At 48.4% G+C, this 518,518-nt stretch overlaps 5 protein-coding genes, 1 long non-coding RNA gene and 7 pseudogenes across 13 annotated transcripts in view; 6 read left to right on the forward strand and 7 right to left on the reverse strand.

Moving 5' to 3' along the window:
- Nucleotides 1–1,241, forward strand: part of LOC144120111 (uncharacterized) — a 1,333-nt pseudogene extending 92 nt beyond the window's left edge.
- A 21,699-nt stretch (nt 1,242–22,940) lies between these two features.
- LOC144119135 (putative sodium-dependent excitatory amino acid transporter glt-3) lies at nt 22,941–40,979 on the reverse strand. Its single transcript, XM_077651836.1, has 3 exons — nt 40,787–40,979; nt 26,169–26,323; nt 22,941–23,215 (listed from the first exon to the last, which is right to left on the reverse strand). The coding sequence occupies exons 1-3, from the start codon at nt 40,946–40,948 to the stop codon at nt 23,098–23,100; spliced, it is 435 nt and encodes a 144-aa protein (XP_077507962.1). The 5' UTR covers nt 40,949–40,979; the 3' UTR covers nt 22,941–23,097.
- On the forward strand, nt 32,779–32,917 carry LOC144122231 (U2 spliceosomal RNA; annotated as a pseudogene).
- Nucleotides 40,980–44,425: 3,446 nt separating the features above from the next.
- Nucleotides 44,426–46,896, reverse strand: LOC144120112 (excitatory amino acid transporter-like). The gene is made up of 3 exons (XM_077652559.1): nt 46,697–46,896; nt 45,639–45,907; nt 44,426–45,035 (listed from the first exon to the last, which is right to left on the reverse strand). The coding sequence occupies exons 1-3, from the start codon at nt 46,877–46,879 to the stop codon at nt 44,426–44,428; spliced, it is 1,062 nt and encodes a 353-aa protein (XP_077508685.1). The 5' UTR covers nt 46,880–46,896.
- A 4,981-nt stretch (nt 46,897–51,877) lies between these two features.
- Nucleotides 51,878–52,006, forward strand: LOC144122219 (U2 spliceosomal RNA; annotated as a pseudogene).
- A 72,010-nt stretch (nt 52,007–124,016) lies between these two features.
- LOC144121834 (uncharacterized) lies at nt 124,017–387,653 on the forward strand. 5 transcript variants are annotated; one of them, XM_077655246.1, is made up of 9 exons: nt 124,017–124,289; nt 331,274–331,646; nt 340,070–340,201; nt 342,732–345,406; nt 350,410–350,637; nt 354,584–354,727; nt 355,902–356,147; nt 358,385–358,498; nt 383,166–387,653. In XM_077655246.1, the coding sequence occupies exons 1-9, from the start codon at nt 124,165–124,167 to the stop codon at nt 385,054–385,056; spliced, it is 5,928 nt and encodes a 1,975-aa protein (XP_077511372.1). In that variant the 5' UTR covers nt 124,017–124,164; the 3' UTR covers nt 385,057–387,653. The 5 variants fall into 5 exon arrangements, with proteins under 5 accessions (XP_077511372.1, XP_077511374.1, XP_077511375.1 ...); XM_077655247.1 differs by lacking the exon at nt 124,017–124,289 and adding an exon at nt 302,556–302,737; XM_077655248.1 differs by lacking the exon at nt 340,070–340,201 and having other exon boundaries at nt 124,041–124,289.
- Nucleotides 187,991–198,639, reverse strand: LOC144119136 (uncharacterized). The gene is made up of 4 exons (XR_013312274.1): nt 198,484–198,639; nt 196,291–196,378; nt 188,976–189,087; nt 187,991–188,074 (listed from the first exon to the last, which is right to left on the reverse strand). It is a non-coding gene; the product is annotated as an uncharacterized LOC144119136 (long non-coding RNA).
- LOC144118873 (uncharacterized) lies at nt 200,867–207,931 on the reverse strand (annotated as a pseudogene).
- On the forward strand, nt 213,406–220,961 carry LOC144118885 (uncharacterized; annotated as a pseudogene).
- LOC144118896 (uncharacterized) lies at nt 360,649–362,488 on the reverse strand (annotated as a pseudogene).
- Nucleotides 387,654–403,103: 15,450 nt separating the features above from the next.
- On the reverse strand, nt 403,104–486,113 carry LOC144121839 (uncharacterized; annotated as a pseudogene). The gene is made up of 15 exons (XR_013312714.1): nt 485,207–486,113; nt 466,147–466,385; nt 453,391–453,472; nt 452,955–453,042; nt 450,514–450,608; nt 448,588–448,755; nt 446,082–446,175; nt 441,607–441,699; nt 440,802–440,967; nt 430,879–430,958; nt 428,448–428,561; nt 414,280–414,400; nt 413,210–413,399; nt 406,474–406,616; nt 403,104–404,333 (listed from the first exon to the last, which is right to left on the reverse strand). The product of XR_013312714.1 is annotated as an uncharacterized LOC144121839 (transcript).
- On the reverse strand, nt 422,655–428,438 carry LOC144121840 (uncharacterized). The gene has a single exon (XM_077655257.1). It carries the CDS (start codon nt 425,982–425,984, stop codon nt 424,764–424,766), a length of 1,221 nt encoding a protein of 406 aa, XP_077511383.1. The 5' UTR covers nt 425,985–428,438; the 3' UTR covers nt 422,655–424,763.
- A 22,750-nt stretch (nt 486,114–508,863) lies between the features above and the next one.
- LOC144121837 (signal peptide peptidase-like 2A) overlaps nt 508,864–518,518 on the forward strand; it is a 37,028-nt gene continuing 27,373 nt past the window's right edge. For all 3 annotated transcript variants that reach the window (XM_077655253.1, XM_077655255.1, XM_077655254.1), the window contains exons 1-4: nt 508,864–509,029; nt 510,148–510,279; nt 514,949–515,128; nt 516,027–516,107. In XM_077655253.1, the coding sequence (XP_077511379.1) occupies nt 508,964–509,029; nt 510,148–510,279; nt 514,949–515,128; nt 516,027–516,107 (459 nt within the window). In that variant the 5' untranslated portion in view covers nt 508,864–508,963. The remainder of the gene's footprint in view (nt 509,030–510,147; nt 510,280–514,948; nt 515,129–516,026; nt 516,108–518,518) is intronic.

Raw genomic sequence — 518,518 nt, forward strand, 5'->3', positions numbered from 1 at the left:
TAGGAAATTATCCTACAAATATATATTCCTGTGCGTTGGCAAGCCTTACATGATCACCCTCAACGTGGATGTTTCCGATGGCCTTGTTAATGGATCGGTGGGAACACTGCAAAACATCGAAAACGACACCCATGGGAAACCGCACCGCATATGGTTGCAGTTCGGGGAGCTTGGCTCCAAACTTGCGATCGGAACCGTGGCGGCCGCAAAATCTCACCAGTTACGTAAGGTCAACAAAAACATTCAACCGAACTGATACGGATTTAAAGGCACGCGGTCACCTGCGTTATCGATAAGAAGACGAAGGCGTCGGTAAGAAGATGCCAGCTTCCATTTGTGCAGGCAAGTGCCATCATCATTTCTAAATCTCAGGGTAACACATACAATGAAGTCGTGTACAACTACGCCAATAATCATCCACAGAAGTTAGTATACATGGCACTGAGTCACGCTACAGACATCAACAGACTCTACTTGACCAATTTTGACAACGACTTCACACTCTACAATGGAAAAGCCAAACCGGACATAAAGCTAGCCGTTCAATTTCGTCGGTTGCAGTCCTCCAAACTTGACACCATCACCGCCAAGTGCCTCGCCATGACTGAACACCCGCACTACTTGTTGATCTCCGCGCTTAACATACGCTCCCTTGCCGCACATGCCAAGGACGTACATCACGATCACATTCTGCGGCATGTCTCTGTACTTTGCCTTGCGCAAACTTGGATGGATCCCGAAGAGCCTTTCGAAATCGTAGATTACCAGTACTGCTGTGGCACTCGCAGAAACCAGAATAGAGCGGCGGGAGTATACTCGCGTATGGGACTCTCTGCAATACCGATCGAAATGTTTGACACGTCAGAAGAAATTTGCGAACTGTGCAGCGCAAAGTTGACCAACGGCTTGCTGGTAGTGGCTGTCTGCTTCTCCCCTACCGCGCTCACCAAAGACGTCGTGCACTTCCTGCGAATCGCATTAACCGCCCATCGTTCCACACCATGTTAATAATGGAGGGCTTTAATGTAGATATAAAGACAAACAGGAATTGATTATCACTTATGCAGGAGAACATCCCGTTCCTCTCGCTCGTAACGCCTCCTACGGCCGTGAGAACCTCGCAAAATACTTGCATAGACCTCATCTTTGAGAACCAGGCATTAGTGCAGCAAGTCGAGAATACATCCATCTATTTCTCCGACCACAAAGCTTTTTTCATTACAATCAAGAACTTTGTTTAATTAAGAAGGAGTATGTGTGCAAAATAACAAGTTGTCTGTAATTGTGCATACATGTCTTGCTCGAATTCTTTGCCTCAAAGTATCAGAAAGCTGGAAGAGCTCATGTGCTACGCTCAAATTTCGCATTAGGAAGTAACGTAATCGTTGGCAATTTTTTGCTTAAGCGGTAGTTAGGGTTAATGTCCCCCTAGGCTTCGACCTATGTCTTATGTTTCCCCTGGTGAGGGTCCGGCACACTGGTCACTAGTACGCCAGCCTGCCGGCCCAGAGTTTTCCCCTGGGTTCATTCGGACGGAATGGCGTCAGTCACATTCCCATTCCAGTGCCGCTCGTACCCATTGCAGACGGAGCCCTAAAACAAAAAAAACTCTAAAATAATCCATGAGCAACTAAGGGCTGTTGCCAGCCGCCACATGGAGATCTCTGAGGTCCGTCCTTTCAGCAGGAGGGGCATTCTGTGCCGATCCTCGGACGGTCATTGCGTGTCGGCATCATCCGCGGCGTGGACCCATCGGCTTGTCCTCAGGGATTGCTTGAAGGCTTTCAGGACACCGGTGCTGGCGTGTTATCCGTATTCTGCTGTACCAGAGATGCTGATGGCTCGCTTGTGCCGAGAGAGTCCGTGATCACAACTTTTGCAGGATCTTCATGCGCGCCTGAGCTTATGGTTTGGCTCATAGTGTACCGCGTCGACCCTCTACAACATCGTCCTTTGCAATGCAGAAATTTCTGGCGCTTCGGTCACAGCACCAATGCTTGCAAATCAGCGACGAGTTCCCGACTTTGCGGGGGCAACCATTTCACAGACCTTTGCACATCTGACGTGCCCAGTTGCAGTATCTGTCGCGGTGTTCATCCGGCTCATGATGCTGGCTGTCGTAAACTTTCTCATGAGCAGAGTGTTCTGGACATCATCCAGCAGAGGAGGTGCTCCAGAGCTGATACCTACGCACTATTAGACAAGAAAAGGCATTCTTATGCCGGCTTTGCTAGATCATCTGGGTCTGATGTAGAGGCGGTGCTAAGTCCGTGGTCTCAGCTGCTAAGAAGACGCTTGCAGGCGTTATGGATCGCATGTTGACTACCTTCAGTGAAGCTCTCTCCCAGGTCGTTTCTAGTCAATTTGCCCTTTCAGCCAGCTGTTCTCAAAGCCTCACTGGTGACTCTCCCCTGGCTCCTATTCCTGCTGCGGCTCGTTTGTACCTGTACATGGTACCGGGGAGGTTGAGGTTGAGGTGTTGAATGCTACAGGTGGGGTTAGCCTTGCTTTATCTGCCGGCTATTGCTCCACCGCAGCGTCCCTTCGATATTAAGAATGCCGCATCTACCCCGCTAAGCGCACAGTCTCTTATAATAGCACACATTCTCTCCCGCAGTCACCATTTATGCACACAATCAATCCACACAGTTCACATCACAGGCCACTCCAGAAGTCACCATCTATGCACATATTCAGGCACAGTAGAACATAGGCCATTGTAGTTCCACACTCCATACACACATTCACTCACAGTATAAAGTAGTCCACTCCGGAAGGCACCATCTACGCACACATTCAATCACAGTAGGCCATAGTCCGTTCCTGCTGTCACCATTTTAAAAACAAGATCCGTGTTCTGCAGAAATGTTAAAAGAAAGCGTGCAGCCTCCCTTCTGCATGTCTGGTTTCCACTCGGGTAGACAATGTCCTGCACTGTGCTGTGACGGGTTCCTGTCTTCTTGAAGAAAGCGAACATCACATGCCTTTCCGCGTTGTACTCTGGGCAGTACATAATATAATTTTCGATATCCCCGCACACACCACATAAAGAGCAGAGCGGAGACGACGCTATGCCGGTCTTATGCATCCATGCAGGAGTGCGAGCAGAGGCCGTGCGAATTCGATGTAGAAGGGTCGCCTGAGATCTTCTCAGTCCCTTGGTCACACTTGGCTTGTGGGAAGCACTCCACAGGGTACTGAAGTGATCGAGCACCGTTTTCCTGCAGAGACTTTTCCCATCTTCAGGTACTTTTTTTGATGGAATCCTTGAGAGAGCTTTATGGGCGAGACTGTCTGCCACCTCATTACCGTTGACTCCTATGTGAGAGGGCACCCACTGGAAATGTAGAGTAAAGCCTCTGCTGTGCAGATTCTGCACCAAGCGCAGAGAGCTTAGAGACAAGGCGTCAGCAGGGAATCCGCACTCTAACCTCTGAAGGGCAGATTTTGAATCAGTTAGGATGACAACCGGTTGAGCCGGACAAGACCCTAACTTCCGTAAAGCCGCCTCAATAGCAACACTTTCAGCCGTTGTGGAGGATACGACAGCAGTACAGCGTACGGACCACTTACAGTCAAAAGAAGGAATGTAAAAAGCCGCTGCGCTAGCTTGTTTGACCTTGTCCACAGAACCATCCGTGAAATTTTGAAGATGGCAGGCATACTCTGTTTCCAAGTATTCCAGTACAAGCGAACGCGTTGCTGCCAAAGGAGAGCTGCGCTTTGCGCTCACATGGGGAATTGTGACCTTACAGTCGAGGGTTGGAAAAGACCAGGGGGGTTTCAACCGTTTCGTTTGCCTCCGGACATTAATGCCTAAAGAACTAGGAGTATTGAGTGCCAAGTAAGCCTTCGACTCATATCTTTTGCAGAGCCGCTGGAGAAGGGATCGCCAAGCTACCGTCTCTCCTAAGCGGTCAAGATGCTATAATAGTCTCTGAGAAGCGATAAAGCTAAGAGGTTTCGATAGGGACTCATGAAGTACTGCCTTATTCGCAGCCGCCTGGGGAACTCCAATGGCTCTTCTTAGGCCCTTAGGTACCTGGGATACCTGGCTCTCTATCATTTGCACTTGGGACGTTGATATGGCGAATCCTTTCCAGATTTTGAATCAGTTAGGATGACAACAGGTTGAGCCGGACAAGACCCTAACTTCCGTAAAGCCGCCTCAATAGCAACACTTTCAGCCGTTGTGGAGGATACGACAGCAGTACAGCGTACGGACCACTTACAGTCAAAAGAAGGAATGTAAAAAGTCGCTGCGCTAGCTTGTTTGACCTTGTCCACAGAACCATCCGTGAAATTTTGAAGATGGCAGGCATACTCTGTTTCCAAGTATTCCAGTACAAGCGAACGCGTTGCTGCCAAAGGAGAGCTGCGCTTTGCGCTCACATGGGGAATTGTGACCTTACAGTCGAGGGTTGGAAAAGACCAGGGGGGTTTCAACCGTTTCGTTTGCCTCCGGACATTAATGCCTAAAGAACTAGGAGTATTGAGTGCCAAGTAAGCCTTCGACTCATATCTCTTGCAGAGCCGCTGGAGAAGGGATCGCCAAGCTACCGTCTCTCCTAAGCGGTCAAGATGCATTAATAGTCTCTGAGAAGCGATAAAGCTAAGAGGTTTCGATAGGGACTCATGAAGTACTGCCTTATTCGCAGCCGCCTGGGGAACTCCAATGGCTCTTCTTAGGCCCTTAGGTACCTGGGATACCTGGCTCTCTATCATTTGCACTTGGGACTTTGATATGGCGAATCCTTTCCAGAAGCGTCGAGCTCCTTCTCCATCAAAGTCTGCCCAGCCAAACAACAAAAGCAAGAAACGTACCCCCAGTAATCCGCATAAAAGCGACCTGCTACAGGAGGCTGTCACAGCCTCTCCCCTTTTATAGTAACCATGGCGGGGTTGAAAGTACTACAGTGGAATTGGCATTCAGTCACATCTTTTCACGATTCACAGAATGCTCTCTCACAATTCGAACCAGACATAATTTTACTTAAGGAAACTTTTTTTACTCCAGTTAGGTCATTCTCTCTCAAACAACCTCGGGTATTCCGTGCCGATGCCAATAGCGGTCGGGGTAGAGGCCTGTTAAAATCAATTTCTCCTAAAATATTTCATCGGGCGCATGTGTCACACTAAATTATAAGACCTGACTGTGAATTGCTGGCTGTTGACATCGCAATTCCCCAGTGTGCTCCCCTTACCGTTGCTAATGTCTACTTTCCATGAGATGTCCACAGTACACTTTAGTCAAATGATATTTTCCATTCTAACAAAACAGTGGGAATAGCTGGCGAATTGAACTGTCATCACGTAATTTGGTGTTTCCGTAGAGATGCATGTGGGCAGCTTCTTTGGTCATGGCTGCCAGCAAGGTACGAGCGCTTGTGCAAAAGTTCAGGAGTTACTTACATGCGGGCCATTTGTCGGTCTGTAATTGACTTAACGTTGGCAGCGAATGGGGTGCAGGTCTCTTCGTGGTCAAGAGTGGGTTGTGGTACCTGCAGTGTTCACTTTCCGTAACTTTCGCCATAGTAGTTGGTCCCCTGGGGGCCATTGCTTCCATACAAAAATTTGTGAACCACGCACTTTTCAAAAAACTTGTGCATTCTTCATTCTCCTTTATTGCATGATCTGATGACTTCGATCGCGCTCAACAAGTTCTCTGTTCTGTGTTAGCTGCCACTGAAAGTTCCGTGTTCTGGGTGCAATCTGCGGTCAAAAAGAAACAACCCCATCTGTGGTGGAATGATGAGTGCGAGAAAGCATATAGACTTTAAAAAGCTACTTGGAAAAGCAGAGCTACCTGGAATAGGCTCTCTTATAACCACTGCCCATGGAATTGGATAAATTACAAATTCTGCGCGGCTTCATTTAAATAGATCATTGGTAAGGCGAAGGAACAGTACAATGCGAATTTGAACAGTTATCTACCCAGCCAAAATAATGGATATGTTTTGTGCCAGTTCATGGAACGCAGCCATAATTCGCCGTCCTCTTATGTTAGAGAGTAAGTGGTGTTATCACCCCAGAAAGCAGAAAATTAACTTGACCAATAGCGCAAGGTCTTGCTCTGCGCTTTCAAGCGCGGTTGGTGGGATCAGTCATTCTACCCAGACCGCCCGCAGACTGCATTGCAGTTCAACCCTCTGAATTATTTTCTTTAGTTTCGGGACCAGCCGCAGTGGCTCAGTGGTTAGGACGCTGGGCTACTGATCCGGAGTTCCCGGGTTCGAGCCTGACCGCGGCGGCCGCGTTTCGATGGCGGCGAAATGCAAAAGGCACCCGTGTGCTGTGCGATGTCAGTGCACGTTAAAGATCCCCAGGTGGTCGAAATTATTCCGAAACCCTACACTACGGCACCTCTTTCTTGTTTTCTACTTTCACTCCCTCCTTTATCCCTTTTCTTACGGCGCGATTCAGGTGTCCAACGATATATGAGACAGATACTGCGCCATTTCCTTTCGCCAACAACCAATTTCAATTCATTCAGTAGTTTCTGGACTCAAACCTGCAGCTCCTGGATGCGACGGGGCCAGAACCAGTGGGTTGAAGTATCTTGTGCAAGACTATACCTCGGTTGTATTGCACACCCCTTCAATCGGGCCTTTGAGCTAGTAATAAATAATCAGCAAAAATTGTTAACGTGTATCATGGACAGCTTGGCTTCCCCCTAATTGAAAAATTGCGAAAGTTATCTCACATCTCAAAGATCCGAAGAGGGGTCTTGTAATCGATAACATTCGGCCGATTTCCCTCTTGTCTAACTTAGTAAAAATTATTGAACGTGTAAAATTGGTTTATTTGGTGACGCTGAGGACGATGGTAGCAGCGGTGGAGCAGTGGTTGTCCGCTGTCGGTCAGGCTGAGCAGGGTCTCGCTCGGAGCGATGGCAGTGCGGTTGGGCTAATGCCCATCTTCTTCACAATAGCGCCGGGGAGAAAAGGAGCCATCCTGGCTCCTCAAGATGCCGACAATACAACCGGGTCGTAGTACGGCTCGAGGCGTTGAACATGCAGTCTCGCGGCCACGGCGGCGGGGATCGGCAAGCGGCGTGAGTGGCTCAGTTATGTACTTAACTGGGGATATTCGCTCCAGGACGCGGTAGGAGCATTGATATTTCCAGTTTCTTGGTGAAGCCGGGAGTATTGGAAGGTATCCACAGCCACACCTGTAAACCGAGTAGGAAGGCCGGTGCAGGCTTATCTTCGTCATAGCGGTGTTTGTGGCGCCCCTGAGTGTCTATAGTGAGCGCCATTGCGACCTGTAGGCAGTGTTCGGCGTGCTGGGCAGCTTCAGAAACAGTTGTGCACTCAGATGCGGCCGGGCGGTAGGGAAGAACTCTGTTGATGGGAGCGGATGGTTGCCGGCCGTGAAGCAGAAAAAACGAAGCGAAGCCCGTAGGGCATTGTGTAGCAGTGTTTTAGACGTGCGTTATATAGGGGAGAACAAGGTCCCAGTTCGTGTGGTTTGCAGCGGCGTACATGGCCAGCATGTCACGAAGGGCTCGATTAAAGCGCTCGGTTAGACCATTTGTTTGTGGATGGTAGGTGGTCCAAGTCCAATTAATTGCACTCGGCTAGCAGAGCTTCACGGCGTCAGACATGAAGACGCATCCTCTGTGACTGAGGAATTCACGAGGAGCAGCTTGGCGAAGAATGAAACGCTGCAGAATGAACGACGCCACATCACGAGCTGTAGCAGCGGAGAGCGCAGTGGTCTTAGCATACCTGGTCAGGTGATCAATTGCAACAGTAACCCAGTGGTTGCCAGCAGCGGTGTACGGCAGAGGACCGTGTAAATCGATTCAAACGCGGTCGAAGGGGCGAGGCGGATAGGGTAGTGCCTGTCAATCGCCAGCGGCGCGATGAGTCTGTTGCTTACGACGTTGGCAGGCCGGACACGAGCGGACGTACTCGAGGATGCAGCTCTACATGCCGCGCCAATAGTACCTGAGACGGTTGCGAGTAGTAAGTTTTGAATACTCCGGCTTGACCGCATTGCGGGTGAACGTAAAAGCAGGGGCCGATTTGGGAACGTAGATTGCATGGAATGACGAGAAGCCATTTCGGTCATCAGGATTGTAGTTACGCCGATAAAGGAGGTTATCGCGAATGGCAAAATGTGAAGCTTGGCGCCGAATGGTGCGGGGTGCCGGAACCGTAGATGGGTCGGAGAGAAAATCGAGAAGAGAGGCATTTCAATGTTTTTACGCTGCTCTGAAGGCATGTCGCTTATGGTGAGCGAAGGCGCTGTGGCTTCGGGGGCGCAGAGGCTGGCAATCTCAGCAGGTAGCGAGGAGCGGGAGAATGCATCGGCCTCCAGATGCTTCCGGTCCGACCGGTAGCGAACGCGCATGGTTTACTCTTGGAGGCGGAGAGCCCATCCAGCCAGACGGCCGGAGGGATCTTTTAACAAAGAAAGGAAACAAGGGGCCTGCGGGTCCGTAACCACGTCAAAAGGACGGCCATAGAGGCAGGGGCGAAACTTTACGAGGGCCCGAACGACGTTCAAACACTCTGTTTCCGTGACGGAGTAGTTGGACTCGGCTTTAATCACGGTGCGGCTCGCGTAAGCAGCTACATATTCCTCGTATCCAGATTTGCGCTGAGCGAGCAGCAAAGAGGCACTTTCTTCAACTTCAGCTGCAGGCCGGCGACCGTAAGGCTGGTCAAGAGGTGCTTGAGCCGGGACAGGCGAGTCTTGAAGTCAGACGAAAAGACCACGATATCGTCCAGATAGCACAGACACGACTTCCACTTCAGGCCGCGCAGAATAGTACAGTCATGCGCTCGAAAGTAGCCGGAAGTAGAGGCCGAATGACATGGCGTTAAATTCACACAGGCCGTCAGGGGTCACAAATGCGGTTTTCGGGCGATCTTCGGCTGCTATGAGAACCTGCCATTATCCAGAGCGCAAATCGAAAGAAGAGAAGAATTCTGCTCCTTGGAGGCATATAAACGACTTTCTGTGTTATTAAACAAACGCAGAAATGAATAGAGCCATCTTTCTTCATGAATACCACGGGTGAGACCCATGGACTGTGAGAGTCCTGAGTCGCGCCGCTCTGAAGAATGGAGTCAACCTGTTCCTGAATAACAGCTCAGTGGCGACGACAAGGTATGGGCGCTGGCGCTGAGGGGCATGACATCCGGTATCGATGTGATCGACGACAGTCGGCGTGCGGTTCAAAGCGGGCTGATGGGAATCGAAGGAGGAACGAAACTGAAGACGCGCAGCGCTATAAGTTGAGTGCGTGGAGGCACAGGAGGCGTTGTGCCAGTGGAGTGAAGGAAAACGTTTGTTGGCGACGTGACGAGATCGGGAAACGGCGGGCGCAGGGCGTTTACCGCGAGGGATACTAGAATGTGATTTTCATCCTGATGGAGAATGATATCAATGAGCTGCACGGTTCTGAGACAGTCACAGCGACGCACAGCAGAAGGATACGCGAATGTATTGGTCACAAACAGCGTAGTAAGGCCAGCTGACAGGGTGAGTACGGCGTAAGGTAGGGGAAGTGACTAGGGCGACGGAGTAAAAAGTACGGTTCTGTAGCGAAAAAAGTCACAAGTGATGGGCCCAAGAACAGCAGAGCACGCAGACAGGTCAACGTCTTCGAGAACGACGGCTTTGTGAAAATCATCAGAAGGGGCAGCGGCCGACGAGGAATCGCTGAGCTCAAAGAATCCCAGTTCAGCACGAGCACAATCGACAGCAAGCGCACAGGATGTCCCTGCTCTAGATTTTGTCCTGAGAACACGCTGGAAAAATGACCAATTCAATTGCGCACAGAACGTCCTCTGTAACGACTCGGGCAGTGCACGTCGCTAACCGCTCAACAGGCTGCGCGCTTGCCGTGCGCAGCGAGAATCCATAAAGTGGTGTTTTCACTTCGAAGGCGCTGCAAAAGCTGCCGCCCATTGCAGAAACTGCAGCACCGGTATCGACGAGTGCCAGAACAGGAACAGCCAAAACTTCGATAAGGTTGTCGCAAAAGAAATGAGGCCTCAGACGTTTTGCTGGCGGCGCAGTTCTCGTCCCAGGAACTGCGTCATCTCGCTGAGCTTGAGGAGGCCGGTAGCCGGCAACTCGCGAAGCCAGCGGGGATATTGGCCCACGACGACGGCAAAGCCTGGCCACTGCTATATAACAGATGGGGCGATTGTAACCTCTATGCCAGGGATTTCCGAGTGGTGGTAGCTGCCAAAAAAATGCCGCGTCGCTTGAGGGACCTGAGGCACAGGCACTGGAGGCGTAGGGTGGCTAGAGCAGTAGATAGGTGGCGTCGGCCGTGCAACGGCTTCAGCGTATGTCAATGGGGCAGTGACAGGGGTGGGCTGAGGTGCTGGTGCAGCCGGCTGTACCGGTGGAAGGGCTTCAGCCACAGGTTCTGTGATGACATGGCAAAGGTCGGGCGCCATGTATGGGGACGGTCCGAAATGGGGTAACAGAAGAGAGAGTTGACGAGTAACGTCGTCACGCATTAAGTCTTTGAGCTGCTCCGATAGCACCGAGTGGTCAGATACAGCGGGCAGGCCGGCAAGCTACCGGGCTGGCGAGTGAGGAGCCTCTCCTTGCGCAACGCGTCGTAACTCTGACAGAGACTGACAACTTCTGAAACGGTCCGAGATCTCGGGAAAGCAGCATTTGAAATGCGTCCTCCTCGCTACCCTTCAGAATGTGCTTTATTTTGTCAGGCGTGTACATCTGGGCGTTGACGCGCGAGCACAGGTGGACCAGATCTTCAATGTCGCACGTAAAAGTATCGCCAGAATGCTCCGAATGTTCGCGCAAGCGTTGCTCGGCACGCAGTTTCGGAGAGCAGGACCACCGAACAGTTCAGGGGGGTTCTTTTTGAAGCTGGCCCACGTGGAGAGGTCCCCTTCGTGATTGCGATACCACAAGTTCGCAACCCCGGTCAAATACAAAAATGAAGTTAGTCAATTTCGTAGCGTGGTCCCTCTTGTACGCGCTGACCCACTCGTAGGACATGAACCAGTCTTCTGCATCTTGGTCGTCAGTCCCGCTGAAGAGGGCGGGGTCCCGCTGGCGGAGGGAACCGAAACATAGCACTGCCGGACCGACCTGCACGGCTTGATGGATGGCGTCTGCGGCACACTGGGGGTGGGTAGCGTGCCGCTACGGTGTTCAAGGCCGTACGGGGGCAACAAACCGAACCTCCACCAAACGTAAGAGTGGTTTATTTGGTGACGCTGAGGACGATGGAAGCAGTGTTGAAGCAGTCATGGTCCGCCGTCGATCAGGCTGAGCAGGGTCCCGCTCGGAGCGATGGCAGTGCGGTTGGGCTAATGCCCATCTTCACAAATGCATTGTTCACAGCTGTCTGACAGATCAGGTTATGGCATTAAAAGTCTTCAGTGCTTCTCAGTTAGGGTTTCGTCGAGGGCGCTCGATCTCGACTGCTCATTAGGATTTGAAAAGAAGGATTAGGGTTGCAATGCAGAAGCTACTGGTCGCGGCTTTAGTCACTTTGGATATCCCCAAAGCATATGACAGCGTACAGCACTCACTACTCTTGAACAAGGTTGTCGAAATTAGCTGCGAAAAATATTGACTAGCGCATACAAGACAGGGACCAAAGTAAGAGTAAGAGACAGGACACACGCTAGACCAGCCATCACCCTAGCACGGAATGTGCTAAGAGCAATCAGGTTGACATATGTAAAAAAAAAGATTTTACGCAAAACAGAGGGAAGGACAGGGCCCATTGTACGAGAAATAATAAATGCTAAGGCTTTCATTTCAGCTAGTTGGTTGTAGCTGTGAAACATATTTACTAGCGCATACACAGACAGGGACGAAAGTAAGAGTAAGAGGTAGGACACACGCTAGACCAGCTTGTTTTTGAGCGCACAAGTCATCACCCTAGCACGAAATGTGCTAAGGCAATCAGGTTGACATAGGTAAAATAAACATTTTTACTCAAAACAGAGGGAAGGACAGGGCCCATTGTACGAGAAATTAGGCCGCCTTTTTACATTCTTGCATAGGTGCTAGAAGTCCTAAAAGATAGACGTTTCTTCGGTTCCGACGGTTCCTTTACTTCCGAAACCTTTTCTCAGACAAGAGGTGTGCATGAGGGATCAGTCCTGTCACCTTCACTTTTTAGCATACTTATGCGAGACTTAACCATTAAGGGTGACATCAGAGTGTATCTGTATGCGGATGGCATAGCCTTTTTCGCTTCTGCTAGAGATATTCGTTCACTGTACCAGCAACTGCAAGTCTACCTCTATTCCCTGTAAGTTTGGCTGTGTATGTTATATTTAATTCTCAACGTGAACAAATCTTCCATTCTCGTTTTTCCACCAGCGTCTCCTTTTCATATCTGTCTACTGCATTGTGGCGCCCAAATCCCAGATGCTGATTTCTTAGAAGACCTAGGTGCAATATGCGACCCTCATTGAGATGGCGACCTCTTCTCAAAAGTATTGTCCTAAAAATGGAGCGAGCTCTCGGCCGCCTGCCGCGAATAAGAATAAGAAAGTTAGTATGCGCCGGGATAGTCTTTTATTTCTCTATAAGACTAACGTAAGAACACCTTTGGAGTTCGGCTGTGTTGTGTTCTCCGGTTGTCCTCGATACAAAATTCAATCTCTGGTGCTTTTGGAGAGGCGCGCTCTACGGCTTTTCCTTGGTTTGCCTAGATGAGTTGCAAATTGTGTTCTCTGTAGAACCCGCGTACGGGACTTGAACTCTCGCTCCCAGCTCCTCATAGTCCGCCCATTTTTATGGGGACTTGAGCCTACGCCTGCAGTGGTTCCACCAATTTTTGCGACAACCTTGTTTTTTTTTCTAGATAAACATTGGCCTCATTACAAACTGCTTCAATTTGTATTTACAGAGTACTTGTTGACTACAATTGCAGTCTCGCTTAGGCCTGTGCAATGCGTTAGCAATGTGAAGGCTGCACGGGCTGTTCGCTTCGACCATACGCTGCCGCTATATGCAAAGAACTTGGCTGTCAATGTGTTAAATGGTCTCCTAGAAGAATATCTGTTCCAGTACCCGCCCGAGCCACGTAGTTGATTTCAAAAGTGTCAACATGACGGAAAAGCAGCAGTAGGTGTTTATTCTCACGCACAAGATTGGAGTTATTCTATCCGAGCCCCTGATTATATGCCAGTTTTTGCTGCTTACTTTCTCGCTATTGGTTTGGCCTTTCAGAAAGTTGCCCGCTATATTTCTCATGTTACCATTCTCTCGAACTGTCTCTCAGTCGTGGCAGCGCTTGCAAGCTCAAGGACTAGTCTCCTGTACCGATCACTTCATGTAGGGAACTAGTCCTTCATGTAGGGGCACATATGTAGGGGCTCCTTTGGGTAAAAAAAGCGCCTTTTCAGTAGATTCCAGGGCATTTGGGCACTATGGGACTGCTTCAAATTCGATTGCTGATTTATTAGCGAAATCAGCTATCAATAGGCCTCTTGCCAACGCCACTCCAGACCATACCCTTCTGACCACGTCCCGTTATGAACGTTTCCAACTACATCAGAACCTGAGCCATGAGCCCATCCTTGCTACAGCCGACTATGAAAACTTAAAATTCTATGGAACATACCTTGATGCGCTTCAAGGCAATGTGAGGTTTTCATCACACTGTTGCTCTGCACTATTGCTCGTCTCAATCCTTATTTATGCCGTTCTAGGTCCTCGCCGTCGAGTCTATATGCGCCATGCGGGGGCGTTGAATCGTCAGACAATTTCATCCTCTCCTGCCGGCGGTTTGCACGGCAGAAAATTCAGTTCTTGCAAAATCCTCTCGCTCAGTTAGGGCTGCCGTTTACTCCTCCTGTCCTCCTCTCCTTCGGTGCAACCGTCAAAAGGTTTGTCCTTAAGCAGGTGCGTGAGCTTCTTCACAGGTGTGTTTTCGAAACCGAGAGATTTTTTTGTTAACTCTTCGTTGCGTTTACTTTTCTCTCAAAATATATATATTTATAGTTATTTCATTAAAATTAATTTATTTTAACCTTCACATCTTTGTTTTCTCGATTTCTCAAAGCAAATTAATTTATTTGCCGTCTAGATATCCCCAGATGAAGGGAAGCAGCAAGAAAAAGCTGCCCTTGGACAGCTTGACTGGCCCACAGCATCCAGTTTGGCACAGCGTCAGCGTCCGTTGCCAGCGCACGCGCACATATAAGAAAGATAACTCAGAATACAGCGTTGCAACACAATAAGGTTCGTGATAATTGAAAATTTAAAGCGAGAGCAATCATACTGAAGCAATATTGCATACAAACCAAAAAGGAAAGACAACCCCACACACGCACGCACACACACAGGAAAACATTCAATTGTCACAAAATTAAATAAATATACACTTGTACTGCATTCATGGATATGTTACAGCACTCCTGGAGTGCACCGCCTCAAAGTATTAGTTATATCAGAGCGTGTTTATGGAGAGCATGGAGCTCCTTGTACGTGCACGAAAATAAGCTAAAACCGCTCAATTCATACTCATAAGAATTCATAATTCAATTAATAATTCAATTCATAGCAGAGCCTTTCTTTCACCAAATTCAATTGAGGAGTAGGCACGAACCCGGACATTTTAAGCCCTATTTCATAATCTCACTCTCTTTTATCCATTTTAGCGATCCTATGCAAATTGTCGACATTGTTCGTTGTCTCTCGTTTAACTCTCAAGCTTAAGCGATATTTATAAAGGTTCATTATTCTAATAATTATAAAAGCTCGGAAAAGGTACGCACTGGACGCTGCATAATGGGCGTCGTATATATGACGTATTTCTTTTGTAGTAGGTTAATCGGCTGCAGGTTTGAACGTGGTGCCGCTCCCAAAACTAAGTTACAGTAGTTAAGATAAGAGCAAAACAGTGCGTTGTATAGTAGCCGCTTCACCTGTGGAGGAAGTAGGGTTCGTATGGCGCGACCTATAACTCCAGTAAACTGAGCTAGCTTTTGTGATACGACTGACATGACCATCCCACGAGATACTGAATGAACATACCACCCCAAGATATTTAAAATGGTCTACGATATCAATGGTATGGTTATTGAGGGTAATATTTATGTTTAAAGGAACATACTTATTTTGTCTTTGAATCTGAACCTGTCAACTTTTAACGCTGGAACCTTATCTAGTGAGGCTAGCCTCGCAGCGCTGTTCGAGAGACTAGCGGGAATAAGTGGGTGTCATAGGGCTTAGTGATGTTAGGAGGACAGGTGAGGCGTATACAGTACTATAGGACGGACACATACTGTGCTACCGCGGACTAGCGGATATAAGAGAAATAGGTGCGGGATTCCTCATTAATCAGGATATAACTGGCAACATAGAGGAGTTTTGTAGTATTAAGGTGAGGGTACCAGCTATTGTAATTAGGCTCAATAGAAGGTACAAGCTGAAAGTGGTGCAAGCCTACGCGCCTACATCCAGCCATAATGACCAGACCGTTGAAAGCTTCCATGAAGACGTGGAATCGGCAATGAATAAAGTAAAATCGCACTACACTGTATTGATGGGCGACTTCAATGCGAAGGTGGGCAAGATGCAGGCTGGCGACCACGCGGTAAGTGACTATGGGATAGGGACTAGAAAAAGCAGGGGAGAGTTGTTAGTCGAATTCGCAGATAGAAACAATGTACGGATCATGAATACCTTCTTCCGCAAACGAGAGAACAGGAAGTGGGCCTGGAAGAGCCCCAATGGTCATCATCATCATCATCATCATCATCAGCCCGACTACACCCACTGCAGGGCAAAGGCCTCTCCCATGTCTCTCCAATTAACCCTATCCTTTGCCAGCTGCATCCACCCTTTGCCTGCAAACTTCTTAATCTCATCCGCCCATCTAACCTTCTGCCGCCCCCTGCTACGCTTACTTTCTCTTGGAACCCACTCCGTTACCCTTAAAGACCAGCGGTTATCTTGCCTTCGCATTACATGCCCTGCCCAAGCCCATTTCTTTCTCTTGATTTCGACTAGGATGTCATTAACCCGTGTTTGTTCCCTCACCCACTCTGCCCGCTTCCGATCTCTTAACGTTACACCTATCATTTTTCTTTCCATGGCTCGCTGCGTTGTCCTTAACTTAAGCTGAACTCTTTTCGTTAGCCTCCACGTTTCTGCCCCGTAGGTGAGTACCGGTAAGATTATGCTGTTGTACACTTTCCTCTTGAGGGAAATTGGTAAACTGCCACTCATGATCTGCGAGAATTTGCCATATGCGCTCCACCCCATTCTTATCCTTCTAGTTATCTCCCTCTCATGATCCGGATCAGCTGTCACTACCTGCCCTAAGTAGACGTATTCCGGCACCATTTCTAGGCTCTCGCTGCCAATTGTGAACTGTTGTTCCCTTGCTAGGCTGTTGAACATTACCTTGGTTTTCTGCATGTTAATTTTTAGACCCATCGATCTGCTCTGCCTGTCTAACTCGTTGATCATGATTTGCAGTTCACCTCCTGAGTGACTCAGCAAGGCAATGTCATCAGCAAATCTCAGATTATTTAGGTATTCTCCATTTATTCTTATTCCCAACTCTTCCCAATTCAGGCCTCGAAATACCTCCTGCAAACATGCGGTGAACAGCATTGGCGAGATCGTGTCTCCTTGCCTCACGCCCTTCCTTATTGGAATTTTATTGCTGACTTTATGGAGGACTATAGTAGCTGTGCAGTTGCTATATATATCTTCCAGTATTTTGACATAAGGCTCTTCTACCCCCTGATTACGCAATGCCTGTATGACTGCTGAGGTTTCCACTGAGTCGAATGCTTTCTCGTAATCAATGAAAGCTATATATAGAGGTTGGTTATATTCTGCGCATTTCTCTATCACCTGATTGATAGTGTGAATATGATCTATTGTAGAATATCCTTTACGAAAGCCTGCCTGATCATTTGGTTGATTAAAGTCTAACGTTGCCCTGACTCTATTAGCGATCACCTTAGTAAATACTTTGTAGGCAACGGATAGTAAGCTGATCGGCCTGTAATTTTTCAAGTCCTTGGCGTCTCCCTTCTTATGAATTAAGATAATGTTTGCATTCTTCCAAGCTTCTGGTACAGTCGAGGTCATAAGGCATTGCGTATACAGGGTGGCTAGTTTCTCTAGCACGATGTCCCCTCCATCCTTCAACAGATCTGCTGTTACCTGATCCTCCCCAGCTGTTTTTCCCCTTTTCATTGCTTCTAAGGCTTTCTTTACTTCATCTTTCGTAACTGGCGGGATGACGTATTGCTGTGCACTGCTGTCTTTCTCATTAGCGCTCTGATTACATTGGGTACTGTACAGGTCTGTGTAGAACTCTTCGGCTACGTTAACTATCTTATCCATATTGCTAATGACATTGCCCTGCTTGTCTCTTAATGCATACATCTGGTTTTTACCTATGCCTAGTTTCCTCTTCACTGTTTTTAGGCTACCTCCGTTCTTTATAGCATGCTCGATTCTCTCCATATTAAACTTCCTTATGTCGGCTACCTTGCGCTTATTAATTAACTTTGATAGCTCCGTTAGTTCTATTCTATCGGTAGTGTTAGATGCCTTCATGTTTTGGCGCTTCTTAATCAGATCTTTCGTCACCTGAGATAGCTTCCCGGTATCTTTTCGAACTGTCCTACCGCCTACTTCTACTGCGCACATGCACCCCTTCTACTGCACCCCAATGGTAAGACTAAAAAATTCGCGGTAGTTTACCTCTGGTTAAACCTGGAGTGACGCGATTGCTACAGCTAGCCGAGTGGAACTTGGTCACGTGACCAACCACGTGACGAAACACGTGATCAGCCACGGCGCCGCGCCGCCGGCAGCTGCTTCGCACCACGTGACCAACAACGTGACAGCGTTGCAGCGCAGCCACGGCGCTGTGGCGCCGCCACGGTGAAGGCTGGAAATGCTACCGTAATGTAGCTATCGCTACAGAATGAAATCGACTTCATACTATGTGCTCAACCTGGCATCGTTCAGGATGTGGCCGTCCTCAGAAAAATGCGCTGTAGCAACCACAGAATGATAAGGTCTCGAATTAGCTTAGACTTGAAGAGCGAACGGGAGAAGCTAGTGAAGGGGATGTCCATTAACGAGTTAGAGGTAAGAGGGAAAATGCAGGAATCCAGGGTATCGCTGCAGAACAGATATTCGGCTTTAACTGAGGAAGACGATCTTGATGTTCATACAATGAACGATAACCTGACAGCTATCATTACGGAGTGCGCAGTAGAAGTAGGCGGTAGGACAGCTCGACAGGATACCGGCAAGCCATCCCAGGTGACGAAAGACCTGATTCAGAAACCCCAAAGCATGAGGGCACATAACCATACCGAAAGAATAGAACTGGCAGAGCTATCTAAGTTAATAAATAAGAGCAATGGGGGGGGGGGGGGTGTAGCTGACATAAGGAAGTTTAATATGGAGAGAATCGAGAAACGAGGTAGCCAAAAATCGGTGAAGAGAAAACTAGGCATAGGTAAAAAAAAAAACTGGTGTATGCGTTAAGAGACAAGGAGGGCAATGTGATTAGCAATATGGATAACGTAGTTAAAGTAGCCGAAGGGTTGTACACAAATCTGTACAGTAGCCAATGTAATCAGAACATTCATTAGAGAGACAGTAGAGCACAACGCTGCGTCATCCCGCCAGTAACTAAAGAGGAAGTAAAGAAAGCCTCCGGAGCAAGGGAAAAGGGAAAAGCGGCTGAGGAGGATCAGGTAGCAGCAGATCTGTTGAAGGACGGAGGGTGGATCGTTCTAGAAAAACTAGCCACCCTGTATACGCAATGCATTATGACCTCGACCGTACGAAGAATGCAAACAATCTTAATTCATTAGAAAGGAGACACCAAGGACTTGAAAAATTACAGACCGATCAACTTACTATCCGTTGCCCATAAGGTATTTACTAAGGTAATCGTTAATAGAGTCAGGGCAACCTAAGACTTGATTTAATAAACCAAATGATCACGTAGGCTTTCGTAAGCGGTATTCCACAATAAATCATATTCACATTATCAATTAGGTGATAGAGAAATGCGCAGAATATAACAAACCTCTATATATAACCTTCATTGATTACTAGAAAGCATCCGACTCAGTGGATACCTCAGCAGTCATAATGGCATTGCCTAATCACGGTGTAGAAGAGCCTTATGTCAAAATACTGGAAGATATATATAGCAACTGCACAGCTACCATACTCCTCCATAAAGTCAGCAATAAAATTCCTGTAAGGAAGTGCGTGAGGCAAGGAGACACGATTTCACGAATGCTATTCACCGCTTGTCTACAGGAGGTACTCTGAGGCCTAAATTGGGAGCTGTTTGGAACAAGAGTAAATGGAGAATACCTAAATAATCTGCAATTTGCTGATGACATTGTCTTGCTGAGTCATTCAGGAGGTGAACTGCTAATCATGATCAATGAGTTAGGGAGAGCAGAACGCTAGATCTAAAAATTAACATGCAGAAAACCAAAGTAATGTTCAACAGTCTAGCAAGGAAACAGCAGTTCACAATATTGATCTAGGGGCTGGAAGTGGTAAAGAATCTGCTTAGGGCCGGTAGTGACCGCTGATCCGGATCATGAGAGGGAGATAACTAGAAGGATAAGAATGGGGTGGAGCGCATATGGCAAATTCTCGCAGATCATGAGTGGCAGTTTACCAATTTCCCTCAAGAGGAAAGTGTACAACAGCATAATCTTACCGGTACTCACCTACGGGGCAGAAACGTGGAGGCTAACGAAAAGAGTTCAGCTTAAGTTAAGGACAACGCAGCGAGCCATGGAAAGAAAAATGATAGGTGTAACGTTAAGAGACCGGAAGCGGGCAGAGTGGGTGAGGGAACAAACTTCGGTTAATGACATCCTAGTCGGTATCAAGAGGAAGAAATGGGCTTGGGCAGGGCATGTAATGCGAAGGCAAGATAACCGCTGGTCCTTAAGGGTAACGGAGTATATTCGAAGAAAAAGTAAGTGGAGTAGGGGGCGGCAGAAGGTTAGGTGGGCGGATGAGATTAAGAAGTTGCAAGAAAAGCGTGGATGTAGCTGGCAAAGGACATGATTAATTGGAGAGTCATGGGAGACACATTTGCCCTGCAGTAGGTGAAGTCAGGCTAATGATGAAGATGAGGACTTATTTTTGCTCGAAAGATTGCGGCTTTTGTTTCGTTTTCATAAATCCGCATGAAATTGACAGTGGACAAGTCACATAATGACTGCAGTGTAATACTGCGTAAATCAATTCTCTGCCAATAAAACCCTGAAAAGAAGACGCTCACATCATCACCATATATGACATATTTTGCCGTCGCGGAGATATTTACATGACTGAGATATATATTGAGATGCCAACGGTCCTAAAATGCTCCTCTGTTGCACTCCGCTAACCAGAGACTTAATTTCCGAAGTCTCGCTGTCCATCCAAACAACTTCTTTTCTATGGGACCGATACCAGTGAAATAGCTGCAGAGGCAGTCCACGGACAGCATACTTTTGAAGCTTTTGGAGCAAGATATTATGATTCACAAGATCAAAATTCTTCCAGAACACACCAACCACAAATGCCTTATTCTCAAATTGAGACAGAATACATTTCTTTAGCTCAATCAGTGCCAATTCTGTAGATTTATTCTTACGGCAAACGTATTAGTATGGTGTCAGGAAATTACAAGCATCAAAAAATGCCGATAGTCTCAAATGCAGGATTTTCTCGAACACATTTGAAAAAATATGCAGAATGGACACGGGCCTTCAGTTGCCGAAGCCGCTCCTGTCACCTTTTTTGCACAAGACAGAAATCTTTGCTATCTGCATTTTATCTTGAAAGCCTCCAGTAATCAAACACATGTTGAATATATCAACAAGAATCGGTGCAATGACATCGGTTGCGTACTTTACAGGCCGTATCTGGATGCCATCGATATCACAGCTACTAGAATGTTTCATGTTTATTTAATAGGCCTGTCACTTCTTCACCATTAGTAGGGCGAAGGAAAAGCGACCTGTCGTGCCTAGTGTGCTCATATTTAACCGCTTCAGGTGGTACTACATTCGAAGCTATATTTGCAAAGAAAACACTAAATGGATAAGCTAGTTGGCTGCCACGCAAGAGACCATCATTCACCTGCAATTTCAATGGCACAACATGCGGCTGACCATGGCGTAACATCATATTTAATCTCGATCACAATACATCGCATCGCTCATTTTTGACCTGAAGAAATGTAAATTGGTAGGTTGTTTGCGCAGAGCGCAACTTTCGTGATAATTTATTTCGAAATTCAAAATTTTCAGGTTCTCAGGTTCACGCGTATTAAAAAATTTCTTATACTTCTTGGGCGTAGCGTTTATTTCGCGATTTCACTCCAACTTCCTCCAAATCTCTCAAAATTCGTGATTTGTTTTCACAGGTTCCTTGCTTTTTTTTCAGCCGCTCGACATAATCTTGGATGAACTATACCCCTGTTTGGATCTGCACCTAACCCTGTGTATTCAATCGGTTGCCTTGGCACTGCGGCTTTGTAAACAATCTCCTTATTTTTACCTTGCTCTGCTCATAACATAAACAAACTATTACCATCACTTGTGCCGACAGCCATTCTGCATGTACCTAAGATGCGCAGCACGTACCCGGTCCAACACACATAGCCTACCTCTTCCTCCAGAAAATCCGTCCGTAATACGAAAAAAATATCAGAACATCATCTTTACCGGCAATATAATGGCATCTTTAAAGTTTTCTATTCTGCCTCCAAGATACGGCAACACCACTTGTATGTCGAATTTAGTTGAGGCCTACGGCTCCTACAGTGGCGCATCGACGATGAAAAGCCCTTCGCGCACGCCGAGGCGAAGATATGCACCAGCACAACACACCGCGCAGGAGCAAGCGCAAATCCGGAACAGTTTTCCAGCCTCTTCCGGGAGAACACTGAGGTTTTTTTGGAGCAAGAGGAAGAAACGTCCCTGCTTGCACGTTGGTCTTTCGCGTGCACGTTTGCGCACATGGAGTTTAAGGCCCCGCGATTAGTAGCTGTGCGTAAGCCGAAGGGCCCTGTTCGGCCATCGCCATACGCACAGTTTTTTTGGTGCACCAATGCGACGTACACTCAACTGACTGGAAGACAGTGGATGGCTGCAATGAAGTAAGCCACCAAGCTCGCAAAGCGGACTTCAGCACGCGGTAGAAAAGCACATATATGCCGCTTGCTGGCATAGATAAGCCCAAAATAATTTTGCTGTTCGCACGCTGCAGCCATACGACGTGAGGCAAACTGTGCAACCGGAGGATCTGAGAGTATCAGCGCAATAAATTCATTCATAGCGCTCTCTTGAAGTACGCGAACCGAAAGCCAATCACCCAAACCGGCTTGTGAGTAAACAATATTGCACCGGACTTTAAAACATTGGTCAGACTCCCCCGACGTACTCAAAAAAAGTGCTTCTGGTCCGTCTGACGTACTGGCACGTGCAAAAATGGTATGCATGTAGAACACTTACGGTTGCTAGGTTCGATGTTTCTGCGGCGCCTTTCAGCGTTTACTCCCAACTGGAGCGCCACGCTTCGAATCAAGCGAAATGACATTCCTCTAGATAAAAACGATCAACACCTCCCCTCTATGGACAGCAGGCGCTGCTGAAAAGTGGAGCGGCAATGAATTCTAACCGAGGCGCTAACGCTACACACACATTTTCTTCCTGGCAGTACATTTAGTCAAACCTTACATAAAAAAGAAACACTGCTCGGATCCCTCCAACGTACTCGAGAAAAATATGCTGCTGGTCTGCCCGAAGTACCTATAGCCGCAGACTTCTGAAAATAACAGTGACTCTAAATTACTACCTCCGTCGTCTTTTTTGACACCATTTTATTATAATTCATTTTATTTCATCATTTTCATCATTAGTTCAATCATTAGTTCCTAATTTTAATCTTCCATAAAATTCGCCAATTTTTACTTCATTTCAATAAAAACAATACTTTAATGTTATTTTATTAGCAGTATTGCTCAAAGCTGTATTTCATGGTACCCAGTTCTGGGGCTGCGTAAGAACAGACACCACCCGATACTGCGGTGGCGTTTTCTTACGCGGGCACTAGGAAAATTCATCCTTCCTCGCTGCCGCACACATCGTCTTCTGACAGGTCTCCCTCCACAATGTCGTGACAAACGGTGGCAGCCACGCAGTTTCCGTACGTGTCGGCCATTGCGGTGAGCCATGCTCTGCGCAAAAAGAAGAAAATCAAACTGGGTACACTTGACAGCCTTTTCCATGCATACTGGACGAAACAGCTAAGCAACGACATAGTGGAATGCCCCGTAAACAAGATGATATCCTGGAAAAAATTCATGTGATAATTTCAAGCTACAAGGTTAAGCATGGGAGGACACCATCTCGTCGAGCACGTGATTATCACTGGACCTGTTTCACAGTCTGAATGCGGGACAGATTGGTCAAAATGATACCTTACATGTTAAGAGAGCAGCCAGGTCAGTCGGGCCAGGTCTATCAAAAGCCCGCCGTGTGGGTAATCATGAGAATTTGCTGTTTCAGTACATTGATTCATGAGGTCCTCAAGCTACGCGCAAGAATAATAGGTAAGACCAGTACGACACATTGTCGTTGTCAGTTCTTCATCCTCGCGTTTGGATGGAAGTCTGGGAGATTCTACTCCCGCTCACCTTAACCGGATTCCGCACCGTCGGACTCAATGTCACACCATCTCCTCCTTGACATTTCTACTTATTCTTTTATCGCTCCATTTCTTTTTTATCTTCTAAAACGGCGTACATACTTGAAACTTCGTGTGTATTAGACATTTTTCCAACCTACATGATTATTTGCATTTTCATGAGCATAAAACGACACGCAGTCTACAGTGATCTGCTTCATTTCAATTATAGGCACCGGGCAGGAACCCAGGGGGCAGCACTCGCAGTGAACAGGCAGCGCCACCAGTGGGCGCCGGAGCAAATGCGTTGGGAGAGTCTTGACCACGATATACAGTAGGCCGTGGTCGTGGTCGTGACCGCGTGGGTCGGGTGCGCGCCCGGCCGGGGCGGGCATGGGAAAGTTTGCGGTATCTTTGCAGCGAAGTGACGGGGATTTGAGCTGGTTGGAGTGACGTAGCGATGAATAAACAATGCGGGAACATCAAGACACAAGGTTGAGAGGCACTGACGAGCCTTTTTTGTATGTTGGGCATCTATTTCCAAGTAGCAAAGCACGAGAAACAGAGCAGACGACACAATAAGAACAGTGCCCAAGAACAAGAAGCAAAACACTACAACGAAGTGAAGGGGCGGGATAAGAAAATACAGTGACGAAAGAAGTGGGAAAATAGAGTACAAAATTTATGGCGAACGCCCCCTCCACATGTGGTACAACCCGACACAGAGTAAGCTTCGAAGTGCGGCGACCAAACGGAACTGCCTGTGGAAGTATTCCTAGACAAATGGGAATCCTTCGAGGGGAGGGACGTACTTAGGCAAAGGCTCAGAGAGCGAAAAGAAAAATAAAAGAACGCTGTGGGGGAATTGGCGTTCGAAGTAGAAGGAAAGGATGTGGAAGAAGGAAAGGAAGAATGAACGGAGAGGAAGCTAAAAAATAAGTGAAAAGAAAATACGAGAAGCTGACGAAAAGCCTGATACGATGGCCGGCTAGGTTTCTATAAAACGACATGTTTTTTTCTGTGAGCATGATTGAGGTCTCCTTGAGAGTTTTTAAAGGACGGCATGTAGCAGTGCTCCCTGTTGCGGACGTCAATAAGATGCACATTGATCATTCTCTCCACATTGTACAGGAGCGCGCAGGCGGTCGCTGACCTAGCATCCTAACTTAACCCTCTACTTGCCAATTGCCTGAGTCGCTTTGGGACGTTAAAGCGCCATAAACTAGCCAATGTTCCAAAATGGGAATGTGTAAAATTCAATTCTTAATTCGAAAGCATTACTAGTCACATTCCCTGCTTTGGCAAGAAAAATTAGGGTGACGCCATCAAGCAGCCATATGACGCACACAGCAAGAGCCGAGCACCGCCACTTCAGACAATCTTACGCATGTCTTTCGTCAATATATATGCCCGTCACTGGCCGACCTCCATGTAGCGCTGGCTTTTCCGGAAATATTCGTTCAATTCTCACTTTGGAGGGACAGTTCGCTGCAGCGAACGCCAAGGTGCCACTTGATCACCTACATGGTGCCGGTGTTCACGCATGATATCGAGGGCACAGTGAGCCGTTCGCCAATATAGGCCAAACTACATTTAAAGGGCTATGGGATAACAAACTGCGTCGGTGCGCCCCACCAGACGCGCTATGTGGCTTCTGGTGGAAGCACTTTCCTTCTGTTCAGCAGGCTAACTGGGAGCAGAAAATGCAGGGGCCACACTGCCGAGTAGCTCGACTTCTTCAGGTGGTAAAAAATACGATTGCAGTTTGTTGTAGCGCGCTTTCTTTTGCTCTTTTCGGAAGAACGTCATGCAGTGAACCCTTGCATTGCTGACTCACTGCCCGTCGCTACTAGAGCCACCCAACATTACATCTTTTATATTGTGTAGCTCGTTTGAGTACATGAAAACCTTTGCCCCTGGCGAGTTCAGGTATGTGCTATTGCAGACTGCTATGCAGCAATTCATATGTGACCACAGAATGCCGCGAATACAAGGAAGAAGGAAGCATACGACACACTCCCGGGCAGAATCGCCGCATTTGTGCAGTGCGGGCGGGCGCGTGTCTTCCAACCTGTCTGCCTTTTCAGCGGCAAGAGGCGCGCGCATCGCGCCGAAGTTACTCCTGCACGGTGCCTATAAAGGTGGTTTAGATCGTCAGTGCTAGTTTTCGCCCACACCTACTAAGCAGATATGCGCTCACGCGACTCTACGACATTTGCACGGCGCTTCGACCAACGGCCGATAGTACCAATCGGAAAAGCTCTTCACAGGGTGCAAGAAAACGCAGCGGCGTTTTCTAGACATGAAAAAGGAGCTGGCTACTGCCACTAACCGGGTGAAATTATTTGTTTCAATAATATTCAATTGAGTAATACTCAGCGCAAATAACTGTGCAGCGTCTCTGTCATATCGCTTATCTCGACATAAACTGCTGTATTTTTCTTAAAGGAGTTTTGCAGATTTTTTTTGTTCCAATGTGCTTGACGAACGTCGCAGATACGCACAGGATTGACTCCGCTGCGAGCATGATAGGATCGCCAGAGCCGGCTTTTCCTCCAAGGAGCACGGTGACTAAGGCAGGTGAAGCTCCAGAGTCGGTGAGGCTGGCTACGACGGCGTTTGCGCCAGTGCCCAGAAGATCCCAGCCCTCGATCTTCGCCTGCGATGCAGTGTATTAGGACATAGTGGCGCCAAAGAAGCGGGGGACACATTCATTAGCACTCTAGTAAGGTTAGTACTACGTTGCCTGGAGGAGATCTCGGGATGTTGTCGCCCTTGATACTGTTGGTTGTCCGCTCACTGTGCAGTGGCGCATGAGGTTAAGAACCCTGCAGGGATAAGATAGCCGCAGCTATCACAGGACAGGGATAAGTGGAGAGATGTGAGAGAGGCCATTGTCCTGCAGCGGGCGTAGTCAGGCTTATCATAATTACGATGACGACGATGTGCAGTGGCACCTTCACGCCGCCATCTGCATCTGCTAAGGAATGCCTGGGGAATCGTTGTGTGTGGGCTGCGGCCACTTAAAGATAAGAGAAAGAGAAAAAATAAACTTCATAGTGTTATTGCCCCATCTTCAGCATTGTATAGAAATGATCCCCTAAAACACTGCGAATTCTTGGCAGCCTGCCGTCCCTCACTTCAGTGGAAAAAAAAAGCCAAAACCTTGAGTCCCTGGAAAACTTATGCAGTGACTCTACCAAACCCCAATACCGCGATTCTTACTGCGCGCCTTCTCTACCTGCACCGCGCTTTTTCAGCTTGCCTTCCTTCCTTCCTGGGGAGGACTGTGAAGAGTCTCCAGCGTGATTCGTGTCTGTATGCCAAGACGCGCCTACGTCTCATGAGAGGCATCCAGGAGCAACCGTCCGAGCATCAAAGAATAAAGCGGCGTGTTGCAACGAGAAATGAGTGCGAACGAGCGAGAATGAGGGAGAAATGAGTGCGAGACATGAGCGATGGGTTAGCTAGATTTCGAGGGGGGGGGGGGGCGCACTCCTAGGCTGCGTGACTTTTCTGGCCCTTTTTCGCTGAATTTAGTTTCGTTTTTATCGGGTTTAGCGTCTCAAAGCGACTCAGGCTATGTGGGACCACGTATTAGAGGGCGCCGGTTAATTTCGACCACCTGTGGTTCTTAAAGGTCAGCTGACATCACACAATATATGGGCCACTAGCATCTCGCCTCCATCGGAATGCGACCGCAGCGTCCGGGATCCAACCCGCATGCTTCAGGTCCGCAAGCGAGCACCATAACCGCTAAGCTAACGCGGCGGCTTTTCTCTGAATGCTGCGAGCCACTTCTTTAGCAGAACAACCTAATTGGGTCCAGCTATTACCGTGTGCCTTTGGGGACGGTGAGTAAACGCCTTCGCTACCTCCAGAAATGGCGATCATCACTCTCGGCCCATTCACTTTAACCCGGAATTCGTTCGGCGGCGGTTTAACCAGATTGAAGCCGCATAACAATGAGTCACCCATAGCTAGAGAAGTGACCAGTTCCACCCAGAAGAACCCGCATCCCGGTTCCCTGCAAAAGTGCGAGGGATGAGCTAGGATTTCTACCCAATGTATTCACAAAATTCAAAAGGAAGACTTCTGTGCAGTCACTAAGAAGCTCCGCTGAAGGTAATAAATTCAATTGTTTCTCCAAGCGAACCACCCGTACAAGGACTGAACTGAAAAAAATTGGCCGACGCTTGCCAAACCAGTGTAACGCGGCATTCTACCAGTGCAGTTTGCGGGATACCGTCCGATGTGCCTCGGCTATCGCGGCACGGAAGCGGGGTCTCCTCCATTTCCCCGTTTCGGCGGCGCCGTTTGTGCACAGGTCGACTTGACGTTGGCGCCCAGAGCTCGCCACGAGCAGCGGCTGCAGCGTTAGTTTACGCCGCTGCGCACAAAGGGACTTAAAGCGCTCGGCCAGTCAAAATCAAGTCAGAATTGGTTTGGCCACCTCGGTTACCATGCCAACCACTTGGAGGCCGCCATGGTGGATTAGATCTTTAGAATCAGCAGTGCCATGGAAGAGGAATTTGGGAGTGAAACACGACTAAGTGAATGATCATAATGATGATCAATTTTTATGGCGCAAGGGTATCTATGAACAATGTTGCCGCGGCACAAGTTGCTTTCTTTAACTAAAGGTGAGGTCAAAGACCCATTTCCCTGCATTTCCCCGTAATGTAGCCGAGCACCCGACCTGTGGAGGGCTCCGAAATAATTTCGACCGTCTGGGACCATTAACGTACACTGATATCACACAGCGCAAGAGCGTCTTTTGCGTTTCGCCTACATCGAAGCGAGACCGCCACTGTCGGGGTCCAACTCAGGTACTCGGACTCAGTAATCGAGCGCTCTAACCACTAAGCAAACCACGGCCTTTCCTGCTGACAAGAGAAGATACCCTTGAGTACAAAAGCAACTCCCGCTGTGGTGGCTCGGTTGATAGAGCTCTCGGCTGCTAAGCCTGAGGACGCGGGTTCGATCCCGATCGCGACCGCAGTTTTGTACCCAAAGTAGCACAATAACCAAGTCAAACTTGAAAAACCAACTAGGACCTTACCTGCTTCAAGCACGTTGTTTTCACTCCGACTTTCTCAATTCACGTCCCGGAAGTGGAGTTTCGATACAGCCGAAAGGCAAAAATTGGCAGGACATCTAAGCATCGCCTTAAATTCGTGACGCGAGAGCGTTAATAACTTCCTTCAGCGGGCTCCCTGCACATAGACACGGACACTGACAATTCAAACAAGGACGACGCGCAATTCATAGTGCTGGCGTTTTGCTTTGCAACGCCACCGACGGGACGATACCGCTTTTTCTACGGAACTATATGTACACTTGAACAAGATGTTTTATGAAAATTTGTTTTATAGTGCCTTCAACGGTGCTTGGGTTGTTAAAAAAACTGCCTAACAATTTCCCCAGCTCGAAGTTTATTTTCCAGTAGGATATAAAACCCGTAAACTTTACGGAATCGATAGTCTTTCATGATGCATCTCCTAAACAATATTCAAATGAGATGACCTCATATTCCATTATTTTCATTAGCTAGGCCGTCCCCATATATGTAGGTAAATGTTAACATGAAACTACAGTGTTTTAAGGGAAAAATTATTAACATCTTCCTTGCAACTTTCAGGTCAATAATAAGACTTTAAAAGCGGTGACAGTCAATGAGCGATAATAGGCCACTTTTTATGTGTTTGCAAACCCGCTTCTTATAAAATGTATGCGCAAGAAAACGCGTTCATCTGAAGCCGTTGCCCCGCCGCGGTGGCTCAGTGGTTAGGGCGCTCGACTACTGATCCGGAGTTCCCGGGTTCGAACCCGACCGCGGCGGCTGCGTTTTATGGAGGAAAAACGCTAAGGCGCCCGTGTGCTGTGCGATGTCAGTGCACGTTAAAGATCCCCAGGTGGTCGAAATTATTCCGGAGCCCTCCACTACGGTACCTCCTTCTTGCTTTCTTCTTTCACTCCCTCCTTTATCCCTTCCCTTACGGCGCGGTTCAGGTGTCCAACGATATATGAGACAGATACTGCGCCATTTCCTTTCCCCAAAAAAACCAATTATTATTATTATTCCTTATCCCTTCCCTTACGGCGCGGTTCAGGTGTCCAACGATATATGAGACCGATACTGCGCCATTTCCTTTCCCCAAAAAGCAATTATAATTATTATTATTATCTAAAGGCGTAGTCGTTCCGGGCAACATAGCTCAATGTGACCAATTGCCGGTATTGAGCAGTGCGTAAACACGCAATATGTGCCGAGTACAAGATGGTTAAAGTAGAAAATAAATTCATGAACACATGTTTCCATCTTTTGCACACTACTCGTGCTATAAACCGCATTTTGAATTTGTAAAAAAGCTATCCAGGTGTTGCTACGTTTTTCCAGTGCAGCGTTTTTATTTGCACATAGGTGCAAGATAAAAAGTGACAGTTAATTTCTGTAATTAGCTATTCACTGGTGGGCATAAGTATTTTACAAGCAGCAAACAAGCCCATAAATACGGCATGACAAGAAGTATCTCCTTCCAGATTTCTTTCTAAACAGTAATTTCTGACGGTCTATAGAGGAAGAGAACGCCACATCACGTAATTAAACATCCTCTATTCCTCGGTTACTGCGACTTTGGGAGATCGCCAGTCACGGATGGCAAGCGTGAGCGTGCACCGCGCCTAGACCAAACGTGCAAAAAATTGCCTTCATTCTCGCTTCGTAAGCCTTAAGCATGCTGCTAGTCACGCGTATAGCAAGCATGATTCTTCATCGTGAAAGCACACCACACAGAACAAGCGTGCAAAAAATTATCGACACTCACGGTTGGTTGCTAAGGGTGAAATTTTTATAGTGTAGACCCCTAATACCCCTGTCACACGGGACTTCTTCTCGGCCTTTGCCGTAAAGTTGTCTTATTGCACGAAAGGAGGAAAACCGAAAAGGAGCAGCGACGCTGCTACACGGCAAATCCAAAGGAGCTAGAACGCGGCCTCCGTGAATGCCAAAAGTCACCGCTGTGTGTGAAGCGGCGCTAGTAACATTATGAAATTAAACAAGACAGTAGCACTTCAGCTAAGAGTGCATTCGTTTATGTTGGAAAAAGTAGCTATCACGATAATAAACGAGCGTTCTGACGGTGAGAAACGGATATTTTGAAACAAAGTTTCTTTTTTTTTATCGTTCTCGGTCCGACCACGGTAGGCGCACTTTTCCGTTCGGCTCCTCGTCGTGTTCGAGAAGCGTCCTTTGTTGCTTGTGTCTTTGTGCACACAAGCAAACTCAAAACACGCACACAACAAAGAGCAAACGAAGAAAAAAACAGCAAAGCGAGATGCGCGAGCACGGGTGTGTCGATGAGGCTGCTGAGAAGCGTTCAAGTCCTTTCTTAGCAGTGTGGATGTCTTTAGTCATAGCCTCCTCTACGGTTAAGTGCACTGTAAGGCAAAATTAACCATTGAATAAGATAAATTAGATATTTTTTTACGGTTTCAAAACTAAAAATTGCGTCATTTTTTATTATTTGAGCTCGCTAGCTCGCACTGCCGTCTGGGTTGCTCCTTTAAGCAACTTTAAGGCCGCTGACGGCCGCCTTTATTGTTACGGAACTTTATCGCAAAGGTCTCGACGCTTTGCCGTGTAGATGCGCGTCGCGCGCCTTTGGGGCAAAGAACCTTAATTTCTAAGGCCTTACAAGTGCCCGTGTGACAGGGGTATAACACTATCGCGTTAAAACACGCTTGTGTACTCTGCTATCTCAGTGCGCGCTAAAGAACATCAGATTGTCGAAATTAATATGAAACCTTCCATTACGGAGAATCTTCTCACTCCCTCGTTACAGCCTCCCCTCCGCTCGCCGTGCCCACCAAGTGGGAAAGTTTCCTTTTCGCTTCCTTGTCAACAACCATATCTCTACGGTCACATCATCACCAGCCGCGTTGCCGGTGTGGGTAGCATGCTCGACTACTGATCCGCAGGACCCGGGTACAAACACGGCCGCGGCGATCCCGATTAGATGGAGTCGAAACGCAAAGGGCGCCCGTGTGCTGTGAGATGTCAGTGCACGTTAAAGATCCCCAGGTGGTCGAAATTATTCCGGAGCCCTCCACTACGGCCCCTTTCTCTCCATCACCTTTCACTCCTTCCGTCCTTCCCTTCCGGCGCGCTTGACATGTCCGCCGAGAAGAGAGTGTGTTACTGCGCTATTTACTTTCCTCAAAAACCAGTAATAAACTTTCTAACGCTTCTTCTCGTTGCAAGTGCCATCTGTACTGCAGAAGACGACTGCAAAAAATATTACAGGCGATCTAGCTTACTTGGCCAAACGCGAAGTATGTGCACTGGAACATCGCGTTTCATTTCGATTTCGGTCCGAGCTAGAGTTTCAAGGGCAGGCTTCAGGCAAATCTCTTCGAAACCGGCGACTGGGCTCCATAACGGTAGCGCCCTATAAAATTTTTGGACCACTTATTGCACCTTAACAGGGCATTGCGATATCGGTGTGTTCTTTATTCATTGCTTACGAATGCAATTTGATTACACATAACGAAGACATACAAGCACAGTCCAAGAAAGTGGCAGTTAAACACGAGAGGTGATCGGTTGCTGAGAGAGCCTAGTGCTCTCGTGCAGTGGCCAGCGAATCTGATCTGTTCGCGCCCCTGCGGGTTCGAAACCTACGCAGCGCCTACGCGCGGTGGAGTCGCGGAGTTAAAGGCCCCGTTGTGCAAAAAATACGGTGTCAGCGTCGGCGTTGTGAGCGAGAAATCACGAGCATGACACTTCGAGGTGGTGGCTAGAGAGCAACCTAGAAGCCAGGTAGGATACCTATGTCACGTGACCTTGCGGCGTCATCCCAACCTGCCCACGTATACCGAAAAATTCTGGACAAAGCTGCTTTGAGCGCAAAGAGATTTAAGAACGCAATTTTCGCATATTCTAAGATTCCACTATAACAATCAATATAACCGCACATCTCCCGTCACAAGCTTGAATTTTTTTGCTATTAACGTTTTTGCTGTCGTCAAAAGCGTTCCCCATTGCTTTTCTATGGCAGTCTGAACTGCTCGATGCGAGTGATGGAAAGACTATAAAAGAAAAATAAATGGCGAATGTCCGGACCCCGTAGAGTATCTGTTACGGGTCCAATTGGACTTATTTTTGGAAATGTGGCGGAGAGTTTGAAGGATGCTTCACTCCCGCCACCGGTTGGCCCGGTATTGCACTACCTCCGGGATCGGCCTTGTCTTTAGCGCGTCTTTACTATCCTGTCTTTCTATCCCATCTTTCAACTCTCCTTCTATCTGCACGTGGTAGCGATTGTGGCGCGGCTTGAGCTAGTGAGCAGGCCTGTGCACTTTCCTTTTCTTTCTTCCTGGCAAAAAAGACAGACAGACTATATAAGAAAGATTTTGCTACCGATCAGAAGAATATGAACCACTACCTTCCATATTTCCGCAACAGTCCCTAAACAATATTTCAATATTCAAAATTTCTACCCAAGAATGTTTAAAATGTTGGAATGTTGGATGGCCGCACTTGAAAGTTCCTGCTGCGGAGGAAATTCTGGCGGTTAAAGTGCTAAGCACGAACTGCTGTGCGAAAGCACGATTTTTTTGCATGTGGACACCGTACCACGGACCTCGAAGCGATATTCAGGTGTCCACTGACTCAGGGAGATAGTTACGTGCTTTTCCTTTTCTCAAAATCAACAGAATCAAATCCTTGTGATGATTTTGAGAAAAGTAAAGGGGCATACTGACTTGATATATAGGTGGACGCCACAGCTTACAGCGCGATTCAAGTGTCCACTGACCCAGTGACCCAGTTACACTTGCCGGTTAGCAGCTTCACACAGACAGACACCGCTGAAATCCGGTGAGTGGGGTAAGAAGTGCTTTCGCACTAAACACCGAACCGGTCTCTAAACCTGGAAATCTTTCCCTGCCTAGATTCCAGGTGAAGTACCATATCAGCGTACGTGCATGCGTTTACTGTGCTCTGGATTGCTAGCCGAAAAAAATTGGCTGTGGTTTAGCTCTGGTTAACCCTAGTTGCGAAAGCTTCGTTTCCTCGGCACGTCGTCAACACAGCGTCTCATTCCGACGCTCTCGAGAACTCCAACCGGTCTCTCCGGCAGTCGAAGAGTCACTTCGGGACGTGGCACGACTCTTAGCCATATCTTCGTTACAACGCTTCTCGAGTCGTGCAGCGCGTTCTTCTGGCGTCTCTTGAGCGCGTTGTCTCTTCCTCCCTTCATTTGTCATTGTTGCGCCTCTCGCGCGGGTGGCTACGACGGCTGCGGTAGCAGCGACCATGTGCGCTCCGCGTGACGTCACCCGGTTTCGCGCATGCGCAGCTGTGGCAAATCTGTAGTGTGGCTCACGCGAAACCCGGTGTTGACGAGCCTAGTGAAGCTTTTCGCTTCAAAAGTGGATCCCGAGACGCTGCCCAGCCCTGGGTTAAATAGACTGATTATCAGGAAAAGAAAGGCGCTGTCTCACTTCTTGATGGATACCTCAAGCACGTCGTGAGAGAAGGCAGGAATGTGGGAGCGAAACAAGGAGAAAAAAGGTGCCTTAATGGACGGTGGTGGTTGTATTAACTTTATATGCACGAATATTTAGATAATGGAGTGTGAGCAGTATCCTGCCCCCCAGACTTCATTGGAGTCTCCTGCCGCTTGGGCCCAGATGGCCAGGTTCCTACAGTCGTCGAAGTTGGAGATGGACAGAACCTCCTCCCACTGGTTGTGTATCGGGTTTGGTCGTGTCGCGTGGAGGCTTCCCTTTGCTTTTATTTTTTTAGGTTTCCTTGAATAAAAAGTTTCAGTCGCGGACTACCTAGCGTAATTTAGTCCCACAGAAATCAAAATACACGTGCACTGTTTGCTTTCGCCAATCGCTACGTATCACTCCGCCGATGACAAAGCAGCAAGCCGCGACACGCTGTCTGAAAGACACTACACGCATTGGCTGACTCCTCTTCTTTTCGGAGGTGAGTTCATTAAGAAAGGCGGCAGCCGGGAGGTTTATTTCAATTTAGTAGTTAAATCAATCGCACCAGACAATAATGCTCTGAGCGCAAAAATTAAAATAAAAATTGGTTTCAGGGTAAAGGAAATGACGCAGTATCTGTCTCACATCTAGGCGGACACCTGAACTGCGCCCAAAGAAAAGGGATAAAGAAGGGACAGAGAGAAGAAAGGAAGAAAGAGGTGCCGCAGTGGAGGTCTCTGGAATAATTTCGACCACCTGGGGATCTTTAACGTACATCGACATCGCGCAGCACACGGGTGCATTTGCGTTTCGCCTCGATCGAAACGCGGCCGCCGCGGTCGGGTTCGAACCCGGGTACTTCGGCTCAGTAGACGAGTGCCCTAACCACCACCACGGCGGATGTAGATCGAGTTCCCGCGGCAAAAAGACGAGCTCAGAATCCTTTTTAATGCACCTTAAGGTGCCCCCGGTAATTTTTATTTCGCCTCCGTGATGGCTCAGTGGCTACGGCGCACGCCTGGTAGCTGACACAAAAGTCGAGGGTTCGATCCCAGCCGCAGCGGTCGAATTTTGATGGAGGCGAAATTCTATAGGCACGCGTACTGCGCGATGTCAGTGCACGTCAAAGATACACAGGTGGTCGAATTTTCCGGGGCCCTTCACTACTCTCAGAAGAACCAGCGCAAAAACAACAACGGACAAGAAACAAGGAGGCCGACACGGACAGACGCGCTGAACTGTCAACTTTATTTCCTAAAAATTATTGCAACTTTCATGGCCTACCAACAAGGCCTACCAACTAGCCCAACAAGTTTTGCTGAAATACCCTTCACTACGACGTGCTCATAGCGTGAGTCGCTTTGGGATGTTAAAACCCAATAAGCATAAACATAATTTCTATTTTGGTCTTTGGTTTGGCATTTGTGTCAACACTCCTGTCTGCACGCGGCATTGACCGTTGCCCATTTGGAGCCAGTCGACAGGCCAGTGCCCCATCTTCCTCTTTATTCCATGAAGCCGCCGCGGTGGCTGAGTGGTTATGGCGCTCGGCTGGTGACCTGAAAGACGCGGGTTCGGTCCCGCCCCCGCGGCGGTCGAGTTTTGATGGAGGCGAAATTCTAGAGACCCATGTACTGTGCGATGTCAGTGCACGTTAGCGAATTCAAGGTGGTCTAAATTCCCAGAGCCCTTCACTACGGCGTCCCTCATAGCCTGGGTCGCTTCGGGACGTTAAACCCCCTAAAACCAAACCAAAACCAATCCTCTTATTCCTTAGATGTCAGGTGACAGGAGCATGGTCGCAAATGAACGCACTGCGCCGCGCTTCCACTGCCCATACTGGCATCTAAAAGGCATGGGTTCGAATTCCTCTCAAACCTATGTATTTGTTCTGTTTTTTACAGCGACAGCTTTAACAGCGTTGCACGATGTTACAAAAGGAGGTTAAAAGACGTGCTGTCGCGCTGATGGATTCAGGGTAGAAATTGGTTTTAAGCACAAATGGTTAAAACTTCTCGCACACAAGTCCCTTGTTTTAACAAAACTACAATATGCATGCCCTATCTGGAGCCCTAACCAAATCTAATTATTTCACTAGAATCACTACAGAATCGAGCTACTAGATTCATTCATTCATGCTGATCATACAATGTCATGATATCATCTTCAAAAGAAATTCTGGTCTAACCAATCTTGCTTGTAGTCGTCGAACCGCCAGCGTGTGCTTGTTTCATAAGTTTTTTTAAGGCTCAACTTCGTATTCCGGCCTACATCAGCCCTACCGACACGTCTTGCACTGCGTATTGGTCATCGTTTGCAAGTTTCCTGTCCACATGCTGATACTATCACGTTTGCTGGATCATTATTTCCTCCCTCTGCCACAGACTGGAACAACCTTCCACACGACGTCAGTGCAAGCAGCTGCCCATCCACATTTTCGAATTGTGTAACTGCCATATCAAACCGATAAAATTTTGAACGTTTCTTCGTTTATACCTTCACCCACCCGTTAACTAAAAAGCCTCAATTTGCGGCCTTCAAAATAATAAAGTGATGTATTGCATTTCGCTATTGCATTTCGCTTCCGCTGTCGACGCGCCACGGGTGACCTTGGTGGCAAAACGGAGGGAGAACATGGTTGCGAACCTTAACGAACTTTGGCGAAACTTTCAGCCTATAAACCTGGTGCCTACGTTCTGCGCTGCCGCCGGAGCAGCGCAAGCGTCAACAGCGTCTCTAGAATATGCGAAGCCACCTTTACTGCGGATACATGGGGCGCGCAGCTCGTCGCAGCGTCCGGATGGCAAAAATAGCCGCGTCGCAGCAACCAAGTTTGCAGCAACAGATACCCTCAATACATAGCTGTCATCCGGTATGCAGGCTATAGAAGCTTGTGCAAAGGAGCACTCTTGCTCACGTGCTGGTTAGTTTCCATTCAGTGTGGCAATAACAACAGCGTTTCCAAAACTGACTGTAAGTTGGTACGGAGCAAAGCACAAGGAGGGAAGTTAAAAATTATAAAAAACACACTCCCTGCAATACAATTTTAAACGCTTACGAATAGACGCTTATGGCTCCATCTGCGCCGCTGGCCTCACGCATCTAGACCGATAATCAAAAATGGAGAAGGAGAGGCCCCGCCTGCTTTCCCGGCCTAACTGTGAAAAACCATGCGGCGGTACAGGGGCCTCTGCCACTCCAGACCTATCGACCGCTAATGCCGATCAGCTCCCGCCAATGAATTTTAGCTCTTCTTTTGATATGTTTCGTTCGTTCGTACTGCGCCGCGAAAAATTGGTTTTGAGAAAAAGAAAGGAAAAATATGTGACTATCTCATTCCTCGATGGACAGGTGAACCATGGCGTGATAGAAGAGGGGAACATGTACCGAAAATGAGGACACGTCGCAGACACGCGGTGCTCGGCCGGGAGGCGTTTATTTCTTTTTTCGTTCTAAACGCATGCTGTTTACTTGGTGCTTCTATTTTTTATTTCGAGCTCAGTGCCACAGGGTTCCCTCATCAACCTAGGAGAGGTGCATGCTTTATCTGAAAAGAATGGCGGAACCGGTTACCGGGATCACGAAACTACATGGAAGGTTTGTCGTGCTTGGTTTGTCACTGAAATTATGTGTGAAGCTTGGATAAGTTTTCTGAACCGCCAAATGCTGATTTCATTGTATTTAATTTCTGGTCATTGTGCTTTATTGTAGTCCTTAAGAAAGAGTGCGAATGCCGGGAGTGAAAGTATGTGGGCAGTGCAAATCAGTAGCAGTTTGCTGCACATCTTGCAGTGTGTTTGACCCCAATTCATCACAAAAAAAAACAAATTTGGCGCAATTTTTATGACTGGGAACTATTTGCAAGAAGACGCAAAGGGCTGTCTGCTTGCTGAGGCTTTAAAATAGATGGCGTCAGGGAACGACGACGGCACCCGTCAGTAATGTTCGCCGTGCCTTCTTAACTTCCTTTTATGTATCTATGGATGCCCAGCATATCGTCCTCTTGCATCATCTAACGCTTTGTAGAAACTCTATTAGAAAGTAGGTGGCCTTGTTAGAAGAATAAAGTGTTGTTCTGGTCATTTCGACGTGAAATCAAATCTTCGCCATAGAAATAGCGCCATAGGCGTTCGTCTCCGTGATCTAGAGCGGCCTGCCCTGCGTTGCTCATCGTCACCGCCGAACGCAGGCCGTCGCTCGTTCACGGTGTCTGTGGCCTCCATGGGGAGACCCCTGTTGTCACTTTGAGGTTGTCCCGTAAGGCTCGCCACCCGTTTTGTGACAGAGCGTCGCCAGTTCTCAGTCGGTAGCGAAGACTCCGAGTCAGGCGTCGGTGAGAACAACGAAAGGGATTTTATACATTATGTACAGAACATTATACAGGACGAGATCGGCACAGGGGGCCGAGAGCTAGCAGCAAACGCGACGGTTCTCGCACGGTGAGGTCCGGCGAGGCTTAAAAGCGTCACACATCACACTCCACTCGAGAGCGGCACACTAAGCACGAGCTCGGAAGATCGGAGTCCGGAGTCTGTCCAGGCGGTAGCGTTGGGGCTTATATAGCCCCGAGAAACAGTCGTCACACAAACAGACCAATAAAAAGCGAGCACTTGACATCCGTCCGAGAGGTCCAACCAGCGGCCGCGCTGGCCACCCGCTTCAAGTTTGCCGCACGCGTTGACTCTCAGGGGGAAAGGGGAACCGGCGCCTGGCTGTCTAGCAATGTTGCAACACGTTTGGACAGTTTGCTCGCCGATGCTTCTCCATAAGGTGCGGCTGTCTAGCGGCGCAACATCTTTGCTCGACAAGGGAGCGTTAGGGCGCGGTTGCCTTGCGGCGCAGCACCGGGCTAGTCCAGGGGGCCTATGCAAGGGCGTTCGCAGGAGAATTTGTGCATCTTGAAAATGTGAAGTCCGGGCTGGTTGTCTGGGCACAACACCCCGCAGCGCCGCGAAGCCTTATGCCCAGCGTCCGCAGGAGCGGAGAGCTAAACACGTCCGCTCTATTCGAGCGCCCGCCGAAAAAAAAATGTTCAAACATTTTAAATTAGTTCGGCGACGGACGGCAGCAGCAGAACACCAGCGCGCAGGTGATCACGTCCCACTAGGCATTCTTGCTATTATGTGGAAAAGGATGTCAAAGCATCCGTAGAGCCAAAATTTTATAATTCGCGTCATGTAACGGACGCTATTTGTTAAATCTCAGTGAAAATGTTGTGTAAGAAGGCTGTAAGTGTTGTTAAATTGCTCTTAAAAGCATATTCCTCTCGTAAACCACGTATTTACGTAAATGACGTAAATCACGCATCGCGTACTTAAAGTGCACCACCATAAAATAAGTAATATAAACCTTACGTGCACCTTCTTTAGTTTTGTGTTCAGTGACATGTAACAGCTGTAAAAAAAAATTGGCAGTGGCTTAACTTGGCTAACCATAGAATTCAGCGAGAAGCAAGCACGCTTGCTAACATATGAGGCTCGTCGATGGCAGCTCCGCTACACGCTTGCGACAGCCGTTCCATATATACCCACACGACCACGTGGATACGGCGTGGTATCACATGGTCTTACGACACCTTCATCGGATGTCATCACGGATGTTTGTAAGGTCAAAGGTCAGCCTAAAGGTCACCCAATGTCAAAGGTCAAATAAAGGTCGTGATGGGTCAAGGGTTCGACACCATAACAGTATCATATATGGTCATACACAGCTATCCATCGTTCAGCTGAAGGGCGTTCAAGGTCGTTGTGCTGCCTACCCGAAGACTGATTTACCTAGCGTAGTGAAGCTTTTCGCTTCATTATGTTATTTTCTAGTCACACTTGCCACTGCAGTCGCAACGGCATTCGAGTCGCATGTAAAGTATGCGTCCCTTCGTGACCCATGGCCATTTTCGAGGATAAATGGTCTTAGAAAATTCAACCCGAGATATGAAAGAAAAGGCTCAGTAAAATTAACACGAGCACTCCCTTGAAGCGCGATTTACGGACATTCCGAAGTGATTTCCTCGGTCGTACATGTGAAAGAATTACCGGGATTCAGCAGTGTCTTTCAGAAGAACGTCTGCGTGAAGGTACGCTGGCACCTATACAACTGCAGGATAGCCTGCCGCAATATGTCTACAAATTCACGAGGGAGCGCTTCATATTTTGATTTCACATAAAAAAAACGAGACAGCAAAATTCTTTTGTCCTCCTGGAGTTCCACGTCCAAGTCATTACATGGCCCAACTTCATCTGCGGTCGCATCTACATCCTCCCCAATAAATGGCACTCCAAGCGGTATATGCTATGTAGTAGTGCATTCCGAATCTGCCGCTGTGGTCAAGGGTGCGTCTTTCGATACTCATTGGAAGACGTACACGCAATGCTAATACATTACAAAGTAAAAGGGGGTGCAGCTGCCAGCGTAGCTCACGTGCTCCATGTAGGACACGTTGCATGGGGAGGTCATAGTTTCGTGTCCCATCAACGACTATTTTCGCTTCTAGTTCTCTAAAATTTCCTTCTACCTGAAATAATTGCGCAGTGCCTTTCCCAATCCAGTAAACATCATCGTGAAAACAAAAGCACCATATGCGTACGCTTTCCGTGGTTTTGGTGACCGCCTTTCGAGCACTTACCCTGTGCAGGTGAGCGAGGAAAATGAGGGACACCGCCAGGTGCGCGACGCTGCCCGCGCGGCCCAGCACCGTCCCCGCGGGCAGCACTGTGCGGACGACGCGCGCGTCCAGGCCGCCTTTTATCTCCAGCACTGAGACGCCCAGGGCCAAGCTGGCGGCCATCGAGCTCGTCGCCCCGCTCACCACCAGCGGAACGTACGTCTGCGCAGTGTGCCAGCATGCATGAAGACTTTAAGGGGCGTGTAATTTCATTGCGCGTGTGCAATGGCTTAACATTAGAAAAGCCTTTGTGCACTAGGCACCCATTTGTGTACCTGTTAAGTTTCGGGGCAGATTTTGTCTATACGTCGGAAAGCATACTTTTTTGCCTGCCTAGTCAGGTGTGGTGTTTTTCTCAACTGGCGGAGGAGTATGATGAGGCAGGTAGGAGGCTCAGTTCTGATTGTAAACTGAGCACTCTTCTGCTTTGTCGTTGAAGTAGAATCGCTTGTAGGGTCGAGGTTGCATTGCATTATGTTACAGTTTAAGCTGTTACACTAGACGAGATAAATCTTAACCGCTCGCGAAGCTCCTTCTCTGTTATCCCTCCTTCTGGTAATAATAACAATCTGTTACCCACTTTTCTTTTAATTCTTAGTCATTTTGATTTTTGTTGTCATTTTCACTTTTTTATAGTTTTTCTTCGCCATTCTTTATGTCACAAAGTAATTTCTTATTCACCTTTTTTGTTTGGGTGGACAGGTGTAGTTGCCGCTGCAGCCAACGCCCAGCCTCTCCCTTCTTTTACAACCCGCCGCGGTGGCTGAGTGGTTATGGCGCTCGGCTGCTGACCCGAAAGACGCGGTTTCGATTCCGGCCGTGGCGGCTGAATTTCGATGGAGGCGAAATTGAGGCCCGTGTACTCTGCAGTGTCAGTGCACGTTAAAGAACCCCAGGTGGTCGAAATTTCCGGAGCCCTTCACTACGGTATCCCTCATAGCCTCAGTCGCTTTGGGACGTTGAGCCCCCATAACCCATAACTCAACCCTTCTTTTCCCTGCAAGTGGAGAGGGAGTTTCTTCTCCACTTTGCCACCTGCCATCTGTGGCAGAAGGCAAGCAAATCTTCCGGGTAGACAACCTTTCATACGCCGACACCGGTGGGTGCTTACAATGGGGTGTCTGATTATAAAGCAATAATAAGGTCAGATGAAAGGCACAGGGGCGAAGCGTTTGTAACTTCTCTCTGCCAATAGTTCGGTCGCAAGGCGACTGCCTCGGGCGGTGCTCGATGCGCGGTTGCTACGCTCTGTCGCTGATGCAGAGAGTGCCATCTATGGAAGCTTCTTTTAACCAAACGTGCCTATACAACTCGTCGTAATCAAAGGCATCGTTTCTTCCGAAACTCTGATGTTGAAAATGCGCAGTTATGTTAGAAAAATACCTTCAGTAACGATTACCGATATACTGTCACACCGTGCGGCGACTGTGTTCAACGAAGAGGATGTGGAAGGCGTAGGAGAAGCATTCGCTTGGCTTTGCTCGGTCCTACGCATACACCTACCCCGCCTTGCACCTGTAAATAAACCTTTTTCATCCATACCAATACTATGTGTTAAGTGGACGCTATTCACTGAAATCAGGGTCCATGTGTTCTTTATGAAGGGCGGGAAGTATCGGCTCTGTTGCTTTGGCTGCACTGCAAAGTAAGGTAGCCTGATATAATAATAGTACAGAAAGTTTTCTGAGCTTCTGAATAGAGAAGGCGACATAAGAAGCTTCTATGCTATCCTTGATTGTCTGATGATAAGAGTGTTAGTTCTACGTCCTGACGTGTACTAGGTATTTGATAAGATATTCGCTAATCGAATTATATCAACCTTAGACTTCTGTCAACCAAGAAACCATAATGGCTTTCTCAAAGGCTACTCGACAATGGATCATATTAATACGATCAATGAGGCGATCGAGAAAAGCACTAAATATAACCGTCATATACAGAGCCTTAAATAGATTACGAGAACGCATTTGACTCAGTAGAAACCTCAGCAGTCATGCAGGCTTTGCGGAACCCGTGTGTAGGAGAGATATGTGTAATGGTTCTGGAATATATCTATAGCGGTTGGGCTGCCGCCATAGTCCTTCAGAGGGCAAGTGGTAAGATACCGGTCATGAAGGGTTTCAGGCAACGACACATGAGCTGCCGTAACTATTTACCGTGTGTTTATAGGGCGTATTTATATAACGTAATTTATAAAAGGTGGGAATGAAAGTTAATGCAGAATACCATAGTATTCCACGCTTCAGTGATGACGTCACCTTGTTATGTAACTTAGGGGACGGTTGCAAAGCATTATCAAGACCTATAGACAGGCAAAGCGAAACATTGTGTATATGAATATATATGTAGAAAACTAAGGTCACATTCAACAGTTTCAGAAGGCCACAGTAGTGTCCGATACATTCAATACATATCTGCTAATGGTAGATAGTTACCACAGATGCCGACCACTAGAGTGAATAAACAGGAGAATAAGAATGGGGTAGAGTGCATTTGGCTGGCACCCTCAAGTGATGAATAACACTTTACCAATATCTACCCAGAGAAAAATGCATAGCAGTTGCATCATATCGGCACTCACATATACGGCAGAAACGTGGAGAGTATACCAAAAAGTGTTGAACTTAAATTGAGGACAACGCACAGAGCTACGCAGACGCAAATTGTAGATGTAGTGTTCAAACACAAGAAGAGAGCAGAGTGAACCAGGGAACAGAAGCGAATTATTGTCATCCTAATCAAACACAGGAACAATAAATGGGCATGGGCAGGGCATATAATCGAAAGTTGAGATAACCGATGGTCTTTAGGAGAAATAGAGTGTAATATTCCAAGAGGAGGCAGGCGTAGCAGGTGGCAGAGTCTACGGGGACAAGGAGGCCGCAGCTGGCACAGGACAGTGTTAATTACAGGCATATGGGAAAGACCTTTGTTTTGCATTCGGTATAGTGAAGCTGCTGCTGGTGGTGCCTCACAATGTGAAGCGGCTCTCACACGTGCAATAATATTCTTCTTCAACAAGTCACTCACATTCAGTCACTGACAACATGAGGTGATCACGCACGACACCTACAAGAGCTCTTCACAGCTTAACTCTTAGTCTCAGACATTCGCAATGGCAAAGACTCACTCGCACTCAGATTCAAAAAGGTCTCACTTGCACTCACACTCACTGAGACTCCCTCCTGTTCACTCAAATTCGTATTCAGTCGCACTCACGAGGGCTCTCTGAGTGCGGCGAAATGGGTGAATTTATGAGCTGTCATGCGATAATGTAATACACATTATAAAACCACGTATGTGTCTCTAATGGGACATATATTAGTTCACAGCACGGGTTGTTGTTTAAGCCAAACTTATGAGGCCCACATAGCGAAACATTTCGTAACTATACCTGCACAAATTTTGTTGTGAGGCCCGCTAATGCTAGCCAGGTCTCGAGGGGTTCTCTCTATAACCTAGGGCATTCTATGTACAAATGAAAGCTCAGCAGCACAGCCCAATAGAACAACAGAATATCACATCGCCGAGGCCCCAAGGAGCACACTTAATCAAAACTAACTGCAGACCTCTTTCAGAAAAGAGTGCCCTGTCATGCGCCTATGGCTTACAATCAGGGGCTCTGGAGGCTGAAAAAGACTGTTGAGCACCAGCTGTTGGTACCGGAGACGGACGTATGCACTGTACCTGTCCGAAGAACCGAAGCAGGCCGCGCTTCCAGTGCTGCACCATAACCCACTGAATGAGCGGGAGCACGACGAAGGTGTGCACCAGCACGGCCACGACGACATTCAGCGAATAGGTGAGCAGCAGCGAAAGGCTATGTGCAGAGCGCACGGTGCTCGCCACGGCCAGGACCCGCGTGGCAGTCAGCGAGGCGAGGCCCACCGGCAGAAACCAGGACAGCAGCCTGCCCATGGCAGCGATGGCATTGCTCAGGTTGATGAAGAAGTTGAGCAGGACATTCCGGTCGTCCGCGTTGTGCGCAAGAACGAAGCCGAGCGCGACAGCGGACGACAGCAGGCCCAGACCGCTGACCCGCCGCAGCGGCTGATCAATTTCCACCGCCTTGAGTGTGTCAGCCTCCACGTGATGCGGGGCCAAGCAATGCTTGCGCATTTCGTCGGCCCAGAGCTCACTGCCCCGCGGAGGTAGCTGAGAGGGCCACGTTCTCATCGACACGTCCACGATGTTCGGTGGGAAGAGGCCTCTGCATGCGCATAATTTCTTGCCTTTGAACTGCTCAACAAAAAAATAGGCGCGTTTCGGTAACATGTGATTCATGCAAGCGATTTGGTGTTCTACCTGGCCACTGCCTTGAGTAGCGGAGCTTAGCTCACTGCAGGGCAAAGGCCTCTGCCATGTCTCTCGAATTAACCCTGTCCTTTGCGAGCTGCGGCGACCGTATCCCCACAAACTTAATATCATACGCCCGCCTAACTTTCTGCCGCCCCCTCATACCCTTGCCCTCTCTCGGAATCCGCTCCGTTGCCCTTAAGGACCAGCGGTTATCTTGCCTTCGCAGTACATGCATGCCCGCGCCCATTTCTTCTTCTTCATTTCCCTGGGACATCCTTAACCCGCGTTTGTAGCCTGACTCACTCTGCCTGCTTTGGATCTCTTAACATTATATCCACCATTTTCCTTCTCATCGCTCGTTGTCCTTAACTTAAGTGAACCCTTTTTCTTAGCCTCCACGTTTCTGCCCCATATGTGAGTACCCGTAAAATACAGCTGTTGTGTACTTTCCTCTTGAGGGATATTGGTAAACTGCTAATCATGATCTGAATGTAGCTATGAATGTAGCGCCCACCTAATCATCTTCATGGCGAGGTCCGTTGTGTGGACAGCCGACACATTCAGCGGCGCAATGGGGGTGAGCTGGAGCGCAGAGACGGTCTCGTTGCGGACGGCACGCAGGAGCAGCGTGGTACCGAAGGCGACCATGGCAGCGCTGGAGGCGCTCAGCACCCAGTAAGCCAGAGCACAGCGCAGAAGCTTCCCGCCCGTACGGTACGAGGTGCTCCCAATGGAACCCACAAGACATGAAACCTTGAGGGGCAGGAACAGCATGGCCAGCATCTGCAGCGTAGATCAACCTCGTTAGACAGACAAGCCTTGCTGAAGGTGCGAGAAATTGTACCGCAGTGCAGTGGCTCTATTAGAGGTGGCTTCCGCGGTACGTCAACAGGGTCAGTCTCGATCATTCACAAAGATTTGATATGAAACTATACTAATATCATAAACGGTAATAATTCTACGGAGGCGGAAAAAGCGTAAAAGCAGGAAGAAAAGAGGACCAATCTGTAGATTGAACCAATCTGTGAACGAAACATACTGTCCGACGTCAAGAGATGAAGGCGCTTTTTAGCACATTGGCAGTCCTGGTTATTGCCAATTCATACGTGAGTGTTACCCGGATCGTATTTAAATTACGCCCCCACGGAGTCAGTTGACTGCGAGACCCAACCCACGCGCCACGATTATTGAAGCAAAAGAAAAGCACCATATATCACCACCTTGCAACAAAACTAACAAAAGCATGGTGACATTACGCTACGTGTCATTGAACCCGACCTATTAAAGCTGGACAGCTGCCTTGGATGCGAAAACTATGATAAACGATAGAAAGAAACGTTACGTGGTTTAACTCCCAGAGCGACCCAGGCTGTGAGGGACAGTAAGATACAGCGCTGGTAAAGACGCCTCAATTTGTTTTCTCGCGGAAGAGCATCCCAAATGCGAGCTGCTGCTACGTACCCGACGTCACCTGTACTGTTCTCACTTTTTGCGCTTTCTGCCTTTTCGCTGAGGTTACGTCCTGCATTATATGCCTCTTTCCGCGAGCCCGATACGCGCGGAGCGGTTTACCCTAGTGTAGGCTTCTCCAGGGAAGGCGAGGTACATAATCTGCCGCGGTGTGAGCGTCATTCCCTGTAGGGTCAGGCCGGCGGCGACGCCCAGCGCAAGTGCTGAGGCGACCACGCAGGGCTCCCAGTGGCGCGTCGCCCAGGAACACCGGGAGGCACGATCGATTCCTTCGGGGTAATTCATGGGCCTCCTCGTTGTTGTTGTTGTTCTTCTTCCTCTTCCTCTTAAAACATGGCGCATGCCCACATGGGGGGATTGGCCACGATGTAGTGGCATAAACAAGGAAATTTCCATTGGCTATCAAGAAAAAATATTAGTGCCCAGAGTGAATTTCGAAAAACGTATCCATCTACAACAACAGAAGAATATTTAAAGTAAAAAAAAAACAAGCAGCATTTTGGCGAAAAGGGAGAACCCAAGGAATTTTAAGAGTTAGCAAATCAACCTACCTATTGCAATTATCTAAACACGGAGAATCCCACAAATTGAACTAAATTCAAATCATTTGGTGCTCCACCGAATGATAATGACACTGGTAGAGATAACGAGAGCCCTAACGAGGAGAGAGGGACATCCAGGTAAATATTTCTCTGAAGTGTGAACTGTGGACAGTAGAGGAGAGAAAGGTCTACAGATTCAACATCCCCGTACGAGTAACTTAGGTTTGTCGGTGTCCACCCACATCTGCATATGAATTCAAACTGGGAATCCTGCAGCGCATCCGCGTCATTGATACCTCACACAGCCTGGTTTTACAAGAACGGACGTTCGAATTATATGCTAAGTGCCGATAATCAGTAGTATTTAGTAAGAGATCACGTAACCTGTCTGGTATGCGTTGGAACCGCTGAAACCTGGAAATCGCCTGCAGACTGAGATTTGGGAAAGGATGTTTAGCTGACCCGTTAAGAGCCGACCTTTCCAAGTAATCAGTCACCTCGTTTGAATGAATACCTGCATGGCCAGGGACCCAGACAAAACAGACCTCCTGCTAAGTGCATTGGACAATAAATCGCAGGAAACGGCTTAAAAGTCTTTTTGTGAAGTTTCAAGGGAGACTAAAACTGACAATAAGCGAGGATGATAACGTGTGACACATGACATGGAACTTCGTGCAGAGTCATTCCAAGAGCCAAAAATTTCCGCGAGGCACATAGGAATATAATCTGGGTTGCGGAGAGAATAGCTCCATGTGAAGTCCTGCTACAAGATGCCAACTGCAGCTTTTTGGCTGCGGATGGAGGCATCGGTAGAAAGCACAGTATGAGGGGGGTATTCCTCTGTATGATCATAAAGAAGACCATTTAAAATGTTTTTGGGCATGTGTTTCGTATGAGATTGGAAGATGTGGTCAAAAACGAATTTCACTGCTTCCAGCGTGTCATCAACCCACTGAAAAGGGCAGAGATCAACGCCAAACGCTGTTAAAAGGTTCTGCGTTAACGTAATTTGAGACATTTGATGCCGTGTCCAATGTTGAGAAAGAAATGAGGCCGGCTGAGACACAAAAATAGGAGTACTGACTTTAGTCACCGGTCATACGACCTGAGGAAAGTTCGCATCGGGAGTATTTGAAAGCGGGAACTTAGACAAGGGGCACGGGCTACAAAAAAGGCACGGTGTTTGAAACTGATTTTCGGAGACTAAGGCAGGTCAATAGAGCACGCCTTTCCAGTAATATTAATGGTTTAATCTTGTAGTTTGCGCTACCAGAGAACAGAATGCAACCAAATTCCAGTACAGGCCTTACGCAGGCTTAGTATAGCAACAATAACGTGTCGAGACACATCGCAAAATTTTTATTGGCGATTCGTGTCAGCCAGCCTAGAGCACGTTCTCCTTTAAACGCATTGTTTTTTATATGAAGGCTCCAATGTAATGCTGAGTGAGAAGTAACACTTTCATATTTAATAAATTCTACTTGTGGAACTTGGTTAGAGCGATGGACTAGTGAAATGTGCGAAGGCGTGTTAATAGGAAATACCACTATGCCGCATTTCTCAACACTCAGGAATAAATTAATACGGTGCAACCATGCAGTCCATTCTTCTCCTTCGGTTCCTTCTTGCCTCCGCGCGCACCCTGGTGCACACGACAGCGCTGCCAGCGAGCCACGCAAGCGTGCTTTCACCGAAATCTTTAGGCATGTCCTCTTCTGCTCGATGTCGAAACCCTCGATCTTCTAGTAGCGATGCGCAGGAGCATTCTGTTCCACGCAAGCTTACCGTCTCTTGGAGCGTTGCAGTGTTCAAATCCTTGGCCTTCAACGTACTGGTGTGGTCTAGTTAGCCACACATAAATATTTCAATAACGCCAACTCGAAAAGACTACAGCCCTTGTTTTGCGAACGCAAGCGCCATGTTTTGTGACTGGCGCAGTGGAATAAGCCGTGCTGTTCTGAGCAAAGAAAATGTCGTTTCCATAATCCCTAGCCGTCACCTATCGTCGAGAACCTGCGCTGGACTGTGCACACGAGGCGAGGAAGGCGAGGATGCCTAGGTCACTCTTTTGCTTTCAATTATAGTTCTGCAAGATGTTTTTTTAACATGAACACATCGTCGACCCCACAGTTGGTGCGCGCCATTTTTAATTTGAAGACGACAGCAACAACAGCCAGGCCGAAATAGTTCATACAATGCCCAGCAGGGAAGGGCGTTCCGCTAGTAGACCAAACACGTACTGGCAGAAAGTGGGCTATAGCTGTAAAAAACGGCTAAACGTAGTAAAGTTAGACACCTAAAGAATAAAGAGAACTACAAGTTTTAAGCGAAAGCTTTACTGCGCCATGTTCCGCGAGTTTCGCCGACTCCAACGCTTTGATCTTGAGCGATGTTCAGCCGCTCCGGAGCTGCGCCGAAACCGATGAAGAGCGAGAGCTACTAAAGTAGAGGAAAGGTGCATAATTCGCTCCCTCGGTCAGCGAACGTCTTAATCGCGCTTTGAGGTACGTGGAAGTGGTGAGAGAGAGATGTGTGCTGCATGCATTCGCGCTTACAACGTTATGGCAGACGCGCGGCACTGCAGCTGTAGGCCGCAGCGTTCGTTGAGTGAATAACCTCTCGCGATCACCCCCGTCACGGCGCCATTAGGTCATGATGCCATTAGGCCATGGCGTAAATAAAGTTGTTCCTTCTCCTCCTTCTCCTCCTCTCGCGATCAACCATTAACTCACATGGCAGAATGGCAAGGTGGGCGCACTGCCTATCGTGTCCCGAACGCACTCAACGTTACAGACGCCAAGCCGCGTCTAGTTATCCGATACACCACAGCTTTCGCTGTCTAACCAGGTTCAGCAGAAGCTAAAGCGCCGCTATTTTTTTACTACATCGATAAAACAGAATTCACGTCATCCGGAGATATAACACCGTTTATATAGATAAAGCACGAAGGAAAGTATGGAGAAGGCCTCAAACAGCTAAAAGAAAAACAGGATACTAATTCTTCCGCGCACGTCTTATGTGCGGCCGGCTGATGCACGTTCACATACCCAACAATTCTGGACAAACGCAATTTTGATCGCGAAAACGCTTTTGAAGCCAATTTTTTCATATATTGTAAGGTTCCACTATAACAATCAATATGTCCGCAGATCTCCCGTCAGAAGGTTTGCATTTTCTTGCTATTAACGATTTGGTTATCGTCAAAAGCATTCCCATTGTTTTTCTAAGACAGCCTAAACTGCTCAGTGTCAGCGATAGAAACACTATAAAAGAAATATTTTGCTACATGTCGAAAAAATACACCATTACTATCAGTAATTCTATAACAGTACCTTGCAGTCTTCCAATATTCGAAGATTTTGTCCAAGGCTGTTGGAAATGGCTAACGAATACGTTAAGCTCAGAGAGAACCGTAGAGCGGGGTGTACCTCTGGACAGTGTCCTACATTGTGAACGGAAACAGCGCTAGAAAACAATTTTGTTTCAAGCGACCATTTGTATATTCTATATACAGCTCAACGCCAGGCTTGCGTGCAATTTCCCCACTGTGCTCTCTTTATTCCTCGCGTCACAGTTTAGAGGGGTGATAGGTTCTCTACAATTGAGTCCGCAGCCCACCACCATTGAAGTATGAAGTCGATGACGACTCGAAGCAAGCGCATGTGACAAACTTGAGGAACGAGCGAACAGCCAAACATATATCTTCAGCCGTCCACGTTAGAAACAAGACGAAGTCAGACTTATTGCGCCCGATATCGAAAACCCTGCGGACGGAAGGTGAATTTGAACTGTGAAACGAACAGCCGGGCGTCACTCCCAGTCGCTTACTTTGGTTGAACATTGCTATAACGTGTTCTCGCGCTGTTTCCGTTTACTCTGCACTACGGAAACAAGTCCGCCAACAATGTTCTTTCAAGCGACACAGGGGCAGAAAGACACAAAAGTAGTGTGTTGTGCAGCGCTCGTATTTTGTACTTCTTCCTGCGTCGCTTGAATAATAATAATAATAATAATAATAATTGGTTTTTTTAAGGGAAAGGAAATGGCGCAGTATCTGTCTCATATATCGTAGGACACCTGAACCGCGCCGTAAGGGAAGGGATAAAGGAGGGAGTGAAAGAAGAAAGGGAGAGAGAGGTGCCGTATTGGAGGGCTCCGGAATAATTTCGACCACCTGGGGATCTTTAACGTGCACTGACATCGCAAAGCACACGGGCGCCTTAGCGTTTTTCCTCCATAAAAACGCAGCCGCCGCGGTCGGGTTCGAACCCGGGAACTCATGGATCAGTAGTCGAGCGCCAATAACAAGGAAGAAGCAAATGTCATATTTGAGGTGCGGATAACCCGTCTCCACCACTGACGTATAACGGGTATAAAGCCAATAGTAATGATAAATGAATCATCAAAAGGGACGACAAGTTAACTTTTGCACACCCATGTTCGGGAAGAAACGATTAAGCGAAACCACTGCCGCGAAAGTGGGACCGGGAAGACTCCCCTAATTTCCCCAGGAAATAGGTTGGTAGGGGTTGTAGGGAACGGGGAATGGGGAGTAGGGAAATTGTTAAGGAAGTTTGGTTTGGAATGAGGACCGCGTTGGATTTGAAAATGAACCCTGATGAAGTTGAGCTATATTTCTGGCCAGCAGACAGACGAGAATGGCAATCTACTCCAGAGTCCTTGCCACGATTGGTCGTGACAGGTTGACAGGCCAGCAGATATACCTCTGATGCCTGATTTAATATCTGCTCCGGGTCCTTGGAACCAAGATATTAAACTTATTTTTGGAATATGAAAGAGTGTTTGGCTTGAAGCACTCCTGCACGGGTCGGCCCGGTTTTGCACTGCCTCCGGGATCGGCCCGGGGCATATTAGCGCGCGCCTTTTCTATCTTTGCCCGCCTATCCTTTAACTCTCCTACTTTCAGCACGCGGCAGAGAGCGTGGCTTGGCTTCAGCCAGTAGGCAGGCCCATGCACTTTCCTTTTCTTTCTTTCTTTCTTTCTTCCTATCAGCAACAGCAGCAGCAGCAGCAACCATGCCACTCAGTCTCTTCGCGGCACACTGCCTAAGCAGGGAGTGTACCCCTTAATTTGTAGCGTTTTTGAAGCGAACAGCTTCACTACGCCAGATTTTCGAGCCGTCAGCAGGACCGCAAGTTTGACCCTTGAATGTAGCTAGAGGCCACTGGGGCCACAAGTTTCACCTGGAATGTAGGTATAGATCAAACCATGAGCATAAGCGGTTGTAGTCAGGTTCGGCAGATGACGTCAGCTACACCAGCGACACCAGCGGCTGTTACACCAACTATCTCGAATTTGACCTTTGACCTTGACCTTTGACATTTCACCTTGACCTTCGGTCAAGCAGGAAACCGTCTGCCGGCATCGCATGCGCAGGTCATGAAAGTGGGTTCTGCATAAAATTCCGGTGCACTTTGATTGGTTCAGCGGACCGCTAGGTGTGTTCGATGCGACGCCTGCTGTGGAGACCGACACGAAAACCACGCCCGTAAGGGAAGAAAAATGAATTGAAAATTGGTTTTAAGGAAGGGAAATGACGCCTGTCTCACATATATCTCGGGTGAACACCCCAATCGCGCCGTACGGGAAGGAAAGTGAAATGAAAGTTGGTTTTAAAGAAAGGAAATTACGCCTGTCTCCCATATCTCGCTGGAAACCCGAACCACGCCGTAATGAAAGGAAAAGGAAAGTTGATTTTAAGAAAAGGAAATGACGCCTGTCTCACATTGCGCCATTTCCTTCCCCCCAAAAAACGAATTATTTTTCAATTTGGCTTTGTGAAATTACCTGCAGGGTTTGCGCATCGTTCAATACCGGATTCATTCCTTATCTCCGCATACAACGAGCTATTAATAATGCAGTTTTAAATCTCACCGAAGCTATATTTAATATATACTGTCTTGTGTGAGTGCATTTACTATCGATTCGAAGAAAGCAAGATGTTTAACGAAAAAAAAAAACAAATGACTACTACTGTGTGTGTGCCAGTATGGCTATCCATGGAAGCCGCCAGTCGCTCAACCACTAACGCAGCCAGGGAGATCCTGTGGTGGCTCAGTGGTTAGGGCGCTCGGCTACAGATACAGAGTTCCCGGGTTCGAAGCCCACCGCGTCGGCGGCGTTTCGATGGAGGTGAAACACAAAGGCGCCCGTCTGATCTGCGATATCAGTGCACGTTAAAGATCCCTAGGTGGTCGGAATTATTCCGGAGCCCTCCGATTTAAAAGGCTCCGGAATAATTTCGGCCACCTGGGGATCTTTAACGTGCACTGGCATCGCACAGCACACGGGCACGTTAGCGTTTCGCTGTGGGTGAGCAGGGGCAGTGATGGACAGATCGAAAGCACACTCCTCATAGATGTAATAGAGATATATCTCGAGCCGATTGGGTTTAAATGCTTGGCAGAAGAATCACAGCCTATTTTTCTTTCATCTCAAAACAGGAAAAGAAACAGTCCCCCTTGCAAGGGATGTGATATTGATTGACGAGTGGATGGCAGTACCATTCCAACGGTAGACAGTATTCAAGTCCTAGGGCTGCGCATACAAGCAAATGGCAAAAACACAGAAACTCTCTTGAGACTTGAAACGAGCCAGACATGTCGGCTACTCAATCGCATTTCTAACAAGCATGCGGGGATGAAGGAGGCTAATCTTTTGAGATTGGTTCAGGCTTTCGTCATAAGCCGAGTGCTATATGTTGCCCCCTACCTCAAACTGGCCTAAGCAGGAAAGGGCTAAATTGAAATCATAATCAGAAAAGGAATCAGAACCGCACTTGGCCTTCGTCCGAGCACTTCGATGGTAAAACTTCTTAGGCTTGATGTCTCCAACACTCTGAATGAGCTCATTTAAGCCGCCACGGTGTAGCAGCCTCAAGGGCTTTCAAAAACCAAAACTGCAAGGAAAATCATGGAGCGCCCGCGGTTCGAACCCTCGGAGTGTTCAAAGCGGACAGATAACGTACATAGAGCAACCAGGAATAGACTCAAAATCCCACCGCTGCTAGAGAACATGCATCCGGTATTTCACGAAGGTAGACGCAAAGATAGGAACTGTAGAAGGACGGCAGATTGGGCCAGTTGGTGTTCCACGGTAACAAGAAAATTCAAACAAGGCGACTGGACCAGAAAGTGGAAGAGACAAATATGGCGCTTAACATACAACATATTTATTTGAAGTAAGAAGTCAATTTATACCTACAAAACTGGGCACGCATGCGCACGGTCATACATCTATGGTCAGATAAAAACTCCAAAATGCCAACATTCGCACGAGATGTACCCGCCTTCCAATCTACCCTTTGTGCAGCAATGTCATTTTTTTCGCTGACAAAATTAAAGTTTTGCTAACGCAACCATTCGATTTTCTGATGATATGGTTAAGTTTATGGTTTATGGGAGTTTAACGTCCCAAAGCGACTCAGGCTATGAGGGACGCCGTAGTGAAGGGCTCTGGAAACTTCGACCACCTGGGGTTCTTTAACGTGCACTGACATCACACAGTACACGGGCCTCTAGAATTTCGCCTCCATCAAAATTCGACCGCCGCGGCCGGGACCGAACCCGCGTCTCTCGGGCCAGCAACCGAGCGCCATGGCCACTGAGCCACCGCAGCGGCTTTTTCTGATGATATGGAATGCTTCGGCGACTTCTCCGGTAGTTTTGTCACTACGAAAAAAATAATTCTGTGTCGTCAAAAAAAAATGTACGCATTTACACACATTGCAATGTTTTGCCAGGTTAGTGTCTTTTTTATCCAATGAATTGGCATGCTCCATGAGTCTAATATTGACGCAACGGCCTGTCTGACCTACGTAAGTAAGACCGCATGATAAAGGAATTTGGTAAGCAACGCCCATCTTGCAACTGATGAACTTATTGAAATGATTTACCTTGCAGGCAGTATTCCGTTTAAAGTTTTCCTGCTTGCTCTGAACTGCTGCCCCTAACTTACCCAGCTTATTAGGAGCAGAAAAAATTACCTTCACGCCATACTTGGCCCCTACCTTCCTAAAACGATGCGACAACGCGTGCACATAAGGCATGACAGCAATTTTTCCCGTCACAAGATTATCGTAAGATTATAAAAGCACTGAAATGTTCAATCCAGCCCAAAGAAAATGTTCCGGCGTTGCCATAGCGTCCCCGTCAACGTCGTCACGTTAGGGTTAGTTCCGCGGTGACCGCTGCGACGCAGTTTCTTTACGCGACTACTTCGCAGTAGACAGTTTTAGCTGTGCGTACGCAAGTGCTTGCGTACGCAAAGAGCTACGGCGCTGCGTGCGTTACGCTGTCCGCTCCGAAGTATAGTTTTAGCTGACCGTGCCGTAGCGTCCCTCAGGCGCACGTGGCGCCATCTAGTGACAAGAAGTCAAACCACATCAACGCTCGGTTGAAGAAAATTTCATCCGTGATTACTGATAACTACTGTGAGTGCATTGGGAGCCTTTTTTGTTCCAAGAAGAAAAACTATGCAAACCGAAGAAAATGCAAGATCTGGCTAAAAGTTTGGAAACTGCTTCGCCAGGTGTCGTTGCTACGAGGAAAACACACTGAATATAGTTAGGCCTAGGAGCTTGAAGATCGCCAAATTATCTGAAAAACAGGGGCTAGTTATCGCTTATACCGCTACGTGTGGGCAAGATTAGGCGAAATAAAAGCGAACCGCTACAATTTTAGCGAGCTATTGCGTCGGAGAATCCAGCGGCGACATGTATTTATTCCGAAGCGGGCGAGCAGGGCACCGCCATCTTGTCAAAGTTAGCGTACGCAAGCCACGCAAGCGCCGCAACGCAAACTCCGCTGGCTAGCGTACGCAAGCCTACCGTACGCAAGACGCAAGGCTTGCGCTTGCGTTCTGCGCATGCGCACTACCGTCCCCGCAAACTCCTCGCGTACGCTAACTCTTTGCGTACGCAAAGCTAAAACTGTCTAGTATCACGAACCGTTCTTCACCAGTTTGGAGTCGTGCACCACCACCGCTGCCACCATGTCGCGGCCGAGCTGTAAGGGCAAGGCGGGCTTAAACATAACTGGGTTCATTACACCGCAGCACCGGGACACGTATCTTCTGCGTGTCGGCGTCGACAATCGAGTGCCCTGCGCGTTCCAGTACCTTGCGCGTTTTTTGGGCTGCTTGCGCGTGTGGCGCCGTCTGTCAGTCCTGCCACTCACCACAATTTCAATTTTGTCCTTTCCTGCTTTGGCCAGTTTGAGATAGGGGGCAACGTATAGCACTCGGCTTATGACGAAAGCCTGAACCAATCTCTAAAGATTGGCCTCCTTCATCCCCGCATGCTCGTTAAAAATGCGCTTGAGTAGCCGGCACATCTGGCTGGTGCTCGCTTCAAGACCCATGATAGTTTGTGTTTTTGCCATTTGCTTGTATGCGCAGCCCTGTCTAGCACTGCCATTCACTCGTCAAGCAGTATCACAGCCCTTGCAGGGGGTGCGGTTATCTTTTTTTGAGATGAAAGAAAAGGGGCCTCTGGTTTTTCTGCCGAGAATTTTAACCTAATCGGCTCGATATATTTCTGTATTACATCTATGGATCTCTGAAGTGTGATTTCAAACAGTCCATTGCTGCCCCTGCTCACCCACAGCGTCAAATCGTCCGCATATATAGTGTGATGCAGATTTTTGATTCCGTCCAGCTGTCCTGGAAACTCAATCTTCGCTACATTAAACAGGGTCGGAGAGAGAACGGACCATTGTGGCGTTCCTCTATTCCCCAATCTAATGCTTTCGAGTGATTGTCCGCCGAGGCTGATGGTGGTAGTCCGATTTGAGAGGAAGTCCCTTACGTAGTTATATGTCTTGACTCCAACATTTAGCGCGCAAGGTTCTCAAGTATGGCTACGTGTTTGACACTATCAAAATCTTTGGAGTGACGTCCAGTCCCACAATGACCCTAGTATCAACAGTCTTTTTATCGATTACCTGCTCCTTCAGCTAGCATGATATCGCAGGCTGATAGCTTTTATCTGAAGCCTATCATGGTATCAGGATATGAATTTTGATCTTCTATGAATCTATTCAGTCCAGTTTGAATTACGTGCTCCATCAATTTTCCAACGCAAGATGTGATGGAAATGGGTTTAAGAAGCTCAAAGCTGAGTTTCTTCCCTGGCTTCGGAATGAAGACCAGGTTCGCAGCTTTCCACGCTTGCGGTATCTTTCCCTTGCCCCAGCATGCTTGCATATAGGTTGTAAGATTCCGATTGAAACTGTCAAGATTCCTGAGCATCCTGTTGTTGATTTTGTCCGGCCCGGCAACCGTTTTGGTTCTTAGTACTTACGTTTTGGTTCTTACCTGGTGCTGAGTTAGTCGCCAGCATTTTTTTTTTTAAACTGCTGGGTACCAAAGATGATTGCCGCATTTTCTCTACCTTCAGCATCCCCCCTCCCCTCTAGAAATTTAGACGCCCCTCCTAATTTCAAATCCTAGGAAAGCCCCTGATGCCACCTGTCGTGCGCGGCTGGCTTGGGTACATCCGGAGCCCCAAGTAAACACGTACGCAACGCCTCCTGTGTGTGGACAAGAGTGCCTACGCTGTGATTCATTTTCTTTTTTGACTCCACGCGGAGCTAATGAGTCAAGCGGACGGCGCCGGAGGGGAGTGCGGGGTGTGCAGGCGACCCAGCTTGGCCGGGCCCCATTGTTCACCGCCCCGCTCCGCTCCGAGAAGCAGCGACGAAGACGCGCGACGCCTTTCATCCCTACCGCGGCGACGGTGCCCAAGGCCATGTACCGGGCGGCGGTCGTTCAGTGTGCGGCCAGGAGGCAATTTTGGAGACGCGTTCCTCGTGCTCACTGTGAGCGCTTATCAGCTCCATGGCGAGATGACTGCCAGGCACTTACTGTGCATGTGAGGGCGTCAAGAAGAGTTGGGGAGCGGTGGCGCCTTAAGTGGCCCTTCGGGGACGGCTTTCGACAATCTGTGTGGTCCTCGCATGCTCTTTGAGCGAGTAAACTTGCCGCCCCGCGGGGGAGGATGGAGTGATCCGAGAGGGGAATTACTGTTAGTATTCGTGACAATGACCTGTCCCCTCTCCCCAATCTTTGGTTGGGCGTGTTTTACTCTCCTCTGTCTCCTTTTTAATGTGTTTTCTTTTCCCATGTGTTTTATTGGGTGTGTTTTCCTTTCCCCGGTCCTTGATTGGATGAGTGCTTGTGTTTTGACCTAATTGGTTGTTGTCCCCACTGAGGGCGGGGACTTAAGGATTAAAAGAAGACGTTTACGTTTTGGTGGAACCGGAGGTTGATTTCGTCCGGTCACTCTGCGGATCAATCAGTATGTACATAATTTTTCTCCTTACTTACGATACTAACAGATCCGGAGCACCCCACACGAGCTGGAAATAGCGTCAGCATGGACACTTCACCGGATTTGACCCTCGTCAGAAACGTAGGAACGGCGAAATGGATTAACACGGAACAAAACATAGGCAGCGATCACTCTGTCATAGCAACAGAGATAAGAACCAAGAACAAACATATAGGCAACAAACAAACCCCTACGAAGATCACAGAGTGGGACCACTTTAGGGAGCTCAGAGGAAACAGCGACGAGACAGTCTTAAATAGCATCGGAGAGTGGTGCGAAGCAGTTAAGAAGGATGCCAGAAAGGTAACCAAAACGCTAGACGGGGAGAAAGCTCCCGAGATAGCGGGCAGCCGACTCCTACACATGTGGGAAGCCAAACAAGGCATGGAGCGCCGACTACAGAAACAGGGCAGGAACAACCGCAATCTCAAAAGAAGATTGGCGCGGCATAATAAAGAAATAGAGGATTACGCCTTTAAACTCTGCGAACAAAATTGGGATAGCAAATGCGACGAAATGGAGAGAAGCATGAATCTCCCCCAGACGTGGAACATTTTTAGGGATCTCATAGACCCACAAAAATCCAAAACGCAAGCGAAAGTTACAATGACCAAAGTTAGACACGCGTGTGGGGAATACGATGACGAAAGCTTCATGCGCAAACTAGCTGAAACGTACATAGGAGACACAGACAAAAGTCGGCTTCCCGATTATGAAGGAGCCCTGAACGAGGCCCTGGACGCGCCCATTACGGTAGCCGAGGTAAGGGCGGAAATAGTCAGACTGAAAACCAGATCGGCTCCTGGCCCAGACGGGATTACGAACACAATGTTAAGGAACCTCGACGACAAATCCATAAAGGCCCTCACAGATTACATGCAGGAGTGCTGGGAGAAGGGCGAGATTCCCCCGCAATGGAAAACGGCCACCATGGTCCTAATACCTAAGCCCAGGAAGCAGCCGCAGATAGGGAACCTTCGACCTATATCCCTCACATCGTGCGTAGGGAAACTAATGGAGCATGTCGCCCAGACCAGAATATCGAACTACATGGAAAAGAATAGGAAGTGGCCAGATGAGATTTATAGGTTCCGACCCCATCTCAGCACACAAGACGTCATGCTGCGACTAAAACAGGATATCATTGACTCCAGAACCAGGGACGCAAAGGTTATCCTATGTCTCGATCTCAAAAAGGGATTTGATAATGTTAAACATGAGGCAATATTGAAAGGACACATCCACGCCGGAGTAGGCTACAAAACCTATCGCTACATAAGAGACTTCCTCACAGATAGAACTGCAAGCATAAGCTTCCAGGAGATTAAATTCGGGGAAATAAAGCTGGGAAGCAAGGGAACCCCTCAAGGGTCGGTGCTATCACCCATTCTCTTTAACATGGCCATGAGAGAACTCCCGGCCGAACTTGAAAAAATTGGCAACCCAAACTTAGAATATAGCCTGTATGCGGACGACATTAATCTATGGATCAACCGAGGAAGTGATGCAGAGATTAATCAAACCCTACAGGCAGCTGCCAATATAATTTCAACGTATGCAGAAGAATGGGGCTTAGAATGCTCGCCCGAAAAATCTGAAATATTCATATATAATGATAAGGCTCTGAGGAACAAACCGCCCTCGGAAATTCAGATTTCTGTAGGAGGAAAGGAGGTATCCAAAGTGGACACAATCAGAATCCTAGGCCTTCATATTGCCACCTAGTGTTGCCAGGTGGCGCAAGCTGTCCGCGAAGACGATGAGGTTGCGATCGTGCTATCGCGGATCGGCCGCCATTACCGTCTCCTCTTGCCGACTCCAGCTGTTGAAGCGTCTCTCCGTGAGAACTCCGTGACAATTTGGTGGAGCCTGCTGGGTACGAGTATCCCATGCAAGAAACCCCTCCAGGGAGCCGTGCCGCCAGCCCTGCGCCGATTGACACCCCGGTACACCGCTTCAGCCGGAGGCTGCAGGGACTTTCACCGGAGCTTGGACCACTCGGGACAGTCATGATACCAGCCACCGGTATTCTCACGCAAGCTGCCGGTGCTACACCTGCCCACTATACCTTGCAGACCCCGCGGGTTCCCAAGGCCTTCCACGGGGACCTTTTCGAAGACGTGGAGGACTGGTTCCTTCACTTCGAGCGTGTGGCTGCTTATAACCAGTGGGACGACGCCGCGAAACTAAGAAACGTCTACTTTAGCCTAGAGGATGGCGCCCGCACGTGGTTTGAGAACCGTGAGGAAGTTCTAACTTCCTGGCGAGAGTTTCGCCGTCGCCTGCTGGAGGCCTACACCAGCGCGGATCGCCGCGAAAGAGCGGAGCGGGCAATCCAGTCCCGCGTCCAGCTACCGAACGAAAGCGTACAAATGTACGTCGAGGACATGACGCGGCTCTTCAGGAGAGCTGATCCTGCCATGCCTGAAGAGAAGAAACTTCGGCACTTAATGAGAGGCGTCAAAGAGCAGCTGTTCGCAGGCCTCGTGCGCAGCCCACCATCTACAGTTGCTGCATTTCTTTCGGAAGCCACAACGATGGAGAAGGTCCTGCAACAGCGTTGCGCCAGTTACGACCGGCCCGTGCATGCTGCTGCAGTCACATCATCGTTTGCCACCATCGGACAGCATCCTGATGATTTGCGGGAACTTATTCGCACAATCGTGCGTGAGGAGCTTCACAAATTTTGTAGCCCGTCGCAGCCTGCGCTCGGTTCCATCTCCGCTCTTGTACGAGAGGAGGTGCAACAGGCGTTCCGGGGCCCTGTTCCTGCGGTCGACGTACCACCTCTGCCTGGGGACTACCACCGTCCGACGTACGCCGAAGTTGCAAGGCGTCCGGCTCCCGCTTCGCCGCCACCAATTCACGCCACGCCTCAAGCCCCGCGGCCCTCTGTGCAACCGGTGCAGTACTTCGAGGATCGTCGAGCACCCCTCCGAAAGGCCGACGTTTGGCGTACACCTAACCGACGACCGCTCTGTTTTCACTGCGGAGAGCCAGGTCATCTTTATCGAAATTGTTATTACCGACGCATCGGCATCCAAGGCTTCCGCACCGACTCACCGAGACCCCGTCAAGGTGAACGACCCCCTGAAATTGAAGAATTCCTTGCGGACCAGCGCAATCCATCCCGAGTGCAGCGGCAGTCGCGCTCACCCTCACCGAGGCGCTCTTCCCCGACACCTCCCGGCTTCTCACGAGCGGCACCGGGCCGATCGCCAAGTCCTCGTCGGGAAAACTGAAACCAGCGACCTTCGGGAGCGAGGTCGCTGGGGGGCGCTGTGCTGAAGACCTCCCGTCGTCGCCGCTACAATCCGACAAAAACCCGCCGACGCCATCACCAGAGTTAAAAAACCGCGTTTCTTTAGAAATACCCGTTCTTATCGATGGTCGCAGAGTAAGCGCATTAGTTGATACCGGGGCCGATTATTCGATCTTAAGTGGACAACTGGCGACCATTCTGAAAAAAGTGATTACCCCTTGGCCTGGCGCGCACCTTCGAACTGCCGGCGGTCATCTGGTTACGCCCAAGGGTATGTGCACTGCTCGCGTTCAGATCAGCAAGTCCACGTTCGTCGTCAGCTGCATCGTCCTGGGCGAGTGTTCTCGGGACCTAATCCTCGGCATCGACTTTCTGCGGGAGTATGGAGCAATTATCAATCTGCGCAACCGAATCGTCATGTTTTCCACAGAGCAAGCCGCCGAACTCGACAACTCCTGCCAACGCAGTGCCGCACTTCGCGTTTTCGCCGACAGCGTCACACTTCCGCCCCGTAGCAGTGTTTTGATTGAAGTCGCCTGTGCTGAGTTGCACGACGCTGAAGCAGTCGCCGAGGCTAATCATTCGCTCCTCCTGACTCGAGGCATCTGCGCCGCTCGAAGCTTACTAACAATTCGCGCTGGCCGGTCTGCGATCCTTGTTACAAATTTTTCTCCAGAGCACCGGCACCTTTTCTCTGGAACTGCGATCGCTACCGCTGAAGCTGTTGTGGATGTTCCGATCTGGTTTGCGTTCGCGGCAGCGGCCCCTGACGACCAATCATCGCGCGCCACTGACGACCAATCTGTTCCGAATGTCGACATCAACTGCAACCTCCCCGAAGGAAAGCGCCTGGCCTTAGAGCACTTGCTATTGGAGTATAAACAGTGTTTCGCTTCTTCGTCGAAAGTTCGTCAAACGCCCCTAACGCAACACCGGATCATTACGTATGACGACGCTCGCCCTATCCGCCAGCAGCCTTATCGTGTTTCCGCCAAAGAACGGGAAGTAATCCAAAAGCAAGTTCAGGAGATGATTGACGACGGTGTAGTTCAACCTTCCCAAAGCCCGTGGTCTTCGCCTGTTGTCCTTGTTAAAAAGAAGGATGGAACACTTCGATTCTGCGTGGACTACCGTAAATTAAACAATGTGACTAAAAAGGACGTCTACCCGTTGCCCCGCATTGATGACTCACTGGACAGATTACGGCGTGCTAAGTACTTTTCATCCATTGACCTGAAGAGCGGTTATTGGCAAATTGAAGTGGACGAACGGGACCGCGAAAAAACTGCCTTCGTTACACCAGATGGCCTCTATGAATTCAAAGTGCTGCCTTTTGGCTTGTGCTCTGCGCCAGCGACGTTTCAACGGATGATGGACACTGTCCTCACCGGCCTCAAGTGGCAAAGTTGTCTTGTATACCTGGACGACGTTGTCGTTTTTTCAGAAACTTTTGAACAGCATCTCGTGCGCCTGCGAACTGTCCTCAGAGCCCTCCATTCCGCTGACCTTACGCTGAAGCCCCAGAAGTGCCACTTCGGTTACACAGAGCTCAAGTTCCTCGGTCACGTTGTGAGCGCCGACGGAGTTCGACCCGACCCCGACAAGACAGCCGCCGTCGCCAATTTTCCTACTCCGACTGACAAGAAAGCTGTCCAGCGTTTTCTGGGTCTCTGTGCATATTACCGACGGTTTATTGCGGACTTCTCAAAGATTGCAGAGCCGTTGACGCGCCTCACCAGGAGCAACACCTCCTTCGTTTGGACAATAGACCAAGAGACGGCTTTCTCTTCGCTCCGCCAACGCCTTCAGACATCTCCCGTTCTTGCACACTTCGACGAAGAGGCCGACACCGGGATCCACACCGACGCCAGCAATATCGGTCTTGGAGCTGTCCTTGTCAAACACCAAGAGGGCATTGAGAGAGTTATAGCCTATGCTAGCCGTACTCTCTCCCGCGCCGAACGCAATTACTCTACGTCAGAGAAGGAATGCCTTGCTGTCGTGTGGGCCACCATGAAATTTCGCCCTTACCTTTACGGCTGCGCATTCAAAGTCGTAACCGACCACCACTGCCTATGCTGGCTGGCTAATTTGCGAGACCCGTCTGGACGATTGGCCCGCTGGAGTTTACGGCTCCAAGAATTTGACATTACCATCGTATATAAGTCGGGCCGTAAACACGAAGACGCCGACACGCTGTCGCGTGCACCACTCGACTCTTCCGGTCCCGAAATCGACGACGACAGCGGTTTCCTCGGTATACTTAATGCATCGGACATAATAGCCCGGCAGCGGGCTGACACGGACCTCCGACCGCTGATTGACAACCTTGAAGGTCACGCCATGCCTCTACCACGACACTTCGCTCGACGTCTCGGCTCTTTCTGTTTGCGCGAAGGTATCTTATACAAGAAGAACTCGAGAGGCCAAGAAAGAGCTTACCTTCTTGTACTTCCGGCCGATCTTCGCGCCGACATTTTATTGGCATGCCACGACGAGCCCACTTCAGGCCATCTGGGTTTTTCCCGGACGCTCGCCAGGATACGCAACATGTACTACTGGCCCGGACTCTCGGACGATGTCCAAAGGTACGTAAAAAGCTGCCGTGAATGCCAGCGCCGGAAGACGCCACCGCTTAAGCCGGCGGGTTTTCTCAAGCCCGTTACTACACCCCGCTCTCCGTTCGATCAAATAGGAATGGACCTTCTCGGTCCTTTTCCGTTGTCACTCTCAGGAAACAAGTGGATCATAGTCGCTACTGACTATTTGACTCGCTACGCCGAGACCAAGGCGATACCCTGTGCCACAGCTTCAGAGGTCGCCGACTTTTTCATGCAAAACATCGTCTTGCGGCACGGAGCCCCTTCGTGCGTTATTACCGACAGAGGCACAGCGTTTACAGCGCAGCTAATCGACCATATATTTACGTTGAGCTGCACTAGCCATCGCAAGACCACAGCTTATCATCAGCAGAGCAATGGGCTAACCGAACGCTTAAACAAGACCATTGCGGACATGCTGTCAATGTACGTAGACGTTCAGCACAAAACTTGGGATGAGGTGCTACCGTACGTCACATTTGCGTACAACACGGCCCTCCAGGAGACTACACGCTTTACTCCCTTTCGTCTTGTATATGGACGTGAAGTTCAGAGCATGCTTGACGCGATGCTACCATGCCTTGATGACGACCAACTCGCACCCGATGTTCATGAAATTGCCCAACGCGCTGAAGAAGCCCGTCAGCTTGCCCGCGTACACATCGGCCAGCAGCAGGGCACTGATGCGCGCCGTTACAACCTTCGACACCGACAGGTCGACTACAATCCCGGTGAACAAGTTTGGGTGTGGACACCTGTCCGCCGCCAGGGCTTGTCCGAGAAACTACTCTGCCGGTACTTTGGCCCCTATAAAGTGCTACGGCGTATCAGTGATGTTACCTATGAAGTGGTTCCCGACGGTGCCGCGCAACCGAGACGTCGACAGCCCAACAGCTCTGACATTGTGCACGTTGTGCGGCTTAAGCCGTACTATGCCCGACAACGGCTTAGCGGCCCTCCGTTGTGACTCTGTGTGTGCTCCGTTTTCCTCGCGTTCTTCTCTGTTTCCCTTCTGAACCTTAGCGCGCCTACGCTGCTGGCGGCACCACTGCGATGCCCTTCTTTTTCGGAGGGGGGAATAATGCCACCTAGTGTTGCCAGGTGGCGCAAGCTGTCCGCGAAGACGATGAGGTTGCGATCGTGCTATCGCGGATCGGCCGCCATTACCGTCTCCTCTTGCCGACTCCAGCTGTTGAAGCGTCTCTCCGTGAGAACTCCGTGACAATATGCAGTCGAATGGGAGAAACACGATAACCATCAAAAAGCTTGAGAGCCACGTGATGCAGACCCTCAATCTCATCAAAAGTGTCTCGAGCAAAAGAGGCGGTCCTAAAGAAAAAAAACCTACTTAGGCTCCTACACGCTTTCATAATAAGTAGAATCAGCTACGCCTCGCCGTACCTAAATCTCAAAGCAGCAGAGAGGAACAAAATCGACGCTCTCATAAGGAAGTGCGTCAAGAAAGCTCTAGGCCTGCCCATGTGCACATCCTCAGAAAAACTCCTAGCACTGGGCATACACAACACGCTTACGGAGCTCGCAGAAGCAGTCCAGACATCACAACTAGAGAGACTCAGCACAACACATGCGGGAAGAGCCACACTAGCCAAAGTCGGACTCCAAACAGACACGGGAGCTAGACAGAGGGAGGATATCGACATGGAGATTAGGAGCAATCTCAGGATTCCCCCCTTACCCAAGGACATGCACCCAGAAATAAACAAGGAAAGAAGACAAAAGCGGGCAGAGGTGATAGAACGCATCTACGGTGACAAGCCTCAGGAGGAGGTCGCCTAAGTAGACGCAGTGGGCGATAGACATAGTCAGTACACGACCGTCGCTGTAGTGAATGGAGCGGGTAGCCCCATCACGGTCGCAACTATCCTAGGGACAAACACCGAGACGGCGGAGGAGGTCGCAATAGCACTAGCTTGCGTCGGTTCCAAAGCTAAATACGTCATAAGCGACAGCAAAGCTGCAGTCCAAAATTTTAGTACAGGGAGAGTCTCTCCCCTCGCCGCCAAAATTTTAAGACAAGCGACATTGAATAGAACAATCAATATAATCTGGACCCCCGCGCACGAATCTGTCCGTGGCAACGAGGCGGCCCACGAGGTAACTCGAGATCTCTACCACCGAGCTGCACAAGACGGGCCACCGTTCGCAGATCACGGGAGAGAAGGGAGACTAATCTCCTGTCAGGAAGTTACAGAATATTATAGACAACAGCGCAGGTACTTTCCACCACCTAGCAAAGCACTCAACAATCAACAGGCGGTGGACGGGAGAGAAGGGAGACTAATCTCCTGTCAGGAAGTTACAGAATATTATAGACAACATCGCAGGTACTTTCCACCACCTAGCAAAGCACTCAACAATCAAAAGGCGGTGGCGTGGAGGCGTCTACAAACAGATGTCTACCCACACCCAATTCTAAGCAAACATATCATTCCAGAAATAGAGGACGACAAATGCAAGAAGTGCGGGGCGAGAGGGACCCTCGACCACATAATATGGAAGTGTAGCCGATCCCCAGGCAGGGCAAAGAACATTAATAGTAGAGACGCCTGGAAGTTTTGAGTTGAGTTGAGTGGTTGTAAACTACCGGTGGGATTATTTATTTATTTTATTTATTTATTTATTTAGAACATACTGCAGGCCTACAGTAGGCCCAAGCAGGAGGGGCGAGTACATAATATATGCAAAAAGAACAGGTTTAGCAAAATTGCAAAAATGTTAAATACAAGTTGTAACACAAAATACAGCAATAAATACAAGGCTCAGATGCAAAATACCAAAAGTGAACGAAAAAAACGGCTCTCAAATTAAATGCTGTGAACAAAACATTGAGTCAAAAGAATCAGCTCTGGTTAAGAGATGTGGCGAACACCTGTTCCACTCCTCAATGGTGCGTGGAAAAAATGAGTATTTAAAGGCGTTAATCCTAGCACTGTAAGGGGTTAATGATTGTGTATGATGATTTCGTGTTTGGCGCGTAGTGTTAGGTTTAAGGAAGGGGTCTGCATTCATAGACAGTTTATGGTTTTTTAGTAAGAAAAGTAGTTTCAGTCTTTGAATTTTCCGGCGCAGCTGTAATGTTTCAATACCGTGAGTTTGCATGAGGGTCGTTGGTGAGTCAGTTACACGATACTTTGAAAAAATAAAACGGACGGCTTTGCGTTGAATCATTTCAAGGGCCTCGATGTTACGTTTAGTGTAGGGATTCCAGACGGTGCACGCATATTCTAGTGATGGCCTTATTATTGAAAAGTAGGTTAATTTTTTATGTTCAGGTGGGGCAAGTTTAAGTTTATGTCGAAGAAAGCAGAGTTTACGAAAGGCTGAGGAGCATACGTTTGATACATGTTTATTCCAGCTAAGGTTTTTCGTTATTGTAACTCCTAGATACTTGTACTCGCTGACTTCGGTCAGAAGGTGAGATGAAATATTGTAAGAAAATGAGAAGGAAGCCTTTTTGTTAGTTATCGTCATGTATACTGTTTTCTCTAAATTTAGCTTCATGTCCCATTTATTACACCATGTATGTATGTTTTGAAGATTGGAGTTTAGTAAAACTTGATCATCTTGGCAAGTAATTTGGTGAAATAAAACGCAGTCATCTGCAAATAATCTAATTTGAACAGGGGTAGTTATAACGTTAGTAATGTCATTGATATATATCAAAAAGAGGAGAGGTCCGAGGACGCTTCCCTGTGGGACGCCTGAAGTGACCGGCAGGTGGTTTGAATAGCAATCATCAATACAAACAAATTGTGTGCGGTGAAAAAGGTATGAGGAAATCCAACGAATTATGAAATTAGGAAGACCAATAAGTTCAAGTTTGTAAATTAGTTTGGCATGAGAAATAACATCAAAGGCTTTGCTGAAGTCTAAAAAAATAACATCCATTTGACCAGCGCTATTTAGTACACTTGCAAAAGTATGAATGACAGAAGTTAGCTCAGTGACAGTGGAAAAGCCTTTTCGAAACCCGTGCTGATGGGGGGTAAGTACCTTGTTATCGTTTAGAAATGTAGTTATGTAGTTAGCTATGATATGCTCAGCAAGTTTGCAACATGTGGAAGTTATTGATATGGGACGATAATTAGCAATCAAGGCAGGATCACCCTTTTTCAGCACGGGCACAATCCGCGCTTTCCTCCAGTCGGAAGGAATGTTTCCTGTTTCAAATGATTTGCGGAAAATAACAACCAGGAACTCTGTGATGGCTTCTGCATAACGGCGCAAAAAAATATTTGGTATCCCGTCAGGTCCAGCGGACGCTTTAGTTTTGAGGTTGAGTAGCATGGAGAATACGCCAGATGAAGAAACAATGTCGGGGGTCGTGTTGGGAGACATGGTACTGGGTTGAACAAATAAACCATGATGGGAAAACACACTCTGAAAATACTTATTGAATGCCTCAGAGATTTGCGATTTATCAGCAAGCTGGACACCTTGACATGAAATGCGCGTAATTGTTTTTTCTTTTTCGATAAAAATTTCCAGAACTTATGTGGTGAGTCACGAAGAAAATTTGGCAGGCTATACTGAAAGTAATTTTGTTTAGCCTGGCGCAAAGCGCTTGTGAAGTTAGCCTGATGTATTTTAACTATATTTCGACAGGCACCCCCACGCTTCAGACGTTTGATTTTTCTTTTCAAATGTATTATTTCTGGCGTGATCCAAGTAGTTTTTTTACACGTTTTCTTTGTTCTATTAGGAATGTAGTTATCAATGCAGTACGCACAGATTTCTTTAAATTTATTCCAGAGTTCATCAACATTAGTTACTCGAAACATGTCAAGGTGTAAGCTGAAGTAGTCTAACACACTTTCATCATTAGCTCTGGGGAAGTTTTTCACGGAAATAATTTTAGCAGGTTCACTGTCGACATTTTGTTGAATGGGACAAGTAAAAACCACCATGCAATGATCAGATAACCCAGTTTCAACTGAAACAGTAAAACGTTCTGTTGCTTGGCTGAGAAAGACGAGGTCGAGAATAGATGCAGCTTCACCGTGTATGCGCGTTGGGTGCTTAACTCCCTGTTGCAAATTATGATTAAGCATAATATCACACATGTATGAAGCATTTATGTCATTGTTTGTACTAGGGAAGGGACTATTCCAGTCAATATTTGGGAGATTAAAATCACTGACAAGATATATTTTATCACGGCGAATTTAGACATGTGATCGGCCAGATCACATAAATATTGAGGTGGTGAATCAGGTGGTCTGTATACAGCAAAAAGCACAAACGATCTACCCCCGTACGACAGTTTTAAGGTCGCACTTTCATGGTTAGCTATTTGCTGCAACGTGTGTGCCTCTGTGTTTTGATTCACCAGGACCGCAACTCCCCCTCCACGTGTTGCTCTATCACGGCGAAAAACTTGATAAGAGCGGGGGAAAACAGTTTCATCATCAATATCATCTCTCAGCCAAGTCTCGGTTATAACTACGGCGTGTGGATTGTGAATCAACAAAATAGCCTCCAAAGCCTCCGATTTATTTACAATACTACGTGCATTTATATTAAGTAAGCGAAATTCCTTAACACGAGGTTGTGAAAGTCAGTCTTTGCTTTGATAACTGTTTTTATCATCGAGTTGAACTCTGCTGTTATCGCTGTCATCCCAGGTGTAAAGCATTTTTTCGATTCGCAGCTTGTCATTTATCAAGGTAACTTTTTTTCCTTCATTCCTTTCTGTTTTTGCGCTGTCCCACAGTAGTTTACGCTTCCTAAGTGTGTTTCATGAATAATCGTTCTGTATTGAAATATTACTGCCTTTTAGTTTCTTGCAGTTTTTAAAGAGTTTTTGCTTTTCGTTATAGTCCTGGAAGAACACAATTACAGGGCGGTTTGTTGCCTTTTTGCCCAGCCTGTGTATTCTGCGCACAGAACTGCAAGATACGTTAAGCTTTTCTGCAAAAACTTCAGTTAGAACCTTCTTTTTCAAGTCAGCCTCAGATTCCCCGGGTTCCTCTTTTACTCCAAAAACAATAAGGTTTGAGCGGCGGCTCCTATCTTCTAAATCAGTTATTTTCGCCTGGAGTTCATATATTGTTTGTTCTAGAGTGTCAATCCTGTTTGCCTGCTTCTCCAAGGCTGTAAACCTTAGTCTCATATCATTCATGAGTTTTTCCATATTGCTCTGTTGCTCTCTCAAAGCAGTCACTTCAGTGGCTAGGCCCTTTTGCCCTTTAAGTAATTCTTTCAGCATTTCACTAGTATCCGGACCGGCATTAGTTTCAACGCCTCCACATAGGAGCAGTTTGCACATACAAAAAGCATTGTAGGCAACTTCAACGAACTGCTGTGGGCACGGCAGGACCAGAAGACAGCGGCAATCACTTTTAACAGAACAGTAATCGGTACCAACCTGCAGAAGGCAGAAGAGAAGCTTGTGAGACCACATGCCTACGCTGGTTCCGCCGCGCCCACTGAAGACAAATTCCTGTTGACGTTCTTTTAAAGGCGATTCGGACAAGGTCACGTGCCTTGCAGTTGCTGCCGGCAATTGCTCCATCGTAGCGACACTTAAATAGAAATCACAGAAACACTGTCCGCAAAAACCCAAATAGACACTCCTGAGGTCACCATGTGGAGGCCAAATCCGCGTCCTGCAGGTAAAGTAGAAGAAGGCGAGAAGCATCCCTTCTACTCGACTGGCTCCCACGCGGTAAAACAATGTCCTGAAGAGAACTGTGAGGAACTCCTGCCTTCTTGAGGGATCCGAATAACACAGCCCGTTCCGTGTTGTACAAAGTACAGCACAAGAGGTAATGTTCTATGTCACCACACACACCACACGTTGAACACAATGGTGGCAACGCTAGGCCAGTCTTATACATCCACGCCGGCGTACGAGCAGAATCCGTGCGAACGCGGTGCAGCAAAGTGGCTTGGTACCTTTTGAGACCCTTGGTCACACATGGCTGATGAGGAGAGCTCCACAAAGAACTGATGTGGCACAACACCACATCTCTGAACATTTGCTTGACTTCATGAGGGACTCCATGTACTGGAATCCCGGAGAGAGCTGTATGGGCGAGGTTGTCTGCTATCTCGTTTACTAAGACACCTATGTGCGAGGGCACCCATTGAAAGCGTATAAAGAAGCCTTTGCTATGTAGGTTCTGCACCAAACGTAGGGATTTAAGACTCAAGGCATCAGCGGGGAACCCGTACTCTAACCTCTGAAGGGCAGATTTTGAATCCGTAATTATGTCAGTAGGTTGAGGCGTACAACACCGTAGCTTCTTTAGAGCTGCCTCAATGGCAACGCTTTCGGCCATTGTGGAGGACACGACTTTAGTAAAACGAACAGACCAATCATACTTCAAAGACGGAATATGAAAAGCAGCTGCACTAGATCCTCTGACCTTGTCCACAGAGCCGTCTGTAAAAATTTGAAGATGACTGTCATATTCGGTCTCAAGATGTTCCAGTACGAGCGAACGCATTGCCGCTAAAGGAGAATTCCGCTTAGCGCGAACGTGGGGAATTGTCAAGGAACAATCGAGGCTCGGAAAGGACCAAGGTGGCTTCAACGTCTCAGGTCGATCTCGAAGGTCGAGACCCAGAGAACGAAGAGTATTTAAAGCCAAGTACGCCCGGGACTCAGATCTCTTTCGAAGGCGCTGTAGAAGCGCTCTCCCGGCAACAGTCTCTCTGAGGCGGCCAATTTGCAGCAAAAGTCTTTGTGAAGCGGCTAGCCGAAGAGGTTTCGATTGAGACTCATACAGTACTGCATTGTTTGGAGCAGCCTGCGGAACGCCGAGAGCCCTCCTTAGTCCCACTCTGTGCAAAACCTCAAGGCGTTCCAGCTGCGATGCCGAGGGGGAAATTAAAGGGAGCTGGTACATTATGCGACTTGTCACCAGGGCTTCGTGAAGCCTGATCATTGAAGCAGGATGGTTTCCCCATTGCTCACTAGCAACTCTACGAAGCACATTGAGACACGAAGATAGTGAAGCCACAATCGAGTCCACAGCTCGTCGCCACTGTAGACGTGAGTCAATAGTGACGCCCAAAAAACGTATGTGGTTAACCTGACGAAGGCAAGACTGATCAAGGTCTATGCTCAGCCACGCATACCGTCGTCCCCTACCTGGAAACAGGACGAAGCCAGATTTTTCCGCCGTGGGAGTCAACCCAACACCTTGAAGGTAACTTTTAACTGAAAGCACGGCCTGTCGCGCTGATAGAGCTAAGCCTTTGTGTTGATATCCGATTAACCAAAGACAATAGTCGTCTGCATATATCGACATATGGACATGCCTACAATGTTTTTGCACTTTTGCGGGAAGACCAGCCATGACAACATTAAAAAGAGCGTTGGGAACAGGACACTACCCTGAGGTACCCCTCGCGATGCCGCCCTTTCGGAGCTCATTGTACTGCCTAACCGCACTCGAAATTTACGATCACTGAGAAATGAGTGAATGAATCGCAGAAGATAGCCCTGTACGCCTATGACCTGCAGACTATTCAATATTAAGCTCTGGAGGACGCTATCATAAGCCTTTGATACGTCTAGGAAAATAGCTAGTGTTGAAAGTCCAAAAGCACTCTGATGTTCAATGTGGCTTATCAAGTCCAGGACGCTATCTTGCGCGCTTAAACCTGTGCGGAATCCAGTCATGCATGTTGGTAGTGCCCTTCTATCCTCAAGCCACCAAGACAAACGCTTACTTGCCATCTTCTCCATGAGCTTAGCCACACACGACGTCAGCGATACAGGACGATACGAGGCCGCGTCTGTCATCTCTTTGCTGGCCTTCAGCAGTGGGACTACACAAGACACCTTCCATGAAGGGGGAACGTCACCAGACTCCCACACTCGATTGAGATAGGTTAGGAGCATCTTCCGGTGTTCCAGAGGCAGGTTCAGTAACATTTGATTGGTAATGCCGTCAGGACCTGGTGCACAGCGACGCCGCAGGCTGCGGAGCGCTGTCTGTAGTTCTCGAAGTGTGAACGGGGCGTCCATAACAGACGGAGACGTAGCAGGCAGAGCGCAGGGATGAATGCCTGGTCTGGAATTTACAAATGCATCCGCAAATTCCTCTGCCAAGCACACGACATGTTTCTGCGTGCGCAATGCAAGCGCCTCGAGAGGTTTACTCGGACGAGAGCCACCAGCAAGACTGCCAACGACACGCCAAATTCTCGTTATCGGTGAGAAAACAGTCAAACTAGCGCAAAAGGATGCCCACTGGGACCTACAGAGCTTGTTCGCATGACGTCTAATGGCAGAGTTGAGCCTGTTGAAAGTTGTCTTCAAGGCTCTGTCGTCCTTCTTCCGCAACAGTTGTCGCTCCGCCCTTCTGCGCGCTGCGCAGAGGTTCCTGAGTTTTAAATCCGGAGTCGTAAAATGATCAGGTAGCTTGAGCGCCGTGGTAGCAGCCATCTTAGCATAAATCATTTTGTCTGTCACATCACCGGAAACACAGGCTAAGTGCTCCCTGTATTTGTCCCAATTAACAACATGGCAAATTTTAGGACCACGCAGATTGAAGTCGGCAGTAAACACAAATATCGGGTAGTGATCACTTCCCATTCGGTCAGCTCTAGTTGACCACTGCACATGGACGTCAGGTGAATGTAAGGTTAGGCCTATAGATGTGGGTGAGGTTGGAGGCCGAAAGAAAGTGGGACTTCCGTCATTGGCCACGCACAGGTCCAAACTGTCGATGACTTCTACAAGTTGGCGTCCGCGAGGATCTGTGTTCCTGTCACCCCAGGCAGGGTGGTGGGCGTTGAAGTCACCGCAGATGATTCTGGGTGCTGGGCAGCGGTCACAAAGTTGCTGGAGGAACAAAGCCATATCGACCTTCTTCCGCGGGGACACGTATACTGATGCAATGGACAGAGTTCGGAAGGCGAGCCGAATCCTCACAGCCACTACCTCAATACTGTGACGAAGAAGACGACGAACTGCGCAGTGGCGCGGGCAGGAGCGCTCGCGCTAGGCCGGCATCCATTAAATCATCTCATTTCCATCGATCATCGTGTCTCTTTCTTCGGCTGGCCGCCACGTAACATTTGGTGTGAGGTGCTGGGGTCCCTTCATCGCCATCCTGGTCCCGGAGCTTCGGCGTCCTGCGCCTGCCGTGGTCGTCGGCCATGTGTGCCTGGTCCGCATCGCCCGGCTGTGCCCAGCCCGCCAGACCTGAACCGACCTCGCCGCTTACCCCAGCCCCGTCCACCGCCCCGACCACAAGACACGACGAACTGACCACGTTGCCGCGACCGGAATGACCCGACCGACCCGAGACGCTGCCCACACGTGAGGACACCGCCCCCCCCCCCTACCTCTGCCGTTCGGTGCGTCCAAGGACCTCGGCCGTCGGCTCCTGGCAACCTGCGGCCCGGATGCTTCGTGGACCGGGAATCATTCGCCGATCGTCTCATTCACCGTGGCGGCAAGCCCTTCACCTCCTTCTTCTGTATCCAACCATTTTACAAGCCCATCGTCATCTGCAGCATTTCATCTTCAGTGCCGATCTTCTCGTTCGCGATCGGGACGATCGCTCGGTGGCCCCGAGTAGTGTGACGAAGAAGACGACGAACTGCGCAGTGGCGCGGGCAGGAGCGCTCGCGCTATGCCGGCAGCCATTAAATCATCTCATTTCCATCGATCATCGTGTCTCTTTCTTCGGCTGGCCGCCACGTAACAATACTGTCGGTGCAAAGATCGGTGACGTTCAAAGCCACGTGAGGAATCTCCCTTCGTATGTAAAGGGCGGCACTTCCTGCGGGAAAAGACTTTATGCTGCAATTCTTGTGGGCGACGTATCCCGGCAAAGACCTCCCGCTTGGCAAGCCAGCCTCCGAGAGGGCCAGTACTGGAACACAGGTCTCTTTCAAGAACAATTTTAGTTCTGCTAATCGACTTATAATCCCAGCGCAGTTCCATTGCATGATAAACGGCACTTTTCTAGGGTTTTTAGTTGCAACAGGTTGAAGAAAATTAGCCATCTAGGAGTTGAAGTTCTCTGCGAAGGCGGTGATCAAGGTCTCAATGGAAAGCACCAGCTGTATAAAGTTCTTCAAAGGGCCAGGCTGCATCGCTTGGCTATATGAACGCAGGACATCAAACAAAACGCGTAGAAGGTCGGAGAGATTCCGGCTTTTGAGCTCCTTATTTTGCTGCACGCACTGGCGCACCACTTCGACAAAAGACGGGGACTGGGACCCACTCTTGGCCACGGTAGCTGGTGTCTGCATCTCTTTTAAGGCAAGGGGATGTCCTCCATGTTGTCGAGTCTTGCTGTGATCTGGTCGCTGAGGAACATGAACACTTTTTGCAGAAGCAGATCGAACAGCCAGCTTACTCTCGGAGGCCGTTGCCGACTTGCTCGGATCAGGTCGTGCAGCGACGTCGCTTGCTACCACGTCCCGAGCTTCCGACTCGAGCGCAGGGAACTCTTCACTTCCACGTATCGGCTTCTCAGTAGGTTGCGGTTTGGGGCCACTAATGAAGGACTTGCGACGGTGTAAGGCGCTTACACGGAATGTGCAGCCACTGAAACTCGCTGGATGGTCACCTCCACAATTAGCGCAAGCAAAATCTGCCTTGCACTCTGTAATCATGGCCACCACCACACCGCTTGCAACGTTGATCTTTGTTGCAAACTCTCGCTACATGTCCAAAGCGTTGGCACCTGAAGCACCGGGGCGGAGTTTCAACGAACTCGTGGACTGCATGTTTGGTGAAACCAAGGTCAATTATTCCAGGGCGCTCGGTGTTGGGAGCAAACGTTAGCACAATAGAGTTTGTAGGCTTCGCTGCCCATTGTTGTTCTCCAGGCTCCACCCGGCGCATTAACCGTCGCAACGCCTGGGAGACCTTGCTCTGGAGCACGGACCCTGAGCTCCAGCTCACCGCCGTCCGACTGGCTGAAGAGGCCGCCGGGATACAAGAGATCCTGGCCAGCATCTGACGCGACTACCCCATGCGGCCGGATCTCTCCTGATCCTCCTCCCTCAACTGAGGGTATGGGACAGGGGAAGTCTGGATGAGGTGGTCTCATTCTGTTGGACAATAAAGGTTTTTTCACTCACTCACTCCTTGTTGTACCTTCCATTCTGTCTTAACTATTTTATATGTGATCAAACAGTTTACTTCCTGGAGTTCCTCGAGTAATGTGACTGAGCAAGTTTAGAGCCTCAAGACGTCGGCATCCAACACCTTCTTCTACCTTTCCCTTCGGGCTGACATCAAAGAAGAGAAAGGGGCGAAAGGAACGCAACTCCACCCAAAGTGGCGACATGATGTGAAGCCCCCGCAAAATTTAACAGAAAGCCTTTTATTCTGTGCAGCATGACCTTACATAGCCGCACAATGATGATTACTGGGGGCTTAGCAACCAAACCGAATTTATTACACATTGTGAAACCGTGACACAGCGCAGCCTTAGCACTTTGAGCACCAGTTACAAATACCCTCGTTTCTATTTGCCTCAGTTTGCCGATTCTGCCAAAGGTGTGCGCAACAACTCTAAAGCTGCGCACTATAGAAATTGAAGCGAACTGGCATATCTGACTTCGCAGAACTTTGAAAAGTTTGATGAAGAACTTTTATCGGAGTAAGATGAGGGGCATGGAAAGAGTTCCGTGTGTAGAAAAATGCTTTTAAGAGTTCCTCTAAACTTACTCGATATAAGGTAAGCCGCTCTTGAACAACATAAGGATGCCATAACATTTTTTGGTTGCACCACTCTAACGAAAGCATGCGCTTTAACCAATAGGTAACTGTGCACCTAATACTTGTTCAGCCTGAAGCTCGGCAGTGTACAAATACAATAGAAATCCCTTTACGGATATCTCCTTTTATTGCGATAAGCAGTGTTGGGTGCAAGTAGAGCAGATGTTATATTCTCAAAATTAACCTTACATTTGATACGGCAACGCTTAATAGTAATATTAAGTTCTAGGCATCAAGCAGTCCCCTTCATATGGATTAATGCGCTCAGGAAGTTGAACTTTTCACAACTTCCAATCGTATATATACTACCGGTGTGATAATTAGAAATACAGACGCGTTATTTCTCTCACGGACGGTGAGGGGGGAGGGGGTGTCGGAATACCATGCCAGTCCAAGTCAGCAGTCAGGGTAAGAAAATGGGGTTTTCGTCCTGCTGTTGCGCCGCGGTGTCACGCTGACCGACGCCCCTTCCTCGGGAGAGAAGCCACAGCGGGAGACGCGAGCAGCTTCCTGGCTTCCTCTTCCGCTGGGATCCAGTCGCCGTCGGGAGTGTCTGTCTCGGTTCCTTGCTCGGACTCGTCCTCGGTGGCGTCGTTCGTTGTGGCATTCGGCGGTACAGTTCTGCGATGTGAAACACTCCCAAAGTTTTGGCTCGCCTTCCGGGCAAAGGGCCGACAATAACGCTACTGTATCGCACGGCCATGTCGGCCTGAGTTCATTGCCTAGAGAGGCCATTCAAGCTCATGGTTTAGAGTCGTCTCCGTACGGCTCGTAGGCTAACCCAAGATGTCTGTCCAAGGGTTTTGTGGGATCCTTTCATCACGGGGCCAGAGAGGGTGCACTCTTGAGGATACCAGCTCATTGACACAACACGAGAACACAAAATCAAAGGCTTACATGCACTACACAACACTCAGAAGTCTTAATGCTGGTATCAATGTCCCCTTTTCCCCAGTTCAGAGAGTGTAAAAAAAACGCCAGCTCACATCATGCTTCCCTCATGCTCTTTCGCCCTGAGCGTGAGGGACCATGCTCCTGAGCGCCCACTCCCGATATGTACAGAGAAAAAAAAAATGTCTCTAAGACATCACAGCTGCGTCCTCCCGACTGGACGCACATTCAGCGTCAACGCCTAATTCGAGACCGCTGCATGTGAGCACGCACGGGCATAATGCCAATGCTAGCCGCTTAAATTCCGGCAATAATCTTTTTTTCCAACCAAGTGTTGCCGCTAAGTGTTCCGTGTCCAGTTCAGAGCACACAGATGAATTGTTTTATAGTGTGTAGGCAAGTAAATGGCTTCGTTGCAGGAAGAATGTACAACGCGATTAAAAGCATGACATCATCATACAGGAGAACAGCTGAGGTGGGCCGCTTCTAAGCTGTCAGTCTGAAGTCTTAAGCAAGCATGCGGGAGGAAGTCCGTATCCTACATAGCTCCGACTCAACTACCGCCCACCCTGAGGTCGCGGCCGTCGCACAGTTCCTCTCCAGGAAACAAATATTGGGGAAACGCTCCCACATTCTCACAGGCCCGTTTCCACGGTTCCAAGGAATACATTTTACACACGAGGCTGAAATGCCGAAGCGTCCGGGCCCAGCTTTGCAATGTTATTATTTCTTAATACTTGTTTCCTGGAGACAAACTGTGCGACGGCCGAGAGCTCTGGGTGGGCAGTAGTTGAGTCGGAGCCAGGTAGGAGACGGACGCCTTCCCGAATGCTCGCTTAGGACTACGGACTGACTGCTTAGGAGCGGCCCACCTCAGTTGTTCTCCTATATGATGATGTTATCCTTTAATTGCTTTGTACTTTCTTTTTCTGTATTTAAGTGATTTAATTAAATGAGTTCCCTATTTTAATCCAGCCCACTGGAAACGTTTTTTAACGAAGCAGAAAGACTCGATCTTCTAAGAAGAAAGAAAAGTGATGACCAGCAACTACAACTGTCAAGAGAAGAAGAGCAATACGAAACTATGCAGGCGGAGACTCGCGAAATTAACGAAAAGGGGCTCCAGGTACTGCAAAGAAAAGAAAAACCAAGCACCTATCGAACGAGCGGGATGGTTCGCCGAGAGCATCTGGTGCCCAGCGCGTTAAATGATCCACAAAACGCTATCTAAGGAGAGGCCCAATATCAATGCAAAGAACAAAACCGAAACAAGCACTGAGTACGCGCATGCTCGCTTCACGTGGAGTTGGAGTGCGCCTGGAGAAACAAACATACAAAAAGAGGGATGATGGTCGCGCACGCCGCCTCGTCGCAGGCGCCTGGTGTTCGCGTTTACGATAAAAAAAGTTGTCCTCGAAGACGCATGGCGCCCGAACAACGCGGCTCGGACGGCAACTGTACCAAACAAGGTAACAAAAAGCGCACAACCAGGCGCACATGACGACCTTAAAAACCCTAATCATCAAATGGATCCAACATTCCGTTCACAAATTAATTGAAGAAGCCGCCGTCGCAGTGACTGAGGGGTTATGGTGCTCAGCTGCTGATCCGAAATACGCGGGTTCGATCCCGGCGGCGGTGGACGCAATTCGATGTAGGTGATATGCTAGAGGCCCGTGTACTGTACGATGTCAGTGCACGTTAAAGAACCACAGGTGGTTTAAATTTCCGGAGCCCTTCACTACGGAGTGTCTCGTAGCCTGAGTCGCTTTGGGAGATTAAACCACCATAAGCCGTAAACGAAAGGAAGGAGCCGAAGATTTTTCGGTGTTATACACGAGAATCCGAGCTATGACGAAGGTTTTCGCTATTTTTCGGATCGGGAATTTTCGCATAAGAAGACATTTGCTTTGAAGGACGAACATTTTTTGAGCTCATATGGGAACAGAACCAATGTGCATGATTATTTTTTAAGTGCAGGCCGACGGTGACAGCAGATACCACCACATTAGTAGAGCTTTTCTATGATCAATCGCATGCTGTAGCAGTAAGAAAGATGGGATTCCGAATGTTTGGCGTCGTTTGTGTGATGTAGCGCCCCGGAGATGCACGCGGGCTATGAAGGGAAGAGCAGGAGCGGACAGCGCCGCATTAATTTGACGCTCCGGGATTCTCTAACATGCACTACCATCACGGTGCCCGAATTGTAGCATCGCCTTCTGTGCGGCTACTGAGTAGAATAAAAGGCGGATTGCGGGTGACCAATCCCAATCCCGCTGTCCGTAAAATACGTCCAGATGGGAACAAGGCGATTCACCGTGGGTTCCGCGTTTTCCGCTTACGCTTGTCTCCAAGAGGCGGCGTTGCCATGCGTCAGGCGCTCGTCTCGGCTCCTGGACTGGGCCAGCACCAGGTAAGCGGCGCCTGCCAGCGCGGCCAGTGCAAGGGCGGCGGCAACCACTGACGTGCCGCGATCGCCGGTCTCCGACCCCACGCGCGCAGTGGTAGTCCCTCTGGATTCTTCCAGATTTGTTGACTCCTGCCATGTCAGTGCTGCTCCGTCCGATTCCTTCATCTTCCTCATCTATCAGAAGCACAGCCTCTGCCAACGCGCACCTCTGGTGCGACTGCCCAAAGTCTGCGGAAGCGCTTTAATCGTATACAACGTTTTTACTAGCTGGTCGTTCAGCCCAAAGCAGCAAATCACGTGTGAATGTCTTACGCATTTTTACGGCGGCTTCATCAAATCTACCAGCAAATACGGACTTATTGGTGATACTCCAATAAAACAACACAACTTCTGTTTTCTTCAGTTTCTTCCTCATTCGGTTTGACGAAGGAGGTTTTAGAAAACGGCTCGTTTTCGACGCTAACGAATGGACGACACACAGGCATTGCCGAGAACAGACTCATCAGCTTCATATAATTTGTCACAACCGTACTGGCACGACATTCTATATGAACAGCCAACATGCACGAAGCTACAAAACTGGCAGACCTGGCAGCTACCTCACTCGAACTTCGCGCTTTTATAATCGGGGACCGACCTAAAGCCCGAGTAGACCTGCTCGAGGGCTCTATCCTGGGCTGAAGGATAAGTCAGAGAAGTGGCGTCGGCGCGGCATCGATTCCATGCGTAGCCATGGCGGATGTAGCTACAGCAGAAAAGGTCCTTAGGGAAAAAACAAAGTCCCTATCTTCCGCATACCGAGGTCAGCTGTCTTCTCCCACGGGCAGCTGCGGACAGAGGAAGACGACCTCCGACATAGAGTATATCGGATCCTCGAGCGGTTCCAGTACTTCTTGGTGGAAACCTCGTTCGAGCCTGACGCGTCTACTCGTAGACGGTAGCGATCACGTTGCGCGGGAGGGGCTTGGATGAATTATGAAAGGGGTATAGACCCCCTGCATGTTTGTAAACAAACGAGGTGGCGCTGCAGTCGCTAGCGAGCTCGTGGTAGGCAAAAGGTCGGGGAGTGGCGTCGCGGATAGGTGTTGAGCGCGGGTTTTCAGGGCTTGTAGGCGCGTTTCCAGTTTCTGCGAATCACAGCAATGGTCGATGCTTCCAACTTAGTAATTTGTTGAAGTACACGAACTCGCGTTGGCCACGTGCGGCCTATAAAGAGAAATAGTTTGCCACTGTATTGTATATATGGTTAGTAGTAAACATGTAGAAAGCGTTCCTGCCGTTTATTTATGCGCTAGGCATTGAATAAAACAAGTTTTGACACTCTGCACTAGCGGGAATGATTTTACTTCGGGACAGTATTGAGGGGAAGTGCTGGCCTTGTTTCGTCGGAGCAGACATGCGCTTGTCGTCTGCTGACATACGTACGTACGTGTCGCGCTGTGCGATAAGTGGGGACAGCGTCGTGTCCCTGATCTCCTGTCTCGCTTAGCGCTGTTTTTAGCCGCATGACCACGTACCAGACAGGCCGACTTGTCCTCTTGTTAAGCTGGTCGATTTGATGAAAATTTTTTATTTCTAGAATTATTTTCTTTCCTAGCCCTGAAGTCTAGTTTCGTGACGAAAAATTATAGCAAAATATTGAGTACAAATTTATAAATTACGCTTTTTAGAAGTGTGGTCGTCAAAAATTGAGGTAATTTCTTTGATTTCAGTGCCGCATTTCTTTGACCAAAGCGAAAGCGAAGATGCCATAAACGTGGGAATAAACTTTAAGGTTCGTTTTGTGACCTCTCACATTTTCTGCGACTGGATCACTCACCTTCGTAATTCGCATGAAAATCAAATGATTCCATTTGTCGCAAACTATTCCTGAGACGTTGAGGAGCGTAATAAATCTCTCGATTTTTTCCCCTACACGTGCAGTGCTGTGTTAGTTATTTCTTGTAAGAAACGTTTTCATGTAACTATGCATGCATAAGTAGTGATCATATAGAAGAAGAACTAATCGCGTCATCGTACAGAACAGGGCTTTATGTACGTGCTGGCATAAAAAAAACTGCGCACTATCTACTCAATTATTTGAGACCTTGGGGGGACTTGACGACGGTGCTAATTATAATTACCCAGAACTGCACCAGGTGTAGCTATAAATAAAAGGAATTACTGAAACTAGTGTAGGAATTTCATATTTGCACCAAGTTTAGTTACATATCGCATGCATGAATAACGAAAACACTTTTCATTGCCGCGTCCCCTCTCAATCTCGCCACGTGTCTGTTAGTAGCACGCCTGCGGCTGCTTCTTTCCAAACAAGCTTCGCGATCATGTACTACCTCATGAAACATCACACATGCATGATGCAATGAAAAGCATATGGCGTTTAGCACACTTAAGGTACGCTATTCTAAGCACACCAACGCGACCGCGCAAGATTGACACAACTTACCAGGCTTCTTTCTACTCGAATGAAATAATTACGTCGTCATATCAAGAAACAGTTTCAAGTAAATATTAAATGTCATAAAACGCGCCATTAAAACATGGTGTGCTATTAACAAAAAAACGCATTCCTTGGGGGCGAGTGAACCTGTCGGCGCCCTGTGCACTCCGACTCAAGGTGATAAGTACGTGTGCAGCTGCATACGTCTTTTTTTTTCTTGAGCAATTATCAGCCTACTATCCTGAAGTTCAGGTGAATTAACGCAGTAACTTGCATGCTATTGAGTCCATTGAGTGGCAGTGCCTATCGACTCCCAGACTTCGCGCTTTACTACCGTGACCCAATGCCTGTTAGCCAGTTTCCGAATGCGGCATTTATGCGCGAGAAACCTATCGAGGCTAATTGAATATTTTTAATGCTACTACGCGGATCCAGCAGTGACGCAGCTGGTCAATAAATACATGCTGCTTCTGCAGTGCACAGGTTTGAAGCAGCCGCCGGTACCTGCGGCAGCTGCGGGAGGCACGGGCAAGCGGAACCTGTTTTGCCTACCATGCGAAAGTCGCTGCTAACATCAGCGCCACCGCATCTTCGTGACGTCGCGGGGTGAAGGAGGTCCATAGGACTTGTTGGTAAGAAAATGGGGTGACTAAGGAGGAGAAGTCACAGTATGTGCTGTCCCGTGCAGCTCAGGCGGACCAAGCTGGGCCTCTGTGTAGTTCAGTCACGATATTGTGGGTAACTGGGGCCAGAAAACCGAGCGTGGAAGGCGTAGATTGGAGGTAACGGCCACTCGTACTGTAAAGAATGTTCCGTGTGAAGCTGAGTCAGTATATATTGCGTGCATTACATTATGATGCTGTTAATGAGTAATGCATTGGTCATATTGAGTGTCTCGCGTCCGGACAAACCATGGCTGCGTGCCTGATAACTCCAGCGACCTGTTTCGTCTGCTTTTGCAAGAGATGGAGGGAGGTGTGCGGGTTGCATCCAGTCTGCTGGAGATGAGGAGGGGCTGGGTTTTCAGCTGAGATACAACGGGTACTGGGTCCCCATACATGTGCAGTTGTATGCGGGGCTCCAGGAACAGGAATTTCAGCAACATGACGTCCGAATTGGTTGGAGAGGCAGCGGAGCTCCGTGTACGCTAAATGAGCGGTGGTAATATATTCCGCCTGTCGTCTGGAAGATGATATCGTCTGCATACAGGGCTGAGCGGAGCCCTGGGATAGCAGCGAGGGCCCTGGCCAGTGGGACTGGATCTGGATAGCGCGGCTGAAGGTTAAGCACATCAGAGGCTACAAGTGATGGCAACTGCGAGTACGCAGCTTCTCTGGCAGGACCTTGTCATTGGACTGCAACGAAATGAAACGGCCGGGGAGGTAGCGTTAAGATCACACGCATGCGTACCTCATGAAGCCCAGTACGCGCTGTATATTCAACAAGCCGTTAATTTCCACCGGTTGAACCAATGTCAGCGGAGTTGTCAGTGTGCGTTCAACATCCCCACGTGAACGAGACGAAATTGTGAATTAACTGTAACTTAGTACAGTCATTTGTGGATTGACTGTAACTTACTATAGTCACTTATATATTCACTGAGCTACTGTAACTTAGTACCTCAATACTGACCCTGTTACTAAACCCTGTAACTGATTCTGTAACTGCAACTATTCTCGTCATATGCTATTTGTTCTTTTTGTTCAACTTCCGTCATCTCGTTATCAATTTATTTAGCATACCCGATTAACTCTGCGTCACCTTTGTGTACAGTGCTCGAGCAGTGTGCTCCACGCAATCGAATGCTTAGTGGGTTACATAGAAGGAACGATTATACAGGTATATCGATGATAAGACGCACTACAAGGTACAGTTGGCAATACTGAAGTTTAATATATACACAAAGTACAATGCCCTGATTAAGTAAAACTTAGAAACGGCGTTCCGCTCATGGCGCGGCGCGCGCACGCTCGACTTCGTATTCGAACACACACAGCCTGCTCTCGCTCATCTCACGCCTGGCTCTGGGCCACACAAGGGGTGTTCTGGTTCATGTCAAAGCTGACACTCGCGCAGTTAGACACGGGCAGATATGCTAAAAACACACAAAATAAGCGCATGAGAATCGAACATGTGAGAAGCCTCCCTTCCCAGAAACATTGGGGAGGGAGCCGTCCCGTTCCCGAGCCTCGGCTATTCCCTCGGAATACGGAGCACTGCTTCTTCGGGCCCCAAAGCGCCCGCCGCCGCTCCCGCCCACCGACTGTCGCAAGGAGTAAAAGACCTCCGCCTCCTCGGTCGTAAAAAAAAAAAAAACGAACGGTCGTCACAGAAATAAATATATAAAATGAAAGTGAAGCTCTATAGCACAATAAAAACTAAAATTAGAAAGCAGCCGATGGCTTACGAGCAAACGCTCTTCACCTTTCTTGCGAATCTGTGCGGCTTTGCTTGCGCGTAAGCATTGCTTCTAAATTGTAAAACCGGCGGCAAAGTATCGGTTTTCATGCAGGAAAGTGCGCATTAAGTACGTGCATTAAGTGCATTAAGTACGTGCATTAAGTGCTTTAAGTACGTGCAGGGGAGGATCCGATCGGCGAAGGGGAAGGATCCTTACCATGGTGTACGAGTATGGTATATTGAGGTCGAGGTCAATTTCGGTGGCTGAAACTGAAGCGAGTGCTGATACTATAGAAGCTTTGGCAAGTTGGTGTGACATTGTTTTTTCAGCAGCGCAGGGGGAAAAAGACGTGACAAGTGCACAGACACGGCGCTGAACTTACAACTGGTTTATTGAGGTGATTTTCACTACTTAAATACACTGGCAACCAATCTCAAATGAAAAAGATAGATACATAAAACAGATTGACGAAAATGACAATTCCTGAGCACAGGTCTTTTTGTTGTTGTTTGTTGTTGTTGTTTGTTGTTGTTTTTTGTTTTTCACGCCTTTTTCACACCTGTCTTGACCCTCTTGTTTTGACGCATGAAACGCCTTCTGAAGGAAAGTTACGTTTTTTAGATCTTGCCATGTTCCTCAACAATAGCCATGTGTGCTGGCGTTACGAGCCACGATGCCAGAAGCCCCTCACGCCTTTCGCTTCTGCACATTCTAAGCTTGTAAAGCGCGGCATCGCAAAGTTGTGTTTAAGAAATGCCCTAGAAAAATCATGCCATCATGCGATGCAAGACAGCTATCAAAATCAGGTGGTACGCTTACAAGCAGCAGGATACCATTCCGACCTTCTGATTGCAATATCAGAGAGCCTGCTAAGAGAAATCATTCATTCAGACCGCAGAGATTCCACTGAAAGGCCCAAGGAAGAAAAAAGAAAGTATGTGGTTATTCCCTATCTACACCGCATTTCACATAATCTGAAAAGGGTGGGAGCGCGTGCCATGTAAACGTTGTTTTTTCCGCGCCCGATAAGCTCTCCAAACCCTGCCATATTGTAAACAGCAGCAATGAAAGGACGGTTGGCTGCGATAAGAAACACCAAAAAGGTTTTGTACCATGTAGCAGCAATGTTGTTAACAGGTTTCCGCTTACATGTGGCAAGCACTACACGGGGCAAACTGGTCGTTGCCTCAACGACCGGCTGCGGGAACACAACAACGTGAGCGGCACCGCTTCCCGTCACCTTGGCATTCATTGCAGAGACTGCACAGAGGAAAGAAAAAGAACAAAAAACCGCCGTGTTATCCTGTTTTCACTCCGTGTCGAGTGCTGTCAGATAACAGAACAAAAATCACTCGTGAAATCATTGAAGCTCATGAAATCCATAAAGTCAAAGATGAATGCCGTAGCGTTGCCTCAATAGCTCTGTCTGATAAAGAACTACGTTTCCTTGATGAGAACAGAAAAACGTGCGCAGCTGGTCTTGTGCCACTGTAGACCTGTGCTCAGGAATTGTCATTTTCGTCAATCTGTTTTGTGTATCTGTCTTTTTCATTTGAGATTGGTTGCCACTGTATTTAAGTAGTGAAAATCACGTCAATAAACCCGTTGTAAGTTCAGCGCCGTGTCTGTGCACTTGTCACGCCTTTTGTCCCCTGCGCTGCTGAAAAAACCATGAAGCGAGTGACCTTCGCGGACCTCTTTAGCCGTGCACTTAACTAGGCGTGTCGCGACCCCCTGCTGATTGTGGGCGACTTCAACGCCCCTAGCCAGCTATGGGGCTATCGTAAAGAGGAATTGCGCGGACGCATGCTGGCGGAGTTGGCGTCCACACTAGGCCTCACCTGGAATTTCCTACCCGCGCAGGCAACTCGGTAACCTGAGACCACGGAGCAAGACTATATAGGAGGTGAAACTCCCGTCAGTGCGAGCGAGCGCGGGCAACCAGATAGTCGCAATTGTATGCGCCGACGGGGCACCATGCAGTGGCGGCGCCATGCGGCGCCTCGTAGAAGCCGCAGCGAGAAAAAAAAATGCAGCGCCCGGGCAGGCGGCTCCGGCGCGCTCTCCAGCAGCGCGCGCTCAAAGCAGACTATAAGCAGACGACACGGGGTGTTTGCTTCAGCGGGCACGCCGTGACGTTGTATTTCTGCGCCCTTAAGTCAAACAGCAACAGTTCTTGTCGGTGTCTGTTCGAGGGCCGTAATACTAGCAGTGGTGCTACGCGCAGTGCGGCCTCCTTCGGAATTTGCTAGAATAAGATGGGATGCAGGTGTTCTGTTCGAAATTGCAAAAACGGTTACAAGTGTTGCAGGGAGAAGGTGAGCAAGGTGAGAAGTTGTTGCCGCTTGTTGCCTTCTCGGCTGACGTGTAGTCATAAACGCTGCACCGTACGAAGCCAGCGTTCTCCTCCAGCAGATGAAACTTAGCGTGTTCACATACTGGACGAAGGTGAAGGCATGTTTGCCTTCGACGAATGCCAGCAGCGCTTACACCCATCCAATCAAAGTCATCGCGCGGGTGTCAAACAAAAGCCCTGCGTGCAACCAGAAGCTAAAGATCATCTTATAGCGGTCATGGAAAAGAACGCGTTTTATTTTTTACTGTGCTCAAATGGTTGAAGCGTAGCACCAGTTGTTCTTCGGGCTACCAGCGGTAAAGAAGCGCGCGAGAGTGCCCTCAATAGAAGTCAGGCGCGGGCGGCTGAACGGGAGCAACACGCTCGACCGGTTGCCTTGGCAACCGAAACGGCAGTAGTTTCTTTCCAGGCCGCCAGGCGCCGCCAGCATGAAAGTGGCGCCGCGGGCTTGTGACCTTTTCTGGTCGCCGCAGACAGCGGAGTTTCCCCTCCTATATAGTCTTCCTCCATGCCCGAGACACATGCCCGGACCTCACCTTCACTCGCAACATAAGACACGCAGACTGGATCAACACCCAGGATACTCTCGGCAGCGACCACTGCATCCTCAACACCACTGCTTTTACACGCCCCCTAAAGCGCCCCACCGCACAAGCACGCATCCCCAATTGGACCACCTTTCGCCTAAATTTCCCATCCGACGCCAACACAAACATCACAGAGCAGGGCTACACAAACTGGTCCCGGTCAGTCATATCGCACCTTCGCTCCCACGGGAAACAGATACAGATCACAGAGGTGGTCACGGACGTAGACAACCACCTCCTTCACCTCAGGGATGCGCGCTGCGGCCTTACGCGCCGCTGGAAGCGCCAGAAACACAACAGGAAGCTCAAAGCGCGCATTGCTGACCTCACCCGGCAAGCAGTAGATCACGCGGCCCAACTCGCTGACTCCAACTGGGTGGACCGCTGCAACACGGCGGCGAGGCAAATGTCGAGCCGCAACACGTGGCGGCCCTTCCGAGCCCTCATCAACCCAACACAGACCCGCACAGAAATGCAGAAGCAACTACACGAAGACATGCACTAAATACAACACAGTTGGCACAGGCGCTCCGGGATCGCTACCTGTGCACAACTCAGGACGCCCGCAGATCGGCCTACTTTTACGCAGACAGGGAAAACTCGGAGTTGGACAAGCCTTTCCAGCTTCACGATCTGCGGGCCAGTCTGGCCAAAATGAAGAGGGGCACCACGCCGGGCCGGATCAAGATCACCGTCAAACTTTTGGCGAACCTTACTGATTCAGCGTACCAGTGCCTTCTAGAATACATGAATGCGATCTGGACGGGGTAAACCCCCCTCCCCATTGACTGGAAGATGGCCCTTGTCACCTTCATCCCGAAGGCCGGGAAACCGATCGACACAGACAACCTCCGCCCCATCTCTATCAGCTCATGCGTGGGCAAATTGATGGAGACGATGGTGCGGGATCGGCTGTCCGAATACCTCGAACAACACAACACCTTCGCGGACACCATGTTCGGATTTCGCCCGCACAGATCCGCACAGGATGTCCTGCTCCAACTCGACCGTGAAATCTTGAACCCCATCACACACCTCCAAAACGACAAAATTGTCCTCGCGCTCGACCTGAAAGGAGCGTTCGACAGCGTATCCCACGAGGTCATACTCTCACACTTGTGTCAAACTCATTGCGGCACCAATACCTTCAATTACGTTAAACAATTTCTCACGGACAGACTGTCCTACAACCGAATACAGGACCTTTCTGCTCGGCACGAGAGAAACTCCACAAGGCGCGGTGCTGTCCCCTCTGCTATCCAACATAACCATGATGCACCGACCTGCCCTGCTGGGTGCGGTCGAAGGGGTCCAGCACGCGCTGTACGCCGACGACATCACCCTCTGGGCTACGCAAGGACGTCTAGGAGACATGGAGACGAACCTGCAAACGGCCACCAGCATAGTGGACCGCTATGCCCGAGACTGTGGTCTGCAATGCTCCCCGCAGAAACCGGGATTCGTACATCTGCGCCCCTCGCGAACATGCTCGACACAAATCTATCTCTCCTTGCAAAGCAGTCCCATTCACGAATCCAAGGAAATCGGAGTCCTCGGATTCTTCGTACACAACCAGCGAAGCTGCGACTAAACACTCGCCAAGCTCCGGCAGGTGGGGGACCAGGTGGGCCGCATGGTCCGCCAGGTTTCCAACAAGCGCGGTGGGTTACGGAGCAAAGACGCCTTGCGGCTGAAGAACGCATTCGTGAGCAGTCGAATCTTGTATTCGACTCCCTACCTCAACCTGCAGAAACAGGAAGATGATGCCTTTTGAGGTCATCCTCCCTCCGCAAAATCATGAAACGAGCGCTGGACATCCCGGTCTCTACCTCTACCATCCACCTCATGGTACTGGGCATGGTGAGCAATTTCAGGGAGCTTCGGAAGGCCCACCTCATCAACCAATACACTCGTCTCACAAAGAAAGAGATGGGTCGCCGCCTTCTAGCCCGTCTTCACATCCAGCACACCCAATTCACAGAGGAGAGATGCCGCCTTCCCGCACACTGGAGACGCGCCCTCCACGTGCGGCCTCTACCCACCAACATGTCCAAACAGGACCATAATGGCAGGCGCCTGGCGCGGTCGGAAGCCTTGCACCGCCATTTTGGGAGCAAACCAGGCGTCTACTACGTGGACGCCTCCGGCCCGGACCCCAGGGGGTGGTACACGGCCGCGGTCGTCCACGAGGGCAAAACGGTAGACTGCATTACTTTCAGGGCCCAGCCAGCGATTCACGCAGAAGAGGTTGCCATCGCCCTGGAAGCCTCCAACTCCTCATCCAAATACATAATCATCGAGTCGCGGGGGGCTTGTCGAAACGTCGAGCAAAGATGGGCTACTCCCCTGACTTATCGCCTGTACCAAAATTGTAGCCGAGACTCGGATCCTGCGCACCGATCTCTCGTTTGGGCTCCAGGTCACCAAGGCCTTCGCGGAAACGAAGCAGCCGATGCCGCCGCCCGCGCGCTCTCTCTGGAAATTTCCCACGGGACCCGACGCTGACCAGGACTCCGATTACAATTAGGTTTACACTTTTAAGGAAGTATGCGATTATTACAAATTCACGAACAAAACTCTTCCCACCCAGTGCAAAAGACTGGGAAGGCCAACGAGCGGATACTCATGCGCCTGCTCACTAACACGATGCTGTTCCCGGCAACTCTAAAGAATTTCGATCCTCCATTCGACGGGCGGTGCTCACACTGTGGGGAGGTGTCTGGCACCTACCGCATGGTGTGGGCCTGCCAGCAGAACCCATCCCTACCCCCTATCCCAAACCCCATCCTAGCGGACTGGGAGGCGACCCTGTCCGGCTGCTGCACCCTCAAGGCCCAAAGGACCTTAACGCAGCGCGCCCGGGCTGCAGCAACCGCCAATGGGGTTCCTGACTAGGCATCCCACCTAGTGGTTTTAATGGCGTGACCCTTCAGGTCACGAACCCCAACACCTCTTTTTATGAGTAATAAATGTTTTCGCCACCACCTACACGCGGGTGACGCGTACTGTACAACTTGTATGTAACAGTGCCACTTTCTTCCAGGTACCATTACGTCTATAATTCAACCTCTTTATATATATATATATATATATATATATATATATATATATATATATATATATATATATATATATATATATATATATATATATATATATATATATATATATATATATATATATATATATATATATATTAAGGAAGCCAACAGTCACTGGAACCAAGGTGCATTGGGTAATGTTTCTATTTTTTAATATCTAGTGCCAATGAATTAGATTTTAAAGGAAATTACTTATCAAGCAGCAGAAAAAACATCCATGCCCCCGGTGGGATCCGAACCCACGACCTCCGAATATCGCGTCCGGTGCTCTTACCAACTGAGCTACGGCGACGGCTGTCCAATCTGCTGCTTTCGTGGGTATTTATGTTTTGCGTGTAAGCGAACGTTGAGAGTGTTCACCAGCGCCACCCTCGTCCAAAGCGGTGGACGTAGCACGTCCTGTAATACCGCAAGTGTGACGTAGAACGTCATCTAACGGCGAGGGCGAAAACTGTGCGAGAACCCTCTTATGCTACCTATGGCATCAAGACTGCCAGAACCGAGACCCCCGTTCAGCTATTAGCAGACAAGGCAAATGAAGTGAGGGGCTCGTTTGACAAACATATTACAGCGGGTAGACGACGACGACGACATTGAGTGAGTGAACGAGTGGACGAGGAAGAAGACGAGAACTCATCTCTGGCTGTGTTCTGAATGCCGCCCGTGTTTCGGAGGTCGTGGGTTTGGATGCCACCGGCGGCATGGTTGTTTTTTCTGCTCGTTGATAAGTAATTTTATTTAAAAAGCTAATTGATTGGCACTAGATATTTAAAAAATAGAAACATTCCCCAATGCACCTTGGTTCCGGTGACTTGGCTTCCTTAATATGTTTGTCAAACGAGCCCCTCACTTCATTTGCTTGTCTGCTAATAGCTTAACGGGGGTCTCGGTTCTGGCAGTCTTGATGCCATAGGTAGCATAAGAGGGTTCTCGCACAGTTTTCGCCCTTGCCGTTAGAATACGTTCTACGTCACACTTGCGGTATTACAGGACGTGCTACGTCCACCGCTTTGGACGAGGGCGGCGCTGGTGGACACTCTATATATAGTAATTAATCTTTTAAAAGATATATATAGAGGTAACAGAGTGCTCATAAAATGGGAAAAAATGTATCAGGGCCTGTAGAGATACAGCGGGGGCTTAGACAAGGATGTCCTCTGTCCCCTTTGTTGTTCATGTTGTACCTGCAAGGTTTGGAGGCCAAGCTAGAGGGGAGCGGACTAGGCTTCAACCTATCTTTTTTCAAGCAAGGGGAATTGATTAAACAGACATTACCGGGACTAATATATGCGGACGATATAGTGATAATGGCTGACAACAAGGAAGGCCTGCAGAAGTTGTTAGACATATGCAGTACAGAGGGAGATAGATTAGGCTTCAAGTATAGTAAGGAAAAATCTGCAGTCATGATATTTAATGAAGAGGGCGGCGAGCATAGAATAGAGGAGTTCGTGCTAAAAGTAGTGAATGAGTACAAGTATCTTGGGGTGTGGATAAATAACAGTGTTGAGTATCTGACAGAGCATGAAAAATATGTAATGAATAAAGCTAGTAGGAATGCAGCTGTCATGAAAAATAGGGCACTGTGGAATTACAATAGGTATGAGGTGGTAAGAGGGATCTGGAAAGGGGTGATGGTCCCTAGCCTGACCTTCGGGAATGCGGTCCTGTGTATGAGGCCAGATGTTCAAGCAAGGCTGGAAATTAGGCAACGGGGAGTAGGGAGGTTAGCTTTGGGAGCACATGGCAATACACCGAATCATGGGGTACAGGGTGATATGGGATGGGCGTCTTTCGAGAGCAGAGAGGCTAGCAGTAAGATAGCATTTAAGGAACGATTGAGAAGGATGGAGGAAAAGCGGTGGGCTAGGAAAGTTTTCAGATACCTGTATATAAAGAATGTTGACACGAAATGGAGAAAGCGAACTAGAAAATTGACAAGCAAATATCTGGACAGCAGTAAGGGGGCAAATCAGCAATTATCGGTTAAGAAAAAGGTTAAAGGAACAGAGAGAGCTTTGTGGAAAACAGGGATGCTGACGAAATCGGCACTGGAAACATACCGGACCTTTAAACAGGAAATTGTCAAAGAAAATATCTATGATAATTGTAGGGGAAGTTCTTTGTTGTTTGAGGCCAGGACTGGAGTTTTGCGGACTAAGACGTATAGAGTCAGGTACCAGGAGATAGACACTTTGTGCATTGCGTGCGGAGAGGAGGAGGAAACAGCTGAACACTTGATACTTTTCTGTAAAGGGCTTCACCCTACAGTGGAAGGCAGCGGGGCTGACTTACCCAAGGCATTGGGGTTTAGGGATAGTGAAGGGAAAGTGGATTTTAAGAGGTTAGAAGTAACCAAGCGAAGGTTATCTGATTGGTGGCTAAAAGCAAGACAGGAGTAAAATTTCACAAGACATGGCTAGGTGGCTTGAGCCACCGCCCGATGTAAAGGGTTCAGCCGTATCCATCCATCCATCCATCATATATATATATATATATATATATATATATATATATATATATATATATATATATATATATATATATACCATTCACAGCCGTTCCTGTTGCAGTCCCTGATGGAATTTACTATAGAATATTTCGAAGTCCTCCATTAACAATCTCCACTGGCCAACTTTAATCCACTCAGTAATTCACAATAATTCATTTGTGGGGGGGGGGGGGGGGAATTTGCAAAATTTGGGGGTCCTTAGAATATTTTGGCGTGGGCCAACTTCCAAATGCTAATCCATTTTCTTCTTTAAGCATTTTCCTCTGTATGGCCTCAATGTTTTTATGCTGCTCATTCCAATGTAGATAACATGAAGCACAAGCATTTGGAGTCGGCGTCGAATCTGAACACGTCCCTCTCGAAATCCATCCGACATCACCGACATCGCGAAACATGTGCATAATCCTACTGTTCTGTACGCACAGTGCAGTGTGAAAGGAGCTGCGCACCTGAGCATGCACGCCCGTTACCACAATGCGGTCGTTATCAGGATTCAAGAAACTAAAACGGCAGAGGTTAGAAATGATATAAGTAAACGCAGTGAGACGCATTCCCGTATCTCCTGAAATTTCCAACAATAGCTCCATGTGCACTGAGATTAACGATGCTGGTAAGTTTACAGCGCCAACTAGCTGTTAGCGACGTGTTAACACGGCTCGTGCCGACCGTGACCGTCCACACAGGAGTCAGTTATTACGTGACAGTGAAGCACAATTACAAACGTGGGCAAAAGTAAAAGGCCCTAGCCCTCATAAACATGAACCCGGCAGTGCCGGGCTGAGTTGCGTTATCGGGCCGAACGCCGATTACTGGGTTCAGGCAAACGCACGCCGAGTTGGGTAGGGAGTCGACGGGTCGGGTACAGTCAACTCCGCCGAAAGAGGTAAGTTGTCTCAACCCGACCCGGCTCCGATGTGTTTGCAAACGCTTTCGAGTCAAAGAGTCGGGTTAGCGGGAGGGAAGAGAATAAATGCGAGCCTGCTTTTTGCTTGCGCTGTCGCACCTCCGAGACAGCAGGCCTGTGCCGCAATCTTGCAGCCTCGCTTAGCCCGACCCCCGACTCGACCGGACGCTGTCTGGTTCATGTAAACAGGGTTATGCTCTTGAGACCGCTCTACAGCAGGAGGTCCCCCATCTAGTGCGGCAAGCTTTGGAGCACGGGGAAGGGGCGGGATCTCTTACCTTTGCCAACGACACACCAACGACGTGCGATACACCGGCAACGCGAGCGCCAACACGACGCAAAAGAACGTCGTCTTACCCACTTATTACAAAAGCCTGGTCACCACTTTCTCGTGGATGCGTGCTGTATTTGAAGAGGTCAGCATCAAAATCATCTACCACCGCCACACCAGGTTAGCCGCCCGTCGATCCACTTGACAGACGCAGCTACTAATGAGTCTGAAGGACGTCGTGCAGAAGCTCGGTTGCCGGGCATAAGGCGCACTGCGTCTGCAGCCGCAGGGGTAGAGCCGTTGCCTCGCTTATTTCTGAGCTTTCCTGGGGTGAACACGACGCCAACCTGAACCGCGCAACTCCAAGCCCAGTACGGGCACGAAAAGTAAGACCCGGCAGACTTCGACGACGCGTGGCTAGCGAGCACCCGGAGTATAGCGCACTCGGAAAGCCGAGGCCGACAAACCTGGACGTTATCATGCAGAGGTACGGCCTGGGAAGCGGCGAGAAGGCGCACGACCTGCGTGGACCCCTACGTGCGGGCTCAAGAAAACGAGGCTGTGGAGAGACTGTCGCGCGGCTGCGCGGTTCCTTTTCAGAGACATGGATGCCCGCTATCAGTGAACGGAAGACAATCCGATACCGCTTAGTTGTTGGGGGAAACAGCCGGTTAACCAAGCCGCGGGTGACAACAGCTAAGCATGTATTTTCTCCGCCAGCATCGAACAAAGCTTGCAAGATGTGGGGGAAGTATGCCCTGCCAGACTCAAATGTACAATCGCCCTCGTTGTCGTATGCGTCTTCCAACGCTTCACAGGGACGCATCCTCGAAATAGTCACGGTTGTCCTCACCACATTCGACAACTGTTTACAGTCCTGCTAGTCGGCGACTTCCAGCTGGACGTGATGAAACACAATTCGTCAACGACGTGTACGCTACCAACAACTCCGCGCAGCAGATGCATCCGCGTCATCTTCATTCATCATTGCAATGTCAAATATTGCAGAGAACGGGCGTCTGCGGCATTGGTGAAATGCGAAAGCATTTGCGTTTGACCGTCAGCAACTTTTTTTGCAAGTAAATCATGGTCACGTGACACTTATCACGTGACCCTTGTATTACATCGGCAATTTTTTGCGTCACTGTTGTCACGCGACACTTATCACGTGGCCCTCGATCGAGTGACGCCAGCAACTTTTTTTGGCAGGTCATCGTTGTCTAACATCAGCACACATCCCCAACACACTTCACCCTCGTACACACCACAACGCCTTCATTGCGTGCCCCTCAAACACGCTTGAACCAACGACCCTTCGGGGCGTATGCGTTGCGTACCCGCCTGCTACACAGAGGGTCTGGGTTCGCGCCGCAACGAAAATTGAAAATAGGTTTTAGGGAACGTGCACTGACAACACACACCACACGGGCGCCTTAGCGTTTCGCCTCCACAGAAACGCAGCCGCCGCGGTCGGGTTCGAACCCGGGAATTCCGGATAAGTAGCCGAGCGCCTTAACCACTGAGCCACCCAACCAGTTTTCATTTTCATTACCGCCCACTTCTCCGATTACAAAGAGGGCATCACCATGAGCGCATGTGTGGAAAACGTCAAATAAAGATGCATAATCACTGCAGCGATACTATCTTGCTCTGCACTTCGCCGCGTGAGTGGACGGACATGTGAATTTTGTTTCATTTCCGTTTCTTGAAAATAATAGGAAAGGGGAAAAAATTGGCTGAAGGCTTAAGCTTGGTTAAGCCTGGAAGATTGCGAATGTAATACCCCTGGCTGCGCCTTGGTTTGGCTGATGGTGTGGATATTGTTGCCCTTTGTTAAACTTATAGCTATACATTGTTTTGCTTGGTTTATGCTATTGATATCCTTGGTACACTTATGACTTATCTATGTTATGCATGGCTATACATGGATTCACACTTGTACACATCATCCGACACAGCGCAAGGCAGCCCGCCGACCACTGCGAGGAGCCGAGCTGTAGCCCCATTATCCTCCTAGCGTGATGGATGGATGGATGGATGGATACGGCTGAACCCTTTACATCGGGCGGTGGCTCAAGCCACCTAGCCATGTCTTGTGAAATTTTACTCCTGTCTTGCTTTTAGCCACCAATCAGATAACCTTCGCTTGGTTACTTCTAACCTCTTAAAATCCACTTTCCCTTCACTATCCCTAAACCCCAATGCCTTGGGTAAGTCAGCTCCGCTGCCTTCCACTGTAGGGTGAAGCCCTTTACAGAAAAGTATCAAGTGTTCAGCCGTTTCCTCCTCCTCTCCGCACGCAATGCACAAAGTATCTATCTCCTGGTACCTGACTCTATACTTCTTAGTCCGCAAAACTCCAGTCCTGGCCTCAAACAACAAAGAACTCAGCGAGCGCCCTCTCTCGGTAGCGCCGCAGCCGCGGCGCGCAAGGCTTCGCCTCCACCATCGATGCCGCGAGCTGGGGCCCCGTCTCTCGGTCTGGCGTGACGTCACATGGTCACGTGACGCGCAACTGTGTAAGGAGGCGCCACGACCACCAATGGTCCGAAAGTGCGAGCACTATTGCTTTCGCAATAAAAACAGCAAGCACTGCATGCACAGGCTGCCGCAGACGGGAGGCTGTCTCTCCGACAGCGGGATGCGACGCTGGGTAGCTATGCACTCGCCGCGTGTATGTTCAATTAGCTCGCCCCGCCGCTCAGCCGAGGTGATTGCGCTAAATGCAAGTAGCGATTGTGATAGTAGTGATTGGTTATCAGGAAATTAAAGGTGCGGCACCTCTTTCACTTCGCGGTGGGCATGCACCTCAACCGCGCCCTGAGGGCAGGGAGAAAAATTGGCGAAAGAAAAGAGATATGACGTACTAGAGGGCTCCGGAATATTTTCGGCCACCTGGGAATCTTGTACTGACATCGCACGTCACACTGGCTTCTTTTTCGTTTCGTTTTAAAGCGAAAGCTTTACTACGCCAGACAGCGAGCCATTTGGGCTCGTCACGCACTTTAGCCGTGTGCCGTGGCCGATGAACGGCCTTGAGCCGCCGTCTCTAGCAACGCCGCAGCCGTGCTCCAACAGATGGCGCCACCGTCGACGCCGCTGCCGTCGACGCCGCAATTGTTCTTCCACCATGGTCGCCGCTCGCTCCACCAGATGTGCTCCGCTGGGATATAGGGAGAGCAGCTGTCGCCTCGCGGGGGTTATATATGTATGCGCTTCGCCTCAGTGTATTGTAGTCGTTATGGAGAGCGCGAAAGAGACGCAACAACGACAGAACGAAGCGATGAAGAGACAACGCACTGAAGAGACGCCAGAAGAACGCGCCGCACGACTCGAGAAGCGTCGCAAATAAGTTGCGGCTGAAGAAATCGTGCCACGTCCCGGAGTGACTCTTCAACTGCGGGAGACACCGGTTTGAGTTTTTGAGAGCGTCGGAATGAGACGCAGCGTAGACGACGTGCCAAGGAAACGAAGCTTTTGCAATTGAACTAGAGTTAACCAGAGCTAAACCACAGCCATTTTTTTTGTTTTCCAGGAAAGTAAATGACGCAATAACTGTCTCGCATACCTCGGTGAACACCCGAACCGCGCCGTGAGGAACGTATGTCGAAGGAAGTGAAAGAAGGTAATAAAGAGGTGGCGTAGTGGAGGGCTCCGGAATGATTTCGACCACCTGGGGATCCTGAGTTTCGTGAGGTTCCTGAGTTTTAAATCCGGAGTCGTAAAATGATCAGGTAGCTTGAGCGCCGTGGTAGCAGCCATCTTAGCATAAATCATTTTGTCTGTCACATCACCGGAAACACAGGCTAAGTGCTCCCTGTATTTGTCCCAATTAACAACATGGCAAATTTTAGGACCACGCAGATTGAAGTCGGCAGTAAACACAAATATCGGGTAGTGATCACTTCCCATTCGGTCAGCTCTAGTTGACCACTGCACATGGACGTCAGGTGAATGTAAGGTTAGGCCTATAGATGTGGGTGAGGTTGGAGGCCGAAAGAAAGTGGGACTTCCGTCATTGGCCACGCACAGGTCCAAACTGTCGATGACTTCTACAAGTTGGCGTCCGCGAGGATCTGTGTTCCTGTCACCCCAGGCAGGGTGGTGGGCGTTGAAGTCACCGCAGATGATTCTGGGTGCTGGGCAGCGGTCACAAAGTTGCTGGAGGAACAAAGCCATATCGACCTTCTTCCGCGGGGACACGTATACTGATGCAATGGACAGAGTTCGGAAGGCGAGCCGAATCCTCACAGCCACTACCTCAATACTGTGACGAAGAAGACGACGAACTGCGCAGTGGCGCGGGCAGGAGCGCTCGCGCTAGGCCGGCATCCATTAAATCATCTCATTTCCATCGATCATCGTGTCTCTTTCTTCGGCTGGCCGCCACGTAACATTTGGTGTGAGGTGCTGGGGTCCCTTCATCGCCATCCTGGTCCCGGAGCTTCGGCGTCCTGCGCCTGCCGTGGTCGTCGGCCATGTGTGCCTGGTCCGCATCGCCCGGCTGTGCCCAGCCCGCCAGACCTGAACCGACCTCGCCGCTTACCCCAGCCCCGTCCACCGCCCCGACCACAAGACACGACGAACTGACCACGTTGCCGCGACCGGAATGACCCGACCGACCCGAGACGCTGCCCACACGTGAGGACACCGCCCCCCCCCCCTACCTCTGCCGTTCGGTGCGTCCAAGGACCTCGGCCGTCGGCTCCTGGCAACCTGCGGCCCGGATGCTTCGTGGACCGGGAATCATTCGCCGATCGTCTCATTCACCGTGGCGGCAAGCCCTTCACCTCCTTCTTCTGTATCCAACCATTTTACAAGCCCATCGTCATCTGCAGCATTTCATCTTCAGTGCCGATCTTCTCGTTCGCGATCGGGACGATCGCTCGGTGGCCCCGAGTAGTGTGACGAAGAAGACGACGAACTGCGCAGTGGCGCGGGCAGGAGCGCTCGCGCTATGCCGGCAGCCATTAAATCATCTCATTTCCATCGATCATCGTGTCTCTTTCTTCGGCTGGCCGCCACGTAACAATACTGTCGGTGCAAAGATCGGTGACGTTCAAAGCCACGTGAGGAATCTCCCTTCGTATGTAAAGGGCGGCACTTCCTGCGGGAAAAGACTTTATGCTGCAATTCTTGTGGGCGACGTATCCCGGCAAAGACCTCCCGCTTGGCAAGCCAGCCTCCGAGAGGGCCAGTACTGGAACACAGGTCTCTTTCAAGAACAATTTTAGTTCTGCTAATCGACTTATAATCCCAGCGCAGTTCCATTGCATGATAAACGGCACTTTTCTAGGGTTTTTAGTTGCAACAGGTTGAAGAAAATTAGCCATCTAGGAGTTGAAGTTCTCTGCGAAGGCGGTGATCAAGGTCTCAATGGAAAGCACCAGCTGTATAAAGTTCTTCAAAGGGCCAGGCTGCATCGCTTGGCTATATGAACGCAGGACATCAAACAAAACGCGTAGAAGGTCGGAGAGATTCCGGCTTTTGAGCTCCTTATTTTGCTGCACGCACTGGCGCACCACTTCGACAAAAGACGGGGACTGGGACCCACTCTTGGCCACGGTAGCTGGTGTCTGCATCTCTTTTAAGGCAAGGGGATGTCCTCCATGTTGTCGAGTCTTGCTGTGATCTGGTCGCTGAGGAACATGAACACTTTTTGCAGAAGCAGATCGAACAGCCAGCTTACTCTCGGAGGCCGTTGCCGACTTGCTCGGATCAGGTCGTGCAGCGACGTCGCTTGCTACCACGTCCCGAGCTTCCGACTCGAGCGCAGGGAACTCTTCACTTCCACGTATCGGCTTCTCAGTAGGTTGCGGTTTGGGGCCACTAATGAAGGACTTGCGACGGTGTAAGGCGCTTACACGGAATGTGCAGCCACTGAAACTCGCTGGATGGTCACCTCCACAATTAGCGCAAGCAAAATCTGCCTTGCACTCTGTAATCATGGCCACCACCACACCGCTTGCAACGTTGATCTTTGTTGCAAACTCTCGCTACATGTCCAAAGCGTTGGCACCTGAAGCACCGGGGCGGAGTTTCAACGAACTCGTGGACTGCATGTTTGGTGAAACCAAGGTCAATTATTCCAGGGCGCTCGGTGTTGGGAGCAAACGTTAGCACAATAGAGTTTGTAGGCTTCGCTGCCCATTGTTGTTCTCCAGGCTCCACCCGGCGCATTAACCGTCGCAACGCCTGGGAGACCTTGCTCTGGAGCACGGACCCTAAGCTCCAGCTCACCGCCGTCCGACTGGCTGAAGAGGCCGCCGGGATACAAGAGATCCTGGCCAGCATCTGACGCGACTACCCCATGCGGCCGGATCTCTCCTGATCCTCCTCCCTCAACTGAGGGTATGGGACAGGGGAAGTCTGGATGAGGTGGTCTCATTCTGTTGGACAATAAAGGTTTTTTCACTCACTCACTCCTTGTTGTACCTTCCATTCTGTCTTAACTATTTTATATGTGATCAAACAGTTTACTTCCTGGAGTTCCTCGAGTAATGTGACTGAGCAAGTTTAGAGCCTCAAGACGTCGGCATCCAACACCTTCTTCTACCTTTCCCTTCGGGCTGACATCAAAGAAGAGAAAGGGGCGAAAGGAACGCAACTCCACCCAAAGTGGCGACATGATGTGAAGCCCCCGCAAAATTTAACAGAAAGCCTTTTATTCTGTGCAGCATGACCTTACATAGCCGCACAATGATGATTACTGGGGGCTTAGCAACCAAACCGAATTTATTACACATTGTGAAACCGTGACACAGCGCAGCCTTAGCACTTTGAGCACCAGTTACAAATACCCTCGTTTCTATTTGCCTCAGTTTGCCGATTCTGCCAAAGGTGTGCGCAACAACTCTAAAGCTGCGCACTATAGAAATTGAAGCGAACTGGCATATCTGACTTCGCAGAACTTTGAAAAGTTTGATGAAGAACTTTTATCGGAGTAAGATGAGGGGCATGGAAAGAGTTCCGTGTGTAGAAAAATGCTTTTAAGAGTTCCTCTAAACTTACTCGATATAAGGTAAGCCGCTCTTGAACAACATAAGGATGCCATAACATTTTTTGGTTGCACCACTCTAACGAAAGCATGCGCTTTAACCAATAGGTAACTGTGCACCTAATACTTGTTCAGCCTGAAGCTCGGCAGTGTACAAATACAATAGAAATCCCTTTACGGATATCTCCTTTTATTGCGATAAGCAGTGTTGGGTGCAAGTAGAGCAGATGTTATATTCTCAAAATTAACCTTACATTTGATACGGCAACGCTTAATAGTAATATTAAGTTCTAGGCATCAAGCAGTCCCCTTCATATGGATTAATGCGCTCAGGAAGTTGAACTTTTCACAACTTCCAATCGTATATATACTACCGGTGTGATAATTAGAAATACAGACGCGTTATTTCTCTCACGGACGGTGAGGGGGGAGGGGGTGTCGGAATACCATGCCAGTCCAAGTCAGCAGTCAGGGTAAGAAAATGGGGTTTTCGTCCTGCTGTTGCGCCGCGGTGTCACGCTGACCGACGCCCCTTCCTCGGGAGAGAAGCCACAGCGGGAGACGCGAGCAGCTTCCTGGCTTCCTCTTCCGCTGGGATCCAGTCGCCGTCGGGAGTGTCTGTCTCGGTTCCTTGCTCGGACTCGTCCTCGGTGGCGTCGTTCGTTGTGGCATTCGGCGGTACAGTTCTGCGATGTGAAACACTCCCAAAGTTTTGGCTCGCCTTCCGGGCAAAGGGCCGACAATAACGCTACTGTATCGCACGGCCATGTCGGCCTGAGTTCATTGCCTAGAGAGGCCATTCAAGCTCATGGTTTAGAGTCGTCTCCGTACGGCTCGTAGGCTAACCCAAGATGTCTGTCCAAGGGTTTTGTGGGATCCTTTCATCACGGGGCCAGAGAGGGTGCACTCTTGAGGATACCAGCTCATTGACACAACACGAGAACACAAAATCAAAGGCTTACATGCACTACACAACACTCAGAAGTCTTAATGCTGGTATCAATGTCCCCTTTTCCCCAGTTCAGAGAGTGTAAAAAAAACGCCAGCTCACATCATGCTTCCCTCATGCTCTTTCGCCCTGAGCGTGAGGGACCATGCTCCTGAGCGCCCACTCCCGATATGTACAGAGAAAAAAAAAATGTCTCTAAGACATCACAGCTGCGTCCTCCCGACTGGACGCACATTCAGCGTCAACGCCTAATTCGAGACCGCTGCATGTGAGCACGCGCGGGCATAATGCCAATGCTAGCCGCTTAAATTCCGGCAATAATCTTTTTTTCCAACCAAGTGTTGCCGCTAAGTGTTCCGTGTCCAGTTCAGAGCACACAGATGAATTGTTTTATAGTGTGTAGGCAAGTAAATGGCTTCGTTGCAGGAAGAATGTACAACGCGATTAAAAGCATGACATCATCATACAGGAGAACAGCTGAGGTGGGCCGCTTCTAAGCTGTCAGTCTGAAGTCTTAAGCAAGCATGCGGGAGGAAGTCCGTATCCTACATAGCTCCGACTCAACTACCGCCCACCCTGAGGTCGCGGCCGTCGCACAGTTCCTCTCCAGGAAACAAATATTGGGGAAACGCTCCCACATTCTCACAGGCCCGTTTCCACGGTTCCAAGGAATACATTTTACACACGAGGCTGAAATGCCGAAGCGTCCGGGCCCAGCTTTGCAATGTTATTATTTCTTAATACTTGTTTCCTGGAGACAAACTGTGCGACGGCCGAGAGCTCTGGGTGGGCAGTAGTTGAGTCGGAGCCAGGTAGGAGACGGACGCCTTCCCGAATGCTCGCTTAGGACTACGGACTGACTGCTTAGGAGCGGCCCACCTCAGTTGTTCTCCTATATGATGATGTTATCCTTTAATTGCTTTGTACTTTCTTTTTCTGTATTTAAGTGATTTAATTAAATGAGTTCCCTATTTTAATCCAGCCCACTGGAAACGTTTTTTAACGAAGCAGAAAGACTCGATCTTCTAAGAAGAAAGAAAAGTGATGACCAGCAACTACAACTGTCAAGAGAAGAAGAGCAATACGAAACTATGCAGGCGGAGACTCGCGAAATTAACGAAAAGGGGCTCCAGGTACTGCAAAGAAAAGAAAAACCAAGCACCTATCGAACGAGCGGGATGGTTCGCCGAGAGCATCTGGTGCCCAGCGCGTTAAATGATCCACAAAACGCTATCTAAGGAGAGGCCCAATATCAATGCAAAGAACAAAACCGAAACAAGCACTGAGTACGCGCATGCTCGCTTCACGTGGAGTTGGAGTGCGCCTGGAGAAACAAACATACAAAAAGAGGGATGATGGTCGCGCACGCCGCCTCGTCGCAGGCGCCTGGTGTTCGCGTTTACGATAAAAAAAGTTGTCCTCGAAGACGCATGGCGCCCGAACAACGCGGCTCGGACGGCAACTGTACCAAACAAGGTAACAAAAAGCGCACAACCAGGCGCACATGACGACCTTAAAAACCCTAATCATCAAATGGATCCAACATTCCGTTCACAAATTAATTGAAGAAGCCGCCGTCGCAGTGACTGAGGGGTTATGGTGCTCAGCTGCTGATCCGAAATACGCGGGTTCGATCCCGGCGGCGGTGGACGCAATTCGATGTAGGTGATATGCTAGAGGCCCGTGTACTGTACGATGTCAGTGCACGTTAAAGAACCACAGGTGGTTTAAATTTCCGGAGCCCTTCACTACGGAGTGTCTCGTAGCCTGAGTCGCTTTGGGAGATTAAACCACCATAAGCCGTAAACGAAAGGAAGGAGCCGAAGATTTTTCGGTGTTATACACGAGAATCCGAGCTATGACGAAGGTTTTCGCTATTTTTCGGATCGGGAATTTTCGCATAAGAAGACATTTGCTTTGAAGGACGAACATTTTTTGAGCTCATATGGGAACAGAACCAATGTGCATGATTATTTTTTAAGTGCAGGCCGACGGTGACAGCAGATACCACCACATTAGTAGAGCTTTTCTATGATCAATCGCATGCTGTAGCAGTAAGAAAGATGGGATTCCGAATGTTTGGCGTCGTTTGTGTGATGTAGCGCCCCGGAGATGCACGCGGGCTATGAAGGGAAGAGCAGGAGCGGACAGCGCCGCATTAATTTGACGCTCCGGGATTCTCTAACATGCACTACCATCACGGTGCCCGAATTGTAGCATCGCCTTCTGTGCGGCTACTGAGTAGAATAAAAGGCGGATTGCGGGTGACCAATCCCAATCCCGCTGTCCGTAAAATACGTCCAGATGGGAACAAGGCGATTCACCGTGGGTTCCGCGTTTTCCGCTTACGCTTGTCTCCAAGAGGCGGCGTTGCCATGCGTCAGGCGCTCGTCTCGGCTCCTGGACTGGGCCAGCACCAGGTAAGCGGCGCCTGCCAGCGCGGCCAGTGCAAGGGCGGCGGCAACCACTGACGTGCCGCGATCGCCGGTCTCCGACCCCACGCGCGCAGTGGTAGTCCCTCTGGATTCTTCCAGATTTGTTGACTCCTGCCATGTCAGTGCTGCTCCGTCCGATTCCTTCATCTTCCTCATCTATCAGAAGCACAGCCTCTGCCAACGCGCACCTCTGGTGCGACTGCCCAAAGTCTGCGGAAGCGCTTTAATCGTATACAACGTTTTTACTAGCTGGTCGTTCAGCCCAAAGCAGCAAATCACGTGTGAATGTCTTACGCATTTTTACGGCGGCTTCATCAAATCTACCAGCAAATACGGACTTATTGGTGATACTCCAATAAAACAACACAACTTCTGTTTTCTTCAGTTTCTTCCTCATTCGGTTTGACGAAGGAGGTTTTAGAAAACGGCTCGTTTTCGACGCTAACGAATGGACGACACACAGGCATTGCCGAGAACAGACTCATCAGCTTCATATAATTTGTCACAACCGTACTGGCACGACATTCTATATGAACAGCCAACATGCACGAAGCTACAAAACTGGCAGACCTGGCAGCTACCTCACTCGAACTTCGCGCTTTTATAATCGGGGACCGACCTAAAGCCCGAGTAGACCTGCTCGAGGGCTCTATCCTGGGCTGAAGGATAAGTCAGAGAAGTGGCGTCGGCGCGGCATCGATTCCATGCGTAGCCATGGCGGATGTAGCTACAGCAGAAAAGGTCCTTAGGGAAAAAACAAAGTCCCTATCTTCCGCATACCGAGGTCAGCTGTCTTCTCCCACGGGCAGCTGCGGACAGAGGAAGACGACCTCCGACATAGAGTATATCGGATCCTCGAGCGGTTCCAGTACTTCTTGGTGGAAACCTCGTTCGAGCCTGACGCGTCTACTCGTAGACGGTAGCGATCACGTTGCGCGGGAGGGGCTTGGATGAATTATGAAAGGGGTATAGACCCCCTGCATGTTTGTAAACAAACGAGGTGGCGCTGCAGTCGCTAGCGAGCTCGTGGTAGGCAAAAGGTCGGGGAGTGGCGTCGCGGATAGGTGTTGAGCGCGGGTTTTCAGGGCTTGTAGGCGCGTTTCCAGTTTCTGCGAATCACAGCAATGGTCGATGCTTCCAACTTAGTAATTTGTTGAAGTACACGAACTCGCGTTGGCCACGTGCGGCCTATAAAGAGAAATAGTTTGCCACTGTATTGTATATATGGTTAGTAGTAAACATGTAGAAAGCGTTCCTGCCGTTTATTTATGCGCTAGGCATTGAATAAAACAAGTTTTGACACTCTGCACTAGCGGGAATGATTTTACTTCGGGACAGTATTGAGGGGAAGTGCTGGCCTTGTTTCGTCGGAGCAGACATGCGCTTGTCGTCTGCTGACATACGTACGTACGTGTCGCGCTGTGCGATAAGTGGGGACAGCGTCGTGTCCCTGATCTCCTGTCTCGCTTAGCGCTGTTTTTAGCCGCATGACCACGTACCAGACAGGCCGACTTGTCCTCTTGTTAAGCTGGTCGATTTGATGAAAATTTTTTATTTCTAGAATTATTTTCTTTCCTAGCCCTGAAGTCTAGTTTCGTGACGAAAAATTATAGCAAAATATTGAGTACAAATTTATAAATTACGCTTTTTAGAAGTGTGGTCGTCAAAAATTGAGGTAATTTCTTTGATTTCAGTGCCGCATTTCTTTGACCAAAGCGAAAGCGAAGATGCCATAAACGTGGGAATAAACTTTAAGGTTCGTTTTGTGACCTCTCACATTTTCTGCGACTGGATCACTCACCTTCGTAATTCGCATGAAAATCAAATGATTCCATTTGTCGCAAACTATTCCTGAGACGTTGAGGAGCGTAATAAATCTCTCGATTTTTTCCCCTACACGTGCAGTGCTGTGTTAGTTATTTCTTGTAAGAAACGTTTTCATGTAACTATGCATGCATAAGTAGTGATCATATAGAAGAAGAACTAATCGCGTCATCGTACAGAACAGGGCTTTATGTACGTGCTGGCATAAAAAAAACTGCGCACTATCTACTCAATTATTTGAGACCTTGGGGGGACTTGACGACGGTGCTAATTATAATTACCCAGAACTGCACCAGGTGTAGCTATAAATAAAAGGAATTACTGAAACTAGTGTAGGAATTTCATATTTGCACCAAGTTTAGTTACATATCGCATGCATGAATAACGAAAACACTTTTCATTGCCGCGTCCCCTCTCAATCTCGCCACGTGTCTGTTAGTAGCACGCCTGCGGCTGCTTCTTTCCAAACAAGCTTCGCGATCATGTACTACCTCATGAAACATCACACATGCATGATGCAATGAAAAGCATATGGCGTTTAGCACACTTAAGGTACGCTATTCTAAGCACACCAACGCGACCGCGCAAGATTGACACAACTTACCAGGCTTCTTTCTACTCGAATGAAATAATTACGTCGTCATATCAAGAAACAGTTTCAAGTAAATATTAAATGTCATAAAACGCGCCATTAAAACATGGTGTGCTATTAACAAAAAAACGCATTCCTTGGGGGCGAGTGAACCTGTCGGCGCCCTGTGCACTCCGACTCAAGGTGATAAGTACGTGTGCAGCTGCATACGTCTTTTTTTTTCTTGAGCAATTATCAGCCTACTATCCTGAAGTTCAGGTGAATTAACGCAGTAACTTGCATGCTATTGAGTCCATTGAGTGGCAGTGCCTATCGACTCCCAGACTTCGCGCTTTACTACCGTGACCCAATGCCTGTTAGCCAGTTTCCGAATGCGGCATTTATGCGCGAGAAACCTATCGAGGCTAATTGAATATTTTTAATGCTACTACGCGGATCCAGCAGTGACGCAGCTGGTCAATAAATACATGCTGCTTCTGCAGTGCACAGGTTTGAAGCAGCCGCCGGTACCTGCGGCAGCTGCGGGAGGCACGGGCAAGCGGAACCTGTTTTGCCTACCATGCGAAAGTCGCTGCTAACATCAGCGCCACCGCATCTTCGTGACGTCGCGGGGTGAAGGAGGTCCATAGGACTTGTTGGTAAGGAAATGGGGTGACTAAGGAGGAGAAGTCACAGTATGTGCTGTCCCGTGCAGCTCAGGCGGACCAAGCTGGGCCTCTGTGTAGTTCAGTCACGATATTGTGGGTAACTGGGGCCAGAAAACCGAGCGTGGAAGGCGTAGATTGGAGGTAACGGCCACTCGTACTGTAAAGAATGTTCCGTGTGAAGCTGAGTCAGTATATATTGCGTGCATTACATTATGATGCTGTTAATGAGTAATGCATTGGTCATATTGAGTGTCTCGCGTCCGGACAAACCATGGCTGCGTGCCTGATAACTCCAGCGACCTGTTTCGTCTGCTTTTGCAAGAGATGGAGGGAGGTGTGCGGGTTGCATCCAGTCTGCTGGAGATGAGGAGGGGCTGGGTTTTCAGCTGAGATACAACGGGTACTGGGTCCCCATACATGTGCAGTTGTATGCGGGGCTCCAGGAACAGGAATTTCAGCAACATGACGTCCGAATTGGTTGGAGAGGCAGCGGAGCTCCGTGTACGCTAAATGAGCGGTGGTAATATATTCCGCCTGTCGTCTGGAAGATGATATCGTCTGCATACAGGGCTGAGCGGAGCCCTGGGATAGCAGCGAGGGCCCTGGCCAGTGGGACTGGATCTGGATAGCGCGGCTGAAGGTTAAGCACATCAGAGGCTACAAGTGATGGCAACTGCGAGTACGCAGCTTCTCTGGCAGGACCTTGTCATTGGACTGCAACGAAATGAAACGGCCGGGGAGGTAGCGTTAAGATCACACGCATGCGTACCTCATGAAGCCCAGTACGCGCTGTATATTCAACAAGCCGTTAATTTCCACCGGTTGAACCAATGTCAGCGGAGTTGTCAGTGTGCGTTCAACATCCCCACGTGAACGAGACGAAATTGTGAATTAACTGTAACTTAGTACAGTCATTTGTGGATTGACTGTAACTTACTATAGTCACTTATATATTCACTGAGCTACTGTAACTTAGTACCTCAATACTGACCCTGTTACTAAACCCTGTAACTGATTCTGTAACTGCAACTATTCTCGTCATATGCTATTTGTTCTTTTTGTTCAACTTCCGTCATCTCGTTATCAATTTATTTAGCATACCCGATTAACTCTGCGTCACCTTTGTGTACAGTGCTCGAGCAGTGTGCTCCACGCAATCGAATGCTTAGTGGGTTACATAGAAGGAACGATTATACAGGTATATCGATGATAAGACGCACTACAAGGTACAGTTGGCAATACTGAAGTTTAATATATACACAAAGTACAATGCCCTGATTAAGTAAAACTTAGAAACGGCGTTCCGCTCATGGCGCGGCGCGCGCACGCTCGACTTCGTATTCGAACACACACAGCCTGCTCTCGCTCATCTCACGCCTGGCTCTGGGCCACACAAGGGGTGTTCTGGTTCATGTCAAAGCTGACACTCGCGCAGTTAGACACGGGCAGATATGCTAAAAACACACAAAATAAGCGCATGAGAATCGAACATGTGAGAAGCCTCCCTTCCCAGAAACATTGGGGAGGGAGCCGTCCCGTTCCCGAGCCTCGGCTATTCCCTCGGAATACGGAGCACTGCTTCTTCGGGCCCCAAAGCGCCCGCCGCCGCTCCCGCCCACCGACTGTCGCAAGGAGTAAAAGACCTCCGCCTCCTCGGTCGTAAAAAAAAAAAAAACGAACGGTCGTCACAGAAATAAATATATAAAATGAAAGTGAAGCTCTATAGCACAATAAAAACTAAAATTAGAAAGCAGCCGATGGCTTACGAGCAAACGCTCTTCACCTTTCTTGCGAATCTGTGCGGCTTTGCTTGCGCGTAAGCATTGCTTCTAAATTGTAAAACCGGCGGCAAAGTATCGGTTTTCATGCAGGAAAGTGCGCATTAAGTACGTGCATTAAGTGCATTAAGTACGTGCATTAAGTACGTGCATTAAGTGCTTTAAGTACGTGCAGGGGAGGATCCGATCGGCGAAGGGGAAGGATCCTTACCATGGTGTACGAGTATGGTATATTGAGGTCGAGGTCAATTTCGGTGGCTGAAACTGAAGCGAGTGCTGATACTATAGAAGCTTTGGCAAGTTGGTGTGACATTGTTTTTTCAGCAGCGCAGGGGGAAAAAGACGTGACAAGTGCACAGACACGGCGCTGAACTTACAACTGGTTTATTGAGGTGATTTTCACTACTTAAATACACTGGCAACCAATCTCAAATGAAAAAGATAGATACATAAAACAGATTGACGAAAATGACAATTCCTGAGCACAGGTCTTTTTGTTGTTGTTTGTTGTTGTTGTTTGTTGTTGTTTTTTGTTTTTCACGCCTTTTTCACACCTGTCTTGACCCTCTTGTTTTGACGCATGAAACGCCTTCTGAAGGAAAGTTACGTTTTTTAGATCTTGCCATGTTCCTCAACAATAGCCATGTGTGCTGGCGTTACGAGCCACGATGCCAGAAGCCCCTCACGCCTTTCGCTTCTGCACATTCTAAGCTTGTAAAGCGCGGCATCGCAAAGTTGTGTTTAAGAAATGCCCTAGAAAAATCATGCCATCATGCGATGCAAGACAGCTATCAAAATCAGGTGGTACGCTTACAAGCAGCAGGATACCATTCCGACCTTCTGATTGCAATATCAGAGAGCCTGCTAAGAGAAATCATTCATTCAGACCGCAGAGATTCCACTGAAAGGCCCAAGGAAGAAAAAAGAAAGTATGTGGTTATTCCCTATCTACACCGCATTTCACATAATCTGAAAAGGGTGGGAGCGCGTGCCATGTAAACGTTGTTTTTTCCGCGCCCGATAAGCTCTCCAAACCCTGCCATATTGTAAACAGCAGCAATGAAAGGACGGTTGGCTGCGATAAGAAACACCAAAAAGGTTTTGTACCATGTAGCAGCAATGTTGTTAACAGGTTTCCGCTTACATGTGGCAAGCACTACACGGGGCAAACTGGTCGTTGCCTCAACGACCGGCTGCGGGAACACAACAACGTGAGCGGCACCGCTTCCCGTCACCTTGGCATTCATTGCAGAGACTGCACAGAGGAAAGAAAAAGAACAAAAAACCGCCGTGTTATCCTGTTTTCACTCCGTGTCGAGTGCTGTCAGATAACAGAACAAAAATCACTCGTGAAATCATTGAAGCTCATGAAATCCATAAAGTCAAAGATGAATGCCGTAGCGTTGCCTCAATAGCTCTGTCTGATAAAGAACTACGTTTCCTTGATGAGAACAGAAAAACGTGCGCAGCTGGTCTTGTGCCACTGTAGACCTGTGCTCAGGAATTGTCATTTTCGTCAATCTGTTTTGTGTATCTGTCTTTTTCATTTGAGATTGGTTGCCACTGTATTTAAGTAGTGAAAATCACCTCAATAAACCCGTTGTAAGTTCAGCGCCGTGTCTGTGCACTTGTCACGCCTTTTGTCCCCTGCGCTGCTGAAAAAACCATGAAGCGAGTGACCTTCGCGGACCTCTTTAGCCGTGCACTTAACTAGGCGTGTCGCGACCCCCTGCTGATTGTGGGCGACTTCAACGCCCCTAGCCAGCTATGGGGCTATCGTAAAGAGGAATTGCGCGGACGCATGCTGGCGGAGTTGGCGTCCACACTAGGCCTCACCTGGAATTTCCTACCCGCGCAGGCAACTCGGTAACCTGAGACCACGGAGCAAGACTATATAGGAGGTGAAACTCCCGTCAGTGCGAGCGAGCGCGGGCAACCAGATAGTCGCAATTGTATGCGCCGACGGGGCACCATGCAGTGGCGGCGCCATGCGGCGCCTCGTAGAAGCCGCAGCGAGAAAAAAAAATGCAGCGCCCGGGCAGGCGGCTCCGGCGCGCTCTCCAGCAGCGCGCGCTCAAAGCAGACTATAAGCAGACGACACGGGGTGTTTGCTTCAGCGGGCACGCCGTGACGTTGTATTTCTGCGCCCTTAAGTCAAACAGCAACAGTTCTTGTCGGTGTCTGTTCGAGGGCCGTAATACTAGCAGTGGTGCTACGCGCAGTGCGGCCTCCTTCGGAATTTGCTAGAATAAGATGGGATGCAGGTGTTCTGTTCGAAATTGCAAAAACGGTTACAAGTGTTGCAGGGAGAAGGTGAGCAAGGTGAGAAGTTGTTGCCGCTTGTTGCCTTCTCGGCTGACGTGTAGTCATAAACGCTGCACCGTACGAAGCCAGCGTTCTCCTCCAGCAGATGAAACTTAGCGTGTTCACATACTGGACGAAGGTGAAGGCATGTTTGCCTTCGACGAATGCCAGCAGCGCTTACACCCATCCAATCAAAGTCATCGCGCGGGTGTCAAACAAAAGCCCTGCGTGCAACCAGAAGCTAAAGATCATCTTATAGCGGTCATGGAAAAGAACGCGTTTTATTTTTTACTGTGCTCAAATGGTTGAAGCGTAGCACCAGTTGTTCTTCGGGCTACCAGCGGTAAAGAAGCGCGCGAGAGTGCCCTCAATAGAAGTCAGGCGCGGGCGGCTGAACGGGAGCAACACGCTCGACCGGTTGCCTTGGCAACCGAAACGGCAGTAGTTTCTTTCCAGGCCGCCAGGCGCCGCCAGCATGAAAGTGGCGCCGCGGGCTTGTGACCTTTTCTGGTCGCCGCAGACAGCGGAGTTTCCCCTCCTATATAGTCTTCCTCCATGCCCGAGACACATGCCCGGACCTCACCTTCACTCGCAACATAAGACACGCAGACTGGATCAACACCCAGGATACTCTCGGCAGCGACCACTGCATCCTCAACACCACTGCTTTTACACGCCCCCTAAAGCGCCCCACCGCACAAGCACGCATCCCCAATTGGACCACCTTTCGCCTAAATTTCCCATCCGACGCCAACACAAACATCACAGAGCAGGGCTACACAAACTGGTCCCGGTCAGTCATATCGCACCTTCGCTCCCACGGGAAACAGATACAGATCACAGAGGTGGTCACGGACGTAGACAACCACCTCCTTCACCTCAGGGATGCGCGCTGCGGCCTTACGCGCCGCTGGAAGCGCCAGAAACACAACAGGAAGCTCAAAGCGCGCATTGCTGACCTCACCCGGCAAGCAGTAGATCACGCGGCCCAACTCGCTGACTCCAACTGGGTGGACCGCTGCAACACGGCGGCGAGGCAAATGTCGAGCCGCAACACGTGGCGGCCCTTCCGAGCCCTCATCAACCCAACACAGACCCGCACAGAAATGCAGAAGCAACTACACGAAGACATGCACTAAATACAACACAGTTGGCACAGGCGCTCCGGGATCGCTACCTGTGCACAACTCAGGACGCCCGCAGATCGGCCTACTCCTACGCAGACAGGGAAAACTCGGAGTTGGACAAGCCTTTCCAGCTTCACGATCTGCGGGCCAGTCTGGCCAAAATGAAGAGGGGCACCACGCCGGGCCGGATCAAGATCACCGTCAAACTTTTGGCGAACCTTACTGATTCAGCGTACCAGTGCCTTCTAGAATACATGAATGCGATCTGGACGGGGTAAACCCCCCTCCCCATTGACTGGAAGATGGCCCTTGTCACCTTCATCCCGAAGGCCGGGAAACCGATCGACACAGACAACCTCCGCCCCATCTCTATCAGCTCATGCGTGGGCAAATTGATGGAGACGATGGTGCGGGATCGGCTGTCCGAATACCTCGAACAACACAACACCTTCGCGGACACCATGTTCGGATTTCGCCCGCACAGATCCGCACAGGATGTCCTGCTCCAACTCGACCGTGAAATCTTGAACCCCATCACACACCTCCAAAACGACAAAATTGTCCTCGCGCTCGACCTGAAAGGAGCGTTCGACAGCGTATCCCACGAGGTCATACTCTCACACTTGTGTCAAACTCATTGCGGCACCAATACCTTCAATTACGTTAAACAATTTCTCACGGACAGACTGTCCTACAACCGAATACAGGACCTTTCTGCTCGGCACGAGAGAAACTCCACAAGGCGCGGTGCTGTCCCCTCTGCTATCCAACATAACCATGATGCACCGACCTGCCCTGCTGGGTGCGGTCGAAGGGGTCCAGCACGCGCTGTACGCCGACGACATCACCCTCTGGGCTACGCAAGGACGTCTAGGAGACATGGAGACGAACCTGCAAACGGCCACCAGCATAGTGGACCGCTATGCCCGAGACTGTGGTCTGCAATGCTCCCCGCAGAAACCGGGATTCGTACATCTGCGCCCCTCGCGAACATGCTCGACACAAATCTATCTCTCCTTGCAAAGCAGTCCCATTCACGAATCCAAGGAAATCGGAGTCCTCGGATTCTTCGTACACAACCAGCGAAGCTGCGACTAAACACTCGCCAAGCTCCGGCAGGTGGGGGACCAGGTGGGCCGCATGGTCCGCCAGGTTTCCAACAAGCGCGGTGGGTTACGGAGCAAAGACGCCTTGCGGCTGAAGAACGCATTCGTGAGCAGTCGAATCTTGTATTCGACTCCCTACCTCAACCTGCAGAAACAGGAAGATGATGCCTTTTGAGGTCATCCTCCCTCCGCAAAATCATGAAACGAGCGCTGGACATCCCGGTCTCTACCTCTACCATCCACCTCATGGTACTGGGCATGGTGAGCAATTTCAGGGAGCTTCGGAAGGCCCACCTCATCAACCAATACACTCGTCTCACAAAGAAAGAGATGGGTCGCCGCCTTCTAGCCCGTCTTCACATCCAGCACACCCAATTCACAGAGGAGAGATGCCGCCTTCCCGCACACTGGAGACGCGCCCTCCACGTGCGGCCTCTACCCACCAACATGTCCAAACAGGACCATAATGGCAGGCGCCTGGCGCGGTCGGAAGCCTTGCACCGCCATTTTGGGAGCAAACCAGGCGTCTACTACGTGGACGCCTCCGGCCCGGACCCCAGGGGGTGGTACACGGCCGCGGTCGTCCACGAGGGCAAAACGGTAGACTGCATTACTTTCAGGGCCCAGCCAGCGATTCACGCAGAAGAGGTTGCCATCGCCCTGGAAGCCTCCAACTCCTCATCCAAATACATAATCATCGAGTCGCGGGGGGCTTGTCGAAACGTCGAGCAAAGATGGGCTACTCCCCTGACTTATCGCCTGTACCAAAATTGTAGCCGAGACTCGGATCCTGCGCACCGATCTCTCGTTTGGGCTCCAGGTCACCAAGGCCTTCGCGGAAACGAAGCAGCCGATGCCGCCGCCCGCGCGCTCTCTCTGGAAATTTCCCACGGGACCCGACGCTGACCAGGACTCCGATTACAATTAGGTTTACACTTTTAAGGAAGTATGCGATTATTACAAATTCACGAACAAAACTCTTCCCACCCAGTGCAAAAGACTGGGAAGGCCAACGAGCGGATACTCATGCGCCTGCTCACTAACACGATGCTGTTCCCGGCAACTCTAAAGAATTTCGATCCTCCATTCGACGGGCGGTGCTCACACTGTGGGGAGGTGTCTGGCACCTACCGCATGGTGTGGGCCTGCCAGCAGAACCCATCCCTACCCCCTATCCCAAACCCCATCCTAGCGGACTGGGAGGCGACCCTGTCCGGCTGCTGCACCCTCAAGGCCCAAAGGACCTTAACGCAGCGCGCCCGGGCTGCAGCAACCGCCAATGGGGTTCCTGACTAGGCATCCCACCTAGTGGTTTTAATGGCGTGACCCTTCAGGTCACGAACCCCAACACCTCTTTTTATGAGTAATAAATGTTTTCGCCACCACCTACACGCGGGTGACGCGTACTGTACAACTTGTATGTAACAGTGCCACTTTCTTCCAGGTACCATTACGTCTATAATTCAACCTCTTATATATATATATATATATATATATATATATATATATATATATATATATATATATATATATATATATATATATATATATATATATATATATATATATATTAAGGAAGCCAACAGTCACTGGAACCAAGGTGCATTGGGTAATGTTTCTATTTTTTAATATCTAGTGCCAATGAATTAGATTTTAAAGGAAATTACTTATCAAGCAGCAGAAAAAACATCCATGCCCCCGGTGGGATCCGAACCCACGACCTCCGAATATCGCGTCCGGTGCTCTTACCAACTGAGCTACGGCGACGGCTGTCCAATCTGCTGCTTTCGTGGGTATTTATGTTTTGCGTGTAAGCGAACGTTGAGAGTGTTCACCAGCGCCACCCTCGTCCAAAGCGGTGGACGTAGCACGTCCTGTAATACCGCAAGTGTGACGTAGAACGTCATCTAACGGCGAGGGCGAAAACTGTGCGAGAACCCTCTTATGCTACCTATGGCATCAAGACTGCCAGAACCGAGACCCCCGTTCAGCTATTAGCAGACAAGGCAAATGAAGTGAGGGGCTCGTTTGACAAACATATTACAGCGGGTAGACGACGACGACGACATTGAGTGAGTGAACGAGTGGACGAGGAAGAAGACGAGAACTCATCTCTGGCTGTGTTCTGAATGCCGCCCGTGTTTCGGAGGTCGTGGGTTTGGATGCCACCGGCGGCATGGTTGTTTTTTCTGCTCGTTGATAAGTAATTTTATTTAAAAAGCTAATTGATTGGCACTAGATATTTAAAAAATAGAAACATTCCCCAATGCACCTTGGTTCCGGTGACTTGGCTTCCTTAATATGTTTGTCAAACGAGCCCCTCACTTCATTTGCTTGTCTGCTAATAGCTTAACGGGGGTCTCGGTTCTGGCAGTCTTGATGCCATAGGTAGCATAAGAGGGTTCTCGCACAGTTTTCGCCCTTGCCGTTAGATGACGTTCTACGTCACACTTGCGGTATTACAGGACGTGCTACGTCCACCGCTTTGGACGAGGGCGGCGCTGGTGGACACTCTATATATAGTAATTAATCTTTTAAAAGATATATATAGAGGTAACAGAGTGCTCATAAAATGGGAAAAAATGTATCAGGGCCTGTAGAGATACAGCGGGGGCTTAGACAAGGATGTCCTCTGTCCCCTTTGTTGTTCATGTTGTACCTGCAAGGTTTGGAGGCCAAGCTAGAGGGGAGCGGACTAGGCTTCAACCTATCTTTTTTCAAGCAAGGGGAATTGATTAAACAGACATTACCGGGACTAATATATGCGGACGATATAGTGATAATGGCTGACAACAAGGAAGGCCTGCAGAAGTTGTTAGACATATGCAGTACAGAGGGAGATAGATTAGGCTTCAAGTATAGTAAGGAAAAATCTGCAGTCATGATATTTAATGAAGAGGGCGGCGAGCATAGAATAGAGGAGTTCGTGCTAAAAGTAGTGAATGAGTACAAGTATCTTGGGGTGTGGATAAATAACAGTGTTGAGTATCTGACAGAGCATGAAAAATATGTAATGAATAAAGCTAGTAGGAATGCAGCTGTCATGAAAAATAGGGCACTGTGGAATTACAATAGGTATGAGGTGGTAAGAGGGATCTGGAAAGGGGTGATGGTCCCTAGCCTGACCTTCGGGAATGCGGTCCTGTGTATGAGGCCAGATGTTCAAGCAAGGCTGGAAATTAGGCAACGGGGAGTAGGGAGGTTAGCTTTGGGAGCACATGGCAATACACCGAATCATGGGGTACAGGGTGATATGGGATGGGCGTCTTTCGAGAGCAGAGAGGCTAGCAGTAAGATAGCATTTAAGGAACGATTGAGAAGGATGGAGGAAAAGCGGTGGGCTAGGAAAGTTTTCAGATACCTGTATATAAAGAATGTTGACACGAAATGGAGAAAGCGAACTAGAAAATTGACAAGCAAATATCTGGACAGCAGTAAGGGGGCAAATCAGCAATTATCGGTTAAGAAAAAGGTTAAAGGAACAGAGAGAGCTTTGTGGAAAACAGGGATGCTGACGAAATCGGCACTGGAAACATACCGGACCTTTAAACAGGAAATTGTCAAAGAAAATATCTATGATAATTGTAGGGGAAGTTCTTTGTTGTTTGAGGCCAGGACTGGAGTTTTGCGGACTAAGACGTATAGAGTCAGGTACCAGGAGATAGACACTTTGTGCATTGCGTGCGGAGAGGAGGAGGAAACAGCTGAACACTTGATACTTTTCTGTAAAGGGCTTCACCCTACAGTGGAAGGCAGCGGGGCTGACTTACCCAAGGCATTGGGGTTTAGGGATAGTGAAGGGAAAGTGGATTTTAAGAGGTTAGAAGTAACCAAGCGAAGGTTATCTGATTGGTGGCTAAAAGCAAGACAGGAGTAAAATTTCACAAGACATGGCTAGGTGGCTTGAGCCACCGCCCGATGTAAAGGGTTCAGCCGTATCCATCCATCCATCCATCATATATATATATATATATATATATATATATATATATATATATATATATATATATATATATATATATATATATATATATATATATATATATATATATACCATTTACAGCCGTTCCTGTTGCAGTCCCTGATGGAATTTACTATAGAATATTTCGAAGTCCTCCATTAACAATCTCCACTGGCCAACTTTAATCCACTCAGTAATTCACAATAATTCATTTGTGGGGGGGGGGGGGGAATTTGCAAAATTTGGGGGTCCTTAGAATATTTTGGCGTGGGCCAACTTCCAAATGCTAATCCATTTTCTTCTTTAAGCATTTTCCTCTGTATGGCCTCAATGTTTTTATGCTGCTCATTCCAATGTAGATAACATGAAGCACAAGCATTTGGAGTCGGCGTCGAATCTGAACACGTCCCTCTCGAAATCCATCCGACATCACCGACATCGCGAAACATGTGCATAATCCTACTGTTCTGTACGCACAGTGCAGTGTGAAAGGAGCTGCGCACCTGAGCATGCACGCCCGTTACCACAATGCGGTCGTTATCAGGATTCAAGAAACTAAAACGGCAGAGGTTAGAAATGATATAAGTAAACGCAGTGAGACGCATTCCCGTATCTCCTGAAATTTCCAACAATAGCTCCATGTGCACTGAGATTAACGATGCTGGTAAGTTTACAGCGCCAACTAGCTGTTAGCGACGTGTTAACACGGCTCGTGCCGACCGTGACCGTCCACACAGGAGTCAGTTATTACGTGACAGTGAAGCACAATTACAAACGTGAGCAAAAGTAAAAGGCCCTAGCCCTCATAAACATGAACCCGGCAGTGCCGGGCTGAGTTGCGTTATCGGGCCGAACGCCGATTACTGGGTTCAGGCAAACGCACGCCGAGTTGGGTAGGGAGTCGACGGGTCGGGTACAGTCAACTCCGCCGAAAGAGGTAAGTTGTCTCAACCCGACCCGGCTCCGATGTGTTTGCAAACGCTTTCGAGTCAAAGAGTCGGGTTAGCGGGAGGGAAGAGAATAAATGCGAGCCTGCTTTTTGCTTGCGCTGTCGCACCTCCGAGACAGCAGGCCTGTGCCGCAATCTTGCAGCCTCGCTTAGCCCGACCCCCGACTCGACCGGACGCTGTCTGGTTCATGTAAACAGGGTTATGCTCTTGAGACCGCTCTACAGCAGGAGGTCCCCCATCTAGTGCGGCAAGCTTTGGAGCACGGGGAAGGGGCGGGATCTCTTACCTTTGCCAACGACACACCAACGACGTGCGATACACCGGCAACGCGAGCGCCAACACGACGCAAAAGAACGTCGTCTTACCCACTTATTACAAAAGCCTGGTCACCACTTTCTCGTGGATGCGTGCTGTATTTGAAGAGGTCAGCATCAAAATCATCTACCACCGCCACACCAGGTTAGCCGCCCGTCGATCCACTTGACAGACGCAGCTACTAATGAGTCTGAAGGACGTCGTGCAGAAGCTCGGTTGCCGGGCATAAGGCGCACTGCGTCTGCAGCCGCAGGGGTAGAGCCGTTGCCTCGCTTATTTCTGAGCTTTCCTGGGGTGAACACGACGCCAACCTGAACCGCGCAACTCCAAGCCCAGTACGGGCACGAAAAGTAAGACCCGGCAGACTTCGACGACGCGTGGCTAGCGAGCACCCGGAGTATAGCGCACTCGGAAAGCCGAGGCCGACAAACCTGGACGTTATCATGCAGAGGTACGGCCTGGGAAGCGGCGAGAAGGCGCACGACCTGCGTGGACCCCTACGTGCGGGCTCAAGAAAACGAGGCTGTGGAGAGACTGTCGCGCGGCTGCGCGGTTCCTTTTCAGAGACATGGATGCCCGCTATCAGTGAACGGAAGACAATCCGATACCGCTTAGTTGTTGGGGGAAACAGCCGGTTAACCAAGCCGCGGGTGACAACAGCTAAGCATGTATTTTCTCCGCCAGCATCGAACAAAGCTTGCAAGATGTGGGGGAAGTATGCCCTGCCAGACTCAAATGTACAATCGCCCTCGTTGTCGTATGCGTCTTCCAACGCTTCACAGGGACGCATCCTCGAAATAGTCACGGTTGTCCTCACCACATTCGACAACTGTTTACAGTCCTGCTAGTCGGCGACTTCCAGCTGGACGTGATGAAACACAATTCGTCAACGACGTGTACGCTACCAACAACTCCGCGCAGCAGATGCATCCGCGTCATCTTCATTCATCATTGCAATGTCAAATATTGCAGAGAACGGGCGTCTGCGGCATTGGTGAAATGCGAAAGCATTTGCGTTTGACCGTCAGCAACTTTTTTTGCAAGTAAATCATGGTCACGTGACACTTATCACGTGACCCTTGTATTACATCGGCAATTTTTTGCGTCACTGTTGTCACGCGACACTTATCACGTGGCCCTCGATCGAGTGACGCCAGCAACTTTTTTTGGCAGGTCATCGTTGTCTAACATCAGCACACATCCCCAACACACTTCACCCTCGTACACACCACAACGCCTTCATTGCGTGCCCCTCAAACACGCTTGAACCAACGACCCTTCGGGGCGTATGCGTTGCGTACCCGCCTGCTACACAGAGGGTCTGGGTTCGCGCCGCAACGAAAATTGAAAATAGGTTTTAGGGAACGTGCACTGACAACACACACCACACGGGCGCCTTAGCGTTTCGCCTCCACAGAAACGCAGCCGCCGCGGTCGGGTTCGAACCCGGGAATTCCGGATAAGTAGCCGAGCGCCTTAACCACTGAGCCACCCAACCAGTTTTCATTTTCATTACCGCCCACTTCTCCGATTACAAAGAGGGCATCACCATGAGCGCATGTGTGGAAAACGTCAAATAAAGATGCATAATCACTGCAGCGATACTATCTTGCTCTGCACTTCGCCGCGTGAGTGGACGGACATGTGAATTTTGTTTCATTTCCGTTTCTTGAAAATAATAGGAAAGGGGAAAAAATTGGCTGAAGGCTTAAGCTTGGTTAAGCCTGGAAGATTGCGAATGTAATACCCCTGGCTGCGCCTTGGTTTGGCTGATGGTGTGGATATTGTTGCCCTTTGTTAAACTTATAGCTATACATTGTTTTGCTTGGTTTATGCTATTGATATCCTTGGTACACTTATGACTTATCTATGTTATGCATGGCTATACATGGATTCACACTTGTACACATCATCCGACACAGCGCAAGGCAGCCCGCCGACCACTGCGAGGAGCCGAGCTGTAGCCCCATTATCCTCCTAGCGTGATGGATGGATGGATGGATGGATACGGCTGAACCCTTTACATCGGGCGGTGGCTCAAGCCACCTAGCCATGTCTTGTGAAATTTTACTCCTGTCTTGCTTTTAGCCACCAATCAGATAACCTTCGCTTGGTTACTTCTAACCTCTTAAAATCCACTTTCCCTTCACTATCCCTAAACCCCAATGCCTTGGGTAAGTCAGCTCCGCTGCCTTCCACTGTAGGGTGAAGCCCTTTACAGAAAAGTATCAAGTGTTCAGCCGTTTCCTCCTCCTCTCCGCACGCAATGCACAAAGTATCTATCTCCTGGTACCTGACTCTATACTTCTTAGTCCGCAAAACTCCAGTCCTGGCCTCAAACAACAAAGAACTCAGCGAGCGCCCTCTCTCGGTAGCGCCGCAGCCGCGGCGCGCAAGGCTTCGCCTCCACCATCGATGCCGCGAGCTGGGGCCCCGTCTCTCGGTCTGGCGTGACGTCACATGGTCACGTGACGCGCAACTGTGTAAGGAGGCGCCACGACCACCAATGGTCCGAAAGTGCGAGCACTATTGCTTTCGCAATAAAAACAGCAAGCACTGCATGCACAGGCTGCCGCAGACGGGAGGCTGTCTCTCCGACAGCGGGATGCGACGCTGGGTAGCTATGCACTCGCCGCGTGTATGTTCAATTAGCTCGCCCCGCCGCTCAGCCGAGGTGATTGCGCTAAATGCAAGTAGCGATTGTGATAGTAGTGATTGGTTATCAGGAAATTAAAGGTGCGGCACCTCTTTCACTTCGCGGTGGGCATGCACCTCAACCGCGCCCTGAGGGCAGGGAGAAAAATTGGCGAAAGAAAAGAGATATGACGTACTAGAGGGCTCCGGAATATTTTCGGCCACCTGGGAATCTTGTACTGACATCGCACGTCACACTGGCTTCTTTTTCGTTTCGTTTTAAAGCGAAAGCTTTACTACGCCAGACAGCGAGCCATTTGGGCTCGTCACGCACTTTAGCCGTGTGCCGTGGCCGATGAACGGCCTTGAGCCGCCGTCTCTAGCAACGCCGCAGCCGTGCTCCAACAGATGGCGCCACCGTCGACGCCGCTGCCGTCGACGCCGCAATTGTTCTTCCACCATGGTCGCCGCTCGCTCCACCAGATGTGCTCCGCTGGGATATAGGGAGAGCAGCTGTCGCCTCGCGGGGGTTATATATGTATGCGCTTCGCCTCAGTGTATTGTAGTCGTTATGGAGAGCGCGAAAGAGACGCAACAACGACAGAACGAAGCGATGAAGAGACAACGCACTGAAGAGACGCCAGAAGAACGCGCCGCACGACTCGAGAAGCGTCGCAAATAAGTTGCGGCTGAAGAAATCGTGCCACGTCCCGGAGTGACTCTTCAACTGCGGGAGACACCGGTTTGAGTTTTTGAGAGCGTCGGAATGAGACGCAGCGTAGACGACGTGCCAAGGAAACGAAGCTTTTGCAATTGAACTAGAGTTAACCAGAGCTAAACCACAGCCATTTTTTTTGTTTTCCAGGAAAGTAAATGACGCAATAACTGTCTCGCATACCTCGGTGAACACCCGAACCGCGCCGTGAGGAACGTATGTCGAAGGAAGTGAAAGAAGGTAATAAAGAGGTGGCGTAGTGGAGGGCTCCGGAATGATTTCGACCACCTGGGGATCTTTAACCCGCACTTACATCGCACAGCACACGGGAGTCTTGCATTTCGCCTCCATCGAAACGCGGCCGCCGCGGTTGGGTACGAACCCAGGTACGATGGGTCAGTGGCTAGGGCGCTTGGCTACTGAGCCGGCTCAGCCAAGCGCCTTAGCCACTGACCCACCACTCCATCTAAATCCGCCGCCACGCGCATAAAGCGCGAGAAAGCACGGGCGTACTGGTTTCTTTTCTTCGCAGACAAGTGCGCAGAGTGGCCATATAAGCGCTACAGTGCGCGCTTGCTAAGCGTAGAACCAGCCCCGAGGGAGCCGAAATGACTTGCAGGTCGACTTCCACCTCGTCTGCTCCTTATCAGCGGCAGGCGCTTAGCGCGCGTGACTATGCATTCTACAACTGAACCGGCGGGCCCTGATAAGCGAGCGCCGCCTTTCTCAATCGCGCTTCTCAGTTTTGTCGAATGCTGTGCGCTGTGCTGGCCGCGTAAATCGGTGGTGTGAATTTTTCGCCGGCTGTGGCGCCTCCCTTCGCAGTCTCCGGCCCCAGGACTTCTCTAAATTGTGAGGTGCCTTTCTGGAGCCCACACGTGAAGGTAATGACTGCAAACGAGCCCGGCTATTTGTACAGTGAAGGCAGCCGTTCGCCCTGGTGGAGAGACACCATAGACGAAGCATGCCTCTTTCCGGAACTCGACTTTTCAACGCATGCTAAAGCAGACAGGTGAGTTGGAACGCAACGGTGTTGTACTGCATGCACGGAAGCAGTGCGCCACGCCTTGCAACCCAAAACGCTGCTCTTTAGCCGGCTGCTGGGAGAGTTGTGGCATGGTTTTTCTCCGCTGGCTGCCGAACGGACAAGTAATGGCCGACAACTGGCCAACTCGCCGAAATGCATTTTTCTTCACTCCTTGTCGCTGCAGCAGTAAGGCATTCGGGTTGTTATCGCATGCCACAATTATCTCTCCGTTAAAGAACTCGTTGCGACAAGTTGAATAGGACGGCGGACAAGAAGCACGGTTGCCGTCATCACCGTAATGCTGCACTGCGTCTACGAGAACTGTGGTTCATATCTGCGTGGAATTGATTCCTGCTCGAGGGTGTGTCCACATCGAACGGCCCATTCTATGTCAGCATTTATCCAAGCGTGTTGCACGGTACTACCGCGTCGTGGTGGTGACTCCACGAACTTTTTCAGAGCTTACCACCTAGCTTGCCGTCCAAGCCGAGAAACGGGTCGCTTCTTTGGAAAGCTTGAATTGTGCTGAAGGGAACGCGGCCGTCGGCGCCGTTTGCCTGGAACCACGATATCTGTGGGAAGAGTGCAAAGTGGCCTTTTATACATTCTGGGTGAATGCGGATGTGGTATTGAACTCCGAAGTCAAAATATGGCACATGAGAAACCTCAGCCGTGAATTAATGCTTCGAGACTTCGTTGCTGAACGCCTAGCACTGCGGACGCGTGCGCAAGACTGTAGCCGGGGTAAGGTGGGTGACGGTTGAATAATAAGAAGCCCCGCACCGCGGCGGGATGCGACAGGCCCTTCGGATCTTTCCTGGCAAGTTCTGAAGCCTGCAAATAAAAGCAATAGTAAAACGGCGCCTGCAGAGCGCGTTCTGCAGGTTAAAAGCGCTCCCCTTTGAGCTCCTTAATCATTTGCGTCAGGAACAAGGGTAGCAGTACACAGCCCAGCGCCCTTTCAAAGCACCTTTTTTTTTAAATTGAAGGCAGCTTTTATTAAACGGTTCGTCTCTTTAAAACTGTAAGCACATTCGTCACAGGTCCGGTAGAATTCAGTTTCCGAAGCAACCGCAGGCGCACACTCCGCCCTATCGGCACAAGCTCGACTGTTGTCTTTTATATCGCTTGCGCTGTTGCTACCATCTCTGCTATGAACACGAGAGCGCGCGGCCTCGGATGCTGTGAATGTTAACGAAACCCAGATGAACTGGCGTACAGGTGCCCCTAGAGTAAAACGCAGCCTACTAGCAATTGGCCCAACTGCATGCAATTGTTTCCCAGCACGCTTTGATAGCTGAAGCGCATACAGACAGAAGATCCGGCACCCATCTTGCAGTTGTGATGCTCGCCTTATCGCCAGCACGGGCTAAGCCATGCAGCTTCTATCAATGTTCAGCAAGGGGCGGTTTTCATGAGTCAGGCACTGGTTTATCGCTGGCACTCCGTGACTTGGTGGGTGAAGAATCACCGTGAAGCGCGCGAACGAGCACGCACTTTGAAAGTGGTCGTATTCTTGACGAAACGGAAAGCGCGGTCCGCGAAAGACCCAAATCTTTAGGCGTGTTGTGTGCCATCGATGAATCCTAGGAAGAATCATAAGCACCCCTAGTGTACTCTGACCAGTGCAGTTTAGCCAGTAACGGCAGTAAGGCCAACATAAAAGCTGCATGGTGGGTCTGCCGGACCCTGCCTATCTGCCTGCAAGCGCAGCGGCTGCTAGAGCGCGCTGGGCAGTGTCTAATGCTCGCGTGCTCAGTTTCATTTTTCGATAACCTGTCCGTGCGCAGTGCCTTTCCATACGCGCTGCGCGTGTGCGCTTTAGAGTAGATGTGTGCATTTCTGCAACGACTTGCACAATGCAACATATTAAGTCTCAAGCAATGCGTTCCAGTGTATATCGTTTCCAAAGCCACATTCCATAAACTTATTTGTGCGCTAACGTCTCGTGACCTCGATGAAATGTGTTGACAGTGCGCGATGCAAGTCGTTCTCATATTCGCGCTGTGACCAAGACAGCAGCTCACTGTACCCCGCCCAGAAAAACATAATATAGAGGCTGCCTATAAAGGAATCCGCCTGCATGCGTGAGGCCACCCTGGCCATCGGTGCCAGCAAAATTGGCCTGTCATGTGTGTCCCAGCGGCGTTTATCACGGCGGAGCTGGCGCGTGCCTCCAACTGCCAGGTAAGCGCCGCGCGATAAGAGAGCATGCCCATGACGAAGCGTCTGTAACTTCGCCGTCTTGGCTTCTCACGAATTAAACGTCTTTTTTTATTGATTTCTTTTTTCCTGGGTGCTGAGGTCTGGGTGCCGGCACCGAAATAGCTGTAGCCGCCGGCTTGCCCTGTTAGATCTCGCCCCTTCTTACGGCTGAATATTGACGACTCATATTTGCATCGCCGATTTACGTCTGTGCTCTCTTGAGTTACTCAGAAACGGTGCAACTACTAACGTCCCGCGAAGAGTCGTCGACTTCACCGTGTTTGCTTTGATGCACACCTCTTTGTAACTTACAAACACGGTAATGTCTGTGCTTGTACGGCGTTAATCCGCGAAATATTTATTGCAGCAATATGATACAGAATATGCGTACTCCGTTCCATACTTGACGTGCAACACTGCCGCAGCTCTGCTGCCTGTTCGTGGTGGCTACTTTCGCGCAGAAAAAGTATGCGGTGAGAACCTGAGAAAGATGCCACCACTTTATGACTGGCTTTCAAAAGCACCTTATTGTTTTGAACTATAGTTCTGTGCAGTAATTTTACGCATCTACGTTAATACTCCCCATTCGGGAGCAGTCGTTGTATGCATCTAATGTTAGGGTTTGCAAACGATGGCTGACAAACTGAAATCAACGTTCCCGTGTCGAATAATTGAACGTCTGTTTCTCCGCAAAGGTTGCATTTCAAAGAAAAGGTCTTGTTCCAGACGACGCTCTCGCACTCTTCGGGGAAACGAAGACTCAGACTGTCGCCCACCACCAGATTTTCATCGTCGATACCCAACGCCCGCTAACGGGCTCGGGACGGCGAACGAACGCGTGCTCCTGAGCCTTTTCCGAAACACGATGCCCGGCTATTGTGAAACACTTTGACCCTATGGTCATCGGCAGGTTTCAGCACTGTGACAGGGTAGCAGATACCTACCACATTATATGGGCCCGCCAGCAAAACTCAGCCTTAACCACCATCCCCAACCCTACACGAGACTGCTTGGAGGCGGCCCTTCTTGGCTGCTCAGACCTTCAAGCCCAAAGGGCCTTGGTCCAGAGAGTCAGGACGGCCGCTTTGACCAATGTGATCCCGGACTAGGAATACCACCTAGTATGTGGGTCCCCTTAGGGGTCCACACCTCTTTAATGAAAGCTTTTCACCACCGCCACCCTACCCTCAACCGCGCATATTAAAGAGCAAGGCGCCGGACAAACCTTCATCTCTTCCATCCCAATTGAAGTGCACTAGTAACAATCATGAGCTTACGCAGAAGAGGATAGTTTACTTTTTATTTCGTTTCCACAAAGAATGCGAGAGTATCGCCTGGGAGAACCTTTTGGTATGACAACAAGCCTCGCGGAGAAGCTAACTTATAGATTTCTGCAAACAGTCAAAGGACTGATTTTTGTTCTCGTAAAAGTTCCTTCTACAGCACTTTCTGGGCGCTATGTTGATGGTCATCCAGCAGCTATAGGGACGCATTTATTTTTAGGAAATCGCAATTTTAAAATTTAAATTTTTTACTCAACTTGCGGCGATAAGACCCTTAAGGAATCACTATTTCAAAATGGATGGCGATGCATCCCAGCATCGGGGATCTGAGCATAAAAAGCTGCCTTCACGCATCAACACTTGGTTGCGAAAGTGCCCGGTGGTGGCTATGTATATTTCGTTTTGCGACACTTATGAGCCTATATAGAAACGCTATTTTTATTGTAAACAGCGTACTTCCTATTAGATTGCGGCAGCCTATCGATGCAGACCAACCTCAGTTCTGTCCTCCATATTTCTTTAAATTGTTCTGCCCTATTTCTCAGATCCCCGCCTGGTATTTACGTTTATTCGGGTGAGGTCTTTCGGTTCCCAGGAAGAAAGTATCACTTATCAAGGTGACGGTTCGGGCTGGTGGGTATGCTCGACAAATTTCAGCAGACTATCATTTCAAGTTTTTAAGCCTTTGCAGCGTCAGAAGTTGTGATCGCATATACAGAAAGAAACTCGGAGGCATGTCATTTTTGGGGAGCCTCGGTTATAACTACTTCTTGGTGGTAAAAATTTGAGTAATTTCAGTCGCTCACGCGATTTGGCTGCAACGATGTTCTCTTTTCTGGATGCGCTGAATGAAGTTTTCATCCTTCTTTGAAGAAAAAAAAAACTGAACTTCACGAGTTTCCAGCGCGAATGATCCACCGTTACCTGGCCTACCGTGACGAAGAAATGAAGACAGGTTACACTTAATATATCAAATTGAATGCTCTGATTACTTAGCCGCCGCAGGCGTAACCTAGTGGCTATGGGTCCGCCTGGTATACGGAAGGTGCTGGGCACATATGCCTGAGGTGCATTTTCCCTGATGGGTGCTCAAAGTTGCGGTGCTACCTATGGGTGTCCAGCTGAGTAATTGACTCAAAAGGTGCCAAACTGAGGAAAGAATAACAGCTAACCCTGTGACCACTAGGTCACCGCAGTGGGGGCGCAGGAATCAACGCATCCGCATAGTTGTGGGAGGTGCAGAGCTCTATAGGTATGCCCCACAGTCACATGAATTTTTGCCTGTGGGATCACATTTAGCCACCCTCCGGCGGGTGCTCTCTCCGGGAGGGAGGGGGGGTGCTATGCTGACTGCGCCAACGACGTCACATTTTTCAGAAACAAGCTAAGCACAACTAACGCTGTAAAAGCCAACGTCGAGGGTGCCTGGATGTCCGCTCCCGTCCTGTTTATCGAGGCACCCTGCCACCGCCACCTGTACAGCGCCTCACGTGCCCGCGATAGGCCATTCGCAGGTATGGAGAGAGAACAGGAAGTAAAATTAATAGTGAAGAGGACGGCAACGACATGGATTTTTGCCCGCCACGCCCCGAGCAAGTGGAAGAAACGGATGAAACTCAGAGCGGCGACCCTTCGTAGCACTGGCGCCTCCTTTCAGAGCAAGAGCCTTTGTTGGATCCCCACACGGAGATGTGTTATTGGAGGACGTTATAGTAGTTATAATTGCCGTAGAGCCGCCGCGGTGGCTCAGCGGTTATGGCGCTCGGCTTCTGGCCCGGAAGACGCTGGTTCGATCCCGGCCGCGGCAGTCAAATTTCAATGGAGGCGACATTTTAGAAGCCCGTGTACTGTGCGATGTCAGTGCACGTTAAAGAACACCAGTTGGTCGAAATTTCCGGAGCCCTTCACTACGGCGTCCCTCATAGCCTGAGTCGCTTTGGGACGTTAAAAGCAAAGACAATTAGCTTTGCTTTTCTGTTTCACGCATGTTTAGCTACTTGTCTTCGCCTCTCTTTTCGAGCATGTTTAGCTACTTGGCTTTGGGCTGTTCCTTTCGAGCACGATTAGGAGCTGGCTTAGCCTCTCTGTTTCGAACTCATTTCGCCACTGGGCTTTCGACTTTTTCCATCACTGAGTGGAGAATATCCACTTCCGTCGGCAGGACGAATTTACGAGCATCCCAAGGCGCACATATTTCGCAAACATGAGTCGTGGTCTCCTGTTCCCATCGCATCAACGCGGCATCGAACTCCACAGCTGGCACCTTGCGACGTTCGCTAGCCTCATGCAGCTGCTGCGGCTGCGGTTACGTGATACTTTCCACCGCCATGTCTAGCCACCTTCCTCTAACCCCCTTGTTCATCCATCACGCTAGCCTCTCCTCCCTGGTCTCCACAACACTGACCAAATATAATTCTTCGCCAACACTGCCTCAATGTTCGACTTGTGACCGTAAGCTAAGGGAGCTTCAAGTGTTAACATCGGTCCGCTCAGCAAACGTGGAGAAGACCGAATCCAAGCATCCACGAGTGTTTCCTTCTTTTGAAACATCACCTTTAAGACAAAAGCAGCGCCATCTACCTCGTGGATTTTGCAATACTATTGCGATTTACAGCCACCTTCGCTCTATCCGGCATATTTCCTCGTTCTATCAGTTAATAAGTTTTATTAACGTGGGCATCACAGCACGACGAATCGTTTCACATCATCCGGAACCCACTGTGACAAACATTACATCTCAATTAATAATTTGATCCTCAGGCACTTGCCTCATGAACCCGCTCCCAACCTTGTTTTTCGATTTCTAAGTCAGTGCCTAATGATTTGGTGTTGGTGTGTTTTAGTGCGAGTGTCTACACAGCATCGCTGGCGTTAACAGCAACGAGATTGGTCCACAGTCAGTTCGCCGCGCTGGTCCATGCATGAGCCCGCAGCGGTGATAAATGTCACCGCACGCTATGACGTGGTGGGATCAAAGAGGGGAGGGGGCGGGACCGACTATCTTATTTTTGCTTTTTATGTCTAAGCTTGAGGTTATCGCTGGACGCTCCTTTTTTTTCGTTGCAAAATCACTATTAGCTTACTACCCCGCCAAATCAAAAGATAGAAAGGAAAACTCTGAGATAGTCACGAAAGGAAAGGTGCATGACTTGGTCCCTGGGTCAGTGGACTACTCAATCGCGCTTCGAAACCAGCCGCGGTGGCACGGTGGTTGTGGCGCTCGGCTGCTGGCCCGAAAGACGCAGGTTCGATCCCGGCCTCGGCGGTCGAACTTCGATGGAAGCGAAACTTCCTTTCTTCTCTTAGTCCCTCCTTTATCCCTTCCCCTACGGTGCCATTTCCTTCGCCGAAAAACAATTTTCAATTTTCAAATTCTAAAGGCCCGCCTACTGTGCTATATCACTGTGCGTTAAAGAACTCCACGTGGTCGAAATTTTCGAACCCTTCACTACGGCGTCCCTCATAGCCTGAGTTGATTTGGAACGTTAAACCCCATAAACGAAATCAATCTCGCTTCGAAAATTGGTGTCTTTTTGAGGAAAGAATGTCGCAGTAAGTTTCTCGCATATCTCGGTGGACACGAGGAAACGCGCCGTAACGAAGGAATAAAGCGCGGAGTGAAATAATTCTAAAGGAAGACGTGCGTAGTGGAGGGCTTCGGAATAATTTCGACCGCCTGATGATCTTTCACACCCGCCACGGTGGCTCAGTGGTTAGCGTGCTCGGCTACTGAACCGGAGTTCCCGGGTTCGAACCCAACCGCGGTGGCTGTGTTTTTTATGGTGGCAAAACGCTAAGGCGCCCGTGTGCTGTGCGATGCCAGTGCACGTTAAAGATCCCCAGGTGGTAAAAATTTTACCGGACCCTCCACTACGGTACCTCTTCCTTCCTTTCTTTCACTCCCTCCTTTATCTCTTCTCTTACGGCGCGGTTCAGGTGTCCAACGACATATGAGGCAGATACTGTGCCATTTCCTTTCCCCCCAAAAAAACAAATATTATTATTATTATTATTATGACCTTTCACATGCACCGAAATCGCGCAGCACACGGGCGCCTTTTGCCATTTGCCTCTGTTGAAGAGCGCTACGTGGCGGAAGTCACAGATATGCGCGCTACATGCGTTGGCATTGACTGTTGTGGCAGAAAGGCGGCACTCTTGCAAAAGGCCGCCGGCGTTCATTGAGTTCTAAATTGTTTTTTGGGGAAAAGAAATGGCGCAGTATCTCTCTCACATAACGGCGGACACCTAAACAGCGCCTAAAAGAAGGGATAAAAGAGGGAGTGAAAGAAGAAAGGAAGAAAGGTACCGTAAAATAATTTCGACCACCTGGTGATCTGTCAATTCATTGGTGCATAACTTGATCCCTTTCTCAGTGACACCTCAATCAAGGTTCGAGGTATGTGGCCGTGGCGTCCACCTGCAAAAAAAAATGTGTTTAGCAAAATATTTAGTGCTTAACAATGCTAAACAGTCAGCCATTTTCTCCTTCATGCTCAGAGATGAGCGAGCCGCAGGAGCCTCGGCAAGCCGCGCCATCGCTTTCTTTCAGTCTTCCTGTCCACCCCCATGGCGAAGTTCCCCGCCTTTCCTTTTTTTTTGTACTCCTCGCTGCACAGCTGTGGTGTGAGGATGAGTAAAAAGTATATTGAACTCTCCGCGGTTGCTCAGTGGTTGGGGCGCTCGGCTACTGAGCCGGAGTTTCAGGGCTCGAAAGCAACCGTGGCGGCCGCATTTCGATGAAGGCGACACGCAAAACGCGCCCGAGTGCTGTGCGATGTCAGTGCACGTTAAAGATCCCCAGGTAATCGATATTATTTCGGAGCCCTAAACTGCGGCACCGCTTTCTTCTTTAATTGCCACCTTCCGCCCTTTCCTTCCCTTATGACCAATTTTAATAAAGAGACGAGACGCCTTTTCCCGCCGCGGTCGGTAAAAATCCTCACAAACTCTCAAACAACCTTCCGAAATTAGATGAATGGCAGGATACTCCTCGCATCGAACGATAGAATTAGGAACCGCGAATAAGTAAATGACAAGATCACACATAAAATTGTATGGGTACCGGGACTCCCGGGGATGGCAGGGAACCAAGAGGCCGACAGGATAGCTCGAGGATACACTACTTTCCGAGCAGCCGCCGCGGTGGCTGAGTGGTTATGGCGCTCGGCTGCCGGCCCGAAAGACGCGGGTTCGATCCCGGCCGCGGCGGTCGAATTTCGATGGAGGCGAAATTCTAGAGACCCGTGTGCTGTGCGATGTCAGTGCATGTAAAAGAAGCCCAGGTGGTCGAAATTTCCGGAGCCCTTCACTACGGCGTCCCTCATAGCCTGAGTCGCTTTGGGATGTTAAATCCCCCATAAACTCATAAACTCATAAACTACTTTCCGAGCATCCGACGAGACCGCGGACCTCGTGCCGGTACACAAGGAATACTCGGTGATACTACAGAGCTATAGAGGCAGAAGAATCCGAAAACACCCGCCGCACAAATCTCTCAACAGAGACGAAGCTCTCACTTGGAGACAATTACACACAGGTTCTTAACCAAACCTATAATCACACACAATAAAATTCACCCTGCGATATAGACGGAAAAAAGTCCCTGGTGCGACGAAATACCCACACTATATCACATCACATAGGCCTGTAAGAACACAGACGTGGTCCCGAAAATAGAGAACTCGAGTGAGCAGCAATGGGAGAGACTGCTATCCAGCAACCGCTGTGAAGACCAACAAGCTATGGTACAACGAGCTCAACGAACGGCAGTGGCCAGCGGAGCCCTGGACTGAGGGCAACCGACCATTGATTAAAAGTGGACGAGCTCCCAGAGAAGACTCCTGGAGATACCACCAAGGAGAGAACATCTCTGAACATTCCCCAAAGCAGCAGAGTGCAATAAAGTTTTCTCCTCCTCCCGCCTTCCCATCCCGACCCCGACCGAGCGTAAACCGTCCTGCTCCGCAGATTGCAGACGGACTCAATTCTTAGCCACTCCAGGCTGTCAAATTACCAACGGAGAATATGACCCTACGTGCCCAAATTGCAACGAAGGAGAACACAACACCCAGGTGCACATCCTCTGGGGATGCGGGCCATCGGGGCCCCACGGGCCGTCCTGCCAGCTCCCTCTGCAGAAAGCTGTGACCAGCTCCTCACCCCTCCAGACAAAAACACTCAACTTTCATTTCGAAGGCCCAGGACGTCGCCCCCACCTGGTAGCCACACAGAACTTACTTGCCTAATTCCCGATTCCTGTAGCAAATAAAGTTGTCTCTCTCTCTTATTGCGCGGTTCTGACGTCCACCGAGATGTCAGATAGTTATTGCGCCATTTATTTTCTTCAAAAACCAATTTGAAATTTTGAACTAAAGAGTACAGTGGTGCTATACGTGATGTTAAGATCATTCAGGTCTCGGACAGCATAGACACATTCGACGTGCTTGACTTCCTGAAAGGCGTCGTCGCTAGCCTTTGCTGAAAGCCACGCGTCAGTTTGAACAGAAAGTGGTCGCGATCTGGAGGTTGAGGATAGAATTTGAAAATTGAAAATTGGTTTTTGGTGAGAGAAAATGGCGCAGTATCTCTCTCAAATATTTCCGGGCACCTCAACCGCGCCATAAGGGATGGGATAAAAAAGGGACTAAAGGATAAAGGAAGAAATAGGTTCTGTAGTGGACGGCTCCGGAATGTTTTCGACCACTTGGGGATCTTTAACGCGCACAGACATCGCACAGCACACGGGTGCCTTAGCGTTTTGCCTCCATCCAAACGCGGCCGATTTACAATCCCAGATTGTGTGGTATAATGAACGTTGGTTTTTGAAGAAAGGAAATGGCGCAGTATTTCTCTCACATTTCGGCGTACACTTGAACTGGGCTGTAAAGGAGGGACTTAGATCAGAAATGAAGAAAGGTGTCGTAGTGGAGGGCTATAATAATGATTGGTTTTTGGGGAAAGGAAATGGCGCAGTATCTATCTCACATATTGTCGGACACCTGAACCACGCCGGGAGGGAAAGGATAAAGGAGACTGAGAGAAGAAAGGCAGAAATAGGGGCCATAGTGGAGGGCACCGGAACAATTTAGACCACCTGGGGATCATGAACGTGCGCTGACATCGCACAGTACGCGGGCGCTTTTGCGTTTCGGCTCCATCGAAACGCTGCCGCCGCGGTCGGGTTCGGACGCGGGAACTCCGGATAAGTAGCCGAGCGCCTTAACCATTGAACCACCGCGGCGGGTAAGGAGGATGTATCGTAAACATTTTCCTCGATATTGAAGCGAAGGCTTCACTACGATAGCTAGCTCGTAACAATTTCGCGGTGCTTGCGATTTTCGCCTTGAAGTGAGCCAGAGGTCACACCCCTTACAGCGGTGTTCGAGCGTCCGCCGATGTGTGTGAGACATTTACTACGCCATTTCCCTTCCTCAAAACCGGTTCTGGTGTCCACAGATATATGTGAGATGGTTACTGAGCCATTTTCTTTCTGAAGAAAAAAAAGGTGTGGGGGAAAGGAAATGGCGCAATATCTCTCTCAGATACCAGAGGACACATGAACCGCGCCGTAAGGAAGGGGATGAAGGAGGGAGTGTAAGAAGAAAGTAAGAAAGAGGTGTCTTAGTGGAGGGCTCCGTATTAATTTCGACCACCTAGGGATCTTTAACGCGCAATGACATCGCACATCACACTTGTGCCTTAGCGTTTCGCATCCTTTCTTCGATGCCAATTTTAAAAAGCAATCTTCATTTTTCTTCGAAAGCAAAGAAAAGGCACATAACTGCCCCCCCCCCCCCCCCACCCCCTGGGACGGTGGGCACCTCATTCGCGCTTTAAGCTCCGTGGCAGTAGTGACAGATGTGCTCTGCATGCGTTGGAATTCACAAACCGCTCAGCAACTGATTTCTTTGAAGAAAGATGTCAGTTTATACCTAAAAAATGGGCGCACATCATCCCAGTCATACATCGATGTTCAGATAAAAACGACAAAATGCCACAATATTCGCACGTGTTCTACCTGCCTTCCAAGCTACCCTTTGTGCAGCCATGTCATTTCTTTCGCTGACAAAATTTTCTAACGCAACCATTATTCAACTGATGTGGAATGCTTCCGCGACTTCTGTTAGTCTTGTCACTATGAAAAAGTAACAGTTCCGTGTCGTCAAAAAATGGTACGCATTTAGACACATTGCAATGTTTTGCGAGGTTCGTGACTTTTTATCCAATGAATTGGCATGCTCCCTAAGTCTAATATTGACGCAACGGCCTGTCTGGCCTATGTAGTAAACACCACATGATAATGGAATTTGGTAAACAAAGCCCTTCATGCAATTAATGATCTTAATCACATGATTCACCTTGCAGGCAGTCTTTCGTTTGAGGCATTCCTGCTTTCTCTGAACTGCTGCCCCCAACTTACCCAACTTATTGGGGGCAGAAAAAATAACTTTCACGCCATACTTGGCTCCTACCCTGTTAAAACGATGCGACAACGCGTGCACATAAGGCATGACAGCGATTTTAGTCCTGCAAACATTTTCTTTGGGCTGTCCTGAACATGTCAGTGCTTTTAGAATCTGATTTGCACCAGCCACAAGTACGGACAGACAGACAGACAAAAAGTATGGTGGGGCAGCCAGAAAAAGAATGTAAACCAATATGCCCCTGCCTGTGCCACTAAGACAGGCAGAAAGAAAAACTTTATTGAGCAAATGAGTTTTAGACCAAGCTGGGTCCCTGGGCCACTGCGCGGTCCCGCACTGCATCAAGTAGGTCATGCCATGACATGACGTCGGCAGCCCGAGTCACCGCAGCAAGCTGCGATGTCGGGTCTGCAGACATAAGCAGGACCTCCCAGTCCTCCCAGCTCGAGATGGCGTGCTGTCCCCGCAGGGGAGGGTCGGCAGGGCAGGAGAGTGTGGCGTGGGGGCCACCGCACAGGGAGCATGCAGGGGATGTGCCGCCATAGTGGGATAAAAGATGAGGGGATGAGAGAGCGGGTCTGGAGGCGTCTGAAGAGGATCTGTTGGCAGTGCGTGAGAGAGGGGTGGAGAGGAGGGTAAGTCCGACGGTCCAAACGGGGTATTTGCGTGAGCTCCGCAAAGGTGTGCACCCGCTCCCTCGAAAATCCTGGATCGAGACTGTCCTGAGCCCGGCAAATCAAACCTCGGGCCAGTTTATCGGCAGCCTCGTTTCCAGGGTTCCCAGAGTGAGACGGCACCCACTGAAGCTCTACCCTTCGCGGTAAATTTTGGGTAGGGGTGTTCAACAATTGCCAGGCAGGGGCGTGAATCCTGCCCCTGGCAAAGTTGGACAGAGCCGTTTTGGAATCGCTGAAGATGTATTGGGCGTCCGAATGTGCAAGGGCTAGGGCGATGGCGGTCTCCTCTGCCTCCTCAGGCGTAGAGCGCGAGGGAAGACGGTGAGTTAGGGGGTGAGGAGGGTTGGATTGTAGGCAACTGCTACCGCTTCATGCGCTGTACATGCGGCGTCTACCCAAACTGCATCGTGGGCTTGCCCATAATACTTATGGAGGGCACTAGCGCGAGCTACGCGGCGAGGGATGTGATATTGGGGATGGACGTTTCGAGGAAGGGGTTTCACAACGAGAGGTGTATGGATGTGTCGAGGGATGGCTATAAGGGTTGACTGGTTAGCGGGTATGTTGATGCGAAGGGAGGAAAGTATATGGCGGCCAGTGGCGCTCGTGGCAAGTCTAAGGTACTGTGTATGAAGGTGCGCGTCAACTAGTTCCTGAATAGTGTTATGCATGCCTAGTGCAAGAAGTTTGGGTGTGCTAGTGCTACGAGGTAGGTTTAGGGCTGCCTTAGTCGCAAGGCAAATCATTGCGTTCACGCGTTCGGTTCCCGTGCGGCTCAATTATAGATATGGGTTAGCGTATATAATGCGGCTAAGCGTAAATGCGTGCACTACTTTCACGTTGTCCGCTTCGTCTAAACCCTTGTTAAGGGAGGACACTCGGCGTAGAAGGTGCAACATGGATTGCGTGAAGGCCGTGAGTCTTTTAAGGGTGTGTTCATTTTGTCTAGAATCCTGCAAGTGGAGGCCAAGAATGCGGAGGGCGGGTGTGATGGGGATAGGGGATCCATTTAAATTGATTTGGATGGGCGAGTTAGCGCCAGATTTTGGCCTAATTAGGAAAAGCGCGGACTTAGATAGGGAGCATTCGAGCCCGATGGATGAGGCGTGAGAGGAGATGTCTGCTGCTAACTGAAGAGTTTCCTCAATTTCCCCGTCAGAGCCATGAGTGGTCCATGTGGTAATATCATCAGCGTACAGGGTATGCTTTAGGTGTAGGATTAGAGCCAGTTTGTGAGATAAGGGGATGAGAGCAACGTTAAAGAAAAGGGGAAAGAGGACCGCCCCTTGATGGGTTCCGAGCGCTCCGAGTGTATAAGGGGATGTGGTAATCTGACCTATGGGCACGGAGGCAGTGCGGCCCGAGAGAAACGCGCGAGCGTAGTTGTAGGTTTTAGAGCCTACCTGTAGAACCTGCAGTTCCCGTAAGATGGCATCGTGTCGAATTCTGTCAAATGCCTTGGTGAGGTCAACTGCCAGTAGAGCTTTAGTGTAGTGGGGGATGGTATCATCAAGCACGTCATGCGTAATTTGAAGTAGGGCGTCCTGCGCAGATAGATGCGCACGAAAGCCGAGCATACTGTGGGGGAAAAGGTGGTTCTCTTCCATGTACGTTGTTAGCCGAGCAAGAATTATGTGCTCGAAGACCTTGCCTAGACAGGATGTAAGAGAAATGGGGCGGATGTTGTCTAGGGTGATAGGCTTGTGGGGTTTAGGAATAAAATTAATTTTTCCATGTTTCCACGAGACAGGGAGAGTACCTGCCTCCCAACATTTGTTAAAGTAGTTGACTAAGTCAGAGATGGAAGCATCGTCAAGATTTCTGATAGCTGCATTGGTAATTTGATCATCTCTGGGAGCGGTATTCCGTAATTTCAATAGGGCGGCGCGAAATTCTGATTCTGTAATAAGGGCGTCAAGCTGGGGCTGGGGTGGGCCTGCATAATCAGGATACTTGCAAGGGAGACCGGGGGTTGTATAGGTGCATTTCACCTGGGCGAGGAAGGCGTCGGTGTCCTGTCGATGGTTGAGAGAGGCGGCGAAAGCTAAGGCGCGTCTGATATTTGGATTGCTGGGGTCTAGCATGTGCCATAACAGATGCCAAGCGCGGGTTGTGGAGAGATTGCCGCGAAGACCGTCACAAACCTGAGCCCAGTTAGCTTTGCAAAGAGTGGCACTACATTGTTCTATTTGGGATTGAATCTGGGCAAGTTTGAGTTTTAGTCTCCTATTGTGCTTCTGAGTCTTCCACCTTTGCGTTATGTTGTCCTGTGCTTGGAGGAGGTGGGCGAGCTTGCTGTCAATAACAGGGGTGTCTGGCCTAGAGTCGAGCGTTTGAGTGTGTTGGCGATTGTCTTTTCGCAACTGAATAATCCAGGTGTCTAGGTCGAAGGGGGCCTGTGTTGGCTGCGCTTGTCTAAATTTGCGGAGCGCGTCCCAATTAGTGTGCTTAACGGCAAATTTGCGCCGAGATCGGCGATAGTGTAGCGTTATTCGAATTAAATGGTGATCGCTGCCTAATGTGGAAAGCATTCTTTCCCGCTGCAAGTGGTCCAAGTTTCTACCAAGCGTGATGTCTGGGCTAGTATCGGCAGCAACACTGTTACCAATCCGCGTAGGTAAGCTGATATCATTAAAGATGGTCAGGTGGACCGCCAGCGTCTCAGTGTATAAAACTGTGCCTCTGTGGTTGGTGCGCCGATAGCCCCAGTCCACGTGAGCGCAATTAAAATCTCCGGCAATAAGTAGGGGGTTTGATCCGGCCAAATGGGTTGCAGATTTGAGAAGTGAGGGGAGCAAGTTAATTGGCTGACGTGTGAGAAGGTAGCAGTTAAGAAAGAACAGGCTTGATTTTTGCAGGGGTGGGCGTTAAGACTTCAATAAGGCTGTTAGCGATAGGGGAGGTAATTACGTGCTCCACGTAATGCAAGGATTTACTGACATATGTGACCACCCGAGGAAGATCAGTGGAGTCTGAGGGGATAAAAGCGTATCCTGGCAGCTGCCTGCAAACATTGGCGTCCTGAATGGCGATAATGTCTGGTGGGGATGACGAACTTACGATAATTTGCTGCAGAGGATCGCGCTTTCGCCGAAAGCCCCTGCAATTCCACTGAATAATCTGTAAAGAATTAAGGCCCGTCGGAGGAGCCATGTTGTTGGGTAGTGAGGGGAAGGAAGGGTGTGGAGAGTGGGACTGTGGGAGGATAGTCCGTTGGGAGTCCAGGAGTGAGGAGAGTTAAGCGCTCCTCTACCTTGGTCATGATGCTACATATGACACTATCCATTAGATGGGTAATGGTAGATCCAATCATAAGTTGGCACTGTGCAGTGAGCTGCTTAGTAATGCGCTCTGTGAGCCTGGCTTCCAAGTTTTGGGCGAATGCCTGAAATTTGCCTTCTAGGTCTATTGGTTCGACTGGGCTCTCATAAGGCCATCTTTTTTTAGGGGGAGGTTGGGTGGGTTGGGTGGGTGAAGGGGAGGGGGTTGGTGGATGGGGAGGTACAGCAGAGGTGGTGGTAAAGATGGCTGCCCTGAGCTGCTTTACCTCCTCTCGCAGAGCCTTCACGTCCAGGTTTTGGGAGGTCCTCGTATTCGTCCCGGCAGCCTTGGAGGCCCATGTTGCAGTAGACGGGAGGGTCGTTTTCAGCGGAGGAAAGGCGTTCTTGTTCGTTTGCAGCAGAAAGAAGTCATCCTTGTTGGGGGCATTGCCTTCTGGGGCGATGGGTTGCGTGGTTGGGTGGTGCGATTTCTAGCCATGCACGAGCCGGTGCCCGTGAGGTGCTGGCCTCCACAGAGAATGCAGGTCGGGATGCAGGAGGGCACATCTTGCGGTTCATGCTTGTCTCCGCACCGCGGGCAGAGGCCAGTCTTGGGGTGCGGGCACACGTCACCCCCATTGCCCTGCCGACGGCAGTTCGTGCATGCGTCTGGACTTCCCTTGTACGGCGTGCATCTGTACACTACACTCATGTAGCGTATGGTATGCGGGCTGGTCCGTGCGCAAAGGTGATAGGAACGGAATGAGTCCTACCCATTCTGCGGGCTGCAATATCAGCGTACAGGTTACGGCTCTGGAGGTCCCGTAGCATCTGCTCCGGCGTCTCCTCCCAGTAGGCTTGCAAGATGACCACGCACAGCAGCCGCCGGAGGTGCAATGTAGGCTGCGACAAAGGTAAGCGGTCTCTTGGAGTACCACTTCCCTGAGCTGGACGAGGTGAAGGGCGGTTGTCTCGTGCGGGGTATCGACCGTGAAGGTGTTATTAGTAGGGTGGATCCTCAGGTGAATATCCCCGAGGTCACGGCCAGCAGCACTGATTTGCAGGGCTTGCAGGAGTGGCTGCGCCATGGCGCCTTTCAAAGCGAGGCCTCCTCTTGGTCAGTAAACGACCCGTATAGTGCCGGGAGGGAGTGAAGCAAGTTGTTTGCTTCGGTGTGCGACTGCGTGCGTCGCGCGCAGCTGTTCTTGTTGAGGCCTGTATGTAGGCTTGAAAGTCACAGGGGTAGCGGACGCAGACGCCGTAGGCGTAGATGGAACAGACGCTGCTTGATGGGATATGGCCAGCGTTTCCGCGCTTGATATTTCACCCTTGTACGCGCGGAGTATCGGGGTCCATTGACTGGGATGAAGGTCTTCCCTCTGCGCTTGCAATTCCATGGCTGCTGGGGGTAGGTGCGCTGCCGGTGAGTGAGGAACGCAGAGCGCCGGCGAGGCTCGCCTCGATGAGGCGAGGCTTAGCGCAGCGGCACAGCAGGCGGAGAAGTTTTCACTTGCCAGTTCTTGTGAACCATCGGGCACATTCAAAATATTGATAACGGTTAGGGCCCGTGTACCTTCCTGGATCTATTGAGGGTCTTTATGGGTCCTTAGGAAGATTTAGCTGGGCACAGGAGCCAGAAATTGGCGGAGTCGTGCGAGACGCGTCCGCTCACTCGAGCACCTAGCGGAGATCTCCCAAAAGTACGGAATCTATAAAACCGGCCTCCCTGCATCTCTGGGCGTAAGAGAGAGGGCGTACAATGGAGTGGTAGTGCCATAGCTCGGGTACCGGAACCCTCTCTTGTTTTTAGGGCGAGTGTTGTACATGTAAACGGGCCAGGAGGGCCTGGCCGGATAGGGATTGCATAAGGCGCGTGTACTGGTTTCGACTATGGCTTGTTCAGGTTTACGTAGGCGGAGATATGGTTCCGAGTAGACTCCCTACGACTGACTACAAAAGCATTCGCCAGTGGTAGGGAGTCGTTACTTCAGAGCCCACCACGCCCATTGGAAACACGGCGTACCATACGGCCCATCCGTTCTCCTACTTTACGAAGTGTGGCCAGGGTTGTGTGCACACCAAGCTGGTGCTGAATATGGAGCCCAAGAACCCTGATTTCTTGGGCCTCCGCGATGTAGCCGTCAGATAGGGAGAGTACTATTCGCGTGTTAGCTCGCAGCGAAGGCCGGAAATGAACAAACTCAGATTCCTGAGGGGCACATTGTGGGCCGCAACGTACGGCGTACATTTCGACCAGGTGTGCTGCCATTTGAAGGCGTTCCTCGGTGTACCCCATGTTGCCCCGAGTGGCCCAGATGGTACTGCCGTGGGCATACAGCGAATCCTGCACACATTCAACCTCCATCAGTTGGCCAGACAGGTACATCATAGCAATGTTAAAGAGTAGAAGGGAGAAGACAGCCCCCCCCCCCCCCTCGGTGTGCCGCGAGTACAAAGCTGGTGCGGCCCGTGTTCCGCGTCTTTGAGCCGGAGAAATACAGTACGGTTTGTGAGGAAATCTTTAATGCACGTAATTTAAAGTGCAACTACCGCCGTTAGTGGTGCTCAGGTGTTCTGAAATGATGCTGTTTGACATTATCAAGGGCACCTTTCAGATCGAGGACCACTCGATCATTGTGCAGCACGGCAACTGGTTCAAGAACATCCCTATGCAGTTGCAAGAAAATGTCCTGGGCAGATTCGTGGAGGCGAAACTCCAACATGGTTTGAGAAAAGAGCCATTTGGCTTCCAAATATTCAGAAAGCCTGTCCCGTACCATTGCCTCCATGAGCTCACCAACACGGGAAGTCAATGATATGGGGCGCAGGTTGTCTGTTTTGATTTGTTTACCCGTCTTCGTGATAAAACTGATGAGGGCAGTCTTCTATTCTATAGGTAGGGGGATTTCCCCCATCACATATGAATTCATGTACTCCAGAAGATGAAGATAAGCTACATCAGGCAGAATGGCTAAAAGCTTCACTGTGATGCGGTCGCGGCCCGGGCCAATGCCTTGCTTCATCTCTGCTAAAGCTGCTTTCAGGTCATGGAGTTGAAAGGGGGCGTCGAGTAACGGGCTGGGGTTGCCCGAGTAATCGCATTCCGAGCCCCGGGCATCGCGGGTTTGGCAGATATACTTATCGCGGAGAGTATTTGCCAGCTGGGTGGTAGTGCCTGGGAAGGCGTGTAGTGTTTGTGTTAAGTGGTGGTGTGTTTCGCAACGTGTTTGTGTGGGGTCATCAATGCTGGGAAACAGGCGCCAAGTGTTCTTGTCATTTGCCGCGCTGCACTGTTACAGCGGTCGATCGAATCGGAGTCGGTCAGCTGCGAGGTGCATTCGGCAGCCTGTTGAGTAACAGCAGTGATACGATTTCGGAGTGTCTTATAATGTTTCTGTCTCTTCCATGTCCGGGTTAGGCGGCGGCAAGCCTCCCACGGATGGAGAAGGTGGTTGTCTGCTGCAGGTTGCTGGTCTGTCAGTGTGATTTGTGTTTCTTGTTGCCGCAGCGTGTTTGTAAAGTAAGTTCCTTGGCCCACTTGGAGAAACCCTCCCTTAAGAGATCAATGGAGAAAGTGGAGGCCCTGAACTGGGTCCAATTGAGCAATTTTGCTGTGGATACGGGACGTTTTAGTGGGCGGGTAAGGATAACCAAGTTGATTAGACAGTGGTCGCTGCCCAAGGTGTCAGCAGTGTTTCGCCAATCCATATGCTGGACATACTTAATGAGGGTTAGATCCAGACAAGTGTCCCGGCTAACTGAGCTTCCGATACGGGTGGGGGTGGTCGGGTCAGTGTGGGGTGCGATACCTATGATGGAGATGAGCTCAGCAAGCTTCCTGCCCCGAGCATCTTCGCGCTAGTATCCCCACAGCCAACACGGGGTATTGAAATTGCCGACAATGACAAGCGGGTGACGGCCCGCGACCCTAAGGGCCGGTGTGAAAATATCTGCGAAGAAGACATGTTTCGTCTTAGGAGGACAGTAAATGTTTAGTATATACACCGGGGGGTCAGTTCTGCGTGTGGGCAGCAGAGAGGCCGTGGTGTAAAAGTAAGTTAGATCCAGTTCGAGATCGACCTCCTAGCCGCATAATATTTACGAATGCGAAGGCAGGTGGACGGGTCGAGCTGGTAGGAACTATAGTCTTGCATGTGTGCCGGGTTCTGAAGGGCCAGCACGGCTGTTGAATATTCTAATGTTCCAAGGTAGAGGCGAAGGTGGGATTATTTGTCGGTCCCGAAAACCTTTCCATCTAGGTGGTTCGAAATTATTCCGGAGCCGTCCACTACGGCACCTCTCTTCCTTTCTTCTTTCACTCCCTCCATAATCCCTTCCCTTACGGCGCGGTTCAGGCGTCCGCCGATATGAGACAGCTACTGCATCATTTCCTTTCCCCAAAAACCATTTATTATTGCAATATTGATAGGGGTTAATATTGTTTTGAAATCTTTTTGAGTTTCCCAGCCATGACCAATTTGTTGGAGTTTGGCGCGGCTAGCTCATCACCGTGTTCGGGTTCAGTATTCTCCGGTGGGAGGGCATATTTTCCAGGGCCACCAATACCTCGGAGCGAGTCATGGCGGCGGGGCCGGTGCAGTTTAGAACGGAGCTCAAGCCTGATGTTTTGAAGCACCTGTTTGGTGACGATTTTAATGTCCCGTTGGCATTGGGCCTAGATGGCCCTTTCAACGGCCTACGGAATTAGGTTGGCCATAGATTCTACTGCCCGTTGCACTACTGAAATTCGGGTTTAAAAATTTTTGTGTCTTTCGAAATAAGCCGACGTGAGCGGACCGCCCGAGCTCACAGAGCCCTCATCGCTTTCGGTTTTCATGGCACCATGAGGGTGTGATGAGGAATGCTTAGCATGTTCCACGGTGTAAGAATAACATACCGTATTCTTGCACCGCGGAATGTTCTAAAGCTGAAATTTTGCCCTCGAGAAGGGCGCAGTGAGTGCGCGCGCTCGCTAATAATTATAATATTAATTGGTTCTTTGGGGAAAGGAAATGGCGCAGTATCTGTCTCGTATATCGTTGGACACCTGTACCGCACCGTAAGGCAAGGGGTAAACGAGGGCGCTCGCTCCAACTCCACATTTAGCCTGTGTGCGGAGGAGTTGGGGGAGGGAGGGAGGATGGGGAGGGGGAGACCCGAGAGGCAGACCCTGCTGCGCCACTCACCTGTTTTCCTAGGGGCACAATGTGGGGGGGGAAGTCCCCAGGCTTGAAGGCCGGCGACTTCTATGGGACCCCAGAGCGTTCTTGCTTCCGTGTTAACTTCTTGCTTGACACTTGTGAGGACTTGCTGCCTGTTTGGGCGGCGGAGGCGCTTGACTTCCAAAGCACTGCGCTGGCAGTTGCCGGGCGAGCTGTCTCGTCTTCTTTGTAGAGTATTGGGTGGCCTGCTGTTTGGGAGACCCGGGGCGCTGGGGCTGTCGGAATTTCCTCGTACATTGCGCAAAGCCAGTGAGGTGAGCGCCCCCACAGACGAGGCACAATGGAGTACAGTCATGTCCGGTGAGGACCGTATCCGTCGAGCCCAGTTTTTGGCTACAGAGGCCGCACCTTCCGTCCACCGGCCAGGGACAGTTGTCCACATGGTGTCCAATTCTGCCGCATCGGTAGCAGGCAGGGACCATCTCTTAAGCGCGCACCCCAATACACTCGTAGCGGTATTGGATGTAACGGGGCCGCCGTTTCCCAATGAAGGTCACAACCGCCGCATTCGACTTGCCGAGTTTCCGCACGTGAGCGATTTCCCCCTCCCGCCAGAAGAGCTTTGACAGGAGAGATTCCGTAGTATCGGCTTCTTTAACGTGAATAACGCCTTTACCAACGTTCCCGTCTTGAAATTTGAGGTTACCGAAGAAAGGGTAGGGCTGGTCGCCTACCTGGAGGCCTAAGTCTCTGGAGAGCTTGTCGGCCACCGTAGTTGACTGTGCTCCGCAGAATGATGACGTTCTGTTCCCAGATCGGCCACACATTGAGGTCGGCAGTGTGTACTTTGCCCACATAGTGGGCCACTGCAGTGCCTGTGTCGCCATTATGGAAAGCCATTTTCTAGTTGAGAGTATCTCTGTGCTTCAAAACCACAATGAAGTCCTGCTCGCGCAAGCGCGGCGTCTGACTCGGGCGCCAGCTGCGTGCCATGTTCTGTTGAGACAGCTGCGCGGTCGAAGTGTCGCGTTGTTTACCAGGATGAGGAAAAGTTCCGGCTTTGAGATCAGGGACGTCGCCTTGGCACCGGCCTTGAGAGCGTTCGTGCCCTTTTTCCGGCGTTCTCGCAGGCGGATCAGGGACACAAAACATTCGTTTTCTGTATTCATCACGTCTTCCGAGGCACAAGAATGCTCAATTTCAGCCCAGTTCTTCAAAATGGGATCGTCAATTTTCTGAGCCGCCATAGCGACCGCACTCAGTCGCCGACTACTCCCGAGCGTAGCCCAAAGCAGGGCCCGCTCTGGGGTGGTGTGGTGTGACCGAAGAACTGTAATAAGTCAGCCAAAAATGGCCCACCTGCTTGAATTCGGCGTCCAAGGAGTCCGGCTCACTTTGTGAAGACGATGAAATCATAATTTTCCAGGTCCAGGATGTTAGTCCGCGCTACCGGCCCAAAAACGGCGGAGTCGATGTGCCGCGCGTCCGCACTACGCAAACGAACGCCGCGCCCTCCAAAGTTCAACCGGCGAAGCTCAAATTCCAGGATAACCATGAACGCCGGCACCTACATTAAATACTACTTGGCGGCAAGCAAAAGAGCGGCATAATTCGTCGCCGAGCCTGTATCGAGCGTTCCGTCCCGCATCGCTCCTCGTCCTCTACTGCCTGGTTCTGATGTTTTCTCTGCGGGAAGAGACGCTGAGACAAGTCACATTGCGCCTTTACGGCAGCTTCACTTCGCTCACGTTATAAACCGTCGCAAGCGCTCAGCCACGACTTAAGAAGTGCAACTTTGGGCAAGGAACACTGCGGCATCACCTCCGCGACGCAGCATATCTTACACATGCCAGCGTTGGCGGCTGCCATCCACAGAAGAGGCCATCTCGGCATGACAGCTCCCGCGGCGGGAAGAACATTGCCGGCTTGCTCTGGCGCTCGAGCCTCCTCGAGCACGCCCAAGGCATGTTGAACCGCGTGACACGCCGCGCCACGCGCCTCGAGCTCTCGAACATTTCCTCGTCGTCTTTCAGAACGTTTTCACATCGTTCGGAACTGTTCCTTTGTTGGTGGCTGGACGCGTTTCGTGGAGCTCCCGCTAACGGCTAAGCGTCCTTGGACCAACGAGCTCTTTTGACTGGACTTTGAGTTTGCCGGACTGCGACTGACCTCACCTCACTCCCACGCCTCTCTAGCCGCCCCCGGTTCCCGCCTTCTGCCACGGCCACGTCACGCCAAGGTAATGTGCTGTTTCGCCTGTTCAGAACATGGAAGTTGGCTTTGCAGGACGCACGGTCGTACGCGGCCAGCGTCTGGAAGCTTTCATAGATACTTTGTCTACCTCGAATAGCCGTTGCCTTCGGTAAACCGCCGCGAAGTTCGCTGCTTGCCGTAGTACCTGTGTGACTGATTTGATAAACCGACTAAATACTTACAAAAGGCCGAGACAACGCGCAAGTAGGCAGAGACATTGCGCAAAGCGAAAGCCAACGGCCCACTGGGAAAGCAAGCTGCGCTCATCTACGGCCGATTTTGCGAGGAAAGCTACTCTGAGTTACGGAGTTAAAGCGTTTGGCGGCTGGCACTTCCTGTTGCGAATCGTATCGCTAATTCCCAGTGTAGCGGCACGGCGAATGCTGGCGGTATTTTTGCTGTTTAGCTGCTCAATTTGCCCTGAGGTATACCGCACCATCAAACCCCACCTCGCGGCATCTTTTCTTGAGGCTTGTTGGGGACGAGGCGTCCTTGAGTGAGCTGACTCTTTCAGCGCCGCAGGTCCCTTCTTCGAATGACGTTGTCGGACTTGGTTATGAAGGAAACTGTACAGGGGGTTTATTTTACATTATTTACAAGATTTTGGAACCCATTGGAGGGTGATGGGGGAAGGTCGGAGGATCTGAGATCTGAGGATGATCGAGGATTCCTTTTTCACGGCACTCGTCGTCCGGTTTTAAAAAGGGTGCGGTCCCTAGGATTCCCCAGGTTCGAGGAAGTCGTCGCCAGGTTGGGCGTGGCCTAACTTGCGTTGTCGTACACACACACCACTTCACATAGGGACACGCCCCCGTCACATGCCTCGCCGGAGAAAGAGGGTGCCGCTGGACAATCGCCCCCACCAGAGAGAGCGTTGTCTTCGCGTCCGAACGACAGTTCTCACGCTCCAGCCGGACGCGTCTTCCGGGAAGTCCGAATGGGCGAGGCGCCGGCGAGCAGGCATAGTTGAAGGGGTGAGTCACCCCTGCTCGGTTCTGGCGGTCGCTAACTGCCTCCGTGCCGCACGGTAGATCGTCCGGGAACAAGGTTTACAAACGGCAGTGGAATCCTCCGTCTCGAATCCAATAAACCACGCGAGGACCGGCCGTGGGAACCAAAATGCCTATCGCCGTGCAGGGACCCCGGCTGCAGGTGTCCTGGCCGAATACGCAGCTGAATCAGACCACCGGCTGTCGCCAGAAACCTTACAGGCTCCATCATTTGTGTCAGCGTGCAGTATGCCCTAAGCGCATTCAGCGTCGCTGCAAAATGGCCTCGTGCGAAAGTGAAACGAACGGCTTTCTTTCTGAAATACACGGCGGTGTGAAGTCCAGTTCGAAATTAGAGCGTTCCGACATTCTGTGCGGCCAGAAAAGGTTATCAATGCGGAAAGCTGGGCTAGTTGGTATGTCATCATTAATTAAAAGACTAGCGCATAAAACTGGGACGCAGACAGAGAAGACAGGACGAGCGCTTGTCCTGTCTTCTTCTCTGTCTGCGTCCCAGTGTTATGCTCTAGTCTTTTAATTATTGATGACAGAAAAGGTTGTTTGACCAACACTCTTGCGCCTTCCAGGGACCATATTTGGCTCCGAATCCTCAAGGCTTTCGACGACGGGCTGGTATTCAGTCCCTAAATGCGAAGAATACGCTGCATCTGATGGCTTCTTGAGCGGCATGTGCCAAGGCACCGCTCGTATGCGGAGCAGCCTTACCACGATGGGCTGTGTGAGGGCCAGCGCATTAAGTTCAGACAAAGACAGTATTCGCAGCATTTGGGTCGCGGTTGGCTTGGAACACTTGGAAGGCGCTCATAGAGGACAATGTGGCTTCTTCCTCGTCTTCTCTTCACAAGTTGCCACGGCGCCGGTGCCTGTTCATCATTTCATCCTCCTTTCCTGTGCCTGCTTCAGAACGTGGGGCATGAATAATTATTGTTCCCGGTCTTGAAACGATGACGACGAACGGCGCTATAGTCGGGTGTACGGACGGCATGCGTCAGGCTGTCTCACGCATTTGCCCTTACCGAGTGGCCCCGTGACTGCGTCAACACTGAACGCTATCACCCTGGCACTTTATACCGGGATCGAACTCGATGCGGTAGAGCGCTGGGCTCGGTTACTGATCCGGAGTTCCCGGGTTCAAACCCGACCCTGGCGGCTGCGTTACGACGGAGGCGAAACGCTAAGGCGCCCCTGTGCTGTGCGATGTCAGTGCACGTCAAAGATCCCAGGAGGTCGAAATTCTTCCGGTGCCCTCCACTACGTCACCTTTCTTCCCTTCTTTCACTCCCTCCTTTTTATCCCTTCCCTTACGTCGCGGTTGAGGTGTTCGCCGATATGTGAGACAGATACTGCACTATTTCCTTTTCCCAAAAGCTAATTTTCAATTTTGGAGTGTTGCCACTGGGCAGCCAATTCAATTGCGAACGAGCCCGATCTTGCTCGGCGCCAAGCCGGTTCCTGAAGCGTTATAGAGTATCTGGATCCCGGTCGAGGGATGCTAACCTCGCGATCAGGGAACCAATATAAGCTGAAAACAAAACGTAGATAATGATATTCTATAAAACATACCGCAGTGGTGGCCGAGTGCTTGAGCATCTGCCTCGCATGCGCGAGGTGCGGGGTTCAATCCCCAGCGCCTCCGGGTACCAACCGGTGATACAATGGGTACAAGCTTTCCCCTGGCCTGGTGGTCGGCTAGGAAGGGCTGAAATGCCTAGAAAAGGGTCTTTGACCCCACCTTGAGTAATCGAAAAATACCTTGTGCCATGGCGCTCTTTGGCCATAGACGCCATTGCGCCATAAAATCCATAATCATCATCGTATAAAACTCATAAATTTTTAATATTTTGCTTTATTCTGTGCAACCTGATTTCTAAAACTGTGTGAACTCTCGACGCCTTCGCTCCCTGATCAGCTCTATACTAGTAACGCTGGCAGTAGTCATCAAACACAGCACCCATGCGCACGGGTTGGTAGTATACGGTATTTTGTGTTTGGTGTTCGTAGCTGCGTCACAGACATGATATCTGATCAAAAACTTTTTCGCTTAGTTTAACTTGATTGAAATGTTTTCTTTGCCAGCCGCAGCACAACGTTGGCTTCAGTAGGCCAGCTCGATTGTCTATTTTCATAAAGTGGGAACGTGTGGTTGCGTTGGGTCCCGAGTCGAGCGTGCTCGGAACTTCATTGGGAATCAGGCTCGTGATAAGGATCGCAAGTTCCCCATGGCAGCAAGGTAAACCAAACAAGTCGTTTGTAAAAACGGAAGAACCTTGGCGAACATGAGCAGACCGACCAAAATTCCACGTCCTGACAACCGTAGTTCGTACAGAAGGCAACACGCATGCCTATAACACCCGAGGTCTGTGCTGCGTATAGCTTGCGCGGCATCTACACGGCTAATGCCTGCTTCGAAACAAGCCACGCATGAGCATGGTCGGGAAAAAGGCGGCATCGCCGTTTTTCTCGCCTTCCCGGCCACCGCCCGGCTTTGAAACTAGAGTTACTGCACAAGAAAAACGAAAAAAGTCCAGAGCGTTCAGCAACCGCGCTCGATTTTCGCGGCCGGCACCAGAGAGCCCCTGCGACGAAAAGGGCACCTGTCAAAGCCGCGTCAGTCAAGGTGTTCAAAGGTAATGCAATCTCGGCTGTGTGCACGCACATGCTCACGTCTGCCCTGTCTCGAATCAGGCGTTATTGCTAGACGCCGCCTATGCAGTCGGAAGAATGGAAATCTCGCTTAGCGCGCCCACCGTCACCCTGTTTCAAAAGGGACTCTTTTTTTTATCGATCTGTCCACCGGCGTTCCCAGCTACCATTTTGCCCTTTGCATGATCATTTGCTTCGTCATGACAAGACTTTTTCAATCCGTTTTTAGTGATATTAGGCATTTACATGATAAGGTTGCCTTTACCATTTAGTAATCAGCATGTAATATGTGCAGAGAGAGGTGGTATCATCGCCCGTCTAATAATACTGCGAAGCTCTCTAGCATTTGTTTATGAAAAATTGGCAGTGGCTTAGCTCGGCTATGCTAGGACATACGTAGCGAAAGAAAGTGTGAAAACCTCCGGTTGGCCTTGTTCACATATTCCACAGCGTATGGAGCACAGGTATGAACGTCCACTATGACCTCTATGTAGGTCCATGCTTGATTTCAGCGCCGAGGCTATTCAAGGATTGAAGGGGTCGCGTCACTCTTGCGCCTATTCTCTAGGCTAAAGGCACGTTGTTCTTCGGTTTCTTGAGCCCGCCGCTGAAGTCTCTTGGTCGCATTCCATCGTTCATCACGGGCCCTCTTGAGTGAAGCAGGACTCAGGTTTCTCCTAGGGCTGCTGTCGCTGCTGCTAGCGCAACGACGTGGAATGCGATGTGATGTCATACCAAACGTGGCGAGGCGCGCGGTGCGGCGTCATGCCAGATGGCGCGGCGAGAGCGCGGCGTCCGCCCAGCTGCAGCAGTTGCTGGGCAACGGCTCAAGGTCTGTCCCTGTGCCTCCTCGGAGCACCGACACAGCGAAATCGCAAGTACGTGGCCAGTAATGCTTCCGCTTTAATATTCTTCATGAGTGCCGGCAGGAGGCTTTATCAATTCTTATTGACAGACACGGCTAGGTCTATATGGAACGATGGTGATTACGCGCGAGTAGTAGTAGTAGTAGCAAAAACTTTATTGAAACAGAGGAGGTTGGGGCACGCAGGCTTCTGGGCCACCGCACGGCCCCACTACGCTCACACGTTGATGCTTATGGGGTCCACGACGCCCGCAGCCCAGTCCGTGGCGGTCTTCTGCCGGACTGGGTGCTCAGAGGAGCACGGTCTCCCAGACGCTTAGCACGCGTGACTTTGCATTCTACAACTGAACCGGCGGGCCCTGATAAGCGAGCGCCGCCTTTCTCAATCGCGCTTCTGAGTTTTGTCGAATGCTGTGCGCTGTGCTGGCCGCGTAAATCGGTGGTGTGAACTTTTCGCCGCCTGTGGCGCCTCCCTTCGCAGTCTCCGGCACGAGGACTTCTCTAAATTTTGAGGTGCCTTTCTGGAGTCTACACGTGAACGTAACGGCTGCAAACGAGCCCGCTTATTTGTACAGTGAAGGCAGCCGTTTGCCGTGGTGGCGAGACACCATAGACGAAGCATGCCTCTTTCCGGAACTCGACTTTTCAACGCGTGCTAAAGCAGACAGGTGAGTTGGAACGCAACGGTGTTGTAGTACATGCACGGACGCAGTGCGCCACGCCTTGCATCCCAAAACGCTGTTCTTCAGCCGGCTGCTGGGAGAGTTGTGGCATGGTTTTTCTCCGTTGGCTGCCGAACGGACAAGTGACGGCCGACGACTGGCCAACTCGCCGAAATGCATTTTTCTTCATTCCTTGGCGCTGCAGCAGTAAGGCATTCAGGTTGTTATCGCATGCCACATTTATCTGTCCGTTAAAGAACTTGTTGCGACAAGTTGAATAGGACGGCGGACAAGAAGCAGGGTTGCCGTCATCACCGTAATGCTGCACTGCGTCTACGAGAAGTGTGGTAAATATCTGCGTGGAATTGATTCCTGCTCGAGGGAGTGTCCACATCGAACGGCCCATTCTCTATGTCAGCATTTATCCAAGCGTGTTGCACGGTACTACCGTGTCGTGGTGGTGACTCCACGAACTTTTTTCACACAGCTTACCACCTAGCTTGCCGTCCAAGCCGAGGAACGGGTCGCTTCTTTGGAAAGCTTGAATTGTGCTGAAGGGAACGCGGCAGTCGGCTCCGTTTGCCTGGAACCACGATATCTGTGGGAAGAGTGCAAAGTGGCCTTTTATACATTCTGGGTGAATCCGCATGTGGTATTGAACTCCGAAGTCAAAATATGGCACATGAGAAGCCTCAACCGTGAATTAATGCTCCTAGACCTCGTTGCTGAACGCCTAGCACTGCGGACGCGTGCGCAAGACTGTAGCCGGGGTAAGGTGGGTGACGGGTGATTAATAAGAAGAAATCTAAGGTTCGACGAAATCTCGTCTGGTCGGGTGAATACATTGGCGAAAATAACGAAGCGCCGACCAAAAGGTGTTGTCAAGATGGAAGGACGTTTCGACTTCCACACGGAAGTCTTGTTCACTGATGGAAAAATTTCGCACACAAAGCTTAAGTACGCTGTGCTAATCGTCGCAGGCATCTAGCGTACGAGGGCGGTAGATTGCCGATGTTACGGTTGAGCGTCTGATCTGCTGTCTGGATAAACAAAGACTCCAGATATTGGCGTGACATCCAGTTTTTCTCACGGCCGATAATTGCCGCTTCTTCCCAAGCGATATCATGCTTCGTGTTTTCAACGTGTTCAGCCAGTGCGTTGGAACAAGCCTTCTTTTTCTTGACATCATTCTTGTGCTCATTCAACCGTCTTTCAAAGTTTCCGCTTTCACCTATGTAGGAGTGATCGCAGTCTGAGCAGGGGATTTTATAAATTACTCCGGGAAACTTTTCCTTTTTTAGCTTGTCCTTTACGGACACCTACTCGTGACGAAGCTTGCACGCAGGCACGTGAGCTATATGCACATCGCAGGTGCGAAAAACTCGGGCCAATGACTCGCTCACGCCTGGCACATAGGGTATTGCAGCTTGGGCACGGCAATGTAGGCGAACGGGCTGAGCTGGTCTCGTTGTCTGCTGTATTACAGCGTTCACGAAGTGCTGTGGGTAGCCACAATTGTTGAGCTCGCGTCGCACTTGGCGTACGTCAGAGGCTTTCTCTTCCAGTTTCGAGCATATTCTTTCCGCACGACGGACGAGGGTAGAAACGACGGAGCGCTTATGGCACGTAGGATGGACTGAATTAAAGTGAAGGTATTGGCCTGTGTGCGTGTCCTTTCCGTACACCTTGAATGATAGGCGGTCATCACGTCGCTCCACCATGACGTCCAGAAAAGGAAGACTGCCAGAAATCTCCTCCTCGACGGTAAACTGGATGGAATCTTCCATGCTGTTCAAATGGTTCGTGAAAGCAGCCAAGGCATTCTTTTTGATTATGCAAATGCAGTCATCAATGTACCGCAGGAAGACCTTCGGGCGCGGCTCGAACGAAGCCAAAGCGCGCCTTTCCAGTGCTTCCATTGTGAGGTTTGCGGTTGTGACCGAGATAGATGCTCCCATGGCAGTGCCATGAACCTGCTTGTAGACAGTGCCCCGAAAGATGAAGTACGTGTTCTTCAAGCAAAACTGCAGAAGCTTCAACAGGTCCGATGGATCGATGGGTGTCCTAGAACTCACTCCGTCGTCGTCCCGAAGCGCTGAACGGCATACCTCCACCGCCAGATCCACGGGGACGCTGGTAAACAGTGATCTGACGTCAAATGACACCATTATCTCGTCGCTGTAAATCGTGATTTCGCGTATTTTTTCAGTAAAATCAAAGGAGTTGCGTACGAACGTCGGTCTCTTGCCAACGAGTGGCGAAAAAACTTTGTGCAAGTAGCCTGAAAGCCGGCACAAGGGAGAGCGGGTAAAATCCACTATTGGTCGCATTGGAACGCCTGGCTTGTGGATCTTCGGGAGGCCATATAAAGCAGGGGCAGATCCATTGTGGCAGACGAGCATGAAGTATAACGACCTGTGCTGTGGTGGAACAAACTGGAAGACGTCTGTCAAAAGCCTTTGCAACTCTCGCTCTACCTTGAGTGTAGGGTCCCGCTTGAGTCGCATGTACGTGCCATCATCCTCCAGAAGCTTCGTCATTTTCTCAATGTAGTCGCTGTGGTTTAGGATGACGGTGGCGTTGCCCTCGTCAGTAGGTAGGATTACGATATCCGTATTGCTCCGCAGGCTCCTGACTGCATCACGCTCCTGAGCAAGGAGTGGGGTGGGGTGCCGATGTGGCAGCTTGGCGAGTATGCTGATCGCACGGGTACGAGCTTCTTCTCGGCGATTGTTTTCCACGCGTCCCACAGCCTGTTCCATGGCACAGATGATTTTTCTTGCGTCCGGAGCCGCTCTCGTATTGAAGTTCAAACCAAGCTCCAGAACGGCGAGCTCTGTTCGAGTAGGCCTATACGAAGACAGATTGTGGACGGTGGGGGTAGGTCTGTTGGCCGGACTCCCTTTACGGCCAGGTAGCAGTCTGATTAGCTTCTCTTTGTGTGTGCGATCACGCTGATCAGACTGTAGACTAGCTACGAAGTTCGCGTGCAACTGGATGCTGACGAACTCGTTCGGACACTGGTGTTCAAGGCGGCGACGGGCAAAAAAGGCTTGGTTCTGAAGGTGCCTTATTGAGTCCTTGCACTCAAGGATTCTGGCTTGAAGCAACTGTCGTCCTGCTCTTGACACCACGCTATGACCGAAGGGCGTATCGACCGGTCGTAGCAAGCGGAGGGACCGCGGGGTTAGGTTCCTGGCTTTGCATATGAGGTTGAATTCTAGATGAGCCTTGAACGCAGAAAGCCGGACGGTTAGCGAAACGAACTGGCGCACTTGAGTGATGAAATTCTGGCCATACGACCGTCGTAGCATGATGAAATCTAAGGTTCGACGAAATCTCGTCAGGTCGGGTGAATACATTGTCGAAAATAACGAAGCGCCGACCAAAAGGTGTTGTCAAGATGGAAGGACGTTTCGACTTCCACACGGAAGTCTTGTTCACTGATGGAAAAATTTCGCACACAAAGCTTAAGTACGTTGTGCTAATCGTCGCAGGCATCTAGCGTACGAGGGCGGTAGATTGCCGATGTTACGGTTGAGCGTCTGATCTGTTGTCTGGATAAACAAAGACTCCAGATATTGGCGTGACATCGTTTTTCTCACGGCCGATAATTGCCGCTTCTTCCCAAGCGATATCATTTCGTGTTTTCAACGTGTTCAGCCAGTGTGTTGGAACAAGCCTTCTTTTTCTTGACATCATTCTTGTGCTCATTCAGCCGTCTTTCAAAGTTTCCGCTTTCACCTATGTAGGAGTGATCGCAGTCTGAGCAGGGGATTTTATAAATTACTCCGGGAAACATTTCCTTTTTTAGCTTGTCCTTTACGGACACCAACTCGTGACGAAGCTTGCACGCAGGCACGTGAGCTATATGCACATCGTAGGTGCGAAAAACGCGGGCCAATGACTCGCTCACGCCTGGCACATAGGGTATTGCAGCTCGGGCACGGCAAGGTAGGCGAACGGGCTGAGCTGGTCTCGTTGTCTGCTGTATTACAGCGTTCACGAAGTGCTGTGGGTAGCCACAATTGTTGAGCTCACGTCGCACTTGGCGTATGTCAGAGGCTTTCTCTTCGGGTTTCGAGCATATTCTTTCCGCACGACGGACGAGGGTAGAAACGACGGAGCGCTTATGGCACGTAGGATGGACTGAATTAAAGTGAAGGTATTGGCCTGTGTGCGTGTCCTTTCATTTCATTTCATTTCATTTTATTACCTTAAAGACCCCTCGTGGGGTATTACATAAGGGGTGGGATTAGCAGGAAAAGGCACAAAACAATGCCATTAGTGATCATGAACAAAAAATGTTGTTTAGATTGTTTGCAAATGATGAAGGACAGGTGATGTCGACGATGTGCTGGGGAAGGCCGTTCCAATCCTTAGCTGCACGTGGGAAGAAGGAGGCTGAAAAAGTAACAGTTCGGGCACGTGGGCGAAAAACTTGAAGCGTGTGGCTAGTGCGATGAGAAATGTATGATGCTGGCGTGATGTAAGGGGCACGGTTAAGTGATGAGTAAAAGAACTTGTGGTACAGTGATAGCGTGGCTATGCGACGACGAACGGAAAGAGGCGATAGTGCTGATTTGGTTTTTAAGGCTGAAACACTGACGTCGTAAGAGTAAGAAGAATGAATGAACCTTGTAGCGCGGTTTTGAACGGCTTCTAGATCGTTTACGAGGTTAATATGATGCGGGTCCCATATGGCGGATGCATATTCAAGTTTAGGTCTAATGAGTGACTTGTAGGCGAGCAATTTCACGTGATGTGAGGTGAGGCGAAGGTGACGTTTAAGAAATCCCAGAGTTTTGTTAGCCGATGATATCACGTTAGTAACATGTGCATTCCATGTTAGGTCGTTAGATAATGTGACGCCTAAGTATTTGAAAGATGATACAGATTCTACGAACTCGTTAGCGATTTTGTATTGGAAGGCATGAGTCTTTTTGCGACGGGTGATGGAAAGAAGCTTGCATTTGCTAGGGTTGAGGGTCATAAGCCAATCTGCGCACCACTGTTCAATTTGGTTAAGGTCCTGCTGGAGGGCTTCATGATCAGTTATGTTTGTTACTTGGCGGTAAATTACGCAGTCGTCAGCGAACATTCGAATTTGGCAGGATACGTATTGAGGGAGATCATTAATATATATTAAAAACAATAGGGGTGCAAGAACAGAGCCTTGTGGGACGCCGGATGTTACAGGGAGAGGGTTGGAAGACTGGTTATTTACAATGACTGACTGAAAGCGATTTCTTAAGAAGGCCTTGATCCAGTTTAGCACGTTAGGATGAATGTTTAGAATAGAAAGTTTTTGTATTAAACGTTGATGTGGAACTTTATCAAATGCTTTAGCGTAATCCAGAAAGATGGCGTCAACTTGAAGGTTAGCGTCCAGGTTAGTATGTAAGTCGTTGAGGAACATGGCTAGTTGTGTTTCGCATGAATACCCCTTGCGGAAACCGTGCTGGGATGGATGGAAGAAATTGTTAGCGTCTAAGAAGTCCATTACCTGAGAGTATATGACATGTTCCATGATCTTGCAGGGGACGCTAGTTAAAGAAATAGGACGGTACACCTTCTGTACACCTTGAATGATAGGCGGTCATCACGTCGCTCCACCATAACGTCCAGAAAAGGAAAACGGCCAGAAATCTCCTCCTCGACGGTAAACTGGATGGAATCTTCCATGCTGTTCAAATGGTTCGTGAAAGCAGCCAAGGCATTCTTTTTGATTATGCAAAAGCAGTCATCAATGTACCGCAGGAAGACCTTCGGGCGCGGCTCGAACAAAGCCAAAGCGCGGCTTTCCAGTGCTTCCATTGTGTGTGAGGTTTGCGGTTGTGACCGAGATAGATGCTCCCATGGCAGTGCCATGAACCTGCTTGTAGACAGTGCCCCGAAAGATGAAGTACGTGTTCTTCAAGCAAAACTGCAGAAGCTTCAACAGGTCCGATGGATCGATGGGTGTCCTAGCACTCAGTCCGTCGTCGTCCCGAAGCGCTGAACGGCATACCTCCACCGCCAGATCCACGGGGACGCTGGTAAACAGTGATCTGACGTCAAATGACACCATTATCTCGTCGCTGTAAATCGTGATTTCGCGTATTTTTTCAGTAAAATCAAAGGAGTTGCGTACGAACGTCGGTCTCTTGCCAACGAGTGGCGAAAATACTTTGTGCAAGTAGAATGAAAGCCGGCACAAGGGAGAGCGGGTAAAATCCACTATTGGTCGCATTGGAACGCCTGGCTTGTGGATCTTCGGGAGGCCATATAAAGCAGGGGCAGATCCATTGTGGCAGAGGAGCGTGAAGTATAATGACCTGTGCTGTGGTGGAACAAACTGGAAGACGTCTGTCAAAAGCTTTTGCAACTCTCGCTCTACCTTGAGTGTAGGGTCCCGCTTGAGTCGCATGTACGTGCCATCATCCTCCAGAAGCTTCGTCATTTTCTCAACGTAGTCGCTGTGGTTTAGGATGACGGTGGCGTTGCCCTTGTCAGGTGTCCCAGCTAACTTTAGCCAAGGGTTAAAAAATAAATTATTAGATAAAGGCGAGTGAAACCATTTGCATATTGGTGACAGCCATCTTGAGAACCACATGCAAATTTTTGTATCGCAATTAATAGCTTAATAAGGATTAAATACCTAAATTACAAAACTATGCATTTAGACAAATTACATTCGAAGAGTTCTTGAGCACCTTCAGAAACCCCCATTCCGTCACTTACGATAAGGAAACCATCAGGTGTGTCTTTTTCAAAGCATCAAAGAAAGCCCGCTAAATACAAAATAAACCACGTGGCTAACGCATCTGCGCGCCAAGATCACGCAGACCAGGAACCACCGCCAACATATCGGCCTGCCTCTGGTGCGAGGCCGTCGAGTCAAGGCTGCAGGTGATTTCATTTGCTGAAACAACGCTTGGGAACAGCACGATCTTGGCGTGCAAATGTGTTCGTCACGTGGTTTATTTTGTATTTCGCGGACTTTGTTTGGAACTGGGAAAAAAAAAAGAAACACGTGAGCGTTTCCTAATCGTAAACTGATGGAATGGGGGTTTCTGAAGGTGCTCGACAACTCAAATGCACATTGTTGTCTGAAGTCAATATTTAATAATTTGGATAATTAAACTATTATTAAGTGCGAAACAAAAATTGCCTGTGGTGCGCAAGATGACTGTCACAAATATGCAGCTCGTTTCACTCGCCTGTCTCTAATAATTTATTTTAACCTTTGGCTCAAGTTAGCTGGGACACCCGGTATACTGGCCCAGGATTTTAATTTCAGATGGCTTAGGTATTTCGTGTCGATAGATGCGGATTGAGATGTTTTGGGCTAGTGGTTATCTCGGGTTCTTGAGTACGAGTGATTCCGACTTCTCTGGGGTGCATTGCAGGCCTCGGGTTTTTGCATACTGGTGGACCCCGTCGGCTGCTGCCTGGAGACGTTGTTCTACCTCTGCGTCGGTCTCGCTACGACACCAAATCGTGCTTCCATCTGCGCAGACGGCGTGCTGTGCGCCTTCAATTTTCTGTAGTGGAGATGGTAGGTCCTTCATCGCCAGGTTGAATAGCAGGACAGGTTGAGGCAAAAGAGATATCTTCCCATGCAGTATGGCTCGTTTTGCAACGCTAGATTTCGCAACCCGTAGAAAGTGAGAGGAACTCTCGTCATCGCCCACTTGGGACTTACAATGTGACACATAAGCAACCACCTTAGGCTGCACGTTTTTTTTGTACGAAAGCTGCATACTTCGCTCTTAGATTTGTCGCCATCTGATGCCATTTCGATTTTCTAGTCGCTTTTTCGCTGGTTGGTGGAGGCCTTTTTGAGGGCGGATTTTGGTGGGTGGCAGCGTGCAGACGGAAGATGCGTTTTTACTGGAAAGCGCCTCCTCCTGACTGCAGCCTACACACGCACAAGCACACTCTCCTTACCACGGCGTTTTTAAAGGGGGTTTCGCCGCCATTTTTTCCTTCGTGGACTGCGTAAGCTTCTGGTGGATGAACGCTTCTGGAGGGTCGAGGTAGGGGATTGTACGGTGGATGAAGGCCCCCCGTCGGGGATGCCGACTTCGCACGTGCACATTCGCCTTCCCAGTATGTCAATGATTGAACTTCGCTGTCGATTTTTGCTTTCGTTGTTACGTTTGCTTCTGGTGGGCGGAAGCTTATGGAAAGTGAATGTGGATGGACGGGTGGCTAACGGTAGTGGGTAACACGATGTGCCGAAATGTGTTTCGCCGCTCAGGAAAAAAATGTTCTGAGAAACTGCTACGGACGTCGGCTGTCGAACATTACGCACGGCACTTAAGACTACTTATGTGCTAAGAATTCGAAAGCCTACAAGCAAGGTGTTCGGCTCCGGCGATGGCGTACTATGCTCCAAATGCAGTGGCCAGCGAAGCTTATCTGTTCGCGCCACCCGAATGGAGGTTCAAGAAGACGACGATACCCAAACCCAGCGAGACAGACGGGCAGTTGGGCGCGCGGGTGCGTGTGATCCTGCGGCGGTGCCGCAGTGCTCTAATGAAGTGCCCAGGGAAGCTGATCTGTTCGCGCCGCCCTGGGTTCAAAACGCACTTCGGAGTAAATGATGTAGGCGCTGTCGATGACGTCTTGAGGTCACGTGAGTTTTTGGTCAGTTTCTCGTAATGGAATCCCGGACTTTCTGACTGACTACAGAAGAAGTATTCCAGCCAAAAAAACACGAACACAAAAGGAAAGAACAACACAGGACAAGGGCTGGTGTGTTTGTCTTTTTTGGCTGGAGGAGGAGGAGGAAGAACTTTATTAAAGTGAAGGGGAGTTGAGCGAGCTTATGGGTGGGGCCCTCATTCCAGGGCTCCACTGGCTTGAGCTGCCCTGCGGACCTGTTGTATGAGGGCCCGTTGGTCCCCCAGGTTATCGCTGGTCACCAGCGCCACCCATCGCTCAAAAGACGTGTTCTCCGTCTGTAGAGTGTTTGGTTTGGCCCCACATCCCCACGAAATGTGGACGAGTGTAGGGCGGGCCTCTTTACTGGCAAATATATAACGGATCGAAAGTACAAGTATCAATTAAGGCGATATAGTATGGGATATAGCGGCCACATGGTAACTGTTTTGGTCCATTTGACCTTCATTGCAGATAGACGCGTCCCTGACAAACGTAAGTAGTAAGAGCTAACACTCTTAAAATTCATGAGGGAGCGGGACATCACGCGGACAGGCTTCGCAAGCCAAGCGCTCATGAACCCGCTCCCTACCTTGTTTTTCGATTTCCAAGTCAGTGCCTAATGATTTGGTGTTGGTGTGTTTTAGTGCGAGTGTCTACACGGCATCGCCGGCGTTTACAACAAGGAGATTGGTCCACAGTCAGTTCGCAGCGCTGGTCCATGCATGAACCCGCAGCGGTGATAAATATCACTGCACGCTATCACGTGGTGTGATCAAAGAGGGGAGGGGGCGGGACCGACTATCTTATTTTTGCTTGTTATGTCTACGCTTGAGGTTATCGCTGGACGCTCCTTTTTTTTCGTTGCAAAATCACTATTAGGTTACTACCCCACCAAATCAAAAGATAGAAAGGAAAACTCTGAGATAGTCACAAAAGGAAAGGTGCATGACTGGCTCCTGGGTCAGTGGACTACTCAATCGCGCTTCGAAACCAGCCGCGGTGGCGCGGTGGTTGTGGCGCTCGGCTGCTGGCCCGAAAGACGCAGGTTCGATCCTGGCCTCGGCGGTCGAACTTCGATGGAAGCGAAACTTCCTTTCTTCTCTTAGTCCCTCCTTTATCCCTTCCCTTACGGTGCCATTTCCTTCGCCAAAAAACAATTTTCAATTTTCAAATTCTAAAGGCCCGCCTACTGTGCTATATCCCTGTGCGTTAAAGAACTCCACGTGGTCGAAATTTTCGGACCCTTCACTACGGTGTCCCTCATAGCCTGAGTTGATTTGGAACGCTAAACCCCATACACGAAATCACCAATCTCGCTTCGAAAATTGGTGTCTTTTTGAGGAACGACAATGTCCCAGTAAGTTTCCCGCATATCTCGGTGGACACGAGAAAACGCGCCGTAACGAAGGAATAAAGCGCGGAGTGAAAGAATTCTAAAGGAAGAGGTGCCGTAGTGGAGGGCTTCGAAATAATTTCGACCGCCTGATGATCTTTCACACCCGCCACGGTCGCTCAGTGGTTAGGGCGCTCGGCTACTGAACCGGAGTTCCCGGGTTCGAACCCAACCGTGGTGGCTGCGTTCTTTGTTGAGGCAAAACGCCAAGGCGCCCGTGTGCTGTGCGATGTCAGTGCACGTTAAAGATCCCCAGGTGGTCAAAATTTTACCGGACCCTCCACTACGGTACCTCTTCCTAACTTTCTTTCACTCCCTCCTTTATCTCTTCCCTTACGGCGCGGTTCAGGTGTCCAACGACATATGAGGCAGATACTGTGCCATTTCCTTTCCCCCCCAAAAAACAATTATTATTATTATTATTATTATTATTATTATTATTATTATAATTATTATTATTATTATTATTATTATTATTATTATTATTATTATTATTATTATTATTATTATTATTATTATTATTATCTTTCTCATGCACTGACATCGCGCAGCACACGGGCGCCTTCTGCCATTTAACAAATGCCTCTGTTGAAGCGCGCGCTACGTGGCGGAAGTCACAGATATGCGCTGCATGCGTTGACATTTATAGTATTATGGCAGAAAGGCGGCACTCTTGCAACAGGCCGCTGGCGTTCATTGAGTTAATAATAATAACTGGTTTTTAGGGAAAGGAAATGGCGCAGTATCTGTCTCATATATCGTTAGTTCAAAATTGGTTTCTGAGGAAATGAAATGGCGCAGTATCGTCTCACATATCAGCGGACACCTGAATCGCGCCTAAGGGAAGGGATAAAAGTGGGAGTGAAACAAGAATGGAAGAAAAGGGTACCATAGTGGAGGGCTCCAGAATAATTTCGACCACCGGGCGATCTGTGAGTTCATTGGCGCATAACTTGATCCCTTTCTCAGTGACACCTCAATCACGCTTTGAGGTAGGTGGCGGTGGTGTCCACCTGCAAAAAACCGTGCTTTAGCAATATATTTCGTCCTTAGCAATGCTAAACAGTCAGCCATTTTCTCCTTCATGCTCAGAGATGAGCGAGCCACAGGAGCCTCGGCAAGCCACGGAATCGCTTTCTCTCAATCTTACTGTATGCCCCCAAGATGAGGTTCTCCGCCTTTCCTTTCTTTTTCTCCTCCTCGCTGCACAGCTGCGGCGTGAGGATGAGTAAAAACTATATTGAACAAAAAACTAACTCTCCGCGGTAGCTCTCGGCTACTGAGCCGGAGTTCCAGTGCCCAAATCCGACCGCGGCGGCCGCGTTTCGTTGAAGGCGACACGCATAAGGCGCCCGTGTGCTTTGCGATATCAGTGCACGTTTAAGATCCCCAGGTGGTCGATATTATTTCGGAGCCCTCTACTACAGCACCGCTTTCTTCTTTAATTCCCACCTTCCTCCCTTCCCTTCCCTTATGACCAATTTTAATACAGAGGTGAGACGCCTTTTCCCGCCGCGGTCGGTAACAATCCTTCACAGACTTCCAAACAACCTTCGGAAATTAGATGAATGGCAGGATAATCCTCGCAGCGTGCGATAGAATTAGAAACCGCGAATAAGGAAATGACAAGGTCACACATAAAATTGTATGGGTACCGGGACTCACGGGGATGGCAGGGAACCAAGAGGCCGACAGGATAGCTCGAGGATACCCTATTTTCCGAGCATCCGACGAGACCGCGGAACTCGTGCCGGCACACAAGGAATACTCGGCGATACTACAGTTGGAGACAATTACAGACGGGTTCTTAACCAAATCTATATACACACACTAAACAAAATTCACCCTGCGATATACAAGGACAAATGTCCCTGGTGCGACGAAATACCCAGACTATATCACATCACATGGGCCTGTAAAAACACAGACGTGGTCCCCAAAATAGAGAACTCGAGTGCGGAGCAATTGGAGAGACTGCTATCCAGCGGCCGCTGTGAAGACCAACAAGTTATGGTTCAACGAGCGGCAGTGGCCAGCGGAGCCCTGGACTGAGTGCAACCGACCATTGATTAAAAGTGGACGAGCTCACAGAGAAGTCTCCTGGGGATACTACTAAGGAGACAATATCTCTGAAGATTCCCCAAAGCACCAGAGTGCAATAAAGTTTTCTCCTCCTCCTTCCGCCTCCCCATCCCGACCCCGACCGAGCGGAAGCCGCCCTGCTCCGCAGATTGCAGACGCACTCAATTCTTACCCACTCCAAGCTGTCATTAATTACCAACGGGGAACTTGACCCTACATGCCCGAATTGCAACGAAAGAGAACACACCACCCAGGCGCACATCCTCTGGGGATGCGGGCCATCGGGGCCCCACGGGCCGTCCTGCCAGCTCCCTCTGCGGAAAGCTGTGACCAGCTCCTCACCCCTCCAGACAAAAACACTCAACTCTCATTTCGAGGGCCCAGGACGTCGCCCCCACCTGGGGGCCACACATAACCCACCTGCCCTAATTTCCAACATCTGTGGCAAATGAAGTTGTGCCTTTCTCTTTCTCATTGCGCAGTTTTGACGTCCACCGAGATGTCAGATAATTAGTGCGCCATTTCTTTTCTTCAAAAAGCAATTTTAAATTTTGAACTGAAGAGTAGAGCCGCGGTGGCTCAGTGGTTAGGGCGCTCGACTACTGATCCGGAGTTCCCGGGTTCGAACTCGACCGCGGCGGCTGCGTTTTTATGGAGGAAAAACGCTATGGCGCCCGTGTGCTGTGCGATGTCAGTGCACATTAAAGATCCCCAGGTGGTCGAAATTATTCCGGAGCCCTCCACTACGGCACCTCTCTCTCCCTTTCTTCTTTCACTCCCTCCTTTATCCCTTCCCTTATGGTGCGGTTCAGGTGTCCAACGATATATGAGACAGATACTGCGCCATTTCCTTTCCCTAAAAAAAACAAGAGTAGAGTGGTGGTCTATATGTGCTGTTCAGATCACTCAGGTCTCGGACAGCAAAGGAACATTCGACGTGCTTGACTTCCTAAAAGGCGTCGTCGCTAGCCTTTGCTTAAAGCCTCGTGTCAGTTTGAACAGAAAGTGGTCGTGATCTGGAGGTGGAGGATGGAATTTGAAAATTGAAAATTGGTTTTTGGGGAGAGAAAATGGCGCAGTATCTCTCTCAAATATTTCCGGGCACCTCAACCGCGCCGTAAGGGAAGGGATAAAAAAAGGGACTAAAGGATAAAGGAAGAAATAGGTTCCATAGTGGACGGCTCCGGAATATTTTCGACCACTTGGGGATCTTTAACCTGCCCTGAAATCGCACAGCACACGGGCGCCTCAGCGTTTCGCCTCCATTCAAACGCGGCCGATTTAAAATCCCAGATTGTGTGGAATAATGAAAATTGGTTTTTGAGGAAAGGAAATGGCGCAGTATCTATCTCACATATTGTCGGACACCTGAACCACGCCGGAAGGGAAGGGATAAAGGAGACTGAGAGAAGAAAGGCAGAAAGAGGGGCCATAGTGAAGGGCTCCGGAATAATGTCGACCACCTGGGGATGATGAACGTGCGCTGACATTGCGCTGACATCGCACTGTACGCGGGCGCCTTTGCGTTTCGTCTCCATCGAAACGCTGCCGCAGCGGTCGGGTTCGGACGCGGGAACTCCGGATAAGTAGCCGAGCGCCTGGGGATGATGAACGTGCGCTGACATTGCGCTGACATCGCACTGTACGCGGGCGCCTTTGCGTTTCGTCTCCATCGAAACGCTGCCGCAGCGGTCGGGTTCGGACGCGGGAACTCCGGATAAGTAGCCGAGCGCCTTAACCATTGAACCACCGCGGCGGGTAAAGAGGGTGTATCGTAAACATTTTCCTCGATATTGAAGCGAAGGCTTCACTACGCTAGCTAGCTCGTAACGATTTCGCGCTGCTTGCGATTTTCGCCTTGAAGTGAGCCAGAGGTCACACCCCTTGCAGCGGTGTTCGAGCGTCCACCGATATATGTGAGACGGTTACTGCGCCATTTTCTTTCTGAAAAAAAAAAGGTTTGGGGGAAAGGAAATGGCGCAATATCTCTCTCAGATACCGGCGGCCACATGAACCGCGCCGTAAGGAAGGGGATGAAGGAGGGAGTGTAAGAAGAAAGGAAGAAATAGGTGTCGTAGTGGAGGGCTCCGGATTAATTTCGACCACCTGGATCTTTAACGTGCAATGACACCGCACATCACACTTGCGCCTTAGCGTTTCGCATCTTCGATGCCAATTTTAAAAAGCAATCTTCATTTTTCTTCGAAAGCAAAGAAAAGGCACATAACTGCCCCCCCCCCCACCCCCTGGGACGGTGGACACCTCATTCGCGCTTTAAGCTCCGTGGCGGTAGTGACAGATGTGCTCTGCATGCATTGGAATTCACAAACCGCTCAGCCCCCTCCCCTCTCCGGCTAGAAACGGCTGGTGGATCAGGATTTATGTGAAGCACAAGAAGCCCGTGGACTCCTGCACCAGTGGCAGCCACCTGGAAGATTTTTTTCGTCTAATAAAAGTTGTTTCCATCCATCCTTCTAACGCGCTGGCAGAAAAGCGGCAGTGAAGATGCATACCGTCCGCGTTCTCTGTGTTCATTGCCGTTAGCGTCGACAACACTCTACACTCCGACGATTTTGAGCAAAGGAAGGCGCATAACTTGCGGCCTGGGGCAGTGGACGCCTCAATCGTGCTTTGAGGTACGTGGCGGTGGGGAGATAGAGATGTGGGCTACATACATTAGCGCTGACAACGTTGTTGCAGACACGCGCCACTGCAGCAACAAGCCGCATCATTCATTGGGCGACCAACCTCTCGCGATCACCCACTAATGTATCCGCCACCTGGCAGTGTGGGCGCGTTGGCTATCCAGTGTGCGGAATGCACTCAACGTTGGCCAAGACGCGTCTTCTTATGCGACACAACACAGCTTTCGCTCTCTAACCAGGTTCAGCTGTAGTTGAACCGCAGCTAATTTTTGTCTGGCCGTGAGTTATATGTGGCAGTTGCCAGCGTTGAAGACAGAGACAGACAACTTTATTGCCTCAGGTGCCGGAGTCCTGAGTGGCCCATAGATTGGGGCGACAGCTTCGGTCCACGAAATCAGTGCAATTTGAGTGGTCTTGTCTTTCTGGTTGGGGATTTTGTATAAGCTTTCTGCAGAGGGAGCCTGCAGGAGGGCTTGTGGGGGCGGGTTATTTTCACATCCCCAGAGGATGTGCGCCTGAGTGGCGGGTTCTCCGTGCTTGCAATTTGGGTATGTGGGGTCATATTTCCCGTTGGTGATTACTGGTAGCCTGGAATGGCTGAGAATTCAGTGCGTCTGCAATCTGCGCAGCAGGGTGGTTTGCGCTCTGTCGAGGTACCGGTGGGGATGTGGGAAACGGCGTCTCGTCTCTCTGGAAATTGGTGATATCGGCGAAAGACTGGAGGGATTCAGTGAGGCCGTCTGGATCCGTGGGGTTGGCCTCCCGGACTGTTAATCCTCGGGCAAGTCAGTCGAAGGAGTATTTGGACAATACCACCTAGGTGGTATTGATTTGGATCGCTAACGATGGTTGTTGCATCCGTAAAGGTAAAGGCATCTGCAACTGCGGCTTCTTCCGTGGTTTCCGCATTTTTTGATGAATACCATAGCGGCCATGATTGGGGTGGCCGGTTCAGAGTCTCGAGAATGGGTACCGCTCAGACGTTCTGTCGCGGCCTGTCTTGGTAGTTGGTTCTGTTGATCTAGATGTCTTAGAATTTTGCAGTGGACTTTCTGCAAGTGTCGATGCATACCTCTTCATCTTGCCTCCCGCCGACCCTGTTGGATTCTGTTGAAGGACGGCGGATTGGGCGAGTTGGTGTTCCATGGTGACGAGAAAAATCAAACAGCGCTAGACAGCTTGACAAGAAAGAGGAGGAGGCAAACACGGCGCTGAACTTACAACTGATTTATTTGAAGAAAGATGTCAATTTATGCCTTAAAAATGGCCGCACATGCTCCCAGTCATACGTCGATGTTGAGATAAAACTACAAGATGCCACAATATTCGCACGTGTTGTACCTACCTTCCAAGCTACCCTTTGTGCATCCATGCCACTTCTTTCGCTGACAAAATTAAAGAAGCTTTTCTAACGCAACCGTTGTATTTTCGAATGATATGGAGTGCTTCCGCGACTTCCGTTAGTCTTGTCACTATGAAAAAATAACAGTTCTGTGTCGTCAAAGAATGGTACGCAATTACATAAACTGCAATATTTTGCCAGGTTCGTGTCTTTTTTCTCCAATGAATTGGCATGCTCCATGAGTCTAATATCGATTCAACTGCCTGTCTGGCCTATGTAGTAAAGACCATATGATAATGAAATTTGGTAAACAAAGCCCTTCGTGCAATTGATGAATTAATCACATGATTCACCTTGCAGGCAGTCTTCCGTTTGAAGCATTCCTGCTTTCTCTGAACTGCTGCCCCCAACTTACCCAACTTATTAGGGGCAGAAAAAATAACCTTTACGCCATACTTGGCCCCTACCCTGTTAAAACGATGTTACAACGCGTGCACATAAGGCATGACAGCGATTTTATTCCTGCAATCATTTTCTTTGGGCTGTCCCGAATATGTCAGTGCTTTTAGAATCTGATTTGCACCAGCCACAAGTACGGACAGACAGACAGAGAGAAAAACTCGATCGTCTTGTGCAGCACGGGAACTGGTTCAAGAACATCCCTATGCAGTTGGAAGATAATGTCCTGGGCGGATTTGTGCAGGCGAAACTCCAACATGGTTTCAGCAAAAAAGCCGTTTGGCTTCCAAATATTCAGAAAGCCTGTCCCGTACCATTGCCTCCATGAGCTCACCTACTCAGGAAGTCAATGATATGGGGCGCAGGTTGTCTGTTTTGATTTGTTTACCCGTCTTCGTGATAAAACTGACGAGGGCCGTCTTCTATTCTATAGGTAGGGGGATTTCCCCCTACCACATATGAATTCCTGTATTCCAGAAGATGAAGATAAGCTACATGAGGCAGAATGGCTAAAAGCTTCACTGTGATGCGGTCGCGACCCGGGCAAATGTCTCGCTTGATCTTTGGTAAAGCTGCTTTCAGGTCATGGAGTTGAAAGGGGGCGTCGAGTTAGGGGCTGGGGTTGCCCAAGTAATCGTATTCAGAGCCTCGGGCATCGTGGGTTTGGCAGATATACTTACCGCGGAGACTATTTGCCAGTTGTGTGGTAGTGCCTGGGAAGGCGTGTAGTGCTCCTGTAAAGTGGCGGTGTGTATCGCGCCGTGTTTGTGTGGGGTTAATAAGGCTGCGAAACAGACGCCAAGTGTTCTTGCTGGACATTTGGCGCGCGGCAGTGTTACAGCGGTCGATCGAATTGGAGTCGGTCAGATGCGAGGCGTATTCGGCATTCTGTTGGGTACGGGCAGTGATACGATTTCGTAGTGTCTTACTATGTTTGTCTCTTCTATCTCCGGGTTAGGCGGCAGCAAGCCTCCCACAGATGGAGGAGGCGGTTGTCTGCAGCAGGTTGCTGGTCTGTCAGAGTGATTTGTGTTTCATGTTGCCGCAGCGTGTTAGTAAGCTCCTGGGCCCACTTGGAGAAACCCTCCCTTAAGAGATTAGTGGAGAGAGTGGAGGCCCTGAACTGGGTCCAAATGAGCTATTTTGCTGTGGATAGGGGACGTTTTAGTGGGCGGGTAAGGATAACCATGTTGATGAGACAGTGGTCGCTGCCCAAGGTGTCAACAGTGTTTAGCCAATCCACATGCTGGACATACTTAGTGAGGGTTATATCGAGACAAGTGTCCCGGGTAACTGAGTTTCCGATATGGGTAAGGGAGGTCGGCTCAGTGTGGAGTGTGATACCTAGGATGGAGATGAGCTCGACAAGCTTCCTGCCCCGAGCATCTTCCCGCTTGTGTCCCCACAGCAGGCACGGGGTATTGAAATCGCCGACAATCACAAGCGGATGACGGCCCGCGACCCTATGGGCCCGTGTGAAAATGTCTGCGAAGAAGACATGTTTCCTCTTAGGAGGACAGTAAATGTTGAGTATATACACCGGGGGGTCAGTTCTGCGTGTGGCATGCAGAGAGGTCGTGGTGTAAAAGTAAGTTAGATCCAGTTCGAGATCGACCTACCTCCTGAGCCGCATAATATTTACGTATGAGAAGGCAGGTGGATGGGTCGAGCTAATAGGAATTATAGTCTTCCATGTGTTCCGGGTTCCTCAAGGGCAACCACGGCTGTTGCATATTCTAATGTTCCAAGGTAGATGCGAAGGCTGGCTTGTTTGTGTCGGTCCCGAAAACCTTTCCATCTAGGTGGTCGAAATTATTCCGGAGCACTCCACTACGGCACCTCTCTTCCTTTCTTCTTTCACTCCCTCCTTAATCCCTTCCCTTACGGCGCGGTTCAGGTGTCCGTCGATATGAAACAGATACTGCGTCATTTCCTTTCCCCGAAAACCATTTATTATTGCAATATTGATAGGGGTTAATATTGTTTTGAAATCTTTTTGAGTTTCCCAGCCATGACCAATTTGTTTTTGGGAGTATGGTGAGCTCATCACCGTGTTCGGGTTCAGTATCCTCCGGGGGGAGGGCATATTTTCCAGGGCCACCAATACCTCGGAGCGAGTCATGGCGGCGGGGCCGGCGCGGGTTAGAACGGAGCTCAAGCCTGATGTTTTGAAGCACCTGTTTGGTGACGAGTTTAATGTCCCGTTGGCGTTGGGCCTAGATGGCCTTTCAACGGCCTACTGAATTAGGTTTGCCATAGATTCCACTGCCCGTTGCACTACTGTTTTCCTAGGGGCACTAGGGGCGGGAAATCCCCAGGCTTAAAAAGGCCGGTGACTTCGATGGGACGCCAGAGGGTCCTTGCTTCCGTGTTAACTTCTTGCCCGGCGCTTGTGCGGACTTGCTGCCTGTTTGGGCGGTGGAGGCGCTTGACCTCCATAGCGCTGCACTGGTGGTTGCCGGGCGAGCTGTCTCGTCCTCTGTGTAGAGTATTGGGTGGCCTGCTGTTTGGGAGACCCGGAGTGCTGGGGCTGTCGGAATTTCCCCGTGCACTGCGCAGAGCCAGTGAGGTTAGCGCCCCCACAGGCGAGGCACAATGTAGTACACTCATGTTCGGTGAGGACCGTGTCCGTCGAGCCCAGTTTTTGGCCACAGAGGCCGCACCTTCCGTCCACCGGCCAGGGACAGTTGTCCACATGGTGTCCAATTCTGCCGCATCGGTAACAGGCAGGGACCATCTCTTAAGTGCGCACCCCAATACACTCGTAGCAGTATTGGATGTAACGGGGCAGCCGTTTCCCTATGAAGGTCACAATCGCCACATTCGACTTGCCGAGTTTCCGCACGTGAGCAATTTCCCCCTCCCGCCATAAGACCTTTGACAGGAGAGATTCCGTAGTCTCGGCTTCTTTAACGTGGATAACGCCTTTATCGACGTTCCCGTCTTGAAATTTGAGGTTACCGAAGAAAGGGTAGGGCTGGTCGCCTACCTGGAGGCCGAAGTCTCTGGAGAGCTTGTCGGCCACCGTAGTTGTCTGTGTTCCGCAGAACGATGACGTTCTGTTCTAAGATCGGCCACACACTGAGGTCGGCAGTGTGTACTTTGCCCACATAGTAGACCACTGCAGTGCCTGTGTCGCTATTCTGGAAAGCCATTTCCTCGTTGAGAGTATCTCTGTGCTTCAAAACCACAATGAAGTCCTGCGAGCGCAAGCGCGGCGTCTGACTCGGGCGCCAGCTGCGTGCCATGTTCTGTTGAGACAGCTGCGCGGTCGAAGTGTCGCGTTGTTTACCAGGATGAGGAAAAGTTCCGGCTTTGAGATCAGGGGCGTCGCCTTGGCACCGGCCTTGAGAGCGTTCGTGCCCTTTTTCTGGCGTTCTCGCAGGCAGATCAGGGACAAAAAACATTCGTTTTCTGTATTCATCACGTCTTCAGAGGCACAAGAATGCTCAATTTCAGCCCAGTTCATCAAAATGGGATTGTCTATTTTCTGAGCCGCCATAGCGACCGCACTCAGTCGTAGACTACTCCCGAGCGTAGCCCAAAGCTGGGCCGCTCTGGGGTGGTGTGGCGTGACCGAAGAACAGTAATAAGTCAGCCAAAAATGGCCCACCTGCTTGAATTCGGCGTCCAAGGAGTCCGGCTCACTTTATGAAGACGGTGAAATCATAATTTTCCAGGTCCAGGATGTTAGTCCGCGCTTCCGGCCCAAAAACGGCGGAGTCGATGTGTCGCGCGTCCGCACTACGCAAGCGAACGCCGCGCGCTCCAAAGTTCAACCGGCGAAGCTCAAATTCCAGGATAACCATGAACGCCGGCACCTACATCAAATACTACGTGGCGGCAAGCAACAGAGCGGCATTATTCGTCGGCGAGCCTGTATCGAGCGTTCCGTCCCGCATCGGTCCTCGTCCTCTACTGCCTGGTTCTGATGTTTTCTCTGCGGGAAGAGACGCCGAGACAAGTCACATTGCGCCTTTACGGCAGCTTCACTGCGCTCACGTTAGAAACCGTCGCAAGCGCTCAGCCACGACTTAAGTGCAACTTTGGGCAAGGCACACTGTGGCATCACCTCCGCGACGCAGCATATCTTACACATGCCAGCGTTCGCGGCTGCTATCCAGAGGAGCGGCCATCTCGGCAAGACAGCTCCCGCGGCGGGAATAACATTACCGGCTTGATTCCACTCCTTACCCATGTGTGTATTTGTACCAACAATGTGCCCTGGCCAATCCCCCACCGTGGGTACGTGCCATTCAACCCGAGGCCATCATCATCATCATCATCATTATCCGGCGCTCGAGCCTCTTCGAGCACGCGCAAGGCATGTTGAACCACGTGACACGCCGCGCCACGCGCCTCGAGCGCCTCGTCTTTCAGAACGTTTTCACATCATTCGGAACTGTTCCTTTGTTGGTGGCTGGACGCGTTTCGTGGAGCTCCCGCTAACGGCTAAGCCTCCTTGGACCAACGAGCTCTTTTGACTGGACTTTGACTTTGCCGGACTGCGACTGACCTCAACTCGCTCCCACGCCTCTCTAGCCGCCCCCGGTTCACGCCTTCTACCAAGGCCACGTCACGCCAAGGTAATGTGCTGTTTCGCCTGTTCAGAACATGGAAGTTGGCTTTGCAGGACGCACGGTCGTACGCGGCCAGCGTCTGGAAGCTTTCATAGATACTTCGTCTAACTCGAATACCCGTTGCCTTCGGGAAACCGCCGCGAAGTTTGCCGCTTGCCGTCGTACCTTTGTGACTGATTTGATAAACCGACTAAATACTTATAAAAGGCCGAGACAACGCGCAAGTAGGCAGAGACGTTACGCAAAGCGAAAGCCAAAGGCGCACCGGGAAAGCAAGCTGCGCTCAACTATGTATACGGCCAATTTTAAGAGGAAAGCTACTCTGAGTTACGGAGTTACCGCGATTAGCGGCTGGTACTTCCTGTTGCGAATCGTATCGCTTATTCCCAGTGCAGCGGCACGGCGAATGCTTACGGTATTTTTGCTGCTTAGCTCCTCAATTTGCCCTGAGGTATACCGCACCATGAAACGCCACCTCGCGGTATCTTTTCTTGAGGCTGCATCATTTGTGTCAGCGTGCAGTATGCCCTAAGCGCATTCAGCGTCGCTGCAAAATGGCCTCGTGCGAAAGTGAAAGCGAACGGCTTTCTTTCTGAAATACACGGCTGGGTGAAGTCCAGTTCGAAATTAGAGCGTTCCGACATTCTGTGCGGCCAGAAAAGGTTATCAATGCGGAAAGCTGGGCTAGTTGGTATGTCATCATTAATTAAAAGACTTGCGCATAAAACTGGGACGCAGACAGAGAAGACAGGACGAGCGCTCGTCCTGTCTTCTTCTCTGTCTGCGTCCCAGTGCTATGCTCTAGTCTTTTAATTAATAATGACAGAAAATGTTTGACCAACACTCTTGCGCCTTCCAGGGAGCATATTTGGTTCCGAATCCTCAAGGCTTTCGACAATGGGCTGGTATTCAGTCCCTTAATGCGAATACGCTGCATCTGATGGCTTCTTGAGCGGCGTGTCCCAAGGCGCCGCTCGTATGCGGAGCAGCCTTACCACGATGGGCTGTGTGAGGGCCATCGCATTAAGTTTAGACAATGACAGTATACGCAGCGTTTGGGTCCCGGTTGGCTTGGAACACTTGGAAGGCGCTCATAGAGGACAATGTGGCTTCTTCCTCGTATTCGCAAGTTACCACGGCGCCGGTGCCTGTTCATTATTTCATCCTCCTTTCCTGTGCTTGCTTCATAAAGTGGGGCATGAATAATTATTGTTCCCGGTCTTGAAACGATGACGACGAACGGCGCCATAATCGGGTGTGCGGACGGTACGCGCCAGGCTGTCTCACGCATTTGCCCTGACCGAGTGGCACCGTGACTGCGTCAACACTGAACGCTATCACACTGGCACTTTCGACCGTGATCGAACTCGATGCGGATAGAGCGTTGCACTCGGTTGAATAATAATAATAATTGGTTTTTTGGGGGAAAGGAAATGGCGCAGTATCTGTCTCATATATCGTTGGACACCTGAACCGCGCCGGAAGGGAAGGGATAAAGGAGGGAGTGAAAGAAGAAAGGGGTGCCGTAGTGGAGGGCTCCGGAATAATTTCGACCACCTGGGGATCTTTAACGTGCACTGACATCTCACAGCACACGGGCGCCTTAGCGTTTTTCCTCCATAAAAACGCAGCCGCCGCGGTCGGGTTCGAACCCGGAAACTCCGGATCAGTAGTCGAGCGCCCTAACCACTGAGCCACCGCGGCGGGTGCACTCGGTTACTGATAGGATTTCCCGGGTTCTAACGCGACTGCGGCGGATGCGTTTCGCCTCCGTCGAAACGCTAAGGCGCCCGTGTGTTGTGCGATGTCAGTGCACGTTAAAGATCCCAGGTGGTCGAAATTATTCCGGCGCACTCCAGTATGACACCTCTTTCTTCCGTTCTTTCACTCCCTCCTTTTTATCCCTTCCCTTACGTCGCGGTTGAGGTGTTCGCCGATATGTGAGACAGATACTGCACCATTTCCTTTCCCCAAAAACAAATTTTCAATTTTGGAGTGTTGCCACTGGGCAGCCAATTCAACAGCGAACGAGCCCGATGGTCCCGCCGCGGTGGCTCAGTAGTTAGGGCGCTCGACTACTGATCCGGAGTTCTCGGGTTCGAACCCGACCACGGCGGCTGCGTTTTTATGGAGGAAAAACGCTAAGGCGCCCGTGTGCTGTGCGATGTCAGTGCACGTTAAAGATCCCCAGGTGGTCGAAATTATTCCAGAGCCCTCCACTACGGCACCTCTTCTTCCTTTCTTCTTTCACTCCCTCCCTTATCCCTTCTCTTACGGCGCGGTTCAGGTGCCCAACGATATATGAGACAGATACTGCGCCATTTCCTTTCCCCAAAAACCAATTATTATTATTATTATTATCATCTACACGGCTAATGCCTGCTTCGAAACAAGCCACGCATGGTCCGGAAAAAGGCGGCATCGCCGTTCTCTGAAGGTTCATCCTATATTATAAGCTTCTCCTATTGCGTGTACATTAATAGTGTCTTTACACACCTTATTAAATAATACCGCCATCATTTTGGGTTTCCTGTCTCACAGGATTCTCAGCATTGTTTTCAACTGAAACACTTTTTAATCACTGTTTTGTATTTCGTTTGTTTTCTGAGGTCGAGCAGCCGACCTCAGCATCACAATTTGAGGTTGAGGTGAGGTTGAGTGACGTCAGCAGTTGTCTCAGGAAAAGTGAGGTGAGGGCGTCTAAGGAGACCTCCACCTCAACTGATGAGGTTGAGGTTGAGTGAGGTCGGCAAATTCTTTTTTGAGGTTGAGGTGTGGTCCACATTTCTGAGTTCAAATGTCCATCTCTGGTTTCGACACCAGGTCTCTAGGTGGCGATGTCACTAACCCAGTCCCAGCACCGCACCGCGGATGGCACAAAGGTATAAAAGCGCAGCAAAAGAGACGAAACTAAAATATTTTCTACAGTGAGTCACTTGTCTCCTGTATTGCATTATCATGCGTAGAGCTTTAATTTTAATCAGTAGGCCACTGATGAGATTTGCATAACTATATACTGCAGAACGGAAATATTTTGCGCACATTTCCGCAAAATGCAATCCTCCAGTGCAGTGCAGAGCGATTAAAGATTAGGGTTCAAGGGACCAAGCACTGAAATTTTAGCACCCTACTTTTTTTTAAGCGCGGCGGAAAGCTTGCTGTCTAAGGTGATCGATTCCGCAATTATTTTGTTAGAAACGGTGTGCAAGATTTTTAACGACTATTTTTAATCGGTGTGTGCGCCCGTTTTCAGGTATACCTATGCTGCAAACCATGATCAGCAAGCACGAAGGCTATTACACCTTGGAAAAAGTAATATACAGAAAACTAATTAAAATTTCACCCCCCAGGCTCTAACCATATTTTGACTATACGGTACCGTCCTTTCCCGCCCCCCACGCCCGGGGCTGTTACGGCACAGCGACGTGCGCCACGGCGACGAAAGCTTAGTGCACCGCGGTTACCGCTTCATACAAGAAAAGCAAAATGGGTCGGTGTCATCATGTGACAAAAGTTACACGCACATCGTGGCCTCTATGGGTGATGCGAAGAGAGCGTTGCTTTTGATCGAAGGGCGTCCTGGAGAAAGCATGAGCTATAATGAAACACTCCTGAAAAAAGAAATTAGAGGGGGCACTTAATAAACTCCGCCTGAAGGGTAGGATGCGATGGAGTAATGGATGAATTCCCACGTATGCAGGAGGCAATTTTCTACTTTACATTCATAGATCCTTAGGAGTCCTCATACCCCTTCCTGGCGCAGTGGTGCAGCGGTTAAGCGATGCGCCACTGCCCTGCGATGGCAGGTACTCCCAGTGGTGAGACATGTGTGTCCCAGGTTGCTCTTCCCAAGCGACCAATCATTAATTAACCTGCCACTGCCATGGTGCTCACGGAGCTCACGGTGCTCAGTTTGCTCGCTATCCGGTGGGCAGGTTGTGATGACGCCACGAGGTCACGTGACCTAGGCGGCCCACCTGTCTCCTAGGTTGCTCTCTCGGGACGCCTCCTAGAGCCATGCCCGTGATTTCTCGCTCGTAACGCCGACACCGGATTTTGTGGAGAGTGTGGCTTTTAACACTACCGCATTAGAAAACACTGTGCACTTAAAAAAAACTGTGATGCTTTAGTTTGATGCGGTCACGTAGTGAGATTAGCACCGATAACTGCAGGAATTCACCACAAGGTGACGCTTCAATTTGTTTTCCGCGGGCTGATTTAACCAAAGCATTAGGGTTTAAGGACAGTGTAGGGAAAGCAGATTTTTAGCGGGTAGAAGTAACCAAGCGAAGGTTATCTGATTTAAATGGTTCAGCATTATCCATCCATCCATCCATCGTGGTGGCTTGAGCCACCGCCTGATTTAAAGGGTTCAACCTTATCCATCCATCGCGACCAGCCGAAAATTAAAATTATAAATCATTCATTGGATATTGATCAAGCCCTGCGATATGAAAAAAAGATCTTTTCGTTTCCATAATTATCTCATGACACTGCTGCGACACCTCACGTACCTTCGGATTCAAAGGTAGAAACCAACAGCGAGGCGTCACGGAACCACAGAGGTTCGTAATTTTGTTTGTTTTTCTTTATTTCCAACGCTTCTGATGTTGCTACCAGACGTGCCAGATGTGAGGTGTAACCATCCGCTCATTTATTCATTAGGTTCATCTGCTGTTCGTTTATAATCGCTGCGTGTTAGGAACTGCATCAGACAAAGGTTCGTCTGCGGAGCACGCAAGGCTTTCGCGGCAGTGGCTGCATCTTGTCAGACAGCTGTTCTTGCGACACTTTGCGGCAGTTTTACAATCGCGTTGACATTTGCCATTGAGGTGCTTGTTTTAGAGGTTTATTTTTTAATTTTATTTACAGAATACGACAGACCGAATCGGCTCAAGCAGGAGGCGGTACATAAATTTGTTAGTAAGCACTATGCCTTAGGATCAGCAACAGTGGTGAAGTTACAATTTACAACAACAAAATATAATAACGAAAATAAACAAGGTTACAATGCAAATACACTTTGTGAGAGTACATGCCCCAACACAGGTACATGGATAAAGAAGCACACTATGAACTGATGATAATCATCATTTCTAACCATAGTCAGATATATAGGCTCTAAAAATTTTGAAGAAAGGAGAGGTGAATCATGAGGCAAGGAATTTCAGCCGGACATTGTTTTCGGGAAACATGAATATTTGTAGAAATTCGTGCGGGAAAATATTGGCTTGATGCTATGACTATGTTTATGTAAGGGGGGGGGGGGGGGGCTGCCGCGGTGAGGAGCCGAGACCGGCAACTGGCCCTAATGACCCCGCGGATCATCCGATCCCTTACATAATTATTAAATAAAACAGGCCCCAAGACTGAGCCCTGAGGAACACCTGAATGAACATCTAGGAAGCGGGAGCTGATGCCATCAGTTTCCACATATTTTATATTTTGTAAATTTGACATAATCCGAGCGATGATATCGGAAACGATACTTATTTCGGTTATTACTTTAGAGTGAGGAACCCTATCGACCGCCTTGGAGAAAACCATAAAAATTATATCTACCTGGCCGCCACTGTCGAGTTCTTGTTAGGTTATGTACGCTATCGATTATTTGTGCGGTGTTGTGGAAAAACGCTGCCGGAAGCCATGTTGCTGTTGCTAACTATTTCATTCGTGTCTAAAAAAACTGTGAGAGATATTGGGCGGTTATTGTTTTCTGATGGATTTCGTTTCTTTAATACGGGTACAACACGTGCAACATGCAGTCATGGGGAACGACGCACGACTCTACAGATTTCTGAAAGATTACTGCGAGAAATCTAGCCAGAATTTCTGCATACCTGTTTAAGAATACTGCGGGAATATTACCAGGACCGGCTGATTTTTTTGCATCCAATCGCAATAGAAGCTCGGTCAACACTTCAGAAAGAGAGGGTAATGTTGCTTGCGCCATCGCTGGCTGACGTGTTATCAATCCTCGCATCAGGTCTGGAAAGCACGCTTTGAAAATGGAGGTTGAACCTGTCTCTCATTTCCTTTTTGTCCGCGACAACTTTCCCGTCAACCGTTACTTGGTCTAACCTTTTATTGTCCTTATTCGACAGTTACTGCCAGAATTTTCTAGGATTTTTTGTTGCAAAACGACCAAGTGTCTCGGAAAAATGCTTGTATCTTGGTTTTTGCAATCCATGCTTAAGGGAGGATCTTAATTCTGTAATTAGTGACGCATTATTATTCTTTTTCTTCCTGCAGCACTTGATTTTCCGTTTTAATTGTATTAGTTCTCAGGTTAACTAAAGGTTTCCTTTCACTAGTTACTTTACTTTTTCCGGTAGAAAGTTTCGTCTGCAGTAATCGCAGAGGTATTTAAACCTCGCCCACAACGCATTTACGTCGTCCTCACAAAAGATGGGGGGCATCTTCCAGAAAATGCAGAATACGTGGGTTTTGGCATGCACGTTCCCAGTTGGCGTGGGAGCACGCAGGTAAAATAGACTAGTTTGTGATCATAAAGGCCCTCGCGAACTTCAGTCATGCATTTTTTTATGCCTGCGGAGCATAAAATGAGGTCAAGAATTGAAGGAGCTGAACTAGTTACACGTGTGGAGAGTGTGCAGTCTGGACTAGATTATAGGCCAACAATATATCAAGTAATACTTCTGGACTACGCGCATCGAGGGGACTAAACTTCATGGTGCCCCAATCAATGTGGGAAAGATTAAAGTCACCTGCAATTATAATATTCTGATTTAAATACTTTTCTATGTAACCATATAATTCCAGTAGATATTCTGGTCCCGCCCCATGAGGCCTATAAATTCCAACAATAGTTATTTGGTTACCTGAAAACATCAGGCTACACGAAACGCTTTCATGGACAGTGGAAACGTCGTCCAAAAAGACAGAAGACAATCCAGCTTTCACGAGAATCGCAATTCCGACGCCCCTCGTGGCGCGCTCCTTTCTGTAGCATGTGTATGAAGGCGGTACAGCGCAGCTATCAGGAATGTCGGCATGAAGCCAAGTTTCAGATATAATCGCCACGTGTGGTTCATAGGAGAGAAATAAGTGTTCGAGTCCGTCTTGCTGGTTGCACAAACTTTGCACATTCAAATATATTAGTCGAAGTGATTTTTCCTCAAAGCGTGGTGGTACCTGTTCGTCAACCTTGAGACGTGTGGGCTGCTTTGTGCAGCAATACCCTGCAGTATAAATGTTACCATTTACATGCAGTTTGTTGTAGACGAGCTTTATTTTGTCATCGGGGCGTTTTTCGCTCTTAAAGGATTTAAAGTTGCCTGCGAGTAGTAGTCAGATATTCACACTGCGGAATCTTTTAGATTACGGCCATTCGTAAGTACGGCTATTTTTTCGTTATATATGTAGAGTCGAAGAATAACAGGCCTTGGTTGATTATCGCGTTTTTTTTTTTGCCAATTCTGTGTATAGGTTCCAGAGAATCAATATCCACTCCTAGTTTGTCTTTGCAAATGTCTTGACATTTTTTTTCACGATCAGACCGGGTTTCACTAGCAGCTTCCTTTATTCCGAAGGCTACTAAGCTATTCATACGGCTGCTGTCCTCAAAATCTGTCAATTGTTTTTCCTGTGCAGCCAAAACATTCTGTAAGCGCTGTACTGTTTCCTCGAGCTTTAGTATCTTTCCTTCGTTTGCCTTGGATATCGTGAGCACTTCGTGTAATTTGGACAGCTCTTCGTTCATTTCTGGAAGTGTAGCGCCGCGCTTTGAATCGGCAACTTTCAGATCCTTTAATTCCGCCAAGATTGTGCTCAGTGTTGGCTCATTATCACTGCCAGTACCGGGATTCGTTTCCACATTACCCCATAATAGAAAGAACACAGACCCACATAATCAAGAAGGCTTAAGCACGTCCGAGGGCACGGCAGCGTCACAAGACTATAGCAACTGGTACGTAACCAATGATATGAATTGCGAAAACTGACCTGCACAACGAGCCATTCGAAATGTGACATGTTCCAATGAACGCTGCCGTGCCCTCTAAGCCCATGGTGGTTGCATGCAACCTTCATAAGGGGATCTGATGACGTCACTACCCTGTGGTTCCAGTGCAGTGAGGCGCTGATTGTCATGTCGTAGTCCAGATAACAGTCAGAAGAAGTTGCAGTTTCCCAAGCATTTCTTGATGGAAGGTTCCGCGGCGCCTGCTCCGTGGAACCCGGGTAGGCAGAGGTGAGCGTGCGACAGAGCCATTGCAGCACTACGGGTGTAAACTCGTCCATGCGACATTTCAACGCCGCAGCGTGAACACTGCGGAAATGACCGTGCGAGCGAAACGCCAGCATTCCATTGCCGAGAAAGTTTGTGCTCGCGTATGTAAGCGCAGAAATGGACGCAGAAGCTGTATGCTGCCCTATATCCTGGTCGTCGTGTGCCAAATCACCCCACATTCATATCGATATTTAATCGACTTGGGACTACAGGATCCGTTTATGCTCAGAAAATAAAGCTACCAGTTAGTGCCACCGATGATTTTGACATCGATGCGGTGGCATGCGTCGCTATCGGGCCGGAAGCAAGCATCAGGGAAATTTCTAGCGCAAATGGAACGAGCTCGGCGTCCGTTTGGAGGTCGCTCTCAAGACACAGTTACACCCATATAATCTGCACCAAACTGAGACCAAACGACTTTCAGAAACGACTCGTTTCTTGCAACTACTGTCCCATTGGGGTCAAATATACTGAACATCTCAGCAAAGTGCTTTGGACCGCCGAGGCCCAATTTTGCATGGATTCAAATGTCAATTTGCACAACACACATCCCCGCCGCGGTGGCTCAGTGGTTAGGGTGCTCGACTACTGATCCGGAGTTCCTGGGTTCGAACCCGACCGCGGCGGCTGCGTTTTTATGGAGGAAAAACGCTAAGGCGCCCGTGTGCTGTGCGATGTCAGTGCACGTTAAAGATCCCCAGGTGGTCGAAATTATTCCGGAGCCCTCCACTACGGCACCTCTTCTTCCTTTCTTCTTTCACTCGCTCCTTTATCCCTTACCTTGCTGCTCGGTTCAGTTGTCGTACGATATATGACAGATACTGCGCCATTTCCTTTCCCCTAAAACCAATTATTATCACAACACACATTATTCGTGCGATCAGAACCGCCACTAGCTTCGTGAGCATAAGCACCGAGTATGGTGGTCAGCTATCGTTTTTTTTGTGGCATTTATTGGTAGAATGCATCTTGAAACCGCGAAAAAAAGAAAAGGGACGAGGAAGAAACCAACAGGACAGAGCGCGGAACTTCAACTGGTTTATTACAACAACCTCGGTAAACGTGTCTGATAAAGAGTATTCATATCTAGATTGCATGATGTCTCGTACACGCCTGCGCACAAGTGTTACGTGATGATAGTTTGTCATGTTACCACGTGATTACGATGATTGAATGTTGCGCACTGTTGTAATAAACCAGTTGAAGTTCCACGCTCTGACCTGTTGGTTTCTTACTCGTCCCTTGTCTTTTTTGCGCGGTTTCAAGATGCACCCTACTAATAGTCACCAACTAGCCCGTCTCTCTATTATACGTGGCATTTATAACAGCCGCATTGTTGGTCCTTACTTCCTCGATGGCAACCTTTCTGGAAAAAAGTACACAGAGTACGTTTTAAAGGCCATCGTCTCCGAGTTTGCTTAAGAATTTCCGCTATCTGTGCTGAAAAAAATGTTCCAGCATGACGGAGCCCCGCCGCATTTTTCTTCACTGGCTCGGGAATTCATCGGCGAGTTCTTTCCCAGCCAACGAATTTGGCGTTGTGGAACCGCACAGCGTGGCTTCCTAGGTCACCCGGTTTGTCACCATTGGACTTCCTCTAGGGATATGTTAAAAATAAGGTTTTAAAGACCGAACCAGCAAACCTCGAGAATATAAAGCAACGTGTAAGAATACCTCTCGGAAGCATTCCCAGACAAATGATTTTGCCTTCCATGAAAGCCGTGAAAGAATGCCTTCGGGTGCGCATCGCAGTGGACGAAAAGCAATTTTAGCACATCTTGTATAAATCTTGTGTTGTAGTACGCAATGCTGTTGCTTTCGTGGAGTCCCGAATAGCCAACTGAACCATTGAAATAGACGTTTTTTTTTTTTTTGTTCAATGATGTTTGTTATATGACTCAAAACCACTAAAGATATGAAGTCTAGTTTTCTTAATCGTGGGCTACCACTTCTTGCAACACATTGGATGGCAACTTGTACGACGCAACGTCGCGCTACAGTGCGCAAAGTTTTCAGTTACGGCGTCCTCGCTTATTTTAGCTGTCAAGCCGATGCCACGCAAAAAAAAAAAAATATCTCTTGTGAGTTGCATGTGATGATACCAGCTCCGTTAAACAAAACTCTGCACTGTCACAAAGAGAGAAAAAATTTTATTCAGTCCTTGAAATGTAGTCGGGCGGTTCGCTCAAATCTCCGAAACCAGCGCCGAAGGAGGCTCTCCAGGCTTGGCCCATCAGCTGCTGACGGGGAAGACCTGTGCGGGCGAATTGCTCCTCTCGTTGTGCATAGCTGATTTCTACATTAGAATGTCTTTCGAGGTGTTCGGCGTTGTTACAAAAGAGACAAGGGCACGGCATGTGGAGAGGTCTTCGATCTGCTACACTGTCGCCGAGGTAGCGTGGCTTCACTCCATCAACGAAACAAGAGTGACAAAAAAAGAAAAAATAATAAGGCTGCTTCTGGAGGTAACAGCGCCAGGCCAGTGCCTATCAGCGTTTTTAAAATCGGCCACCACGCAGTTGGAGATGGCTTTAACCTCTTCCTTGCACCCAGCGACGAAGAAAAAGATAACGCCGGCCGCTGCCTATGCTGAGCGTCGAAGCTTCCCAGCCAGGGAATATTCGCGTACGTTTCGAATTGGCACCTGCCGTAATAGCAACACGTCACTACAGAGGTTGTTGCATTTACTTGGCTTCCGGCGCTTCTCATGCGCTGAGTTTCGGTTTGGTGCGGGGAAAAAACACCAGACTTTCTCGCTCTGCAAGTGCTTAAAAAACGATTTTTTCTTTGCTTTAAAAAATAATTTGGCATCGTCTTCTCTACGGCTACAAACTCGCCACTGACAAAGAACGCCCAGCTTTGGTAAACAAAAAGCTAATAAATTTTTATGAACCAGTGATTACTATGTATATCTTTCGCACTTAATGACGTCCACTGCAACTACCAGTTCTCTCATGCAGAATCTCTTAAAGAATTTTTTAGTGTTCGAACGCTGAAACGCCTGGTATATCCAACTATAGTGTGGTCTCTTACCTTTGACTCCCATGATTCTCTTAACCGGCATAATGGTGAGCGTAAAACCCGCCCCTACACTAGCTCTGCCGGAATAAATCCAATCGCATCATGGATGACTCACCCTAAAGCGAATAGCATAGCGGAGATACATGCGTCCCACTACCTTTTCTTTTCAAAGATAAGTGCTGTCAGTAAGGGCTTCATTACTGAGTGGCACTGTTCAGCGCTATTCGGCTTTGGGTGATAACCGGAGCTATGAATGAGGTTTACACCACACTTCTTCAGAAAGCCGCGGGTGAGGCCGCTCGTAAACATCGTACCCTGGTCACATAGAACCTGCTGTGTGAATCTCCTATCCTTGAGATGGACAGTGCATAGTGTGTTGACTATTTCCCCGGAACTGTGTTCTCTAAAAGGAGTGGCCTCCAGAAACTTTATGGCTGGACGAACAGCGGTCAGTAAGTATCGATGCCCTGGTTTTGTCACTGGGAGCGGTCCCACGATATCTGTTGCCAACTGGTGAGAGTGCTGTTTTAGCGGAGCCTTCGTGTAATCATGCGGTTTCCCTAATCTTTGGCAAGTTTAGCATGCTCTGGCATAGTGATGAACGTTCTTAAACAAATCCGACCAATAAAATTCAAACAGCAAACGGTGTTTTGTCTTACGGACCCCTCTGATCTCCCAACCTACCCCCCCCCCCCCCCCCCCCCCCCGTGACAAATGAGCATGATGTTGGCCCGATACTTGGCTGGCATTACCATTTAGTCGTCGCTGCGGTGGCTCAGTGGTTGTGCTCGGCTGCTGACACGAAAGACACGGGTTCCATCGCGTCCGCGGCGGTCGAATTTCGATGGAGGCGAAATTCTAGAGGCCCGTGTACTTCGCGATGTCCATGCACGGTAAAGAACCCCAGAAGGTCGAAACTTCTGAAGCCCTTCACTACGGCGTCCCTCATAACCTGAGCAGAAAGCTAGGCTAGTTGGTTGATATGCATACTGAAGAAGTTGGCGCGGAAAAACGAGGACAAGCGAAACAAACAGACGAAATTCGCTCTCACTCAGCTTCGCCCTAATTCTGCCCCGGGACCGGACGGCATTTCCAACAAAACTCTCCGTAATATAGATGACCCGTCCATTGAGACTTTCACTGCCTTCATTAAAGATTGCTGGAGAGAGGGCGAAATCCCTGCCGCATGGAAACATGCACGCGTGACTTTCATACCGAAGCCAGTCAAACAACCAGCTCTGAACACCTCCGCTCCATCTCCCTCACTTCCTGTGCTGGGAAACTAATGGAGCACGTCATTCTCAACAGTCATAATCATTATGTTGAAGGTAATGATCTCCTACCTCGCACCATGATTGGCTTCCGCTCAAATCTCTCTACGCAAGACATTATGCTCCAGCTCTCTCTCGAGAGATACTTTGCCCCTCTACCAGAGCGGGCACAAAGGCTATTCTAGGGCTTGATTTAACTAAAGCATTTGACAATGTCTCGCACGGAGCTATTCTCGCTACCCTCTCCCTACTAAATCCTGGTCACCGTACCTACGAGTATATACGCACCTTCCTCTCTGGTCGTACAGCTAAAATTAGCTTTGGCTCTCTCCTCTCTGACCCTATAACCTTAGGTAGCAATGGCATCCCCCAAGGATCCGTTCTCTCACCCTTTATTTTCAATGTCGCCTTGCTCACGCTACCTTCAAAATTGGACGCTATCCCCCGGCTATTCCATACCTTATACCCAGACCACATCACCCTCTGGGCTTCAACAGGCAACGATGCTGAGGTTGAATCCGCACTTCAACAAGCGATGGATGTCATTGAGCGCCACGTAGCCGGAGCCGAGCTCTCGTGCTCACCTCAGAAGTCCGAGCTGCTGCTCATTCGAGGTCAACCCGGCCTCCACGGCCATCCTCCCATCTGCATTACTGCTAGTGGCCAACCCATACTCAAAGTATTCACCATTAGTGTACTGTGGCTTCTCATCCAGAGCCATCGGAGAAACACCGACACTCTGGCTAGTCTCTGTCTCGCAAACCATTCGTCTAATTCGTCGCATTGCTAATAAACATAAAGGCATGCGAGAGGCTGACCTCCGACGTCTTGTTCAGGCGTTTGTTATCAGCCGCCTCACATATACCCCCCCCTTACCTCTACCTTAGCTGCCAGGAACGGGACCGCTTTGTCTGCCTTATAAGACAGGCATACAAGGTAGCTCTCCATCTCCCCCAACGGACCGCCACGTATAAGCTACTGGCATTGGCGGTCTACAACACTGTGACGGAGCTCTCGGAAGCTCATCTCACAGCTCAGTACGAGCGTCTCACCCACACCTCCACGGGACGTCACATACTCGCAAGCTTGGAATAAGCTTCGAAACGACCGTCGCCGACAATGCCCAGCTTCCGTCCCATATCGACGGCAACCTTATCGTTACCCCTCTCCCGACAAACATGCACCCAGAGTATCATGTCGCTCGCCGCAAGGACAGGGCTAAGTCTCTGCATATAAAGTATTTAACAGATCAGACAGCGGTCTACGTCGACGCCGCGGAATACTATGATCGCGATGGTTTTTCGCTCGCGGTTGTAAACTACTGTGGACGGCCGTTGGTTGCGTGCTCCATTCCCGTCAGATCCTCTGAAGAGGCCGAGGAGGCGGTAATAGCCTTGGCGGTGGTCTCCGCCTCTGCAGACACCATCTTCAGCGACTCTGAATCTGCGATTCGTAATTTCGCCAAAGGTCGGGTCTCCCCCGTCACCCTATCTCTCCCCCGCTCCACCAAGGACCAACTCCGCCCGATCCAATTGATCTGGTTACCTGTGCATTCATCCCATCCAGGGAACGAGGCGGCCCACAATCATGCCCGAGGATTCGTCGACCGAGGTGCGTTGTCGTCCGTCCTGCGGATGGCGAGAGATCGTATGGTTACATTTCATGACATAACCATGCACTACCGATTAGGTAGACTTCTATATCCCCCCGCACACATTTCTCTCACCAAACCCCAAGAGGTTGCGTGGAGGCCACTCCAAACTAACACATTCCCCAACCCCGTGATATATGCCGGCATATACCCTGGGGTCTACTCTCCCGCCTGTCAACTATGTGGCCAGCATGCCACTCTATCCCACATACTCTGGGCTTGCCCTCAGGACTCCCCTCCGCGAGGTTTGCAGCTCTCGAATCCAGACCAGTGGGAGGCCGCATTGCTCAGTTCCGACTCACACAGATCCGGGTTGTGACAAGAGCCCTAAAGGTCACCGGACGCCACGGGCTCATGGACACTTGATGGGGCTATAACCCCACACCAACTGCTACCTTGGTCGATGAAAATAAAGTTTATCCTGCTCCTCCTCCCTGTCTTGAAGGGCTGCAACAGTTTTGATAGATCGTATAGATTATGCCAGACCAATGATTCTACTGCGTGAACACGCTCGTCTACCCGAGATAAATTTCTAGGCGAAGATTCTCAACTTCCACCACGAACTGCTTTTGTCTGCCGCTTGGCATCTCTTCTTTCTATGCTTCTTCTTTTGCCAGCTCTCGGCGTCAAAACATTCTGGGCAAACCTCCCTCAAACCCATCAACCCAGCAAACCCATCTCCGGGCAAACCTTAATGCCTAGCTACTCACTCAGTCTTAAGTAGCCGCTTCAAATCCATGACTGACAGCATTGCATGGAACAATGCCGTGGCCTCCACCCAAAAGTACTGTAATTCACGCTTCTGCAGCTGTTTTCAGGAGGGAGATTACACCTCAGTCTTTAGGGCCTGGTAACTAAAAAGCAATGCCAGCACTCACCAGTCCGCAACTTCCACTCTCTGCGATCTCGGCGCGCTGTCCTTCGCCGATCAGACAGGCTCGATACCACCAGTTGTCCCGACTCCCACGTCCGGCGTCACGACAGCACTTTCTGGTCAGTGGCCAGTTCCATCAAGTTACTGAACCTTTCCTTTCACTCGAGGCTATTCGTAAAGGACCCCTGGTCCGATTGGCAACCAATAAATTTATTTTCCTAGTTAGAATGTTCGCAACGCCTGCAGATTTAAAAACTGTGAGCCCATCTTTTGCGCGCAGGTCGTTTTCAGTGCCTTCTTTATTTCCCTGGTGCGGTCGCATAATAGGGGCCTGCGGCGATTACAGTCGAACCTCGTCGTAACGAATAAAATTAGACAAATTCTGCTCGTTATATCCATGTACACCTTAAAAGTAGGCACTTATAGCAGCGCAGACAAATCTGCGGGTGAGCACGATCAAAGGGCGCTCGAGCATGCAGAACTGAAAGCTACAAAAAAAGCGTGATTTTTCAATACGAAGCTTGTTCTAATTTGATAGATTCTGAAACGGCGAAAGAAGACTACACACAACTTCTCACATTAGGACCGGCAATGGGCAAGTGCAGAATCTAGTTTATTGGAAAAAAAATGCACCTTGGTTTTTTGGCAATTCAGGTCATGAAAAAACTTTTCAGCGCTATCAGTGCAACACAGCCTGTATTTGAAGCGTAGATACTCGCTGAGCGCAGACTGGCAACAGCTTTCTGACGAGCTGACAGCAGTCAGATTACGGGACTGTTTGCTAAGCAGGCCTGCTTTGCTTGTCAGGTGAAAATACGGCAAAGAGAAGAGAAGCGAACACGACAAAGAGAACTCAACGCATGCGCTGACAAATTCCATCCTGAAAGCCATTTCCTTATCCGAGAGATTAATTGATGGTGTGCTTACGCTCTCGGCTGCCTTCTTGCGAATCAATCTTGCGTGTATTATCTCAGGCATGTACTACCTGTCCATGCTTCTGGATTCAACCGTGCACTCACTGAACAAAGGCTTGCAAATTTTGCTGGGACAATCATGGCAGTGCTCTGGGAGGTGACCGTTTCTTGGTTGTGCCACATTGCGCTTGTGTTCCGCTAACCTTTCATTTATGCACCTGCCAGTCTTTTCGATATATACCCGGCCACATGATAATGGAATACTATAAACCTAGGAGCCCAAGGGGGTGCAAAAAGAAGCATCAAAGTAAGTTTGCGGAGTGCGAAACAGGTGTAGTTCATAGTATTCCATTGTCTTGTCGTCGGGTATATATCGGACAGACTGGCATATGCCTAAACGAAAGGTGAACGGAACACAAGCGCAATGTGGCACAACCAAGAAACGGTCACCTGTGAAGAGCACTGTCATGGTTGCCCCAGCAAAACATGCAATCGTTTGTTCAGTGAGTGCAGGGTTGATGCGAAGAGCAAGGACCGACACACGCTGGAGATTATAGAGGCAAGATTGACTCGCAAGAAGGCAGCCGAGTGCGTTAGCACACCATCAGTTAATCTCTCGGATAAGGAAATAGCTTTTCTGGATGGAATTTGTCAGTGCATGCGTTGAATTTTTCTCTCTTTTTTGCATTAGCTTCAGTATTTATATGCTTCCGTGTCGCGAGTAAAATTCAGCTGCAAGATGTCGCTTTGTCCTGTCTCTCTCGTTTGTCCCCATCTTCTTGTGCGCTTTCTTTATCTTCAAAAGCCTTCTTTAATTTTGGTGCAGAATAATTGTTGTCGCTGTGCAGGCAGCTAAAATACACTTTTTCGTTTTGATTTCTGCATTCTTCCTCTATTATTATACTCATGTGGTGCAAGCCGCCGCGGTGGCTGAGTGGTTATGGCGCTCGGCTGCTGGCCCAAAAGCGGGTACGATCCCAGCTGCGGCGGTGGAATATCGATGGAGGCGAAATTCTAGAGGCCCATGTACTGTGCGATGTCAGTGTACGTTAAAGAATCCCAGGTGGTCGAAATTTCCGGAGCCCTTCACTACGGTGTCTCTCATAGACTGAGTCGCTTTGGGACGGAACCCCCATAAACCAAACCATGTGGTGCTGTCGTGACCGCAGCATGACCCAAATCGATATCATGATATCTGCGATCATAGCTTCGTTCTCTCCTGGATCGTCTGTCTTTACTATGTATGATTACGCAACATGTTTATTTGCCTTGTTTGATGCATTATATACAGCAACTTTTGCTCACATAGATTTATTAGACTTACACAGTGTATTTAAATACCTTGTTGCGAGGTTTTATGTATACATGCAGTGAACTTTGTTTCCAGCGGCACTTTTTTGCCCTTTATCGAGCTGTATCTTCGCATTTGTGATATACCATTGTACCTTCGCATTTTCATTGTATACTTTGCAGAAATCCGGCTTTTTATATGTCCTCTCGGTTACGACTTTAAATTCGGTGCAATTGCAACACTCGACCGATGACAGCTGCGCCTGCGCAATACATTGGAACGAAGGACAGCGTCATCGAGATTTTTTCCTGGTCGTTGCAAATGTACAAAATTGTAAGAAGGTTCTTGAATGACCAGGATTGCTTAAAATATTTGTCCTCATCTTGTTCATTTCATGGCCTTCACGTTTTTCATATCAGCGACATGCACGGCTTTTCTGGTCTCGAATTGATATAATAATGATTTAGTTCCATCAACATACAGTGTTGGAGGGGATGGGGATAAAAGCGGTTATCGTTTGACAAGGTCCCCACCCCCTGTACGGCAATGTTCTTAAGTTCATGTGATATAGTTCTATATAGGTAGTTCTAAATTTCATGGGATATTTTCTTTACTTACTTAATAGACAGAAACATGGAAGCATGATATCAGTTTTCTTCCACAATTTTTGGGACATGCGAGTAGTTTTACTTGACTTGAGAGTGCGTAGCATTCAAGAATTTTCATTCTCAGCATCTAATTACAACAGCACTGGCAATTGAAATGCAGTTATTATAGGTATTATTAATGTATGTAATCTCTCGATAAATTTTACGAGGAGGAGGCCGCGCTGCAACGTGAGACCCCCCCCCCGCAACCGAACAAAATTTCTGGCCACTGCTGTTTGGAGGCTCTGGAGCGCGCATCGCCCGCGCGGAATAAAGGCCAAACGTTGCTGGTGTGCTAGTAACGTTGATGTAGCCCCTACGAGCTTTAACACGGAGCTGCCCGTCGGTGCTCAAGAGCGCGAAGCCTTTGGAGCGACGTTGCCACCACGCGCCGATCGGCTGGTTAATGAGTTGGTGAACGGCGCGCTTCCGGACCCGATCGCAGAGGCCATGGTTGGTGGCATAAGTTTTCTTTGCTGCTATTAGCTTGCGCTAATTTAGAAACATGGTTAGACACTTTTTAGGACAGGCAATTCAAACAATCAGAAGCGTAGCTTTCCTAAAGATTTTCTCTGCTTATTCACTTATACCGGACTGCGCCTATAAAAATATTTCTCTTACTGGTATTCCGAAAAAGCTTGTTTATTTTCTGTTTCGTATATAAATTGAATTCTCACTTAAAGCATGGACGAGTCAAGCCTAGTTTTTCATCATTTTATCAAAAAATTCACTGTATCAGTGCTCGGCACGCGTTTCAACCGTATCGCCTTCATTGATTTGCACTCAAAAATGGTAGTCGCCGGTACTTAACGGCCACAAGCCTTGCTACCGAGGTAGTAACTTCTATTAATAAGTGCTGCTGAAGCAGTTGTTAAAAAACAGGCACCTGAATCGGGATTGCAAATATAATTTCGCGTAGTATACCTCCTGACACTACTGATCGCACAAAGTTTCAAGAATGAAAAGAGAACTGCTCAAACATGAAAAAAAAAGTCTGGAATCTTAAGTCATGAGCATCGAAATTGGGAACCCAGTCAGTGTCTCACTAGGCCACCGCAGAAGACAGTGCAGTTTAGAAAAGAATAGCCTTTATATACGAAGCACACATTACTCTTAGGTATACCGGTTGCATCTTTATTAGAAATATCCTTGAACAAAAACACGGTGGTTTTGTTCCCTGTGCTTTTGTAGCAGGTTGTGGTAAGCCTTAAGACATTTACATTTCTGTTTATGAAATCGCATTTCTACTGGCATAAGTTTTGAACCATGTGTACTTAACGCGGAATACTTCACAAACTCAAATCGTTTATTTCAAATAAACAGTACTGAAATAAATATTGTGCGGTTTAATTATAAGATTGAAATCGATGTTTTTCTTAGCTTTCTGCGCATCAGGTAGCCCAATCCCAGGTAGCACAATAATGTTAGAGAATTTTTAAGTTTTGTTCCGCTCTAATGTTTCGAAAGTGTTGTTAATATCTTTTTTCTAATGTTTTTCTAATCTTGTGTAAAAGCATTAACTAAATGTTTCACGAAACAGTATTCAAATATTCAAACTGCTTTCAGTAATACAATTGTAATATTTGTAACATTGTGTAACACTGAATGATGCATTCGAATAACATTCTTAAAACGTTGAAGAAAATGCCACTGTAGCACAATGTACAGTCGGATAGAACTATAGAAAGGAGTGGCAAATGTCCTCAAAGGAGACCCTCCAACTAATGCAGTCAGTTTGCGTGACACTGAGATCAATCCGTGGTTAATCCAGTCCTGCCTTACAGTTTTCTGCAATTACCATGATGTCCTGACAATCAGTTGATGCCATTGACTGGAGGGCCTCTCTTTAAGAAGCATTCGCAGCTTCGCTCTCAGGTTGCATCCATCTATAGCAAAATTTTAACACTGTCTGAAGAATTTTTCTAAGCTGCGATGAAATGTATTGTAGAGAGACATCACTGCAATTCGTAGCAGTCACGCCAAACCTACTAAGCATATGTCCTTTCCATAAAGACAGCTCCTTCAAACAACTGCGGGGGCATTTTTCCAGCGCTGCAATTAACTTTTTATCTACCTTCAATGTTTCACAAACAAGGAACTTTTTCAAGGTAGGATTTTTCGTTTAGATGACCTGCACACCGTAACCGATACATATGGCGCACTACAGTTCTCCAGCATAGCTATCGCATTCTTTCATGCGCATTACTGAAAAGGATGTACGCCAATCACTCTAATCTGATTATCACGTATTATACGATCAGCCCTTTATGTGACAGTACAGATGTTACAGGATTAAGCACGAGACAATGCATATTACCAAATTTATTTCATGGTAAAGCATAGACGTCAATGCAATGGTCTGATATCTATAACTGATACGACAAAAAAGGCCAATGCAGGTGTGCCCGTAAAATTATTTATTTTGACTTCAGGTGCATAGAACAGCGCAGGCTTGTCAATAAAACTGTTAAAAAATAAAGCTTTAACAAGTGATAGTGTGTCCAGTTATTTTTAGTGATAAAACTTGTCCAGAACATTTAAGGGATCAAGGAACGTGAAAATATGAGCATGACTAGAGAAATAATAAATATGACTCGAGAAAAGAACGGAACAAGATTTTGATCTTTCTCTATGCAAACATGTCACATTTCTTCGCCACGAAAGCAAAATAAATAATCAATTTATAAATTTTCTACTTCACACCTGATCATACTGAAAATTTTGAACAAAGTTGCTTGCATGACGTTGTTCGGCTAAATTAAGAAATTAGCTTGCAAATAATAGTTTGCGCTCTTCCACCATATGGCGTATTTGTGCAATGTCACTGGCACTGCTAAGTGGCATATTTTAGTTTTTGCAGAACACAAATAGTTTGGTTGCCTAACTGTCATCAGATTTTTTCTGGCCATGATCATACATTCCTATGAATTTTGAGCACCTCGAAAGTGTTCCTACTGTGCTTTAGGCGTTCATTTTAGGAGATATTCAGGACTGATAAGAATATTCTGCTTTTTTGCATGACCATAACAAGCAAAAACAAGATACCAGCTTAGCCAAAGATAACTACGCTGCATAGTTGGCTTCTCGCTCCTAGAGTGTAGCCCGCACAGCTCCCCTAAAGATTGAAAGGTATTGAAAAGTGAGGACAGTGGTTCACCTTAGCGTACAAATATAGCTTAAATGATGTGTGTGCTCCATTCTATGACTTGCAAGAAAACCCTGCAGCCTGGTTTTTGAAAATGCTACAGGACATGTCCTTAGATTAAACATGATGTGCTCATTTTCATGAAGAAGCCAGGCACTGCAGCCACCTAGTACTTCTGGTCAAATACATGGAGTGGTTTTTTGACCACAAAATAGCAGTTTATGTGACGTATGTCATTAATTTCTATGCATTCTAACCTTTAGGGGCAGTGTGTACCCTTAGACAAGAACCTTTTGCTTCTTGAGATATGAGGGAAAATTTCATGGGGAGTAGGCTCAGTCAACCAGCACTTAAAGCACTAACAAGTTTCAAAAAATGTCTTCTCGGAATTTTGCCCGGTGTGACTGCTTATCCCTGCTGCATCTCGGGAACTGCTTCTCCAATTTCCAAAAAGTTTTTTATTCCGTACGTGAACAAATTTCTGAGGTCGAGACAGGCCCGCTTATTCAAGATATTGTGTCTGGAATTTGTGATAACCTAAAATTTGGCTAATTCAAGTCTTATCAGACCCACTAAATTCAGTGCTGTGCTAAAATTTTTCACCAAGTAAATTTCGAAAAGGTGCTTTGTCTTGCCCTGAGTTTCGTATTCAGGGATGAATAAAACAAATTTCACAGAGCCAACACATTTTGCAAATTCTCACGCCTGGAATAAGGACCTATGTGAACCATTGTGATATGCTCCTGTTACTTAAGAACCAGTGTGCACAGTTCCACAAAACTTAGTAGTTCTTCAAATGCCGGTTTTATCAGCCTACCCAGAAAATTTCGGATACATCAAGAAACAAAGTTCTTGTTCAAGGGTAGCCTCCTCCCTTAAAAATTAGCAGAATATTCATGGAGCAGTGTTATAGAATGGTAAGGTCTTAACACTGTGTTAAAAGGCCGACCTTACACCTAGCAGCCTCTTCCCCTTCCAAGAGTTATACCGCACTTTAGGATTGTCAGGATGACAGCTCCAATGCTGTCATTCGGTAAACAGAACAGTGGCTCAAAGGACAACCTTAGGATTTCACCACTGATGACATGCAGAAAACAAAAATGCAGGCAGAAATATTTGAATCAGCATGATGCCTGCTTGGAGGATGCACAAGATAGACACACCACTGTTAGCTTTGTCTCATGATAGAACTTGTGACTGCTTAAACTATGATACCTTGCATACATTACATGTTCTGCGTATTTTAACATACTTTATTATTGTCTCATTCACGACTTCAAATGCATTTGCACATTTACCAGAAAAATTATGTTGCTACTTACCTTGTCAAGTAGTCATACTTTGGCGAAGCGTAGCCAGTTGGCTATGACAGATTTCATCTTTGTTGCATTTCTGGTTTTGCGTACAGCACTGAAACCAATATATGCAGCTGTTAGGACATGTTTAAAGTTACCGTGGCGCGAAAGAGGCACGCACGGAAGGAAAGAGCAATGTGTCATCTTGCTCATTCCTTTAGGTTATTAGGATATTTTTAATGGCTTCAATAAGTCATGAAAGCGAGACAAAAGACACAAATAAAATTGAAGCTATTCTCGCCAAATATGAGTGGAATAATATTCACCCTCTCGGCTTTCTTTCGCTTTTCTCTAGTCCACGAATACAAAATAGCAACTTCGTCACTTACGAGCTTCTTAAATGTTTTTTTTTTTGTTAAGGTAGCCACATCATTTCTTCCAGCATTTCCATTTGACCGAGATTCCTTAGCTGAAAGTCAAGGACACAACATAAGCGACGAGAACTTGTTTCTTCACAACAAAATAAAAGTTACAGCAGCACCATTATTTCAGTACCATGACACACTTGTCTTAGGCTATATTATAACATAAATATACCAAATTACCAGTACTGCAAAAACAGTCATTTCTTAACCTGGCCTCCAGAATATCTAGCTGCAACTCCGTAGTGATGGATAAATTGGCATTTGTGCACTGAGTGCATCAACAGAGTCAGCAGTAGGCAGGCATAGGTTGGGTTTTGATTTCATTGTAGAAAATGTTGCCACCAGAGTGCCCACCTGTGCCTTGATGGACTCAATTTCTCTTAGAACTGTAGCAGAGACCAAATAAGCAAAGAAAATATTAAAGCAATCCTTGTAGTGAGGTCCCCAATAAAATGGAGAAAATTGAGCGTTTCTTTACTTTTGTACCACTGCAGGTAATACTGTAGGTAAACATTTTATGTAAGGCTTCCTCAAAAATGCCAAAATAACTGAGGTGAACTACTGTAGCATAAAGGCTAATGGGCTTATGATCAGTATTGTCAACCACTACTTCAAGAATTACCCCTTCACACTGCTTGTCCCAGGCAAGAATTCTGTAAGGAGCAAGACCAAACATTTCAGTAGTTGTGAAATTTTACAGCAGTACCCCAAATTTTTTAACGCACTTCCTACCCTCCTGCATACGAAATAACAACCAGAGCAGGAGCACAGCCTCACAATTGATGACAGTCCGCCACATGGCTGCCAAAAAAGCACCTCATGTTTGTAGTCGGATACAACTCAAGAAAGCTGTTGCGAATGTATATCAACAGAGGTCCTTTATTCCATGGCGTCAAAGGGTCCCTGAAAAAGGTGTTTGATGTTGTCTATAAAATGATCGCCTTATGTAGAGTACAGGCCAACGAGCGTTCATGCCGCGTACAAGACCTCAAAAGCGAGCGGACAATTTACAATACAATTTTTTGAACTCCCGCTTCCGCGCCTAGCGGCGACTTGCAGTGCTGGGGTTTCGCCCGAATCTGCGCTCGTTACGTCAGCGGACTGCTAGCATTGGTTCGCGCGTCGGCAGCCGGGGGAGGGGGCGAGTGCGAGGGGCCAGCGTCGGAGTGCCGACATTTCACGATTTATTTTTTTTTTTGCATTGCCTACTCATGTAATTGTATCTTGAACTATCCTGTTCCAGGAGCTAGCTGTATAGCAATGGCAGGTAAAAGGTTTACACAAACTCTCTGGAACACCCCAAATACTTTCTGGCATTTTTTGCACAAGATTTTCCTAGCTTCAACGAAACTCTTTCTTAGTAAACACTAGCTACCGCTCAGAAATCACCACGAGGTACTCAGTCCTAGCTGTGAGCTACCTAACAGTACACCGTGTATACCCATTTTTCATCCACCATTCGAAAGTTTGCTTTAAGGCACGCTTAAAGTGCCCGTAATCATTTTCTGGCCTGAAAATTACACTTGGGAGAAAAAACGTATAAATATAAACAATAAACCCTTAAAAAATTTCCTGCTAACCTAGTTATTAGCGATCTTTTATCACTATCACAATCTTGCAATTTGACAATGCTATTCTCAGCTTAGCCTTCTAAATATGGTTTCCTGCTGAATACAATGTGACTAGACTCTCCAAGGAAAATCTTTTTTAATTCGATAGCATTAAGAAACTTTAGCCACAGAATATCAAGGATCGGTATCGTTGACCCGCCGCGAAAAATTTCCAGAAGACCAACCTGGAAGCAGGTGGGTTAACAAGGTCATGTAACCTTGACCTTCATCACTGCTTGTACAGCTGTTTTCGTTGGTGTAATCCCGAAGGTGCTTTTGAGTCCGTCGAACACTCTTGGTGGGCACTTCGCCGTCCGATGAGAGATCAAACCACTCCTCTGCCTTCGCTCACCTTTCCTGGCAACATCATAACTGTCTGTAAGAGGTCAACACAAAACCAGCAATTATCAATGTGTTTATAGTCTTGAAGCTGAACCTAGGCTATAAAGGATGCTGTACTGGAAGACTTCACAGCATCTTCAAACACGAAGAAATTTGTAATGCCCACACTACGCTGGCCATGCACTATTGCGCAATAAACCTGAAATATAGAGATTTATATGCGACAGGTTTATATGTGATCAAATAAGCCACAGTTTGAGGGCCTGTAGTTTACCGGAACTTCTCAATAAAAAATTTTCTGAGTCAATGTCTAAACAAAGGGGTTGCTAGCCAGCACAGATTCAACATTACCTTCATAATGAAGCATGACCTCTTAATACTTTTAGCCGCGGCTGACATGACGGCATACCATGTCATTTCATGCAGTGATAAAAGCTTTTAGTAGCCACAGGTCTGCCTACAGACTGCAGTCTGTCTCAAAATGGCATAGCATTTTGTTGGCACTTATAACGGTTATGACGCTGTTCTTACAAATGGCTAAGATACTAGTGAAATCGTCGGAAGCTGCATCTTTTCTGCTGTCAATTTTCCAACTTATTACTCTCATTATAGAAAATGCGATCTAGCACATGATTATTGCAGGGCAGGAATACATCAAAATATACACACATATAATAAACACTAAAAAATTCACAATTCATGAATCTCTTTAAGGCATTTTTCAAACAATGGGGAAGTCTGGTAAACAATGTCATTGTAAAGGTTATTTCTAAATTTTTTTGAAGGGAAGAAATTAAAACAGTTATTCGGTGCGTTTAAAATGGTTCTTATTAGAGCATATTTTCGCCCTATGATGGGCAAGCATATTCACGTTATAATGACCATTTACCAGCTGAAAGAAAAACATTGGCCGACACAATCACACACTGTCACTGGGGTAATCCACTGCATTTCAAGAGCTAAGAGAAGTACAACCATAAGAATTAAAAGGGAATCTAACTGCCTTGTGTTCTATTCTAGTTTATATTTATTACGGTCATAACTACCCAAAAACAAGAATCTCTTTGAAGCTAGAATTTTTTCTGCCCTGCATATGTGCCATAACTCAGACTAAACTCTGCTAACAAAGCATATGCTCTCCAACTGCATGCTTATTGCTAGCAATGCTGTAATGGCGGCTAGTTCGTTTGTCGTTTTCAGGTTGGCGTGCTATACTTTGGCACAACACTAGATACAAAAACAGCACAAGACAGGTACGTGCGCGTTTTGTGTTTCCAGTCCTTCTGCTAAAGTATAGCGCTCCAACTTGAAGATGCTTTTTTCTATCGAGAGTCACCAATGTGCACATGAACACGGTGCCACAAGATCATCACCAGACAGATGATGGCAGATAAGCATTGGCGGTAAAAAGTGTATGCTGTACTATAACTTTAGGCTACATTTTAATTGTCAAAGCTTCAATACCATTAACATAAGCATAAAAATTATCATATGTATTTTTATTTCACCATTTCACTTCTCCACCCCGCGTGCAAAAAATGAGGTTCGACTGCTGACCGGCGACAGGGGCCACGCCTGATTATCCGTTGACCGGAGCAATGAAGCGTATACTAGTTTCGCAGCAAATCAATTCAATTGGGCAAGAAACAACAACAAAATGCTACACAACATTGTCCAACAAGGTAGCGCCGTACACTGACGCGACGCAAATAACACAAGCACAAAATGAATACGCGAACACAACAATTATCACAAGGAAGGAAACAACAGGGTGATTATTATACAACAATGCTACGAGAAGGAAATAAATGACAAAAGAATAGAACGAGAAACACAGTAAGTCAGAAAGAGAAAATAATTCAAGTGAGTGGGGAGAAACGATGGCTTAGCTGCGGTGTGGCAAGGTCCGGTCACAGGGAACGTCGGGCTGCGGTTGCTCGTCGCGGGGCTGATGGGGGCTTGCGGATAGGGGCGAACTTGGGCCTCGCATCTTCGGGGCTGCCATCGCCGTGCTCTACGCGTCAGACCACCGCCTGGGCTCGCTTGCCTCACTCACGACCGCACGCATCGAAATCTCAAGACCAACTGCCCAGCGCGTGGCGTTGCCGCCGCCGTGTTCTCGTGGAAAAAAAACACAAACAAGACTTCAGGCCCCGCGTACAGAGGAATGCGGTTCTTGGAAGGGGGAAAACACGAAGGAATGTTGAAAGAATTCGGCGTAAAGCCCTAATCCCAATGAGGGGAGTCTGTGAGGGCCGAAGGGGTGCCGGGGCATTCAACCTGCTTCTGTTGTTTCCCCAACTCGCAAGCGCTCTGCACCTGCACGGCGACAATACTAGGAGGGGGCGGAGTGACCTTGTGTGACCCCTCCAGCGTCGCGATGAGTCAGCCGTTCCCACGCGCCGTGGCTACCGCTGCCGTAAAAGTAAAAGAAGCACCAGGCAGGCACGAATTTTGTGGCAGTCATCATTGGGTTCAATTCGGTTTTTGATGGCTGCAGTCACTTTCGTTGTGCTCTTGAATGCTGGCCAGTAGACTTTACCATCTTGAAACCATTGTGCGGTGACCACAGCTATTTCATCAGAGTGTACAGAGTGCACCACTGAAAACATCTAGAAAGCCAAAGTTAAAATAATTAGGGAAGAGCTTACGTCTCCACCTTTTTCTTTTTGTACAAGGGGATGCATAAAAATTAAAGGTTTTTGTATACAAAGCGATACCAGTCAACACTCCAGAAATTTCCCTGATGACAAAAGTTGGCGAGGACATACTTCAGAAGGCAACATTGAATCGGGGATATTGATTTCCACAACCATGTTATGAGACACCATTTTAAGGAACTGCTCTCCCCGAAATACTGGTGGTGCCAAAGCGAAATGTGGAAAATTAATCATGGTGGCCGAACTTATGGACGTCAGCAGGAAGGTGGATCAAGGAGTGTACATTGTATACATACACACCTTCACCATATAGATAACCTGCATCAATGGCAAACTCTCTCAGCAGCTTTTCAGTGAATTTCACCTTTGGCAAAATCTTGGGCTTGAGAGAACACTGCAATGCTTGGCTTCAGAAAACGCTTGTAGTAAGGTCTCTCAACGTGATCATTCAGAACCACAGGGCCAAAGTACCAAAAGAAAGTTGCGTAGCTCAGTTGCCGTCCACCTTTCGTCAAGTTCAGAAAGACTTCGAGGCTTCCGGACCATTTCTAGAGGGGTACGCTTCTGTAGTGTCATGAGCCCTCTTGAAACATCAGTATGCATGCGTGAAGAAAGATTAGGTCTATGAGGTCGTCCCTGCACCCAGCAGTGTAAAAGCTTTCTCATAACACCCAGGCACACTAGATGCATATAGCCAAGAGGAAATTCACTGACTATGTCAATTTCTTGGTCTACTAAGGGGACTGTCGATGGTGCTGCTCTTCATGATCTTGGTTTCGAAATGCCTCATCAGTTCGCAACTCACAGACAATTTCTGGAAGGATAACTTTCCTGCAGCTTTCAGAGAAAGTTTCTTCTTGAATACATTTTTCACAGCTGAAGTATCCCCCATGCCCCTTTATGCACTTCAAAAATGCCCTTGCTGATACGTCACAATTAAATGCATGCAACTGAAAAGTACATCTTTTGCCATTTTCCGTAATGCCTTCTGCCAGCAAAGTATCCATCTCAAGAATGAAGTCTACTAAATAAGTGTGTAAGCTTTCTGGCTTTGTGCCTCCAACAAAGACAGCTACAACGAAAGGTTCAGGGTCCAAGTTTTCAGCAACAGATGCCAACAAAATTGCATACTTGAGCTTTTTGCTAAGGGGTAACCATCAATGTTGATTAAAAATTAAATAGAATCTCCAGTGATGATTCCTGTGCTTATGATTCGTTTTAGTTTTGATTCAATTTCGAAGTAATAATAACACTAGAGGTCTCCATGCTTATCACGTTGCAATGTCTCGGTGTCGTCATCAGTGTCCTGGCGTCGCGAGGCGGCTCAGAGTGGTACTACTTTAGTATTTTGAGCAGCATGCTGACATATGACGCATCGACTTTGGCTTCACAGGTCCCACCTAGCTGTCACTTTGTTCTTATTCATTGTACCGAACTAACTGAATGAGATATGAGATGTAGTGGGGTTGCAAAAGAAGACAGCCATACTCTCTCACGAGATAACTACTAATATTTGCTTGTCTGATTGAGACCTGTAGGGTAATTCGGCACTGAAGGTGGTTCCAAAAGAAGCGAGTAGATCATGTATGCACGGAACTGCAGCTCCAGTTATGTAGTCGCATGTCACATCTGGACAGAACCCTAGACACTGCGCAGAGAGGAGAAAAGGTATGCAGTGGTTGGAAAAAAAGCTGCTTGAACATGTCGTTACGGGCATAAAAGGTTGAAATATTCACACCGGTACAGGGCCACCACACACCTAATCTGCTCCTCACCACCTGTTGCTCAGCTGTGATGCTAGGGGACCTGTGGTGAAGCACATTGTGGCATCGCGACAGTGGAGGCTATGGTGTTTTGTCACAGCTACTCTCCAATGCAGCGGGCATTATGATGGCTACAATGGATTATTGTTGTGTGCTCTGGAAGCCAACTCCAAAACAGCAGAAGTACTAACAAATCTTAATATTCTCAAAAATATTTGTTTTTGTGACACCTTGTCACCACTAAACCTCTATTTCCAATACGAAAGATGTAAAATTAAAATTCGTCTGAAACAAAGATATCACACGAGTGTAGTTCTAAAGAAAATTCTGCGAGCTCGTGCGCAGGAAATTTCACATTTGGAGGGGACACAGGTTCGATCCCGACCGTGGCGACAGCATTTCATTGGAGGTGATATAAAATAGGCCCATGTACTGTATGATGCCAGTGCACACTCAAGAACCCCAGGTGGTCGAAATTCAGCCAGAAGCCTTCTATGTGGTGTTTTTCACAGACACTTCAGGACGTCAAGCACCACTAACCACTCTTTGAGGAAGCACAGGAGGGTATGGCCGCTGTGTTCAAAGTGTATCACACATGGCGGCGGATTCAAGGAAAAATGCACAAAAGCATTGGAATTGGTGCTTCACAGTGCTGGCATTATTGCCTTCCACTGCAGCAGTGATGAACGCAGTGGTGCTCTAAAGAGCATAGCCACGCTCTTTTTTTATCTAAGTGTTAAACTACCTGTAGACAGCATCTGAAAGGGTTAAGTTACCATCTTTGTTAGCCCTGTCTTCTGCGCTTACCATCAAACGTTTTATGGATTTACTCCTCACTGCAAAACACTATTACCATTAACAAGCACTCGTACTACATGCACTCTCATCACTCGCAAGTACCCTTTTTTAGGAATGCAAGCTCGAATACATGCTCCTCATCCAAGCCCGAGACTTCCGAAAATGCCCTTATTTTGACAGCTATCCCATGCACCTGTTGGAAATGTATCCTCAGCCCCCCGACCTTACCATGGCTCAGACTGATGGAGCTGGGGTTGGCCAATCATTGCTGCATTACCAGCTGATGTTAAAAGGGTAAATGAATCTGAAGGACAACATATTGTTACCTAGGCCACCTAATTCATCTTCACAAGGCAAAGCCTAAACAGATGGTTTAATTCACTTCAGTGAACTTGCTTCTCTCACTATTTACAGTTTGTACTTTTTCTCCGTAAGTTTTACCAACTGCTTGTTTCTAGTATTGTTGCATAAGTGCAAAACAACATCCAAAAGATCGTGTTTACGGGCTAGTTACCTCATAAAGGAATAGTGCTAATGAAAAAGACATAACAGTCTAGTCCTGTGTGCTTAACAGTTGCTCTGTAAAATTTACCTTTAAATATCAACTTAATTTGTAGATTGTACCTTTAAAACGTAAAGCTGTACATTTGTAGTTGGTGTCAGTAAAATTCCGAAGTAAGGGCTCCACCCAAGTGGAGCCAAACAGCTACAAAGGATCCGCTTGGGTGGATGGCAATGAATAATTACTCCCTTATTACAAATCTACTCCACCTGGGGGGTTCCCCTAAACATATGAACAAAATACAGAAAAGGTGACATCATTCATGTGTGGAATCAGGCATGATCCAAATTTGTTAAAGTACACACTTTTCCACAAGCAACAGAGCCCTAGCAGCAGTCCGATTCATTTTCGTGCAGGAGATCACTTGTCGCGCCTCTGGAGCTGCAAATCTAAGCAAAGGAGAGTCCTTTTCATCAAGACTTTTGGTCCTCAGGAGTGCCACGGGGCTTCCACTGTACGGCCGGGAAGCGAACCCCCAATTGCTGAGTTATTTTTGGCAAAGACTGTACCTGCAGTCCACGCCTGTTTGGTGAAAATTGTTCTAAATTATCATTATATCCATAGACAGCAACAAAGCATTTCTAATAAAATCAAGTGATTTGCTGCACTTCTCATACCTAGCACATTTTTTATCAAGCTGGTTTGCCCATCTTTTGTATGAAAAATTGCACATCTGGTGCACTTGCTTTTACCACATGCTCAAACAGTTCAAGGAAATAATCGTGAATTAATTACTTGAGTTTCCGTTGTACTAGGAAGCTAGGGGTAAATTTAGTTCAAATGTACATTAATGTAATTCTACCTGGGATGCTATCTTGGATTAGCCGTAACTGACTGCTCAATATTACGATCTGTGCCAAGAGATGCATATTACATCATGCAGCAATGTCGTCTGTATATTGTTGCAGTTATCAGTACTCAAATATTGCAGTCAAGCATGTAAACCAGCACTTTCCCTTCAATGTAGTAACGGATAATACCCATTCTTACGTGGTAGTAAGAACGTAGTAACGGTCAAGAAAAGGCAGCAACAGGAGTAGCATTATCCTTTTACTACGTTTCAACAATTCTGTGCGGCGCCGCGTTTCACGAGAGCGAACAGACACCTGCGATGACGCAGTTCATGTTCGGTAGGAGCGCAATAGTCTCAGCTTCTACGTGTCAGCTCATGTTCACGAGATGAGCGAGCTTCAATATCGAATGATGTAGGAAAGCCACCCTGGCACGTATTCAAGAAAGATGCAGTCACATGTAAAAATGCTTTTTTTTTGTGTTTATGAAACTTAATTTCAATGTTCTTAATCTCTTTTTTCTCTGTCCTTTCTGTAATGTTGCTGATAAATGGTGGAGTAACATTTCCATAAATTAATTAAACATTTTTCATCATATATGTAACACTCTCGAACACGGTAAAGCAGCACTTCATGAGAAAACAGGGCCGGAAGTTTCGCAGTACGCAACCTCTTCAACAGTTTTCAAGGACAAAAAAGAGGGGGGGGGGTGCACTTGATCCGTGCGCAATTCAGGCCAACACGCACCTCATTCACTCGCCTCTGAACGGATGCCATGGAGTTAAGCTTACGTAGCCATCACTGAGGGGTGTCCCATGTGTGATACTGGCCAGAGGGTAATAAGGAAAGCTTTCTAACAAAATAATGGGGCTTTAGTGAAGTGTTTTCGACTTCTCGCCTTATATTTACGGAGCTACGACATCAAACGGCTGAGCCGCTCGGGTTGACAACATGGATTGCGCGGAGACTCGTTCGGGCCGCGGCGGGACCGCGCGCGCAGGAGCTTCCAAGAAACGATGCCCACTCGTTGTTTCTACTTTGAGACTGGTTTATTTACAATGGTTTGAAGAGGAGAAAAAGAAAACACATAAAGGAGAAAAGTGGTAAAAGGAAGCGAGGAGCCAGTCCTGAGAGAGAGAGAGAGAGAGAGAAAGACAGTGAGGACCACCCTTGAACTTAGCCCAGCCGGGTGAACGTCTCCTAGACTGGCCAGGCGCCATGTTGTAGCTTCCGGCTCATACAGCATGGGAGGCTCGCTTCGTCCACTTCATCAGCCTTCCTTTGTCTCCATTCAGGCCCTTCCGTATTTTCAACAGGGGCCGCGCTGGCAAACTGTGGCAGGCAAAACGTAAGAGGTTTAGTTGCACAGTACTGCTATTTGAAAAACATCTCTGCAACAAGGGCAGCTGGGAAAGTTCTGGGCCCTATTGCCTGAAATATATTGCCAATGTTGGTTATAGTTCGGATTAAAACAGTATAAATACAAAAAGAATGTTACTTTGGAACGTCAAATTCATGTCTGATACAAGATAAAACATTCCTTAATTTTTAGGATTATAATGACAATTAAAAGACTACATTAGAATGTGTTTACGTTTAATGATAAACTAACAGTTTTGATGCCACACCTAATGTTAGTTGTTAAGCTTAATCATTATTGTAAAGTTCTGATGCAACATCTAACGCTACTGCAAGTTGCATACGATTTTCATACCATGACTAAACTTGTGTGTTATCTGTGATGACACAATGTTATTTTCGAACGTCACGTTCATGCCTATGATACAACACAGTTTTTCAAAAATTTATCACTGTATTAATGATTAAAAGACTGCATTAGAACCTGATTACGCTTAATGATAAACTATTAATTTAAACTATTATTGTAAGACATAACGCTATTTGTTAATCTTAATGTAATGTTTCAATGCAACAGATAACGTTACTACAACTTACGTAACATTTTCATAACGTCACTCTAAAATTTTGCGTTACCTGAGACGGCACCAGGGCTTTTTAAAGTCACGGGATCTCGGGGAGTCTGATTCCTTACGTATATTTTAAGGGGGGTCTGAAGGGGAGTTTCAGACTGCCCGCCATTATGAGTAAGAAATCTGAGACCCGCCGTTCTAGAATGTAGAGACTGCATGAATCTGAAGAAGACATTTTTTTTTCTTGCCTGTGGTAGTCGGAATATTTCTTCTTTATCGTTCCGAAAATTTCACGGTGATTTTTAGTAATCATCATTATCATCTCTTCTAAAGCGCTAGGCGGATAAAAATGAAAAGGCGGCAGCACTACACAAAAGCCGGAAGAAACAGGGAAACCCGTGCTCTCAAACCATGAGTCGGTCCAGAACTGGCCATTCAGCTGCAAGGCTGCAACACCAACGAACACACTGGTAGAGTGTGGGGATGTTTTGTTTCAGGTTTATGTAATTAACTTGGAGCAAACAGCGACCTTTAGAAATTACCTGACGCATTTGTATAAAACGATGTGTAAAACGGGTCAGCAGCCGTTTCGCTCTCTCCTTCCTTATACCTCTCATTGCCTGTAGTCGCATTTTTAGAGAGCCCGCCCCCCCCCCCCCCCCCCTTTGATAGAGCCAGCCTTTAATAAAGCGCTGGACTGCATTCGCTATGTGCGGCTAATAATGCTAACGTCCACAAGTTTGCTCCCTCTGGCCTTATGCTGACCGCACCTGCACAAGCCGGCATCTAGCGCAGCTGTGTTCAACACCGCAGAAGAGCAGTCTTCCTCAGTGCATGGGGTAGTGTCGCCTGAAGCTTCCATTTTGTGCAGCTGCGACTGCCAGCAGCCGAACCAGCACTTGCTGTCGTCAAGTCACGCTGACTGGATTACGACTGGCGTCTAAGATGCATTGTTGTTGTGTCTCTGCTTATGTCCTGGCGCGAAAGTTATCCTTCAACGTAATTTTATTGTTTCGTTAGACGACTATCTTGAATGTGTTTTTTTTTCTTTCTTTAAATCAGCACGCCACATAAACCAAGATTTCGCCAAAGAGCAGCTGACAGCGCCTCAAAATGGCCATCGTGCGGAGCCTGTGATGGTGAGGACTTGGGTACGGTGACTGACCCGTCCGTCTTTCTGCGAACACATTGTCTACATAGGCGGAGCACAAAGCGACCGGTAGTTCCCCACGTGGGGTTCCCTTCTATCCCCAGGGTATACAGCGGAAGAGCAACGACCGTAAAAGAGCGCGACCCCGTCTAATGGCACATTCCAGTGGGTGGAGAGAGAGCAGAGGAGCTACTGGAAGCCGGCAAGGTGCCATAGTACTACTGCGCATGTAGCCCACAACTCAGCGTCAACGCCCCTTCAAACACTCACGGGAAGCTGGCCTATTGTAGCAGCGACAAGCATCAGTGATGATGTACTGGACCTTTTTTCCAATAACGTCCTGCACCTGCCTACTCGTCCCCTGTTTTGGGGGGCTGGCCCCAAGAAAGAAGACTTGAGAAGGGTCTCCAGGGTAGGAATTTTCGAAGAGATGGGAAGGAGCCTTGACGACCCGACCCGGAATAGTTCGCCTGGTGACCGGCAGAGGGCTGCGCTAATGAAAAAAAGAGTAGAAAAAATGCCCATTGAAGGCACTCGAAGATGCGAAGATAGCGAAAAGCGCGCACACGAGGAAAGGTGCGCTTTGCTGTCTGTCTTGCAAGAGGCGAGTGGACTGATTTCTGCCTTTTCGTTTGTCAGTGAGGTGGATGACAGCAGCGGTGTTGCTTACACGCAGTCGCTATCAACATCCATGAGGTAGCGTAATCTACTGTGTGCCCAGTTATGCGGTACCATATCAGCGCGGTACCGTATCGTTGTCCCCATACGTATACTGCTTTATGTGCGAGCATGCATCATGTGCTCTACTTCTCCGGACATAAGCGCGCGCCATTGGGCCATTGTCCGTGGAATGCAAAGCGCGAGGTCAGCCACTTGCTCTGTACCCGCGTCGGTTCGACTGCAGCTTGGTGCCCAAAACTCTCTGCCCGCAGTGAGAGGTTCGTTGCGATCTCCTGCGCCAAAGGTGCCCGTCAGAGTTTGTGTAGAGACGACGTCTGGCAACAATAGCTCTTGAGGGGAGGCAGGCTGAAGCTTTACATACATGAACTTACATATTTACAGCAATTTGAGCAGCGAGCATAACGACATGAAACTGGCTACAGGGAAAATCTTGCGCATCTAAACCTAGCTCAGAACAATTTTTCGGGCTCCTGGGCCACGGTTTTAAACACCTTGGGGCCAAGCCCATATTTTGAATTACCCAATCATGGTAAATTCACTATATGATTTCTCTACAAACCACATGGCCTCCAATTTCAACCATGTTCCTAACCTCTCCCTAAAATACTGAGTGCAAAAGGGACGTCAAATTAAATTTAAAAATTTACATTGTGAGAAGGGTCCACAAAATGATTGGCCCACTGGGTTACGCGCCATTCCCAACAACTTCATCCGTGATACAGAAACTTCATCTGTGCTACACAAAAAGAAAAATTAAAACATATGAAAACACCTTTAATCACTTCCACATGTTTGTCCTCCCGAAGACTGTTCACCCAGCCAAGCGTCTCTTGCAATCCGGTCAGTGGTTTAACTACCGTAGTAGGATCCCTGGCGCTGTCTGCACCATCACAGTTGGCACAGAGGGGCCCACACAGATGTTCTTCATTGTCTTGCGGTAAGGCTGCGCCGCATGCAGAGCAGCGGATGATTTACGGGGCTGGGCAGACGTCGGCTCAGTAGCCTAGGAGCAGGCAGGTACTACATTGTTGCGTCTTCGCAGGCAGATACTACAGTGTTGCGCCTTAGAAGCATGGGCCAGACAACGGTACACAGCTCGATTGTAGAGGACGCACGATGAGACGACGTAGCCGCTAAAAGTGACGAGGGCGATTTCCGCTCGGCTCATAATACAAGCGCCGAGCATATCACAGTCGGGGGCTTCCAAATGGGCAAGGAGTGCTGAATGGAGGTGGTGTGTTCGCCTCGATGCCATCCACGACTCCCTTGAAGGAAGTGCGTGGACTGGCTTCATAAACTTGTGGATGGTGTCTCCGATGGTCAGAGCCTGAAGTGCAGTGAGCCTCAAAACTACAGATGCACGCTCGGTTACGCAACAAGGCGATGCTTCACTGGCGCTGCACTTCAATCCGCGTCGCCGTGAACTCGTGTCCGCCACGTTAACGGGCATACACAAGGGATGCTGGACAAATGACATTCAGGACTAACCCGTTCTGTGGGCGAAGGATGATCTTACGTGATCTTACGGTGACGTTGGCCGGCTTGCGGCGGCTGCCCTAACTATAACTCAAAAGACTCGTGACTCTCTTTGAACAAGCGGCGACATGCGTTCTCTCCGACGGCGTTTTCCTATGCAAGTCCGTTTGCCGAGAACTGTGGGCGCCCAGACCAGTTTTTCACAAGAACTACCCCCCGTCACTGCAGTGGTGCATCACTTTATCGCTACGCCTCTGCGCTGGTAGCGGTATGAGGACTCGCCGCGACATATGATTGTGACACATTTTGCTTAGTTGCGCAGCCTAAATTCGAAGAGAACCAAAAATGGAATATATAGGGGAATGAATTGAAATAAGATCAGGACTGCAATTGACTGGGAAGTGAAAGAGGCGTGCTTTCGCATTTCCTGCGCATCAATCAAATTGATCTGCCCTCATTTCTTGCGTGCAGCTGCCTTCTCTTCACGAGGACTACAAAAAGCAACCATCCAAAATAGAAGTAATCCACAATTGGATTAGGATCAGGACTGGAATTGACTGGGAGGTTAAAGAGGCATGCCTTCGCATTTCCTGCGCATCAATCAAATTGATCTGCCCTCATTTTTTTGCGTGCAGTTGCCTTCTCTTCACGAGGACAACAAAAAGCTACCATCCAGAATAGCAGTAATCCAGAATTAGATTAGGATTAGGACTGAAAACGACTGGGGAGTGAAAGAGGCATGCTTTCGCATTTCCTGCGCATCAATCAAATTGATCGGCCTTAATTTTTTGCTTGCAGCTGCCTTCTCTTCACGAGGACTACAAAAACCAACCATGCAAAATAGCAGTAATCCAGAATTTGATTAGGATCAGGACAGGAATCGACTGGGGAGTGAAAGAGGCATGCTTTCGGATTTCCTGCACATCAATCAAATTGATCTGCCCTCATTTTTTTTGCGTGCAGTTGCCTTTTCTTCACGAGGACTAGAAGAAGTTACCATCTAAAATAGCAGTAATCCAGGATTGGATTAGGATTAGGACTGGAAACGACTGGGGAGTGAAAGAGGCATGCTTTCGAATTTCCTGCGCATCAATCAAATTGATCGGCCCTCATTTTTTGCATGCAGCTGCCTTCTCTTCACGAGGACTACAAATAGCAACCATCCAGAAAAGCAGTAATCCAAAATTTGATTAGGATCAGGACTGGAATTGACTGGGGAGTGAAAGAGGCATGCTTTCGGATTTCCTGCGCATCAATCAAATTGATCGGCCCTCATTTTTGCGTGCAGCGGCCTTCTCTTCACGAGGAGTACAAATAGCAACCATCCAGAGTAGTAATATTCCAGAACTGGATTAGGGTCGGACTGGAATTGACTGGGGACTGAAAGAGTCATGCTTTCGCGTTTCCTGTGCATCAGTCAAATTGATCGGCCCTCATTTTTTGCATGCAGCTGCCTTGTCTTCACGAGGACTCCAAATAGCAACCATCCAGAATAGCAGTAATCCAGAATTGCGTTAGGATCAGGACTGGAATTGACTGCGGAGTGAAAAAGGCATGCTTTCGCATTTCCTGCGCATCAATCAAATTGATCGGCCCTCATTTTTTGCGTGCAGCTGCCTTGTCTTCACGAGGACTCCAAATAGCAACCATCCAGAATAGGAGTAATCAAGAATTGCGTTAGGATCAGGACTGGAATTGACTGGGGAGTGAACGAGGCATGCTTTCGCATTTCCTGCGCATCAACCAAATTGATCGTCGTTAATTTTTTGCTTGCAGCTGCCTTCTCTTCACGAGGACTGCAAAAACCAACCATGCAAAATAGCAGTAATCCAGAATTGGATTAGGATCAGGACAGGAATCGACTGGGCATGCTTTCGCATTTCCTCCGCATCAATCAAATTGATCTGGCCTAATTTTTTTGCGTGCAGCAGCCTTCTCTTCCCGAGGACTGCAAAAATCAGCCATCCAGAATAGCAGTAATCCAGAACTGGATTAGGATCAGGACTGGAATTGACTGGGGAGTGAAAGAGGCATGTTTTCGCATTTCTTCCGCATCAATCAAATTGATCTGCCCTAATCTTTTGCGTACAGCTGCCTTCTCTTCACGAGGACTCCAAAGCAACCATACAGAAAAGCAGTAATCAAGATTTGCGTAAGGATCAGGACTGCAATTGACTGGGGAGTGAAAGAGGCATGCTTTCGCATTTCCTGCGCATCAAGCAAATTGATCGGCCCTAATTTTTTGCTTGCAGCTGCCTTCTCTTCACGAGGACTACAAAAAGGAGCCATCCAGAATAGCAGTAATCCGAAATTGGATTAGGATCTGGACTGGAATTGACTGCCGAGTGAAAGATGCAAGCTATCGCATTTCCTGCTAATAGTCAAATTAATCGCTCCTAATTTTTTGCGTGCCACGCGTTCTCTGCACGAAGACTACAACTGGCAACTGATCGTATCAGTGCGCGTTCTGTGCGAGGAAAACGTTTCTGAACGCGAGAACGTCGGCTCCTCACGGGTGGAAGCAGAGAAGAGCATGGGCGCTAGCCTGTTTGAGGACATTGCAACGTAACATTATCAGCTTCCTTGCGACCCGCGATTGAACGGGCACAAGTGACTTTATTCGTAATTTCCTTAGTTAGGGTTTAAGCAAGATCTTAATAAGCAGAACAGCTGAAGTAAATAAGATCTACTGGTGCGGTGTACAAGAGATCAAACACACATGTCCAATCGACATTTTACATTTCAACGAAAAAAAAAATTATTAATGGAAGTATACCCGGAAGAGCATATCCGTGCTTACTTTCTGATAAAAAAAATTCTCTTCCCGAAAAAAAAATCACGAAGCCAGAAAAATCAGATTGCGAACTTCCTGCTTAAAGCCTGTTTCACATGCAAGCGAACCGCTCGCAAACTCCGCCGCCGCGGCGCATACACCATATGGCGCGTTCACACCATGGCGCGTTCAAGCGGCGAAGGAAGCCCCAGTGGCTGGAGTGGCGAGGTTCGGGCAAGTTGGAAATTTTCGCGACGGCGCAGCGGCAGCACCGCGTCTCAACCAATGACGGCCCGGCGTTGCCACGCGAGTTTCTACGCCGCACGTACGAACTTTTGTTTAGGAAAGAAATTGTATAATATTGCTTAAAACGCAATAATTATATTTATTTAAATAAACTGTGAAAAATGCCAAAATAATGCTTTTATATTACGTTGTGTTTGCAGGCCACCAAAACCGGTTGCAGGCACATATCTTTTGCCAGCAACATTGGTTTTCGCAGCGGAGGGAAACGCGGAGCGGCGATGCATGTGAAACAAAAGCTCGCGAACCGCTTCGCAGCGCCGCGCCACTGTTCGCTCTGTTCGCCAATTCGCTTGCATGTGAACCGCCCTTACGAGCTGGGCACCCCATCCCAACTGTTGTGTGCAGTGTTGTGCGCATGTGTTTTTCCTTTCTTTCATTGATTCTGCAAGCGTGCAGCTTGTACAAATGTATTGTTTTGTAGATAGTGTAATTATCATCTCTCCCTCCATCCTTTCTTACTGTCACCTCACCTCTTTCATTTCACTTAATCAAACAACCTGCTATCATTTATTTGTGGTGCCTCAGCTCAAGTGCCGCCCTAGTGATGGCAGATGCCGGGGTTAGCAAAAATATTTTACCTTTACACTACTACTACAACAACAAATACTACTACTACTACTACTCGTACTACTACTTCGTGCTTCGTGGATGGGCCGGTTTTCCGCAATTCGCGAAAGCTAAACTTTCGACCGCTACGAAATGAAACTGAATGCTCCCAGCTGTCCAGATATCTTTCTGCCGATTCTCCACGTACAGCATAATGAGGCGACGGGTATAATTATGTCTTCCAGGATGGGTATCGAGTAAAAAAAGAAGTAAATACGAAAGATTTTGAAAAATATTCAAAATAGGAAGGGATATTCTCCACAAATTTGAAAACTATAAGCGTTAATCTTACTAATATTGTCGTGTGTGTTACTGCTCTTCCTCAATTTTGCACCTGACGTCATCCTCAACGAGCGGTGTGCCGGTCGACGGTATAAAGAGGAAGAAGCTCGGCAGGAATCGCTCGTGAGCTCGGCCGCGACCGCTTGGTCTGTCTCTGGCGCCTGCCACTGTGGTCCTGGTCCTCCAGTATGCCTTCGACCCGCGTCGTCTGAACGACCCGTGACAATGTGATTATGTGTTCTGCTGGAAATATCCACACTCACTGAGCGCTTGGTAGTATTCCTTCATATCTGGAAATGCACTGGACTGCGAGCATAACAGGTTCGTTGCAAAATTTAAGTTATTTTTAAAAAATGCCACCTTCAATTTCTTCTTAACTTTCAGACAATGTATTACAACATGCCTCATGGCCTGCGTAAAAAATATGTAGCGTTATTTTTGTATTTGTAAAGTTATAGTAGCGAATGTGACTCTGTTAGTGAGATTGGCGCTTAGAAGGGTCCGGTCCCAACTTGAACCTACTATAAGCGGTCACTGAGTATGGAAAAACTTTGACTTTAAAGAGTCCCTGAGCACTTAAAATTATATTCACGCATATATCGGCTTATATTTGCAGCTTCATACCATATCTTTTAAATTGACTTAGCAGGAACTATAACTTCACCAAGGGTTGAGTTTTGAAGATGGTATTTCTGAAACGTAGCAACACCAAAGAAAATAAACAGCTCGTCATGGGCTTTCGACGAAAGGTTTATATTCACTTCTTTTTCCATTAGATTTTTAAACACCTGTTCTCCTGAAAGGATATAGACCTTGAACAACCTCTGATCAGACAGGATACAAAAATGAAACTCTAAAATTAACTGGTTCAATTAATTGCAATTGAGTTTACCAGCAGCTCAGGATAGAGCAGCATAGCAGAGTACAGTACCGGACATCACGGCACAGCATAGGCGCTAAACGCCGACAGCCGACGATAGCAGTGATATGTTGCGTGGTTCTTCCTTTGCACGTGAGCTGCGCCTTCAGGGACCGTTTTCTTAAATGAAGACTTATAGCACGAGGAGCAATGACGGCAAATAGAACTGAAACTTTATATACAACATATTTAAAAGAATTACAAATTTCCAGCAAGTTGAGCCTAATAAAACACAACGTTGATCTGGCTAATAGGGCAATCATTTCCCATCGGCATAGCTGCAGATGCAGAGCATCTAAACCTAGCCCAGAAGGACGGACTGGCTCTCGTGCTTGATTTTATACCCTCAAGAGTCCTTCTCACATCCGGAGAACATCCAGTCCAGGCTCTCGGCCTTGACGAAATGTAGCCCCGAAATAGATATCCTTGAGGCCAGCCTGAGCAAAGAGTAGCCCTAGTTTGGCTATTTATAGCCCAATCTAGTAACCCTAAAAAATCTGCAGCGTCGTCATCGTTATGACCCATTTACCTTCCTTGAACCGGTTTCCTCTACATTTCCCAATCTAGTAACCCTAACGAAATCTGCCGCGTGGTCATCGTCTGCCCACTTATGACCCATTTACCTTCCTTGAACCGGTTTCCTCTACATTGCCCAATCTAGTAACCCTGACGAAATCTGCCGCGTCGTCATCGTCTGCCCACTTATGACCCATTTACCTTCCTTGAACCGGTTTCCTCTACATTGCCCTATCTAGTAACACTGACGAAATCTGCCGCGTCGTCATCGTCTGCCCACTTATGACCCAATTACCTTCCTTGAACCGGTTTCCTCTACATTGCCCAATCTAGTAACCCCAACGAAATCTGCCGCGTCGTCATCGTCTGCCCACTTATGACCCATTTACCTTCCTTGAGCCGGTTTCCTCTACATTGCCCTATCTAGTAACACTGACGAAATCTGCCGCGTCGTCATCGTCTGCCCACTTATGACCCATTTACCTTCCTTGAACCGGTTTCCTCTACATTGCCCTATCTAGTAACACTGACGAAATCTGCCGCGTCGCCATCGTCTGTCCACTTATGACCCAGTTACTTTCCTTGAACACGTTTCCTCTTCATTGCCCAATCTAGTATATCTGGCGAAATCTGCCGCGTCGTCATCATCTGCCAACTTATGACCCATTTACCTTCATCGAACCGGTTCACTCTACATTGCCCAATCTACTAACCCTGGCGAAACCTGCCGCGTCGTCATCGTCTGCCCACTTATGACCCATTTACCTTCCTTGAACCGGTTTCCTCCACATTGCCCAATCTAGTAACCCTGACGAAATCTGCCGCGTCGTCATCGTCTGCCCACTTATGACCCATTTACCTTCCTTGAACCGGTTTCCTCTACATTGCCTAATCTATTAACCCTGGCGAAATCTGCTGCGTCGTCATTGTCTGCCCACTTATGACCCATTTACCATCCTTGAACCCGTTTCCTCTACATTGCCCAATCTAGTAACCCTGGCGAAATGTACCGCGTCGTCATCGTCTGCCCACTTATGACTCATTTAGCTTCCTTGAACCGGTTTCCTCTACATTGGCCAATCTAGTAACCCTGGCGAAGTCTGCCGCGTCGTCATCGTCTGCCCACTTATGTCCTATTTACCTTCCTTGAACCGGTTAACTCTACATTAGGCGCTGGTCTTCCTTTCTCACTCAGCACCCTGAAGAAGTCTTCTGGAAACCCTCCCCGTGAGCGCTTTTTGAGGACGAGGGTACCCCCCCCCCCCCTCATCTTTTTTGGAGTGCCTTTTGGGCCACGAGCAGCCCGGCGAGCTGCCTAGAGGAATGAGAATACAGGCGTGCGTCATTAATATGGACGCTTTGGTTCCCGATGAGAATGTGTCCTTGAAGCGAGTCGTCCATAATAACGAATAATGATGAAAAACAAAAATATTTCGTAAAACATTTATGAGTGCATACTGCTTCTGTGCATATTGGCGGCCAGTAAAGTGGAAATCAGGCAATCTAAGAACCTCTTGGTGCATTATTCTGGTCGTTATTATCTTATAATACCGTGTTGGCTGAAGCATGTTTGAATCGCCTAGTGGCCCATGAGGCGCAAGATAGTGCCGTGCCTCTTGGTGTGATGAAGTACCTCTCTTCATATCCAAAAAACTCTTTATTCAATCGGCTGACAGCTGCTTAATGCGGTATTCAAGAGCATACAGATATATATATATATATATATATATATATATATATATATATATATATATATATATATATATATATATATATATATATATATATATATATAGCAGACAAGGGAAAGGAAATGAGGGGCTAGTTTGACAAACTTATGAAAGAAGCCAACAGTTACCGAAACCAAGGTGCATAGGGGAATGTTTAATTTTTTTTATGTGTGGTCCTTATCATTTGGATAATATTACTTAGATTATTCTATCGTGTAAGAAAAATTACTTATAAAGCAGCAGAAAAACAATGCCGCCGGTGGGATTCGAACCCTCGACCTCCGAATATTACGTCCGGTGATCTACCAACTGAGCTACGGCGACGGGTGTCCAATCTGCTGCTCTCTTGGGTATTTAGTATGTTTATTTGGTGTAAGCGAACCTTGAGACTGTTCCCCAGCGCCACCCTCGTCCATAGCTGTGGACGTAGCACGTCCTGGAGTACCGCGAGTGGGACGTGGAACGTCATCTAACGGCGAGGGCGGAAACTGTGCGAGAGCCCTCTTGTGCTACCTATGGCATCAAGACTGCCAGAATCGGAACCCTCGTTAAGCTATTGGCAGACAAGGTAAAGGAAATGACGGGCTCGTTTGACAAAATTGTGAAGGAAGCCAACAGTCACCGAAACCAAGGTGCATAGGGGAATGTTTATTTTTTGTGTTGTGCTTATTAGTGTGATAATAATACTTAGATTAATCTATCGCTTAAAAAAATTTACTTATAAAGCAGCAGAAAAAACAACCATGCCGCCGGTGGGATCCGAAGCCACGACTTATATATATATATGTGTGTGTGTGTGTGTGTGTGTGTGTGTGTGTGTGTGTGTGTGTGTGTGTGTGTGTGTGTGTGTGTGTGTGTGTGTGTGTGTGTGTGTGTGTGTGTGTGTGTGTGTGTGTGTGTGTGTGTGTGTGTGTGTGTGTGTGTGTGTGTGCAAAGTTGAAAACGCTTCATTTAGCCATAGATTTATTTTGAGTCGACGTTTCGGACAGACTTGAGAGAGGACAGGCTCTGTCCGAAACGTCGACTCGAAATAATTCTATGGCTAATACCCCTGTCACAAAGCCAGTTTCAATGCCGATCGAGTCGAGGGTCTTCGATATTCTCAATCACCATCGAACTCGAAGGAGTTGTGTCGCTGCTACACGGCAAATCTCAATGGCTATTGAAATGGTTCTCGTGTCTCACGCTACGCTTGTGTGGCGCCACAATCGCTGCTTTAGATTTTACAAAAATAACAAAAATATTTGATAAATGTATACGAAATGCTTAAATACACGTATACGCGCATGTTGTTTAAAACCCTTTTAATTGCACGCACGCGACGGACAGATGCAGACACTGCTGTAGCCACTCTAATACAAGACGAGCCAAAACCAAGCCAGCCCAACTGCGTCGGAGCGCTGCTTCGTCAGGCTTAACACATGGGAAGTCGCCTTGATATCCGAAAAACAAAAGCTATTTGTCTCTTGAAACTTTATGCGAGGGAAAGAATGGGCAAATCGAAGGCGAATACAACAGCTTAGAACACGATATTGCTTTGAGGGATTAGCGACGAAGTTGTTATCGCTGCGAAGCGGGCGGGCAGGGCGCCGCCATGTTGTCAACGCAAAGTACGCAAACAACGCAAAGACCGCAACGCCAAATTAATGCGCTTAATGCGGTTAAAACCAGTCTGATACAATTTTAGAATTATTGTACAGACTGCTAGCATTAAAGTCTAGGCGAATAATGTTTGTTCAAGCTTTTGTACCTTGAATGTGTCGTGTGCGAAAGTGCGCTTGGCGCCGCTCGAAGCAACGCTAGCAACCTTGGGCAGCGCTCGAAGACCCTCGAAATCTCGATGGAGTTCCGTGCTGCTCCGTTGACTCGATAGGCTATTGACTCGATCGCCGTTGAAACTGCCCGTATAGCAGCACTCGATCGCCTTTGAGTCGATCGACTATCGGGTCGAGGGCCCTCGAAATGCCCGTGTGACAGGGGTATAAATGAAGCGTTTCTCAACTTTGCATTTTACCTCTAGTAACCAAATGCGTCTATCTTTCAATATATATATATATATTATTGATACGTGCTACTGTGGAAGAAGAAAAAGCGCCTGCATACGTGGAGAAAGATGTTTCTCTTCCGCTCGCGCGCTCGGACCTCTTAGGGACCGCCACAGTTTTACGTTTCGTCTCCGGAGGTTCTCCTTCGAATTGCTCGTAACATTTGCTGGAGCAGTGCTGGGTAACGGTTCCCGACTACCGCACTCAGCACAACATCACAACGGACCTCACACCTGTTCACCAGCGACCCAGCCGCCGTATCCGCGGAGAGTCGCCTGAATTTAGGCCCCTTCCCCCGCCTAAAAGAACGACGCAGCCTCGGCCACCGAGTCCAACTGCCATGGCCACTGACCCCCGGCTCCTGGCGCCGATCCTTTGCCACCCACCGCGAACACCGCCATCTTTTCACGGTGATGTTTTCGAAGACGCTGAGGATTGGCTGGAGACCTTCGAGCGGGTCGCCCGCTACAACGGCTGGAGTGACGAGCGCAAGCTCCACAACGTATAATTTGCTCTGGAAGAATCTGCCCGGACGTGGTTTGAAAACCACGAGACTACCCTTCCCACCTGGGAGGCGTTTTCCCAGAATCTCCTGGCTACATTCCCCAACGTCTACCGCCGGGAGAAGGCTGAAGCTGCTGTGCACTCCCGAAACCTGCGCACGAATTAAAGTGTGCGCATGTACATCGACGACATGGCCCGTCTATTCAAGCGCGCCGATCCCAACATGACTGAGGAGAAGAAGCTTCGCCATCTGATGCGAGGGGTTAAGCAGGAGCTCTTCGCAGGCCTCGTACGCAGCCCACCCCGCACTGTAGGGGAATTTCTCACTGAGGCGACCACCATGGAGACGACGCTCCAACAACGGGCCCGCCAGTACAATAGGGATATAAACAGCATTGTGCCCGAAACGTTTTCGTCGTGCCTAGGCGGCAGTACAGACACATTGCGCGAACTGATTCGGTCAGTTGTCCGGGAGGAACTCCATCGATTCCGTCTGCCCCAGGTTGCGCCTGGGCCCCTGGCAGCGCTGACAGAAGTCGCCAGAGACGAAGTGTGGCAGGTTGCGCAGGCGCCTCCTGTTCCCGAAGCGCCGCCCCAGTTCGATGCCCGACCCACATATGCATCCGTTGTACGTCGCTCGGCTGGCTACAGTCCCGCTACTCCGACACCTGCCATGAGCAGCATTGGCACATGTCACGCGACCGCACCTGGCTCCGCTGTTCTTTCGACGTCTGCTGTCAGTAGCACCACCCCATAGTATGCAACTGCCCCTTCTACAGCTCAGCCACGTCCTCGGAAGCCAGACTTGTGGCGTACACCGGACCGTAGGCCTCTGTGCAACCACTTTGGGGAGCCCGGTCATCTCTACCGAGCCTGTCCGTACCGCCAAGTGGGTCTTCGCGGTTTCCGTCCTGACGCACCTTGTCCTCAGAACGGTGAACGATCACGTGAGATTGCGGAGCATCTCTGGGCGCGCCAGAATCGTGTTTACTCTGGAAGGCGCGAGTTCCGTTCGCCTTCGCCTCTCCGCTATCGTGCGTCCAGCCCCGGCCGCCAGAGTAGTTCCGCTGGCCGTCGCTCGCCCAGCCCTCGTCGGGAAAACTAACACCAGCGACCTCTGCAGGCAAGGCCGCTGACGTCGAGATGTGTCAAGATCCTGCATTGCGAAACCATCGAGCCGACGATACCTGGACAGAGAGAGGCAGCGACAGTACCCGACACGCTGCATCCTATTTGCGGGTGACAATTGATGGCACTGAGGTTACCGCGCTGCTCGATACCGGTGCTGATTATTCCGTTATGAGCCGTGCCTTTACTGGAGACCTTAAAAGGGTTCTGACACCGTGGACGGGGACCCCCATGCGCAGCACCGCTGGTGGCCACTTAATTTCCCCTGTTGGCAAGTGCACGGCTAGGGTTGGAATTTGTGGTTACACGTACGTTGGTGAACTTGTCGTGCTCTCTGAGTGTTCCAGAGACTTGATTCTGGGGATCGACTTTCTGCCGGCGAACGGTGCTGTGATTGACTTTACGGACGCACGTGTCACGTTCTCGGCCAAACAGGCCGTGGCCCGCTTTGACTCCCGAGATCCTTGCAGCAACGCTCTGCGCATTGTCCAGAATGACGTCACGGTGCTGCCGCGGTGCAGTGTCCTGGTGCTCGTGCGGAAAGACCTATTCCACGACTACGAGGGCCTGGCAGATGGCCATACTCCATTGCTGCTTGAGCGGTACCTTGTTATTGCCCGAGGTCTCGTCCAACTACGTGACAGCCGTACCAACGTCCTCCTGACCAACTTTTCCACCGAATATCAGCACCTCGTCAAAGGCGCGGCTATTGCCTTCCTTCACGACGTTGCTGAGGTCCCAGGTTCGTGCACCGTGGGAGGACCCACTCCAGAGAATGCTGGCCCAGGCCACGCTCTTCAGTCAGTCAAAATAAATCTGGCCTTACCATCTGTTTAGAAGGATCTTCTGTCCGACCTCTTGGCAGACTTTGCGGACTGTTTCGCTACGTGTTCGAAGGTCGGCCGCACTCCACTCGCCAAGCACCGTATCATCACTGATGCGACTACGCGACCCGTCTGCCAGCGCCCCTACCGTGTTTCGCTGATGGAGCGAGAAGCCATTCAAAATCAAGTTGCCGTAATGCTTGCGGACGATGTCATTCAGCCGTCCACCAGCCCATGGGCATCGCCTGTAGTTCTTGTCAAGAAAAAGGACAACACTCTGCGTTTCTGTGTTGACTATCGAAAACTATCGAAAACTTAATAACGTGACCAAAAAGGACGTTTACCCACTACTCAGGATAGACGACGCGCTCGACCGATTGCGGGACGCCCGATACTTCTCGTCCTTAGATCTTAAAAATGGGTACTGGCAGATCAAAGTGGACGAAAGAGACCGGGAGAAGACAGCTTTCGTGACGCCCGACGGCCTCTGAGTTTAAGGTGCTCCCATTTGCCTGTGCTCAGCACCAGCCACTTTCCAACGCATGATGGACACCGTTTTCTCCGGCTTGAAGTGGCAGTCCTGCCTGGTATACCTGGACTATGTCGTTATATTTTCGACCACGTTTGACCAACACTTGGAGCGGTTGCGCATTCTGCTACAAGCACTCAAATCCGCACAACTCACCATCAAAGCCGAGAAATGCAATTTTGGCTTTGAAGAACTTCGCTTTCCTGGTCACGTTGTCAGCGCACAATGTGTTCGCCCGGACCCTGACAAGACCGCTGCCGTCTCAGGTTTTCCACGCCCAAGTGACAAGAAGGCCGTTCGCCGGTTTTTTGGTCTGTGCTCGTATTATCGGCGCTTTGTTCAAGATTTCTCGTGAATCGCCAAACCGTTAAAATCACTGACTCGAGACGACACGCCCTTCGTGTGGGGAAGCGACCAAGAGGCTGCATTTGTCGAGCTTCGCAACCGTTTACAAAGTACTCCGATACTCGCCCATTTCGATCAACACGCTGCCACGGACATCCACACTGATGTTAGCAATGTCGGCCTTGGTGCGGTACTGATCCAGTGGCAAGACGGTGCAGAACGGGTCATCAGTTATGCCAGCCGAACACTTACGCGTGCCGAGACCAATTATTCTACGACGAAGAAAGAGTGCCTTGCAGTGATATGGGCCATCAGCAAGTTCCGGCTGTACCTCTACGGGCGACCCTTCCGTGTGGTAAGCGACCACCACTCCTTATGCAGGCTGGCGAGCCTCAAAGACCTCTCAGGACGTTTGGCTAGATGGAGCTTACGCTTGCAAGAATACGACTTAACAGTCTTCTACAACTCCGGCCGTAAGCATCAGGATGCGGGCTGCTTGTCGCGTGCGCCTATCACAACCGGTCCCGAAGAACCCGCCGATGATTTTCCTTTCCTGGGCGCTGTTAGAACCATCCATATGGCGCAGCTTCAGCGAGTGGACTCGGAGTTCGCGCCGCTCATCGATTACCTCGAAGGCGTCGACGCTCGCATCCCGCATGTTTTTCGTCGCGGGCTCTACACCTTCACTTTACAATCTGGTGTTCTCTACAAGCGCAGCTTTGCCAGCAACAAAGAACCGTTCCTGCTTGTCGTGCCATCGCAGTTGCGGCCAGAGATTGAGTGCCTGTCATGATGCACCCTCCGCCGGCCATCCAGGAGTAAGTCGTACACTCGCGCGCATTAAGCAGAAGTATTATTGGCCCAGGTTACTCCCATCAGTGCGGGTCTACGTAAAAACATGCCGCGACTGCCAACGTCGTAAGTCTCCTCCGTTGAAACTAGCCGGGTTTCTTCACTCCGTCGAACCACCGAAGACCCCTTTTCACCAAGTGAGCATGGACCTCCTTGGCCATTTTTCGAAGTCTTCATCTGGAAAGCGTTGGATCGTCGTTGCTGCCGACTGCCTAACACGGTACGCTGAGACCACGTCTTTTGTCAAAGGCACTGCTGCTGAAGTGCGCAGCTCTTCGTACACAACATTGTCCTGAGTCATGGAGCCCCCGCCGTTGTTACTGACCGGGGAACTGCTTTCACTGCCCGCTTAACCCAGTCCATGATGACTCTGACGCACACCAGCCATCGACGTGCTACGGCCTATCACCCACAGACAAACGGATTGGTAGAGCGACCCAACCGCACCCTAGCCGACAAGCTTTCTATGTATGTTGACGTCGAGCATCGAACGTCGAGCATCGAACTTGGTATACCATTCTTCCGTACGTAACGCTTGCCTACAACACCGCCCTGCAGGAGACAACCCGACTGACCCCCTTTCAGCTTGTCTTCGGTCGGCAAGTGACCACTCCGTTGGATGCTGTGTTGCCCGTTGACCCCAACTGCGACTCTGACGCTGACCTCAACGCAGACACCTTCGTTCAGCGTGCTGAGGAAGCGCGGCAATTGGCACGCCTGCGAATTAACCGCCAACAGGAGACTGACGCCGCTAGGTACAACCTCAGACGCCGCTTCGTCAGTTACGCGCCTGGCGACTTGGTGTGGGTGTGGACGCCTGTTCGTCGCCGCGGCCTTTCTGAAAAGTTGCTGCGCAGATACTTCGGCCCTTACGAAGTAGTGCGCCGCATCAGTGATGTGACGTATGCAGTTACTCCCGTCCAATCGGCTTGCTCATCGCGCCGGTCGCACCGCACTGAAGTCGTGCACATTGTTCGCATAAAGCCTTACCACGACCGACTCCCTGACTGAACAGCGGTTCTCTGCAGCTGTATTTTGCTGATATTTTCCTCCTAGCCGCATCGTGGCGATGCTGCTGAAGAGGGGGCAGTGATACGTGCCACTGTGGAAGAAGAAAAAGCGCCTGCATGCGTGGAGAAAGATGTTTCTCTTCCGCACGCGAGCTCAGACCACTCAAGGACCGCCACAGTTATACGTTTCGTCTACAGAGGTTCTCCTTCGAATTGTTCGTAAATATATATATATATATATATATATATATATATATATATATATATATATATATATATATATATATATATATATATATATATATATATATATAGAGAGAGAGAGAGAGAGAGACAGAAATAAACGCATTTGGTTACTAGAGGTAAAATGCAAAGTTGAGAATCGCTTCATTTAGACAGATTTATTCTCAAGACTGAAGTTACAGCGATTTTCCTTCACTTAAGGAGTTGGAATCAGCACACATATCCGACGCATGAACAAAACAACAAGCCAACAGATGTTGGAAAGAAGATAGGCTCGAAAGAAAAAACATACTAAAATAGGAAGAGAGAAACAAAAAAGAAAGAAAAACGCGCTGTCCCCCACCGCCCACCGAGCAGCTGCGGGGAGCAGGCAGAAAAAAAAGGAAAATGAGGAGCGGGAGGTAAGAATAGGCACCCCTCAAGGTAACAACAGAGAGGCGGCGAGTAAAGTGCACAGAAACAGAGGGTGGCGGAATCGCCCAACAGATAGGAATTAGAGATACATGCACTCGCGTGCCCCCGGCCAAAAAGAGTACACAAATAAACAGAATAAAATGTCGACAGGGCAGCAGACTTCCCTATTCGCCACGAAGAGTCCAGGCGGAAACAGCAGCCCAGTGAGCTTAAAGGAACACTGAGGAGAAAGTGAAGTTTGCTTGTATCGATAGAATACTAGCTCCTGATCACAAAAAAGCCGCTCTTACAGAAAACAAATCTCTTGTAAGGTAGAAAATAGCAACAACCAAAATACAGGTATCGCCGCCACAGGCCAATCTCGCAAATGCAAGCGTGATGGCGTCATAGGACAAGAGACGTCACATTGGAGGAATTTTCCTCCCTGCATCTAGCCGCGAATCCCTGAGGCTGACAAAGGAAGGTGGCGCGGTTCAATATTGAAGTAAGTTTTGTTTAAAACCCATAGAGCACTTTTATCACACAAGGAAGACAGACAAAACACAACCTGAATGTTGGAAGCAAGGAAAACCGATGCTTCGCGGCGCCACAGGCGGCCAGGAGAATTTCGATTTGTTATGGCGCTTCGCGTCTATGAGCTTTGGCTGCCCCCGTGGTTTTGTTTTCGACGCGCCTCGATTTACGAGCGTCGAACAGCAGAGGAACTCGAAGTGCCACTTCAAGTGCCAGTTAACCTTTGAAGGAGCCTGTTAAGGTTGGTCAGATGATCGCCACGGTCGATGAAAAGCTATGATGAAAAACTGGCACAGCCGGCGAAACATTCCCGGCTGTGCCAGTCAACTTCAAACCACTTAACGGAAATCGTTTATTAGGGACGGGAGACAAGGTACAAGGCAGTTAAGAAAAAAATGCTGATAGCCTAGCTCTGTTAGGCCAGGAAATACGTAGCGAACGCGCAGAGACTTCTGCATCGGAAGAGTGCATTCACTAGATTCGCATTTATTCATGGTTAAATGTTGAGCCGTCGTGGCTGAGTGGTAACGTCTTCGCCTCAAACGCCAAAGGCCCTGGTTTGATTCCGAGCTTCGGCAGAGGTTTTTTTTTCCAATTCAGTGAGTGAGCTTATTGCTTCAGTGGCTCCTGTAGATGCCGCCACCGAGTACGTAGGTTAGCGGTTAAGCGCAGGCTCTGTTAAGGCGAGTTTATACTCCGGCGTAACGCGCGCGCGTGCGCTGCACGGCGGCGTCACGTCGTCCAAAGCGAGACCGGCTATACTCCAACTGCGCTTGACCGTCGACGCGTTCGGCGGCTTCGGCGCACTCTGACCGCACTGGTGGAGACTTGGAACATGTCTATTTCGCGCCGAGTGCGCCAGCCGCCCCCGGCCCGGCCAGACCGATTCGGCTCCGCGGCGAGGTGTGCGTTGTGACATCATTCAATAGCTTCGGCAGTTGGGCGGAGGTGTTCTTTTCGAGCTCTCGGCTAATTTAATCCATTATCAGTACACATCTGAATGTAAATGCAAGTGGGCGAGAGAGCCCGATCCAGTGGACCCCGTACCTCCGGAAACGCGCGGAAGCCGTTGGCTTTACTTTCAAGCCGCCGACTTTAAATGCGAGCGCCCTTGACCCCCATCCGTTTTCTGTGGCAAAAATAAATAAATAAATAACGTGGCCATTGCAACCGTGGGAGACATCGACGCCGCCTGCTGCACCGTGCAACCACACCGTTCAAGGAATCACAATCCGTTTGCCCCAAAGCCTCCGCATTTTCGCAGACTCCGGAAGCCTGTGCATTTTCGCCCTGTCCATTGTCCGGACAGCGAGTTTCCATATTAACGAGTCGTAGATACATTGAAAAACTGGAGGTCGCTTAAGCTTCGCCTTTAAGAGTGGAACGCGACAGCGTGTTGCAGCGCTGCCAGGGTGTCCAAGGAAAGCCATCGCCCGTTCGGCGCGACGCTTTGCCAGTTAGACAAATCGCTCTGCTACATACGGTGAAACGGACGCGCGGAGCGGCAAACCACGTAGAAGCGCTGCCAGGCGCCTTGCCGAAACACGTGGGACTCAAGCTGCAGTTGTAGTTCGTCGACACATCGTTCTCGACAAACCCGATGCCACGAACGCCAGCATAGCTTCCGCGTCGAACGAACGGGCTGCAAGCCACGAGCTCCGTGGTGAGCGCGCTTTGGATGTGCGCTGCGTTGTTCGCCGCTCACCGCGTGATTCCTGCGAGCCAGCATGGCCCCGCTGCGCCCGAACGAGACGAGCGGGAGGCGCTGCCATCGCTGTAGGGGCAGTGGCGTACATTGCGAGGAGGAGGAGGAAGGGAGGAAGAATTTTTCGTTCACGGCAAATGCCGCCAACGCCGCCGACGCCGGCTTTTCTGCGACACGAGGCCCTTAACGCTGTCGCGCTAAAAAGGTTTGTCTCCAGACAAACTGTCTATAATTCGAGTCGTCCATATTAACGGGGATCGCATTAACGGGGCACGATTGACCATCTTTTGCTTGACCACCTTTTTGCTTCCACCCTGGCATCAATACGGTCCTGCTGGGATATGGGATACAGGGTTGTCGCGAAGAAACCGAGCCTTCTCTCAGCCACCAAATCTGAGAAGGAATAAGGTCTATACAGGGTGTTGCACGCAACTTCAATCAATCAACCAATCAATCCAAAGTTATTCAAATGGCTAGTAAAAAATACATGCGAAACATCTGGGTCCTTAGCCTCCTCGGCTAGACTTGGGCCAATGTAGTGTTGAAGGTGGGTATCGGAGTCGCTTCTCGACACAACCTCGGTCAAGATGACGCCCGCTCCGTCCCGGACAGGAGTGCCGCTGAGTGATTGGTTCGTTAATGGAGAAAAAACGCTTCGTTTATTTTACATATTTACAAGCTTTTGAGTTCAGAAGGGAGCTGCCTCAACTGCATCTGCAGTCCAGTTTTATACACTGCGTCTTCCCTAGATTCCCAGGTAGGGGACGCCCTCGCCGTGGTGGGTGTGGACAAAACTTTCACTATCACACACAGACACCTCCACACACATGGGCACGCTCCTGGCATAAGTTGGACCCGAGGGAGAGGGGTATGTGGCCAGGACCCCGTCGGGCTGGCAGGAGATGTCAGGTGGTCGGCCCGCTCTCCGCCGGTCGGTGAACTTCGAAGAAACCGAGGCGCAGCCCCGTCGGGAGATAATCCCCAGTGGTTCTGCCATTATGCATGGCCGGCGAAGCCTGCAGACAAGCCACTGCGGCGATCTGTTCCCACGCTGGTGCGGTGCCCGGGAGGCCAGGGGTAGTCGGCTCGGTGGAGACGTCGGGGAAAATCGGAAGACAGCCGGAACCACTTCGCGGCCGGCGACAACGACTCCTTAAAAGGATTTTCGCAGAACCCTGCTCCCCGCTTGTCCCACGCAGCAACGACCGGGCGAGCGTGGTAAATGCACCCCGCAGACACCTGGCGAGAGATTCTGTCTTGGTGGCAATCCTCGAGACATGCTGGCGCCAATCCTAATACCAGCTGCAGGCAATTGACCATTTGCGGAAAAGCGAGCGCCGCCTGTCGTGCAAACAGAGAAGCTCCGCCGGTACCTTTGGTTGGAAAGGGGCTCTCGAGCAAGCATGCGCAAGGCAGCGTTCAGCAGCTCACGTGCGCTTGTTTTGTTGTTTTAGTGTTGTTTATCGGCCGGAAACGTGTGTCAGCTAATGAAAGAGTATGATGGAAGAGAACATCCCATTTCAGCTTTTAGAAACAGGGTGTAGCGAATTATTTTCGCGTTGTAGCCTGAAAAACGACCATGGGTGGCAATACCTGCACTCTGCTACCTCAACGGAGCGCCGAATGACCAAGTGAAAATGTGCGTGAATGTGCGCCTATGCGCGGGCGAGTGTGACAGTATAATGGGATGCACTTTCCTAATGCACACAGACGTTTACGTTTGCGCTTCCTTGATAGGGCCGGAGTTTCTGCTAACTTAACACAACACCTTTTGCCTCAGGGCACACTTAGCTGATTATTAAAGGACCCGTTGTACTATCTCAATCCCGGCTCGTGCTGATACGGCAGAGCGTTGCTTTGCGTGCTAACGGGCCGCGGGAGCGTTAGAATGCGCGGATATACGCGAGGCTGCGCTCGGCCGTGCTCTCGCTGTTCAGGAAGCACATTGTAGCATTAATGTTGAATGTTCATACTAGTATATATCATTCGGTTTTCCTGCGTCGGTGGCAAAACTCTTCTAGAACGACCGAGCAGTGTGTACTCGGCAGTAAGCGCGAAATAAAGCAGCAACACCCGTTTCGAAACGTGCTGGATGTGCGCATTACTGGCCCCATCAACGGGTTCGTCTTTTGCGCCTTGTATGTCGTCGCGGCCTTTATTACGTACAAGTCTCGCTGTTGCAAAACACGTGGTTAGCTTAGATAAATCGCGTTGCAGTTACATGTCAGTTACGTGGAAGTTACAGCTCGCATCAGTCGTCGCACTACAGCGCAGGAATGCACGGCTGGCTCATGTTTTCCAACCAAAAACCAAACCGCCCAGAGAGGGCGCTGCCTGCGCCTTCACCACGCATGCGCAGAAACTTCTCCGCAAATGGTCAATTCCTAACAGCAAGAAGTGCAAAAAATAATTATAGCGAGACAACACAGAATTCATGTACAGCAGTAATGTGACAGTTATATACAAAGAAAAGCGAAATACTCAAGAAAGTATGCAATAGGATGGCAAGAAAGAATGAACGCATCCAAGAAAAACATTGATTTATGGTCGAGTCGAATAACTGCTGGCTCCGGAAAATAAATTTTTTTTCGGCGATTGACAGTTGACCTATATTTAAGTAACAGGTAGTCGGTTCCAAATTTTAGCAGTGGCATAGGCAATGGTTCTTTTACCGTACACATTATTAACAACTGGAAGGTTAAAACGACAATTGAAAAATTTCTAGTTGGACGAGGTGGATATACGAAAACAGGTGCTGATAGTGGGATGTTATGGTTGAGTATATGTATAACGACAAAAGCTAGTTTGAAAGTGCGAAGTGAATCTGTGTGTTTACTATGTGTTATTATACGAACGGCTCTTTTTTGCAAAATTGTTATTTAAGTACGTGTAATACCTAAGTCCCCAGGACTCTACACTGTCGTATTGGTTTGATAATGGCAATGCAAAATTTGTAATGTCCGAAGCGAGAAGAACTTTCTATCTTTTATTAGGAGAAAGTAAGTCGGTCTCTATCTACTGCTTACCACGAATTATTTGAGCATTAAAATTTCTAGAGTTACACCAAGGTACACCTGTTGATCAACTCGTTCGAGGGGATTTGCGCCTATTCGCAACTCATTTAAGCTTTTTGAGTTTTTATATGGACTAGAGGAGACAATGCATTTAGACTTTGAGGTGTGTATTGGTAATTTATTTTGTACAAACCACTGGAATATCAGAGAAAGATCTCTGTTAGCGTGCCTTTCGACCATTTTAGGTTCATGACTAGCGAAGAGAAGGGCTGTATCATCAGCATACATAATAATAGTTCAGGCATAATTCAGACCATCTGGCGGATCATTTATGTACAAAGAAATGAGCAATGGTCCCAATACCGAGCCCTGAGGTACGCCACACAGGATGGAATGAACGCTTGATACGGATTTGTCGTTTTTAACGGATTGCTTACGGCAAGAAAAATAGCATTCGAAAAACTGCTTTTCTTGACCTTTGAATCTATACCGATGTAATTCTAGTAGTAGTATATCATGGTTCACAGTGTCAAACCCTTTTTTAATATCAATAAAAACGCCAACTACACACTCTTTGTCATTTAACGCTTTGTTGATAAATTCTCTTAAACACTGTACAACCATGGAAGTAGATTCATTGTTCCTAAAACCATGCTGGTTGTCTACTAGTACGTTGTATTTCTCTAGAAAATGGGTAAGGTAAGGTAAGCAAACATTATTGGATCTTTTAAGGAATTCGCGGCTGCAGGACCCGCGTCGTCTTCGTCTCAGGCGGTCCCGGGTCCTGTCCTCGCAAGGTCGGGGCCCTATTCCAGGGCTCCGCTGAGCCGCGCTGCCTCACAAGTGTGCTGCACCAGGGTCTTTTGGACTGTGAGCTCGCTGCTGACGAGCCGGCTGTCCCATTGCTCCGCACTCGGGTGTTCGTGTTGGTGGAATGTTCTGTTTCGCTCACACTCCCACGTGATGTGGTAGAGTGTCGGCACCGCCCCGCACCAAGGGCAAGTGGCTCTGTACTGTGTTGGAAACATCTTTATTTATTTATTTATTTATTTATTTATTTATTTATTTATTTATTTATTTATTTATTTATTTATTTATTTATTTATTTATTTATTTATTGCACCCTCACGGCCAAAGGCATTACAGAGGGGAGTGGGTTTAGGATAAACAACAATGAAATAGAATACAGTGAAAATAGGTATTACAAAGAAATGTCCTCCAGAATAAAACAAATAACATCCAGAAAACGTAAATAGCATAGAAACATTGTATACAATACAGGGAAACAGATTAGCTACAGCGTTATGAAAGATTTTATTATCAGGAATGGCTGCAATATCGGGGGGAAGGCGGTTCCATTCCACAGATGTGCGGGGAAGATAAGACTGAAAAGAAGATTTGGTGTGGCATATTTGGAGGCCAAACTTGTGGCGGTGATCGATGCGACGTGAAATGTATTCGGGGGGTGACATGAAATAGTTGTGAAGCGCAACGTGATGATATAGCTTGTGAAATAGCGTTAGGCGACCAATTTTGCGGCGATTTTGTAACGGTGGGAGTGAGACGTTAGATTTCATGGCTGTGATGCTTGCCGTACGGTTGTAATTTGAAAGAATGAAGCGAACGGAATTATTTTGGACTAATTTCAAGGAATGTGTGAGGTTTTCATGCGTAGGGTCCCATATTGATGCTGCGTATTCTAGTTTAGGACGTATGAGTGTTTTATAGAGTAGAAGTTTAAGGAAAGAGGTAGCGGTAGAGAATTTGCGACGTAAGTATCCTAACATGCGGTTATAGCGTTATTAATCACGTAGTCAATATGAATAGACCATGTTAAGTTTTGAGTGATATGAATTCCTAAGTACTTATATGTTTTTACCCAATCAAGAGGAGTGTTATCAAGATAATATGAAGGAAGAGCGTTAGATGTCCGTGAAACACGCAAAGCTTTACATTTATTAGTGTTTAATTTCATATTCCATGTAGTGCACCAGTTTGACACCAAATTAAGGTCTGACTGGAGAGTGTCAGTATCGTTGAGGTTATTTATTTCCCGAAATATTACCCAATCATCAGCAAAAAGGTGAATGTTAGAAGATATGGCAGAAGGAAGGCCATTAATATAGATTAAAAATAGGAGTGGCCCAAGGACCGATCCCTGTGGAAGAACACCAGATAGCACGTTAGCAATCGGTGAATTAGTGTTGTTCGCATGCACAAATTGCCAACGGTCTAGAAGGAAAGATTTAATCCATTGAAAGACGTTAGGATCGAGATTAAGATGGCTCAGTTTATGTAGTAGCAATTTACGGAATACTTTATCAAAGGCTTTGGAAAAGTAAAAAAAAAATGCAGTCAGCCCAAGATGAGTTGTCAAGTATGCGGTACAGCTTATCAGTAAAGGCAAGTAATTGAGTTTCACAGGAGTATGACGAAAACCATGTTGCGCAGGCGTGAAAAATGAATTCTCATCGAGAAGGGTAACGACATTCTTGAAAATGATATGTTCTAGTAATTTGCAGCATGTGCTGTTGAGCGAAATGGGACGAAAGTTTTGAGGGCAGTGCTTACCACCGGACTTGTGAAGTGGAACCACCTTCCCAATTTTCCAGTCGATAGGAAGGCTTGCTGTGTCGAGTGACTGTTGAAAAAGTTTGGTTAGTATAACTGAACTATAACCTCCTCAGACCCGAGAAGAAATTTCCGAGAGAAAATGCTTATTTCATCTATTATATTTGCCATTTGTGTCCTCAGAACACGAATAATTTTTGATTTCAGTTACCGCGATCTCGATGTGTCTCAAAATGCATGTCCCCCTACAGGGACATCTGGGTCACTATTCATGTATTGGCTGTGCGTTTGAGGACACATATTTGTGCGCACGTCCTGAACAAAGCCGGAATTGTCACTCCACTCAGAACTTCAATAAAGCAAAAATTTATTGTTTACATTTTATGGTGAACACTATGAACAACGTTGGGCAGTCATGCATGAAAATTATAGAAGCAATTTCGCCCAATCTCAATGCACAGGTAGACATTGCACTGAGCGCATCGGTGGCGTGTTTTCATCGCACACCCTGCATTTCGGCATCTTTGGCCGCTGGCTATATCATCTTTCAGTGGGAGATGAAGTGCCCCTTGTTTCCGGAAGGTTTGTGAGGGAAGCGCATTTGGTTTTTTTCTGGGCTGGATGTCCATTTCATCATCATCAGAAAGCTCCTGGCTTATGTTATCGCATATGAGCGCCTCCGCTACATGCATCTTGAAATCAAGGTAGTCCATGATGTTCTTCTTGGCGTGGCCCATCGTGTTTTGGTCTGCTCTGTACTGGAGCCACGCGTTGACGCAGGCAAGATCCGACATGTGGAGGATTGTACGAAGGGTCCACCGGTTACTCCGGCTTCTTTGTGCGTAGAGAGCTAGCATTCGGTCAGCTAGATCTACTCCGCCCATTTTGTCATTGTACTTTTTTATGACAGCAGGGCGGGGGACGTCCAAGTACTTCTTTTCTTTTTTACACCACCTTTTGCAGGCGTGCTCAGGATCGACACCAAATGCTGAAGAAAGCATCAGAATAGGCTTTTTATCAAGCCACTTTGTGCAAGCAACTTTTTTATCAAATCTGATGACTTCTTCAGATGTGCCCCTTGATTGCTTAACAAAATCTTTGTCATTCGTGAAGTGCACTTCCTTTGGAAGGCGGTTTTTCATCAGCGTGCCAGTGGCAAATATGTCCTTCTTCACAAGCTCGTCCATCAATGAACTGGACGTAAACCAGCGGTCAATGTAGAGCGTCGAACATGATGGAACCGTTTCCACTAGTGCCAGAACTGAATTTCCAGACACACCAAGGCTGAGGTCGGGAAAGGTGTCCTTGCCCTTGTATATTCTGAAGTCATAAATCAGTCCGTCCTTGCCAGCTAGAACAAAGTTCTTCAGCCCCACTGGATGTGGCTTGTTCGGAACGTACTGCTTGACAGGGCAACGGCCGGAAAATGGGATAATTTGCTCATCCACGCAAAAGCAGTTTGGTCGTTCCAGGGACAAGCAACCCTGCCGAACCATTTCGACAAACGGTGCAACCTTCCATAGCCTTTGCAACTTTTTGTCCTTGTCGGTGACATCGTCTTCAGTTTGGCAGCACAGGTTAGACCTAATCTGGAAGAAGCGATCTCTTGGCATGGTGTCAGCTATTGCGCTCACAGCCATTCCTTTTTTCCAGAAGAACCGCATCCGTGGATACCCTATAACTCCCATCAGCATCGAGCAGCCCAAAAATTGCTTCACTTCCTGAGCACTGATTTTCGCCGCAATTCCTCTATCCTTGTGGATCTGCTGGTTCGTTTTCTCAGCCATTTCAACCAGCATATCGTCTTTCACGTACTGCTTGTAGTAATCAAGCGGTGAGAAATCACACCTAACTTCAGAAAAAATACAGCCTGTTTCTTGGTCTGGCACAGCATTTTCTGGAGCTGAAATCGCTGTTCGCCACAAAATACGGCGCTGTGATGTGTGAGCTTTCGGGTCTTCGCTGTCGCTGTCTGACGAGGCATCCGTGTACTCCTCAGTATCGCAGTCGTATGCATCAAAATTCTCTCCTTCACTTTCCGAGTCAGATATGTCGGAGTCGTCACGGTCACAAATTGATGTTAATACCTCCTCTGCTTTGCTAATGGTGAGGGCTGAAATGAAAAACAAAAATCTGTTTTAAATTCTAGGCGGCCAACTTTTACCAAAAATTATGTCATCAGGCGAAACCAATTGGGAACCGAGAGGACCGGGACCCAATGTCCCCGTACAGGGACATTTCCTTCAATGCGCGTACTGTGCCGGAAAACTACGGTTTGGCGCAATAAAAAGCACTAAAATGCTCAGCAAACCATAGCGATTATAAATATATCGCATACAACGGCCAGCAAAACAGTTATCAATACTCAAAGAGCACTTACCTCGACGTCGCGTGTAAAACGTGCTCGTGCTGATGGCAGCCATGTTGTCTTGCTCGACGAAGCGAGCAAACTCTCTGCGCTCTTCACAGATGGCGCCACAGTGCTTGTCCTCCATCAGGGACATCAGGTCTATGTTGTAAGAAAGCTCAGTTTTTCGGCAGAGCTCGAGAACCAATGTCCCCGTAGGGGGACAAGGGGTCTGAAGAGGATAAGCACAAGTATTTTTTGGGAATTTAGCGCTAATCGCATCAGAACCAGGTGAAGAATCATTTTTTAAAGATTCGATTAATTTGGCTACACCAGGTGGATCGACAGTTATGGGTGGCATTGTCGGGAACCTGTGGTGCGGTATGAATGGAAGATTAACGCTTGAAATGGAGGAAAAACTTTCAACGAATGTGTCATTCAGCACGGAAGCACAAAGATCATTGGGGATAAGTTTACCGGAGGCGTCTTGTAGTCTAATTAATGGGTCGTTCGCAGGATGTATAACGCGCCAAAATTTTTATTGCGAAGCAATACTACTTTAGGTCGCACTTCAGCCCATTCCGTGGCGAGGCGGTGGTAGGCACCATTGACCTTTAGCGTGACCTCGCTGCGTGACGTCACACCACTTGACCTAGAGTGACGTCACACCAGCTGTGTAAAAACGGGGCCCCATCTCACGCCGTCGCGAGGCGAGGCGGTAGCCACCAACGGCGGCCTAACTCCCGCTCCTCTCACCAGGGGCGCTACGGTCGGTGTGACGTCACACCAGCTGTGTATAAACGGGGCCCCATCTCACGCCGTCGCGAGGCGAGGCGGTAGCCACCAACGGCGGCCTAACTCCTGCTCCTCTCACCAGGGGCGCTACGGACAGAGTGACGTCACACCAGCTGTATAAAACAGCTCCGCTCCTCTCGCCAAGGCAGTCAAACAGCCAGATGTTACGATGGTGCCTACGAACAAGGCAGCTCGGCAGAACGCAAAGAGCAAGCATCAGCGAGCTACGGAGACGGAAGAAGAACGACTTTCTAAGCGGCGTGCCCAGTATGCAGCTCGGCGACAACGTGCAACCTCCTCTGTGGAAACAGCAGAAGCAAAGGAAGAAATTATGAGTTTGCCCAACAGTGAGTCTCCTTCTACTAGTTCAGAACGCGACTAAACGGCAGAGGCGTGTCCAAGAAACCCCGGAACAGCGGCAGCAGCGGCTCGAGAAGGAACGTGCGTTTCGAGAGAAGGAAAACGAAAAGCGAAGAAAACAGCGTGCAGAAGAAACACCCCAGCAGAGACAAGAGCGTTCGAAGAAAATTTCTTCGCAATCACCAGGCTTAACCAAGCTAAGCCACGGCCGTTTTTAACACTCGTTTTCAAAATTGTTGGTAATGTGGCAGACAAAAAATTATTCTTTGTAAGTTTAATCGCGTTGACGTAAGCGTCAGAAGCAGACTTGTACTTCGCCCATCGCGCATTAGATGGTGAAATCTTCGCGCGGCGGTATAGACGTTTCTTTTTGTTAGATAATCGTCTGATGTGAGAGTTGTGCCATGGTGCTTGTGGATTAGAGGTGACGATGCGCTTTGGGATATACTTATCAGTTAGTTCGTGAACCTTTGTTTTGAATGATATCCAGTTATCCTCGAGAGAGCAGTAGTCTGAGTTTGAAATAAAGTAATCAACAAAAGTGCCCAGCTCATTATTAATAGCGGTAAAGTTGGCGCATTTGTAATCTAGAATGATTTTTTTATTTTATTCCCTGTTGGACGTGATATACCAATGCAAAAATTGAGCAGAACGTGATCGCTTATGCCTGGAAGATATGTTATGTCAGTAGCTAACTCTGGATTAGTTGTTAGAACTAGATCGAGAGTGTTCGAAGCGTTATTTACCGTCCTAGTGGCTTTTGTAACTAACTGAGTTAGCGAAAATGTGGCGCATGGTTCTAAGAATTATTTAGCTTGATGCGAAGGGGGAGATGAAGAAGGCGGCTGAGCAGTCCATAAAATAGTTGGGAAATTAAAGTCCCCAAGTAGAAAAAGCGGTGATGAAGGAAATCGTGCGCGAACAAGATTTATAGCGTCGTGAAGTTCGTTAGTGAATGTAGACGAATAAGAAGGAGAACGGTAACAGACGCCAATAACCAATTTGAGATGACCTATCACTATTGACGCAAAAATTAGTTCTAGTTCGCTGAAGACTGGGGGGTGCCTTGCGACCCTCAAAAGCTCTGACTTCTCGGTCGAACATTTGAGACCTCTTTCCCTGGTGTAGTTCTCCACACAGGAGGCCGCTTCCTGTAGCCTGTCCTGTTTCTCCCCGAGCGAGCCTGGGTAACCCATACCATGACGTCGTCCGCGTACATCGCGTGTTGAATTCCCGTTCTTTCCAGTTGCCTTGCCAGCCCCAATCATCGCCACGTTGAATAGGATTGGTGAGATAACTGATCCTTGGGGTGTGGCTTTGCATGGTGTGGAGAAAGGATCGCTTCTTAGCTCTCCCAGACCGACCGTTGCAGTTCTGTCGCTTAAGAAGGCCCTGATGTAGTTATGAACCCTTCTCCCGCAATTGGTATTGCTGATGCCTTCCATAATGGCCGCGTGGCTGACGTTGTCAAAGGCTCCTTTGATGTCTAGGGCCATGACAACGTTTTCCCCAGCACTAGGCATTGTGGTAAGGACCTCCTCTCTGAGTTGTAGCAGTATGTCCTGAGTGGATAGATTAGCTCTGAATCCGAACATGCTGTCTGGGTATAGCCTTTCTCTCTCTAGGTGTGTTTGGATTCTTTTGGTGATTATCCTTTCGTAAAGCTTGCCTAGACACGATGTTAGGGAGATCGGCCTTGGGTTCTCGATCGACAGCTTTTTGCCTGGTTTCGGTATCATGACCACCACTGCGTGCTTCCACTCTGCTGGTACTACGCCCTCCTGCCAAAGCTTGTTGAAGTACTCGACTAGTTGGTCTATGGCTTTGTCGCTGAGGTTTCCGATTAGCGGGTTGCTGATCTTATCTGCCCCCGCTGCCGTGTTCTTGGTGGCGGACCTCATCGCCTCAATCACTTCCTCCCTGGTGATAGGCCTATCCATGTTCGCATTCTCTTCGCCTCTGTAATCCTCCTTGTAGCTTTCTACCTGCTCCTTCCCAAAGCATTTGTTCCAGACCTCTTCTAGTAGCTGTTCTTCAGTTCCGCTGTACTGATCCACTAGCCTTAAAATGGGTAAAAACGTTTCATCAATTACCTCTCAAATACTGTGTTAAGGGCACTAAGTATTGATACTGGTCGGTAGTTCTGGATGTCATCCTTACTACCGGACTTGTATATGGGAGTGACTTGCGCTATTTTAAATGCGTCTGGGTATGCGTTCGTGTAAAAGGATGCATTAAATAATTTTGCTAAATGCTCGCTCAGTTTCTCAGTGTGCTTTTAATGACGAGTAAGGGGATCGTACTTTTACCTTCCGTTCTTCCTCCAGTCATTGTTTTAACAGTAGAAATTATTTCATCATGAATAATGTCATCAAAAACAAAAGAATTAAGTACAGGAGCATTGAGGCTTCGTGCATACTTAGTTGTTTCGCAATAGTTGGAACAATTTTACAAAAGTATTGATTAAAGTCTTCCGCAAGGCTTTCTGTGGTTTTAGGAGGTGGTATAATTTCTGGCAGTACATGATCCTCCTGTCTAAGCGTAATGACTGAGTTATTTCCCACATTTTATGCAGAGCATGCTGGTTGCTTTCTATAAGAGTTGTATGATACTTCATTTTGGGCCGCCGCGGTGGCTCAGTAGTTATGGTGCTCGACTGCTGACCCGAAATACGTGGGTTCGATCCCGGCCGCGGCGGTCGAACTTCCATGGAGGCGAAATTCTAGAGGCCCGTGTACTGTGAGATTCCAGTGCACGTTAAAACCCCAGGTGGTCGAAATTTTCGCAGCCCTTCACTACTGCATCCCTCATAGCCTGTGTCGCTTTTGGACGGTAAACCCACATAAACCAAACCAAACTTTTTGGATTTTCTAAGTAAGGCCGAAGCTTTATTTCTATGTTTTTATATTGTATTCGACAGTATTCATTAGCTTTGAACTGCTTTTGCTTTCTATAGCATTTATCTTTATTTTCTCTAGCGGGCAAGACCTCAGTCGTTACCCAAGGACATATTTGGTCAGAATAATAAGATTTTGCATCAATAATTGTTTCTTTAAAGCAAGATGAGATAACATTCTTGATGTGGTCGAATTCTTTATTAATTTTCGTACTTAACATTTATCACTACGGTACGTATACGGCAACTTAACAGGTCGTGATCAACTGTTGTTTTTACGCGTTTCTTAATTTCTTTTTTGAGAGGAGAACACGATGCTATAAAGAACACTGGAAAAGGATCAGAAATATTAACATCAATAACTCCAGAGTCAGATGGTGAGGTATCGAAATTGCATAAGATATGGTCTATGAGCGTCGCTGTAGCGGTGGTGACTCGTATTCGTTGTGTTATTTGATTAAGGAACCCGTCAGACTCAATCAGGTTCACGTACGATGTTGTGTTGTCGTTTAGAGTGTCAGTAGAAATGTCTCCACATATTATAGTAGAATTATTCATAGAAGCGAAATGTTCAAGGGCATCTAGAAAAAGACTAATGTGCGAACTTGGAGCAGGTTGTTGGGGTGGAGGTAGCGTGGTCGGGCTCGAGAAGGGACGAGGAGCGTCAGAGACGTGGTGAAAACAAGGAAAACCTTATACGAAAACTGTTTACATACTGTAAAGGTGGGAGCAACTGATAGTGTCTCTCAGTAAAGGTAGCTTCTTAGCGGTCGGGAGTCTCTCCCAGCATAGGGCCTCTCTCAAGAGGGGATGCTCTCGTACCATACTAGCAGCTCGTTAAATACCCTTCGTATTCCCCAGATCTCTGGCTGGCGTATACAGTTCGAAGAATGATGTCCAATCAGGCGATGACACTGATGGTATGGCTCACGGCAGGGCGGTGCTGATTTTCTCTCGCAGCTCGGTCGATGGAAAGGGTACAAGACCCGGTCACGTTATCAACACAGCCTCAAGGTGGGCGCGCACGCGGTTCCGGACTGCACCCATGTGGCCCAGGAATGCCCGTGCGTGACACAGGAATGCGGACTTATGTGGCACAGGAATGTCAGGCTGTCTCCCAGCAGGGGTTGAAAGACCTTGCACTTCGTCGCCTGATGACCGGAACGCGGAACCTTTGTAGAAGGCGCAGCTCTCCGCCAATTTTCAACCCCAGCGTGACTAATGAGGACAACTCGGTTTTTCTGCCCGATGGAATGCTCGACCACGTGGAGAAGCCATTGTCGTTGCTGCATCTGCCAATCCTTCCGCGTCTTTGCAGCCACGTTTCTTTGGTTTTCTGGAAATCCTGGTCGGAGAATCCGCGTCTTTATTCATTTGGACTGGAAGGCACGCTAGGCATAACAGGTAGAGAACACCTAGCTACAGTTAGTTTGGAACTTAGTTCGAGGAATAAGAAATCATATGTTTCGGGAACCTGACATGTCAGTTTGGGACAATGCTTTAAAGAAATATTCTTGTGTGTATGCAAAGCAAGTCCTCCGCCACGTGTCTTTGGTGGTCGCGAGAGATAAACTAAATTAATAGTTGGTATATTAAAGAATTCGTCAGGCTTCAACCACGTTTCTGACAACGCGATTGTCATACTCAAAGCACTGGGAATTTAATAAAACCAGCAAAGCGTCAATATTGTTTAGCTAAGCTTCTAATATTGCAGTGTAGTATCTTCAGATTATGTGCAGCTGAAAGGCCGTGTTCAGATGCGACACATTACATATTTCTGGAGATCGCTTACCTACTGCAGACGCCAATAAGCCATACAATTAAATTCAAGTCTTCCTCACAAGTGATGTGAATGACCGACGAGGTTTTAGTTTTCCTGACAAGAATTTTTCCAATGCAAGCCCAGGAAAATTTTCACTGTTTTTCTTTCCTTTTCTCAGTGGTCTTTCCGGGCAAGATCTCTAATTCCGGACATAAATGTACATTAATGAAAATAGGATTGCCGTCTCAGAATTTCCAAGAATACTGTGGAAGGTTTCTCCCTTTTTGTGAGTTGAAGGAAGTTGTCTGACTTCGCGAGATGCAAATCGGACAACAATGTTGGATTTCGTCTTATCTTTGGTTGATACACGATAAACCGCATCAATGTCCGATGCAGAGGCTTCCGTACCAAGTTTAGCTCCAAGTGCCTGCACGGTATTTTCAAAGTTCTCATCAACAGTGAAAGGAAGACCCTTAATGTCCAAGTTCATTGCCCTGCTGTATTGCTTCACATCAATCACGTCCTTCTTTGTGGCGGCCAGTTCCTATTTAAGGTGCAGGTTTTCTTTTTTAAGCTTCCCATTGTCGCCTTTCAGAGTCTTGAGATCCGCTCAGGCACTCTCAAGCTTGGCCTTAAAATCATCAAAAGAATTGCAATTATACTGAGTCATAATATACGGAATCAAGGATTTAATAAAAGCGCCGCACCAGAGCTGGGTGCGATCAACGACATATTGTTTCCCGTCATGTGGCGCTCCTGAAAATATTTTTATTCCCGCTCAAATATTTAACTAGGTAAAAATATTATGGAAACATTTTTATTCACTTCAGGATCACGTTCATTTCGTTAACTTGTAGAGTGAGTGGCTACGAAGCAACCGATCAAGTTCACTGTAGCAACGTGTCTCCTACGAGGTCCTTTTTCCAGCTTTTTAAGAGGGCCCACGAAATGTGAAAAAAAAATCTGACTGCACTCTCACCATTTAGAAGTGAGCGGCCGACGCCATTCTTAGCAGTCTTGAAAGTGCGCCGGTACATTCTCCCAGACTATGTAAATCACCTGCCGTGATTTGCGATAATAGGCAAGTCACCGACCCCAGTTCTGTCCTAGCTTCTATTGAGCCATCAGACATACAAAACAAGCAACGAAGGGAAACCTGTGAAGTTGCTTATATCAAGGTATAGCCTCCGTTTTCTTATTTTTTATCAATGATGAGCCCGTCGAACTGCGCGGCGGCTGCTCACTTGAGCAACGTTCAAACGCCTCAGAGCGCTGAAATATAGTAGCGCATGAGCGCAGTCACATGCTTTTACAGCTGAACCTCGTCATAACAAAGTCGAAGGGGCCTGTTGATCACTTCGTTCTAGCTGTAACGTCGTTATGTCCATTTTTTCGTTATAAACCGTTTCTTTATAACGAGTTCTGACTATTTCTATTTCGCGAGCTGTCTTTAAAACAAGAACGACGCAGGAGTTGCGCTGTCGCGAAAAAAAAACGGATCGGCTGTTCCTTAACCCCCTGTTATTTCTTCTGAACGTTAGTTCCTGTGACCGTTGACACCTCGCGAGTAACGACTGAGGCGCACTAATTAAAGCCAGAGACTGCGCGTAAGCCTCGTTCCCGCGCGCGCGGAAGCCTCACAAAAACGACGCTGTCTCTGTGGCTTTCACTTTTACACTGAATTTATTTACACTGGTAAAAGTTCAACACAAAACACATACAGAATACAAAAGAGAACAGTGGGAAAAAGAGAAAAGGGAATCCCGAGCGGTTCTTGGTAGTGGGGAAAAGAGAGAGAGAGCCACTTGTGACCTTGTTCAGACCCGGCTCACGGGCGGGTGTCGCGTTGCGGGCTCGCGGCGTCAGCTCCTCGTCTTGCTCCGTTCCGTTCCGTCCCTACGGGGCCGTCTCCTATTTTCCACATCCTCCCCCGCAATGAGCTTCAGCTCATTGTGCACTGTGTGGCACGTCCCAACCTTGGAGTTCCAGAGGGAAGAGGGCTTGCACTGGCCCACGCATCTCCCCTCTGTTCGGGAGCACAATCTTGCAAGCGCGCACATTACCGTCCCTCCTTGGGAAGGTTCCTTGACTCTCTCCAGCGGCCACATCTGGCGGGGCGTCCGTTCGTCGCCGAGCAGCACGCGCATTTTTGTATGCTTCGCTGCTGTGTAGGCCTGGTGTAGTTAGCGGTCCTCAGTTCTAAGAGATACTCCCGTCTTCACCGTTCCCAAAACAAATCCACATGTGCGACGCGGTGCATCCATTTCCTTTGCAGCGTTCCCCGCTTCGACTTCGCAGAGGAGCTGGCTCCCCCGCATTTGAGTGGACATATGTGAGAGGACGGGAATTTACGACCGCCTCGACCTGTTGCGAGAACTGTGTGGAGGCTGTCGAAATTCAGGCAGCTTCTGCCGAATGTTTTGCGAAGGCACGTTTTCACGGTCCGAACCGTTCTTTCCCAGAAGCTGCCCCACCATGCCGCTCTTTCCACAGTGAACCTCAATTACATTCGATGCTCGCTGAGATATGCATGGACCTCTGTTTCCCTCGCTGCAATGTCTTTTGACGCTCTTTTAAAAGTCAGAGCTTTATCAGAATAGATTGATTTGCACATCCCGCGTCTAGAAACAAACCTCCTGAAAGCTTTTAGGAAAGAGTTGGATGTGAGGTCTCTCACGAGCTCGAGATGGACTGCTCTGGTTGTCGCGCATGTAAAGAGAGCTATGTACGCCTTGCGTGTCACTCCATTTTTATTGCAGAATAGCGGGCCCGCAAAGTCGACACCTGTGATCTGGAAGGGGTCAGCCTTTGTGACGCGTTCAGATGGAAAAGGGGCTACGGATTTAGCTGCGGGACGGCAACTTTGTCCCTGGCATGGAACGCAGCGCCTAATGAGACTTTATAGCTTGTCTTCCTCGCAGCATCTAGTAGCGCTCACGGAGGTGGCATAGCGTTTCTCGCACTCCAGCATGCAGCAAGCGCATGTGCTCGCGAGCGATGACAAGAATGCGAACCGGTTTGCGCAAGACATTACTACTGGATGTTTTGTTTCTTACTTTTTGGCGTTATATTGAAGTCTACCGCCAACCCTGAGTAAACCATCAGCATCGAGGAAGGGGTTGAGAGCTAGGATGAGCGATCTCTTGTTGAATGGAGTTGACGACTGAAGTGCGCTTATTTCCTTCGAGAAGCTTGTCATTTGTGACAGTCGAAACCAGTACTTCTCGGCCTGCGCCAGCTCTGGTGCTGTTAACTCGCCTTCTCGTCTGTGAGGGGTACGTCAGAGAGTTGTGTAGTAAGCGCTGAATCCAGGCTGTTACACGAAGGACTCTGGTCAAGGAGCTGCTGTTTTCAGTATCTAGCAATGGCTAGGATGGGCGATCTCTTGTTGAGTGGAGTTGACGACTGAAGTGCGCTTATTTCCTTCGAGAAGCTTGTCATTTGTGACAGTCGAAACCAGTACTTCTCGGCCTGCGGCAGTTCTGGTGCTGTTAACTCGCCTTCTCGTCTGTGAGGGGTACGTCAGAGAGTTGTGTAGTTAGCGCTGAATCCAGGCTGTTACGCGAAGGACTCTGGTCAAGGAGCTGCTGTTTTCAATATCTAGCAATGGCTCCGATGCACTGCAGCTCACTGTATTGAGCACCTACACGACTCTTTCCTCTACTGCGCAAATCTTGCTATCGATTTGTGGCAGAACCGTGGGGTACACTGTTGAAGTCTTCAGGTAATCGGGTCCAGTCCACCATGTTTTGCTGTCAATCAAGCTAGAGGGCATGATGCCTCTTCTCAACAAGTCAGCGGGGTTTTCTTTTCCAGGGCAATGCCTCCAAACCGAAGGATCCGTCAGAGATTGAATCTCTTGCACTGGGTTGGCAATGGAAGGTCTCCACCTCAGGGCAGAGCTCTTTATCCAGCTCATAGCAATAGTCGTCACTCCAGCATTGCACTGAAAGAGCTCTCACATTCTGCTGCTGAATAAGCGTTTTGGCCAACCGAGCTCCAATTAGAGTCCCCATTAGCTCCAACCGCGGCAATGACAATTGCTTTAACGGAGCCACCCTTGACTTCGCCATCAAAAGGGATACAATGATGCCCCCGTCTTCATTTTTTGTCTTCACTTAAGCGACGGCACCGTAAGCTTTGGGGCTGGCATCACAGAAAACATGCAGCTCCGGCTCGGCATGCTCTCCCTTCAAGGCGATTTTGCGAGGTACCGAAATGCAGCGAAGCTCGGGAAGCTGCTGGCACCAACTGTTCCATTTCTCTAACACATCTGTAGGCAGCTTCTCATCCCAGTCTGTACGGCACTCCCAAAGGGTTTGAAACAATCTTCGCTGTAGTGGAGGTCGGGGCGAGGAACCCGAAAGGGTCGAAAATACGCGCTGACGCTTGTAGCGAAAATCTCTTCGTGTCCTGCCGCGTTCTCAAGAAATCTATCAGGGTGTTCATCTCAAACACGAAGTCTTCGGCGTGAGGCCCCCATTCGACACCGAGGGTCTTTGTTGTTGTGATCTCCGGCAAGCTGCCTCGTGCGTTATCACTTTCGGATAAGCGTCGTTGAGAGCTCTGCCGCATTCGACCGGCACTTGCGCAGATGCATGCCAGCCTTGTTCATAATGCACTGCGATTCTTCACAGATCCGTTCCGCCTCCTCTATGGTGTTAGCGCCCGTCACTAGATCGTCCACATACAGGTCAGTTTTGAGTACATTCGCAGTGCTCGGATAAATGTCTTGCATTGACCTTATGTGGTGTTTCAGAGTTGCCGCAAGCAAAACTGGACTCGGTATTGCCTCGAACGACACTCTCGTCATACGGTCCTCTTTGACAGGTGGTAGAGATTCCGACTGTTTGGGAGCTCTTTCATACCACAGAAAACGCAGGGCGTCGCGGTCACTTTCGGCGAGCTGCACTGGGAGGAATGCCTTTTCTATGTCTGGCATGATAGCGATGCTGTGGGTTCGGAACCTGATTAGAATGTGTGAGAGATTTGGATTCGAATTTGGTCCCGCAAACAGAACATCATTGAGCGAGAGCTGACCTTGAGCACTCACTCGAGGACGCGTCGAAAACAACTCTCAGCTTGGTTGTCTCGCTTGTCGGTCCGACAACGCCTCGATGCGGGAGGTAATAAATAGGTCCCTTTGGGGACTCACCCTTTCCGTTGACCTCCTCGGCGTGTCCAGCAACCAGGTATTCTCGCAGAGCTTGGTCGTACGCTTGCATGACATCGTCACTTCTCATCAGCTTGGCTGCTAACGACCGAGGCTTCCTCGCAGCTACCCCTTTGTTGTAAGCTAAATTTGAGGCATTGTCGTTCCAGGGCAGAGCCACCTGATAACGACAATCTCTCTAAGTGACGGTTTCTTGGAAGTCGTTAAGTACTTCGTTTTCATTCTTTGTGGCTTCGCTGTCGACTATACCAAGGTGTTCCAGCTCCCAAGATGATTTCCGCTACCTGGATAAGTTATTGTCCTGCTGAGTGATCACCAAGACGTGCATGACTCCGGTGGTTGTCGTCAAACACGTCGTCGCTGTTGCTTTCGACACTGTACCTTGTAATGTCCACCCAAAGATGGTCTCCACGGCAACGAGCTTGTCGCTGAAAAGCTTGACTTTTCCGGTGGTGACGTCCCAGTATCCGTCAGCGCCAATCAGGATACAGACGCCGATGTTCTGTCGATGGTCGCCAGGAGCAAGATCAGCGAGCTGGAGCCCTTGGTCTCCAGCCAGGCTGGTTGCGGAAGCGTCCGGTGATTACAGAAAGTTCCCGGAAATCTCAGGAACCTCGAGGCCTCGACTCGAATTAAGTGGTCGTTATGCCGGCTTCGCAGCCGCGACTCGACTCAGTTGCATGTTTTGATGCTTGTCTTAGTGGTCCAAAAGGTGCGAATGGCGAGACGTTCTTCGCCCACCACTCGAAACTTGAGACGCCGGGAAACTTCTTTTACGAAAGTTCGTTGGCTGCCACCGTTGGGCAGGATTCTAACCAAGACGCGATTCTGTTTCGCTTCTGCCCAGGCTTGTGTTGTCTGCAGGAGCACGCAGGGAGTGGAGTTAGCCTGTGCCATCTGTAACGATGACTGCACGATAGTCTCAAGAGGCGCAGGGACGTTTCTTGCATAAGATGATGTCGGCCTGTTTAACTCGCAGACGCCAGTAGCGTGCGGGCGGAGCAGTTTAAGCCACTTGGCTGATCGGCATTCGGCTGCCCGATGGTTATTTTTCGCACATTTAAAGCACCGTCTATCTTTGGCCATTATCTCCTTCAATTCCATCAGAACGGAGGTCACACAGTCTTGCGGAAGGTGATCTTCTGCACCACAAAATGAGCATTGCGACTCCCTGCCCGTTACAGCGAAGACTGCTGCAGAAGGCGTCTTTCCCTTTAGGCTTGACTTCCTCGGTTTGACACCACTGTTTTGCGACTGGCGGCTGCTGTACTGTGCTCATTCTCTGCTCTCCAATTCTATTCTTAAGAAATCGAGGAAATCTTGGAGATCGTCTTGGGGACTGGTTTCAGCGAAGACGACTGGTTTCAGCGGTAGCTTTCTTCTGGCACCGGCAGTATTCAAGACACAGCTGATCAGGAACGCTCTTTCTCAAGGCAGTCAACAACAGCGCCCCATACGTACTCGATGTCACTCCCAGTGCCTCGAGGCTTCGGACTCCCGACTGGGTTTCATCATAAAGGGTCCCAAGCCTTTCCGTGTCGTGGAGGTTGAGTACCGGGCGAACACCGAGCAAACGTGACCTGTGTTTTTCGCTTACGACGCCTTCTTTCCCGAATCTTTCCGACAGGGTCTTGATCGCTACTGCGTAGTTCTCATTGCTTAGGGATAGCCGTTCTATGGCCACGGCCGCCTTTCCTGTGAGGTAACTCGTCAAGTGCTGGAATTTAGCGATTGGTGAAAGAACTTCATTGTTGTGAATTGTTGATTCGAGCTGATTCTCCACAATCTCTGCCATGACCGCAAGTCTCCGCTAAACTTGGCGATTTCCAGCTTCGGATGTTTGGTAGTTGCCCACGGTAGCTGGCTCATGGCGATGCCAGTGTTAACTGAAGACTGCGAATTAGGCTTGGGAAGAGCCCCCGTTACTTATGGGGTTGTGGGTCTGTCTTCGCTTGAGGTTTGGTTACGTAGGGATCTTTTGATGCGTGTTTTCTTGATGCTGATTTTCTCACTGAAGACAGATATGACTGCTAATTTGGCGTTGAGTTCCTGTAGGTCCACCCTCTTCTCAATGCAGTTATTAACTGCTTTAAGCTCTTATGATTGCTCGACAAGGAGGTCAAATTGTTCTTCAAGCTCACCGCTCCAGACTGCAGGCTCTTGTAGGAGCGTGCTGGCTGCTGTGATGATTTTGTCGACCGCTTGACGTAGTGCGGCTTGCTTCTACTGGAGTCGTTCCATAGCGTCCTCGATCACTGTTAACTAAGATTCCCGGGTTTCGGCACCCAAAAATGTTTTTTTCTGCTGGACGTTAGTTACTGTGATCGTTGACACCTCGGCGAGTAGCGACTGAGCACTAATCAAAGCCCGAGACTGCGCGTAAGACTTGTTCCCGCGCGCGCGGGAGCCTCACAAAAATGACGCTGTCTCGGTGGCTTTCACTTTATCACTGAATTTATTAACACTGGTGAAAGTTCAACACAAAACACATACAGAATACAAAAGATAACAGTGAGAAAGGAAGAAAAGAGGTCATCCCGAACGGTTCTTGGTAGTAGGGAAAAGAGAGAGAGAGCCACTTGTGACCTTGTTCAGACCCGGCTCACGGGCGGGTGTCGCGTTGCGGGCTCGCGGCGTCAGCTCTTCGTCTTGCTCCGTTCCGTTCCGTCCCTATGGGGCCGTCTCCTATTTCCCACACCCCCTCAACAGATTAACGAAACGCGTATCAAAATCTTTGCATAATTCTTATCAGCTAATTGACTAATTAAGCAGAATGTAAAAACGCCGAGGAGAGTCACACGACTTAAGGTAATGTCATTGGTTTCACGCAGCTCCGGTGCGCCTTTGTTATTAAATCCTTGGTTCAAATTGTGTGAAACACTCCGGCCTGTATATTAGGTTCAAATACTGGCCCTAAATAGATTAGTATGTTCAAGTCCAAGTGACTCAATGCATGCACGCTGGCTGTCATATCTGGGTTAACAATTCGCACTCACGTAACTTAAAGTCCTTAAAATGGTGCTGATGAAGGAGAATGCAAGCACTCACGTGCAATATTTTCATCGCTGACGCATTGGCATTGCGTCACCTTTACCAGCAGCGGTCAACCTGTTCAGGCACTTTTCCCACCGGCGCTCCTCTTTCGGCTTGTTCTTCCTCCCTTGGCGTTGTGGGAATACGAGGGGACCGCCTTCCGTCCCGCACTCCCACTCCGCGGAAGCAGTGTGTCCCCTTGCTAACGGCCGCAGTACTATCGTTGTTTAGCCGCATGCGGACGCGCCCTTGTGACCGTGTGCACGGGCCGAAAAATACGTGCCGAAAAACATACGTCTGGACCAGTATCCCCCCCCCCCCTAATAACTCATAGCATCAAACACCACCAGCCAATTCGTAGCCGCAAGCCACTTCCCCGAAAACCAGAGTCAAAGTGTGTCGAGCCGCAGCAGCCAAAGCACGCCGCCCGTCTCACTGCCGCCTCCGCCATGCCGCTCGTCAACTGAGGAAGCCACCGCGTCGGACCTCGCTGGTTTTACAGTGGACTTCTTGCAAGATAAACTATCGCAACGAAATTTGGACAATACCAGTTCCAAGGACGGAATTATTTCTCGCATCCTTCCGGACAATGCCGCAAAACGAGCTCCCGCCCCCGGAAACAACTGCACTAGCCATCGAGACAAAGCCCGCTTCTATTCAAGGTGACCAGTTTTTCCAACCTGTCTGTGTTCAGCGCCGACCCCGTACAGAATGTCCAAATTCTGACCGTCTACTTTCAAAATCAACTAGCTTTGACACGGTCACAAGCCTTTACGAGAGCAGTGCACGTTACAACTTTGCCGGACTTGTCATGAACGCTTCCGACGTTCAGTGGCGAAGGAGGGTTATCCGCATCCAACAGCTTGCCTCGTGGCAACCCGCTACCCATCTAGCCATCGCCATCTGAAATCTTCGTGGCCTGGCCACCGACTGGAAGGAAACCACTCGCCACCAGCTAAATACTTGGTCGGAGTGGAAGCAAGCGCTTATAGCGCAGTTCGGCGAGCGACTGTCCCTTATACAGTAGCAGGAACTTGTAGCTGCGCATGAACAAACCCACGGTGGAGCCTCGTTACCTATACTCTCGCCAAACTCAAGGTCATCGGAAGATGCCCGCTTTCATTGAGCGACATAGAGCGCGTCGAGTATTTAATTCAGGCATCCGTGATGAACAAGTGGCTACAGCGATCGTTGTTCAACGCCCGAAGACTGTCCAGGATTTCGTCAGCATCGCTTCGGAAGTTGATCGTGCCATGGACCACTCTCGCATGACTAGACTGAGAAAACCATCCGAGCCAATTTCGAGTCGACAGCCGCGTCCTATCACCAGCAGTGCTACAGCCACGACCGAGCGCACTGCACACATCCAACAGGCTTCCCGACCTATACACAGAACCTACCAGCAATCAAACCATGCAAGGCTGCCGCCCTCCAAAAATATCCAACTTACCACCTGCTGACCAAGAACATCGGTACGAGGCAATCTCTTGTAAGTATGGTGCACCAGCCTGCAGACGAGGGCAAAACCTAAGCGAAGCGGTATGTTATAGCAGCAATAAAAAGGGCCACCTGGCTAGCAACTGCTAAAGGCTAAGGACTGCCCTCCCGAGACAAGACACAAACAATCCCTAAAGCGCCAACAGCATATATGTCGGCCGCACTGACGACCCTTTGCTCGGATCGATGCTCTGGTGAGCAGTGATCACTGCCCACATCAATGGCCTTGGAGAGATCAGTGCCTTTCCAGACAGTGACTCGAACGTCACTATCCTCGCTGCCAGCCTAGCTGAAGATCTCAGCGTAGAGCCGTGGACGAAGCCACCCCTTCTCATTGTAAGCGGAGGTTTCGTCGTGCCCCAGACATCTGTCTTCTTGCGAATCCGCTTAGACCCCCTCTCTGCGATTGTGGAAGCCGCTGTCCCTCAGAGGAATGCCCTTCTTTTAGTCCTGTGAGAGGACTGGTTTTATGCTGCTCAAGTGGAACTTCATTTCAAGCCTCCACACCTTCCTGTTATCTGTCAACCCTCTACAAACACTGTCGTGCTGTGCAAAGAGGAACTATTACCACAAATGTCGAATGCAGTGATACTTACAGCATCAACTTTGTCTCACTTCGACCCGCCGCATACCACCAGCGAACCTCAAAAAGTAAATTTCGAGCCAGACGAACACGAGCCATTGTGTAGCAAGCTCAATAAGGCAGCCCAGCCTCAAACTCAGCTAGAATACTACGAGAGCTCAGCCCCAGTCAGTCTTATGCAGCGTATTCCCTTCTGAGCCATGTTCATCCACGCCCAACAAGTTTCCCAGATATCGCCATCGGTACCCAACTCAAGCCCGAAGAAAAACAAGCAATGAAGCAAGTGCACCGCCACCCACGTCTCTTCGCTACCAGCCCTGATGAAATTGGCCGGCACGAAGATATCGAGCACGAGATCAACTTAGTGCCGGACGCAAAGCCTTATGGACGGCAGCCATACCACTACACAGCCAGTGATCGGAAGTCCCTGGAAGCCGAAACAGTATCTCTTCTTCAGAATGACATCATCCGTCCTTCATCTGGACTTTGGGGATTTCCCGCCATTGTCGTGACCCAGAAAGACAAAAAGAGGATATGCGTCAACTACATACCTCTTAATAAGATGACCATGAATGTACCCCAAACACTGCCTCGGGCCTATGACATTTTTGACGACCTTGCAGGAAGTTCTCTTTTCGCAATACTTGGCAGATTAAAGTAAAAAGATGAAGAGCAAGAAAAAACTACCTTCACCACATAGCAGAGAACTTTCAAGTGGACAGGAATGCCATTTGGGTTGAAAAACGCCCCAGCTACCTTCCAGAAAGCAATGCACGAAATATTTTCTCGACTCAAAGCCCGACAGTCAAGAGGTGGTGTACGCACATATCTTGACATCATCGTATTCTGTGATAATTTTCCAGAGTTTCTCAACCTCCTAGATGAAGCCCTCGCTCTCCTCCCACAAACCGGCTTCAAGGTATCTTTGTACAAATGCAAGTCTGCTGTCCCTGTGAAGTTTCTGGGATTTATGATCTTGGAACAAAGGAAAAAGCCAGACCCGTCAAAGATTGCCGCAATCATGTGCATGCCGACGCCACGCTCGTCAAAACACCTGTTATCTTGGCTTCTGACAGCTAGCTTTTTTCCGGCAACCCTGACTGGCTCCGCGCTTTCCTTCAGCGTGAGCACGGGGCGGGAAGAGAGCCTTCGGCCGCGAGCGGAGAGGCAGCCAACCGTTTTTCGAGCCCTTTGTAGCTCAGTGGTTGAACGTCTAAAATAAATGCATCCGTGCTCACAATAGCATAGCGCGATCCGCCACCATGATCCGCTTCCGCGGGCACCACTGACGCAGTGACACATGATTACTTAGTACGCGTTGACTGGTCTCGACGCGGCAGGCGTGCACGTAGATGACAGTCACATGGCTCCATCTGGCGCCATCAGGGCCTTCTGCGCACGCGAAGTGGCGCCTCGCAAAAGCGGTTCACGGTACCGGATCGCGCATTGCTATAACTCTATTGGCTGCTGTCCTGTGACATGGCTGGCCGCCCCTCGTCGATTTTACCTGTGCAAGATGGCCGCCCGCGAAGCGGAGTGAGTAACCATGCCTAGTTGGTGGTGGCTATGCCGAGAAACACATATTATTGGCCGCATGTAACTATTACGAGTGTTGACACTGACAGACCGCGGCGGCTGCGTTTTTATGGGGGAAAAACGCTAAGGCGCCCGTGTGCTGTGCACGTTAAAGATCCCCATGTGGTTCCGGAGCCCTCCACTACGGCACCTCATTCTTCCTTTCTTTCACTCCCTCCTTTATACCTTCCCTTACGGCGCGGTTCAGGTGTCCGCCGATATATGAGACAGATACTGCCCCATTTCCTTTCCAGACAAAAACCAATTATTATTATCACTGACAGCGACTCATAACTTCGCCGTGTGCAACAGCGGCGAGCGACATGTCCTCTCCAAGCTGTTTTGTCGTCGTCTACACTGAGTAGACTGAGCGGCCTTCAAGCTTACGCAGAACTCCTTAGTGCCTGTGTCGCGAGTGTTTATTTGGAGCCGTTTGTGACAGTCACAAGTGTTCTTTATACGCGCGAGGATCTTGACGAACAGCAGCGAGAAGCAGCTCCCCAGGGTGAATTTCCTCTGCATGCAAAAAGCTTCACGGCGCATCGACATGTGTGAGTGTAGTGATTGCGGTCGGAACCAGCGTTTTGCATTAGTCGGTGATATCGCCTGCAATTATGTTTGAAAAGCTCACTACACATGCCGTGTTTTCCCAATGCTGAAATGAACTTCGAGCTGTAGAGCAGATAGTCGTTCGTGTTCACGCGTGTGTACTGCGTTTGAGAAATGCCGTGAGTGCGACGTGATCATTCTGAGAGCTATGTTTTGCGTATGCGAAACGACCTCGGCTGCACGGCCGTTGAGCTGTTTTCTGCCGGGAATACAGAAGCGTCGCAACCGTTGTGCGTCATTGTGCACCATAAACTGCATCATTGCGACTATGAGTGGCCGGATGACGATGGTATGCCGGCGGCACTGTGAAACCTGTGTGAAAACATTGGTGTGCATAGCAGCTCTCACATATGGAGAGTTTTTTTTTTATTTCCTGCTGGCTGCGCGGGCCCATATCTGTAGTAAATATTTGCGTAACAAATTGAATGAATCCAGCTTCCCCTGCATGTGATCATGGTCTGAGCCAAAGCATTAGTGTTAAGTTTGGGTTGTAACATATCACTAGATCAGGAACACTTATGTACGAATAAAAACCATAATCACAACTCATTCACCGGTGTTTCACAATGCAGAAGTCTCTAATATGGGTCACTAGTGCAGCTCTTTTCATGAGCATTTAATTTTATCTTATGCCAAAAAAGACCAGAGCAGATGCTTAAGGTTCTCAAAGCAAGTAACATATATACAATTGTGCCTTATTAATATGAACACTTTGGTTCTGGATCATAACTGTACATAGAGAGTTTTCCATAACAGTGAGTTGTGATTAAAAATGAGAATCATTTTCAGTAAACTGCTGTGGTCACAATTTATTTTTTGCTTAGCAGCGTGCAGGGAAGGTGCATTTTAAACAAATGCTTGCAATATTAAGTCCATTAATGCGGTTGCCATGGCTACTGGTAAAATGCAGCGACCTTAAAGTGCTCCATGAGCAACGACAGGCGGTATAAAAACTAATCTTGGAATCAACATGTGATTCCATATTCGTAGCTGCTTTGACTACACTGCTGTCGCCGAGCTGCTCGACAACTCGGCTTTACTGGCGTCGAACAGTTGTTAAGCAGCGCTTCCTAGGTATGCTGCACCAGCTTATGTGAGACATTCTCGAAGCCTTTAGAAGCATATCTCATCAATTCACTAGCACACGTGCATCTGCTGCGTTCATTTACCTGCGACTGCCCCCAATGAATATTATTTGCCCGCTGGTTGAAGGCGATGGTGGGCCTATGAGAATGTATTTGTCAGAAATGTAGAGTGCTTCCTAGATTTCCTTTGCCTTCCTTGCATTTGCTGCATTCCTGAATTTCCTTGCTTGAATGTAGATGTTTGTTTGTGCCTTCCACAATGCTCAGCTATACGTTTCTGGGGACACTGATGAGTTCACATTCGTCTTAAGGTCGCAACAGGTCCATTTTTCTGCATATTGCCAAACCACGTTAGACGCTTTATTTTGATTTTTCGAAATGTGCTATAGCACTATTGCACTGTGGTTGGCTCTGCAATGCTTCATCATCATCATCATCATCATCATCATCATCAGCCTTCTCTACATCGACTGCAGGCAAAGGCCCCTCCCATTTCTCTCCAATTAACCCTCTCTTTTGCCAGCTGCATCCACCTTTTGCCTGCAAACTTCTTAATCTCATCCGCCCAACTAACCTTCTGCCGCCCCTTGCTACGCTTGCCTTCTCTTAGAATCCACTCCGTTACCCTTAAGGACCAGCGGTTATCTTGTATTCGCATTACATGCGCTGCCCAAGCTCATTTCTTCCTCTTGATTTCGACTAGGATGTCATTAACCCGCGTTTGTTCCCTCACCCACTCTGCCCGCTTCCGGTCTCAACGTTACACCTATCATTTTCCTTTCCATGGCTCGCTGCGTTGTTCTTAACTTAAGCTGAACTCTTTTCGTTAGCCTCCACGTTTCTGCCCCGTAGGTGAGTACCGTTAAGATACATCTGTTGTACACTTTTCTCTTGAGGGAAATTGGTAAACTGCCACTCATGATCTGAGAGAACCTGCCATATGCGCTGTACCTCATTCTTATCCTTCTAGTTATTTCCCTCTCATGATCCGGATGAGCGGTCGCTACCTGCCCTAAGTAGGCATATTCCTTTACCCATTGCTGCCAATTGTAAACTGCTGTTCCCTTGCTAGACTGTTGAACATTACCTTGGTTTTCTGCATGCTATTTTTTAGACTCAGCGATCTGCTCTGCCTGCCTAACTCATTGATGATGATTTGCAGTTCACCTCCTGAGTGACTCAGCAAGGCAATGTCATCAGCAAATCGCAGATTATTTGGGTATTTTCCATTTACTCTTATTCCCAGCTGTTCCCAATTTAGGCCTCAGAATACCTCCTGTAAACAGGCGGTGAATAGCATTGGCGAGATCGTGTCTCCTTGCCTGACGCCCTTCCTTATTGGAATTTTATTGCTGGCTTTATGGAACACTATAGTAGCTGTGCAGTTGCTATATATATCTTCCAGTATTTTGCCATAAGGCTCTTCTACCCCCTGATTACGCAATGCCTGTATGACTGCTGAGGTTTCTACTGAGTCGAATGCTTTCTCGTAATCGATGAAGGCTATATATAGAGTTTGGTTACATTCTTCGCATTTTTCTATCACCTGATTGATAGTGTGAATATGATCTATTGTGGAATATCCTTAACGAAAATCATGGGAACTGCGCAGCGATGGTGTAGAGGTAAAGCGTCCGCCTCGCGTGCAACAGGGCCGGGGTTAAAATCCTGGTGGTGCGCAATTCTCCACCGCATTGGAAAAAAAAAGTCCGCATGTCGATGGAATTGCATAACCAGGCCTGGGGTGCGGACTGATCTCGGTGACCAGAACCGGCAACGCACTCCCCTACCAGAACAGGACTTGGTCACCCTGGTGTAGTGCTTGGCCAAAAACCTTCTATGAATAAACGAATTAACCCTCGGCCCTCAGTCCCCAGCGGCTGCGGCGCTTTACAGTGCTGAATATGGATTCAGCTCGGGCATCTGAAGAATTCCTTGAATACATTCGAGGAATTAGCGAAGATGAGTCATCAAGAGGATATCGTATCTTTACACCACCTAATAAACTGTTCTGTTATTACCAGCAATCACTCCGAAATGTTAAGCCAAACCCTTGGCCAGGCTCTTTTCTAGAGTAGTTATTAAAGTTAATGAAAAAACTACAAAACAAAATTCTTCTCTTTCAAACAGTTGTGAAACTTGTAATTACGGCAATAAAGCCGCGGCGTGTGCATCACTCCGACGAGCCAAGCTGCTTGAAATTTTCGGTCTGAAACCTGATTAAAAACACATAACGCGCATTAAAGAAAATTTCCCTGCATTTTCGTAGCCACTCACTCACCCGTGAAACAACTTCGTTGCCCTAATTACCGCAATTTTTACCTCGCTCGATTGCAGAAGATCAGCCTCATATACAGTATTTCAGCGAAAATGTAGTGCTAGGTCAAATCTACATTTAGGGGAGCGTCAGTTAGCTGAAATATATTGAATAACAAACGTAACACAAATCTCAGGCTAATAAAAACTCTGCCGTATTGAGGAGCACGGAGTGCGGTTCGATTGTTCATGCCGCAAGCGCTCACGTTTAGTGCCTTCATTGCTCGAGCCAGAAAGTGATAAATGTGGTTCGTGGCAGAGTAACGAATGTCGCATCAATTTCTTGTGGTTGTGTTTAATAACAGAGCGTCAAAAAAAAAAGCGCGATCTTCGGCGCTCTCACGTGTGCCTGCGAAAACATCGGGCCGGCGAGCGCGCGATGGCCTGCGAAGCGTGCCGTGCGCAGCGCGCAAAGCCGGCGGGCGAGGATAATCGAGGAACAAAGGGCGGGAGTGGAGGAGAGTGTCCCAGCTTTCAATATCAAGGGGCTTTAGCAAAGCACAGTAACCGTCTCACATATCTCGGCGGACACCCGAACCGCGCCGTAAAGGAAGGTATAAAGGAGGGAGAGGAAGAAGAAAGAGAGAACTGAAAATTGTAAGTTGCATTTTGAGCAAAGGCGCGGCGCTGCGCAGCGGCGGAGGCGGTGGATGAGTACAGGTATCTTGGGGTGTGAATAAATAACAGTGCTGAGTATCTGGCAGAGCATGAAAAATATAATGAATAAAGCTAGTAGGAATGCAGCTGTCATGAAAAATAGGGCACTGTGGAATTACAATAGCTATGAAGTGGTAAGAGGAAGGGGCGATGGTTCCTAGTCTGACTATCGGTAATGCAGTCCTGTGCATGAGACCAGATGTTCAAGCAAGGTTAGAAATTACACAACGTGGCGTAGGGAGGATAGCTTTGGGAGCACATGGCCATACACCAAATCAGCGGGTACAGGGTGATATGGGATGGGCGTCGTTCGAGAACCGAGAACATTGCAGTAATATAGCATTTGAGGAGCGATTGAGAAAAATGGGGAAAAAGCAGTTGGCCAGGAAAGTTTTTGGATACATAAGGAACGTACATAAGGAACGTGTTGACACGAAAGGGAGAAAGCGAACCAAAAAATTGACAGGCAAATATCTGGACAGCAGTAGGGGGCAAATCAGCAATTATCGGTTAAGAAGCAGAGAGCGCTCTGTGGAAAACAGGGATGCTGACGAAGTCGGCACTGCGAACATACAGGATCTTTAAGCAGGAAATTGTCAAAGAAATTATCTATGATAATTGTAGGTGAAGCTCTTTGTTGTTTGAAGCCAGGACCGGAGTTTTGCGGCCTAAGACATAGAGTCAGGTACCACGGGATAGACACGTTGTGCGTTGCGTGCGGAGAGGAGGAGGAAGCGGCTGAACACTTGATACTTTTCTGTAAAGGGCTCACCCTATATTGGAAAGCAGCGGGGCTGATATATCCAAGGCATTGGGGTTTAAGGACAGTGAAGGGAAAGTAGATTTTAAGCGGTAGAAGTAACCGAGCGATTGGAGGCTAAAATAAAGACAAGAGTAAAATTTCATAAGTCATGGCTAGGAGGTGGCTTGAGCCACCGCCCGATTTAAAGGGCTCAGCCGTATCCATCCATCCGTCCATCCATCCATCCATCCATCCATCCATCCATCCATCCATCCATCCATCCATCCATCCATCCATGTATTCATCCGTCCGTGCGTCCGTCCGTCCGTCCATACATCCATCCACCTATCCATCCATCCATCCATCCATCCACACCTGTGGCTCGGTGCTACTAGTGGCGCATGCGCAGTTGTGACTAGGAAGCGAGAGAGAGAGAAATGCGCCATGTGTCGTCACTGCTCCTCGCGCATGCGCTGCACGGCTCTCCAGCACTGCTCTCCAGGAATCACGCGAAACTGCTCAACCTGAGGCCAGTAAAGCTTTCGCTTTAAAACTGGTGGCCCGCTGTCACTGTGCAAAATACAAAGGCGTGTACTTTAGTGGAGTGATACACGGCTTGACCCTTTTAAGTGTCACCACACTGTGCTATTTCAATTTTGGCTTTTCTAATGGACTGAAAAACATGACAGAAAGAAATCACTATTGTTGCACGGTCACTCTGCTGTGAAATGCAGAATTGCTGCAGTTACAACTGATTTTAAACGTTCCAAATTGCTGGGAATTACATAATTTTCTTGTCTATCTAGATTCATCTTCTACAACAGTCTGCTAAAATATGGAATTTGCAAGGGCTCATTCACTGAGAGTCGCAGAGGTCGCGCGACCAGCAGTCTCCTGCGACTACACCGCAGCTAGACAACACCGGTGTTCACACTTCCAAGGGCAACCTGCGGGTCGCCTTCTCGTTCGATTCTCGTTTGAAATGAGAACTCTACGGAATGACGCCGTTCGCGCGCGTTCCAGAGTTTCGTCTGCTTTGGCCGCGTCTCCTGCGCTCGCGCTTGGCCCTCGAAAGTGCTCCGGTCCCTCGATATTAGCAATGTACTGCAACGACCTGAGTGAAGAGGTAGATACAGCAATGTGCACTGCGGCCATACTTACAAGCGGCCTGCCAGCCAGCCTGGTTGCCGGCGGCTAGCGTCAGAAAAATGCGCTGGTATGTCGTGTGTACGCATTCATACCATGCTCTGGGAATCGAAATTCAAAAATGAATCAATTCTGAGGGTCGCTAGCCAATACCGAGCTGCTGGATACAAGCAAATTTCTTCTCACGGCCGCTTTGCTGCTGTTGCCCAAAGCGGCTCTGCTGTTGCCCAAAGCGGCTCGATCGCCTGGCGCCTGCTTTCGCCGCTGCTGAAGGCGCCGCGGAAATCGAGCATATTTTTGTACTATCATCAGACGGTGTTCAGAATAAAGCCGTGGCGAAAGTAGCGTCTCGGTAACAGCGCTGGTCAGTTCAGAAACGCCCTTAGCTGCGGCATCGATGTGAAACCGGCTAGGCTTAGCGACGACTACGGTAGCTGAGGAGCAGATTAGCGCAGCAGTTCGTCGCTCGGCGCAACTACGAGCGGCGTCGTTGCCGAAAGCTCGGCTCGCTCGCTGATTGGTTCAGCGGTTTGCGACTCGCAGTCGCGAGGCTGCAGAATCGAGCAGCGAGCGACTGTCCTGCGACTGTCGTTTTTCGACCAACGCGACCGTTTGAGACTGTCGCTTTTCGACCAAAACAGTCGCGCGACCTCTGAGACTCTCAAGTGTGAATGAGCCTTAATACATGCATAATTAAGACACAAACTTTTTTATCAATGAATATATAATTGTATTTTGCAATAGAATTTCAGTGGGGAAACAGCAATGTGGTCTGTTTACATGACAGTGACCAATGTTTATAGATGACAGCTATAGAGTACATGGGTTAATGAATAATCTAAATGCATGTAAAAAGACAGCAGTGTGTTAGTTTCAATAACTGATTGTTAGACTTCTACCTGACATTAGCTATGTGACTTTTCTTTTTGTAATTACAAACGATCGAATATGTACTGCTAATCTGGCTTGTTCTAGTCGCACGCCATCCTTGACTCCCGAGAGTTCGCAATGCGGATCGCGTCGTCGTTTTGAAATCGTGCATGTTTGGGTATAGCGTACATTTCAATAGCGTCACTCTTCAAATATTAGGGGGCAAAAATCCTTAGAACATGTTGAGAACGATTGCATATATGACCGCAGTTTTTAGAGACTAGCCGACTAGCGATCGATCGAGTTGCTTCACGATCGCAGTGTGGTGCCTTTATTCGCTTTCTGAAATAGAAAAAGCGCAAACGTTGTTTCCCACGACGCTGTTTCAGATAAAGCTCGCCTTCGCTGTTCCAAAATTTGTTGCGACTTCGTTCGTGGACGGCAGGGTCGACCGCACCGAGATCCATGGCTATCACATATAATTGGTTTTTTTGGGGGGGGGGGGAAAGGAAATGGCGCAGTATCTGTCTCATATGTCGTTGGACACCTGAACGATCGCGGTTTTTCCGTCTGCGAAGTGGTCTAAAGTTCTGGTGTGCAGACGCGGGTGCGTATGCGCTCCAGCTATTTTTCCTATTTTGACCGACTTTTAACCTTCCGCTGAATTTTATTGTGTCTCCCGAAGTTCATGAATGTGCTCGGCACCTGCCCAGCCCATTTTCGGGACCGGCACTCCGTTTTTGTGACCGACTTGGACGCTTGTTTCCACCGAGCCCAGCGGCAGCCTCGACAAGCCTACCGCCGCTGGCGATAGGCTCCGCTTCGCAACCGGGCCCAGCGCTTCGCCAAGCATGGACGTCGTCACCGTGGAGGGGAAGGATCTAGCCCCTGAAGAGATATATCCACGGAGTGGACCTACGTAGCCCGCTGCGTTCACAACACCCTCACCTTTAGCACCCCGAACCTTGACCGCGCCATCACTTATATGAAGCTCAAGGCAATCATCCTGGGTCCGACAAGCTATCCAGTTGCCACCTATTTGGCCCCACCAGGCGCATGCGCCCGAGGTGTCATTCACCACCAATACGTGGATGAGACGGAGGAGGAAATCATGGAGTACTTGATAACCCAGAATCCAGAACACTGCATTCTCTACGCCCGCCGTTTAGGCAAGACCCAATCCATTGTCATCACTTTCGCAGGGACCAAGGTCCCCCCCCCCCAATTCTCCTACGCCGGCAGTGCTGTGCGCTGCTACATCTTCAAGAACAAGGTGGAAGCCTGCCTTAACTGTCGCAAAACGGGACACCGAGAGGACGTTTGCCCGTCTCCCAAGCTCTCCAAGTGTCCTCACTGCGGAGCTCGCGACCCTGACCAGGCCCATGAATGCACCCCCACTTGTGCAGTTTGTTCTGGTCCTCACCAAACTGGTTCCTCCAAGTGTAAACGCCGCTACAAAGTGCCTCCTGTCGTACTGCAACGCCAGCTACACGCTGCGAACAGACAGTGCCTCCGCCTCCCATCTTTCCCGATCCCGAACCCGTCGCCAAGGGGCTGAGAACACCTCGGCCAAAATGGATTCCGACCGCTCCTCCTCTTCTTACCGGCGCTCCAGCCGGAGTCGCTCACGGTCCTTCCCACCCCTGGACTCCAGGTTGTCTCCTCGCCGAGAGTCCGCGAAAAATCTGGTGAGCTGGGCAGTCGCGGCTTCTCCTTCTCAGCAGTCTGTCTTGCGACTCAGAGCTGCAGGCCCTTCGCGACGAGATAACAGCCCTTAAAGCTAGCAGCTATAGACCAACAAGAAAACGCTTCCTTAAAGCGTCCACCCTTTGCATCCGATCCACCATCTCAAACAAATCCTACTCTACCGCTTCAACCTGTTCCCACCACCTCGCCTCAGGTGCCCACATCTACTCCACCGCAACCAAAAGGTACTACCCGAAGTCCTCTCTCTAAGCGGAAATACACCTCACGCTCAGAACGATACGTTAATTTTACCGACCTCGAGGAATTTGAGGCTCGCCTAGAAGACAAATTAGAGGCTAAAATTGCTGCTAAGCTCGAAGCGAAATTTGCCGAGTTCTCCCGACAAATCCAACAGCAAATGCACCAGTTCCAACAACTAATACAGCAGCAAATCCAACAACTTAACACCCTCATGCAAAAATTCCAAACACGCGTCACAGGTCTTGAAGCTAAGATAGACGCACCGGCCGCCCTCCCCACGACACGGGTTAAACCATACGATCGCTTGCCTCCCACTCCAGCCCCCAAGATCATCTTAGCTTCAACCACACTTCACCATGGCGCCCCGCCACCTACTTAACGTGTGGCAATGGAACTGCAGGGGGTCTCGCCGCAAGCGAGGCAGCCTCCAGCAGTACGTCCAATATTCAGATATCCCCCCTGATATCATCGCCCACCAGGAAAATCATGGCCCACAAGGAAAATCATGGCCCAGTGAAACTACCTGGCTATAAACCATACTCCCCCCTAGATTTCACCGCTCCCGACACCGCTATTTTGATTCAATGCAACCTGTCGGCCGTCCAACACTCCTTAGACGACGTTGGCGTAGACAGCGTCTTGCTCTAACTCCTCCCTCGTAAAAGGGGCGACCAAAGCCTCTTTATTCTTAACCTTTATAGCTCCCCAAAAGACAGAAGACGTGACTTCACCCCCCTTCTTTCCCGTGTCCACAAGCTCGCGCACCACATTCAGGTCTCCTCATTGTAGGAGATGTCAATGCCCACCACCCCGCTTGGGGTTACTGCGCCGCCAACGAAAAGGGTAACAATCTGCGGTTACGGGTACAGGAACTGGGCTTAACCCTTGTTACTGACCCTCACTCTCCCACCCGCGTAGGAAACAGTGTATCTATTTACACTTCACCTGATCTAACATTCTGCAGAAACGTGCGGATAGATCGGTGGCTCAACACTGGAAATACCCTTGGCAGTGACCACTATGCCCTCGTGACCACCCTCAGCACGTCCCCGTACCGTCGGAAAGGTCGCCCGAGCCTAATCACAGATTGGGACAAGTTTCGTTCCCTACGTGCTCAGTACGCCCCTACCCGGATTAATGACCTGGGCGAGTGGATCTCCTAACTCCGCGCAGATGTCTCTGCTACTACTCAGTAATCACCTGCCACGGCTGATCAGTCCAGTACAGACAGCCGTCTCCTCCACCTAAGGCAGGCCCGCGAAAGCATGCTAAACCGCTGGAAAACACTACGCCACAATAGAACGGTTCGGCGTCGAAGAGCTCAGATAGACAAATAGATTGAGGCGCACTCTCTCTCATTGGCTACCCAGAAACAGGGTCAAGTTTGTGACAACATGCGTGACCAGCTCGGGCTAAGCCGCACCTGGCACCTTCTCCGATACCTTTTAGATCCGGACGGTTGCAAAACATCCCAACGACACAGCATTTCCCGCATAGTCCATCAACACCCCGGCTCAGACCTGGATCTTCTCGGTGAACTTGGTGTCCGGCACCTCAATACTACTCCCCCGAACCCTCTCCCCCCTACATGGGTGGTGCCAACCCTGCCCTCGATGCGAAGATTTCAGAGGCTGAGGTATGATTCGCTCTCACTCAGCTCCGCCCTAACTCTGCCCCGGGACCGGACGGCATTTCCAACAAAACTCTCCGTAATTTAGATGACCCGTCCATTGAGGCTCTCACTGCCTTCATTAACGATTGCTGGAGAGAGGGCGAAATCCCTGCAGCATGGAAACATGCACGCGTGACTTTCATACCGAAGCGGGGCAAACGACTAGCTCTTGAACACCTCCACCCCATCTCCCTCACTTCCTGTGCTGGGAAACTGATGGAGCACGTCATTCTCAACCGTGTTAATCATTATGTTGAAGATAATGATCTCCTACCTCGCACCATGATTAGTTTCCGCTCAAATCTCTCTACGCAAAACATTATGCTCCAGCTCTCTCGAGAGACACTTTGCCCCTCTACCAGAGCGGGCACAAAGGCTATTCTAGGGCTTGATTTAACTAAAGCATTTGACAATGTCTCGCACGGAGCTATTCTCGCTAACCTTTCCCAATTAAATCCTGGTCACCGTACCTACGAGTATACACGCACCTTCCTCTCTGGTCGTACAGCTGGTATTAGCTTTGGCGCTCCCCTTTCTGGCCCTATAACCTTAGGTAGCAGTGGCATCCCCCAAGGATCCGTTCTCTCCCTCTTTCTTTTCAATGTCGCCTTGCTCACGCTACCTTCAAAATTGGACGCTATCCCCCGGCTATTCCATACCTTATACACAGACGACATCACCCTCTGGGTTTCAACAGGCAACGATGCTGAGGATGAATCCGCACTTCAACAAGCGGTGGATGTCATTGAGCGCCGCGTAGCCGGAGCCGACCTCTCGTGCTCACCTAAGAAGTCCGAGCTGCTGCTCATTCGGGGTCAACCCGGCCTCCACGGCCATCCTCCCATCTGCATTACTGCTAGTGGCCAACCCATACTCAAAGTATTCACCATTAGTGTACTGTGGCTTCTCATCCAGAGCCATCGGAGAAACACCGACACTCTGGCTAAACTCACAGTCTCTGTCTCGCAAACCATTCGTCTAATTCGTCGCATTGCAAATAAACATAAAGGCATGCGAGAGGCTGACCTCTCAGGTCTTGTTCAGGCGTTTATCACTCGCCTCACATATACCCTCCCTTACCTCTACCTTAGCTGCCAGGAACGGGACCGCGTTGACTGCCTTATTAGACAGGCATACAAGGCGGCTCTCCATCTCCCCCACCGGACCGCCACGTATAAACTACTGGCATTAGGGGTCTACAACACTGTGACGGAGCTCTCGGAAGCTCATCTCACCGCTCAGTACGAGCGTCTCACCCCCACCTCCACGGGACGTCACATACTCGACAAGTTTGGAATAAGCTTCGAAACGACCGTCGCCGACAAGGCCCAGCTTCCGTCCCATATCCACAGCAACCTTATCGTTACCCCTCTCCCGAAAAGCATGCGTCCAGAGTATCATGTCGACGCCGCAAGGACAGGGCTAAGTCTCTGCATAAATCGTATTTAACAGATCAGACAGTGGTGTACGTCGACGCCGCCGAATACTCTGATCGCGATGCTTTTTCGCGCGCGGTTGTAAACTTCGGAGACGGCCGTTGGTTGCGTGCTCCATTCCCGTCAGATCGTCTGAAGAGGCCGAGGAGGCGGCCATAGCCTTGGCGATGGTCTCCACCTCTGCAGAAACCATCTTCAGCGACTCTAAATCTGCGATTCGTAATTTCGCCAAAGGCCGGATCTCCCCGTCACCATATCTCTCCTCCGCTCCACCAAGGACCAACTCCGCCCGATCCCATTGATCTGGGTACCTGCGCACTCATCCCATCCAGGGAACGAGGCGGCCCACAATCATGCCCGAGGATTCGTCCACCGGTATGTGTTGTCGCCCATCCTGCGGACGGCGAGAGATCGTATGGTTACATTTCATGACATAACCATGCACTACCGTTTAGGTAGACTTCTAGATCCCCCCGCATATATTTCTCTCACCAAACCCCAAGAGGTTGCGTGGAGGCAACTCCAAACGAACACCTTCCCCAACCCCGCGATATATGCCCGCATATACCCTGGGGTCTACTCTTCCTCCTGCCAACTATGTGGCCAACATGCCACTCTATCCCACATACTCTGGGCTTGCCCTCAGGACTCCCTCCGCGAGGTTTGCAGCTCTCGAATCCAGATCAGTGGGAGGCCGCATTGCTCAGTTCCGACTCGGACTCACAGGTCCGGGTTGTGACAAGGGCCGTAGAAGTCGCCGGACGCCACGGGCTCATGGCCACTTGATGGGGCTATAACCCCACACCAACTGCTACCTTGGTCGATGAAAATAAAGTTTATCCTCCTCCTCCGTCTACCAGCAATCTCAACTAAACATATCTCGATGTCTCGAGTGAACCAGAATAAATGTGTGGGTATTCGTACGGCAAGATATGTGCATACTTTGCTACGGCACATGCCTGTGCTGCCGCACAGGCAGCAGTGACGAGCGCGCCAATCAGAACGCAGGAGTCGTTCGCTCGGTCGCATGCAGCAAACTTGATCGTACAACACCTCATCTGCCCCGCGCCCTCACGCGGCTGTGCGCACGGTCGCAAGGACGCGTCCGCATGCGGCTCAAAAACAGTCGTACAGTGGCTTTAACCGCGGAGGGGTTCGTGCTCGAGGGAACAAACGAAGGGACGGCAAAGCGTTAACACTCATATGCTAATTATTACACTTGCAAATAATAAACAGAAGCAGACCAGCTAGCTACAAAACATCAACGAGGCAATCATTCCTCGAATGTAGAAGGCAACGTAAGGAGGGCTTCCGACTTACCGGCTGGGGCAGGGGCGCGACTCCGGAGGTAAGGGCGCCGACATTGGCGACCGTGCTTTCCCGCGCGCGCCGCATTCTTATGGCAAAGCCATCCCCCAGCATTTGCTGCGGAAGGTGCCGAGAGCGCGTATTTACTGCGCTCACTTCGCTGCCTGGAACCAGCAGTCCAGCGGCAAGGCACGACGGATATCCGTGCGCCACGCGGAAGGTGGACGAGAGCGTGCGAGTTGCAAGTGCTCGTGACGCTGGCTGGATCTCGGAGAGGGTGCGTTCCAATACTCTAGACGTCTGCAAGACGTCTAGGAAGCCGTCTACATGTCCATATATTGGAACTTGTCTACTGCTCACGCCGCCTCGCGGCATATAAATGGAACTTAAGCTTATGAACAGTTGTACCATAATTTTTCTCGAACTGAGCAATGACGGTCATTAAAAACGTGTTTTCAACAGGTTTGCAAATTTTTTCTGCAATAACTTTGCGCTCAAATCGGACTGGTGGATGCGCATATCGGTCAGTCTACTTCTAGCAGACAGGGCCGCTCTCCGAAGACGACGATTATTCTTTTATTATTGATGCAAAACTGTACATGCTCCTCGAACGTGCTCGTCCAGACGGTCCTGTAAACTTAAGAATACGAAAGACTGTAATCAATATGCGCGAAATGCGATACGGCTAATATACACTGCAACCGGAAAACACATGCGTGCCATCAAACCTGCTGTCTGCCGTACGCGGTACTCGGCGACGGCGAGAAAACTGAAAACAGCAGTGAGCTGTAATCCTGCAGAGACTAAAATCAATTCGCAACATGCCGCTGTTCCTTCCCTTACGGCGCGGTTCAGGTGTCCAACTATATATGAGACAGATACTGCGCCATTTCCTTTCCCCAAAAAACCAATTATTATTAACATGCCGGTGTGTTTGTTCTGAGACTAGAGATAAAAAAGATTGTACGCAAAAGAGTTGATGCAACTAATACAGCAACAGAAAAACACGGGCGTCATCTTAACGCCCGTCGAGGAACCCAACGACAGCGACGGGTATTAGTCCCTAAAATCAAGGTGCTAAATTAAGATCCGGCATTTTCAGATGCCGGGTCACGTAAACAGACGACGTAAACAGACCTACAGCGTCCGTTGCTTTAGCAAAGCTCTCAACCACACGACTTTCTCCTGCGTGATTCACTGCTATGAATCGCACGTCCACGAAGGTTAATTAGCCACTAGTTTGCGTACCAAGTAACATAATGGAATGACTCACATTTCTCCTTTCCTATACTCCGCGTGTACAGTCCGACGCCCGCAAGAGCACGACTTGCTCATCCGCGTACATCAGCTCCACCATCTTTAGACAGCAAGTTAGCCTGCATCGATGTAGACTTCGGCGTGAGAAATGGAACGCGTCCAGACTCTCGCCGGCGTTCCGCCATAGCCTTCGCGATGGCGCTTCCGTCGCTGCTTCCGCTTTGAGGGAGGCTTCCCTCCTAGCCCAGCCGGTGTTGTCCTGACGGAAGAGGGATCTACTTTTCCACGGCGTGTATAATTTATTTCTGCAATAGGCGAGGTACTGTTGTGTCGCCTTCCTTCTCTCTCTTCCCCCCCCCCCCCGAAATGCATACCAGACGGTGACGAAAAAAAAGCAGCTTTTCAGCCCACGCCCATCCAAGCCGCGTCCCCTGCCTGAGAAAGGGAAAGGGAAGCGACGCAGTGTACGAACGAGTTCACGCTTTCGCCACTCTTCGTCCCTCCTTGCCTGGTCTCTTGTTTCCACTGCTCGACGGGTTCCTGGGGGTCTCGACAGCAGACCGGCTGGGCTGCAGACAGCAGACTCCAACAAGAAAGGAGGCAGTCGCCACACCATGCATTCCCCTCTTTCTCCAATCTTTTCCATCACCTCCTTCCAAGAACCACACCATTCACCCTCCTCGTGTTGAGCGGGAGCTCCCTTATATTCTCCGCGCTCACGTTTCCAAGCCTTCTGCACTGCGGAAGTTGAGGAGGCAGGAGCCCCGGCAGCGCGTTGTTGAGCGTCAAGTGCCCTGCACATCTAGGAACACGCCCTGTGCTCTTCTGTCTTTGTCTCGCTTACGTCAGTGCACAAGAAGCGCGTTGTGTTTTTGTGGTGTGCATCCTTTCCTGCCATCGCGTCGAGTGACAGCAGGTGTCTGCTAGCATGAGACATTTCAGCAAGCAAAACTACTTCGATGCCCGCGGCTCGTCTCGCCACTCGCGCGGCAGGGGTTGTGCGCGCAGTGCTCGCAACGGCGGCGGTAAGCGCCACTACCACCATCAGCAGCAGCACCGGCACCGGCCATGGAGGCGCAAGGGCCCATCGAGGAGGGGTAGCAACTTTGATCGACCGAGGAATCCCGCGTCTGCCGCGACGTGCAGTCGTGATGCCCCGACGCCTAGGCATCATTACCGCTCCGAGGCGACTGTCTCTCGAGCGAAACGGTGAGTGGCGGTCTCATGTCGCACCGTGCACTGGTTTAGCCTTGTCCCGTCGGGGCTCGTCTACCACATGTTGCAATGCGCTTGCCTTTCCCAGTGCTGGCCTTTCTGAACTTCTTCTGTTCCTCGCTTTGGAGCACGCGTCAAGAAACGTCGGTGAATGTGGCGCTTTCACGTAGCGTCTCATTTCTGAGCGTGAGCGGTGTGAATTTTCGTTACGTGCTGCGAGGCGAAATTTGTGCAGCTCGGCATCTCCTCCTGGACGCAAAACGATGTGAATTGCGCCAATGTTGACAAGCGCGAATTGTGATGCAAGGTTCATGTTGGTGAACATGCTCACTTTCTTCTGACAAGTTGTATGCACTGTCGATGCATGAATAATCGCATCTGGATCAGCTTCGCGCGTGCCGGAGAAGCAACGGGACCTCTGGAGCGGTCCGAATTGCCCGAAGGTTCATCAGCGCTGGATGGCGCTCCGCTTCCCAGTGACGTATGTGACCTCTCGTCGGCCTTCTTTCCCGGGCCACGTGGATAACACAGACAGCAGTGATCAGGTGAATGCGGGATCTAGTGTGCGGCGTGCGATTGAACCACCATCGAAGGAAGTACGCGTGCTGCTCACAGGCCGTACGGTCTCTCTGACAATGTGTTCACGCCAGCCTAATTTAATGCGTAAAGGCTGCTTCACATGCAAGCGAAAATGTTAGCGAATCCTGCCACCGCGGCGGAACACCTGTTTCGAGTCGTCAGTGCTATGAGCGGTGAGGTCCCGACAAGTTGGAAATTTTCGCTGCGACGCGCCGCTCAATCGCTTGCATGTGAACCAGCCTTAACGTCGAACAGAACCGCGGCGTTCTGTGTCTGCGTCGGCACCATCAACCTTCGATACCAGACCCGCTGGGAGCAGACGTGGTTGGCGTTTCCCATCGCGGTTGCTTTTGTTATTGTGAGGGGTTAAGTGCGTCGGCACGATGTCGGTGCTCGGACGGATGTCATGGGTATTTTCAGCGGCACTAATCTGTAAGCTTCATGCGGCCATCGGAGACGTCGGCGCTAATTGGAGCAAAATGCCTTTATTTGGATCGAAACACGTGACAAGGGCTTCTGACAGTCTGAAATGTCTATTTAATTGTACTCCCCAAGGATGATGGAAAACGCGTTAGATGTGAGGGCTAGTTTCTTTTTTTTTTCGTGCATGAACGTTGCATAATTCTCACTTGTGACCTATTTCAAAATTTGGTGAAATATGTTCACTATCGTGTGCGTTTAGTTATAGGTGATATCTGTGCTCGTTTTAATGTATCGGCATAGAACTGAGTTGCGATCCCATAAGACCCAAAACACACAATAAATGTATCATGCAAGAATGCATACCCGACGCCAGACCTCCTTTTATCAGTAATGTACGTGCTCACGCCCTAACCACGCAGCAGTTCGCTGCGCACTTGTTCTTCCACTGAAAACTAAACATTTTTGACAGTTTGGCTGTCTGGTTGGGTCAGAAGACATAATAAACTGCACAACTCCAACCAAAAATTTTAACTTTAACCCAACGTTTCGAAGCCGACTCGGCTCCTTCATCAGGGGTGACTGAGGGCAGTAGCTAAGCGTCTTTAAGTATGGAGGGGAGGAGGAGGGGGGGTCAAAGGAACGACAGCTGTGACGCGAAAGGCGCGGAGGAGAGGGAGGGGGGTTTAGGCTGTTAGTCACGCTGGCGCAGGGAGGTTGTGATGTGACTTTTTTTTGTTGAGTTGAAGAGCGAAGTCCCTGGGCATATACTGGGGGCAGGTTTCCTTGTGTGCGGTTGATATTGTTCGGGGTGGTTTGGGTATGCCGGGATTCCAGAAGGAGCCTTTTTGTGGTAATTTGTTTCGGTTCCGAGGATGCAGGTTTCTTCGAAGTTGATTCTATGGTCGGAGACCTCGGAATGTTCGTCTACTGGATTGCGTTCTCTTGCGAATTTGCGGACATCGTTTTTATGTTGCCGAATTCTTTCAGTGAGATTTTTGGTTTCGCCGATGTAGCTTGCGTCGCAGTCGGCGCATGGAATTTGGTAGACAATGCCTTGGGCTCTTTCTCTCGGCGGCCGGTCTTTGGGAACAGGTAGGCAAAGCGCAACAGTGTTTGTGGGCTTGTGCGCAACCTGGAGACCCGATTTTTTCAGGATTCGGGCGATGGTCTCGCTGACATCTCCGACATAAGGTAAAGTGACGTATTTTGGTGGTGGCGTTGGTCTGTGTGCGTTGATTTCGTGAGGAATGTTGCGTTTTTCACGTCGAATGGTTTTTTAAAGTAAGTCTTTTGGGTAGCCGTTCATGATGAGTTCTTTGAATATCGTGCGTTGTTCTTTTCTTCTGTCAAGTTCTGTGCTGCAGTGTGTCTCAACTCTTCTGAACAGCGTCTTCTCCACTGATGCTTTATGGACTGTCGGGTGGGTCGAAGAGAAAGATACCGGCCTGAGTGGGTTGGTTTGCGGTATACGGAGAATTGAAGGGTATTGTGGTTTCGGGACACGAGGACGTCCAAAAACGGCAGGGAGTTTTTTTGTTCCACCTCTAGCGTGAACTGAATGTCAGGTTCTACGGAGTTTAAATGACGAAGGAAATTTTGAGTCTCAGATCTTTTGATGACGGCGAAGCAGTCGTCGACATACCTGAGGAAAATCTTTGGTTTCGGGTGGAATGAGTTGAGGCATCGTTGTTCGATGTGTTCTATGGTTAAATTGGCCATGACGACAGAGATGGATGCTCCCATTATTGTTACTTTCACTTGTCGGTAAAATTCCCCGTTTGACGAGAAGTATGTGTTCGATAGGCACAACTCCAGGAGGCGGCACACATCATTTACACTCAGCGGGGTTCGTGCGCTGAGTGTGTCGTCGTGTTGTAGGGCTTCTCGGGTGGCGGTCACCGCAAGCTTCACGGGGATATTTGTGAAAAGACACCACGTCGAAGGAGACAAGGCATTCGTCGGCCTCAAGGGTGGCTTGGGACACCAGTTCTTCCACGAACGGCGTAATGCAAAAGGGTGCTGTGCGATGTGAGTGCATGTTAAATCTCCAGGCGGTCTAAATTATTCCGGTGCCATCCACTACGGCAACTCTATCTCTCATTCCTCATTAACCATCTTCCCTCACGGCGCGGTTGATGTGTCCAACGAAAAGCGACCTAATAACCAATCGTAATTCTCGATCAGCGAGGGAAATGGCGGGGCATCAGTTTGCAGGCGTAGACAGCTAACGCCCTTCGGAGCCGAACAATGAAACGGCGGGGGGACAAAGCACATCTTCTCTTCCTAACCTCTACAACACTGCCAAATAAGAAAGTCCCATAATTCCCCGAAGTAAGCTGGAGAGGCTATTCTGAAGGCATTTATAAAGGCCAATCCCCGTCGCATTTCTTTACCGCGGACCAAATCTGTAGTTGCCGCTGGAAGGGCGCCTTACTGGCGCGAGGCGAATGGATTAAACAGTCATTGCCAGGAGTAATGCACGCGGATGAAGCAGTGCTAATGGCTGACAAGGAAGATTTGCAGAAGTTGATAGACATCTGCGCCACAAAGGGAGGCAGATTAGGCTTCAAGTTTAGGAAGAAAAAATCTCCAGTCATGACATTTAATGATGAGGGCGGTGAGCATGGATACAGGAGTGCAAGCTAGCAGTGGACAAATACAAGTATCGTAGGGTGTGGATATATAACGGCGCTGAGTATTCGACAAAGCATGAAAAATATGTAATGACAAAAGCTAGTTGGAATGCAGCTGTCATTAAAAATAGGGCACTGTGGAATTACAACAGGTGCGAAGTGGCAAGGAATCTGGGAAGGGGTGATGGTTCCAAGTGACGTTCGGCAACGCGGTCCTGTGCATGAGACCAGATATTCAAGCAAGGTTAGAAATCAAACAATGTGGCGTAGGGAGGCTAACTCTGGGAGCATATGGCAATACATCAAATCGGGGGTACAGGGTGATGTGGGATGGGCGTCGTTCGAGAGCAGAGAAGCTGGCAGTAAGATAGCATTTGAGGAGCGAGTGAAGAGAAACGGGGGAAAAGCAGTGGGATAGGAAAGTTTCCATTTGGAAACGTGACGAATGTGAACAGGAAATGTAGAAAGCGAACTAGAAAATTGGCAAGCACATATCCTGAAAGTAGTTGGGGGGAAAGTCCCCAATTATTGGTTAAAAGGTTAATGGAATAGAGGATGGAAAACGGGGATGCAGACGAAATCGGCACTGGGAACATACGGGATTTTAAAGCAGGAAATTGCCAAAAAAATATCCACGATAATGGTGGGGCAAGCTCTTTGTTGTTCGAGGCCAGGACGGGAGTCTTGCGAACTAAGACATATCGAGTCAGGTACCACGCGATATACATGTTATGCGGTGCGCGTGAAGAGGAGGAAAAGGTTGAACACTGATACTTTTCTGCAAAGGGCTTCATCCTACAGTGGAAAGGAGCAGGACTGATTTATTCAAAGCATTAGTGTTTAAGGACAGTGAAGGAAAAATAGATTGGTGCCTAAAATCAAGCGAAAAGTGAAATGTCACGAGTCATGGCTAGGTGGCTTGAACCACCGCCCGATCTAAAGGGTTCAGCTTTGTCCATGCATCCATCCATCCAGGTACTTACTTTTCCAGTGACTGTAGAGAAAGGTTTCCTTTTTTTTGTCCCAGAATTGTCTGGTCCTCAGTACACCCGCCTCTACCGCACAGAAAGAAAGGACCACTTCCTGTTGTGTTGTCTGTACAGGGAAGAGCACCACAGCCTTTCCAAGAAGTGGACAGCAGCGTTTCCAAGAAGCGGACAGAGCCGGAATTTGTCTCGGTCACGAGGAAAAAAATGAGGCATTGTGAAGGGTCCTAGACGGGGGGGGGGGGGGGGGAGCCTCAAATTGAGGTCTGTCACCATGCCGGGATGCTTGCTGTCCTGGAGCCCTGAACCATTTACAAAAAACTGTAAAGGTACGAACAGATTATCGGAAAAACACGCGGCACGCTGCTGGCGGCACAACCCCCGCCGCGAAAGGGATGGCCACAGAAGAACTGAGAGGCGGTTACGTCACCTTTCTTGAAGCCGCTCGACCCTGCTTGGCCGCCGTAGCAACAATGTAACAGACGAAGACGCTGCTCCCCGCGTTGGCTGCGCCGTCGGCTCAAGACTCCCAGTCGTCCTTGCGAAAAGCACGTGACTTCCGGAACACTTTTTGGCGTGCAGCTCGGGTAGCGAGGGCCTCTCCTGAGCTTCGTGGTGGGGGTAACTTGGGAGTATTCTGGGTGGGGAAGCGGGTTATGATGCCTAATTCATGGGAGTACTCTTGGTGTCCAGCGAAAGGGAATTTGGAGGTGAGTGGGAATTTGGGGGGGGGGGGGGGGGGGCTCTGTCGCAGTCGTCACTGCGCTTGTCGTAATCCAGCAGAGCTCGTGGGAGGCAGCTGGCTCTCCGCAATCACCAGGCAGTAGGTCCACCGCAGCAACAACATCGGCTCCAGGGAGGGGGAAGATGTGAGCTGCCGCGCGCTGGGGGCTTGCTGGAGGCAAGCAGCATGGCCTCCGACCAGCCGCAAGGGTAGCCACGGGCGCAGCAAGGACTGCAGGGCAGCGGTGGCTGTTCGCTGGCGGCCGCCGCGCTGAGTAGTCCACGCGGCAGCAAGTGATCACCAGCAGCAAGTGAGGACCGTCATAAGCTGCAGCAGGGCAGTTGCGTTGCGGTTTCCCTGGAGACCGCCATGGAAAGCGGCCCGACGATGCCCCACGCACACCGATGTGCGCGGGGTGGGCGAAAGGCAGCTGGAAGGTCGCTCTTGCACCTGCGTTCAGCACAGCTGGCGCTGAGGTGGTGGGCGGTCCGGAGAAGGTGTCCCGGTAGGCGTATACTACGCGGCCGCCGAAGGGGCTGACGGCTTGGGAGGCCTGCTTACTTCAAGTAGGAATGCGGCCGAGGGGCGGTGTTAGTAGGGGCGGCGGGCGGCGCGGGTTTCTTCGAGCTCGTCTGAAGGGCAGGCAGTAAGATGGACCGGACGCGGCGAGGGCTAAAGCGTGACGGTGAAGTGGAAAGGCGTGAACACTTCGCGGGATGAGCAGCTGTAGACATCCGCTCTCCTCAGAGGTCCCGACGGGAATGACTTTCCTCTATGGGAACTGCCATACCGGCGGCTAGAAGTACGCGGGAAAGTGCCGCCTCGCAAAGCTCTCCATGCCCAACCGGTCGAGGTCCATGATCATGCAAGAGCTCGCGCGACTCCCCTAACTCCGCCGCCGCCGCTGGCATATAACTTTAGTAGCAGCCAAGAGGTGGCAACACAGGTGCTCCCCACGTGACTAAGCCGTGCGCCTCTCATTGGTCTCCGCGTCAAACCGCGAACATGGCTCCTCGACCATTCACAGCTCAGCAGATGAACCCGCCGCCGCGGCAGGTTTTGCTGCAAGCTGCTTGCCGCCCGCATCGCACCGCGCGTTTTTGGGCCGTTGTACGATCGTTTCGGCGCGGCTTCCGCCAGGTCCGCTTCGCGAGTGGTCCGCCAGTTTTCGGCCGCCAGGCGGACGTGAGGCGGAAAGGTGTACGATCACTGGCGCTTGCGAGCGAGGCTGATGGTCCCAGTTTTCCGATTGACGCGCCCGGCAGTGCCTGTCGTCTAATCGCGTGCGGCGCAACAGGCATGCATGCTTGTAGAAAAACACGCAGATATTCTGCAGGAGGAATAGCCCGTGACATCCGTTCCGTCAACGCTTTTTTTTTGCCGCAGGATTTTCGTCGAAGGTACAATCGTGGTCGGCTGTGATATGTGTGGGAAACGACATGTGGACCATTTATATCCAAGAGACCGAAAAATATCGCGATCGCGAACTCCTCCTCGTTCGATCGCGATGTTTTCACAACGGTCGACGATTTTCCAAAATAATAGAAGGCTGCCCCCTCTGAAAGTTAGGCTACCCTCAGGATTTCAGAACAACGACGCGATTCTTATTGCGAATTCTCGATAGGGTCAGGCCACAGTACAAGCTGCTATCAACCGACCGTAATTATAACCGGGATAATCACATTTTTTCAAATTGTCAGATTACATACCTAATATTTTAACCAGTTATTCAAAATTGCACGCTGCAATGTTCTTGCACTGCTGACAGAGAAAAAAATAATGGCACTTGCAGCCTTTCCTAAGGGGCTGTCACACTAGCCCGACACGACGCCGATGCAGACGCGACAACGACACCGATGATCGGCAGACCGTGTCTGTGGCAGACCAAGCTGTCACACTAGGCCGACAACGACACCAACGCGTCCGACGACCAGATGTATTCGTAGTGTGATATGCTTTGACGCCCGCGACGCCGACAAACCCAGTCTGCCGACCGTGTCGACGCGAGATCGGTCGCCGAGCTAAAACATTCACCAGACACGAACACGATTCCGCTATAGTGCTGTTTGTTTACGTTCATAACAAGGTCTGGGATAGATGAATGCCCAAAAGAGGTATCATTACTGAGGATCGTTGGCCAATGCCAAGGTGCTGGTTGAAGTGATAACTACGATACAAGCAAATTTCAGCCGCCTGCTGCTGCTGCTTCGTGCGGCTCGCCTGACGTCTGCTAGATCCGCTGCTGAAGGCGTCGCGGAAATCGAGCAAAACTTTATTTTATTATGGGACAGGTTGGCAGTAAAGGGGTGACTAGAGAAGTTTCTTTATTACGGCGCTGGCTAGTTCCAAAGCGCCCTGAGTTGCTGCATCGATGCGAAACCAGCTAGGCTTAGCGACGAGCACGGCAGCCGGGAAGCAGCGCAGTTCGTCGCACTGGCGCTACCGCAGGCGGCGTCGATGACGAAAGCGCGGCTGTTGCGCAGGCATGCTGTCGTTGTTCGAATATAGCAGGCGGCCTTTCTGATAGCATGCCTGTTTTGTCTTTTTTGGTGCGAACGTGAAGTAAATCGAGCCTGCTCGCCGGCCGCCGGCCAGCCTGGATCCCGTCCGCCGCCGTAATAAAAATCAGATTAAGATTGTTTTTGACGTAAGCAGTAAACGCTGAGACAGAGAAATGTGCGTAATGTATCATTCCTGAGGATCATTGATCAACACCGAGTTGCTGGTAAAAGCAACAACTCTGATACGAGCAAAATTTCTCGCCAGAATCGCCTCGCAAGCTGCCGCTGGCCCGCCGTTTCGGTCCGGCTCGCCTGTCGCCCGCAGCGGTCCGCTGCATCCGCAGCCGAAAGTGTCGCGGAAATTGACCATAAATTTAGTTTATGGTGCGATTATACTGTTAACAGCAAAGCGATATTAAGAGATATTATAGCGCAGGCTACTCGCGAAGCGGCGTGTGCTGCGCCGGGCAGCAGCGCAGTTCGTCGCCTGGCGCGACCGCAGGCGGTGCCGTTGCCGAAATCTCGCTACTAGCGCAAGCATGCTTTGTCGCTGCTCGTGTATAGCAGGCGGTCTTTCTGATAATATGGCTATTTTGTCTTTTATGGTGCGAACGTCAACACCAAGCCAGGCAGTAATCAGACCGCTGCGAGTGGCAAAGCGTACGCTTTGAGCTCGAGTGCTTGAGTCGAGCGGCGCAGCGATGCTTGCTGCTCTGTGTGTCCCTGCTTGCAGTGGGGCTGCAATTCGCAAGCAGCGACCGGTGCAGCGCGCCGGCCGAGTTTTCGCTCATGGGTCGCCTGCTTCTTACTTCTGTCGTGAGTGTCACACTGCTGAGTGCAGCACCTTTGAAAACGACGAAATGTTCTGTTTTCCATGGCGTCGTGGGTATAGCAGTAGCTTCGCATTCCAGAGGTTCATAGTTCGAATCCGCATGTTCGGGAATTTTTTCGTTTTTATTATTTTAGCTTTAAATATCTCTCCCGTCTTGTTTACCTGCGAGCGACTGGATTTATTTTTCGAGCCATGCCTTTCTGACCCAGCAATAAGTGCTGCTCAGTACTGGGCTGCACTCAGTCTAGATTCATAATCACAAGTGTTAAGAGTTTGTTTTACTATGGTGGGATTTATTTAAAAGAGTTAAAAATGAAGCGTCCCGGCCCATGAATTTCGCATAGCAGGAAATGACAAAAGAACGAGAAAGGGCAAAGTCGGCGGGAGGTCTCGCACGTTGTTTCTCTAGTGTGACATGGGAGTTGGCGAACCAGCTGCCAACTGCCGTCTTGTGGGAGACGTGACGCCGACAGTCGACCGACTGTTTTCGCCGGCGCAGTGTGACATAGAGCCAGACATCACGATGACATGGTTTTGGCAAACCGAATCGGCCGACTGTTCGCCTGACTTTTGCACAGTTGTCATTTTAATATGTAAACAACCTCCCCCCCCCCCCAAACTACCTACAGCCAGCTGACTGCTAATGCAAAAGACACGCTTATCTATTCAATATATAAGTTGTGTGTGTGTGTCTGAATTGTGTATGCAAGACGCGGGTTCGATCCCGGCCGCGGCAGTCGAATTTCGATGGAGGCAAAATTCTAGAGGCCCGTGTACTGTGCGATGTCAGTGCACGTTAAAGAACCCCAGGTGGTCGAAATTTCTGGAGCCCTTCACTACGGCGTCTCTCATAGCCTGAGTCGCTTTGGGACGTTAAACCCCCATAAACCATAATGAATTGTGTATGCATTAAAAATTCACATTTTAGCACACTGCTGTCAAACACAAATGCAAATGCACATGAGAAATTATGACTTTTCCAGTTGTTTAGAATAGGTAAAATCAGTTCAAATTAAAGCAGTTCTACGTTTTACAGAACAGTGACAATGTAACAATAGTGACTTATTTTTGTTGTTTTTCAGTCCATTATTAAAGCCAAAATAGAAATAGCACTGTGTATCTGCAAAGGGGCTTAGGCATGCATCACTTGGCTGTAGTGCAAGGCACTTTGTTCCCCACAGAGACAGCGGGCCATCAGGTAGTCCTTTAGCATATCTTCATGATCTGATATTGCCATTGCACAAGTCAGACTACAGCATTGAAAACAAGTATGAGAAGTTCTGCTGAAGGCCATGTCGTTGTTGCCGTGTACAAAATAAGCTTGCATATACTCTGTGCAACTCCAAAGGATTCTCAATTGTCGCTGTGAGTGGAAAACAATGTGGGTGCCTTCGTATTGCATAAAAGTCTACACGTCTTTTTATTACTATAAACATAATGAGATGTGGGAGCCAGTAAAGTGGATTACAGGTAGAGGAAATGCAAGAACCAATTTGGAGGGTTTACATTGCAATGGCTCCTGGCTTAGGCTGGGAAAGAATACTTTGTACAGTCAGGGAAACAGGATACAATGACCCTATAATCTGCTTATCTCGACCAAACGCCAACATCTCAAGCAGAATTTGTAAACTTGGATTTCCAGTATGAGGTCTATGATGTTGCACAACAAAATGGAGTAAAAATTGAGCCATTTCAGTATGTGACAGGCATATATGCGTATGTTCTCTGATACAACTTAAATGTTTAAGTTATTTTCACTCATTAGTAAAATGTAGACTGATTGAATGTAAAGGTGACCAGTTCACAATCTAGCTAGCAAAAGTGAGCAATGCTTACTGTTAACTGATGTTTATACCACTCAACATGTGTTGAATTTTAGAGTGTGCTATTAGTTGCCGACTATCAACATTTTCAGCAAAATATGCCCATTTCACTGCCAGTCAGGTTTTCAAAGAAAGAAATTAATTGAGGCATGGATAAGCATCAGAAACTTGGAAAACACCAATTTGAAGTTAGGCCGAAGAAAGCCGAAAAAAAAACAGAAAAGCAGTGATGACTTACTGGTGTCTTACTGGTGACTTACTGGTGTCTTTACTGGTGTCTCTTTGCTGCAGATTGAAGTTGACAGCTTTTGCGTTCAAGATGAACCAACAGCCCTGTTAACACTATCCTGAATATATAAAAGTCACATGCATAAACATGCATTCGTAGCATTATCACTTAGCCATGTTATGAAGGCGGTGTGTAGCTTAGCTGAAAAGACGAAGAGAGAAACCAAGAAAAATCTGACCTAGATAGGCACAATAATGCATGCTTAGCTTTTGAGTGCACAGGTTCAGTTGGCTAGACCTAGCTTGTGCACAGTGTGCAAGTTAGCGTAAATGCAACTGTATGCCGTCCGACAAAACTATTGTGTAAATGTGCCCCAATATTACTTGAAATAGATTGTGAGGAAAGTTCTTACGCGTAAGAGAACATTGCATTGGCTTGCCGAGCTGAGCAAGTGACTAAGCACTTCATAAGAACAATTTATTTTAACATTTATTGTACCTAAACAGTACTAAAGGACAATACTTGAGTGGTCAGCTTTGTGTCGAAGTAATCAACCATTAGCATCCAAGCACAGCCATACGGCTACAAAGGAAAGCCTTGTAGCTCTTCTTTGTGGCCTTATGTCTGCACTTGGGTCGACATTAATGAGTATTTACTCCCGTAGTACAAATATTCTCTGCCTTGGGGGAATCACTTTAATCAGTGGAGGAACATCATCATTTACTGGGTGGATTTCTGCAGTGACCAGCTCAAAGGACAAAAGGTTAGTAAGCCTTGTGAGGTGGAAGGCCATTCCAGCCTTTAGTGGCAAAAAAATCAATCTTGAAATGCAGTGGCATGAGCTAATTGAGGCACAACAGTACTAGTGCGGCTAGTGCAGAAGGAAACATTCAGAACAGATTAGTTGGTTATGTGACGGTAAAGAGTTAAAAAATTTCTGCAGTTTCTGCACGACATGAAGAAATTTGAAGATTCACCTTTGGTGCTGTGAAACTGGAGCTTCAACAATATTCTGAGAAATTAAAACAAGGGCTCAGGTCTGAACTTATTCTAGGATTTTAGTTAAGTTTGGTTTGTGCCATGCGCCATTAGAACGCTCAAGGTGATGCCACACAGGGGATCTGGACGCAAGTAACCTGGAAGACGGCGATGCTAAGTACATGTTACGGTGTAAATATCCTAGGCTGTGGGAGGGCGCACAAGCATTATGAGGTGAGACCATGCGAGCCATACGAATGGCCGAGTGTTTCAACCAGTATCCAGTGAATATACCTTTCTCGGTAAGGACTTATAAGTAGGCAAGATGTAGTTTTGCTTTCAATAAAAAAAATATGAGCACATTCTTAGTAACATTAGCAAACAGGCCATTCTAGAGCATGCAAAATGTTGTTTTGGAGAACTAAAACATGGGTATTTATTGCAAGATGGCAGACCCCTTAATATAGCCATCAGTGACGGCATGTAACGAAACACTGAAGTGAAAGCCATAATGTAGGGAGTAAAAAGCTGAGGCTCAAGGGCAATGCCTTGGGGGACATCCAAGACTGCAGGAAAAGGCAGGATGCTTAAGAATTGGCAAGGAAAATCTTCCGACGGCTGGCTTGGTTCCAGTTTAGAGCTATTGGGTACAAGTTAAAGCACGACAAAAAAAGCCATACATAAATAAGGGAATCACATTCTTTTTCAAAGCCAAGAAGAAAAGCATCGAGGGGGATATTGCAGTCAAGGTGCATGTCGTGAAAAACGAGCAAGTTGGCTATTGCAGGAATGTTTTCTAAAAGCTTGCCAGTTTGGATGAAACAACTTAATGGGCCAAAACAATCTAGCAGGGCAAGAGTACAAAATGTGTTTGGTGATTTGCAGCACATGACAATGGCATAAATAGGGCCATAGGTGTTGGGTAATGATGGGTAAGAAACATAGAGGGGCCAAGCAATGAGGCAGGAAGCTATCTGTACAGTATGCACTAGATATGCGTACACCGTGCTCCTTGTCTTGTTGATGTTTGCTACAAATTTCACAAAACTTGGTACGAGTGTACTGTCGGGTGAACAGGCGGTAAGTTTGCATGTTGAAACTGCGCTAAGGAACGAGGACAACACAGCAAGAATTGCTACTATATGCAGTGGTGCTGTTTTCCGTCGACTTTGTTCCTAACATACCTTTACCAGCTCTACAGGGCTCATTTTGCAGTCTGCTGTTTTAAGTGGTGTCAGGTAAAGCCAATCGCTATTCTTCAACCAACAAACTGATGTGCCATACAATGCATCCTTCTAATCATCTTCATAATTTGCAAGATAAATGTACTTCTTTAGTCTCGTAGTCAGAATAACAGATTAATTGCTTGTCATCATCAGAACTAAAAAAATTAACCATAGTTTCACATATACAGCCATTCCTCATTAGTGCAGTCCTCGTTAATATAGACTCAAACTATAAACAGTGTTTCTGGGGAAAAAACTTTTTACAATGCACTTACGCTTTGCTAACATAGAAACTTGCTGATCATAGTGGACAGAGTGAAAATGCGTACGGCCCATTGTCGCATGTGTCCCATTAATGTGCAGAGGGGAAAGACTTAAAACTTTGGATTTGAGCAGATAAACTGAACGCTGCCTGAATCATATACCTTTCTTGCAAACTGGAATTGCCATCACAATGCTTGCCCCACTGTCTGCACAGACTGTTATGCTAACCCGTGGACTGCCAGGCAAGGCACTGACTTCTAACCAGCTCACACACTTTCTAGTTGTCAAAGTGCTTCTCTTTCTAGAGTAAAAATCACTGTCAGGGCTCGGCGACTCACATCCTGGCTTGGATTGCTCATTGCGCAAAATGAAATAACCATGAAAAAAACAACAGAATCGCTTGCTTACATTATAACCTCACGTATACCTACCGGCAACCCGCAATGCTAGGTTACCACTTTTTATACTGAGTACACCGCAGAAGAAAAGAAAAATGCAACACTCCTGATTCAGGCATGCCCAGCGGGCAAGAACCGAACTAGGCGCCAATGCAAAGCGGGGACTCTGCTAATGCAAGCAGCAACAGCCATTTCATTCAAGTAAAGGAATGGGTTCAAATTAAATGTGGTCTTTGCCTTGGCACGTCAACGGTTCCATTGATACTACAGCACTCTCAGAAACAGGGCAACGTCGGTATTGCAGAACCAATCACCATGCAACAATGCTTAGCACATTTTAAAGATCTGAAATAAGCCTTGTTATTGTAGCTTTGAATCTGTGCAGGAATGGTACTGTCGTGACCACACAAATGTGAAAGGATAAGTGGGCCAGGAAACCTAGCCGATCACTGGGGAAGGTGCAAATATGCGTCTATATCTGGGAAATCTGGGAAAGGAAATCTGGGAAGTGTTCTACACTGTCGATACACAGCTGATTGTGCTCGCCATCGCCGTCACTCAGCAGACGTCCGTAGCAAGCAGTCACAGGCAAATGAAGGTAGCAGGGTGCATGTGCATTCTGACATCACCTTCTCAAGGCTTCGAAATTGTGTTGTTAAACAAACTGGTGCGGCTGTCCCAGGGAGTGCTGCTGAATAACCACTTTAACACCAGCAAAGCCGAGTTCACGAGCTGCTCTGCAAGAATAGCATTGTGCACACATCCACTTTCCTACCGCTGATCTCCTGATCGAAAGGGACCGTGAGCAAAATCAACAACAAACAGTGTCACGGTTCATGAGGCGCTTCAAGGTCACCGAATTTTTCTGATTACAGTGTAAACCAAGAACCCACTTCTTCACATTGCCAAGAATTTGTCAAAGCAAAAAGATAAACAACGGGAAAGATTTTCTCTCTCTCTCTCTCTCTCTCTATATATATATATATATATATATATATATATATATATATATATATATATATATATATATATATATATATATATATATATATATATACTTTCATCATGACTCGTTTTGCCAAACTTGTTCTGTGGACAGCTTATACCCCATAAGCTGCTGCCACAGTTATTATTTTTTTGCGCAACAGAGTGGAATGCACATTGAAGAGTAGACTCATGAGTTAACACATATTAGAGATTCTACACAGTGAACTAGCCGTGATTTAAATGCGGCAATGATTCTTGTTCGCAATCGCGTAATACCATGTTGTCACAACCTAAACCGAAATGGTTAGAGGAAGTGTTCAGTCACCCATTCATCGCGCAAATATTTATTGCAGACAAATGTCTGCACAGCGGGCAGGAAATAAAAAGAAATGACGCCCCCGAATATACATCTGCACTGCACACCCATGTTTTCGCAAAAGCCACACAGTGTCGCCGGCCACTCGTAACCCGAGCAGTTATAATTACAAAATGTATTGAATGGAGCACCAAGACGCAAAAGGATGGCAGCGTTGCTTTTGTCGCCGCAGAAAACAGTCCGACGGCCGTGCAGCCAAGATCGTGTCACGTCGCACACACGGCAGTACTCGAGCGCAGTGCCCGCACGAATCGCGATCAAAATGGTAATGGATACGTAGCAGAAATAACGTCGTGTGGTCACGATCACTGCAACCATCGCAACGAATGCGACTATGTGCGCAACGCCACGATCATTTCAGCATTCGGAAAGCACGGCGTCCGTCGTGAGCTTTCGCAGGTGCACATTTCGCTGCCTTGACGTAAAAGCACTCGCTCCGATCGCAATCACGTTCACTACGCGGACACTTGTCACTGTGTTATGCAGCTCATGCACGCACAAGAAATTCACCGTGACTCGCCGCTGTCCGTGATGATCCTCGCAGGGATTACAAACGCTTGCAACAACCACAAACAACTCGAAATAAACACTTCGTGACACCGCCACTGCATAGGTCTTGCATCGGTTTGAAGCGGCGCTCTGTCAACTCCGTCAGCGTAGATGATTATAGAATTCAACTAGTGGAACTGTCGCTCACCACTGCTGAACGCGGCGAAGTTTGCAGTCGCTCTGAACACTGGCAATATCAAGATGTGGCCAATTTAATATGCTTCGCGACATCGCTGCCACTGCCCAGGCCGCGCTCCCCAGTTCAGTCGACGGACGGCCATCTTGCCCCGGCAGGGCAGAACCGAGGCGGAGGGGCTGGACACGTCACTGACGTCACGGGAAAAGCAGCCAATAGCTGCAATCCGGTCGCTGGCCGGATACGCTCGTCCGCCAGAAAGTTGAAGTTGACCAACTTAAATCCGTTCGCCGAACGAGGCGGAAGCCGCTCCGAAACGATCGTACAACGGCCCTAAGGCACTTGGTGGGCAAGACTTGAGTGATGGGGACTGCAGGTGGTGATGCCAAAAGGAGCTTAGCACGACGCCACACAACACCACACCATAGGGACATAGGACTGCTGAGGAGGGACATAGATGGCAGGTCTGCCACATAGGGACTGTCATGATGCCGCGAAGCGGCTGAGGGCATGAAATACCCGCAAAGAGACGGATAGTCGGCCCTAGGCGAGAAGGTGGCGGGAGCGAAACCGCCCGATGGCGAAGAGAGCGGGAGGGCAAGGGAAACGAGGCGCCAGATTGGGTGAAGCGGTGGCGGCAGAAGAGGACGAGTCCGGAGCGCCGCAGTCGTGAACACGGCGTCGAAGACTACCGCCCTTAGATAGCGATGTACTACGCGTCCACGCACCCTGTTTACACCGACGACTGCGGCCAACCCCTGGGCACAGGCGCAACGTCGAGATCCCCCGCTGAGGGGCGGAGTGGAGATCATGAAATGAAGGGACGAGTGGCGCGCGAGGGGATTAGGAAGCCCCGAAGGAAAGCATTGCCATTGAGGCAGGAGGGGGAAGAAGGGACACGAGGTACGTGGGAAAAAAGTTGCCGTTTGTTGCAGCAGACACACGCGAAAACCGCACAGTGGTAATCCGTTCGAGGGATGTGACCAAAGTCTGCTAGGTAAACCGCTGCTATGCAGGGGCGCAGGAGAGTAGCTGCTGTAAGACTGCGCAATATGAGCCGCAGCGAAGTTTTCCTTGGATGACAGCTGAGTGACCCATGGTAACAGGCCGAAGTAGGGTGCGCCTAGCGGAGGCGGGGGCTTCGCGGTCGCCGTTGGGGCGAAACAAAGGGCGGTATCTCCTCCCTTCCGCGCCAAAAAGCCGCCCTTAAATCCCTTCTTAACCCAGCATTCTGGGGGCGCTTTTTGTAACCCATAGAAAATGCGCTTGTCAGAACCAATCAGAAGAATTTTGTTCGAACTAAAGGAGTCGATAGCACGCCGGTGCTCAAGGAATTCACGCGATGCTCGCGTTAATACCGTGAAGACGTTGCGAATTAGCGTTTGCATTTTCGGAACATCGACACAAACGCACAAAAATAACAGAAAAATCGCAGGATAGGCGAACACACAGTGGGAATCACATCCACTGCCCCAGTCGCGCTCCCACCTTTCGCTGCCCGTCTCCGGGCCATCTGGCCGTCACGGGGTGTGCCGCTAAAAGCAATAGATTTCCCCGCGAGCCCCTGTCAAAACCCCAGGGGTCCGCGCGTACGGCTCTGTTCTGCAGCTCGAACGCGACCTTGCAGAAGGGCGCCGGGGTGGCGGCCGCTTGGGGAGCCCCGACAAAGAGCTACAAAGAAAATCGAGGAGGGCCAAGCTGCGGCTGCTGGGCGTGCTCTGCTTTCTGGCCCCCTTGTGCCACAACCCGCGAGCTCAACGAACAGTCTGGGAAAAGAACAGGAGTTTACGGTGGGTAGGTCAACTAGTGCGAAGGGAAGATAGCCGATGGTCGTTAAGAGTAACGACTGCATTCCAAGAGAGGGCAAATTGCGACCGGATTGCACTACCGGGCACAAAAGTCCGTAGGACACGCGAACGGCAACTAAAACGCGTAGCTTTCTTGTGGGTCAGTATTTTGAGACTATACTTGTGGGTGTGAAATGTGGACATGCGTTTTCTAAAGTGTGCTAAGAGGGTTAGGCGACTGTTGCTTGACATCGTGCTTTCAGAGGCCAAAATCGTCAAACGTGCACCCTGCAGTCTTTTTTCCGCAGCAGTAAATCGCGCTTTGCGTGCCATAGCTTCACGCAGCCAATGCGACCAAGTTGGGGGAAACCGCACTGTTCAGTGCTTATTTCTCTTTTGGGCGAGAGCTGATTTTTAATTGGGTTTTCCAGTGATCCGTTCATTCCCCAACACGTTGCAGGACGGAAAGGCGCTTTTCCTCGCCCAAAGCGGTGTAAAAAAAAAAAAGCCTGCAAAGTTACTCGAACATTCTGGAACAACATAGAATCGGCTCTGCCTGGCTGCGATCAATCGAGATAAATCTAGTCGCATCTTGCATCGCAAACAAAGCGATAAAGCGGCGTGCCGGCAGCTTTGAAGAATGAACAAACACTGAAAATGCTGGGGGCATTAGTCCACCGGCGTGGTCCCTTGTTTGCGGAGCGTCCTTTTCGTGTCTGATTCTTTCAAGGGCCTCCCCCTCCGTTTTACAACCCGAGTCGGGCGGCAGTGCGCGTCCCGTCCCGGCTACTCGTTCGATCTCGTTTGACGGCCAAAGCGCCGACTCGGGACCCCCCCTCCTTTCCCCGCTTTTCTTGGAAAGTGAGCTTCTGCACGTGCGCGCGTATTTGTGCGTTTTCGGTGTCTTGAAGTGCGCGGCTGTCAAGCGCAAAACGAGGGCCGCGAAGCGTGGACGAGAGGGCAACGAAAGGAGTCGGGGAGCAGTGTGCGTGCGGAGCTCGGCTGTGCCAGTGCGTGAACGAGTGTCTGCTTCTATTTTTCATCCCCGTAAATAAGTGTATGTTTTTAAATATGGCCTTTTGTGTTTGTCCACCTCCAAGAGTGGCCCACCGTCCCTGGTTAGAAACTGGCTTTTCGATAGGCGTGTATTGTGCACGCAGCTGGGAAGAAAGCTGCTTGAAGGAAAATATTTTTTACTGCGCTCTACAGTGCGTCATATAAATGCAGGTATAAAAACAGAGATTACAAAATCAGCTGCAACGAAACGATTTGGTCAGTGCAAGACTAGGTGAGTGCATAATGACAATAAAAAATACAGCGAAACTTTTCCTGTAACGGTATCAGAAGTCCGTGTCTAAGCTACTCACGAAGTTTAAAAAAACAAACAGCGAACTAAACAGGCCACGAAAACAATCGCGTTTTTAGTTGAACAATTCTAAACTTATGCGTGAGCAGCAAGCCGTCTTCTTTTTCTTGCGGTACTGCAGCGTGAAATAGCCGTGATTATACAGTTTCTTTATGGATTACTGGATTACATTTTGTATTTTGTAAATAGTGTACAAAGCTCGCTTCTTCCGTTTCTTGCTATCGCTCCCCTCTATACTTCTCCTCGCTATCCTCTCCCTTTTCCTTTCACCTCGGCCGGCTGCAACTCGGGTGCTTCTTTTTTTAAATAAACAGCTATTACTACTACTAAACATCCGTGAGGTAATTATGTGCTGCTGATTGGATAATTACGCCTGAATTCCGTGCTCTCTTTTCCGTGTCACGCCTAAAGCGCTGACGAAACTGGTTTGTGTGGGTTCGGTGCTCTTGCGTCGCTTATACTCGCGCAGTTTGAAAGTTGCGCGGGAATTCCTTTTTTTTTTTTTCGCGCATCTCTCTACAGTTTAGTGCTAGGAACAATTAGTTGAAGCAGAATTAATCTTTGCCACGCCGAATGAGAGGTTTTCTTGACGGGTAAGCCGTTGCCACCAGAACTGCGGGCTTGGAATGGTCCAAGGCACACCCTGTTATTTCCACATTTTGGTAAAAAATATAATCATTATATACAGAAATAATTCAATATTTTACAAACAAAGGGTCAACTTTGATTCTGTTTGATTCAAGGGTCAACTTTGATTCTTTGAGGTCTTTGAATATCGAAAACGAGCTCCATGAGCTAAAAATTTGGCAGAAAAAAAATGATAAAAGACGTTTTGAGTCGAGAATAATAATAATTGGTTTCGGGGGAAAGCAAATGGCACGGTATCTGTCTCACATAACGTTGGACACCTGAACCGCGCCGTAAGGGAAGGGATAAAAGAGGGAATGAAAGAAGAAAGGAAGAAAGAGGTGCCGTAGTGCAGGGCTCCGAAATAATTTCGACCACCTGGGGATCTTTAACATGCACTGACATCGCACCGCACACTGCCGCCTTAGCGTTTTTCCTCCATAAAAACGCAGCCGCCGTGGTCGGGTTCGAATCCGGGAAAGAAGCAAGAAATAGGTGCCGTAGTGGAGGGCTCCGAAATAATTTCGATCACCTGGTCGAAATACATAATTAAAAACATAATTAAACTAAATCAAAAACATACTGAAAACGTACTTTAACAAAATTACTTTATTTAATTAACTAAAAATACTGTTATGTCTGCCCCACAAGAAGGCTCGCTTCACGAGCGACAAACTCGCACAGAATAGGGACCTCCTCCTTTGACCGGGGTGGATAGCGTCCTGTTCGTGTTTTTGAATTCCGGAGCACACATTTCAGTTGTGTCCGTGCATAGAAGCACCAAGTAAACGAGCAACCAGGGAAGAAAATCGTGAACCGAGTTCTTTTTTTAATTTCTTTAAATTGGTTTTTGGGGAAAGGAAATGGCGCAGTATCTGTCTCATATATCGTTGGACACCGGAACCCCGCCGCAAGGGAAGGGATAAATGAGGGAGTGAAAGAAGAAAGTAAGTAGAGGTGCCATAGTGAAGGGCTCCGGAATAATTTCGACCACCCACACCCTTTTGATTTCAAAGCGCTGTTTTCGTTGACTCTTGGTTCTGGCCTTCTCAGTGCTGGTAGGAAATGTACAGTCGCGTCTATAGTGTCCTCAAAATGCGACGCAGTCAGCTTTCAGTATTGCAGTGCGAGTTCTCAAGTCTTTTCGTCACGAAGCGTGTATTTGGATATTGATTGATGGATTGATTGATTGATTGATTGATTGATTGGTATGTAGGTATGTATGTAGGTAGATTTAATTGAGACCCTATTTGCATCGAGGCCGTGTTTTTTTCTTTTCTAGCGGCGCTCATAATTATTTCATGCGTTTTTTTTTTTTCACTTTAAGTCATGCCTTGGCCCGCTTTCATTCTAGGCTTATATTAACACTCGTACACTTTATACATTCTCCTTCAGTGCGGCAGTACTCAAATCATATCTTGTCTGTCTACTACTGATGTGCTTAACCGTGCGCACACCATCGCCATCTACGGCTTCCACCGGGCGCCTCTGTCAGGCGGATTTTTCGCGGTTTTCGACGGTTTTCAGTTGTATCGTAACAAGCGCGGTGTGTTCTTCGGTTCAAAGGCACCGCTGTACTCTACTATGCAGAGTTTTTATTTCCTTAATTTCGGTTGGACTAAGCTGAACGCGATTCTTGCTTATCTCTTCCTGGCCGCACTGCCATCGGGTTCCAACGTGTACTGCTGGTTTTTCGGGTGCCTGGTATGCTTGTGCTTTTTCTTTCTTTTGCCTTTCCCTTAATGGGGGGTGTCTGCATCTCAAAAGGGAGCTCACGCTCGCCGGTTTCCCGACGTCCTTGAAGGTGTTTTACGTTCTCCTCGCTGTCAGCCAGTTTTTCTTCCTCCGGCCTCGGGAAGGGGGGGGGGGGGGCGTCTTTTGTGTTGCCTGTCTTTCCCTGAATTCGTTATCCGGGGCGAGCGGGAAGAAACCCAGCTCTCCAGACAGACCTACGGACGGCTGTGTGAGAACGAGAAGCGCGCTTGCCTTTTGACCTTCGCCGGTAGGGCGCACTGTCGTGCTTCCATTAGATGGCGCTTGGGTGAGGTAGTTACTACACGTTGGGATACCGTATCTCCGTTATTTTACGTCCCGCAGTGGTGCGGCGCAAGCAACCCGCACCCGGAGACACTGGTGGCAATCAGATGGAGCTGCAGCTTGAGTCCTTGAGTGCCGTGAGGTGTCTCGGCTGGTGAGGTACTGCCGGTGCGGAAACCGAGGTCGTGTCGCCTAAAAGCCCCTTGGTCTGGCCGCGTTAAGACCGCAGTCTGCCGGCAATCCGCTTGGCGCCGACAGCCAGTCTTCGTCGTAGCCTATAGGAAACTGGGAAGACGCGCCGTTGCACGACTTTGCGATGGCTCCAATTCGATACGCATTGTCGATAGCGGCGTACGTTCTCGCGGCTTGTGTGCTCCCAAAATGATTACGGGGTCTGGACTTGCACCAGTCCAAGTCTCACCCTCACTCGGGTCCCGGGCGCACCTTTGTTCTTTGGCATCGAGGTCCGTTGCGGCTGTCTTCTTACTGTCGACGCCCCGCGGTGAAAAGACAGCGGCAAACGCCGGAACAAGCGTACGCAACTGTCGTCCCGTGAGCGGCTTCGATGGGCTCAATCCTGTCGGTCATGGTACGTCCCCGTAGGCCAATAACGCAAGATGGCGTGTCTCTAGCCATCTTCAGCAGCCGCTTTACTTTTTGCACCGGTCGCTTTTTTGTTTTTGCACCGTTGCGAGGTGGGACACCATGTCATAATGTCGGGCACCGCAGAGTTGTTTCCGCAAACGTACAGACTTTCAAGCAAACTAACAAAGCCACTGGTGGACACGTCCGCCGTGCGGCGACCCTAGTGGGAGGCAGGTCAGAGCCGCGGGGCTGAAAACGCGGAGGTGGTAAAAGAGAGCTCTTTGCTTTCCATAAATCTCCCTCTCGCTGGAAGAGAGAGACCTTGCACGCTGCTGGGCTGCCGGACTGTTGCCGAGGCCTGACGGCGGCGCATGGTACAAACATTCTCACGGCGCCAAAGCCCGCTAGCATCTGGCTGAAGATTGCTTCAGCAAAAATGAAATGACTTTGGCAGTAGCAGGCCTAGATGCAGACAGCCTCTTGAAGAAATATCTGCGCAAGTATGGGGCTTGCTGGAGCTGTTTCTTCTCGCATTGCTCAGGAGGAGCAACACGGGTCGCACAAGCCCTGCCCATGGGTGGATGGATGGATGAATACGGCTGAACCCTTTAAATCGGGCGGTGGCTCAAGCCACCTAGCCATGTCTTGTGGTTGCGTTTAAAACAGCCACCTGCCGGTATTGGAATGGGGACTCGCCGCGATCTATCAGTGTGACACTTTCTGCGTGGGATAGGCTGGTGAATGAAAAATAATTTCTCATTTCCTCCGCATCAATCCAATCAATCGCCCCTAGATTCTTTGACAAAAGAAAAAAGCCGGAAAACTAAATGCTTGGAAATGCTCCTATAGTCATACCCGCCCTGGTGTTTTTTTCGCTTCGTGCTTCTTGCCAGATGAAGCAGGCACGTCGCTCCTCTATGCGGGACCTGCGTGGCCCCGTGATTTACAGCGCACACTCCTCCTTTCGCGCTGTGCTTGTGGACCAAGGTCTCCCTCTTCGCGGCGGGACCGCTCTCCCCGTGCGTAAACATCCTCACGCGTTGGTGTTGGGACGCTGCAGCGGGTTCGTCAGCAAAGCGTGGAACAGACGCCGCGTTTCTTGTGGTCGCTGTCGTGCAGCACTTCTTTTCTTTCGCCCGTTTGTGCCCGTATTACGGCAGCATGTTATTTCGCTCCAGCCGACCACCGGTTGAGTGTTTCTGGGCGGCAAGCTGTGCGAGTTGAAGCACCGCCTCGGGTGTCCTACCCTTTCCTGAGGTGAAACTCGCGCTCTCCCCTTCCAGCAGTGAGAATGCTCTGCAGGTGGATGCGTGAGTGGATCTGCTCGAAAGAATGCGCCACCCACTTTCCTACAGTCCAGATGGGCCCATGAGAGGGCGCTGTATGGGGCGGAGGGTGTTTGGTGGTCACTGTGCAGGAGCTACTTTGAGAGAGAGGCAGAAACGTAGTCCTGGGAAATGCAAAAGAAAAATGCTTTTTGTGTGTTCCTTATACTCTGGCATTGCTGCTCCTTAAAATCCATTTGTAGCAATATTTTAATGTGTACTAAACCGACAGGCTCACGTCGGCATTCTTGTATGCAACTGTGCCAGCTCCTTCCTTGTGCGGTTCTGCCACCAGCGAGCCCGTGTCGTGACTTGCGAGACGCTTTGCACCACGCCAGGCTTCCAAGAAAATGTCCTTGCGCCGCTTTTTCCTCGCCCCGGTTGTTTGGATCGGTTGACGCCCTGGGAATGTTGAGAGAGAAAGGACGCTTCTCGCTTCTCCATATTCAGTGTGTGAAAAATATGAACTTGTAACGTAGCAGGGAAACTGAGCCGGTTTTATAATTCTAAGCTTTTTATTTCTTTTGATAATAAGCTTTTCGTTAAAGCTGAATGTTTTGTTTTGCTAATAAGCTTTTTGTTAAAGCATGCGAATGCTTTCTGGAACTTCGTATGTTGTCAGGAGTCGCGTTTGTCAAAAGTGCGAGTCCTGAAAATAGACCTTTTTGATAGGAATGACGCCGTAACAGTTAAGCTTGGCGCGAATTTTAAATTTACGCAAGAAATATGCGTAACACTTTGAGCCTGTAAGAGAAAGGAAAAGGGAGAAAACGTTGCAGTCGAAAATTCGATATTATACTTTTTTTTCAGAAGACAAGAAGAAAAAACCTGTTTAACATAGACGTAAATTTTTCTGGATATATAGCTCTGCTTTGTAAAAGAACGGAAGTTTTAGCGAAAAGTCTGTTCGCAATATTTCCTCTCTCCGCCAAAAAAGCAAAATTTTCTGCAAAGCTCATGAAAATTCCAGAAAATATAGGAACACTAGCTTTTCTGAAGTTGTCCACGTCCGAGCGCCAGGCGCCTGCCAGCTGGAGATACACATGTCGCGTTGGGACCGGTTAATTTTCATACACGACATGGATCGATGTTGGTGATTGATTGATTGATGATTTTGATTGATGATGTTGATCTTGGCCAAGTTCAATTGGTTCGGTGACTTGGCAGTACGTTACAGAACAGGCTAGATAACTTCGTTACACTGTGTACAGTTCATGATTACGCGCGTGAAACAATTACGTTTTGCCTGTCCCTAAACCTGGCTCGCCAGCATTCTGGGGACATTTACAGTAATCAATCGGAAATGCGCTTTCAGAATAAATGAGAATTCCGTTCAAATTGAAAGGGCCTATGGCACGCCGGTGCCCAGGAGGTTGTGGACGTACGTGTCCACGAGGGAAGCGGCTTGAATGAATTGAGCCATGCATGGCGCTGAACGGCCCAGATCGCGGCCAGGAAACGGCGCGGCTGGACGCGCAATGCATCCTCAGGTGGCAGGGTGGCGCATTTTGCTTCGCGCTCGGTTTGCAAACAGGCGTAAGATTTGCCGCACCTGGGAAAACGTTCCTCGACGACGGCCCCTCGAGTTTAATGCACACCGGTTGCCTCGATACCTCGCGACGGGCGACCTGCTTCGTGTATCCCCAGAAAAGCGAATACCGCCCCACGGAACGATTATGGGCGGGGCCCAATAAATGTCACGAGTGTTCGGCGATAGTCCGGTTGGCTCGAGGTCAAATTCAACGGACCACGGGATACTGTAGTCGGATGCAACTTAAGAACGCAGCGACTATTCGCCGTCAAATGACCCTCTTCCAGACAATGGCGTACGGCCGATTGAATGTGACGCGTTAAGCCAGTAAGCATAGATCTAATAACTTTTTTGTTTTTTGTATCGCTAGCAACAATGGTATTATGCTTACTGCAGTGTTTTGTAGTCCGACATTTTTTTTTCTGCAAAATAAGTTGTAATATCAAATTTTCGTGTTTTTCAGAATTGATACCGCAGGAATTTTATTCCCCAACGCGTTGCCCCATGCTCCGCGTCCGAGAGTGACGCAGCCCGTGACGCAGCCCCGCTCGAAGGCCCCCGAGATCTTAATGGAGTTCCGCGGTGTTCCGTTTACTCAATACTATAATAAAATCGACTGCCATCGGAGCTCCCCGTATAGCAGCGCTTCGATACCGATGGATTGTCGACGGTATTCGAAATGATCGTGTATGAGGCGTATACGGCTTCTTGCGGTCGCCCTTCTGCGGTTATCTTGTCAGAATTTACTCCCTCTATCTGTCTTAATGTGTCAACTTACGTTGACTTGGCGTCCTGGCGATATCGCGAGTCGACGCTGAGAAAACGCGGCATACGTCTATCGGGTTTTCCGGTCGGGACTCTCGCAACGCTTGGAATGCGGGATAGCATTTCGCTGGGTGCTGCCGGTGATATATCGCAGTTGTATACGTCCCGTCGACGCAGCTAAAGAAGAGTCGAGTTTGGATTGATTCTCTTCGTCGCGGAGCAGTGATAAGCGCGGCAGACATCAGTAGGTGGTTTTTGTGGACGTTTTTTCTTTTGTTTTGTTTTCATGCCGGCACCACACGTCTTTCGTTGACGTCACTTTCCGGGTAGTGCCGTGGCTCGGTCGAGTAGTTTTCCACGCACGCAACATGCGCAGTGCCGTTGCAGGAGCGTCGCGGCTGCACGACATCATTAGGCAGTTTTAGTTTCACGTACGTACAGTTCACGTACGCAAACGTGAGAAGTCTACGTAGCATACGCGCATGTCGTTTCGAACCATTTTAGTTGCACGTATGCGACAGACGCCGCGCGTAGTGTTCCTGTATATGCTCCCGCACCCTGCGGGAGCACATACAGGAACACTAGCCGCGCGTTCTTCCTAGCGCCATCTACTGCCAGATGCAGACACTGCTGTAGCCACTCTAAGACAAGACGAGTGAAAGCCAAGCCAGACGAATTGCGTCGGAGTGCTGCTTCGTTAGGCTTAACAGGTGGGAAATCGCCTTTATATCTCAAAAACAAAAGCTATTTGTCACTTGAAAATTTATGCAAGGGTAAGAATTGGGCAAATTGAAGGCGAATGCAACAGTTTAGAACACGATATCGCGTCGAGGGATTAGCTACGAAGCTGTTATCGATGCGAAGTGAGAGGGCAGGGCGCCGCCATGTTGTCAACGCTACGTACGCAAGTAACGCAAAGACTGTAACGTAAGAATCCGAATCTCACGTACGTCCGTGAGACTCGCGCATACCCCTTTGCGTTCTGCGCATGCGCACTGGTCACCCGTAAGAGCTCTACGTGCGTGAAACTAAAACTGTCTATTGGCGTCACCAGTGAGAAAGGCACCTGCAGCCGTTTTCACCACGGCGGAGCACCGAGCTGTTCTTGGTTTCGTGTTGACAGGTGCCTGCCGCATCGTTTGTATTTTTCATTGTCTGGAGAGCCTGGGAATGAAATCCCAAAGGAAAGGCGTTGCAGGCATCTTTGTTTTGTTTTGTTTTTTGTAGTGATACCTACATTACGCTAGCATTTCGAGCCTTCAGCGTGGCCACCGTTGCTGGTCACGTGGTTGGTCACAGGGTGCGGAGTAGCTGCCGGCGGCACGGGGCGCCGGCGAAACCGAGTGGGGAAGGGGGGGGGGCGGAGAGGGGGAACATCCAGGGACGAAGATGAAGGAACGCCCAGCGAAACGGAGCGGCGAAACTTAGCAATTCGACTGGGCGAGTTCCACACGGCCAGATGTAACTACCGCGTTACTCCAGGTTTAACCAGAGCTAAACCACAGACAATTTTTTTAGCTCTGGGAATCTCATCTCACTTCTCGGTACGAGCGTCTCACCCACACCTCCACGGGACGTCACATACTCGACAAGCTTGGAATAAGCTTCGAAACAACCGTCGCCGACAAGGCCCAGCTTCCGTCCTATATTTACAGCAACCTTATCGTTACCCCTCTCCCGAAAAGCATGCGTCCAGAGTATCATGTCGCCGCCGCAAGGACAGGGCTAAGTCTCTGCATAAAAAGTATTTAACAGATCAGACAGTGGTCTACGTCGACGCCACCGAATACCCCGATCGCGATGCTTTTTCGCTCGCGGTTGTAAACTTCTGGGGACGGCCGTTGGTTGAATGCTTCATTCCCGTCAGATCGTCAGAAGAGGTCGTCTGAAGAAGGGAAGAGGCCGAGGAGGCGGCCATAGCCTTGGCGATGGTCTCCACCTCTGCAGAAACCATCTTCAGCGACTCTAAATCTGCGATTCGTAATATCTCCAAAGGCCGGGTCTCCCCCGTCACCCTATCTCTCCTCCGCTCCACCAAGGACGAACTCCGCCCGATCCAATTGATCTGGGTACCTGTGCATTCATCCCATCCAGGGAACGAGGCGGCCCACAATCATGCCCGAGGATTCGTCGACCGGGTTGTGTTGTTGACCGTCCTGCGGACGGTGAGAGGTCGTATGGTTACATTTCATCACATAACCATGCACTACCGCTTAGGTAGACTTCTGTATTCCCCCGCACATATTTCTCTCACCAAACTCCAAGAGGTTGCGTGGAGGCAACTCCGAACGAACACCTTCCCCAACCCCGCGATATGTGCCCGCATATACCCTGGGGTCTACTCCCCCTCCTGCCAACTACCTGGCCAACATGCCACTCTATCCCACATACTCTGGGCTTGCCCTCAGGACTCGCCTCTGCGAGGTTTGCAGCTCTCGAATCCAGACCAGTGGGAGGCCGCATTGCTCAGTTCCGACTCGGACACACAGATCTCGGTTGTGACAAGGGCCCTAGAAGTCGCCGGACGCCACGGGCCCATGGCCACTTGATGGGGCTATAACCCCACACCATCTGCTACATTTGTCGACGAAAATAAAGTTTTATTTATTATTTCTTTACACAAGTACCCTTAGCACCACAAGGGCTTTATTGCAGGGGGGGGGGGGGGCGCAATTGGAGGAAAACGAACATTGACAAAAACAGCTAAGCACGGTTGGTAAAAGCAAGTTTATCCTCCTCCTGAAGAAGGAGATAACGGGTAACAAGAAGCCCCAAACTTTCAGGTGGCCTGAATAAGGATGATGGTTGCAAACTTCCGTGCACTTCAATATCCCTGCACCAAAAAATCCGCGACCCGCTGGGGCTCAGCTTGGTGGTAATGCGCCATAAGTGCGCGCGGAGGTCACGGATGACACGCACTAATGCGAAAGAGAAGAATATGCATTGAGGGGACTTGCACCGTCCCATAATTCGTGCATGCAGGGATGGGACGTCGGAAGTCGCCTCGAGAACCGACGTGGTTCCTGCCCTTCATTAGTGCCATTTCTGCGGCCCCTGTACACGGAGGCGCCGATGACGGAACGAAGTTATGAAACGTGCTCTGACGCCGACAGAGCGGACACAGGCAGGAAGTCGCTGTTTCCTGCGCTGATCTGTTACGCTTGCACCTTTTGGCAACGAGGGACAGATCGAGCCGGAAAGGCTAATGTTTCCTGCCGCTCGCTTGGCATGATGCAGTCATAAGAAGAGCTTTCAGGGCCTAGTGGCGGGGTGTAGACCACCAACCGAGCGGCTCGGAATACAATGTGAAGGCTGGCGGCTTCCCTGTGGAGTTTGGAATACGTGGGCGCTTAGTCGACCAAGACAGAGAAAGGACACAACGGACGTGCTCATTCTAAAGATCACTAGCAAACTAGCCTACGAAAAGAGGTCTTGCTCCCTATGGATGCCTTCTTCACTTTCTTTTCTTGGAGATCAGTGCTTTCTAAGGGAAGCCGAAGATGTTTCGGCTTATATCCTACATCACTGGCACACCCGGTCAGACGATGTATCGTCTCATCATTAAGTTTGGCTACGTACGAAGCTTAGTAAGGCTAAGTAGGATGTAGTCGTTCGAAATAAAGCCAGCAGTCCTCTGGGTGCAGGAGGGAACTGACTGGGTGGGCAGGATAAGGGAAGCATGCGCGGGCACTTTAGGGAGCTGCCCCTTCCCCGAATGCGGCGCGAAAGAACCCATTGCCACTGAGCGCGTCTGACGCGCCTTACGTTAGTGCGTTACCCCAGCGGTAGTCTAGGAGAACATCCACATCGTATGCAGGACGGACGGGGTTCAATTACCAGTGCCGCAGGGTACACTATTCTCTGGTGGGTAGAAGCTTCCCTTGTCCTGGTGGGAAAATGGGTTTTCTGGCCCCACTTCGAGTGGGCCGAAACCGCGTTATCCAGGGCGTTCTTTGAACCACCTGCCCTTGCGCCATTAAAAGCGAATCACTTTCTACCCGAAAATGCAGTCGGGGCAATCCTGCTACACCCGTGAGAACTTTCTCGGCAGTAAAAGGCAACCCTTCATTGCAGACACCCACACTCCCACTTTTCATGAAAACGAAACCAGGATGCTTCCGCCTTAATCTGCGCAAAATCCGGAATGTCGAGGCTGCCTTTGTTGTGGCTCCAAGAGGACAGCTGTCGAAACGATACAGCGTTTTTTCGACTGCCCCAGTCTGAGTCAACACCCACCCCAGGCTTCTATGAAAGTCAGATAGAAAGCGCTGTCGCCTGGGATGCGATTCCTGCCCGTCCTCCCTGCTAGCCAGAACAAGGGTCATTCGCTGTTGGTGCTGAATGCATGCCCATTTTCGTTTGCGACAAACAAGTCCATTTCCACCCCTGCTTGCTCTTAGGAGAAAATGCAGTTGTAGATATCAAGAGTAGTTACATTCTAAAAGAAGGAAATGTGATCAGAAAACTTTTTTTTTGAAGAACTAGTCCGTAAGCACAACAGTGAGACCTTACCAACCCTGTGTTCGGCGGATGAGAGTCAGCAGCTTATGCCCTAAACCCCCCCCCCCCCCCCCCCACACACACACACGCACACACACGCGCGCGTACACACACACACACACACACACACACACACACACACACACACACACGCACACGCACACGCACACACACGCACACGCACACACACACACACACACACACACACACACACACACACACACACACACACACACACACGCACGCACGCGCGCGCACTTTTTGGCATAGCTTAAGTAGGCACAGCTCTATTCATTGAAAAAAAAGTAAATGTGAGTGCAACAGCGTCTGCATGTTGACCACAATTTTCGCGAACGGCTAGCTTTCAAGTTTCAAGAATGAACATTTTTGTTTGCTCTTTATTCTGTGGAAAATTTAAAAAAGCCCGATTTCTCCCCAAACACAAGCTTTGAAAATAAAACCTGTTTTTTACCCCCGGGATTTAAAAAAAAAAGATAAAACCCGGAAACGAAGAGCCTTAATATACTGAGACCGACAAACGGTCGAAGCACACAAACCAGGTTTAATTAGACGTGCTGGGCGTGCAAGACAGCAGGGAGCTCGAGCGTGGAAGATGACAAAATCTCTAGCGCCTCGAGTGGGCAAGCCATGGCAATTCCCGTCTAAAACAGTTCGGCAGCAGTATGGCGCCACTGGATTTATTTGTACTGCGGCAATATATTATGCACAGCGCTCTGTGGTTTTTTCCAGCGATGGCCATGCCTGTGCACAGGTCCAGGACATCTCCACAATTACTTGCTTCTTTCGATCAAAGGATGCAATGTGCTTCCCGATTCCATAATTCAGTCTCTACCCTGACGGTTTTTTGAATAATTTAGACGCGATTATATATTACGGGAGCGTGGTGTGCTAGCGAAATTATATTTTTCTTTTGAAATTTTTTTTTGCCTGTGTACACTGTTGTTCTTCATACATTACCTCTGGCACGCTTGATTTTGACTGTTTTTTTTCTTCTTTACAACGTATGATATGCACTGAATTGATTGCTTTTGTCTGTCGTATTCAGTTAGTAAATAGGTACTGAACACTTCACGTTGTGGAAATCGGGCTTTTCGCCGTTGCCGGCGTCTCGCGCCTCAGACAATGTGGCTGGGTGACTAATCACTCTGATTCGACCGACCCCGGTTTCGCAATGCTCTCTGCCATTGCTGCACTTTGGCGAGCGGAGGCCAGAGGGAGGCTCGTCCGAGATATCGCAAGGTGCGTACGATATACTGTTCTTATCGGCGGCCTTTGCCGTTCGAGACAGTGCATACCCATCTCGCCAGCGCGGGGTCCTCTGAGCTGCAGCGGCTCGAGCGTGTCCAGCGACCACCGACGAGCGTAACTTGCATTGATGCCCTCTCTCTTGCGGACGGGCCAACGGTCGACACGAGAGACAGATCACAACACTGCCGCGGCGTGGTAGCGGCGCGCATTGGTCGCTCCGAGCGCGCAGCGAATCCTCGCCCCAGGGATGCGGTGACTATTGAGTGTCTGTGCCCGCTGGGGGGACGTCAATAGACCTCCCCTATGTGAACTTGCAGGTCTGCTTCCTTGGTGCGCAGTTGAGTGCGCCGCAGCAGTTGGTGGCCTGTGCCCACTGAGAAACCCACAACCGAATCAGATTTGTTGGCGTTGCTTGTTTTGTGTTTAGTTTCCACTCCTGTCATGTTCCTTCAGTAGGGCTGACAATATCAAGAAAGAAAGAATTTACGGTTCTCTTGATCCTTACCCAAACTCACATCTGCTGCGTTGTGAAAGCCAGTGGATGGGTGGATGTGATCCTGCAGCGACTTGAAATTGCCGTCTGATTTCATGACGAGACTGCTCTTGACTTGCCTAGGGCTGGCAATGAGTTGCCTTCTCACCATCGTCTCATCACATGCATCCGTCTCCATGTGCCTCGTGCCGGTACCCGGCCGCGGTTACTCAGCGATCACGATGCTCGGCTGTTGACCCGAAAGACGCGGCTTCGATCCAGGCCGCGGCGGTCTAATTTCGATGGAGGCGAAGTTCTAGAGGCCCGTGTACATTACACTGCGATGTCAGTACACGTTACGAAATTTCCGGAGCCCATCACTTCGGCGTCGCTCGTAGCCTGAGTCGCTTTGGGACGTTAAACGCAAACAACGAAAACCAAAACAAACCATAAACCAGCCGTAAACAGTTAGGGTGCACTGCGTGACTCCATCTAAGCTTGCCGGTGTAATTTGTCGCCGCCGATTCATCACGAGCGCGCCGACAGACCGCAGCAGACGCGAGAGAGGATCGCTCTCACGGGGTCTACGTCCCGAAAACAAGTGCGGCTGCTCCAATTGCGTACCTTCGGTGCGCTGCCGGTGCAATTGACGGCAGCTGTGGAATGCTGGAACGCCGGCAATTCACGGCGGTGGCGGGCGCGCAGCTGCGGTCGTCGGCGAACTCCTAGCTTCTGGGGTGGCGCGGCGGGATGCGTCTGGCGTCGGGCCAGCGGCGCCACGTGGTCGCCGTGTTTGCGGCGCGTAGTTGCCGGGCAGGCGCCGGCGTGCTCATCTCTCTCTCGCCCTTCCCCTCCGGCCTTGGCGATTAGCGCAGCCGAAGGAAGCGCCGCCGCGAATGCGCTGCTCTCTTCCGGAGCCCGAGTAGCGGTCCCGCCTTTTCGCTTGCGCCGGAGTATGTGCGCGCACTTCGGAGCCAATCTCGGCGTCTGCGTGGTGTCCGCGATTGAATGAGTGCTCGCGCAGCGTGTGTCATCGCTTCCGCTGATGTTGGCCGAGCGTATCCCGCAGCCAAGGGAAAGCAGCGTCGACGATGCAACGGCTGCACGCTGGCCTGTCACCGCCTTGCCCGCGACATCTCCGCTTGTCGGGATTTGTTTCGGTTTTTGGCGCCGGTCATTTTTGAGGACATCTCCGGCCATTGCGAAAGGGGCGGCGCATGGTGTCCTTTGCTGCTGCCGCGGCACGGAAGACGACGCGTCGGACAGGGTACGAGTTTTGGCTTGTAAGGGCATATCCGCGAATTACGGCGACGCGAAGTTAATGAATTCGAATTCAGTTCTAGAACGAAGCGGCGAGTATCTCTCAAAAGGACTGTGACGTCGCTGTCAAGCGCCGATGTCGTTGTTTGGAAGGCCACCTCTGAGGGGGAGGGGGTTGGGGGAATTTGCTGCTTTGTTTTTGTGTTTCAAGTGTGTATGACTAATGTTTTTAGAGGGAAGGGTTTTTTTTTCGGTTGAGGGACGGGGTAAGGTGCGCCGGAGAAGGAGAGTCCACCCTCCTTCGTTCTTACTAGTGCGAAGCTTCGTTGTTGTCTGTTATGTAATGACGTCAGCATACAGGAAGGTCGCACAATCTTGCATCCATCCCGTGTTGATGGGAGTAGGACTGTGCCTCCTCAACCTCAGAAGCAGTCTTGTTTACATAAATCCACCCCTACCGCTCCTCCCCCACCGTTTGCACAGCAGCTGACTCACGTCACATGTTACGTGCACGCCTCATCATTTTTTTGATTGCCAGCGAACTCTGTCCGAATGGGCGGGGTGGTGTAAACGATTGTTTGAATGTGTGCTAGTGCATAGTGGGTGTCTTCTGGCGCGCACATGATTTTGTTTTGTTAAAGCTAATGGAGAGGTGTATGTGCTCTCATGGACGGGTTCGTGGGAGAAAAATTATTTCTGTGTTTGGACAAGCATTTAGATGAACGGCATTGAAGAACGAGTGGACATGCGGTCTCCATCCTCTAGAATGCTAACTGAGCGACTAGCGAGTAGACGCACAAATATTTATTTTCCTTTTTATCTGCGAACCTGCATGCCTCAAACTTTAGTCCATGGCTGTACTTTGGATGCTTTGTGTGCGCGTGAAGCTTCTGGTTAGATTCTTCTTGGTACTTTGTTTGCTAGACGCTTTAAACTGCCAGGCGTAACGGTACCTATTGCGCTTATTTTATTCGGCTAGTGGATTCAAATTGCCCTACTTTCGGACGTGCCCGAACAAGAGCTGTGGGTCGTCGGGCTCGCCGTGCGTATGTGCCGAGAAGTTTTGCGCCGCGTTTGTAGCTTGGTGCGTCACGTGCCCATCTTATCCCAGTGCTTGGCGAGACTTCGCGTGATCTCGTCATAGGTTCTCGCGTAGTGGCTAGGATTGTTGGTCTTTAAAACTACAGTGCGACTTTCTTATTTCTTAATCGATCAATGCATCGTTGCAATGTCACATACGTGTATTCTGGATAACAGTAAACTACTTCAGCAGGTCCCGAACTCAGAAAAGTAGAACGAATGTATACATGTGGGCCAAAAGGTGTAAGTGTGCCGTCAGGGGGCGCGCAGCACAGGATGTACGCCATCCGGTGATCTCGGCACATTGTGCAATGCGTCTGCTCGATCTCAGTAGGTGAGTCGAGTAACGTATGTGAGAAACGATTAATGTCACAAATACGCGCTGAAGAAATAAAACGATTAAACACTCGTGTGAAGGAAATACAAGAGGATATATTTACAAAAACTTATTTACACGCCAAAACGCATACTCGCAAATTCGCACACCGCTCGCGCACTCGCACCGTCGAGCATCGCACACACACTGGTTCCTTCTCGTCCGCCACATGGCTGAGTCGGCTCCCAGCGCCGCAGGCTACCACGCATTTGCAATGCACCGGAAGCGCACAAACGCACACACTCACGGGTGCACGTGCGCGGGCCCACTTGAAAGGAGACGCCGCGCGGCTCCCCAGTTCGTACCTCGGGTAGCGGGACATTGCCCGCGGCCCTAACGACCACACCAATAAGCTAACGAAGTAGGCGCTCATCGGTCCGATCGCAGAACTGAGGGTGACGCCAAGGACGCCCCCCCCCCCCCCCCCCCCCCCCCCCCTCGCACCGAAAGCACACGTGTGGACACAGAAGAATGCTCGCTGCACGGAACCACACTTGTGGAGAAAAACAAGTGTACGAGAAATGGCCCGTTCTTACACGTATGTGCCATCAGCGTCACTGCAACGCGACCAGCTTTATTAGGTCATTATATTAGGTCACTATATCATGTGGTGGAGTGAGAATGGACACTTGAGTGCATTAACATTTCACGCGGTGGATTGAAAATCAAGTTTTCTAATATATTCATACTCCCTGTGTAGTGTTGCAAATGGGTTGCAAGCCCCAAGGGTAGCGTTGGCCTGGCGGCCTGGGGCAAAGCTGGAAACACCCGAAGGTCCCGGCAAAGGATGAGTGGACTGGCAACAGAACAACTTGTTTATTCTGGCATCGCAAAAGAGCAGCCGGTCAGGGCGACCACGTTACTCGAAGGAAGAAATCGAAGTCTCCGGGGCAGCAGCTTTTTATACCCTCGGAGTCGAGGGCAAGAAGGAACGGCTGGGGATGAGTCGCACGAGACGGCGACGCACGGACATGTACAGACGTGACGTGCGCGTCCGCCGGGCCGGCGCCGGTCAGACCTCCTCGCCTCCCAGTTGGGGAGCTCCTCTCCCCGGCTGCCGCGCTTTGACAAGCGTGGGCACCAACATGCACACACACACACGCACACACGACGACACGTGGCATTGAAACCTGCCTGGACGCGCTTGGCGGGAGGCGTTACGGCAGCACTGAACGGGCCCAAAATGACCGCCACTTTGAACGAAGCCCCGGCGTCCGTTGCATCCGCGCCGGCTATACCGCGCGTCGTAGGCGAAACGTAACAATAGTAAAGTATCGTTTTGCTTCTGTCATTTCATTTCTTTCTGTACATGTTTAATTTAATGCTAACTGTACCGTCGTAGACTGTTTTTTTTTTTCGATCACGTGGGCTCTTCTAATAATTACTAGTTATGACTCATGAGGGAATAAGCACCGTAACAATCTCACCCAAGGTCGACACCCGAGCCGCGGCGCCATAGACCAAATGGAGAACAGCCGACTGGTAGGAAGACCCTCGCTCCATCCCTACCGTCTTCCGTCACGGCGCGGTCCGGGTAGGTTACTGCACCATTCACGCACGCACGCTTCTCACTTGCCGTTTGCCATCTCACGCTTTTGAGCGCAGCAAATGTTTTGAGCCGGCAAATACGGTTGTTCCCCAGATACTGGAGGCGTAATTCGAACCCCTTGCTATACACGGCTGTTGCAAATGCCGTCGCACCGGATGCCGTTCTACTCGACTGGGGAACTTGCGCCGCTACACGATGTTTCACAGCGACACGACGTTCGGTTGAAATGGCATTCAGTCGACGGCGACTTTCGAGGTTTACGAATGCGCTTGGAACGCGAGCGCGGGCAGTCCTCACCAACCAACAGCCATCGCTTCGCCCCGCCCGGAGCCGCACCGCGTGACTGCTTCGGAATGGAAGATGAAAATTGGTTGTTGGGGAAAGGAAATGGTGCAGTATCTGTCTCACATATCGGCGGACACCTGAACCGCGCCGTAAAGGAAGGGATAAAGGAGGGAGTGAAAGAAGGAAGGAAGGAAGAGGTGCCGTAGTGGAAGGCTCCGGAATAATTTCGACCACCAGGGGATCTTTAACGTGCACTGACATCGCACAGCACTCGGGCGCCTTAGCGTTTTGCCTCCATAAAGACGCAGCCTGCGCGGTCGGGTTAGAACCCGGGAGCTCCGGATCAGTAGCCGAGCGCGCCCTGTGGTTTATTTTGGTATGTGCTGCTTGCTTTTTTCTGCTGCTCATTGAGCAGATAACTCCTGTATTCGTTAAATGAGTGCTTGAAGCATTTACCCCGTGACCGGGATATTTCAGCAGGAATGCGCCGACGAGGCGTACTGCACTCTATCTACTCTGGTTTAGATCGCCGTGTTCGAGCAGGGAGTGCCGTTTTAAACGCAATCCGCGCTTTACTTACAAATCTCTTCTCTTTTGCACCGGTTGCAGCCTTGCTTGTGTACGCTCTGGGACAAGTCTAGGAAGCGCCAACGCTGGACAAACCTGATAGCCAGTTTGCTGGCATCGCTTAGGACTGGCGCTTACTCTGCTTTCTCCGTTGTAATGAATACCTGAATTTTTAATCACTTTATTCGTACGCATGTTAGGTGACAGTTCACTATGTGGCCAAGTGGTCACAGTTAAACGATATTTGATTTTCATGCAGAATTGAAACTCGAAAAACTAAGAGAAAAGCATTTCACATTATTTTATAGGAAGCAGACAGGTTCCTTTCCACCCCAGCTTGCTTTTAGGAGAGAATGCAGTCACGAGTTGTTACATTCCTACCCCCCCCCCCCCCCACACACACACATTAATTGAAATGTCCTAAATATGCACAAGCGACGGCGACCACTTCGCGGCTGGCCTTCTAAAGCATTCATCGCCCGGCAGTCTGTAACACCGGTGGCCTACGTTCATTCTATCCGAGTACTTATTTGACTTGCCTCGTGTTGGGGCGGAAAAGTGGTGTTAGGTGTGAGGTTGGGGTGCCGCTTGTCAGAACCTCGGTCAAGTCGACGCCCGTTCCAACCTGGACTGGAGCGCCTTCGAGAGAGTAGGAGTTCGGTGTGGGCGAAAGGACTGCAGTGATGTCAGTATTCTGACTACGAATATTCTCATATCGGCCAAACCCTGGCCCGCAGCACTCGCAGCCGGTTATCACCAAAGCCCGTGTCTGGCTACGGCAGCGGTGTCCCGGGACCCGGTCACCCGCGGGGTTCCCACGCCTCCGCTGCTATCCGAGAATCGCAATGTCTGGCCTCAGCAGACGTAAACACGTGCCGAGTGCGGGCGAGGCAAGCGTCGTGGCCACCGGCCACGTAAAGCAGTGCCACGCAACTGCTGAGATGAACAAAGCGCGGGCACACGGGAAGAACAGAGGCTCGGCAGCGAGTGCGTTCAACGGAGCAGCGACTGTGCGCGGTCGCCCGAGGGCTCCGCGTATTTCCGGGCAGTCGTGCGCGCAGCTGGCTGTGAGGTGCACACCAAATCGTCGGAGGATGTTTGGACGCCGTGCGTCGGACAGCGGAGCGCTGCGCGTGCCAGCCCAGTGTTGCGCGTGTGCGCGTGCAAATGGTGTGTGCGGGGCGACGACGACAAAGAGCGTGGCGAGCACGAGGAGCGGAGAGCTGACGTGTCAGAAACCCGAGGTGTAAAGGAAGACAGCGCAGCGGCGATCGGGCCATTAAAGCGTGGAGGTGGCAGCCGTCGGACGTTGGGTCCGTGCTGCCGTGACCTCCCTTGGATCAGCGACTCAAGCCTCCGGCTTTCCTTGCCGGCGTGGAGTGGCAGCCGATGGATTGAGTGTCCGTGCTGCCGAAAGGCACCCTTGGATAGCCTCTGGCGTTTCGTGACGCCGTCGACGGGTCTCTGCTACGCTTTTTCTTGCCAAGTTCTTCGGGCTGTTGACGGGAGACCACCGGCGTCTTCGTGCAGTCCTCTCCGCTCCTATTACCCCTTGGCTCCCTTCCGCCGCTTCCTTCTACGCTTCGCCAGCGACGCGTCGCTCTACAACCACCCGCGTCCGCCCTGTCTCCAAGGCATCCCCGCTTCACATGGGACGCTCCACATCTGGTGAACTCTTTCCCTTATTCTCTAGTGTTGTATGCGTGTTGACTGTGTGTTTTAAAGTATAAATACGGTTTCGTTTTGTTTTCTCTGATCTGTTTGTTCGAACCTGCACGCGATAACGTTCCCCTTCGGAAAGTCGGGGACGCGCTACCGAATACGCGACACGGCCATTCATAACGGCTTGCGATCCATTAGTGTGCCGTGCGTGGCCACAACCGGGACACTGCGGCGAACCGCATCTCTGGTATTTTTTTTGGTCTTTTTTGGAAATGAGCAAGAAAATATCACTATTATTGAACAGCATCATCGCCTTGTGACACTGCTATTGGAAGCCGCTCTCATCCGCGATGAGGCCAACAAAGAAGACCACAGAACATCGGCAGAAGATTACTAGGACGACTGAGTTTATTTACATTTTGTACAACGTCAAGGTTAAACGGGAAAGCCTCTCTCTGCCACACTCGTTGCCGAGTTTTATAGGGCCCACTCAGGCGGGTTCCTTCCTCTATTTTGTTTTCCTCTCCGCCCGATTCAGCCAGACCACACCAAACATTCCGATTACACAGTGCCTAATTTATTTACATCTATTCTCGACTGCCGTGACACAACTCTGCCGTCGGGATGCGGCCTCTCGTCTCGGCATCCACGACCCGTCTGTCCAGTCCTTCTTGGTCGTCTCTCCTCTCCTCCCGGTCCTCCTTTTCAGCTTGCCCTCTCTCGTCCTTGCTTCCCCGCTTCTCCCTTCGGTCGGCTCCCTGGGAAGGCATCGTGAGCTGGCTCGGCGGCGCGCAGATCTTGGTCTTATCGGATGATGCCCCCGTAACTGCTGTTCGGGGGCGGGGGTCTCTCGTCCGTCGCCGCTTAGCGGCAAGCAGACACACTGAAACACAAAGCGCCGGCTGTTTCTTGGGCGCGCCGAATCGCCCGCGCGAACACGCACATAGCCGCGGCGGCCGTTTCTTCCGGCTACGTTCGGATGCGATAACGCCGCGCGCCCGACAGGCTCATTCACTAAAGATGGAGGAGGGCCATGACGAGGAGGGGTTGTCGGGTGACGTTCACTCTGGTGTCCGCAATCATACAACCTCGAACTTGTGCCCCCCCCCCCCTTCCCTCGGTCACGCGTTGAGCTTGACTGAGAGGAGGACGCCATCTAGGTTGCGTAGACTGCGGCAGGTCAGCATGTGGTGTCCCCATGGTCAGCTGGAGGTCTTCATAAGACTCAACGCGCAAGGTGGGCACGGGTGTAGAGGAAAAGCCTAAGGAAACTGCAGCCCTTCGTTTCCAGTCACCGGAAGCTGGCTCTTTTGTGCTCGAAGTTAATCGCGCGATGTTCTTTAGAGCGAATGACGGCCGCACTCTTCCACGGCCAGACGGCCAGACACGATGATGGGAGCCAGATGACACCTGACTCTTCTCCGGGTGGTCCATAACGACACACCTAGGAGCAGCCTTCGTTTAGTAGGCAGAGGGTGCACTGCACCATATGCTTGTACCCAGGGAGAAAACGCCGTGCTGGCTGCTTCCAGTCGAGCCCTGCTGTCGCCGTTCCTAACAGTGAATTCTGTCTCGGAATCGGTAGCTGCACCGCGATGCGGTCGTCTGTGTGCAGATTGAATGATTTCAATAGTGCGTTTTTCACTCGTTCACTAAATCTGAGGCAAGTTAAAGTTCGGTGTTAGGCTGCAGAAGTACTTGCTGTTGGGCTAGTTGGTTCATCATAAAGTTGAATGGCGCAAGGGAACGAACACAGGAACACACAGAGACAGAAAGAGCGCCTACTACCAACCGAGTTTATTTCGGAAAACACCTTTATACGCCAGTACATTATCACCATCAGTGCGTTATCATAGCCAGGACAAGCTAACAAGAAAAATATATGTACAGAAAAAGATTACATTTATGCATAAAAGCCAGAGAATTGGTACTCACAGAACAAGGCATGAAAATTTTGCGAACGTGATAACAAGATTGGATGACAAGATCTACACATGACCATCTAAAAAATCCAGTTCCCGGCCGCTGAGTTTGACCGACGAAGTGCTTATGCACGTGGCCCACCTTTCTGTATGTGGAATGCTTCGATGACTTCCCTTTCAACGCGTTTTCTGCCTTTTCCGATAAACTTTGCCTCTTCCAGCACCGGTCCGCAATCTTTAGAATAAAACTGTGCCCCCTTTCATTGTTTTTTATTGCCGGTTTGTGCTCACTCGCTCTCTCGTTGAAACAACGGCCGGTCTGCCCATTGTAGACACGTCCACACTTGAGCGGTATCTAGTAGAATCGGTATCGGTATCTCGTACGAGATACCGATACCGATACGAGAGCGAGTGAGCACAAACCGGCAATAAAAAACAATGAAAGGGTGCACAGTTTTATTGTAAAGATTGCGGACCGGTGCTGGAAGAGGCAAAGTTTATCGGCAAAGGCAGACAACGAGTTGAAAGGGAAGTCATCGAAGCATTCCACATACAGAAAGGTGGGCCACGTGCATAAGCACTTCGTCGGTCAAACTCAGCGGCCGGGAACTGGATTTTTTAGATGATCATGTGCAGATCTTGTCATCCAATCTTGTTATCACGTTTGCAAAATTTTCATGCCTTGCTCTGCGAGTAGCAATTCTCTGGCTTTTATGCATAAATGCATTTTTTTTTCTGTACATATATTTTTTCTTGTTAGCCTGTCCTGGCTGTGATAACGCACTGATGGTGATAATGTACTGGCGTATAAAGGTGTTTTCCGCAATAAACTCGGTTGGTAGTAGGCGCTCTTTCTGTCTCTTTGTCTTCCTGGGTTCGTTCCCTTGGGCCATTCAACTTTATGTTCGGCTGGTATGAAAACTTTCATCACAGCATTTCTTCGAGGTTTTCCTCGAGAACAGTTGTGCTGTTACGGCTGCATTCACGTTTCACAGCCAACAACAGCCACGCCAAACACGAAACGTAATCTTCCCGGCATTCCTGCTCTTGTCCATGGTGGATGAAGTGTAGCGCCGCGAGCTTTTAGAATGCAAGTCCGCGTTCAGAGGTTGCGCATTCATTGCGTGGCCGTAACTGTGCGGCCAGCTGGTGTGTTCTGCTTTCTCACTCGAAGATGTGCGTGGCTGTCGTGGCTGCATATTGCTCCACGTATTTCTCGCGAACAGCAACAACAACAAAAAAAGCAGGGTCCCGACGCGTGGGCTGGAATTTCTTTACTGTATATTGAAAGCTGTCATGCGTGTTGCGCGAAATTCTCGGCGATGAAATCACCGCTGCCTGCGCAGCCGTTCTCACGGTAATGCAGCTTACAACGATGACACAAATGCGTATGACTGTCACTGCCACTATGGCTGCGACTATCGTTATCATTGTCAAGCCTACCTGTTTATTTGATCAATATTAATACACGCAGTTTTAACGCGAAAGCGTTAAAGGCCGCGTTCTGCAGAAAATCTGGCGTCGGTGTCGGCCTTGTGAGGGAAAAAACACGGGCATGACCCTGGCGGGTGATCCCCAGAGAGAAACCCAAGTGGCAGGTGGGCCACCTAGGTCACGTGACATTGCGGCGTCATCACGACCTGCCCACCGGATAGTGAGCGAACTGCCCACCGTGGCAGGTGGCCATTAAGTCAATGATTGGTCGCTCGGGAAGAGGAACCTGGGCAGAAACAAGGCCCACCGTTGGGAGCACCTGCCATCTCAGGGCAGTGGTGCATTGCATAACCGCTGCACCACTGCGCCAGAAAGGGTGTGAGGAGTCCCGGGGATCTATGAATGTAGAGAATGACTTTTTGCACGTACGTGGTTTGCATTCAGAGGCCCGTGTACTGTGCGCTGTCAGTGCACGTTGAAGAACTCCGGGTGCTTGAAATTTCCGGAGCCCTTCACTACGGCGTCCCTCATAGCCTGAGTCGCTTTGGGACGTTAAACCCACATAAACCATCTAAATTTCGTCGCTGTTAATGCAGTAGCGTCAAGGCTCGCGTTCTGCAGAAAATTCGTCGCCGTCGTCGCCGCCGTTGTGAACGAAAAATCCCCGGAGAAGCAACCTTTGCGGGCCACCTAGGTCACGTGACCTTATGACGTCATCACAACCTGCCCACCGGAATGTAGGCAATTAAACTGACCACCCTGACAGGTGGCGGTTAATGACTGGTCGCGGGAGTTTTCACGGGAAGGCTTGTGAGACCTCTGTCTCACAACTTCACAAGCCCCACCGATGGCAGCGCCTGTAATCGCACGGCAATGGCATTTAGCTTATGCGCTGCACCACTGCACGAGGAGTGGTATGAGGACTCACAGCGATCTAGGAACGTAAAGTAGCGAATGATCAATTGTCCGCATATCTGGGCAATAACCGATAATCCCTATCCGAGCAACTGCCATCCCTGAGCTGTGGATCCGAACACCGGAACCGAAGGGAAAACCGAAGTGCGAGCGCAACTAATTCGTATTTGGGCGAATTTGTTTTTTGCCAGGTAAGGCGTGAGACAGTTTGTTCGCCGCAGCCTGCTCATCTACACCGCCCCGGTTAGACTCGGGTGGGTAGACCGGGTGGGCGGTATTGTTATTGCGGTTGCAGTTCCGCAATGTCGGTGCCGGGTGGAGATTGGGCGCAACACGTTGCAGGTGGGAGGTGAGACGTACACTGAAGTCTTGGGACAACTATATACACAGCTTGGTTTATTTACAAAATATTTACATCAAAAACGATAGGGAACGTCAGGCCAAAGCTCGCCCCTACGAAACTCTATCCTGCCTGACCGCCTTAACTGGCGCTGCGCGTAGCGACACCTCATTCTTCGCAACGTGGCTGGAGCAAAGCTTGACCCTATCAGTGCTCTTGCGACTCCGACTGTGTACCAAAAGCCCCTGCCCAGTTTTTGTCTTTTGGGCGCCAGAACGGCTCCTTAAATCAGTTTCCCCCCAGCATTTTGGGGACCGTTTTAGTGACCAATCAGAAATGAGATCCTTAGAACCATTCGCAGGATTTCCCCTCAAATTGAACGGGCCGATGACTCACTCGTCGGTTGCCGCGAGCTTGTTTACTCGCGACCACCGCGGGCATTCCAAGAAGTCGATTGCGCTGTTCCGATTTTCCACATACTCGAAAACGACACGTGCGCGACAACAAAATATACGCAAGCACAACTACGCAAGCACAGCCGCGGCTCAAAACACCGATACAAGGCGGCATGTCAGCTGTGCGAGCCAGAAGCAGAGCAAACACAGCTCATTAACTGACTCCCAGCAGCACTGCACATGCACCCAGCGGGTGGCCCGCAGTAGCCTGCCACGCGACACGCACGCACTGCCCACAGAGCGGGTCCCATTCAGGCGCCCCTCGCTGCGGTTGCTGCTTTTGCGTTTTGGCTGGGCAGCCTTATGCTCTCTTTTTTTTTTGAAGCGAAAAGCTTCGCTACGCTAGGTAAAGCAGTCGTGTGTAGGCCGGAGAATGACCTTGAACGACCTTCAGCCCAACCACGTTAGCCGTGTATGACCGTATGATGTGCATTTATCTGTATCTGTATTATCTGTATGGAGTATCTCTCTCTCATATATCGGCGGACACCTGAACCGCGCCGTAAGGGAAGGGATAAAGGAGGGAGTGAAACAAGAAAGGAAGAAGAGGTGCCGTGGTGGAGGGCTCCGGAATAATTTCGACCACCTGGGGATCTTTAACGTGCACTGACATCGCACAGCACACGGGCGCCTTAGCGTTTTGCCTCCATAAAAACGCAGCCGCCGCGGTCGGGTTCGAATCCGGGAACTCCAGATCAGTAGTCGAGCGCCCTAACCGTTTGGTTGCGCTATTTCGCAATCATATGCAGCAAATGGCACGAAACAGCGGGAGCTTTTCACGAACAAATGAAATTAACATTGGTGTTTATTAAATCTGTGCCATCGCGCTTCGTGTTTGGCCTCGTGCTCAGCGGCTTTGAATTTTTTTCACACGCTTGCACGCGCTCAAGTCCCACCTTTAATCAAAGTTTTGCCGCAATGGCAAGCTCGCCTACACTTTTTCACTCGTGTCGGTTACGCGTATCCCCATTCTCGTTTTCTCGTGCAGGCGATTAACGTCCGTTCGCACTATATTGCCCGTAAGGTGAGTTACGGAGCTTTTATTTATCGGTACTTACCCTGGGGGAAGCTTCCGGGTTTGTTAAAGTGGGCGTGACAGGCCAGCGATTTGAACGCAACAGCCACCGTGGTTTATCAGTGTTTATTTGCCAGTGTTTTGTTGCGAGAGCTACACTGGCTACAGTGTTATATACAAGGCATTGTAGTGGCAAAAGCGGCGCTCTCCCCGTGAGGCTTTAGAAGCGGTTGCCGCGGCGCGGCGCTGGCGTAGACTCCTGGAGCAGAAACAGCGCGTCGTCGGTACGCGCGGCTACGAGGGGCCGACAGGACAGTCGCGCATTTTTTTTATGTCGTTATCACATAAGTGTCCCATCTTTTTAATGCATCACTGCTTGGCAGCCAATGAAGATGCAAAAAAAGGATAATTATTTTTAACCTTTCAAAGAGAAACCGGCGGCTGTGTTTCATTGACGGCGCCAACAGAAGGCAAGGAATGGCGGCCGCTGCCTCGAAAATTTGCCCGGCGCTCCTTTCTGTCCCTGAAGGACTTGATTTTGTTTGCTCACTTGCACGTAAGCGGCTTAATCTTTGCGTTGCGATAAGCGAGACCAATATATCGCTGTTTCAATGCCGAAATTTTTTCTTTTTATTTTGTCTTGATGAGGATCAATGCCCAAAAATTACCCCCCCCCCCTTCCCCCCCCGACCTACGCCACCCCTGTATCTGGGCAGCCTTTAGAATGGTAAAACAATATTCTATAACTTGTGGCTGCAAGTTTGTTCAATTCGAAAAAAGATAACTGCCAAATTTTATAATGCTATAAAATATCATGCGCTCAAGGCGTTCTTATAACGCTACTGGGAGATTTTATAGCTACCCTTCCATAGTTGGACATTTCTTGCCTGATGGAACGGGCGGATGTAGCACCAGCTTCATGGAACTACGACGCCCACTATTTTACAAATGAAGGCCATTCATGCAAATCGCCTCATAGTACGCGATTTTCTGCCCATGGTGTCAGTGCTTAATCTTGGTTCAAATTCAATTAAATTGGTTTCGCCATTAATTATAATGGCCAACCCATACTCTTTACTGATGCTTCTAATGCTTCTCAAAGGTTTGGTTTTTACTACTAATCAATGCAGACCTTATAATTTAATTCCATGGCGCTCCTGCCTGCTCTTTGAAATGAATGTTTTTCAAATTTTAGTTTAAGTTAACGTAACCAGAAGCCAGATAATTGCAATTTTAGAACTATCATTAAAATTTCAATTTTTATGCAGTTAACAAAGCAACGAGCTTCCACTTTTAATAGAGCATTCGTTTCGGGCTTGGACGTACATTCTCAGATGGGACGTATTCACTAATAAAATAACAGCTGTCATGTTCACATGACACATATATGCAGAAAACTGTTCTGTTTCCACTTTGTACTGGTGCTCAAGCGATGGAAAGAGTGATTCGAAGGGACCATGGTGGTGTCTCTGCAGGGACTGCGGCTGCCTGTCAGTCTTTGAGAGCTGCTCAGTGATCACGAATAGTGGCCGCCTTACCGAAGAAATAACTGAAACCGTTCAAATTACTTATGCCGCATCAGCGAGCCCTAGCTCTCTCATTCTCACAGAAAGGAAATGTCGTTTCTGTCCGCGTCGGCGGCCGTAGGTCTCTAATCTGTTTGCCTCTTCGCATAGTTTTATTTATTGCCTTCTTTTTCCTGCTTAATGAGCACTCGCTTTATTGTATTTTTTTCGCGCTTCCCTTTTCTTTTGCCGTCGTGATGACTGATCAAAGATTGTAGTGCGCACTTGGCTGCTGGCCCGAAAGATTCGGATTGTATCCCGGCCACAGCGGTCGCATTTAGATGGAGGCGAAGTGCTATAAAGGCACGCATGTACTGTGCGATGTCAGTGCACATTAAAGAACGTACCCCAGTGGTTCGAAGTCATCCAGAGTGGCCACGGCGTCCTTCGTAACCCGAGTCACTTGTCCCAATAGCGACTCAGGTTACGAGGTTAAACCCAGGTTGAACCCCTTAAGCCAATCCAAACGTTTCACTAAATCTTCTCCAACACCTCCGTTCGTTCCTTTCTCTCATCATCCACACCCTCTAATTCTTTCTTTACCGTCGTTTCGTGCTTTGGCCGAGTGGTTTCACCTCCATTTCATTTCGCCAGTCGTCTTCCACCTCCTCCTCGAGCTTCACTGCTCATCGCTTGTAATTGTTCGTTAACTTTGCCCGCATCCGCTGGCCGCCTACTTGCTCTGCAGTGCACTCTCCCTGCCCCAGATGGTTTTTGGCTCTATGTGCCTTTGGTTAGCAATGCATCCTCAGGGTGCCCCGCTCAGGCGAAATGTTCGCGGTCAGCTGGGTGGGGAGTGGCACCCGCATTTCGTAGACTTTTTGCATATTTTTACGTCTCCGAGGGACGCGCTTACCCGCTTTTATTATCCCAACCAGCTTAAAGCGCCACCCTTTCTCGACGACAACGCTCAAATTCGCTGAATGCAGCGACACATCAACGTACAGGGCCAGCTTTTCCCCTCCGGATGGATGGATGGATGGATGGATGGATGGATGGATACGGCTGAACCCTTTACATCGGGCGGTGGCTCAAGCCACCTAGCCATGTCTTGTGAAATTTTACTCCTGTCTTGCTTTTAGCCACCAATCAGATAACCTTCGCTTGGTTACTTCTAACCTCTTAAAATCCACTTTCCCTTCACTATCCCTAAACCCCAATGCCTTGGGTAAGTCAGCCCCGCTGCCTTCCACTGTAGGGTGAAGCCCTTTACAGAAAAGTATCAAGTGTTCAGCCGTTTCCTCCTCCTCTCCGCATGCAATGCACAAAGTGTCTATCTCCTGGTACCTGACTCTATACTTCTTAGTCCGCAAAACTCCAGTCCTGGCCTCAAACAACAAAGAACTTCCCCTACAATTATCATAGATATTTTCTTTGACAATTTCCTGTTTAAAGGTCCGGTATGTTTCTAGTGCCGATTTCGTCAGCATCCCTGTTTTCCACAAAGCTCTCTCTGTTCCTTTAACCTTTTTCTTAACCGATAATTGCTGATTTGCCCCCTTACTGCTGTCCAGATATTTGCTTGTCAATTTTCTAGTTCGCTTTCTCCATTTCGTGTCAACATTCTTTATATACAGGTATCTGAAAACTTTCCTAGCCCACCGCTTTTCCTCCATCCTTCTCAATCGTTCCTCAAATGCTATCTTACTGCTAGCCTCTCTGCTCTCGAAAGACGCCCATCCCATATCACCCTGTACCCCCTGATTTGGTGTATTGCTTAAGCGCCTCCCATCGAAACCCGCTTCTCTCTCGCCACTACCACAGCCGGGCTCGAGTAGCGGCGGCGGCGCGCGCTTTGTACGGCCTGCGCGCTGCGACCCTACCGCTCTTCTGCCGGCGGACTGGCCGCTCGCATGTGAAATGCTGCGGCGCGTGGGCGCTTCCGCTCGCTGATCGTGCTTCCGAAGCGGTGCAAACTATTTTGAATCTATTCAAGGTAGAATATACTCAATCCGCAGGCCTGCACATGCCTTGCGCATTCATGTATTCGAGTTGCATATTGTTTATGACCAAAGGTGATGTGAATTTCTACCGTATAGTAATATTCTGCCGCATATCTCAACTATACTCCTCTTTGTGCTCGCAACAGACCATGATCACTATTCGCAAAGGGTGTACACTACCCGTTCGACTACTATAACTGAAGCTAGCTGGCAGTGTGAACCATGAACACGACTCAAAACAAAAAAGTTAGCTCTGAGCTAAGAGACTTCGAGATGAAACAAATACGCCTTCCCGAGCGTTATAACTTCGCCTGCATTTGAGCAACCTTTAAACTAACCGTTTATTTCACTCTACTTAAACTTAACTCCGAGGAGTGCACTCCTACTTAATTCCAACTTAAGTTACTAATTAAACTATTAGGATTTCGCCATGATGAGTGTCCATCCACCAATTATCGCGTGTTTACAGCCACTCCGCCATGAAACACCATCTGCAGTACCCTTTCACTGAGAATGCGCGACAAGTGATAACTGTGCGAAATAAATTTATAAGAGTGTGAATCGTGGGTTTGACCAATTTATCCCTGCAATATCTACACTGTACTCGTTTTCTTTTCTGAAACTTGAATGTGACTGAATGTGACATCACTGATCTGTAATCATCAGCCTATGGAAATCGCCCGCTTTAAGAGATGTTTACGGGCCGACCTGCTGCACCATATACGTTATCTAGCGAAATTACTGTTTTGCTTAGGCATCCGTCGCTAATATTTAAAGGTATCGACGCTACATACTGTTTTGGAAAGGTGATATACGTATATGATTCACTAAGAGGCCAATATTTCTACCGATTTGATTGAACAACCACCTATATTCTTGCGTGCGTACTTCCAGAGCCTGCTTACTTTCGCTGGAAGTTGGAACCATCGCCTGTGGTTAGCCACTACTGAGTATGCGCGACAAGTGATTAACACGAGAACAAAATTGATGACATTATAACTCGTGTATTGATCTTCGCAATACCTGCCCTATAGTCGTTTTGATTCCTGAAATGGGAGGGTGACTTATCAGTATTTTTAACAGCCTGCGCTATTTGAACAGTTATCCTCTGTAGTTCTATCTCCATAACGTACGTGCCTGTGTTGTTCCTCTGCTTGTGTTTTTTTTCGAGGCGCCGATTGTCGTTAATCAACGCTCGTAAGTGCGAAACCGGGCGCGCGTACCAGCCGCCACAAACGCGAGCGGCCCGCCAACGGTAGGGTCACCGCACCCCTAGCGGCGGCGGAGAGCGCGACTCGCATAGACGAGCCCCCATTGTCCGCGCGCTCAGTGCGGAGGCCGTACTTTCGAAAGAGCGCGCGCTCCACTTGAGACCGGCTGTGCCACTACAAAACAACAATATCGCGGTACGTGGGAGAGGCCAGTTGTGCGCATGCGCCGTTACCATGGCACCCGTAGAGGAGCAGCAGGTGCGGTGTGCGCTTCGCCGTCGCCGCGATCGCGCGCCCGCTCCACCGTCAAAGCCGACCGTCACGTCGCACAGATGAGCAGTTGTGCGCATGCGCCCATACCGTGGTAACCAGAGAGACCCCACAGCTGAGTCCCGTTCTTCGTCACCGCCTCGCCGCAAGCTGCTCTATCACTCGAACCTCGCGTCGCATGCGCAGGATTGCGTATAAAAGGCGGAGATGACTTGGGCGTCTGTATCACAACGTTTGACATTCATGCAGATAAGGAGAGTCCAGCCGCTGCTAAACGGCGGTATAGACAAGCGAAGGTTAAACTCTTCCGATCCTGAGGTTGTCGCCTTTCAGTTGGCTGGAACCAAATAAGAATGCTGGAGTCTGTGTGCACGTGAAACAAGGTTTCACCGCTGTCAGACATCTCCCTTCGATCGCGGTGAATAATGGTGTAGCTTGCTGTGTTCGGCTCCTGGCGGCATTACAATCCAAGGAGTCTACGTGGCACCGGGAACATCTGTAAAGCAGACGATTGATGCGGTTGCCATGTGTATACCAGCCTACGGCATGGCTTCACAGTTGTGTGTGTCTTTGGGTGATTTCAACAGGAAACAGGACTATCTTAGTCGGTGTATAAAAGAAAAGTTTGACATTAATTTAGCTTCGGACCCTCACGTCCAGACTACACAATGGAGAACTACTATAGAGCTTGTATACTAAACAGGCTCTACCAAATCATATTACTGTATCGACAAAATTGAGACCGCTGCATGCTACTTCGCAGATCATCGGGCAGTTTTCTTCTCTGTCGAGCAAAATGACTAAAAGATGTGTATACCCAATGTCTCTCATTGCTAAGCAACAACAAGCTCAGTCAGGAGAACGTATACCTCTCGCTACGTATATCCCGGCATAGCCGAGCTAAGCCACTGCCAATTTTTTTGCGGCGGGAGATGGTTGGTTCGAAACCCATCGCCGGACACCCCCTCACTTTGTGCAACGCCGTTCGGGCCGCGAGCAGTTTGCGGCGCGGCTTATTTGAAAGGGGTGTCCACCGCCTTGGCTTGACCTTCACGGGTCGCAGCAGTATGACAACTGCTGGGACACAGGATTGTCACGAAGGAACCTCCTGCTTGCAGCCCGCCAAATCTTAGTTAAATGGTCAATAATGCAGCTTCTTTGTTTTGTTGTGAGGCTTTTAAAACGCTTCTTCTCCGCGCTTTTATTTTCTTTACAAAACGTTGGCGCCAGGGTGAACGAAGTTGAAGCTTGGTTCAGTACCCCGTCTGAACCAATCGGCAACTACGTAGCTTAATTCTAGCAGGCGTTGATAAAGTAAGCGCTCATTAAGACTGCGAACTGGGCGAGTTGGTACTGATTCATATTTGAACAGCACAATAAAACAACGGGAGACAACGAAGGATAGACGCCACAAGCGCCGACTCGCAACTAGATTTTCATTCGCGGCAAAGGTCTCTTAAATACTAGGAACAACCAACACAAATGAGAGGGAAACAAAAGGAAACACAAAAGCTAATCATCATGCCCACAACGGTGTCAATCGGCAAGAGCGCAAAGCTACACATCTTGGCCGGATAAGTACATCACCTCTTTATCAGATAGTGTGACAGAAGGGTCGCTAATACAACTATCTGATTCCAAGCAGATGTGAAAAGCCTCTTAATATTTCACGCGTTAGGCTGTCATTATGCATACCTAAGATGACTGTGTTAGAAAACAGAGGAGTGCATGTACCTTCTCTCCAGTGACGGGCAAGGTTACAAGATGACCCATTATCTCCGGACCTCTGGTGCTCACTTAGAAGAGCGTCCAGCCTGGCCAATATAAGTCATCCCGCAAGTGCACGGTATCCTGTACGCAACACCGACATTACAGGGCACAAAAGGGCTCTTATGGTTGGTCTGACAGCCTCCACTCTTTCTATTAGCGGTTGTTGCTTTTGCCTTCGGTTCCACCTGCCTGCACACGCCTCTAAGTTTCCTTGGCGCTGAAAAATACCATGTCAACATCGTATCTAGCCGCCACATTCTTTAAACCATGCCCTACACCTTGTGTGCAAGGCACCACCACAAACTTACTTTTTTTTCTTGTTTTGGTTTATCCCCTCTCTTGATCCATCTTAGAAGTTTACCGCATTCCCTGGAAATCACATGAGAGGGGTAACCGCTAGATTTTAATCGACCAACTTGACACAAAATGCTTTCGTTGATTCTTTCAAGACATGACTTGTTCATGCCAGATTTCTGGCTAGAGAAAACAATGCCATTTTTTACCAATTTTGCATGGCCCGATTCGTAATTTAGGAAAGACTTGGTAGAGCGAGGAGAGTATTCCCAACACACATGACGCGCTTCTAAGAACAGTCTTCAATGCAAAAATTGAAGAACCTCTTCTCCATCAAGTTCAGTCGTGAAAGTCAGGTTAGGTTGGGTTAGGTTAGGTTAGGGTTAGGTTAGGTTAGCGCATTTGAAAACATTCAGCACATCTACCACACTACGTGTAATGTTCCCCTTCTTAGCAAAAACAATATAATCATCGACATACTGAAAGATTCTCAGAACTAACCCGTCACATCTACTGTCTATGGATCTGTCTACCCTGGCAAGGAACATATTGGCTAGTACAGGTGCTACTTTAGATCCTATGCACACTCCATCATTCTGCACAAACGATTTTCCTTTCCATTCAATAACAGTTGAACGGAGGTAAAAGGACAGAATTTCTAAGAAGCTCTCAAGGCGCACACATCTCGCAATAAATTCCGTTTCATTGTTGTGATCAGCAATGCACATTTTAACACTCTTCATGAACTCACCATGCGGAACAGAATAATAAAGGTCTTTGCACATCAATACTGAAAACATCGCACCTTCCCGGGTTATTGAATTTTAGAAAGTCAACTATAGCTTCAGAATTATTAGAGATGTGAAAAGTCTTTCCTAAATTACCAATCAGGCCATGCAAAATTGGTAAAAAATGGCATTGTTTTCTCTAGCCAGAAATCTGGCATAAACAAGTCATGTCTTGAAAGAATCAACGAAAGCATTTTGCGTCAAGTTGGTCGATTAAAATCTAGCGGTTACCCCTCTCATGTGATTTCCAGGGAATGCGATAAACTTCTAAGATTGACCAAGAGAGGGGATAAACCAAAACAAGAAAAAAAAAGTAAGTTTGTGGTGGTGCCTTACACACAAGGTGTAGGGCATGGTTTAAAGAATGTGGCGGCTAGATACGATGTTGACGTGGTATTTTTCAGCGCCAAGGAAACTTAGAGGCGTGTGCAGGCAGGTGGAACCGAAGGCAAAAGCAACAACCGCTAATAGAAAGAGTGGAGGCTGTCAGACCAACCATAAGAGCCATTTTGTGCCCTGTAATGTCGGTGTTGCGTACAGGATACCGTGCACTTGCGGGATGACTTATATTGGCCAGGCTGGACGCTCTTCTAAGTGAGCACCAGAGGTCCGGAGATAATGGGTCTTGTAACCTTGCCCGTCACTGGAGAGAAGGTACATGCACTCCTCTGTTTTCTAACACAGTCATCTTAGGTATGCATAATGACAGCCTAACGCGTGAAATATTAAGAGGGTTTTCACATCTGCTTGGAATCAGATAGTTGTATTAGTGACCCTTCTGTCACACTATCTGATAAAGAGGTGATGTACTTATCCGGCCAAGATGTCTAGCTTTGCGCTCTTGCCGATTGTCACCGTTGTGGGCATGATGATTAGCTTTTGTGTTTCCTTTTGTTTCCCTCTCATTTGTGTTAGTTGTTCCTAGTATTTAAGAGACCTTTGCCGCGAATACAAATTTAGTTGCGAGTCGGCGCTTGTAGCGTCTATCCTTCGTTGTGTCCCGTTGTTTTATTGCGCTGTTCAAATATGAAGTAAGCGCTCCCTGGCTGCAAGTTTTCAGACAAGGCAAGTACTGAAATTTTCACTATACTGCTGACGTAATGTAAATCGTGTATGCGCCGGGCGGTTTTTGGTTGGGGGCCAGTCATGGTTGTCATCGTCTGGGTGCCATCATGGGTCATGAGGGTCTGGTTATAGCATGGAGGAAGGAAAACTCAGGAGAGGCCCTTTCCATGCAACAATATGGGAGAAAAGTGTGGAGAAAGTCACGTGGTTTTTCTCGCTCGGGAGGCCATCTTGTCCGGGCAGCTTAGCAACAGCGTCCTAGTTGCTATTTACAAACCGGGCGGCAGCAGCCGGCCGGGGCGTACCATTTGAGGTGCGGCGTAGGCGTACTTTCTTTAACTGCTCGAGTTTGTTTTTGCTGGTGCTCACAGGCTGACGTTGACGGCGTTCAGCCATATCTTAGTGCAAAATTGTTGTTGCGTGCCCGGATTTGAACGCTTTCGGCGACAACCATTCAGCAACGTCTACTGCAGCGCTGCTCGGAGCCGTCGGGAGACCGCCGCTGTTCACTAAAAGGAGCATTCGCAACGTTCTTTCACCAGTGATTCGAAACGGCGTGCACTACAGAGCGGTCATCGGCGTATTGTGCGAACGTTTCGTGTCTTGTGGGTGCCGTGCGCTATTGGCGTTCCCGTTTCGATCAGCTGTGAAACCTCGTTGCTAGTTATACGTGTTCTTGCAACGCTCCAGCGATTGCAACTGGTGTTGGTTATAATACAACTGGTATTTTTGTTTTTCGACGATTGCGCTTATGTGAGCGGCGGGGTTCATGACATGGGCGTAGTGCGATATTGTAAAGGAAGCAGCTGCGCTCGCTTTGTTCTTAGTAAATAGAAACTTTGTCGCATGCCTGTTTGAAGTGTCGTGCGAGCTATTTGCCTTTGGGACGTGACGGGCTCATGTGTGTTCGTTCATATCGAGATCAAGTCTGTATTTCTGGTCACGCGCTGTTTTTAGATCCGTTTCCTGTATCAGGCACAGCAATTGCTTTGTTGATGTCATGGGAAAGAAGTGCGAAAAAGGCGAAGCATTTTCGCACTTCATGACAGCGAAAATATTTCAACTCCCCATATGATTTCGTTTGCCACCCTTCGCGTATTAATAGTGTGAACGTTTATGCTCTGAGCTTTCACTGTGCAATGAAGGTCGAACTGAATTTGGACGCCTTTTCTCACATGTGTTTATTTTGCCCATGTCCTATGACAGTGTCATTTGCGTAAAAAGTACTCAGTGAAATGAGAATGCACATGTGCATTCAATTTCAATGATGCCAGTGGTTATGCCGAAGAAAAATAATTTGATGTGTTCAATACATTGACTTTCATTTTCTGTGTGGTCACAAGTAAAGTGCGCTACTCTGCAGTGATATTACAAGCTAGTATTTCAACAACTAGAGGAAATTTATGTGTACAGCTGCAGCTGTGCGCGTTAAATGTGAAACACAGCATTGAAATAATGCACAGCACTGTGAAGCCTTTACTGAAGCCACCTGGTACTGCTAAACTTCTAGAAGCAGTCTGGAAAGGTACGGTCATGTATATTAGTTATCATGCGCTAAACTAGATCTGTGGGTGTAAAAACCTGCCACGTGGCAATGCTAAAAGGGTGGATTTATGGATCATCTTTAAAAGGGGGAGGAGGGGGGCTGTCTCATTTGAAACATGTATTTCTTGGAATTTTTTTGTTGAGAAATACGGGTTCGGCACGAGTAAAGATTTTTACTTTTTCTTCTTCTTTCTTGCTCTCCTTCGCTTTCTTCTCTCTCTTCTTCTTCGCAGGTCCCGTTTTCCTGCTTCGCCAAATAAACCTCTCGAATTGGCCGGATTAACTGAGAAAACTGATTTAAATATACACTTGATGACAACAATAAAAAAGTGCAGTGCAGTTAAAATGATGACAGCAGCATAGATACAGAATAACTGAGCTGGGCCGCTCTTGGACTTGGGACAGTCCGTCGTCCTAAGCGAGCATGCGGGAGGAAGCCCGTCTCCTACCGAGCTCCGGCCTCCACTGCCGCCCCGCTCACAGCCCGCGGGCGTCACAGGGTTTTTTTTCCCAAAAGCAATCATTCTTTCGGCACTCCCACATTCCCAACGTCACTTTCCCCCAGATTTCTGCGAATGGATGTATCGCAGACGGGGCTGGGACGCCGACGCGTCTGGGCCTCGGTCCGCCATGTCAGGAAACCCACTCCCGCGGAGAAGCGTAAATTTACGACCAGTGGCTCCGATGTTCAGCAAAGAAAAGCGCGAACCCAGCCACCTAACTAACACGCGGGGTGTGGTTCGCCGAAGGCGTTCCGAGACCCGTGCCCTAAATTATGCGCGAAGCGCCGTCTGTGGAGACACATGGTGCCTCCCATGTCAGTGCGAGAACAAGACCCGGCACACTCACGCTCTCTCCACGCAAAGTCGGAGTTGACCCGCGTTAACAAACACATCGAAAGCCGGCTGATGAACGCGCGGACCGTGTCGCCTAAGGGACTCCGCTCGGACCGACAAACAAAAGACAAAACGAAGTTCCCCCGCGGAGGCGCGCGGCCTCTCGGCCACGCGGCTCGGGGGTGCAACTGTACAGAACGCGACTGCGAACCACAAACCAAAGACAAACAAAAGTTTTCCCCGAAGACGCCTGGCGTCTTGGCGACGCGGCCTCGGGGGTGCAAATGCAAAAAAAGAAACAAAACACAAGCAAAAGAGACGCGAACAAGCTGAAGCGCATGACGACCTTACAGCATGGTTTTTCTATGTAAAATTTCAGGCTTTGGGATGGGGAGCATATACTGCAATAGTATATGCTCGCTCATTTCGCCTCTTTTTCCTTCAATTTGTTCTAGCAGCTTTAGCAACGGCTCAGTTTAGAGTGTTTCGCCCGTTCGCATTTTTCTGCCTTTTTTGAATTAACTCCTTTCACATGGAAGTGCGGTCTATATATCTACTAAGTGAAACCTATGACTTTGAAGTCATCAAATATCTGTACTTCAGCTTTTCTGTCAGGTATGCCAACAGTTGAAGTGTGCTGAAAATAGTGAAACGAAGCTAGCAGCGGCTGTTGAGGCACTCAGAAAACCACAATCACTTTTTGCAAGCCTCTCCCAATTGTCAAGGAATGTTGAAAAAGTCTTCATATGTGAACGTCACCTTACGTGAACAAAAACGTGAAGTGACCCCCGGGAAGCGCGCAAACCAGTGCAAACCGGCACAACGGACTCGCCGCGGTGGCTAGGAAGGAGCTTGGCTACTGATCCGGAGTGCCCGGGTTCGAACCCGGCCGCCGCGTTTCGATGGAGGCGAAACGCAAAAGGTGCCCGTGTGCTTTGCGATGTCAGTGCCACGGCCGCTCAATGGCAATGCACTACCAAGTGCGTTGCCATTGAGCGGCCGTGTCAGTGCACGTTAAAGATCCCCAGGTAGTTGAAATTATTCCGGAGCCTCCACTACGGCACCTCTTTCTTCTCTCAGTTTCACCCCTCCCCTTAGGACGCGGTTCAGTCAGGTGTCCGCCTGGATGCGATAGAATTACTGCGCCATTTCCTTTCCCCAAAAACCAATTAATTTACAACAACGAGCCCGCAAATAACACCGGCTCAACGACAACGATGGCAAATCTTGCAGTGAAGTCTACCGTCGCGCCACCTCACGTCAGCGCCGTGAAGCAGAAGCCTGTCGACAATCGCGGGTCCACCGCTCCCCATTGAGCCGCCGCGGAGTGAGCACACTGCCGAATATTCTTGTTCGCTGTAGTCTGGTTGAATTGTACCTTCCTGGTCGGCCTGTCTTTTGGCTGGGGGAGAGCGGCTGGTCAGTCGGGCAGCGACATCTAGGGGCCCTCGGCCGAAGGCCAAGGTGAATGGAAGGCAGTCGATGCTCCTGGACCGGAATGGAGATCTCGAGAATGTCCACACCGCCATCAAATGTTAAGCTAATGCAAGCGAACGAACAGGGCGACATGATGACATATTTGCCGCGAGCTTGACCTATAGGTGCCACCGTTGATCCACTACTGTGGATCGGCAGCCGGCGGCGCCCGCAGAAAAGTACACGTGGCAGTTCGCTCCCAAGTTTAAGGAGGGTTTTCTGCTGAAGAAAACGTGCTCTCTGCAATGGATGAGGGATATACTTCTTTAAATGTTTCGATTGTGCACAAAAAAGCGTAAAATCGGCAAACACTACGTGACAGAAGCGCAGATTGTAGTAAAACATTGGACTGCCATGGAACCACATAGCGTCGGTTTTGTAATTTTCTCACATTTTGGCATGCGTTTACCTTGCGCCCCGCCCATGGGCCTGATATATTTATTGCGCCACACCTCCCTAATGGCAGTTTGTGTTTTCACCAATGTGAGTGCCACTACCTGTGCCACACAAGTGATATAGTTGTACCTGTGTCAGATAGGAAAATTTAGTGTGACTGCCTGCCGGAGGGTGCATTTTGCCTCATGAAGTGTCACTGTGGTGAGACACGGTGCTGCACTTAGAGGAATAAGTGCCATTCGAAACATACTATGCATGCGCTTTCCAGCCACTAATTTTCTAAGGGGACACCGCTGTGCATGTCTTCCGCGACAGGTGCTTCATTGGGCCTCTGTGCAGTGAACGACAAACTTCGGGATGATACATTAGTTGCTGTGCTAGCATCTTCCGAGCCTACGCAGAGGCGCAGGTACTTTGCACCCTAACCTGCCTAAAAAAAGACGGTCTGTTTCACTGGCATTCTTGAGTAGAATATTAAGCAAATCTGTAGCGTTGGCAGCCTACCACCCAGCAGGTGCGTCCACGGATGGTGAGCGCACATATCTGGTCTGGCTTGATGACACCAGCTCTACTCCCAACTCTTCCCCCAAAGCAAATCCCGCTGGCATTGCACAAGAACTTTCACTGCACACGAGAGCTGACTGTTCACATGTGTACCGTGTGAGGAATGTTTCAGCCGAGTGGAGTGCGAGGCTATGATTTTGCATGAACGTGAAAGACATAAGAACGCAAACTGGCAACACGGACGAGGAAGGGAACAGGACGAGCGCTAGCCGGAATGTGCTCACGTATTGGGAGAAAGGAAATGCAAGAGTGCGCCATCAGACACCGAACGCCACTTGTTGGCTGCAAGAAAGGAGTGGTGTACGAGTTCTCGCTTACATGCGGGAAGGTGTACGTTGGACAGACCGGCCGGTGTCTTAATGAGCGCCTGCTTGAACACAAGAATTCATTGAATAAGGAAGGAGCCCATCTTCCAGACCACTGCCAAGCATGCTCGAAAGAGAAACGTATAGTCTGCAAGCCCCGACTGCCTGAATGCAAAGTGCTACTGAAAAGCCGAGATAAGACCGAACGTGAGCTCGTGGAAGCCTTTTATATCAAGAAACGAGGTGAAAATTGCATCAGTGATACTTCAGTTATTATCCGGCACAGTGAAATGATGTTTCTTGAGGCATATCTGGGAAAGGTAGATGTTTGTCAAATTGAGATTAAGAGCATGGATAAGGTCAGAGGCTATATATACACTCTTCCCTGAATAAACCCTGTTGAAAGTGCAGCGCTCGTCCTGTTCCCTTCCTCGTCCATGTTGCCAGTTTGCGCTCTTATGTCTTTCACGAATATGCACCAACAAGCCCAGTTGCAAGTACTTCTTATGATTTTGCAGCCAATTTCTGTGAAGTTATATATAATCACGTGATGCTGCGCGAATGACTGAATGCGAGTGTCGCTCGTTTGAAATGAAGTTTGGCCATGTGACAGGAGTATTATGGTCACTGAAATTTAGTAGCTTCAGCGATTAATTTTTTATACCTTGATGTGCAAGCTACAAATTAGTTGCGGTGAAGACAGTGCAGATCACTACGTGTGAGTGCGGTTAGGCGTGTGGTTAGGTGTGTAAATTAATTAAGGAATGAAGATTTCTGTAGCACTATGATTACTGGCAGTGCCAGTCTTATAGAAAAAATCAATTGGGAAATATTTGGAAAATAGGCACCGAAAATAAAACCCTTCACATATTAATTCCCTCTTCCGAAAAAAAAAGAAAAACGGTTGTCTCCGGATCTGTGGGACGATTAAATCTATTACTCCTCGCCAAGTAAACACCGCCACGTATGAAAGGAAGATAGTGAAGCGCGCATGATATTCTGTGCTATTATATTCCGCTCCATAGACTGACGTAGTACATATGTTGCACATATTCTTCTCTTAATTTTTATTTGTCAGGAGCAATGAGCTTAGGCGGGTGAACACACGCACTTAACCGAGTACCAGCTTTATTTGGCCGACCATGGCATGCCTTTATCTATTTTGACCAGCATATAGTAGTTGTTTCATTCAAGTGCTGGGCATGATGTGAATCCTCAAACGTTCTTGCAGTTTTCTGGGACAAAGTACATGGTGCATGCGCAATAGCCTTAAGTTTAACAGTAATCAAGAATATATTAGTGGGGGGGCCTTACAAAACCGATTAAGGTAGCGAGAAGATACATGCATTCCGATGAGCTATTACCACAGCTTTTACCCTAGCTGGGTGGGTGGGTGTACGGACGGAGCTGACAGAGCCTTTAAATTGGGCAGCAGCTGACGCCACCTAGTAGTGACTTGTAATATATTGTGTACTTAAAGTGGAGATGGAGCACTTTCCTCTTCACCTTTAGCGCGAGCCATTTCGGGTCTTCCTGCAGAGTGCAGGTGAAATTTTGCTGTTTCTTTGATTTTAGCCAGATAAGGTTCGCTTCGATATTTCTACTCATCCTCCACTGTCCTTAAATGCCAATGCTTTTAATAAATCAGCCCCGTAGCTTCCAGCTGTAGGGGGAAAAGCTCTGTACAGAAAAGTATTAAGCATTCAATCGTTTTCTTCTCCTCTCCACATGCACCACAGAATGTCTCTCTCTTGGTACTTGACTTGGTACGTCTTAGTTCGCAGTACTTCTGTCCTGGCATTGAACAACAAAGGGCTTCCCCTAGACTTATTGTAAATATTTTCCTTGGCAATTTCCTACTTTAATGTTCTTTTGCTTCCCTGTTTTCCACAGGCCTCTCTCCGTTTCCTTAACCGTTTTCTTAACCGATAAGAAAGTCTCTCTTAACAGATACAAAGCCTTTGTTTTTTAGGCAGTTATCATGGTCTTATGTTGGCAAACATCACAGGTGAACCTGTTTATTAGTAGGGGCAGGACATGAAATTGGTGGGTAGCGCAGGACATTAATTGATTTGCTGACATTTTGCCGTGGGTACATATGGGGACAACATTACAAGTGGTGTATAAGCGCATCTGAAGGTGGTCATTCTGAATGCAGTGAACATGCAATTATGCATCTGTTTGTAGTCCTAATAATGACCTTGTGTTTCATTGTGGGGTCAGTATATATGTGCTCTTTTCTTTAGTAGCACAAAAGTACTGGTTTCAATACCATAGCTGTTAGTAAGCAGATGTCGCTTCAGTGTTGACATTTGAATTTTTACTAAATGCAGTGGCTGTTTTGTAGTTAAGAGCCAATGTGACTTGTCCACCTGCTCTTTCTTTTTGAAATAGCAAAGTGTTAGCCGCACTGTGTTGTGCTTTTTGAAAAGTCAAGAGTAGTACTTTGCACATTGACTGAAAATGCACCCAGTTATCCAAGATCTTATCCATTCGAACTGCATTTTTAATTTTGCAGCTGTTTTTGCATACCCATGGCGCATGCTGATGATTGGCATTGGTCAGTGATCAGCAAGCATTGGAGAGCTCGCACATCTGTCCGGGTTAATGATGGAAAAAGGCGTGAAGCTTCTGAGGTAGAAATTAACTTGTTTCGTTGTCAAATCGAATGAAAAGTTTACACGTTCGAGACACGTGTAACAAGTGCCAGCACTCATCTTGTGAGCGCCACACTTGTGCAACCCTACCCGTTCAACTGAAAATGCACCCAGTTATCCAAGAGCTTATCCATTCGGGCTGCGTTTTTAATTCGCCTTTCTAGATTTCTACCGTAAAACCTATGTCATGTTGCTGACATTGTGGTGTGCCCTTATGTGATGAGTGGGCAAATTATCGTTCCTATGGCCCATTTACAGCGTGCAGAAAAAGTTGCCACCAGATTCCGAGAACCAGCCACAGCCGTGGAACCACTTCGCGATCGTGGAAAATGAGCCTTATTTCGTAATCTACGATGAGGACCGAGGCACTGACTCGCTGAAGCAGGGAGCTACTTCCAGTGCCACGTCTTCCAGGCCCGGTCCGTCTCAAGACAAGTGCTGCGCCACAAGCAGTAAGCCTGCCTTGGTAGACATCCGCAGCCCGAGTGGTGCCTCTGCAAAGAGTGCGACTCGTGCGGCTGTTAGTCCTGGGAAGCAGAGAAGATTGGCTGCTGCTCGGGATCTGCCTGACACCGCAGCTGACCAGGAGGGTGGTGCCTACGAGACCACTGCATTCACTGCGTCATTGCAGGTGCAGTGCTATTTTAATAGTAATAATGCAGATAAAAAACTGGCTGCCCAGTTTGTTTTTTTTGATAACATAATTTATTGCCTCAGGGCATAAGGGGAGTTGGGAAGGTAGAAAGAGAAAGAAAAGAGTGGATGGGGAGTTAAATGCAGGAAAAAAGGTGGGCCAATCTAATCAACGCGGGAGGGAAGCAATATATGAGGACGGGTTGTCCGGCGGGAGACCCGCTGCTTCCAGGTGGTGAATTCTAGTTGGTTTTAGTGCCGGGCAAATCCACAAGTGGTGAATGTCAGCCTAAGTATCTTGCAAGTTGCAGACAGGACATCCTGGGCGGGCGGGGATATAAGTGGTGAAATTGAGGTCACGTCCGAGTGACGACAGGAGTAAAGGCAACACCGACCCGGATGCTCCGGAGCCCAACCTCTTCTGCACTGGTATGAGCGCGGGGGAGGTTTATTGCACACGGAGGGACAAGAGCACGTGTGCAGCACCGGAGGCGTTCCTTTCTTGGGAGAAGGAGGGTAGCATCAGCCTTGCTGAGGAATTGAGGCATTGACGTGGGTAGGGTCGCCAAGCTGGTTGCAGAATCTGCAGAGCTTTGTGAACTCAGCAGGTCACGTGGGACCCACTCAATTCAAATAGCTTGCGGGATGCGAGCCGCCAGACGAAATATACTCTGGCAGATTTCTGGGCTGCGACTGACGCGTCAGACTAGACGAAGCGTGTCTTGTATAGTCACTGAAGGAAGGTGGAGGTTCCGCAAATATATACCTGGCTATCTTGTTAAGTGCAGGCTTGCAGGGACAGTAAACTGCAGTCGTTTCATAGCCCTAGATGCTGGCATCTACATATATAATGATTGAGCTGCGGGGAAGGTAGATATCTTCCGCGATTCACTCGTTTGAAGTTTCAGGGACGATGCCTCATAAGATGAGGTTGGTCCATGTAGCTTGGTAGGCTTGTTGTCACTCAGCTGCACAAAGTTCCACGGAGGAAGAACTAAGGGTGGTGGCAACAGTATAGTGTGAGATGAAGCATAAGTCTGGAGTGCTGATGGTGAGTGCAAAAGGGTGGCCTAAGGGCTACGAGTATCATGGCACTGCTGCACCAGCTCATCAAGGGTGTTAAGCTGAGCACTATCGTGAAGTGCTGCAATCGGTGTGATGCGTGGAAGGCAAGTGATAACTCTCATTGCCTCTCGATTGACGGCTTCCAGACGATCCCACTGAGCCTTGGTTAAGTGTTGGAAATGTGCTTGGTAAATGAGACGCGGTTGCAAAACCGCTGTCACCAAATGTCGTGCGACACGGGAACGAGCGCCGCCAGTTTTGGAAGCAATACATTTGATTAGGTCCCAAGTCTTCTACGCCTGCCTCAGCACCTGGACAGAAATTCAGGCAGTGCCCATTCCGGACCGATGTATCGACAAATCTAGAATTTTCAATGTCAAACATTATTGAAGTGGGGTTCCAGATAGTTTGAGACGGATTGGCGCGGCAGTGAGTTTACGGCGTCCCCAGCGGTTGGCCACTGACGTGATCGTAGTTTTGCTCACGGAAAGCTGTAGGCCAACAGACATAGCATAATTGGTGCAGGCTGACTGTAGGGCTTCCGCTTGAGTCAGCAAGTCATGGTGAGTGCCCCACAACATGATATCATCAGCATACAGTAAGAACTTAACGTCAGGGACATCATGTAAGCGCCATGCAAGGGGAATGAAGGCAATATTGAACAGTGTTGGCGACAGTACCGAGCCCTGGGGTACACCGTGAACAGATTGAAATGATCCTATGAAGTCGCTACTGAGGCGCATGGCAAATCTTCTGCCTTCAAGGAAGAATTTTATAAACCTGTGTACTCGAAGACGGAAATGCAGAATGTCAATAGAATCCAAAATGGCAGCATGACTTATGTTATCGTAAGCCTTTTCGATATCCATAGTGAGAACGGTACATACACTGTGGCTGCGGGTTGATGACAGAATTCGCGACGCCAAAACAGCCAAACCATCTTCAGTACCGATGAATGGACAGAAGCCAATTTAGGCGAGGTGGTAGAAACCATGGTGCTCCAGCCACCACAACAGTCGTGTGGCTAACATTTTTTCTGTCAGCTTGCACAGCGTTGATGTTAGGAAATAGGCCGGAAGCTGCCAATGTCCGTCGGCAGGCTTCCCTGGTTTTGGAAATGGGATCACAGTGGCTAATTTCCAGGTCTCAGGAACAGAGCCATTTAGCCATATTTTGTTAATGATGTCGAGAAGTTAAGGGAGGACAGCACCACTCACGTTCTTGTACACCTCATATGGATTGGCATCCGGACCGGGTGATATCTTTCGTTTAGCCTCATCTATTGCTGCAAGCAACTCAGGCATAGAAAAAGGACATGAAATACTCTCGGCGTCTGCTGCTGATGGCAGTTTATCTTCGTGTACTGGAATCCCTGCCAAGTTAGAACTTGTAGCTGAGTGTGGCAACACATCAGATTTTGGAAAAAAACTTTGGTGCCGCTTCTCTGGCAAAATCATCAGGAGACAAGTTAGGTGTGAAGTACGCGGTGCTAGCTCCATCGGAGCAACGGTGACCTTGTTCCATTGCACGGAAAGTTTGCCAGAGAGATGGACTCGACGATTTCGCAGAAAACTGCTCACACCACGCATGCCACTCCATCGTGATAGATCGTATTCATACCTGCCAGCCTTAGCAGTTATATAATTCAGTCTTATATGTGCCTGTGCTGATGCGGGATCGCATGAGGCTTCCAGCTCGGCCTGTCAGCGAGCAGCCCACAAGTTTAGCAGACCAATATCTGGAACCGGTCGATCGATGTCTGCCCAGGTCGAGGTGGTAGCCTTGTTTAACTCACATTGTATGCAATCAATAAGTGATGGTGACGACTCCGCTGGGAGGTCCTGGAGAATAGTGCAGAAACAATCCCAGTTGATCACCGTGCACTTGCGATGTAACTGGCAGGCATGTGATGGATGGACAGCGATGATGAAAGGGTGGTGGTCGCTCCCTCAACAGTCAGGCTGAAGGTACCATGAGGGAGTGCTGGGACCGGACCACCATGTCAGTCCAGGAGCATATGTGGCACTGTGACTGTGACGCACAGCCCACGTTGCTGAACCAGGATGATTTAGAAGAATAAACAATGCATCCGCAAAGGCATACCGCACATGCGTACCGCGGGGGCTAGAAGTAGGTCACCCCCTATCTTGGTGTGGGGTGTCTAAGTCACCTCCATCTAAAATTGAACACCGGGGTATTTCCCACGCACATCAATAACCAGCCCAGATTAATATGGGAGGAAGCGCCACTCGCTCGTTTAACATAGTAAGATACCACCACAGCTGTTGCCTTGGATAATTTTGCAGCAACTGCAACTACTTCCTGGTACGAGGTGCACCAGGTTCCCAGAAAGAGGCATAGATGAGGGAAATATGTGTTAATGTACACCGCCGCCTTTCCTGGAGGGGAAGCAGTGTGCGCACGATGGTCATTCGTCGAAGGTGACGCGTAACCACTGAAGCCCAGAATTGTTGGCAAGACATTGGTCTCCTGCAGTAGCATGGCCCACACCTGGAGGTTGTGCAAGTGAAGACGCGTTTTGAGCTCCCCCACTTTAGTGGAGAGGTTTCTGCAGTTCCACTGGAGTGCTCCAGAAAAGCCAGAACGCGCCATCTTCCATTAGGAGTCCAAGCGTAGCAGGAGAACAGATGTTGGGTTGGATAACTGGTTTACCATGAAGCGTAGCAGGGATGCTGTATAAGGACGTTCTGGCGGGCTAGTTGGTTCATAATGAAGAGAATGAGTACAAACTGCGCTAACAAGACGGGACGTAAGGCACACAAAAGGACAGACAAAGTGCAGACCGGAGCCTTCCGTGAAGCTGTAGAGTTATCTCGCAATGCAGCAGGTACTCTGGGAGGACATGGGTGGGTGCGACATGGTCAATGCTGATTCGTCATTTCCAGTGGCGGTGCCAGATCCCGCTGCATGTCTATGGCGCGCAAGCAGTTCATGGTGTTGTAGGAGCCTTGAGACCTCTGCCAAAAGGTGTGGGATTTGGTCATCAGCTGCTACCATGTAATTGTCGGGAAGTTCTGGGATGCTATACTGTTTTGTAGCCTGCTGACGCTGGCAATTCTTACGCACTCTTATCGTTTTAAGTGTGCTGGGTAGCATTTCATGAGTATGTAGCATGGGAAGTTTGGGCCAGTCGTCATCATTCCACAGGAGAGCTGCAAACCGCTTGGAGGTCTGCACAGGGGCTTTATTCACATTCTGAGTCATTTCCTTAGAGAACCCACGACAAATATTTTCTGTTGCCTTCTGTTTTGTTGGGGCAAGTTGGAGATGTGATGTTGTGGTCGTCAGTTTTGCAGAGGCCACATCGGTAAGCTGCTGCGCCTCCAGTTGCAAGTTCCACTTGAGTTGTGAAAAGGCAGGATCTATGGATGTGGCCAAGTCTGAAGCAACTGTAGCAGTAGACGGCGGTTAGTTTGTATGGCCGAGGCTGTAAAATGCACCCATAGTAGTACAAGCAGGCTGGCGGTGTTGGTGGGCCTTGCAGGGTGACGATGCAAGAGCGCCTTTTTCCCATATAACGTGCTTGGATCACTCGGTGCGTGGGACAGTAAAGCTTACGCTGAAGGGTGGCCTGGTCCTCATTAACATCGACGTTGTCGACAAGACAACGTTGTAAGTTGGATTCATCAACCAGGTACACCTGTACCGGCACCGAGACCTCGCCGGTAACTGTAATGCGCTGTAGCATTTGCAGACGTTCCATAGCAGCCAAGGTCAGGAGCCACACAGCAATGGCACTGGACTTTTTCTGGCCCTAATGCCGAGAAAACTTTTCGCTCCGAGACACGCATCCAGATTCGCCTGCAGAATCCTGTTCGGTATATCTGTAAGGCTTTTCATTGCCACAGATTTGATAGTTGCTTTATAACTCACTGAGCCATGGGTAGACACAATTGGGCGGTCTGTCTTTAGGCAGGAACGCTTGCCTTGAAAGCAGCTGCTGGCTGAAGAGGAACCTGCTGCAGCGTGTCCTGAAAGACGCTTTTGAGAAGAGCGGAGGCCCGGTGGCTCGATTGGCGGGGCTGATGACAGGTCGATTGGAGTCCTCGGTGTCTCATGTAGTACTGGTGTAGCTGTGCAAGTAGCACAAGCCCATTGTATTTAGTGGTGCGGGCCAGGACACATTTTTCTTATTTCTTTTTTCGTTTCCCAATATAATCCATGCGTAAGTAGCGCGTGGGCTGGGACACGTTCTTGTTTCTTTTTGTAGTCCCAATATAACCCGTGTAAGTAGTTCTATTCTCCCCGTGAGCCACGGCGCTTCCTTCTCTCATAGCTTTCTAGCTTCCGGCCTTGGAACGCAATCGGTGACATTTTGTATTTTTGAGGCCAGTCTGTCTGCAGCTGTGTAAAATTGCATAGCTGCAGTTTTCGTCAATCTCGTACTGAGCATGAAACAAGTCAGACTGCTAGACGGCGAGATGCAGTGGAAAAGGATCCTTTCAGCTTTAAACATGGTGAGAAGCTGGGGTGGAAGTGTATGCCTTTTTCGGTGGATGTAATGTCTTGTAAATCGTTTTTGCCCGTCTTTTTTTTGTGCGTAGCAGCGCGATGAAAAAAGTATTGACTTTTGAGTAAAGGATATGGTGGAGTAACTGTCTCGCCTCTTGCTTTTTATTGGCTTTTAAGGAAAGCAAATGATGCAGTGCAGTGGCTGTCTCACTTCTTGAGTAAAGTGGTGAAGAAGGTTGTGGAAGGAAGACTAGAGACAGAGGTGCTGTAATGGAGAGCTCTGGAATAATTTGGACTACCCGGGGATCTTTCACAGCATATGGGTGCTTTTTGCATTTTGCCTCCATCAAAACGTGGGCACTGTGGCCAGGTTCCGACCCCGGTATCTGCTCGGTGCAATGATACAGAGTCGCAGCATTCTTCAATGGTGATGCAAGGTCCGCTCGAATGCTGAAGTATGCTGCTCTGAGGCATGGATTCGAGCGGATAGAAAATGGATGATGACTACTGGCGGAAGGCGTAAATCATAGCCGGAAGAGCCATACTCGAATGCGGAAAAAAGTTAACAGCACCATTCTTTGAAGAGCGCTTCGAAGACTGGCGCTGCTTAAGAAAGCGTCGGTGACAATAGAGTGGCTTTATGTGCAACTTTTTTTTTTTTTTTGTGCAGAGGCGTGAATGGTGCAAGCGTTATTTTGCTCTACTGTGCAAAGAGGGCGCCATTGCTTTTTGGTCCCTGTTTGCCCGTACAGTGACGCTAGCGCTGGTGATGCCACCGCATAATCTGGAAACGTGCCCTTAATTAGTTTATTTTCAATATCTCAAATGCCCCTGTGCAGGGGTTTTACATGAGGGTTGGGCATTCGCGATGACTGACGAGATCTTCAATCCGAAGTGCTTGAGGTGGTCGGATTGCAATGGACGACAGCAGCAGGAGAAAGATCATTCCAGTCCTTGGACATTCTTACGAAAAATTGGGAAATGTCACTTGTAATAATCTTTATTGCACTTAGCACTCCCTGCTGTCATATTGGTCACCGGGTTCATTTGCAAGCACTTTGCTTTGTTACTATAGTACCATTGCTAGGAAGCTGGAGGTCCGTTTAGTGGATATGAGAGAGTCATTGCGCAGATGTCTCTGTTGTGAGCGTTATGTTTCGGGGAAAGACGGTTTTCCGTGTGTCGACCTCTGAGACCAATTCCCTTCTTTGCGGAAACATCCGGGCTTATTTATTACCGTCTGTGCCCTTCGAGGAGGGCGGCCCGTGTCCCCCTGCGCCACGCTCTCCCCGGAGAGCATCTGTCAACGCGGGGGGTCCCCGAGTGGCGAGAGGGGAGGCGTCTGGCGGCTGAGACCGTGGGAGCGACCAGACAACGGTGAAGGCGTCAGTCGCAAAACGAACCTTGTACGCATCGAACCTTTTTGTAAGCTCTCTCTTTTACCCAGTATAAAATTCAGTTGTTCTTCGTTCATTGGTTGCTTACTCTTCAACGACCGTCAACATATTCACGACATATCATACAGTCTCTGTAGATGTAGGTGCCATCGCTGTGGCTATGGACATTGCAGTCCACATACAGAAATGTTAAAAGTACTTTTGCAGGCAAAAAATTTGGCCCATTTGATTCAAGTGAGTGTTGACTGCACCTTTTCCTCATCTTGTGTCTCTAATGTATTAGCGGTGATTAAATTTTGGGCATTACTTAGGCACGGAGGTTGGCCAGAGCAAGATTAGGTGAATATTTGGTCATGAAATGGTTTTGTTTTCTAATCTGATGTAAAAAAAGCAATTTTCTGTCCCAATTGAGTAGATTATGGAACTTTTATGAATCGCTTGCTGTCTTGGAAATGTGGAGCTCACTAATTGTGTGCTTATCTTAAAGCACCAATGAAAGCAGCAAAGTGAACGCGTTAAAGTGCAGCTGTGTGAGAAAGTTGGCTATGAAGTTGAGAATTAATCTTGAGAATGGTAGACTTGCTGCCATATGTCAGTCGCCTTGTCTATGTTAAGTACTAGTAAAGCATAGACAAACTTTGTATGAAAAACAGTGATAAAGCTTTCTTGACACTGTTACAGAGGGGTGCTGTGAGCTCATTCTAAGTTTTCATTGAAAGTTCTGTTTCAAGACGTGCACGATATAAGATGCTATAATCAGACAGAATGCCCATAACAGGGATGAGAATCAGCTGAAGGTATGCAAACTTGCTGCTGCCTTGGACCCATGTGAACAGTTTCAGCTCAGCCAAGCATTTCAGGTCTACAAATTTCTCCCAAGCTTTGTGACCTCCACTGTAGGAGAAATTCAAGAAGCTCGAAGCACTGTACCGTGCACCACCCCGTGCTAGGGAACAGTGCTTAAATGCTTTTATGTATTCCAATTGGCAGCTTGAATGTAGAAAAAACAAGCATTTTCCCGCCTACGGTTCCACAAAGGCCGTTAAACTTCACTGTGGATATAGTAAAGTGAATGCGCATGATAATGTATGCGAGCAAAAATTTGTGAGAGATAAAAAGACTTTCTCATTTGGAAAGTTTTACATGCTACCAGTTTCATGAAAATGTAGTGCTATGCCTTGTGGAAGGAATTTGTTCTTTAAGTTGTTTTTTCTTGTCGTAATATGCAGTAATTTTCAAAAAAGCTTGATTTGTCCTTATATACAAACTCTGAAAGTATTGTCCGATTTTTCAGTTTCATTGTGAACTTATCATTTTCAGCATGCAGTGCACTGCACACAGGTCTTCAAGAATGCGTTAATACTCAACACGAGCAGGATGCAAAGCTCCACACCCACATGATTTGAATCAAAAGTTAACCTTAGTGAAGCACAAAACTCATCTGCCATGCATGTGAACAATTTAAAATGACAACTGTTGCATGCAGCAAGGCCTGTGCAAGCCAGCCACTGGGAATACTGACTCACCTAGAATGACCTCGGTGACCAAAATGGGGTCCAGCTATGCAGAGCTACGCACTTACAAAATACCCAAGGTGAAACAGCCATCACCACTGAAGGTGAGCAAGTGAAACATGTTTGCCTTGCTTTTGGGAAGCAACACACCTTGCACTATTGAACTTGAATTCAAAAGTCAGCCATTCTTGTATTAGAAATCAAACATATAGTTTTAGTTTGGTCGTGCAAATTTCGTACTCTATAGTTTAATTTCATCACAGCAGTTATTGCCTGTGGATGCAACTACAGCATGTTGGTGATGGTACACGCTACTGTATGAAAATTCTTGGCACACTTTTTCCAACAAGAACTCCCAGAAATTTATAAATCCTTATGTTTTTACAGGTAAAAAAAATCTTGTAGTATTGACAGCATTGTGCAACTTGATCTGTGCACCTCTCTAAAGCGGTTGCGTCAGACAACATAAAGGTCTGATGAAAAACTGTCTGTTCTGCATGTCGCACTGGTAGTTTTCATGAAAAAGGCACACTCACCAAATAGAAAAGTTAAGATGTGAACTGCTATGGGCTCCATATTTGCCAATAGCTGTGATGCAGTGCTTGTGTGTAAGTAGCTGGCGAGCTTCGTCGTTTCATATTCAGGACATGTGGCTCCATAGAGATGGTCGGTTATTTCAGTGGCAGGCAGACTATGGAGTGGTTCTCTTTTCCTATGCTAGCTGCATTATCCTAGTTGATGCAATGGTTACACTTGTACACATGTTCAACTATCGTTTTTGAAGAATGTTCACCAATATCACGCTTTCGTTCTCCTTGCATTGCTCGTTAGCTTTCCTGCTCTGCAGGTGTTAATGGCACCACTTGGCACGTTTCATCTTTGCGGCTGCACCAGGATACTGTCCGAAAATTGGTGGCCTGTTATTTTGACAACTGATTGCATATGGGAAACTGCACGGGCTACATTCAATATGTGGCACACTCTGCATGCGCCATACTCCGCATGCATGCTGCACTTCGCATGAGCACCACACTCCACATGCAATGCCGCATTCTGCATGCGCACTGCACTCTGCACTCAAACGAGGCACATTTTGCGAATGCATTTGAAGAGGTCCACTGATACCATAGCCACATGGTATGGCAACAGAAGGGTAGAAACATTTCCCATTCATATCCCCCCCCCCCCCCCCCCACCCTTCCACCTCTTCTGTTCGGTTATGGTATGGGGTGCTCGACATTTGCAGTGAAGGGGCCATTCGTCATGGCACATTTGTAGTGTTTTAACTAAAAGAGGAATAGCTTTTCTCAGGACTTCACAGTGTCATTTGTTTTGACATTTTGAGTAGGTGGTGTATGGATGTCGATGTAAATTAGTGGCTGTATGGTTGTGCCTGGAGAATGTGGCAGCCACAGAATTGCGGGAGTGTATGCATTGATAGTTTTCGCGATCTACTTTGTTCAAATGAGTCTTTTACCTGTTGCTTTCTTATCTGATAAATGTTTTAGTGATATAGTATGCTAGCTAAGCAAGTGCAAAAGCTCTTAATTGGCGAGGGGCAAATGAAAAAGGAAGTTAGAAGGGAAGGTGAATGATACTCAGGGGTTCTTCACGCCACTGATCACTCAGAAGTATGTTTGAACAAAAATTTTGGGCGATGCAGCAGAACCTTGTTGAAACTTTACCGGTTTGTACGATTTCTAGTTTAATATACTCAAATTTGAGAGTAATTCAAACATTTTATGCAGTTGCACTGGTTTTCTTCGGTTAATATGTTCGCTGATAATAAGTTCCCTAAAATATGTCTATAGTTTTGTCAAATTCTGTTCATCTAAGATGTGTTTAGCCACTGATAGAAGGTGTGTTAACACGAGCAGACTGTGTGAATGGAATAAAAGCAGATGCACAGCAACGGTGAACTGCCATGGTGGCCTCCTTGCACTGCATAAGTGAAATGAGGTGAAGCATCCTGAAAACAGCGACGCACGAGCATGGGAGCAAGCCTAGCCTGTTTGTGCACAGGGCAGTCAGCTGCCATTGGCTACTCCGCAGTGCATAAATGTGATCCAGTGAATCATTTGAAAAGACATGCTCAAAAGAACGGACCGAACCTGGGGCACATGACAGCCAGTGGGAATCAGCTTTCAGAGGGAGTTCGCAGAAGTGCATAAGTATGTGACAGCGACAGTGGGCAGGTCTTGGCTGCCTTTTCCCTTACTGTTGCTAAGCCAGATACATTGTGAAGTTCTCTTCATGCCAAGTTGGTGCAAATGCACACAGGAGTCTATGAACATTAGAAAAGCTTTTCAGAGATTCTGCCTCTGTGGAAGTGTCTAAAATACCTTTGTATTTTATTCCGGAGTCCCACTTTTCAAAAACCTTAATGATTTGGATCGTACGATTTCCTGCATAATGTGCTATTTGTCGCATTAAAAATGTATCAATGAGGTTCTACTCTAGTGTGTGTGTCGGCACTGGAGGAGACTATTGCAGTTAGCTAAACTTGCTGATTGACGGTACAGTGCTGGGGCCAGAAATAAAGTAAATTGTTACATCCATGAGGCTGCTTGCATGAATAGCACTTGTATTTTTCCTTGCATCATCATGCTAATCAAATGTGGCAATTCTTTGTAGGAACGTGGAAATCTCTGTTCAAGAAGCCCGCCTGTTGTTCAAGAGTGTCGTCGACAGCTGCTGGGAGAACGAGATGAAGTGGCTGAGGACTTGGGTAAAATTTTAAGCCCCCCAAGTGATGCAGCTGGTGTCAGTGGGCCGTCGAGCACGACTCTGGTAGACCAGATAATGGACGACATGAACAAATCATTTCCTCGACTCACAGCTGGCTTCCTTGTATGTGATGATCCCCTGTCTGTTTGCCAAGAAATGGACACCAGTGAGATCTTCAGGAGTCCTGTTAGGCGTCCCTTGGAAACGGAATATGATTCTCGCTGCAAGGCCATAAGGCCAGTGCAACTTGAGAATATGCATTTCAGTGGTTCCTCGGGACGGAAAGAACAGCGCAACAGGATTTGCTCTCTGTGTGGTCGCAGGAGCGTCTCTGAAAGTAGCAGGAGCAGCAGTCGAGAAACTTGCATCCGCTGCTCTCTCTGCGAGGAGATCACCAGGGAACAGGCCACAGTGAAGGACAAGGTGGGCAAGCCAGAAGAACCGAACACAACGCCGCTGAGAAGTCTACGCCGCATGTCATCAGACGTCGAGAACAAAGAGGACACTGGGGTGCCATCAACTGTGCAGGACAGCTTGAAAACGAATGTGATGCCACCTCAAAAGAAGAGAAAGAAAGTTGAAATGCGGAGACCCCGTAGAGTCTACATCAGCAGACCACTGATCATATCAAGTGAGGAATCATCTGAAAATGAAAGTGACTGCTCCCGTGCTACAAACTGTCCTGCTGGGAAGAAGGTAGATGCACTCTCGTCGCCTTGCAAGCTACATTCTCGGACTGAACCTAGACGTGAGGGTGATAATAGTGGTAAAGAGCATCTCAATGATACTTGCACAAATTCTGTGGATTCAACTCGCATCATTTTCAGAGCAGAGAAAAAAACAAATGCCAAATCTAATGCGAAACAAAGAAAGCCAAGAGGCAGTAGGGAAGAATATGTGAGGCGCAAAGAGATGAAGATGGCTTGGAGAAAAGCTAAAGACACCGATGATTACTTACGAATGGTTAGCAAAATGCAGCGGAAAAGCAAGACTTTGAACAAAGTAGATATCTGTGAAAAAGCCACAGAGCCCGAAGAGGTCAATAATGACCTTGTCTGTAAACCAAGCTCTACATCTATTGATACAACTGGCATCAAAGTCGATGTTGACATGCCCGCTATGTTGACTGACGTGACATCTCAACCCGTCCTTGTTATTTCATCGTGCCACAGCCTTAGCATCACTGACTGGGAGAATCAGGAGAGCCAGTGTCTTGATGCCTCCGAACCTCAAAGTAACATTGAAAATGAAAGTAAAGATGGAAACGAACCTGTGGCACCTGTTAACATCACGGTGTCAAGCAAAAGTGGCTCATCAGACAATGAAACGGGGCGTGCGCCCTGGAGCCCTGTGGGTATTCAAAAGGCCCGGGCGGGTTTGTATCCGACCGTTGATGCCCCCGACTCTGAGAGTAATGTTGAAAATGAAAGTAAAGATGGAAACGAACCTGTGGCACCTGTTAACATTGTGGTGTCAAGAAGCGGCTCATCAGACAGCAAAACTGAGTGTGTGCCTCGGAGCCCTCTGGTTATTAAAAAGGCCCAGGCGGGTTTGCATCCGACAGTGGTATGTGACTCATTGGATGAGTCTCAGGAGACTTTAGAAGAAGATAGTTTATTAAAATATAAAAAAGCCGAGGGGCAGAAAAGCATTACAAAGCTCTTCATGGGCGTGCCTTATACTGTGTCCTATGAAGAAGATGGTGCCATATCTGTTATGATGCAACGAGTGAGCTGTAATCAAGAAATCCTGACCGACGAGGAAGATGGTAGATCCACTGGGCACATCGAGGAGGCTGGGGACACTTCTTGCATCACCAACAACAAGCTGGCTTCCTCTACATGTTTAAGGGAGAGCACCACTGTTGCTTCACAAGAAGATAGCCCCATGGAATCTACTCCGGTGAATCTTGAAAAGCAAGCCAATTTTCTTGCTTCCCCTCCTGCATCTCCTCTATGTGAAAGCGGCATTGGGGTGGATCTGCACATCATAAATGAGCTTGACATGCCATCTGGAACGCCACACTTGCCTCCTGCACAGAACAGTGAGGGGAAGGGCAAGGCACCTTGTTCAGAAAGGTTTGCTTCATCTTCTCACCATTCACTGCCTTCTGCAGGTGGTACAGAAACATGCTATGATGCTTTCTCTCCTGTTGACCTCTTTGAGAGTCCAGGTGCCGTAGCTGATGGTGCTGATAAATGCTCGGAAGGGCTGCACAGATTGCTGGAAGAATATGCCCAGAGGCTTGAAAGCTTCTTCACAAATCTATATTACTGCAATCCAGACGTCCGTATGATGTTGGTTGACGCCCTTTTGCCTGACGGGTTCATCGCACTCAAGAAAATAGTGCATCTGATCTGGAAAATGGAGGATCAGTTGGGGTGCTTGGATGTTGTGAGAGTGTGGAATCTTGAACGAAGCATCTTCTTAGCACTTGGTGAATACACGGCACTCTTCCAAAATGCACCGGCAGCTGAGCTCAGTCTGCCTCCCTACATGTCATTCGAGTTGCCTGATGCTCATCTGTCATCAGGTGACAAGCCTTCTGGCAAAGCGGCTGAGAGAGTGGAGGCACAAAACGGGTAAGTTGTCTGAGACGTTCAAACAGCAGTCATGCTCATTACCACTCTGCTGATAAGGTACTTGGCTCTTGTGTTGCACTGGATAATTCTTTGCCAATTTGAAAGTGTGCCTGCTACTGTGGTGGCTGAGTGGTTATGGTGCTCGGCTGCTGACCTGAAAGACGCGGGTTCTGTCCTAGCTGCAGTGGTCACATTTCGATGGAGGCGAAATGCTGGGGGGCCGTGTACACTTTGTGACGTCAGTGCATGTCTAAGAGCCCCAGGTGGTCGAATTATCCGAAGACTTCCACTATGGTGTCCCTTGAAGCCTGAGTCGCATTGGTACGTTAAACCCCCCAATACACTATCAAAGCTACGTTGTACTTGTCCCTTCGTCATGATTTAAGTGCAGTTAACTCATGCAACATTTGTGCTCAAACTTTTGTGAATATATTATTGTGACAGCATTAAAGGCCCCATTACCCAGAAAATCCGGCTAAGGCGCCCGTGTGCTGTGTGATGTCAGTGCACGTTAAATCCCCAGGTGGTCGAAATTATTCCGGAGCCCTCCACTACGGCACCTATTCTTCCTTTCTTCTTTAACTCCCTCCTTTATCCCTTCCCTTACTTACGGTTCAGGTGTCCAAAGATATATGAGACAGATACTGCGCCATTTCCTTTCCCCAAAAAAGTTATTAAAAAAATTGTTGGCATTGTCGGCATCGGAATTGTGAGCCTGACTCTGGCAGGTGGTCTGGCAGAGCAATCTAGGGGGCAGGTGGGCCACATAGGTCAGGTGACCTTGTGGCCCCATCACAAACTGCCCACCAGATAGTGAGCAAACTGCCCACCGTGGCAGATGGCAGTTAAATTAATGATTGGTGGCTCGGGAAGAGCAACCTGGGCCACACAAGGCCCACTGTTTGCAGCACCTGCCATCACATGGCAATGGCGCACGACTTAACTGTTGCACCACAGCGCCAGGAGCGGTATGCGTACTCCTAGGGATGTATTAACGTTTAGTAGAGAATGACCTTCTGCATATATGGGAATTAACCCATTATGCTATCGCCTTGTACCCTTAAGCTGGAGTTAAAGTGTCCCCTTGAATTTTTGTATTTATCCGAATGTAATGTGATCGTGATTGCAATTTGAGTGAGGACATTTAATTTATATGTTGTCTTTCCTTGCAGCCTAGAATTTATGTATGCAGACGAAGTCATTGTGTGAAAATTACGCAGTGCACCAATGTGTGGAATGTAGGCCCAAATTGCAGAGAAGTTGCCTAAATTTCTTTGCCATTGTCACATTCTGTAAATTGACTGCAGTGAGGTTACATAGGCTAACTTTCTGCATAAAGCGAAAGCAACTTGAAGTTGCACAAGTATGGCGGGTCACCTTTGTGCTCATTAGTCCCTAATCACATGGCAGCATGAGACCATTTTGTCACTGGATATGTTACAAACGGCAGATGGGTCCTACAGTAAAGTGCTGTGTACTGCTGATAGATACAGTGGTAAAGAAATTTTGCTCGTGAAATTTCATCAGCACTAAGATTTTTTTTTGGGTGAAATGTACTGCAAATCGTGCAGAAACTGCGCATGTAATAACTGGTGCGATGACTGCTATTAGGTAAATTAATTTTATTTATACCGTAGAAGCCCATGTGGATATTACTAAAAGCGGCATTGAATAGAAATCTCAATATTTGAAGAATGCACCACATCGTCATTCGTAATATACAAATATCCAAAAATATAGTCATTATTCGAATTATTTTTGAGCAGACGACTGTATTTTTCATGTTTCGTCAGCAGCCACCGGGCCGCACTCAGTGCACTCCTGGCTATATGAGCTGGGGGTGTCAATATGGCATGCATGCTCTCACAGTGCTCTGCATGGAATAAGGGTCACATGCGCTTCGAAATCGATGCTTTTGGAAGATGTGCAGGATATGCAGTTGCTCCACTTCTTCAAAGACGTCTAGCAGTGTGCGGTGCAAACATGCTGGCCACATGTCGTTGTGTTGAAACTCCTCTTTGAACTATCGTCACTGCACCATTTATGTAGCAGTGCCTGTACTACGCATTTGCATGAGAAAAAGAAATAAAAGGACAGACGATCACACGAACTGACTTGGCAAAGCTGTGACACTAGGTGGGCCTTTACATTTCTCGCTGTTACAGTGATTGGCTTTGCACTACATTTTTCAGTTTGATTTTGTCACCACTTTCTCTGTTCCACTCCTACGTGAGATTAAGTTGGGTGGGCACTGCTGGAGGGCAGGAGTGGGTGAAATGAAGCCTTTTGCTCTTGCACGCCACCAGTGCGATTGTATGGAATGAGCCTGTTATTAGTACTAATGCAGTAAGCAACCTTATCACAATGCTTGCCTGTGGCACAAAAGTGTGTCTAGAGTACACGCACACTGATGGTGCTCTTCCTGCAGTGACGTGCTGTTTGCCGGCGTGCCGGGCAACTGTGCATTGCTTACGCATCACTTGCCTGGTGTTTTCTGGATCTTAACATGCTCTGTACTGAAGCCGCAATGAAAGAGCTTTAAAACTAGCCACTGCTTATCGAAAATTAATGCCGGTACCTGTTATTGCCAACACAATAACTGCACAATGAAATGAACACAATGAAATGAATTGCATAGTTCGTTGTGTTTTGCATAGCATCGCAGTGCAAAACGTGTGACAGTGACCCACCTTGTAAATAACTTTTTGAGGTTACAGTTGTTCTATATTATCAGTGCAACCAGCTAATAAGACAGATCGTTGAAGCTTCCGGGATTGTGCAAACTGGAACAGGGTGTGTCAGTGGGCTGTTGATAACTTTATCGAGGAAGGAACTTGAATTTTTGGCGCGAATGGCAGGTGCTGGCACGGGTTGGGTGTTCTGATGACGTTTTCATTTTTCTCTTTTTTTGGATTTGTCGCGCGTGCGCACACACACACACACGCACGCACGCACACGCACGCACGCGCACACACGCACGCACATGCACACACGCACGCACGCGCACGTACGCGCACGCGCACACGCGCACGCGCGCGCACGTACGCGCACGCGCACACGCGCACGCGCGCGCGCACACACACACACACACACACACACACACACACACGTCCCAGCTAGAAGACCAAGCTTTTAAAAAACACGGAATGTCCTGGTGTCCTAGCCGCATGAGATAAACTGAGGGTTGTTTAGAGTCATGTGACCTAGTGTGCAGTATATTTTTGTTCTTTAAAGTTAAGTAATTAGTTCAGCACAATTAGCTAACTTTTTAATTATAACTCTGGGGAACAATGTGTCAATGAAAACATTGTAGATCAATTTGAAAAATAGTTGACTGCAATGTTTGCACCAAGGTACTGTTAACGTAAAGTAGTTTTTCAGGCCTTAAACCCTAGCTCGCACAATAAAAAAAAAGCGCCTACGTGACAGTGGTGCCATATAAACATCCCAAGATGCGTCTTTGAGAACAAAATGCATTTTTACTCCCCGATGTGCCTTTGTGTGCAGATTGGGGCAGAGATGTGACTTAGCAGCTGGTCACATGATAGTTTCTTTTAAGGCTAATAAGTAAAGCTGCATAAAGCGTACCTTGATGGAAACAGTGCTGCTAGCGGTTTTCTGAGACGGTCTACAACTTTTACATTGACAATTTGTTCCTCAATGTAATAAATATAAAGTCAGCTGATTAGGATTAACTAATTAATTAACATTGAAGAATGAAAATAATACTGCAGACTAGGTCACGCGACTCTAAACAACCCTCAGTTGGTCTCATGCGGCTGGGACATTCCATGTTCTTTAAAAGCTTGGCTACTTTTAGCTGGGACACCTGGTGTATATATATATGTGTGTTTGCGTGTGTGTGTATGTATACATGCGCACAAACACACACACGCACATACGCGTGCACACACACATACGTGCACGCTCGAACATGCACACACACATGCACGCACGCGCACGCACGCACGCGCGCGCACGCACGCGCGCGCACGCACACACACACACACACACACACACACACACACACACACACACACACACACACACACACACACACACACACACACACACACACACACACACACACACACACACACACACACACACACACACACACACACACACACACACACACACACACACACACACACACACACACACACACACACACACACACACACACACACACACACACACACACACACACACACACACACACACACACACACACACACACACACACACACACACACACACACACACACACACACACACACACACACACACACACACACACACACACACACACACACACACACACACACACACACACACACACACACACACACACACACACACACACACACACACACACACACACACACACACACACACACACACACACACACACACACACACACACACACACACACACACACACACACACACACACACACACACACACACACACACACACACACACACACACACACACACACACACACACACACACACACACACACACACACACACACACACACACACACACACACACACACACACACACACACACACATTCTCCTTATTATGCAATGAATCCCTAAGGTCATGCTTCTCCATGTCTTCTCGTTCGTGCAGTCTTCTTTTGTGTGTTCATTTTTCTTTTTAAGCACAGCATTAAAACAGTCTGCCTTCGTTATGCTCCAGCAACAATAGACATGTTTCACTAGCCGTCCTGCGAGTAGTGTTTTTTTGCTTGCAGTGTGCAGCAGGCCTAGCATCTCAGTCCTAAGGAGGACAATGTGCCTTGCACTCACTTTCATTTGCGGAAGCACGGCTGAAATGCCTGCAACAATAAGCTTTCATGTCTGTGTGTTTTGTAAAAAATACTCATAAAATTTGTATGCCTTTGGTTATTCAGTGCCAAAATTTTGCCAGCATTGTCAAGTCGCATTTGAAAGGTTTCTGAGGTTGTTTGGGGATGTTGTTTGTCTTGACAGCAAAGAGGGATCCGAAGCCTGGTCTAGACCCGCAAATGCTCCCTCAAGTGCTCCTGATCAGCTCCAAAGAACTGAAGCTTCGTCCCCTCCAACTGAATCGTTGGCCATGGATTGCCCTCGCAAGATGACCCAAGATTCTCCTGCAGCTTACCACATTGGCTGCAGTGCTGCCGAAGTTGTGGAAAATGATGTGCATTCAAGCAACACAGGCAATGTGCAAGAGCTGGGGTAAGATATCTGTTCTACTGAGTTCTGGTGTAACATTTCGATGGAAGTTTCCTTTCGCTCTTGCTGGAACAGTGAATTTGGCTTTCGTTTATTTCGTGTAAGATCTTGCTTCGAAAGTGTCTTGCATGAATTTGGAAGGAAGCAGAACAGCACTGAATGAGTTATTACAGATCAGTACACAGTGTACAGCCTACTAAAAACCATAAGCACTTAGGAATAGAACACAGAGAATGGAAGCACCTGCTCTCAGCGTCAACAGGTGCTCAAGGCTGCATAGCCGACCCATCTCTGTGCACGAAAATTGACTGAAGACCGCCGGGAGGTGTAGCATGATTTACAGGTGCGTGACGACTGTTCGACATATTGAACGGCTGGGTAAAGTGGAGTTATGTGTGCTGCATGGCTTGCCTCTGCTTTTGCATGGGATTTCCAGGTGGGTGATCTGTGTGTTTGGTATAGCCAGTAATTCAAAATATCTGGATTCAATATATCCGGACTCGACTATATGTACAGGTTTATTAAACTAAGGATAAAAAAGGTGGGTTTGTGCTCCCAGAGGTGTTTAGGTAAAGGGCTCTGATGCCATGGACCTAGCATCCAACCATCATGGAAGGGCCCTCATTTCTAAAGGCAAGAGGATGCCCGAGAAGCTGTGGCCGTGAATTGAGCCTCAGCTGTAATATTAAGTAAAAATCTTGCTTGGATGTATTTTTTACACTGAAGGCGTACAAATAAAGCTGTCTCTTTTTGGCAGCACACTCTTGATAGTAGACTATAGCACAACATTAGAGGTTATTATTAATGCAGCAGCATTGGAAGCATCACCAGTAAAAAAAAAAATGCGTCATTGGTCACATAATTTCTCATGGCTGGATGTGACAATTATATGTTTTGAAAAGTTTCGATGTATCTTCATTGCGTCCATGTTGTCACCTGTAGACGCCTTTGGGAAAACGTCGAACCACCGGTTAGATGACACGAATGTATGTCTGGTTACGTGCAGACAAGCGTATAGGGCCCACAAGCATTACCATGAAAGAGTGGCACAAAAGGTGATGTGCCACTCTTTCATAGTTGTGCTCAACAGGTGATCAACAGCTTCTAATGCTAGCGCATTGCCAGCATAGCTTATAATTGGGTGTCCGTGTGAATTTTTTCATTTTTAAGATAGACTAGTCGCTACATGTTAACTAAACTGGAAGTACATCATCTGATAAGCTATATGGAGTCATTTTTTTTTTATACTGTAAAACATACTCTTTACAGTACCATTTTATATGCAGTTGTAAAGAATTTAGGTCGCAGAAATATTGATGTACTTAGACAGGTCAGGTCGTCTCGATATCCAAAGCAAGCCAACCACAGCTCTAGCCAAGGTTGTATTAATTTTTCCCGACGTTGATGTTGATTTCACGAGCCACTGTATGAATGTACGTACATCTTCTGCCAAAGCCGCGAAGCCTCTGCTGCGACGAATTAGCACCGCTTTCGGAAAAAGTCGACGATGAACTCTGCGTCTTGCCTCACTGGGGACAGCCATCTTGCTCTGCTGTGGGGGCCGTCTCACTGGGCTCGCTCTGCCAGGGTCGCCAGTGAGCGGAACGGGAGGTGCGCTCCTGTAGCCTGCTCAGGGCCAAGCGGGCTTCGCATGCGTAGTTGTGTTCCCGCTGAGCTGCCTGAGCAGAACGGGACCATCGCTCTGGTCAACTAAAACTGTCTACTATGTGGCACACATGCAGGCTTCGCTGTACAAGATGCAACTGCAAGGGCTGGCTTCATGAGCTAGTTTGGTATTCGTTTGGTATTCATTCAAAGTTCATTCTTCAAAGCTGCCGTCACGCTGCTTTGTCACTTTGGTTGTGGATGCGCGACCAGATTTATCTCGTTTGATCGCATCCAGGCGTAGTCGATTCTACCATGTTCTAGAATGTTCTAGTAACTTTTTCTGGAAAGTTCGCTGTCAGCTAACCTGCAAAGACGCAACGCGGAATTACAAGCCAGGAGAACTGAGTCCGGATTTCGATGCCCATTCGCCGCCTTGGATTGAGTGAAAAGCTTTTGCGCCGCTGTTTCAGCCGTGCATGGTTCTTTGTCAGCTAGGTGAACTGGATTATAAAGTCATCCCTGAGGAAATGACTGCACCCCAGCAACGCTGCGTGCGACCAGAAGTTGTTCTTGTTGTCTGTCTAAAGCCCTATTATGCACGCTAAATGGACTCTGCTTATGTTGTTTATTTTCGCACGATCCGTTTTATTCGTTTCTAGTCGCCTTATTTCTTTTAAAGCATCGGGTTGATGCTTCTTTGAGACGAGAGTAATGCCACAAATCTTTGTAGTGTTTGTTCATTCTTCAAAGCAGCCACCACGCCACTTTGTATCACTTTGTTTTTGGATGCGAGACACGACCAGATTTATCTCTATTGATCGCATTTAGGTGGAGCCGATTCTACCATGTTCCAGAATGTTCTAGTAACTTTAGACGCATCTCGAAACATTGCTATAAGCTTTAAACTGAGCACGGCCGAGAGCAGCGGGCATTTTGTTTGAGGACCGCCAAGCACGCTTGTCGCTACGCCACCGCCGAGTGATTCAGTCCATTGTGGGCGCAAGTCAGGCTAAATAAAGAGTTTTGTTCAGGCGCCATTTTCGCTGTCTTTCTGCTCTCCAGATTGCAGTCACCACCACATGGCAATATTTATTAATATGTACAAACCCCTCACCCTCTTTGGAGCCGCAGCAGGACAAGTGGACTGAGATAGTAGCTACGAAAAGAAAAAAAAGAAGAGAATAATGACATCATAGCACACTGAATAGTTTCAAGCTTGGATTAAAAATCTAATCTTGCATGCCTTAAAGTTGTGGCTTTTAGGTGCTGATGGGCAGAATTTTTGGTGTCTGACGAGGCTATACTCCGTGAAAACTTTTTCTGGCAATAGAGCGGAAGCTATGTAGCCGAAACATACCCTCTCTCACTTCTTACACAGACGAATATAGTTCTCGCTTGCACTTACCTAACAGATTACGCTAGACACTGATTTGATCCCGGCCGCGGTGGTCAAATTTTGAAGGGGGCAAAATTCTAGAGGCCCGTGTACTATGCGATGTCGGTGCACGTTAGAGAAGCTCAGGTGGGCGAAATTTCCGGAGCCCTTTGCTACGGCACTCCTTATAGCCAGAGTCGCTTTGGGACGTTAAACCTCATAAAACCATAAACTGTAAGCATAAAACATAGTGTATTGTTAATATTCATTATGTATGGAAAATTTGTAACACAACTGACAAATTTCAATATTAGAAAGTCAAGGAAAAAACTTTTTTAGATTACAATGAATTCACTAGGCCCATGTAGATACAAGAAGCTTCAATAGATGGCACCAGTTGCTCCTACTATGAAATGGAGTTACTGTGGGGGAGAGCAAAGCAGTGAGGTGCACCACCATGCAGCCGAACTATTTAGTTGAATAACACAGTTACCAATGCTCTGATCCTAAAGCTGTCTTCTCATTCCCACGAAAAGCTGTCGCTGAGTATAGTTAGATACATATCAGCTCAACAGCATGCAGTGCATTGTATTGATGGTGCACGTGCTTTATCATGTGCAAGTGAAATACACCACTCGGTGGTCAGCTATGCAGGGGCAGAGAAATCCAAGTGATGGGAAAAGTGCGAGATTAAGCCGGGCAGAAGTAGTGCATGTTACTAGTAAATGACATGTCTGACCTCTCTGACTCCATACGAATCGGTAATCATGAAGCCGTCGCTTGCATTTCTCAGATACCTCTTTCAAAAAGCTTGTGTATTTTGTAAATTTCAAATGTGACTCAAATGGAATTTGTGTACATTGCTAGGATTTGTTATCATTTGTGAAGGGAAAGCCTGAGCTTGCGCTCAGTAAGTTTGAAAGATTTGATTTCTTCCTAATCACACTCTGTTTGCTCTATGTACAGGCGTACATCACCTGAAGATGTGGAGAACAGCGCTGAGAGGCCTCTGCAAATTCCTACCGGTGATGTCCAGGTGGAAAATGCCAACACACGCAAAGATCTTTTGCCAAATGTTGTACGAACAGCCGCAAACAGCAGGGGTCATGGGTAAGGTATTTCTTTGCTGATACTACGGAGGAATAATACAGTAGCTGACCGATTTTTCGGACTCCCAATAATTCAGACTTGCATGATATTTGAGACGGTCCTGAGAAACTACCAGGCACCCAGTAGGAATGTGTACATACGTGCCCACGACTGATATTTCGGAATCTGCGGAGTACAGAAGTTCAGTCTCAGACTGTAACAGACGCCAGCAATGCTGTGGAGACTTTTTTCAACTGGAAGTTTTTCGACCCAGTATAAATTGAGTGCTCTCTGCTGCCGCAAAAAACTGATCCTTCACTGCCATTGGCTGCCGTAGAAGGCGTCATCTTAGATTTAAACAAAGGCATTCACCTAGTCTGGGTCGGATAGGCTTGGCTATTTGTTCCTTATTATTTCTGCTGAAGTTAATGATATGTCCCTCGTTGCATTGGGGTGGCCTAGAAAGGACAGCACGCGTGAAAATGGAACACAGGTGACACCTGCCTAGGCTTAGACGATGCTACACGTAGTGTAGGCCAGACGGAGGGGAGGTTGGGAGGAGAGAGGGGTGGTGAAGCTTGAGGCGCTTGCTTCATCTCGCTTCTTTCAGCGGGTTCTCTTCCTTAGTCTTCGCGACCGTAGTTGCCCCAGGACACTGTTCTCGCTTCGTAGGGCCGCGTAGGGCTTCGTTTTTCGCCACTGGCTCAATGGAGAGGTGGCCGGCAGTGAAAATGAGAACTAATATGAAAGACCCGTCACATTATGTGAGATGTGCGAGTTGTAAGCGACATATTTGGAACTGGTACTGGCAAATGCTCTTTGCAAGGCAAGAACTGCACGCATTTTCTGATTAATGGCAAAATGGCAAAAGCAAGGCACTGCAATTATTTTTGTAACAACTGCAAACCACACATGTGTATCGTAGGCATATCTTGCAGCAAAGTGTGGAAAATGTTTCAGCATAACCTGACGCTGTTTTTTTTTTGGCTTACATCGTTACTAAAGGGAAATTTCACTTTTACTGTGTCTTGACAAATAAGCTGTATGAGATACTATCACAGTATTTTGCTGTGTTCCACAACCAACATTTATTGTGGGCCCTAATTGTTATACAGTGCCAGAAGTGTCTTGGCCTAGTCAAGCACTTGGAAGCCATGCACTTGATGCTTTTTTGGGCGGTTCTTTGTCTCAACAGGAAAGCAGAAATTGAGCACCGAGCCCAGCGCAGTCCAGTCAATGCCACCTCGGACACTGCTAGCCACCACGAAGAAACAGAAGTTTTGGCAGTTGCCACTCCATCCTCTGCTGTGGACTCCTCTCTGAAGGCAACCGAAGGTATTCCTACAGTTCCCCGAGCTGGCCAAGAACAGGAGACCAACTCGTATTCAAGGTGCACAGCAAAAGTCGATGAAGTGGTTGCCAACAGTACATCGGAGCTGTGGTGAGCTTTCATTTCTTATTCATTTTTGTTGGAACAGACGCCGTGCATGCCAAGTGGTTAGAGCGTTCAGCTGCTGACCCAAAAGACGCAAGCTCGATCCCGCCTGGTGCAGTCGAATTTCGATTTAGGGAACATTCCAGTGTTGTTGGAGTTGCTTTTGTGCATATCGTGAACATGTTTAGTGGCATGCGAGTAGTGGTCTTTTGGTTTGACGCGAATTAAAAGCAAATACTAGTAACTTTCTCTGAATAATTTCAAACTGAATATTTCAAATATTTCTGGCACACAAAGAAAGATTCAACGGCAAAGTAAAGATTTTCCAAAATAATGAATGCTTCTAACAGACAAGGTCATTAAATAATAAAAAATAGAATACATTGAAGCTTTGTCACACTCATTGAAGCTGCGTCGACTTTCAGCAAAAGTTGCAATTAGAAATCGTGAGAGCTGTTTACCTGTGATGTCGACATATTTGGGGGATTTAAGTTGCATCGTTGCGCAGCTGTTGCTTTTCAGCAGTGGCACCAGAGACACCTGTGCCTTGTGCCACCCTGTGTCACTCCGCGTCACCCCACTTAAGGTGCCAGAAAGGGGCACCCATCTTCAACTGTCTCGTGCTAGTCCCCGTTGTGCTAGTGTTACCGCACTTTGTTAGCATATGTCACGCAGAGAAGAGTAGCTATGGCAGCTGCAGTCAGCTCAGATTCGCGCTGTGGAAGTCAGGGGAGCCGCGCATCCTCGAATTGATGCATGCCTCCGGGCCGGTTCGCGCACTTGCACAGACTGGCTCTGCCATAAGCACAGGTGCATAAGCATACTGCATGTGTGCCTAGCAGGTGGCCATGGAGTCTGGGTTTTTGGCTGTGTGCGCGTCGCAGAGCCATCCCGTAGGAGGTACGCTGAACCAAAGCTACACGAAACAAGCATTCCACAAACATTATCTGTTCGAGATGAATACTTCGAGATTTCGAATACCAAATATTCAGATTGAACTTAATATGGAATGGACCACTATTCGAGAGAGTATTCAGTTATCTCATATTTTCACGAGGTTTCGAATACCAAAATGTCAGATTAAGCTTAATATGGAATGTTTTAATATTTGACGAAGTAGTCAGTTATTGAATATTTTCACACCCCTAAACATGTTTTTTAAGTGTATATTTTTGGCTTACTGCATGTCATTCAAGAGCAGTACCTACTGTTCTATTAAAGGGAACCACAATTATTTTAGTTCCGGGGCACCCCGTCAGCCTTCAAGAGATACTGAATAACCCTGTATGTCATGGCTTCTGTCCCTTTCTGCCTAATGTTCATGCAAAAATGTGTGCAGGCATACAGCCTCTCAACAAATGCTTGAAAATTAATGACTCCCTCTATGATGAAAGTCTCCTATAAGCAATGGCAAAGTACTAACCAAATAAAGTGGATAACAGAAAAGGGGTCTTGAGGCTCGTGTGGAAGTAGGTGCCCTGGGAACCTATGACAGTGCGCCAAGAAACCCAAGGTTATTTATGGTTATGCATGGTTATTTATCACCGTTTTATGTATTTATCACTAGTGCTTAGCAGAATATGCTGAAGTTTAGTGCTGCTCATGATAGACGTAGAGTTAGTTTGGTTGGTTCAGTTAGCTACAAATCGGCACAGGCAGTGCCTCGCATTGTCGTATGTGTGCATTTGCTGATTGTTAGCAACAGACCTTAAAACCGTCGATGATGGCAAGGTGACTAAGTGATGAGTGCCTGGTATTGATGTGTGGAAGTAATGGACGGTATTCAGAAATGCTACATTTGACTTGAAGTTCAGATTCAGGTGAACAGGAAAGCATAAAACAATTACTTGTGTAATTGTGTAGCACCATTTGCAAACTTTGAAATTTTGAGTGTTTGTGTACCACTATAAAAGTCTGTTATCGTTCACAAAGCAAAAATGAGAGTCTGAGGCTACTTTGAAAGCATTTTTTTGTTTTTCGTTATTTCCTTAACACTCTAGTGGGCTTGGACGAGCCAGGCTCATTGTAAGGAGACTGTCATTTCTGGCTCATGACGAGTCCAGCTTGTCGTGTTTTCTGGCACTATGTCTGGTTTAAAAGGCAACTAAGACTAGTCAGAAGCATTTTCTTGATTTTTCGACAGATGGCAGCATGCGTACTAAATGACAATTTTGGGTCCATTTTTGGAAAAAAAAAATCTGTTCATTAGAGCATTAATCTCACTTGATTGAATTCCTGCGCAGGCCCAAGGCTCACCAATCTCCTGCCTGTGCCAAGCAGGTAGGAGGTGTCTGTGCTCGCAAGGGTGGGTCACCTGGTGTTGCAGGGGTGGCCGCAAGCAATCTAGAGTGCCTTGGGTGAGATATTGTTTCACTTATCAGAAATGCTTGTTTGGGGGCTTCACTGTATTCTCTGCGATTCTAAAGTGTCCCGGCAGTAGAATTTCAAAGGTCGTTCGTTTCTTCGAGGATGGTTCACAAACCCTTCCTCTAGTGCCGTTTGGCTTGGAAGATGGACAGGAGGCGAGCTTGTAGATGATGACAGCAGAGCATATATTTTCAGCATACATATACAGAGAGTTAAACTGGAAAAAGCGGAACTGAATTTACAAAAGAACAAACTTTGCGCTACTTTACTCATTTACCGGGCAGGTTAGAGCCTAAGTAGCATCACGTTACATGCTAAGCATGGAGCCCCAGCTCAGACTGGACTCGACTGCATCCGTTTACATGCACATTTAAGCACTTGATTAACAAAGGACTAAGGGCGGTCATTTTCAGTGGCCCGCCCTAAGCATCAATTCTCCAATCAAAAATAACATGAGAGATGGGGACAACCCCTTGGGTTGGGCTTAGCCTCGAACTCAGAGTCTTGTTAACAACACAAACTAAATAAAAATCAAATACGCCATCACTCTCTCTCAAGTGAGAGTATCCACACACTCTCCATTCGTAGCTAATCCTTGCCTCAGTTATGCATACCGCCACCCACCATCGGTCCGCGTTGCCCGTCAGCAACAGAGGAGGGGGCGAAAGGGCCCACGATGCTGCCGTGCTACGACGGCGGGACACATCTAATAAGCATGAAGGTGTTTGTCTCTCGCTCTGGAAACCAGATTAAGGATCGCCCCTGTCTTCCCACATTCTTGGTGAGCACTGCCTGTCCGCCATGACAGGTGTCCGTCACGGCCCTCCTGGGAATGCGCTTTTGGTTCACGAGGCACGGCGGGAAGCTGTGGGTGCCTTCCCGGCGATAGCCCACGTCGTTAGGGGGGGGGGGGGGGGTCCGTGCGTCAAGCGACCGTACTGTTTTCGTTCCCCAACTTGACATGGGAGCCAGGTACTGTTTTTGTTCCCCGTACGCACTCGGGGGGGGCTCTCGCTTATACTGGGGAGCAGTTTCCGCGTGTGCCGGCGCCCCACTTCCTGCAAAGGTATGCAGCTGGAAAAGAGGGGCGGCCTTACACGCCCCCTCTAAGAGTATAAACCGAGCTTGCTTTCAGCTCGTTTATGCTTACTAACAAAGAGGCCGCAACACTTTCACATTACAAGTGTCAGCTCTCCGGGGGCACAGTTTCTTCTGGGTACTCGACACTTCGAGAACCAAAGCAAAGAAACAATCAATAAAATAAACTAAAGCGCAACATTGGTGCAAGCTGCTGTACAGACCACTGAATGGGCAGCAACATCATGCACTGCGCAGAGTCCACATTCGAAGCACACGCAAAGCCACATTGTTCATCACTGTTCACAAGTCTGCGCACAACACTCACGGGCACCGTTCTATGCAGACGCCAGGCAGAAGTCTCTTCGTAAGTGCCCGACTTCAACACACGGCACCCTGCTCATCGAGCGTCGGTTGAGTGGGAACATTCACGCCTTTTCGAGGCTGGCATGGTGGTACCTGGCTCCCATGTCAAGTTGGGGAGCCTGGACAGCGCATCTGTATTTCTATTCTTGGTGCGTTTCCTATGCTTTACTGTTATGTTATAACGCTGAAGTGGCAGCGCCCATCTAGCCAATTTCGCCCCGTGTGGAGTGCAAGTCGTCAAGTATGACAGGGGATTGTGGCCAGAGACGACATTGACCTCGGCGCCAAAGAGCCAATAATCGAGCTTCTCTTCTAATGCGCGCTGCGCATGATCTGGCCCCTCATGCGTCACAAATGCGGTAAGCGCTTGGCTGTGCGGGTCCATCGGTACCTGCCAGTAGGCACGCCTTATATCCACTAGCGTGATAAACTGCGCGCGGCCGACCCGGAAAATTAGCTCCTGTGAGTTGATAATCATCAGAAACGCATCTGAATGAGTTCCTGCATTCAAAGTTCGGTGGTCAGTGCACATTCGCACCGACCCATCTTTCTTTCCCACGCACACAAATGGGTGTGCAAATTCACTTTCTACAGGATAAATTATTCCTAACTTAAGTATCTCCTCCACTTGGCAGCTTACTTCTTTCTTGAGCAGTTCAGGCCTAGTTGACGGGGTGATGGATATAATGTCAGTGTGACGCCGGCCTGGGCGGGTTTGGCACCCATTACAAGACTGGCAGTACTCTGAGATCTCCTTTTCCATACCGGGCCAATAGACGTTGTACTTTATGTGTGCCTTGGTCTTCCTTGCTCCCAGGTGTCCACCCCACGGCGATTCGTGCGCCAAGGTCAGAACTTCCTTTCGTCTCTCTTGGGGAAGCACCAGTTGTCGCACTTTAGTACCCGCTATTGAATCCCAATGGTGTAGCAATCCCTCAGTAACGAACATACCCGCCTTTCCGTGCTTAGAATTTTCCCTTGCCTTCCTCAAGCTCTCGTCAGCGATCTGCGCTGCTCAAAACATTTCTCGCTGGCTAGACAGTGAAACTGCATCTTCCCTCCTAGGTGGCTCTGCTTCCTCGCGTGGAACGTCATCATTTGGTGCCCTGCCAACTTCGCATACGAGTGCCTCACGCGGAACGTCGTCATTTGGTGCCCTGTCAGCTTCGCTTACCAGTGCCTCACAATTTTCATTTGCCGCGTTTGTAGGTTCTTGATTTGCCGCCATACTGACTGCAGTACTAGTACTTGTTGTGAACGCTCTATCGCTGTGCTTCTTAAGCAGCTGCCAGTCTTCTGACGACAGCAAACAGTCCACCCCCTCAGTAAGCTCATTGGTGAGGGCACATACTATGCCTATCTTTTGATCGTCTGCGATGGTTCCTGTATGAGATACACTTAGAGGGACCATCGCCAATTTCGCCTGAATAGATCTGCCGAAAGCCGACACTAGCTTCACTGTCCCCGATGGTTCCGTCAGCGCCTGCGATAGTATGCTCTCTCTTATTACCGTCATTTCACTACCCGTATCAAGCAATGCCTCGGTGCAGACGTCTCTGCATACAAGCTCTACGAACTGTAGTCTCGATGCGGCTGCGCTTGAATTTTGCGTAGGCACTCCTACTTTAGCAGTTAAAGCCGCGCCTTGGTTTACCGCTGCGTCCTTTACTCCTGTCTCATCCCAGCGCTACCTTTTGCACCCTCCGCCTGTGCCCATATGCTTGTTGCTGGCGCGGCTCATTTGCTGTTACTCGCGGGCAATTCCTAGCAACATGGCCCAGTCCATGGCACTGGTGGCACTTTACTGCGGGTTTTTCAACATTACCGTGCTTTTGGCCTGTTTGCAGTACTGGCACTGTAATCTGTCTCGCAGCCCGCCCTTTACCTTTAGCTTGCACGAAGGTCTGTAGGGCCTTTGATATTTCTTTAGGCTTCAGCCAACTCTCTCCTTCTCGAAGGAGCACATATTCAATGCCCTCCGGGCTGAGGCTTGACTTAATGTGATCAGACACCATGAGATCGGTCAACGCCTCTTTTGAGTCTACCTCTCTAGCCTGGATGTAGTACATTAAATACGTTTTTACGCGAGACGCAAACTGAGCTCACGTCTCCTCCTTCCTTTTCGCTGCTTTCTCAAATCTCTCGAGGTACTCAGTCGGAGTGAGTTTTAATTCTTCTAGAACCGCTGTTTTTACAGCCTCATAATCAGTGCATTCGGCTCGGTCAAGGTTACGAAGTAAGTATCTGACTCGCTCTGTCAGTGCCGGCAAAATTAAGTGCACTCGGCTACTGTCTGGAACATTGAAAGTAGTGAAAAGCTTCTCCACCTCCTCAAACCACAATGGTACATCTGCATCGCATGGCATTCTGTAGCCCTTAAGGACTTTCGCACATTGTGATATTGAATCTGAGCCTATACATCGTTCATCATTCTGTCCCGACCCAAGCGGTGAGATTCGACCATTCGACAGCCCAGGCTCCATCTGCTTAAGTGCCAGTCGCTCCCTGGATTCAATTTCACGCATTCGTAGTTCCATTTCCACTTTTAACTCCATACGGCGAATAGCCATTTTTTCTGTATCAGATCCTGTAGTGTCTAGTGACAATGTCTGTCTCTGGTCGTCGGCTCGTCACTGAAATCATCCTCCATATTCGCTCCCTCGTTCTGATCCATCCCCGTTCCTACACCGCCCTCTAGCGATTGCTGCTCCTGGCGAGGATTCGACCTCATTTCATTCTCAGGATTAGGTTCGCTATCTTTAGCGGCTAACGTTCTCCTCGTATCGACCATGGGCCTCACAAACTAACCACCATGCCTGCCTCAACAAAACGCAAGAAATCCCACTCACCCGGCGCAGATCTTCTGTTGTCTGCCGCCCAGAGCCCGGATGATGCGTCCGTTCCACCAGCGTTGGCAGCAGCCGAGGTGGAGTCGTCCCTTAACAGCCCCTCGCTGCTCCGTGTCGGATGGCCTGTGGTTGTCACTGCAATGCCTGGCCTTGAGATGAGACGTGCTGAAGCCTGTCGTACTGCGCCAGTAGAATTTCAAATGTCATTCGTTTCTTCGAGGATGGTTCACAAACCCTTACTCTAGTGTCGTTCGGCTTGGAAGATGGACAGCAGGCGAGCTTGTAGATGATGACAGCAGAGCATATATTTACAGCATACATATACAGAGAGTTAAACTGGAAAAAGCGGAACTGAATTTACAAAAGAACAAACTTTGCGCTACTTTACTCATTTACCGGGCAGGTTAGAGCCTAAGTAGCATCACGTTACATGCTAAGCATGGAGCCCCAGCTCAGACTGGACTCGACTGCATCCGTTTACATGCGCTTTTAAGCACTTGATTAACAAAGGACTAAGGGCGGTCATTTTCAGTGGCCCGCCCTAAGCATCAATTCTCCAATCAAAAATAACATGAGAGATGGGGACAACCCCTTGGGTTGGGCTTAGCCTCGAACCCAGAGTCTTGTTAACAACACAAACTAAATAAAAATAAAATACGCCACCACTCTCTCTCAAGTGAGAGTATCCACACGCTCTCCCTTCGGAGCTAATCCTTGCCTCAGGCATACCTCCACCCACCATGGCTCCGCGTCGCCCGTCAGCAACAGAGGAGGGGGTGAAAGGGCCCACGATGCTGCCGCGCTACGACGGTGGGACACATCTAATAAGCATGAAGGGGTTTGTCTGTCGCTCCGGAAACCAGATTAAGGATCGCCCCTGTCTTCCCACATTCTTGGTGAGCACTGCCTGTCCGCCATGACAGGTGTCCATCACGGCCCTCCTGGGAATGCGCTTTTTGTTCACAAGGCACGGCGGGAAGCTGTGGGTGCCTTCCCGGCGATAGCCCACGTCGTTAGGGGAGGGTTCGTGCGTCAAGCGACCGTACCGTTTTCGTTTCCCGTACGCACTCGGGGGCTCTCGCTTATACTGCGGAGCGGTTTCCACGTGTGCCGGCGTCCCACTTCCTGCAAAGGTATGCAGCTGGAAAAGAGGGGCGGCCTTACACTGGCCATTACACAAAACTAGCATTTTCCTGTTAAATGAAACTGACAACAGTGGAGCGATGATTACTCAACCTCCCTAATCACTCATCTCCCATATCAGGGGTGACACGCACCTTACAACAATTGTCAACCTGTAGTATTGTGGACACCTTGAATACTTGTTTGGAACTCTGAAGGATTTTAATGATGCTTTACAGCTGTATATCTCTTCAATTGTGAAGTGATGGCATTTATAAAGAATGTTCCATTTGTCATGACCACAGTTCAATCCCAAAGGTAGAGTGGTGGTGCCTGTTTCCCACTGACATCTTTGTGTTCGGCATTGATTACAAATTGCAGCACGACACACTCTCTCACTGGACACCTTATACATCATTCACTTGAAAATCAACCACATGGGTGTCCTGCCTGCACAGGATAGTTGGAAGCATTCTCGCTCCCTTTTCCACCACTGTTAGCAATGCCAACATTAGGCGCTTTGTCATACAAATCTGACAGATGGCTTACTTTTACCGACTTATATGGACCTACCTTTTGCTGTGACCATTGTGATGCATTTTACCGTCGTTTACAAAGATCAGAATCTGGTTCATCCAGTACTTTCACTCAGTACTGAGCCACTTATTCCATTTAAACAACTACAGTTAAACCTGTATATAACGAAATCGAGAGAAGTTTGAAATTTTTTGTTACATGCAGGTTTTGGTATATCCAGTTTTCACATGAAAACTCGAAAAGGGCTGTGCAGAATGGAAGCCAGAGTGAAAACTAAATCTACTGGGAATGTTTGTTGGGGCATTTCATTAGACCACTGTTACCCAGAGTCGTAAACATTGAGAGACATTTTTCGATCACGCTGAAAACGAGAGTACAGCAGCAGCTGCCTCTGTGTCTACTGCGGTTTGCACGACGCCACCACATGCGGGATGGGGGAGCGGGGCAGATGTGGGAATAGGAAGCACCCGCCTCTTTCCGCATGCTCGTCTCCCGTTAAAAAAAAAAAAGTCCCTTGGTCTGCCTTTCCACAAAAATTGACTCTTTGCCTCGTGTTCCTAGCGTTGTCCACTTACCCTACTCCCACCGCATGTCGGCTGCTGGCACCTAAGTGTGAACTATTGAGAGTGACTGGCGTCCGCTGCTTGTCCCATACCTTCTTTTACGTTGTGTTGTTTTGTGCTGGTTTTGGTCATGAGCTATTGTAGTGCCACTTGGTGGGACTCTACAAAAGTGAAAGCTGCAGAGACTGCGGTATTTGCCACAGAGAGGCAGGCGCCATTCGCACTGGCGTGCAGCGTGTGGTCTGGCCAAATTTTAAGTAACTCACTGTAATAGATAACTGATAGTCGGCATGGCGAGTTCGTTACATCAAGGTTGACCACCACAACACCCTTGTTACCTTGAGTTCGCAAATAAACCTGCTTCGAGGGGGGCGGCGTTGCAGAATTGAGAAAATTCGTAATATGGAGTTATTCGCTACAGGGGACGCTCATTACATTTGTGTTTAACTAATTAGAGACGTTGAAGTCTGATTACAGTAGAAGCTTGTTAATGTAAAGCTCATTGGACCACGTAAAATAGTTCAGCCGCCATGTTGGCTCGGTGGTTATGGTGCTTGGCTGCTGACCCGAAAGACGGTGGTTCGATCCTGACCGCAGCTTTTACATATTAGAAGGGGGCAAATTGCTAGTAACCTGATATAGCTTTTAAGGAATGATGAGTTAAACACAATCCATGGCAATGTGCATGTGCTAAGGTCTTGTTTCGAGCCCTAGGCCACCTGTAAATGACACCAGTATACTCCTCGGTGTGTTATTAGAGCACTCCAGACAGGTCTGCGGACAACCAATGTCCCGCGGCATTGGCCGAACCTACCACTGGGTCCACACATCTGTCTAGAGTGCTCGAGCGGAGTGCTGTGTTGTGCATGTCTGACAGTCATAGCTGCCTGGTGGTCCCGATATTGGGGTAAGGTCTTGTTTCGAGCCCTAGGCCACCTCTAAATGAAGCCAGTATACTCCTCGGTGTGTTATTAGAGCGCTCTAGACAGGTCAGCAGACGACCACTGTCCTGCGATATTGGCAAAACCTGCCACTGGGTGCATACATCTGTCTAGAGTGCTCGAATGGCGTGCTGTGTTGTGCATGTCTGATAGTCGTAGCTGCCTGGTGGACCCGATATAGCTTTTAAGGAATGAGGAGTTAAACACAATCCATGGCAATGTGCATGTGCGCTAAGGTCTTGTTTCGAGCCCTAGGCCACCTGTAAATGACACCAGTATACTCCTCAGTGTGTTATTAGAGCGCTCTAGACAGGTCGGCGAACGACCAGTGTCCCGTGGCATTGGATGAACAGGCCACTGGGTCCACACATCTGTCTAGAGGGCTCGAACGGCGTGCTCTGTTGTGCATGTCTGACAGTCATAGCGGCCTGCTGGACCCAATATAGCTTTTAAGGAATGATGAGTTAAACACAATCCATGGCAATGTGCATGTGCGGTAAGGTCTTGTTTCGAGCCCTAGGCCACCTGTAAATGACACCAGTATACTCCTCGGTGTGTTATTAGAGCACTCCAGACAGGTCTGCGGATGACCAATGTCCCGTGGCATTGGCAGAACCTGCCACTGGGTCCACACATCTGTCTAGAGTGCTCGAATGGCGTGCTGTGTTGTGCATGTCTGATAGTCGTAGCTGCCTGGTGGACCCGATATAGCTTTTAAGGAATGAGGAGTTAAACACAATCCATGGCAATGTGCATGTGCGCTAAGGTCTTGTTTCGAGCCCTAGGCCACCTGTAAATGACACCAGTATACTCCTCAGTGTGGTATTAGAGCGTTCTAGACAGGTCTGCGAACGACCAGTGTCCCGTGGCATTGGATGAACAGGCCACTGGGTCCACACATCTGTCTAGAGGGCTCGAACGGCGTGCTCTGTTGTGCATGTCTGACAGTCATAGCGGCCTGCCGGACCCAATATAGCTTTTAAGGAATGATGAGTTAAACACAATCCATGGCAATGTGCATGTGCGGTAATGTCTTGTTTCGAGCCCTAGGCCACCTGTAAATGACACCAGTATACTCCTCAGTGTGTTATTAGAGCGCTCTAGACAGGTCTGCGAACGACCAGTGTCCCGTGGCATTGGATGAACAGGCCACTGGGTCCACACATCTGTCTAGAGGGCTCGAACGGCGTGCTCTGTTGTGCATGTCTGACAGTCATAGCGGCCTGCCGGACCCAATATAGCTTTTAAGGAATGATGAGTTAAATACAATCCATGGCAATGTGCATGTGCGCTAAGGTCTTGTTTCGAGCCCTAGGCCACCTGTAAATGACACCAGTATACTCCTCAGTGTGTTATTAGAGCGCTCTAGACAGGTCTGCGAACGACCAGTGTCCCGTGGCATTGGATGAACAGGCCACTGGGTCCACACATCTGTCTAGAGGGCTCGAACGGCGTGCTCTGTTGTGCATGTCTGACAGTCATAGCGGCCTGCCGGACCCAATATAGCTTTTAAGGAATGATGAGTTAAACACAATCCATGGCAATGTGCATGTGCGCTAAGGTCTTGTTTCGAGCCCTAGGCCACCTGTAAATGACACCAGTATACTCCTCGGTGTGTTATTAGAGCACTCCAGACAGGTCTGCGGATGACCAATGTCCCGTGGCATTGGCAGAACCTGCCACTGGGTCCACACATCTGTCTAGAGTGCTCGAATGGCGTGCTGTGTTGTGCATGTCTGATAGTCGTAGCTGCCTGGTGGACCCGATATAGCTTTTAAGGAATAAGGAGTTAAACACAATCCATGGCAATGTGCATGTGTGGTAAGGTCTTGTTTCGAGCCCTAGGCCACCTCTAAATGAAACCAGTATACTCCTCAGTGTGTTATTAGAGCGCTCTAGACAGGTCTGCGGACGACCACTGTCCCGCGCCACTCACCCCTCTGCCTCCACCAATACATTCCTCTATTTGCTGCTGCGTTGAGCATTTCGTGTTGAGGGACGACGACTCTGTGCCTGCCTAAATGTGACCAGACAGGAATGTTAGGTAAGTGCATGCTGAAGACCGGATCGTTCAAATTCAACATGTCTCGGAAGCAAAAGGCCCTTCTTTTAAAGGGAAACTCGTAGAAGGTTGATGAAAACCCAAAGAAAAAAAAGTCTTGACTTGGTGAGTGAGCTAGGACTAGCGCTCTCTACGCTCTGCACTATTGTTGATCAATGGGACTTCATTTTGAAGAATGCCTAGCACTTTGATGTCGTCAAGCAAGCAAAGAGTGCCACAGTTCAAGGTGAAAGAAGTTCTACTGACGTAGTTTCACGAGGTGATTGCAGCCAGCGTCAATGTGGACGCCAAGGTGCTATGGAAGAAGGCTGATGACATTGTAATTTTTCTTGGCATTGAAAGTTTTCAAGTGTTGGGAGGGTGGCTGCTTCACTTTAATGGAAGGCATAGGCTTGTTTACTAAGCTGTTTATGTAGAAGGTAAAAAAATTGGAGGAGACGGCTGTTGGCGACTGGACTAACTCGCTGCTAACGCGACACGACATTTTCAGTGCCGATGAGGCTAGCAACTTCTTCAACCTGCAACCGAACAAGAATTTGTGTCTGAAGGGCGAGACTTGTCAGGCAGCCAGAAAACTAAGGAATGTCTTTACTTTTTGTTGCAACGCGTCCGAAAAAATGATGCTATCATCGGCAAGGCTAAGGAACCGAGATGCTTTTGATTAGCTGGACGTTTTGCCTTCTTTGCACAGAGCTAATACAACCTTTGTCTGTAAAGTTCCGAGACCGAGTCCATTAAAAAAGTGCGTTTAACATTGAAATCATTTGTGGAGCACCCCTTCGAAATGGTCTCCCTTGCAGTCTATACACAGTTTCCAACGCTTCTTCAGGTCTTGGAAACAGTTGTAAAACACTTTTTTTGACAGGGCTGTCAGCTGCTTTGTCGTGACATCTTGAATGGCCTCCATGCTCCCTATCCAGCAACCTTTTAGGGCTCTCTTCACAGGAGGAAACAGGAAAAAAATCGCACGGGGAGAGGTCAGGCGAGTATGGCGGATGGGGAAGTACAGTAATGCTGTGCTTGGCGAGAAATTTTGTCACGCTGAGAGCAGTGTGCGGCCCTGCATTATCGTGTAGAAGGCTCCGTTGTCCAGATGCCCATAAGTCAGTGCGACGGCGTCGCAGTGCATCATGCATGCGTTGGAGCACACGGATATAAAACTCCCGATCCACTGTCTGCCCTTGTGGGACGAACTCGTGGTGTATGACGCCTCTGGCATCGAAAAAAACTCTCAGCATCGTCTTTGTTTTGGTCTTCTGTCGCCGCACCTTTCTCGACGCCGGAGAGCTTGTGGACTGCCATTCGGTGCTCTGCCTCTTTGCTTGAGGATCGTTTTGTAAACACCATGTTTCGCGTTCAGCAATGATGCTGTCGACGAATGCAGCATCCTTCTCTGCCTCGAAGAGCAATGCAGCACTCACTGATGCCCGCGTGTCCCTCCGGTCCTGTGTGAGGGAGTGCGGCAGAAGTCTGGCATTCAGCTTTCATTTCCCCAAGTTCTCACTCAAAATTTGGCGGCATGTTGTCTTACTAATGTCGAGTTCATCTGATAGTATGCAGACTGTAATAGTGCAGTCTTGCTGTACGATTTCCCTGATCCAAGCCACATTGTTTTCATTCCGTGAGGTTCAAGGGCGCCCCTGCCTTGTATCGTCTTCTCCCCGAAACGAACCTCTTGTGCCACTTGAAAACTCGCACCCGTGATAATGACTCATTGCTGTAAGCGTCACGAAGGAGCTTATACGTCTGTGTGGCTGTCTTGCCAAGCTTCACACGGAATTTTATGTTTACACGTTGTTCGAGGTGGACGTCCATCTCTCCGCATTCACTCATAGTAGAATTCGCCGATGACTAGTGACAACTTATTTTTCTACATGTGCCATCTAGCGGATGCCACAGCAATTAATACTATAAATAGCTCAGGTTAGCCCGAAATGATGGCGCTACACATATGCACCAACATTTGTTTTTAGGGAATCATTTCTAGAGAAGAAAATAAATCTGTCTCGAAACTTTATGGACAAAGGTAGGAAGCCCGGATGGCTGTGGATTTTTTTTTAGTTTCTCATCGGCTTAAATTGGAAAATGTCATCGAAGAACATAAAAATTTTGCTCTTTGTTGACCAGTGCTCTGCCCACCTTATGGCGCATTCACACTTACATTCGGCGGCGAGAGGGAGCGGAATCTGCGGCCGCCGAAATGCTGTCTCGTTCACACTTCCCAGCCACCGCGTCGTCGCTCATCGTCTGTGTGTCGTCTGCTCACGGCGTACACAGATGTGACAAGAGGTTAATCGATGCTGTCTACATACCAAAACCGTATGCACGCTTGCATACGCTGAATGCAGCTATTTTGTCGGACGTTACGCCATTTCTAACATTCTCACTTTTTAAACGCCTAGTGGCATCATCTGGTGGTTAAGAGAGGAATCATTGTGTTCAACAAACCGACACCCCTCTTAAGCCTAAAAGGGGAAGAATCCCTTTTAGGCTTAAAAATTAAAGCAAAAAATTAAAGCAAATTTATCGCTCAAACGTTTTCTTATGGGCGAGATAAGACAAAGCGAAAGACCGCTGGCTCTTTTATGGCCAGTGAACGCGCTGAAAAAGGCAGTAACAGCGACGAATTCAGTCTGAAGCGAGGCGTCCTGCATCGAAAGGTGCCGCCATGTTTGTCGCCGTGGGTACTCGCCTTCCTATTGGCTGACGAGATTCGGCGGATTTTTTTCCGGTGGCAGAATTTGGTCGTGGACCGATCGTCCTTTCCACTGGGTATTTCGGCGGAATCTTCGCCGCGGCAGCGAATTCCGCTCGCTCTCGCCGCCGAAAGTCCAAGTGTGAACGCGCCATTAGGCAAGTGATGTTGAACAATGTCACAGTAATGTTTTTGGCTGCAAACATGATAAGCAACCGGCAGCCATTGGATGCCGGACAATGTGGAATGTGAATCACTTCAGCAGCCTTTAAGTGAGGCAATTACTCGCAAAGATTGGTCAAAAAGATGGCAATTTGCTGATCAGTCTGCTCGACGCAATTCATTTTCTGGCCATGTCTTGGGACAGTGTGTCTAGGCAAACAGTCTTCGCAAGCATGGATTCACGACGGCACCGCTCGCTCCGCCGATTGCCAAAGTCCGATGACTATTTTGCTATTGAAGGTTGGGAGACGCTGGATGTTCAAGCTTCTACTCACGACTTCGTATGACAATGTTGCAGCTTGCGGAATGTCAACCATTGAAAAAAAACTGAAAAAAAAAAGCTGAAAAAAAAAATGAACCCGTCATCAGACAACGATGATGGAAAGGGTGATCCACTCTCATCAATGGCACAAGCCCTCAATGCCCTTGATGTGAGCGACAAAACTGTGGCATAGTTCTATTTTTTTCAGGCTGGGCTGATTGATGAAATCGAGCCTAAGAAAGTGAAAACCAGTATTACTGACTTCTTCAGTTGAAAGTAATTGAGCCAAATAAAGTTTGTTTCATTTTCATGTTAAACATTGATCGTTTTGGATCATATGAATTCTGGATGATATGAATATTTTTCAGGGCCTCGTGGAATTCATATCGTCGAGATTCTCTTGTATTCGAAAGTCTGGCAAAAAATTTTAAAAAGGGTAGCGCTAAACATTGCTCCACCATTTGAAGTACTTCACAGTCGCTACCATTGCACTCAGCAAAACTGCGGTCGACCATTTGACGATTAACGGGCCACAGAAAAGGGTTTAAAGTTAGGTTTAAAATGCTTGCACTGTATGTAGAGCACAGGCCACCGAGCACACATGCTGCGTATGGGACCTCAATAGCGAGCAGGAAATTTACAATACATTTTCAAAAATTCCTCCTTTTCCGGGCTTTTGTGCGAAACCTGGCATACGATGTCATGTCGTGCAAGTGACGTCAGCAGCTGGGGTTATCATTGGTTCACTGGCCCAAATTCTTTCGGATGTCAAGCAGCGACCATGGCCAAGGCCACTCCGAATGCGCCAGCTGTCGTGAAGATGAGGAAGTTCAAATTTTGACTGCATGTAGGTAACTCATCTTTCACAAAAAGCATTAAAAAGAATTCTTGCTGGAGGATAATTGTGAAACAGCGTCCTTTTACATCCTACCCATACTGCAACGTTACTGAGAGCTCCCTTTCTGGGGCCCTTTAACTGCTCCTTCAGCAGGAGCTCGTTTGGACTCATGGTCGCCGCATCATCACTCATCACCCGAAATACGGTCATCCTGGCTTTGACATGTGCAGAATATTATTTTGTATCTCTTTAATATATCTAAGGCCTCTAACTTTCTGCAGTGGAGAGTTTAAATTTCACATATTGAAAGCAAAAAATTTGTGAAATTCCCTGGGTGACATCAAATAATGCTTCAGAATGCAGCTCGCATTCTACCATATGTACTCGTATAAGGGCCACACTTTTTCACAGTTTTGACAGCTTACATGACAGTCCAGACCAACATTTTTCAGTAAAACTTTTACTATACCGGAGCCTCGATTATGTGTCCCTTTCTTAAAGGGACTATGCAATAAACTAATTGCGATTACGTAAAGCAGACGAGAGATAGGCATTTCATCACTCGTCGCCCCAGCGCAAGAATTTTTAACCTAGCATCAATAACACCCAAGATATAGACGATTAAAAATTATGCTCCTCCTCTCCCCCCTCAACTCGTACACGCGGGTGACCAGACAAAAATAAAGAAAACAGCTCTGCGACTGGGCCCCGCCCATGAATACGTCATACGCTGACGTTCCTTTTGCAACTTCCGGTTGTCGCTCCTAGCCAGTGCCTCCTCTCTTGACCGCTTGCTTGACCAGCCTCGTATGCGCAGACAAGGCTGGTTAAGCGAGGGGCCGTGAAGACTTGCTTTTCAAATGCAGTTAGCAAGTCCTGCGCATACTTGATGAAAATTATTTATAAGCTGGTGGACCGCCTCAGAGCAGCAGGATTCCCGAGACACTTTTTAGTTTCAGTCACTGAGAGCTTGCATCAGCAGGAAAAGGCCAAGAAGACTGGAGCTGATGGCGAAGGGGGCAGCAAGTTAGTGGTGGTGCCATATATCCACAAGCTGTCACACTCCCTCATGAAGGTAGCGCAAAAAGTGGGAGTGAAGGTGCATATGTCTGTACCAGAAAAATTGTCCCGTATTTTCAAGGCCACCTGTCCTGACAGCAGGCTTCATAATAGCTGCACGATACGGCATAGAAATCCTTTCGTGCAATGCACTGAGGAGATAGTCTACAGTATCCTGCTTTCTTGCGGCAAGGCGTACATTGGGCAGTCGCAGATGCCTTAATGAGCGGTTAAGTGAGCACCATAGGGAAGATAGGGATGGAGGTTCCAGCAATATGGCACGGCACTGTCGTGCTCATAAATGCAAGCCTGGTTTTAAAGAATGCGAGGTGATCGGCAGAAATGCGGATAGATTAACAAGGGAAATTATCGAGGCTGCCGCAATCGAAAGAGCTGGACCTGAAAGGTTCATCAGCAGTTCGTCATTGTCGCTGACAAAGAAAGATATGGCATTTTTGGACTTGGAGCAGTATGCCAACTGGTGAAATGTGTTGCATGTGCTTTTTAAGCTTTTGTTCACAAATTATCTTGTCTAATCGGACAGGTATCGTTCTTTTCTTCATGTATAAATTCTGTGTGCACCAAATAAAGCCTTAGTGGAAGTTTAGCGCTTGTGTTTGTCCCCTGTTTTGTTGCTGCGCTATGGATCATAACGCATAAACATTTACAAGCGACTTTTTATTCATTGCATAGTCCCTTTAATGCTGTGACACGCATTCTTATGAGAAATCAGTGCAGTCTCAGCAAATCGTCCAAGTACATAATGCGTATGGATGATATGGCGCATGTCTGATGAGATCATTTTACTGGCAAATGTCACGTGATTCCTAATTAAAGGGGCTGCGAAACACTGCTTGAACGGATGCCAGCTATACTTCAGGTGGATTCTTTGTCACGCAGATGCTGACTCGAAAAGAATTGCAGGAATCGATGCATAGGAGCAGGAGTTATTAAATGAAGAAATATTCTAAAATACAAGCAAACAAATTGCGGCCTCAATTCGATTTTCGCGCGGCTTCCTTTTCCCATTTCACTCTCCCGATGACTACACGGGTGAGGCCAATCAAAACAGCCTATCTGAGCACGTCGCGGAAGTTTGCACACCATGGTTGCCTAATCGCTGTAACTCGTCTTTGCCAAGGCTGGTAGCGCCGTTTTCATGGTTACAACAACCATGTGAATGCCCAGCTGACCCAGCGGTGCTTCATTGTCACGTCGACGGCGCAGAAGGGAACACTGATCAATGATGTTCCCTGACTTATGGATCTGAACGCGATCCTAACTGGATCCGAACTCAGGAGCGAGATACTGCGACGGAGTGGCATCCTGCGCAAGATACTAGGGGTGTGCGAATATTCGAAATTTCGAATATGAATCTAATATGTTTGACATTCGATTCGTATTCGAGAATTTCTGAATATTCGAAAATTCCCGAATACTCGCCAGCGATCGTATACTGCGCAGACTTCCATAAATTCGACCGTGGCAAAACCATAATATCTGGGCAAATTAGCTGATGGTCAAGTAAAAAATTCCAGGAAAACAATGCAGAGCTCCTATTCCCTTCCTTTTTCTGTCGTTTATCACGCGGACCGATCGCATTCCGACGGCGCTAGGCTTGACCTCGTGTGAAATTCCGCAAGTTGGCTTTCTCACATATCTCATGTGGTGCGACCTAGATGGCCGACTGCCCGCTTGGAACAATTGCAACGCGAAATCGCGCTTTTTTAATCCTTCTGTAATACGTTACACATTTAATGCCCACATCCGAAGAATCCGTCCTGTCGCCATCATAACTCTCCGAGCATGACTTCCGCCATCCCGTTTTGAACACTACGCTATGCGGAATTTCGCGGGAGCCTCCTGAAGGGGTGCGTCGAGTTGTCACTATAGGGCAAGCGATCCTGCAAAAATCCCCGCCTATTGCATGGTGCATTGTAACCCGCGCACTTCTTTAGTGGGCGCAATGGCAGGTGTGACAACGATTGGAAGGCCCCTGTCGCTAAGCGAAAAAATAGCCTGGTTGCGTAGTTTCGGTTTCTGAGCTTTGCCGCTGCCACGGGCAACTGCAACTCAGCCCACACATTCGCGGGTAGTCCAATCCCAGCTCCGCGCAGCTTTCGGACGCCGACTGGTGCGTCGCAGGCGATTTCTTTTTCCTTTTTAGAAACCGTCTCGCCATTCTGGGAGGCCAGAGTCTGTTCCTCCGCCCCTTGCTTGCAATTTGTGTTGTTCTTCCAGCACTCCAAAACGGGCGGCTCGTCAGGGTCGTACAGGGTTAACGCGATGGAGCCGCCTCATAAGGCCTTACTGCATCTTCGCATTTTCGGCAGTTTTTTTTTCTTTTTTTCCGTGGGGGGGGGGGGGGGGGGGGGGGGGATTTTATTAATCGAGGCCTTCGGATGATCCAGGCATTTCTTCCGGTCCCTTGAACTCAGAATGAATGAGATTTTACTAGTCATCATGTTATTCTTATTTGCGAGGCTTGTCATTTTATGGATTTTGCTTTCCATGACCTAATTACAGTTTGGATACTGTTATACTGTCTAATCAAGTAGTATGCATTTCTGTGCACATCATGTTTTTTTATACAGTACTGAGGCAGTCTAGTTTTGTTTATTTTAGTAGCGAACACCATACACTATTTTGAGAAAATTAAGGGCAACAACAGTTCCTTGTTTATCATTTTATGAAATTTTTTGTACTGAACAGATATTCGTTTCGGTATTCGAAGCCATTTTTTCTTCATATTCGTATTCGATTTGTATTCGAAAATTTCAATATTCGCACATCCTTACTAGATACATTCAGCATAGTGTGTACCGCTACTGCCTATTGCCTACCACAGCCCGTCGCTAGGAATGTGCTGATTGGTCACAGTGAGCAAAGCGCGCGCGCTGTTGACGGGAACGTGGTGCCATCTGGCGCCGCCGCCCAGTGATCTTCCAGAAGCTGGCAATGTGCACTGCTAAATGCAAAACGAATGGCTTTTTTCTTTGCATCCCTCCTTGGGACCAAAACAAACACTTGTAGAGTGCAATGGCTCAATTGGATCAATTCCGCAAAGCCATTTTCACATACATAGAGAGTAGCCATAAGTGCTGTGTGCTAAATCATAGGATGTGTACAGAGAGGCGCAATGTCCTTCGAAGCAAAATAATAGCCAGAGCCTCTAGTTGTGTATTTTTGTTTTACTGTCTTTACAGTACTTTTGTCTAAGGCGAAGAAGTTGGTTTTGTTCATGTCATATAAAACGTAAAAACTTGACAAAACATATCTATTTATTCATACAATTTGCAGTATATTTACTGTTTGCCCAGTCATCAAGCTCCCGCCCAGTGATGTCATATCCACTGCTAAAAACCGCCACTGTATGGTGACACCTTCAGCGCCATGAATTTGTTTTTGCGAGCTAATTAGAATATTAAAAACCGGAGTATACATGGTCTGACCGATGCTAATAGCATCACTATAACTCATTCTATGCAAACAACAGGAAAAACAGTGCACTGATTATGTGTTTCGGGGCCCCTTAAAAGATCAAGATCTTCTGAAGACGTTGTGCTTGACTGACAGTAATAATCCTTAGCTGATGGGTTGGAGTGGTGTGCCACGTGTGCGACCTGTGGCCGTCAGTGTGCAGTAACGTCTGCCTAGCGTGCTTTTTCGTTTGTTTCACTGTCTAAAACCTTGCTGAAATCAATTATAAGTTTATTTTAATATGAGGTAATTTTAGGTGGTAAGTTTGTTATAAGGGTAGACCTTTCATGGTGAACTGACTACATTCAAAGCACTTTTGCTGCGGCTTCAATGCGAAGCACGCTAAGCATAGTGACACTGAGAAAATGGCATGCTACTACAGCGCGTATTGCTTGAGCCTGGTGGGCAGCTTGTTGAAGCCGCAGTGAAAGGGCTTTGAATCTAGTCACAGTTTACTAGAAAAGGTCAAGCCTAATTCTAGTTTTTTGCACAGCATAATGTTTGGTGCAAACGTCAAGCGTGTAAAACTACCTCTTAGCAGCTGAGGCACCGCATATTCCTGGTCCCAGGCAGAGTCTGGTGCACTGGACAATGTGTGCATGGTTGTACCGAGTGTCGCAGTCAGTTATCGTTGGTCAGCTTCCAGCATAACATTTCATGTGGGAAAAATTATGTACACATGAAGCGACTGTCAAGTTGGGGCTGTAGCCCTCACACAAGGTTGTCCTTTCATGAGTATTTCCTTGTCAGATCCCATGTACATTGTAATGCACATTTCTCTTTTATGGAATTCTTAAAAAACCCTTCACTTCCACAGTCAAAGTGATGTTGAAAGTCGGGAGAGCGCTCGCTGTGCCCCCACGACGTCGACTTTTGAAGAAGTGCGAAATGGTAGAGGCTCTCTGAGCAGCCCTCCAAGATTAATTATCTGTCTAAACCAGATTTCTGCTCCCAGGGGTCAAACAGCTCCCAAGTCTCTCGAATAAAAAGGTAGCACAAAATGACGTCCACAGAATCAAGACACCTCAAACACACAAGGCTGCAGGGGCCATGTGGTAGAGCATCCGCCTCGCATTTGGGAGGTGCTAAGTTTGATCCTCGGTGCCGCCGGGTACCTGCTGGTTTTCTAATGGGTACAAAATTTTCCCCGGCCAGGTGCTCGGCTGTTTTGAGGTGAAATGTTTGGGAAAAGAACCACAAGTGGGCTTCTACCGCACAAGGCAGAATTACATTTGCTTGATGGTAAACCGAATCACTGACCTGTAAATGTAATGCTTTGGTGCAAGACCCTTTTGCCTGTTTGTAGTGTCTTCCTTCTGTGGTCGTATTTTTATTCAAGTATGCGTCACCAACTAGCCCAGCAACAAGTTTTATTGTCCCAAGTCTCTCGTGCTCTTTTATGAGATTTCTTGTGATTTTTATTTAAACACGCATTGTGTTGTGCATGTATTCAACTAAATATATGCCACAAAATGTTGCATCATAATGTAGGCCCAGAGGCCAATAGCAGAGCATGAAGAAAACTAACGGCAGAACTGTTCGACTTTTGGCTGCCAGATTTTGTATGTACATTCACAGGACCATAGATATCCCACGTGAGGCTCGGTATATATGTTTGGATTAACGCTGAAAGGCCGAACTTTTGCTCATGTCTGACGGGTTGTATGGCATTTGGAACCAGTGCATCAGTATAGTGTGGATTTCTTTTTTCTAGCCTCAAGGTGGTTTAAAGCGACCTTTGCCACCAGGCTTGAAAACTGCTAGGAGAAGCCAGCTTTGTAGTGACCTTAGGGCAAAGCTCATGGTGTGCAAGTGCGACAGAGATGTGGGCTGTGGATATAGAAAGAATGTGGTGCAGGTTGTTAACTGGAGGCACCGAAAGAATTGATTGCAGTAGAGAAAGCAAAGAAGTGTAAACAAGTGCAGGGCTAGGCAGCTCGAAACACTGAATAGTAGCAGCATGGCGCTGTTGGCGCTGCTATTATGTACGAGGCTGCATACCTTAAGGTGGGATGCAGGTATGAAAACTGTCGTTTTATTTATGGTAGGTTTCTTATTAAAACCGCTCTGTGTCCTTTTGTATGTAGAGTCTAAATATGAAATTAGAGTTTGAATAGCACAATTATAATTTTAGTTATTTTCATGGGGCTCTTTGTTATCCCCTAAGTATTCATTTTTTTGCACTTTCGGGTCGTTTTGCACCTGTGCTTCGCTCGATTGCGGTGCGTGCACCTGAAGCAGTGCCCCTTGAATAACCTGACTTATACACTGATTCTGTATTTTAGCGTGATCTCAACGTTTTTTTTTTCTTTTTTGAGGGTGCCCTCTGCTATGATTGGGGTGGACATTGTGAGATAGCATTATAATTATAATATTTCTTTTAAAATTCCCTCGGATTTTCAACCCCCCCCCCCCACCCTCCTTTTTTTTTCATTTGAGCAAATAAGGTGAACCAGTCATTTTTCAATCATACTTCCTAGAGGTGTTCGCAACAACAGCTGAATCAAAAAAGAGAATGTGGCAGCTGACACGCAATTCCATGAAAAATGCTTAAATCCACGAATTTTTTCGAAATGAAGAGAAACTAGGGGTTTTAGATATAAATCAGTGATTGGCATGGCTCTTTGCAGTTCGTTGGCGCTTTTATACTCAGACATTCTTGGCGTATGTGAGGGTGGCAGCCATTGTTGGATGGATACATCAGGTTAGTGGTGCGGTGCTGCTCTAAGGAGCTCGTGTACAGAAGGGCTTTCGGTAGTAGCAGTGGTCATGTGGAAAGGAGTGATGAGAAGAGAGCGCATGCTGGTGCTGACGCGGTGCATTTTATATGGGTGAGTTCAGCGCAGCATACACAATATTCAAACTACCCTGTGACAACACAGATGCTGTCTAGGAATTATTTGCGATTTTAGAAAACTGAGATCGAGCACCTATAGACATTGTACAATACTTCAGTTACAGCTCATTCTTAAACTCACCTCATACTTTTCACCTATAGCATTTATTAACCATGGTACTTGTACCACTTCTTTTCTCATGTATTATGGCCTCAGTTGCTGTCGTGCCACTGACCCTGAATTATTACTACTACTACTTAGTACTACTACTACTACTAATACTACTACTACTACTACTACTACTACGACTACTACTTTACTCCTACTGCATCTACTACTACAGTAAAACCTCGTTAATTCGAACTCGAGGGGGACCGGAAAATTGTTCGAATTAAGCGGAGTTTGAATTAACGAGCGGGGCGCTAAAAAAAGCGGCCATCACGCCCGGCAGCACGGGCCGAAGCTAAAACAGGCATATCTGAGATCGTTATCTCTTACTACGCGCTACTACACATTTGCGGCGGGCGATTGCGCGAATTAAAATCATAGAGCCCGAATGTCGAAGGAAATAAAGTTAATTTGTTTATGCGGTTGGAGCTAACATCAAAATGCATTCGCGTAAGCAGCAAGCTTAATGATTAAATATGACACTATGCTTCAAAAACATGTTTATTAACAGCAGATTGGCAAAGCATATCAAAGAGAAAAATAATCGGTGATGCGCATTTGTTTTCGTTTCCTTTGCCGTGACTCGACAAGCATCGTCTGCAACTTGCCCAACAGCTCCAACGCAGCGTCCGAATTATCATCGGCGGAGAAGTAGCGCGCAGCCAGATCGAGTGCTGACGCTGTTTCACATGCACTCGGGGGTGGCAATGGATCGTCGCCTCCGTCGGACTCGTCGTCGCTGTCAGCTGTGCTCGCCGCGCCCGAGTTGTGCGGCATCTGGTCACCGCAGGCCGCTTCAATAATCTCGGCATCGCTTAACTTCGCTGCTTTGCCAAAAGCAAGCGGCACCGTTCCGTGCCAGTCGCGTTTGCGCACACCAACACCGTCACTCTTTCCTTGCTTCTCTTCCCGCCTGAACACGTGTCGCCTTTGTAACTGACAGTCTTGTTCGGCAGCAACTTAAAATAAAGCGCGGTTTCATCTGCATTGAACATATCGCTGAGCGAGTAATCGGCAAGGTAGTCCTATAGTTGACCTGCTGCAACGGCTTGCGCCGGAGCCACCGTGGCCGGAGCATAGGCGGCGCCCGCGGTAGGGTGGCTACCCGCGTGACCGCGCGTCAGCCAAAAATAGACAAGCCAATGCTTCGACGCTCTGGCAGCGAAAACCTGCTACGGCATGCACCGGAGGGTTGGTTCGGGCAACGAAATTCACGTCTCACCTCGTGCGTGCTGACATGCGTGCTGGCTTATTTTTTTTCTCATCATTCTGCATTTTTTTTTAATTTTCAGCGCATTGTATTTGCTACGAGGTGACTTCTATATGCGAGGAGCAATGCCAGCCATCGGCGCCTAGTTTGAATTAACCGACGTGGATACCGGCATATTCGAATTATCGGGAGTTTTGACCCATTGAAATACACAGGGCTTTGCCGGGACCCGGCAGTCAGTTCGAATTAACCGGCAGTTCGAATTAAGCGATTTCGAATTAACGAGGTTTTACTGTAATATTAATACAGTCAAGCCCACATATAATGGCCCCACTTAAGACGAACTTTCGCTTATAACGAACGAGACCTGCATGATCATCAAAATATACATTGTTTCAATGGCACAAAATCACACGTATAATGAACGTCATTAAGCCCTGGTGATCGCTTGCAGTGAACGGACGGCGTTAACCCGGCGCCGCAATGCGAAATAACCTGCCTCTGACCCCTTTGTGCGTCCGGCGCGCGGTATGTTTTCGGGCCGAGCCTCATTGCAGGCGAACTGCCCGCCCCGTTTCGTGCCACTCTCAAGCGAGATACCCCTTCACCGCCGACGCGCCTTCCAAGTTCGCCCTCCTGCCCCTCCTCACAACTTTCATTCCCCTCTCCTCACTCTTTTGTAAATCCACGCGTGGCCTCCGCGATCAACCGCGCCGCCAACTTTGCTGATCGCGGAGGCCACACTCCATGAAGCAGGCCTCCCGTGGGAGCCAAGGGGTGGCTGCACTGACGCCCACGGACGCCCCTCATTGGTCTCTCCGCTGTCACTGTGCATCTGTATCTTTAGCTTGATTGGCTTGATTGCCGCCTGTATGCGTTGCATGTCTACCCCATCGCGCACTTTTGTCACTCTTGTTATGGTGCAGACGATTCGTTGGCATCGTTCGAATCTCGGGTCCTGATTGTAATTCGGGATGGTGGACGGGAACACCGTGCCCATTTCCATTGTATTCGGCGGTAAAGATGATGAAAGCGGCCTGGGCGGAGGTTACGGCCACTGGCGAGCGGAACTGCTTCCGCAAGGCCGGCTTCGTCGAGTGTCTGATGCCCAGCCTGATGCTTCGGAAGATGACCAGCCCGGCGGCGATTTATGGCAGCGCGTCATCGACTCCGACATGGGGGGTCATGACATTGGTTGGAATGATTTTATTTCTGTCGATGACGACGCCGACACCGCGGAATCGTGCATGGACGATGCCATCGTTTCTGAGGTGCGGGGTGAGAGTGACGCGGAGGAATCGGATGAGGATGAAACTTCGGAGCCAGCACTCATAACCGCGCCTATAGCAATGGGCTACATAGAGAGCCTCAGACAACTTATCCATGCCAAGGGCCTCGGCGAAGAGAACGCTTCTGCTTTAAATAAACTGGAAACCTCCCTCATCGGATCTGCGCTGCAAAAACACGTCCATCACGGACTTTCTCGCAAAGAAAAAATTTAGCGTTTTGACAAGCAACTGTCATTAAAGCTGTGGTCCACTTACTACGAACTTTGGGATATAACGAACGGACGCCACGCGACGCTCATGTTCGTTATAAGAGGGCTCGACTGTAATTCTACTACTAGTACTTCTACTGCCGGGTGCAACACATTGTCCTTTTATCTTTCTTGCTGGCTTCATTACTTATTTCCCCCTGTGTGGCAACCTCAACTGCCTTCTCGAGGCCTCTCACTGCTGGCACTAGTGGTTGAACTATGCTAGGGCCCTTGTGCTCTTCTTTGGCACCTGTGGCATTCCATAGTGGGGTGCAGATTAGCATGCACCCTTAACGAGTGCACCATGCAGTAGGCCTGGCTTGCTGGGGTGTCAGCACCCTAACGAACACATTTTTTTTCTAATATTGTACCAAATGGTCATTTAGGATCCGTATTGCCATTTCTCAGCAAACCAAAAATATTCTTTCAACGAACCCTACTTGCCTAAACTGGACACTAAATGCCAGAAAACACTTCAGAAGCGGTACTCTTCATGAGCCAGAAATGAAAGTTGCCTTATGACGAGCCTGGCTGCTCCAAGTCTGCTAGGATGCTAAAAAGGACCCTCCTCTGTGGCACGCAATGAGTTTGCTTTACTGCCAAATAGCAGCTATGACACAGCAAAGTGTTGAACATCGTAGCCTGGTATAGGCTATGAGCTGCCCGCAGCGCATAGAGGACACTGCATTGGCATTGTGCTACAAAAAAAGTAAAGAAAGTGTTATGTAAGACAGTGCAACAACAGCCCTTGCCGAATTCTTATATAACACAGTGTAGAGCAGTCAAATGTCAGCTGTAATGATTAATTCATTGTCATTCGATTCACTTTCAGGGGCCCAGGTACAGCAAGGGAAGTGGCTGTTCCAAGTAAAGAAGAGCCCTTGCCAAACAGGTTCTACAGGCTCTCCAGCGGCAGTTTCACTTCACTACAACAGTCTCAAGCCAAAGCTGTGGACTCTGCAACATCCAGCGGACAGCAGCCCCTTCGCAGCAGTGCATCAAACGCAAAACCTGGTGCCAGTTTTGAGCAAAGCATGGCTGGAGATTGCTGCATAGAACAGCCCAACATTGCAGCCTCAAAAGAAATGCTGTCGCAGGTGCTAATTACAAATGATGTTTCAGAACCTTCCATTCCTCCTCGCGAGAGCTTTCCGTCGAACAAGCCGGAGCAGGAGAAGTGTACCACTGCTCCCACTGCACGCTTCCCTGGTCATCAGGCTCGCCGAGTGCGCTATGAGCTGAGAGATCCTCCGCCACTAATGCGTGTTGCACCACAGCATCAGCCGCTGGCACAGAGTGAACCTGCTGCATCAGCCAGTAGCATGAATTCAGCGAAGGTGCAGCAGTACAACAACCAGCTTATGGCTTACGCCCCGTGGCACACGTCGTTAGCACGAGTCCCACCGAATGCGCCATTGAATTGTGATTCACGTTTTTCTGAACATAACTTACAGCAAGTACCTCTGAAACTTGCACAACGTACAATTGGTTCGAACTCCTCAGAACAATGTAGGAGGAGTGCGAGAGCATCGAATGAGGAGATACAAGTGCCACCACCATTTCTTGGTACTGCTGGTCCTGCTTCAAGACAGATTCTCTCGTTGCATCATGCTGCACCTAGTATGCAGCCAGAAATACTGGGTGTTGAGGCAAGGCAGCAGTTTCAGCAGACAGAGCAGCAGCAAGCCATGCCTGGCCAGCATATGTCAAATTCTTTATCCAGTGTTCACCGCTTGCGTACGTTACAAGCAGCATCTACAAACCATGCAACTCCTCGGAAGATGGCTGAACAAAGTGGCGTGTCTAAAAATTCTGCAGCTCCGAGTAGAGGCAAAGAACCAATCATGGGCCAAACCAGGGACGCAGAATTACTTCATGCAGAGGATGAATTGCGAAAGAAACTTGAACGACAGTGCAATCTCGAGAAGCTACTCATGCGTGCTCAACACAGTGGGAAGTTTCCTGGTCAACAAATGGGACGAACTGAGCATCCCTCAGCATTGCAGGAAACGGATGTGATTATAAGGGATCAAATACGGCTGGCCCTAATTAGGTGGCCCACAAACCATGGTGTTCCAAGCGCACAACAAAGGCAAGTGCACAAGCTGTTCCAGCAGTCAGAGCACCAATACACGCCTCAGTATGGCACGCCTCAACTTATGCGCCCCTGGGAAGAACGACCGTTGGAGCAGGCGAAATGGCCCTACCCTTACACTGCCTGTCAAGAAGCATTGGAAAGGTTCAAGGACCACCAGTATGCAGAGGGTGTGGAGGTACATGAGGCAAATTTGTGTGACAGTGCTGAACCAAGCTTGAACGGTTACCAGGCAGTGCCGCAGGTTGCACCATGGCGTACCTTGAAGTCGCATGGGCAGCGACAGCCTTCATGCCAAGCTTCTGTGATGGGGTCCAACCTTCCGGCGCACCCTGATACTTCACAAAGCAAGGGAAAAGAGGCAGGTACTGCGCAGCAGAATCCAAGCGTTCCGTATCGGCATGCTACAGGTGAACTTGGCACCAATGCACCACACGGTCATCCCTCCTTGAGAAGCCACTGGAATGCTGGTTCTTCACGACTTCCAAGCCAGCTGCAGCATGCAAGTGGCGAGCCACAAAGTGGACAGCAGTTATTTGGGCTGCTTAAACACCCAACAGAATGGCCAATGCCTCAAGAACTGCGGCCACTAAATGAGCATGTGCCATCAGCGCCCCATGTGCCGTAAGTGTGTTATTACGATGAGGAGAACAGCATTCCGATAAGGAGAACATTATTGCAATGAATTGGCTCTTCTGTGAACAGTTGCTGTGGCTCTTGGCTCCTGCTGGACATTAGCAAAGCAACAAAATTGCTTGTTTATGCAGCAGTGTGACAGTTATGTGCTCTGTAAACGTAGGAACAGTGTATTAACAAAGAGATGTTCAAACCAGTTTCATGTGCGCTTTCGGTATAGGAAACAAAGGAGTAAGAAACTGGTGTTGTGATCCTTTGCAAAGGTACATTCATATCTGTTCATACTGTACTAATGTGGCTGAACCACGAAAATTTTTGGACCTTGGAGCTGACTTTTTTTAATTTGTGTAGTGTAGCATGAGCAGTGTGCAAGCTGTTACTTCTCCTGAAAAGGCAAGCTGAACGGTGATGTTTTTGTGTTTCCTGTTGAAATAGTTCTTGGTTTTTCAGTGCAATTTCATTTGTTCAAAGTTGGAAGTGGCATTAAAGTATGGTATTTTGTGGCATTGAAGAGAACCGAACATGCATGCGGACTGAAATGATATGCCACAGCAGAAGCAATATTAGGTGCATTTAGTGATGCAAAATTTTTATTTTCCATGCCACTTCTGTGGCATGGAAATTAAAAATTTTGCATCACTAAATGCACCTAATATTGCTTCTGTGGCATGGAAAATAAAAATTTTGCATCACTAAATGCACCTAATATTGCTTCTGCCTGTGCTTTTGAAGCAGCAAGTAATGCAGTGGTTCCATGCAGCCATGTTAAAGTGAGGATATCGAAGGTCTCAAATGGAAGTATAATTATGGCATCTTACGGTTTGTCTCTGCTACTGTAGTGGCATTGTTACTTGGTTGCAATAGTTTGCCAAATGTTATATCATCTCAAGAGAGCATAAGCTGTGTGATGAAACTAGTGTAAATGGTAACCATACTGTTCACACCACAGGAATGTAAAATTTGTACTTATAGCAAGCTTAATACTCAAATTTGCTTTGCAAGCAGCTTTGAAGATTTCAATTTATTGAAAATGGTATGATTAATCACTTTGTATACTGTTGCTTCTCGAGCTTCATTATTGATGCCATTTTCACGATGAATGGCATTCCAGAGTTTGGTGGGCATGGTTGTAGGCCAGTTGTAACATAGAGTAGGACCGAAGACTGCAAGGAAACACAGGATGCTGGCTTATAACTCTGTGTTGTGTTGTTCCACTGTCCTGTCTTTCATTGTGGTTCTGTAGCCGGGTTATCTAATTCTGAAGGCTTTGCAAAATTTGTTTTGACGGGGCCTTCATGTTGCAGTGTGTTCTATTTTCTGCTCGGTTGTGTTCTGGTGATGACACAAACATTTATTGCTCAAGATTGGCTCTTTGGCACGAGTGGGGAGTAAGGGCTGGGAAGTGGTGGTGGTTGGTGAAGTGTTTGAGAGTACGAAAGGTTTACCAGAGAAATACTCTGATGTTACATGTGAAGACAAAAAGTGCCATCAAAGCATCTCTCATATTTGCCTATAGACGGATTTAATCATTAAGGCTTGCTACGGTGCTTGCATGCTAGACATTTCGGGCTGCTTGAAGGCAGGACATCCCCAGAGGAGATGTATGCAGAGACAAGCACCGCTCTTACAAGTTGGGCAGGGTCGTGAAGGGGTGATGAATCAAGCTCCTTTTTTATGCGACAATGTTCTAAAAATAAACATATACATTTCTGTTTCAAAAAGAAACTGAATTGGTTTGTGGAAACACTTTGTGGTTCATTTTTTTCCTATCATCTGCATTACAAAATACAGTGCTTTCATTGCAGTTAATGTAGAAGTGTGTCGAGCTTTATTTCTTTTTGTCGAGTCTGTTAGTGGTCACTGTCCATGGAAAGACATGATCCTAAAGATAAATTGCTGTTGTGGGAATTGTTGTAAACATTTATTTGCCTTTGAAAAACATTACCAGGGCAAACAAAAAACACATTAATGCTCAGAACTCATGAAGTCATTTGCATTTGGTTGGACTGAGCCGAGAGCTATCCAAATATACAACTAACATTTTTGCAGTCTGTTTTTGCACTGGTTGCTTCAGGGAAAGGTTGTTTGTATATGCCATTTACTATATGTGCTGTACAAGAGATTGTACATGTAGTTACCTCACTTGCTAGTTATTAAGCAAGATTGATTTAGTGCAATTAGTATGTTTGTTAGAAGCATAGTTTTTATTGTTGAAAGTATTTCTGGTATTTTGTTAATTACACATTGTTTCATTATATTTGTGTGAAATGTATAAGTGATGTACAAGAATTGTATTTATAGTTACCTGAAGCAAGAGCAATTTTGAGCAATTGATTGGTTTTCTATAGACAAGGTTTTTATTCTTTAAAGTATTTATTTCAGGTTTTTCTTTTGTTCTCGAGCATTGTTTTGTTTTTCAGGTGTGTTACCTGCCATGACAAACTTATGCCTATTTCATGTTATGTTCAATTTCATTTCCATGAGACTTTTGCTCTGTATGGGTATTTATTTCTGTGTACAGTGAAGCCAAATAGCTTTTTTGTTGATGTTTGTGAGTTTGGTGCATGTAAATTTTCGTTCTCATTTTAAGTTGTCTGTTTATTGTTTGAGACTATTAGTCTCATTGCCATGACAGTGGCTGCAGGTAAAGTAAAGGGAAATGCGGGTGAAAAAAAAGCGATTTTTTTGAAAATTTTCGTTTGTTTTTTTTTTGAAATTTTTAGGCATCCAGCTACCTTGTCGCGAAAAATTAAAGTGGTAGTCGCATCTGAAATTAGTAAATAATGCGCCTGAATGAGTGATAGTCTGCGGAGGAACCGAAAATATCCCCGAAAGTTGCCCATCTTTGCGCACCTGCCATGCACGGCATCTCCGCCGCACGCCATGACTACTGATGCTGCCAGGGGGAATGCGACGCTGCAGCTAGCGGCGCGGTAAGCTCAGCCGCGTCGGCCTTGCACACGTCGTTGCAGTTTTATGGTGCCTTCGGCTGACGGCGCTCGTGCGGTGCTCCACGTTCGGCTGGATGCCACTCGTGCAGTGCCTGACGTTCGGCTGGGACGAGCACGACACGAGTGCGCGCCACCGCGCCACCGTGGAGACCGACGGTGGAGCGCGGTGCAATTCCGTCGTGCAGCTCGCGCTAGCAGACGTCGCGGGCAGACGATGCTGTTGGCACAGACAATATCACTACACAGTGGCCGATAGGAAGCATCGACGGAGAGGAAAAAACGCGAAGCATCAAAAGTGGGCATATTTTAAAGAAATGTTGAATATTGTAGCGGCTGCAATGCGTTCGCGCTGCAATCATGCAGCCACCGGCCGGCGAGAGCTGTGCCTTGACTGTTTGAAAAAATTAAAGGTTCGCCAATATTTTTTGTGCGGCGAACGGCAAATGCGGTTCATCTGGCACGCCTGCACTTTATGACATCATACTTTTTGCCAACGTGAGCATAGGTTCAAAGATATATAAATACAGTGACAATGTGGGGAGCTGAGATTGGATTGAGAATCGTCGGCAGATATTTTCGGAAGTCACTCTAGCTGCTCTAAAGCGCATGCATCAAAACCAGCGAGCATAACGCCGTGGTGTGTCTGACAAACCTGCACAAGCACAGTCGCAGTATTTCATGAGCATGGTCGTGGTTCCCGCATTGCTCATGAACGCCGGTGCTGCGCGCTGTTACTGAAGAGGTCGCCGCTAACTGTACAAATTGCTGACTGCAGTCGTTGGCTTCGGCCGCTCGTAAAAATGGCCTCTGAGATCTGTGGCGGTCTCAGAGGCCACGGGGAACAGAGGGCAGAAAGAGCAACGGCACTCTGAGAATGTGTTGCACGTTCGGCTGAGGTGCAAGTGGATGTGCCACTCGTGTGGTATTTGACGTCACTTCCTAAGCACCGGCACGGAGGCAGTGCGGCTCAGCCGATGACACCATTAGTTAAGTTCGTTTCGTCGCCTGTATTGGAGTGTCTATAGCAGCGTCTTTTTATGCGAAGGCGAGATGCCTTCAACAGCAAAAGTGCCTGCGGAAAAAGTGGTCGTGGCTGTAGGCCATCACAGCTATGCTGAGCGACACAGCGATGCGCGGCTGATATATTACATTGCAGGCTATGTGGCTAAGAAGGGTGTCTTGACAACTCATTTTGAAGCCTGCAGAAGCTCCAGGGACTCCAGAAAAGGAGGGGGGGGGGGGGGGGGTCGGCGGTTTCCCCCCAGCATTTCTCCAGGGGGGACAGCGCCCCTCCCCCCTTCTTGCACCAAGATCAGTTTTCTGACAAACACTTCAGTTTCAGGACGTTATAAATGTAAAGCACAGTGAGGCTGAGGTCGTTAGCTTCATAACCATCCTTAAAACGTTTAATATCAGTAACCTAAACCAATCATGTCCCAGCAGAAATGGTTGACTGAGCTCTGTTCATGAGCATGATTACTAGCATTGAAAAAGTATGAACAAACTTTTTTAATGCAGTCGATCACTCCTCATCTGTACATTTTTATATATACAGTGTTATGCGTTTTTGTCGTGAACACATTAAAAAATTTCCCCGCCTCAACCGCTGGCTCATTTGCCGTGAAACTGCACACAGAGCATGCGTATTATGGTAACTTTTGTATCGTAGCAAGTTTCACAACGGTGCTTACTTAGTTGAGCCGTGCATGATGCGAAAATATAATCGTCTACGTAGAGATCGGCAACCAAAACCCGCAGACGACGCTTTTTCGCTGAAGGGCGGCAGTGGCGCCATCTGTTTGCGGTAGCGCAAAGCGTCACGACAAGGCCGTCGAGGAGAGCGTTGCCAGGAGCGCGGGCCCTTTGAATATGCCGTTCCTGTCGTTTCGGCTGCTTCTACTGAAGCGCTTACAACATTTTCGACTAATTAAGCGGAAAAATATCAGAACAAATGAACAAAAAATATCAGAACAAATGAATGGAAAAATATCAGAACAAAACGTAATCGTCTACGTAGAGATCGGCAACCAAAACCCGCAGACGACGCTTTTTCGCTGAAGGGCGGCAGTGGCGCCATCTGTTTTGGGCAGTGGAAACCGCCATGACAAGGCCGCCGAGGCGAGCATTGCAAACAATATTCCTTAAAAGGTAAAGCCTCGTTAAATCATTTGTTCTGATATTTTTGCGCTTAATTAGTCGAAAATGTTGTAAGCGCTTCAGTAGAAGCAGTCGAAACGACAGGAACGGCATATTCAAAGGGCCCGCGCTCCTGGCAACGCTCTCCTCGACGGCCTTGTCGTGACGCTTTGCGCTACCGCAAACAGATGGCGCCAATGCCGCCCTTCAGCGAAAAAGCGTCGTCTGCGGGTTTTGGTTGCCGATCTCTAGGTAGACGATTATATTCTCGCATCATGCACGGCTCAATAAAGTAAGTACCGTTATGAAACTTCCTACGATACAAAAGTTACCATAATACACAAGCTCTGTGTGCAGTTTCATCGCAAATGAGCCAGCGGTTGAGGCGGGGAAACTTTTGAAAGTCTTCACGATAAAAACGCACAATACTGTATGTAAAGTTGCCCATTTAATTCAGGTTTTATATGCATTACAAATATACTTTTGAACACCGAAATATGATAATATTAACAAACGAAATAAAATAATTACGTAAACATGTACATAAAAGATGGAATAAACAGGCAACTAAAAAACTCGACCTACCCACCACTCGAAAAAAACTTCCGGAGTCCCAGCAGAACAGCATGTCTCTGTGATAAAGGCAACATACCCCAAAAACTTCCAGCTGAGGCAATTATAACGAGTTGGACCTTGGCGGCCTTTTACATTCGTCAGTCTCATTTTACGATCTTGTGAACGTCCTGGAAAACAAACTTGCGTTCAGCCGAACGCTCTTGCATGCCGAAGCTGCGGCAGAGGTTCTACAGTCAATTGGTGATGTGCCAAAAATTGGTTGTTCTGAGCATTCTGTCGCGCTGACAGCATCAGGTGTACGTTTTTATTGCCTCACAAGGATTCGGTTCTTGCTTAAGGGTATGAGGATAGTGAGAAGAAACGGAAAGCACTGAACCTTGTGTGTTGTAGATGAAATTCTGCAAAAGTCTCTCCCCCCCCCCCCCCCCCCCCCCCCAGGTGAAGCTGAAGGGAAGCTGAAACGGTTTTCAAATCGCATGAAACGCTGTGGTTGGGAAGAAAGGACCTTGAAAATCGTGTGTAATTTTTTCCCGATTCTATCCGAAAACAGAGCTGCAATCGCTTCTTAAAAACCCGCCGCCGGCACGCCTTCGTCGCTTCCGGAAGCGCCTGGTGGGGGGACTGCAAAACCGGAGAACTGGCGGAAGTGACGCCATTCACGGAGAGTCGGTCGGCCGTCCGGCTGCGCTTGCTTCGCTGCGGCCCGCGCTTTGGCGAACCACAGATCAACGTAATCTTCTGCCAGTGCCGTTTACTTTCTCTCGTTCGGGCGTTCCCTGTAATGCTTGAAGCCTGTATATAAACCAGTTTTGGCATGGTACTTATTTCGAACAGCGCTCAGCACACAGCTTGGTAGAATCCGTCGGTGGTTGTCCCACAGCCTCTTCCACGTTAACTAGACAATCTGGTGGTACGCAGCATGCCGAAACAGCCTGCACAAGATATGTGCATCAATATTTCTTTTTTTGTTATATTACGTTCTTACCCGTTTGTAAACTCTTTGCCTTTTCCTACTGGTTCACATCCATGCTGAGCCAAGGCCACTTCCAGCACTGTCTTTGAGGCGCACAATCTTGAACTCTTTTGAGCTCATTACGCACTGTGTGCCTTTTGGGTTTGTCCTCATTGCTTGTAGCTCATGGCAGCACAAGCAATTCTCTTAATCTTTCATCAGCGCGCAGCACATGGCGCTGCACCTAACTGAACAAAAAAGCGATTATATCGACCTAGTATACTTGAGTAATGCAAACTTTTGCATTCATGAGGGCTTGGTCATGGCTGACGATCGACAATGGCGCCAGAATTCATGCAAATCTGTCCTTGAGTCAGAACGCAAAGTTGTCGAGCCGCGGTACTCATATATCTGCCATAAGTAATTCTGCTGGTTACCTCGATACGCAACAACAGAAACTATATCTCGCAGCACACTAGTTTTAACAAGCAGCACTGAGAGCTCCAAAACGCAGCCATAATTATTGTTCAAAAGCGTGTTCAGCATGCAAAAAAAAAAACGCACGAGGGTAAGTGCAGAAGTTTCATGGTTGAACAGTAGCCCGAACATGCGACAGAAGGAAAGCCCACACGGGACCTTCCTCCCGGTCACCTCGACTCTTCCCGCTACAGTACAGCAGTGAAACCACTCCAACTCATCCAGTTTGGCATTCATTTGTAGTTCTAAAAGGCCTTCGGGAGTAATTAGGCAAGTAACTATAAATCAACAAACAAGTGCTTTACCCCGTGCGACTCGTGTAAGCATGCCGGTGATCAGAACTACATCACGCTTACAGGAGTTGGTGAAGAGTTGGTGAAGTTGGTGAAGAGAAAAAGAAACAGCGAAAAAAGATGCAGGAACCGAAGACACACTCAGACTGTCAACGGAAAGAAAATGGTGGCCAGGGTTTTATGCAGCAGCTGTACACGACAACGTTTCAGCGCAATTTACTTTTTTTTATTGCCACTTGCACCTACACAAAAAATATGCACGTGCATGACCCTATGCAAAACATACGTATCACTCGAGATTTGGTTTTCGTGTTACCCTGGTAGGACGTGAAATGCCCATACTGAATTAAAGAAATTTTCGGTTTGCAGGCGCCGCCATGTCGCTTCTCTATTAGCTTCTTATCAGGCGGTGGCACCAGTTTTTTCTTCTGTAGTCTGTAGTTCACAACGATTTCGGAATAGGTTTTGGTGCGCTCGTCCAAGTTCCGACAGTGCGGCTGTTCCACGGTTACTCGGAAGCAGAGAATATGGGAATGCGCCGACTACCCCGGAGTCGACGAAGATATTGATAGCAGAGAAAGCTGGGAAGCCCTGCTGCGCAGCAAAGAACCCGCTCGGCAAAAACAAGCCGATCCGACTGGCGGCTGATTCCGCGAAGAGATAAAGTCTCTTTGTTTGCCTTTAGTCACGGAGGCTCCGGCCCCCGCCCTCCAGGCCTGCGTGGCGGGGGCGGTGAGTAATAAAGGGTCTCCATTTCCGGTGGAAATAAAAGCTGTCATCCACCCATCTATCCACTCGAGATTTCCAACACGTGAAGATGTCGCGACTTGACTTTCGCTGCCGGCGCACTCCGCGGCGTCCTTGGTTCCGCCGTTTTCTGAAGCTGCTGATGGCTCGAACATGCATGGCGAAAGTCCAAACTGTCCAACACTGCTTGAATTATCCATAATTTCGAAAACCTAGTCCGCAAAAGCCAGCTGAAGCAACGCGCTACGCAGCAACGCCATCGGTGCCGGCCGGAGATCCCCGTGAATGACGTCATGACGGTCCCGACCAATCGCGGGCAAGAGCGGCGTTCGCTCGGAGCCCTGAGGTGATGGGGCGCGTTTTCTTCTAAAAAACAGCTTTTTGCGCGTATTTCCGCTCTTTTTGAAGGAGATATTCTTTTTCAGTGGACTAAAAGCTATAAAATCACGCTGAGAACTCATTTTTTTCGAAAAGTGCTTCAGCTTCCCTTTAATAGGATTCTTCTTTCTAATGGTTTCATCTTGTCCCTCAAGGAAGCCGTAGATCTGGTTTGCTGCTGGTTGAAATGATCACTGTAGGGCACTCAGTGGTGTTTTGCTTGTATCTACATGGTCCCAGAAGGAAGCCTTCTGGTTTTGAGCTGGGGTCTGCTGGTCCCAGAAGGGAGACAATTCGGGTTTGCTGCTTGTTGAAATGGGGCCTTCAGTTGTATCAACAATTTCATGGCCAGATGTGTTGCTTCGCTGTCTAGAATCGTCGGAGATTGCTTACAGCTTACATGATCGTCATGATGGCATACATGCTACAGGCTCGCAAGCGGCGGCAAAAAGTGGTTTGTGTGTTGGGGCGGCGCTCGGCTACTGATCCGGAGTGCCCGGGTTCGAACCCGACCGCGGCGTCTGCGTTTTTATGGAGGCAAAACGCTAAGGCGCCCGAGTGCTGTGCGATGTCAGTGCACGTTGAAAATCCCCAGGTGGTCGAAATTATTGCGGAGCCATCCAGTACGGCACCTCTTCTTTCCTTCTTTCACTCCCTCCTTTATCCCTTCCCTTACGGCGCGGTTCAGGTGTACAACGATATATGAGACAGATACTGCGCCATTTCCTTTCCCCCAAAACCAAACATTATTATTATTATTATTATTATTATTATTATTATTATTATTATTATTATTATTATTATTATTATTATTATTATTGGGGCGCTTTCAGCCAATGCGACTGCAGTTGCGAGGTCCTACGGCACGCGTTACAACGTGCTCTTCTCGCCGTAGTGGCTGCGTTTCGAGAGCGGCGCAACGCACGGAGTCAGTGCACATTAAAGAAACCCAGGTGGTTGAAATCATTCCGAAACCTTCCACTACGGCGTCGCTCACATCCTGGGCATCGTCTCGAAATGAGCACGCACAATACGCGCTTGAGTCCAGCTGCGCAATGCAAACTGCGCTTGTTATAAGCAGCATATTTCACGGGAATGATGATGAGAGTTCACGAAACATTATTTTATGGTAAAGATTCATTCTTTGATATTCGCAGAAAACTCGCGGTAAGCGAAACGGGCTCATTTTCGCCTCAGTGGTAAAAATTTAGCCTACGCGATGCGCTCATTTCGGCTGCGCGCCTTACCGCGCCTCTGCCGTCAGCGCCGCCACACGGCTTCGGCGCGCTGCGGGGCCATGCTTCCCAGGCCGGTTTTCACACCTGCCCACTCTAGCCACCTTACCATGACTATAGTGCCTAGAATATATCTAGGCGCTATACCATGACGATCGCTTGGCGGAGAACGGCCGAGCCTTATTCTCTCCCGTGAAACGGCTGCCAGTTTCGTATTTGCGTTAAAAAATGATAAAAAATTTGAAAAACGCTTAAGCTTCGCCTTTAACAGCAGGCCGCGACAGCGTGTTGCAGCATTGCCAAGGAATCCACGGAACGCCATCGTCCTTCGGTGCGACACTTTGCCCGGAGAATTTGAAACATCTTGGTGGACACCCGAACCGCGCCGTAAGGCAAGGAAAATGAAAATTTTTTTTAAGGAAAGGAAAGGACGCCTGTCTCGCATATCTCTATAGTGCCTAGAATATACTGCCAGTATATTCTAGGCGATTTTCATTTCAATTACCTTCCGTAACAAAAGGAAACTTAAATGAAAATTGGTTTTAAGGAAAGGAAATGACGCCTGTCTCACAATTCTCGCTGGACACCCGTACCGCGCCGTAAGGGAAGGAAAATCCTTTCCCTTACGGCGCAGTTCATGTGTCCGCCGAGATGCACCATTTTTCGCTTACGGCCAAAGACTCCGATGGCACCGGCTTTTCTGCGACACGAGCTCCTTAATGCTGCGGGTTAAAAAGCTCATTTTGCCGTCGCTTTCAAGCCTCTCTTCGATCACGTGGTGCGATTCCGACGCCGCCATTTGCTCCGGGCGGCCGGTTTGTGCGGTGAAGCCTATGTAGAGGTTCTGCTGTTTCTCCATTGCGAGCTTCGCGAGACTGCCACGATCACTTCTGCGTTTTTTTCGGTGTAATCATGGTCAGTCCGAAAAAGCGCAATGTTCGCGTGCAAAAGTTCCATACCGAATATAAATTCAAAGGGAGCTCGAGTCGATGCCGAAAACGATTTGCGAGAAGAGCGTCCCGAAGCCTGATAGGCCCAGCGACGGCAGCGGCTCCGACAAGAAAGACTCCGCCGTGCACTTTGTTAGTGCATCTGAGAAGAAGAATGGTCTCTTCAAAAAGGAAGAAGATGTGACAGCTCGGCCAGCGCTGTCATTTCTTGTGTGGATAACGCACGTGGTGAGTTTCTAAATCACAGGTAATGTCTACGCGGTCTCCCGACCAGGGGAGGTCCCCTTGGTCGGCTTCCCTACCACCTCATGAGATGCCTCTGGAAGCTTTTCAACGCTCCGGCGTCCGCAGCATTCCTGTGGCGCTGGTGCCAAAGGATGGTGGTTCTATCAAAATTAACAATCCAGGGCCTGTTCGAGCTGCCCTCCAGGCGGCCACTTCCCTTTATGATGCAATCACTGATGTAAGGCAGTTTGGACGTGGCGGGATTCTTTGCCGTTCACCAGACCTGTCGTGGGTAAATGATCTTCTAAAGTGCCATTCTTTTTGGTCTCTTTCGGTAAACCGCTTAATTCCGTCTCATCTGGCCTGCACAAAAGGTTTGGTTCACGGTGTGGACTCTTGCTTGTCTCCAGTTGAGACCCTCGACCTTGTCTCTGCAGCGGGTGTTGTTGCTGTGTATCGCTGTAGCCAGGAGGTGAACAATGAGCGGGTACCAACGGAAACGGTTATTGGCACTTTTGCGGGTTCTTCCTGCCCCTCAGAAATAAAAGCATGCCCCCTAATCTTCCGTGTAGATCCCCTTCCGTCTAAGCCACTGCAGTGCAGCAGTTGCTGGCAATATGGCCATAGTGCTCGTGGCTGCAAGTTCACCTTGCACTGTTTCAAATGCGGCAATGCCCATCCAGAAAATTTATGCTCTGATCAGAATGAGAAGTGTTGCCTTTGTGGTGGATCTCACGCTGCAAATTCCATGGATTGTCCTCTTCGGGATCATGAATTGCAAATTCTAGACATAACCGACCGCAAATGATGTTCGCGGCGCGAGGCAATGTCAGAAATTAGATAGCTCACTGCTATGCAGGTGTGTAAGCCCGTTCAGGAGTGACGCTAGATTCGTCTATCTCTCAGGCAATAGTGACTGCTGTGGAAGCCTCTATGGCTAAGATGGTTGACAGGATAGCGTCCACTGTCACAGAGTGCATATGTAATGCTCTGGCAACGCAGATTACCCAGGTCGTGCAAACGAATGACTTCTGCTATGTCAGCCATGCCTTCGTTAATGACCCAACACTCCTTGCCTGAGCAGCCTCAGCCCCAAGAACAAGTTTCTGCTGTTTCTCCACTTCCTCGGTGCACTAATTCAGATAGTGCTCAAATTATTCATTATGCAGAGATGGTGGATTCGGATACGCGAATCCTCAAACGCAGTGGATCTTCCATGTCTAACCTTTCTTCTCCATATCCTCAGCCGAAATCGAAGAAGCAACAGATTGGCTCTAAGCCGAAAGAAACTTTTAGGGCAGGCAGTGGCTGCTGCCCGGAATTCTCAACCATAGGGGTGTTAAAAGAGTTCTCCAGTGGAACTGTCGGTCACTTCTTTCAGCTTCAACAGACTTGCTTGTTATTTTATATCTCAACATAATCCAGACATAATTATCTTACAAGAAACTTGGCTTTCATCTGAAAAACACCTCCATTTGCAAAATTACTCTTCATTTCGACAAGATCGTCAGTCAAGAGGAGGAGGCTTACTCATACTAGTTTCTTCTAAATTTTGTCACAGGGCTAAGATTACTTTTCAGTCCTCTGCTATAGACTGTGAGTTATTGGCTTTACATTTTGAAATTCCAGGGTGCTATCCGTTTTCATCAGTAAATGTTTATTTTCCTTGCGGTGTGCAGGATACCAGGCTGCTAGATCTCATGCTCCTTAATTTTCAGAAGTGAATTCTCTTGGCCGGTGACTTTAATTCTCATCATGTGTCATGCGGCTCTAGGACTGATTTCTGTGGTAAGTGCCTTTGGGATTGGGTTACTGATAACCTTTCGTGCATGAATTCAGGTTCGGACACATTTCTTCGCGCACAAATTCGATCTGTGTTAGATTTAACTTTCACCAGCCCCAGAGTTCCTGTACTCAATTGGTCGACTGTGGATTATGTAACAGCCTTTATCGCGGTGGCTGAGTGGTTATGGCGCTCGGATGCCGGCCCGAAAGACGCGGGTTCGATCCCGGCCGCGGCGGTCGAATTTCGATGGAGGCGAAATTCTAGAGGCCCGTGTACTGTGCGATGTCAGTGCACGTTAAAGAGCCCCAGGTGGTTGAAATCTCCGGAGCCCTTCACTACGGCGTCTCTCATAGCCTGAGTTGCTTTGGGACGTAAAACCCCTATAAACCAAACTAAACCAAACCTATTGTTTATGACGTTAATTGCCGCTTAACTCCGGCGTGCTCTCAGCTGAAGTCATATATAAACTATGGCCAGTCTCAGTCCTCTTTGCCCTCCACTCTTGCTTCAGCGGTTAATTCTGCTGAAGAACATACAGCAAAAGGCATATGCTTGCCATTGAGGAATGCCGAAAGAAGTCCGGATTTTTGGTACGTAGTACATCAAGAGGGAACACTTCAGCTAGATGGTGGAATGCAGATTGCTCGCGGCATTACAGACGCAGAAAGGCTGCATGGAAGAAGCTCCTACACAATCAGTGCCCAAAAAATTGACATGATTATAAGTTCATTGAGGCTACTTTTAAACGCACAGTCTCACAAGCGAAAGAAAATTATGAATCCGAGCATTTTGATTTCCTATCAAAATCAGGAAATCGTAGCGCACTTTTCGGTTTCTTAAGATCGCGGAAAAAGATTCCGGTTTCAGAAAATTCACCCTCATGTGTTTTGACCCCGCAAGAAGCAATAGAAACAGTTGAGACAATTGCCAAAGGGTTAGAGCAGCGTTTCGCCTCTGTACTTCCTTTGCGCTCCGCGTTTGTGGCGTCAGTGGACCAGTTTCAGCATGTCCCCCCTATTACCCATCCTGAGCTTTCCCCGTTAGCGTTGAGGTTACCAACTGTTGCTCCTGGCCCTGATACGGTAACATCAAAAATCTTAAGGACCCTCTTTGTGGAGTTACCTACATCCTTATTGCAGCTGGTTAATTTTTCAATCAAACATGCATGGATTCCTCCTGAGTGGAAAATCGCAAAAGTGATCCCTTTACCTAAAAGCGATGGTGGTGACTTTTCTCTGGATAATATTAGACCCATTTCATTGACATCAAACGGGGTTAAGTAAATTGAAAGGGTCCTACTCCTACGTGTTTCGGAGTTTGTGGACCGTAATAACATCCTTAGTCCCTGTCAAATTGGTTTCCGTCAAAAATGTTCCATATGGAATGCTCACACCGATCTTGAGAGTCGCATTAGTCTTGCGCGGCACCAAAAATGCATGCTGCGTTGGTGACACTAGATGTAGCCAAAGCTTATGACAGCGTAGAACACTACATATTATTCCAAAGATTATATACTCTGCAGTTTTCGAATTACTTACTTGCGTGGATGTCTGCGCTCCTTGAAAACAGAGTTTTTTGTATACTAAATGGTGTGAATTCTGGAAGATATAAACAATCCAGAGGTGTTCCACAAGGGGCAGTCTTCTTGCCTGTTCTCTTTAATATTCTAATGAGCTCTATTCTCAGCCATCAAAACGTTCGCACGTTCGTCTATGCGGACGGCATTGCATTTTTCACTGCTGCAGCTGACATTCAATCTCTCTATGCGCGCCTGCATGCAATCGTACCTGAATTTGCTTGAAAGTTGGTTGGGTGTCTTACGTCTCACCTAAAAAGTAAACAAGTGCGTTGTACTTGTTTTTAAAATTAAAGATCCTGTTCATCTGTCTCTCAGTTATCAGCGTCAAAATATTCCTTAAGTTAAGTCATTAAAATATCTTGGTGTCATTTATGATGACAGCCTCACATGGCGCTCCCACATTGACCATGTTGCAGCGAAAGGGGCTCGTGCTGTGGGCATGTTGCGTAGATTAAGTAATCCCCGGTCTGGAATGCGGAGAGATGCACTTTTGCTGATATATGTTTTGTATATCCGACCAATTTTAGAATTTGGATCTGTGCTGTTTTCTGGTACGGCTGCTTACAAAATTTGCCCGCTCGTTCTTTTGGAGCGGGAAGCTCTTCGGTTGTGCCTTGGCCTCCCCAAATGTGTGGCCAATAATGGGCTTTATATTGAAGCCCGTATTCCTCCGTTAGCATCTAGATTTCAATAAGTAACTGTTCAGACGTACCTAAGTATATATGAATCAGATTTACGCCGCTCCTTGTCTGTTTTTTGTTGTCAGCCGACTTCCTTTTTTGCAGTCCACTGGCCTAGATTTCATACCCCGCAGGTAGTTATGGTACAAAATTTGCTTGAAGCTTTAAATGTTCTTTTCTATAACATCATTCCGACAAAAAACAGTGGTTACTCTGTAGAGATTGCCTGTGATGACATTTTGCTGAAAAACGCTAGGCATTTATCGCCCCGCATTTTAAATGGGTAATTAGAAGCCCATTTACAAAGCCTACCTATTAACTTAACGATAGCTACTGACGCCTCACAATGTAATGAAAAGGCAGGGGCGGGAATGTATTGTCCGCTTCTAGATTGGTCTTTTTCTGTGCGGCTTCCCGACTACACCCCAATTTTCCAAGCGGAGTTTCTGGCGGTCGTGCTTACTCTTCGCAAACTAGAGCCAGCTTTCTCTTTAGTGGCTGTCATTACAGACTCTCTTTCTTTGTGTTCGTCGCTTGCTTCGGCTGTAGACTCGCCAATCCTAAACACCTTCCATTCATTACTCCCTGCGCATTTGAGCCTCGTTCACATGATATGGGTGCCAGGTGATAACGATGTGACAGCCAATGATGTTGCGGACTGCCTGGTAAAGGCGTCCCTCAATGGTCCCGTGCTACCTATTGTTCCGGCTACAGCGTACATTACAGCAGCGAGGTTCAGGCGACAGAATTTGTTAAGAATGACAACTGGATCTCTTTTAAGATCTGATGATTACCTGCACCTGAGGTATTCGTGGAGCAGGCAATCATGCCATTCACGGCAGGTTGAGGTATCTCTATCAAGGCTCCGCTACCGGATCCCACCCTTAAAGTTTTATTTGCACAGGTCTGGGTTGGCGCTTAATCCCGTCTGCTTAATTTGTGGTGAGCACGAAACCATAGACCATTTTTTGTTGTTTTGTCGCTGGTACACCATGATGCGAAGACGGTTTTTAGAGAAACCTCTACAACAGCTTGGCCTTTATTTGAGCAGCCCAATCTTATTGTCGTTTGGAGCCACCATACTTGGGTACAGCCACAAGACTGTTTTTACTGCCGTGCAAAATTTTTTAATGGTATCAAAACGGCTACCTTGTTAATTTTTTTTTATTTTTCAAGATTATTTTTATTCTTACAATTATCATTATCATTTCACTACTCGGCCATAAACATCAGTCTCGATCTCCTGCGTGCGTTCTGCATTTCCCGTTTCATTTCGTCGTTCCTTTTTGTTTATTTCATGCGTCCTTGCTATTCATTTTAATTTCGTCCAGGAATTATTTACCTCAAAAACTCTCTGTGCCCCTCACTTCTTGGCCAATCCACCTATGTGCGCTTGTGCCATAGTATGGGGACAACAACAACAACAACATTTGTGACATTGATGCACTAACGGCACCCATGAAAGGCGCGGAGTGTCCTGTTTGTCGAGAGTGCCAACTGTGCGTCCAGGAGTCGCCCCGAAAGCGCAAGGGAGAGGGTGCCTCGATGCCCGCGCCTCCGCTCGGGGTGAGGACAGCAGCTGCGTCGTCTGCCACGGTGGCCGCCATTCTCACGCTCGCGGCATGTAGGTTTCGTGCTCGGGGGAGGGGGGGGGGGGTGGCTGCTTGCTTCCCGCTTGCCGCGGGCGCTTAAACTAAAAAAAAAAACGAGTCTTGCAGGGCGCTTTTGTTTGTTTTACAAGAGAATAGAATACTAAATTTTGTTGGAGAGCCTTCTGCTTTAGAAACGGGCCAAGCAGCCACCGTCAAGGCGTCGACGGCAACAAGGAAAGCGGGTATGCAAGATATGCGCTAATTATGTTAGTGAAGCTTCTCTAGAATCTATCGCTATAGTTAAAAACCTATCCTTTATGCACTGACCTCTTTGGTGCGCCGAAACAGCACTCCACCCCAACATAAATTTGCGTCGTCAGCTAGCTTGCTCGCATCAAGCGACCATCCTCCTAGAGAAGCAGAGGACAAAATTCCTGGAAAAGATTATTTACCGAGGTTTGCGATAGATTACGATGAAGGGAACCGTTACTAAGTAGAGGAGCCGTCCACAGGCATGCTGGCTGCGCATCGCTCTCTAGGCGTTGGTAGGCACAATCTGCTTGGCATCGAAACCACATCAGACGACTCTTTCGAACAAGCCACTGCCTATAAAAGGATGTGTAATACTGCTACCAGTACCCTATAAGTAAAAACGATCACTCATTAAATGTAAGGTGAAGTTTGTTTCCGCAGCGCCTTAGGCAGCGAAGCGAGCGAATTAAGTCAGACGAGGGCCTCAGCTAGACTTAGTCTAGGTTGGCTTCCTCGCATGACAGCGATGTGGCGCGGAAAATGAGTACAAGGGATCGAAGGGCACCATCAAGCGCACCCCACGTTCATATCGGTAAATGGTTTCAGAGCGCTAGCGCTGCCAGCAGGTACCCAGGGCCATGCAGCCGACCCGTCTCCGCTAGCGAAAAGTGATCGAAAAGGAGAAGCGCCACTCGCACGGGCGCGGCACGCAGTTCGATATATCGAACCACCGGCGAAACCGTAGTTCGATTAAAATTTCCAGTGCTTTTACACATGATTTTCAAGTGGATAATCTGTGTTCGATATAGCCCCTCCATGCAGAATCAGAAGCAGAAACTTGAAGATGCGATGCACATATATCATGCGGGCAATGAGGTCGACCCTACGGCTCTCTCCGTTACCGTGAAAACAGTGATACAGTTTCAATGTAGTTAAACCGACTAGACGTGCAAAAACATGTGTTTAGCTTGGTGTTCTCATGGTTTTGCTTTGCTGGTTAAGACTCAGGTTAAGCTCCGATCTAGGTTAAGCCGATCTAATCTGTTAGCGCCGCAGATGGAGGTTGTTGACCACGGCGATGTGCAATGCACAGCCCGAGGGTATGTTGCAGTTTAACACAAGGCGTGGTCGGTTGCGGTGATATGTCGTTGTGCTCTCGTGCAGTGAGCAGCGAAGCTTAGTTGTCCGCGCCGCCGCAGGTTCGAAACCCAGTGCAGGCAATATTTATTTTATTCTTGCACCCCGTCGCAAGATTCTTGGTTGGTTTGACATCGTGAAGTAGTGTCCTCGCACTGAAACATTCACCTAGATGGTGCCGCACACCTATGGCATAATGAGCAGGGAACTAAGTATCCTGCAAAAAAGGTATCTGCTGGATGGCAGGGTGTTTGACCGTGTCGACAAACACGTTCCCATCCACTACTTTCTCGACAAAAATGAAGGGTCGACAGGCATTTTAGTATATCTGACCGCACCAACCTTTTGCCTTCTCTATTTAGACTGTGCCGCACTCTTTAATCTTAACTCAGGCTTTCTCCTTTATTTCGCTCGTACCTTTCTTTCTCGTGTCCGCTTCTCTATATTTCAACTTTCGCTTTCCTAACAAGGCAACGGGTATTCTTCGGCATATTCCCACAGTGTTAAAAACCACTTCTTTATTGGGTTCAAAAAGAAACAACGATTGAAATGAGATTTTTATAAATGAGAGTTTTTTTCCTATAGGTGTGACCACCTGCGCTTCGTGTTCTGTGTTGGAGTCTCGCACTGATGCAATTGTGTGTTGCGTTTAACAGAATATAGTCACGTATATTTGTGGACGGTGGAATGTCTTGGTAACAAATATGAAACTGAAAGCTTAAATCGCGATCTCCGAAGTACCTAACGCTGACCTCCTCTCGATCCTGCCGAGGCGGAGCAGAGTTCGTGACCCGAATTCAGAGCACATGGCATCTGTAGTGGCATTCAAGCGCAGCCCACTGAGTTCTTTGACTGTCCGCAATCACTGGGCTCGGAACTTCGTGGAATTCTGTTCCGAGAGGTTTGCAACATCGGGCGACCACAGCCTGCGTTGCAGAGCTGGTACCGGGCGCCCGAGGTGACTTGGCACCGAAGTTCGCGCGACTGTTCACAGGCACAGCAGCGTCACGTTAGCGCACTCTACCAGTGTTCACAGGTGCAGCACCATGTCCTTAAGCGACGAGATCCTCTGCAGCGTCCGTGAGGTGTACTGCTGGTGCGGCAGCTCCTTGGCACTACGCGGGGCCTCCAGGCCCAACAGCTCGGACAGGAAGCGAACCTTGCGGTCGCACTCGTCGAAGAGCGCCTCCGCCGCGCCGCCTCGCGGCCGATCACCAGCGTGCGCAGCAGCGAGCACAGCGACTGCGCCGGTCCGTCGCAAGCCACGTAGAACAGAAGCGCGGCCACGTAGCTCAGCATCGTGTTGGCCACGAAGTCTCGAACCTGGGCGGGAAAAAAAATGGAGGATACAGTCAAGGTCCTCCTCAAGGGTATGGCGCGTACCGTGATTAATTCTCATATATGCAGAACATCATTCTCTACTTTACATTCATAAATACCTGGGAGTCTTCATACCCCTCCTGCTCAGTGTGCAGCGGTTAAGCGATGCGTCACTGCCCTCCGATGGCAGCTGCTCTCAGCGGTGGGGCTTGCGCGGCCCTGTTTGCTATTCTCGAGCGACCAGCAACTAATTTAACGGCCACCTTCCATCGCGGATAGTTTGCCCACTATAGGGCGGCAGGTCGTGATGACGCCGCAAGGTCACGTGACCTACGTGGCCCACCTGCCTCCTAGGTTGCTCTCTGGGCACCACCTGCCAGAGCCATATGCTAGTGATTTTTCGCTCACAATGCCGACACCGGGTTTTCTGGACAACGCGGCCTTTTAACGCTATCGCGTTAAAATGATAGACGATGGAAATGAGGTGTGTGAAAAGGCTGAAAACAGAGTGAACAAAACGGTGCCACGGCTGCCAGCGAATGATATGAGTCATCAATACAAAGACAACACAAAAGTGAGCAGCATTTTTTTGAAGGCAAATAAAGTAAAACTAGAGGCTGGAAGCTTCAGAGCGAGCGCGTGAACCAGGTCTTGCCTGTACCCTAGCAGCTTTATGAGCCCTACACTTAGAAGCACTTGAGATGTGTGTGGCTCCGAACTGGAAGTTATGCTTTTTCCTGAGTACAAACCTCGCAATTATTTTCTCATAGTTATGCCGATAAGTGGGCCCACAGCGAGGCGCGAGCTGCAGTGTCCACGATGGCAACCGCACCGAACGGACATACCAGCTTATAGGCATACCAGCTGACCATAGGCAACGTGCAGTGCCCATGCGGTGCTCAAACTCTTCCGCTGGACGTCTAAAAACTGCTTCTGTCAGCCTGTTGGGTCGCTATAAACGCGAGACCACGATCTGAACCACCAGAGGCGCGAGAATGGCTGATAACTGTCCTTGTCCAGCTGCTCTTGACGCAGCCCAATTAGCTTACTCGCGCCGCACATGGCTTCCACAGAGCGCGGAAGGTCGTGGCTGCGACCGCTGCCAGGTGGCGTGGAAAAGCACTACGGTCCGCCTAAAAACTGCTTGCTCCTCTTGCTAGACTGTGCGTTACGGGCGCTGCGATTGACACGGTAAACTTCAGAGCAGTTTGCCTTGGACTCAGCTGGGTGAATGCTAATAGAGTAATTACTCCGTATTACAAACCTTCTCCACCTTTGGGAAATTCCCCTAAACATTTGACCAAAGCTGTTCCCGCTTCGTGTTACTGATCTATTCTCTCTCCCGCTGCCACATGCTAGCCGTCCCTGTTAGCTCAGTCGGTAGAGCGACTGCTCCGGTGAAGCGGTGGTTCTGGGCTCGAACCCCGGACCAGGAATATTTCTCTCCGCTCCTGCATTGGCTTCTGGTGAGTGCAGGCCTCTTGGAGGCGAGACCCTCTGGAAGGTGGAAGTGGGTGAGGGTGATGAGTGGAGCTTCAGGAGGGTAGAGAGAGGTGAGCTTATAGAGGGTGGATGCCCGCAGGTGTTCACGCCTTCTCAATTTGCTCCGCCCCCCCCCCCCCCCACACACACACACACATACACAGAGCGCATTTTAGTCAAAGAGCCATACTGCTAAACAGTAAAATCCTAATCGCGGGGGTTAAAGCGGTCTACCTGAATGTGTCAAATTATATGCACTCAGCGGGTCTGTAAAATACGAGATGCCTATGCTGTAGAGTGCCTTGAGTGTTCGCAAAATAAGTACTAAGTGTTTATTAAAAAATAGTAATAAAAATGAAAGTTAAAAGATTTTTGCTAACCCCGGCATCTGCCATCACTGTGGCGGCGGCACCTGAGCTGGGGCAGTGGAAATAAAGGACAGCAGGCAGTATGAAAAAAGTGAAATGAAAGAGGTGAGGGGACAGCAAGGAACGCAAAACTGAAACATTCTAGAAATCTGAGACGCTGCCTTACTTTGAAGAAAAACATCTTTATAGCATAGAGCGGGCTGGAGGAAACCATTTATTTTGGCATATTGTTCGACACAGTGAAAGGGTTGATGGAAGGTGGAAGCTTGTTATAAAGTAAACTCACTGCTTACCACGAAGGCCTGACCAGCCTCTAGTGTGTGGCGTGCGGATAGCACGCCGTGCATGGCGATCATCCAGGAGCAAAGGTAAGCGCCCAGTGAGAGCCGACCCAGAGCCGCAACCGTCCGGCAGCCGAGGACGTCGTGGACAAGACCTGGAGACAGTGGACAGGTGTCGTGACGCTTGAAACGGTATGTTCATTTCTTAAGGGGATGCTAGGATTCAGTTCAGCTCAAATCTGATCGACAGCACCGTCCCATTGTTGTTATTGCTGCCTCCGACAAATTTGTCCCATCGTAGATCATGTGGTACATAAATTAAGATTTATGGTTAAAGGAAGAGGAGTAATGAATCTAGAAAAAATTTGACGTGGAAGGAATAGATATAGAGGAAGCGACGATATTAAAAAAATGCATCTAGACGATCCTGATGTTTGTCTCTGTCAAAACAACATTCGTCGACAGCAATTTAAATTTTCAGAATGTTCGTGAGCACGCACTTAATGGCTTAATGGTGTGCACTTGAACCCAGTTGTTACAAAAACATTTTATTTTAAGATGGACAAGAGGCAACCAATGCCACTGTGTCAACGTTCGCCTATCCTTAGTACTGCCTCTCTAATACACACTTTCCATTGTTTTCATGGCTAAACACAGTGCGATCTCCTGACTACATGAGAATCGCAAGCCGTATTACATGAAAACTGTGTTTAGTGTGCTGGCTTTAAGCCGTTGAACAGCGGCAGCATTGAAGCTTAGCAGAATGCCTAAAATCCTGACCCTGGATGGAGAGATTTTTTATTTGCCATTAACACACGAAATACGCTGTTTTGTGTTAATATTGTATTGATTGCCTTCCAATAGTAGATATACCCTGAAACCACCACTCATAATGCACAGAAAAAATTGGCTGAAGGCTTAGCTTGGTTAAGCCTGGAAGATTGTGAAAGCAATACCCTTGGCCGCGCCTTGGTTCGGCTGATGGTGTGGACATGGTTGCCCTTTGTTAAACTTATGGCTATACATTGTTTTGTTTGGTTTCTGCTATTGATATCCTTGGTACACTTATGACTTATCTATGTTATGCATGGCTATACATGAATTCACACTGGACACAACATGGTATTACTGTGATGTTTTTTTATTTAATCCTGTGAATACGCTTTTGTGATCCGTGAAGTAATGGCTTTTGGTCTGTACATTGGTGATGACATAGTCGTCGGAATGCCTATGCATGACTAGATCTAAACTGCTACTACATTGGGTGGTGCTCTTTGTCTGCAGGGGGCATAACTGAAGAAGTACTTCTCGTCAAGTGCTTGGATGAATCGATGGTCTCTTGTTGGATCCTTATTGTAGTCTCCCGTGCAGATAACCATCCGTTTATCACTTCGCTTCGGCAGCCCGTTGGACAGTATGGCAAGAGCGGCGTCGTCTCCTGTTTGGGGAAGCATCCATGATAGTCTCTTCGGCATTAAGAGTGTCCATGAAACTTGTCTCCGAACTACTGGTTGTCTCCATAGTTTCGCTACCGTTAACACCACTCATTAAACCTGGCCCTGAACTTGTAGATGCACCCGCATCAAGCGATGTTGATCGGCGTGTTCGCCACGCTGCTGCTTACGCACGTTGTTTAGCTCGCCGTTCTTCTGTTTCTTAAGCACGGTGCCGTCGCTTGGCCGCAGCAGATCGTTCCAGCCTCGCCTTGTACACATCATCCGACACAGCGCAAGGCAGCGCGCCGACCACTGCGAGGAGCCGAGCTGTAGCCCCATTTATCCTCCTAGCGTGACGCCACACCAGCGAGTGCCCTCTCTCGGTAGCGCCGCAGCAGCGGCGCGCAAGGCTTCGCCTCCACCATCGATGCCGCGAGCTGGGGCCCCGTCTCTCGGTCTGGCGTGACGTCACACGGTCACACGACGCGCAGCTGTGTAAGGAGGCGCCACGACCACCGATGGGCCGAAAGTGCGAGCAGTATTGCTTTCGCAATAAAAGCGTTTTTCAAAGTCTTGGTGGCTAAGGCACGCTTACCAGCCTGACTGGGACAGTGCAATTCATGGTCTCGCTAGGCATTCAGTCTGAAACGTTCCCACACATACTCCCCTTACAGTAGATTCATTCGGCCTTGGGCCGCTGTTCCACATGCTTTTCCTGGTGTCCCATGCTCACAGTTGCTTCTACGCTCTTTACATTTGGTCTCAGCTTAAATTCGTGTTTGAACACACCATCAAACTTGCAGAATTGCCTCTTGAACATGCAGCTCGAAATATCTATGTGTTCAAGTTTTTTTTTTTACATTGCTGCCATTAGAGCACTGCGGTGAAGTCTTAGTGAAGCGAGATTATTCGGTCAGTAACAAGGTGCATGTACGCCCATTTGGTGACATTGGCCATTGCACCTCGTAAGCCAGAAGGTATAGCATACGAAAGCCCCGCAGGCCGCATGTACCAGACATTTGTATTAAGTACTTCTGCCAGAAACCTTAAGGACGATGACAGCGGCTGGTATATATGACTGAGTTATAGTTCTAGCTGTGAGTTGTTAAGTTGTAGTTGTAGAGGCGACCAGTGCCACTTGTGTCAACGTTCGCTTATCCTTAGTACTGCCCATCTCTCCTTAGTACTATTAGTAAAAAAGGCAGTATCCTGGCGACCCACGATTCCCTAGTGCTGCGAATGGTTTGAATTTTGAATCATTTATGAACGTTTGAAAACTTTCAAAGGATCAGAAGCTGAAACACATAGACATCAATATTTTAATGCGAAAGCACTACTAGTCCCATTACGAGAAAAGCCGGCGGCGTATGAGTCTCCCTGTGTGTGTGTGTGTACTCGCAGATGGTACAGAAAATGCTAGCGGCGGCAAGCAAAAACGGTGACGTCTTCAAGAGGCCTTATAACGCACATAGCAAGCCGAGCGCCACCACTTCAGACAATCCTGCACCTCTCGTTCGTCTATATATTACCACCGCTGGCCGACGTCCATGCGGCGCCACTCATGTGGTGATGTTCGTACTAAAATCGTGAGCAACTGTTCGTCGTGCGGCGTTCCGGGTGGTATCACACGACGTCTCGTTGCATATAGCTTACGTGTGCTTGTCAAGTTGGAGGCTAGCTTGCGACAAAGATTCGAACCGGTGACATATACACCTTCAATTGTATCCCTTCACAGACGCTTTACCTTTCCCCCTTACATCGCAGTTAAGGTGTCCACTGAGTTTTGAGACAGTTACTGCGCTGTTTATTTTGCTCAAAAACCAATTTTCTTTTCACGATTGTCGGCGCGGTTCAGGTGTCCAACGATATATGAGACAGATACTGCGCCATTTCCTTTCCACCAAAAACCAATTATTATTATTATTATTATTCAAGATTGTGATGCAGCCGTTCGTCACACAGCGTTCTGTGTAGTGTCATACACGCGCGCGCGCGCGTGTGTGGGTGGCGGCATATTTCGAAAAAAAAAGAAAACTGATCGCCTGAAATAAACCCAGTTTGCAAACCGCAACCCAACGTCTACGTCTTTCGTCTATGACATGCTTTCGCATCTCCACAACTAAGCAAGCAGTCTTAAGTGTTTCTACCGAATTTCTGTTTTGTTTTAGTGCCGTGTAGAGAACTGAACCGTCACGCAAAATGTAACTAGTCTCCAGCGCTTGAGGACATCGAGAGTGCTTGTCTCAGAAAACAGCAACAAAACAAAGCATATAATATGCGTGTTCAAGGCTCTCTGTTAAAGGGAAAGGCCTTATGGAGGACAAACTTCCTGGCAAACCCTTACCCTGGTTTCTGCCCTTTCGCTCCCGAAGTGGCAAGAAGTAAGCTCTTTAAAAGTAAACCCACAGATGAACATTTCGTTCGTACTTCATTATGGTTATCGAAGTTTTTGGTCTATCCTCCGAAATGCAGCATAATGGCCAGACGGCTCCAGTCAGAAGAGTCCAGTCACAGAATTTATGTTACATGACGAAGTAATAAGAGAAAAGAAATAAAGCCCAGGGCTGCGATGATTAAAAAAATAAAATTGGTTTTTGGGGAAACGAAATCGCGCAGTGTCTCACATCTCGGCGGACACCTCAACCGCGCCGTAAGGCAAGGGATAAAGGATGGACTCGGAGAAGACAGGAAGAAAGAGGTGTCGTAGCGGAAGGATCCGGCTTTTAACGGGGAGTGCCCGCATTGTGCATGCACGTTCTCCGACGTGTACCACATGGTGTCGGCATGTTCCTATAACGCTGCTTACCCCCCTTTCCCCTCACCTACCCGAGAGAGCTGGGAGGCTACCCTGCTCGGCTGCTCTACGTTAGAGAGCCAAAGAGCCCTCGTCGCTGGGACTCGAGCTGCCACGGAAGCCACAGGGGTCCCGGACTCGGGACTTCTCATAGAATTTGTAAGGGGCTGGCCCTTAAGGCCAGTCCCTACTCTCTTTTGTAAAAAGCCGTGAATAAATGTTTTCTACCACTACCACCACCACCTGGGGATCTTTAACATGCAGTGACATTGCACAGCGCACGGGCGCCTTAGCGTTTCGGCTCCATCGAAACGCGTAACCCCGGGTTTCAAACCATGTCTTGTCCCTATAGGTCCCAAGGCAGGGAATTATTTGTTACTGGGCAGGAGGTAATCGAAGTGCACAATTTGCCATTATTTTCATACGGCACCATAGAGACCCGCCCCAAAATTCCTGCCCGTACGTTCCTGCACGTAGGCACACACACCACCAAGCTTCAACAGGCAACAACGATTGCAAAACAAAACTGAGCAGGGGACAGGACACTGGAGAGAAGCAAACAGAACTGGGCTCGTTCTGTTTGCTTCTCTCCCGTGTCTTGTCCCCTGCTCAGTTTAATGTTTGACAATCATGTCGTACCAATTAGCCCCTCATGGTTCACTCTTGAGCAACCATGGTTTCCCACGCTGCGAAACTGAAGATCGTGCTCCCGGCGTGTCCGTTCACCGTGGCGTGCGCTTGTAGGCTTCCTCTTCAGCGGCGTGCCTCTTTATTCCAGCCGGCGTGTAACGGTAAACCGACACCGGTTTGGAGCCAGCGATGCTCTCGCCATTCCTCCGCCGCCGCATCTTGGGCATAGGTCGCAGTTTCAAGGCTAGCTTCCTGTAGCTTCTGCCGCGCTCGGATATGCGATACTACGCGAACTAGCGCTTCGTGTACGTTCGTGCGAGAGGTCAGCCCTCGCCAAGGCGCGCTTGCTGCAAGGCCTGGGTCGCGATCCGCTTCTAAGTTCTCCAAGGTGCCCTTGGCATCAGTGACGCACAGGTGCCTTCGCAAACATAGCAGCTCAGACATAGCAGCAGTTTCTCGCAGCCATGCAGCGGGTAACTGCCGCGTAGGAGCGCACGTGCGCGCGAACACATGGATGGATGGAAGGTAGGAGCGTCCCCTTTGAAACGGGCCAGTGGTAGTTGCTACCATGTTCAGTTTTTCCTTTATTTTTGTTTAACTCTTCTGTAAGTTGTTAATAAGATTCGAAGTTTGCTTTAAAAAAATTCTTCCAGCCCTTTAAAATTTATGTCACCTCTCTGCTTTTGAGCCACCGATCCTCCAATCGCTTTGTGCTAATTTCCACCGCATATTTATTTACATGAATATTGTTATCTCTAAACCCTAAGGCGTCAGGAAGAGTGACTGTGCCTGCATCGACATCGGGATGGATAGCCTCACATTTTGTAATTAGATGTTCTATTGTTTCTACAGATATACCACACAGAGCACATGTGTCATCTTCTTCGTTAAATTTTTTTCTGTAGCTGCGCGTTCTAAGACACCCTGACCTAGCTTCAAAGAGGAGGGCACTGCCTCTTGAGTTATCATAAAACGTTTCCTTCCTGATCTGCTTTTTCTAGAATCGATATAGTTCTACACTATGTTTCTTTTTCATTGAATCTATCCAATTTTTACCTTCGACGTTTTTAACCTGTCGTTTAATGCTCTTTCTTTCTCCTTCCTCGTCTCTCGCAAACTTACTGGCCAACTTTCTAGTTCGTGTCCGTCACTTTGTGTCAACGCTCTTTCTGTACAGGTATTTAAATACCTTAGCTGCCCGCCTGTTATCGTCAATTTCCTCAGGCGTTCTTCGTATAGTACTTTACTCTGAGCTTCCCGTGCTTCGAACGTTGCCCAGCCCATATCCCCCTGTACTGCCTCGTTTGTGGTTTTCCCGTGGGCACCTAGGGCAAATCTTCACAAGTTTTCTGATTTACTTCTAATCGTGACTGAACTTCAGCTCTTAAGCATGGAGAACCGCATTCCCGAAAGTAAGCCCCGGCACCATTATTCCTTTCCAAATACCTCTCTACTTCATACCTGTTGTACCCCCACAATGCCCAATGTTTCATTATCCCTGCGTCTCTTCGCCCTTTTGCTATGAGAGACTGTTCGTGCTTTTCAGTGTACATATGCCCTTCGATCGTTTACCCAAACCCCGAGATATTTGTATTCGGTCATTCGGGGTATTTCATGGCCTTGTATTGTAAGCTCCTGATCAGTTGTACGGTTGAAAACCGTCATACCTGACTTCGTTGCGCTAAAATACATACACTCGTCTCAGACCTCCCCTGGCGCCAACTGCTTGCGTTGCGTAAGGCAGGTCGAACCCAACACCTACGGTGTTTCGTTTTTCCATTCAAGCCGCGTACTTTTTCACAGTTTCCAGTGCAAATGGGTAGAACGCTACTGCTGACCGGCTCGCGACCCAGAAAGGACACCCACATTTACAAAACATGATACGTACCGGCTTTCCACGAGGTGGCGACCCACAGTACGAAGGCGACGGCAGCGCACCAGGCTAGCCGAAGACCGACGAGGAAAATCACAGAGGCTGCTGCAGTCGGGCTCGGCACCCAAGATTTCCACAGGCACGGGTAGATGGCGCCCCACACCAGCGCAGTTGCTGATAGGAGCCACAGGATGGCTCGTGTGCACTGCAACAAGTTTTGATTTCTCGTCTTGCAGATTGATGTGAACCTTCCCGACGGATCAAGGCAGTGCCCGCCATCATCTTGGAAACACAAGTAACCCTTGACGTTGACAGCAAACCGGTACCTGAACCCTCTCTGTTCACCTCCCTGTCGTTCCCCGTCCGACCGCCCTCCCATTCATCCCCCCCCCCCCTCCACGCTTATAGTTTCGATCTCCTCAAGAGGTCCTTTAATACACCTCTTAATTCTTGATCAACTTCATATAGCAGTGCATTGGCCCGCAACTTCGTTTCATACGCATTTGAGCAGTAGTTAGGTGGAAGTCTTAACGCTGTGAACAAGCCACAACGGTCATCTGTTTTGTTTCATTTAGCTTTACATTGATATGTTCACTGTAGTTGTCTGTACGCTTCACATGCCATCGCAGCCTCAGATAACGTGGTGAAAAGGAATCGGAGAGAGCCGTCATGAGCCGGCTTGATGAGTGAGCAAAGCCTGAGAAACAAAGAACGTCTCGATACAGATGCATGATACGACTTCGAGGTGGCAAAACTGGGATAATGACTCAAAAGTGTGAATTCCAGTCTGTTATTTACCGTCATAATATTTTAATCTAATTCCAGAAATGATAATGCATGTGGCCTAGCTCCAGAAATAAGTCACACATAACATAGAACGGCTCACCTTGAAGAGCACTGGTCACTACAAAGAGTACGGTTTTTTTTTTATAGAAAAAGGTTTCACTTTCACACTAGGCTCGTCCACTTGCGCGCCTTCTATACTTGTACCGCGCGCATTTTTTTTTTCTACTAAATATTGTTTGCTGTGCACATCTCATAGATAAAACCAAGGGGGTTGTCTCGAAGAACGAGGTGTATCTTACCTTAGTAATGGATACTCTTCGTACCCTCGTTATCCAGTGGTTGAACAGCACGCCGATGATGAACGCTGGGGCGTGCAGGAATGGCAGGTAAACGATGTCGCTAAGCGTCCTCACGGACTCTCTGAAAAGTCCCAAACACATGCGCGAATGTAAAGCTGCATCTTGTCCAACCATACAACACAGCTATTAAACAAGTTTGAATACTTCAGTACAGATCATACCATTGTTCATACCTGATAGCATGAAATAGAGCGGCAAAGGTGCGAAAATGCGTTTACTGAGGACGGTGGAGCTTCGGCCCAAGTGGTCATACATGATGAAAGAATGGAAGCGCGACTGGACAAGACGGGGCAGAATGGACGAGCGCCACTAGCAACTGTGAAGCTTATTGGAATTACACGCCGCAGCTAAAAATTATAGGGCGCGCCTGCGCACGGCATCGCGATGACAGAAAGATGAACGGAAAATGGCATGTGCGATATTGTAATCCCAAATAAACTTTAAAATTGATAGTAGCGCTCTTCTGATCTATTCGCACGTTCTATCCAAGACACTTTTCAGTGTCTTCAAAATTTGCTTCATTGCTTTTCTAGCGTCACTCTTTAAAGGCGTATTCTGCTTCTATGCCACTGTTTCGCGTTTTCCACTCCTCCGCTGGCCAGTAAATGTCGCAGCAGAAAGCTTATTTATATATTTTTTTCTATTTTCAAGCAATTTCTTCGACCAAAAACATGACTAGCTCCGGGTGTAGCTCATCACAGCTTTCATCATGGGCTGGTCATGAGTTTAGCTTTGTCTGCAATGCAGGTGGCTATGTTACACGAGATACTGCTGTAGGATATCCGTAACTGCGCGCTTCGTGGTGCATATTTTCGCGCTGCTCTCTTCGTGCTTCCAGTTGACACCGCTATTTTGTGGAGAGTGAAGGAGTCCAGAGAGAGGAAGCTTTTCAGATATCGCAACGTATTTGTCTGAGGAAATACAAGCTGCACATTAAGTAGCAGTTAGTGTACACTCTTTTCGCTCTTCCTAGCAGAGCCACTGCAAATTTCGAGCAGTTGTGAATTGGAAACATTGGATTTAGCGTCTAGTGCTCCAGAACGTCCATTTCTGATCGAACATTTACACAACGCATTGACAGTTTGTGAAAAAAGAAATTCGAAACAATTGCAGTGTATAAGCCTGCCTAACATGATTTACTGATCGCGCCTAAGACAAGGACACAGGAAAGGAGACACACACAAGGCGCGGTCTTCTTTTGTATGACCCTCTCTCGCGTTGGCTGTGTAAATATTTACAAAACCCAATCTGACTGTGCAGTGAATTTCACCGGCTGTTTAGTGTTGTGTGGATAGCACATTGAATAATAAAAACGGAACAGGTTTATGGAGGTTTAACGTCCCAAAACGACTCAGGCTATGAGGACGCTAAATAAAACGGAACAATTGGTACATAAATTAACAGAGAGTCAAGCCGTATTGGTATGTATTGGTATGTATTGCATCCAAGAAAAGACAGCTTATAGGTAGCGTCGCCTATTGGACAGCGTTGTCATTACATGTCCAGTAGCAAGCGTGAGATCACTGAAGTTGCTGAATATTGTAACAGCAGAAGAAGAAGCGGTCAGTGGCGTGAGGTGGAGTGCTCGCGCTAGGCCCGCCGGCTCGTATGCAGAGAGACGACAAAGCTCGCCTGAAGGCTTTAGGAACTCTCCTCCTGGCACCTTCAAGATAACGAATGATGTCGTGGAGGTTGGGGTCGGCGCGTTGATGCTCGGAGAAATCGTTGGTATGTATTGCATTCAAGAAGACTTCATCGTCGTCAGAAGCGTCGTCCGAGCTGCTTGCACGGGAGCACGAGAAAAGCAGTCGGCATCTGCGTGTGTGTGACTCGGTTTGTAAATGACAGTGATATCGAACTCTTGGAGTCGAAGGCTCCATCGTGCGAGGCGCCCGGAGGGATCCTTGAGGTTGGTCAGTCAGCACAGTGCGGGATGATCGGTCACTACTTTGAGACAGCGGCCATACAGGTGTGGTCTGAACTTCGAAACTGCCCACACGATGGCGAGGCAATCTTTTTCAAAGGCAGAGTAGTTTGCTTCTGTCCTCGATAGCGCGCGGCTCGCATAGGCGATGACACGTGGTTGGTCCCGCCGAACTTGAACTAGTACAGCGTCCAAACCAACGTTCCTTGCATCGGTGTGGGCCCTTGTGGCTGCAAGTTCATCAAGGTGCACCAGCACAGGGAGTGGCTGCAGGCTGCGTTGAAGCTCTTGAACGCCATGTGCTGGGGTGGTTACGACTATAACGGTACATGCGCCTTTGTCAGATCAGTGAGGGGTGAGGCAATGTTAGAGAAATTTTCCACGAAGCGGCGGTAATCGCGCATAGTCCGAGGAATCGACGAACTTCCTTCTGATCAGGCGGCGGTGGAAAATTGGCAATGGCGGATGTTTTCTCGGGATCTAGAAGGACTCCTTCGTAGTTCACGACATGGCCTAAAAACTTTAATTCTTTGTATGCAAAAATGACATTTTTCGGCTTTTAGAGTAAGGCCTGATGACGTTATGGCCTGCAATACTTCCTCGAGGCGACGCAGGTGCTCCACGAAAGAAGGGGCAAAAACGATGACGTCGTTCAGGTAGACCAGACAAATTTGCCTCTTCAAATCCGCAAGAATGGTATCCATGAGCCTTTGGAATGTCGCGGGTGCCGAACAAGGACCAAATAGCATCACCTGAAACTCGTACAGGTCATCTGGAGTGATGAATGCCGTTTTTTCGCGGTCCCTCATGAATGCCTCAATTTGCCAATATCCAGACTTCAGGTCCATGGAGGAGAAATATCTGGTGTTGCATAAGCGGTCCAAGGCGTCGTAAATTCTGCGTAGCGGGTACACATCCTTTTAGTGATGTTGTTTAACCGACGGTAGTCAACACAGAATCGTAAGGTGCCGTCCTTCTTCACAAGCACAACAGGTGCCGTCCACGGGCTCCTAGAAGGTCGAATAACGTCGTTGGCGAACATTTCTTTCACTTGTGTGCTGATAGCCTCGCGTTATTTAGTGGACACTCGATAAGGTGACTGCCGGAGTGGTGGAACCGGAGCTGTGATAATGCGATGTTTCGCAAGATGCGTCCGCCCGACGCGTGGCGACGACGCAAAAGCACCACGGTAGCGATTGAGCAGTTCCCGCACTTTGTCTCGCTGATCGAGCGGCAGGGTTGGGTTAATGTCGTACTGAATACCAGCAGGTCTATCAGGCTCATTTGTTGAAGCAGTCGTTAAACAGTGCACACACCTATTTTCCCTAAGAGCGTCGATATACACCGCAGTCGTCCCCTTGTTAAGGCGCTGGCGTTCGTTGCTGAAATTTGTGAGAAGAACGTTGACCTTGCTATCTTCGAGGAAGACAACCACCCTGGCGACAGAAAGTTCTCTGTCGAGAAGCAGCAACTGCTTGCTTTCCACGACACCCTCAATTTGCAGTATTCTCTTTGAGCCGACATTTATCATTACACTGGAACGTGGAGGCATGGTAACGTGTTCGCCTAGAATGTGCAGCGCCGCTGGGAGAACCATATCGACGAATATGGCCTTCTTGGTCGAGAACTTGACAGACTGCGATTGCAGATCAATCACGGCACCGTGACGTGCACATTCCCGTTGGTGTGATCAAATGCCCCCCTGCAGTACGCATCTGTGGGCCGTTCCAAGCAAGCGGTTGTGACCATTTTTTAGTGCTGCAGCGAATTTTCCACTGAGCACAGAATAATCAGCGCCAGTATCCACCAGCGCGGTTAAATCGGCGCCGTCGACTGAAATCTCTAAGTCGGCTGTTGCTAGCGTCATACTTTGAGGATGTCGAGGCATTCGGTTTCGGCTGCAGTGCGTCGAAGGAGTCCGACATCGAGGAAAGGGGTCGTGGCCACGGAAGGGTACGTGAGGACATCGGCTTGTTTTGAGGCACTTTGGCTGACGAGTCGTCGGTACGGCTAGGGAATTCGGTGTTGTGTGTGAACTGTCTTACAGCGATGAAGGATCTTGCACATTTTGTCGTTGAGCAGCCGCACCTCTAGTGGCTGCGGCACCTAGTTTCCCCTACGGGGACTCCGAGACTGGTCTTGTCCTGGGGAACTGTAGCGACGCGGAGATGGTGATCGAGAGAAGCGGCGCTGTACTGTGTACGCTTGCGAGATGTAGTCCGCGATCTCCTGCGGTCGTTCTCCACACGTCAGACGCGGACAGCCGACGGGGAATCCTCGAAGGCCCATCTTCTTGTATGGGCAGCGGCACCAAACATGTCCAGCCTCACCACAATGGTAGCACAGCGGTTGATTGTCTGGCGCTCTCCAGATATCCGTTCTGCGTCGTTTTAGGCGCGGTGGAGAATTCAGCTGGAGAGGTTGACTCCGAGTAGTGGCGCAGGCAGGTGCGTCATAATGTGGGTTCGGCTGGGACGGGATGAAACGACGTCTGACGGTGGCGTAGCCGAGATTAGGGTGCTGCGGCTGTACCGGGTATGGGATAGGTAGTGGTGTGCTTGTACTTAAAGCTTGTTGCACCTCCTCGCGAACGACACCAATGAGTGTGGCAATCTGAGGCTGCACCTTAGCCAGAAAGAGCTTCGCCAGTTTTTCTTGAACGATGGATCGAATTATCTCACGTAGAGATTCTGCCGAGTTCATCGTGCTTCCCTCCACAGTGGCCGTGCGCATCAATGCTGTTGTGCGGTCGTACTGTCGGGCCCTCATGTCAAGAGACTTTTCGATGGAGGTCGCCTCCTTAACGAAGTCAGTGACAGTCACTGGAGGACTTCGAACCAGGCCGGCGAACAGCTGTTCCTTAACCCCTTTCATCAGGAAGCTTACCTTCCTCTCCTCGGACATGGTTGTCCGCACGTCGGAAGAGTCGTTTCCTTTCTTCGACGTACACCATCACACTCTCGTTGGGGAGTTGATGTCAGGCCCGCAAAAACAGGTCAGCTTTCTCCTTGCGTAATGTGCTGTCCTTGAAAACTTGGAGGAACTCGGTTTTGAACGTATCCCACGTTCGAAGGCCATATTCATTGATGGTAAACCAGGTCCTCGTGTAGTCTTCGAGGGCGAAATAAAAATGACACATCTTGCAGTCAGCGGCCAAGCCATTGTAGATGACCACCCGGCCGTACGTACTGGTCCAGCCAGTCTTCGGCGTCCTCGTGTGGCTGGCCGTGGAAATGGGGTGGCTCGCGCTGGTGGTGGATCAGGACCAGCGGAACTGCAGCTGGAGGGTTCATAGTGGTAGCCCTACGTGGTGGATTAGAAGCAGGGAGTAGTCCTTGCAATCGGCGACTGGCCTGGTGGACTGGCGTGTCTACCTTAGATATTTGTCCAGGGCTTGATCTGTGGCTTGAAGGGGGCGTACGGTACATTAACGACGTACCCAGCACCTGCACCAGATGTCACGTTGGCGTTAAGCGACCGATAGTCACGTTTGCGTTAAGCCGCCGAGAGTCAGCAGTGGCGTAGTTGTTGTTGTTAGCCTATCGTAAGTAGGTAGGTAGGTGGGTAGACCTCAAACAATGATGGCACATATCCACCGCGGAGTAGTGGCCAAGGCACATGCGATTAATTGCTGGATACGATAGGTTGTTAGCCTATCGTAACCCTGGACGAGCGCTTCTACAACACTTCTTTCTCCTCTTATTGATAGGCACGTTCGTCTGCACGAGCGCTGGCGTCAATATCCATATCAGTTTTAGAATTTCAAAAACATCCTCGGCGCTGTGGCCCAATAAATTTTGACTATTTCGACGAGTTGCATGCACTGGAGAGGTTGCTTTGCCTGCGAGCTTCTCGAAAGCGCATATATTTTGGCACGATGCAGGCAAAATTTGTTAGGCCATATTATTACGGGGTTAGTTCAGCAGCAGAAACGTTAGGCCGTACACAGAAGACACACCAGAAACCAGCTCTAGCACTAGCTGCTGCAGCGTCCTTGTCGTCGACTGCCCTTCGACAGAACAACGTCCTCTTCGCTTCGTGACTGTGTTGCCCTCCGCCCCGCGGGAGAAGGCACAGTCCCGGGGCGGCCTAGGTGGGTGGGTGAGAGTGGTAGGGTTTAAGACGGGCGACGTGCACAAGCTGTGTGGAGGGGGCCACGGAAGGAGAGTGGGGGTGCAGCGGCGTGAGTTCATAGATCACATCGCTCAGTTGCCTCAAGACGCGGTAAGAACCGACGTAACGAGGCAGGAGCTTCTCACACAGTCCCACACGGCATGCAGGGAGCCAGAGGAGTACCAGGGAGCCGGGAGGGTAGTAGACGCCACGATGATGAATGTCGTAACGACGTTTCTGAGCCGTAAGAGAAGCCTGGAGACGATCCCTAGCGATCAGGCGGGCGGCGTCAGCACGGGCAATGGCGTCACAAGCATAACTGCTAATGGAAGGGTCAGAAGGCAGTAAGCTCTCAAAAGGTAGCAGCGGATCGCGGCCGAAGAGCAGGTAGAAGGGGGAGTATCCCGTGGTATGATGGCGTGAGGAATTGTAGGCGAACGTCACGAAGGGTAAACGGACGTCCCAGTCGCGATGGTGGTCGGAGGCGTACGTGGACATCATGTCCGTCAGGGTGCGGTTAAGGCGCTCAGTAAGGCCGTTTGTATGGGGTTGGTAGGCCGTGGTGAACTTATGACGGTTGGAGCAGGAGCGCAGAAGGTCGTGGACCACTTTAGAAACAAAGCAGGGGCCTCGGTCTGTAAGCAGATGACGAGGAGCGCCATGAAGCAAGACGATGCCATGTAGGAGAAAGCCGGCGACATCGGAGGCACAGCTGGTCGGGATAGCGCGCTTGATAGCGTACCGGGTAGTGTAATCTGTCGCAACGGCAATCCACTTGTTCCCGGATGTTGATGCGGGAAAAGGCCCGAGAAGATCGAGACCAAGACGGAAAAATGGGTCAGTCGGAATGTCGATGGGCTGAACAGGGCCACTAGGCGGGAGCGGGGGCGTTTTCCGGCGCTGACATTGATCGCAGGCAGCAACGTAACCGCGGACACAGCGGTAAAGGCCAGGCCAGAAGAACCGCCGGCGCACGCTGTCGTACGTGCGGGACACGCCGAGGTGCCCTGCAGAAGGTGCGTCATGAAGCTGGGCAAGGACCGTGGAGCGGAGGTGCGCTGGGACGATGAGCAAGAGGTCGGCGCCATCAGGTTTCATATTGCGACGGTACAGAATATCGTGATGCAGCACGAACAGGCGCAGAGAGGGATCGGAAGGGACGCTTCGGAGGCGGTCGATTATAGGGCGCAGAAAGGGATCACGGCACTGCTCTTCGCCGATGTGTAGAAACTCCGAGATGGACAAAACACAATCGTCGGTATCATGGTTGTGGGAATCAGGAGGATCGGCAGGATGGCGGGACAAACATGTTCAGCGTCTTGGTGCAACTGGCCGGACTTGTAGACAACAGTAAATGTGTATTCCTGCAAGCACAAGGCCCAGCAACCCAGTCGGCCTGTGGGGTTTTTAAAGGGACTATGCAAAGAATAAAAAGTCACTTGTAAATGTTTTCAATGCTTAGAAATGATGCTAAGAAGCATTCACACCAAGTATGAGTCTTCAGAACTGAGCCGGCAGATTATTATGAACTTTTAAAAAAACGTGTTTTTCAAAATTCGCGGGCCGATTGGTGTACTCGTACTGACCGATTTTGGAACTAAAATCGTGGAACAAACACGTCACTGTACCATGACGTCACCAGGCCACCACACGCTCTCAATCGCTGGAGCCACGGCAGCCACGACGTCACGGGCATACTTCCGGTAGCCGTGAAAATCGTCTGCTCATGCCGCCGCGCGAGCCTCTCGGGCAAGCGCGAGCCAGGGCATTGCCTTCGCGCGTATGGTTTCAATTTTCCTCTGCCGCCTCCGTCTGTCGGGAGTTCAGGAGCCACTCGCACGGCTCTTCGTGCGCACGCATAGGGCTCGATGCCCATCGCGGCAGTAAAAGCGAGCAGTCGCACCTCGAGGTCCGGGTTTATTACTGCTAATTACCACAGATGACAAGCAAAGAAACCCGACGCGCGCCGCAATCCTGGAAGGAGAAGAGACCGGAGAGATGCCGCCACGCCGCCGACGCTGCTGCTGGGGGGCTAGGAGCGACAACCGGAAGTTGCAAAATAAAGGTCAGCGGATGACGTTTTCATGGGCGGGGCCCAGTCCCAGAGCTGTTCTCTTTATTTTTTTCTGGTGCTCCTCGTGTACGAGTTGAGGGGGGAGGGAAGGAGCGCAATTTTTAATCGTCTATACCTTCGCTGTTATTGATGCTAGCTCAAAAATCTCTCATCTGGTTTATGTAATACGAGATTACGTAAAGCAGATGGGAGGTAGGCATTCGATCATTCGTCACCCCAGTGCAAGAATTTTTGAGCTAGCATCAATAACAGCGAAGATATAGACGATTAAAAATTGCGCTCCTCCTCTCCCCCCTCAACTCGTACACGAGATTACGTAAAGCAGATGAGAGATAGGCATTCGATCACTCGTCACCCCAGTGCAAGAATTTTTGAGCTAGCATCAATAACAGCGAAGATATAGACGATTAAAAATTGCGCTCCTCCTCTCCCCCCTCAACTCGTACACGAGACTACGTAAAGCAGATGAGAGATAGGCATTCGACCACTCGTCACCCCAGTGCAAGAATTTTTGAGCTAGCATCAATAACAGCGAAGATATAGACGATTAAAAATTGCGCTCCTCCTCTCCCCCCTCAACTCGTACACGAGACTACGTAAAGCAGATGAGAGATAGGCATTCGATCACTCGTCACCCCAGTGCAAGAATTTTTGAGCTAGCATCAATAACAGCGAAGATATAGACGATTAAAAATTGCGCTCCTCCTCTCCCCCCTCAACTCGTACACGAGACTACGTAAAGCAGATGAGAGATAGGCATTCGATCACTCGTCACCCCAGTGCAAGAATTTTTGAGCTAGCATCAATAACAGCGAAGATATAGACGATTAAAAATTGCGCTCCTCCTCTCCCCCCTCAACTCGTACACGAGACTACGTAAAGCAGATGAGAGATAGGCATTCGATCACTCGTCACCCCAGTGCAAGAATTTTTGAGCTAGCATCTAGGTAGCACAAGCACGTCGTCCATTTGAAGCCGCGAAGGAGCGAGTCCATCATACGCTCGAAGGTGACAGGAGCGTTGCAGAGGCCGAAAGGCATGACTTTGAATTGGTACAGGCCATCGGGGGTGACAAAGGCTGTCTTCTCACGATCCCGTTCGTGAACAGCAATTTGCCAGTAGCCTGAACGGAGATCAATAAGAGAAAAATAGCTGGTACCGTGTAGGCAGTCGAGGGCGTCATCAATTCTCAGAAGAGGATAGACGTCGTTCTTTGTTATTTGATTAAGATGGCGATAGTCGACACAGAAGCGCTAACTGCCATCTTTCCTTTTGACCAACACCACAGGGGACGCCCACGGGCTGCTAGAAGGCTAGATAATGTTGTTCTCCAGCATTTTGTCCACCTTCGTGTGGATGACATGGCGCTCAGGAAGGGAGACACGATAGGACCTTCTGTGTATGGGGCTGGCACCGCCCGTATGTATGTGATGGGTCACGACTGCAGTTTGGCCGAGAGGACGATTCCCAAAATCTAAGACGTCACTGTAGGAAACTAACAGGGTGGAGAGCGCACTGGCGGGGTCAGGCGGCAAATCCGCCGTGATTATTGCAGAAATAAGTTCCGGACGAGAAGCGGCCGAGCGAGAATTAGGGAGACCAGACTGAGGCTCAGCTGCGAGAGCAGAAACTGTCGGCCAAAGGAAATAGTTCAGCGAGTGCGATTACACAGGGTAAAACTTGAGTAGAGAGGCTGAAATTTAGAATCGGAAGGTAGGGGCGGTTACCGATGACGGTCAGGACGGTGTTTGGAAGGATGACATTTCGCTTCGCTCAAGGACAACGTCCTTGATTGGATAAGTGATGTAGGCACCATCAGGAACGGGGGGAACCGGGGACATTGGAACATAGACTGCAGAATCGCGCGGCAGGCGAATAAATTCAGCGGCACGTAAGCGGGACGGCTTGGAATCGGCGCTTTCAGAGCAGAGCGGCAGGTCCAAACGAAGAAGGCCAGTGGAGCAATCAGTTAGCGCTGCGTGGGTTGTTAAAAAGTCGATGCCGAGGATCACATCGTGGGGGCAGTGGTCGAGCACAGTGAACAGGACGGCTGTAGTACGCCCGGCAATGCAAACACGCGCAGTGCACATTCCAACGACACGAACGGCTGAGGAAGCGGCGGGTGTCACAACCTTCTTCAGATGACGGCGAAAGGAGGAGCTCAGGAAAGAAATTTGAGCGCCAGTGTAATCAGAGCCATAACTGGTGCACCGTCGACGCAGATATAGAGAAGGCTGCGGCGAGTAGCGGGGGTCAGGAGAGGATTTTTGGGCTTGGTCGTCAATGCAGCGTGACCTCCGGGAGCTGCATTGGTTAGTTTTCTGAATGAGAGCCAAGTAAGGGCGGAGTGGACGGGCGTTGAAGTTGCGGCGAATGGGTGCGACGGACCTGAGATGAAGGCGAGCGGCTGTACCTGCGTGGGGTTGGAGTGTCGTTGGCGTGTGAGAATTCAGGACGGGAAGACATCTGGCGCGGTCCGTAGTCGGCACGACGATCATAATCAGAACGAGGTCCGTTTTCGTCACGATGATTATAATTATAGCTAGGGTGAGGTGGGGAAAACCAACGGCTGCGGCAGTGGAGGGAAATGTGGCCGACACGCAAGCAGGTGAAGCAGATAGGCCGGTCGTCCGAGGTTCGCCAGTCCGCAGGATTCCGGTAGCGGTAACGCGGCGGGATGGCCGGAGTCGGTGAAGCAGCAGCAAACAACGGAGCGATGGTTGGTGTACAGGGCGACGCAGAGAGCAAGCCAGAATTGAGACCCACGTACGCGAACTCCTCGCGAACAACGGCCTGGATCAGAGCAATCGTAGCGCCAGGCGGCTGAGGGGCGAAGGCGACGGGAGCCATAGCCTCCAGTTTTCTCCGTACAATTCGGGTTAAATTGGCAGGATAGGACAGCTGTTGCAGTGTTGGCAGGTCTTCGCAGGAGGTTGTTGCCGCCGTGTTCGGAAGGCGGTCGAAACGGGAAGCAATGCGGCGGTGTTTGGCGTGCTCAAACTGCCGGCATACCTGGAGGACGGAGTCGAGCATTGTGCAGTCTTTGGAGAGGAGCAGGTTAAAAGCGTCATCAGCGATCCCCTTGAGTATGTGGCCCACTTTGTCGGTCTCTGACATGGCGCTGTCTGCTTTACGGCAAAGAGCGAGGACGTCCTGGATGTATGAGGTGTAAGACTCGGTGGATGACTGAACTCGAGAAGCAAGGTCTTTTTTAGCGCCGAGCTTGAGTCCAATTGGCTTGCCGAATAAGTCGCGGAGCTTCTGCTTACAGGTGGCCCAAGAGGTAAGTTCTTCCTCATGCGTCTCAAACCAGACGCGCGCCGTGCCCTCCAAGTAGAAGATCACGTTAGCAAGCATGAGGGTCGCGTCCCAGCGGTTGTGCTTACTCACACGCTCATACATGGCTAGCCAATCTTCAACGTCAACGTCAGCGACGCCACAAAAGGTGCCCGGGTCGCGAGGCTGTGCCACGACAACGGTTGACGCAGGGTTTGACGCTGTGGCCGGAGGTGCGTTGGAGGGCATAGAGACCATGGATTCAATGTGACGACCGCTGCGGAGGTCCAGGGCGTGGTGTAGAACCCAGCACCTCCACCAAATATTGCGGGGTCAGTTCAGCAGCAGGAACGATAGGCCGTACACAGAAGACACACCAGAAACCAGCACAAGCATTAGCTGCTGCAGCGTCCTTATCGTCGTTGACTGCCCATCGACAGAACAACGTCCTCTTCTCCTTCGCGACTTTGTATCGTAACAATTTATTTATTTTATTTTATTACTTATTTAAGCATACTGTAAGCATAATTAGGCTCTTACAGGTGTGGGCAAAATAATGGGACAGTTATACAAAATAATAACATATCCAGTATAACATACACAATACACAAAACACACGCACTCCAGCAGGATAGACATAGCTAATAGGCTGATAACAAATATACAGTACGTTAAGAGACCATCGACTGTCAAAGTACATGCGCATTGCTATACACGTTCATTTGGATGGAACTAAAAGACTGGAAAGAATGACGTAACTACGAAGAGATACAATACAATCAGGTCAACATGATAGTCAAAAGGCACAGATAAGAAAAAACACTCGCGGTGAATAGCTCGAGACATCCCAGAAGTTTTTTTTAGTATTGTAAATTCTGTTTTACAAAAATGACTCTACGTTTTCCAGAAAGATATCAAGAGAGACATCGTCCATGAATTTGTTAGGCAGATTATTCCATTCTTCAATGGCTACAGGGAAAAATGAGAATTTATATGTGTTGCACAGCGCAGAGATGGGTCTAATGCGCTTTTCACGGTTTAATCGCTTTGAACGATGACAATGTGCCTTGATGTACTGATCTTTATCAATTCTTATACGATCGTTGTAAAGAAGAAAAGGAAACTTCATCGAAGCTATGCGTCGCCGACAAGCAAGGGCAGGGATACGCGCTTTAGCTCGCAGGGAAGATACGCTGTAATGGCGTGAGTAGGAGGGATAAATAATCCGAAGGGCCTTATTTTGAATTTTTTCTAGTTGTCCTCTGAAGTATGATGGATGAGGGCTCCAAATGATGGGGCCGTACTCATGGATGGGCCTTATGAGGGTATTATAGGCTGTTAGCTTTACATGAGGAAGAGCTGTCGACAGTGTTCTGCGGAGAAAGTTTAGCTGTTTGAATGCTTTTGCACACGTGTTGGTTATATGAGTGTTCCAGCTTAGCCTGTGGGTAAGTGTAACGCCTAAATATTTCACCGTATCCACCGTCATTATGTTAGATCCTGGCAAATTGTAAGAATATACAAGATGCACTTTTTCATTGGTAAAGCAGGTGCAAGACATTTTGTTGATATTAATTTCCATTCCCCATGTTTCGCACCACCTAGCAATGTTATTTACAGAAGAATTTAATTTTAACTGGTCGTCCGGTGTACGCACAGTAGTGTACAGAAAGTAGTCGTCAGCGAAAAGCCTTATTGTTCCTCCAGGTCCAGCGCAGGCATGAATATTGTTGATATATATTAGGAAAAGGATCGGTCCCAAGACGGATCCCTGTGGGACCCCGAAGGAAACGTTCAGTCGTTCGGATTGTACATTGTTCATTTCAACATATTGCGTGCGACCTGCGAGGTAAGATTTTTTCCAGGCTATTAAATTTGAGTTAATGCCAATAGTATGGAGCTTGTCGAATAATTTAGAATGTAGGAAACGATCAAATGCTTTCCTAAAGTCAATTAGAATGGCATCTGCTTGAAGCTGGGTATCGATCACTTGTGCAGAATCATTTGTTATTTCTAGGAACTGAGTGATTGTTGACAGTCCTTTTCTGAAGCCGTGTTGTCTGCTGTAAATTAAGTTACTTTCTTCTAAATACGTTGTGATGGATTTGTTGATTATATGCTCCATTAGCTTGCATCTGCAGCTAGTTAACGAAATAGGTCTATACGTATCTACAGATAGTCTGCTGCCACTTTTGTGAACGGGAATAACCTTTGCACACAGCCAGTCGGACGGAAGGACACCAGTTTCTAGGGAAAGTTTACAAATTTTGTGCAAAAACGGGGCTAATTGTTCCGCGTATTGCTTCAGAAATGTATTTGAGATGTTGTATGAACCAGGACACTTTTTGGCGTCAATCTGAAAAAGCAAGTTCACTATACCTGTCTCGGTAATCACGGTGTCCGGCATCAGCGATATCACAATATCACCAAAGATAAGCTCATTGCTAAAATTCTAAAAACTGATATGGGTATTACCTACAGTAGACTACATGCCTCTCAATAATTAAATAGTTAAAAAGTTAACTATTTAAACTTATTTAACTAGCCTGCTAATTAGGAAGTCTTAGCTGTATGCTGATGTACTACACCGCTGCCAATCCTTTGTGGAAACAAGCGCCTTTCGAACTCAAAAAGCCCATTTTTTAAAATTACGTAAAATCTTAGGTGAACTACTCTTTATATCTAAAAGAGGAAATATTGTGTCAGAAGATGACGCAGTACCTGCTATTGAAGATTATTGGTGGCTGGTAGCCTTTGACTCCCACAATCGCAGACACCGCTGCGACCGCGACTAGAGCGATGAATGCGAGAAAGACGGATGTTGTCCTCTTGAACCTGAAATAGACAAAGTTAAGAGGAACTTTGAAAACAGCCGGAAAACTTCCCCCTGTAAGGAAGCGAAGCCGTTGAGGTGGCATTCTAGACGTAATCTTTGTAACGTTCGGAGTAATTCTTGAATTTGTGCGCAGCAGTATAGCACACAGCGTTAGTGTGTAGTAAGGAGATCCTAGCTCTAATGAATTGCTATAAGAGCGGTATGTAAGAGCTCTACGCATTTTCACGCAACCGCTTTGCGCATGTGGCTCGCGCTTCGCTGGTTTAAAAACCGGCAGCACACACCACGCTTGCGCAGTTCGTGTTGGTAAGAGATGCACGCGCGCTGCTCCAGGCACAAACTTTCCACTTGTCATGCTCAGCAGTTGGCGCCTTGCAGCAGCTAATCGCGCCTGCGGTGTTCAAGCGCATATTTCTTCGGCTTTCCGCGTAGCAGGGGAATTCTACCGTGCTCCCCAGAGAACGCCACATATTGGAGAAAAGGCTAATTGGGATAGAGTTACTTTGAGTTACTTTTTTAAGGTATAAAGCGTCGTTCAAGCTGCTCTGGCATCAAAAGAAAATTTGCAGGTGCAAAATAAACCTTTAAGGTGCAAACATCACATGGAAGAAATGTTCTGCATGGGAAAACGTACGAATACAAATTTTCCTGCAGGAGTTTTCGCAACTAAAGTCCGTTAATGTTACCTTAATGAGTCCAGGTCTTTCGGGCACCAATTTTATTTGTGAGGCAACGGTGGAATACTGTAAGATACTGTTATGAGAATATTGAAGGTAGTGGTCTATTTTCCGGATAATATTTATTATAAAGTTAGTCCCTCACTCGCATCGAGTAGTTAAGATTGTCATAGGAAACCAACAGGGAACGTTTTTGACGATGGCAAATACGTTGATAGGAAAAGAATGCAAGCCTGCTAAGGGGAGATCTGCAGAGAGATTGATTGTTATAGGGACATTCGATGGCCTCAACTTCAGACTTAGGTTGCGGACTTTTGGCTCGCTCATCAATACTGCATGACAATCTATGCTTACAAGTTTGCTTCATAGCACCATTTAGGTAGGTTGCTGCGAATCGCTGTTTAAAAAATTTGGAATGCGCGCTATCAAACGGAAGCAGTTGTCTGGGGAAGCTGCGATTGTATGCCCAATGAACGCGTCTGCTCATTCAGAAAAGCTGCCCGAGATTGACGACCTGAAGGCATATGTCATTGGGCATTCCTCAGGTGAGAATAAGACCCTTGATGTGATAGCAGAGAGGATGACTTTACCATTTGCCATGATGTTATGTTCTGAATTGAGCAGATTTCAGAGCAAAAACAAACAATTTACGCGAGCAATGTCAAAAGTCAAAACGTGGTCTTGAGTAGACAATGGTTATAAGCGGTTAATCCCACAAGTAACCTTGGCATTCTGTTCCCCGCTGTCTGTGCTTGCGTTCTCGTCAGTTTTAATGCTTATGCTTCTATACATGTCGGACCGACTACCCAAAAAAAAATTGTTGCCGTTATCTATAACGCAGTACAAACAGGTATTTAATTGAATGTCAGTTGGGCTCCATGTCTTAGTATGCGCTTCTTGAGACGCTGTTAGACAGTGTATGTCTGTGCTCCAAGGCTTTCATTCATTCAAAACGAAACCAATAAGGAAGACTCATCGCTATTCCGCCGGCATTAACGTTACCTATGTGACGAAATAATGAATCGCATATCATGTACGCCCAGTTGGAACGTTCGTTTAACCCAAGATCCATCCCTCTAAGCCAGCGGTGCACGAGCCAAGGCAAGTAACCACAGCTTTCATCGCAATAACCATGAGCCAGAACTCGGTGAGTAGAGCCTTTGTAATAACGTAACAAATGACGTCACCTGCGGTGCTAAGAGGTGCGATGATTAGAAGCGGCATCACAGAAGGAGTTCACAAATGCGGCTGAAACGCCGCGAATTTAACATTGAGGCACTTTGCACTGGGATGTCTGGAATCAAAGAGATGATTCATAAAATCTCCTTTAATCTTTCTTTTAAATTGTCGATAGAGCCATTACCCGGCCTCCCCCACCGCCTGTCCACCTCCTGGATTCCCAGTTCAGCATGTCGAATAATTTAGAACATGAAAAGGTAGGGCTTTCAAAACAGCATGAAAGCCCCCTAAGAGCTGAATAGGGTGTTTAGACCGCGGCTGACTTGAATTACAAATCCCTAACCGCGACTGCACGTTCTACTCAGCGTTTTGTCTCCGTTAATTTACGCTATGCAAGACGCACCCAGCTAACATGAACATCAGCATGCACAACATGAACGACGATAGTCAAGATTCTCACCTCCTGATCAGCACCACGATGCCAGAGAGGGCGAGGAAGATCTGCATCTCGCAGGAGATGTACCATAGCGGGTGGTAGCACTGCGTAATTTGTGACAAGAAAAGGATGCAGAAGTCTTCTAGACTATCGCCAAGCAAGAGAAAGCACACTTCGTGAAGCTGATTAAAAACTGCAGAAACGAAGTGACAAAATAAACAGTTTGCAGAGAGATGTGCCATGGTATGAAACAAGCGTGCTGCTGTCTAAAAGACAAGACGCGAGACGTAAAAAGTTAAGATCTTTTGTGAAAAACGGTGTCCAGCGAAAGTTCTAATTTTTATGATTAATGTAAAAGTGAACCTTTTCTTATTTAAGAAGCAACTCTTATCAGCTGCGTTTTTTTTTCCTGGAGAATTCTGTTTCAATTAACCTTGGTGGTCCTTGTAGCTTTTCATTCAGAAAGTCTGACATCGCATGGCGGGGTCATCATCTTGCTCTGTATATACTGCCCCTTTTGACAGCTTCCTTGTAGTGCCTCTGTTTAAAGACGTAGCATTTCACTGAATCTTTCTAAATGAAATGAAGGAATTCAGGTGAGCTCCGGCGTCAGCAGGAACGACTGCAGTGTGGTGGTTATACTGCTGCGTGCCTTCAAGTGACACTCTTTGAGAGCACTGAAGTTATAAAGTTGTTCCCGCTAACAGCTATTACAGGATCAGAATGCAAAATAAAAGAGATAAGTAAGAAAATAAACAAAGGGGCGATCCGTTGGACTGATGCTGAGGAAATGGTACTGCATTTTTGTTTCACTCGGCAGTCTATTCCAGCTTTTATCACATTCCAGCTCCAATTCTATTCCACTGTGGTGAAGGCGTGGTAGACAGCAGCTGTGATTACCTGCCAGGAGTGGCATGGGGAGTAAGAGGAGGATGGTTGGCAGGTGGCTGGAGTGGTCACCTGCCAGGTGTGAAGACGGCTGTCGCCAGGTCTTTGCTGCTACGAGGCTTCGATGCTATCGCATAATACGAAACAAGCGGCCATTGTATAGACGCTTTACAGCGCGGGAGCATGGGCGCCGCCATATTTGGTCACATGACCAATCTGCCATCGCCGGCCCTCGGGCCTTCGCGTTTCGACGGTGGCCGGCACGTTGGTGCCCGGCTGCAAGACGCTTCGCCGGCTCTCGCTGTGGATAACGAGCTGTCGGATTGCACAAAAACTTCTTGTGAGTGCGCGTAGAACGTGTTGGCAATGGAAAATGTATAGTTCAACCAGCTCATTTACTCGCCTCCTTCAGACTGCCCGCATTGGCTCGAATGTGTCAACAAACCGCGGTCAGCTACCTGCGCGTGTATATTTATTCAGTCAATTCACCGTCAATTGCTATGTGTGGATCGCATAAGTTGTTGTCGAACACCAGATTCAAAGCGGGACGCATGTTGAAAGCTTGCGTTCTCGAGGTTGATATTTTTACCGAAAGGAGTAATATGTGTTCACAGCTATTAAGAACGTTCACTGCTCAGCCCTGTGCACGCGACTTAAACCAAACGCGCACGTGCATGTGATCGCGGGCCGATTGCCCAGATATTTACGTTATCATCCGTTAACATTCCGCCTTCCAAGGGAAGAATACGGATGCTATTCAGGTGCCGTTCAGAAGCTCGGCGACGTTCGACCGTGCTCTCTTGCTAAGAAAAACGAAAAACAGCTCGCAGTTCAGCACCCGCAGAAGTAACCAACCTGAATAAGCTTAAATATATGAACTCCAGTCAAAATAAATTTCACCGCTGCCCCTACGTGCATTAGCGTACTTCTGTAGAACCTTTCATCGGGCGAGAGAATTTTCGAAGGGCCTCCTCTGAGGACTTCTGTAAAAGCTCCGTTGCCGCTTCCACCGTGCTAGCACCAAGTACGCACGACAGTTTATAGAGCACTGTGCTGACGCCCAGGAAGCACTTATTGCAAAGGTCTAAAAAGTACCGATTATTGGATCGATGTATTGGATCAGTGTTAGTCGAAGGTGAGGTTGCAGGCATGTGTACGCTCGTTCTGGCTGCCGGCGCTGAACTAAACCGGCGCGTAGCGTTTGCGATGTTTATTTTTTTTTTCGTGGAACAACAAATTAACGTTCTGTTCTCCTTGAAAGCAGCATGAACTCCCAAGCCAGCTCCTCGAAAAGCGGCGGCAATTGTATCGCAAAGTGTCCTTTATGTAACAAGCGCGTCCATTTTTCCGGCACTACACCGCAGGGCCATTAGCTCTAGATATTAATTCAACAATACGCATGACATACGTATCACAGCCGGGTTGTTTGCCGCTTGACGTCCGTACACAGGCTTGCGCAGCTGAGTTTCGCACTGCGCGCCGATGCTGCTACCGACGGCTTCGAAGGCCAGTAGTGGCAACCGTCCTAATGGCGCCACCTGTCGTGGACAGAGCAAACTGCTCTCTGTAAACGGTCTGTAGCCTCGTAGCTGTAGTTGGATACAGCTCGAGAAATAAGCGACTAACGTCCCTCAAAGGAGTCCCTCCAGCCAATTGCATCTAGCGCACCTCGTGACGTCGTGGTTAATTTCCTTATACCCGTTAGCTTGACATCGCAGAAGGTCGCAGGTAAAAGCAGCGTCATGAATATCGGTCGAAGCCAATGGCTGAAGGGTCTTTTCTGAGGGGCGTCTGATGCTTCATTCATCTTGAGTTGTACCGTACTATTGTTCTCTTAGGTGGGTGGATGAGGTAACAAAGTTTGCTGGGATAAGGTGGGAACTGCTGGCAAAGGACAGGGTAAATTGGAGAGGTACGGAAGAGGCCTTTGCCCTGCAGTGGGCGTAGTCAGGCTGATGATGATGTATATTAGGTGTGGCTGGGTGGGGCGTGGGTGTGGTTGGAGGTGCAGTAAGGTGGTGTGAATCCGCCTTCAATGCGCGCACACAGAAAAGTGACTTCCAGAAAAGGATATAGGTTCTTTTCCCAAAAAGTGGCCCTGTGAGCAGTGGTAAATGCTGTGAGCATAGACGACGACCGAGGTGTACCGGCGCATGTCAGGTTACCCGGTGCTTTTGTCTCGAGGTCACTATTTTTGTCCGGAAGATTGGCGCGGCTCTTTCTTCGTCAGGCGGTCTTTTGTTTTTCTCCTACCAGAGGTATCAAAAATAAGCGGCACACAAATAACAGAGGGTCCTTGGGAGCATCGAATTGTCTCGCTCACCTCAGAGAGAGAGAGAGAGAGTCAGGCGGAAAACAAGAGGAGGCCGTGGCGATGCACATCACTCGTTCAAGGGCGGTGATACCCTTCCAACCGTGAACGAGGAAGTGCGCGCGTTCCGGAAAGGTGGTGAGCAGCTTCATCTTCCTCCACTTAGACCTCGTGCACCAAGGGAGGGCCTGCGTCTTCAAGATTGCGAATATTCGTACCCGCCGCAGATCCTCAGTGACTAAAGAGTTCCGCTGGCACGCACGGGGTCGCGGGTTTGAATCCCAGCAGCATTTTGATGGAGGTGAATTTAAAGGAAAAGCCTTTGGTCTGAGATTTAGGAGTGCAATAAAGAGATGCTGGACGAAAAGTTTGGAGGAACAATTTTTGATGTAAACGAAAGCTGAGCTGCTAAAACTGCGAAACACGACATGGCCGCCGTGGTGGCTCAGTGGTTATGGCGCTCGGCTGCTGACCCGAAGACGCGGGTTCGATCCCGGCCTCGGCGGTCGCATTTTGATGGAGTCCCGTGTACTGTGCGATGTCAGTGCATGTTGAAGAACCCCAGGTGGTAGAAATTTCGTGAGCCCTTCACTACGGCATCCCTCATACCCTGAGTAAAGCTGGGATGTTAAACCCCCATAAACCGAAACACGACATGTTTTTTGTAAAAAAAATGCGGTGAACACATTTCTTTTGTTCCGGAATTTGGCCGTCTCTCGAAGCTGCGAAAATGGCGTGACAACACTTCCCTGCTCCTGCGCGATTTAAATCGGTAGACGCGGGTGCACGCTTTATTTAACTTTCCGTTTTTCCGAGGTCGACCTTCGTCTCGGAGCATTCAGAGTGGCGAAACAAAATGCAGAAATTTTGCAGAGCTCAAGGTTGTGAAAACAGCATCATCACCTGAGTCAGGCATTCGAATCCGTTTATGTAAAAAAAAAATGAGAAGGCGCGAAGACGATGGATTCGCGTTTGCGTCCTGCGTTCACGTTTGCACAAAGAGCGCGATTTAAGAGCGATTATTTTAAACTGCTGCTGCTGTTGCACATTGAGTACGCGGGAGAAAGGTATTCACGTTGCTAGCCCCGACTAACTGAACGGCACGTCCGCTTTGCTCGGGTGGGCGTCAATGTTTCACGGAAACGGCTCGTAAATGCATAGATCACTTTTATTTCGTTGGATGAATATGTTCTGCAGATTCAGATTAGTGTTCGCTGCAAGTGTATCGAATTCATTAGCGACCAGAAACAAGCTTAATAGCAGATGTGCGACGGCGCGCTTCAAATGACCGCAGCAGGCTGTCTGGCGAGAATGTTATGACGTCACGCTTTCCGGCTAGCGTTATCAATGTGGCTTGACGTACCCTCATGAAACGCTGAAAATAAAAGCATCCGCCGAAAAATATGCAAAGTGGCCACTTAACCTCGGTATAATCGCACAGTCAGAGTCAATTTTCAGCGTCTCCTTCAATTTTTCAAATTTTTCCTCGGTGTCCCTTAGAGAACCCCAGTTACAGGAAATAAATCCGGAACCCTTCACTGCGCCAGCTCTCATCGCCCATTCGCAGGTTCGAGGCGTTCAATCACGCACACAATAGCATTGTACACGTCTTTGTACGTAATGCCCGCCCGTAGTTTGCGTTACAATTACCACCTGCTTTATTATCGTGGCTGGCCAGAGCACGCGAGCCAATTAAAATAACCTTCTTGACTATTGCTACGTTACAGCGTTTTTGAGAGATCTTGATTAAGCCGACTGTCCATTGGCTCCAAAAAATAAAATAAAATGAAAAAACACTGGTCGGTTAAATATTGGGCATTCTGATCGATTTCAGACATTTGGAAATTCTGGATCTTAATCTGTAAGTACGTGACGGGTGCAGCTATCCGTGGCCTCACTTATTTTCTCCTGCAGAGGGCGAGACGACTGGAGGTCCTTGCCTCGTTTTTTTTTTGAGTTGCAGTTTGGATGCCTTGTACAGGAGAGGAGGCATTGGGTGACGCTCATCATACGACTGGCCACAGCTCCGAACATTTTTTTTTTGGTTGCGTTCTGGCAAGTTGTTCGAATTCATTTTGTTCAAAACCTCGGCGACGCCTGTTTCATAAGCTTGAGTGTCTTCGCCTTATGGTGATTTTTTTGCCCTGTCCTCAAAAGACTTCGGCCTGCATTTGCGACAAGTTGCTGTCCGGCTGTCAACGAATTTAGGGCTACGCATTCATTATGACTGCACATTCTTTCGTTTTTTTGCGGACTATCATGTGCCATGATGAAAGTTGTGCATAGTCGAACCCAACTTGGGGTTACTAATTCAATGCCCCGTCGTGGAAGCGCCGCGTGTGAGGGAGGAACGCTGTCCCCGCAAAGACGGACAAAATTTCACGACATTGAAGACAGGTGCATCCAGGTAAGCTGTCTTTGTGCAAAAAGGAAACATCCGCAGAGAGGGCTCGACGGAGAGCTATCTACAGCTGCGACGACGGAAAGAGAGAAGGAAATGAACGCTGCGCCTCCATTTCCTCATCGCCGTGAGTTAATAAAAGATGAAACGCACATGGTCTTGCAAGGTCGTCGCCAACGCACAGTAGGCATGCTGCCTTCGATTACAGTGGGAGACTGCAGGTCTGCGCGGATGACCTTGTCTGGCGTGTGGGATATCGCTTTGCATTTAGACGCATTTCGTGGCTCTGCGACGGTGGGTGTGTGGGAGGCTTTCTTGCATTTTGCGAGCGATTTCGTCCCTCTGGAAACACTTTCGTGTCGAGATGGCGGCATTGGGAAATGCTCCTGTGTCTGGTGTTCTGCTTAAAGCGCAACTGAAAGCTCTTGTGACGAGCTTGATGCCTTTCGAACTGGATCTGTTTTTACGCTCACGTGAAGCGTCGCTTCGCACGGTTGACTGCCTGAAGAAAATAAAAACAAACTACGGACACAACTTTACCACCTACGTTGTATTCTTTGTCGTTATAAGTTCAACAGGAGCTCTTTCGTTGAGCGAGTGTTGATCTAATATCGATGAATATTGAGCGGACCGTTCTATTACACATACAGAAGAAGTGCAATAAAGGAATGGCATGTATTGCGAAGGCAAGATAACCTGTCGATAAGGACAACGTCCTGCATACCAAGAGAAGGTAAGCGTAGCAGGGGCCGGCAGAAAGTTAGGTGGACGGATGCGATTAAGTTGCGTCTTCGTAGGTTGTAGCGTCTGGCGTCGGACCGCTGATGACCTTTGATCCGTAATCGGGCAAGCCTTCGAGCTGCTTTTGCGCGATGAAGGTAGGCAGCAACGTCGACGTTCTCTTCTGTAACGTTGGGCAGCATGGCGTCTAGCGTGATCGTGGCCTCCCTGCCATGGACGAGCCTAAAAGGCGTCATCTGAGTGGTCTCCTGCACTGCGGTGTTGTAGGCGAAGACGACGTAAGGCAGGATGACATCCCAGGTTTTGTGTTCGGCATCGACATACATGGCGAACATATCGGCGATGGTTTTGTTCAGGCGCTCGATTAGTCCGTTGGTCTGCGGATGGTATGCAGTTGTCGTCCGGTGGCTGGTTTGGCTGTAGCGCAGGATGGCTTGCGTTAGTTCCGCCGTGAATGCTGTTCCTCTGTCCGTGATGAGCACATCGGGGGCACCGTGTCGAAGAAGAATGCACTCCACGAAAAATTTGGCGACTTCTGCTGCTGTTCCGTTCGGTAGAGCTTTCGCCTCGGCGTAGCGGGTCAGGTAGTCGGTCACTATGATGATCCACTTATTTCCAGATGTTGACGTTGGAAAAGGGCCAAGCAAGTCCATGCCAATCTGCTGAAAGGGCCTTGAGGGAGGTTCAATGGGGTTCGGAAATCCTGCTGGTCGTGTGGGAGGGGTCTTTCGTCGCTGACAATCCCGGCAGGTTTTCACATAGTGTGCGACATCGGCAGACAGTCGGGGCCAGTAATACTTGCCTTGAATGCGGCGGAGGGTGCAAGTAAACCCGAGATGTCCAGCTGTCGGCTCGTCGTGTGAAGCCTGTAGAAATTCTTCGCTGAAACAAGGAGGTACAACAAGGAGGTAGGCTGTTTTGCTCGCTGTAAAGTTCTTCTTCACAAGGACCTAATTCTGCACACATTCTGCACTGGGCTGCGGCCCAGTGCCACAGGTTGAGTCGGTAAATTAGCTGGCTGTCATAAGCGGCCCTCAGTTAGACACCGGGCCTCGTATAAAAAAAACTGTGTATTAGAAGGTGAGCGTGCGACTGACGAAGAGCAGCAATAAAAATTCGGTATGCGTCGTGATGCTCCTCTGTTTCTCTGCTAGGCTTGCCAACACAAAAAAGTATGACAAGGGTTGAAGGGGGAGTCTCAGTGTGCTTAACCGCCAGGCACACTGAGACTTCCTTCTCAACTCTTGCCATTTTGGATTGTGTTGTCAAGAACCCCAGCTTCGTGCCCTCTCTCTATCATGGTCTGCAATGCTTATGCATGACCAAAACATTAATTCCATTGGGTCTGTTCTCCGGTTGTCCAAGATAGAACCTTCGTTTCTTTTAGAGAGGCACGCTCTACGTTTTTGCATTGGGTTGCCCAAATCATCTCCGAATGTTGTTCTACAATTGGTAGCGCACATTTAGGACTTGAGCTCGCCTATCTTTAGAATGCGGGAAATTTTGTAATGACATTTGAGCATATTCCTGGCTGTGCTAAACAATTTTCGCGTCGCACCCAGCTATGCTGCGAGGTGCTCGTTGACCGAGGTATAAACTTCCTCAGGTATTTTCAGAGTCCTTGCTGTCTAAAACTGCAGTCTCACCTAGGTCCGTACAGAGTGTTAACTATGCGCGAGCTGATCGCGAAGTTAGTTGACCATACTATTCTAAGTAATTCAATGAATTTGGCTGCCATTGTGCTAACTCGTCTTCTAGACGAATATCTTTTCAATTTTCTGAACCATTCAGGTGACCCCACTGATGCCGCTGAACATGGCGAAAAAGTGGCGATTGGCTTTTATTTTCAGACACTTGCTTGGAGCTATTCCGTCCGGGTCCCAGACTATACGTCGATATCCGTCGGTAAATTTCTCGACATTGGAGCGGCTCTGCACAGGAATCGAAACCGTCTATCCCAAGTAGTTATACTCGTGGCCTGCCCATCTGTTTAGACAGTGCCAGAAGGCTCGAGGAATGGGCTTTTGAGCCAACCCTTTTATTTTTTTCCCTACTCCATGTAAAAAAAGTGCCGTTTCAGTTGATACCGGGGCACTGCGGCATTTACTGAAACTCAGCGGCTGATTTCTTTACGAATTAAACCCTTTATGAACCTGTTCCATCGCTTATACCAAACATTATCCTATCGATATTGGCTTGTTTCCATTCACTACCTGAACCACGAGCCCCTGCTTGGTACAGCGGAGTGTCAGCATTGAATATTCCCATGGACTGTTTTCGTTCATGCCTCTCAAGGCAATGCGAGGTATCCATGACGTTCTTGCGCTGCAGAATTCCATGCTTTCTGCTTTTCAGAGTTCACGCCGTCGAGATTGTACGAATCATGGTGTGAAGTTGAATCCCTGAATCACGACTTTTTTTACCTGCTGGCGATTCGCACCTCAGAAAAGAACTTATTTGGAAATTCTTTTCGCTCACTTGGTATTATGGCTTTCTATTCCAGTTGTCCCTTCCTTCGGTACAAAAGTCAAAGGGCATGATCTGAAGCCAGTGTGTAAGTTTCTCCACGATTACATTATTGCAACCAGCAGGTTCATTTGTTCGCCAACAAAAGCTTTTTCCCCTCAAAATTGCATCCCTTCACTTTTATCCAATTTTCCCTCCTAACAAAAAACAATTTGTTGTAATATTACTGTAACCCTTCGATCTAGTCCCGTTCTAACAGTGAGTGGTTAGTCCATCATTTTTTTTGGTCGGTACCAAATCTTAACCAATTGGCGTTTCCACTGAGCCAACAACAACAACAACAACAACAACAACAACAACAACAACAACAACAACAACAACAACAACAACAACAACAACAACAACAACAACAACAACAACAACAACAACAACAACAACAACAACAACAACAACAACAACAACAACAACAACAACAACAACAACAACAACAACAACAACAACAACAACAACAACAACAACAACAACAACAACAACATGACGTTCTATGGGAAATCGGTTGCAGTGAATATCACCAGCTGTTGCACTTGCATGATTCCAGCTTTTTCTTTGTTGTTGAAGAACAGCAGAAAGCGTCGCGCAGCCAGCGCAGAGCTGTGTCCGAGCGTGCGAGCAGCAGTCACCTGAGCTCAGGTCATTGTGACACGGTACTTCAAGAGTGACACCTTTCTAGCTTTTTTTTGAGGACACGTGACCAATCAAGCGCAAGGTGATGACCTCGCCGCAGATCTTACAACAGAGCTGTCGAAAATGCTTTGAATTTATCGTGGAGCCTTTGGAACGATACTATTGGCTATAATTAGCAGCGCTTCAAAAATTGCTGCGTTGTTTGCGGGATATCTCTATTTGTTCTTTTGGTTGCTGTTCTTGTCTTCTCTCCGTCGATCTCTTTACGGCATTGAGCTCGCATTACTCACAGGTTAACCGGCATTACACCTTGCGTCACGGCACATCTCTCGAACAAGTTTAATAATTAGTCACAAACAATTGTGGAGTATAGCCTGAAATTACAGGTGTGCAATTAACTTGGTAGACGGGTTCACAAAGTTTTAACTGTTGTAGAACACAGTCATGCGTACTCACAACATTCTCGTGTCCTCGCAGATTGTTCAGGTGCACCAACACGAAGCCCCAGCGACGCTGGCAGACGGCGCTGAGCCTCGGCAAAACCCTGTCTGCGCCGGGGCCGTCCACGAAAAGTGGGTACAGCAGAAATGCTCCCAGAGTCAACACAGCCGACACGGTCAGCCTGGGTGAGGGAAGAGAAGTGCGAAACATTTGTGCTGATCAACTCGTAAAAACAAATTTAGTCAAAACACAAAGAACCAATGCATCGCGCTGAAACTGCCGGCACGTTATACCGATCATACATATTGACATCCTTGGACAAAAGTTTTGATTATAGGAATGTTGTAAGGTAGTGCTATAGAAATATTGAAGGTAATGGTCTATTCTTCCGATATATCGCGAAATTTTTCTTTTAGAGTGTTTTCATCACTCACATGGTGCAGTTAAGACTGCCATAGAAAACCAATGGGGAACACTTTTGACGACAGCACAAAAGTTAATGGCAAAATATGCTAGCCTGCGAACGGCAGATCGGCGGAGTACTGATTATTACAGTGGAATCTTACAATATACGACAAAAACTGCGTTCATAAGCTGGTTCCCGTTCAAATATGCTTTTGTCTAGAATTGTTGGGTATGTCTTCATCCGCTATCTGCTGTTTGATAGCAAGCAGACTTTTTCCGCCAAGCTGACCCTAACTTGTGATTGTACTGTTTTTCAGTTCATAAACAGGCGTGCCTGCAGAAGTTCTGAACGATCCTCAAACCTAGCCCACGCTTTCATGCAGACTACAGCGATAAAAAGTCGCACCGTGCTTACCGGTTCTTTAAGCAGATAACGGCGATAAGCCTCCTGACGTAGCTGACCTTGAGCCTGTGGAGCTCCAGGACAGTATTTGCAGCGCAGTATCCGCTGGGTTTCGTGAAACATTCGGAGTGAAAAAGAAACACGTCACGATTAAGCGTGGCTCGGAGAAATAAACGTATAAGTATATATGTAAGTCATATCCACGGAAAATAGAAAAGTTGATCATCTTAGTGAGAACACACATGCCGTCATATCGCTGGAATAATAAGCTACCACAGCACGGCGTGTGGAGTGGGGCAGTACGAAATGCGCAGAGATCGCTCATCGCTTCGCGTTGTGTCGCTGTGATAGAGGAGGACAGCGGCACGTTCAGGAGACGCGATTTATAAGCCCGCGGGCGATGCATAAAGGCCACAACGTATGCTCAAAACCCAGGTAAACGTCGCTTCAATTTGTGCGTCCGTACTGCTGCCTGGTCGCTCGTCTTTGTCTTGCTCGGCGCCTCACACTGTCTTGTCACCACACTCGTACAGAAGCAGAAAGGCGTTTCTGTCTCTGTAGCCCACATGTTCACCATCAGCCGGGTTATGTCCACTACGCGGCTTGACGCAGTGATCTTTAGTTTGTCCTGCCTTTCGTATGCCGCGCCCTTACGAATTACGTCATATTATTAGGCACCAAATTCTTGATAAATAGAATATACAGGGCGTGTGCTCCACCAGGTGTTTCAGGGAAGACTAAGTAATTTCCAAAAATATGCTTTTTTGGGTAAAAATATGGCTTTTGGGGCATAGTATTACCAGTGCTGGCGGACACCGTGAAGCCGGTGAATTATCCTTAGTAAACTGGTTAACTTACTTCTGATGATTAACTTTTTAACTATCACAGTTAGGCAACTGTTTGCAATTAGAGATTTCGAGCCGGTCGTTAGAAACAGCCATATCAGTTTTTAGAATTCCGAAAATGCGATTATCCTCGGCGCTGTGTTCAACAAAATTTGGCTACATCGTGCAAAAATACACACGCATTCGAAAAGCACGCATACAAAGCAACCTTTCCAGTTCACGTAACAAGTAAAAAAGAAGGCAATATTTGTCGAGCCACAGTGCCAAGGATAATCGCGTTTCCGAAGTTCTAAAAACAGATGTGGCTATTACTAACGACCGGCTACAAATCCACAACTGCAACTGGACGCCTAACTATAATAGTAAAAAGTTAATTATTAAAAATTAATTCACCAGCTTACTACTTAAATCGATTCACCGGTTTTCTGGTGTGCGCCAACACTTGTAATACTAAGCTGAAAAAGCCATATTTTTACCTCAACGCAACTTTTTTTTGAGATTTACTTAGTCTTCCCTGAAACACCTGGTATAGATGATGCCCGTTTATTACACAAAAGCTAAGGCCTGTAAAAAATTGGGCTATTCATGTTGAAGTTATTGGCAGCTTACTCGCGCTCCAGGCCCCTTATTTCAAGGCTGAAACTGCGTTCTCAAACAAGTCGTCTGCAAAGCTTTCTAGGAAGGCATGGCCTGTTTTCACCTCCGCTCCTTCTTTCCAGTTTGCTGGACTTGTACAGATATGAAGCAAACTTCAATCAATTCATCATCAGCCATATCAAGCTCCCGAAAAGACGAATTTGTTTTGCAGTCACCTACAATCATTAAGGTACTCTCACAGCTTCAGCCAGTATTTCTCAGTAAATTTTCTTATCTTTTCTCGCAGTCTGACTTTTGGGTGACTTGGGCGTCTTTTCCTCTCCCTTTGTATAATTCACTTTGCTAACTATAAGGAAAGTTAAGCCGCTATCGGTTGTCCGGATTAGGCGGCCGGCTTTAACACAGTTCTTTCTCGCGATTTCACGTATAGATTTCATTGACTGGCGCTTGTGCTAGATTTCTGTATTCTAAAGTTGCCCTATGATTTTCCGCTCCAGCCTCTCGTCGCTCCCCTTCGCTAATTTTGTTGTTGTCTATTAACCTTAATTTCTTCTTTTTTGTTTGTTCGTTGACGAAGGCAGCCACTGCACTAGAAATACAACGTGAAAAACAACAGCTATTGTTGAACAAAAACAAAACAGAAAAAAGCACGTGGAATTAGGTTATCACGGCGATTGCCTATTTCGATAATACATCAACACCCGACCTGAATAAATGCTTTTGCATTTAAAACCAAGACGTACGTAACACTACGGAAGCGTGCACGGACTTTCACTGGCGTGTGGCTGTGTCGCGTCACACTATGATTGAAAACTGGCGTCTTTGCACAATGAAGGACGTGTGAAATATGTTCATGAGGTCAGGCTGAAGCGCCAGAAATTTTCATTAATAACTGGTTTTGGGGGAAAGGAAAATGGCGCAATACCTGTCTCATATATCGTTGGACACCTGAACCGCGCCGTAAGGGAAGGGATAAAGGAGGGAGTGAAAGAAGAAAGGAAGAGAGAGGTCCCGTAGTGGAGGGCTCGGGAATAATTTTGACCACCTGGGGATCTTTAATGGGGCTGTGAAGGGGGCTCTAATATTAAAGTTGCGGCATGCTTGGGATATTGAACTACGCCGCTCAAGGATTTTTCAAATGCGCTTTGTAAAAGCTGAGTAATCTGTAGTTAAAATTTGAATTTCAGCGTCTTCGCGCCTTTCCCTCTCCTATCGTCACTTTTTTCACTCTGGAAGGTAGGCGCTCCTTCGACGACCCCCCTCCTGGAGCGGAGCTTCGCGACCCGCCGTAGCTGAGCGGTTTATTGGCCGCGGCCACGGTAGCTGCCTGACGTCTGCAAGAATCTAACCAACGGCTACCTCTCACCTTGTCTACGCAGATGCGGAGGACGGTGGAGGGTGCGAGCATGAAAAAGTTTCCAGAAAGGCCTCGCCAACTTTTACGCGTGATTGTGGGTCGTCTGATGCGTGGTTTTCATGACAACGCAGTGCAGTGATTAAGTGAGTAAATGTTCTGTCCTCGAAAGGCGTTTCAGAGCCCCTTTAACGTGCACTGACATCGCACAGCACACGGGTGCCTTAGCGTTTTTCCTCCATAAAAACGCAGCCGCCGTGGTCGGGTTCGAACCCGGGAACTCCGGATCAGTAGTCGAGCGCCCTAACCACTGAGCCACCGCGGCGGGTAGAGACTTTCATTAACGAACACATATTTTTGCGTTAGCATGGTTACTCATGTCAGGAAATGGCGTGCTCTATAGTAGACATAAGGCGTCACGGCTAATAGCTAACGAACTGTCCAGTTGTCCATGCCGGCACAAAGACACTGCTGCCAGTGCATACGGTTGTCCGCAATCCATGAGCTTCTTCCAGTTCTATTCCTGTGGATGGCACATTTGACGAATGACAAAAAACAGGAAGTGTTCGCAGTTTCTTTTCAAAGTTAAGCTATCCGTTAAACGTTAACATGTTGGCATACAAAACAATCAGCGATAAAAATAGGTGAAACAATAATCTGCAGGGAACAATACAAGATCTCTTATGACAACGCCTCTGGCGCCCCGTAGATGTCAAAATTAGCGGTCGCAGTGGTGTCGTAACAGCTAATCAATGCGCTGAAACGTGTATAAAGGATTATTTCAGATACAGCTAGCAGGCGGAAAAGGGGGACACTAAAGTTTCTTCATTTAAGCTTAAATTAAATGTATACGGCGATTGTGATGAGGTCCCGGCAGATAAGCGATCCGACCCAAGCCAAACGGTCCTAGCCATGGGCACGGACCATGTGGACATTGGGGGGAAAAGATATCCGATCGGAGTCGAAACGAATAAAATCTAGGAGTGGTTATTTAATGTGTTGGTTTGTATCTTGGTGAGTGCAAGGGGGGGGGGGCACCGTACAGAAGTCCCGCCCATGTTGTTGGCAGTGGGACTTGACGCCTTTTCTGTAAAGCGTCCTCCGAGGAGCACAGGTATGGGCCCTGGAATCCTGTGCTGTCGGGAGAGATTGTTTCAGGCGAGCTGACGTGCCAGCTCATTGCCGACTATTCTAGGGTGACTACGAACTCATACCACCGTAACAGAACAGGAGGCAAGGGCTCCGAGTGCGGGAGTTAGGTCGGTGATGGAAGGGGTAAATGACGCTGGAGAGCGCAGAGGGTCTGCATATAATTCGTATGGAAATAAATGGGCAGCACGGGGAAGCCGGCAGAACGTTAAGACGGCACGCAAGATAGAAATAACGAGAATGATGGGAGAAGGGTGTGAATTTTAATTGTTACGTGATAATCATATAAGGGCTGGGATTATATGAGAGTTTATTCGTTACTCTGCCGCTTCTCACATGTCACTTGTATTTGTGCACAGCTCACGTGACTTGTAGTCTTGTGCGTCACATCCCCCCAACCCCCCCTCCAGATAACGCAGGTAGTTTCCCTGAGATTTGTCTCCGCCACACCGTCAATTATGCACGCGCGAAGAGATTTTGAGCAAGTACCGCGTGCGCGACAGCGCCCGTGAAAATGAGGAGAAACGTAAGAGGAGTGGTACCTGATGAGGAGAACCGTGGTGTAGGCTAAGTCCGAGCTGGCCGCGAGCGTGTACAGAATGCCACTTCCCCACTCGTTGTCCAGTTCGTGCTCACCTGCGCAGCGCCAGCGAGACTCGTTACTGCAGTTGGAAAGACACATCGCACTGTCCACCATAGCTGGAATAAAATCAACTCAGAGTATCTTTCTGCGAGGCCTTTAGCCCGTCGCCATTACGTGACACAGATCAAAGCACGGAGGCTACTACTACATGCTACTTCGAACAAGTCTTGGAGTCTTGGAGATTTCGTTTCATTTGGACCGCTGCCATTTCTCGCTGTCTCCGTTGACGTGGGCCATGGGGGGTGACGTCACACTGCTCGTGACAGAGACGCGCCTATTATGCCAACTGTATACGGAGCATGCACCAACGTCACAATGGCATCCATTTTGTGGCGCATGTTGCACGGCGAAAGGCTGCAAGGTTATCTAATCGGCTTATCACCACCTGCTTCGGTTTACACTCCTCATCAAGCTGCGTGCTATACCACAAAATGGCGCCCGTGACGTCACATGAATAACTCGGATAGACGCGCCCCACGCCCATGACGCGTATTACACTCCTGACCAGCTTCATCTGCACTTCTTTCCTTTAGGGAAAAACTCGGCTGCACTAGTCACTGGACGAGTTTTCAGTGTACCGCGATCCTCCTCTCTCCACCACCGGATTTAAAATCTCCATGGCTGGCTCTGACTGACGTTCCCAGGGCTGCGTTCGCATCCTTGGTTCACTGTGCATCCTCGTTTCTAACGTCGTTATTAAAAATGACAAATTAAATTTCTGACACAGCCGACTACGGAGATAACCTGGACGGACACTGAGAATAAACAGGAAACAATAATTTTGGTAACACGTCGAATCAGCATGTTGCGCATGTATATGGGTCTTAGAGGAAAGCCCAGAGGCTTTCTAAGGCCGCCGCTCTATTAGAAGTTCCTGTAATTATCATGGCGTTTGATGTTTGGCAACATTGGGCAGCGGCATGCAGTCCGGCGGCGCGGGGAAAAGGAGCGCGATACTCTGAAAACTTATGTAGTGACTCTAATTCTGAACTGGGTGCAGAGGCTGTAGAGTGACTAGCGCCAATGCAGCGACCAGATCTGCCGTGCCTCCAACTGATAGTCTGGTTTTCTGTCTTCTGTTGTTTTCTACACGATTGGACAGAACGACGAGTTGAAAGCAATACTAAATGAAACATTAAAAAATACGACCCTTGGCTTGCCATTTGCTCATTGCAAAAGAATGGCACCACGGCAGAGCGTTTACTTGCGTGAAAAAATGTGTACATAGTTCACAACCTAATCAAAAGGAAGCAATTGCTGCTGCTTTAACAAAGCTTGTGCCCGAGTAATAGGAAAATGATGGCGCGATAATGGCTCGACAAGTGTGGCTATTTTGGCCGGTTGCTACCATCATGGGCAAAAGTAAGAGAAAGAGGCCCACCCTCGTTCGACCCATGCCACTCTGCAAGGGGGCGGCACCTGACAGAGCATTTCTACTGTCGAGATCGGTGCAGTGTGCCCGCCTGGACGCCCTGATTTTCTTTAATTGTTGCGTTTACTTCTACAGACGCAAGGAGCACATGTTTTACACGTTTTCAGAGACGGCTTATGCGCTGTATTTGGGGCAGAAAAATAAATTAAATTAAAATTGCGTCAAAACATTTAATTGCTACCGAATACTGAAACAACGCTTTCAATAGAATGAGTGCAGTGAGTTGAGGGAAAAAAACAAACTTACTCGCTGGGCAATCTGCTGTTTATTTTTGGCACCTTGAAATGCACCGCGCCGTGTAATTACAAGAGCTACCCTCGCCTCCACTACGCAGCGATGGCGTAGAGGTAGAACATCCGCCTCGCGTGCAAGAGGACCGGGGTTCAAAACCTGGTGCCGCGCAATTATCCACCGGGTTAAAAAAAAATCCGCGTGTCGATGGAATTGCATAACCAGGCCTGGAGTGCGGCCTGATCTCGGTGACCAGAACCGACAACGCACTCTCTCACCAGAGCAGGATTTGGCCACCCTGGTGTAGTACTTGGCCACAACCTTCTATGATCAAACCAATTAACCCTCGCCTCCAGGCAGCTGCAACAGCTTGGGGACCACGTTTCTTTTATCATTGCACTAGCATCATAACACTGAGCAATGTTAAACGAACGTTTATCAGTGATTGCGCCATTGAGTCTACCATGTGGCACGGGTACATTGCAGCATTTCATGAATGCGCAATTCAGTTTAGACGAACATTCCCAGATCGCTGGGTTGGCAGTCGAGCCGAGAAGCGGCGCCCTCGAGAACTCTTCCAGGCACTCCAAGGCTCTGAATTGGTGAGTAGAGTCACGATTACCTTACGGAGACTTGTGGCAGGAGGTTACAGAGCCAGTTGCGCAACTAAACGTCTTTGAGAACCTTTAACGAGGACAGCGCGTTCAAATGCTCGCTTTCTGGAGCGAGCATTCCCGCTTACTGTGCTCGAGAAGCCGGCTCCGGTAGGTCATGCCCAGGATGATCCAGAGCAGGCTGATTGCCTTGAGCGGCTGGACTGCAGCCATGTGCTTCTCCTGGCTGACCAGCAAGAGACGCTTGATGCTCGTCACTGCTGAGAGGGCCACGGTCAGACGTCTGAGGCACGAGTCTAGGAGGAGGTCGAAGAAGCAGAGGCCATCAAGGATGGAGCGCGCCTTGAGAGACATGCGTGCAGAAGTGCGCTTTTAAACCGCAAGAAAACGGCGCCGCCTGCTCGTGTATCTAGGAGAGTAACTGAGCGCCACTTATTTCAGACGAGCACACAAAGACATGACAGGACGGCCGCTGACTCCAACCTAGTTCGATCCCGGCCGCGGTGGTCGAATTTCGATGGAGGCGAAATTCTCGAGGCCCGTGTGCTGTGCGATTTCAGCGCACGTTAAAGAACCCCAGGTGGTCGAAATTTCCGGAGCCCTTCACTACGGCGTCGCTCTTAGCCTGAGTCGCTTTGGGACGTTAAACCCCCTTAAACCAAACCAATCCAGCCTAGTCTTTTTAAGCAGGCAAAGGAAGGGAAAAGAGAGGCTCGTTACGTGATACATGACGGAAGCCAACAGTCGCCGAATTCAAATAGCATAGGCGATTTTTTTTATATGTTGGGTAGATGAATGGGAGATTAAGGATGTAATTATTTAAGGATAACTGATAAGAAAGCAGAAGAAAAAACAATCACATGCCGCCGGCTGGATCCGAACACACGGCCTCCGAATTTCGCGTCCAGTGCTCTACCAGCTTCTGCTTTATGGGGCAATTGAACCTTGATAGTGTTCGCCAGTGCCACCTTCGCCCAAAGGGCCAAACGTAGTACGTTATATATTACCGTGAGTGCCACGTTTATTCTTAATACGACGCAAGACCGACTATCCCCTTAACGTGTTTTACTAAACGCTTGCCGGTATATCCCGACTACTTTTATGTGATGTGTGCATTGCGTTGCGCTATGCAGCAGCCCATCTTAAATCATCAGTCAACTAACCCCTAAACAAGCGCTACTAAAATTGCCGGTATGTGCTTAATGAAAGGACACAGAAGACTTTCAATCATCGTTTCGTGGCCGAGAATTGGATGCCATCTTTCTTTTTGCGGGGATTACTAATATATGTAATTAGACCATTTTCTTTCGGCTTCTGGGCCGGCGCTGTCAGAATTCTCACGAAGCGAAGTATTAGCGTTATTCTTCGCCTGCCTTCTGTTTACTGCCTGTTTGTTTTTACGATGCGTGAGACAGAAAATTCGTAAATTTGTTGCATTTACTCATGGTGCTTCGCTTAGTACAGCGCAGGTTATGTCGATATGCACAGGTCTTTGACAACTTCGCCTTATTTCCGTTGTTTCTCTCTTTTCGTGTGTCCACCCCTATCTTGGTCCGAGTTAAGACAGATGGTATGTGTAAAAAACAAATAACTAAAAAATGTACTCACATTTTGGTGATGCGGCGAAAGATTCGAAAGAAGGCACGTATGTTTTTAACTCGATTCAGTGAGCGCTAGTACATCCTACGAGCTACCGGCAACGCGCCTGGGGAAAAATATCTACACTCACGTCCTGTGTGCTAAATTTGGCTCCAGCACCCTCCAGTGGCGGTAACTGCTAATCGGTGGCCTCCTGTCGCGATGTAATTGCTACTGCGAATGCCACCCACGCCGTAAACCCTGGACCGCCTCTGACGCTCTTTCTACCCATGTAAACTGCACCGATAACTGTGCCACTAAGTCCTGTCTCTTGCACTGATTTGCCCTTGCAATGCCCCCCAAAAAGCTTGGCACACACTGATGCATATGAAGAGGATAAAGACAAGAAATGGTGGCTTATGCCAAGAAACCTTTAGCGCCTAACATAAAGAGGGCATTGGCGCATGCATATGTACCTGCGGTTTCCTTGGACGATGTTTCTTTCCTGTCCCAGTAGAAGTGTAGCAGCGTCGAGAAGGCGACCAGCGTGATCCACACGATAAAGATGCAGCTGTGTGTAAAAAAAATAAAATGAGAAGCTGTGCTCCGCAAAGAAACAGCCTTGATGGCGGGGAAAACGTGCTGATCAAAATCGCAGCGTCTGTTTTTCTGGAGTGCATTACGCCATCGTCAGCGCAACATCGCCTCTGGTGTTGCTTTCTATCTCTTTTTCTGAATTATGCGCGGTACTTTCTCAATCCTTTTTAGACGGCAGTACCGCCGCAGTGAGAGCGAAGGCCAGTAAAGAAAAAAATCATCTTGCGTCAGGCACAACTGCACGTCGTTAAATTCTCCGGCGTGTTTTGGCCCGCAGTGCAGGGCAGCCTTTGTCAGAGGTATAGATTCCAAAGGGTTCGCTTCTGGGTCATGCTGGGCGTGGCGTGCGATGCATCGCCAACGTTAAAATTCCCTGGAAGACGTATAAAATAGTGCAACAGCAGACAAGGGCATGAAAGAACACACACGAGCGCTCGTGTGTGTTCTTTCGTGTCCTTGTATGCTGTTGCGCTATTTTATACGTCATGCACTACCAACAAGCCCAAACTGCCACCTTATTGGAATTCTCTGGAAGGCAGGAGGAACTCAAGTTATTCCCTCTCCGGAAGCTAGGATGTCTGCGAGTGCTTCAAGAACCTCACTACAGGGTTCACAAACGGACCCTCTGGACCCTGCACTTTTGATAAAGGGCGCTTAACATGCTTGCGTACCAAGTAAACGGAAGTTATTGAGGTCGTGCGCCATGTGCGGTGCATCATAATGCGACGCAACACGTGCAAATGGTTGCATGGATTCTTGCTTGAACTTTTGTTCAACATTCTCAAGCTGTAACCCTCTGTAGACTTATCTTTTTGATCATGGAACTTTTTCTTTGCTACTAATGCCAAGAAACCCATCTTAAAGAGCAAGTTTGGAATGTCTTTGCGTATTGATGTGTTATCGTTTCATACTTTTGTAAGGTCTGCAATTTTGCAAGCCCTTTCGAGCAGCTAGATCTCTGGCTAAGAAAGACTGACGCCCTGTGTGTGTTCGCGCAAATGCTTCCTCAATCCATACCTACTAAGGAAGCGCATAGTGGGGCACTGAATTTCCCTACACGGACACTCCTCCTTGTTAAGGTTACCCTCTGATACACTGTTGCTCTTCGCTGCTTCTTCGTGCGACCGCTGCGGGGCTCTACGGTTTTTACAATCATAAGCCATACACACATGACCAAGAGCTTAGGCCTTACAGCTATCGCTCTATTAATTAGTGGGTTTTCTAATTAGGATAGGTTCAGGACGGCCCGTACCATTGTAGGCTCACCTGCTTGCATCGGTGAAAAAACTGCCAACAAGATAAAGCTACAAAATTTGAGGGTTGCCTCTGCGATGAGCTGACGTGAAAAGACGAAAGATAACGTCGATTTTACAATCCACACAGTGTCACTTTCCTTGGATCACAGAAAGTGCGTGATTGCGCTTCGTGTGTGTGCGCGTGTGTGTTAACACTCATTTCGTTCCTCGAGCTCATTCCTCAAGCGCAATAGGGAATGGCTTTACCGTGCAAACGATCGTGACACTAGTGACGACGCTGCCTCAATTGTGACACTGTTGCCTGAACTTGTGATATCTTCTGCAATTCTTTGTTAAAAATAAAATAGATTGCACACCCAGTCATCTGTTGCCCCAAACCAATCAGGACTACAGCTGCTTTTCTAATTTCAGAAGGCATCTGATTTCTGCTCCATTCTGGCTTCATGCAAACGCGTACACACAGGCACCTACCACGTTGCGGATAAGAGAAGTTTATGAATTTCTTTTTATTTCTTGCACCTCCTTTTTTTTTTCAGCAGACTTTCGGCGAAAGACGTGATCATGATTTGAGCAGAATCTGAGCTTCACATGGAGTGCGAAGCCTATGGCACAGCCTAGCACAGGGAGGCAACAATCGTGGATGTGAATGCCTGCTACAATGACTCCTTTTTAAGGCTTCTTTAGAGCTCTAAAGCGTGATAGTTGTTTGCTTGTCCGCTGCCACTTTCGTTATCCACAAGGTTATGGTCGTGCCCGAAGCTATTACCATGGTTACAGGAAATTCTGGCTTTTCAGGAATACAACTGAAAATATGCGAAAGCAGAGGTGCTGATTAGGTCGTTTAGGCGGTGTTGTTTAGTCCTAGGTGAAATGGCCCCGCCATCATCCGCTACCGATGAATGTGCAGCGTATCGTCACGCTGCAATCGATAAACAAAACGTGGTAACACTACGTAAATACTTGATGCGCACTGTTTTGAGGCTCCCAGAAATATCTGGCTCACGCGTGCGCAGAGCAGACCACGCGAACGTAATGAACGCAGACGGAAAACAAGCTAGGCGTACATTATTGCCAGCTGTGCGTGGGTGAGGGTAAGATCATTCCGTGAGCGGCACGCCGACACCGTAGCCGTGGTGCTGGATCCATTGAACACTGAAAATGGGGAGAAAATTGAACACTGTGACTGAGTAATGTACAAAAAAAAATGGCATTTCACCATATATCTAAGGACTACATCGAAGGGCGGCGCCTTCAAGCGTTGTAAGGAGAGATATTACAGGCCCGCGAAGAGCTGAACCGCACATACAAGTAAAATTTAATTACAGCTCTACACAGAAAAGTTGCGATTAACTCATCGTAAATTTTAGTTATTGCCTTACTTAACATAGCGTAACTTTCTGGTTACATTTCAACTCGGAAGGACTGTGTCGAACCTATTAGTCAGCAATGTAAATCTACCGGAGTATCACTGGGCGCAACTAGATACTGACCGGGGCTCACCTTTCTCTATCAGCGCTTCCAGTTCACTTCCAGAGCAGTGCGAGGGGACGCAGACGCCTTGACGGATCCTCTTCACCGAATTCTGAAACTCAAATGAAGTTAGAGTTAAGGTCAATCTGGCATGTAACCCTTTCCCATTAAACCTAAGCACCGACTTCTTATTGCTTTGCCGTCGGGAATCCGCTACAAACACACAGATATCCGCAGCAAGCGTCGAGGAAAACATACAGCAGAAAGGAGTCACGTATAATAATTACCCGCCGGAATATTGCCTATACACGTCATAGTCGAGGGCTTCATAACCATTTCGATCATCCGGGCTCTCTAAAATGCGCCAGCGTCTCAGCAGTACGTGGGTGTCATCGCATTTCGGCTCTATTTAAATTAAGCTGCCGCAGCCGGGTCACCTCTCCTCAGCATTGTCTACAAAGTATCTTTTCATTGCGAAACGATTATACGTCTCATCGGCAACTAAATCCGGCGTCGGCATTGACCAGCAACAGTGGTCCCATAAGTCCAAGATGATATCAGTATTGGATTGAAGAAAAATAAATTTTCTTCTGAAAGTGCGGGGAATCGAGCCCAGGACTTTGAGACTGCGATGCGACCACGCAACACATAGACCACAAAACAGCGCTGCCTTACGGCGAACAAGGGTGAAGCTAGCATGTGCGTTGCCTAACGACTATGTGCTAATGAGTAGATGTGCCATTATAAAGGAAGAGAAGAAAAAAGACGAAAAGGAAGTAAAAATACTTCAAGAATAGTACTATTCCAAAAAATTAACACTGCGTTTTTATGGAGGCAAAACGCTAAAGTGCCCTTGTGCTGTGCGATGTCAGTGCACGTTAAAGATCCGCAGGTGGTCGAAATTATTCCGGAGCCCTCCACTACGGCACCTCTCTCTTCCTTTCTTCTTTCTCTCCCTCCTTTATCCCTTCCCTTACGGCTCGGTTCAGGTGCCCGCCTATATATGAGATGAGACAGATACAGCGCAATTTCCTTTCCCACAGAACCAATTATTATTATTATTATTATTATTTTATTTTCGTTGATTTGTTGAAGCCTTTGGCAGGCTAAACCATAATACACTCCGAGAAAAGCTCTTCATTTACCGTGTTCGTGGCGTTGCATAATAATAATAATAATAATAATAATAATAATAATAATAATAATAATAATAATAATAATAATAATAATAATAATAATAATAATAATAATAATAATAATAATAATAATTGGTTTTGGGGGAAAGAAAAAATGGCGCAGTATCTGTCTCATATATCGTTGGACACCTGAACCGCACCTTAAGGGAAGGGATAAAGGAGCGAGTGAAAGAAGAAAGGAAGAAAGAGGTGCCGTAGTGGAGGGCTCCGGAATAATTTCGACCACCTGGGGATCTTTAACGTGCACTGACATCGCACAGCACACGGGCGCCTTAGCGTTTTTCCTCCATAAAAACGCAACCGCCGTGGTCGGGTTCGAACCCGGGAACTCCGGATCAGTAGCCGAGCGCCTGATCCGGAGTAGTCGAGCGCATGATCGGCGTTGCAGCCGAATTAATAGCTACTTGAAGAATCGATTCCAGTCTGTCTGTATAAATCAAGAACTATCGATCTCGGAGATGATTAAATGTGGTGTGCCTCAAGGCAGTATTTTAGGGCATCTGTTGTTTATTATCTACATCAACGACATTGTAAACATTGATGACTCAGCCAAGTACGTAATGTACGCAGATGACACTAGCATTTTTTTTTTACTAGAACCGATGCAGGCTACCTTGTGAAAGCAGCAACCCAGACACAAAATTAGATGTATGGTCACTTGAAAATTCATTAGTACTCAGTAATGCCAAAACCAAAGCGGTCCTTTTCCGTGCGAAATCAACGTCATGTAATTCCTCCACTGTCCTGCATATAAGTGACTCTGTAATCGAAATTTCTTCCACTATTAAATCAACTGGGATTTTTTTCCTTGAGTTCATGCTGTGGGACCATTCTGTGATTTCCTGCGCACTAAACTTTCTCGGGTTTTAGGTATGCTAAAGAAATGTCGACATTTGCTTCCACCACATCTCATGCGCTTACTGTACAACGCACATTTTTACTCACAGCTGCGTTATTGCCATCTAGTCTGGGGAAACACCACAACAAGAGCTCTCCAAAAGCTGGTCATTATGGAGAAGAATGGTCATTATGGAGAAGAAGAAGAAGTAATTTAAGTAAATATGCTCTATGTGTACAAGCTTATGTTAACTCTCAAATCAGAAGTGCATAAAAGGCGTACAATCCTGCCTAAAATAGCAAAATTAAGAGAAAAACACTTCGTCTTGCCCTATTCGATATCCAGAAATTTGGTTTGTACCGACACCTCGCACAAATTACCGCATGCAGATGGTTTGTTTGTCTTCCACAAGCACTAAATAAACTACACCTCACTGCAGAAAACCTGCGCACATTACAAAAAAAAAAGAGTTAATCGCAGTGATCACATCAAGCAACTGCGTATGATGTTTCTTTGAATGTATCATTTTTTCTAATCATATGACCAGTTTTATTTTGATTTTTTTCATTTATTTTTTGCCACTACATGATATTCTGTAGGTGATTTCTGTTTGGTGATGATTTGCTGTTGATGATACTCTTTTCCCTGCTGCCGCTGTCGATGCAGATGTTTGTGGGGCCTGAGGTGCGGCCTGTTAAGCCACAAAACTGTGGCTTTTTTCTCGCCTTCCTTATCACAGTCTGCTCTACAGCGTTTTTCTCGTATGTTTCTATCATGTAAAATTTTGGCTGAGGAAGATTAAAGAAACTCAAACTCAAGTGCCCTCGAATTTGTATTGCATTTGCCGCTCCATGTAATTCTTACAGTTTTTTCCGTTAAAAAATATGGAACTGTGTAAATTCTGTCTCGCGCCTACTTCGCACATAGAGACCGCCTAGCCCCAAATTGGGCTCTGTCTCTGTCAGCCTGTCGCCAGACTGAATTATAATGAGGGATCTATTGATTCTATTCGATTTCAGATAATACAGAATTGTATGAATTGAAAGCTAGATTCCGAGAACCATAGTGGCTGCTTAATGCGAGCCGATTACCTCCTGCGTCGTATAAAGCGTCCAAGTGAATACCGGATGAATGCCATCATTTAATATTACAGGCAGTTATCAATGGTTGCAACCGTATTCTGCAGGAAACGTACAAAATGACCCGGGTAATTTTACGTGTTGTGTATGAAAACGCACGGTTTCTTGTGCATTCTCAGCTTCAGAATTTCAAGCACGAGTCGAGCCCCTGACTAAGGACGTCGCCGCGCACAGAAAATCGCTTGGACTGATTGCTGTCTTCTTTAAAATAAAAGCACCCTAAACTTCTCAACAATAGATCATTTTTGCCGGCTCAAATTTCGCAGTCGCTTGCTTGCGCAGTTTGTCGGTGAGCAGAGGTGAGCGCTGGATAGGCGACCACGCTGACGCCAGCTGTTGCGTGGAGTTTCTTAAAATTTAAACGTGATTCCTTTGTATGTGTGATGAGGAAGGCGGATACATCTAGAAGAAAGCTTGGTGGCCGTGATCTAATCTTTCACTTGACCTGTGGTATATTTTGTTGACTGGAGATCAAAGCTCATTTCATTTGTACAACTGAAGACATAGCCCGTAAGCGTTAAGCTAGAAGTCCTTTCCGGAAAGTCGTGATTTCTCAGTTAGATCGAGAGGTTCATAAAACTTAGTTTTGTAAAATCACCGAAAATGCGTTTTACTGTGCGGACTTTCGGCGTTTACAAACCTTGCGCGATTTCATAAATTACTGCAATAATCCGACTCCTTCCATTCGAGGTACATTTCATTCTGTTTTCCGCAACTATTGCAGGAAGTGTTCATTTTTATAAATTAGTTTTTATTTTCAACGGGTGATCAGTGGTAAAAACATGTGCTGTTCTGCATACCATGCGCAGTTGTTTAAGTTGGAAGATAATATTTTTTAACGTCTAGTGAATATATCCTCTCCAACCGGGCTGGGCGCCAAAGGGTTCCCGCGCTTCTCAGAAGCGTATCTGATGATCCACGATAACGACGACATTACAACTGACTTCAAAGCCGACTGTGCTTCACAAGCACAGGTAGGAAGGGTCGCCAAATAACGGTAGACATTGGCTAATGTGCCTTCCGAGTGAAACGTGTGACTGCTCGCATTTGAAAGTAGTTTCGCGTTTGCTTTTAAAATTTTTGCGTTTACTTATCCTTGCGATTGCGCGATTACGTGCCCTCAATAATATCGGCTGTATCAGTGAGGTCTCGCCCTATTTTCGCTGGCGCATGATCTAAACTTAATCAGAATTCGGTTGTTTTTGAAGGAAAACGCGCTGGGAATCACGGTTGCTCTGGAGATCGTACAGAACGGCAGGGTCTTTCACGTCGTTAATCTGGTCTTGAGCATCAGAGGACCTTGCGGCGTCCGAGTTTCGCGCCAAGCCGCCCAGCGCACTTTGAAGCGGGTGTAGTGCTCTGCATGCGGCGGCACGTGCGGGCACCATCTGGCTTCTACCTAGATAGCCGCTCACTGAGGTCAAGGCCCGAAATGAGAAATGCGATGCCAGGAACGGGGCATTGTATATTTGCTACTTTTGATGAGGTACAAAGATAAAACGGTCGTCCCAAAGGAGCTCGGTTGATATATGTGTGCGTGGGTATGGCAATGCTGAGCGCGACGGAAGGTTTACACTGCAAATACATCACAAAACGGACCATCGCGATGTGTGTGCACGCCTGTACGTAGCAATGCACCGGTTCGCTCGCTCTCTCCCAGCCTCATTTCCTCTCTGGCTTCCTCCCTCACTCACTCGCTGTCTCACTCACCTCACTCCGTCCCACACTTAAGGGGGTATGTATGACGCGATAGCGTTAACGGGTTAATGCCCACTGACCGGACCGGTCATTCTCTACTTAACACTCAAAGAACGCTGGGGAACCTCACACCACTCCTGGCGCAGTGGTGCCCCGGCAGGTGGCTGCTTCAAGCACAGCCGCCGGTTGGGCTTGGGAGACAGAGCTTGCTCCTCCCTAGACAGATCTCGCGACCAGTCAATAATTTAACTGCCACTTGCCACGGTCGGTAGTTTGCTCGCAATTCGCTGGGAAAGTTATGGTGACGTCACTATGACACGTGGCCAAGGTGGCAAGTGGACCACCTGCTTCTTCGCTTACAACGCCGTCCCCGTTGACGACGGCGAGACGACTGGCTACGCCGGATTTACTCCAGAACGGGAACGTGAACGCTACGGCGTTAATATTTATACAGGGTGATTTTTTTAGCCCGTGTAATGTTTATCTTCAAAACGGTAAGAGATAAGTCGGTGCGATGTGTTGAGCTTGACTGTACTTCATGGCGGACGCTATGCACCTCATACGGATCGGTGATTAAACGGTTAATTAACTTACAGTCACTAACACATGTTTTTATTTTTAGCTTTAGGCGGCGAGGTTATACTGATAAATTGATGATCATCAACATCAAAGTTGAACCCTGTTTTAATTATTCTTATTCAGCAATGTGGTTTGAAATATCGTATATCAAAAACACGCATCTTAAAGCGTTTCGATAGTTTTGCCGCATTACATAATTGTTAAATGGCGTCGCTGCGCGTAGCATCGTCGTCAAAATTAAATTAACTTCGTTCACATCATTAAATACACCAACTGCGCCTGTATTTGATGCATAAGAAGCGCAAGAGGGGCCATTTTATATATATGCAATGCTAGAAAACCAACTAAACGAGCTTTCAAGTGCGTAGTTTTGACGTGCGATATTTCGAAACATATTGCCGAGTGAGAAATTTAAAAACAATGCCTACCTTCGATGTTGACGGCCATCAATTTCTCAACGTAACCTAGTCCCCAAACTCATAAATAAAAAGTTTATTAGTTAGTCTAAGTTAATTACCATCCTAATTATTGCTCCATATGAGATATTTAATATTCGCCTTGCTGCGTGAGTGGGGTTTGGCGTTTTCACGGAGGCGTATATAAGACCAGCGATCCTGAAGCGGTTGAGGCCACGATGGCCATCACTCCCTTTGATCCTGCAGCGTCCACATATAGGGTGCTGGGTTTTCCCTCCCATGCGTTCTGCAGGGCCTGTCCTCTTGCTTTCCTGCCTTCAATATTATATGACGAATGCATATTTTTTGGAATCATCCTACAATCCGGCTCAACAGACCGCACCAATGTACCGCTTACAGTTTTTAAAATAAAAATCAGTAATAGTTAAAATAAACCCTGTACACTTTCCTTCACCGGAATACTTTACGAGTATATGAGCACTTCATCATTACTGAAATCTACACTGAAATAACATCACTAAATCATTGAAGCGCTGAAGCACTGAATCAGCACTGAAATATTGTAAGGGAAGACTTCAAGGGAGACGTTTATTCCAGCCCGCTGGCAAAGACGTGCTCCCAGCGAACAGCACCAAGCGATGACGATGGGAATGTACAGTGCATGAAAAGAGGATGAAGTCGCAGCCAGAGAGGCGACGACGACGAAAGCGCATTAAGTGCTCACACTAACTACCCGCGCGGTCAGAAGCGGCCAGCCTGGCCGCGATTAGTTCGATGCAAAGCGCCGAATGAAAGGCTTCAGGCGGGAGACGTGGACAATTTCAGTCCCGCGGTAACGGCGGTCCGGGGGAGGATCAACAGGGGTGACGCGGTAGTTCACTGGTGAAGTTTGGTTGAGCACCAAGTAGGGACCAATGAATCGAGGCTGAAACTGGTCACAAAGACCAGGCGTCCGCAGAGGGGTAGAAAGCAAGACTTCGTCTCCAGGGTTGAACGACACAACGCGGTGCGTCATGTCGTAGTAACTCTTGCGATCCTCCTGGCAGGCGTGAGTGTTCAGGCGAGCAAGGTGGCGGCATCGGGCCACGCGGGCGAGAAATTGTTCGGGGAGAGACGGTGAGGAGCTGGCAGGCGTCGAGAAGGAAGAGGCGTCGAGAAGGGTAGTGGGAGAACGGCCGTACACGAGGAAAAACGGGGAGTAACCAGTGGTTCGTTGCAACGCGGAATTGTAGGCACAAGTGACGAAAGGAAGGACTACGTCCCAATTCCGGTGGTCAGGTTCGACGTACATAGCAATCATATCTGAGAGGGTGCGATAAAACCGCTCTGTAAGACCATTGGTTTGGGGATGGTAGCTGGACGTCATCTTGTGAAGTGTAGACGAAGCTTGCAGAACTTCGGCAACAACGGTCGAAAGGAACGTTCGGCCGCGGTCACTGAGAAGCACCTGAGGGGCGCCATGGCGGAGCACGATGGATTGAAGAAAGAAGGAGGCAACTTCGGGCGCCGAACCATCAGGTAAGGCTGCGGTCTCGGCGTAGCGTGTGAGATGGTCGATGAGAGTGACTATCTATCGATTACCTCGTGTAGTGCGAGGAAGCGGGCCATACAAGTCGATGCCGACGACGGCGAACGGCGTGGCGGGGCATGGTAGAGGCTGCAGATGTCCAGCGGCAGGTGAAGTCGCCCGTTTTCGGCGCTGGCAGAACGGGCAGGATGCGACGTATTTAGCGACGCTTGAGGAAAGGCCAGGCCAGAAGAAACGGCTCTTGACGCGGTCATACGTTTTGTGAAAACCTAAGTGACCGGCTGTCGCGTCATCGTGGAGGGCCTCCAAAATACGGGAGCGAAGTGTACGTGGAACCACGGGAACCCAGCGGGTGAAATCAGGGCAGTAAACGTAGCGGCAGAGCACATCATTTTCGAGTTTGAACTGGCCATGCTGCCGACGCAACCGAGCGGTAGGATTGTAGGAAGCTCCCGTGAGACGGTCGATTAGGGAGCGGCAATACGTATCGTTGCGTTGGTTCGATGCAAGGTCGTTTAAATCGTCAGATGCGACGCAGGGGAATGCGGCGAGGTGCTGAAGAGCTTGCGTTCTCCTCTTGAGGCAAGACGCCGAGAGTACACAAGCGACGACCGGAACGCAGCTCCAGCGAGAAGCGGGGAAAGAGGATACGGGGGATCCGAGGAGCACCTCCACCACGTGTAAGGGAAGACTTCAAGGGAGACGTTTATTCCAGCCCTCTGGCAAAGACGTGCTCCCAGCGAACAGCACCAAGCGATGCAGATGGGAATGTACAGTGCATGAAAAGAGTACGAAGTCGCAGCCAGAGACGCGACGACGACGAAAGCGCATAAAGTGCTCACAATATCAGCAGTTCAGAAAGAAGTGTAGTCAGGCACAAGTTCTGCTTGCGTGTAAAATATATATGCATCAAAATTTGCACATTTGCTGAGAGCAACGATTTTGGGGTTTTAAACAACTTGACTGCATACTGAAGGATTCTGGTCGTATCTTCACAGTACCGGTAACCAAACAGTGCTTTCTACATACGTTTCCTTTTTCGCGTCACCTAAATTGTCGCGGAGATTTAACAAAAATTTTAGTTAGACTCTTATAGCCTCGTTTCCAGTACTGTCGAAATGTCATAATTTGGTGTTAAGTTTATTATTGATACTCAAGGAATTAATAGCAATTAATTGAACTAAGGGCCTAGCCAAGCCCAAGCGTATTCAACTGGCTATTCACACAAGCACATCTAAAAACCCTAAAAGCAGTGTGCGTGCGTAGTGCGAATAAATTCAAACGTCAGGCTTTATGACACTATGCTTACGGAGAAGCGCCATGAAAATGCATGCCGCATTATATTGCCTGTGTATTTGCTTGTGGCACAGGCACATATTCAAGCGGGGCCCGATCGAGAACCCCCCCCCCCCCCCCCCGTCATTCTACAAGTTTCTTCTTATTAAGCAATGCACCCCCCTCCTTCCGGGGTACAATAAATTGCCTTGGGTCCTTCCCGAAAAAAAAATACTCTGTCTAGGTGTCTGTGATGCACCTCTTAGGAATCATTCTATTATTCTCGTAGCTACGGAATAATGCTCCGGTTTAGCAGAAACAATGCTATGAATCTGTGTGGTAACGGCTGCGGAAATCCGTGTAAAAACCGTGATTACCTGCACATTTCTGAAGGCGTAACTTATAGGCTGTCAGTTTTTTTGCCTTGTTTTGTTCTATCCTGTTGTTTATGTATTAGTAGGGGGTTGTTGCTACACCGAATCTAGGTTTCTGCCGACGTTTAATAACGGCCCAGACAAAGCGTTCGGTCTGCAACCGAGGTTCACGTTTATGGGTCGTCGTCTTCTTTCGCCACAGACTAAGTGTGGCTGCTACGTTACAATTACCTACCGGAGGAAAAACAGGCAATCTGCCGACTTAAGGAACGCGCAAGATAAGTGGATCGTAGCATGGCTTGAGGCGGTCGACGTGCGCTGTTACAAGGCCGCGATGGCGCGCACACTGGGGTGGCGAAAGCGGTCTGTGATGTAGTTCACTGGAGAGGTCTGACAGATAACACGGTACGGACCTTGGTAATTTGAAAGGAATTTATTGGATAAGCCGGCAATGTTTGACGGAACACAAAGCCACACGAGCGAGTCTGGGCATAAGACGGAAGGGGACTGGTAGGGGCGGGAAGGTGCTTCTAGCGATTCTGGTCCTGCGTTGTAAGAGAGCGGGAAAGCTGCCGGCATTCTTGAGCATATGGGGCTGCTCGTGAAACGCTTAGGGACTCGGACACATCCGGGCGATACGGGAGCATGGTACCCATGACGGAGGTGGGCTCACGTCCGTGAAGAAGGAAGAATGGAGAGAAGCCAGTTGTGGTTTGTGTGGCAGTGTTGTTAAGCGTTTGTTTTAAACGGGAGAATGCGGTCCCGATTTCAGTGGTAAGAAGCAACATACATGGCTAGCATATCGCTCAATATGCAGTTGAAACGTTCAGTCATGCCGTTTGGTTGAGGGTGGTAGGCCGCTGTAGAGCGGTGAACAATCTGGAATTGTTGGAGTACTTTGACGGTGTCGGAGAAGCAGACACTGCTCCGTTCGCTCGGAACCATGCCACAGAACGAGATGATGCAGGGCGAAAGATGCACCTGGGGCCAGGACCCAGCACCTCCACCAAATGCAAGAGGGGGTTGGGGCTAAGCTGAATATAGGCTCCTGGCGACGTCCAACAACTGTGCAGTCCAAGCATTCGGTCATCAAGCGAGCTTCACGTCCAGGGGTCGTCGTCTCCTTTCGCCAGAAACACTCAGCTTGGCGGCTACGATATAACGTCAATTCGCCATGATTTCCAAAATGCAGTGGAGTTTACCCGCCACAATTACCCAGCGCCTGTGGTGTTCTGCTGCTGATGGCGACTACGCGGGTTCGATTCCTGGCCGCCAAACCGGTAGATTTATGAAGAAGGAATAAGAATTGCCGCGTGCCGCGGTTTTACTACAAGTCAACACAAACCTGGAGATTTCCATTTTGTCGTGCACTCGTAGCATGCAAGGCTCAGATATGGATCACAAGGAGATACCTAAAAAAATTTTTGGTTTGTTTACGTTTCGCCCTGTCTTCAAAGGCCACTGCTTATGTTTCTTTCCTACTGCTCATCTCTAAAGGTCGTCACGTCTGTGCACTTAAAAATTTGATTTATTTAACACACATTTTCTTCTGCCCCTGCATTTACGGGGCTAAGGCAAAAATACAGGTTTCCTCGTAGTCACCGAGCGCTCGTCGGCCGCTGAGCGCTCGGCTGCTTTCACCGCTGCGGACCGATAAGGCCACCAGTGTGGCGGGTCTCTTCCTTCAAAAACACGATGCCCACAGGCTTTCCCTGCCGTGTCGCGCTTTCTTTGGTGTTTTCGTGTCTTGAGCAGATTCAGCGAGCCGTCGCGAATGAGAAAAACAAAGGAACTCGGAGTCTGTTCTACGAGGAAACTTCGCGTACCATGCGCGTCTTAAGCAGCTGCGTTGTGTTACGCGTTCATCGGAAAGCTTTGCTACCGAATTCTAGCCACACCGCGTCGCCATACCGCCATTTCGCCGTGCCGCGGGGCGTACAACAGACAGCTACGGTCCCATGACGGCACCCTCCTGCAAAGTCTGCCCGAATCCAGATGTACAGTCTTTGTCAAAAATATACAGCCCAACGGGTCGGCTTCTAAGCCTCGTGGCGCGGTTCTCAAGCACCGCTGGAAGTCAGAAGGTTCACAGGAGTGAGGACGAGAGCACCTTTCCCCTTCTTGGGATTTAAAACGCTGCCGATGCACAACAAGCCACACAACATGACCCAGAAGCAAATCTCTTAGGCTGTATATTTTTGAGGGACTGTGCATGTGTTCGAACTTGACGTGCGTGCTATATTATGATATACAAGCAAACACTGTCGTTACACTGGATGCTGTAAATATGGCGGATGTTCAGTGTAGGCAGTGTTTGTGCAGGCGTATTTCCGAGGCGCAGGCGCTGTTCCCTCTTCGGGGGCTTCGATGACACACCCATTCACAAGCGCATATTGATCGTCGTAATTATTCGTTCCTTTATTCAGAAAATATGGCCGCGCCTGAACTGGACAGAGCACAGAAAAAGACGAATGGCTTGCCGTTCACCACGCTTCGTGAACGATGCTGCCCTGAAGGGTGCTGAATTCAGTCGGTTGGTTTACATTGTTATGAATAAATAAACTAGCACCGAGAAACGGGACAGATGAAGACAATTCATAACGGCAGAATGTTACTATGTGATTCACCATACTTTATTGGGAAGTAACACATTTGCTGCCGTGCAAACGAAATGGTGATCCGCGGAAACACAGGGCTATGAGAGAAGCTCAGGAGAGGCGACAGAAGAAGCAGAGGCGAGAAGGAGCGAAAGTGAGCGGAACTGCGAGGAGACTACAGTGCGTGGTGTCACGAGCGACGGGAGAATACATGTCGCGCAGCTATAGGGACAGCATGTTCGTGTGCCTTGCGGAGTACTGACATTGTGCTACATGCTGCATGGGGCGAATGTCTCAGCGGTGGAAGTACCTTCAGCAAAAGAGCTTGAAACGCCGCGTAAAAGAAAGAGATATGAAAGTATTGCACACTTCAAGACGTCGGCGGGCTACAGGACGCTGGAGGGGATACAACGGCGGCGGTGCTGATTCGTCGTCAACGCCAGGCTGCCACGCTTGAGGGGCATCGGCAGGGCGGATGTTCTGCGCTCATGGCCACTCGATCAACCTCAAGGTAGCACATAGTTGCCGTGGCTTGCTGCTAGTCATCCGAAAGGTAGTGGTGTGTTCTGTTTTATGGCGCACAAGGCTATCACGTGCCAAACACATGGTTATTAGAAACGTCTGTCCGTTGTCTTCAAGGACTAGAAGTTTTCTAAACGTTGCATTTCGTTCAAAACGTTCCCTTCGTTTAGAAAACTAAACAGAGATGAAGAAAGTACCTATGAGTTTTCTCCTAAAAGCCGGCAGGGGTGAAACAGAATAAGATGGATGCAAATCTATGTGAAATGGTTCTGTCTCAGTTTCTCAAGTTTTGTGCTGGAGAATGCGACGTGGTTGACTGTTTGCTCGTCTGGGCACGTCGAGAGCACACAATCATGAATGCACGTCAATTTTTGAGCGTCAAAGGCGGATGTGGGCCGGTCTGTCGCATGCTCGCATAACTTTGCCTCGAACAACGTTGCGGTTTCGACTTTTCTTCTTTCCATAACAAGCTTCTCAATAGCACTGATTCTGTTAGGAAATGCTCACAGATTTGTCGCTTCGCAAGAAGAGCGTTAACGTATGGCCGCAGAGCCCACTCATTTTCTTGCGCCACAGTAAACGAAAGAAGCTGCGTAATCTGGTCGGCCGCCGAACGGGGCTCACCGTGTCGTTCCAGCTGCCATCACTGCCGGACAGCTTGCTGACGAGGGAAGCCGCGCTGGCGACCCAGAGCACTGTGCAGTACCGGCCAGCCATCCCGGCGGACTCCCGGTCGCCAAGTGTCAGGCTGCCGGTGCTGTCGCGGTCGCCTATGGACAGGCATTCGTCGTAGGAGCCCGGATCAGAGGAAGGCGACAGCGCCGTCAGGACACCGCTCGGGAACTTGCCTGTGGCGTCCAGAACTGCACATGTGGGAGCACAAATAAATAAATAAATTAAGGAACCAATCAATCAATGGGTGTATGAATCGAAGAAGCGACAAATAAGTTTGCCAGGCTGCTGTTTGGCGTGTTAATGTGCAGAACATATCGGGTGGCAAAAATAATTCTTGTTCCCACCTTTTATGAAAAATGTTGTCCAGTTGTGCTAATAAGGAAATCAGTGCTGGGAACTGCATGACCATCTGCTTCTCTCAATAACCATAGGCGATGGTTTTGTATGCCGAGGCATGGCTGTGCGCGTAGTCATGATCGAATGCATACAACCCAGACCTCCTGCAATTTGCTTGTACAACCGGCATTTAAACACGGACGGTAGCTGCTTCCAAGCACCAGCCTCAAGAAAGGAACAAAAATGGAACGAAACGTTCCTTGCGGATGAAGGCTGCAGGTCTTGCTGTTTTAAACACGCTGCTATAAATAGTTTTTTTTTATTTTACCAGGTGAGCTATTTTTAATGCAACATCGCTAGAGAGGATGTTCGCAGGAAAAAAACATGCGTTTTGTCTCCCTTATTCAGGATTGGTCCAGAGGGTTTTGACGTCGCACGTTCAGCTATGAAACGAAAATAATTAAAACTCGAGTGAATGGTGACTATGGGGTCGTAGCTCGACTGAAAGGTCATACAAGGTGAGAATGTAAAGTAAATTAATTACGCCAGAAAGAAAACTGGGTAACTATTTGGGAAGCGAATACATCACCCTTGAATCGCGTGGCAGACCCGCTACCCCTAGGCTATTGAGGCACGCTCGTTCGAGTTGCTTAAATGAAGCTCTTGTGCGTCTTGCGGTGCATCGCGTGATGTAATATGCCCACTAATGTATTCTAATGAGCATGTGTAATCAGAAAGAGAGACTAAATAATGAAGCAGCAAATAATCATCAACAGTGTCGCGTCATACCCTTAACCTTCAATGTCCCCCCACTTTTTGCTTACTTTCACCTATGACCGCAACCATTAGGCATTAGTTTAGGTGTCTACATCACAGTTAAAAGGGGTCACAGACTGCTTACAATATCAAAATGCTTGCGGCACACTGGGATCCGCATAGCCTCTATTTTTTATTGAAATTTTATGATTGTCTTCTGCATAAATCAGGAACCGCCGCTCCACGGCTCTTACCAGCCCTCCCTCGCCTTCAGCCCTTTTTGCTTCTTGAATAGTAGCTAACAGCGATAATACTCGAGCGGAATTTAAAACGATGGCAGATCCATTAGCAGCTCAGTAGGTTTTTTTTTTTCAATGCATCTCTGTACAGGCTCTCTCGTTTGGCGTGCCCCACGCCGATCAGACCGCGCAGCGAATGGCAGGCTGCGAAGTTTAGCGAAATGAATCGCAACACTGGCACCGCCGCTGCGCTAAAAAGCTTGCGGTACGCAGTGAACGCCTCGCACCGGAGCCGTGTTTACTTAATGCGCCAACTTTGTGACCGTCCTGTTCCTTCACCCGAGATTTCGCATGAGGCTGCAAACAGCCGACTAGGGGCGCTTTTTCGATAGTGGTAAGCATGGTGCGGACGCTAAGTTGTCGGAAACCGCCGCAAGAGACAGCGCACGTTGGCGGGAATGCAGCGGCCACTACCCCCGATGCGTCACGCTAGACGGGGCCTTCGAGAGAGTTGGGTCTATTACTCGAAGGGGGCTTGTAAGTAGCGTCATCGCAGTGTGCAACCAGAAAGCTAAATGAACTCATATATCTCACTTTAACATGTTGGTAAATGGTCCTTCTTCCTTATTTGTCTGCGTCAGTTTTTGGAGGCCGGTTTCCAGTGTGCCGCTGAACTAGTTGGGCATTGCGGTTATCACAGCGGCACCCGTACGCTCTCGCCGCTGGTATGTCGTCGCCGCGTGATAAAAGGCGATGCGTGCGGCCAGAAGGCTGTACTTGCGCCAGTGCTAGGTTTACTTTGTTCTCGCGAACCGAAGTTATTTATGAACTGATGGAATTTGAAAAAAAAATCCACGTAGAAAACAAAGCACGCTCCACCACCGGCCGCCGCTGGGCACTTTTGTCGTGCGTTAGACCAAAAAATTCCAATTCGTAATTACATCTCTGGTGGTCATCTGTATCTGAGCTTCACCAAGGGGATGTACGGTGAATATATTGCAGCATTTATTAGCATTTTTGTGGCGTTATAACGAATAAGATGACGCAAAAGCAACGCGCGTCCAGTAATTGGATATCATACCCTCAACTGCGAATGTAGGTTTCGGATCCTACCATTCATCCTCAGTGTCCCAATATTAGGAATGTTGGATAATTCATGTTGAACAAATGGCTGTTATAGATAGCGGCTCATTCGAAACAGGGCTTATAACAAGAAACAGCCTCCTTTCTCCTTTGCTGTATCCTCAGTACATACGTACGACATAAACTGCAGTTTCTAAGGCTCTCAAAGCACCGACAACTCATTTGTTAAGAACATTATTTTTTATTAAGTACATACTGATTTTTAGAAAGCTTCCGAAGAACCATAATACAGTATGCTGGGCAAGTTGGTTTTTAACTTCCATATCTACAGCGCAAAATACGGGACAGGAGGAACACACACAAGTCACACAACAGAGCGCTGACAGGCAACTGATTTTTATTGGACGGCCAGCAAGCTTTTATACTTACTGGCTACCAGAAAGGAAAGAAATAAAGTGTGTTTTCTAGTGCTTTCTTTGCTTTCTGGTAGCCAGTAAGTATAAAAGCTTGCTGGCCGTCCAATAAAATTCACTTGTCAGTCAGCGCTCTGTTGTGTGACTTGTGTGTGTTCCTTCTCTCCCGTCTTTAGCGCTGTAGATATGGAACTTCCGAAGAATTTTGTCATGGTCATTGACTTCCAAAGGTATTTGTTCTTTGTCTACCAAAGAACATTTCATCGACAGTTGAAAATTGTCTCACTAGATGAATCCGAAAGCCTGCACTTGACTGCGTCGAGTAATTAAACATACTCTGTTCTTCGTACAATAAAGGTTCCTTTTGTGGCATCTTTGGTCTATCTGACTTTATGAATGGTTTTAGCAGATATATGAGTTTGGCCATTAGGCTATATATGACCGACGTGGTCCAGCACAGATTAGACATTGATGACAATGACGCCGCAGACCGACTCGTATCAAATTTATTCCTTTTGCGACCAATGGCTCATGGCGCTCTGTCTTAAAATGTAATTTTAAACAATTTACTTGAAGCGCAATATTATTAAAATATTTATTCGTTTGCTCAGATAAGAGAACCAAAATAATTGGGAGTCCTCTTTCCGTTTGACCTAACGAGTTTTAACATGGACGGCAACAAACTAAACTTCACTAGTATACTTGTACAGCTTGCTCCCCTACACGGCAAATAAATCTGATACTTAATGCGTACGCCACAATATCGAATGCGCATTTATTACATGAAACCTACGCACAAGGATAGTTCCACGGGAAGTCTCGCGATCACAATGAATTCTGTTGCTCGCTTCCTTGCGTGCGCGTGTGGGCTGAAGAAGAGCGCCACGTGTGTAAAATAGCTCCGCGGGCGGCAGGCCTGCATTTTCATCCATTGGCCCGTCCTTTCCTTTTCATGTCTTTCCTTTGAAACGCGCACATTAATCGACCCGCACAAAACAGAGCCAATGTAATGCAATTCCATTCGAATATATTCACGTGCCTTTGGCTCGACCTTACTTTTCAAGAATAACAACTGCAGAGGAACGTGGTTACGCTATGATGAATTCATTTTTTCCCCGCGCTCTACATTAGGCATCCCGGTGAAGTCCATTACTTCGAACGAGAGCAAGAATATTTGTCTTTAGCTGAAGAACAGCTTTAATTTTTTTTTGTGGATTGTAGCTTATGTTTTGCAGTTCCAAGATGATTCGCTATGAGCGAGATACTTGAGCCATCACTCTATTGTCTTCCCAAAGGAGCGGCGCTCGTAGCGCCGCTCCTTTGGGGCATTCTTTAGGGGTGCAACCTTCCCACACGAACACTGTTTTGTCGGCGCGGTCAGTATACGGTGCAAGGCAGTTGCCTGTTAGGGCAAGTCTCCCTTCTTTTTAAGCATGAATCCTTGCAGCTCCAATTCGCTTCAAATTCAGGCAAAATCTCAGCGCACCTGAGGCAAAACTTGTCCGCAAACTTTTAAACTTTTCCATCAGAAGGTAACCAAGGGAAATAAACTTACCAGACTATTTCCCCGAACGAAATTTGAACTAGCGGTGGTGTAAGCGAAACACCTTAGTTTTCCGAAGCCTTATGAGCATACGGCCACTGCTGCAGGCCTTCGCTATTACAGTCGGATACAACCCAAGAATGAAGCGGCAAATGCCCCTCAAAAGAGTTGCTCAACAAAAAATGCATCGAGCGATTCTCATAACGTCATGGTTAATCCCCTTCAACCTTGCATTGTGTTGCTGATGAAAAGAGATTTGCAATGGATTAATCGGATTAACCACGGCGTCGTGAAAATCGGTCGACGCCATTGGGTGGAGGGCCTCCTTTGAGGTGCATCTGTCGTTTCGTTTGTGTGTTGTATCCGACTACAGTGTTATTGCCGTTGTCTTTAATTGAAAAATGCGCACACCCTCTTCAAAGGATTCGCCAACACACAGGAGATGAGTTTCGGGTGCTTGCACATGTTTTCCAATTAAAAATCTTCAAGTGCAAGACGGAATGTTCTAACTGGCAGCCTATCAGACGCTGCGTGTTCTCTCGTCCTCGTCCTCATCTGTCATCCATCGGTTACGCTCTTCCAAATGCTCGGCATCAGTGGACGTGCAGCTCAGCCGGTTGAGTGAAAGGCTCGACTGCATCGCTAATGACAACTTAATGACGCTAATAGCACAAGCGGGTGAGAAGGCAGCCAAGGTGGCTAAGGCCTGCAAAAGCATGGCCAAGGCCGAGTAGAGAGGCAGAGTGCTATGGCGCGTCAAAGATCAAAAGTAGCGAGGGGCGCTGAGAGCGCTACAGAGCGCCAAGAGTAGCAAAGAAACCGGATGTTGGCAGATAATCTTCAAGACAGCCGCGGAGACGAGGCGCGCTGCCCAGTGCGAAGAACACAAAAGGGCGAAGACAGGGACACGTTCCGCAGCCAAAGGCGCCGGTCTGTGCCGATCTGAGGCTGCCGCCATCAATGAGCCGTTGCAGATGCACTACGCCTTTTCTGCCATGCTTTTCGTGCTTATACGGACACCCACCGACGAGATAGGCTAGAAATGTTTAACACGATAATGTCCTGTGGGCCTGGCTACGTAAAAGTCAGTCCCGTGTGCGTACGTCGTGAATACGTTTGGGCGACCCAACGGTGAACGTATTTGTCTGCGCGTAGCTGGCTGGCATGGAACCACACACTTGCGATTGCTAATCTGGCGACCGAACATATCCGGTATGGTTTATTTTAGTTTTTGAAAGCATATTGACCTAAATAAAGAGCGCCTACGCGCGCACGCGCGCGCGCGCACGCACACACACACACACACACACACACACACACACACACACACACACACACACACACACACACACACACACACACACACACACACACACACACACACACACACACACACACACACACACACACACACACACACACACACACACACACACACACACACACACACACACACACACACACACACACACACACACACACACACACACACACACACACACACACACACACACACACACACACACACACACACACACACACACACACACACACACACACACACACACACACACACACACACACACACACACACACACACACACACACACACACACACACACACACACACACACACACACACACACACACACACACACACACACACACACACACACACACACACACACACACACACACACACACACACACACACACACACACACACACACACACACACACACACACACACACACACACACACACACACACGCGCGCGCGCACACGCGCACGCTCGCACATTCGCACATACGCGCGCGCAAAACAGTTGGTTGCGATGGCTTGCTTATGGCGTCAAAGTGGACGAGTGCCAACGCTTGGAAATCGGACTGATGCCCCAATTGGGGAAACTGTTTCGACTCAAAAGCCCATTAGAAAATGCACCGTCCTGTTCCGTCATCAAGTAACGACATCATGTACTTTAAAGCAGAGAGAACGGAAAGGTGAAACATCATTGCCAACTCAACGTTACTAGTACTTCAAGTGTACATTACGCCCTATTCCCATTCTAGAGAACATATTTCAGCTGCTGATAAATTACTCTGAATCATGAACGAAGCACCAGACGTCATCGCTTGCAAATTTTACTGTGCATACCGTTTGCACTGACGTGATCAAGAAGGGAAGCATAAGCTCGGCGATCCTGACAACACCGTGCACAAACATAATTATTCAGTCAACTAACTCCTCGCTCTCTAACAGCACACTGGGTCGCACTCCTTGGTAAGCTGAAATCCTGGTGCCTACATAGCAGACCAGCTAAGACTAACGCGATACCAGCCTCGTTAAACGGAGGGACATTTTCTAACTGATGCTGGCCAGCTGCACTTCGAACTCTGGCAGCGTGCGATGCGGGGAATAATATCGCGAACTACCTAAGTTTGTGCTTACTACGATATCAAAGTGAGCACGTGGAAGTATGTTACTGTACCGGATAATAAAGGTCGACAAAACTGGCTCATGGTCATGGCATTTAGTTTTCCACCACGCTTCTGCTTCACAAACAGCGTCACAGTGGTTGGCGGCGAGAGTGTATGTAATAAAATACATGCCGAGGAAAGGAGCGTTTTCCTGAACTCCGCCGATAGATAAAAAAAAAAACTTCAAGGAGAACGACGTAGATAGCAAGCAGGACTGTCCCACTTCTGGCGCTGGTCTCTACATGGAATTATTCAAATGGACACCTGCAGAGCACCTTCTAATAAAACAAACAGGTGAAAAAGAAAACGCGCGTATGCGATACGCACCGATTTCAGGTTGCAAGGTTAAAAAAACGACCGCTTCTTTTTTCCCTTGATTGACCGATCTACGGTGCGATGCACTTGTTCCTTGCCCCTGCTTGGAAGTGACGGCGCTGACCTCTGTGACTCAGTCTTTTTAATATTTATTTTTACTACCACTTATGAACCGCTGGCACGTAGCCAGGCATGAATGGTAGCTGGAGCCCGGTTTATTGCACTTGCACCTGTTTGAGCTGGCACCGCCTAACTTAGCAGCCTCCGCGACTTCGGAGCAGCCATTCTTCTTTTTTTTTTTTGGTGCGTGCAATCTAAATGCAGCAGCGCGGATACCCACTCGCGAAACTACTATTTATGCTCAGCATCTATTACTTCTTGTTTTAATCCTTACCGGCCAGTCCTTGTAACTGCGTTTCTGGATTAGCAAGGCTGTCTCGAGCCAATGCCTTCGTATTAAAATGAGTCTCAATGTTGCGGATCTCGACTAAATCACGTATGCAGGTTTTTGCCGAATGGTTCTGTTTTTATTCCGTGCCTGGCATATCCGATGAGGTCTACAGATACAATTTACCCCGAACGCGACACGCGAAGATGGCCCAAAGGGGTGCGCACATGTGACGCCTTTAAAGTATGAGTGCCCGATGGATGTTACGAGTCGATCCCTTAAATATCTTTCGTTTCGACTGTCTAAAATATTCACGAGTTCACCAAGGTGAGTGTGCATTTAGCGCCGTGCGTCAAGCTTACGGATTCTGCGAACACAAAGTAAGGTTGTGAGCTAAGGAGTGCATTGGAGGGAAAGTGATTACAGCGTACGAATCGGAATTGTATGGATTAATGTGACATGATACGCCAAGAGAGTAAAACGATATTGCTTCCTTTTTGTGAAGCAAAGCAAGCGGACGTATATAAAATTTCAGATTTTTCATACTGACAGGTTTCCGTTGCCGAACTAGTCCAGCTTTCTCGGACATCCCTTTTAATTGAGAGGCAAGTGTGGGATATTGCAAGATACTGTTATGAATATATTGATGAAAAAGATTTAATCTTCCGATGCGCAGCAAAATCTTGCTTTGAACGCCTATCCTGGGGTTAACGGAGTACTTGCCTGTGATTGAAAACCGATGAGGCGCGTTTTTGACAATAAATCGAGAAAAAAAACCGCCAGCATGCCGAGGAGGGATTTGCGGACGTATTGATTGTTATGGTGGAATCATGTGGTTATGAGAAAAAGTGGCGTTCATAAACAACTTCATGCTCAAAAAATGCGCTTGCCGACAATTTTAGGACATGACATGCACTGAGCTCTCGAAACCATTAAACAATGCATAGCAGAAAAAAAGATGCACAAACTCTGTTAACGACTGATTTTTCATGGCCGTTTCTGGTAGTACTTACATCCGTTATCACGCAAGGGAGGGCTTAGAGTAGTTGAAGGCCAGAATGGTTTGGTTTGGTTTATGGGGGTCTAAGGTCCCAAAGCGACTCAGGCTATGAGAGGCGCCTTAGTGGAGGGCTCCTGAAATTTCGACCACCTGGGGTTCGTTAACATGCGCTGACATCGCACAGTACACGGGCCTCTAGAATTTCGCCTCCATCGAAACTCGACCGCCGCGGCCGGGATCGAACATATAAGTGGAAGATTCCTTACCCCCCGCAGTTTAAAAGTCCTAGATGAGGTGATCGGAAACACTCTTTATGAAAATGCACCTGTGTTTATATACGACAATATTAACAAATCATGTGACAGAAGTATAGTTCAGTTCAAGGTGCTCAAACCAGCGTTTGTAGCAGTGCGCAGGCGACACACTTCAACAGCCAAGTAAACACCAAAGCAACGACCTGCGTGGCTCAGCGATCACGTTCGCTTAAACGGTGCAGGACATCTAAACCATGCACCGTGCGGCAGGGACGAGTAGACACTTAAATTCTGCGCTGTGCGCCTCTTTGACCCTTCGTTTCACCGAGCAGCTCTTTCCTGAGTCTCGAGATACTTCGTTATACTCGCGAAAACACGCGAAGATGGTTGCGCCGTCGTGTGTGTCGCTATTCCTGCAGCAACATAAGGCTAATTTGCTTGCAGAATGAACGCTTGCTGTCGGTGCTGCTTCCTTTTATGCAGCGTTTAAGTCGTGCGCACGAGCGTGCCCATTGTATTCAAATGGCTGTCTTGGAGCGCGAAGTGCGAGTACAACAACGGGTCTTTAGCGGCCCGTCTTCCTATTATCCGCGCACCGTTAAGTGCCCCCGCCGTACGTAAACAAAGGGGCGTGCTACACTGGAGCGTGCCATTCGAAAGCACCAGTGCGAGGCCGCCCCTCCATGCCTACTAAGCGCGTCAAATCGGAGGCTGTGCGGCTGCGTCCACATATAGCAGTCCGTGCAAGCGCGGAGCAGTTTTCGCGTCCCCGTGCGCTCACTGAAATTCCTGCACCGCGAGCCGATGCGGTAATGAGGGCGGTGGCTCTTGCTCAAAGTGCGCGCCGTGAGGAGATTTGTCACTTTTAGGCAAGGGAGGAGGAGATTATTGATCATTGACTTGGCTAAGCCCCCAGTGCAGAAAAAAGTGACATTAAATGATCGCTAATCACCTCCTTGTCGCGCCCCTGCTGTGGGAAGAAATTCTCATAGTCATCTAAAACATCGGCTACGGTGTCTTTCACTGGCGAACACCTGAATGGCTGGTTTTTCCACTAGTCATAGTAGTGGCCATTGAATAGTTTTGGAAAGAATCACTGCTTGGCCGAATTTGTGCTGCAGGGAGCGAAAAGTTAGTGCGAAGATTCTGAAGTGTTTCAGAGGAACTCTGCAGAGCACACCTCTGGTAAAGGCTATAGACTGCGTTTCTCTGATATTTTTTTCATAGCAATGAATTTTATTGGTTTAGGTTCGGTTTATGGGGGTTTAACGTCCCAAAGCGACTCAGGCTATGAGAGACGCCGTAGTGAAGGGCTCCGGAAATTTCGACCTCCTGGGGTTCTTTAGCGTGCACTGACATCGCACAGTACACGGGCCTCTAGAATTTCGCCTCCATCGAAATTCCACCGCCGCGGCCGGGATTGAACCCGCGTCTTTCGGGCCTGCAGCCGAGCGCCATAACCACTCAGCCACCGCGGCGGCAGCAATGAATTTGAAGACTAATGCTTCCGCAGTATGCGCTGATTAACCTGACATCAATAACTTGTATTCACGCAGCACAGCTGACCTGTTCTGCTTTGAGACCGGCCGATACCTGCTCGCAAGAGCAATCACAGGCGGATAAGTAAGCCAGGCTGCTGAACCAAACCCTTCGATTCTCTCTAGTGGGCAGCATGATTGGGATGTACAGTCAGGTAGGAAAGAAACGCGAACACGCATATGCCACGCTTTTCTAACTTGTAGCGATTTTTCTTTGCAGACGGGTTAAGAATATGTGCTTCGATCGACCCTTTACTCATAGACTTGAAACAAGCTGTTTGTATTTTGAAGCTCTAAGCACACAGGTAAATATTCTGTTTTGTTCACAGGAGCTGCTGTGTTTCATTTCGGCCTGACTGCACAACTCAAGGAAATTTACAAGCGACAGGAGAGGCAATGTCTCTACTGTAGGCATTAGTGTCAGGTCACGCGAGATTTGTTTCGAAAGCACTTTCCTCATGCGCCAGGAACCTAGTATTAATCGTCATCGGGACCAGTACAATTACTCTTACTGCATGGCAGTGGCCTCACTCATTCATCTTTCCTAACCCTGTCCTGCGACAGCTGAGGCCGCCACATCCCCGCAAACTTCGTAGTTACATTCACGCAATCTTCTCCACCACGCTGTATTTGCCTTCCCTTGGAGTCCAGTGCGTTACGCTGACGGATCATTCAATACCTTTGCTGTCCATGTCTATTGCCTCTGCTTAATTTTAACCGGAATCATCAACCCTGATCTCTATTTGCCTCTTATCTTTAAGCCTGTCGTTTTACTTTCTTCGAATTGCTGCGCAGTTCCCAGTTTAATTTCAAGCCTTTACGTTAGCCCATAAATTTTTGCCCCGTAGGTGAGTACGGGCAAGACACAAATGTCACATTATTTACTCGTATGCAGCTTCCAACAGCGTGGCACCGCAGCAGCGTGGTTCTTTCGTAATGGCGGCATTGCGCACAGAAGCAGGGCACCTCAGAGCCGCTATGCTGCGCCTTTCGCTATAATGGGAGCGCACACCTTTGTTTTGATGCTTCGTGGAAGGCAGAGCCAGCCATGTATGCATTTTACCAGAGCTATAGGCGCGAGGTTCAAGTCACGCGTGCGCTTCGAGCGAGTGAATGTGAGTGGGCGGCTTCCATCACGCGTCTGGCATTCGGGGCAGTCAAACGGAGCGCCCAAAATTGTCACCACGGCAGCAGGTCATTGCGGCTAATGTGTGCGCGCATATGTCCGCCGCTTCTGTGCTCTGTTGGGCCTTGCGTCAGTGGAGGCTTCCTCGGGAGAGGCGGTGCAGTACGCAATACGACTGTTAATGACACTGCCGGCGACTGTCCCTGCGGCTGAGGCACATTCCTGGGGTATAGGGTGGATAGAAATACGCACGTGTCTTCTGTATACATTTCTATCGCGGGTTATATTCTGCTATACGGCGTACCTTTTTTGTTGCAGTTGAGCGGCTTTCCCAAAAGCAGTCTCCGTCTATGATGACGGCAGACATGGTCCTCATAGGTGTAATTTGTTGGGAAGTATCGAGCGCATGGTTCGAAACGAGTAGAAAGCAAGACGACGTGGGTTTAACAAAAAACTCTAGTGTCTAAAGTGATGATGATTATTACTTATTATGGAGCTAATTAATGGCAGCTTTCGTGAAGGAGCGCAATGGTGCAAGGTATTTTTTCTTTGCAGAAGGTAGGGCGAAAGGCCCATTTTCAAAGCATTTGACTCCACAAAATCCGAGCTCAATGGGAAATCAGGGGAAAACTTGTGCCTATTGCATCCCCGGTGGGTGCACGGCTGCAGTGGAGATCGAACCTTGCACCTCCGGCATGCGAGGCGGATGCTGAAACCAATAGGCCACCGCTGCCGTCAGCGTCGGAAGTCCTCTTCAGGGTAGCTGATAGCTGTGTTCTCAGCTCTGCTTGTTCCTTCGGCCAGCCATTGGGATTTGGTGATATTTATACAGTACGCTGACTCGTCACTGCAGAAGGGTCGTGAGATGGTCGAAGCAATGTAGTAAACAAATACGCGTGGTTAGTTAAGGGCCAGAGATTAACCCGACAAGTAGATTAAAGGGATTGGACATCATGTAGGCATCTAGATAGACACGGTGCCTTTAAAAATAGCATTTATGTGGAGTGCACCAACACTTTGTTAAATAAAGTAACAATGACACTGTTGTCAAGTGCCTGTAGGCGCAGATGATTAAGCCGCCGGTCGCGAACGCATTTGGGAGGAGAAATAACAGCAGTGTAAGCGCGGTTAAAAAAATGAGTGGCACGCAAAAGGCATGAAAATGTGTAAAAAAAGCCTCTTAGTTATGTCGTCCACTGCAGCTGATCCTGTTGTTACACGATAATTGTCTACTTTGCTGTGATGACAGACGTCACGAATCGCACGCTTGGGCGTTAGATTCCATTAAGGTCATTATATGGCGAGTTCATAGAATAAGCAAAAAAATACAACTTTTGTTTTGACGGCGTTCGGGTGCAAATAGAAAGACCCGAATAAATAGGATGCGGCAAATAAGTGCAAATCACAGGAATAGACTTTTTGTTCGCATTCAGTAGGAAACCGACATCATCGACCAACTGTTTCTCAGCATGAGCTAAGCAGAGCTCAATAGTTATTAAGCACGAGATTAATCTGGGCAGTGTGAAGAAAAAAATGCCAGGGTTCATTGAAGCGAAGTGTTGGATTTCCTCTAAATATTCAATAAGATAACATTCCTCGTGTGTAAAGAATTATTCGAAACGAAAAATGGTTTTCCACCCGACAAAGTGCAGAAGATATCCGCGTGAGTCCAATGTTAGTGAACATTGAACAGCCTTAGGCAGTCGAAATGGATCTGAATCTCTGCACTACGGGTCTCATTATTTGTATCTTAATTCACTCCCTCCTTCGTTCTTCTCCTCACGTTGCGGCGAAGAGTAATTTAGCTACACAACTCTCCTTCCTTCATAACCGCTCTGTTATTTATTATTATTCTAAGAAAACATCTACGCTGAGGATATTAGCGCAAACTAAAGGTCGTTTTAGAAACAACGCTTTCTGGAAGCCATGATCGCCACCTCCCCGTCCTCCATCCCCTGCCTCTCCTTATCCTTATTGGACAGAGAGCGAGCCAGTAGCCTTTAGGCCTGCATGACCGCCATTTTCTTGGTGCAGCCATTTAATCTATAGGCCATGTAATACACTGGGCGGCATGAAAAAAAGTTACTTTCTTTGGTCCTCATAAACTGACTCGCATCTTTTGGGGATGCGACACCCCGATGGCTCAGTGAGTAACATATCGCTGAATTCTTTTTTTCCACATTGAGGATAATAGTGTTTTTTGACAAAATTCCCAAAAGCAAGACAACGTTTAATTTGAAAGCATTACCGCAAGTGTAATACAGAGTGCGGTGTCCACCGCTTTTAAAACTTCGCCAATGGAATGCGAGCAAGCCATTCGTTTCAGAACTGGCTTCGCGGAATACCTTCATGAAAACAGAAGGAGAGAAAACATGTGGCTCGATTTCAGTGACTTTAATAAAGACAAGAGCAAGAACATAAACTTATGACGGTTGTTGTAAATAAAGTGCGCTGGACCCCACAACTAAATCACCGCTTACGGTCGGCCGTTATGCTGATCGCGCATTGGTCAAGCCTTAAGCAAAGATCTTAAAGTACGATCGAGTGTATACTGTTGTTTGTCAGACTCTTTCTACAGAGGTAAAATCAGAATGCCATGTGCTGCTTTACACGAAAATTTTGCACTCAGCGAGAGGGGAGAGAAACAAGCAGCTAAGAAAGATTCAGTGATGTGAGCTCTGCCTTTGCGATGCTGCCAGAACGCTTCATTGTCGTTGGAATCCCGCCCGCGCATCTATTAGAAACTAGCCGGTTTCTTCACTTTCCCTGTAAAGAAAACAACGGAAGCTAGCGTAAGTTGGTTTTGCTGCTTATCAGATGCTCAGTCGTCGCATGTTGCTACTTCGCTCAAGAAGGAATGTTAAGTGTTTCCCTCACGTATCTTTGTCCTCTCCTGAAAGGCATTGCCAACATTTTGTGTTGTCGTGTTTTTTTTCCTTTTTGTCAGTCGCCTTTTGTTCTGTTGCAGCAATGTCATCCTCCAACCAACTTGCCCAACTCTGCCCTTCCCATCCTTAGTTTCAATAGAATCAGTCAAGTCGTATGAAAACAAACCGTCAGCAGGTGGTGGGTGTTTCGTTATTACAAATACGAGTGTTATATTAACGTTGTGATCAAGACTATGGAAGACAACAGCAGCTCAAAATGGTTCACCTGACAGCGGTTCGGGTAAACGCTACTGAATTTCAAGTGCACTGCACAGATCAAATCTAGAAGCGAGCTAAGTTTCCAAATCGGTCTCTTTGTCCCACGTTGTATGAAGCGATGACCTTGTGACAGAGGTGCTGTCCTGCTGGCAGCCAGATGTTGGGTTACATTCATTATTGTCGCTGACAGCGCCTCTGTGATGTGAGCGAAATGGCAGGGGCGCCGCTCCTGAACTAAGGTGCATAGGTGGGCACTTAACGGGAGGTCTGCGACAGTATTTCCTCCTTAGGGTTAACAAGTGAGAACATTTTGTGTTTGAATACAACGTCTATCCAAATTGCATCACGGGTATCTTTTAAAATACTCTTTCCTTAGAGAGCACTTTGGTGGAACGTTTCTTGGAAATAAAATGAAGGGAACATACATAGTACGAAGGAGACCACACGGACACAGATATTGGTTACGGCAATGTTATAACGTCATAACTAGCCTTTGGTAGATTTCGTTGGCAAAAGGTTCGAACAAGCAGTAATTCCATTATTTCAGGATAACAGCAGGTCACCGTGGAGATTTTGTGCGAACTCTTGCTTATACAAGCTGCGCTTTACTCCACACACAGTAGGTAGTATAAGTGAACTAAAAGGTGGCATTTAAAGTGAAAGAAGCCAGCTTTTCCTCTCCACAAAGCAACTGCATGGAAGCAGCATTTGTTTAAACCTATCCTAACCATTGGATGCCTCAACGTGTTCGCAGACAAGGGTGGACTACCCCGATAAATTTATCAGTGGAAAATAAATTGGGAGCTTTAGTGTACATGATCGCCAACGACTACGTCAAAATATATTAGCGTGAGCGCATGAAATGACGATTCTGTTCATTACAGAAACGATACATTTTAAGCTCTCAATCAAAATTCAGAATTTGCTTCATCCCAGCGATCGTAGTTTTAGCGAGAACCCAGCTTCTACGGAATAAGACGGAAACCAGTACGGCTATGGTTGCGGCTTTCTGTCTGACTATAAAGGCATGCGCTCATTCAAGCGCTAAGACAGCGAGATCACTGGCCAGTCCCGTTTTCTGTACGAAGATTTGGTACTGAGCCTGCCAATTTTCCTTCCGCAATATGCGTAACAGAAAAGTATTCGCTTCAATTCGAAAGCGGTTAGGAAAAAAATTGCCTATTTTGAAGCGAAACATCGTGTTTCTATCATTACCGAACTAATCAGCACGAACCCTATGGCGATCGAAGCAGGTATCGTTTCGCGATAAGTAACTCACGTGGCGGGGTATTCCTGGGTTATACTTTTATTCGAGTATGCGTTGTTCTCGCGCAGACGTTTAATAGCAGTTATTTTTGCCCTGAAGCACCGCTTCCCACTGACAACTCTTCGTATTATAAGTTTTCGGTGGGTTTTTGGGAGAAAAACTTTTCGCTAGTTACGGTTGCGAGTTAGAATAATACTGGCTGTCATAACCCGCACACCCGAAAATTACAGGAACGCCGTGAATTCAATTAAACTAGGCGTACTCCGCGCCTTTTGAACAGCGCGGCAACTTAGATTTCGCAGTTTCCGTTGTCTTAGTAATATTAAAAAAGTGACATTATCCGAGAGGTGGATACCCCAATACAGTTTAGGGGAGAGAACAAGCGTAGCAGGAGGCGGCGATAGTCAGACGGGTGGATGAGATTAATAAGTTTGCGGAGATGACGTGGACACAGCTGGCACAGGAGAGGGTTAATTTTAGAGATATGGGAGAGGCCTTTGTCCTGCAGTAGACGTGGTCAGGCTGATGATGATGGCGGTGCATTACCCCCCTCCCTCCCCTCCAACGCACCCGTAATAATGCTAAAAGCGCGCCCTGAAAGCAAGGTATAAGCTGTATAGGCAAGCGCAAACTCAACAAAGCGTTCTATCTACAGGGCATTAAGCTGTGATAAGAAGTGACGCATTAACACCGACGCTTTGGATACGGATTTTATTTCAGGACGAAGATCAGAAATTTATTTTGCAGTCATTTTAGGCAAAATGCCAGTACAGGAGACCGCAAATAACTTATGCTAACAATAGATGTGAGGCCTGCTGCATGGCTTGGCCGTTGAGGAAGCAGTCGGACCTTGGGTTTTTCTTTTGCAATGGCGCCGGCCACCAAAAATATCGCGCGCTGAATGAAAAATAACCGACAGAATATGCAACTTATAACGCGGAGGAATGTTATAATGCAGGCCTGTGCCTTTACAATGGCCTTACAATAGAAGCATAACAGCTGCTCAGGGAACGACATGGTCAGTTCAGAACAAGGATTCATTAAGTAATTGGCCCGAAGGCTCACTCAAGGTTGGTAGTAAAAGGGAAAAAAATGGTCCAAAAGAAAGCCTTGTCGTTAGTCTGAGTAAGCCTGGGACAGTTACGGGTTGTTGCAAAATAGCCGAAATTAAACCACACTCTATTCCATCCGCCGCGGTGGCTTAGTGGTTATGGCGCTCGGCTGCCGGCCTGAAAGACGCGGGTTCTATCCCGGCCGCGGCGGTCGAATTTCGATGGAGGCGAAATTCTAGAGGCCCGTGTACTGTGCGATGTCAGTGCAGGTTAAAGAACCACAGGTGGTCGAAATTTCCGGAGCCCTTCACTACGGCGTCTCTCATAGCCCGAGTTGCTTTGGGACGTTAAACTCCTATAAACTAAACCAAACCAAACCAAACCAAACCAAACGCTCTATTCCTCTCCGACGAAAGTTCGCACGCTCTGTTGATTTAGGTGGCCATGATGAAGAGCGATGAATTTAATAATATTTTCTAATGTTGCACTTACACAACCATCAGCCTTTCACGTGCGGATGATTTGAATGCAATTAGCAAGGAATTCCGTCTCAGACGTTATTCGCAAAAGACAGCAGCGGAGTGAAAGCGAAGCCCATTCTCAAGCAGCTCAGGAAATCAGCCAATATTGAAAATCGATGGCTTCACACTGGTTTTTAGTAGGACCGGTTTTGGCGAATACAATTCTAATATTGGGCCGATTACATGTGCTGCTTGGGTTGGTGGCAATCCTGTCTCAGTGCTGCAGTGTCTATTTTTCCGACAAAGCAACTACACGTCCAGTCGAAAACAACCACAAAACGGTGTCAAATATACCACAAAATATTTCGTAGTTTCGTCGTAAGGACAGATATTTCTGTTGTTTAGTAGCACTTTTCAGTAGCACTGTAATTTTGCTCTTGCACTTTCCTGTAGTCTGTTGTTCTGTAGTAAAAACTACAAAAATTTTCTGTTGTTGCCACAAGTTTCTGGCCAAAACCATAATAGCAAATCAGTTATGACGAAAAAAACTTGCGACTGTGAGACCTTTTCCCATGGTAATTAGGCTTCCAATGTACACCAGGGAACTAAAATGAATAGCCTTATTGAAAACACGAGCCACACGGGCGCAAGCCACAAACAATTTCTAAGTGTCGGTGTAAATAGCGAACGCTAGTAACTTTGAAGTTTCCCAGACCTGTCGTCGCCTGGATTTAGAGGCAGAGCGGCAATATGCATATCATTACTGGTTCACCAATGGCATCTGCGCTTGCTGTTCGGAATCGAGCAATGCACGTTTGAAGGGTATACGTCTTGTGTGAAGAACTGCTCCTGCAGTTGACAATACAGCTTAATGCCGACAAATTCAGTAGTTCATGTAGGCCGCTGTTTTCCTCGCCACCGCACTTGTCGCTACCAGTTTGCATGCTTGCCGGCGACGTTTTATCGCTTTTTGCTTCATATGTGAGGCACGACGGCTTGTTCACTAATCTTTGGCAAATGTTACACGTGGTCTGAGGATGGTGCACTGCAATTAAGAACCACTGGAAGCGCACATCTGCCGCCCTCTGCGTTTGACGCGATGAGCTAACATGATTCATAAAGGTACAGAACTTACTGCGAGATGGCAATGCAGATGGTATCGTCGACTTCTGTTCATTGCGAAAAGTCGCATAATAGAGTGCGAGTCTTAAAGAAAGTTCTTATTCAGTATCGCTATAAACCATTGAGAAACCCTTCTGAAAGTCGGCCTGTGCCACGACAGTCAACACGGCGGCCGCGACAGTGATCTTTAACATAATCTCCTTCCATTCTCTTCACTTTGAGATCTTGGCAAGAAATGTCTCACGAAAAATCAAAGTTCATATTCATGAGCTCCAATTCTGACAGCCTTGGTGAATACTGCCACTGCTGTCAATAGGGGAACGGCTAAACCACAGAATTTATCACAACATGTAGTCAAGGTTCTAGATCGTCGCCTCAAGCACTAACGGAGGTTGCTCACTACTTGTGAATTTCACATAATCAGACGGCCAACCTCTCTTTTGCGGTTCTCCCCAAGCCTCGCACTGAATTGCGTACAATAAGCCGAACTTACACTTGAGCGCCCAGGAGTGCCCGTGCTTGACACCGCTGTACACGGACAACAGCCCGGACACACACTTGGATGACAAGGTGCCATTGCCAGCCAGCTCTTGAATGGGCATCCACAGCTTTCGCACAAACCACTCGGCCGCCCTTGTCAACGCGCCCTCGGGGTCGGTCCAAGCTGCTCGGGTTTCGGTGTCCAGGTCGAAAGCTCTCTTGCGCCTTCTGCCGTGACATAGTGGCGGAGTGTCACGTGGACCTCTGCGCTCCTGGACCAAAAGCTGTGAGTTCCGGAGGAAATGGCGCTTATCGTGGCTGTTACCAGGCTCGCCTGCTGGGGGTACGCCACGGTGTGGACTTGGATCACGCAAACTCCGAGTCGCGGAACTTGCACGTTTTTCGGTCGAACTCTCCTGTGCGCTCCGCCGTTGATATGTCAAGACGCGGTACTCCGCGGGCCCGAAGTCTGCAACCTGTTGATCCCACCGTTGCAGCTTTGTCTGTTTCAGTATTTCATTTTCCTCTTGAAATGTTTCTTCCAGAAGTTTGGCACGCGCCACATGAGCCGTAGAGCCACCTTCAACAGCGGCACCGGGACCAACGCAGCCGACTAGTACCACACATAAACACGCGCACACGATGCACCGAGAGGCCGCACAAGACATCGTCGGCGACGAACACTGCGTACTCACGCGCGCGACGGCTGCAGCCAGAGAAGGGAGCGAATCACGAGCGCATCTCCTCTCGGGTGTCTACGACGGCGGTCACCTAGAAACGTGCAGCCCGGGACGCCCGGTAGACATGGAAATGGGCGGCGCGGCCCTCTCGAAGGGCTAGCGAGCGCTGGCGCGCGCGCGCGTTTACCGAGCGAGGAAAACGGCTCAATACGGCGCCCGATCGGTTGAGGAGGAGGAGAAAAAGGAGGCGAATGCGACAACGTGAAACGCCGCCGCAGGCAGCGCTAGCACACCGGTAGGCAGAGCGCAAGGTCGTCTCGAAACTGGACGTTCCCAAGGCCGGAAAGTTTCCTTCCACTGCTGCGCATGTCGCGGCGTCGCCCGCCCCGCGTTACCTCACGCACTGCTTGCGACAGAAGGAAAGGGCTGCGCGTGTGCGTGGCACAAGTGGCAGCTCTGGCGGGCAGGCACCATTGGACCTGGATGCGATCCTCACGGTCACGCCTGGGTGCGATGGCCGTCGTGACGAAGGCGACGAGGTGGCCGTGCGCTGCTGCTGCTCCTAGATATAGCGGGTGATTATGTGGTATTAAAGAGCTTACTATAACGGATCGTGCCGCCAAGCAACTAATTGGTTTGCGGGCTTCCTTAGTGCATTTCGTTTGACATTATATTGAGAACGCAACGGCGATGTGTTTATTCTCGAGGGGCTGGTGCTGAAGGCTGTGCAAATGTCTGGTTTCGTGCGCTTCCAGGTAATCCGGTTTAAGGAAAATGAACGCCTTGTAGAACCGCGAATACACTGACTAGCAGGTAACTTGGATGTGTGCATAGCAGTGAATTTATGTATGTAGCTCCATGTTATATATCTCTATCTGAAAGCGCTTCTTCTTCTTGTGTGCAAAGAAAGAAAGAGAAAGACTTTATTCCGACGTAGCTCTAAGCGTCGAGGATGGTCTACGCCAGTTGCCAAGGCCAGGCGATCCGGGGCTAGCCAGGTACGTCTCTTCAGGTGTTTTTCATCGTTAACTGGAACATTATATTGCAGCGACATGCCGGAAGCTTGAGCAGTTTTGTAGAACAAAAGAGGACTTGTTTAGTAAGATAATTAACGTGCAAACTGGAAAATTAAAGTGTGGGTGTAATAATTACTATACACTGTTAAAAGTGTATTGATGCTGCCGATGTAACGAATTTATGACGGTGTCATAACTTTTGTAATGCCGCGAGTTGTTTTGGTAGAAATACGTACATATAATTGCCGTCTTCATTTTTATTTTCAAGACGGCGAATTTATTTGCGGGGTATATTAAGCTTGAAGAGGTGGTACAAATTTAAGGCATTTAAATTTTTCAGTTCCTTAAAGCACTTTACTTTGTACATGTGCTTAATTAAAAAAACAGTTGCAGTCTGAATAAAAAATTTAAATATTTGATTTGCTATCAATATTTGCACGTTAAAAAAAGTATTTTCATTTACCGCATGAGTATAGTGATTATACTGGTAACCACGCATTACATATGATCGTAGATTTGTTTATGTATTTTTATCTATTTATATAAACTGCGGCCTAGTAAAGATCACAGCAGGGTCGGTAAACATCAAACATACAAACACACTCAAATTTAGAACATTTGCACGTATTTTTTAAACACCATGAAAGAATTCTGGGTGACAACCTCGGTATTTAGGTTATTACAGTCTGTAATTGTCCTCGGGAAAAAATAATATATGCTAGGGAACAGCAATTCACAATTGGCAGCGAGGTGTCGGAAGTGGTAGAGGTCTACTTAGGGCAGGCAGTGACAGCTGATCCGGATCATGACAGGGAAATAACTAGGAGGATAAGAAGGGGGTGAAGCGCATATGGCAAATTCTCGCAGATCATGAGTGGCAGTTTACCAATTTCCCTTAAGAGAAAAGTGTAAAACAGCTTAATCTTACCGGTACTCACCTACGGGGCAGAAACGTGGAGGTTAACGAAAAGGGTTGAGCTTAAGTTATGGACAACGCAGCGAGCCATGGAAAGAAAATTGATAGGTGTAACGTTAAGAGACCGGAAGCGGGCAGAGTGGGTGAGGGAACAGACGCGGGTTGATGACATCCTAGTCGAAATCGAGAGGAAGAAATGGGCTTGGGCAGGGCATGCAATGCGAAGGCAAGGTAACCGCAAATGCTTAAAGTAACCGAGTGGACACCAAGAGGAGGCAAGGGTACCAGGGGGCACTGGCTTAGCTTGGTTATGCCAGGATATACGTAGCGAAAGGTACATTTTCCTGGCTGAGCTTGTTGTGGTCACTGTATGCTTATGGTTAGGTGGACGAATGAGATTAGGAGGTTTGAGGCATAGGGTGGGTGCAGCTGGCAAAGGACAGGGTTAATTGGAGAGACATGGGAGAGGCCTTTGCCCTGCAGTGGATGCAGTCAGGCTGATGATGATGGTTATGAATTCAGTTATTCCGCGTGCTAAAAGGGGTTATTGTTAGAGCATTCCTTCCGCTCGAGTTATAACCTGAGGAGTAAGCAAAATATTAGGGCAGAGGTAGATGGAAGAAATAATGCATAAATTTTTCAGTCTATTAAACTGGTCTATTTATGTAAAAAAATGCAGAACAACTGAATGCATAGACTTTCTAATTTCCTTGGTGTACACGAGTGCGCACATTGATTTCCGCTTAAAATTTATTACGAACTTAGCGGTCTGATCAATTTCTTTTTTTTTTAACGCAAGTTTCTTTCTTAGCGGGAAAAAGAGAGTTTTTCTCCTCGATGACTACGAGAAAGAGAGGTTGATGTTTGTCTGGGCATCCGGAGTGACGTTGTTTGATGGCTGACGACAGCGACTCCACCCATGAAGAGGCACTCTTGGTCGTGAGTAGGCCTGTGTTCACGTGTCTCTTCTCTCTGTCTAAATGCCACACTTTTAGATTGCTCATAATCAAAAAATGAACAATAAGAAAACAAGTGCAACCAACGTTTGCAGTCTTCTTCCAGTCCCGAAATTATTGACCATCGTCAGCTTGCTCTTATTTCGAAAAATCAAACTGCGTGTAATTATTTTAACTTAATTTCAATGAATCACAACACTTTGCAGTTTTGGTGACATGCTAATTTTTATCGCAGGACAGTATTTACTTCTTAGTGAAAAAAAATGATGTAATTATAGTGGCAAGGTCTTTTTTCAATCCACAGAGACGGTTTCAGGCAATACGGTGGGGTTTGCAAGAATGGCTGTTCAGATGCCGATTTCGAGGTGCATAGTGTGGCACCGTTGCCGAGGTTTACTGAGTTTAGTGATGGTGAGCGGCCTTGAAGACACCAGAGCACAGCCACGGAGATCTCGCGTGTTCCATACTGTTCCACGGTCGTACGTTGTCGTTTTCCACAGACGCATATCTTTCCCATCTACCTCTGCCCCAGTGAACGCATGGCACTGGCAAAGCAAGGTCCTCTGATTCGACCTCTTTTAAAGGGGTCACTTGCTTATCTTTTCGTGGTCGGACGGGGGCCAGGAAGTGGGAGCGTTTGCAGGCTAAACGTACCCGTGTGCAGCCAAGCAGCTGCAGGTCGGACCTTGGAGCTCTCTGTTTACTGCGTGAGCGTCTCTCTCCTAATTGATGCGATTTTTAGCGCTATTATCAGCATTGAATCTCCCAGGAACACAACACTTGTCGTACGTATTGCAAAGTCTTGATGTCATGGCCACTTTGAAAGAGTCGGTTCATGTTCATTACCAAGCAAGGGAAATTAATTCCTTTCCTCGCGTGAATCGCGGCTTGAAGCTAAATACTGAGAGCCATGTGCGATGCTTTCAAATATGGCACCTTTGGCAGACACTCCATAACGAAAGATGAAGCCCTGCCAGCTTAGGACTGCGTTAATGTCCCTAGAGGGTCGTTAGTGAAATCTGCTATGGATAGGTCTTATTGACGCCCGCTTTGAACCGAGGGGGGGGGGGGGGGGGGGGGGAGGGCGAGTTCCACCTTGCCTAGTAAATTAAATTGCCTGTTTTATTTGCTTCGTACTTGTTGTTTTTCTTTTATTCATATTCCGATTCTTCCCGATTCGAGTCTACTTTTTCCGCTTTAAGCAATATTATTTTGATTTCTCTGACGGCTCGGGCAATTTTTCCATCGTCATTTAACGCCACTGGTACACTAAACCAATTCAGGCGAGGCGCATTTCGGTGCTATAATGTCCTAGGAACCGCTTTCGCTGTGAAATGACGCGCGTCGCTGCAACCATGTTCGCCAAAGCGACAACCACGGCTGCTGCTTCGGCAACAGATACCCAGCCCGGGCCCTTTAATATCTTGCAAGCACTTGACCGACGCAAAAGGATGCATTCCAAAGAATGGCACGTTCTAAAAGTATTCGCGAGTCAGTGAATCTTGGAGACATTTTTTGAGACTTAGGACCGGCGACAGCAACCAAATTTCAATGATTTCGTGGTGCATGTCATACCGATAGCCTCACTTTCATGATCTTTCCAGCAGTGGACATGTGCTCAAGACTGTGTACAAAGTTCCCGTGTGCCTTCTAAGATGTAAACTGAACAAATTCGGCAATAGTTTGTGCTCAGAGGAGATTATGAATTCCTTACATTTATGCACAATTCGCTCTCGCCAACATGTTTCTCTACGAGAAGTGAAAGTTTGAGCGGCGAGCGAAGCAGGAGGCCTCTTTTCCGACATTTTTTTTTTGCCAGAGGATCACGGCTGATGTTTTCGCACTGCTGGCATAACTGCTAAGCACCAGGGCCGGTCTTGACGCGCGCTTTCGCTCTCTCCTTACGGCCTGAGTAAGTGACAAGGGAACAATGCATTTTGTTCTGCGCTGCCCCACCGCTGATCTCAGTGAGAGCGCGCAGCGAGCCAACCCTTGCTAGACTCACTGGAAAAACTTCAGAGTACCGCATTCGTTTGCCCCTCGCCGCCGACGCGTTCATTGGCCCAACCGTACCACGTGACCTTGGGCTGCCATATACCTTCCAAGCGCCGGGCGGGCCGGCTCAGTTAGAGCGCAGACATCGCAGGTCCCCTACGATTCTTGTTTTCTGATTGTCGCACTCGTGTTTGACTTCAAGGAATCATGCCTGGCTGCTGCGCCTTCGGATGCAGCAACCGAACCGAGTCTGGAAAGACGTTTTTCTCGATTCCGACCGGGAAAAATGACCGAGAGCGTCGTTCTGCGTGGCTACACAGAATCGGCCGGGAGAACTTCAAGCCTACGAAAAACACCCGCGTGTGCGAGGTAAGTACACCTTGTTTGTGCTTTTCGGCACTGTTTTAGAAGATATTTAAGCGAAGTGCACGCGGTGTTAGCGATGCTACGAAAATAGGAGTTCATTGCAGGGATCGTTAGCGCCTCGCACTCTTGACGCGGGTACACGTGCTCGCGTTTGTTGCTCATCGCACGCGATTATTCCGCGCTCGTGGCACGCGAAGGAACACTTGTCTAGAGTCCACTTGCCACGCGAGAATTCCGCGTCCTCACGTGCACCACGTACTCGCATGATTTCTCCGCGCACGTGAGCGCGCTCTCGCCTCGAGTCACTCGATCCATGGCACCTAATTGTTTTTCGCAGACCGTGACGATCACAGTCAATAAAAACATCGTCAGTGCATGTCATGCGTCCGCATAACGGCCGCTTTCTGTGCAGTTGTGTTGGCATGGGTAGAAAAATAGAAATGAGTTAAATGTTAGCAATCCTTAAAGCTGCGTGTTTGCGGCCACGTGCGCGTTTGCACCCAAATGAGCTATTTTAGTTGCGTAAACTTCTAAACCTTTTTAACGTATTCTTTGTCTCTTGAGTTGGTCTTTAAACTTGTTATTGCAGCTATCTTCCATGTTTTTCTTGTTTCACATGTCTGAAACAAAGCTTCATTCAAAAAGCCCTGGGAGCCCCAGCTCCTTGGGCAGCCCAGCGTTTGGGTGACCAGCATCACACTTCTAACCATACAACATTTGCAGGACCACTTTTGTGCAGAAGACTTTGAGAAGGCTAGAGTGGATGGGAAGAAGAGGCTAAAGCACAAAGCTGTGCCAAGTATTTTTTCTCACCGTGTGCCAAAAAAAATCAGAAAGCCACCATTCGCCCGCCTTCCTAATTCACCAGCAAACAACTTGGCTGAAGAACAGGCTGAACCTGAAGAGGAAAACTTGCTAATAGGTAATTTTCTCCCTAATCAAAATGTGTTTTTCATACATACACTGCAGCAGTGCTTTGTCGGTCAGTTATCATGTAGCCACATGTAATGCAAAATGGACAATTTCGTACTTGAATGTAACTGGTATTGATCTTCTAACTTTTTTACGATCTGAATCATGGCTTGATACGGTGACCAAACAGAGGAACATCAATTATTTCATTAACACTGCCCTTTTAAGTGTAGCACTACAAGTAATCCAGTTGGATATGTTGGTACAAAAAGTGTTGGAAACCAAAAAATTGCTATGAAAACTTTTGCAGCTGCTGACAGCATAGCAGATGGACTAAAGTCTTCAAAAGAGCCACATGATCATGATTAATCTGCTGATGTGGCAACAGAAGTGCCCATAACCTCTGATATTCAAGAGGATGCACCTCCCAACATGTTCAGTGAAGTTGACGTACTGAAACGCCAACTTAACTTGGAAAGAAGAAAGCGTGCAAGGGCGGAAATGGAGTGTGACGCCCTGAGAAGTTCTTTTAATGGACTTCTTGCAGAAGACCAGCTCCGTGTCCTGCAAAGGGGAACAATGAGAGGGTCATCATGGACTCAGAAGACAATTCAGGAGTCTCTGAAGGTCAGACTTGCCTGTGGGGGAAGAGGTTATGAGTACCTGAGAGGTAATGGCTGGCCGCTCCCTGCTGAACGCACACTTCAGAAGCATATTGAAGACATCAAGTTTACCCCAGGTATGCAGCAATGTTTGCAGCTCTATAATAACATTTTCCAAATTGCAGGTGCAACTCAGGACTAGCTATTGACTTCACCGATGATCACATAGCAAGTACAGCTACAAATATTAGGCGGCAGCAGAAGGCTCGCACTCATCTTTTTAGAAAAGATTTTATAAATGCTCTGATAGTGACAAGGGAGGTTGTTTGAAACACTGGGCTGAAGCTTGTAATTTTGAATTTCAAAGAAAACTAGCAGTGATCATTCCAGCATGCATGTTTTTCAGCAAAGATACACTGTAATTATGCTCTCTACAATACCCTTGAACTAATGTTAAAGCTATCAAACATAATAAAAGGCTCTTTTCTTGCCATTCTAGGTATTCTTGAAGAAGTGTTTCCAGCTTTGGCATCAAAAGTGGCAACATTCCACAATGAAGAGCGTTATGCGGTTCTAATGCTGGACGAAATCCAACTGACACCTGGTTTGGACTATGATATTACAACACGCTCCGTCATAGGTAAGGCTTCATCAAAAACAAATGCGGCCTGTTGTTTACATATCAGGCAGTGTAGTTCTCTTGCAGCTAAAACCAATGCAGTAATGAGCACTGGCATGTGGTACTTAATTTAGCAGTGTGGAAACAAAAATGAAATGCAATTAATTTTTTTACTGCACTAATTTCAATATCTAAGGGTTAATGACTAAATGTGTGTGTATAGGTACACACAGAAAGCCGTTCAAGCATCCCTGGAATACCTTATATTTGTGTAGTTTTAAATGAAACCTGTTATACCTGATAAACAAAGCTATCAAAGTGGTGTCCAACTTAATTTGCTTAAGCTTGCTGCATGACAGGCTTAGATGCTTATGTGCTACTAAACCCAACTCAGCAATATTTGTTTTGATTCTATTTTTGGTGCTTTCCTGTGCTAATAAAACACACTGCATGCTTACTTTATAATGTATGCTGGACAGCTCTGCACTGCTATGCCCCAAATAAGCATTCTTGAAATATTCTTCAGGCCGCCCCACTCTTCCTTCCTCGGACCCAAGTGCAGAACCTGTACTGGCCACACATGCATTGGTTTTCATGCTTGGTGGAATTGCATCAAAATGGAAGCAGACTGTCGCGTATCATTTCACAGGTAAGTAGCAGTTGGAAGTTAAAGTGTTAAGTGAATTTTCATGTAAAGTTGGGAACAACACAATGTTTTCACTTTTCATATGTGCATAACTGCAGGGACTGTTTGGCCAATTCCTAAAGAGTTGCATGCCGGTGATGTGTAACATGGAGTGGCAACGTTCCTCCTAGAATCTTTACTGAACTGCCTACTTTTTCTTGGATGGTAGCGAGTTAATGCACAGGGCAGGTTTACAGAAAGTGCAGTTGATGTTGGTTAAGACCACCTAGTGTCGCAGGCAATGACAACCCACAAAATAAAGCCGAAATGAGTTGTCCGTACCCTATAGACTGTTACATAGGTATACGAAGTGATGTCTCGCACAACTAAAGCAGCATCCTTGGCACGACTACTGGTGACATGTCATCGCTGGTACTTAGTTTACTTGCTTGCTAAACCTCCTAAGCGGCTGATGAGTGAACGAAGATAGCATGAAAAAATGAAGCAAGGCTTCAAGAAAGTGGTTATCGACTTGGCCTTGTGCCCTGCCATGTTGCCTGTGTGCCAGCCAAGTGTGGAGCGGGTGAGAGGCACTACTAATAGCAGCATAATGCAATAAATGCAGCATCAGTATGCATATCCCTATGAGTAAAATGTGCAAAAAATAAACGAAAGGTTTCAGCATTTTATTTTCATTTCAGCTGAATCCTTTGATGCAGCCAAAGTACTGGACTTGCTATTTGAAATCATCAGGCGCTGTGAAAGCATCGGCCTATCGGTGGACTGCATTACGTCAGATATGGGTGGAGGAAATCAAGCCATCTGGAGGCTGCGTGGAATCATGGCCACTAAGTATGGTAGTCCAAGGACCACCTGCCCCCATCCATGTGGAAACAACCGAAGCCTCCATTTCCTTGCGGACGCACCCCACATGCTGAAGAACTTGCGCGGGCACCAGGTTCGGCAACAAAAAAACCTTCTAGACGACGACACGGTGCGGAAGAACAAGTTGCCATCCAATGAGGATTAGTTGCTGTATAAGTCTCACACCGTCTTTTATTGCTGTTCACCACACAGCGTGCACAATGGATTTTAATTATTTGAAAAATGTTGCGACTTTTGCATCTGCAATGAAGTGTGATGCATACTTCAGTGTGATGCATGTATAGGATTCAGCTCAAATAAATACAAATATGGTTTTACAGTTTTATTTATTTATTCAGATAACTCAAGAGTCCCTTTGTGAGGGCATTACATGAGAGGCAAGCACCTGCAAACATACAAAATGCTACATTAGCCTACACATGTAAATCGACAATGATCATTTGCTTCTTCTGCAGGTCTCCATCAAGTACCTAGAGCAGCTATGCAAGATTGACGAGAAGCATAGCCTGAAGCTTGCTCCACGCCTGAAGTTAAAACATTTAAATCCAAGTCATTATGAAAAAATGAATGTAGGCACAGCATATGCTGTATTTAACCATGCAGTAGCATCTGCCCTACAGCTTCTGGTCGAGCAGGGCAAAATAGACGAAGAGGCCCTAACGACAGCATGGTTTGTGGACCAGGTGTTCAAGTGGTTTTCCCTCATGACATCTCGAACGCAACTATGGCGTTGAGTGACCTCTGCTCTGAAAAGGGAAAGGAAGCTGTGACCTTCCTGAATGACTTCATGGAGGTCTTCAGGAACCTCCGCATCATTGACAAAGCAAAGACGAATGCAACATGGAAGCCTATCCAGGCCGGCATAATAATAACAACTACAACTGCACTGAACTTACGTGAACTGTATGTGCAAAGCAAGAATTTGAAATTTCTGCTATTGAGTCGCCTCTGCCAAGACGCACTCGAGAACCTAATTAGCACGATAAGAGTTAAGTCGCCCGTGCCCAGGGCACGGGAATTCAAGTATACTTTGAGAGTCATTGTCCTGGCACAATTTTTCAAGCCAAGCAGGCATGGCTCTTACGACATTGATGACTCTGTTCAGCTAACAGATTTTCTTTCCTCCCGACCTGACTTGGCTGAAGAACTAGGGAATATAAATATGCCAGAGGAAGTAGGAGACCTTGAGCCTGAAGAACAGCAGTCTCTAGAGTATGTCGCTGGTTATGTAGCACGCAACATTATGAAAAAGCACAAGCTCTGTGAGAGCTGCACAGCTTTTTTGGCTCAGCCGGCAAAGAATGAAAACAGGTTTTTGGCACTCAAGAACTACATTCCAGACAAGCAATCTCTTTGCACACCATCTGAAAATGTTATGCACCTCATAGAGTGTGTGGAGACATACTTCAGGGGGAATGAAGAGTCTCTTGTCACGGGAAAAGCCAACATTGATCAAGTCAGAACCCTCATTGCAGCCGTGGAGACCACGTTCACTGTTTTTCCTGTATGTCACAATGTTGCAGACAAAATTGTGCGTGAATTTTTGTTGTGTAGGCTGCGCTTTGCACTGCGTGCAAAAAATGAAATGCTGCAAAGGAAAGCAGCACAGAACTCTAAGTGCGGATCAAAAAGTTTTGGCATGCGTGCAGCTGTTTCAACTGTAAAGTGAGCTGTAACTTTCAGAATGGTCTAGCTCTTCAAGCATAAATTCTGTGTCCATATCAGTACGTTGTTGCACTGTGCTAAGAATCGACAGCGGGGTACCATTATTCTACGTTTTGTATGTCTCAGGCTGAAAAGGATGACGTGTTTTTGTAATATGGGCTTGTCACTGTCTTTAGTACCCTTAAAGGTCTATAGACACCACATCTTTGCTTGCGTGTTTTCTTGTTTCAAACGATGCGTTAGACATTCGTATACATGGAGCAGCCTGTGGTATTCGTGTACAAATGCTAAATAATTTATAATTGAATTTCTTCTTGATGCTGTTCCAGTTTCACCAAACGACGTCTGTGACGTCAAGTTGATGGTCACTTGATCCACTAGAAAAACTGATATAATTCCTGACAGGTCATTTTTTGTCATTGCAGGTCTTGAAAGAGGCTGGATTAAATGTTGTAGTGAATTGAAACTACATATCAGCGATTATATTAATTTTTAATGGATCACGTGACCAAAACATTAACTTGAAATGACAGGCGTAATTGGTCAATGAAACCAAAACAACATGACAGAAGAAATTCAATTATAAATTATTAGCAGTTGTAGGCAAATACCACCCACTAACCCATGTATTCTAATGTCTAACGCATCGTTTGACAGAAGAAAACACGCAATAAAGTTAGGTGTTTATAGTCCTCTAACAACAATGGCCATGTGTGTTTGGTGTGAAATGTGTTTTGAATTTGGTCACATATGATGTTCCATGCTGAGTTCAGCCTCCAGGGTCAGGCAAAGAAGAAATTATTCCAGTTTGCAATATTTATTTATTTATTTCTGACTCGTGGCTCGTCACTGCAAGCTGGTTCTGGTTTTTTTTTTAAACCTGACCAAGTCTTTGTTAAGGGAGTCGGAAGGCACAGATATTGAATGACTGTGCCTCTGTGTCTAGTCTTTGTTAGCCATTCCACTAATGCTTAATTTGCTGCACTATGTGGGAAAAAATGCCTGCAGGAGTTTTGTGAGCTGAACCCAGTTAGTGCTGTTCATTGTTGCTGTTATTTTTTTTTTGTATAGAAGCTGTACGCATAGCATAGAATTTTTAAAATTTATTCAAGCAGTTTGATGCATTTGAAATGTTCTTGGATTGCATTGTTTAGGTGGGTTGTAAGCACACATTCATATTTGTGTGGTAGATGATGCTTTATATACTGTCATCTTGGCAAAATGTTAAGTGTATTTGAGAAGCTGTTCTGGTCCGTGCTTAGGATGAGAGTACTGGCTCACTCTGCTTATTATGGCTTGTATGTAAGGCTTTGTAGCTTCAAAAACTATTTTCTGTATTCTGCAGAAGGATGAAATCAGACTTTGCTGTGGTTTTGAGGAGGTACTGTGCAATCGGTGTTTTCTGGTGTTCATGCTCTTGCAGTTTCATTGTCATATGTACAAAATTTTATTTTTGTTCGTATGCACCAAGGGTGTTGCTGTTTGAGAGTTGGTACTTTTAAATTGTGTTTTCAGTACTAGGTAGTTGTTATTGTTATGTTGTAAAGCAAACTCCACTTGCTGTTCAAGATGACTGCAGGGGTGATATGTGTTTCTAGTCTTGCGTGTGCTGTTTGCAGTGCTTCTACTTTGTTTATTTACACTAGTGGTGTTAGCCTCCAGTGTGTTCCGTAGGTGAAGCAAACTTGTTTGCTTCTGGAGGTGAGGTCAGTGATGTATACTTTTGGAATGAGTGTTTGCTTGGAACATGCGGATGAAGAGGAACTGGCTCACCGGCATATTTTCTAAGAAACAAGGCTTGCGGGGAAGGTCCTGGCACCAGTCACCAGCGCCCGCTGTTGTGAGTTGTAAGAGGTTTCTTTTCTTGTGTAATGCTGTGCCTTCCCAGTGGTGACAGATGAGGACCTCCGTTGGCTGAATATGTCTCTGTCGGTGCCATTCAGCTGCAGAGTAATGCAGAGTAGTTTGTTTATGACAAGGCAGACAATTTCATAGCTCAAACTGTATCTGCTGATCCCATGGGCTTTTTGAAAGCTTTTCACAGATAGCAAAGCATCCTCTGCAGTGCCATCAAAATTTAATGTATGAAAGAAATGCAGTTGCTTCCACTATTACTACTCTTTATTCTTTAGTCAGTGATTGCTCCACTTAACCCAAGGGCGCAACAGCAGGGGCATTCGGTTTACCTCACTGCCATTGTGATGATTGGCGCTGCAACTGAAACTAGTTTGCTAGCACAGTAATTACAGATCGTGATACGTTCCAAGCAACACATGCATTGAAGCTTAGTTAAAGCTGTCTTTATAAATCCGAGAAAAGAAATCATAAAATTCATTAGGCTTCAGAACTTGTATCTTCCGTACATGATGGATGTTACAGGCAGTTTGCTAGTCGGAAGGAGCAAAACTAAGCCATTCTTAATTTCTACTTCAGGTGTACCTCCACTTCCAAGTTTCTTCAGCATAAGCACGTTTGGCTTATGTGCCATAAAGAGAAAAAAGGCACTGTCACCCATTTACGTGCACTTTGTTACAGGTGACAAAGTGTCTTAGTCGACCCATTTTTGAAGTTTGCATGGTGTGCCTACTTCATGATCACATTTGAAGGAGAGGCTTTACTCAGAAACACAGGATGATGAAGGAAGAAAGGGATGAGCTCTATTTGATAACCCCATTAAGGAAAGCAATGTGTCTAGCCACAACACTTAAACAGGAATGGTGAAAGCTTTGTGATTACGGGAAAAAATTTGTATCACAGCAAAAACTATCAAAAGCAAAGAAGGTGAAAGCTTCATACCTGTAGCGAAATTAAAAACAAGAATAAAGACTCACCTTATGACAAAAAAAACTATATTATCTAGAATTAAGCAACCTAAGTGCTCTTTGAAAAAAATCATCACCAGATCTATCATTGATATGCGTCCCTTCCCAACCTATCAATGAGAGGTGCCTCAAGAATCCCCCTAGCTAACTTGTCTTTTAATTGTCCTAAGACTTCTGTGCTTCTGTACAGCAGATAAAAACTACAGGGTTTACAGTGTATATGCAGATATTGAGCATTATTTTATTAAGTTAAGCACCATATTCTCTTGATCAGTTGTTTAGTAAACGACCAGTCTGCCTATACAAACAGACCTACAGCTATCTTGCAAACCACAGCTGCTGCACATTCAACAAGCTTTGTGGCATACTTCCTATTTCAAACCAGTTTCTTCACCATAATTAAGCTGAAAAGTGTATAAAGGCTTGACTACTTGTGAGGGGAGTGGGAGCCAACGAACACTACGTCTGTGTTGAACTGTTCTGCTGCCATTTCAGAACAGAGATAGGGTGAAAGCAGGGCAAAATCTGAATTTTTTTTTCTGCTGTTCCTTTGTGGCACTGAGGACAGTGGGTCATCTATATTCTCTGCACAATTTCTGAAACAGGCTTTCTGCAACAGCAGTGAGCACCGACATGTTGGTCTCCTTGAGTATGTCTCTGCAATTAAAGCTTCTTTGAGTGTTTTCACTTCTCCAATCCTTCTTTCTCCGTCCTCTGTTTCTTCGGCAAGTCTCTCTAAAAAGTACTGCCAACTAGCCCAAAGTTCCACTTTGTTCATGACTAAAGCTGTAGGCTTGCGGTCGACAAAATGAAAGCAATGTATATGTTATATTTGGTATCAATAAATGGATGCAAGGTGGCTATCGCTTACCGCGCAAAAAGCGTTCATATTGTTTACTGCCTTGCTTTCATTGAATGTGTAATTTGTACCTGTATCTTTATTACAAATGAAACTGACCTATACAAATAACATTCAAGAAAATATTACCAAACACTGCAAGCATATAATATTCAAGTAACTCATCTTTTGATTTATTTTCCTTTGGTCACCTACACACAAGATTTCAGAATCTGACACATTGCAGTCCATTCTTAAAATATGGTCAATACGAGGCCCATAATACTTCCTCTTTTCCACTTATCCTTTGCTCATGTATACATACGCATTTTGAGCTTGAAACCGACGGCCAGGTGATATTCACAACACATGCTTCAAATTTTGAGCTTGTAAGCCGAGTACACACAATGAACTGAAGTCATCATACTTATGTTTTATGTTGAAATGCTACGGTGCATACCCAAATGATGTTGTGCTTGATCCATAACAAGAAATACAAACCAACAGAACACCCAGTAGCTTTAGTTTCACTCTGTCACTATGTGGCCACATACAATTCAAATGCAGGGCATGTTGCATAAACCGCTCTAAAACCACAAGAATTTTATACATCACCCATGTAACTTAGAAAAACAAAGTGCTGCGTCACAAGCGGGCGTTCCTGCCTTTTTTTTTACACAGGCAGCAAATCTTTGCAGTATAAGAAAACAGTCGTAAATAAGTTGGGAAGAGTAGCCACTCATGAACGCACTAGACAGCCGCGTTCATAAATCGCAATGTAGCAAACGCTCGCTCATTATCAGTGTACTTCTGTACATATACGTTGCTGTAATCACGCTAGATTTAGTGCGCAAAATGGCCACCGAAGTTGGTTTTTAGGCCTGCTGTGCACAGATCGTCTTACGATCACGGCCAAACACCGGTGCGCACACGACGCACATGGCAGTCGCGGTGTGTCGTGCGTATACGGCGGACGAAGTCGCCCGGCAGAGTCCAGAACGAGCGGTATCCGATTATAAACTAAATTAAATATATCCTATTTAGCTTGTGAAATTATACAGTGAACGCACGTACTTACCTGTGACACTGTCAGGTGTTAGTTTCGTCCTGCTTGGAAACATTCACCAGAAGCCGACGGCGGTCCACGATGTTCATGCCCAAAAGCACAAGCTTGCCTCACTGCGGCTCGAAGTAAAGAAATGTTTCCTTCGTAGCTCGCTCCACGGAAGGGGGAAAAAAACGCGTGCATAAGCTCCCGATAGCAGCGCTAAGCTGCTGCCCACAATCGTAGCACAGTTCCGGAAGTAAACACGATCGGCGTGCAAAACAACCACCAGCTGCATTACTTCGCACAAAATAACATTATTTTCGTTCTTAGCAACCATTATCTTCGTGCACAAAGCACTTGAGTAAACACTCAACCCGGTGTGTCACCGAATATCGAGCTCTTCCAACACGGCGGCCTTCCTGCGACGCAGTCGGCTTGGAAGGTATATGGCGGTGGCCGCTCAGTGTTGCCAGTCAAATGCCTACCTTTGCGGTACTCTGATTTTTCCAGTGACTCTAACCCTTGCTGCGGGGGCGCCAGAGCCGGTTTTGAGCAGCAAGTCGCCGTGCGCGCGGGCCCATTTCTTCACGTGCTGGTTTTGTCGCTGTGCTTAAACATGTGAATGGAAGGCATGCCACTTGGTGCCATCAATACGCCTGCCTCATGCTTCGCTCGCCATGCTGATAAGGTTACCTTCCCCATACTCGTGTCACGAGCTTGTGAAGTGAAGCTTCGCTCATATATAGTGTGGCTGTGGTGTACTGTTGTGTGCCGTTTTGTCAGTCGCGGTCCGGAAAGACTCTCGGTGTGTCGTTTCACCAGTTTCCAGTTGACCAGGAACTGTGCACCAAATGGCAAAAAAACATTTCTCGGGAAAATCTCGTCATTAATGACAAATCACCCTCGACTACAGTATGCAGCAAGCATTTCTTGACGAGTGACTACGTAAGTGATTCTAAAATAAGAAAACTGGTTCCCGGTGTGGTTCCAACCGTATTTGAAGGGTATCCTTCTTACCTAGCACCCAGTGCGAAGAAAGCACGCAGGACCCTAAACGTCAGAGACACTGCTCCTTCCAGGAAGCCAGCAAAACGAAAGGCAGAGCCGGAAGATTGCGAGAATATATTGTTAGAGTCGCAGGAAGGTGAAACCAAGCAGATGGCTACTATATGCATGCAAACAACAAATAACGAAGCGCAGCGAGCTAGCCGATACATTTTATTGACAGCGAGGCTTCGTTCACAGGTAGCGTACTATCGCTCCAAGGTCTCAAAAGTGCAGCAGCAACTAGAAGCAGAAAGGAAGGTGGTATCCACATATCGCGACGACAAGCGCTACTCATCTCTTAAAAATATTGCTTCAGGCGCTGAAAAGGGGGAGAAAAAGGCCGTCTTCCTGCTTCACCAAATCGACGGATATCAGAATAAATTCCAGTCTTATCCCGAAGAAGTAATCAGAGAGTGCGTCATATGGCGATTTCTTTCGCCGAAAGGTTATGATCATGCGCGTACTACTCTGCTGACACTGCCACATAAGTGCACACTTCAGAGCTACGTTGGTCCCAGCTCAACTTCTTCTGGAATGAGTAACGCCATGAAAGGAAGGTTAATTCAGGAGGCTTCCCTTCTCAGCCACAAACAGCACATGGCGTCATTAATAATCGATGAAGCAGCAATAAAGCCAAAGTGCGTATATGATCGGAAGTACGACGTGTTTTTTGGGATCAGAGACAAGCCAGGAAACGGTGCGCCACGTACCAAGAACGAAACGCTTGCCAACCGAGTGCTATGTTTCGTGCTCCACGGAGTGGTCAGCTCGTACAAGATACCATGTTCATATTAGTTTACAAAGCAACTCAGCGGGAGAGACTTGTATGCGTGGACGAAGGACGTCATCTCTGCAGCTGAGGAATGCGGCTTTGTAGTAATTCGTATCTTTACGGATAACTACTCAGCCAACAGAACGATGTTCAAGCACATGGGGAACGGTTCGTTGTCAACTATAGTGAAGCATCCTCAGGACGATGAAAGAGTAATTTTTTTGAGCTTCGATCCTTGCCATGTTTTCAAAAATGTCCGCAGCCAATTTTTGGATCGGGAGCTCACAGACAGCACTGGCGTCATCAGCGGTGCATTTGTGCAGAAACTGCATTAGCACCAGAAGGAAAGGACAGTAAAGTTGGCCAGAAACCTAACACGAAAGCACGTTTATCCGTCGAACCTTGAGAAAATGAACATGCTGCGCGCCGTGCAGGTGTTTTCGCCCCAAGTCACCGCGGCTCTGGAGCACCTCCAGCAGAACTCGCGAGTCAGTTCCATTCTCTTTGCTTTCAAGGACGCAACCACTACGATTAAGTTCATGAAAGTGATGAAGAAATGGTTCGACATTCATGACACAACATACAAGGGAAGTGACTGCAAAATGCTCATCTCCGAGGAAGACGATGGCCGACTACTGTGGCTGCAAACTGAGTTTTGCAGCTACGTGAAGAATATTCAAGACTGTTCCATCGCCACTGGAGTTGGGAACTTCACAGAGGAAACGTACAGTGCCTACTTTTCACCACGAATTCCACAGTGGAGGTAACTCAATTTCTACTGAGAAGAGGCGTCAACTACGTTCTTACTAGAAAGTTCAACAGTGATCCTATCGAGGCATTGTTCGGAAAATTGCGCTTTATGTGCGGAGGTAACGACGTGCCGGACGCAAGAGCCGTTACAGCAGCTCTGGATCACATTGTAACGAAAAAAGCACTGCCATCGAAAGAAGCCACTAATCAAAGTGAAGACGCTGAAGAAGCGGCCGCCTCTGTTCCCCAAGATTTAGTTGAAGAATTGAAAGCTCTGCGAGCACATCTTCCAGCTCCGCCTGCGTCTGTTGCTTATTCAGGCTTGGTGTACGTAGGCGGCTACATTGCCAAACTTATCAGTGATCTTGGGTGTGACGCTTGCGTTATGTTTGTGACGACGAACAAGACTAGCAGTCCCCTTTACAAACTTCTGCGTGCCCAGGAAAATGGTGAACTTCACTATCCAAAGCCAGAATTTCTAGCTCTCTTGGAAATTACTTCGACGTTTTTTGAAAAGGCGTGCAAGGATCTTCCACGATCGAATATTCTTGAAACCTTACAACTAATCGTTGAGCCACATCTTGAAGATTCTCCCCTCCTATGCTGCCCGGAAGGTGTTGACAGGAGCCACGCCAAACGCTTAGCACATCTGATCTCGGAAAAGTTTCTCCGAATTCTTCTCGTCAATTACACAAAGAAGTTGACAGACCAAAATGACAAGCCGTCTGGGTTTATCCACAAACAAACGCGAAAGCATTTCAGGCTCTAAACGGAATCAGTCGGAACTGTCAGTCGCACGACAATGTTGTATAATTCATTAGAAGCAGTTCTTGTTATTGGTGTAAGTTCTTTTAAGTATGTGAAACGTTGCTTCAAAGAGAAAATGATCTGTCTGATGATGTATTGTGTTTCATGCAGTGCGAACAGATTGAACAGATGCGCTTGAACGTATTGGAGCGGCAAATGCTATATTATTGTCAGAATACATTTTGAACTACCGACAGAGACTGTGCCGGCCTTTGAGATGAAAATAAATGTTTCCTGAGCCTGGTTTTTACTGAAATGCCTTGCTTCACTTTTACTCGAGTCAGTCCCAAATAATCCAGCCCTGCTATGGGCCATCATTGCATGCCAACTTCAATGTTTTGAGATCCATCTGTTCCAACTTCCAATCCAATGTTTTGAGAGCAGCTGTTCAGTAGCATGTGCAAGGCGTCAGAACCAGCGCGCGCCGAGGCTGCCTCCAGCGAACATTTCAGCGGCTCCCTTCGAGCGGAGAGGGTTGGCTCGCAGCGCCCCCGGAGAGATGCGGCGGTAGGCCGCAAGTGCCCCTCTTGCTGAGGCCGTAAGAGAGAGCGCGCGCTCCCCTCGAGACCGGCCTTGTCAGCACTCAGAGAACGAGCAAAAGGGCGAACGCTCGCCGACAAAACTGCGATGCGGTAACGCCGGTGTATATATAAAACGAACATGAATGCCGGATGCCTTAATAAAGACCATTGAACTGACTAAAAACAGGGCATGAATGGTAAGGTGCGCGCTTTGGCAGTGCTGTAGACATCATTCTTTTTGACGATGTATGAGATGAGGACCCTCGAGCTTTTTTTCTTCGGCGTTTACTTGCACTTAATGCGTGCATACATCTGCGCACCGTCCTGCATTCTCTATTGCTGGACGAGACTTCCGACGTGGTGGCGGAGATAATAAATCAAACTGCGAGAAACTGCGGCCTTCCAAAAGCACATCTGAAGAAAAAGTTTTTACCATTTCACCTATATTTAGTGGCCATGAGCAGTTTTATCCATTTTGTACGCTAAATTGGTGGGAATTGCATGTATTAATTCAAAGAGAGGGATACTCATGCTTTCAGTTATAGTAATAATTGGTTTTGGCGGAAAGGAAAATGGGGCAGTATCTGTCTCATTTATCGTTGGACACCTGAACCGCGCCGTAAGGGAAGGAATAGAGGGAGTGAAAGAAGGGAAGAGGTGCCCGTAGTCGAGGGCTCCGGAATAATTTCGACCACCTGGGGATGTTTAACGTTCACTGGCATCGCACAGCACACGGGCGCCTTAGCGTTTTGCCCCCATAAAAACGCAGTCGCCGCGGGCGGGTTCGAACCCGGGAACTCCGGATCAGTAGCCGAGCGCCCTAACCACTGAGCCACAGCGGCGGGTTCATGCTTTCAATTAAATTAGTGTTCCTGCGTTGGTAGCACGCTGCGACCATTCCACTGTGGTGGCGCAGTGTCCCAAAGCTCTGACAACCGCTGAAGGCAATGATAGGGATAGCAAAACTTGTGCTAGGATCCAGGGAGTATGGCGCAGCGAGCAAACCTTGTCTAATGGCAGCCAAATTTGAACGAAGTCCTGGAGAAGTAGCCGAATTCTCGACCTCTAACGCCTCACCAGGATCAGACTGTCGATGAAATTATACTGGCCATGAATCGTAGAGGCCCATGTATCGGTGCCCTGCGTGAGTGTGGCGCTAAATGGGTCTTAAACACAGCAATTTCGAAAAACATGATTCCGCGTCGTTTTGCATCTTCGGCCGTATCTTTCAGTTTAAGCATTTTGCTAGGTTCAAGCTCCTCGTTTGAGGGATTTAGCACACTGAGCTTGCTAAAATAAAAGGAGCACCTTGGTTACCAGCAAAATTAATGCCAAGGAGCATCTCAAGGCCCGGTTTTCTATGCCTTGCATCGAACCGCTGACGAGTTCAACTTTCCTCAAAATAGGGTCGTCAGTGCGTAGATAACATCGGTGGATTTAGGTCAGTTGAGATCGAAGGCGGAATCAATACCTGTTTACTCTAGACCGGGCATACTTCCCACGTGCCCATTAGCGATGCCTTTGTCAGTCATTACTTACACAGCCTCCATGTAAGTACATCTAAAGTGGGCGTCATTAACCCTTCGCTCGTTTATGGCCTAACTCAGATTCTTAAAATGCATCTCCGTTAGCTGGACGGCCGTATAGTCTATCGAGTACCACACTTATCAGCATAACGTGTTTCTAACTATGCAAACACCTTTCATTATATGGCATGCAGCATTCTGAGCTTTTTTTGTTTGGTCGCTTGGTTTTGCTTTCTTCGTCCCGCCTACACATGCCCTACCTTATACAGGAAGTTTTGTTAAGGTAAAATGTATCCCATGCTTTTGTTTCCCCGGCGTAGTGCGTATTTCCTGCATCTACTGCACTGAGAATTTTCCTCGTTCCAGTAAAAGGAAGATCTCATTCGAAAACACCGCCAGGACTAGAAGTTGTGGTAAGGCATGTCTTAAGAACTGATTATCGTCGAGACAGACATACGTCTAGCGCTGCTTAGTTTGCCGAAGGGGTAAAGCAGGCACAAAAGACGAGCTGCCGATGGTGCTTCAGATTTACAGAGAAAACCATGCTGCGGGGTTCTTCTTCTTCTTCTTCTTCTTCTTCTTCTTCTTCTTCTTCTTCTTCTTCTTCTTCTTCTTCTTCTTCTTCTTCTTCTTCTTCTTCTTCTTCTTCTTCTTCTTCTTCTTCTTCTTCTTCTTCTTCTTCACCCCAGGTATATGGCACATACCCACGCGGGGGGATTGGCCAAGATGTAGTTGAATAAACAAAGAAGTTTCCATGGAAGATGATGACAAAAATGTAGCACCAATCGTGAATTTTGAAAAATCAATGAATAAAAACAAGAGAACAATATTGAAAGTTAAATAACAGACAGCATTTTGGTGAAAAAGAAGAGCTCGTAGAACTTTAAAAGAATTAGCACATCAACCTACCAGCTGCAATTATGTAATCGCGGAGAAACCCACAAATAGAACCCAATGCAAATCCCTTGGCGTTCGCACTAAACGATAATAATACTGGAAAAGATAAAGGGAGCCCTAACCTGGAGAGAGGGACCTCCAGGTAAATCTTTCTCTGAAGTGCGAACTTTGGGCAGTAGAGGAGAAAATGGTCTAAAGATTCAACTTTCCCACATGCGTCACATAGGTTCGTCGGTGTCAACCCACACCTGCATAGATATAAATTCAAACTTGGAATCCTGCACCGCAATCGCGTCATTGCTACCTCACACAGCCTGGATTTACACGAACGGACGTTCCAATTATATGCTAAGTGCTGATAGTCAGTGGTATTTAGTAAGGGATCTCGTAACCTGGCTGATATATGTAGGAACCGCTGAAACCTGGAAATCGCCAGCAGGCTGAAATTCGGGACGGGATGTGTCACTGACCCGTCAAGAGCCGACCTTGCTAAGTAATCAGCCACCTCATTTGAATGAATACCTGCATGGCCAGGGACCCAGACAAAACGGACCACCTTCAAATTGCATGGGGCAAAAAATCGCAGGATACGGCTCAAAAAATCTTCTTGTGAAGTGTCAAGGGAGACTAACACTGACAAACAATCAGCGAGAATAATAACATGAGACACATGGCATGGAATTTTGTGAAGGGCCATTCCAAGAGCCAAAAATTCCGCAAAGAATATAGGAATATAATCTGGGATGTGGACGGAATAGCTCCATGCCAAATCCTGCGAAAAGATGCCGACTGCAGCTTTTTGGCAGTTGACGGAGGCATCGGTAGCAAGCAACGTATGATGGGGGTATTTCTCTATGTGATCCGAGAGAATACCGTTTAAAATGTTTGCTGGCGCTTTGTAAGATAGCAATCTGTACAAAAATTTGACGCATTTAGCTAATGCGCGGCAGACTGCCAATTAGGCATGCATGACGAAAGGCAATGCGACGTGATGCGACAGTCGTGTGGCAATGCATAGCGTCCTGCTTCAACTCGGTGTGTGGTTACTTCTCTGGGCCGTACGTTTCATCGTAATTGCTTGCATTTAAAAGGGTAAGAGGTTATTCCGTCGTCTTCGACTGTCTCGTCATCGTGTGTGTTGCATGGACTAGAATTTTCGTCGGAGATTTTTCGATGCTGATGACTAAGACGCACGAGACTTTGTTTTACGGTCACAATGGAACAAACTTTCACGCTGTAGATTAAATTAATGAGCATATTTTGAGGATTGTTGCGCAGTTACGTCTTAAATAATCTACAAGAGGCTGATACCTGGTATAAAAGTGCTAGAAAATCTGCCTGAGCGGGAAAAAAAACTGATCAGAGGAAAAGAAAAAGATCTCGCAAATCGCGCGCAGCGCGCGTTCGTATTCTGGCCCGCCATCGCCAGAGGAGGAGAAGCTTCCAGCAAAGGCGCAAAAGACTCTTTCCTGTGCCATCTGAGTGCCTGAGTAAACTTGATAAACATGGCGCTAAGCACCAGCATCTTGACTGCCGCCTACGTCCAAGTGCTCGTGGTTTTCTTCGCGACTGTGAGTATACCATCGGCGCCAGTGGCCGCCCTTGTGCTGAGCCGCACGGTGCAGCGCTCCGAGTACCTCGTCGTGTGTTCAGCCAAGCCTCAGATGCCGATATGAATAGCTATAAGGCGCTTTGTAAGATAGCAGTCTTTACAAAAATTTGACGCATTTAGCTAATGCGCGGCAGACTGCCAATTAGGCATACATCACGGAAGGCAATGCGACGTGTTGCGACCGTCGTGTGGCAATGCCTAGAGTCCTGCTTCAACTGGGTGTGTGGTTACTTCTCTGGGCCATACGTTTCATCGTAATTGCTTGCATTTAAAAGGGTGCTGCTAACTATTGGTCATGAAATGCGCGCGCATTAAGCGCAAAACGTGCAGACTGCGCGGCTAGAAATTCGGCAGTTTGCTTGTGTTAAGAAACTTATTCAGATTAACCTGTTGAGCCCAACTGCCATTAACAGGAATAGCGATATTGCAGCTTGTCCTCTGTATAGCTCAGCACGGACGCTGCAAGTACACCTTTCCAAATACTTAGCATGATCGCGCGGGCATCGACCGGGGAGCCTATAAGTGACTTATCACGGAGCACAGCGCCGAAATGCGCGACAATAGGAGGGCGCGCGAAATTAAGAGTCCGGGGCGAGTGTCTTCTGCAGGGCTGTTCCGGATAACGGGCTCGACCTAATTTGTGCGTGATTGCCTGCTGTTCTGTTATCTGCACGCCGCTGAGAAGAGCTTAGAAAATGGAATGCGGTACCTCCCTTCCTGTAGGAAAATGTGAAGCATTAAGTCAAATAATTCGAAATGATGTCGCTGGTACCGCACTACCACGTGGCCTTGTATTTACAGCTTGATGGCATCTTTAATAAAAAAAAAGAAAGCAGATGATAACGTGCTCAAAACAAAAAAAGGGTTTGGTTCGTTTCCCGGAACAGCCCAGCAGAGGACACTTGCATCGAACTGTTCATTGCGCGCACGAACGCATTCACGCATATTTCGCCGCTGTACTTCGTTATAGGCTGCTTATCGACTCGGCGGTTCGACGCTCGCGCGTTTACATTCAAAAATCGGAAGGACGCACACCTGCACCGTAAGTGACTGTTTCGATTGTCGCACCCTCTGCAGCCCGCCCAAGGAGCCAACCCCATAGTGAACGCGGTGCTCCTGGTGAAGGCTGCCGACGCGTCCACTCCTGTGGCGCACTGCGCCGTCTACGTGCCCGCCGTCAAGGACATCGCCAAGAGAGAGGAGGACGCTGTGAGTGCACTTATCGCCTCCCTTCTTTCTTTGACGCCCTGCCGTGTGCATCTACATTGGGACGACACAAAGAGGACACTTTGGGAAAATCGTTTTTTGAAAGTGGATGGCCTCTCCTTGGATGGATGGCAAACCTATTTCCAGGGTATTCGCAAACAGGTACAGCAGCTTTATCGCTCAGACACTCACGCGTCTTATCGCTTACTTACATGTGCAGCGTTTTAGAAGCCCAGGAACTTCAGTTCGTTAATCATGCGTCTTCTGCAACTGAACGAAGTTCGATCTACTGCACAAAACCTGACGCAGGTGACGCGTGCGGGCAAAGTCAGTGGACGTGAATTACGAAATCACGGCGGAGGCCTTGAGCGCTACAAGGCACCATATTACGCGGACACGGTGTTTATGACTACTTTAACGGTAGGGACGAGGTTTTCCTTCGACAGCACCGGCAAAAAAGTGCTCGACTTTACTCACTGTGGTTACTCCTCTTATCTTGCGTCCGCCTAATATGCGCCCAGGGGAAGGCTATGGAGACACTGTGGATAACTGTCCTCGCTGCGCAGAGTATTTGTTCGATTAGAAAAAAGGCAAAGAAGAAAATAGTGTCCTAGCTGCGCATGTGCACATCGCTATAAACTTAGACGACGTATGAAGTTCCGCTGCGCTGTTCGAGGGCCGGCAACTGCACGCGTAGTTGTACTAAATGTTCAATGTTTATGAAGTAAAATAGCCGAGTTTACGTCTTTAAGCATGGTGCTTGAAACGCGGCTTGAAATTTCACAATGCGTCCAGCTGCTGTCTCCAATTTCTCCTCCTTTCTGCAGTCGATTATCAATGCCTTGAAACACGGAGCTGTTCTACAGCGGCCATAAGTAGTCGCTTAAGATGACAGAACGGTGATAGAGGTGGCACACGCAACAGCGCCTAACATTAACGCCCGCCTATAACTGGCAAAAGCGACAGGAAATAAGTGTTTAGTGCGGTTTATGCCTGCCCGCCTGACGGTGGTCTTGGAAAGTGCTAGCGTTCGTCGGAGTCAATAGTTGCGGTAACGCTGAGGCCGCCGAATCACTGTGAGCCCGTACACACATATTCTTGGCGCTACACCCGCGAGCTCATGAAGACTGTGCAGCTCACGCGACTGTGGGCACAACTACATACTTCTGTGCACGCTAATTTGTCTGAATTCGGTGATTTTGTCGCCGCTTCATCCATTGGGTAAGGGAAAAAAGAAGGATCGCGCACAGTTCGCGCGGGCAAACCCTTCAAATGCGCGGGCAAACCTTCAAAAGTGAGGCTGCAGCTTCGAGCTGAGAACGAATTCACGTTAAACCCTCAACGATATTAACTTCATTGGCAGGCCACTGGCGGATAGGAGTTTAAAAACACTTTATACTATATCTGCAGCACTCACAATAGGTGTCTCTATTTGCATTTCATTCACGAGCAGTCCGCTGTTGCTTTCTTGTTGTTACGACATTTCCGATATCACATCTTGGTTTCTTACAGAAAGCGCCAGCTCCGAAGTCGCTGTTATCACACTCGTAATCGGCTCAGTTCTCGCGGCGAGCGTATGAATTTTTGATGTGTTTACTTTATTAATAATTGAACTTACTCACTTGCAGATATTCTGGAGGAGCTACCATTTCATATGTCTTTAACCGGGTTGCGAAAAATAGCATTCACGTTTTCAGTAAAAATCGACCAGCACAGGATTTTTTTCGCTTACACGAACTTACCGCGAGGAAACAAAAAAAAGACTAAAACCAAAATTTAAATCGCGGTAGCCACTCCGCCTCTCCGCTAGGCAGGATATTTCGGATGTATTCCTTATCTCCAAAAGCCAGTGAATGCCTTCATAATCGTTAGGGGTCGTCTCCAACCTTGACAATGAACCATAAATTTCTGAACGCAAATTGAACGTATACCTTTGTGTGCCTCGCAATTTAAAGATGCATAAAAAAAAACCACGCCCGATTTATCTGGGGGATCACAATTTCTTCTGAGCTAGCACGGCTAGCCCTGCTTTTGCATAGTTTGTCTTGACTCTATATGGTTTCGCTTGATTTGATCTGGCTTACCTTGATTGATATATCATATTATACAAGTTTGCGTATCATTACATCATTTTAAATTTGTAGTGAAGGAGAATTGGTCATTATCTACATTCATAGATCACCGGGAGCCTTCATACCACTCCTGGCGCGACAGTGCGGCGGTTAAGCGACGCGCCTCTGTCCTGTGATGGCAAGGGCTACCATCGGTGGGGCTTGAGACCCAGGTTCCTCTTCCCATGGAACCTCTAGCGTCTAATTATTAATTGAGCTGTCACGTGTCATGGTGGGCAGTTTTCTCACAATTCGATGGGAAGGGTGGGATGACGCCACAAGGTCACCTGTCCTAGAGGGCCCAACTGCCACCCAGGCGGTTGGCAGCTTGGCAGAAAAGTCTTCCAGGTCACGGAGGGACCAGACAGGCAGACAACGGCTTTTCGGCGGAGTGGAACCCCTAGTCATCATTATCATAATAATTATCATTGTCAGCCTGACTACGCTCACTTCAAAGCAGGATCTCTCCCATGTATCTCCAATAATCCTGTCCTTTGTCAGCTGCGGACACCATATCCTTGCAAACTTCTTAATCTCATCTGCACACCTAACTTTCTGCCGCCCTCATGCTGCGCTTGCCTTCTCTTGGACTCCACTCCGTTACCCTTAAGGACCAGCGGTTATTTTGCCTTCGCCTTACATACCCTGCCCAAGCCCGTTTCTTCCTGCTGATTTCCACTAGGATGCTATTAACACGCGTTTGTTCCCTCACCCCCTCTGCCCACTTCTCTGCCCACTTCTTAAAGTTAAACCTATCATTTTTCTTTTCATAGCTTGCTGCGTTGTCCTTAACTTAAGCTGAAGCATACTCGTTATCCTCTCCTTTCTGCACCATCGGTAAGTGCACGTATGGTGCAGCTTCTGTGCACTTTTCTCTGGAGGGATATTTTTAAACTGCTATTCATGATCTGAGAGAACCTCTCATATGCGCTCCACCCATTTCTTATTCTTCTAGTTATTTTCCGGTCATGATCTAGATCAACTGTCACTATCTACGCTAAGCAGACGTATTCCCTTACCGCTTACAGCATCTCGCTACCAATTGTGAACTGCTGTTCCTTTTCGAGACTCATGAGCATTGATTTGGTTTTCTGAATGATAATTTTTAGACCCATATTTGTGTTTTTGCTGTCTAACTCTTTGATCATGCTTTGTATTCCTCTCCTGACTGGCATAGTAGGGCAATGTCATCAGCAAATTGCAGATTACTTGGGCATTCTCCATTAGTTCTTATCCCCCAGCTGTTCCATGTCCAGGTCTCGGAACACTTCCTGCAAACAGGCAATGAATATCATTGTCGAGATCATGTCTCCCTGTTTGACACTCTTTCCTATTGGAATTTTTTGCTGACTTTATGGAGGACTGTGGTAGCTTTGCAGTCGTTGTACATAATTTCCATTATTCTCACATAAGACTCTTCTACACCCTGATTCAGCAATGCCTGCGTGAGGCCGATGTTTCCAGTGAGTCAAATGCCTTCTCGTAATCAATGAAAGCTATATATAAGGCGGGGTTATAGTCTGCGCATTTCTCTATTATCTGACTGATAGTGTGAACATGGTCTATTGTCGAGTATACTTTATGAACGCCTGCCTGATTATTTCGTTGATTGAAATTTAAGGTATTCCTGATTCTATTAGTGATTAATTTAGTAAATACCTGTGATACAACTGACAGTCAGCTGATTGGTCTAATTTTGTAGCAATAGCTACATTACGGTAGCATTTAAAGCCTTCATCGTGGCGGTGCTTCCACCCTGTGCCTGCGCTGCCACGCTGCCATGTGGTTGGTCACGTGGTGCGGAGCAGCTGCCGGCACCGTGGCTAATCACGTGGTTCGTCACGTGGTTGGTCACGTAACCAAGTTCCAACCGGTCAGGTGTAGCTATCGCGTCACTCCATGTTTAACCAGAGCTAAACCACCGCCAAGCTTTTCAAGTCCTTGCCGTCTCCTGTCTTATGAATTAATTTAATATTCGCGTTCTTTCAAGCTTTTGGCACGCTCGAGGTTATAAGGCATGCGTATACAGCGTGGCTAGCTTTTCTAGCACAATATTTCCTCCGTTTTTCAACAGATGTGCTGTTACCTGATCCTCACCAGCTACATTCCCTCTTTGCATTGCTCCTAAGGCTTTCTTTACTTCCTCTTTCTTTACTAGCGGGATGTCCCATTCCTGTGCACTACTGCCTCTCTAATTAACGTTCTGGTTACATTGACTACTGTATAGATTTACGCAGACCTCTTCGGCTACATTGGCTATCTTATGCATACTGCTAATTGCCCTCTTTGTCTTCGAGAGGGAAGCCCTAGTGCCAATGCACTAAGAGTTTACGCTGGAGTCACCGTCACTGAATGATTTCGAATATCACGCGGGCAGGCGTGCAGGCAGGGCATAAAGAGGTAGGCCTCCACCATCATCATTGGCTGTTGTGGATAGGTATGCTGGCAGTATACTTCATTCATACGTGTGGACACATACGTAATTCAGAGATTGTAGTAAAAAGGGTTGGTATAGGGATTTAAAGTCGCGCGGCTAAGTTTGCGCACCGACGACTGCTCAGGAGTACCGACCGCTGCTGAACGTGCTGAACGACACGGAGTGCGACTACGAGCGGCGCTCTTTCGAGGGCAAGGTGGTCCTGCTGGAGCGCTGCGACAACTCCTCCAACGACGACATCATCCAGAAGGCCAAGAGCGCCAAGGCGGCAGCCCTCGTAATGACCTTCAACGAGAGGCGACCGGTAGGTGGTACTATCACAGCGGACGTGCCCGCCTTGGAGGATTTTACGGCTTCACGCGTTGATTTTCCGCTGAATGTGCAATGGCTCAAGAGACGCCCTCGCTTGGCTGTGTCTTGGGCAATGAGGTCTCTGAGCGCAAAGAGCCTGGCATTACCGCGAGCATTTCTTGCGTTTCCGGTAGATTATAATGCCCGTAGCACTCAGCAAAAAAATTATATCAGTGTTTTTCAAGAAAGAGATTTATAGGAAGTTTTCAGATGCACAGGAAACTCACGAATTTGATTACGAAAGTTCTTGTTCTTATTTTCACATCGCTGTTGGTCTTGTCACTGTACCTGCCTATAGCCTAGAATTTTTGCCTTGCCGCTCTCTCCTCTCACTTCAGTCAGTTTATGCAGTGAACAGCTCTTAAGAATCGACACTGCTTTGATACTAGTCACACGTGTTCCGTGATGGGTTAACTGTTCTGACTGCTTTCACGTCGGTCCCAACAGGAAGTAGTATCGGTGTTCACGCGCTCCCAGGCACATCGGTGCACATACTCAACATGCCACATAAACTTCTGCTCAGCTGCTATGCACCTCGAACTTACGCTTCCGGGCCCTGCCATTTTGGGTACAAAATATGGCAACATCGTTTGCAAGTGGCAAACTTCACACAGGCGTGATTACTCTGCATGCGCGCTACAGTCCAAACCCACGTGCGCCCTAAGTGTAAACATTGAAAAGATCTATACTGAGCGCACGGGAAATGCGCCAGCGTACCCTATATGCGCCTGTAGGATAAGAAATGCTATCATGCAGACAGATCTTGTGAACCAGGTACGACTCTGCTCATGTGCAACGCATGCGCCATGAAGACAGACTACGCAACTTTTTGTTTGCGTACTTTTTCTCAGATAAAGGATACGACCACCACCATAAAGAAGCAGGACATAATAGTCGCTTTCATAAAGAACTCTACGGGACGCCAGATTACGGTGAGTACGACTTCTTCGATGCTTGCCCCTCTATTTTTGCTACTGCGGCCAGGGTTTGGGAGGGACATTCTAGAAGAATGAAGGAAGCCGGCTCAAGACTTCAAAGCTTTGTTGCTTTCCGAAGCGCATGTTTTTTCGAAGTGCCCCTGTGCTCCGAAGAGATTATGAGCTAGAAAGTAGATGCTCGATAAAATATGCTGGCTTTGCGCTTGACATAGCTGGTATTGGCAATACCACCTATAATATGTAAATGCAGTTTTTTATTCGGCCTTCTTCGATTTTTCTTTTTTCCTCCTCTTCTATTACTTTTTTCTTTCTGCTTTTTTTCTTTTTCTTCTTCTTCTGGTACAGGGTTGTCTTTATTCATAGTACCTTATGCGGCACAAATGGCCATTACGAAGGACACTAGCAATGTCAATACCAAATGATTTTAAGCAAAGGAGTACAACATGAACTGCCGGGCAAGAAAATGAGGGGGAAGTAGTGGGAAAAATTCAACAACAAAATAATTCTTCTATTTTAAAGTACAAGCCGCGTAAACTGTAAGAACTAGTAGAGTGCAGGAGCTCGTCGAGAGCTCCCGCAATATCGATCGCGACCACTCTTCAAGCTGCAATTGTAACCAACGGTGAATGCCGCAATGAGATGTAGCGTACGCAGTGGTTTTCTCGAGAAAGTGCGGTTCGTGATCAACGGGCGCCAACGGTAATAAGCTATGCGGTCGTTTCGCTGGCTATCATTAGTCAAGGGGCAGTACGCGGATCGTTCTTGCATCGCTCTCAAACACACGATAACTTTTGTGAATAGGTTACGAATGACTCTACTGCACACTGTCGCTTGTAGGCTATCGCTATAGCTCTACGTTTGACGGGACACCTACACAGCAGTTATGGTAACAGCTGGCAGGGTTACCTTATACTCTTAATTTCATAGTCTCCGATTTTTCGTTGTTGCTTTCCCTATTGCGATCGCCATGAGGACCGCTCATTATTTCTAAACCAAGAACTGCCGGCATTGCGAAGTGCTTCGATTTCAGGTTCTGTTGTTAGGTTATAAGAACAAAGGAAACAGAATCGTTTTTGCCGCTCCGATAAAGAAAAACGAAACAAGCGGAAATCGAGTCATGTCACAAAAGAAAATGATGGTATATTTGCATAGTTAGGCCAAATGCGAATTAGGTGCGCATGCACTTCGGTTTTCAATTCGGTTCCGGTGTTCAGATCCAGTGTTCACGGATGGCAGTTGTTCGGATGGTGATAATGGGTTAATGTCTATATGAGGAATTAGTCAATCCCTTCTTTACATGCGTAGATCCGTGGGAGTCCTCGTACCCCTCCTGGGGCAGTGGTGAAGCGGTCAAGCGGTGCGCCACTGACCTTTAATGGCAGGTGATGCCATATGTGGAACTTGGATAGCTTGACTGGGTTTCCCCCAGGCTGGTCATCCCGAGCAGGCTCTCGCAGTTAAATGAGCGGCCACCTGACACAGTGAGCAGGTTGCTAGGTGTATATATGTAGTATATATAAACACACCTGGGCAGATTTCCTGCCACCCGGTGGGCAGGTGAGCGGTCTGCCAAAAAGCAGGCTTCAGACAGACAGACACAGCGGCTAAATGCGAGAAATGGCCACTCCAAGTGCTAGCGCACTAAAAATACCCAGAGTCTCGCGAAATGAGTATTCACAATGTAGACTATAGCTCACAACACAGTTGTGCAGACAGGATCATATGTAGTCGGATAAAACGCAAGAACGAAGCTACAAATGCCCTACAGAGGAGGCCGTCCTGTCAAGGGTGTCTGCCGGTTGTCTTGCCGCCTCAATTAATCCCCTGGCGGCTTTGAGGTGTCACACTAGCAAGTGAGGGGTTAAACCGTGACATCAAGACAATCCGTCGAAACCGTCGGCTGGCGGGCACCCTTTGTGGGGCGTCCGCTTCGTTCTTGAGGTGAATTCGACTGCAGTGGTATTGGTGCGGGAGTGACCTATTCTTCCGCAGGAAGTTCGCATGACAGTTTTGAAGCCTAGTCATTAAAAGATGAACTAAAAAAAGTGGGCCCCCACTTAGCAGTCTGTGGCGAATTTTACTGTTCAGCTCGGTCATCACGTAATGCCAAGTTTGGCATTGCCCGGAGAGAGAATGAGGTCAGGAAACGGGTTCAAGAGGGCTTGGCTTGCGAATGCCGGCCGCAGGATGTAAAACAAGAAAACGCACATCAGTCGTGAAAGACAGCGAGACGATGAACTGGAATCGCCGTACCTGACAAGAAAATTGCTGACGAATCCAAAGTTGCACTGACGCTGGTCTTGCGTAGGCATCTGGTGCGGATAAAGGGTCAATTACGCGTGTACGGACAAATGGTCAGCGCCTCTGGCCTCGGACAATCGATCCGGGAAAGTGCCGGCTGGCGA

The sequence above is a fragment of the Amblyomma americanum genome, chromosome 2 (assembly GCF_052857255.1).
Source record: "Amblyomma americanum isolate KBUSLIRL-KWMA chromosome 2, ASM5285725v1, whole genome shotgun sequence".
Lineage (NCBI taxonomy): Eukaryota > Metazoa > Arthropoda > Arachnida > Ixodida > Ixodidae > Amblyomma > Amblyomma americanum.

Excerpts from the sequence above, each read along its gene's own strand:
- LOC144120112 (XM_077652559.1), bottom strand. The coding sequence starts at position 46,879 with ATGAATTACCCCGAAGGAATCGATCGTGCCTCCCGGTGTTCCTGGGCG. Across the intron at positions 45,908-46,696 it reads CTGGAGAAGCCTACACTAGG|ATGCTGGCCATGCTGTTCCT; the intron begins GTAAACCGCTCC and ends TCTACGCTGCAG. Across the intron at positions 45,036-45,638 it reads CTCGCCATGAAGATGATTAG|AGGCCTCTTCCCACCGAACA; the intron begins GTGGGCGCTACA and ends ATGCGCATGCAG.
- LOC144121834 (XM_077655246.1), top strand. The coding sequence starts at position 124,165 with ATGACTGCAAACGAGCCCGGCTATTTGTACAGTGAAGGCAGCCGTTCG. Across the intron at positions 350,638-354,583 it reads GGCAATGTGCAAGAGCTGGG|GCGTACATCACCTGAAGATG; the intron begins GTAAGATATCTG and ends CTCTATGTACAG. Across the intron at positions 354,728-355,901 it reads GCAAACAGCAGGGGTCATGG|GAAAGCAGAAATTGAGCACC; the intron begins GTAAGGTATTTC and ends TTGTCTCAACAG.
- LOC144119135 (XM_077651836.1), bottom strand. The coding sequence starts at position 40,948 with ATGGCCGCCAGCTTGGCCCTGGGCGTCTCAGTGCTGGAGATAAAAGGC. Across the intron at positions 26,324-40,786 it reads TCCTCGCTCACCTGCACAGG|GCGAAGATCGAGGGCTGGGA; the intron begins GTAAGTGCTCGA and ends ACTGCATCGCAG. Across the intron at positions 23,216-26,168 it reads CTCGCAGCGGAGTCAATCCT|AGCATGGCTCACCGCAATGG; the intron begins GTGCGTATCTGC and ends CTTTTTGCGCAG.
- LOC144121840 (XM_077655257.1), bottom strand. The coding sequence starts at position 425,984 with ATGGTCTCTATGCCCTCCAACGCACCTCCGGCCACAGCGTCAAACCCT.